The 458,943-nt window shown below is 41.9% G+C and overlaps 3 protein-coding genes and 1 non-coding gene across 4 annotated transcripts; 1 reads left to right on the top strand and 3 right to left on the bottom strand.

The window, feature by feature from the left end:
* Window positions 1–34,091: 34,091 nt before the first annotated feature.
* Snoo (Sno oncogene) lies at window positions 34,092–284,154 on the bottom strand. The gene is made up of 6 exons (XM_019046954.2): window positions 283,064–284,154; window positions 49,584–49,801; window positions 48,566–48,713; window positions 47,915–48,038; window positions 45,921–46,087; window positions 34,092–45,207 (listed from the first exon to the last, which is right to left on the bottom strand). Exons 1-6 carry the CDS (start codon window positions 283,961–283,963, stop codon window positions 44,962–44,964), a joined length of 1,803 nt encoding a protein of 600 aa, XP_018902499.1. The 5' UTR covers window positions 283,964–284,154; the 3' UTR covers window positions 34,092–44,961.
* Window positions 101,274–251,182, bottom strand: LOC140226069 (uncharacterized). The gene is made up of 8 exons (XM_072306524.1): window positions 251,042–251,182; window positions 240,250–240,290; window positions 230,565–230,614; window positions 214,834–214,868; window positions 197,606–197,659; window positions 169,067–169,187; window positions 151,152–151,241; window positions 101,274–101,325 (listed from the first exon to the last, which is right to left on the bottom strand). The coding sequence occupies exons 1-6, from the start codon at window positions 251,180–251,182 to the stop codon at window positions 169,173–169,175; spliced, it is 336 nt and encodes a 111-aa protein (XP_072162625.1). The 3' UTR covers window positions 101,274–101,325; window positions 151,152–151,241; window positions 169,067–169,172.
* Window positions 284,155–314,889: 30,735 nt separating the features above from the next.
* Window positions 314,890–314,961, top strand: TRNAQ-UUG (transfer RNA glutamine (anticodon UUG)). Its single transcript has one exon. It is a non-coding gene; the product is annotated as a tRNA-Gln (tRNA).
* Window positions 314,962–378,839: 63,878 nt separating this feature from the next.
* LOC109034045 (protein THEM6) lies at window positions 378,840–412,927 on the bottom strand. Its single transcript, XM_019046969.2, has 2 exons — window positions 412,126–412,927; window positions 378,840–385,144 (listed from the first exon to the last, which is right to left on the bottom strand). The coding sequence occupies exon 2, from the start codon at window positions 384,656–384,658 to the stop codon at window positions 384,032–384,034; it is 627 nt and encodes a 208-aa protein (XP_018902514.1). The 5' UTR covers window positions 384,659–385,144; window positions 412,126–412,927; the 3' UTR covers window positions 378,840–384,031.
* Between the last annotated feature and the right edge of the window lie 46,016 nt (window positions 412,928–458,943).

Below are 458,943 nucleotides of genomic sequence, written 5' to 3'. Positions count from 1 at the left end.
ATGTTTCTCATTGAAATTTTCACGCATTTTAGATTGAATTGCGAACAGAATTGCCTAAAAATGTTGTGGAAAAATATTCGTAAAATTTAGTCCCAGGGAATCCGCTTCTTATCCGTGCGATATTGGCAACGTCTGAAGGCTCATACGTTGTTCTTCCTCAGCACGGCACCATTGATGTCCGCGCCACGCCGGCCAGTCATAGACCCGGCTTGAGTCGCTGCCCCTGACCAGTGACTGAGCCACATCGCCATTCTGCCGTGTTGAGGTGAAACATCGTATGACTTGGAGTTCCTGCACGCTACGAGGTGCATGGTAGAGGCGGGGCGGAGGGTGTCCGCGAAATACCCAAAATAGCGGAAAAAACAAGTTATTGGCCTTTAGAGTGTCAGATACTCCCGAAACTCTTGCTTTTTTCGATTTCGAAAAATTCGATCGGACGGCCGACTATTCTCAAATCCTGATTTTAGGATCGATTTTTCATCAAATCCCGATGGAATCGGGATTCAATCCTGATTGATCTCAAATCTTGATACACTGGAAAAAAAAAGAATCTTAAATTTGCCGGCAAGAAGTATTTGTTCTTGAATCGAGAATTTTTCTGGTTAATAATAAGCTACTTTCTTGCTTACCCCAAGCATTATTTTTCTTGTATCAAGAAAAAGTCAGCTTAAAGCAAGAAAAAAAAAATTCTTGGCGGCAAATTCAAGAATCATCATGCTTGATCCAAGCTACTTTTTTTTCAGTGTAGAATTGGGAAAATCGGGAAAATCCTGATACTAGATACCCTGATAAAAGTCTTATTATGAGCTCTAGAAGACGGCGGTTTAACCTTGGACTACACTGTACTCTCGCGGCCATCGAGCGCCTAAGCCGATCGATCATCGTAATCGCCGAGATATCTGGACAGATCGACGGACCACGGACATTCGGAGTGGGGGCGAACCATGCGGTAAGAATCCATCGGCCCGCCTCGATTCTGAAATCTGCGGTTTCTTTAAATGAAAAATAATATACGAGATTCCCTAATACGCCGAGGAATGTTATTAAGTCCTGACTCCTGACCTCTGCACGAAAAATGAACAAGTCGATGATATCAAAAGCTATCGTGCCTGTCGTATGACAAGCCGCGGAGTACAAGAAGCCTTACGCACCTGAGGGCTCATCGTAAAACGGGACTTGTGTGGTTTCAGCTTGGACTGATTGGAACATCCGAATCTTGGCGGACAGACCGGCTTAATAATAGAGCTGGATGTGGCGGTACACTCCTTCTGGCATCCTTGAAAACGCGGTTTCGCCCGATTTTCTTCTGCTCCTAAAGAGGCTCAAACGTGCTTATCGCCTTGCGAATCATGCGCGACGGGTAAGTTAAGTCGAGGATTTTTTCGTGGATTTAGGCTATGAATGCAGTATGGACTGTTGGAATTTAAAGGTGAGAGGAATGGTATTGCTTCATCTGAGAGTGCCTAATGAGCTGAGTTCGCAGTATTTTTCATAATTTTTTTCTGACGTGGAAAATTAGAGAAAAATAGATTTAAAAGTGAGAAGATGTGCCGCCTTGTAACGTCATCTGGCGGAATTTTCCATTTAAAGACATGTATTTCGGCAGATAGGTTATTTTGTCATATTTTCTCCAATAATTGTTCAGTTTTGAAACCAAGGGTATCCTAGTGCTCAGTTTTCCCAACCGTATCATTTTAAAGATGAAACTCACACACAGACACCTGAAAATTCTCTATTATGGGAATGTACCAAAAAGGCGATTCTTCTTGTCTTGTGCTGTGTCCTGAAAAAATGAACTTTCTCAGACTCTCCGTGCTATGCCTTATTCCTTCTTTCAGTTCTCCTGAGAAATTATGTAGGTACTGGAAAGTTTCAGGGAATTAATAATATTTTCCTGCATTCCGAAAATACCTATTTCATCGGGGACAGTTTGGGAACATCGAATGCTCATACGGCGCACTTTATTGGCAGGGTTGTAAGAGTGGGTTTCCGCTAGTTAAAAACTACCATGAAAAACGCCCTAAAAACCTTCAGGCGTTGCCTAATTTCTTCGCAAGAAAGATTCGTGTCTGACGCAAGCTGCGAATATATTTCCTTGAAATCCTTGGATTACTAATGAAACCAGGCTTAAACTCATTGTCAGCCAGAATTCAGAGAAAAGTAGTCACACGATTTCCGGGGAATTCGTATTCTATCTAGAAAAATTTGGCAACGTTTGAATGTTATTACCCCTCGGTAAAGTGAGGCCTCAAAGGTTTCGGTTTCCGGAAATTGGGCAGCGCCGCGACGCCCTGGACGACCCTCGGCCCTCAGGTCAGCTTTCGAGGGCGTGCGTAGCTACACGCACAGTCGCGCACACATACGCACACACTCTTGCGTTACGCAACTCGGATTCGAAATTAAATAGCGGGCACAATAGGCACATATTTCGCCCCGCGCTGTGACCTGCGTTGATGATTGTGGGTTTGCCGAGGGGGCGGGGCCGCAGCCGCGGGAAATTCACCAGAAACCAACGATGACGATGGGCAATCTGCCGTGCTAAAGAAAAACGCCGTATGAGCCTTCAGGCGATGCCAAATTTCCTTTGGTAAATCACGAATTTTCGGGAAAATGTCTGAATATTTTCCCTCTAATTTTTCAGATAATTTTGTTCGCAATTTCACCCAGAGCTCCTGAAAATTTCAAGGACAAATATCCGCGGCTTCCTTCAAAGATAAACATTTCATGGAAGGAAATTTGGCAACGCTTGAATGTTCATACGGCGTTTTTCCGGGAGAATGGGTGACCGGCGACGACTCGGATTTGTTCTCTTTTTCGGCTTCGGTTTCGAATCCCACCACGAACCTACGTGACGGAACCCTGAGTTTCAAGCAAACCAACAGTGAACACACTCAGAAATGGGAGTTCATGCTCCGAAGAAGCATCGTCAATTACACTTTATCTTTGTCTTCTTAGCCCTTCTCCTCTTTTTCTTGTCCTCTTCCTTCTACCTTTACCTCTTGTTTCATCTGCGTCTGTTCCTCTCCCTTCTGCAATATCTACAGGATGATCCGAGAGTCCCGCACCACCCCTATACTCCTATACCAGTGGCGTGGCGTGCTTTGCGATATATCGATTGATCGACCATTTAAACCTATGAAAAAGTATCGATAAACAGGGTGTTCGCACCGAACACCTCTGTAATCGATTATTCACCACAGCTTCAAATAGGGAAATATCGATAGATCGCAAAGCACGCCACGCCACTGTCTCATACGGTTCTCGCCACTTATTGGGGTTATCTCCTTAAAATTTTCGAGTTTTAAGACCAGAGTACCTATATTGAGAGAGTATGGCCACTGGAGTTACCACCTCTGATTGGCTCAGCCATCTTAGGCTGAATGGAGCCCTTAGGACCCAAAAATGGCGGACGCCATAAAGTTAATGTAATGCAAAATGATTCAAAATGTAGTTGTCTTTGCTTGTCGTAACGAGAACTTTACCCAAATGCACTATTGCGACTTTTTTACATATTTTTAAGGCTAATCGTGTGCAATTTTTGAGAAAAATTATCTTAGATGTAGTAAGGTTGGAAGCAAGTGCGGTTGGTGATAACCGTCAAAAGTTGGCAATGACCCCCCTCCCATCATCAAAAACCAAAACAAAGCACCGCCATTTTTGGGTCCTAAGCCTCTCCATGGGACCCAGTGGCCATACTCTCTTAATATAGGTACTCTATTTAAGACTAGACCCAAGTCCGTCAGTCTAAGGATAATGGAGCCTTCTAGCATGTTTTCCGAACAGCTGTCTCCTTACTCGCACTGATCCTGCAGTGGTCTTGGCGAGAGGGGTCACGGGTTCAGGTTCAGGATCACGTCACGTCATGATCGAATTGAGATAGGATTCTCATGGAGAGGGAGCGAGGAGAAACGTAGGGGTCGTAATTAGGTACGTGTCGCAACGTTTTGCCGTTGAACTGGGACTGTACCTTGAAACAAGCGAAAATACTCACGTCGGGAAACGACGCGTGGGCAATACGACTTAAATGCAGGAGGTCGATCAGCGGGCCGATTATTGAAACTGATAGACAAAGCTATAGACAAAAACGACAAAAGGGATTTGGAGGGATCCTATTGGTGGAAACGGGTGGTTCTCAATCGGGCAAAGGAGGTAGGTAATAGACTAACTAACGGCAACCCACGAGAGACCCGACGTTAGTCTATCATTTACCCCCTTAGTCCATAGCAACAACCTTTCAACCAATAGGATCGCTCCAACTCCCTGTATCGTCTTTGTCTATCGCTTTGATCTATCAGTTTCAATAATCGGCTCCGCTGGTCTCTGATCTGGGATCCCACCATCAAAATTTTCTCTCCCTCGCTCTTTTAGAAAAGATGGAAAAGAATAAAAAGAAAAGCAAGGAAGAGAAAGAGAACAGGGGTTTCTCCTTCTTCATTTTCCACTTCCTCTTTTTCGTTTCCTTTCTACTTTGCTTCTTCCTCCTCTCCCCCTTTTTTATTTGTTTTCTTCTTTACTTTCCGATGCGCCTCTCCAATGTCGACTGTCGAACTACAGAGAATATAAACCGGGGGATCTGGTGCAATTTTTCCGGAGCACAGGTATCTCTAAATGGTGCTTGGCTGGAAAAGTAGCTATTTATTTTGGCCTCAGTAAATGCCTCGTCTGCTCACCGCGAGGCGTTTTGTTGACCTCATACTGCCCACATTGAATCCAGTTAAGATTCAAGAAGCAGCTTTGAACTATCCTCTATTACAGCAGCATCTCTCGTCTCTGCTGCGCTTATTGACCTTTTATTCTGGTGAGGCCCTCTTGCACCCTTTTTACTATATGTTTTGTTCTTGACAATCACCCATTATCCAACTACAAAGAGGCTATTTATGGAAATTCAGATTTTTCATCCATTCTTCTGTCCAGTATCTGACAAATTCATCATTCAAGGACACAGCTATAAACATGCTTCGAGTCGGCGACAAGTTCGAACCGAGAGATATCGATAAAAACTGCCTTCGTTGAAAAATGAAGGGTTTTCGTGAAGGTCTCAAAAAATAGTGCTCTTGGTGCTTACTTTTTTTCTTGGATGCGTGGTAAAAATAGGTACAGTTTCCGTTCCGTAGAGCGTTTTGACTCACGTCCAGCTTTTGGACAAAATTTACGATTCAAAGAATCACAGTTCCGATTACAGAATTCACACTCGTTGTCGCGAAACTCTAGCTCTTTCATTTTTCCACATTTTCAAATTCATTTTAATGTTAACGACTCGGCAATAGGCGAAACAAATAAATCTATAAACTGGACGCGATATTGGTCTCTGGTCAATTAAAATTACGCACGGCTTTGCGCAGGTGGTGCGGGCGTACGAAATTTCTCACGCTCGAAGCTCCGCTGCGGTATTATAAATCTCCAGGTTCCAAGAGTGACAGATTTGCCTTTGAAAATGCAGTCGTTTTCATTGTTCTCGGCTGAAATTGGTCCATTGGTTTTTTCAAAGGCCTTTCTCGGTCGCGGACTCGCCTCGTTCTGGGGCGTTTATGACTTCCACTTGGATAACGAGTTACCTAAAACGGTAACCGACGCCAACTTTCAACTTACTTTCTGCCGGTTTAGCGCATGACAATAAAAAGAGGCGTTGTCACATGGACGCCACTAAAAAGAAGAGAGAGGGATAGGGAGGGAAAGAGAATTTTTTAAAATTTAAAAAAAAGAGAGAGAATAAAACAGAAACGTGTGGTTTGTTATTGAAAATAAATTGTTAGTCAATGGGTTTTCAAACCAACCTTGATGAGTACGCCCTTCTTTGCTAAAAACGTACGGAAGGGGGTCGGACGGCTGCACTGTTGATGATGAAATACGCTCTCATTTTTCTTAACTACTTAATTACAACTGAATGCCACTCTTAACTAACTTGGCAATTGCTTTAGCTTGTTTTTTGGTGAAGAGTGACGACGCATAAGAAACGCCTTCATTGTGGAAAGATACTGCCTAGCGTGGCCGCGGAGGCCGAATAGTTGCATCGTTTAAAAACCCATACAACAGTGTAGCCGCGTCGGCTAGTGAAGGATTGTATTTTGATGAAGAGTGACTACACCTGAGAAACGCCTTCATTGTGGAAAGATACTACCTAGCGTGGCCGCGGAGGCCGAATAGTTGTATCATTCAAAAACCTGATCGGCAGTGTATAGTATAGTAGCGTAGATTAGTGATTGCTTAAATGCCACGGTCTTACCCCAGTGGCCCAGTAGCGAATGTTCGCAGGTGGAACTGGCACTATTAATTACCTGCAACAAACAAAAGAAAACCAAGGAATTAGTCCATTGTACAAGCATAGGTAAAGGAAGCTTATTCAGTGTTTAACACTGATCAACACAGATGCATGATGACTGTGATCAAGGTTACTTTTATTTTTAAATATTTTAAATTTAAAGGATTGACTTTTGGAAATAATTGTTTACTGTACCTTTCATTTCATGCGTGTTACAATTACTCGTTAATATCTAATTCAGCAGTTGATTTGTGATCCCTAAGTGACCCCTTGAACACGTAAAAAAATGGCGCTCTCTTCGACCCCAGGGTTGCGTAGTTCGGGGACGGCCTCTTAAGGGTCTCCAGGGCCCCATTGGCTCGGCACGGGCAACTTGGCATCGCGCGCCGTCCGTGGGACCGTGGCTTGACGTTGACGCCGGCGACGACGTCGGACCGAGGCGGGCGTATCGATTCGAGAAGCCCCGAGTCGATAAGTTAATATTGAAGATTAGAAGCGCGCGGTTTCGCCCGGGGCGGCCGCTCACCAGCTCCCGAGGAAAATTGGCCGTCCGTCCGCCTCTTTCCCGTTCCCCAGTGGCGAGGCGTGAATGACCGATAATCGATATCTCCCCATATGAAGCTGTGGCAAAGAATCGATTATTAAGGTGTTCGTTGCGAACACTCTCACTATCGAGCCTTTGGCGTAGGTTTAAATGGCAGGTCGATCGATGGGTCGCAAACTACGCCACGCCGCTGATGTTCCCGTTCCCTGCGAGAGGAACAACGGCCGCAAATTGAATGAAAGCCCCGCGTGGTCGGGCTCCAGCTTCGGGTCTCCGCGCCAAAATCCATGCCTCATCGAGCGTCGAGCCCGCGGATTTCACGCCTCTCCGAACGCCCGCCCCGACGCCCCCCGGCAACCCCCCCCCCCCCCGCCCCCCACCCTTCCTTCACGCGCTTTCAGGATTTTTTTTTCTGTTCGGCGTCGGAAAATGTTCAAACTTCGACCGTGGACAAAATATTCGTGAGCTCCGCCCCGCTTTGGCTATCCATTGGTATCCGATCGCATTAAACGGGCAAAACAGAGAAGGGCCGTTCAGGTAACATGGACGCTGACGCTACTTAAGGCGTCGAAGGTGGTCTGAGTTCGCCAAAGCTATTTTCCAAGTAAAGTAATTTTTCTATCTCTGCTCTAGGCTTCATCTGTTATTACATGAAAAATTAAAAAGCGCGGAGGCCAGGCTAGTCTTACTTACTCCAAGAGGGAAGTGCGAAGTTGTCTTCCGAGTGCCTTAAAAAGAAGTGCATGAGGGGATGGATGGGGTAACAAATCGGCGAAAATGTCTTACTGAAAACTTGAACCGTTAACTTTAAACTAACGTATACGACATATTCCTCCAAATTTTTTCCGATATAACACACATGATCTGGCAAACTATTTGCGCGTTTTTCGGTAAAAATGTCACACAATTTAACTCATGATTTAAAGTAGCGCTCCTGAAAATTTTCGGAGAACAGGTTCTTTAATATTCTAACTTTTTTCAAATGAAATTATTTTATTGGACGAAGTTTGGCGACGTTAAAATGTTCATAATGACGTTTTTCCATCGCACAACCGTGTGGACATTGTGGGATCCATGTATGACTGGCGGTTAGGGTCCAAAAATGGGGGACCTTGAAATCATACCCTAAAATTAAAATTAAGATCTTAAGTGCACTTCACTTTGATTTTTCGGGAGGATTCCAAGTCTGAAAATAGAAGAGAAGGTATTCTATACAACTTTTAGCCTTCAATGCAAAACTCATTCTGTTTCGAGTTCGAAGTTGCTGGTTCAATGGAATGAAGTCGATTCAGTTGCTAAGTTTTCCTGTGTAAGGCTTCACATTTTACTTTCCGACGCACTAGTTCCGAGATTCCCGCCTTCTCTGCTCACTGACATTCAAGCTAATCTCAATTCCTGGTTCGTCGGCTGAACAACGCTCCAGGCTAAAGCGAAAAGTTGCGCCAGCAGAAAGTTATACCCGGGGAATACGCGATTCCTTCATTTAAGCGCGAAAGTTTTTCTTCTCAAGAACGACGAGGGATTTACAGACACCGCGATGAAAGAAATATCCGGGTCTGTTAACTCGTCCGGCGCACAGTGGATTGAGTCAATGCGAGAGGTCGGACAAAATTTGGAAACTTTAAACGCTTATAACTCCGTCTATACAAGACTGTAAAGTTCTAAAAGTGGTCTTATTGGTTTTCTCGTGAAATTTTCTTTTGAAAGCACCCCATGAAATTTAAAATGTGATGAAGTGAACACCAAAATTTGCAGTTTTAGTCAAGAATTTGATGTCCGACCTTTCTTGTTGACTCGCTCCACTGTGCGGCACTTCGAGCGAGTTCGGAAAGAAACTTCTGAATCGGGGGCTTTGGGGTTCGGTTTATGTTGAGGAGCAGAGCACTGGCCACGGCCCCCGTAGTTTTTTCCTTTTTTCCAGCCACAAAAGCCACGCTCCGACGGTTGCTCTGGCGCCCAATTCAATTTACAGCGACACAAAAGCAACAGTTCGACCTTAAAGCCGGCCTTACGCAGACACGAAGCGGGAAAATTTCATTAAAAAGAAGCAAAGGATTTCGATAGAGACCTCTGTTAAAAACATTCCTGCCGCGGCGGAGTAGCCGACCCAGCGAAAGGGTTCAAAGGTTAAGTTCAGCCGCTCGCCGCGGCGCGGCGCGGGAAAAAATCAATGAGAGAGTGCTCTCAGACGTGTTTCCCTGACAGATCTAAATTTATTTTCAAACAAAGAGTTATTTAGACGCTGCAGAGTTTGTTTCCATGTTCCGGCCGCGAGTCGAGTCTACGGAATCGGTTGCAAACATCGCCCACCCAAAGTAAACAGAGAAGCCCCGAGCCGTGATACCGTGTTACGGCCGTTCCGCGTTGCCATTCCAAAATCGAACTTTCCTCCTGTCACTGCGTTTCGCACTAGGCTACTTATCGCGGCGGGATGAAGTTCAGCTTTTTACCCAGCCTCCGTTACAATGGAGCGAAATTTCCTCCGGCTACAACGCGTCATTTTCCATGTTGGCAGCAATGACGATTCCATCCAAAATGCTCGATTTAGCTTCCTTTCGAACAATCTTTTTCGAGGGCTTCAGTTTCGCCAAAATCACTGTTCTGCCTCCCCCGGGGATCATGCGCCAAACACCCCTAAAAATAGGGGGCGCGCGCTATCGTGCCGCCAGGAAAAGTTGACGTCTCCCGTCGATTTTTTCGAACTCACGATCGCTAAGTAACGGTAGCGCTCTCAACGTCTCAACGCACCGCTCGCGGCTTGGGGGCAAATTTCATGTGCCATGATGCGCCATGCATGCAGAAAGTTACCTTAGCTACTAAAAATGATATACTACTTCTAAAAATCGGGCTTTCCGGTCAGGGTGGCTCCTAAAATATGACAGAGACTAGTGAAAAGACTTCCGAGATTCGAACCCGAGACTCGTTGGCTCGCAAGTCTTATCCAGCTCACACGAAATAGTGCTCGAAAGAGTGAAGTTGAGCGGAGCCTGAAGCCAACGTCCCGTTGTTGATCGCGGGCGACGAACGCGGTGAGCAAGGGGAGGACATGGCGGGGGGGAGGTACGGGGAGTCCGGTTTCAATAAAGGGAGCTGCAAGCTGTGAGCGCCGTAAATTAATTAATCAGCAGACGATTTTAATTGTCTTATTAATCATTGTTCCACAAATGAGCTTAAATGGCCGGCCGGCGACGGTGTGGCGACGCGACACTCGGCGTCGCGTGGCGACGAGGAGCCGACGCCACGCAAGCGCTCGAGCATGTGCTCGTGCGCATGTTGCTCACCAGGTAACATTCACAGAGGTAAAAGTGGTTCGCTTTGAGATTCGGCTAAATGCGAGTTTCACGAAAATTCATTTTTAACCCCCGTTTTCGCCGCTGCACAATTTGACAGCCTTGCGATTAAATTCCGGTAAACTTCAACGATTAATCGAACTTGCACGTTGATCGAAATTTTATCACCATCAAACTTGTAATTTGGTCAAATTTTCAGGTGGATTGATCAAATGCCGAAAAATTCATTGAAATATCAAATTTGATTAATTTTACACGTACTGGAGTCTAATTTAATTCAATAGACTTCGTCAAATTTGATCAAATGCAACGCCGGAAAATCGAAAGGTAGAGAGAGGATTGGATTGCCCCATCGCTGTGAAAATGAACGGGCCGGAAAAAGGTGTGCGACAGAAGAGTTCCCTTCCCTGAGATACAAATCAAATGATGTCAGAATACTTCGTGATACAGGATGAGGAAAAATATTCATTTCATTATAGGTAGTATTTCAATGAAAAGAAGATGCTTTTCCCTGAATGTGTAGTCCCTTGAGCCGCAACTAGTTGGACTCGTTCACTACCGTACTACCAGTCGGCTCATTTCAATTGCAACCTATACGTTCGCATGACGAAGACCCATTAAAACTGGGTCATAATTCGTGTGGGTCGAGCAAATTAGTGGCGGCCGAATTGAAATTTCAACATCTGGCGACGAAAAAACTCAAACATTACGGTAGCCAAACTGCTCTTAAACTCGCGTATTTAAAACGAAAAGCAGCGCAATTGGACGTATTTATGCCAAAAGGAACTATGTGCACAGGTTTTGCGTGCGACATAGTTCCTTTTAGCATAAAAACGTCCAATTCTTCAGCTCTTAGCTCACGAGAAAGAAGCGAGCGCAACGCTCTCTCCCATGTGCCGGCACTAGATCAGACGAGGAGCAGACTATCGTTTCGCCTTCAATAACTAGATAGGCAAAAGCGGATTCATATGAGCCACTTTAGTGGTATCCGCACACTATATCAATGACGGAATGGTGCGTTTCTTAATGCAGCTGAGTGAACAGCCCTATCCTATTCCTTTGTGTTTACTCTGAACAATCGGTTGACAAATTTTCAGAAAAAATGCATAAATTATACGTGACGAACCGGTGCATATCCACAGAGGCGTGAACTAAAAAATGCCCTTTTTTCTTAAAATCATTGGTTTCAGATTTTCATTTACATTTTACTGTTTAAACCAGATAAAAAAATTGAGAATGAAACGCTATGAGAAAAGGTGCGCGATATTTGTATTTGTTGTATACACAACGCTCCGCACCATTGTAAAATAGGTTATTCCCTTTCGGGGAATGGAATGAACCGAGTATCGGTTTAACTGTTATTTATCTATATTTAGCAGGGAAAATTGACAACCTTGGGCAGTACGCCAACGAGTGCGGATGAAAGGGTTGTATCAAGTGCCGATAAGGGATGAAGGGGCGGAGTTCACGGGGCGACTAGGAAATAATTGTAGCGTGGAAAAAATAACCAAGTGTCTTGCTCTAAACGTGCAGGCACCACTCTTTCAATCTCCCGCGACTTGCGTGAGGAGTCAAATAAAAAAAAGGATGAAATGAAAATCAAGAAAAAAGGGCTTAGTTCGCAGATGGCACGACGAGGGACCAGGAGCGGGTATATACGACAAGACGGCAGCGTCGCGAAAAGTTGCCATTTTGCAGTCAATAAAGCACGCTGATGAATAATAATAGAAGGCAAAACCGACAATAATAGAAAAGACTAATTCCTGCCGGAAGCTCACAAGATTGCGCCATCGGTATTCCTCTCTCATTGCTACTTCTGATGTGAAACGCGTTACCTAGCCTGGAATAAAGGACACTTCTTGTGAAGTTAAACACGTTCCATTTCAACCCATGGTCTGTGACGTTCAGAAGGGATTCCAGCGAGTTGAGGATTAGAGGTTAAGAAATAAGTTCTGAGTAAATGTTTGATGTTTATGCTTGCCACGAATTACACTTTTTCCCGCTTTTATCGTCTATTTCTTTCTCGGGACAACACATTTTTTTTTACATCGGATTTGGTTACATTTTTCCTGAAGAGCCTTATTTCGAGATCTGAAACAGGTGAACCAACCAGAAAACGGCATCGACATGGGACTTCTCTCCCTTTGTGAGTATTCGAATAAATGGCGGGTCTCTACGGAGATGGGTACGGTAATACTGCCGTGCTAAGGAAAATCGCGAGTATGATTACTTTGACTTTGCCAAATTTCGCTGGATTGCAGTGAAAATAACATTTTTCTTGGAAAGATGCAGTCAGTTAGAGTAAATTGTAAATAAAATTCTGGGGGAAAATTGAGAAAAATATGTCGGCGTTCTCAAGAAGATTCAGTTTACAATGGTGAGGACTCGGCGACGTCTCAAAGTCCTAATAACGTCGATTTTCCTAAAGTACCTCGGCGAAAAATAGAGGAGCGGCCGGGCCAAGTTGGCAACAGGGCTCGACCGCGCCGCCGAGTGCGGCAGACAGTAGGCGGTTAATAAAGGCTGGTAGCTGGGTTCTCCGCGCCGCGATGCCGCTCTCCAAGGTCGTGACGGGGACGGCGGCGTCGGAAGGGGGGGGGGGAGGCGTCGCTCGACGTCGCGTCGGGCCAAGTAGGAAGGGAGCGTCGATTGGCGCAACGATCACGAGTTGGAGTTTTACGAAACTCGCGGCCGGCCGCGGACTATTGTCTCTCCCGCGGATGCGTCGCGACGCGGAGCGGCGCATCGCTCGACCCGGGCGCCGCGACGCGACGCGATGATTGCTCAGCTGGTGACGCTGCGCGTCGCCGCCTCATTTATGTTCGGCGGGGTGGACTGGGTTCCGGGGGCGACAAGACTCGAGATCTCCGCATCGACCAAGTTCATAATCGAGCTGGTTGCTCATAGAGTCCCTTTATACTGAGAGTCAAGACAACACCCCTCATGGAGTCACAAACGGGAATAAAGATTACACAAATTGAACGTTTTTCGTAATCTTTGACCGGCTCATTCTTAAATTCCTTTCTCCGTTCCTTCTCTCATTCCGTTTGTTCCTTGTCGAACCCGAAATTCCTCGGTCCATTCCAGATTATAATCTTTGCAATTGGTGAAAATGTAATCTTTATTCCCGTTGTGACACAGTGAAGGCCTAAAATCCGGTTAGCCGGCCAGGTTGGCTAGTGGTCAGCGCGTCTGACTCCTAGGTCAATAGGTTCCCGGGTTTCGAATCCGGTGGTGGCGTCTAATTTTCACGGAATTGACGAGTAGATTCTGCTGAAACAGATTCTCCTCGGCCCTAATCCCTGAAAATTTAGAAAAGCCTGGAGCATGGAGCCTGATGTCTACGGACACTAAACATTGCCTAAAGTTGGCTGAAGGTGCAATAGACACGAAGCCACTTAAACCAGCAGAAAAAAAAAAGAAAAAAAAAAAAAAAAAAATCCGGTTAACCAATCAGAAATGGATTCGCATTGTCTTGACTCTCAGTATAAAGGGACTCTAGTTGCTCATAGAGCACCCGGATAGAGATTATGGATACACAGAGTCGCAATGTAAGTGGGAGAGCCAGCGCCACTTATAAGAATTTTCCAGGCCCCGAATTCCGAGACTCCTGTGTCACGCCGAGTCACTTTTTCGATACGTGAGTAATCGATTGTTTTCGATACACGGGGACCCGGCCATCCGATGTAAACAAAGAAGATAGGTATTACTATGTATTCCACACCGCAATTTTAGATCGAACATGTATTGAAAAAGTGACCGATGCTCGGAACTCGTCGACTGGAACATGCCGCCAGTTCTCCCATTTATATTACGACTCTGTGTACTCTATGATGGAGTTTCAGTATGGCCACTGAGGGATCCACGCGTGATTGGTACAGCCATCTTCGGCTTCACAAAGCTCGCAGAATACATACGAATGGCGGACGTCATGCGGATGATTAGAAATGGCAAATGGTGAGGTTTTTTCGGATTGTATTACTGTGGAAATTCACTCAAATCACATGTTAAGACGCATTTAAACAGTTTTGAAACTAATTTTGTGTATCACAATTGAAAATAAGGTTTCAACTCCAGAATCTAAGCAACACCTCTTTATGGCTGCATAGAGGAGAGCATTGCGAGTTCACGCCTCGCGCTGTCGCGCCTTCAATTTTGCAGACGCAACACGGACATCCATCGAGCTCGAATAGTTGTATCTCTTGCCCCGTCATCAACACGCGCCCTTTCTCTTGCTCCATTTTCATGTTGTGTTGGCTCAGTCTGTCTAATTTTTAGTGGCGCTTCAAGAGGTAATAAGTGAGCTCCGCAGTCGAAGATTAGAGAAAGGTAAAATGTTCATTTTTTAAGGAAATTTATGAATATTTTTCCTTGAAATTTTCAGGACTTTTCGGTGGAAGTGCGAGCAAAATTATCAAAAAAACTGGAAGAAAAAATATATTCGTAAGTATACCAGGATATTTTGTTTCTTATCAAAGGTAATTTGACAACGCCTGAAGGTTCATACGGCGTTCTTGTTTAGTGCGGCAGAATAGTTCGACGGATATGTGAGAGAGACAAAATTTGGAGGGGATCCGTCTTTCGGCACACATCAAAAACGGACAGCCACCGCGGATTTGAGCGTCTGAAAAATTGATCCGAGGCGACTAATACGTTGAGCGGCCATATTTCGGGCGATCAATTTCCACGGCCGCTATTAATCAACTCTTTTCGGGCCCAGCTCGCATCGCATCCCATAAATTGGGCTTCAATTTTTTTTCCTTCGCCCGGCCCGGCACGACGCGACGCACCACGGGCGCGGACCGTCCAATTACGACCCGCTCCTTTGCGGTGAGGATTTCTCTATCCATAGCCATCGACTAAACTCGCCGCCCGAACGCGTGCGTGCATGCGTTCCCTGTACCGCCGAGCTGTCCGAAACATCGCCTAAACCCTTTTACATTCCGGAAAATTCCACGCTATTTCGTTGGGATCCCGGTCTGACTGGATGCTCAAGTTAACTCTCTTTTAATTAGACCTATCTTCCACCTTAGCGAGTCTACCCGATCTTTTTATATGCCCGTTTCTGCGCCATGTTGCCAAAGTTCCCAGAGCGTAGTGTTATGGATTAGGTAATGCATTCAACTAACAATGAGTGTTAAAAAGCAATACTGGTCTATTCATTTTGCCCATTAATTTCGCGCACTGGTAACACCTTCATTTTAAAAATGCCTAGCTTACTCAATAGGTACTGAGGATGAAATACACTCATGAGCTTTTGGACCGATGAACAAGAAAAAAACGAAGACGGAGAAAAATAAATTGGATTTTTTTTTTTTTTTTTTTTTAATCTCTTGCGTGTCATCTTAAATCTGAACACAATTGAATCTCAGACTACGACTTAAAAAAGGCATTGGACTTTATGACATGTAGAGGGTACAAGGTCAGGGCCGGATTTAGGGGGTGGCCACATGGGCTTCGGCCCAAGGCGGCAAATGTTGTAATTTTTTTCAAATATAGGTGTCAAGAAAAAAAATCTGCTTCAGAAAAAAATTTACAAACGAGAAAAGGCGAAAAATCTCTCATTTTCTGAGAGTTAAAGTATAGTAATTTCTAATTTGTTCGTCTTTCAAAGATACAAGAGAGAGCGCCTTTCATTAGTTTAGTTGAGAGAAAAACCAAACACGCAATTTGGCCTGGAGCGGCACGGCGCAGAAGCAATGATGACACGGACTTAAGATGGAAAGGAGAAGCCCTCGGCGCGCCGCGCTGGTCAGCATGAAACACATATTAGCGCCTACAAGACTCCATGAATACTTCACGCATTGCGTCAAACGTAGTGCGGTCAGCAGCGGTCGGCGTGGAACGCATAGCGCCTTCAAGACTGTAAGGATACTTCACGCATTGCGCGGTTGGCGCAAAGGACGGTTGGCGCGGTGGCGGAAATTAAAATCATTAAACTACATTCATGTTTATTCTTTCATAATTTTTTCGTTCTTTTCTTATAAATGAGAGGCCTCGTCCACACAGAAATAGGTTTACGCGACTTAATTTTCGCGCAAAGTTCCGTGAACTTTTGTTAGTGGTGACAGGACTTTCACAAAAAATGTGCCCAACACTAGCAAACGCGTTTTATGCACCCCTCCTCCTCCGGCACGTTCACTTGATGGTTTGTATCGATGTTTCAAAACGAATAAGAGGGGCGGCAAAATACAGGCGGCCCATACGCGGCAAGTAGGTAAATCCGGCCCTGTACAAGGTTCGGTTATTCTGACGATGTAAACACGATTAATTTACTCTCACTTTAACGTTTTGCAATTCCTCAAAATCATCATCTTGCGTGTAATTAGTTTCCCAATGCAGTTAGGTGTTTTTAAGAATGAGCCAGAGGTAGTGGTGCCTTATTGCAAAATGCTGTCCATTTGTCCAACCGACAACGCGTCAACGTTGGTGCGGGGAACTGGCGCTAGAGATAGGTTTTCCGGAAAACGAAAAATGCTGTCGGACCGGCTCCGTTTTATTGAGGCGATATCCTGAGAGTCGCCCGACATGCTATGGCTGAAGAAAAATGCCTCGTGAACAGCCAGACGTTTGCCAAATTTCTATCGCTAAAATACGAATTTGAAAGAAAACTTGCGATTCTGAAAGTTCAAGGATTGTCCGCAGCTTTCCTAAAAAGTTAAAGAATTATTGTTGGAAATGTGGCAATTTTCGAATGCTCGAGAGGGTGACGCAACGGTTCAGTGGGTGCCACAAAGAAGGTTGTTTCATCCACCGCTTCCTCTTCCTAAAAAAAGCCGCCTCCTCCCGTGTTCCGATCCGCGTATAACTTCTGCTGGACGAGGAGAGGGGAGGGCTGAAAAAAGGGGCAGGAAGACTAGGAATTGAAAATTAGCGAGGGCTGCGTGGAGAGGTGAAAGGTGTGGAGAGGGAGCGCGGGACGAAAAAGGGATCTTGCATAAACACCACCTGGTTTTCGCGGGAAGTCCTGAAATGGGCCGTAAAATTCGTGGTCAGGTACCTACTTCACACGTGGCATCTCTTGCCCGATGGAGGAAAATTGAGAGGTGAAGCGACGCGGGCGAATTTTGAGGGCAAGTACAAATAAATATAAATCATTCATTCAGGTCGCTCTATTGTTATGCATTTTTTAATTCAAGTTTCCGTATAAAAATTATGGTGTTTCGTCAAATTTCTAATCCTCTCGGTAATTTTCTCTCATCTGATCACAGACGTAGAATATAGAAACATATCATGTTAACAAGACACCCGGTTAAACCTTAGGGCGCGGTTATTTTATTTTCTTTTTTTTTTCTTTTTTTCTTTTAATTTATTTATTTTTTTTGTACATGTTTTCTTAAAAAAAACTCCAATATTATTTTTGCGAACATTAACGGAAAAAGGGCATGATAAAATTGAATTGAACATTTGATTGAATAGTCTTGAGCATGTTTTGCAATATAGAAGTTGCAAGTTCCTAAAAATTTGGCATTTTCTTTGCCGGTATCTGTAGTACCTCCGGCTAGATAATTCTGCAAGTTCTACTAAACAAATATACGATCGACGCATTAATGTTTTTCGCCAACATGGAGACATACATTTGGAGTGCTCGTATATGGTTCTAGTATCAATATGTTAATTCGGAGGGGAAGATGTGAAAGAAATCTACCTATAATTATTTGAAAATACAGTTAAAACATGACTTACACAGGGGGTTTGGATTCTCCTAGTTAGCGAAGCCCCCACAAAAAATTCAAGTCCAATTTTCGTCTTGAGTTTAGCACGCCGCAAAGTATTTACGACGAAACGGGAAAAATTAATTAAAAACATCTGGGACGAAGCGAGAGCTATAATTAAGTGAGCGAAACTCATGAATTTCAATTCATTGCTGGAATGGCTGTTTATACGCACTTTATGTTTGGTCACATGGCGCCTAATGGTCATAGGGTGAGGGTGGTAATTACTGTTAGTCATCGAGGCTATTTCAGTTTTCGTCGCCTCCGAGAGTTTGTATTAAAATTAAATAAATAAATATAAGTTTTTACGGCATTTCTGATTGCTACTTCAGTTATTTAAACGTGTTTGTTAATATAACATGCACGACTGGTGAAAATAACTTCTAGGGCACTTTCAGTCGCGTTAAACTGCAGTCGCCGGGTGTACCTTCGGTTACAACGGATGAGCTACGATTCACATGACTCGAGTTTATGATTAAGGTAACAAATAGATCGTCGAATCGGGTCGTCGTTTCAGATTATTGATGATTTTTTCTAATAAAACAAAAGAATCAACAGGTTTATGTCAAAGACTTTTAGTTTACTTGAATTGAAGTTCGGTATCTAAGACTCGTCACTACAAAACTTCTAAATTTATATTTGAGGAAGGAGCATTTTAGCCCCAAAATCAAAATCGTATTGATTAAAAAGCTAAGATGCTCTAATTCATGTGTTCTGATATTTTATTTGTTAATCATCTGTGTTTTTTCTAGGCATATAATTATTTGTCTCCTGAAATATATTATAGAAATCAATAAGATGAATAAATAAGTTATAGAAATCGTGAGAATGGTCAAAAACTATAAGTCAAAGATGTATTCATCTGAAAAAGGTGCTACCAGGGGTCATGAAACATCAAATAGACTGAAGTATCGACCCCTGTGTATTACTACCAAAACTAGCACCAATTTTGTCGGCGTTTAGCCGAGGGTAAAACCCTCGTTTCCACCGTCCACCACGAGGAGGAACCGACATCAGACGGCACGCTTCCACCGTCCAACTTACAACTCCCATGGCATACGTTAATTTAAAATTCAAAATTTTGAAGAAATTTTGAAAAAATGGAGAAGAAATTTTGAAAAATGAAGAAGAAATTTAAAAGACAAAGGCATGGGGCTCATGCCTTTGTTGTTAGTGAGATTTAATAAGGATAACCTTATTTTTAAAATTTTTTTAAAATTTAATAATTATTAAAGATCTAATGCCATGAAGAGTTGGGTTGGCGTTCTGGGCGCACCCTCACTCACAACAGTGAACAATTCGCCAATGACCGAATGCAGGGAACTCCTCTACCACCGTGCGATCCAGCAGTGAGACAACAAACTCGTAGCTGGATACTCTCTACAGAGATAGAGATTGCTGAAACTTTGTCCGGCTTGTTCGGCCCAGGTCAAACAGAATACCCTGAGCCACGAGACCCCGGGACTCTCGTGAAGTATTCGGCTCGTCCTGCATCAAAACCTACTTCAATCTGCAACATCGCCCCAACCACCAGCCCGTTTGAGAGGCGTCCGACCCTCCGGTTCCGACTTTGCCTGGTCTAAAGTGTCCCGGGGGGGATGACGGCCTTAGACTTAATGCGCAAGCATCGGCAGATACCGGAGGTTGACCAGAACAGGATCGCCAGGCTTCGATCGGTCACCCCTGCAATTGGTCACTGGCGAATCGCGCAAAGTCGGTCACAGATCGGGATTTTCAGACCACTGTGTACCGGTTGATCCTTGCACCTCGCGGTTCAAGGATATGGCCTAACTACTATCAGTGGTCCTCTGAAGATCATCGTTCCCCTCATGTTCCTCAGGTTCCGCTTGATCTCTTCCGTAAGCCAGGGATATGGGCTAACAACCAAGGTAATAACGTACCAAGGTTCCGCTTGATCCAAGGCTGCAATGGATATGGCCTAACATCCAAGGTGTAAACAGCCCTGCTGCGCGCGAAGCAAGGCACCGAGGAAGTGGTTGATCCATGCCCGAGCGTATTAGGGATATGGGCTAACAACCAAGGTAATAACGTACCAAGGATGCGCTTGATCCTAAATTGCTCGTTACGATGTGTGAAGAGATATGGGCTAACAACCAGAGGCGAGGGAGGGTGCAGAATCACAACAGTTTGCCGGCGTTTGGCACGGGTCAGAGACCCGCCCCAGGTCCACCACGAGGAGGCTCCGGCACCAGACCCTTTTCTCTCTCTTCTCACGTTTCCTCTCGCTTTTCCTCTCGATTTTCTTCTCACTTTTCTTCTCGCTTTTCCTCTTGCTTTCCCTCTCGCTTTCCTTCTCGCTTTCCTTCTCGCTTTCCTTCTCGCTTTTCCTCTCGATTTTCTTCTCACGTTTCTTCTCGCTTTTCCTCTTGCTATCCTTCTCGCTTTCCTTCTCGCTTTCCTTCTCAATTTCCTTCTCGCTTTCCTTCTCAATTTCCTTCTCGCTTTCCCTCTCAAGTCTCACTGTTTTACTGTGTGCTTTCACTATTTTATTCTCTTTTATGTTCTCTCTATTCTTCTCTTCTTCTTCTCCCATGTCTCTTCTTTTCTCTTCTCTCTTCTCTCTTTTCTTCCTGTTCTTTCTCTTATCTTCTTCCTCCTCTTTCTATTCTTCTCCCTCTTCTCAAACTTTGATTTTACCCTATACGAAGAGGTACTTTCACGAATGAGCCGAAAATAGTAGTTTTTTTTATCGTAGAATATAGTATATTTGATCCCCAGGGAATCTAGTAGCCAGTAATAGACTTCTGACAGTGCTTCAGAAGACAAACGCATACTCCGTCACCGAGACAGAGAATTGACGAAGAACGTGATTCGGTCACTTCATTCGAAGTTAGGAAAAGTCTCGAAATGGTGAGCAGTAGAAAAATGTTGAACATCTTATTTGTAATCAAGAATCTCATTCCTAGACAAAAGTCCTAAGGACAGAAGAACTCGCGATCCCAGTGGCGTGGCGTGAATTGCGATATATCGATTGTTATGCCATTTAAATCCATGGTAAAAAATCGATTATTAAGGTGTTCGCTACGAACACCCTGTTTATCGATCCTTTTCCATAGGTTTAAATGACCGATAAACCGATATATCGCAAAGCACGCCACGCCACTGCACGAGCCGTCCATTTTTCATCATTTATTCCGGTAGAAATAACGTTGAATCAATAAGAAACTCAATGAAACACAACTACACCGAAACACACTCGTTCATCATATGTATGAACTGATATTAATCAAAATTAATCATTTATTGTCTCAAACTGTGCTTTTTGCTAAGTCCTGACGACGGCTGAGGCCGAAAAGCTTCGACTATTAAGTTCCTGAATTTCAAGTTAACGTGAGTTAACAGTTTATTTTAACCCATAGCACTGGCTACCCAACAAACCAAAAATTACACAAAAACTACTACCATAATGTTGTAAATCAACACTTTCAATACAAATTGTCATTGAAAGAGCAAAATTGACCAAGACGGATTATAAATATTAGTCGTAAAACAGTAACCTCAGGCGGAATTTTTTTCGTTTTGCAAAACAACCTCTAGTATAGCAATAATGAAAGTTTTGGTCGTTCACTTGCCTCGGCACAGTAAAACTAAACTTAAGAGAGCTCATCGTTTCCCGCATGGAAGAACGTAACTTCATTTCAATGTTCATGTGTTCTCCCGGAGGAGAGGCTCTTTTTACACAGATCCACACACAAATGGACTGCATTTTGCAATTGAGCACTAAAATTTGTGTCTCAAGTTTAGAAACAACGCAAGTACTCATAGTATCATATGCACATAAGTGTTTTTATAGATGAGCCAGAAATTGTAGCTCTGAATTGCAAAAAGTTCAAATTAAGAAACGTTGACTCAGACCGCTCTCGGCGCTCTCTGCTCAATCTTCACCAGATTGAAGGCAAGAAGGAAGTAAAGCAGTCGATAACCTAACAAGGTTTAACAATTAATTTCCACCACGACGCACTTTTAGACCCCGGCTCGTCAAAAATTCTTCCAAAGACACGAGGCACTCTGGAAATTCATGAATAATCATCCAAAATTGTTACATATTGTTACTTTGCTCTATGATGACCCATGTCTCCAGTAAAAATCTTAGCTTGAGGATACGTCTGGTTTTAGAAATACAGCGTTGACAAGTTTCCATATTTAAGCTTTAAAGATTATCGTATTATCAAGTATCTTACTTTCTGTAAACAACTGTCATTGGATGTTTCATGATATTTTAAGACATTTTATCAACAGTCAGTGTACATTTTTCTAAAAAAATACGTCAATAATAAATAATTTTTCTACGTTAATGCTGTTAATTCTGTTGATACGACGTTGCAAACTTGACATCACAGACCTATAAAAATGCTAATTTTGTTCCGTTTTTGAATTAAAAAACGAACTTATTGACCACCTATAGGTATGATAATGTGGTTTAGCTGAAATTCTATGATAAGATTAGTCTTGTGTAAAAGTTTTACCGCGAGTGTAAGTATAGATTTAACGATACAGCGTTGCAAAGTTTATGTATATAAGCTTTAAAATGTTTTTATTTTTCAATTCAGTGTTTGTTTTTTTTTTGTTTTTTTTTTTGTGTTTTTTGTGTTTTTTGTTTGTTTTGTTTGTTTCTTTTTCTATGATATAAACCATTAACGTTATCTGCAGATGTAAGATTGATTTGTAGTGATACAGCGTTGCCAAGCTTACAATTTTGAACTCAACGAAATATGATTTTTTTTTAAATGTTTTTTTCCAGTTTAAAATAAAATCAATGGGTATCATCCCTCATATCAATCCAAAATATCAAGGTCTGATGTCTGTTCCAAGTGACAATTGGTTTTTGCAATAATACTTTCGCCAAGTTTATTCGTCATTCTCTCCAAGCAATAAATAATAGACGATTTTAAAATAAAGATGCTTCCAGTAGTTATTTGATTTTGCTTAATTTTTTATTTACATTGAAATTTTTGTCTTTCATTTTTATATGACTCTCTACCGTACATTATTTTTCATTTTTTTTATTTTTGTATTTTTTATAGTTTTTTATCTTCTTCCTTCAAAATATTTTATTCATGTGATGCTTCAGTGTCAGTCCTGTCTTGCCTTCAAATCTATAGAAAACGCCTCAACATGATGCCAATTTTAAACTTTCACCCTCCAAAAGTCATATTTAAATAATTTTAAAATTCTCTCTTAAGGAGGCGTCTGGGTTTTTTATAGATTAACGCAACAGTGATTTAAATATTCTATTTAGGTTTTAAGTTATATTTTATTGTTTTGTTGGTGTATTTATTATTTTTCGATCATTTAATTTACTTTACATTTTTTTTTTTTAATATTTTCAAAATCTTCCATTCTTACGTTCAACATACTCAGTTTTTTAAGGCATAATGAATGTATCGTCTGTATCAAGATTTATTTCTACTTAAAAAAACCCAAACGCCTCCATATCCTATGTTAGTTTCTTCATTACTCCTAAGAAAGGTTGAATTTGCAACTAAGTCTAGGCAGAATATTTCAGATCTTGAAAGCAACGCTGATGCTGAATCATCCATTGTATTCCAAAAATCCTCTGGAATTACATTTTAAAGTAAAATAACTATTGGAAGTATCCTTATTTTTAACTAATTTTATACAATCGAATGTTAAAAGAAAAGCAGATAAAATTTGCAACGATGTTATTTTAATACAATTGTCACCCAGGATCAACATAAAGCCTCACATTTCGCTTCACGCTATTAACCATTAACTCATATTGTATCTTGTCTCCAATACAATAACAAGAAAAAGTAGACATTTTCATAGATGAAAGATGTAAACTTTGCAACGCTGTATTGCCCAAAATTATCGTATACCGATTAAATCTATGCTATACGTCTAAACTTTGCAACGCTGCATTGCCTAAAATTATCGTATACTGATATAAATTTTACTATGAGTCTGCGAGTATCTCTAGTCGTATATTTTATGTCTCAAATACTGCTACAAAATACAAAACTATAAAAAATGGGTATTTTTAAAGGGCAAGAATGTAATTTTTGCAACGTTGTACTGCTATTAACGGCTCATCCACAATTTGAAACTTTTACTACGGATTTTCCTATAATTTTTCAGTTACGCGTCATGTTTACTTGAAACTTACATTACTTGTTACTTACATTACTTTGAAATTGGCTTTTGGAAGAAATTCTTCAAAAATATGAAGATTTTTAAGACTCAAACATGCAAACTTTGCAACGCTGTAGCTCCAAAACCAATGGCGTGGCGTGAATTGCGATTTATCGATTGTCATGCCATTTAAACCTATGAAAAAGGATCGATAGACAGGGTGTTCGCAGCGAACACCTCAATAATCGATTCTTTACCATAGCTTTAAAAGGCATGAGAATCGATACATCGCAATTCACGCCACGCCACTGTCCAAAACCAAACGTATCCTCAAGCTAAAATTTTTACCGGAGGCTTGTCTCATCATAAGGTTTCATTTCGGTCACGTACGAATGAAATCCCCGGGTTTCATAAAAGGTCGCTCCTCTGACATAAGGACGTATCTCACTTTTCACAAGAACCGCAGAAAGCATGGATTTGAATGTGACCCAGGGCTCAAGAGGAAATTGAGATTCGCCCTTTCGTCAGAGGAGCGACGAAACGGGGCCACTCATTGGGAGGCTTTTTAATCTATTTTCCTCCCTCAATTGGACTGCATTTTGCAATTTAGAACTATAAATTCTGGCCCGGTTTAGAAAAAGCGCATGTGCCATTAGTATCCCTATGCACATAAGTGTTTTTATCAGATGAGCCAGAATTTATAGTTCCAAATTGCAAAATGCAGTCCAATTCGTCGTTACCTCCCACGAAAGAACATAACTACATTTGAATTACATTTTGCAATAAGGAAACACTATTTCTGACTCTTCCATAAAACCACCGTTCTACACAGGGAAACCAATGGCATATACGTTGTTTCAAAAATGAGCCAGAAATAGTGGTTCCTTTTTGCAAAATGTGGTCCATTTCATTGTTGCCAGATTTCGCCTCGTAAATTTGAATTTGTAAAGGAAAATGTTAGGTATTAATTGTACATTTCACTGATTTTTCCGCTGATCTCATGAAAAACGAAAATAAATTTTGGATAAAGATTTCGCTTTCTCGTGTTTGTGAAAAACTGAATTCTTTGAATCAATTTGACAACCTTGGAATGGAGTTACGTTTCTTCGTCCGGGAAATGACAAAAAATGAAGCTGAATCCTGTCGTAGCGAATTCAGTGAATAGTTTATTCTGCAGGATCTTGGAAAAATAAGACAGTTTCAAGGCATTATGTTCCTTAGTTCTGCAGTATTACAGAAACAGAACATCAGGGAAAACTGGACCGCGTTAAACAGAAAGGAACCAAGCCACATCAACTATTCCCAAATTTAACAGGGGAATTTGATTTTTTACGAGAGAACGTTTGTGCGCATTCCTTTAAAAATGTGAAGGAATTTGCTTTGTATTATGGAAAAAATTCATAGAAATTTGCACAAAAATCCGCACAACTGTTTTCATGTAAAACATTAAATTGCCCGATTAAAGTTGGCAATAGCTGATGTGCTTGGTTCCTTTCTGTTTAACGCGGTACAACTAGGCACCATCAAATGCAGTTAAGTTGATTCTACCTAAAATCGCCTAATGATTACAGCGGCGATGATTACCGTTTAGGAAGAATGAGGGGCTTGTAGGACAAAGCGCGTATATTATATTTTGTCTCATAAAAAAAAACCCACGACTTCATTACGATGAATTTGTTTGTCAAAATTTGGTAGGTGAATTCTTTAGTCTCCTGACAACAGAATTGCGATCTCAAAATTGGAGAAAAATGACGAGTAGCTGAAAAAATGGAACCAATTGATGCGATATATCGCATGCCATTCTGACTCAAAATATGGCGTCCATCGAATCACCTAAAGTTGATTTTACCTAAAATCGCCTGAATGATGACAGCGGCGATGATCAGCGTTGAGGAAGAATGAGGGGCTTGTAGGACAAAGCGCGTAAGTGCAGTTTTCGCTACCTCGAGAAATATTGTTTAAAGTCTCAAAATTAAATGGAACCTTACGGCGGAATGAAAGTTCAAACTGACTTTTTGAAACTTAAAAATTGAAATTTGAGAGGGAATTTTTCACAAAATATGCACTAAGACTAGTTTTACATGAAATCATTATCGAGAAATATGTATTTGAAGTTTCAAAATTACACGGATCCTTATGGCGGAAAGAAAGTTCAAACTGACTTTTTGAAGCTTGAAAATTGAAATTTGAGAGGGAATTTTTCACAAAATATGCACTTAGACTAGTTTTACTTGAAATCATTAAAATCTCAACTTTTTCAAAAACTGCACTTATGCGCCTTGTCCTCCAAGCCCCTCAAAATTTTTAGCAGCCATTGCAAAAATTGAAATTATTGACAGTAACCGATTCATTAGAAGTTGAGGTGATTCAATGAACGCCATATTTTGTGCCAGAACGACAGGCGAAATATCGCGTCGATTGGTTTCATTTTTTCAGCTACTCGTAATTTTTCTCGAATTTTGAGATTGCAATTCTGTTGTCAGGAGACTAAAGAATTCACCTACCAAATTTTGACAAACAAATTCATCGTAATGAAGTCGTGGGTTTTTTTTTATGAGACAAAATATCGCATTCGAATGCAGTATTTTTCCTCTATTTTCCTTACGCCTTTAATATTTTGAATTTGTTCATCAAAATTGATAAGTGAATTATTTAGTCTCCTGACAATGGAATTGCGATCTCAAAATTCGAGAAAAATGACGAGTCGCCGGAAAAATGGAACTTATCGATGCTATATATCGCATGCCGTTCTGTCACAAAATATGGCGTTCATCGAATCACCTTAATTTTCGAAATAGGAGGAAGCTTGAGAGATCTTACCGTGAAGAAGCGATGATCTGCAAGGTCAGGAACAGCTCTGATGCGTAGGGTGCAGATTTCCATCCTCGTTCATCGCCTTCTCAAATGTTGGCTGCAAAGAAAAAAATTAATTTAATTAATTGTCTAGTATATGGAACAGCTTAACAAATTGATTGAAATAATGTTGAAAAATAATGGAATAAAACTGCTTTTTTTACCACAAAATTACAATATTCTCACATAATGTATTCAATAATAATCAATTTTCAACGATTAAACATTTTCATATCGACGACTTAAGGAGATTTGATGGACGCCATATTTAGTGTCAGAAAGGCATGCGATGTATCGCATTCATTGGTTCCATTTTTTCAGCTACTCGTCATTCCTCTCCAATTTTGAGATCGCAATTCTGTTGTCAGGAGACTAAAGCACTCGCTTACCAATTTTAACAAAGAAATTCAACGTGATGAAGGCGTGGTTTTTTTAGAGAGAAAATATCGCATTCGAGTGCAGTTTCGATATCAGTATCGAATGCGATGTTTTCTCTCTAAAAAAAACCACGCCTTTAGTACGTTGAATTTCTTTGTTAAAATTGGTAAGTGAGTGCTTTAGTCTCCTGACAACAGAATCGCGATCTCAAAATTGGAGAAAAATGACGAACACTGAAAAAATGGAACCAATTGATGCGATATATCGCATGCCGTTCTGACACAAAATATCGCGTCCATCGAATCACCTTAAGTGTAGAAACACGCGTTTCCGTCTGCTACTCAACAGATTTTCTGTCATACTTCATTTTTTCTCAGGGGAACTGGTCTACCTAATTTCTTTAAAACTTCCGTGATTTTTTTTCAATTTTTGCAGAATACTTTGTATAAATTTCAAGCTATGAAGTTTGCTTGTTTCTTTTCGAAAAAATAAAATAAAGGTGGAAATTTTATGACACCACAATAGAAATGCATGATTTTCCACTTTGGCCATCGATTTATGAAGAAGTTAGGTAATTCGCAAATGCAAAAAATTGCAACACATTTCAATACGCAGAATACCTCGATAACTCCACTGATTGTGAAAAAAATCTCGAGAAAATCAGAAGATTATCGCCCACAGGGATTCTCAAATTAAATATCGATGGCCGAAGTGTGAAACCACCTATCTCCGTCTGCGACGTCCCGGACCTCCTGTTATACTTTATTTTTTCTTGGTAAAACTAGTCAACTTATTCCTTGAAAACTACCTCGATTTTTCCTCTCTTTTAGCAAAATATTCACTGGAATGAAAACACATTGGTTCTAGAGTCGAGACTCTTAAAAACATCGACAAGAAAAAGTACTCTTGATTCAATCAAATCTAGCTTAGATCAAGAACCAAGCCTCTTAATTTCAGCGGATTTCCTTTTGATTCAAGCAAAAATCCGATTGAATCAAGAGTATTTTTTCTTGTCAATGTTTTCAAGAGTCTCGACTCTAGATCCAATGTGTTTTTTTTCAGTGTTCTGTAAAGATATCAAGCCAAACAGTCGACTTAATTTTCCTCGAAAAATAAAATGGTAGCATAAAATTTACTGGAAATACGTGGTTTCACACTTAAGTCACCGATATTAAATGTAACCACACTTCTCTCGTAAAAAAAGAGAAAAGAAAAAAAAAAACCATTTTGTTGATGACATCAAGCGACTTACCGAATCAACGCTGAGGAATACACGTGAGCAAATTGACTTCCGAAACTAGGTATATCCTCAAATCAAATTTCACAGAAATATCACTGAAAAGACACTACCGAAAATTCGCACGATGACAACCGACACGAGTGACAAACACTACTTCCACTTATTGTAAAACACGGCAAACTATCGCACTGGACGGAAAAAGTAGAGGCTTGCAGACTAAAACTTTCGGCGGATAGAAAACTTTCGCCTAAGGTTTTTCAACTATTCACTGCACCTTTTATATTTACGAAATAGTTCACAGAGAATAATTTTAATAATAAAGTACCGAACACGAAAATAAAGTACCGAACACGAAACTGAAGTACCGGACACGAAACTTGTTCAACTATTCACTGCACCTTCTAAATTCACGGAATAATTCACTGAGAAAAATTTTAATAATAAAGTACGGAACACGAAAATAAAGTACGGAACACGAAACTACACTGACGGTAATGCGCTTGAATCACACGACTATCACTCGCGGTCCCGAGATGAATATATTTCCGATAAAATATACTTCCGATTGATTATCCTCTACGCTCAAGTTCAACCCCTACGGCTGCGCGACTTCGACTGACCAAAGTACCAGAAGTTCCGATCCCTCGAGGTCTCCAAAGTTTTCCTTGTTGTTCTCGAAAACAAAAGAGTGACTTCGATTTCCAAAATATCCCTACATCTCGGGTTTCCCAGGTGAAAGGTCAGTGCAAGCTCACAAAAGAAAATGTCTTCATTGAACTGAAAACTAATTGGATGTATTTCTATCAAACGGAACTATGTGCGTTAAGACATTAGCCCTGAGACCCATACAAATATGTCCATAACAGGGCTCACTTCATAATGCACGTAGTTCCGTTTGATAGAAATACGTCCAATTATTACAATAATTAATGAGGGTACCTGGATTTCCCGGACTAATTCATCTCTCACTTTTCACAACTTTCCTTTTTTTGCTGAAAAGTAGTGAGGGTTCGTCCATGAATTACGTAACTCCGACCTTTGACCTCTCCTTCTCCCTTTGTCCTAGATGTCACTTACCTCCACACCCCCCCCCCCCCGAAAAATCTTTTCATTACAAGCGTGCCTCCCTCTTTTGCGTAGGTGTGGGTCGTCACGAACCCTTGCCACGGGTGCATCACATATGAATTCAAGTGTTTAAATGACTCAAAAACAACATAAATCACATAGGAAAAATCTAGAATCCACTCCTCCTTCAAGGCATTTCTTGATTGTAATCGACTCGGCTTGAATTCTGCCGTGCGAAGGAAGAACGCTGCACGAAAATTCGAGAGTTGCCAAGTTTCCCTTGATAAAGCATGTATTTTTTACGACATTTATGCATATTTTTCCTTTAAAATTTCGGATATTTACATTAAATTGCGTGCAAAATCGTCTGAAAATTTCGGGGGAAAATATTCACAATTTTCTCGGTAAATGGTTCAGTTGCGTTGGTCACAAAATCGTGGTTTTATGCTTGAATTCTTGTGGGTCAGCTAAAAATAATAAGATCCGTCCAAACAGCAACTTTCTACGTTCAATATTAACAGAGATATCGCCCTTTGAAAAGACAGGTTTTTGATGTCATCCATCGCGGTGGTGACACCCTTGGTTTTTTCACCTCGCTTTCATCCAAGTATCACGCTGAGTAACCAGTGCATCACTGACTGATAAAAGCGAGGTGGAAGAAACCAAGGGCGTCACCACCGCGGTGGATGACGTCAAAATCCGGCATTTTAAAAGGCGATATCTCGGCTAATATTGAACGTAGAGAGTTTGGATGGTATTATTTTTAGCTGATATACAAGAATCAAGCATCGAAACACGATTCTGTGACCATCGCAACTCTGCCGTGCTTAGGAAGAACGCCGTATGAACATGCGTTGCCAAATTTCTTACGGCAAATCACCAGTTTTCTGGAAAATTTGTAAAGATTTTCCTTCCGATTTTTCCGATAGTTTTGTTCTCAACTCCACCTGCGGTTCCTGAAAATTTCAAGGAGATAGATTCATACCTTTCTTAAAAAATAACTATTTTCTGAGAGGAAATTTGACAACTCTCGAATGTTCATACGGCGTTTTTCCTTATTACGGCAGAACTGACCCAATCCGGTTTTTATCAGAAGAAACTTGGCAGCGTCTGAAGGCTCTTACGACGTTCTCCCTTAGCACGACAGAATTAGACACTAGGACTTGGATTCAATGTCTTATTGTCATGTTGCCTGGATTGTGCTTTGTGAAATCCTCTCGGACCCGAGCATCCGATGCGTCTCAATCAAGATGCATTTCCTCGAAAGGGCAATTGCGCCGACACGAATCCTCGAATGCACGATGCCATGACCGCCTCGATGAAGAGATGCTTTCACCTATCGCCACTCATCTCATCCTCATCTCGTACGCAGCATCCTGAGCTCCCGCCTTGCCAGATCGTCATAGACGTCGACCGTCATTTCGTCGCTCCTTTGACGTATGGGCGTATAACAATTTCCGCATGAGTCCTGGAAGCATGGATTTGTAAGGAAAATAAAGCTCACGTGGAAATTGAGATGTGTCTTTTCGTCGGAGGAGCGACGATTTGATGCGTGATAATGTCTTGATTCGTCGATCCTTTGATGGAGGGACGTAAGCTCGTTTCAAGGTTGGAAAATTGATCAAGGAATTCGATTTTTTATTGAAATATGACTGGCAATGGCCTGATCATTGCAATTGATCGACAAAGTTAAAGATAAAAAAGACTAAGAAAAAATATAGCGATCCTATTGATTGAAACGGCCGATTATTGAAGACTGCGGTCCGCTGTCTAAGACAGGGAAAAATTAGGATTCGCCAGGGAATGACAAAATGAACGTATTTCTACCAAACCGAACTATGTGCATTAAGACATGAGCCCATACACCTAAGTGTATGCGCATTACAGGGCTCACGGCATAAATTCAGGGTTCCCAGCGATCTGGAAAACCTGGAAAAGTCAGGGAAAAAAAAAGGGCCTGGAAAACATGGAAAAGTCAGGGAATTTGCTCCAAAAGTCTGGAATTTTTTCAAGTACTGAGAAAAAAACTTTAATAAGTAAACAAATAAAAATAAAAGAATTAAAATTGCAATTGCAATTCCTTCGTTTTATTTTGAATTTTCCGCCAACTCATCCTCTTTATCGGCATTCGGAACGAATCGGAACTACTCGGAAGTGTTCGGTGGCTCCCCTGCAGGGCAGCCATAATGATGGTGGCATCTTGTGCGACCGGTTGCGTCTAATGAAAAAAGAGATCGCAGGAGCTAGCCACTCCTCTTCACTCCTCTTCAACAAAGGCGTAGGAAGGGGGGGCAGGGGGGGCCTGGCCCCCCCTAGAATTGGAAATAGTATCATCTGCCCCCCCCCCAGTAATTCTGGATGTTGCAAAAAGACCTTCTTCGACGGTAAGTCTCTGTCGCCGTGGCCCGTGAGAGGATGCCTATAAATAGAAAACCTGTTGAATGCAACAATTTCAAAGTATTTTAACCTTAAAATGTAAAAAAACTGGGTGATTTTTAGGCAGAAATTGAAGGAAGATTAGCGCCACAAGTGCCTCTAGATGCGCTCAAGTAGAGTTAAAATTTCAAAAAATTTCCGGAACCTTAAAATGCATAAAACTGGGTGATTTTTAGGCAGAAATTGAAGGAAGATTAGCGGCACAAGTGCCTCGAGATGCGCTCAAGTAGAGTTAAAATTTCAAAAATTTTCCGGGGGAGGCCCCCGGAAGTCCCCCCTAAGCTGGGGGTATTCCATACCCCCCAGACCCCCCGGTGAAGGGAGGCCAGGCCCCCCCTAGCAAAATGACCTAGCTACGCCTATCCTCTTCGATCGGGTAACCCTCAATCTTCAATGTAAAAGTTTCAAGTACACTCACTAGGATATCTTGCGCTTAGCTGAGAACTATGTCTGCATGCTAAGGTAGAAGTTATTTTTTTGTAACTCTGCCTTTTTTCCCTGGACAATACGCTCATTTAAAAAAATATATATGCATTTCTCAGTTTTTTTTTAAGAATAATTCTTAATAGTCTGCAGAACGAAGACTGCAGGTTGGATTATTTTTTAAAAGAATCTGTTCAGTGCTCTTTTCCTTAGCATAGCAGCAACATCATGATGGAATTTATTTTTCAAATCCAATACTACTATGAGTAAATAAAACAAATTGAAAAATCATTTGCTTTCACCAATGCATGTATCGTTTAAGAAGGCGTTTATATTTCGCCAATTTTTTTTTCCAACACATTTTAAGTTTTTTTGTGATTTCATTTGTGTTATGATATTATCCTAGCCTGGTTCTTATAAAAAAAAAGCTGAACCAAATCAAAAATTGATGAAAATAGAGGAGTTTTTACAAAAACCGAAAAATGCGCGCGCTGTCTCTTTTAGGGCAAATTATTTGAGTTCTTTCCACGGAAAAAGGCCAGGAAAAATTTTCATTTTGGCCTGGAAAACCTGGAAAAGTCAGGGATTCCTGAGGCCATGCCTCATATCAATTCTACGTAACTTTTCGCGTAGAATCCAAATCTGAAGTCAAAACATACCCTTGCCTTTTGACATTTTCGACTTACGGCCCTCCAAAGCCCCAAAATGTTTGGGGGGTCGTGGCCCCCAAAATTTTGGAGCAACAGGGGTCATGTGGCACATCAATAAAAAGGTATTGACCTCTCCTCTCAGGAGATTTTTAGATTTTGAAATTTGGATGATTTGGCCGCTTATAGCGTCGAATTGAAAATTGTCCCAAAAATGCCCCATAACTCCAAAAAATGGGGGTTTAGGGAAAAAGTGCAAAGAACAAAATGTTCTTATTTTTTACCGTAGATTCCGAATCCAGAGTCAAAATATACCCTTCCTGTTTGAAAATTGCGAGAAACGGGGGGGGGGGCTCCCCCAAAACCCCCCTAGGGGCCATTTTGGGGGGCTGAAAATATTTTCATTCGATTCTTTGGGGTCGATTTACCCCATGAAAGTTCTTGTCCCGAAGCTCAATTCTCCGCAGTTTTCGAGAAAAAGATAGTGGACGGGTGGTCTGGATCACCCTGTATGTTGATAAGACATGAGATGCAAGTTTTTGTGTGTATCTTGGATGCTGAGTCCAAATATTACCTTGGTTTATCTCTTGCATGTACCTATTTTTCGGAAAAATAAAATTTTCCTTGGAAAAACGTGTCGGAGCAAAATCTTGATTTTCCAGGAAAAAGGTGGGTCCAGAGAAAAAAAAGATGCCATTCTCGAACTTAGCACTAAAATTTTTTGGTAAAAATTGCATCAAAATCAACCATTATATTCCCCCAAAAACTTGTTACACAGACTTGTGTAGTTTTTCAAAGCAAAATGCGGTGCAAACACACATTTTTCAGCCCGGTGGCCAATTCTCGTTTCGCCGGGTATGTTCTCATGAAGCACTTCACTGTAGTTTCCCCCACTTCGGATTGGAAGTTACACATTTTTCATTCGGAATTTTTAAAACAACCAGTGAGAACTCGCTTAAATGCTATGCAGCTGATAGATTACCAGTAATAATTTCTAGTTGAGAATTTTTTCATTTTTTTTTGTTGCCATGCTTGACTTTGACCTATGAAGGACACTTAATTATGTTCAATAGTTTGGTGAACCAATTGCAGAGTAAACATGATTAACATGGTAATGAACAGACAGCTTGAAAGTGCATAAAACTGTATATTTTTGAGCGAAATCAACAAATTATTTAAAAGCAAATCAGGTACAATATTTGCAATTTGAAAAAGAAAGAAAAAATTGAACAGTTCTCATTTCTTTATTCATAAAGAAACTATATTTTCTTTTAATTTTTTTTTTTTTTACAAAGACATTGTTCAAGAGATTTTAATAAAATACATATTAACAAAATAACTTAGCTATTGATTAAAAAAATAAATAAACAAAATAAATAAAAGATAAATAAATAAAAATAAAATGAAACAGAGGTTTTTCACTATAGCTACCTAAGAATTAGAAAATAAAGGTACCCAACAATAATATCTAAATTTTGTACTTGAAAGTAATTATATTATAATTATAGTTCAGTTACTCTCTTGAAGTACATCACCAAGAACAAGAATACAATAACAAGAATAACCACAAAAGAATTTCAACCAGGTTTGAATATCATAATAAGTTTATGAAATATTTGACAAGTTGACATTACAGTTTCTCATGCTCAGGTGCTACAATTGCTGTTCATTTACCTGCCTTTTGTCAATTACCATAATTTTTCTATTTCATAAAATAGACTCAGGCAATATTTAATGTAAAAGAGAGAGAGATGAACTGCTTGTAGTTGTAAGGGACTTTACTTTTATGAAAGTAAAACATCTGAATGTGTTTTTAACACATTTCTTAAGATGCAAGTAAACTCTGAAGGAATTTATCCATGCATGCTTCATATGAAAAACTTACAATGACAGATTTTTAAAAACAGGAAAAAAAATTAAATCCATCTAAAAAAATTTTACTTGCAGTATCAATTGCCTGAAAGTCTGATTGTTTATTGTTAGTCTATGATCAGTGTAGTACTCACCTACAACTCAAAAATCTTAAAATTCTTGGAAATTCAACAACTTTGAGAAGTTCTCCAGTCATGCAAAATGTCCATTTAGCGGTTTAAATGAGATAGAACAAGTTTCTTGAAGTTTCCTTAGTTTATTTAAGCCTAAAATAAAAACTAACACCGGGTTTTTCCTAATTTTTTAACCAAAATAAAACCGAGGATTTCAATAAAATTGGACTTGGAGATCCTGTGCTACCATACAGCATTTTTCCAGGAAGTTCATCTTAAAAACTTTCTTGATAAAAAAAAAAAAAAAAGAAATAATAAAAAGATAAAAAATTAAATAGTACGAACATAACTATTTTAAATTTTTTTGACGGGGGAAGTGCTAAAAGACAATCAATGATGAGACAGGTTGAAAATAAATTTGATTCTGAATGTGAGTTATGAGAATCCATCGCATGAGAACCTGGCTGAAATTGTTTTGTTGATAACAGTAACATCAATAACAACTCCGAGAGACCTTAACAAATTAAGTTACAGATATGACTCACGATCAAAAAGTTTAATCTCTACATTCAAATCTACAGTAAATACAGCTATCTAGAAAATGTTCAATGTACAATAATTATTTACAGCTTTCATAACAAATGACATTTGCAGTACCTGTCATCTGAAGTAAGTTTCTGGAGGAAGAAGAGAGTAGGAGCAAACCTTGAAAGATTTGTTTTCCAATTCCTCTTACTCCTTTGTTTTTCAAGGAAATAATTTGACAAGTGAAACAAGACAAAATTATCGATAAGAACAAGTGATGTGATCTTGAACACTAACTTAACACAAAGAAGGTTTTTTGCGGAGTTCTCTGATACTCAAGCATTGCTGTAGTTGTATTTTTAAGCTGAGGAAAGCCACTAAGTTCTTTAAAGCAGATACTAGTGACTTTCTAAAATTTGGGATATTCTAACAGCAGTGGCGCTTGAAAACTTCAATTTTTTTATTATCAGGAACATCAACACTGTGCTTTGATCTTAAATAATAAAAAAAGAAAAATTGTGTACAAAAAAAGTAAAATATTGATTTTACTACTGCTAGTGTTTCTGAGATTGAGACCACTTCAATACCTCGAAAAGCAAATGAATGTGAGCTTCAGCCACTCTTCTCACAAATTATGGACTTCTTTCCTGCTATCAAGTAAGACCAAAATGTTTGGGTGCTAGGTGAAAATTTTACAGAATTTTCCAGTGCCAAAGAAGAGAGGATTTTTCACTCTCAATTTTGGTCCATTGATTTTTTTAAGTACTTGACTGCAATTTTTTCTCTGAAAACTTCTAAAAGATAACAAGTAGTCACAATAATTTGACATAAAAAAAGAATAAGTTCAATTACATTTTTAATAGCATATTTAAAATCTTTTCTTTTGTAAAATAAAGGGACAGACTGGGTCAAATTTTTAAGAGAAACTGTTGATATCTTATGCAAGATCAATTGAGGACACCGCATCAAGAACAGCCTATAATTGGAAACCGCGTTTTGAGAAAAACGTATTTAAAGTTTTGTTTTTGATGTACTGCGCAGACTTTTCTATGCAGGTACCCTGTTTTGGTGTTTTTGGGTGACCTAACCCTTCTATTGAAGGATGCCGGGTAGATTTTGCGATACATTTTGGGTTTACACTCTAATGTATTTAATTTAAAAAAGCGGTTTATAGGTCATTATTACGCCCAACAGTCATTTTGGTGGCAATATGAAGTATAAATCATTTTAATCACGCATGATTAACGCAAAATGAAAGAATATCGATAGTGAGTAAAGAAAGGGGTGACTAGCACCATATAGGCCCTTAAGTTTATGGGCCAGTTTATAGGTCGTTCTTGCACCCATCGATCCAGAGGTCTGACTTAACTCGGGAAAAAAAGGTTTTTCGACCTCGAGCCGTTACCTATCTATATTCTATCGCTACCACAGCATAGTCCGGGGTACGTAGAATCCGAAAAGCAGATGGGCGTAATAACGACCTAAACGCCTATAGGCTGTTCTTGGTGCGGTGTCCTCAATTATTTCGACCAAACTGATTTAACTCAGTTGGTTTACAATCTTAGTACAAAATAATGTTAAAATTTAAAGCTCCTCAAAAGTTTTCATGCTGAGAACGAAAGTCTTGATGCAAAAATGATCCGACATGCGGTCAATGGATTACCAATTTTAAAAATGTAAACTAGGTATCCAGGTAGATGCTTCTTGGACAAGACTAGAACATGTTTGCGTCTGTTATTCAGCCTCACTTATTGATCAATTTATTTATTTTGTAGTGTGAAACAGTGAACTGTGTGTAACTGTTGGGAAAAAGAAGCAAAAAGACTGATTCTCCAGAATAGAATTGAGAACTGCATGAAAACGTTTGAGAAGACTGAAAATAATAGGTACCTTTTAAGTTCACTTGAAAAATACAAGATGAGGTTACTTAAATACTTCATCCATGAAATCTGCAAGTGCAGGGTGCTACAAGCAGACAGTTGAAAAATGAAACGCCAACACATGCCTGTGTGCATATATTACAACAGTTATAAATTAGCACCAATGAAAAAAACAAATAATAATAGAGATAAAAGAAAGAGGATGTAAAAGCTTTGTACATGAGATCGCTGACAAAATGTGGGAAAGAAAACATATATAATCATGAAATGAGTCACGGTAAAAAAAGAGACTACTCTAATGAACATGCATTTAATGAGAGTATGTGTTTATATATGCACAAGAAGCTCCAGATGTAAAAATAACCGATGTACAATGAAGTTTATAAGGGTCATCTGAGATTTTTACATGCAAGGCTCAAAGGAATTAAGAGATGGAAAAAGACTAAAGACAGTGATTGTAGCTCGGTAGAAAATCCGATGTTATTACTGTCATGAGTGCAATTTTAGTAATTTACATTTACAGCTGCATCTTCAAATTTTTAGGTAATAATCAGCATAATCAAGATTTTATTAAAGGCGCTCACAAAAAAGGCAGGTCAGTGATGAGAACACGTGCAGTTTAAGGCAGACAGTTTTTTGATGGGTAAGCCTTAATTGACAAGAATATATTGCATAAGTCGGATGGATCTTCTTTAATACTGCACTTCCTGACAAATAAGCATTGAAGCAGTTGAACATTTTTTCAATGGCTCCATAAAACAAGTACAAATTCTTTACAGAGAACGTAAGTAATTAACAGTGTCTACAGTTGAAGCATGATAAGGATGATGAGAAGTCAACAATATGGTTAGCTAAATCTGAGAATACAAAATCATCTGCTCTGCAACCCATTGCATCATGAAACATTAGATTAAAAGCGAAAAAATTGATTTTGGATTGTCTTCTGATAATTTTCGATTTTACATCAAATTGATGATAAATCGGTCATCAAGTTAGATAGTAGGTTTATAAATAACTGCTAAAAACTCAAAAGCAATTTTTTTTAGATGCCACTATCGTTATAGTAATTCCAGAAAATGATTCTTAATGGAGTAGTCAAATATTACATGTAGTAGGTATAACTGCAAACATCGGATATACTGCACGCCAAAATTCGCCAACATTCGCCTTCTCAATGTGAGAAATTTTTCAGGGCTTCAATAGTGTATTAAAATAACGCAATTTCGCAAATAATTATTGTCTGGTGTTTCTAATAAATCTTAATTATCAATTTTTTTGGATAAGTTTCAATTTTGTTCAGAAGTATAAATAAAGCTTCATTTTTTTTCTTAATGCGCTGTTTAAACACAAAAAAATATTCTTCATGGATACCTACATCCACAAAAAATTTAAACTAAATACAGATTTTTACAAAAAACAGTCCAAAAACAATTGATGTCGCAGACATTTTGAACATACACAAACACATACGATGGTAAAGGTGATCCCTACATTTAAAGGTAAGTCTATTATTCACATTGACAGAAATATCCAATTTAAATATTTTTAGGAGGGTTAATACAATTTATTTACAAAATGGCTACAAATATGACACGGTGTAATATTAGAACAGATACCTAAAAACAATTTTCGTGTTTATAACACAATCAATTATTACAAGAGCCCAGTTAAAAGGTGACTTTTATCTGCCCTTTTACCAATTATGTGGATGAGAATCAAATGCCATGTAAAATTAAAGTATTGGACACCAAAAAACTCTCAGCTAAGTGTTAGATTCAGCAAAAAAACATTTCTGAAAAACGAGGAAGGAATGCAAGAGAACTACCAGTAAATCTACTCTACCTACAACGTTGCTCTCCCAGTTTTAAATCCCATTGTTTTTTCCTACATCCTGCGTCCTGGTGTTAATCATGCTGTACTAGATCCTGCATAATTTTATTTTTCAGCAAGGTCCCTCTGTAAAGATTACAAACTCGTCTCATCCCGAGAATCATAAGAGATTCATAAGATCATCATCTTGAGAATCATAAGTATCCTTGAGCTAAAATTTTGTCTCATCTCGTGTAATAATATTTGTCTTGTGTTTCATCTGATATAAATCCACATAGCCTGAGAAAAGGACAAACCACTAACAGGGCTCTTTCCCACCCAAGTTTCAATTTGAAACTGCAAAATGGAGGTCGATTTCTTCTATTTTGAAAAGTAAGCTCTTCAGAGGAACAAGTTCGTAAATCCAATACTTCTAATTAAACCTTAGAGGCTTTATTGTTTTGCGAGTTCTTAACATGAGCTCTGGCCAGTTATAAAATGAAATCTCTCACTTTTTGAACATTCTATACAACCTCAAACTTGGCAGGCTTTTAATAAAGTAAATTTTCTTTGATCTGAATAATGTTGGCGTTCAGCTGAATGAACTGAAATCTTCAGTCACATGGCGGAACACCATCTGTGACGACTGATCAGTGCCCTCCTTGCTAGCTCAATATCCTCTCCTCTCATACAGACATCAGCGATTGCAAAGTTCATGAGTATTCATTATAACAATAGAATATTTGAAAATTTCCTAGATTTTAAATTAAAAAAAGAAGAAGCTGATGACAATTTCCTTTTTTGAGGAAGCATTCTTTCATTGCCTTATACATCAAAAGTGTTTTATCTAGCTGAAATTTTGCATAAAAAAGTAGTTACAATTTAAGGGTGCAAGATAATTTTTCCCGCCAAAGTTGATCAAACTTGTAATATAAATTACTGATCAAGACTTTACTTTACTTTACAATACAATACTTTTTTTTTTTTTAGGATATTGACTTTTTAGAATACACAGTAAAATTTTAGGTGACTGCTAGTATTAGATTTGAATACAAATAATTATCTCTGATGAATGACTAACTTTCTAAGACTTCCACCTGAAGTAATGTTGGAGTTTAATTACTTAATGCAACAAATTTAAGCATTTTTCTGTAAAGTACATATTGAACATGATAATAATAATTGCAATTCCCATTTATCTTACCTACTTTTGGGAGGATTGGTAAGAGCACCGGAAGTTAAAATTTGAGAATCACTGGCTTAATTTGAGATAAAAATTGAACACTGAAAGAAATCAAAGCTATCATTTTGTTTTCTTTCTAAATTACAAAATGAAAACTAAGCAATTCTGAAAGATAGAAGGAGAGGGACAGAGAGAGAAAGAGAGAGATACTCTGAAATACAAAAAATGAGAGAAAACTCAACAGGCATTGCTCACTAATTAAACACACTCCCAACAGCAGATTGGCTCAGCTGTGACCAGTAATTTGATATTATTGCTCACAATATGTAAATACAGTTCTACATTCATTATTTTTTTCATTTTTTATTTCTTAAAAAAGGGGGGGGGGGGAAAGAAGAAAAATATGAAAGAAGTGAAAAAATTGTAGTTAATCAAGGATGCGCCTTAAAATTAATTCGTATATAAAATTTAACATGAAAAAAAGGAAAAGAAAAATGAAAATTAAGTAGAAAGTGTTTGAAACTAAATTCTACTCCATTTAATTTCATTTTCACATTTGTCTACTTTTTCTTATGCTGCCTGAGAATACTTAATGGAATCGGCCTATTTTAGTTCTTCATTTAATAATGAAACTAGATTATCATCAAGGGTTCTCTAAAGATCACATTATTTATTTTATTCGAGAGACTTTTGCTTGGAAGGGTAGATCGCTATTTTTCTTTTTCTTCTTCTTCTTCTTTGTCTATCATTGCACAGTACATCCTTGTTTTAGAGCTTGATATTACTGACAGAAATGTGAGGAAATCTCATTTTTTTTTTTTTTTTTTTTTTTTTCGTATCATCATGTTCATTGGAAATTAGAAGCTTTCATTAGAACATTGACTTTTTAAAACGTTACAAATACGATATTGTCGAGAGCCGTTAACCGCGTCATTAGAAAAAAGTTATGAAAGGAAATGACATACTTGTTTCTCTTCATTTCTTTTTCAATTATCTTTTAAATGCAGGCAGCATGCAAATCAATCAGCCTTACTCGGCTTGAATATAATAGAATGGTGGGTTGTCTAGATCAGGGTGCACTTAAATTAGCAAGAAATACGTGATGCAGTATCAACATTTAACAGCATTACACATGATGCAATTTCAAGCAACGTAAAAAAAGGATTTTTCAGCAGCCCAAAGTTTTGAATCAATGTTATTCGATTGATCTTATTTACGCGTGGACACCTAGAACAAACTATACCTCCTAAGAGATGCATTCAAGAGCTTTCAAAAGACTTTTAAAACGAAGACTTTCCATTCAACTTTACATTCTGAGATTTACACATAGACACTTTACCTAAAATTTGAAAATTTAAAAAAAAAAAAAAATGGCTCCATTATTGAATGCTAATGATGACACAAACATGAAGGTTTGGACTATGTATAAAAAGGCATGATGAAGCATAACTATGATGTTAAAATTCTAATGAACACTAGATGATTGAGGTTTTAAGAATTTGTTTGATTAATTTCTCAATGAAAAAAGAAGAGATCACATTTTTTGAGGCAGAGGGAAGAATCATCTCTGATCAATCAGAAAGTTTTCATGAATTCATTCCAATTTTCATGACTTTGGCATGAAGCTGTCTTTTATTCAGTTGTCAAGAATTATTTTGAGCTCTAACTATTCAAAAAATCATGTCAGATCTTTTCCCTCATCAAATTAGAGTGTTTCATTATATTTGAATTTTTAGTTGCAAGACTTAGTAGCTATACACTATGTGCTTAATATACCGACTATCGTTTCAAGAACAAGACAGCTTGAAAAAGCTAACGTTGGGAAATTTGAAGTTTATGATTGTCGTTAGAGAAATAAGATGATAGAGCGAAATTGTAGGTTCTTTATAAATTAGAAGTTAATGTTGCAATCTCCAGAAAAGTTACCATCGAAAGTGCAAGCAAAAACGAATATTTAAAAGAAACTGAATGCTAGAATAAACAGGGAAAAAAAATCTCAAACTCATTGCTAATTTTAAAATCACTGAAATCGTCTTTCTTAAGCAAGTTCCTCGGTCTAAAAATCTAACGCATACAGGAGAGAGAGATTGGTTATAATTTTTTCTGTATCACCCCTTCCTCATTGCATGAGATAACTGAATGTCATTGAACAACTTTTCAGAAATTTAGTGAGTAGAAAGTATTTCTATTCATTTCTTTTATCGTCAATAATTTTCAATCATGGTTTTCTTTTACACTTTCATGCTCTTCTCGGAGTACAAGTGTTAAGTACATGCTTTGTTGAACAAGTAGGAGTATTAAAAAAAATGAATAAATATATAATTAAAAAAATTAAAAGGACATTATACCGAGGATTCACCAAGTGGCTGAAGTCAGCAAACTATAAAATGATTTAGCCATTCGCAACGACAAGAGATGATTTTGTGAAGATAGGAGTTAGGTAAAAACTTTTAGCGACATTCATTCTCTTAAAACTTACAAATTTCCAAACTCTTTTAAAGTACAAAGAGATAAAAATTGCAATAATGAACAGACAAAACATAATTCAAATGAAACAATAAAGATAAAAATTGCAAAATTTGAAAAAAAGGACTAAAAATTCATGAAGGTATTTACAAGGATTAGTCAATGAGATAAAAAATAAATAAAAATATGGAATTCAGGGCAAATAACTAAATTTAACTTTGGCATTTATAAAATAATTGAAAGAATCTAAATTAAAAGAAGTCCCCTAGAAAGAATATGTACCAACACATTGAATTCGAAGATTCAAACAACTGCAGGTCGAGTAAGAGAACAAGAGATAACTGAGAAAAAAGAGGAGATCATAAAGAAGTTATAAATAAAGAATTCAACCAAAACGTCAATGAAATATGGCATAAAAACGCGATTGGTGGTTACACATGAGTTTTTGTTGGTCTAAGAGCAGGTTCGGTTTTGATTGTACGATTAGAATTACACTTTGAAACAGTCAAGTCTCTCCAATAAATGGCACAAACGCGATGGGATTTTTTTCCATCTTGATAACCTGTGTTCCAAATGAATTCAAAGTTGTCGGCTCTATGTTCCGAGTTAGTAGCAAATACTATTCATACCTGGTGAAGGCAACGTAAGTCAATTCTCAACAAAACTACCGACAAGCGACAAGGAGGTTACAATTTTGCATGGAATTCTTCTTGTGAAGAGCAAATTCAAATGAAAAAATCTAACATCAACAGATCACAGTTCTTAAAAATACAGACTTTGTATGGCCAGTGTTTGTGCTGAGGATTGACTAAAGTTACCTACAAGTTTATTATTGCATTGTCATCAGGTATAAATTGAAATACAATTGATTATTGACTGAAACTGTAATTGTAAACTGTACGCTTAAAAACCATGCACTATTCTGCAATCTACTTATTTTTGAGTGCCCATAAAATCTGTGCTACAGAATTTGAACTTAACGAATTTTGATTCTGTGGCTTTAAATTACATACAACTCTGCAGAGGGCATATACAATGTTGATGAGATTTTTGATACCTATAGAAGCGACTGCATTGTGAAAAGGGTATTATACAAATTTAAAGTGCTACATACCTACTAACTCACCTACAGCTAACTTAAATTGGAATGACAATGAATTCATATAATATTTCGGATCATATTTTTCGAGGAAGTAAAGAGGTGAGCAATAAAAGGGATTCTTGAATTAATTTCATCTTGATAAATAGGTTTTCTTTCATTCTTGCACTGCCAACAGGAGATTAATGGATCGTAATAAAAATAATTCTCACCCAATTTTAACAGGCTTATTATTATTTTCACATTAAACACTCAGCGCTTGGTTAAATGCTGAACACTAAACTGAGTAAAAATAAAAATAAAGGACACATCAGTTGCGTTAAATGTACTGATAAAAATTATCTGATGAATTTGCCGAGTACCTAATTTTTGAAATTTTTAGCATTTTACAGGTCCCAGGGGCATTTTTTTAATGTGAGTCATTAATAAATGCTAGAAGACGTATCTGGCACTAGGCACATGAAAATGTTGGTAATTATTGCATTCTTCAGGGTTTAATAAATATTAAAGATTGCTGTGATCGTGAGACTAATTACTTTTGTCTCTCTGAGGAATATGCAAGAAAAGAATTTAGAATTATCTGAAAGAAAGGAACAAAAGGAAAAATCAGAGTATAGGTACATATGACCTGTCAGTTGATATTCAAAACATTTTCAAATATTCCAGATGAAAAAAAATTTAGAAAACCATAGACTTTTGAAAAAAATTCAAGATAACAGCTAATTTCTTGTAATCTGCAAATGCTCCCTTCGCCTGGTGGAATTCAGATTCCTTGCATGAAAAATATGATGATATACATTTTCAACAGAACTGTTATCATGACCGAAAATATAAATCCATGCATACCTGCAACACATAATTTATTTATAACTTTTTTTCGTCTCGAATGCACATTAAAAACAAGAGCCTAACATGCGGAGGTTTCCAAGTGATGACTGGAAACGGACACAGATGAGTTGGTTACGTCTAGAGACGCGATCCTGAGTACGATGGGACTTATAGGAGTCAGACTCCTACGAAGGTTGGAGTTTCACTCCGAGAGGATAACAATCACCACTTGGGCTCCGTTTTTATTGGGATTTGAGGTGAAGTGACTGGGGTAGGAGATGAAGTGATGACAGAGACCGGACTACTCCTCAACTTCCCTGAGTCGGAGTCGGGTGAACTAACTTTTCCATTCTCCTCCACTACTTCAGAGGAATTACACCGGTTTTCTTTCTCCTCCGATGGCGAAGGTGGCTTTTCCTTCTTTTCTTCCATTAAAACTACTTTTGGAAAAGCATCCGCTTCAAAAGCCTGAGGCAGAAAAAAAGTACAAAAAAAAAAAATAAAAAATGTTAATACTTGTAGCATAGAGTGTCTACTGACATTAATTTGTAGAAAAGGACATACTTTTTAATTTAAACACTGATTTTTTTGTACATTTCCTTGCTAATTGCCGCTAATTGTTGCCAATTACCAGATGTATTTACTATTTGGAAAAAATTGAATGCTTCCTACCCACGTAATTTTTTTTTTTGCCAAAATTGGTCGTAGATTTTTTCCCAAAAAGTCGTAGACTCTGTGCAGGAGGGCCCTGCAAGGAAAACTATAAAATTCTGCAGAGTTCTATGCTGGCTAGGCTATACTATCTGGTTCAAGTAACCATATTTCTTGGTTCATGTTCATAAGTTCATAAAAACTTTCCCTTCTTCCTTCCATCACATCTATTTTTGTAACTGTAAACGCATCTTTATTGCACACCAGTCGAACATTTTATCGCTTCTCTCCACTATAACGTGCAATACCTATTTCTGCAAAACCAGCAGAATAGGTCTTAACATGTCAAAGAAATCTTTCATTCCTCTGTAAATCTAGCAAGTATAATAACACACTTAACTTTTGCCATGGAAGACAATTCTGCAGTCCTCAAAGGATTTGCTCTTTTTATTACTTCAGTTAAACTTTTTAAGACTTCAGAATCGATAAGTAATCACAGGCAGAGTATGAGTATGAGTTGATATACTTACTTTTGCTCTTAACTGCTCTTTGAGCAATTTATTCTCAGCTTCAACTCTATCTAAGCGTATTGCAAGCTGTTCTACTAAACTAATGACTCGCTGCCTTGTGACTTCTTTGACATCATTCAATTCATCTAGGACAGCTGTGACTTGTTTTATCGCACTACAATTTGAATCTGAAAGAAAAGCAAATAAAAACATAAAGATAAATATCTAATTCCAAACAGGCAAAAAGAAGAAGAAAAAAGCAGCACGTGGGCACCTTTGGTAACAATGATGACGAAAATGTGCAAAATGTAAAGCACTACCTAAATAATAAAAAGAGACATAATTTGAATTTTTGATTCATAGGTTTGCAGATAAGAGAGGTAAAAAAAACCCTGACTCTGAAAAAGAATGAAGGAGATGATAGTATATATGTATTTTAGCTTCCAGTTCCTTCTAAAATTTAGTGGACATTTTTTGCTCTCAAGATCAAAGATATAGGTAATTTGAAGTTGTAGACACAGATTAATACAAGACTTTAGAGGTCTAATGAGGAGACATACGTACTTTTTCTGATATGTGTCCAAACTCACCCTGAAAAAGTGGTACCTTGCGAGAGAGCTCTTAGCCTTGTTTACCCTTCCTCCTCTGTTGTATCGAGATTTTCGTTAATACATCTTGTAATTGGAAAAAATATACCCTTCAAATAGCCTGATCCCAGCTTACCTCACTTTTATGGGTCTGAAAAAATGAAGAGGCTTCCCCGGCCTAGGAGAGCTAATTAAGTAACGCAGTTTGTCAATATAGAAGAAAAGAATGGGTGGTGGTGGTGGTTATCCGTGGCACAAAGCAGGGACTAAAGCTTTTGGAACATAAATTTAGGTATAAGAGCCGCTTTCACAACACTCTCTGGCACTCTGTGACAACTGATCACCACAGTGTCCTGTCCTCCCACAGCCCTTTAGAGAGTTGGTACACCTTAATTTTATATTAAACGCCCCTGTCGCCATACTTTCACTGGGCGTCCCTAGCGTGATATTTCTAGAATAGTAGTCTTCTAATAGTAGTAGAATTCAGGGCCGGATTTACCAACTTGCCGCCCATGGGCCGCCTGTATTTTGCCGCCCCTATCTTATTCGTTTTGAAACACCAATAAAAACCGTCAAGTACCTAAACGTGCCGGAGGGGGAAGGGTGCAAAGAAACCGTTTCGTCGTGGACACATTTTTTGGCGAAAGCCCTGTCAACACTACTAACAAAAATTCACGGAACTTGGCGCAAAAGTTAAGTTCCGTAAACCTGTCTCAGTGTGGACAGTGCCTTCCATTAATAAGAAATGAACGAAAAAATTATGAAAGAATAATCATAAACGTGGTTCAATAATTTTAACCTCCACCGCCGCGCCGTGCTGATCGCACTTTGTTTGGCGCAATGCGTGAAGTATTCCTACACTCTTGTAGGCGCTATGCCTTTCACGCCGACCGCTGCTGAACGCAATGCGTGAAGTATTCATGCAGTCTTGTAGGCGCTAATATGTGTTACAAGCCCGCGCCGAGGGCCTCTCCTTTTCATCTCAAGTCTTCGTCATCATTGCTCTCTGCGCCGCGCCGCTCCAGGCCAAATTGCGTGCTTGGTTTCTCTCTCAACTAGACTAATGCGAGGGCAGCCAACCTTCTGACACAAAATGTCACTGACAAAATTCAGATTCCAATGTCAGACCAAAACGGCCAAGAATGTTCATAAATGATCGTTCTGGCCAAATTTTGTGTTCGGTTTCTCTCATAACTAGACTAATGAAAGGTGCTGTTTTTTGTATCGCCGCAAAACGACAAAATTAGAAATTACGATACTCACAGGAAATGCAAGATTTTGTCGCCTTTTCCCGTTTACAATTTTATTTTTTTTACCTACATTAAAAAAAAAACTGCAAAATTTGCCGCCGCCTTTTGCCGCCGCGGCCCATGTGGCCACCCCCTTAATCCGGCCCTGGTAGAATTATTCAGGAAAATTGTTACTCACCAAAATCTGAGGAAATTTTTGACGTAGATTCTTCAGTATCTGAGGGAGTGTCTTGCGTGCTGTCATCCTTTGCAACAGGAGAAGATATAACTTTGGTGACTGACGTGATACTGACACAGTTCGTCTGAAAGCAAAATAATAAGATACAAATTTTATTACTTGGAATGAACACAATTTTTTCATCATAACACTGAAAAATGCTTTCAATTTAAAAACTTTCAATTTCTACAAATACAAAATTGCCTTCACTTTCAGCACTCTCTTAATATTACAATTGAAATAATCTTACTCCGTTTACGGAAGTATCGTCAGTTTTAAATCAAGATGGCGAGAGAAGAAAAAGAGACCAAAAACTTGCCGAAAAAAATGGGTAGTCTGCGGTAAAACGCTGTATTAACGTACTAGATTTTCCCTGCTTCCTGATCCAATGATTGAGAAATTAAAATAAATCGGCAAACTGAAGAACTTTTAAGTTTTGTTTATTGTACCACGTGTCTCATTTTCTACAAAATCCACACAATTCTAGGTTGAGAAAATATTTCAATCGGAGAATCATGTATTGCTCGTAAAATGCGATGCAGCGTTGTGAAATTGTTATTGAGGAGAATTCAGCTGAAAACTAAGAATTAGGCTATTTTCTCATAAAAATACCTCTGACTTTGAGGGCAGTTTTTGTGACTGAGGTGCCAAAGCAACATTAGGTTGGAAACTGCGTTCAAATTGTTCAGATTGACAAGATGGAACTACTCGCTCAGGATTTAATAATATAGGGGGTCCATGACTCAGGTACGCAGGAACACTGAAAAGAAGAGGAAAAATATTAAAAATTAGAAATAAGAAAAACGGATTAATTTGGCTGAGAAGATGAAAAACGCAACTGGACAGTTTGAAGCAAAAAATGACTCTAAAATAGCCATGATTGCATCTAAATTACGTTGATTAAGTATATTTGAATGGCTCTCAGTTGGCTCTCACACTCGAGGAAAACACTGGTTGCGCCTGTGCCCTTCCGTGAAAGCTGTAGCAAATCTCAGATTTCGCCCGCAAAATCGAGCGTATGCAACCCGGCCCACTGCGGGGTTCAAATAGTTGCATGTTGGGTTCGAACCCAACTTCGAAAATTCTTTCATTGTTTGACGCTCCGTGCATTATTAAAATTCCGAGTTTATCTTTTGGAATGATCTCACAAGATGCTTTATGTAGCTTTATTTCATCTGTAATGTTTTTTCTCTGTTAACTGAGGAGCCTAGAGGAAGTTATACGGGTATTCTCGGACGATTCCAACTCCAAAAGGGGCAATGAAAATGACGAAATGACTTTTAAACAGAAAATTAAGGTGATTAAATTAATTCCTGTGATAAAGAGTAAGACAGGGATAATACATAATCCACTTCACTTGGATATAACGAGAGCCTTGTATGAGATCCTTTTAAAAAAATGAATACTTTTTTTCAATAAGGATAAAAAAATAGCAATTTTCTTCTCAAGATCAAGCAGCGTGCATTCAACTTTTTTGCCGGATTGCATTTCTTCAAACTTTCTTGATAATTCTAATTAGACTAACAAAAACTTCCGGGGGTTGCGCCGCGGAGCAGCAAGGGTTCGGACCCCTTAGTTATCATTCAGAGTGCAAGAGTAAGAAGAGAATGAAAAAAAGAAGTGAAGTTACCTTTCTTTGAGTAAATTTTGTTGTTTTACATCTTTCGGAGATGGTAATTGGGATAAGGTTGACCAAGGCCGGAAGGCTGACAAGCTTCTAGCATACCAACTATAATAACTAAGCGCATCATACATGACCAGAGCGTTTGTACTTGTATCGTCGAACCGGGCTTTTTTCACTAGCTCCTTCTCCTCCTTCGAAACGCACGACTTTTTCGAGTCCACCGACTGAAACAAAACAAACAAAATCACGTATAAGAAACTGCTACGAGATGATAAACACACAAAACTTACAAAAGACTATAATCTAAACAGAATATGGCTAGCTCACTGGGCCTGGAGAAGCGCGACACATAGCGTGACACCCCAAGGATGCGACTATTTAAACGAGCAGGCGCTCCTTTTGCCTACACGTCGAAATGAAGGAGCAACGGGGGCTCAGTAACACTTAGAGTGATTTCGAGAGAGCGCTACGTCGTCCGCTTCTTGGTTTTAATCAAATGGAATTATATCTATTTTAGAGTTTCATAATGGCCCCCGACCCTAATTCCGTCCAATAGATAGTGGGCCCAGGACGCTTCCACTGCGCTCACCACTTGGTATCCAGTCAATGGACAGGGGTGTTTTGGTCGTACTCTAAAAGTAGACCTCCGTGGCGATTTTGCCATCGTTGACTAAAATGCAACAAACAAGAGAGCTATTTTGTTAGCGAAGTCGGATGCACCCCCTCCCCCCTTTAAGTGAAAACATCTTTTTCCTCGGCCATGAAGGTCTTTCCGCACGAGCGCTACGGGATTGATTTGCAATCAGATGCACCAGGTCGAACGTGCGAATGGCGGTCACGGGGGTGGCGAGGGCAGAGGACGGGATGAGCAGAAAGGGTGGGAGCCACACAGGGCCGACAGAGCGCCGAGTGGTGGGGGGGGGGGGGCGTCGAGAGGATAGAGCGCGGACTAGACTCATTCGCAGACGGCGACAGGAATTAGCGCACGGAGGAATGATGAGGAGGAGGGGGTAGACGCGTCAACGTCACCCAGACGACGGGGCGAAGGGATGAAAATCTGGAATCATGGGAGCCGCGTCCCTGTCCCGACGCTCGTCACATCTCACGGCCCGCGATCCGCTCGATGGGGTGGTGGTGCAACGTCGGAGCTCGATAGAGTGCAGCACTGCCACCGCGCGCAGGGATGTCCCTTCCTCCTCTTCGCGTTTGTTCCCGGGTTTATTCGAGGGTAGGAGGCTTCTTGGCTGCGACGGAGAAACTAGCCTTGAAATTTCTGAAGTTTTGATTTTAGGAATTGCAGAGCTTGGACTGTGAACAATTTCACGCTGTATGCCGTCAATCACCGTGCTTTTTGAGGAGCGGTATCGCCAAAGATTAAATGGCTGTTTAAGTGCTAGGAGAAACCTCATTGATTTTGTAAATTTATGTCTGATCATCGAAACTGCGAAAGGAGTGAACTAGAGGATTATACTTTCTCTGCATTATCTGCTCGTATTGTTTCCCGCCTGGATTGTGCCCTGCGGACTGATTGTTGAAATTGATAGACAAAGCTATCGTCAAATAAGACAAAAAGGATATGGAAGGATCCTACTGGTGGAAACGGATGGTTTCAATGGACGAAGGTGGTAAGTAATAGACAAACTAACGGCAACCCACGAGAGACCCGATAGTTAGTCCTTCATTTTCTCTCTCAGCCTACAGGAACCACCCGCTTTAACCAATAGGATCGCTCCATTTTCCCGTCGTTTTCTTCCTCTATCGCTTTGTCTATCAATTTCAATAATCAGCGCCCGCCTGCCCCCTTCTTCATCCCCCGGTCTCTTGCTCTGGTGGGCCCCCATTCACAAATTTGCCAAATTTTCAAACATTCCCAGATATTTGAATATAACCTAGATTGCTAACAACACTGTTGAGAGCTCAATAGGGAGAGGAGGGGGTAGGAGGGCGGGGTAGGGATTCGGGGTCGAGAGCTGTGACGTAAAACCTCCCGAGCTGGGTTATCGGTGGATTTTCCTGTTCACCTAGTCGGGATCCCTAGCGCACCTTGCGGGCACCTCCAGCTCCGGGGGTGGCGAAATTGATTTTCTCGCCGACTGACGATAACTCGATAATTATTGGCTGTATTTGCGCTGGGTCCGCTCGTGTCGCCACCGCCCGCCGCCCCCTTTTTTCATCCCCGGTTTCCTGCTCCGGCGGGCGAGAGCCCTTAACCCCGCACCCCCGCCTCCCTTCCGCCAACCCTCCCCCACCAGGGTGACTGTCGCGACGCCTCAAATCACTGCTCGGCACCCCTACCCGCCTCCACCCTTCCACCACCCCCCGACGTACATGGGGCGCGACCTGGAACTCGGCCACGCGGTATCCTAGCTCGAGCCTGCTTTCCCTTCGAGTCCAGTACACTTGAAATCTGCCGTGCTGAAAACGCCGTATGAGCCTTCAGACGTTGCCAAATTTCCTTTGGTAAATCACGAATTTCGGGAAAATTTTTGAATACTTTTCCTCCAATTTTCCAGATAATTTTGTTCGCGATTTCACCTAAAGCTCCTGAAAATTTCGAGGAAAAATATCCATGGCTTCCTTCAAAAATAAACATTTTATCGAAGAAAATTTGGCAACTCCTCAATGTTCATAAGGCGTTTTTCCTTAGTAGGGCAGAAATGTTGGCTTCATATTTGAACGGATTCTTCAGATCGTATCGGTGAGACTACCAAGAATCATGATAAAACCGTGAGATACACTTTCAGCAACTCAACCTCGACGTTCTAGGGAGGAGAAAAAAAATGAGAAAAATTTTGAACAGAGAATTTAGCTCAATATTTAATTAATTTCAGCAAGGTACATCCAAAATGCAAGGAAGAATGTACGAATGAATGAAATCAAAAGAAGTTATGTACATAAGATCTACGAGTGCACAGTTCAATTAAGCTTGAAAATGAAGTTAGGGGTCTGGAGTTGCGTTGGTGAGAAGGAGGGAGGGTTAGGCTAGGACGAGCGATGCGGAGGTCTTAAAACTAAACTGTTGGGTAATTATTTTTCTTCTTCTTTTTAAAGTGAAGAAATATATGTTTTGCATGATTTTACAGGAAAACGAACGGAGAGGGGAAGAATTTGAGTAAGTCTGGAATTCTGCGAACATGTTGTTTAAATTTCCAGTCATTTTTTGAGCGTGATCGAGCCAAGTTCAAAGCGACCGACGATGCGAAGTAGAAAAAGAGGACAAATTTCAAATTTTATCCTACTACTCTCCACCCCCGAGCCCTTAAGCCGAACCTTTTACCGAGGCTCTCCAGGAAAATGCTCCGTTCGAGGTCCGAGCGCCCGCCCTTTCCTCCCCATCCTCCAAAAATTGGACAGACCAATCACCGATAGAGCCTCTCGATCCGGCCGTTTTTTAGCCACTGATACACCGTTCATCGATGCGCGAAAACCACACACCTCCGCAGGGGTCCCCCACAGAGGTAAGCGGTTTTCGCCGGACGAGGTGCACTTCGTCCGTTTGATCCACTGTATGACAGCCCTTCGGGATCCGCACTCCCGACGCGACCCTCGGCGGCGCGTCAGGAATGACAACCCCCCCCCTTTCCACCCCCTCCCCCAGGGAGGGATCTGGGCTACAGTGTCGCCCGCGCGATTTCGGGAGCCGATCCTAATACGCCCCAATTGATTCAGGACCGCGCCTGCCGGATATCCCTCAAAGCGCCTTGCTCCCGGATAATAACGCCGTGAGGACATCCGAACGTTGCCAAATCTCCCCTGATAATATATGTATTTTAAAAAAAAAGTTACGAATACTTTCCCTCGAAATTTTCAGATACTTCAGATCGGATTGCGAACGAAATTTTCCGGAAATTCGAGAGGAGAAGTTCTTCGAGTTCTCCGAAAAATCCGTGTTTTATCGACGAGAATGTGGCAACGTCCGGAGGTTCGTGAGGCGTTATCCCTCGGTGCGCCGCACAGTGGATCGAGTCAATGGGAGAGGTCGGACGAAATTTGGAAACTTTAAACGCTTTTAACTCCAATCATACAATATTTTGAGGTTCTAAAAGTGGTTCCATTGGTTTCCTCGTGAAATTTTCTTCAAGAAACACACCATTGAGTTTAAAATATGACGATGTAAACATCAAAATTTGCAGCTTTAGTTAAAAATTTCATGTCCGACCTCTCCGATTGACTAGATCCAGTGTGCGCCGACCGTCTTACGTCACCTTGGCACCGCCGCACGCAACGCGCTACGGGAAGTTGAAGTGGCGCGAGATGAGCTTACACTCGAAAAGGCTTAACCCCCCGCCCCCTTCCTTCCCCCACTTACGAAACCCCTCGACGAGCCTGATCCTCTTATTAACGGAATGAGGCTCGTTGTGCGATACGTGCCGATTCCCGGAGACGGGCGCCGAGAAATGAGCTTTTCCTTTCAATAAAACACCGAATTTATCCGCCGCGATCGGGGGCTCAAGGGTGATGTCGGGGCCCGATTTTCGGCGGAGTTTGAACAGTCGACCATCGATACTTCCCCGTTCGAAGCTATGGTGAAGCATCGATTATTAAAGGCAACCTTCATGATCGATTGTTTTCTATAGGTTTATACGGGAAATCGATCGTTTCACCGAGAGCACGACACGGCACTGAAGGTGTTCGCATTCGACGTCGAGTTTATTGGGGTGAACGTGGTGGGTTCATTACTACACGAGAGGCTAAAAGGGAACGCGAGGGAGCCAAGCTGCCGTGCTAAGGAAGAAAGTCGTATGAACATTCGAAAGTTGCCAAATTTCCTTGGCTAAAATGTTTATTTTTGAGGGAAAATGTGAATATTTTTTCTTGAAATTTGCAGACCCTTTAGAGAAAATTACAAACAAAATAATCTGAGAAATTGACCGGAAAATGTTCAAAAATTTCCTGAAAATTAGCGATTTGTCAGAGGAAATTTGGCAACGCCTGAAGGCTCATACGGCGTTCTTCCTCAGCATGGCTGCAAGAGGGAGCCCTTCCTCCACCCCGAGTTATGATGCGTATGGAGCTTGCATATTTTAAAGTTCGCTTCGGTAATGTGTTTGAATTTGATGCCTGGATGAGCGGAGCTGGGACACACTGAGAAAACTTCGGTCGTATTATCGTTCGCAGACAAAGGTGCGTATCTCCATTCTGAGGCCGAACATTTCATCGTTTCCCAACCGAAAGGACCTGGCTGAATTTCAACGTTGCGATTTGCCACTTGTGTAAATTGAATTCTCTATCGGAAACTGTTTTAATTAGTTATTTTTTGAAATAGAACGTCACTGGGTTTCCTTCTGACTGGACACAAAAATCAGCGTTTGGATTGAAATATCACAGTCGTATTCTTTCAAACAGTTGAATTTACTACTTGGATCAATTTTGTGGCTTCAAAATTGAGCCACGTTTCTTCGTCAAGAAAATAGCGCACTGCGACTGAGACGATACACTTGCAGCGAGTGGAAATTTTACAACTTTGAAATTTAGTTACGCGTTTGTTCTTGGGAAACGACGAGTAGCGCCTCGTGGGGAAACTGAATTTTTTGTCCAAAGTTCTTTCTCTTCCTCTAGTTCAGGGCGCAAAAATCAATTTAATTATTTTCATTTCTCGACTGATTCTTTTGGGCTGAGCCAACTTGATGCAAAGCAGAAGGGGTAGTAGTATGCCATTTTGCTCTAAATTCTTTGTCCCGCAGTTAGTGCGTCCCGGCATTTTCCTGCTTTCCTGGGTCCGTCTCACCATTCAATGAAAATGCACTCAGGTTCCTCGATAAGTCCCTGCTCGAGGGTCATGTTCCCAGGCTGGCGGGGCCCACAGAGCGACGACACCGCGTCGCAAAGATCGCGGAGGGAGGGGCGTGGGGGGCAGGGAGGCGGGGGTAAGAAAACGAAAGTTATTAAGTAAGAGCAAAGCAGGTCATCAAGGGATGACTTGGCCCCATGCCGCGCCGCGCTCGGTAGACTACCGGTTGGCGTCTGCATGAGACATTCGAGCTCACGGTCTGCGGGGGTGCGGGGGAGGGGACGGAGGCGGCGTGGACCGTTTCCATGGTGACAGTCTTCCTGGTGAGTCGAGAGTTCGGAAACAAAGGCTTCGCGGCAGCGCCGTGCCGGCTCGGGCTTTTTTTCCGCCCCGCGCCGCGACTTTCTGAAAGTTTGAACTTTGAAATCCACGCGGGGACGGGAAGATTATTCGGGACACGGGGGCAAATTGATTTCGAGTTGTTCCTTATCAGCTGCACCGAAATCTTCGGAGAAAGTTACCCACAGATGCTCTTTCACTGGATTCCGAGAGCGGTGGATCTTCATCGCCGGAAAACTTTCTGGGGGTTGGAGCGAGTTTGTGAGGCATGTTTCGGGGTTGACTCGAGAATATCTCCCCATGCACGGGGGCTCTGATAAAAATCTCTTGAAAGCGCACGGCGTGGAACGTCGATTTAGCATTGCAGTCTCCCTTGTTGGATGTAATCGAATTTACAACTTTCTTCGACAATAATGATTGTCAACTAACTAGTGGCTTCACACAGTCATTATATTCAATTTTCCCTCCCTCCCAACTCAACGATTTTCCTCTTTTACCAGGCGACGTTTCCTACGTTCCTAACGTTACGTTCGCAATCATACGTTCCTTCGGCTGAAGGACAGCGATAAGTATCGTAAGGAGAGACGATGTCATTTTTCGACCTTGCATCTCGATTCCGAGCAACTAGGAAACAATCAAACGAATCTAAACTAACGGCCACCGTCGGAAGGAGGGGGGGGGGCTCGAAGTCCATTTATTTGAATTTAAACGTCAAAAACGGCCTTAGGCGAAAAACGCGGGCGGCGAATTCGGACGAGATTCATCAGGGATCGAGCTAAGCTATCGCTCCTCGGACGTAAAGTCGTATCTTAATTTCCACGTGAGCCTGTTTTGGATATAAATCCATGCTTTCTGGAGTTCATGCGATGGATCGAGGTACGCCCTTGCGTCGGAGGAGAGACGAGTTGACAAATTGATTCACAACTGGAATCTCGAGGCGTCGCGCCGGCTCATTGAGGGACGTATGCGAATCATCCGAGCATAATGTCTCCGTCCGGAGTGGGAAAAAGCTCGTATCCACGCGGCGCTTCCTGCGGCGGTTAGGCGGTTCTTCGGGGAGGCGGCCCGCCGCGGAGGGAGCAGGGCAGCGGTATGCGGTAATTTCCAGTGATTCCCGCGCCGCTCACTCCTCGTCGCCGAGACTAAATAAATGACTCTCGCGAGTAATGATCCGTCATAATTAACCCTCCGTCATAAATAAATGATAAATCCGCGGAAAAAAGGCAGATCCGGCGAAAGCCCTCCCACGCCGCCTTTGAGTGCCCCGCGTTACGCTGAAAGGTCAGCGTCAAGGGTACCATTAACTAAACCGCGGGTTCGGCAGAGAGGAACCAACTTCGTTGTTGAAACGTCGTGCGGGTCATGATGATCTCACTCAAGCAGGTTCTTTTGTAAACGTGTCAGTGAACTTGGTTCCTGGTGGATTAAGGCTACACTGGAAAAAAAAAAAAAAAAAAAAAAAAAAAACATTGGATCTAGAGTCCGGACTCTTGAAAACATTGACAAAAAAATATACTCTTGATTCAATCAGATTTTTGCTTAGATCAAAAGGAAATCCGCTCAAATTAAGAGGCTTGGTTCTTGATTTAAGCAAAAATCCGATTGAATCAAGAGTATTTTTTCTTGTCGATGTTTTTAAGAGTCTGGGCTCTAGATCCAATGTGTTTTTTTCCAGTGTAGCTGTGGTCCTCGTATCATCATCATAGGTACAAATTTTTAAGAGCAGCCCGAGACAATGATAACAGTGGAAAAACAAGGCGGTCTTTTATGCTCGGATCTCGGCCACCACCAAGTAGGGCTTAGGTTTTCATTGTTTTTTTTTTTTTTTTTTTTTTTTTTTTTAATTTTTATTGTATATCCGACTGAAAATGATTCAGTTGTGAGTCGAAACGTCTCGGTTTTTATTAATCGAGTATTTTAGCCTTGTTTCCCGTTTTTCCCCCTTGTTTTTCCACTATTATCATCATATTGGCGGTTTCGACCCAATCTCAGATTCGCTTGGACCCTGGGTGTTAGCAGCGTACCCGTAAAAATGTTGATTCACAGAGCTCGAAATTGGACGGATTCAACCAAAATTTCTACATCAGACGTTGCCTAACTTATTTAATGTTTTTTTTATTCGACAAAAAATTTAACAAAATTCTGACTTGAAAACGTGTACTTTCTGTATTATGAAGTTAATATTTATTTGAGTGATTTGAAAGCATTGAACTAATTTTCCTTCAAACATCACTCGCATTCTTGCAGGATTCCTAGAAAATGGATGCATTTGTTTATCTGTAAAGCCGCAGCGTTGTTGGGCTCCAATTTCCTTTCGCCGAAAAGTGCCTCGATATCCAGGCCTGGATTTTCATCGGTGGTAGCGAAAGGCCTAATCCGACGGGCAGCCTTTGAATAACGTGGCGGAAGCAAAGCGAACCGGATGCAAAGGCCACAAGGGCAGGCGGGCGGCTCAGGGCCCGAGGGGCGGGGGGATTGTGCGTTGAAAATCCAATGACGTCAGGACGGCAGGAGACACGCGTGGCCCAGTTTCAACGTTCCAACGGTCGCCGCCGCGCCGCTGCCGGTCCGTTCCCCCGTTCCCCGGTCCCGCGTCGCGACGCCCGGTGCTGGAGTATTGATCGATACTCCCAGACGCTACCCTGCCCCCGCGACCCGCCGCCACCCGCCACCCTCCGCCGCCGCCGCGCCCGCTTCACCCCCTCCGACAGACAGTGACCCACTACACCCGGGTCAACAATGGATCGTGTACAGTGCACGTACTACATGATAACATAATCGCGGCTGTCAATTAAACGGCGAGGTTGCCATCAGCGTGAGCCATGCTTCACAACCGGCTCATGGCCCCGGAAGACCCTACCTCTACCTATGGCGGATCTATTTCTGATTGTCTGAGCCATCTTATGCTTCATGGTTGGGGCTCCTTGGAGACCATGATCATGGCGAACGTGGAGCTTGCAGGTGATTCAAAGTGATGGGAAATGAGGTTTTGGGCGCTTGTGTCACCGTGAACTTAACAAAAAAAATCGACTCTGGAGCTGGAGCGAGCCTAAAATAGTATCACCTAGGTTTATTCAAATCTTGGTGGAGTCATTTGGCCTTCCTCTCGGAGATGATTCTAAACCGTTTTTCCCATTCAGTTAAGAGTATGACTTCAGTTTCCGCGCATGAAAGTTGAAAAAATGTATCTGCTCCGTTTAAAAATCGGCTTTGAACTCGCTCGAAATATCCAGGTTTGCTTCTTGAGTTTGACTCAGTCTCTTTCAATCTTTCTTAACATTCTGCGCTTGCAATTTTAGGCTTATACGTAGTATTGTTCCATTATTACATAGCGAGGAAAGTGATCAAAAGGCGGTGCCACTTGTTCTTGACACCATTTGGTTCTTGACAATACCTCCTATTCCAATACTGTTTAGTTTCGGTACAGTGAAGCGCAACAGGCGAATTTTGGAAAAGAGGTTCGGTCGATGACGTGACATTGGCGGCTAGAAAATTGGCAGCATTGTTCCCTCTCCATTTGAACCTGTGTTGAATTATCGATTCTTGTCGGAAAATATGATCTTCCAAGAATCGATTCATTTCCATAGGTTCAAGTAGAAAACAATGCTGCCAACTTTCTGGATCCACCTCTGTGACATGAGAAGGCGAAAGTTCCATCAGAGGCAACACATGTGCGCTCTTCGGAAGGGTCAAAATTTAATTGCTAAATCGATACACGCGGGCAGAATTGCGAGGATTAAAAAAAGATATATGGGGAGTCGGGACGAGGAAGGGGAGAGTTCAGGTAAATTTATAGGTACACCTTATGCCTAAAATGCGGACATCGTAGGGGCAATATAGCTCGCGTGTAGAGCCATTACCGCGCACTGCCGCAGCAATTATTATGGTCCTCCTCAAAACGGAGCGGTCACCCTCCCAATTCAAAAGATTACCCTTGAGCCGCGAGTCGCCCTGTATTTATGAGTGCAAAGGCCCCGACCCACATGGGGTTGGAAACAGGACACTTTCAGACGATTGCAATTCGCAAAGGCCATCTCTGTATGAGCGTTTATTTGCATGGGGAAAACATTCTGGACTAGATTTTGCGATGAAAAACTACAATTCTTGGCTCATTTTAGAAACAACATACATTCCATTCGTTTCTTTATGCAGATATGTGCTTTTACAGATGGATCAGAAATTGTAGGTCCTTATTGCAAAATCATCTCCGGTTCACGTATGCAATCACAAGCCGATTCGCAAAACCTGGTTCCTTTCCTCAAAATGCCAAACAAACTTTGTCTCAAATACGAGACGGATTTAATGGTTATCCTCACTGCAGAATATAATACAATTTAAAGTGTATCGAAAAGGCGGCTTTCCACCAAAATGAATACATTAAAAAAGGAAACAGCAAAGAGGGACCAAGGCCGAGAGAGAAAGGGGAGCATATAAGGCTGGCTGAACTTCTCAACTTCTACATGGTTTTAATTATTTTTTCAGGGATTAACATCTCTGGTAAGCAGGGATAACTTTCCGCTTCCTCCCCACCTCGTCCGTTTTTTTACGACTGCACGTAGGATCGGAACGGACTCTGTGTTGGTAGGTAGCAGCATGCGTTTTATTTGATACCCTTAAAAGTTCCTGGAAATAAATTTTCCTCTGAAACAAAAGTGAAATTTTAATAAAGCAGGGCGGGGGACGCTGAAATGTTGCGGGAAATATCCACGCACATTCATTTGAATCTTCTGTGCCTTCATCTGGCTGTTTTCAAATGTGGCACAAAATGTCAACAACGTTATTGGCAAGAACTAGAAAAAAAATTCCCTGCATGTTTTCTAAAAAAGCAGGGGAAAAACAAGGGGGAAAAACGGAAAACAAAGCAAAATACAACAATGAAAAACCCGATTTTTTAAAATTTATTTTCCGACTGAAAATGACTCAGTTTTGAGTCGAAACGTTTCGGGTTTTTAATTGTTGTATTTCAGCCTTGTTTCCCCTTTCCCCTAATCTTCTCCTATTAACATTGTCTAGGGCTGCTTTGTGGACATTTCGACGGTGTAAGTCGGCAAACACATAACTCGTTTGCGGTGTCTGAAAATCTCCGCCTCTATGTTTTTTTTAAAGGAGAACAAATCGACATAATTCCTTAGTGTTTTTGCAGAATTTTCTTTGCACAGAGAAGAATAATCACGGCAGTTTTAAAGAATTGCCGTTGAGTAGTTTTCTGTTTAAAAAATAAAGTATGGCAGGAAGTCTGCGACGTCGCAAACCGAGTTATGTGATTGCCGACTTGCACCGTCGATTTGTAACTATTTTCTAAAAAATCGGGCTGCTTCTGGGAACATACCAAATACTGACTTGTAAGGTGAAACTCATGTTCACAGAATTAATCAGAGCACTTCGCTGCTTTTTTTTTATAAATACATTTTTTAATTATTTGTAAGGTTTTCCTGGGGTTGGCATTCTGAATATTTTCGAATTTTCAAAAAACATACGATAATTGCGAATCACACTATTGGCTTCCACATGAGAGTCGTGAAACTGTCGCATATTCGGCGAGATAGTTCTACTGTGCGCCAACGGGGGGCGGGGGCGTAGACCGTAAATCGCGTTCGAATTTCAGGCAGCGATAATTATTTATATTTATTCGCGGGAGGCAGGGCTGCGTCGCGGGTTGCGGGGCGAGGCTTCGAAGGGGCCGGGAAACTCGCCGCGCCGAGCTCGTCGCGTTGTTGTCGCGCTTTAACGAGGTCGCGCCGGGAAAATTGAAAATTCTTCGACGGAATGCGTGCGTAGGCGGGTAGCGCCTCAAAAGAATTCATTTATTAGCGCTAAGCATCGTTGACAAATCGAACGTCGTCCTCTGATCTTTAGGTTAGTTTCATAGAGAAACTGAAAAGAAAAGCATGGTAGCTAACTATTCGTGCGTCAGCGTGTCCGCTTTTGCCTATCTCACGACTTGAAGGGAAACTGACCGAACAAGTGAAATCTCGGGACAGTGAAAACGGATTTTGATTACATGAGGGAAAATGTGCCGACTTTTCCCTGTTTGCTCCGACAGGCTTGACAAAAATTCCAGAACGTTATCGGTTAATGCTCTGTGGGGAAGCATAATAAAGGGACGAATCCAGCTGACAATTTTACACATATCCCACATACACTATGTTTTCCTCATGAAAGTTCTATTCCCTAAAGCTTGCTTCTAGTTGTCGCAAAAACTTAATAGCTAAGGAAAAATCGCCCACGAGTGGGGGGCTCCAGGAACTCCATTAAATCCGCACTAATTTTTTGATGGATATTTTATCCTATTTTCCAGATTTTATGTGACCCTATGGAGTGGTCATCCGTGCCGGAGTGTTTTTACTTTTGCTTACCTCACGATTTGAACTCAGCGTATCGTATCTAATTATAGTGCGTTTTTTTTAGTTCCAACCATATCTTCTGTCTCAGTCAGCTGCAGGGACTGTCATTTTCCCACTAAACTTGTCAGGGTGTCTACTAAAACGGGCTGGCAAAAAATCAGTACTTTTCCGGTAATTTTTCAGTACATTCCCAAGAAATTAAGTACCTCTTCAACAGAAAAATTCAGTACTCTTTCAGTAACTCCAATTGACGAGATTCGAAAAATTTCAAAAATTGGAATTTCTCGCTCAAATTTCGACAAAAATTACAAAAAATGACAAAAATTCCGGACCTCCTTGCAGAATTTCCGCACTTCTGCAGTACTTCCGGACCGCCCTTAGAAAATCAGCACTATTTCCGGAAATTCCAAAAATTCCGGACTTGTAGACACCCTGCTTGCGTTTTAAACATGAATTTCGCCTGGCTGAAAGTGCTCATCTCCCCACTGTGCGGCCGTGGATGGATCGTCGGAAATTATCGGTCCACGCACAGTCACACACTCAATCCGACACGCACACGGACGCAACGGCGAAGGCGCGCGGTGGCAGACACGCCTCCGTTCATTTGCCTAAAATAATGCGCATTTTAGATGAGTCGAAGAAAGCGGAGCCCCGAAAAACTTTTCCCGCTCTTGGAGGAAATCGAGGATTTTTCCCCGGCGCCAAATTTTGAGGGGCGTTCGCAGGTGAACTCGACTGCCTCGGCTCGAGCGAAAACAAAAGCCGCAAGTTATTTCCATACGCGAACCTGGCGTCGCAGATGCTGTCGCGGGCGTCGCTGGTGGCTGTTTCCGTTCGGTTGCTTTCAATACCATCACAATGGGGAGGCACGCCTATTGCTGTCGCGTTCGTCTGGATCTGAGCTTTTCAGGGACCGCGCAATAGAAAAATTAACGGGTGCCCCGGTGACGTCATCAATGGATGCCCCGAGGGCACCACCAGCCCTCGTAGCCAATGAGTTCTGTCCTAAAATGAAAGGCTCTTTGTGTTGAAAACAGGCGCATGGGTTTTTGAGAGAACTCGTGGTTGACGCAACTGTTGACAGGGTGTCTACTTAAACAGGCTGACCAAAAATCAGTACTTCTACAGTACTTTTTCAGTACATTCTCGAGAAATTCAGTACCTCCTCCACAGAAAAATTCAGTACTTTTTCAGTACCTCCATTTAACGAAATTCGACAAATTTCAAAAATTTGAATTTCTAGCTCAGAGTGAGACAAAGGTGACGAAAAATGAAAAAAAATACCGGACCTTCTTGCGGAATGGACCACTAGACAAGGTACGAATTTAAGCATTCTGATACATGTTTCTTAACCAGAATTTCACGTAGAATACGATTCGCGCAACGAAAATTACTGAAACCAACTCCTGACGGAGATATTAATATTTTTATTTCACATTGGTTACGAGGAATTTGAACTGCCCGCTTTCAAGAAACTCAAAGCTCTACGTGAGTCAAATCGCGCACTATAACGATTTCAGCAAGCTTCTCAATCGAGCGATGTTCATCTCCCACCATGTGTTTTTCAAACTAACAGTAATTTGCTATAGCTTAACCAAAGCGTCAAGATTGATGGTTGTCAGATTTTTTTATCGCAGAGACTTTCACGATAACGTTAAGCGCGCTATGTGAATCACGTAGAGCATTGAGTTTTCATGAGCGGTTGGTTTCAATTCACGCACCAAGAATCATTAAATATCTTCGGAAGGAGTTGATTTCGGTAATTTTCGTCGTGCGCATCGTGTTTTACGTAAAATTTTGGTGAAGAAACATGTATCAGAAAGCTGAAATTCGTACCTTGTCTAGTGGTCTATTCAGCACTTTTTCAGTACTTCCGGACCGCCCTTAAAAGATCAGTACTATTTCCGGACTTTCCGGAAATTCCGACCCTGTAGACACCCTGGTTCAGAGGAGGGGAAAGTGGTAGAGGGGGGGGGGGGGGGGTAAAAATAGCGGGACATGCAAATTCACGAGAAAGTTATGGCATAAAAAGAAAAAGTCTTTTGTTGAACGTTGACCCAACTATTCGTGTGGCCGAAGTGTACCACGTAATACTTATATAGGTTTTCGTTGTCTAGTCAGTAGTCATGGTGATGTAAGTTTCGAGAATCAGCCCGCTAGAGAGAGGAAGATTAAAGCTGGCTATCTTGCGAATACGAGAGGTATTCGTAAAAAACAGTGGCGTGGCGTGAAAGATCGATTATCTATATATCGCCATTTGAAGCTATAGTAAAGAATCGATTAATAAGGTGTTCGCTGCGAACGCCCTGATAATCGATCTTTTTCCATAGGTTTAAATGGCATAACAATCGATATATTGCAATTCACGCCACGCCACTGGTAAAAAACCTAAGAGAGGAGCGAGTAGAATAATTATGGAGCTGCGGGACCGGGAGAGACAGTATGGCTCCTCGGAATCTCGAAAAAAATAAGAGGAGAACGAGCAAAATGTAGCGATAAGACTACTTAATGCTATCTCTAAACGCTTACACCTAGCTGCTGTTGTCACATTATCACGTCGAAGCGAATTTTCCGCAAAAACAGCACATTGGTCGAAACCAGTTTCTGGAATTGATTCGGGAAATCCACGAAAGCTTAAGGTGCAAGATGCCTCGTCCAAAGTGCACTTGCGGTTCGACCTGTGCACCGAGATTCTTCGAAGTTGCGAGTCTTAAAAAGCAAAGGATATACTTGGCAGGAATGACAAATTACGTTTCAAGCGGCAACAGGACACTTCAACTTAGTGATGTAAAACGCGAGTAGGGCACTAAATAAGTCCTGGAGTTGCTTCCTCTAATCGCTTTCTCCATTAACATTAATTCAACGAACTTTTTCGTTTGTTTCAGAGACTAACTGAACAACGGCTCGCGACGTGAATTAGGGCTGTCTTTTGGAAACTGCGAGGGCAAATTCGCTCAAAACAGAGGCTTATTGTGGAGGGTTTCTGTAGGTGATAGTAACTGCGGGGGAAATAAAATAGGATGGGAAAAAATTGACTATCGCAATTGCCGGAGATAAAATTGACGCTAGGGAAAAAGTGAGCCCATGATATAGTCTGAAAATGAAGAAATCAGCAGCCATGGAGTGGTCTAAATCAAGTTGATTCCAATTTCAAAATTCCCGACTTTTTCCAAAGAAAAAAGGTTAGCTCAAAAACAGTGATGCAAACTTTGATGCACTGAAAATTGTATGTATGAAGCTGAATCTCGGAGATAACCCGAATACCGACATGAATGCGAGAGAGGTGTTAAATTCTATATTTTAAAATTACCGATCTAATCGAAATTACATGTTCTCTCTCCTCATATAGGTAACCTATACATACAAGAGAACACGCTACTCTCGAAATGTTCTGAATTTCCCCAAAAGCTCTTGGGCTTTCCCGGTTTTTCAGACCTCGCTTAATTTTTTCATGGTTCTCATTACTTTCTGAAGATGATATTGCCTGTATCGCAAGTGTGTTCGAAGGCCGGGGTTGAATTTCAGCGGCTAAAGTTGTTTACACGTCAACAATGAAAAGTTTGCCGGGCGCGAGGAGCGGTGGAGCCTGCCGCGAGCGACGTTGCCGTGTCGGGCGGCAACGCGCACGACGGAAACAGCGGGCGATCGGAGATCTGGCAACGAGGGCAATTACTCGTGGGTAAATATTTCCGTCATCAGCAAGCTAAAAAATGCTCATGGCGCTGCGCGAGTGACCCCACTTTAATGGGCCCGTTTTTCTTAACTTTAATTACACGGCTGAAAGAAAAAAACTCGCAAGGAAATGGGGGACGCCGGGACGCGCACGGGCTTGCCAGCTCGGAGGGAGCCCCGCTCGGAAAAATGTTTCATCCATCCCGGTTTCCGTTGCATATTTCGTCCTTTCCTAGACGGGAGAGCGTGACTAAATTTCGACGTTCCAAAAGTTCCACCGAAAAAATTGTTACTGAAAACAGTTGGACGTATATACCTTTTCGGGGGGCTGCAAAAGAGGTACATCTGAATTGGAAAAGATACGAATGAGCCAATAACTTTAAAGGAAGCAGCTGATTTTAAAATTGAAGTCTAGAGGCTGGTAAGGGGTTAATATCCTGCCTTAGGACTACCATCAAGCACCCAGCTAGGAGAGAGTGGGGGCGACGGATTGAAGGACTTACCCCCCCCCCCCCCTCCCCTGCCGGAATAAAAAAATCAAATTTTTCAAAAATTTTCTAGGGAAGGACCCCCGAACATCCGTTGTTCTGGGGGCTAAGTACCTAGCCACCACATGCGGATGACGAAGCTATCATAAAACATGACTCAAACTAAAGCAGATAGCAGGTTTCTCCCGAAGTCCTAGAGACTTGTTTGCGTGATACTGCTCCACCGAAAGTTACCTTAGGCGAAAAAGTATGCTAAGAGGGGGTTTAAACCCCGCCCCCCCCCAAGTGTATCTAGCTTTAAATGACGCCTTGGTTGGTTTTTCCGAGTTCTTCTCACTGGACTACCCGCCTTTTCAACTATGGCATGCGTCCATTTCTAACATATGAAGGCGCCCCTAAACTACCTCACTTATGTCTTTCATTCATAACTTATACTGCAGATAGATTCTTTCGCTCGTTCAAATGCGTGCAATTTACATTCGTATGATGATGAGCTAGGATTTCCGAGAGACTGACGCGGCGAGAGTCGCCGATCGGACGTTCCCAGTCGCGAGACAAGAGTAATCGACCATCGTTATTATTCCATTTGAAGCTATGTTAAAGAATCGATTCTTAAGGTGTTAATGTCAAACACCCGGATAATCGATCCTTTTCCATAGGTTTAAACAGTAGACCAATCGATTCTTCGCAAATCACGATGCGCCAATGAAGAACGTTTTGTCGCGTCGGGGGAAGAAGATTCGGTTAGGATTCATAATCCGGGATGGATGCTTGGATGGATACGGCGAAGGGGTTGCAGGGTTGGTGGGCGCGGGAAGGGGTCAAATCTGAGGGTACTTCGGCTCCATCCAAGAGTAAAAAAGACCCTGTGAAAGGCAACGGAACCCTGCGCGAGCAACGCAGCATCCTGACAACGACGTCGCTACCGAGCGGGATAGTTGGACCAGAAATGATTCAAAACCCCCCCCCCCTAAAACCCTCAAAGCTCTCTCTCAGAAGTCAAAGTGCAAGGTTGCCGTTCGTTGCTGAGGATGGTGGGATTCCAAGCCTCACGACATTTACAGAGACGGAGAGAAGGAGGAAGGAGAAACATTATTACGACCAATATACTGCTTTTCCTTAAAATTTTCGGAACCACTTTGGCTTGAAAGCCCAATTTTTAGGAGCCATCTACAATTTTAGAGAGGTCGAATTGGACTTTTATGAAGGCATCATGGCATATGAAATTGCTTCGCGAATGCAAGTTTGAAAAAATCGACGGGATACGTCAACGTTTTTAAGTGCTACGGTGACTCATCCCCAACTTTTTAAGGCACTCGAGCCTAGTTTTAAGGCGCACGGCGCCAGGAAAAGGCAGAGCGCCGATTGTCATATGAGGAAAAAACATGGAAAACTCCCCTAATAATGTGTATTTGATTTTGGACCATAATATGCGGTAGCATTTACTAGAATGATGTATGGAACCTACCAAAATTGTGGTGAATATGTCACCAGGGATTTGGCTACCCCAAAGCATCATTCGGCCAGGGATAGCTACCCGTGTTTTTTTTTTTTTTTTTTCAGATGTGGACGCAGTTGATGTGGCAACGGAGTATTTATGTTGCCCTGTTTGCTACCCCGGCTGGAAAGTTATGCTGGTTCTTTTAAATGCGAGACTTTCAGCGTGAAAAAACGAGTCCTCGGTCGGAAACTTCCGAAGATGGGAACAAAAGTGACAAGATGGCGGTCGAGAAAGACCGAGCGAGACGCATTAAAAGCTGTGTCGGAGGGATGAAAAAATAAAAATAAAACTTTCAAAAGTTTCGGAGACGAAGCCTGTTCCATCGCGTAGGCGACGTTCGAGCGCGAGCATGTAATCTCAATCAATCCTTCCGACTGAATAAGGAAGGGAAAAACTTTATTTAGTTATTCAAAGGTTTAAAAAGTCTCCCACAAACCTCGTGACTCTACATTTTTTAGTGGTCTACTCCCAATGAAAAAACAATAATTTGTGTTAGTAGAATATTACTGAGTTCACAGAATTCTAAAGGGGAATCAAAGCCAGCCCCCCCCCCCCCAAAAAAAATTGGAGTTACAAAATGGAAGTCCAATCCCTGCGAGAGTGATCCACGAAGACGAATATTTTCAGTTTTACAGAGAGGAAAAAAGTTTCTGGAAATACATGGGAACTGATCTGCATGCAGCTAATCCATGTGGCTGTTGCTCTTTGCTTGGAAATTCCGAAAATATAATAAAGAATTTGCAGGTGCCTGAAATTTGATGAATTTCGTGTCTAAATGGAAACTACTGAGTGAACTGAACACGAGGATAGCCTTGGTTCATGAATTGAACAATTTGGAGGAGATATAACAAAATGATTCTATCAACTGAATCAAATGGACGTATTTCTATCAAACGGACCTAAGCGCCATAGGGTGAGGAAGGTAGAAGGGGGCTTGGATTGGCGGCGGAATCGGGCGTCCGGCTTATTCCGTCCTATATTCGCAATGCTTTTCCATGGCGCTTAGGTCCGTTTGACAGAACGCGCTATCCGGGATTCTAAATTCCTTAAAAGGAACTCAAATTGGCGCTTAGTTCCGTTTGATAGAAATACGTCCAAATGATTCAAGCAGTTGGTCTGGTATGGACATGTGCGAAGGATGGCAGATGATCGGTTGCCCAAGCAGGTCTTCGATTGGGTTCCTCCCGGAAGGCGACGGCGTGGACGTCCTGTGAAAGGTTGGCGACAAGGGGTGGAGGAGGAGATCAGAAGGTGCCAATTGCCTGATGATCTCTGGGAGGATAGGGGGCAATAGCGATTGGGCGTCGCAGAGCGCGAGGCGGCGCTATAAAAGCGACTTTATGTATGTATGTATCTATTCAATCAACTAAAATACATGTGTTTAAATGGAAAATGCCGCCAGATGACGTCACTAGGCGGTTGAGTTTCTCACTTTTAAATCAATTACTAAACGATTTTCCTTTCAGAAAAAACAAAACTCTTTAAGCGTTCTCAGATAAAGCATTAAAAAACCGTGCAAATTCTCCATCTTCTCGATGACTTCTCGACTGGATGCACTGACGCGGGCGTTATGCGATGAGACGTTCATGAGGACTGATACACGTAGCTCAGAAGAGGAAGGAGAACGAATTCCGCTTCCCATTCGTAGCTTGGCCGACATAAGGGCGTAATTGCACACTGAGATGAGCCCGGAAAAGCATTGAAATGTATGGAAGACAGGGTTCATTGCAGAGTGCAGTTACGCCCTCACGTCCGGTAGTTGACGCATTAATCCGAATCCGACGGGACTGGCAATGAAATGCATTCGGACAATCGCGGTATCGAATATCGTAAGCCACAGTGAGCTTCCACCCGATGACATCTGCGATTCATCATCTTGAGTTACATGTCTCATCTCTGACGTCCGCAGCAACAACTAATCGCCCTCCTGACGTAAGGACGTAACTATACGCTGGGTGATGAACCCTGTCGTCCGTCATCATGATGCTTTCCCGGGCTCATATTTAAATGTAGTTGAGCCCTTTTGACAGCCAAGCGACGAACTCTTCCAGCTCCTCAGTCAAGGAGCCACGGACCTCACCGATCGCTAGGTTACGCAATTCACCAGCCTCGCCCTGGGGGCACCAGTAGAAAACGTTGTTGCCACTGAAAAACTTCTTAGCTGTTGGTTACATTTTAAAAAAACCTTCGCGTTCGTGAAAATATAACCTTAGTGGGGAAAATAATTAAAGTAGGCTAATTTCCAGCGATAGAATATGATACACACGTATTCGTATAATATTCGATTTTCTCGGGGATTTAGCTTATCGATGAAAGACGGTTACATTTCAGTGGCTGAAACTTTTGAGGTGAAGTCAATGAACCGAATTGGCGCAACCGGTGGCAAGCAAAGTAATAAAATCTCTACCGCACTTGGAAAAAAAAATCAAAGGGTTTATTTTTAAGTTACCTACAACCCGCTTGATTAAAATTTTTAAGGTTCAAAATCCCCAAATAGTATTTTTAAGGTGCTTGGGACTCAAAGTTCGGGTCATAATAAGCTCTGAAGTTTTCGGACAGTGCATCTGAAAACTTGAGATCGTGCTGTCGAAGTTCAGATCACGCTTTTGGAATAATTCGTTGCTTTGGTTGACTACTAAGAGGTTTCAATTGGAAAACCCAGGTACTTCAGATGCGCGATTTGAGTTTTGGCTGCTGGACCTAAAATTTTCAAATGCACGACCCGAAAACTTCATAGATTCATTTGACCTGAACTTCGAGTCCCACGCACGAAGTTTTCTTCTCGAGACTCCAGCCGATTTTCACCAGAAGCTTGTCATATCTGATCGGAAAAATTCGCACTTTTCTTCTGCAACTTTGAAGGATAGAAGAATGACAAGGCGGATAGGCATACGAACCCTCGTCCCAAGATGGAGAAAAACGATCTGTAGCGAAGCGTGACTGATCGATTATTACCGATATTTCCCCATTAGAAGCTATGGTAAAGAATAGATTTTCTGCGAACACCCTGTTTATCGATTCTTTCCCATTGGTTTGAATGGCAGATCTATCGATATATCGTATAGCATACTGAAAACGATGCTCGCGATTCAGTCGCAGCGCACATAGGACGCGGAGTTGCGGACAGCGAAGAAAGGAAACAAGCAGGAAGCTCCAACGCATTGGCGTCGGAGAGCGGCTCTGGGGGCAGTAGTTGTAGTCAAGAATGAGGGCCTAGACACATTTTGTCATTGATGTACAATCCGACAACTGTCGATTCATGTTTTGTAACTTAGCAGATTTACGTAGCCGGTGTATAAATGTGTATTGGGCTTTGATATGGCGAATACATGGCATTATCACTTGTTGTATACTTTTAATTTTGAAAGCTCTTTGGAGGTCCGCTTCCTAAAAAATCTCTGGTTGATAAGTCGTTTAGCGAGGCTGCAAAAAATTTGCATTTTTATATCTGAAAGTGTAGGTATTGGTTTTTTGTATAATTGTTTTTTTTGGACTGCTGGAAAAGTAACGCATACTTCTATAATTTAGGACTGAGTCAGGGAAATATAAGGTTCGTTAAATAGTAAATATTCCTAGTACCGTGTGACACTATTGTTAACGAAAAGTTTTTGCAACTTGTCAAAGAGGTTGTTGAATGATCTTCGAATAACTTTTGATGAGCTAGAGGTAATGGTTCTATCTGCAGCTCGTAGACTTCTGTACGATATTGTCCAGAATCATCTAAATTTTCAAAAAGTGTCCGCTTGTTCGATACCCAATTTGCTCATTCATGCATACAAGGAGAAGCGCATGAAAGCTTTAGCAGACATTTTGGAGATGAATCAAGAATTAGATGAAGAATTTATGACTTAAATCACGGCACCTTAATCACGGGATGACCTTAATTACGGCAACTATTTATTGTCCATGAGATGCAGATGGTTCCATTTCCCTAGCTCATCAAAAGGTATTCGAAGATCAATTTCATCAGCCACCCGTACGAACCACGTTTCTAGTGACCCGTACTTGCTTCGCACGTATGAAACATACAATCAGAGAAAACAGAATTCATCTTACAATAATCAATAATCAGTAGGACATGAATCGTTGCGATGTATAATACGACATTATAATGCGGCATTACTATTGTAATTCATTTTAATGTTTAGGGGCATTATAAATCATTATTGCCACGTCGGAATGAAATGTTGTAGACTGAATTGAAAAGCATGTTGGCAAAATTTATTATAAAAATAGTATAACATGTAGGTACATAACATAAAGGTAATACAAATTAAATGATTAGAGCGTGTATATTTCATTACATTATAGGTATATTACAATCATTTTTGTCATTGTTGGAAATTTTGATAGTTTGAATTTTGATAGTTGATAGTTTGAGAGTTGAAAATTTGGTTATTTTATTTAGTTAAGGTGATTCGATAGACGCCATATTTTGTGTCAGAATGGCATGCGACATATCCCATCAATTGGTTCCATTTTTTCATTTACTCATCATTTTTCTCCGATTTTAAGTTTCGCAATTCTGTTTTCAGGAGACTAAAGCACTCACTTATCAATTTGTATATTTATATTGAGTTAAGGGTAGAGAACTAGAGACGTATTCCTCACCGGAATTGAGGAATGGAGGTGTTACAGTAAGTCCGGCATTAGGTTCCATTTCGACATCAGCGACGATCAACGCTACGATACTGGAAGCCAGTCTTCCGATATTAAATCCCTAGCGGGGAAGAAAAAAAATGCGTAGATTTCGCTAAAAATCCCTAAATCCCCAGATTTGCTCAAATATACTTAAAAAATCCTAGATTTTGCAAAAAGCGCCATTTTTTTATGAAGAATCATGATGTCATTCGATGTAGCGATTTGCAATATTTAAATCTGATTGGCTCGTTTGAATTTTGGCGCTCTCTGAAAGCAGTGCTAATCCAGACCAATAAAATGAAAGAATATTAGTTGATTTCTTATTATTAACAGGTTGAATGCAGTTGAATGTCAAGTACATCGAAGGACGCAATCGTTTTAATTTCCGGCTTATTTGCGGGGAAAATAGTGTTGCCAAAAAGGCCTACAAAATATAGATGAAAAAATGTTTTCGATTGTCGAAGCTAGAATTGAGGTTAAAAAGTTGATTTTTGGTAACTTTACCTCATCAAAAAAAAATCCCTAGATTTCCTGAAAAATCCCTAAATCTAGGAATAAACCCTTAGACATCGGATGGCTGTTGGAAGCATTAGAGTCAACATTTGAAACGCTGCGGCAGAATTTGCCGGGAGTATAATCGAGTGTTGAAAGTCAGTAGAATTGAACAATGTAATAATTGCTTTCCGAAATAAGCGTTATAATAAAAAAACAACGAATCTGAACTGTTAATACTGGAACACACCTTCTGTAAATGTACCTTGCGAGAGATAAGTAAAAAAATAGATGTACTGGAGGAGAAGTGCTTCTCCACAGAGTTTGAAGAAGGAAAAAAAAATGCCCAAATTTACTTACTTCAGCATTTTCGGCAAAATCACTGCAATTTCCGAACCTTTTTCTGGCCAGGGGCCAAAATTAAATGATTATGAAGGGCCACTTAGATGTTGTAGATAAAAATAGGACTGTTGAAAAAGTCGCCGTTTTCAATAAATATGTTCCCGGAATGGAAGAGTTAGGTTAAAAAATTTAGAGTTAAAAAATTCCCATGAGCCGAGTGCCGTATAGGTTAAGCAGGGTTCATGCAGCCTCAGTGCTAAAAATTCAAGCACTTTTCAAGCGCATTTTTCTGAATTTTCAAGCACTTTTCAAGCACTTTCAAGAGCCTTTTGGAAGCAGTTTGCGCGAGATTCAAGAAATTTTTCCACAGGACCTTTGACATAAAAACTCCTAATAGCGAGACAGATATCAACAACCAACTAAAATGAGTATTTTCCTCTAATTAAAAAATACACGGATGTATAAATGAAAGACCATCCCAAGTGTCAGTACCAATACTGACAACCCAGTAAGTAAATACCTCTAAATTCTAAGCAAAAAAAAGTAAAATCCTGGCTCACCGCATAAGTTTTCGACCAACTACCCATCCATACTTACACCTGAATGTTTTATTCCAATTTATTCAAAACGTTGGTTTAAAAATAAAAAGAAAAATAAATGATAATAATAAATAAATATCTTACTTTCATATTCATTGAGACAACGTTAATCATTAAGAAGTGATGGATATCGATAGGTATAAGATGGGCTGAAGATGGTGCAACTTATGAAAGAGTTAATAGAAAATCTGCATGCTATCCGATGGGTTAAATCCGATGGATATCGATAGGTATAAGATGAGCTGAAGATGGTGCAACTTATGAAAGAGTTAATAGAAAATCTGCATGCTACCCGATGGATTAAATTCATGAGAATAGTAGGGTACTTGGACAAGAAGCTCAAAATTGAAGATTCATTCTTGATAAAGCTGAAGCAAGATGTTTTCTGATAGTCTTTCACTATTGTAAAAATATTTGAATTTTAAAAGTGGGATTTCTTAATTTGAAGCTACACGTAAGGAGTATGTCTGGAGTATGGAACGGCACATCATTTGAAAAAAGAGTCTTTATGAACACTAAAAAACCGGACGAAAGAAGAAAAAAAAACACTTTCAAGAAGATAATGGACCCACATCATTGAAAAAAAATAAGGTAAAAAAAACCAGAAGTAAAAAGAAAAAAATGTTAATGTGAAATTAAATAAATGTAGGTATGAAGAAAAATGTTTTTACAAGCAGTTTAAAAAGTTATAGATTTTAACCGAGACTTATGGTTCTTTTTCACAACTGTTTGGAGAGTTTCGAAATTTCTCCTTCAACGATTGCTAACTCTTCTTTTTTTCTTTTGGCACTTTGGCGGAAACTATTGGACTTAACAATTAATGAGAGATCTTGCTTCTTTTCAGCTTGTTCTGCCAGGTCGTCTGCACCTTTTTCTAAGGTCTTTACATCTTCACATAAGCGTCTTTTTCTCTCTTGTAGAGATTTTGTTTTTTCTGACTTTTCATTTTTAATAGCTGTGAGAGCCTTGATTTTCTTTTCTTCCTCTAAATAGGTAGCATATCTACTGCGAGCACCTGATACACTTTGTCTTAACTCTTTGGTTATTACCATACTGGATAAGCTCTCCATTTCATCGGTAAACTCATGTACATAACGCTGTGCTATGTAGGACTGCTCCTTTAAATTTTCTACTTCTAGGTTTTTATTTACACTAAAACCTCTCTCCACTGATGCTTGTCCATGACTTAAGAGTAGAGTTATTTTGACAACTTTCCATAAATTTTTGTATTCATCCTTGTCCATAAAGTTAATATAAAACTCATCAACTCTTGACTTCTCTTTATAAGGCTCATAGTGTGCAAAGGTGACAGCTTTCTTTAAGACAACGTTTTGATAAAATGAATCAAATTCATCAAGAATAATATCAACTTTACCAGCTACGACTATTTTACAATCACACAATGTATTTAAGACAGACCTCATTTTCTTCTTTCAAACAGCTGACCGACTAACAGGAGAAGAATCTGCATCTAGGTGAATCATACTTCTCGGATCCAAACAGGACAAATTTCGAACTAAGGCATGTGATATTGGAGATTTTTCTAAAATTTTTGACAATCAGACATTCTTGTAAAATCTAATAGCGCCAGTAATTAGATCAAAGTTATCTTTTTCAGCCACTTTCAGCAGCGACGAAAGACTGAGCAGGCAACTCAGCAGAGTAGTTCTCGTTTCAATTTCAACACGTTTTAATACTTTCCAGCGTACGTCTGAAAAGTCGAATGCTTTCTCATTTGACCTCCGAAAAGTGGATCTGAGAAATTCAAGCACGTTTTCAAGCACTTTCCAAAAAATCAAGCACTTTCAAGGCCTTGAATTTTTTTTTTTAAATCAAGCACTTTTCAAGCACTTTTCAAGCTTGCATGAACCCTGTTAAGGGCCCGTTCGCCAAAACTAATCGGAACTGTATGAATGAATTGCTCCTTTTAAAAATCAAAACAATATCGAATTGCGATATATTACACAGTTAAGATAGGGCTATGTCCTGTCGTAAGCGGCGACATACAGTCGATATCATTTCAATAATCGCCCCAATGGCCACGATAGTTGTTAGACGTTTACGGTTTCCCTGGTAACCTTTGTTTGCTATCAGCTGATATCGAGTAAATGACTAGGAAGCTCCAACCCAGTGGTTAAAGCTTCCTTAACCGCGAAAACTTTAAAATTCAAATTTTCAAATTTTGAACGTAAAGTACATTTTTTCCATCACGAGATAAAAGCACAAACAAGTTTTGAATTGTTGACTGTATCACCATGATTCCAAAAATACAATACACAACATAGCATTGACTAACAATAAAACAGTATGCAATAAAATAAAGTCATGACAAGGAACATAGCCGAAAATGGCGCCGATTCCCATCAACCAACGCGCGGTCTCTACAATGTAACATGCTGCATTGATACTCCCCAGCTGGGACCGTCCGGAATAGCAGCTCTAGTGCAAGCACCAGAGCCGCTAAAAACCAGCATCCTCAAATAGAAGCTGGACATTGCCAAGCCGACGAAGAGCGCCGAAAGCTCTGAAAGCTCCGAGACGGGGATCCGGCGAGCGCGCGGCAGCCGCGGGAAGACCTCTGCGATCCGGAGCGGGCATTGGGTATGAGCTCCACGTTTGTGATTTACGAGTTTCCGAGAAAAGTGTTTTTCAGCGGAGCCGATCGCGGATTGTTTCCTGCATCCAGATATTCATCGAATCCGAATCGCTGGATCGTCATTCTGCCGTGCTCCGGAAGAACGCCGTATCCACATTCCAGAGTTGCCGAATTTCCCTCGGTTAAATATTTATTTTTGGAGAGAGTCATGTATGTTTCTCATTGAAATTTTCACGCATTTTAGATTGAATTGCGAACAGAATTGCCTAAAAATGTTGTGGAAAAATATTCATAAAATTTAGTCCCGGGGAATCCGCTTCTTATCCGTGCGATATTGGCAACGTCTGAAGGCTCATACGTTGTTCTTCCTCAGCACGGCACCATTGATGTCCGCGCCACGCTAGACACAGACCGGCCAGTCACAGACCCGGCTTGAGTCGCTGCCCCTGACCAGTGACTGAGCCACATCGCCATTCTGCCGTGTTGAGGTGAAACATCGTATGGCACGCTACGAAGTGCATGGTAGAGGCGCGGCGGAGGGTGTCCGCGAAATACCCAAAATAGCGAAAAAAAAACAAGTTATCGGCCTTTGAAAGTGTCAGATACACCCGAAACCCTTGCTTTTTTTCGATTTCGAAAAATTCGATCGGACGGTCGACTATTCTCAAATCCTGATTTTGGGACCGATTTTTCATCAAATCCCGATGGAATCGGCATTCAATCCTGATTGATCTCAAATCTTGATACACCGGAAAAAAAAAGAATCTTAAATTTGCCGGCAAGAAGTATTTCTTCTTAAATCGAGAATTTTTCTGGTTAATATAAGCTACTTCCTTGCTTACCCCAAGCATTATTTGTCTTGTATCAAGAAAAAGTCAGCTTAAAGCAAGAAAAAAAAAATTCTTGGCGGCAAATTCAAGAATAATCATGCTTGATCCAAGCTACTTTTTTTCAGTGTAGAATTGGGAAAATCGGGAAAATCCTGATACTAGATACCCTGATAAAAGTCTTATTATGAGCTCAAGAAGACGGCGGTTTAACCTTGGACTACACTGTACTCTCGCGGTCATCGAGCGCCTAAGCCGATCGATCATCGTAATCGCCGAGATATCTGGACAGATCGACGGACCACGGACATTCGGAGTGGGGGCGAACCGTGCGGTAAGAATCCATCGGCCCGCCTCGATTCTGAAATCTGCGGTTTCTTTAAATGAAAAATAATATACGAGATTCCCTAATACGCCGAGGAATGTTATTAAGTCCTGACTCCTGACCTCTGCACGAAAAATGAACAAGTCGATGATATCAAAAGCTATCGTGCCTATCGTATGACAAGCCGCGGAGTACAAGAATTCTTACGCACCTGAGGGCTCATCGTAAAATGGGACTTGTGCGGTTTCAGCTTGGACTGATTGGAACATCCGAATCTTGGCGGACAGACCGGCTTAATAATAGAGCTGGATGTGGCGGTACACTCCTTCTGGCATCCTTGAAAACGCGGTTTCGCCCGATTTTCTTCTGCTCCTAAAGAGGCTCAAACGTGCTTATCGCCTTGCGAATCATGCGTGACGGGTAAGTTGAGTCGAGGATTTTTCCGTGGATTTAGGCTAGGAATGCAGTATGGACTGTTGGAATTTAAAGGTGAGAGGAATAGTATTGCTTCATCTGAGAGTGCCTAATGAGCTGAGTTCGCAGTATTTTTCATAATTTTTTTCTGACATGGGAAATTGGAAAAAAATAGATTCAAAAGTGAGAAAATATGCCGCCTTGTAACGTCATCTGGCGGAATTTTCCATTTAAACACATGCATTTCAGCAGATAGGTTATTTTGTCATATTTTCTCCGATAATTGTTCAGTTTTGAAACCAAGGGTATCCTATAGTGCTCAGTTTTCCCAACAGTATCATTTTAAAGATGAAACTCACACACAGACACCTGAAAATTCTCTCTTATGGGAATGTACCGAAAACGTGATTCTTCTTGTCTAGTGCTGCTGTGTCCAGAAAATATGAACTTTCTCAGACTCTGCGTACTATGCCTTATTCTTTCTTTCAGTTCTCCTGAGAATTTATGTAGGCACTGGAAAGTTTCAGGGAATTAATAATATTTCCCTGCATTCCGAAAATACATATTTCATCGGGGAAAATTTGGGAACACCGAATGCTCATACGGCGCGCTTTATTGGCAGGGTTGTAAGAGTGGGTTTCCGCTAGTTAAAAACTACCATGAAAAACGCCCTAAAAACCTTCAGGCGTTACCAGGCTTAAACTCATTGTCAGCCAGAATTCAGAGAAAATTAGTGACATGTTCTCCGGGGAATTCGAATTCTATCTAGAAAAATTTGGCAACGTTTGAATGTTATTACCCCTCGGTAAAGTGAGGCCTCAAAGGTTTCGGTTTCCGGAAATTGGGCAGCGCCGCGACGCCCTGGACGACCCTCGGCCCTCAGGTCAGCTTTCGAGGGCGTGCGTAGCTACACGCACAGTCGCGCACACATACGCACACACTCTCGCGTTACGCAACTCGGATTCGAAATTAAATAGCGGGCACAATAGGCACATATTTCGCCCCGCGCTGTGACCTGCGTTGATGATTGTGGGTTTGCCGAGGGGGCGGGGCCGCAGCCGCGGGAAATTCACCAGAAACCAACGATGACGATGGGCAATCTGCCGTGCTAAGGAAAAACGCCGTATGAGCCTTCAAGCGATGCCAAATTTCCTTTGGTAAATCACGAATTTTCGGGAAAATTCCTAAATATTTTCCCTCTAATTTTTCAGACAATTTTGTTCGCAATTTCACCCAGAGCTCCTGAAAATTTCAAGGACAAATATCCGTGGCTTCCTTCAAAGATAAACATTTTATGGAAGGAAATTTGGCAACGCTTGAATGTTCATACGGCGTTTCTCCTCAGCACGGGAGAATGGGTGACCGGCGACGACTCGGGTTTTTTCTCTTTTTCGGCTTCGCTTTCGAATCCCACCACGAACCTACGTGACGGTGCCCTAAGTTCAAGCAAACCAACAGTGAACACACTCAGAAATGGGAGTTCATGCTCCAAAGAAGCATCGTCGATTACACTTTTTTTCTTTGTCTTCTTAGCCCTTTTCCTCTTTTTCTTGTCCTCTTCCTTCTACCTTTACCTCTCGTTTCATCTGCGTCTGTTCCTCTCCCTTCTGCAATATCTACAGGATGATCCGAGAGTCCCGCACCACCCCTATACTCCTATACGGTTCTCGCCACTTATTGGGGTTATCTAGAGTCCCTTTATACTGAGAGTCAAGACAATTTGAATCCATTTCTGATTGGTTCCCGTATTTTAGGCCTTCACAGTGTCACAAACGGGAATAAAGATTACAGTTTCACCGATTGCGAAGATTATGATCTGGAATGGACCGGGGAATTACGGGTTCGGCAAGGAACAAACGGAATGAGGGAAGGAACGAAGAAAGGAATTCGAGAATGGGCCTATCAAAGATTACGAAAAACGTTCAATTTCTGTAATCTTTATTCCCGTTTGTGACTCCATGAGGGGTGTTGTCTTGATTCTCAGTATAAAGGGACTCTAGGGTTATCTCCTTAAAATTTTCTAGTTTTAAGACTAGACCCAAGTCCGTCAGTCTGAGGATAATGAAGCCTTCTGGCATGTTTTCCGAACAGCTGTCTCCTTACTCGCACTGATCCTGCAGCGGTCTTGGCGAGAGGGGTCATGGGTTCAGGTTCAGGTTCAGGTTCAGGTTCAGGTTCAGGATCACGTCACGTCACGATCGAATTGAGATAGGATTCTCATGGAGAGGGAGGGAGGAGAAACGTAGGGGTCGTAATTAGGTACGTGTCGCAACGTTTTGCCGTCGAACTGGGACTGTACCTTGAGACAAGCGAAAATACTCACGTCGGGAAACGACGCGTGGGCAATACGACTTGAATGCAGGAGGTCGATCTGCGGGGCGATTATTGAAACTGATAGACAAAGCGATAGACAAAGATGACATAGGGGGTATAAAGCAATTCTAATGGTTGAAATGGGTGGTTCTCATCGACTAAGGGGGAAAATGATAGACTAACTGTCGGGTTTCTCGTGAGTTGCCGATACTTGGTCGATTACCTACCTCCTTTGTCCATTGCGACAACCCGTTTCCACCAATAGGATCCCTCCAAATCCCTTTTGTCGTCTTTGTCTATCGCTTTATCTATCAGTTTCAATAATCGGTCCGCAGGTCTCTGATCTGGAATCCCACCATCAAAATTTTCTCTCCCTCGCTCTTTTAGAAAAGATGGAAAAGAATAAAAAAAAAAGCAAGGAAGAGAAAGAGAACAGGGGTTTCTTCTTCTTCATTTTCCACTTCCTCTTTTTCGTTTCCTTTCTACTCTGCTTCTTCCTCCTCTTTCCCTTTTTTATTTGTTTTCTTCTTTACTTTCCGATGCGCCTCTCCAGTTTCGACTGTCGAACTACAGAGAATATAAACCGGGGGATCTGGTGCAATTTTTCCGGAGCACAGGTATCTCTAATTGGTGCTTGGCTGGAAAAGTAGCTATTTATTTTGGCCTCAGTAAATGCCTCTTCTGCTCACCGCGAGGCGTTTTGTTGACCTCATACTGCCCACATTGAATCCAGTTAAGATTCAAGAAGCAGCTTTGAACTATCCTCTATTACAGCAGCATCTCTCGTCTCTGCTGCGCTTATTGACCTTTTATTCTGGTGAGGCCCTCTTGCACCCTTTTTACTATATGTTTTGTTCTTGACAATCACCCATTATCCAACTACAAAGAGGCTATTTATGGAAATTCAGATTTTTCATCCATTCTTCTGTCCAGTATCTGACAAATTCATCATTCAAGGACACAGCTATAAACATGCTTCGAGTCGGCGACAAGTTCGAACCGAGAGATATCGATAAAAACTGCCTTCGTTGAAAAATGAAGGGTTTTCGTGAAGGTCTCAAAAAATAGTGCTCTTGGTGCTTACTTTTTTTCTTGGATGCGTGGTAAAAATAGGTATAGTTTCCGTTCCGTAGAGCGTTTTGACTCACGTCCAGCTTTTGGACAAAATTTACGATTCAAAGAATCACAGTTCCGATTACAGAATTCACACTCGTTGTCGCGAAACTCTAGCTCTTTCGTTTTTCCACATTTTCAAATTCATTTTAATGTTAACGACTCGGCAATAGACGAAACAAATAAATCTATAAACTGGACGCGATATTGGTCTCTGGTCAATTAAAATTACGCACGGCTTTGCGCAGGTGGTGCGGGCGTACGCAATTTCTCACGCTCGAAGCTCCGCTGCGGTATTATAAATCTCCAGGTTCCAAGAGTGACAGATTTGCCTTTGAAAATGCAGTCGTTTTCATTGTTCTCGGCTGAAATTGGTCCATTGGTTTTTTCAAAGGCCTTTCTCGGTCGCGGACTCTCCTCGTTCTGGGGCGTTTATGACTTCCACTTGGATAACGAGTTACCTAAAACGGTAACCGACGCCAACTTTCAACTTACTTTCTGCCGGTTTAGCGCATGACAATAAAAAGAGGCGTTGTCACATGGACGCCACTAAAAAGAAGAGAGAAATAGGGAGGGAAAGAGAATTTTTTAAAATTTAAAAAAAAGAGAGAGAATAAAACAGAAACGTGTGATTTGTTATTGTAAATTGTTAGTCAATGGGTTTTCAAACCAACCTTGATGAGTACGCCCTTCTTTGCTAAAAACGTACGGAAGGGGGTCGGACGGCTGCACTGTTGATGATAAAATACGCTCTCATTTTTCTTAACTACTTAACTACAACTGAATGCCACTCTTAACTAACTTGGCGATTGCTTTAGCTTGTTTTTTGGTGAAGAGTGACGACGCATAAGAAACGCCTTCATTGTGGAAAGATACTGCCTAGCGTGGCCGCGGAGGCCGAATAGTTGCATAATTTAAAAACCCATATAACAGTGTAGCCGCGTCGGCTAGTGAAGGATTGTATTTTGATGAAGAGTGACTACACCTAAGAAACGCCTTCATTGTGGAAAGAAACCACCTAGCGTGGCCGCGGAGGCCGAATAGTTGTATCATTCAAAAACCTGATCGACAGTGTATAGTATAGTAGCGTAGATTAGTGATTGCTTAAATGCCACGGTCTTACCCCAGTGGCCCAGTAGCGAATGTTTGCAGGTGGAACTGGCACTATTAATTACCTGCAACAAACAAAAGAAAACCAAGGAATTAGTCCATTGTGCAAGCATAAGTAAAGGAAGCTTATTCAGTGTTTAACACTGATCAACACAGATGCATGATGACTGTGATCAAGGTGACTTTTATTTTTAAATATTTTAAATTTAAAGGATTGACTTTTGGAAATAATTTTTTACTGTACCTTTCATTTCATGCGTGTTACAATTCGTCGTTTCCACCACGAAAGAACGTAACTCCATTACATTGATGCCAAACTTCCCCTCGCAAATTGTATTTTTCCTGGGAGAATCTTGAGAATTATTAACTGAAAATTTCTCCGATTTTCCTTTAGATTTCACGCAAAAATCGGACAAATTGTGGATAGAAATTGCTCAGGTACACTTTGTAAAATAAATGTATTGTTCGAGTCAATTTGGCAGCATTGGAATGGAGTTAAGTTTCTTCGTCCGGGAGACGACGAATTACTCGTTAATATCTAATTCAGCAGTTGATTTGTGATCCCTTGAACACGTAAAAAATGGCGCTCTCTTCGACCCCAGGGTTGCGTAGTTCGGGGACGGCCTCTTAAGGGACTCCAGGGCCCCGTTGGCTCGGCACGGGCAACTTGGCATCGCGCGCCGTCCGTGGGACCGTGGCTTGACGTTGACGCCGGCGACGACGTCGGACCGAGGCGGGCGTATCGATTCGAGAAGCCCCGAGTCGATAAGTTAATATTGAAGATTAGAAGCGCGCGGTTTCGCCCGGGGCGGCCGCTCACCAGCTCCCGAGGAAAATTGGCCGTCCGTCCGCCTCTTTCCTGTTCCCCGGTGGCGAGGCGTCAATGACCGATAATCGATAGCTCCCCATTTGAAGCTGTGGCAAAGAATCGATTATTAGGGTGTTCGTTGCGAACACTCTCACTATCGAGCCTTTGGCATAGGTTTAAATGGCAGGTCAATCGATAGGTCGCAAACTACGCCACGCCGCTGATGTTCCCGTTCCCTCCGAGAGGAACAACGGCCGCAAATTGAATGAAAGCCCCGCGTGGTCGGGCTCCAGCTTCGGGTCTCAGCGCCAAAATCCATGCCTCATCGAGCGTCGAGCCCGCGGATTTCACGCCTCTCCGAACGCCCGCCCCGACGCCCCCCGGCAACCCCCCCTCCTTCCCCCACCCTTCCTTCACGCGCTTTCAGGATTTTTTTTTTCTGTTCGGCGTCGGAAAATGTTCAAAGTTCGACCGTGGACAAAATATTCGTGAGCTCCGCCCCGCTCTGGCTATCCATTGGTATCCGATCGCATTAAGCGGGCAAAATAGAGAAGGGCCGTTCAGGTAACTTGGACGCTACTTAAGGCGTCGAAGGTGGTCTGAGTTCGCCAAAGCTATTTTCCAAGTAAAGTAATTTTTCTATCTCTGCTCCAGGCTTCTTCTGTTATTACCTGAAAAATTAAAAAGCGCGGAGGCCAGGCTATAGTCTTACTTACTCTAAAAGGGAAGTGAGAAGTTGTCTTCCGAGTGCCTTAAAAAGAAGTGCATGAGGGGATGGATGGGGTAACAAATCGGCGAAAATGTCTTATACTGAAAACTTGAACCGTTAACTTTAAACTAACGTATACGACATATTCCTCCTAATTTTTTCCGATATAACACACATGATCTGGCAAACTAATTGCGCGTTTTTCGGTAAAAATGTCACACAATTTAACTCATGATTTAAAGTAGCGCTCCTAGAAATTTCCGGAGAACAGGTTCTTTAATATTCTAACTTTTTTCAAATGAAATTGTTTTATTGGACGAAGTTTGGCGACGTTAAAATGCTCATAATGACGTTTTTCCATCGCACAACCGTGTGGACATTGTGGGATCCATGTATGACTGGCGGTTAGGGTCCAAAAATGGGGGACCTTGAAATCATACCCTAAAATTAAAATTAAGATCTTAAGTGCACTTCACTTTGATTTTTCGGGAGGATTCCAAGTCTGAAAATAGAAGAGAAGGTATTCTATAAAACTTTTAGCCTTCGATGCAAAACTCATTCTGTTTCGAGTTCGAAGTTGCTGGTTCAATGGAATGAAGTCGATTCAGTTGCTGAGTTTTCCTGTGTAAGGCTTCACATTTTACTTTCCGACGCACTAGTTCCGAGATTCCCGCCTTCTCTGCTCACTGACATTCAAGCTAATCTCAATTCCTGGTTCGTCGGCTGAACAACGCTCCAGGCTAAAGCGAAAAGTTGCGCCAGCAGAAAGTTATACCCGGGGAATACGCGATTCCTTCATTTAAGCGCGAAAGTTTTTCTTCTCAAGAACGACGAGGGATTTACAGACACCGCGATGAAAGAAATATCCGGGTCTGTTAACTCGTCCGGCGCACAGTGGATTGAGTCAATGCGAGAGGTCGGACAAAATTTGGAAACTTTAAACGCTTATAACTCCGTCTATACAAGACTGTAAAGTTCTAAAAGTGGTCTTATTGGTTTTCTCGTGAAATTTTCTTTTGAAAGCACCCCATGAAATTTAAAATGTGATGAAGTGAACACCAAAATTTGCAGTTTTAGTCAAGAATTTGATGTCCGACCTTTCTTGTTGACTCGCTCCACTGTGCGGCACTTCGAGCGAGTTCGGAAAGAAACTTCTGAATCGGGGGCTTTGGGGTTCGGTTTATGTTGAGGAGCAGAGCACTGGCCACGGCCCCCGTAGTTTTTTCCTTTTTTCCAGCCACAAAAGCCACGCTCCGACGGTTGCTCTGGCGCCCAATTCAATTTACAGCGACACAAAAGCAACAGTTCGACCTTAAAGCCGGCCTTACGCAGACACGAAGCGGGAAAATTTCATTAAAAAGAAGCAAAGGATTTCGATAGAGACCTCTGTTAAAAACATTCCTGCCGCGGCGGAGTAGCCGACCCAGCGAAAGGGTTCAAAGGTTAAGTTCAGCCGCTCGCCGCGGCGCGGCGCGGGAAAAAATCAATGAGAGAGTGCTCTCAGACGTGTTTCCCTGACAGATCTAAATTTATTTTCAAACAAAGAGTTATTTAGACGCTGCAGAGTTTGTTTCCATGTTCCGGCCGCGAGTCGAGTCTACGGAATCGGTTGCAAACATCGCCCACCCAAAGTAAACAGAGAAGCCCCGAGCCGTGATACCGTGTTACGGCCGTTCCGCGTTGCCATTCCAAAATCGAACTTTCCTCCTGTCACTGCGTTTCGCACTAGGCTACTTATCGCGGCGGGATGAAGTTCAGCTTTTTACCCAGCCTCCGTTACAATGGAGCGAAATTTCCTCCGGCTACAACGCGTCATTTTCCATGTTGGCAGCAATGACGATTCCATCCAAAATGCTCGATTTAGCTTCCTTTCGAACAATCTTTTTCGAGGGCTTCAGTTTCGCCAAAATCACTGTTCTGCCTCCCCCGGGATCATGCGCCAAACACCCCTAAAAATAGGGGGCGCGCGCTATCGTGCCGCCAGGAAAAGTTGACGTCTCCCGTCGATTTTTTCGAACTCACGATCGCTAAGTAACGGTAGCGCTCTCAACGTCTCAACGCACCGCTCGCGGCTTGGGGGCAAATTTCATGTGCCATGATGCGCCATGCATGCAGAAAGTTACCTTAGCTACTAAAAATGATATACTACTTCTAAAAATCGGGCTTTCCGGTCAGGGTGGCTCCTAAAATATGACAGAGACTAGTGAAAAGACTTCCGAGATTCGAACCCGAGACTCGTTGGCTCGCAAGTCTTATCCAGCTCACACGAAATAGTGCTCGAAAGAGTGAAGTTGAGCGGAGCCTGAAGCCAACGTCCCGTTGTTGATCGCGGGCGACGAACGCGGTGAGCAAGGGGAGGACATGGCGGGGGGGAGGTACGGGGAGTCCGGTTTCAATAAAGGGAGCTGCAAGCTGTGAGCGCCGTAAATTAATTAATCAGCAGACGATTTTAATTGTCTTATTAATCATTGTTCCACAAATGAGCTTAAATGGCCGGCCGGCGACGGTGTGGCGACGCGACACTCGGCGTCGCGTGGCGACGAGGAGCCGACGCCACGCAAGCGCTCGAGCATGTGCTCGTGCGCATGTTGCTCACCAGGTAACATTCACAGAGGTAAAAGTGGTTCGCTTTGAGATTCGGCTAAATGCGAGTTTCACGAAAATTCATTTTTACCCCGTTTTCGCCGCTGCACAATTTGACAGCCTTGCGATTAAATTCCGGTAAACTTCAACGATTAATCGAACTTGCACGTTGATCGAAATTTTATCACCATCAAACTTGTAATTTGGTCAAATTTTCAGGTGGATTGATCAAATGCCGAAAAATTCATTGAAATATCAAATTTGATTAATTTTACACGTACTGGAGTCTAATTTAATTCAATAGACTTCGTCAAATTTGATCAAATGCAACGCCGGAAAATCGAAAGGTAGAGAGAGGATTGGATTGCCCCATCGCTGTGAAAATGAACGGGCCGGAAAAAGGTGTGCGACAGAAGAGTTCCCTTCCCTGAGATACAAATCAAATGATGTCAGAATACTTCGTGATACAGGATGAGGAAAAATATTCATTTCATTATAGGTAGTATTTCAATGAAAAGAAGATGCTTTTCCCTGAATGTGTAGTCCCTTGAGCCGCAACTAGTTGGACTCGTTCACTACCGTACTACCAGTCGGCTCATTTCAATTGCAACCTATACGTTCGCATGACGAAGACCCATTAAAACTGGGTCATAATTCGTGTGGGTCGAGCAAATTAGTGGCGGCCGAATTGAAATTTCAACATCTGGCGACGAAAAAACTCAAACATTACGGTAGCCAAACTGCTCTTAAACTCGCGTATTTAAAACGAAAAGCAGCGCAATTGGACGTATTTATGCCAAAAGGAACTATGTGCACAGGTTTTGCGTGCGACATAGTTCCTTTTAGCATAAAAACGTCCAATTCTTCAGCTCTTAGCTCACGAGAAAGAAGCGAGCGCAACGCTCTCTCCCATGTGCCGGCACTAGATCAGACGAGGAGCAGACTATCGTTTCGCCTTCAATAACTAGATAGGCAAAAGCGGATTCATATGAGCCACTTTAGTGGTATCCGCACACTATATCAATGACGGAATGGTGCGTTTCTTAATGCAGCTGAGTGAACAGCCCTATCCTATTCCTTTGTGTTTACTCTGAACAATCGGTTGACAAATTTTCAGAAAAAATGCATAAATTATACGTGACGAACCGGTGCATATCCACAGAGGCGTGAACTAAAAAATGCCCTTTTTTCTTAAAATCATTGGTTTCAGATTTTCATTTACATTTTACTGTTTAAACCAGATAAAAAAATTGAGAATGAAACGCTATGAGAAAAGGTGCGCGATATTTGTATTTGTTGTATACACAACGCTCCGCACCATTGTAAAATAGGTTATTCCCTTTCGGGGAATGGAATGAACCGAGTATCGGTTTAACTGTTATTTTATCTATATTTAGCAGGGAAAATTGACAACCTTGGGCAGTACGCCAACGAGTGCGGATGAAAGGGTTGTATCAAGTGCCGATAAGGGATGAAGGGGCGGAGTTCACGGGGCGACTAGGAAATAATTGTAGCGTGGAAAAAATAACCAAGTGTCTTGCTCTAAACGTGCAGGCACCACTCTTTCAATCTCCCGCGACTTGCGTGAGGAGTCAAATAAAAAAAAGGATGAAATGAAAATCAAGAAAAAAGGGCTTAGTTCGCAGATGGCACGACGAGGGACCAGGAGCGGGTATATACGACAAGACGGCAGCGTCGCGAAAAGTTGCCATTTTGCAGTCAATAAAGCACGCTGATGAATAATAATAGAAGGCAAACCGACAATAATAGAAAAGACTAATTCCTGCCGGAAGCTCACAAGATTGCGCCATCGGTATTCCTCTCTCATTGCTACTTCTGATGTGAAACGCGTTACCTAGCCTGGAATAAAGGACACTTCTTGTGAAGTTAAACACGTTCCATTTCAACCCATGGTCTGTGACGTTCAGAAGGGATTCCAGCGAGTTGAGGATTAGAGGTTAAGAAATAAGTTCTGAGTAAATGTTGATGTTTATGCTTGCCACGAATTACACTTTTTCCCGCTTTTATCGTCTATTTCTTTCTCGGGACAACACATTTTTTTTTACATCGGATTTGGTTACATTTTTCCTGAAGAGCCTTATTTCGAGATCTGAAACAGGTGAACCAACCAGAAAACGGCATCGACATGGGACTTCTCTCCCTTTGTGAGTATTCGAATAAATGGCGGGTCTCTACGGAGATGGGTACGGTAATACTGCCGTGCTAAGGAAAATCGCGAGTATGATTACTTTGACTTTGCCAAATTTCGCTGGATTGCAGTGAAAATAACATTTTTCTTGGAAAGATGCAGTCAGTTAGAGTAAATTGTAAATAAAATTCTGGGGGAAAAATTGAGAAAAATATGTCGGCGTTCTCAAGAAGATTCAGTTTACAATGGTGAGGACTCGGCGACGTCTCAAAGTCCTAATAACGTCGATTTTCCTAAAGTACCTCGGCGAAAAATAGAGGAGCGGCCGGGCCAAGTTGGCAACAGGGCTCGACCGCGCCGCCGAGTGCGGCAGACAGTAGGCGGTTAAAGGCTGGTAGCTGGGTTCTCCGCGCCGCGATGCCGCTCTCCAAGGTCGTGACGGGGACGGCGGCGTCGGAAGGGGGGGGGGGGGGAGGCGTCGCTCGACGTCGCGTCGGGCCAAGTAGGAAGGGAGCGTCGATTGGCGCAACGATCAAGAGTTGGAGTTTTACGAAACTCGCGGCCGGCCGCGGACTATTGTCTCCCGCGGATGCGTCGCGGCGCAGATCGGCGCATCGCTCGACCCGGGCGCCGCGACGCGACGCGATGATTGCTCAGCTGGTGACGCTGCGCGTCGCCTCATTTATGTTCGGCGGGTGGACTGGGTTCCGGGGGCGACAAGACTCGAGATCTCCGCATCGACCAAGTTCATAATCGAGCTGGTTGCTCATAGAGTCCCTTTATACTGAGAGTCAAGACAACACCCCTCATGGAGTCACAAACGGGAATAAAGATTACACAAATTGAACGTTTTTCGTAATCTTTGACCGGCTCATTCTTAAATTCCTTTCTCCGTTCCTTCTCTCATTCCGTTTGTTCCTTGTCGAACCCGAAATTCCTCGGTCCATTCCAGATTATAATCTTTGCAATTGGTGAAAATGTAATCTTTATTCCCGTTTGTGACACAGTGAAGGCCTAAAATCCGGTTAGCCGGCCAGGTTGGCCTAGTGGTCAGCGCGTCTGACTCTAGGTCAATAGGTCCCGGGTTCGAATCCCGGTGGTGGCGTCTAATTTTCACGGAATTGACGAGTAGATCTGCTGAAACAGATTCTCCTCGGCCCTAATCCCTGAAAATTAGAAAAGCCTGGAGCATGGAGCCTGATGTCTACGGACACTAAACATTGCCTAAAGTTGGCTGAAGGTGCAATAGACACGAAGCCAATTAAACCAGCAGAAAAAAAAAAGAAAAAAAAAAAAAAAAAATCCGGTTAACCAATCAGAAATGGATTCGCATTGTCTTGACTCTCAGTATAAAGGGACTCTAGTTGCTCATAGAGCACCCGGATAGAGATTATGGAGTACACAGAGTCGCAATGTAAGTGGGAGAGCCAGCGCCACTTATAAGAATTTTCCAGGCCCCGAATTCCGAGACTCCTGTGTCACGCCGAGTCACTTTTTCGATACGTAATCGATTGTTTTCGATACACGGGGACCCGGCCATCCGATGTAAACAAAGAAGATAGGTATTACTATGTATTCCACACCGCAATTTTAGATCGAACATGTATTGAAAAAGTGACCGATGCTCGGAACTCGTCGACTGGAACATGCCGCCAGTTCTCCCATTTATATTACGACTCTGTGTACTCTATGATGGAGTTTCAGTATGGCCACTGAGGGATCCACGCGTGATTGGTACAGCCATCTTCGGCTTCACAAAGCTCGCAGAATACATACGAATGGCGGACGTCATGCGGATGATTAGAAATGGCAAATGGTGAGGTTTTTTCGGATTGTATTACTGTGGAATTCACTCAAATCACATGTTAAGACGTATTCAAACAGTTTTCAAACTAATTTTGTGCATTACATTTGAAAAGAAAATTTCAACTCCAGAATCTAAGCAACACCTCTTTATGGCTGCATAAAGGAGAGCATTGCGAGTTCACGCCTCGCGCTGTCGCGCCTTCAATTTTGCAGACGCAACACGGACATCCATCGAGCTCGAATAGTTGTATCTCTGCCCCGTCATCAACACGCGCCCTTTCTCTTGCTCCATTTTCATGTTGTGTTGGCTCAGTTTGTCTAATTTTTAGTGGCGCTTCAAGAGGTAATAAGTGAGCTCCGCAGTCGAAGATTAGAGAAAGGTAAAATGTTCATTTTTTAAGGAAATTTATGAATATTTTTCCTTGAAATTTTCAGGACTTTTCGGTGGAAGTGCGAGCAAAATTATCAAAAAAACTGGAAGAAAAAATATATTCGTAAGTATACCAGGATATTTTGTTTCTTATCAAAGGTAATTTGACAACGCCTGAAGGTTCATACGGCGTTCTTGTTTAGTGCGGCAGAATAGTTCGACGGATATGTGAGAGAGACAAAATTTGGAGGGGATCCGTCTTTCGGCACACATCAAAAACGGACAGCCACCGCGGATTTGAGCGTCTGAAAAATTGATCCGAGGCGACTAATACGTTGAGCGGCCATATTTCGGGCGATCAATTTCCACGGCCGCTATTAATCAACTCTTTTCGGGCCCAGCTCGCATCGCATCCCATAAATTGGGCTTCAATTTTTTTTCCTTCGCCCGGCCCGGCACGACGCGACGCACCACGGGCGCGGACCGTCCAATTACGACCCGCTCCTTTGCGGTGAGGATTTCTCTATCCATAGCCATCGACTAAACTCGCCGCCCGAACGCGTGCGTGCGTTCCCTGTACCGCCGAGCTGTCCGAAACATCGCCTAAACCCTTTTACATTCCGGAAAATTCCACGCTATTTCGTTGGGATCCCGGTCTGACTGGATGCTCAAGTTAACTCTCTTTTAATTAGACCTATCTTCCACCTTAGCGAGTCTACCCGATCTTTTTATATGCCCGTTTCTGCGCCATGTTGCCAAAGTTCCCAGAGCGTAGTGTTATGGATTAGGTAATGCATTCAACTAACAATGAGTGTTAAAAAGCAATACTGGTCTATTCATTTTGCCCATTAATTTCGCGCACTGGTAACACCTTCATTTTAAAAATGCCTAGCTTACTCAATAGGTACTGAGGATGAAATACACTCATGAGCTTTTGGACCGATGAACAAGAAAAAAACGAAGACGGAGAAAAATAAATTGGATTTTTTTTTTTTTTTTTTTTTAATCTCTTGCGTGTCATCTTAAATCTGAACACAATTGAATCTCAGACTACGACTTAAAAAAGGCATTGGACTTTATGACATGTAGAGGGTACAAGGTCAGGGCCGGATTTAGGGGGTGGCCACATGGGCTTCGGCCCAAGGCGGCAAATGTTGTAATTTTTTTCAAATATAGGTGTCAAGAAAAAAAATCTGCTTCAGAAAAAAATTTACAAACGAGAAAAGGCGAAAAATCTCTCATTTTCTGAGAGTTAAAGTATAGTAATTTCTAATTTGTTCGTCTTTCAAAGATACAAGAGAGAGCGCCTTTCATTAGTTTAGTTGAGAGAAAAACCAAACACGCAATTTGGCCTGGAGCGGCACGGCGCAGAAGCAATGATGACACGGACTTAAGATGGAAAGGAGAAGCCCTCGGCGCGCCGCGCTGGTCAGCATGAAACACATATTAGCGCCTACAAGACTCCATGAATACTTCACGCATTGCGTCAAACGTAGTGCGGTCAGCAGCGGTTGGCGTGGAACGCATAGCGCCTTCAAGCCTGTAAGGATACTTCACGCATTGCGCGGTTGGCGCAAAGGACGGTTGGCGCGGAGGCGGAAATTAAAATCATTAAACTATATTCATGTTTATTCTTTCATAATTTTTCCGTTCTTTTCTTATAAATGAGAGGCCTCGTCCACACAGAAATAAGTTTACGGGACTTAATTTTCGCGCAAAGTTCCGTGAACTTTTGTTAGTGGTGACAGGACTTTCACAAAAAATGTGCCCAACACTAGTAAACGCGTTTTATGCACCCCTCCTCCTCCGGCACGTTCACTTGATGGTTTGTATCGATGTTTCAAAACGAATAAGAGGGGGCGGCAAAATACAGGCGGCCCATACGCGGCAAGTAGGTAAATCCGGCCCTGTACAAGGTTCGGTTATTCTGACGATGTAAACACGATTAATTTACTCTCACTTTAACGTTTTGCAATTCCTCAAAATCATCATCTTGCGTGTAATTAGTTTCCCAATGCAGTTAGGTGTTTTTAAGAATGAGCCAGAGGTAGTGGTGCCTTATTGCAAAATGCTGTTCATTTGTCCAACCGACAACGCGTCAACGTTGGTGCGGGGAACTGGCGCTAGAGATAGGTTTTCCGGAAAACGAAAAATGCTGTCGGACCGGCTCCGTTTTATTGAGGCGATATCCTGAGAGTCGCCGACATGCTATGGCTGAAGAAAAATGCCTCGTGAACAGCCAGACGTTTGCCAAATTTCTATCGCTAAAATACGAATTTGAAAGAAAACTTGCGATTCTGAAAGTTCAAGGATTGTCCGCAGCTTTCCTAAAAAGTTAAAGAATTATTGTTGGAAATGTGGCAATTTTCGAATGCTCGAGAGGGTGACGCAACGGTTCAGTGGGTGCCACAAAGAAGGTTGTTTCATCCACCGCTTCCTCTTCCTAAAAAAAGCCGCCTCCTCCCGTGTTCCGATCCGCGTATAACTTCTGCTGGACGAGGAGAGGGGGAGGGCTGAAAAAAGGGGCAGGAAGACTAGGAATTGAAAATTAGCGAGGGCTGCGTGGAGAGGTGAAAGGTGTGGAGAGGGAGCGCGGGACGAAAAAGGGATCTTGCATAAACACCACCTGGTTTTCGCGGGAAGTCCTGAAATGGGCCGTAAAATTCGTGGTCAGGTACCTACTTCACACGTGGCATCTCTTGCCCGATGGAGGAAAATTGAGAGGTGAAGCGACGCGGGCGAATTTAAGGGCAAGTACAAATAAATATAAAACATTCATTCAGGTCGCTCTATTGTTATGCATTTTTTAATTCAAGTTTCCGAATAAAAATTATGGTGTTTCGTCAAATTTCTATTCCTCTCGGTAATTTTCTCTCATCTGATCACAGACGTAGAATATAGAAACATATATGTTAACAAGACACCCGGTTAAACCTTAGGGCGCGGTTATTTTATTTTCTTTTTTTTTTTTTTTTTTCTTTTAATTTATTTATTTTTTTTGTACATGTTTTCTTAAAAAAAAACTCCAATATTATTTTTGCGAACATTTACGGAAAAAGGGCATGATAAAATTGAATTGAACATTTGATTGAATAGTCTTGAGCATGTTTTGCAATATAGAAGTTGCAAGTTCCTAAAAATTTGGCATTTTCTTTGCCGGTATCTGTAGTAGCCTCCGGCTAGATAATTCTGCAAGTTCTACTAAACAAATATACGATCGACGCATTAATGTTTTTCGCCAACATGGAGACATACATTTGGAGTGCTCGTATATGGTTCTAGTATCAATATGTTAATTCGGAGGGGAAGATGTGAAAGAAATCTACCTATAATTATTTGAAAATACAGTTAAAACATGACTTACACAGGGGGTTTGGATTCTCCTAAGTTAGCGAAGCCCCCACAAAAAATTCAAGTCCAATTTTCGTCTTGGAGTTTAGCACGCCGCAAAGTATTTACGACGAAACGGGAAAAATTAATTAAAAACATCTGGGACGAAGCGAGAGCTATAATTAAGTGAGCGAAACTCATGAATTTCAATTCATTGCTGGAATGGCTGTTTATACGCACTTTATGTTTGGTCACATGGCGCCTAATGGTCATAGGGTGAGGGTGGTAATTACTGTTAGTCATCGAGGCTATTTCAGTTTTCGTCGCCTCCGAGAGTTTGTATTAAAATTAAATAAATAAATATAATTTTTACGGCATTTCTGATTGCTACTTCAGGTTATTTAAACGTGTTTGTTAATATAACATGCACGACTGGTGAAAATAACTTCTAGGGCACTTTCAGTCGCGTTAAACTGCAGTCGCCGGGTGTACCTTCGGTTACAACGGATGAGCTACGATTCACATGACTCGAGTTTATGATTAAGGTAACAAATAGATCGTCGAATCGGGTCGTCGTTTCAGATTATTGATGATTTTTCTAATAAAACAAAAGAATCAACAGGTTTATGTCAAAGACTTAGGTTACTTGAATTGAAGTTCGGTATCTAAGACCGAAATATTGATTTGTCATTCCCAACCAAGTTGCGCGCAAGTGATTCTCCTATGATATGAGAGGACAGCGAATAATGAGCATGGTCAAACTGGTACAAGCAACTATCACTGCTCCAAAGATGCTTAAATTTCAAGTCAAATTTTTGAAGGCGAACTGGTCAAAGTAAGCGTGAAATACCGCGAATGAAGTGACTTCATGATCTTTCTGCTGAAACCGAACAAACATGGTCAAATTGGTGCAAGCAATTATTGCTGCTCAAAGAACGTTCAAATTGCGAGTAAAATTTTTGAAGGCGAATTGGTCAGAGTTAGTGTAAAACACTGGGAAAAAACAAACTTCATGTGATCTTTCTGCTAAAGGCAAATGAGCCAGTGATCGAGGTGGATACTTGAAGAAAAGAAAAAATACTCGTGTTTTGCCCAGCATTGTTATGATTGATGAAGACAATGCACCATTATTGTCAGTGACACCAAATCCTCTTCGGGTGGAATCTCACATTCATCGCTATGACTTCTTTTTGATCGTCACTACTTCTCTCTTCTTTTCTCTTCTTACTCGTAGGCGCTCTACGTAGCAGACTTGCTGAATTTGTATCGGTAGGTTTTATCGGCAACTGCCGGTAAACGTGAAAACTGCGACCTATTGAAGAAGCCACTCCATAAAATCACTTTTTCACGTAACTGGGGAAAAAATCCAAAAAACGGAATGTATAAAAAAATCAGAAATAATACATTTTCTACTGACTGGATGCGCCGGAAAAATCGAAATTGTCTTGTGTGGTACCGAAATCAATCAGAACTGCTTTCACTAGGCAGGGAAATGTTTGGAATTAATATTTCCACATTTTCGACTATTTTAAGGCGTATATGTGTGTGTTTGGCGTTTTTGGCCGTCTCCTCAGCATATTTCTGTTTTGTTTGTGGTTTACGGCGTTTATTTTTAGAGCGGCGCGCCGCGCCGAGCCGTGCTGGTGTAGACAGATTTTTAGCTCAATAACGAGATTGCGGGCCCAATTTTCCAAAATTCCGAACTTTGTTTGTACGTCGAGATTGAATGAATTTTTAAAAAAAATTGATCGAATGGAAGGAAATTAAGCTTTGAACCGGTCCTAAGAGTACTGAACTAATACTTCTGACACAAAGTAATTGTTCTATTGTTGTCTTGCAAATACGTGAAAATTAATAAAATAATAAAATAAATAAACACAAAATTAGTAAAACTTGTAAAAGAATTAAATACTTATATTGGTGGTATGACGTCGTCAGTCAAGTGACGTTATTTTCGGATCTTGATGCTGAAATGACATTTTACCTGAAGGTTTCATCAAAGTTTGATCAAATTTTAGTAATTACCTACTTATTAAAATTTATAAGACACTGAAAATATAGGGAGCCTCGAAACTGGTGTGACCTTCAAGGAGAGAGGTAACACGTAGTCCCTTCGTCAAAAAGAGAAGAAAAAGAAAAATAGCGTTTCGCCTAGAGCAAGGCCATTAAGCGAGCAGCGAGAGTAATGAGGGAAATTTAGTTTCAGGCCACCAATCACTAGCAAGACGCTAACAACACGAGAGCCTTTCATTTTGCGTGAAAAGGTTGGCCCGAACTCGTTTGAGCTCCTCGCAACATTTCACCCGCCTGAAATTTGGGGAAAACTTAGGCATGGCCGAAGCTCTTCACCTTAATCACTAGAACCGAACGAGGATACCGTCCGTGCCCCTGAGTGATGCCCCCCCTCCCCACCTCTCCGACCGCCTCGCAGTTCACTCCACTCGAAACCTTTCAAGTTGCAGGAAAAAGTTTTTATTTCGAATCTAAGTATGATGGAGGATTTGGGTATAGAGCGATGGATGTTATCAGGTCAAAGGCAAAGTTTGGAAACTCCAAACTATATGGGAATGAATTCGTTCACGAAAAGTGGTAGTGATTCGCCTTCAGTCCGAAAGATATGCAAAAGCAGGCCCGAGAGAGCTGCAATAAGGGTATTAAAGTATGACTATAAAACGGATAGAGAGGACGGCGTTTCGCCTTCATTTTTTCACGAAATAGGAAAAAGCGAGTTCTAGAGAAGTCGCAAATATGGTATTCTTGAGATTGAAGAGGTAAGGAGAGATGGGAGAGAAGCGCACACTATATGCACAGTGATCGCTTACTTTTCCTAAAGTCACCAGCGAGCTGATTAATGAAATTGATAGACAAAGCGATTGACAAAGAAAACATAGGGGGTATTGAGCGATCCTTTTGGTTAAATGCATGGTTCCTATAGACTAAGGGAGAAAATGATGGACTAATTATAGCGTCTCTCGTGGGTTGCTGTTAATTAGTCTATTACCTACCTCCTTTGTCTATTGCAACCACTCGCTCCCACCAATAGGATCCCTTTATATCCTTTTTGCTCTTCTTTGTTCATAGCTTTGTTTAAAAATTTCAATAATCGGCCCGCAAGAACATCCCCGCACGGAGAAAAAAACTTCGTGCGTGGGACCGGAGTTGAGGTTATATGGATCTCTGAAGTTTTCGGATCACGAATCTAAAAGCTGCCGAAGTTCGGATCAGACATCTGAAGTACTTCGATATACACCGAAGGGTTCGGGTCGCACATCTGAAGTACTCCGGTACTTACCGAAGTGCCTCGATGTCTGACCCGAACTTGGGCAACTCGACCTCAAGTTTTCGGATGCGTGATCAGAAAACTTCAGAGATCCATATGATATCAACTTCGGGTCCCACGCACAAAGTTTTTTTCTCCGTGCGGGTATTCCCGCTCCTTCCCGGCCCTTGATATCCCGGGAATCTTGAATCCCTACTCGAGGCGTTGGAATCGGAGCTGCGCAGAGAGCAGAATAAAGTTACTTGAGCGGCTGAAAATGCGCCTACCTCTACAGGATCCGTAACCTAGCCTACGAGATAGGAACGGGACATAATCTAGGGGCGAATCGATGGGTAACGCTTTACAAGCGCGGTCGTTTACCGTGCAGGAATCGACGTTAATCAAAGGCGAGGCACTCAGGTGCCCAGGCAGGCGGACTGCGATGACATCATCGGGAAGGTGCAATGAACACCCGGGCGGGCGGGGGCGGGGGAATCGAATAAGGAAAAAAGCGCAGCGCTAAAAATCCTGCATCTGCACGGAGGAGTGCAGAAACAATAAAAGGCGAAAGGCGCTTAATGCGGAGCCGAAACTGGCAGCCCAAGGCGAAGGTTCCGCCGTGAATTCGAGCGTCGTGCGATCTGTCCGTCGCGAAAATAGTTCTTTTATAGTATTCGTGATCGTAAAAACGTAGGACTGCAAGGCAGCCCCCGCCCGGAGCTTTTTTCCACACGACGCGATCCAAAACGCATTGCTGTCCGGATCGCGGCTGCCATGTCCCCGAGGAAATATCCTCGTTTTCAGTGGCGTGGCGTGCGTTGCAATATATCGATTGAGCTGTCATTTCAACCTACGGAAAAGGATCGATAAACAGGGTGTTCGCAACAAGTACCTTGTTAATGGATTCTGTGCCATGGCTCTAAATGGAGAAATATCTATATTCGATCATTCACGCCTCGGCACTGCTCGTTTTCTGGTTGAAGGGCTCCCGGCAGTCCCGCCCGGTTTCGGAAAAAGTTCACTGATTATTTCGGGTTTTCCAGGCAATATTGAGATGCTCCTGTGACACTCCCAGCGGAAAAACATTATACGCAAAAATTATGTCAAAGTTCTGTCGGTTTTTCTGTTTTTCTCGGGTGATCGGAAGAGAACTCAAGTACATTTTCAGTGGGAAATGCCCGAATGTTTTCCGGTCGGAGCGCGATTTTCGAATGCAAATTTTGGAGCATTGCAGCTCCTGTGACACTCCCCGCGGAAAAAGATCATACGGGAAAATTACGTCAAAATTCTGTCGATTTTTCCGTTTTTCCGGTGATCCGAAGAGAACTCGAGTACATTTTCAGTTGGAAATGCCCAATTTTCCAGTCGAAGCCCAATTTTGGAATAAAAATTTGGGAGCGTCGGAATGTAGTTACGCACTTTCGTCCACCTGCATAACGACGGATTGAAACCAAAAATTTCGCAACGTGGAACGGAGCGCAGCCCGAGTCGGACGTTAAACTCGCAGTGGACACAAGTCGGCGTCTCACCGTGGGTCGCCCCCCCCCCCCCCTTCATCTCCCGGCCTCCGCAGCCGTATTTAATGGCCAATAAAAAGCTTACAATTAACCTAATTAAAAAAAAGAATACACATCCGTAAGTTATAGGATTGTTGCGAAAAAGAGCAAAAGCGGTGGCATAAAAGTTCCCGATGCGTTTCAGCGGAGACGTTAAAAATAGCCGGGGCGGCGCGCGGCGCGGGGAGCTGCATTGCCGGGCAGTCGATGAACCCACGTTGCGTTGCAACCTGGGGCTACGCTTCCACAGGCGGTGCGCGACGTGACGCATACCGCGCGCCGTGCGGCTCATACCAACGACGCGGAGAGTCCCTTTTTACTGAAAGTCAAGTCGTCATTTCTGATTGGCTCTCGTATTTTCACAGCGTTTGTGCATAATTTTGGCATGCAACATGGTCCCTTTTAGCATGAATACGTTCATATATTCAGAATTTTTCCAGTAAATTCGGTTTTAATCGAAGGAAATATGGCAAGGTTTGAACTCTCATGCGGCGCACAGTGGATCGAGTCAATTAGAGAGGTCGGACATGGAATTTTTGACTAAAACTGCAAATTTTGATGTTTATTTTGTCATATTTTAAATTCTGAGGGGTGTTTCGAACGAAAAATTTCACGAGAAAACCAATGGAACCACTTTTAGAACCTCAAAATTGTGTATAAATGGAGATATTAGCGTTTAAAGTTTCCAAATTTTGTGCGACCTCTCCTATTGACTCGATCCACTGTGCGGCGTTGATCCTTAGAATGGGAGAGTAGGACACCCTCTATAAATGTGCTGGAACGAAGGCGACTACGCGGGGATGAGGTCATCGACGGAGGTAGCCACACTCGGCGCACACTGGATTGAGAAAATGGGGAAGGTCGGACAAAATCCGAAAACTTCATAAGCTTGTAACTCCGTTCATACAAAACTTTGAGGATTTAAAAACGGTGCCACTGGTTTCATCGACATTTTTTTTTAAAGCATCCCTTAAAATTTAAAATATTACGAATTTTATATACATTGCAGTTATAGTAAAAAAACATTTCAATTCATCCAACCTCTCCGATTGACTCGATCCACTGTGCGGCGCTGGTGGCGAGCAGCCGGAGGCCGGGGCAGGGCGAAAAAGGAAGACGGATGTAAGATTCGACGTCCCTCTGACGTAAAGGCGTATCTCAATTTCAACGTGAGCCCTGTTTTACATATGGAGCCGTGCATTCTAGGGCTCATGCGAAAATAATACACGCCTTTACGTCAGAAGAGCGACGGATTGTGAGGTGGCGATAAGAATGGCGCATCGACCGATCACGCAGGCGAGCAAACACCTCTAAGTGATTGCTTATTAATAAATGAATGCTCGACTAGTGACATTCAACTTGACTCGACAACAAGTCAGTCGTGTGAGTACTCTCGCGCTACGCCGCAAAACATGGAGCCCAGTGCTTTGCAATATATCGATTTATCAGCCATTTAAACATATGAAAAAGGATCAGTAAACAGGGTGTTCGCAACGAAAACCTTAATAATCGATTCTTTACCATAGCTTCAAATGCGAAAATATCGATGATCGATCATTTACGCCTCGCTGCTGATGTAGCCCGTCCTTAGAACTACTCTCGCACAACTAGGATTCCCACTGAATATAATTTTTTTCAATTATTCAGAAATGGCACTTTGGATTTGGCCACCATACTGCATAGGGACGATATATTTTAGCGACTTTGCACTAAAATCTGAGCGACTTAATGGAGTGGGGCAAAAGTTATGTTCTGCGGTCAACACTACTTTAGGCCTGATGATGGTTGATGAGCAGCTTGTTGAGCGAAAATTCGCTGAATGATGACTGCTGAATGTCGAAGTGAGCACTAAGCTTGGCGTGTTTTTGAAAACTATGCCCTGGACACGCGTTTAAATTTTCGGGCGCACTAGATTGAATTGGCAACAAGATTCTCCGAAAATTCCGAGGAAAAACATTCGCAAGTCTTTCGGAAAACTCGTTATTTATATTTACACGCGTTTCCCCTTAGCTCGGTAGAGTATGCCTGAGCTCTAATCCTATTCGAAGGGAATTATTCGATGCCATCTTGGATTCAAAAGTACATATCCTATGAAATTCCGTAGTATATAAGGAATTTCCGATTATCCTAGATTCTAAAATTGTTTCATTGGCCAAAACACGGGTACCCTTCAACATTGTAATAATACTTGAGTACTTGGAGTATCCTTGAGTTCATACTGAACTCGCGCCTGAAAAAATTATTGTTTCATCTTACCAGCCATGGTGAACGATTCGCCACAAACATTGGGGCGGGGCATCAAAAGTACAGACATTGATTTTGAAAATTTACCTGCAACAGAAAACAGGGGCAATGATTACCAATTTGAAATCAATCATGTAACATAAGCTAAAATCATTGGAGGAGAATAAAAGGTTAATTTTCGGTTAGGGTTGATTGGGTCGCTTATTATGTACTATGTGTACTTCAATTTCTTGTGTGTACACATCAGCTGCGATGATCTGAAACGAACGTGAATAAAAAAAGATCGAACTTATGACCGAGAGCCTCATGATCGAAAAAGGGGCGAATTTCCGGAAATAAATGTAAAACCGAGCATAAAGCACAAACAAACAGGTTCTAAATTACTTTTGACTCAATTTAGCCGGCCGGAGTTACGTCTCGCGGTATTCTAGGCAGCTGCGCTTTTTATTTTGTTTATGGGCCCACCTCACCCATCCCCTAGCCCCGGCCCACGAGGGACTTGGGCTGGATCCGAAAACGAAATAAATTAATCGGCGTTACATAATAAAGCACGTCAATTTTAATCACGGACGAAACCGGGAACCGTTCGGAATCGGGCCGCGACGCGACGCTCCGAAAGTTGGCCGCCCGAGTCTACTTACGATTTCACCTCGTCTTTCCTCGAAAAACGTCGTGGCAAATTTGTGAGCCCTGTCAGTCCGGGCGCACTCCGAGATTTAGATTGTTTATTTATTTGGACGCGACTGTCGTGCAATCGGATCGCCTGTCACCTATCGTTCTTTTGATGCCACATCCCTTACATACAGACACACACCAAAAAAAAAAAAAAAAATTGGCTGCTAGAATTAATCATTTGATGTTCCATACCTTCCAACCAGTTCCACTCACCTATCCTAATTTCGATTTGTTCGACCGAATCAAAAGTCTAGGTCAGATAAATTCTTCCTCACTGTGAGACCCTTAACGTGGCACAGAGCGTTCGCCGTTACTTCACCTAGTAGGCAAAAACAGATCTTAAGAGTCAAAATAGTTGAACCCCTTTTTATTGAAGGGGTTTAAAGGTCGGAAGTTCCTAGTCGGGTAACCGTCAAGCAGCTCATTTCTTTCAGATTTCGTCCTTTTTTAGTCAGAAGGGCGTATAAAAACATTCCAAAATTTCATCTCGCGAAAATTGTTACTGGGAGAGAGATAGGCGTTTCTCGCTGCAAATTTTACTAATTTTCCTCCTAACTACGTGCACTAATCAGCAAAATGTCGGTCGGATATTGCATGGTCGTTATTGAAAAATAACTTGTTCAAGTAAACTTTCAAACCTTGGAATGGAGTTACATTACTCCGTGTGGAAGACTATGAGTCAGTTGAAAATCAATGCCTGTCTATATCGGTAAACTTTCCATGCAGAAATTGCAATTGTGCGAATAAGTTTTCGAATAACTTGGCGGGGATCCACTTGTTCCCGCTGATTCCAGTTGGTCACGGGTTTTTTCCACGAGCACGAGGGGGCAGCTCCCCCTTGCCCCCTCCAGGTCCCCTCTAGACCGTGTGGCGTGAGCCAATCGTTTAAACACCCCGCGGAACTTTTCAGCTCGGGACGTTTCGTGCCGGTAATCGCGGGTGTTTTCGGTCCCACGAGCATACTGCCGTGCCGAGGAATAACGCCGTTTAAGCCTTCGAGCGTTACCAAATTTCCTTAGATGAACACGAATTTTCGGGAAAATTTGTGAGCATTTTTGCTCCAATTTTTCAGATAATTTTCTTCGCAATTTCACCTAAATTTCCAAAAAATTTCAAGAAAAAATATTCATAACTTGCCTCAAAAATATGCATTTTATCGATGGAACTTTGGCAACTCTCGGATGTTCAGACGGTGTTCTTCCGTAGCACGACAGCATAGCAGCGGCAGCGTTTTCTGAGATCGCCGAATTTTCCCGGTAATTGCGCTCTAACGCTGCGGTCCGAAACAAGAACGTTTTAAGTCCATTCAAGATCCTTCCAGTTTTTCCCGATTTTATTTCATTATTCATAATATTATATCATTTACAAGCAGCAACGGGCAGTTTCCACACATTTTCCGAAAAAACCATCATTATGTCAAACAGTATATGAGAATTTCTGTATGAATGCGTGAGAGATCAGAGAAAGGAGAAGAGGAAGGGAACGAGAGAGAGGGAAAAGAGATGGACGCGTGCGAAAACACAAAGAGAGAGAGATGTTTTTCTTCCCTCCATTTCTTCTTCGTCTTCTTCATTTTCTTTTACTTTCCCTTCCTCTTTTTTTTGACATCATTTAAAGAATAAATTCTTCTGGTAAAATAGAGAGTAACGCCAATATTACTTGAGCTTGTTCTGAAGTTCGCCCAACTCTTAGGTGAACTGCTACTGCACTCGAACCCAAGATCTGATAAAAATGTACCGAAGCAGTGTTTTTCTTGTGTCCGAGTCCTTTATAGGAAAAATTATATAAATACATAAAGCAACAGAAATGTTTAGTCAAAAGTTCAAAATTATGATTCCTAGACGGCTCACTAAGGGAATAAGGGTGGAGAGGGGGAGGGGGGTTGCGTTGATTCCGAACACGACAGTGTATATGGAGCGAGTATGGAAGCGATCTAGACAAGGCTATTCAGGCTGCAGCTGGCTTAATATTCAAGCTTATTATCCACATCCTCATTTCAAACTAGGCCTTATCCTATTTAAACGCCAGCCGCCGGCTTTTGCGACGCGACTGAAATTGGCTGTTTGAGCGCTCCAGTGTCTCTGCTCTATCTCTCCTGTCAGTGATGAGAGTCGAAAAAAACATGGATACATTCATGGTTCCTCAGACCAGTTTTCCTCTTGAAGATTCGACTGATGTAGTGAAAATTACCCCCCCCCCCCCCCCAAAAAAAAAGGGTGTGAGAGAGGCGGCAAGAGGGCATTTTTGAAACTGGTCGGTGGTTGTATAGCTGGAATTTTTGATAGAACTGGTTTCACTGATTGTGAGTTAACGGTATTACAAGAAAAAGAAGGGTATTCTGCTCTTTCTGAGCCTGCTTATAGGTTAATTTAGACTACAATTTTCTTGCAGGAGCTTCTAAAGTAGGCTCTAATGGCAATGCTACAATTCTACAAAACAAAGTGACAGTGCTAGCCGAGACGGTTTATCTTACTTTGACGTTCAGAGGTCAAAGACTGGCATGCATGCAAAGAGTAATGCAGATAAAAAGCTCCAGACATCAGCGATTGAGAGATGAATAAAAAATAAGGCGATGAATTTGTAAGTTGAGATGAGTTTACTTTGTTCCCGCTTTTATGTAGATGTACGTCTGTCGCTTCCGAGCTGCGATAAGAGTCGCTCGCCGACCGCCAAGTATGTAGGTACGAAGCTATCAGACAGCTTGGGGGTGAAATGATGACATGAGAAATCCATTATAAAGGTTCCACATCGAGTGCAAAAAACGTCCAGTGTGGATTCCGCAGGTTAGCCGCAATGATTCAGAGTTTCGTCCGTTTAATTGTAAATCGTAGTTTTCCAGGCGAAAGTATGCAACTCTCTTCCAACGTGTTAAAATTAAATCCAATTTTATAACTACTAGAAAAATGAATAATTGGCAATTTCTGTTCAATTTCGCTAATTGTTTCAAGTAATTGGAAGTAATAAACGTGAAACTTTCAGTTAGAAACCCCCAAGATTCTTATGCTAAATGTATGTGGTTGAAAATTTTGCAAATTGAATCGATGTAAAAAGTATATTTAATTTCCAATTAAAAGGCTTTCGGTTTTAATAAAATACATTTTAATTACAATAATATATTGGTGATAGGTTTCAACTTGAAAATGTCAAAATGTGAAGGAATCGAGCGACACGATTGTTCTTATACCCGCACGAGGGACTTCCGTTCTTTTAGTGCCTTCAAGAAAGAGGGATACAACTATTCTAACGCTTATGAACTGTTTTTGCCTACCCGCCGAAATGAAGGCAAACGCTCTGTGCCACGCAGAGAGTTGCACGCAGTAGCGGTGAAATGTTATCTGACTCAAGCTTTGTTTTAAGTTTGACGTAACAGGCGGAGCTCTATTTCTTAGTAAAGTTTTTTAGTAAAATTCAATTTGCGAGTGGAAATGATGCAACTCTGAGATGAGGTTACGTTCTTTAGTCTCGAAAACGACGACTTACGCTCGTTCAGAATCCGTGACCGAAGAAAGAGCATTCGTTATATTTACGCTACTGAATGTAGAGTAAAACGGCGTAGAGTGCGAATTCTAGTGATGCTAGACCGCGCACTGCGCAGCGCCAGACTTTTATCAGACCGGCGATCTGGTGTCCAGTCGGCCCGGTCGGTTCGGCACACAGGAACAATGTATAACGCGCGCCATCACCAGACTTGGCTCAAAAATCGTGATTCTTCTAGCCTAAGGGCGTACGTCGATTTCCACATGAGCCCCAGAAAGCATGGATTAATATGTAAATCAGGGCTCACGCAGACGTCGAGATACGGCTTTCCGTCAGAAGGGCGACGAAACGTCGACGTCCCCGACTAAAAACGCCCGGCTTGTACACGTCATCCGACAACCCCGGCTCGGACCCGTGTTCAACGGCCATGTCCGCGTTCTTGTGTACATGTTCATTGCTCATGTTCGTGTACACTTCAACAACATTAACATCGCGCGGGTCAGGAAATTAAAAAAAATAAAGCTCCTTCCATGATCGAAAAGAATACATCATCCGCTGACTGAAATTAATTCAAGCCTTGGCGGAGTTGCCTCGTTTCAGGAATCGCATTGGGAAATGGACCACTAAGCGTGGTCAGGAACCGATGGAAAATCCCTGAATAACTTCAGGCTCTTGAAGGGAAGGAAAGGTCTACAGGGTACCTACTAATACACTAAGCCCTTATTAAATCCTGACTTTTACTGCTAAATCCTCATTTTTTGCGGAAAAAATGTAACTTCACAAAATTAGCTCGATTAAAAATCCGATCGGACAGCCGACTTTTCTCAGATCCTGATTTACGACCGATTTTTCCTCAAAACCTGATGAAATCGGGATCAAATCCTGATTAACTTCAAATCCTGATAGAATCGAGAAAATCCTGATGCTAGACACCCTGGGAGGGTCGGGGATTCCAATTGGAAAAAGTGCGGTGGGCTCGCTGACAGGCGGTCACAGAAACACACACTGCGTGCACAGAAAAAAGAAATTGTGTGCACTTTAAAAGTGACCTTGGCTGAAAAATTTGGATTGAGCGGGGCGTTTTGGCAGCGGCGTGGGTGCATGTGCACGATCCGAGCGTGCACGATGTCCGGCGGGTGCATCATTCTGCATTTGTGCATAATCAGAGGAAATTATGCCGGGAAAACACACACGTACGCCACTCACTCTCACGCGGATGAAATGGACTCACTCGAATCAAAGAAAGCTATGTCCATCGGGACATGAGCCCTGTCATGCATGTATTCTTACGGATTTCAGGGCTCATGTCTAAAACGCGAGAGAAGAACGGACCCGAGAAGGATCTGCGAGAGCAATGCTCCGTTCAACGTGCAGGGATCTTTCTTGATCTCATCCATCGCCGTTAGGAAAGTCCCATTAGTCTAGACTAAATGCCAGCGAAAATTAACGTTACGTGCTTAAGAGCATTTAGAGAACTTATGTGTGTGTGGGTGGCTGTGTTGGTGTGTGTGGCCTGTTTATCCTTCTGCTGGTGCAGTGGCTACAAACAATTTCAACTTTTCTGAGCCACCTCACGAGAGTGCAGGATCTACCCGGTCTAAAGGAATGGGGAGAAATAGATGGGGGAAAACGGGGGAACCCACTCAGATTTTTTAAAGGTTTTTTTTCTTCCAGAGTTCCTGATCATGAATATTGATTGAAAACGAGGGAAACACTCTGTGTGCCAGCTCCGTCCATAATTACATGCGCAGAAAAATGTGATAGAGATGTATAACATGTTGGTCTAACGCTTCGACCCCTTGGAAATTCGGACACTTTAAAGCCCGATTATTCTCCTAGGAGTATCGCTGACATTTTTCCAGCCCAGGATATGTCACAAAATAAGTTGTCAGGAGGGTTCACGGTCGAGCGTATTTTTCGACACCTTCCATTCGATCGCAGGCCTCTAGAATCTCAGGACTTGTGCCCAGACTCGAAAGCTCAATCAGTCCGAAAAATGGAGAGACTGGAATGAAGTCAGCATCGACACATTTTACCCCTTCACTTGAAATGAGTATCCGTCTAACGACTTGACATCGGTAGAAGAACCATCCATCAAATATTCCACTTCAATGGAGCCTTACTGATTCATTGAATATAAATACTTTAAACGGGGATGGGGGGACGACGACGACGACGACGTGTTTGACCGAGGAAATTGCGACACTCAGCAAAGTCAAAACGAAGGGGGAGGAAATTAGATTTAGGGTCAATCGACCAGGGGGGGGGGGGGCACAAGACGTAGCCCAGGGCCGCAGGGCACGTGATATACACACTTAATTGCCGCGGGCGCACCGCGGGTAGACCCGAACGGGGGGATGGGGGGGGGGAGGAACTGCGACACGGAAAAAAGGAGGGAGGGGAAGCCGAGGAGTCCATTTATTTACGTTGTTAAGAAGCACAATGAAACAGAGTCACATTACAAATTCGAGCTGGGGGCACCGGGAGGGCGGCAAGGGACGGCTTTTATTGTGAGTGAGGTAATACAGGAGATGATTTGGGTGTGTGCGGTTACACCACGGGACGGTTTCATCGTTTTCATCACGTCGTCGCTCCGGCCCAGTTAATGATGTCGACTCGCGAGTTGAGCGGTGGCGATTCCGTGTCCTTCCCAATTGGCAACACTGAGATCGGCAATTTGGTCCATTTAAATGTCCGGAGAACAATCGATACAAATATATGAGGGAATCGATCGGAGGTGCGCCAATCGGGTGAGAACTCGAAATAACCACTACAGCAAGAAAACCGATAACGACCCCGGTTTTTGTAAGGCAGTCCTGGACCCCCCTCCCTCCCTTTTGGTGGGATAACACGTTGCTTTGGGTTTCAAATTCCCTGATTTTTTAGAATTTTGGACCATGAAACGCCCTACTTTCTCCCTGACTTTTCAATTTTCTTCTCGGCGTGATTTCTCATACTAAACGTAACTTTTCACGGGCAATTTTTGGCGCGAGGTATCTTGAAATTGTCTTTGGAATGGAAGAAAATTTCGAAGGTTCTACAGAAAAATCCTCAGGCTTTTCAGGGGCAGAACTCCTCGACTTTTCATGACTTGGTCACTCAGTTCTTATAGTCTTAACATTGTTGTCACATAGCTCATACATACAAAAGAGCCGCTCAAACAGCGCTCTCTGGCGCTCCGCGACGCCTAACCGTCACAACGGCCCTACAGCCCTTCCGGTAGTTGGCACTTCCTTCATTCGTTGAAAACTGTCCGTCGCCACCCTTTCAGCCACCCTGTGCAGAGGCGGATCCAGCAATCCGGCAACACCGAATTTCCTCCATTTAAACCTGTGCTAAATAATCGATTCTTGTCAAAGCATCTGGCCCCTCCAAGAATCGATATATTTCCATAGGTTTAAATGGAGGAAATCCGATGTTGCCAAATTGCTGGAACCGCCAATGACCCTGTGTAAATTATTCCTTTGGAAAAACTTGAGTCGACACTTTAATGAGCGAGCGACTTTGGAAAATTAGCTGTGGCACGAGGAATCGAAGGTGGAATGAATGATGCCGGCGGGAGAGGGGAGGAGGGGGGGCAGGCTGTGGGTGGTTGAGCTTTGCCCCGTTGTGACGTCACGGCGGGTGCCCGCCCCTGGATCTCGTTACAAATGGCCCTCGATCACGTTAACAAATTCCCGCCGATTTGACGGCCGGCAACTACTTTATTCGAGTCCCTCCCGGCGCGGGAGATTGCGTGGGGCGGCGCAGGAGAGGGCGAGGGCGACCCCACCTTGTTTTAACCCTTGAAAAATTGATAGGTTAGGCGGTTTCCGACTTCCTCCGCACTCGACACCGCGATCCTCGAGGAATTCCTAATAAATTCGGGCAGTTTATCGAGGACCACCGCCACGCTAACATCCTTGCCAGATAGGGCAAGAACCCCGCTAAAAAGTTCTGCATTGCCCCTTGAATACGACGAGAACTAGAGGTTACGCCCCCAGGCCGCTACGCAGCCCACGTCCCAGGGGGCACCTCGCGCCCTCTAAGGATTTCTTGGGAGTTCCTGCGAGTTAATATAAATGGAGGAGCTTTTTTGAGACTATCCGCTATTAATAGTCGAAAAAATCATGAATATCGGCCCGGTGAATCAATAGAGCGAACTGTGACAAAAACTGAAAATTCGTAATGTTTAAATGGGAGAATTCACAACTTTATTACGTAGTATTTACAAAAAAAAAAAAAAAAAAAAAAAAACCTGGGCCGAATTTCCAAAATCTGGATACAGAATGCTGATCTAGAGGCGATTATCAACAAATTAACCTAAACGTAAGGTTTCGGTTAGTTTTTCTTTGGGTCACATTGACCAAATCTTTGGGTTGAATTTTTGCGACCTCGTTCTACATCTGGCTGGAAAAAAGTAACTCATAGTGACCGAAAGTAACCATGAACACAGGGATTCTCAACGGTGCGGGAATAGTTCGAGGGCCTCGACAATTTCGAAGTATTTCCATGGGATTTGGCATTAACGCACGGGCGTTCGGTAGGGTTTCAAAAGGCATACTTAAAAAGTAAAGTGCCCTCGGAGCAGCGGAACTCGGAACTCGCCCCCGGCGGCGGCGGCGGCGGGCGGGCGGGCGGGCGGGCGGGCGGGCGAAAGCACGAACCAATGTTTACCGGGAGAAAGTGAAACCGTGGAAATTCGGTCTGCTCCCAGCCAACTCGGGAGCCCCGCGGTCTTTATTTAAAACCTGAAGAGAATACATTAAATCCCGGTAAATCAACACGTATAGGTCAAGCGGTGCGGAGCGGGGCACGTGTCCAAGAGGGCGACGCGGGCGCCAGGATACGAGAGGGGCGCAGACCAGTTGCCCTCGGCATCTCCGGGCGCTGCGCCCGGAAAAACCTCAGTGCCTGATTTGCACGGTTGGAGGTGGGTATTCAAATCAAAATGAACTAAATCCATTGTGACATAAGCCTTGTCGTGCGTCTAATCTTATGGATTTTAGAGCTGATGTCAGAATAGATGTAGTTCTTTTTTATATAAATGCGTCCAATTCGTCGTTTCTCAGCCGAAGGAACTTACCTCCATTTCAACACTGCGACGACGACTCAATTTTCTACACCCCCCCCCCCCCCCTCTAACTCAAATTTCTATCTGTGCTATTCCTCTCAAAGCTTTTGCTGGTGATCCGAATAACAACCAAAAGCACTGTTGCAAGATCCAAGGATTGCCTTGAAAAGACGAGTTTCTGATCCGCGAGAAACGTGTTACCGAGCTTTAAAAAGCACAAAATCAGCTTTTTTAGCTGAGACCTAGAATAGTTATTTTATGAGGTTCGAACCGGCCTGAATTTATGTTGTATAGAGTTTCCCCTTCAGTTTTTTCAGGTATGAATTTTGCAGTGTTTCTGGTTACGATCCCTGAAGTTGATGGACTAGAATGAAAATGAAAGAAAGCTCGCGTACCCCAAAACTAATCGATTAGGTGTGCTGCATGAAAGCCCGATTGCCAATAAATCACTTAATAAAAAAATGGACGCTGAGAGGGAGGATACATACAAGATACTTTTCGCAACTGTTTTTGACCTTTCATTGCGAATGTAAATTGTGGAAGATAGTTTGTAAGTCTGAATGTTATTCTTACTAGAGTCCCTTTATACCCAGAGTTAAGACAACTCGATTATCAGCTGACTGGCAGCCGGCCTTGGCTGGCCATGGAGGCCGAAACGAGTGCACCCAAACGAACGATATTGAGGGGTAAGGATCATGGAATCCTGCGATGTCTGTCACACAAAAACAACAACATCAACAAATTGATCAATTAAAAAGAAAATGAGATTGGTTTGTGAGTAATTTCTTAATCTCTTTTCATTTTGGACCGATGGAAATGACAATTTACTCTTGATAAACCACAATTAGGTGATATTTTCATTATTCTTGTTCACATTCGAGGTACCGCCATCTTGGTGCACTCGTTTCGGCCTCCATGAGCGAGAACCAATCAGAATTGGATTTTTTTTTAGGCCACTTTCAGCCGAACCAAAAGTGAGTTGTCTTAACTCTGGGTATAAAGGGACTCTAATTCTTACTTTGGATTTGCAGCAAAAACTTGACAATGACGTTTGACGTGGACGCGTGATAGGTTGGGGCTGTCTCGGTCTCGGGATCGTGACGAAACCAAACTGGCGTCGTCGTCAACGGAACGACTACACCGGAACAGCGTTGCCGCAGTTGGCAAAATCAATCTAAATTTATGTGGAGATCTGGGCGAAAACAGGTATATTTTCGAGGCTATACCGCAACGCCAGCGCCGGGCTTGAAGGCGAAGCTGTCTGACGGTGGGATGGACGAATGGACGTCGTCTCCACGTCGTCGGGACGCCGCGCCGGCGACGGAGATGGATCTGGACGACACCGACGACGCCGCCGCGCAACGCCAACGGACGTCGCGACGTCTACTCACGCCGCACAGTTTACAGAATAGACTCTCCACGACTAAAACTCAGGATTTGTTGAAACTTAAACTTGGAATCAGCTGCGGTGGAATAGTCCGTTCTGGCTTGAAAGGTGGATCGAGTTATTGGGCTTGTTGCTAACTTCAGCTAGAGCAAAATTTTATAGTGATAGGCTCAGAAAATGAATGCATTCCTCTCCGACTTCCATAAAAAATTGAAAGGTCCCCTTCTTATTTCTGTGCACCCCCACTTTTAGCGTGTCCTCCGCGCCAAGCCATGCGTCTTTTATTTCGCCTTCATTGACGTGAGACACTACACGCCTACCACAGGGGACGAACAGGGTGTCATCAAAATGTAAGCAGTTTCCGTGATCTGCCAGCCGTGTTTTAACAATTTGAGGAGGAATTTCGATAGTTTTTCTCTTTGAATTTTTACAAATAATACTAAGGTCGAGATTTCTGATTCTTAGCAACTTTCAACGCTCAAAGTGCACTCCCTTGTTTTCAGCCTTGTTTTAAATCTTAGGTATCTGAGGACTCAAAGTAAGAAAACTCGTGATTTTCCTTAAAAATAAATATTTGACGAGCAAAAATTTGGCAACGCCTGCATTTTTAACGGCATTTTCCCAAGATTTGGCATCGTTGCGCGCGGCCACCCGCGCGGTGTCATCGCGGGCGCGAGCGCGCTGCGACGCGGTCGCGCGTCTATTTCTGGACTCTGGCTGTCGCCCGCTCGGAAAAAACACCGGGTTTCGCAAGAAATTCCGTGCGTACCGGCACAAAACAACATCACCGGCGGGACTTCCTCCACACACGCATAAACACATTTTAAGGCGTGTTAAACACCGCACATTAACGCGTGTTCAACAGAGCCTTTTCCCTCGATGACTGTTCATTATTTTCAGTCAATTTTTCGCGCTCTCCCTACCTACCATTCACTGAGAGATGCCTTTTCGAAGACGTGGATAGAGTCCGACAGAGAGGAACCAGGTTTCCGTGACAAACAGGGATCTAGGGAGTTTTTAGCCTTCCAATTTTTCAAATTAGCCTTCTATTGATGAAACCTCTATTTCCACAGAATTTTCAAAAAAATTGATTTTTTGAGGGCTCAGTACGTGTAAATTGCCGCGATTTTGCCAAAAAATAACATGATTTAACCGCAGATTTGGAAGAAAAGAAAAAAAAAGAGATTTTGCCGGCTTTCCCATAAAATATCGCCCCCCCTCTGGTAATCTCCCACCCCTTCCCCTCACCCTTGGTATCAAACTAGTGGTGCGCTCGATAGTTGCTGGGAAAAACACCAGAATCATTCAGTGGGTTCCTCCTTGAATGGACTTTGCTCTTAGGGCATTGACGAGACTGAAGTTATTAGAAGCATAGAAGAAAATAATTTTTTGTTTTTTTTTCATAAATTTAACTTACTTCGTTGGATGTACACAAAAATTCTAGTGTTCCATGATAGAATTAAAATTTTGAAACTACAACTTTTCGTGATGAGAAATAGAAAACAAATTCTTGACCAAGCAGACTCCTTATTTTCCGAAAAAAAAAAAAAAAACTGTTCGTTTCTTCGAAGCGTTATCCACATCGCGGAGGGAATTTGAGGAATAAAGCACGGCATGACTTTGCGTGCCATGCCCTCGGGTTAATTATTTCAGAATAAAGATGAGTAATTCTCCAGACTTTGGTTGCGCAACTCCGAGTTCTAGATAATTCCAGTGGATGACCGTCGCGGCTCGATGTCAGGTAGCTTTTCGAAATTCCCGTCCGCGGAGGAGACTCGAAGTCGATAAAACCTCGTTCAATCCGGCAACGGCGCATTCAACCAGTTTCCGAGGACGAATCGATAGTTATCCCGATTGAGCAATGGGAAACGTAACGGCCGCCGTTCGATAGACACCGCAGTCAAGTCGAGGGAAATCCTCACGGGCGCGGATGGGAAAACGGTGGATTTCCGAGGAAAGTCGGCAAGGCTGCCCGGGGAACTCGTCTCCGGGCGGAGAACCGGTTGCCCGATCCGCGGAAGGAAGAAGAAAAAGAAGGAAAATTACGAGCATTTTCCATAGCCCCCGTCTAGATTCCTCGATCTAATTAAATCAGCGGGCGTCTGATGGAAACATGAGGGCAGTTGCCCGGAAAAAGCGAGGGGGTTCTGATTGCTCGAACGAACCGGGGAGGGAAATTCTGGCGTAAAGAAAAACATTCAAACGTCGACCAAATTTTCCCCGTTAAAATACTGATAAATTGGAAAAGCGGAGTATTATTGTAGAATTCCTTGAAATTATTGTAGAGACACGAGATAAAAAAAATTCAAAGAAAAAGATTCACAAATTTTCCGGAGAAATCGGCATTCTATAGGAAGATATTTTGCAGCATCTAAGTGTCCATCTGAGGTTTTCTTCTTTAACACGGCAGTATTGTCGTGCTGCGACGTCATTGGTTGGCGCTGCGTATATCTGACGTCACATAGTGATAACTGAAAAACTGTCTTATATTCAAACATGTGTCTTCTTGGAGTAAAATGTAAGGGACTAAAGGACTTGAAAAACTTGTTTTGACAAGGAATCCAGATAATTCTATGTTATCAACGGGAAATATACGCATCTGGGGGTTCCTCCTTTAGAATCGATCCGTCAGCGTTCGCGTGTGACGCGATCAAAAGTGAGACGAAGTTAACTTCGCGCTCACGAGAAGTCTTAACGATGTTACGAAACGATAAGCCGTTCACAAAGGCTCGTTCTCACTTCTGGCCCTATTTTTTTCTTCTTTCAGCGCCAAATTTTCACTACTATGACTCGTTTCACGATTCACGAGATGATAATATAGAAATTAACTCTAGCGTATGAGTGTTTTAACACCAGCTCCTATGTAAAAAGACATTCCACTCAATGTTCTCCTTAAATCCTTCGATACTACTATTGCTGCTCCTTGGATCCTGTTTTGCCTACTCTCTAAAATGAAGGAGAATCCACTTGCGCGAGACTTCGCGACATTGTCGGCGTTTTCCCTCAACAGCGTCGCCTACCCAACGGGCGTCATTTCAGGAAAATCTAAGAGGGAGAACATTTTTAAGTTACAACATCTTGGGAAAAGCCAGAAAACTGATGAAAATTAAACCCAAAAGAAGTTCAAATTTAGAGAGCAAAAATGGAAGGAACTAATAAAGCTCCTCCATTTCTGAGTTTATTTCCTTCCATGCAAATTGCATTCTTCATAGCTTGTAGGCGCCGCAGGGCTTCAACTGGACAGGATTCGCTCCAGAATCACGAATAGCGAGCCAAGTGCTGCGCATACATAACTTAGGCGCTACGAAAGTAGAAAATTTTAATTTCGGGTGCAATCACGGAGGAGGTGCAATAGCCTACTTACTCGGGATTTACGTTGGCGCCTAGGCAAGCCGCGGACGACGGTGGGGGTGGGGGTGGGGGTGGGGGGTGCGTTGCGCGAGAAGCTACTAATAAAAAGTCCGCGCACGTATTTACTTACGTGGGACATGAAATATGAGCCGCCCGGTATGCCCACGTCTGCCTGGCTGAGGAAAAACGCCGTATGAACATTTGGATGTTGCCAATTTTCTCCTTAAAAATATTCACTTATGAAGAAAGGTATGCATTTTCTCTCTTGCAATTTTCAGGTATCTTGCGTTCAACTGCGAACAAAATAGTCTGGAAAATTTGGAGGAAAATATTTAAATTTTTCTGGGAAATTTTTTGTTTTCATCCGAGGAAATTTGGCAACGTCTAAAGGCTAACACGACGTTTTTACTTGTTATGACAGACTAGTAAGTGCAATTTTCGCGGCTCAGATAAATTAGGGATAAATTGAGGCAACTTTTAAATGCGCGGGCGCCCGGAGGCTTGAACCATCCTTATGTCCAGAGCTGCCGACCGAAATGGATAAATTTCCCCATTTTTCCTGGCAGCATCCGAGACCATCACAAAAATACACCCAGGCTATAGTCTTGACGCTCCGATCTGTTCCTGACTAATCGGAGGGTCCTTATTCGGAGTTTCCAGCTCCGTCCTCTCGCCGGTAAGATGCCGTGCCGCACTGTGGATCGAGCCAATGGGAGAGGTCGGACAATATTTGGGAACTTCAAACGCTTATAACTCCTCTTATACAAAACTTCGAGGCTCGAAAAGTGGTTCCATTGCTTTCGTCGTGAAATTTCCTACTAGAAGCGCCCCTTAAAATTTATAATGTGACGAGATAATCATCAAAATTTGCAGTTTCAGCCAAAGATTTAATGTCCGACATTTTTAATTGACTCGATCCACTGTGTGCCGGCTCCACGCAAAATTGCTTGGAAGATCCATCAGCAATTTTCAGCCGGTGGCAACGTCAGACGCCGCGGAAAGACGCTCCTAAGGTTCCGTACCTGTAACTAATGTCTCCATGCGTCAAGCAACTCACATTTTTGGATGTGCCCACTTTTCTGCGCTGCGTTAAAGTCGCTGAAGTGATTCCCGCATTTTGTCATCTGATCTTGGCGATTCCTCGTGTGGTTGAGCGCGATCAAATTTTTAAAAAGGTTTTCTTGTGTCAAATTACCCCAAATCCAGCCTCCGTGCGACTAATGTAACCCTAATTTTTCCGCTGAGCCTCTTAAAAAAGCCCAGACTAGAAAGGTTTCACCAACGTTGACCAAACAACTCATTGGTTTCCTAGCAAATGGAATATTGCGACATCTAAATGTACTTGCGGCGTTGTTCCTCGGCGAATCAGCATTTTTGGCGTCGCGACGTCCAGCGTCCCGTCGCCGGATGTGACGCACGAGAGGGACCGGGGGGGGGGGGGGGGCTACAAGGTGCGGGCGGGTGCAGAGGGGCGGAGCCCATAATCCGAACCATAAAGGATAGCACTGGCTCGGATATCCATTATAATAACCTTGACTGGAAATATAACGCATCATGAGCAGAAATCATGAAATGCAAGAGCTCCGCTCGGCTAATTACACATGCAGGTGTCTATTATCCGTTGGAAATCAAGGTTGGCACGGTGCAGCCCCCCCCCCCCCCCAACATCATCCCCCCACGCGGTCGGTCGCGTCGCGTCGCGCCGATCTGCCCATCCGCGATGATCTTGATTTCCCCCTCCCCTTCCCCCGCTCGATGCGCTGTTCCGTGCCCCTTTGTTCGGATGCAGCGTGCAAAGCTTGTGCCGATGAATCATGCCACTCTCGCGTCCCGGCGCGGACGGTGCATTGCGACCGGACGGTCGCTTATCGAATCGTTATCGAATGACTTCTATCGATAGAAATCATTGCTACGAGGGCACGGGGGTTCAATATTCCATGTCTCAACATTCCAACATTTCCGAAACCTCGGTGAGGACACAGTAATTGAACGAAGTCTTCGGCGACTAAGTGAATATGATTCTCGAGACTTTCAGCGCTGAAGAATCCTGCGCTGGAAGATGGAGTACAGAGCGAAGAACAGGCTCGAACTGAAGTTAAACCTCGGCAAAACTCGAACCGTGTCCAGTCCAGTGCGGCACTGCGTTAGAGCTTTGAAATCCCAGGAAAAACATCTTATGAGCGTCCAGATGCTGCCAAATTCTCTAGAATAGAAAACTGATCATCTCAAGAAATAACGTGTTTCTTTTCGAGTTCTCTTCGGAGTCATTTACACTATTTGACAGAGTGTGCGTGAAAATTTTGAGGAAAACTGTCCGTTACTTCCCTCGAAAATGAACATATTTTTCCAGGCTGGTTCGGCAAAACTCCGGTGTCGATACGGCATTCTTGCTAAGCGCGGCGCACAATGGATCGAGTCGTTGGTGAGGTCGGACAAAACTTGGAAACTTTAAACGCCCATAACTCCGATCATACAAAATTTTAGGTTTTAAAAGTGCTTTCCATTGGTTTCCTCGTGAAATTTTCTTCTAGACGCACCCCTTAAAATTTAAAATAAGACGAATTAAACATCCAAATTAACAGTTTTAGTTACCAATTTCATGTCCAACCTCTCCAATTGACTCGATCCACTGTGCGGCGGAGCCTCCCACGACCTCGTCAAGGTTGGGGACTAATCATAATTAATACCTATCATGCTCGCTGCCCGGCTGCTCGGCTCCTCCTCGGATGCGCGGGGCGAGCCCCCTGCCGCCGCCCCCCCCCCACGAGGGGCCCGAACCACCCGATCTTAAATCCGTCCTGCCCGATCGCCGGCCGACCGGCCAGGTCGGCGGTTTAGGTTTAACAACTTAATAAATTGAAATATCTTTTCGGAACGTCCGCGGATACCGCGTTGCCGTCGGATTCTGACCCTACGTTCGAATTTTGGGTGCTGAGTCGTGGAATAAACTCATAGAAATTGAAATTTCATGATACACTGATTTTGCACGGGGAGATTTTGACGTTTCGTGGTAAGCGCATCGTGAGCTAACTTTACAGCCATTTTTACAATGTTCTTCTTTGATACCAGGGAGGTTGGGGAAAAACAGATTTCGTCACCTTCCAGGCAAAGTATCACAAGCGCCATGCGACGTTTAAAACTTTCCGCCGCCATTTTATTTCTTTACTGAGAAATTGTTGGTTGAATCTGTTTGGAAATTTCACTTAATTTTATCGGCAGCACAAAGAAAATTCAGTGAAATTTTCGGACAGCTTCGTTGAACAATTTCTCTGTAAAAAAATAAAATGGCGGCGGAAATGTTTAAACGTCGCATGGCGCTTGTGATACTTTGCCTGGAAGGTGACGATTTACAAAGGGGTGTAGGAGACGTTTCCATTTCCAACGCATGAATTTTAGCAGATCGGACTGGCACCAGTCTGTCATAACTTTTACAATAGTAATTGTTCAGTTTAGAAACCAAAGATATTGAAATAGACACGGTGAAAAAAACCTCGTGCGTGGGACCCGAAGTTTAGGTCGTATGGATCACTGAAGTTTTCGGATTGAGCATATGAACACTTTAGGTCTAGCTGTCGAGGTTCGGATCACACATCTGAAACTTCAGTTCTTGCATCTGAAGTACTTCAGATGCTCAATCCGAAAACTTCAGAGATCCATATAACCTAAACTTCGGGTCCCGCGCACGAAGTTTTTTTCTCCGTGTAAATATCATACTCTTATGGCGACAAGTCCTAATAAAATTTGGCTTTCTCGTTTAATTCGGAAACTTGGAGTAGGAAACAGAGTAGTCAAATGGCAACGCTGAAACAATTTAATTGGCCCCCGTGGCTTGGAGTGCCGTGTGCTGGCTGCTCATGGCACCGCTGATTCGAGCCCAGATAATACGCCAAAAATGGTACTCGTGAAATACTCTTCTCCGGGGCCTGGTTCCGCCCGCTTATGGTTCTCGTACGGTTCCCGAGATCCTAGCTCGGCACTACCGTGTCAATGTTGGTGGAAGTTACGACGTGGGCGCAGTGGGAGTGGAAAAGCAACAGGGAAAGAACCACGTAAATGAAAAGGAGACGCACGGACATTTACGCGCTTTTTGATTGCAGCCCGTATCCCGGCTTCAGTCATAACCCTCATAAAAGCCCCGGCAAAATGTCCTGCGGTTCCCCTGCGCGAAACGGAGATTTATGGGACAAGCACAAGGTTTCCGGGGACGATCTCGGGAAGATAATGCTGAGGTGAAGTGTTTTTCTTGGGTATTCTCATTAAAACTCCCGCCGGGATTCTATGAGGTAAATGCTGAGGCGCGGTTTCTGAAAAGTATGAATGTTGAGATGATTTCATCCGCGTGGCAATCGACGCAAGAATCGTATCTTCCACGCCAAGTTGTAGCCAAATAAACCGACTTGATTCTAGGTCCCTGATTTTTCCATTGGTCAATGAAGATATTGCTGGTGTCTGAAAAATCGTGAATTTCATTCGTGGTTCAATTTTGACTTTCACTCTGAATATACTAAGTGAAACGAGCACGAGAATATCTTCGGTTTCTGACGGTGCATTCTCCTACCCTCAATTGGACGTTTTTTTGCCAAACGGAACTGTGTGCATTAAAACATGAGCCCTGAGACCCATAGGAATATAGGCATAACAAGGCACACGTCTAGTTCCGTTTGGCAGAAATACGTCCAATTGTATTTTGCTCCAATTTCTCTTACAAGAGAAAAATTTCATTACTGTGTCTTCAGCTTATCAAGCACTTCATAAAAAACAATTAAGTTTCCAAGTGCAAATTCTCAATTTCTAAGAAAATTTGGAGGGAAAAGTTTTGGACTTAATATTTGCTAGTTTTTTGAGTCGCTAGAAATAACATAACGAAACTTTCCGGAAAAAATTGCTGATTTCCAATTATTCTGGCGCACGTACAGTTAAAAAGTTTGATGTAGCTTACCGGGCTGAAGTACTCATCATAACGTAGGTAAATTTTCAGCTGAGACAGTAAAATATTTACCTGAAATCAAACAAAAAAAAACCGGGTTAGGAAATTCGTCTGGATGGTTTAGAGGTTGTGAACATAACTCAACAACGCAATAGTGAAGAGAAATATGAAAATGTGCTGTTCACAGCTTGTAAATGATTCGAAAACACAACGCGCGGAAAAAGTATCTCCGACGTACAGAATGGTTCATTTTACACCTACAGTAATCGATGCGGCCGGTTTCTGGCGATGGTAAAATTGATTTAATTACACCTCCGAGTAAAACTTTAATTAACACGGAAATACGGTCAAAAGGGGCAGAGCTGATCTAGCGGCGAATTATTTTTTGTAAACTATGCGTCCGTCTATTCTTTTGTGGCTTGTTATCTCATTGATCTGTAACGAATCTGTAAAACAAGCGAGGAAAAAATTTCAGATATAGAGAGAGAAAAAAAACCCGCCGGATAGAATCCTAGTAATTACGCTTTGGTGGTGTAAAAATAATTATAGAGCAAAGCACGGAACGCTCGGATCTGTGAAAAATCTAGCTGGGGTCGGATACAGAAGCCTGGCGTGGAAAAATAATGAGACTTCGCTGGACCGCAATGAATGGTTGAGGTTATCGTTGCATAATTGGATCGAATATTTGTGCTTTATGAAAAATGAACACTAGCCTTGAAACTTGCGGCTGCGATCACGTTACGTTACGTGACGCTAAGTTACCTCACGTTACGATTTTATATGTACTGTAGTGTTAAGAATTTCTAGACAACTCAGTGATGAGTTAGTGCGGTCATTACTGAGTCGTACTTGGACAATTAAGTTCATCGAAAAGTGACGATGAAAAAGAAGCTTAAAGGCGACTTCCGGACCCTTAAGTCCTATCCACCATGTCGGCGGGAGGGAAGTTTCTTAACTTTTTCAATGAGGGTAGACTTCCCTCGCATAGCTACGTCCAATTAATCGTTCCCTAGACGCAATTGAACTACATTTTTCAGTAGGAAACATTACTATTTTTGGCTCATTTGATAAACAACGTATAAGTCATTGGTTTCCTTAGCGGATAGGGGCTTTTGTGGGTCCCCCAGGAATAGGAGTTCCTTATTGCGAAATGCAGTCCAATAGATTTCATCGCGGCAATAATTACTCTTCCTCTGAGTACGTGATAGTTCCTCATTTTCGTACTGATTGACGAGTGTGAGACAACAAAACCCACCGGAGAACGGTGAGAGTCGTTGAGCGCTTTTGACAAGTCATAAAAATTGCTCGCACCACCCCCGCGCGGGCGACGATCCCGTCTGCGCGGAGTCGCTTTCGTTATTATAAATGAGCTTGTTTTTGGGTTAGTCCGATCGAACGATAAGAGGGCGGCGGCAGCGGTGACGACCGAATAAAGCCACGCTTCCACAGGCAGCGTGTGACGAGGAGATGGTTGGCGCGACCGGGCGGAATTTGAGTACCCTCAAACAGAGATCGGAAAAAGAGACTCTCAGGAAGTTAGGTATCAAAAAATGGTGGCGACTCAGGAGGTTAAGGGATTGTTGCCGATCTTGGACGGGTGTCATCTGCTTCACTTGTTGCCTAACCTAACCATAATAGAGGTCTAGGTAGAACAGAGTGTCTAGCTTTTTTCCCATTGTGGGAAATCCTGATTTTTGACTGTTAAATCCTCATTTCCAAAACCCGATTTTTTGCGGAGAAAAAGAGGCGAATGTAAGTTCACAAAAATATCCCCATAAAAAAATCCGATCGGACGGCCGACTTTTCTCAAATTCCTCGAATCCTGATGAAATCGGGATTAAACCCTGATAGAATCTGAATGATGGGAAAATCTTGATGCTAGACACCCTGTTGAACGAAAAATTTCGAATAAAATACAGAAAATGGGGCTGGAAACTACTTGCAAGTGAGGTTCATGGTATTAACAACAAATGGGATCCAACTTTTTGTTATTTTGAATCATTCGCATGCATTGTCTGCCTTTTCAAGAGCTCTGTGAAACCTGGGATGGCCGAGCCATTCAAAATGGGTTCTCCAATGACCGTACGTAACCTGGATTCAATGATTTTAAATCTGCGTGTTGCCTATGAGAAGGCGATTCGCTTTGCCGAAGTCAGTAGCAACGGTCAGGTTTGAGAGCTGTCGCACCCGCACTCACGCGGCGTTTCCGTCGCAAGCCGCTTGTGGAGCCGTGGCTCAAAAACGACAAATTGCGTGTGATGCGCGACGCGGTTAATTTGCCTCTTTCTTCCGAATCGGGCAGAGCGCTTGTTCGATTGATTTTTGATTATCGCGGTTGTTAAACTCCCGCCGCGCCGCCAAGTTGGGAAAACTGCGTTTCCTTCATATAAATATGTAACATGATCGATAATTATCGAGATGCGCTGCCGATTGTTCAAGATGGAATTAAATGGATGAGATAGAGTATTGCCGATTTGCAAGAATCGCCTCCGTTGATCAATTACATTGTCACGACTCATCATACTCAAAAAGAGGGAGTATTGATAACAGACTCGTTATCAAGACGTATAATTCAATTACTGCACACATGCACTTCTTGGTATGTCTTCTGTTATAAATGGGCGAACAAGTGACTGTTTAACCAGGGTGTCTAGTTTCTTTTCAATTTAGGAAATCCTGATGGAGTCCTGATTTTTCCTGATTTTTGACTGCTAAATCGTGATATCATAATTTTTCTAAATCCTGATTTTTTGCGGAGAAAAATTAATATTTCGGGATCAGCTTATGCGAAGGCAGAACTCAAAAATTTCAAACTGCTGACATTTCCTAATCCTGATTTTACGACCAATTTTTCCTCAAATCCTGATGAAATCGGGATTGAATCCTGACTGACCTCAAATCCTGATAGAATCGGGAAAATCGGGAAATTCCTGATGCTGTTACAGAATATTCTTCCAACATAGTCATACCTAGGAAAATCGGCGTATGATAAAAATCAAGAAAAATTGTTATTTTCCCTCATGAAATTCGCCGAGAATCATAAAGAAAATTGAAAATTGTTCCTGAAAATCTCCGAGGAAAAATTTTCATGACTTCTCTGGAGTATTTGTTAAGAGAAAAGCTAGCAACTTTCAAAAGTTCACATGAAGTTCCTCTTTAGCAGGGCAGGGCACTGCTCGGAATAACCGGAAAATTCAAAGGACAGCAGCACTGCGGCAATTCAACCGCAGGTTAATTGAAACGGATTCGGTGGGGCGAGAGGGTGGAAAAGAGAGGGGGCAAAGGGGGGAGGGGGCAAGCCTACGCGCTGCCTGCACAATCGATCATATTGACAATCATCATCCGTGAGATTCATATCTCCTCCGAATCACGAACGTGGAGCTACGAAAATTTTTCGGTTTGTAATTTATGATCTCTGCCTCTGCCGATCTGCACTGCTCCGCCCAATCCCGCCCGGTGCGATCGCGAATCAATTGATTCTTCTGCGTGCACATAAAACATATCTCTACACAGAAAAAAACCATCGTAAATTTTACCAGAGATATGGTAAATTCTACCGTTTGTCTACTTGATTTTTGACACTGTGACACACTATACGATTCGGATGACTAGACATCTAGTGGCAATTACACTGCAAATGACAGGAAAACGTGAACCTTTTTTCTAGGTTATTCAGCGTTCAAGTATTAAAATTATATTTACATGATGAAAACAATTCCTCAATATTCACTTATTTAGAAAGTGACTCGGAGGGTTGAGCCCCAAATCAGACTAAGACTTAATTTGATTGTGAGCATGGATAACGTTGATGTTTTTTCAGCTTTTAAACTTCAATATTTTTCAAATTTCAGGTGTTTTCAATTGACCTGATGAAATTCCCGGTCAATTCCTGGTTTTCCGGAATTGTGAACACCCATGGGTTAGTTACCGACTCATCGAGTCTCGAACTCAGACACGCAAGCAGTTTTTTCTTTCTTTTTTCTGAGTGGGCCCTTAGAATGTTTACGTTTGGGCTATCGAGGGCCGCTTCGAGTTCAAAAAGTAGCGACGGTCGCAGTTTAGTGGCTACTATTTACGCAGCTACTACAGCATAGTATTTACGTGAAGTTACTCGGGAATCGGCAGCGAGGCAGGAAACGACAAACGTGGCACGGATGTCACGTAGTGCGCCGACTGACAAAATCTTGGCCCGCTCAGGGCAGAAACCGCGCACTTGTAGATGAGTTTGCCTACGAGTATGAGCGATTCTTGCTTTGCAGAGAAGTACTGTTCTGCAATTGAAGGGGCTTCTCAACATACCGGCAACACTGCGGTGAACGAGACGCGACACTCGTGGGCCTAAAAATACCGGTAACGACGCACAAGAGATAGAAATTGTAATCAGCATGTTCATTTTCTCGAATTTTAAAATGTCGTCACTTTCGAACTGACCTTTCAGATTTCAAGCATGAAAATTGTTTTAATATGCATAACACGCAGCTATCCAAGCGCACTATAAAGCTCTGCAACTCATATCGCCACTGGAATTAATCCTCTCACAGATTATCACGCAAATGACAGACACCCTCTGATCTCCTACACTCCGTATCGCCAACCTTTTACTATTGCCAACTTTTAACCGTCCAGTCTTTTTACCGCGCTGCCTTCTTTCGGGAGGAACCCAATCAAACACCAAATGTCAGAAACACATGAAAACATTTTTAACGGGAAGAATCTACGATGGGAAATTTGAGGTGCGCCGAGTGGGGATGAGGATTGGGGACACTTTAAATGTTTCGAATAGGACAAGTAATGCCAAAGCAAAATTCCATAATTTTTCAAAGGTAGGTAAAATGTATCGACTTTCCCGGGTATTTTATTTTATTGAAAAGAACTTATCGCCAAGATTAATGATTTAAATATAGAGACTCGAGGTTTCTTCTCAGGAAACTCGGGTTTCTTCCTTTCGAGTTGGGGCCGAAAGCGCGAGTGTGCCTTTCGGTGCGCACTGTGTCGCGAGTCGCGACTCCCGGCGCACAGTGTGTCAAAACCCCAAACTAGCTGCTCAAAACCTCTTCACGTCTCTAAATTTGGTCGGATAACCACCAAATTTCGCACAGGCATTAGTGTAAGCTTGAAGAAGGTTCACCTAAAATTTCAAAACTTAGTCATCAAAATTTTCGAAATGGCGGCCATCTAAAAATCCTGTTCAACTCATGTAAAAATCGTAAAATTCCAACTAAGTTTTAGGCGCCTTATGTGACCTGATGAACCCCAAAAATTAGTCAAATTGTGTTTTCCGATCCAAAATAAGTCCTGGAGGATGTCTTGGGCTTATGCATTCCACTTCAAAATGGCGATTTTCTCATTTGGCCATCCAAAGAAATATGAATTCCATATTATTAAAATGATACGTTCCGGCAACTCTAAGTGATAAGTCAAAGATAATATTTTCAAAATGTTTACCAGTAAAGGAAAATTTTGGCGAGTCCCCCCCCCCCTTTTTCATTTTCCTACGTTTCATAAACCATGTCCGAAACCTTTTCTCATTAGAAATAAATAAAAAGTCCGTTTCAAATCATACAAGAAACTTGTTAAAAATACGATACAACTTTGTATTTATGAGGACCCCCCCCTCCCCCTTCCATGACAGTATAGATAATGGGAAAATCGTAATGAAATAGAAATAAAATTTCAAAAAATTGATCTGCTCGGGATTTGAACCCCGATCATGCAAGCAATAATGAAAGCAGCAATCAACTGAGCCACCACACTATCTTGACTATTCTGGTGAAAAGCCTTATGATAAGGCTCACTCAAATCAGGGGACCGAGCGCGCGTGGTGAGATGCTGCCTCCGTCTCACTTCACCTGTGACACCTGTAGGGGAGATCGCAAAACGCCGCCCGCACGCTTTTACACTAGGAATCGCCGAACAAAATGTGCTCTTATTCTCAAGGTTGCGGAAGGTAGCAGTAAAACTAAAGACATTTCAAATCAATAGTTTTCTGAACACTCTCATATAAGTTTCATGGTGTTCCGTGTAGTTCCGCGCTTTTGCGGCTCTATTAAAGCCAGGAAAAGTAAACGGTCTTGGCACTGTTTTCAATGACAATTATAATACTTAAATAATGATTTTGGAGAAATCAACGGTCATATTTCCTTTCTCTGGCCCTTGGCATCTCGTTTCATCCAGAAATGACCCTTTTTCGCCACGAAGTACTCTAAAAAAAAGCAATACAGTGGCACCACTCCTGATGGCGAGATTGAGGCTGGAGGTTTACCGGCTGCAATCCCTATCATTTTAGCGACCCAAAAATTTATTTTTGTGATAACCATGATAGATACGTAACCAGTGGGTGCCTGTGGACCCACTCTGACCATAAATAACACCATTTGTTGACTTGATATAAGGGGGGTTTTGAGCAGCTAGATTGGGGTTTTGACACACTGTGCGGCGCGGCGCGGCGCGGCGGCACGGTGGCGGAAAGTCGGATGGTGTTTGTTGACGATTGTTTTATTCCGGGCGGGAGGGGAGGTCTCCACTCCTCGGACGTGATCGAAATTTCAAGCGACTCGTCGCCATCGACTCGGGCGGGTCCCGCCGCCGCCACGCCGCGCCGCCTCCCGCCCGCCATGACCATGCCACGCGCCGCACTGGCTAATCTGCCCAACGCATAGGTAGCCTTCAGCAAACCAGCGGGCCGATTATTGAAACTTATAGAAAAAGCTATAGACAAAGATGACAAAAGGGATTCGGAGGGATCCTATTGGTGGAAGCGGGTGGTGGCAATGGACATAGGAGGTAGGTAATGGACTAACTAACGGCAACCCACCAAAGACCCGACAGTTACTCCATCATTTTTCTTAGTCTATAGGAACCAACCATGTTAACCAATAGGATAGCTCTATACTCCCTATGTGTTCTTTGTCTATCGCTTTGTCTATCAGTTTCAATAATCAGCCCGCTGGCGTATCTACAAGGAGCTTTGAAAAAAAAAAAAAAAAACCTAGAGTCTATCTGCTTACAAACCTCGGACTGAATCGCATCCTAAGTCTTCCGCAGCAAAACAACCTTTAAATAGATACATACACTGAGAAAAAATCCGGCCGTGGAAGCCGTCCTTACGGGCTATATAGACATACCGTCCGCGTTCCGAGCGAAGCACCCGGAGCAGTCGAAGCTACGGCTCCAGCACACGGAACTTCCGGCCTCTAAGCCCGGAATGGATGGTATATCTATACAGCCCGTGACTTTTTTCCAGTGTACGTACTTGCTTGTTGCTTTATAGCGCTCCCTGCCGCTCTGCAATCCTTCCGGAAAAATCCCCCCCAAAATAAAAACGTCTAGAAATGATGAAATTTCAACTTTTTTTCCCCCCTTGGAGGACGACAATACTTTCTCTACCCTAGTAGCGAGAAAGTAAAAATGATATGGATATGAATTGAGACCCGCTTAATTGGCTTCATGGGAGTAGAGTTACATCCGTGAACGAGTAGATACCGATGAGGCGCTCACTCACATCACTCCCCGGTTCTTTGGGAGGAATTTGGGTTGAGCTGTAAAATTTACTCCGGACCTGATACCGAAGTTTTTAACGGCGTACAGCTCTCAGGAACACCCCCATCCTCCCTTGCCCCAAAAAGGCGGAGGTTTCATGCAGGCGATTCAAAGTAATAGAAAATAGGGTTCATTCGTTGGTATTTGACGATACTTTACTCCACTTTCTGACTCAGAAACAAGGTTTCGGATCCTTGAAAATGGGCGCTCCGCCGATTTTGGCCGGGTTCAGCTGGAATCATCCCATCGCCAAGTACATGTTAAACACCCCTTGACGCCTCAGGACCCTGACGTCATTCACAGGCGGCGCGCCCCCCCCCCCCGCCCCTTCGGCGTGGCGAGCGATGAAACGAAGGGTGAAGGATGGAATCTCGACTGCGAGGCATCCGCGTACGCGAGTAAAGCCTATGTCGAACGACATAGCATTTCTTTGGTAGAGTACCTATATTCAGAGAGTATGGCCACTGGGGTTACCACCTCTGATTGGCTCAGCCATCTTAGGCTAAATGGAGCCCTTAGGGGCCTTAGGACCCAAAAATGGCGGACGCCATAAATTAATGTAATGCAAAATGACTCAAAATGTAATTTTCTTTGCTTATCGTAACGAGGAATTTACCCAAATGCACTATAGCGACATCTTTACGTATTTTTAAGGCTAATCGTGTGCAATTTTTGAGAAAAATGATCTTAGATGTAGTAAGGTTGGCAGCAAGTGCGGTTGGTGATAACCGTCAAAAGTTGGCAATGACCCCCCCTCCCATCCACAAAAACCAAAACAAAGCACCGCCATTTTTGGGTCCTAAGCCTCTCCATGGGGCCCAGTGGCCATTCTCTCTCAATATAGGTACTCTAGGATGCAGCAATTAAAGCGGCCGCGGCTGACGAGGGCGGCGTTGCCGTTGGGCGAGAAATCGAACGAAATCCGGTCACGGTTGACGGGGGATGGAGCAGGAAAAGCGACTCGGACATGGCGGCGGCGGCGGCGGGAAAAAACGTGTTGAAGTGCGGTGGCGGAGATAGCCGATAAGCCGGGAGCCCGCGCCCGCGGTCCCGGGCGTTGTAAATCATTATCCCCCGTGCATTAATTACGGATCGCGGCCTCAACACTGAGCACCGAGCCTCAACAGCCCGATGCACTGGAAATAATCCGCACTCCACCGTGCACTCGGTAAGTACTTGCTACCGGTTCCCGCCCGCTCAAGGCTCAAGGTCACGTTCGCTTCCCCGGCCGCAGCCGAGTGCCTCATGGCATTCGGACCCGAGGAGTAATTCCTGCATTGGGAGCTTTGAAATAATACTCGGTGCAATAATTTTGTCGTTTTCCTGAAAAAAGAACGTAACTATATTTCAATGTTGCCAAATTTCGGCTCGTCCCCGGCCGCAGCCGAGTGCTGCCGGGTTAAGGAAAAACGCCGTATTAACATCCGAGAGTTATCAAATTGCCCCGAATAAAACAGGTATTTTGGAGAAAAATCATGCGTATTTCTCCTTGAAACTTTCAAACGTTTTAGATAGAATTGCGAACAAAATTGTCTGAAAAATTAAAAAAAATATTCACAATTTTCCTAGGAAATTGAGTTTCTATTGAAGAAAATACGGCAACGTCTGAGGACTCATGCGGCGTTTTACCTCAGCACGGTAGAGTACCTCATGGCATTTGGACCGGAGTGGTATGCCTGCATTGGGAGCTTCGAAATAATTCTCAACGCAATAGTACTGTCGTTTCTCTGAAAAAAGAACGTAACTAAATTTCAATGTTGCCAAATTTCCCCGCCCATATTGCAATTTAGTCTGGAGAATCTTGAATTTTACTGATTTTTCTTCTAATGTCATGCAAAAATCCTGCAAACAGCGCTGACGTCGGTGCCATCAGAGGAGCGACAGACGCATCCACCAGTGCGGTCAAATCACAATGCTTATTGCTAATTTCACTACTCCCCCAGTATTGTAGTAATCGCAGTGGATCGATTTACATTGCGATGTACCGACTTATTGAGCATTGCCTGAAATCTCGGCGAGGGCTGCCTGGCGGCGTTGCTGGGGCCGAGCACTTTAATTACGGATTCATAGAAGGGCACAATTTTGTGAGGATTTGTTTGGAACTGACAGGGAGTCATCCCTCATCGAGCCCGCGACTATGGCTCCCCTCGACGGGACGTGCCTCGTTGTACCACGCCTCAACCCCGACCCGCCCACCCATCAACCACAACCACCCTGTCGCCCTCCTCGCCGATTCGGCCTGTCAACTCGCCGGCCTCAAAGTCAAGGCCACTCAGGTGCCTTGACCTAGGTCTCCCTGTCAATGACCTCGCCTTATCTGCACCAAAGTGCAAGGTCATTTCACGTAGAGAACTCAATACTGCCGTGATAACGAAGGGAGCAGTAAGTGTCGAAATTTCGAAATCGAGTTTCCTTCAAAATTTGTCTACTCTTTTAGATGAAATCACTGAAGTTGCTAAAACAGCGAAATTCATCTTAATTGTATCAAAACGAGACATATAAGTAAGCCGTAAAAGCGCGAAAAATTACATAGTTTCGGGCAAGACAGCAGTACGTGCCAATATTCCTCCAGAGAGCCAATGAAAACAGTGCTTCCATGTAAAATACTTAATGTTACTAGAGACATTCAGCATCTCGACACATATTTACACCGAAAATATACATGCTTACATTTACAAATATATTCATGGCCAAAATTACGGACAAAACTTCCAATTTGCTGGCTGAGGACGATGCCTCAGTTGGTACAATCTTACAGCATTGCAAAAGATCTGAGTGGCGATTCAAGAAGATAAATTATTTGGAATCATAAACAGATCATTTATGCTTGGAAAAGAAGTTGCAAGCGTTTTTAAAGGCGCAGACTAAGATTTGGAAAAAAGGAGGATAAATCAGAGATGAAAGAAGAAAAAACTTAAAACGAATGAACTTCGTACATTGAACACCGTTACTCAACGTTTAGCGAACACGCGATGAAGTTCTCCTCTGTTCGGGGCACATTTTGCAAAAGTCGGCACAAAACCATAAATTTGCGGTATTAAGTGGGCTCAGGGGCCTTATATTATTCTATCTATTGATTTTGCGCAGAAAAATGGCCCGACCGATAAAATTAATTATCCTCGATCGCAATGCATTGGGAGTTAAATTTATAAGCCCCTACAATAAACTATTCAGTCCACTCCGATAGAAAAAAAGCAAAAAAGGAAAAGATATACGACACGCATAAATTTGATTTGAGCCCGGAGCTTATGAAACGTGAATAAATTGCTCGGCATTTCATTTGCGGGCGCGAATAAGCGAGGCGGGGTCTTGAATGGAGCGAGAAATGCGAGAGAGCTCAAATTTAATTGGCATCGCCTCAATTTATATATATTTTCAATTTCAATTTACCGTATCGAATACAATGCGAATCCTCGGCGAATCACTAAAAATCTCAAAGAAGCCCACGCAATGCCGCGTATAAAGCAAACAGGCCCGTCACCGCTTGTTCGTTGAATTCAATTATTTTTGGCGTTAATTCACCCGGGTCCTTCCGTTTGAGACAGAAATTCGTTGGTTTCCTCCGACATTCGTTTTGCTAACTTGCGCAGACTTTATCGAGACACCCGAAGTTTCCGAAATACATCAATAATTGCGAAATACATGCAACAATCGCGCCTTAATTGACGCAACTTTCAAGTAAATAGTTTATCTTGCGCCGTCATCAAGTCAGAGCGGGGCATTGCGAGTTCACGCCTCGCGCCATCGCGCCTTCAATTTTTGCAGACGCAACACGGACATCCATCAAGTACGAATAGTTGTATCTCTGCGCCGTCATCAACACGCGTATTTTTCCTTGCTTTTTTCCCATACTGTGTTGGTTCCGTTTGTCTAATTTGAGTGGTGCTTCAAAGACTACATGAGCAACACAGTCAAAGATAGAAGAGACGTAATCGCATCTTGGTTTTCAACTTTTCGACCGAATCTGAGTGACACCTCAATGGCAATATAGAGCGGAGCATTGCGAGTTCACGCCTCGCGCCATCGCGCCTTCAATTTTGCAGACGCAACACGGACATCCATCAAGCACGAATAGTTGTATCCCTGCGCCGTCATCGACGCGTAACTTTTACCTTGCGCTATTTCCATACTGTGTAGGTTTCGTTTGACAATTCACAATGACAATTGCGATTTCAATTTGCCCGTTTTTGCCGATCTCATGCGAAAGAAAGGAAATCGATTGATGACCCCTGGTAACATGGTGTCTACTGGTATTCTGTAACTAAAATTCCATGATTTTTTAGTACCTTTTCCTTGCTTTTTCCTTACTTTCCCGAAAATTATTTTTATAAACAATTCTCAAAAATCCTTGCGTTTTCCTTACTACTTCCTAACCTCACACGCATTTCTAACTATAACGGATTGGGAAAGTGGTATGATGGAATGACAAAGGAATAAACCGAAAAACACAAGGAACTGTACCGAGATTTTGATAATTGATGTACGTTAGGAAATTGCATGTCCTCAGGACTACTTTCTAGAGTTCATCACGAAAATCTCGAATTTCGTATCTTTCCATAAAATCGGTACCTTTTCCATTATTCCGTACCGACATTCCGAAATTTGTGCTTTTTCAGTGAAGCCGTGCTTTTCCGTACAGTAGAAACCCTGTAGCGACCCCTCTGATGGTTACTGGCTGACAAGCCACGGTAAATTTTTAACACGATCGAATCTAAAGATGGTGCCTTCTGTACTTTCTCTATGACTGTGACAAGATTCGACGCTGACTTTTAAGCTTGCGCCAAAGGCCACGCTCAAGGAGAACGACGAAGGAGGGAGGCGATCCCGCCTGGATCGGACGAGGCAAACTTGAACTCGTGCCAAAATGCGGATTGATACGCGGCCGTTCGTCGACCCCAATTGGACGCATTTAAATCAAAAGAAAGTATCCTCATTCTAACATGAGCCCTGCGATCCGTAAGAAAACAAGTATGACAGGGATCATGCCAAAATGGACGTAGTTCCTTTTGAGTTAAATGTGTCCAATTCGCGACTTTCGCATAGGAAAAAACTCATAAATTGACTCCGCGCTAGTGAAAGTCTTTTCTTCGTCGGGGCTTTTTCGCCGAGCCGAAATGGGGGGGGGGGGGTGCTCCGCGACGATTGGACGGGAAAGGCACGAATTAAACTTACTTATAACGGGTTTTGCAGGGGTTCTCGGCGGGAAATCAAACTTTTTCTGCCATTATTTGTCGGCTGGGAAAATGAAATCCACCCATGTTTCGTTGAATTTTCTTCACTGTTAAAAGTAATGATACTTTAATACTGAACCCAAAATGAGGAAGAGGTGAGTTAACTTTGACTCTAATTTCGAGTCAACTTTGACCCCACTTCCGATCCTGCTACTAATTTTGACTCCATTCCAATTAACTCGGTCTGAACGGAATGTGAGTGTCTCTGAGTTGAAATCACTATCAATCTACGAGCCAATTGACTCACTCATTATTATTATGAGACCAGTCCATCATTTACAACAGCGTATTCAGAAATCTTCGATACCCCAAAGGTTAATTTTGAATCATTGTTGTATGATGCCTAAGATGTACCGTAATTTCTCTGCTATCGGCCGGAAATAATCTCCTGGGTTAATCTTCCTGTCATCGAATTTTCGATTTAAAATCCAGGTTCTTCATTCATGTGGGAGAGGCAGCTAGGAGTGACCCCCTAGTAATATTGAAAATAATGTTTAAAAATATAATCTAACCAGTTTTGCATGGCGCACCTCGGTGCATAACGAGTGGCGACACCGATTGCTACCGACTTAATTGGACCACGTTCATCAGGAGCGGTGTTGGTGTTTACCATGCTGTAAGCTTACAAAATTCCACCCTCTTATCGCTTCTCCCTCTCCCTCCCTCGCACCCCGCGGCTCGTCGACGAATCGCAGCGGTGCGTGATGATATTTTGGATACATAATAAACGCACGCGAAATTCCGGGCGTCCGGCCCGGTCGTTTCCCTCCCTCTACGGGAGGGATTAGGGCGTGGAATATATTGAGCAAATATTTACGGTTCCGGATTGGAACGGTTTCCGCTCGGCTCCGCAGCGGAGCGCCTGGCGCTAGCGTCGTTTCCGAATATGACGCAGATTGTTAAAAGTTAGCGGTGCGTCGCCGGCCTGAGCCTGGTCCCGCGGTATCTGTCGTGATTTATTCCGTTTCGGGGCCGGGACATCGTCTGGTTACTACAACACCCCTCCGTCTCCCCCCCCCCACCTCACCCACCCTCGGAGGAAGTGGAAATATATTTACTGCGGAGTAGTAGAGGAGAAATCAATAAGGCCTAAGAAGCTGTCGGCTCCGTTAAAGTCGGGCGGGGACCGGGGAGGGCGGCGTAAGAAGGGGCAGGCGGGAGCTTAGACTTCCCCGAAGTTTAAAGTGCGGGAGCCCTCGCCTCGCGCGCTGCGGTCGTTATGGCCCCGGGAAACTTACGAACTTAAGAAGCATCAACATTAAAATGATGGCTTGTTAACAAACTTAATAATTTATGTAAATAAAAGCACCGCCCCGAAATGAGTCGCGGTGAGCGGGGTCCCCGCGGCGGGCGCGCCACCGGCCATCCTTCAATTTCCGTCGAGCTCCCCTTTTTCGGGCTTCGCACCCGGCGTCGTGTGCCCCCTCCTGCCCCCCGCGGGGGGTGCGAAGGGGGGATGAAAAACTGCAAAATTCTCTGACCTGACTCTCATATTTCCGACATTATCTACGGCCAATGCAAATAATCAGCTGGTGGGACAAGTGTTTTCGCCAAATCTATGGGTGCAGGAAGTTCTTCGGGTAGAGAGTCGTCATATCAGCCTCAAAATTTCCGCATTTTTAAGCATTTTCTCGGGCCAGCAAAAAGGTTCAAAAGCGCGTTAAACCGGAAATTTCAAACATTCGCGCGCTTTTCTGTTTGATCAATTTTGACCATAACGAGAAACACAGCGGATACACTACAGAGAGAGAGGAAAAATTTCATCTAAAAATTTTCTCACGCTCTGGGGCCCTGACATATAATCCAGTCACTGGTACATCTATTTTCCCAGGTCCACCCAGGTTAGATATTTTCATTTACTAAGTTTTGGAGGCTGCTAACAACCCTCTGCGATTCGTTCTGATTACCGTTGTAATACTTTCACAAAAGCCGAGATATCCGTCCCGTGTAAAATGTGTATACCTATCGTGATTTCATAAACCAGCCCCAAATCTTGCGATGTTTAATGAAAAATTGTGGAAAATTGTAATTAAAAAAAGGAACGATAAAGGCAGGAATTAAGAGACGGACTCATTACTGTTGGAAAACTTGGTTACAACACCCGCAGTCGTATCAAAGCGGTATAAATCTCGTTTACGTCGTTAAAAGGGCGCAACTTCATTTGACCGCTAGTCCTGTAAAGCATGGAGTTTTGCGGGTAGAAAAGCTTGTCTCGAAATTCAATTACGCCTCTTTTTGTCGGCAAAGGAACGGCATGAGTCGCATTTCGTTGAGTTGTGGCACCGCCTGCGATCCAGCATGGCGAGAGAAAAAGTTCGACTTCGAATTGCGACTCGAGAGACTCGGAAATTACGGGCGCGTTGAGGGATTATCCGCGAGTTTTTGCGGAGGAAAATCCGCTGAAATGAGAGGATTAATTCAGTTCTTGGTTTAAATATTCAAAATATTTTATTAAATTTGACTCCCCGTCGCTTTTAACGATCGCACTGGAACTCATTTTCCTTCATTCTACTTGCAGCCTCAGTATTTGCATCTGCAGATCGTCTGCACAGGTAAGAAAAGGAAGTGTGGCAGTTTTGTACGACTTCAGAAAAAAAGGATAACTGCAGAAAAAGAAAATAATTCTTCTCGCTTTCCTTTCCCTTTTTCTTTCTGCACATTTTCATGAGAACAAACTCACGCAATTACTCACTATTTACGCTCCCTGCAAGGGCATACAACTTTCAGAGAGGCAGCTTGTTTCAGTGCAAACTCACTGTATGCAACCCACGTAAACATAATACGTTAGCCCAACTTATAACTTCGATCCATTATGTAAGCATGAACTCGAAAAGTATTTCTACTCGCATCGAGATGTTCACTACTTGACTAGAATAAAAGTTTCACTCTCATCTGAGACAACCTACCTCCCGAAATTTAAAGATAACCTATCGAAGCGTAAATTCAGGGCTGTGAGCCCATCGAATGAATAATTTCACGCCACCCGTGGCACGCGAGCTGAACTGACCGATACCGTAAATTCAGGACTTTAAACGTATACCAGCCCTGAATTTTGAACCATGCCATCACTCACTATACCTACCTGCGGAGATTAGTTTCAGGGGGGAGGAATAAACTCTTCTCTGAGCGCGGGAGGAAGCTAACGTCGCGGGCCTGCGGGGAGGGGAGGCTGACTCATTTGCTTAAGCATAGAGTGAGGTAGCGAAGAACATTAAGAAGGCGTGTCCTTTGCTGGCTGATTAAGGTAATTAATGAGTGAGGTTACCTTTGACGCGTCGCCTGAGCCTTAAATCATTCCCTTTTTTCACAGAGCTTGAACCGACTATTGTATTCGTGCCTCTATCAGATAACGAAGCTTCCGGCTCTTGTTCTTCTTTTTCTCGCTTTTCCCTCCGTTTATCGACCGCGCATGCGCGAGGCTCAGCTTCGGTTCCGAATGTCTCTCTTGGAGGATGACCGAGGCCACTTCATTCAGTGCGTCGTCGAGTAGAGTGCAAGGGAGAAAAAACACTGAAAAAATGACCCGAAACTGTATGGAACATGTTACATAGAGTCCAAGTTTTTTGAAAAAAATCCATAAATCCGACTGAACTTATACATTAAAGCTCCACACTGTACACATGAAATTTCCGGCACAAGATTTAGAATTAAAAAATAAATAACCAGTCTATGCATATACAATGAACATCCTGGAAACTTAATCTCTCAACTCCATTCAGAAAAACTTCGAATTCAATAACTCTTAAATGAATTGTTATGCTTCTTGATAGATTAACCATGAACAAACTTTCCTAAAACCACCTCAACAGTATCCGATTCACCCACTATCACCGTCTCTTTTACTAACACTCTCCTAAATCATGGATGCTTTTTACCATGGCATACGCTCTACATTCTAAATGTGACCAAAGGCATCTCTACAGCACCTCCAGGGATCCTGAGTGTAAAATCGTTGGGAAATCGTTCCTTCTAACCCTACTTTAAAATCTCGGATCATTCAAATTCACCCAAACCATTCTTACATACATTTGACTCGCTCCTTCCTAAACATACCATACACAACCCCTCTCCGAATCCTATCACTTTAAATATCCAAATAAGTAGCTCAATAAGGTTGCATAATCATCCATGGATTTAAAACTTCAAAATCCTCCTGAAAAAACGACAAAAAATGCGCATTATCTTTCGAAAATAAAGCTTGATATGGTAGAGGAGGCAAGAATTATGATTTAATTACGAGATAACGATGAAATGACATTACTATCACTTTATAAATGAGGAAGCAACCGTACTTGTCCAAGAAAAGCTCAAAATCTGCACGATGATGAAAATCCTCGTTAAAAAATTCAAAATGAAACACCTGCGTCTATCCAAGGAGACATATGCACGGTTGGTACACCTTGTATTTTCTTTTTCCACACCTCATTCGCTGAGTAACATTCGTTGGCACACGAACAATATTTCGGAGGGAGACGAAAAACAAGCAGGAAGCTCCAACGCATTGGCGTCGGAGAGCGGCTCTGGGGGCAGTAGTTGTAGTCAAGAATGAGGGCCTAGACACATTTTGTCATTGATGTACAATCCGACAACTGTCGATTCATGTTTTGTAACTTAGCAGATTTACGTAGCCGGTGTATAAATGTGTATTGGGCTTTGATATGGCGAATACATGGCATTATCACTTGTTGTATACTTTTAATTTTGAAAGCTCTTTGGAGGTCCGCTTCCTAAAAAATCTCTGGTTGATAAGTCGTTTAGCGAGGCTGCAAAAAATTTGCATTTTTATATCTGAAAGTGTAGGTATTGGTTTTTTGTATAATTGTTTTTTTGGATTGCTGGAAAAGTAACGCATACTTCTATAATTTAGGACTGAGTCAGGGAAATATAAGGTTCGTTAAATAGTAAATATTCCTAGTACCGTGTGACACTATTGTTAACGAAAAGTTTTTGCAACTTGTCAAAGAGGTTGTTGAATGATCTTCGAATAACTTTTGATGAGCTAGAGGTAATGGTTCTATCTGCAGCTCGTGGACTTCTGTACGATATTGTCCAGAATCATCTAAATTTTCAAAAAGTGTCCGCTTGTTCGATACCCAATTTGCTCATTCATGCATACAAGGAGAAGCGCATGAAAGCTTTAGCAGACATTTTGGAGATGAATCAAGAATTAGATGAAGAATTTATGACTTAAATCACGGCACCTTAATCACGGGATGACCTTAATTACGGCAACTATTTATTGTCCATGAGATGCAGATGGTTCCATTTCCCTAGCTCATCAAAAGGTATTCGAAGATCAATTTCATCAGCCACCCGTACGAACCACGTTTCTAGTGACCCGTACTTGCTTCGCACTTATGAAACATACAATCAGAGAAAACAGAATTCATCTTACAATAATCAATAATCAGTAGGACATGAATCGTTGCGATGTATAATACGACATTATAATGCGGCATTACTATTGTAATTCATTTTAATGTTTAGGGGCATTATAAATCATTATTGCCACGTCGGAATGAAATGTTGTAGACTGAATTGAAAAGCATGTTGGCAAAATTTATTATAAAAATAGTATAATATGTAGGTACATAACATAAAGGTAATACAAATTAAATGATTAGAGCGTGTATATTTCATTACATTATAGGTATATTACAATCATTTTTGTCATTGTTGGAAATTTTGATAGTTTGAATTTTGATAGTTGATAGTTGATAGTTTGAGAGTTGAAAATTTGGTTATTTTATTTAGTTAAGGTGATTCGATAGACGCCATATTTTGTGTCAGAATGGCATGCGACATATCCCATCAATTGGTTCCATTTTTTCATTTACTCATCATTTTTCTCCAATTTTAAGTTTCGCAATTCTGTTTTCAGGAGACTAAAGCACTCACTTATCAATTTGTATATTTATATTGAGTTAAGGGTAGAGACGTATTCCTCACCGGAATTGAGGAATGGAGGTGTTACAGTAAGTCCGGCATTAGGTTCCATTTCGACATCAGCGACGATCAACGCTACGATACTGGAAGCCAGTCTTCCGATATTAAATCCCTAGCGGGGAAGAAAAAAAAATGCCTAGATTTCGCTAAAAATCCCTAAATCCCCAGATTTGCTCAAATATACTTAAAAAATCCCTAGATTTTGCAAAAAGCGCCATTTTTTTATGAAGAATCATGATGTCATTCGATGTAGCGATTTGCAATATTTAAATCTGATTGGCTCGTTTGAATTTTGGCGCTCTCTGAAAGCAGTGCTAATCCAGACCAATAAAATGAAAGAATATTAGTTGATTTCTTATTATTAACAGGTTGAATGCAGTTGAATGTCAAGTACATCGAAGGACGCAATCGTTTTAATTTCCGGCTTATTTGCGGGGAAAATAGTGTTGCCAAAAAGGCCTACAAAATATAGATGAAAAAATGTTTTCGATTGTCGAAGCTAGAATTGAGGTTAAAAAGTTGATTTTTGGTAACTTTACCTCATCAAAAAAAAATCCCTAGATTTCCTGAAAAATCCCTAAATCCCTGGAAATTCCGGAAAATCCCTAAATCTAGGAATAAACTCTTAGACATCGGATGGCTGTTGGAAGCATTAGAGTCAACATTTGAAACGCTGCTGCAGAATTTGCCGGGAGTATAATCGAGTGTTGAAAGTCAGTAGAATTGAACAATGTAATAATTGCTTTCCGAAATAAGCGTTATAATAAAAAAACAACGAATCTGAACTGTTAATACTGGAACACACCTTCTGTAAATGTACCTTGCGAGAGATAAGTAAAAAAATAGATGTACTGGAGGAGAAGTGCTTCTCCACAGAGTTTGAAGAAGGAAAAAAAATGCCCAAATTTACTTACTTCAGCATTTTCGGCAAAATCACTGCAATTTCCGAACCTTTTTCTGGCCAGGGGCCAAAATTAAATGATTATGAAGGGCCACTTAGATGTTGTAGATAAAAATAGGACTGTTGAAAAAGTCGCCGTTTTCAATAAATATGTACCCGGAATGGAAGACATCTAGGGGAAAATTGTTACGATTTTCCGATGCAAATATTTTCCTACAATCTATTTTCCTGCGTTTTGGGATTATACGTACTAAGCAGGCTAAGGGCCCGTTCGCCAAAACTAATCGGAACTGTATGAATGAATTGCTCCTTTTAAAAATCAAAACAATATCGAATTGCGATATATTACACAGTTAAGATAGGGCTATGTCCTGTCGTAAGCGGCGACATAAAGTCGATATCATTTCAATAATCGCCCCAATGGCCACGATAGTTGTTAGACGTTTACGGTTTCCCTGGTAACCTTTGTTTGCTATCAGCTGATATCGAGTAAATGACTAGGAAGCTCCAACCCAGTGGTTAAAGCTTCCTTAACCGCGAAAACTTTAAAATTCAAATTTTCAAATTTTGAACGTAAAGTACATTTTTTCCATCACGAGATAAAAGCACAAACAAGTTTTGAATTGTTGACTGTATCACCATGATTCCAAAAATACAATACACAACATAGCATTGACTAACAATAAAACAGTATGCAATAAAATAAAGTCATGACAAGGAACATAGCCGAAAATGGCGCCGATTCCCATCAACCAACGCGCGGTCTCTACAATGTAACATGCTGCATTGATACTCCCCAGCTGGGACCGTCCGGAATAGCAGCTCTAGTGCAAGCACCAGAGCCGCTAAAATATAGCACCGATGATACATACGTGACCGTGAAGTAGGCCTAAGCACTATTTCTGGCTGAAATTGACGTAGGTCTTCTTCGTTGAAAATAGTCGTCTCACACTCGACCTTGTCGGGACTTTGAGCCGAAAGCCCCGAGGACTGCCTTAATTACTTTTTCGCTGCCACGGCTCAAATTGGGATTCTTTTTTTAACTTGGAAAATTCACTTCCGAGATATCTAGTGGTGTGAAAACTAGAAGATCACGTCATCAATTAGGTTGCAGAGGTTTGGAGTTGAACGGAAACTAGAACCAAAATTTTTCAGAATTTTTCACCTTCTCTTTTGTATCAGGAACTCCCTGATTCTTCCCTAAAAATTACTTCCGATTCCACCCCCTTCGCAAATCATCGGGGCTGCATTCTAGAATTTACAGCTTATCCCAGGATCAATATAAAAACATTTTTCAACCGGGAGAATCGAGTAGAAGTTACAGAACGTGTCCCTGCGATGGTCATTCAACACATGAAGATTGTAACGAAAGTCACTCATCCTTCGACCATCAAGCTACACTAAAATACATGATACAACTATATCAACTCTGAGTCGCTCAAATTGTATCAATCGAGTTGAAGGCGAACTTAATGTCTCACTGTTGTTTTGAATTATTTAGACATAGTGCTAAATTATAACTTTTCGAACTTATCTCAGTGTTGATATCAACATATTTTTCTAGGGGGAGAGTAGAGTAAAAGTTACTGGACGTTTAAAAAATCATTAAAATCAACCGTTAAATAAATATCTTTATTAGTTATCGTTTAAAAAAATAAAATGAATATAAGAGCCATTTTACTGAGAAACTTTTCTGTTTATCTTAAACAATCTCCTCTCTCATCCTCCTCATCACATTTCGGTACGAGATGTGAATTTGATGTTATTATCTGTAGAAAAGTGGATCGGATGAATTATTGAACTACTCGGATTAAACTGCCTGATAAAAAGCGAGCTTCAGGGCATTAGACATGGGCCCAGTTCTGTGCGGTTCCCTTGCGAGAAAACAAGCTTTGCATGGATGAGAATCACCGGTATCTCCCAGCTTTTTGTCCGTGCTTACACGGTCATGGGAACCGGCGCGTCGACTGACCAAAATCCATTGAAACTCAGCGATTTCACGCCGATCACGTGGATTAACGTCTCGCGCATTCGCGGGCGATATTCTGCCGGGCTAAGAAAAAACGCCGTATAAACTTCCAGACGTTGCCAAGTTTCCTTCGATAAAAACCGAATTTACTGGGAGAATTCTGACTATTCTTCCTCCAATTTTCCAGAGTATTTCGTTCCCAATTGAATCTAAAATATCTGAAAATTTCAAGGAAAAATATGCAGAAATCTCTTAAAAAATACGGGGTTTATTCGGGGAAACTTGGCAACTCTCGAGGGTTGATACGGCGTTTTTGCTCAGCGCGGGAGTATTATCCACAATCGAGGGCGAGGACGAGGGCGAGGAGGTGAGTTGAAGGGTGGGAGTGGCGGGGCGGGGCGGTCCATTATCGTTAGCGGGCGCGAAAAAGAGGAAAAAAGTCAAGGTGAAATCTCGGACCCTCGCGGCGATTAGCGGTGGCCGGTAGTGATCTGCGCGGGGATTATGATTTAGGGCGGAGGGGCAAGGGCTTAAAAAAGGGAAAGCCCCGAAAACCCGGGCGAGACGCCCGTCTGGCCCCTGCCCCTGCCCTGCGAGGGTGGAAAAGTAAATACTGTTCTTGTGATGTTTTCCCCACCCTCGTCCCTTTTTTATTGTTTTACATCTGCAGTGCGTGCAGCCCCGTATAATAATTTTAAAGACTCATAAATTACCAGTTTTTTTTTTCGCCCCTCGTTTCCAGCGTTTTTCAGACGGGCTCTGATTATTATGCAATCCCGGTCGATGCCGCACCGCCCTTCCCTCGTCTCGCCGCCACCGCCCTGCGACGGTTTTCGATTCGACCCGCAACAACCGGCTCTCGGCTCGGACACATGGACATCCGACTGGGAAGACGGACGATCAGGTGGCAACGGTTTTTTCCCACTAGTTTTTACTTTCTCGCTCCTCTAGTTTTTTTTTCCGTTTTTACCTAAGTAGCATGCTTCCATCTGTGAGGACATATGTCGACACACATTAAGAAAATGCATGTTTTTGATCGATCAGAATTTTTTATCCTCTCGAAAGTACATAAGCACTTTACCAAAAAAATCAAAAGAAGGCTGGAAAGAGTGAAAAAAAAAAAAAAAAAAAAAAAAAAAAAAAATGTCGCTAACCGTCACATTCGAATATCAAACTACAATGACCAACGATGTTTAAAAATGAGCGTTTTCCCGTAAAACTGAGGAAAAGATGAGACCAATCCTAGAAGCAGCTTCGACGATTTTGGAATCGAGGGGTAAAATTTTTAATCCCAATTAGTTCATGGATAAAACATGACCTAATGAAACCTAACCTCGAAAATTAACGATTTGTAAATATTTAGGCTCTCAAATGACCGTGCGACGTTACTCTTTGGAGCTGCATGTTGCAACACCGGCGCGCGGCGACGTTTGAGCGAGCAATCCCTTCAGCGTCCCTGACCGATGATGACCCCTCGTGACCCTTTTAATACAGTTGTTTCAGAAGCGGCCGACTGTCGAAACTTACTTCACACATCCGCAGGTCCGGTCCCTCCTCATGCGACACCCCAGCCCGATGTCCCCATCTCGCGGCAGGATTCCTGCCGCTGCCGAAGTTGGCAACATTGTTTTCTCTCAATTTAAACGCATGGAAATAATCGATTCTCGGAGGGACCAGGTGCCCGACAAGAATCGATTATTCGATTGACAGGTTTAAATGGAGAGAAAACAACGTTGTCAGCTTCCTTGATCCGCCACTTTAACGGGACAGCTGGCAGTCCTCGAAAGTTGCGTGCACCTGGAAGTTGTATTCCGTAACCCATCGAGGAGGACGGAAATATTTTCACAGAAATTAGCACGTCCTTTTGAGCCCATCGTGGCAACATGTAGTAGAAAAATCAAGAAAATATGTAACAAAATACGGGTGACATGACTAAAATGTCATTGCTAAAATCTTAGAAACGTATCGGCTGGGATCGTTTCGCAGCTTTTCATAAAGCAAAGGGGTTACATTGACTCGAAATCACCACAAATACAGTTAAACATGGTTCTGAGAAATTCTTCTAGGGGGCACAATGGTTCGATTTTACTTAACGCCTTTTTTAATTCCAAAATACCCTGAACTTTTCTAAGTTAATAGTGAGGGAGAATAGGGGATAAGGAGATTTTTGCTTCATTTATAAAATTTAAAAGACATCAGCAGAAATTCTGGTAAAAATTTTGGTAGAAATTTCCGCAAGAATAAAATTCGCGAAACACTTTCCAAATCATTCGTGTTTTTCGATTTCCCTGACGTTCCCCTGACGAAAATTGCTTGCAAAATCTAATTCTCTGGCATGCCGAATTTTTGCGGATTCCCCGACGTTTTCCCTCATTTCCCTGACATTTCCCGGTTCTCCCGGTATTCCTGGCCACTAGACAGCTAGACACCCTGCACCTGCATAGACTTATACGGAGAACAGAGCTCATGTATGAGAATTGAGATACGCCCTTTCGCCAGAGGAGTGATGATCTTTGTGAGGTAGTACACCCTTAGAGCGTCCATTTTGTAGTCGATTGAACTCGAATATCGGGGGGAGGCGTGCTCATCCAATCGTCGGACGTCCTCGTAGAGAGGTTAGGTGCGGCGCGGGCTGAAAGGGCAAAAAAGTGGAAAATAAAGGAAAGTCCATTAGGTAATTGAGTTGTTCCCGCGGCGACGACGACGGCGATGGTGGTGGTGGGCTGTCGGCGCGAAAAACTCCCTCCTCAAGACGCTGGAATTAAAACGTCCACGAGCACTCGAGACGCCAATCCGGCGAATAAAACATTTTTGCTCTCGGCACCGGCGCCTGGCTGGGGTCCCAAGTCAAACGCAGCTTTTCCTCGCCGATTTTCTCGTTCGAGCGCCCGAGCTTTACTTCATTAGCTTCGCCTTTGTGTTTATCAAACCAAACAAGTTCTCTACGCAGCACAGTGGATCGAGTCAATCAGAGAGATCGGACATGAAATTTTTGACTAAAACTGCAAATTTTGATGTTTGCTTCGCCCCACTTTAAATTAGAGGGGTGCCTCTAGAATCAAATCTCACGAGGAAACCAATGGAACCACTTTTAGAACCTTGACGTTTTGTATAAATGGTGTTATAAGCTAATAAATTTTGCAAAGTTTGTCCGACCTCTCTCATTGACTCGATCCACTGCGCGCAGTGGTATGGACGAAGGGGTCTTTTGGGTCTAATCTCCCTCTCCTACGATTCGCAAGTTTTCTAGAACCCCCCTAACCTAAAACCAAACCAAACCTAACCTAACCTAACCTAACTCGAGGTTTTGGAACCCTTCCGCTCCCATTATAAATTCTCGTCAACGACGATGATCGGAAAATTCTAAGACAGCGGAAATTCTATGCGTGTTGAGCACGATCTATAATTTGCACTCAAATTGACTGAGAAAGTCTGTAGAAGTTTCCTTTAGAACATAGGGGGGGGGGGGGGTCCGGGTCGGTGAAAGATACTGTTATGCTGATGTTTTCAGCCCTCGCTTCACTGATAAGACAAAGCCAACATCCCCCTATTTGTTATCATCAGCAATTTGTAAAGTACGCAAATTTGCCTCTCGGAAAAACTAGAATTCTCGCTTCGCACGGATCAACCGCTAAATTCGCAATCTGCTTCTGAACTCGGTCCTAAGCGACAACGAAGCAACGAAGCTCTACCACACAACTGGTAAATTGTGCCGAAAATGCCCCCTTTTTCCCGTACAAAGCTTGTAAGGTATGCAAATTTGATCACACGGTTCGGAGACCTCGCTTCTCGTACATGGTAAGAGCGTGGGGGGGGGGGGGGGATGTGGTTGGTTTCAATTTATCCGAAACTTGGTCGGCGATGACTCTCGATTTTTGGCGGGGCTCTGGCGGTTCACGCGGGGGAGGGGGGGGGGGGTTGCGGGTTGTCAATCCACCTCCCGAGCGCTCGGAGTGTTTTGAGGAAAAGTCCGCGATAATTCCGCCGCGACAACCAGGCCGGTTATTATCGAGAGCGAAAAATTAATGGATTATTAATCTGGAGCCAGGCATGGCAGGCCTGGCGACACTTGGACTGGCACCGACGCATGCTCCAAACGCCAAGGTTGCCAACTTGTTGCCTGGGATAAAAGCTTAGAATCTTCGGGGGTACGTTTAGAATTTTTCCGTCTCGGTGACAACTTCTCGGTCTGTTGTCTGCGCCATTTTAATTTAGGTAATTATCCAATCGAATTTGCTGAAAAAGGGGGATTATTAGGGCTAAGTTTTCTGCTCGTGAAGCACCGAGTCGACGGTTGTTCCCATTAGGCTAGTAGGGTGGCGAGGTCAAACAAACCATTAATGTCAACTTGGATAATCAAATTAAAAAATAGATAATTTTGCACGCTGTAAAATAGCTTCTTAGTAATTAGAATGACGTTAAATTTCATCTCGTTCTTTTCTTTTATAAAATTCCAAAAGGATTTATTATTTATACATGTCCCTTCTATCAGGGCTGGAAGTTTAACTCGCAAGCTTCATTCGCCCTTCAACCATTGCGTTAAATCGAAATCGCGATACAACTATTTTAACTCCTGAGCCGCTAAAATTGTATCCATCAAGTTGAAGGCGAACATGATTTCTCACTGCCGTATTTAGTTATTCAGATAAGATGAGCGCGAGGGTAGGACTGCATTCTAGCTTTTACAACTTATCTCAAAGTTGATAGGTTGGAATAAAGGAATTACGCAATCCTTTGAAACTATTGAAAAAGGTTTTAAGGTTAAAACTGACATTGAGTTTTATGGTTTATGAACAATTGTTGAAAGAAAAGCTCAGTTCCAAACAAGTTTGGTTCTTTATCGACATCTTGATTCTAAAGAAAAAATCTCACTTGTCTCCAACATCAATTGCTCAAGTATTTCCATTAAAAGGAACCATGGATGAACAAGCCAAGTGACATTTTAGTGATTTAATATTGAGTCTAGACTGAAAACTTGCATGTGATCTGGCATCAGATTGAACCGGTATTGAAAGAGTAAAATGCAAAGTCGATGATTCATCCTCCAATAACAAGGATGCTTTGTTAAATTTTAAACGCACCACTCTCACTGAAGATTTGTAACTGGGCAAATATGAAAAAGCGTTAGTTACACATAAATAATGATCCAAAAAAACGCGCGTGAAAAATTAGAGAAGGAGGCATGCGAAAAGAAGAGAAAAACCACTGGAAATTAATCACGGAGTCTTACAGTAGAACTCCATGCGGCGGAGGTGGGTTCTGCCAGCCAATAAATCAAAGAGGATTTGCAGCTAATTAAAGGGGAAAAGGCAACAGAGCCTGACCTTTGGGTCAAGCGAGTCAAGTAGTCTGTAGGATGCTAGGCTCGAGACGTTGATAAAGAAGCTGCCAAAATGACATATTCATACTCGGGTGACAAACTGCATACCAAGCGTTGCCAGTTAGTGCACATTTAATTCCTTTCCCTCCTCATCGCGATTCTCTCAAAAGATGCACAAATGGCGCTGAGAGAAAAAAATTAGAAAACATAAGTTTTAGCAACCACCCCTTCCCCATGCTCACTACTTCCAAGAAGTACATTTCGAAATGCCACATTTAGAAATGTTTCAATACTAAATAAGAGCTTCAAAGACGATCATTTTTTCGATGAAAATTCAATGAATTATTCCACGGGTGAAGCTGGCTGGTCGACTGAGACCTTCGTCGAACAACAGAAACCGAATTACAAGTGGCGAAACAGTGAAAAGGCCTCGTGACTACATTTCAAAAGTTTTTCCCTAGATTTTCAGTACCTCCTCGACAGTAAAAATCCAGGACTTTTTCAGTACCTCCCGATAGCGACATCGAAAAATTTAAAAAATTTGAATTTCTCGCTCAAATTGCGACAAAAATGACGACAAATTTAAAAAAATTCCGGACCTTCTTGCGGAATTTACGCACTTTTTCGGTACTTCCGGACCGCCCTTAAAAAATCAGCACTATTTCCGGACTTGTAGACACCCTGTTAAAGTTCATCATTTTACCCTTTAGACTATAACAACCACCCATCTCAACCGTAAGGATCGCTCCATATATGTTCCCTATAATTTCTTTCTCCATAGCTTTGTCTATCAATTCCGATTATCAGCCGGCTGGTAGAGGAATCAGGGATCCGGGGCGAGAAAGTGGAGCAGGAGCAGAGAAGGAGCGGCAACGTGGCCTGTGGTCAACTCTACAAGTTGCAAATGAGATCTTCACAATCGAACGCCTCTGCCGCTGCCACCATGGCCATCCACCTTGAAGCAGGCGTCGCCAACGGAAACCGGAGCAGGAAGACAAAGACGGGAGGAGGAACTGCAGTCGCGAAGCCGTTAAAGTGCACCGTGAGGCCGCGGACTCGCTTACGAGGGAGGGGGAGGGCACTGAAGGGGAGGGGGAGCGCCGCCGTATGCAAAACTCCACTGGGCATTAAAGACCAGTGGGCAACAAACTTTCAGACCCCCGCGGCTTTCGACATCAGCCTCCTTGCACACTCTTGACCCGGCTATTTTCCGTATAGGGTGCCTGCATAAGGAGAGCATGTGGACCAGTGAAAACAACACGGGAAAAAAAACACATTTGGATCTAGAGTCCAGACTCTTAAAAACATCGACAAGAAAAAATACTCTTGATTCTATCAGATTTAACAATGTTTCCAAAGGTCTTGACTCTAGACCCAATGTGTTTTTTTTTCCAGTGAAAGCTTTTCAGACTCAAAAGAGCGGCCAAACTTCTTGCGCGAAAAACATTAGAAAAATGCCGCTGGCAATCTTCAGATTCCGCATATCAAACCAAGATGACCAAGAATGTTGGTGAATGGGCGACCTTTCAAGGTACACACAGGGGGCGCTTTGCACCTGATGAGCTCAGGAGGAAAGAGAAACAAGGGTAAATGATCTTCTTTTCTCACAACGAGGGATGTAACTTAATTCCAAAATAGCTATACTGACTCGAACGGCTCAATTTTTCACATGAACACTGGAAAAAAAAACACACACATTGGATCTAGTGTCCTGACTCTTGAAAACATTGGCAAGAAAAAATACTCTTGATTCAATCGGATTTTTGCTTGAATCAAAACGAAATCCGCTTAAATTAAGAGGCTTGGTTCTTGATATAAGCTAGATTCTGATTGAATCGAGAGTACTTTTTCTTGTCGATGTTTTTAAGAGTCTGGACTCTAGATCCAATGTGTTTTTTTCTTTTTTTTTCGAGTGAATAAAAATGGGCATTTTACGCTCAAAATTGAAACGCAAGTGCGTAGAGAGGCACTTCTTCTCGGTTGTGGAAGCCCAAAATGTCTGCCAACACTCGTCTAATATACGGAAAGCAAATGTATAGATTTCGTTGGAACTTTTCATGAAACTCCTTTAGGACTGTAGAATGTTCCAGAAAAGTTACTTTTACTTTTCTCCCTAAAATGTAAATTAGGAGCGTATATTCTGAAACTCCGCGACCTAAGAGTGCCGTCTAGCACCCAGCGCATCACTTGTGCTGATTTTCGCGCAATCAGAAGAAAAACAAGCGAAATTTGCAGCGCAATGATTTTTTAGCAAAAGTAAAATTCGCAAGCGGCAAAGCTTGCGTTGCTGCAACGAGGTTACGTTATTTCATTTGGGAAGCGATGAAACGTCATCCGTTCTTCCGAGCACATTTCACCTATTGTTCCCGTTCGAGATAACGCCATCATTTTTTGAGAACCCCTGTCCGAGTGGACAATGTATGCGACCTCGCAATTGTCACCCTCGCTCGAGAACAGGGAGAGGGTTCACCGAGTGAAGGGGGGGGGGGCGCCTGAACCTGATCTTGCGACCGACATGATCCTCCTCCAAGTCCGGCGGCGAAACGGCAGGCTTTCTCCTACCAGGCAGTGGCGTGGCGTGAATTGCGATACATCGATTGTTATGCCATCTAAACCTATGAAAAAATATCGATTATCAGAGTGTTCGCAGCGAACACCTTATTAATCGATTCTTTACCATAGCTTCAAATTGCGAGACATCGATGATCGATTATTCACGCCACGCCACTGCGTCGCGGTCTGTGGGAATGCGCGAGGCGCCTGGAACAAGTGAATCTCCGAGACGATAAAAGCTGCATCCTGCATCCCTCCTCATTCGAGTTTCGGTAGCCGAATCCCCACGCGCAGAAATAAAAATATCTCGCCGTGCATCATTTTTTTTTCTTTTTGTCTAATGTTGTGGAAAAAAGCGGCTCTAAGGTGCCACCCTCCCCCCGCCGCCTTTAAGTCAGCGTTTCTTTTTGTTTCTCTCATTTTAAAGCCTGTCCCTGTCGTAGCGAACACTTAGCCCTCACCTTCAAAGAGTCCCGGAGGAGATGGGGGATTTTGATAGCGGAGCTTCGTCATTTGGGAAAGTTTCAAAAGCTCCGGGCGAAGGCTCAGCACAAAAAAGTCTTCCCTGCAGATCAAACACGTTCCTCCGCAGGGTTGAAACCGCGTAACCTTGACGGGATCCTTGTGAGGATGCGCGCTTTTCCGTTCGACTTTACTCTCCGATTCAGTCCTGATGAACGGTGGCGCTTAGCTCTCGTGTGTACTCGTGTAATCCTCTCGGCTCACTCGGAGCCGGCTTGAAGAACTTTCGAGGAAAAAGTATTCGGCTGAGGCGAGTCCAATCGTGGGGGAGTTACCCCAGCTAGTTTTTCCAGTTCTTTCCATTCAGCAGCTCCGTCCACAGGGTGTCTACTAAAATCGGCTGATCAAAATTATGTACTTTTACAGTACTTTTTCAGTACCTTATCAAGAAATTCAGCACCTCCTCCAACAGAAAAATTTCAAATATTTGAAATTGCGACAAAAATGACAACAAAATTAAAAAAAATTCCGGCCCTTTTTGCGGAATTTCCGCTTTTTTTCAGTACTTCCGAACCACCCTTAAAAAATCAGTACTATTTCCGGACTTTCCGAAAATTCCGGACTTGTGGACACCCTGGTCCAGTTACAGGCCCAATGAAAAGAAGAGGGCATCGCCTATTTTAAGGAGAAAGCTCAAGGTGATGTTACTGTTTTATAAGTTTCAAATCGAAATACAAAGTTCCACGATTAAAAATGATTGACTTTCGTTTGTTAAAATGATTGAGATATCAATGGCCAAAGACCACGTATTTCCATCACGGTGTTTCAAAATTTTCTGCTCCTATTTTATTTTTTCGGAAAAACCAGCCAACTTCACGGCTTGAGATTGATACACAGTATTCTGCTAACGCAGTAGAGATAAATCAAGAAAGTTTTTAAGAAATTACGTTGACTAGTTTTCCAAAGAAAAAATGAAGTATGGCAGGAAGTCTGCAACGTTACAAAAGGAGATACGTCGTTCCGCACTTTGGGCATTGATATTAGTCATTGAAAGTAAAATTTTCTTCGAGGGAAAAGAAAGCACTTTGACCCAAACGCCTGAAATTAGTTCAATGAGCTTACCCCTAATTTAGCTGTTCCACATATTCTAAAATATGGTTTCGCTCTTCTCAATGAGGAATTCCGAAACTCGAAGAAAATTTTGTGAATTACCTGGAACAAAAAAAAAACCCATTAAATTAGACTAAAACATTAATGGTTGGTAAATACATAGAAACTATATGTTCGGTTAAAAGTAAATATTTGAAGCAGAAATGTAAAGGTGCTCGATGTCCGAAGGGTTGTAGTTCGACGGGGGCAGTGGCGGTTAGAGGTCGCAGAGAGCCAGGGAGTGCTATAGAGCGACTTATATGTATTTTTAAGGACATATTGTAAATGAAAATACTCATATAACTTCCATAAAAAATAAATATTTTAGGCTACTTCGGCAACGTTCAAATAGTCATAGAGCGTTCCTTTCTACGCGCGGCAGAGTAGACCTGGCATCTACATGACAGTCTGTCGGCAGGAAACACCGAAAAATGACACCAATAAAATCTGAATTAATATACATTCTCATTAGCATACTGAATTAATCACCGGACTGCCGGTCGGCAGACAGGCCACTGAAACTATTCAATGGGCAATCAACAATGCGGCGTGACAGACGGATTTTTCATCATTTCCCGAATTCGACGGGAGCGACCACTCTCCATCGGCAAGGAATCTCTGGTCTCGGAACGATAAGAAATAAATCCAGTTGGGCTATCGGTCGGAAAAAAATTAGTCGAACGAAAGTGAATCTACATATACAACTTTCCCAGCTCACAAGTCTCCATTTTCTTTTTTTCTATCCAGCCTTGGAGACTACTCTCACGTTTTTGCCACACTCACCTCTTTCCTGAGACTTGGTGACCTTTTGGTCGCAAAATCAGCTCCACAACTGTAGAAATTTGGGATGCAGCTTAACAGTTTTCTGAGGCCAAATGAAGGCGTAAATTAAAACCAGCGTCTTCGATTCTGAGGTATACGGGTGAGCCTCAAGAGTACTGAAGATTGCCAATGATCTTAAAAAAGTAAAGTTAGAATGTTTATGTTGTTGAATGAAACTACACTATTTGAGAAATGAGAGTGAAAAGGTTCATGCACACTATTAAAAATAATAATATTGTGTCCCTACTTTGAAGATTTGGCAAATTTGACTCTACTTACTGGTCAACTTTGACTATATTTCGGTTAGTTCCAATGGTCACCCTCGCTCGAGAACAAAAAGAGGGTTGTAAAAGACTTCCAAAACGCTCTAATTATTTGGATTGCCTCAAATTAAAGTCTCATTTGACTCGATGAATTGATTCGACTTATTTTCAATATAGGGACAGAATATACTATTAGTTTTAATAAATGCACATACAACAAAGTGTCGCGCTATACATGATTACCAAGAATTCTAGTGACCAGTGCTAGTATAGGCTTGACTCCTAACGGTGCTCACTATGAATTTAGTGGACGTAACCAGAAAACTGGCACTGATCATGGGATCATATACAAGCAGGAATCTAACCACTATCGTTCATATTCATTCGGGCGAAATCCGGCAATGTTTCAGACCCATCAATGACTGACAAGATTGCCAGATCATACGATGAAATTAATGTTTCATCCCGATTTACGTGGGAAAAAAATGCTACTTTACGGCACCATCTGGCAGCCGTGAGGAGCAAAAACGAGCTCCAGGGGAATCGGAGGAACACCGGTCAAGAGTGGCGCAGCGGTGAAAAAACAGATTCGAAAAAGTGGACGGGTGCCCGGTAAAACATTTTCGATTAGCAAACCGGTTTTGCGAAACCAAGGCGAGAGGAAGTGGTTTTTGAAACAAAGCAACCGCGCTAGGGGGAGGAGAGCGAGGGATGCCCACGTTCACAGGGTGTCTCAAGGAAGAATTTGTACGTCCCAAAAAATTGATCGTATTCTGAAATTTGCCCTGTATAGCATCCTATGCGAGTTGGTTCTGTAAAGAATGAGGGAAGAAAACGATACATTTGACACCATTCTTCCTTCATTTTGGCGTCAAATTTACTCCTAGAGGCTTCGTATGAGGCTTGAAAATTCAAAACAGTCTCAGCTGTATCAGGTATTGTTACGAACGTGCACATATATCGCTTACTGGGCGGATTTTCTCGATTATGGACACAGAAAAATAATGGTTCTTCATATTTTAAACTCAAAATTTAAGGAAACCTACTTTAAAAAAAACACTAGGTATGCAAAAGTTTGAGGGGAGCCTATTAAATGAAAAGTATAGTTAAAAACTTTTCCATAAAAATTGCAATACAAGTCGTTTTGGATAAAATTTTTCTGAATGTATACTCAGTGAAAAAGTTGAACACTATAACTGTGCTTGAGAAGCATCTGTTTCATAAAAATCCATGTAAGTTGTTCAACTTTAAACGCGTTTTTTTGGAAATCCCTTAAATGCCATGAAATCATTAAAGTTCTCCTGCGGAGAGTAGTGAAATGCAAGAGTACCTAAAACATTTTAACCATAAAAAATGTTTGAAGTGTAGTTATTATATACTCGACTCTCCTCAATGTGGAAACTGGGTCATAATTATTAAGGCACAAACTTAGATCATTTCTCATGTCGAACTGACGCAAATGTAGAGTCCGTCATGAACCAGCTTCCAAATGTCTATTTCTCTTTTTGTACCTCAAGAAATCATGCCATCTGAGAATAATACCACTATTCGGCCACTTGGGAGCTCGTATTGCCTACACTGCAAACTGAAGGCAAACTGATAATGAGATAAAGTCACCGCTCTATTAAAGATTAGTCCGAGTCGACTCCGTTTCCAAAATCGGTGATTTGACGTTAAAAATTTTCTGTAAAATGCGGTCATGTAAGTGGAGTTTCGTTGAAGCACCCTGTGAATAGCACTTCTTACGAGGATCGAAACCCGAAAGAGGGAAAGATCCGCTCGGGTCGAGATCTTGGGAAGCAGGAGCCGCCCTCGACAAATGCGAAACGAGGTGAATTCGAAGACTCGAGTGCAAAAACGACGGACGTCTCACTTGAAGTACATTCCGCCTCCATCGTTTTTACATACGAGGCTCCATTTACTCCGTCGAGTTGGTTAGCAGGGACGCGGCGATCGGCGGCGTGACACGGCTACCCTTTCGCGGGGTCAGCGCGGCCCTTTGTGAGCGGAAGATCCCTCGCAACTCCTTTCAGGCGTTTATCCCTGTCTTATCCCCGAGTTAGGTGCTCGACGCGCTGTTTACATACTCTCGCGCACGGAAATGCGGACCCGTGTCCCGTGTACACTCGAGAAATGTTTATCCCGACCCATTGTTTGGATTATGATAAATGAATCAAAGCATGCACTCTATATCCCTCCGGCTCCGCAACACCCACTTGAAGCGTTTAACAAACAACTTCTCCGCGCTAAATACGTCCTTTTCCAATTGTCACGTTGTCTCCCGAAACCTGCTCCCCGCTCCCCGCCATAATTGCTGAACACCTTTTATTGTACGGTTCAAACGCTTCTGCAATAGGAATACACGCAAATTGCTACCAACGAGATCATTACATTTAAATGTGCGTACAACGATCGATTTCCATGTATGGGAAAGCTTTGGGATCTGGTTGGGAACTAAGAAGCTCTGGGAAAGTCTCGGCTAGAACCTTCTCTTCTAGAAAACTCTTATAACGAGTTACACACACACACACACACAATAATCACTCAAACTTTTAAGAGTCACCAGGAATGTTCCTCATGCAGAGTTGGCCCGGGAACTTTACCGATAATTCCATATAATTTTCGTGAATTGCCACTGATTTCATTCGGTCCATTCAATTCAAGCACCGCATTTGTACTGAATGATGTGAGAAGGGTATATGCATCTGCGTCACTTATGATGCATATTAATGAATGGTCGCTGCTCGGTCATTTAATTTTCTCTATTTACAAATGTGTCAATATTTTCGAGGTATAAATCACCTGTTGAATGCTAAAAGAGTGCGATACAAATATTTCAACTTCCAAGTAGCCCATATTGCATAACTCCCGAGATCAAGGAAAACTTTGTTTTTCTTTTGTTTCTTCGAATATTAGGAGAAATTCTGTCCGAATTGACCCATAAGACAAATAGGAAAATTGAATCAATTGTGCCCAAATGTACCCATCAAAGGAGGTAAATACCCTCAACTACGTAGTTTCCTAACCTTCGATGGAGCTGTAATTTTTACTGGTAGTAACACGTAACTGCATCTTTCGTTCGCATGAGAGTTTAAAATATCGCCTCTAATATTGAAAAAAAATCGGTGATTCCGGAAACAGATTTTAGGATACTTTTCCCTGGAACTACCGCCGAAAATAAACCTTAAAACTTACAAGGAAGATGGACACTTGAACGCGGCAACGGTGCTGTCCGGTCGTTCCGGCGGAGATTTACAACGCCTTTCTGTGGATTGAGAAGGCACTAGGCACGCAATGAAAGGATGAGAGAGTCGAGACAAGAAAACTTACCCCTATGAAAAGCCTGAATGAAAGGCAACAAACGACGATGAGTTAACAACGAAACACCTGTAAATTCCAGCGAGAGTCCATTGAGCGCTGACCCACGGACCGTGATCCCGGAGAATGATCGAACTCAGGTGAAACAAAAAGACTGCGTTTGGAGAAAACAATCGCTGGATCGGTGACAAAGGCCTCCCTCGAAAAGGCTAGAGCCGTTTAAAGGATGTACAGAGCGTGCAAACTCCATTCGAATAGAGACGAATAACAATAAATTAATGATTCGAGAGGTCGGAGCCGCGCGCGTTCGTCAGACGAAAGGTGAGTGAGAAAAGCAAGGTGAAAAAGATCCATCGAAAAGGCTCGAGTCCCGAAGGAAATAAAGGTACAAATGTCAGAGCTCGGGAAGACTGCGTGACACCACGTGACTCGAAATTCCGGGAAATATCTCCCTCGGACCGCAGGATGGTGGGCGGGTGTGAGTGAGGGTGCAATAGTGCAGCTCATCTAGCTTCTTCTGTCTCTAGATCTGCAGGCAACTCTTTTTTTCTCAGCTATGCGAACAGTTGAAATTAAAGGGTCGTGGCATTGCTGCCGAATTTTGTCCGGTGGCTTTTACATGAACTTTTTACAGTTTATTCATGAAATTTCCAGTGTGGTGTATTACGGCGATGAAGCGAGGAGTTCAGGGTTTTTGTAGAAGGTTCCTCAAAATCTTCCTACAAACTGACAGACTTTGAAGGAACATCCCTTAATTCTACCTACGCGATTGGCACATTGACCACTGAAAATTACAGAAAACAGACTATTCGTGCCGAAACGAGATCAGAAGCGTGTCTATGTAGGGGAAATTTCATCCTGCTGCATTCATAAATAAAATCCACGCTAAGATCTTGGAGCTATGACAATTTACTCTTTATTATGTCAATAACTGCTGCGTTTTCGTTCAATGATCATGCTAGAATCGGTGAATTTCGAAAATTCATAGTGAGCGTGGAAAAGCTCAAAACTACAAAAAATACCTACTCTAAATTCTATGCAACTATGGGATTAAGAAAATTAGGTCCACTCATCACGAATAAAAACCCACCGGGAACGGGGCTCGGGGAACTACTCACTGCGAGAAATTAGAAGAAAATTTTAAGTGTCGAAAATCCGATGGTGAAGAATATTTAATTACTGGGAAGAGTGATCAAGACCGGAGGGCGCCCAAAGCTGGCGCTGAAGAATTCAACCGGGAGGAGACACAAATTTCAATTACCCGAGCAATTAAAAAGGCCTTCATTTTTCGGGCCGAAAAATAATGAAGAGTGACATCTCGGAGGCTACATATTTCATTTTTCTGCGAGCCAAGAAACGCTGCGTAGAATATTTTTCCATTAATTTAACCTTTTTCCCTTCTTCCGCGCCCGGCTCTTATCACCCTCATGATGCTTGATATTTCACTTTGGCGCAGGCGGGCTCCGGCTGAAATTTATAACTCCGAAAACAGAGAGCTCCAGGTGGAAATAAATCATTCTCTTCGACGAAAGGGGAGGGGGCGTATTCAGGCCGGGCAGAAATTTGAATGAAACGCCCTGCCCTCCTCCCCCGCGCCGACCGCGCCCCTAGACCCCCCCTCCCCGCGAGTTTCCCCTTCCCTTTCCGCGAGCTTTGATTTAAAGACCGCGCAGGGTCGCAGGGCCACCGACGACCGGCTGGTGTTAGAAACAAAGGCCGCGCGATGTTGCCGTTTTTCAAGACAAATTCACTGACATAACGTCAGCTAGGTGTGAGCTATACTCGAGGTCCGGGTTTCAAAACCAACTTCCTTCAAAACCACTACCTTCATGATGGCACTTAAAAGCTGGCTAACGATAAGAAAAATACGGATTTGCTTGAATTCGCTGAAACTAGGTTATAACGAGAGCCGGGTTGTCGAAAAATGTAGCATTCATGAAAAATCATCTACTTTTTATTTAGTTACCGGTACCGGTCCTATTCTTCGCCAAAGATGAAGATTTTGAATAAATTGATACCAACGACCTAGGTATTTTCCTAGGTATTTTTTCACGACGATTCTCTCAGAAAGAATTCAAACGGATTACTTGGAAACATTTTTTCGAAGTATCCACACCACGCGAGGAATTTAACAATATTTCAAGGCTACGTCCGCCTTTCTCCGAAATATTAGGTGTCCAGAGAATTTTACACAGATTAATTTCTGAAAACTTTATCATTTCCATGTCCAAATGCGGAGAAATTCTCAGATTATGAGCAATTTTCAGAAAAACAGTTCCATGATTGTTACGATTTTTGGAATCAATATGCAAAAAATTCCAAAGCCGGAAATAAAAACTTAATGGCCCCGAAATAAAATTCTATGATCAACGAATTATTTGTGCATTTTTGCGTTACCAGGGTTGTTCTAATATATTCCCGATATCCCCGGTTTTGTAGGTCTTTGGACCCCCTAAGATGAGAGTTTATCTTCGAAATTTTCCTGGGTTCGGTTTTTCAAAGGCCGAAAGAGTGTCGTCAATACTTTGAAAATCTGTAAATTTTTGGCAAAAATGCAACGCTGCTTTCGGGACACTCATTGCGCCAAAGGTTATCCGGCCGACGACGTTGTGTCGTGTCGTTTGTTTCCCCCTCCCTCTCATCTCCCGCCCCCTGCATTGCGGGGATCGTCCAACCCCTTTGGGTTTAATGAAAACGGTGACCTTTTGCAATTTATAATAACTGCGCTTGAGCCACTGATTATTCTGAAAACTAGGCTAAAATATCGCCTCCTCACACGTCTTCTGCAAAGAGCCTCTCCTCCTTTTCCCCCTCCAGGGGGAGGGGCGGGGGGGTTGACGCTCAGTACCTAACTCGTCGCGGTCGGTGTCAAAACCTCTCATGTCAATTATCTGATGGGCCTCGGCGTGAGCATTCGTATGGGCTTTAAAGACTCATCAGGAAGTGGACATACTAGCTTTTAACACCAAAAGGACCGACCTTCGCGTGATGCGTGAATGATTCATTTACACCCAGCGCCATTCGGAGCCGAGTGGATTTTAAAAGTTTTCTAATTACTTCTGAAATTGTTTTATCTCCGTCCGAACGTTTGAGTTGCTCGCGTTCTCTTTAGGCTACTGCTGTTGTCAAGGCAAGGAAGAAAAGCCGAGAGCAGCTAAAATCATCCATTAAGATTTTAGGTTTGAACGACTTAAGGGAATATTTAGTTGCTGGTTCATGAAAACCACCTCTCAGTCTCTTCTTCTTTTGATCCTTGAAAATTGCTTAAAATTGTATCACTTTTATGATGCTCTCTATTCGATGTCGTGTGGTAATCACGGAGGTTTTTAAGACACCAGCAGACTGTGTCTAGAAAGCCAGATTTAACTAGATTCAACTGGTGCAGGTCATAAAATGTGCATATTTTAAAATGTGAAAAAGAGTTAAGAACACGCAAAAAGGTAGAAAAAAAACGAGTTTGTGGCAGACAGACAAAAAATTTGAGAGTAATCAAACGAGCCTTCAGAGACAAGAAGTGGAGGAAGGAGGAAGAGCAGGAAAAGAGGAGGAGAAGAAGAAAGAGGAAATAAAATAGAGGAGTACAATGAGAGAATGAAAAAGGAGAGAACTAAAGGAGGACCTTTCTCAAGATGGGTGAGGGGCGTGCTACTATTATCAAACGAGAAGGTATGCGTGATCGACAAGAGAGATGGAGAGCGTCTACCAGGAAAGCAAAACGTGAGATATATTTGACCATGAAGGTACAATATTGGTACATAGACAATAGAACTCATTGCAAAACGTACTTATACGTATTTTAACTGATAATATGACAAAATTTGTTCAGTCGCTCTCATGAATCCTTGAGAAAATTCAGGGCATATGTACAAGTACATTGTATTGCTGCACAGAGGAAAGATGGCATAATTAATAGGGCATGGCCCATACAGTTTGGATAGCAAATCCGTTCTCTCCCTTCCAGAAGAGAAGAGTATATTACTGACCGAAGTCGAACTACACAGAAAAAATAGCGTTCAGAACTGAACATTACTTTAAGAAACACCAGTGCTGATTGGAATCCTAGTTTTCATTCAAATACAAGCTTGAGGACGTTAGGACTCACGGTATCAGCCTATGGTGATTTTGTAGGATGACAATATTGTCTTTTCTCCATTTAAATCCACTTAAAATATCGATTTTAGGTGAGACAAGCTGCCTTACCATGAATCGATTGTTATAAATACATTTAATGGGAGGAAAAACAGTGTTGTCAACTTGTGACGCCGCGCCAATGGAAGAGTCCTGAGGCTCAGTCATGAAGTCTTGTGACTGTAGAGTGCGATGCCGTTCGATCGAAAACGCCTTATGAGCTTTCAGACGTTGCCAAATTTACTTCATTGAAATGAGGAATAATTTGGGGGATTTGAGGATATTTCTCTTCAAAATTTTCAGAGAATTATATACATAATTTAATATAAAATCAGTGAAAGTTTCACAGAAACTGCTGGTAAATTTCCCCAAAATGAATCATGTTTTTGTGAAAAATGCGGGGTCTAAGGGACACCGTTACGGGCGGCACTGGTGGCAGGTCCTTGTCCCCGGGATGCAGCAGGGTCGGAGAGCAGCGGGCACAAGAGAAGGGCAGTTTCTTAATGATAGTAGATCGTCTACTTCGATTCCGATTCGTGTAATTACTGTCTAATTACGGAATACAGCAGATATTTGTTGGATAATGTCTCGTTATGTTATTTCAAGTTTTGTCCGTCACGTCGCGTCGCGCCTCGTTACCCTCCAAGGACACCACCGTCGCGAGCGGTGTTGCCATTTCGCCCAGGCTGGCAACTCTGAGCTTCGTCCATTTAAATGCATGTGGGACAAATCGATATGCATCGAAGTACAGGCAGCGTACCGAGCTTTTTATGAAGCAAGTTTTGTCACCGTTGGTTGGTTTTTAGCAGGAGAACGGTGCAATAAAGCCAAGCTCCAAATAACTCATGGCTCATTTTTCACAACGTGTCAAAGTAGATCGATATATCAATCTCAAAGAAGCCTTCACTGGAAAAGAAAAAACTTATTGGATCTAGAGTCCAGACTCTTAAAAATATCGACAAGAAAAAATACTCTTGATTCAATGGGATTTTTGCTTAAATCAAGAACCAAGTCTCTTAATTTGAGCGGATTTCCTTTTGATTTAAGCAAAAATCTGATTGAATCAAGAGTATTTTTTTCTTGCCAATGTTTTCAAGAGTCTGGACTCCAGTTCCAATGTGTTTTTTTTCCAGTGTTTATAAACATGTGTTATACTGTTCTTTTCAAATATTCTCATTTTGAATAATGCAGTACGGAAATTTGGGGTTATATTTGAGGTCGAAATTTTCTGGGGGGGGGGGGGAAGCAAATGACACTATGATACTATTTCAAATTCTGGTGGAGGCCGGGGGTTCGTTCTCCTTACTAACTACACCCATTGATAACAAGCTGATAAATGCTTTACTGTTTTTTACAAGAATTTTAAAACGAAACCAATATTTCAGCAAGATTCGTTCAATTTAAAAACCTGCATGTTTCCTTAACTCCAAGATCCACCAACTAGATACTTTCGCCCGCTGTTTCCGAGGGCTAAAAAATTAGCTGCAATACAATATGAAGGGGGTATTTTTTTTGGTAACCACATGCTTGACAGCAAAGACGCTGCACGTCTTGATGCACTCAGCAGCATTTGCGTTTCCTGCACGAGCCAGTAACACGACATACGAGCTTTACTGGGAACGCCAGTCATTTGTATATAAATAAAAAATAAAAAAATGAAAAAAAGCAGAAGAGATAAAGGCTGGGTATTTTCGTAAACAAAGCGAGGACAAAGGCGCTTTGAAAAAATTGTTTTCGCCCAGCTAACACTTCGTTGACGTAATCCCTCTCGATGAACAGCCATGAAAGGGAGACAATGGCCTCGTGTGTCGCGATGGACGACGAGCAATCGGTTCCGTTCGATACTTCCTACGGCGGTAAAGGGAAAACTCGATAGGTCGAAGGAAGCTCTCACGCGGGCTGGGGAGGGGTGGGGGGTGCGGATGCCCCCCGCGGGGTAACCGTCGACTGCTGGGTTAAAAAAGAGCGTTGACACTTTCTGGCGCCTGATTGGCTTCCATCATGCATTCCTAGGTGATTGCTCGGCGCATGCGTGGATCGGCTTCCTGCCTGCTTTGGCATTCATTCTGGATGGATGGCTCGCTTGCGGGGGTAGGTAAGAGTGGGGAGGAGGTGCGAGGGTAGAAGATCCTCCAGCCGTTGAAGTTACCCTTGTCCTGGGTATCACCCTTCCATGATCAATTTTTTTTTTTTTTTTTTTTTTTTAAATTAAATTAAATTCAGAAGAACAATATCGATGGCAAAGTGCAAAACCACTTATCTCTGTTCCCCCGTTGTAGCATTCCTGTCATACTTTATTTTTCCTGGAGAAAAGTCAACGTAATTTCTTGAAAACTTCGTTGAGTTTTCTTCTCTGTTAACAGGATATTCTGAGTAAATCTCAAGCTGTAACTGCGCAGTTAAGTAAGGCGCATTGGCAGTGAATCCTGACCACCGTAAACAATATCGGCACAGCACAGCATTCATAAGAAGACGCAGGAATCAGAATTCCACAATCAATATGAAAATTATGCAGAGGCCAAGCGAAATTTCATCTCCTCCAGGAAGTCCCAAGGTTTGCGTCAAGACTCGAATTATCCAGCTCTCATTTGTTGCCATGTCTGACGCGAAAGATCTTCACAAGAATTATAGAAAAAAGACATCGTATACGATCCTCTTTCTTACTTTGCGTAGGTGTTTCAATTCTGACATAAACCATTTTGTCATCAGGGGAAATTTCCTATGAGAAATGCTGCTGAAGTCGATTCTTCCTCGATGTTCCTTCTTGATAAAAGCGCACAATTCGATAGTGGCGTTAGTAGCAATTTCGGTTAACTAAGGGAAGTTATTTTAAAATTCAGAGGAAAGAGACAGCATTTCAATCTGAGAATTTTTGCTTTGACTAAGGGCACATTGAAACTTTTGAAAGTTTTTTCCTCACAACTGGCCATTCTGAAGAAGAAACTTCAAGACGATAAACTACCGGTTTATTTGACATTTTTGAGCGATTCGTATGCGATATGCGACCACATCCATAAAAAAAATGTCTTCATAGTAGTCTTAGAAATTATACCTTTATTTTCTACACGTGGGTCCCTCTAGATTCCCTATTCCTGTGAATATTTGAGGATTTTTCTACTTCTTATGTTTACAAATAGGCGGCTTGAGCGAATTGATCGTGCTTCGCAACCAACGCATAAACGTGTCATGTGCAGTGAAAACGATGCCGCAAAAATCCAGTCAAAGCAAAACGAGAAAAGACAAATACAAACAGCGAAGTATGAAAGTGATATCGCTTCGACGCGCGAACCTTCATTGTCTCCTCTCCTGGACAATCGTACTGAAAATTGCTGAAAACCCGATTTTCTGCTTATCTTGGCGAAAATGGAGCTCTCGCTCACATGAATGAAACTTGGTCTCTTCAGTTACTTTGCGTTGTACGATGCCATTCACGAATGTTTCCACAATCTGAAACTTTGCCGCGCGATTTCCAGGACAAGCGTTAGACTATCTAGGACGATATTTTATTTCAGAGAGTATTTTTTCCTCACCCTCCTCATGCGGATGGAAACTGTGAATCATTTTACATACCAAAAGAGGTTTAGAGCTTTTAATGGTTAATGACACATGGGGCATAAGAGATCGAGCACTTTCACTTCTGCACCTCGTGAAGAGTTGTCGAGGGCTTTTCGAGCGCTGAGACTGAGATAATATTTTACGAAGGTAACTATTTGCATACCAATTTGAGTTGGCTGAATGTAAAGTTTTCCAATCAACGACAATCATACATCTAAGTATTTTGAAAAAGTGACAGGGTTTTCACGATCAAAATAGAGATCAAACTGAGCGACTAATTGATATCCGGTCAATAGTGCCACACGAATTCCGACATATCCCTTATTATATCATATCCCTTATCATATTTTGATGGTGGAACCCAGGTTAAATGGGCAATACTTTGCAATTAAGGAACTACCATTTCTGGCTCGTGTCAAAAACAGCATATAACAGGGTGTCTACTAAAACAGGCTGGCCAAAAATCAGTACTTTCACTTACTGGTAATACTTTTCGGTACATTCTCAAGAATTTCAGTACCTTTTCAACAGAAAAATTCAGCACTTTTTCAGTGCAGCTACTTGACGAAATTCGAAAAATTTCACAAATTTGAATTTCCAGCTCAAATTGCGACTGAAATGGCAAAATATGAAAAAAAAATTGGACCCTCTAGCGGAATTTCCGCACTTTTTCAGTACTCCCGGACAGCCCTTAAAAAATCAGTACTATTTCCGGACTTTTTCGGACTTTTAGACACCCTGCATATAAGCATTAGTTTCGCTCAGCAATAAGTGTTCATAACAATCGAAAACACAGGAAAAAGCGGAAACAAGGCTAAAAATACACAATATAAAGGCAGGAAGTTTCGGTGCCTTACGGCACCATTATCAACTGCAAAAAACAAAAAAACCAAAAAAATAATGTTCATATAAATAAACCAAATATATCCGTTTTTCATTGCAGAATTTACTCCGAATATGCAGTGACTCGATGACGGTTCAACCGCTCAGGTTCCCAGATGGATTGACTCGACGGAGCGAGGTTCCGGTAAACGGCCGCGCATTGTGGCGAGACAATGAAGCAACCCGTGTAATGTCGACCTAATCACAGCACTTGAGATCTTGTCAAATCCCTCCGCCGAAAGAAAGGACTCACCGAGGAGTGGCGTTGCAAACCTCGAGTGTCATTTTTCGTGCTCCTTTAAACAACAAAAAAAAACTCCGTAATTGGGCCGCCTAATCTTCCGTCCTAAAGAAGAACGACGTATGAGCATTCAGATACCACCAAATCTCCTCGGATGAAAATTGTATTTATGGGGAGAGCAATGAATATTCTCCCCTGAAATTTTCAGGTACTTTAGATCGAACTCCGAATTCAATTCCCTAGAAAATTGGAGGAAAAATCCTCAAAATTACCACTGAAAATTCGTCATTTGTCTCAGAATATTCGGCAACGTCTGCGGGCTCGTACGTCGTTAGAACTTGGAAGGGGAGGCCCTTGAGTGGCGGCGCTCGCATCCCTCGAATTTCGGGAGTCGACAGCTAGGTGGTGAGCTATCTATGATCCTTCGGTTGGGGTCCGCGAGTCATTGGCGCTCCTGACCTACTGTAAGGAGGACCTTTGACTGCCTTTGCCTTGCATTCCGCAGGGCTGTCACTCACTAATTTACGTGTGCGTGGCCGCGCGGGAAGGGTTCGCGCACGTAGCGTAGATTAGCGGCGGATCAACCCGGCGAAGGGACTCCTCAAAAGGTCCTGTCAAAACGAGCACTTCCGCTTCTACTCCCGTCCACGCTCTTGCCAATTTTCCAAAAGTCATATTCCCTCCAACTGGGTGCCTAGTTTGTTTTGTTTTTTTTTTCCATTTTGGGAATCCTGATTTTTCCTGATTTTTGACTGCTAAATCCTGATTTCATAATTTTTCCGAATCCTGATTTTTTGCGGAGGAAAATAGGGAGAAAAAATGGCGAATATAACTCCACAAGAATAGCTCGATACAAAAATCCGATCAGACAGCAGACTTTTCTCAAATCGGATTTTACGACCGATTTTTCCTCAAATCCTGATGCAACCCTTCAGACACTATAATATATATTTTTAGAGCCTGCATTAACAATCTGGGCAATGTAATCGGGTGAGAACGAAGTTGATGAAGTAATGATGATTGGTAATCCCATTTTTGAACATAAACTTTACCAAATTATGAGGGAAGAATGTCGCAGTGTGCACTTTACTATATAGATGAGTATTTGCACAGTTAGTTATGGGATTGCTTACCCAATTGCTTAGTTCTTCGGCTATTAGTCGTCATTGGGCAAATCTGACGTCTTTAAACCTTAACGACATCGATCGTAGGGTAAAAAAAGGAACTATGTACATAGACTTAATCATAATTCCTTTTGATTTAGGTCATCTATGCATGATTACTTTTCAGCAGAGGAACGTCCGATTAGTCATGGCGCACAGTGGGTCGAGTCAATCGGAGAGGTCGGACATGAAATTTTTGACTAAAACTGCAAATTTTGATATTTATTTCGCCACAATTTAAATTTTAAGGAGTGCCTCCGGTAGAAAATTTCAGGAGGAAACCAATGGAACCACTTTTAGAACGTCAAAATTTTGTTTAAACGGAGTTACAGGCGTTTAAAGTTTCCACATTTTGTCCGACCTCTCCAACTGACTCGATCCACTATGTAGCGGCGGAATTTTTCGCAAGAGTCATTATGCCCCGATGAAATTCGAATGAGTTGGAGTCGAACCTAAAGCCCTGGATAGACGATCAAATTCCGAACCAATTCCGATAAAAGTAGACATGCTGAAGACTGATGGCCACCATCTCTCATCAAATTTTGACGGGCCACACTATTTCGTTCGAAGTAAGATCAGAATGGAGTGCCACCATTCATCATTCCCTGCCACAGGAAACATTTCTGCCAAGTTTTCATTTTAAAACTAAGCAAATTAATGAGTTTAAGACTGATGACTCCCAACACTTCGATGCTACTTTAATCGGAATTGGTTCGGGAATTTGATCGTGTATCCAGGGCTTAAGAGCCGACTTGATTTCGGCGACATTCTGCAACGCCGCTCGGGTGGATTCTTCCTGGCGTTCACGATCGACCCTCGCGCGAAGTAAAGAGATTTCGGCGCGGAGTAGGCTGCGACTCGCGAGTCGGGATTGTCGAAGCAGGAGAGCTCTGGGTGTCTCCACTCCACTCACTTATTCTCCTTGTTTGTTTTCGCTTGTATTTTTCTGTGTAGTTAAGCTCATTGTCTGCCCATGTCTTCATGCGAGACGTGAAGTGCTGAGCGCCGCCGCCAACCCCCTCCCCCCTTCCGGCGACCCCGCGAACCCGAGGGCGAGGTGACCCACTCGACATGATGTGTCAGTTTCTGGTGACAGTTCTATGAATGCTACTATGATTCACCATTCTCTGCGTTTTACCGTTGCTCTCCCCCTTCCCCCGGCCCTCTTACCCCCACCCTTATATCCCCCTCTTTTCCTCTCTTCCTATCCCTGACGCAAATTTCAACCCTTTAACTCCCGACGATAGAAAATTGGGAAGGGTTAGTTGCGCCGTTGTAGGTAAGTGCACCGCGAACAATATACTTGCCTTCAAGTTGAACGATTTTTCAATCATTAACGCTCCCGATTATTTGAAAAGAATTGTAAGGCTGGTCCAGATTTCAAAATTCCCTGACTTTGCAGGAATTTAAGACATGAAATTTCCCAAGTTTTCAATGCTTGTTTGGCAGCATGACTCATAAAATTAGTTTCACGAAAAATTTTAAGCGCGACGTCTCTTAAAATTGAAAAAAAAAAAAAAAAAACTGTTTTGGCTGATAGAAAGCATTTCAAGGTCCGCATTAGATTTCCTTGACTTTTCAGGAAAAGGTCACCTTGTCTACGCTCCTAGAAGTTCTCGGTCAGGCGGCTCCTTAAAAGATGAAGCCAGAGCATCAATTTTAAGGGCCTCATTCCAACCTGACGAAGCTATCTTCATCCGTCCATGCTGCTCCGTCAGCGAGTCTAAATACGCTGTATGAGCCTTTAGACGTTGCCAAATCTCTCCGATAAAACATATACTTTTGAGGAAAGTTACGTATATTTTCTTTGACATTTTCGTTCATTGAAGATTAAATTGCTAACAAAATGTTCTGAAAAATTGAAAAAAAAATTCAGAATATTCTGGTGAATTCGGTTTGTATCTGTCGCAGGCAGATAGTAAAATCAGGCATTTTGTCAAATGCCTAGGCAAATAGTCAAATATTCTGACTTAGATTGAAATTCTGATCCTTCTTAGTAATTTCAGACCAAATAATTCATTGCTCCTGCAAGAAAAAATTCTCAGTAAAAATGTGAACACACAATAGTATATTAAACGATTCTTAGCTCCTGAACAGACACTAATCTTGAAATTTTCAGCATGTCATAAAATACACAATTTTTAGAATGTGAAAATACACAGATATGAGACGGAATTGAAGAGGTAGAGACGAAAAGAGTTCGTAGGTTTGATGAGTTATTTTTTCAAAAACGTTGAAAACTCGCGAGCTTTTTGCCATAAATTCACAAAAAATTGTGTAAACCGTCAAAATTTAACTATGTGCCTAGGCATTTGACAAAATGCCTGATTTTACTATTTGCCTGCGACATATTGAAGGAAGTTTGGCAACGTCTAAAGGCTCATAGGGCGTTTTTCCACAGCACGATATAAAAGTGAACCGAGTCTCGCGGACGGGAGGGGACGCGGCGTGACGTGTTCTGTGCGCTCCGCTCCTTACGACGACGCCGCCAAGTCGTCGGGAAAACATCCATTTTTACTATGGGTGGAGGTGAGAGCTCGGTTCGATCGTGGGACCCTGGACGTCGGGCCATGGCCACGTGACCCCGGCGCGGCGGCGGCGTCTGGACGCAGTCGCGGTCTCGCGGTCGTCGCGGGGGTTAAGAGGGGGGGAGGGGGTTTGCATCGGTGCATGCGGATTGTGGAAGGTGAGTCAAGATTGGAGGCGGGCTCCGAAAATCGCCTACCTCCGTGAGCTAGACGTTGGACTTGAGCGGTTCTTACTTGACGAAGAGGTGGGGAGGGGGGGGGGGGGGGGGCGTCGCTGGGTCCGGCTATTCGTTGCACGTGCTCCGGGTCAGACCGCGTTGAACCTGCGACGGCCCACGGTCGGGTTGCCGCGGAAATAGGATCTCAAGTTGGAATTGGAGGCCCGCAAGGATGACATCTTGAAATAGTTGAATGTTAATTTTATCCAAATTTTTAGAAGTATTGGTGGGATTTTTAACGGAGTCTGCGTTAATTGTACTAACAATATTATTTTGACACCCCCCCCCCCCCAAAACAAAAAAAAAACATATCACACGTATAGCTAGAAATTTCTGGCATTTTCAATCGAAAAAAGACTGAATCTGTAGTGCATCCGTCTCTGGACCGAAGTGCATAGCGGAGTAGTGCTTCATTTTCCGATCTAGAGATGAGTGCACTCCAATCGTAGCCCCTTTTTTTTATTGAAAATGCCAGAAATTTCTAGCCGTACGTCTCGTGTGTTTCAGTGGCGTGGCGTGCTTTGCGATATATCGATTGTTATGCCATTTAAACCTATGGAAAAGGATCGATAAACAGGGTGTTCGCAGCGAACACCTTAATAATCGATTCTTAACCATAGGTTTAAATGGCATAACAATCTATGTATCGCAATTCACGCCACGCCACTGGTGTGTTTTAACTTCAAAGTAGCCTTGTCGGGACGGGAGTATACTTATGATGGTGAACAGAAAATAAAAATAAAATAAAATAGTGGATGATAATATCATACGTATACAGTGGGCATCTTGCGTGCCAGAACGGACTGGTTTTGCGGCACCGCAAGCATCTTTTACGAGCGAAGACTAGGAGGAGATAGCCGAGATACGCACGTAAATTTAAGTCTTGATTACCTGCAACAAAAAGATAAATTAAAAATAATTAAGATTGATTACCATAATAACTTACGGTTACATTCACTTAGGTTGTTTACGAGAATATAAAATGGAAGAACTGATAAAATCGTGCGTAACGTGATTACGCAGAAAATGGGACTATTACACTCCGAGGATACAGCCAAATGAGAGGACTTTACACACAAAGGTAATATCTCATGAAATTCACATTTGGCACACAGAAAAGAACTTGTCGCATGCTATTTAGTCGTCAGAAAGAGCCCCTGACCGAAACTTTGAAACTGTTCAGTGCCTACAAAAAGAACGTTTCCGAGCCTAAAAGTTGAGCAACTGAAGCATTCTTTTCCATGTAAAAAAAAGTAATTCTCTTTTTAAGGAGAGAAAAATCATGTAAAAATGCATGTGACCTTAGAAACAAGGGAATGGAATTTCCGTTTTTCTTGAGCTATGAAGAGTCAAGTTTTTCAAATTTGCTGGGACTATGTTAACGCTGTGCGTCAGATTGGAAAGGAATGAGTTTCACAACTCACAGAAACATATTCTGATGATTTCAGCTTAAAGATCAGCCAGAAATAATACGATCCGTCCAAACGCCACGTTTCTACGTCTAACATTAACGAAGCTATCGCTCATCAAAAAACACGGCGTAGGACGGCATCCACTACAATTGAGCATACCATGGTTGAAACCTTAGTGGAAGAAACCACGGTATGCACTGCCGCGGTGGATGACGTCATACGCCGTGTTTTCCGATTAGTGATATCTTCATTGATGTTGGACGTGAAAACTTGGGTGTTCGGACGGAACTAATTACTTTTTGTTCAGTTCTGAGCTCAAATCATTGCGACATAATTCTGTAACCAGCGCAACTGGCCCATTGAGTAAAAGGGTCCGTGCGGAGTGGGAGAGTAATACAGCCGTGCTAAGGAAAGACGCCGTATGAGCCATCAGACGTTGCCAAGTTTCTTCCGATAAAAACCGGATTTACTGGGAAAATTCTAAATTTTACTCTCCACAATTTTCGGCCAATTTGGTACGCATTTTAATCTAAAATATCTGAAAATTTCAAGGAAAAATATGCATGAATGTCGTCAAAAATACATGTTCCGTTGAGGGAAATTTGGCAACTCTCGAATGTCCATACGGCGCTCTTCCTTAGCACGGTAGAATAGGGAATAGGGATAGACAAAGGCTGGACGTGGGCGACGAGAAGCTGCGGGACAGAGCGGAGGTGGTGGTGGAGGCGGCAACAGGGGCAACAGGAATCCGGGATCCGGGCGAAAGGGTCAAGAGCTAGAAACAATGGGATGCAAAACGCGCGTCGTCGTGGGGGAGGGCGAGGGAGCGTGTCCGCTGAAAAGAGTAACAAAGTAACAATCGTTTGTTCCGGCAGGTTTTTTCGGGGGGATAACAAATTATGCCCGGACCGGAGAGGGCCCGCCGGAGACAGGCTTCCGAGCGTTGCCAGCTGCCCGAAAATTCCAACTTCCATCCACCATCATCGCGTCCGTGGGAAAGGGTTGGGGATAGAGGACTGCACCGTCAGAAAAAGTAACCAAAATTTCAGGTTCGCTGAATGGAGCCGTAAAACACGAAGAAACACAATAATCGACGGTGCAAACTGACTCAAACTACGTTTCTCGTTTGCGAGTGATTTAAAAATCACTATCGCTCTACATTTTTAGCTTCTTTTTTTAAGTAGACAATATCTATATATTCACATTTCTGTGATAATTCTCAACAGGCAATTTTCCCCTCCGCATCTAAGAGAAAAAATCACAGCAATTTTGTCTAAGACTCCTGGGCCGAGTACAGTAGTTTCTCATTTAAATAATATAGTATGGACAGGAGTCTGCGACCGTCAGCAAACACCGAGATTACGTGGTTTGGTACGTTAAACACGTCGCACAATATGTTGCTTAATTTTTTTTGTTAGTAAAATGGACCAAATCTTTGAATTGCAGTTAGGTTAGGTTCAAGTCGCCAGGATCGAGGTAGGATTGCAATGGTGAGACTCCAATAGACGCTATTAGTGGCGACGTCATCATAGGGATTCTCCATTATATCGAATTGGATCCGAACAATGACATTGGCATAACCCCTTTCAATGCTGCCAATGCGCTAAGTGAAATGTTGGTACAAACGATTGAGATCCACTGAAAAAAACTCCGCCGTGCGGAGGCCGTACTTACGGGCTATACAAACACACCGTCTGCGTTCCGGGCAATCAAAGCTACGGCTCCAGCACCCGGAACTTTCTAACTCTGAGCCCGGAACGGACAGTATGTCTACGTAGCCCGTAACTTTTTTTTTCAGAGTCAGAATAGTCGATTGCAAAGTCTCCGTTTCGAGTGTGAACACGGTGTGTTCAACGCTCAGTATTTCAGTAAGGTAAGAGATGATGTCATCTATTACCGATTCCGATTGTCAATACCATCCTGCATAAGTCCCGTAATAAACAATTGTTTGAACAAATGTTTCACCCGCGATATTTCGCTTTTGGATGGCCACGTAGAGGCACACGACAAAAACAGTAAAAAATCGTCTCGATCCGAGGCCGGTCCTCGGTGTCGAATTTTGGGAAGTTCACGGATTAAAACTGTGGCTAAAATTCGATTTTGGGTTCGAACGCGCTGCGTGGTACCAGCGCGTTCGCGGTCGTGTAATTATTAGAGTGCATCGACAATTATTACGAATGGGAATCAAGGGCCCGTATAGACACATTCCCCGCAGACCAAGAACCGCTTAACTCCGCGAGGAAACTCGGGTGCATCCGTCGTTTCTGCTTCGGATTCCCCCGAATCAGTGCATTGTATCATACGCACGTATAAATTATTTCCGATCATGGGAGCAATATTAAAAAAACAAAAAAAAACTGAACCGTAGCTACGTGGAGCTCACCACTCAACCCTTGCTTACAACATTTCACTGACAAGCAGTGTTGCCGCATTTATAAAATCGTAAAATTTGTCGTCTATATGAGGTGATGAGTGAAGGAAATCTGGCAGCGAGGCGTGGGGACACAGATAAAAAATTGTGCCAATGCTGATCTCGGCGACGTATACGGGAATCATTCCTGGTCCAACGGTCTCACGTTCAATAAAGCGGAAACACGACAGAATTTTCTGGGACAGTTTACTCAATTTTTGAGGTTTAAACCTTCTGAGTACTCCAGAATTTTATAGCTGGACGTGCTGTTGTAAGGTTGTGCTTACTGTTCACACTCTTGATTTTTGCAGAGAAACGGCCTATAATAATGCTACTCATGGCCGGATTAAGGGGGTGGCCACATGGGCCGCGGTTCATGGCGGCAAATCTAAGGGGCGGCAAAAATTTGCAATTTTTTAAAGTGTAGGTATAAAAAAAAAAAAAAAAAATCGGATTTATAAAAACAAAATTACAAACGAGAAAAGGCGACAAAATCTCTCATTTCCTGAGAGTATAGTAATTTCTAATTTTGTCGTCTCTTAGTGATACAAGAGACAGCACCTTCAATAAGTCGAGTTAATAAGAGAAAGACGAAACAAGCAATTTGGCCTGGAATGGCGCGACTTAGAGAGAAATGATAACGAGGACTAGAGATAAAAAGGAAAAGCCCTCGGCGCGGCGATCGGCATGTAACACATATTAGCGCCTACAAGACTGCACGAATACTTCACGCATTGCATCAAACACAGTGCGGTCATTGCGGTCAGCGTGAAACGGATGGCACCTACAAGAATGAGTCAATACTTCACGCATCGCGCCATACACAGTGCGGTCAGCGTGAAACGCATAGCGCCTACAAGACTGCATGAATACTTCACGCATTGCGCAAAACACGGTGCGGTCTGCGCGGCGCGGCAGCGGAAGCTAAAATTATTTATCCACATTTATGTTAGTTCTTTCATAATTTTTCGTTCATTTCTTATGAATGGAAATCCTTGTCCACACAGAGATAGGTTTACGGAACTTAACTTTCGCGCAAAGTTCCGTGAACTTTTGCTAGTAGTGTTGACAGGGCTTTCCCAAAAAATGTGTTCAACACGAGTAAATGCGTCTTATGCACCCTTCCCCCGCTGACACGTTCATTTGATGGTTTTTATCGAGTTTCAAAACAAATGAGAAGAGGGCGGCAAAATACAGGCGGCCCATGGGCGGCAAGTAGGTGAATCCAGCCATGATGCTACTGATCTAGAAAACGGTAATTTAGAGGAATAAGAATACATTTTCAACTGTATTTTAACTTTAATTGAAAAACTGACGCAAGGGCGCAGAAAATGTTAAAGCGCAGGGTGCATGCGGAAATTTTCAAGGAATTATTTCCTCCTCGCCCTCGCGCTTTTATAGGACAAGAAGAAGAAAAACCCGAGAAAGCGCTCTGATCTTGGAATTATTTGGCTTAACCCGAACTTTTCAATGTTTTTGCGGAGTGATTATGATTGAATTCTGCCATCAAAAACTTTCTGCACCCTTGATCTGAAGAGTAAGTCATCCAAAAATTAAAAGGGGATTTTTAGTTGGGAATTTTCGATTTCCATCCGCTCAATTGACCGATCGCAATTCAGGCTAAATTAATACATGTCATTCAGGGTATTTAACAGCTTTCATTGAATTGACAAGAAATCAGTAAGGTTAGTTAGTCCCGAAAAGGATGATTAATGCAGCGCCCATGACTCAGCGAGACTTCACCCCTCCTCTTCGGCCCTAAACGGCTGACACAAGCAGCGGATCGGTTTCGCAACAACTTTCATTGCTACGCATTTCGCCGGCTTTCAGGAGCCGTAAACACCGTTGAAACTGAGGTTGGGACTCTTAGGGTGCGGTTCCACGGGGCGCGGTCGACGCGAAAACAACCGCGCGGTAGGTTTGTGCGACCGGGTGGAATTTATTTTAAATCTGCCTCTTGCCGCTTAGAAAACGGTAAACGTCAGCAACGTCTGCGGGGACAAAAGGGTTTAAAAATCATGGCACCGGATTTTGCTAACATGGTGCGCAGATAACCCGCGCCGCCTTGTGGAAACGTGGCTTAAGAAGGGACGGTGGTTGCCCAACAGTATAGCTACGTGCGAAATCGTCACGAGTCGCGGCGGATCGCGAGCATGCGCACTCAGCAGGTGGGATGGGGTCACGAGGGGTAGGGCGGGGCGGGGGGAGGCGTCTCGGCGTCCCTTCGACACCCCTCCCCCTCGCCGTCCCGGCATCGGTGGCGTCGGGGGCCCCTGGGGATGTCTACCCACCGGGCCCGGCGAGAGCTGTGACGCAAGACGATGGTGCGCGTTCGCCGTGCTCGCCGCGGGAGCTCCTGTTACAGTTTACGGGAGTATTTGGAGAGGACATTTTGCAATAAGGAATTCATATTTCTGGCTCGTTTCGGAAGCAACGTAAGTGTACCGTTACTTCCCCTGTGCAGATAGGTGATTTTATGGATGATCCGGAGATTCCTCATTACAAAATGCAGTCCATTTGGAACTTGGATTGAGATATAGCAGCTGCTTCACGGATTGAGTTAGTATCATTTTCCCGAAGAGATCAACTTTTCCCGCGAAGCTCCCTTTTTTTCTGCAAATTTTCCAATCAACTAATTTGGTGTGCTGATGATCTGGGGAAAAAACCTTAATTTTCCTCGTTCGTCCTGATTATTATCCGAGAAAGAAGTTGGAATGAATATGTAAATCTTTCCGGAGCCTACTTATGATTTCGGTTTGAATGCTCAAGAGAGATCTACATTTACCCTTTGCTTTAGAATTCTTTAAGTAATAACTATAATTTCTTAAATATTCAAAAATGTATCAAAATCTTCGTTTCCACTGACTATGCCACAGATGCTATGTTTAAACACCGCATTTCGTCATGCTGCCGCCATTCAGAAGTTGCCAAATGTCCCCATAAAAGATTTATTCCTGGAGAAAGTTATGAATATTTTTCCTTGAAATTTGCAGATACATTAGATATTATTAGATTAAATTGCTAATAAGATTCTTTGAAAATCCGGAGGAAAATAAACAAGCCTCCCTGAAAATTCGTATCTGAAAACAGGAAATCAAGGAACATTTAAAGGCCAATATGTTCTTCCTCAGGGCGGCAGTATACTTGACTGGGGTGGGGCGAAAACTGCAGTAAACTGAATTTCGGTTGCAAGCACGTCCACCTTAACGAGATAGGATGGAATGAGTTTAGTCCGGCGGGGGCGGCGGCGGCGGGGCGCGTCCCGCCTGTCGGCGGCCCAACTGGGGGCCCCGGTGCCTGGAGCAATTAGGGGTTCTCGGCCGGGTCAGGGGTGGCCCGGAGAAAGAAAAAGGGAAAGGGGTAATTGTGTTCAGGCGTGCGGGGAGGGGAGGAAAGGGAGGAACGTTCGGTGAACGTTTAACTCAGCGGCGCAGGGTTGAGTTACGAGTCACATCGGACAATTTCCCTTTTCCCCGCGAAGTGCGTGAGCTGAAAGTTCATTTCGGCCGCCCGGAGCCTGCGGCCAAGTTGCTAGATCGCCCGGAAAACCCGCCAGATTTTCCCGGAGATTGGAGCCGGTGAAATCCGAGACGTTCAATCCTTGCCTATCGGAGGCGTTTCCCGGAATCGCCGATGGACCTGTTGTGAGATTTAGCTGAAGCGGCAGACTTCTCGTGAAAAATGGCTGAAAAATAACGATGAACGTAGTGACAAAGTCTAAAGTTCACTTCTTGATTCATCATCTGAGCATTGGACGCTATCAACAACACTAAGAAGGAATTGTTCTTGTCGAGCCGCATGGGGCTAAAAAATAAAACTAATGAAGAACGGGGGTGAACATTACATTGAAACAATCTTACCCCTATCCGCTAAACTCGAACAGCACAGTTTAGAGGGTACATTAGGTATGAGTTACTAAAGGCACAAATCTGTATAAATTCAACAGAAAAGAATTGTCTTCAAAAGAAATTGTTTCTTCAAAATCTATTTCTAAGCGCTAGGAAAAATCCTAAAAATGGGGTCGGCCGTTGATTCCGAGAAAAGTTTGGCAACCGTCCGCGGAGCCACCGCAGGTTCGGCAGTTAGAGACGGTAAACCAGCGCGGAATCGTCTAGTTGTGACGTCACAATTGCGTGCGAGCCCGTGATTGGACCGAATAAACGCTCCGTTTAACGGCACAATAAACGTAAAGGTGTAACTGTTACACGACCGAACGGCCGTAATTAAGTTTTCCGCCCCTTTCACGGTCCGCAATCGCTTTTCGGACGCACCCCAGCCCCCCTCCCCGTTCCCCTTGTCATGGTTGCTTCCGAATGGAGCAAGGGCGCCGAAATTAAACGTATTGGGGTTGGGCCACTGAACACCCAAGCTTTTTCTAAAGCCTAGACGGTTAGGAGCTAGTCTCTTCACGCGAGGTAGTGAGGTCGCAAGGCATCTGTTTTTATATTCTACGTTAAAAAATGTCCTGAAAATTACCTCCTCCATTACGAACGGTCCCTCGACCACTCGCTAAGCTCAATTTGAATAACATGGGAAAGGGAAGATGTCAGGATGTATGAATTTTGTTTTGTTGTTTGGTTTTAATAATTTTTGATGACATTCAGGGGTGCAAGTTTTTCCGGACCGCGCGGAAGTGCCTTAAAAATTGTGGAGGCTGATTGTGAGAAAATTTGTTTTTCCCCCGAAGGTTTCAGGGGTTCAACTCTTGTTAATAATGCGACCTTGGCACATATTTTAAAATTATCCGCAAATTTAACAAAATTTTGATATATTGGCCTTTTTGAAAGACCCCAGCGCGTTACAGAAAATTGTGGAGGCCTAGAATAATTTACACACCTGAATGAGAGGGTGTGTGTGTATCAAACTAACTGGCTCAATTCAACTAATTCAATATAGCGATGTAAAACTTAGAGGAGTTGGACTGTAATTCTGCGGAAAAACACCGTATGAGCATTCGAACGTTCCCAAATTTCATCTGCCAAAATATTCATTCTAGAGAAAAGTTTTTAATATTTTCTTGCATTGATGAATTATTAAGATAAAATTGTGAATGAAGTTCTGCGAAAAAAAAAATCAAAGAAAAAAAATACCATTCGTTTTAAAAAAATGGATTGAATGAGCAAAGATTTGGCCACGTCTGAATGTTCATATGACGTTTTTCCTTCGCCGGCAGAGTAGAGCTGGGCTCCCACTTTTTTCTCTGATCAAACCTGAGAAACCCACGCGTAAAAAAAGGGGAAAGATCGACGAGGCAATAACGGAGCAGCAGCCGGCCACACTGAAAAAAAGTTGAACAGGTGGCCGGGATCGGCGCGTCGAGCGCTGACAAGCCTGCAAGTTACGATTGCACATGTAGTTAATGCATCGAACAATCGGGCTAATTATTACCGGTACCCGAAACCCCATCCCCTCCGGAGACGGGTGGGCGGGGGCGGGGGCGAAGCAACGGTGCCCTGCCCGGGCGGCGAGGTGATGGCGGGGTGCGACGGGGTGGGCGGGGCGGGGTGACCTGTGTTGAAAAATCAATATACAAATAAATGCGTGCCGACTGTCTACCTGGTTGCAGTCTGCACCATCACCCGCGCTGACCCATATACGGACACCCACCCCCTCTCTCACCCCAGCTAGGACTGTCACCCCAGGGATAAGCTCTGATGTTTTATTTATGGCGGCCTCCTAGACGTCTACGGCACGACCTCACCGCCACGTTGTCGGCTGGGCACGGCGCGGCGGTGCATGGAAAGCAAAATAATCTGTTTAAAGGAACAAGTTCATCCGAAGGAGAGTCGTTACATGGAATGAACTACATTTTGTAAGAAGGAAATATTATTGCTGACTGATCCATAAAAGCATCAATCTGCATAGTGAAATAATGGCACATGCATTGACGCTAAAATGAGCCAGAAATGGTGGTTCCTTCTCTCAAAAGTGTAGAGTGAATATAAACTCATTAAACAATTTTTAAGTAAGACAAGAGACCTCTCGTTGACACGAGAAAAAATTATTTCGTGTAAAAGGTACCTATCTTGAGATAAAATCTTTTCTCTTGATTGCTACGAGGAGTATGTCAAGAAAAAGATTTCCTGATTATCCTGGTTCCAACTTTTCTCAGGGTAGGCACGCTAAAAATTATTTTAAGTTGTGACTGTTACCGAATACCTTACGGTAAGCCGTCTCCATTGGAAAATCGTATGAATGTTGTACGATGGAACGCAATGGAATGGTCTCAATTCACCCCTTGCCACATATTCTGTACGACAGTTGAAGGTTATTTTTAGGGGGTAACATAAAAATTTAGGATTTGCAGAGATGAAGACGCCCAAGGTGTAACAAACAACGACAACCGGGCTAATTAACCCCCTGCCAATTGGTGTATCATAACGTGGGCTTTGCGTTCGAGGAAATGGGGTTCTGCGACGGCACGGCAACACCGCGGCCGGGCTGGGTGATAAATGCTTTGGCAATAAAATAAGTATAGTTCACGTCTGGCGGAGAGGTGGTGGCGGCCCGAACTGAGTCTTTCCAACCCCCCATTCATAATTTGCCACTTAGCTCTCGTGCGCCACAAGTGCAGTTTTCTTTCAGGGCGATCCGATCCTGCTTCCTAGATCCCGCTTACTCACTGTCCGCCCACCCGCGATCCCCCCCCCCCCCTTAGCCCTCCAAGACCTACTTCGGGAGCCCTCGTGACCTTCACCCCGTCAATTTTGCTAGTCATCGCCTTGCAGGTCCCTTGTTTTTTCATCCCTTACTCTTGACACATATTTTTTTTTTTAAAAATAATAACACTGGCAGGGGTCGTCACCTTGTGGCCAAAATATTACAAGCGACATTGATGACAGATGGTAGCTTTTCGGGGTTCGGGACTTGATTGGTTTCAAAATAACGATTCAGCTATCATAAGTTATGTGAACTTACCGAAAAATCATCTATCTTCTCATTTTTTATTTAAACTTGCAAAAGAAAAACAAACAAAAAATCCAGTTTATCACAATCGCCATAATACCTCGAAACAGAGACACAAGCAACAAAATAGACACTTCATTTGATTTTTCTCTTCAAATTTAATCCAGATCAGATGCTAACACTAGTAGCTTCTGCCCCAAAATTTTATTTCATTTTGAACCCTTTTAATTTCTCTATCAAATTCGAAGCAGGTCTAAACTCCTTAGTCTCGTTGTCATCTCCCTTATACGTGTATCAACCAGCCACTGAGTCATCACAACCAGGCGTGGACCATGAAATATTTCATCTCTCAGCGTTGCTCTGTGTGAACTTATGACGCAATAACGCCGAGGAATCCATACAAACTGTCACGGAGAGCCATTCAGGTCAACCTCGACTGTGCGTTCCTCAAATCTTTGGAATATCCTCTGTTAACGAGCGCCGATCACAGAATCTTCTGGAGTCACCAGCTTCGTCCATGTATTCCGCTCCTCAACATCCGAGCCCACGCTTATTAGTTGCAACCATTGTTTCGGTGCAACATTGAAATGTCGCTTCTCAGTTCGCTCTTTTATTCAAAACCCTCGATGGAGAGATATGATATGAAGGGGAACTTGATTTCTCGCTAAATTCAGACGCTAGCGCAAAAGCGGTGCTGAATTCTAGCTTTTGCAACTTATCTCCATGTCAATATCAAAATATTTTCAAAACCCTCTATGGAGATATGATATGACCAGCTTGCATAACGCTATTCCATTCAAATTAAAGAGGAGTCGCATGGATCGAAATACAGCCAAATCTGATTCGCGAGTACAGTTAGATACTTGATCCATCTTCAATATGATGTAGAATACCTACTATTGATACTATTACTAAACCACATTTCGTCGCCTTCCGGAAAAAGTATTACAAGCGTCAATTGTGCGTCAATTTCCACGATTTCGAACGTCGCGCTAAACCAAGAAATGCATGATACAACTATTTTAACTCCTGAGCCGCACAAATTGCGTCCGTTGAGTTGAAGGCGAACTTGATTTCTCGCTGAATTCAGACGCTAGCGCAAAAGCGGTGCTAATTGCTAGCTTTTGCATCTTATCTCCATGTCAATATCAAAATATTTTTCTACATGTAGAATCGAGTAAGTTCATACAACTAAAACATATAATTCTGATTCTTTATTATCGTGAGTGCCAAAACTTGTCTTCTAGAAAGCTTGCTGACCATATTTAAGGTTTTTCGTCAGTGTTGTGTGTGTGTGTGTGTGTGTGTTTTAAGAGAAGCAATTTACACTCAACCATAATGCGAATAGCCGCAAATGAGAGGGCTGCGCTTAAAACCCTCATATGACTTAGGAATATCACAGAGAATCTATTTTCTGCAAAATTTCTTTCTGATTACTGGTGCGCCGTTTTTTGTGACGCATCACAGATGTCGTGATTTTTTTCTTTTTTTCCCCCCCCCCCTCGCTGTGTAAATGTAAGCGTGTTTTCTGATTTATTTATTTTATTGTTTTATATTTTATGGCACAGGTGGATGAGTGTCTTCGTGAGGGCTTCAATTTAAAATATTCTGGCACAGAATCAGGTTCCAGGTGGATGGAAGCAGGCGAAAATCTAATAGAAGCTGACAGGTAGATGGTAAAATAAATCAGGCGATCGTAAAGAAAAAAAAAAAACGGCGCGGGGGATCATAGAAGAAAATTCTCGGAACTCGAGCAGCTGTTGCAAGAGGAGAGGAGGCGCAGTAAGGGAGGGGGGGGGCGTCTGATTGGCTCCAGGATCGTCCAAAGAAAAATCAGTGTCCAGTTCATTAGCATATTAAATTTTCGGGTGGACGGAACGCACCGACTGGCACAAGGGGCTCGACTTATGCCGATTGGGACACTGAATTTGGACGAATGAACACACGCCGAGTTCATGATTGAAATCTCGTCGGCTCCGAGTGCACGGAGAAAAAAACCTCGTGCGTGGGACCCGAAGTTTAGGTCATATGGATCTCTGAAGTTTTCGGATTGAGCATCTTGAGCACTTAAGGTCCAGCTGTCGAGGTTCGGATCACACGTCTGAAACTTCAGTTCTTACATCTGAAGTACTTCACATGTGAGAGCCGAAGTTCTTCGGATGTGAAAACCGAAGTACTTCAGACGTAAGAACTGAAGTTTCAGACGTGTGATCCAAACCTCAGCAGCTGGACCTTAAGTGTTCGAATGCTCAATCCGAAAACTTCAGAGATCCATATGACCTAAACTTCGGGTCCCACGCACGAAGTTTTTTTCTCCGTGTGCGGCGGGCCGGATTCGTCTACGCGAGAACATTTTATAGACAAGACCACACTCCATAAACAAAATAGAGCGCGATGGTATTTTCACGAGCGCGGGCCGAATCGGAGGATGCATAAATTCCGCGCGGCCGCCGTCGGACCGGGGAGTCGGGCGCCTCGAAAAATAACAAGACCATCGAAGCTGAAACAGCCTAAGTGCCACGACGATCCTGCGAACGCAATGCGGTTCTATCTAGGCAGGCTAGACCTACGTGTCCGCTTCTAGCCGAAATTTCGGTGGGAAATCGGGGGAGGGGATTCTTCTCTCCCGCCCCCGAAGCCGACGATTACTCATAATGATTACATCTGCATAATTCCGTTGTTATTAAGGCTTCGCGGGGCCTTGAAATTCGTGGACAGGGGCCGGTGGGGAGAGGGAGGAGGGGCCGTGATTGAAAGTCCGATAATAGAGGGAAGGCGTTGCAGGCTCAGGATGGAAAACGAAATTTGAGGGGGCACCGGGGCTCAGAGCTGCCGTGCGAAGGAAAAACGCCGAGAGAGAATTCGAAGTTGCCAAATTTCCTATCGGGAAATACTTATGTTTGAAGAAACTTATGAATATTTTTCCTAGGAATTCTTAGACACAGATCAAATTGTGAACAACATTCCCTCGAAAATCGGAAGAGTGTGTCTTCAGAAAAAAAATGTACCGAAAATTCGTGATTCGTCGAAGGGAATTTGGCAACGTCAACAGGCTCTTAAGACGTTCTTTCTCGGCACGGCAGAAAGGGAGGGGGTCGGAGAGGGAAAGGTTCGACTGAAATGGACGGAGGGGGCTCAACTTTAGCGAAATCGGATCGATTGCATATGCATATGAAGGTGGTTTAGGAGCGCGGTTCGAAAGTTGATCGATCAAGTTATGATTATAGGATTATAGGAATTTTTTGGCTTCAGGTCTGGCGAAAAAACAAAAAAAAGTCGAGTCAAGGACTTTGCGGAGGTTTATGTGATATTTACACACGAAAAATTTGAAAACATCCTCATAAACTATCTTCCCTTATTAGATAGTATTGCCGTGGAACTGAGAAGAACTCGCCAGGCTGATAGTAAGCCTAGTCATGCGGCTGATATCAGAGAGCTAATAAATACGTCCATCATTTCCTGAAGGGAAAATAAACGTGGACTATTTCACATCCCGATACTGTCTATGCTTTCATTGCTTGCCTAAAAAATTCCCGCAGGAGCAAGGACTATTTCCATGAATCCATCACAAATCCAGACTGCAGACATTTCATCCTTAAAAAATGTGAGAAAAAAAGGCTGCAGTACCTTCGTAAAAAAATTATAAAAAAATTTCCCTCACATGTGTATTTAATTATCTGTCTACTCGCGATTTCATTAGCTCATATTTATCATAAAATTAACTGTTATTATTATCCGTCCCTACCACAGTCCTGAGGAGGATTGCTCCGCCCCCTTTACGCCTCCGTTTCCCGGAACACGAAACACGGAAAAATACCGCAATTTTGAACAAAACGAACAACACTTTCAGACTTGAAAGCTTTCTCCTCTTGAAAAAAATATCTTATAATTACTGTAAATGCACCTCTGATTACATACTCGGCAACTGAAACGTTTGGTATTAGGCCGGCGCACAGTGGATCGCGTCAATGAGAGAGGTCGGACATGAAATTTTTGACTAAAACCGCAATTTTGATGTTGATTTCGTCACATTTTAAATTTCAAGGGGTGCATGCAGTAGGAAGTTTCACGAGAAAACCAATGGGATCACTTTTTGGACCAAGAAATTTTGTATAATTGGAGTTAAAAACGTTTAAAGTTTCTAAATTTTGTCGTCCGACCTCTCCTCCTGACTCGATCCACTGTGCGGCGGCGAGTGACGCACAAGGGTGATCGACTCTTGACATTCGATGGATTTCAGCACAAAAAACTTGGAAAAAATCGCACGGCCGTGGTAAGGAAAAACGTCGTATATGTCTGCAGGCGTTGCCAAATTTCTATTGGTGAAATGCGAATTTTCAGGAAAAATTTCGAATAGTTTCCTCCGAAATTGCAGAATCACATACATGAGAAATTTATGCATCAACCGAACGTACAAACGTCGTTTTTCCGAAACACGAACAGTGCACGTTCTCGACGCATTTCCCATTAGCTGACGAACTACTGAGGTCGACCATAGGAGGAAAAATATGATTCTGGTTTATTCTAGTTTATCTCGTAAGTTTTAACAAGTTACGATGAGGTTACAAGGCTTGTGACAACTCTCCAAAATCGAAATCAAGGTCTATTTAGGGAGTTCTAATTGGTAGAATCGATGAGTTTTAGGGATCTTCTGAGCAGCGCCGGATTGAGGGGGTGGCCACATGGGCCGCGGCCCAAGGCGGCAAATTTTGCAATTTTTTTAAATGTAGGTATAAAAAAAAATCGGATTTGGAAAAAAAAATTACTAACGAGAAAAGGCGACAAAATCTCTCATTTCCTGAGAGTATAGTAATTTCTAATTTTGTCGTCTTTCAGTGATACTAGAGACAGCGCCTTTAATCAGTCGAGTCAAAAGAGAAACAAAGCACACAATTTGGCATGGAACGGCGTGACTTAAGGAGAAATGATGACGAGGACTTGAGATGAAAAGGAGAAGCCCTCGGCGCGGCAATCGGCATGTAACACATATTAGCGCCTACAAGACTGCACGAATACTTTACGCATTGCATCAAGCACAGTGCGGTTATTGTGGTCAGCGTGAAACGGATAGCGCCTACAAGAATGCATGAATACTTCACGCATTGCGCCAAACACAGTGCGGTCAGCGTGAAACGCATAGCGCCTACAAGACTACGTGAATATTTCACGCATTGCGCCAAACACGGTGCGGTCAGCGCGGCGCGGCGGCGGAATTTAAAATCATTAAACCAAATTTTGTGTTTGTTCTTTCATAATTTTTTCGTTCATTTCTTACGAATGGAAGGCCTTGTCCATTAGAGAAGGGGGCGGCAAAATACAGGCGGCCCATGGGCGGCAAGAGGGTAAATCCGGCCCTGCCTCTAAGGACTTCCAAAAACATTTTTGAGTAGTTGAAAGGATGTACATGTACAAATGCCTCATCAGTGGTAATGCCGTCTTTTTTACCTTAAATTCCGAACTTCTTGTAGCTTTTCAGGCGGGGATTTGTCTGCGAAGGGTTGCAAGCAATAAGGGTGCTCTGCCACGCCGTATGAACATTCGAGAGTTGCCAAATTTCCCTTGATAAAACATGTGTTTTTGACAACATCCATGCTTATTTCTCCTTGAAATTATAGAAATAAATATTTTAGCTAAAAGTTCGGACAAAATTGTCTGAAAATTTGGGAAAAAAAACATTCACCATTTTCTCAGTAAATTCGGTTTTTAGGCTTAAGGTTCATACGGCGTTCTTCCTTAGCACGGCAGTACTCTCCGAACAAGAGACTCTTCGTCGTCTCCCGCACGAAGGAACGTAACTCCATTCCAAGGTTGCCAAGTTGACTCAAACAATTAATTTATTTTACAAAAATGTACGTAAGCAATTTGTGTCCAAAATATCTCTGTTTTTTGCTTGGAATCTAGAGAAAAATCAGGGAAATTTTCAGTCAGAAATGCCCAAAATTCTCGTGGCTAATAGGCAAATTTTGAGGGGAAATTTGGCAACATCGGAATGGAGTTACGTTTTTTCGTCCGGGAGACAACGTCTTGACGAAGGCGGTGGGGGGCTGGTGGCAGAATGGGTTTGGCGGGAAAATTCGAGCGGGGCTCCCGTGAGCGAAGGTGAGCTGGTGCGCGAGCGTCGAGGCGACGTGGCCGGGCGGCGGCGTCGCGACGCCGCCGTGGCGTTGGCCGATGCCGATGGGTGTTGGGAGCCGAACGAGCGGTGGCGAGCGGTGGTACGCCGAGTCGGCGGCGGCCGTCGACGTCGCTCGAGTCGTAATCCGCTAATGGGGACAAGGTCATCGCACCAAGTCTAGACGCTCTCAAGACACGACGCGCTGCGCTCGCCGCTCGAGCTCGTCCGCCCCGCCCCGCCTCGCCCGCCCGCCCGCTCCCAGCTCGTGCGCTTGCGCGGTCCCGTCCTCGCGCCGGCGCCACTCACAGGTCCTCTTCCACACTGATTATTCATATTGATAGACAAAGCCATAGACAAAGAAGAAACGTGAACGATATACCATTGGTGGAGGCGGCTGGTTCCAATGGTCAAAGTGGGTAAGGAATACACTAACTAACAGCGATCCACGAGAGGCCCTGGCGCCACTCACAGGTCCTCTTCCAGACTAATTATTCATATTGATAGACAAAGCCATAGATAAAGAAGAAACTTGAAAGATATACCGTTGGTGGAGGTGGTTAGTTCCAATGGTCAAAGTAGGTAAGGAATACTCTAACTAACAGCAATCCACGAGAGGCCCTATGTCCTCCTGCAGACTGGTTATTAAAATTGATAGACAAAGCCATAGACAAAGAAGAAACGTGAACGATATACCGTTGGTGGAGGCGCCTGGTTCCAATGGTCAAAGTAGGTAAGGAATTCACTAACTAACAGCAATCCACGAGAGGCCCTATGTCCTCTTGCAGACTGGTTATTCATATTGATAGACAAAGCCATAGACAAAGAAGAAACGTGAACGATATACCATTGGTGGAGGCGACTGGTTCCAATGGTCAAAGTAGGTAAGGAATACACTAACTAACAGCAATCCACGAGAGGCCCTATGTCCTCTTGCAGACTGGTTATTAAAATTGATAGACAAAGCTATAGCCAAAGAAAAATTCGTGAAAAACCATCGGTGGAGGCGGCTGTTCCAATGTACAAAGGAGGTAAGTAACACACAAACTAACAGCAATCCACGAGAGACCCTATAGTTAGTCCATCATTTTCCCTTTTAGACTTTCACAACTACCCGTTACAACCAATAGGATCGCTTCACATTCCATTTGTCCGCTTCGTCTACAAATTTCAATAATCAGGAGCTTTCATGTTCAGAACGCATTTTTGGTGCGGAGGCGGCTGGTTGCAATGGACAAAGTAAACTAACGAACAGCAACCCATGGCTAGCCAACAATTTCCCTTTTAGTCTATAAGAACTACCCGTTTCAACCGATAGGATCCCTTCAGGTTCCCTATGTCCGCTACGTCTATCAATTTCAATAATCAGCAGCTTTTAAGTTCAAAGTACCTTCCGTGGAGATGATGATATCACTGGTAGAATACTTGCATGGGGAGAGTACGATATGTGGAAGTACGGGGCTCTTCAGGCACTGAAGAGACCAACTATCCGCCGATTGAGGGTGCGGTTTGACTTTTGCAATTCTTGACATGCAGATAGTAACAGATAGACCTATTGAAAAGTTAAAATCTTAGGAGCTTTAATTAGGAGGCCGTTCGGACACTAATGAAACACAAGCGTGAGCGCTGCTAAAGGCGGCAGCAGGATCCTGTGGGTGTAATTTTGGTTTTCACGAATTGCGTGTAACGAGAAGCGTGTAAATACGCCTAGCACTCTGGATAGACAGAAAATCATAAGTTCCGCACATTCTCTGATTCGTGAATTTTCTCTTGCGTCACGACAGTTAGTTGAACTCGGTGTTTTTGTCGCTGATCCCGAAAAAATTAAAAAAAAAAGCAGGTATCGCGATGAAAAACATTCCTGCAGACGCCAACGAGGGGGAACAAGTCTGCTAGGCTAAGGAAAAACGTTATATGAACATTCAGACGTTGGTAAATTTGGTTGGGCGAAACTATAAGTACTCAGGGGAGTTGAAGAATATCCGTCTTGAAACGTTGTCAACAATTTTCTCAAAAATGAATATTTCATCGGTGGAAACTTAGCAACGGCCAAATCATTATACGCTGTTCTTCCTTGGAACGGCAAAGGTGAAAAAAGAAAGTGCACTTACAAGCAACGGAGCCAAATCATGAGCAAGATGGAATACCAACCAACAAAAATTTAAATTACGCAAGAGCAAGGAAATGAAAAAAACCGGTAGGAATAAAGGCGAAACCGCGCAAGAGATCGGAGCGTTTCATTTTTCGCAAGATTTTGAATGCGATAGATAACTGACATTCTAAAATCATTATTGTGTTTCGTCCATTATTCAATCATAGGACCATCGTTTATTTCGAAAAAAACTGTAAGTACGCCTCTGAAATGCCAAATATCCGGGAAAACTTCGATGATTGAATTCCATGGACTTTGATAACGAATGCAAGTCGAAAGAGCACATGCAATTCGCATATGGAGTTTTTGCGTATTGAAGCCACAGAGATGTGGAATTATTCTTGAAAAAAGGCCCCCAATCCTGCCCGCCTAATGAAAAAACCAAAAAACCCAGACACAAATTGAGAACTTAAAAGAAATGCAGACATTGACGTCAAAACTTTATTATTGGAAAACACGAGTACCCCTGATTCTATTTTCGGCTGCTGCAGTGAAAAAGCTCTTCGGTTCTCCGCCACCAGTACAGGCAGCCAGGCAGGACGTATTCGTGCTAAAAGAAACTACGTGCATAGGGTTTGCATGCAACATAGTTCCTTTTTGCATTACTACGTGAGATACTAGACAAACATCACACGACCTATGTCGCATTCAAGGTTCACCCTTTTAAAAGCATGTGACCGTCACGATTTTTCTCGGAACGTCAACGTCCGTCGCAAAAAAATAGACGTATGAGACGTATGACGTAAATGGTATGTACATTTTTCAAAAACTCGTTAGAACCTCGCCAAATAACTGACATAATATCGAATCGAGCCACATTTCAACGAACCTGATGGTTCAATGAATTCGAGGGAATGGTGGGTGTTTTTGTAAATCTAAAAGTTGAAAAAAAATGATGAAAAAGGCTGCTTTTAACTTCCGTGGCGGAAGACACTATCACATCCTGTTATACTGCACATAGCTCATGGAGAGAATAAACAATTGGCTAATTTTTCATTATTAAAAAAATGCTTAATGTGCGATAAGGGGAGGCGGAGATTCAAAATCATGGTATGGGTTTTCTTATCCAAAATTTCGAGGAGAACACAGTAAATACGAAAAGAAAATTGAACTGATCTTGTGATCGAGAAATCAACGTTCAAAGGAAAAAAAGCATTTCGGTATGAAGGTTCGATCAGGTCGTGAGGTCCAATTACTGAGTCAGATTCAAGGAAACTTATGTTATTTCCCTGCTCTTCGAAATCAGTGCATTCAGGAAACTAATAAATTGCGGGGAAAGAAAGTTGCCAGAAAGAAAAATACCACTGTGGTAATTTGTTCAGTTCATGCTGTCCAACATAGTCCTATAAATATTAAACGTACGCTGAATATACGTACCGATTTCCTCCCCGAAATAATGTACACGAATGTTCAAATTACCTGAAACAAATAAAATAAATTGTCATTAAATTTTAAAAATGTCATTTAATTAGAGGTATAATATATAATTCCAATAAAAACACGAAGATTGCGATTAGTCAATTGCCTCTTAGATATCGCGCTAATACATATAAAATGCGGGATACAACTATTTTAACTCCTGAGTCGCTCAAATTGCGTTCATCGAGTTGAAGGCGAACTTAATTTCTCACTCCTTTTTCAGATATCCAGATATGAGCGCGAGAGCGGTGCTACTTTTTATCTTTTGCAACCTATCCCAAAGTCAACATCGGGAAGAATCAATTGAAAGTTATTGGAAGTTTCGATTCTTCGATAGGTTTAAATGGCAGATCAATCGATCCATCACAAAGGACGCATTCTCAGATAGGTTAGATTAGAGGATGTTGATAGAGAGAGTACGAACAGATCGAAATATGGACCTATCAGGGCCAAAAAGGCCACGCCACTGATTAAGGTAAAATTTGCCGAACTTTCTCTCAGAGTTGAGAGTTGGACCGAACAGGAATGGAGATATTGCATGTGTGAGGAATTTGCGATTTGACTGTTGATTCATACGTAAAAGTTCGCGAGAAACACGATGGTGCCACTGGTTTTCTCTGAAATCAACTCCCAAGCTCAAAAAAAGCTCTCAAGTTGAGGCCAAAATGGAGGGGATATCCCACGCTATCCTGAGAGTCCACCTCTACGTCAAGACAAACTATCCATGAAAAGATAGGGAGCAAATACATTGACAGGGCTGCCATTTTATTTGGGGACTCTAAAATGAAACGCGGCAACACTGCTAATGTATTTGCTCCCTATCTTTGCATGGAGAGCTTGTCTTGATGTAGAGGTGGACTCTCAGGATAGCGTGGGATATCCCCTCCATTTTGGCCTCAACTTGAGAGCTTTTTTTGAGCTTGGGAGTTGATTTCAGAGAAAACCAGTGGCACCATCGTGTTTCTCGCGAACTTTTTACACAAGATCAATAGTCAAATCGCAAATTCCTCACACATGCAACATCTCCTTTACAATGACGTCACGACTAAAACTTGAAAGCGACCGGTCGATCGAGCGCGGAGAATGTGACCGACACGGCAACAGCGCGAAGAGCGGGCTATTTAGGGTTCAAGAGTCGAATTCCACCCGGGACAGGACGCTCGCTTCGCGGAAAAGCTCGGGACGAAGCCAAAGCTCAAAGCCGGCCGGGCCGCGGTTGCATTTGAAGCGAGGCGAAAATAAAAGCAGAAATTGGCACCTTCAGCCGAGACGGTATGGTGCCATCCAACCTACCCCCTCCCTCTCCCGCCTCCGCCTATCAGTCATGCTGTTATCGCATCCAACAAATAAGATGGTCAAAGCCAACTGAACGTATTCAAATCAAAGGGAACCATGCCCATTATGACATGAGCCGCCAGATCCATAAAAATACACCCGTAACAGGGCTTACATCACAATGGATTTAGTTCCTTTTGGTTTGAATACGTTCAACTTCTCGGGAAAGCGAGTGCACGCTATGATCCCATTGTTGCCGCCAGCTGCACTGCATTTTCCAATAAGGATATACAGCATTTCGGGCTCATCCATACAAGCACCTACCTGCGCAGGGGCACGAAAGACAAATACGTTGTTCCTGAAGTGAGCCAGAATCAATGATTCCTTGTTACAGTCCATTTGAGTCCATGTCGTGCTCGCAGAATATTTAATTTTTTTCACATTGCAAATCGCAGTTTTTTTCCGATTTCCATGAAAAAATGCTATAATGGAATCGAAAGTTTCTCTCTCAAATTCATACAGATTTTTGTTATTTGTTTTGGGAACTTAAAGTTAAAAAATTTCTGGTGGTGCCTCAAAAATTGGAGGGGACAGATCCACTTTTCAACCTCTCATCTGATTTTTTGAAGTTGGTCATTATGGACCACCAATTTTTAGGATAATTTGATCTCCGAGTAAAGAGATTCCAGATGTTTAAGCTGACTGCTTCCCTGATTTTCCTGAACGTTTTTCATTCTCTGATGAATGCCGGTACTTCTCGGTTTCCCAGGTCCCAGACACCACGTTCGAATTCGAAAATTGTGCTGATGCACGATTTGGCGATCGTAAGGGATATCTTTTCATAGAGACAGTAATTTCGGAGTCGTTCGGACCACAAATTCGAGCCAGCTGGACGCCTAGGTTCACGGTGACTCGGTGCCGCTATGAACATTGCTTTGGCTTGACTCACACCTCGAAAATAACTCCATCCCGATGAATGCCGCGGTGACAGCGCCAGGCGATCGAGGGATATCGTAGGGATGATCGAGGGACAAGTGCAACCTGCGGCTGTCATTTCGAGAGGGCTCAAAATTATGGCGCCACGGATTATTTCAGCGCACATCAGAAAAAATTGTAATATAACTTTGAAGCTTCTCGCACATAATGATGCAATAGATGCATGCCTAATTATTGCATCGTGACTATGCAGAGAAAATGTATCTCTGAGACTGACTGATTTGACAAAGTAGATGCTCAAGAAATAATAATGAAAAAAGGTTAAAAAATAAGGAAATTACTCTGAAATTATGAAAGAAATTGCTAAAATTTAAAAAAAAAACTCAAAACTTTCCTTACTTTTTTTTTTTTTTTTTTTTTTTTTGGAGCAGTCGCACTTTCACCGTTGAAGAGAGAGGGCAGCGGACCTTTCGAAAAGTTGTCTGGGACAAAATTAAGTTAGGGAAGTTTTGGGTTTTCTTTTTTAATTTTAGCGATTTTATTCTTAATTTAGATGCTGAGGTCTCCCCATCTGGGTTCTTACGGGAGCTTTCTGCCAAATAAAAATCCTTGTGTTCCCGACTGTCAAGAACCCCGAATCTATCGATTAGTGTCGCTGGATAACCCATCGATCGAATTCAGATATTATTAGGGAAATTAATGAAACCGAATCCGTACTTTTGGAGGGAAGGCGTGTGTCATTTATAAAAAAGGAGGCTGCACACTGACAGCCCTGTTCGGGTTTCCTCTCCCTTCCCGTCCAGCGAAGATCGTAAAAAACCGAATAAAAAAGACGGGAATCCAACGAGGCAAACCATTCCTGATAAAAGAATTCAATGCAAATTGTTCCCTCACTGACGGCTGGGGGGCTATGAGGTGGGTGAAAGTGGGGTGGGAACGGGGCGGGTTCGGTTTTTAGGGGGCGCGCGTCCCGTCCCCTCAGGGATACGCGAGATGACGCGCGGGAGGGAGGGGGGGAGGCTCGGATTCCGAGAGACTGTCAGAGAATAGGGGGGGGGGGGGAGTTCTTTTTTCCTTTTCCCAGTGAAAATAGGATTTGGCTCTTATTAGGCGGCGAGGTGCGCGCAGAGGGAGGATTTAATGAAAGAACCTCTCAAAATTTGAAAACTCCTTCCTCAACTCGAGTCGACAGACGTTCCGTGCGCCCTCACCCCCCTTCTTCACTCCTACCCGTGAAATCCTCGAAACTTATGGATGCTCCTGGTGAGATAAGGGTGGTCTTGTAATGCGACTTCGATGCGTGGAAAATGATGTCGGATCAAGAGTTCGTCGAAAATGGTTGCAGCATCATCAACGAGGCCGTGGACGAGGTTGTGGAAGAAGGGAGAGCGAAAAATTAGACCAAATTTTGACTTTCATTCTTGCGTCCTCTCAAAAGATAAGTATACACATTTTGAACAACTCTTTAATGTTATCTGCTCGCATAGAAATTGCTTCGATGGATTTAGTACTCAACTTTTCTTCTGCCTTTTGTGTTACAGGATTTGGTTTCAAAAAATTTTAAGCTTGGAGATTTTCAGAAATTGCAAGAGAGACACGCATTTTTGTAGTTTCACCGTGCATCAATACCTGCTCGCAAAGCACCGTCTGACAACAGTGCGCAGAGGTGCTACAATTGTTAGCAGAAATTATACACGATATTAAAGCGAAAGAATCTCACTTTTGGCTCAAGTCCTGGACTCCATCGTGGACGCGCAACCCTCCGTTTCCTATCGGGCCGGGAGCCGAACTTTCCCGCGGCGCGGCGTAGTTTCGCATGTTTTGGCAGAGCTTTGGAGTCTAAATAAAGCGCGGTAAAATGCATCGCACTCGTCGCAGGCTTGCCACTCCGCGTCATCGTTCCTCCGAGAGTAAAACCGAGGTGCAAAACTCAGATCAGAGCTCCTAATTGACTGCAATAATGTCCACCAAATTTCACCACGATTCGCCGTTTTTCAAAAGATAGGATGTTATTAAACTTGAAGCGCTTGGAGGACAAAGGAGGTAAGAGCAATTTTTGCTATCTCAAAAAATACGTCTTAAAGTTTCAACATTACAAGGAGCCGTACGACGGAAAGAAAGTTCTGACTCACTTTTTGATGCTTACGAATTCGATTTTAGTGCTGCATTTTTCTTTGAATACATTTGAGGATTTTAAGACTTGTTACAGTTTGAATCATTAACATCTCAATTTTTCAAAAAAGGATAGAAAGAGAAAAAAGAAACTGGAGACTGTTCCTCTACTCTGTAATGTTCAAAGTCCCTGATTATGTTAAAATAAATTCACACGAGCAAATTTTTTTTTTTTTTTTTTTTTTTTTTTTTTTTTTTTTTTTTTAAATTGTATGGTCACAGAAAAAGGATAAGTTAAGAAAAAATGCCTCTAAACTGTCGAGGCATTCTGCAACACTACCTCATAATGTAAAATAATTGTTTATATTTCTCGTTGAGAAGGCAACAAAAATTCAAACAATAAAAAAAAAAAATTAAATAAATAAAAAAAAAACCCAAAGAAAAGGAAAAGGAGAGGAACAGCATTATCAACGTGGCATGGTATTATTGCAGAATTAAAAGCGAAGCTGCGAAAAATCAACGGCGGAATGCGAGTGAGAGCGACGGACGCTTATTCTGGGACTCGAATCCAGGACCTTTTGACTCAAAGCCAAGTGCACCAACTCGATCGCGCGGAGGGAGCATTGACCGGTCTCATGAATTGCGCATGCAGGCTCGAGCTCGGTGCGAATTCGCTCGCCGTCGGTTACCATGCGGTCATGTCGACTCCGTAATGACTAAATTATTCATTTAAACAACGCTGGCAGGGCTCATATTGTCAAGCTGGTGCCCTTTGAGTATCGCACGGAGGAAAAACCATGACCCAACCACACGTATAGCTCTATAAATATGATCTCAGATTTTAATACATTATAACCGATGATGATTGTAACAGGGTGTCTACTAAAACAGGCTGGTCGAAAATCAGTACTTTTACAGTACTTTTTCAGGACATTCCCAAAAAATTCAGAGCCTCCTCAACAGAAAAATTAAGTACTTTTTCAATACCTTCAACTGACGAAATTTGAAAAATTTCGAAAATTTGAATTTCTCGCTCAAACTGCGACAAAGACGCCAAAAAAATGAAACAATATTCTGGACTTCTTTGCGAAATTTCCGCACTTTTTCAGTGCTTTCGGACCGCCCTTAAAAAACAGTCCGGAGTTTCCGGACTTTCCGGAAATTCCGGACTTTTAGACACCCTGGGTAAGTATAGTGGGTGTGTATTACTTCTTACCATTCAAAGTGACGAAACGACTTAATCGTGAAAATTCGACTTTAAATGATCTAAATTACCACTCGTCTATAATTGGACTACACTTCGAGATTCGGAATTACAATCCCTAGCTCGGTTCAGAAACAACATAATGGACCATTATTTTCGCTATGTGCATAGGTGTTTCTTCGACTGAGCTAGCAATTGTAGTTGCTAATTGCAAAATGAAGTCCAGTTCACGTTGGCAGCCACGAAGTTCCCCTCGGCTCCTTCCAATTTTGCTCACTGTTAAAAATGAACTTTAAAATGTTAAAACTTTAGAATGTGAAAAGTGGTGGAAATTCCGTTACGGCGGGTGGCTGGGGGCGCCGCAATTATATAGATGACACGGTAAATAATTGTAGAGAGGTGACCTGTGCCGTGCAGAGCCGGCGCGGGTTGTGATTTGAGTACTGAAATCTACAGTTAACGCGGGTTTCCAACTGTAACGGCGTAATTTTTGTGACGATTCGGCAACTGCGCTCTATTTTCGCCCAGGCAAAATTTATTTGCCAAGCAGCGAAAACGTGTTAGGCTACGGTTCTACAGGCAGCGCGCGTCGGAGAGTTGGGCGGGTGCAATGATTTTAAACCTGCCCCTGCCCGGTGTCACGGACGCAAATCGTCTTACAGCGACGAAAGGCCAGTTTGAGATGATTCTATTGTGAGAGTAAGCAACCATGAAAAGATTCAGCCCTTGCTTAAATACTAATTTTGCTTCAGATTGTTTTTTTCGGGGGGGGGGGGGGGGGGGGGTACTTAACGGATAGGGGCATATTTGCCAAGCAAGCATCGCGCGTTGTCTGTGGAAGCGCAGCTTTACGTGATCGCTGTCCTGTCTCGACGCGCCTCGAAAATATCCGTCTGACTCCCTGATGGTGGCTAATAAAGCACAGAAAACAACGATAACTTCCGATTTTTGCTCTGTAAATTTAAAGAGTCTTTTCTCAACTTGAGGCATTCTCTCGGTTCAAACAAATTTTATTGACCACTTGTTTATTTATTTTTTTAAAACGCTGACTTCCTCTTAATTTTGGACTAAACGTTAACTTCTATAAGGATTCAATTAATGGATAAAAACATTGAGGACCGACGCACGGTGGATCGAGTCAACTAGAGAGGTCGGATATTAAATTTTTGACTAAAACTGCAAATTTTGATGTTTAATTCGTCACATTGTAAATTTTGAGGGGTGCTCCTAGCTGCCAATTTTACGCGAGAACCAATGAAACAATTTTTACAATCTCAAAGTTTTGATTTAACGGAGTTACAAGCGTTTAGAGTTTCCAAATTTTGTCCGACCTCTCCAATTGACTCGATCCATTGTGCGACGGTAAGTAGGAGTCGACGCGTTACCCACACTGTTTTGTGACTTTTCCCGGCGGCCGCAACTTTCCCGGCTTTCCGGACGATGGAAACTCTGAAAATATCAGCGTAACTTTACTCTAAAACCTCGATGGAGACATGGATCGAGAGAAAATGAGGAAAATGGCTAAAAGTTTCAAGGTCGATGCACTACTTGGGCGAGGGTGCATGTCTCTTTCTGAACATCCACGTGGGGTATGACGCTACGTCGTCGGTGGCATGATGCATGCCATGTAGTTAGAGGCCTTCTACCTGGAAAACGACGAATGTGCAGTGGACTTTGAATGTAACATTCCTTGTTTTTAGGCGCATGACTTCATATGCATACCGCACTTGCTTCATTTGAAAACAATATCGAATACGTAATGGCGGCCGCCGATTATCGACTTACGGACGAGCTACATGCCAATGACATTTAAAATTGGCCGGAAGTGATACCGGCCAGACCGAGTTCTGTTCATTTAATTTTTAAATCGACGAGGAATTAACTCTTTTCCTTGTTTTAAAACGATTCGAGGGGACTTTCTCGTGCTGTTAAAAAAGAGTGGCGAGTCGAGAAAGTGATTCGTGTACGAGAAGTTTTAACGATTCCTAAATTTAGAATGATCATAATGCCTCTTGAAAAACAAGGTGGGTGCCATGATTTCATCCACTTCAGGCCCTCCGACCAGCGATGCAAGGTTGCTTTACAAGAGTAGGTACCTAATGACATGAATTTACAGTATTTTTTACAATTTTTTTCTAGTGCAGGGAACGGGAGAGAAATTTATTTCAACTTTGGACGTCCTTCAGACCGTCGCGTCATAGGACAGCTAAGTAGGTATTTTCGCGGATTGGAACTTTATCCAAACATCGTTCAGTTTACAAACTTAAGATATTCTTGTGTTCAATTCGCTAGGTAGTTTCTATTTAAAAATAAAATTCCTCATAATTCAGACACCTGCAAATTCTTCTCTGCTGTTAAATACACCGAAAAATCTAGCGTCTCAGTGACAACCCCGCTAAAATACTTTTCTTCATCTCCAGGTCAAGCGATAAGGTTCTCCAGGCCAACATTGGCCGAAAGAGCATAAAAACGTTGATGAGTTCATGGACGTCGCAGGAATTCTGCGCTGATACGTTTGCACCCCGTAGAGCCCATTCAGGAATTGTAATTTCCCCGCTACCGAGTAAAATTCATTTACGAACACTTCAGACGGCGTCTTCCTCCTTGGGATGACCTGAATAGTGCAGGAAAGTGTGATACTCAGTTCCTTGTTCACTTTTAGGTCGAGTCAGGTCTCGGTGCAATGGAGCGAACTCGCCGACCGACGTGGGGGGGGGGGGGGAGGAGGGGGATCTCCTGTGCCTCGGGGGAGGGGGGGAGTCGCCAAGTTGCTTTTCGTCCGCATGGGTCGCCGATCGGGGCACAGGGTCCGGTTCAACGCTCTGCCGGGGCCCCCCGGCCCCCCTCCGTTACTGCCCCCGCTGTCCCCGACGGCAAGGCGAGGCATTTGCAGACCCCCCTACCCCCCCCCCCCCCCGGCCGACGCGCTCCTTCACCGATCTCGTAATATAGAGGTCAAGGCAGCTAGGCTAAACCTGATGGTGCTCAATCAGACGTGGTAATTAGAAGGTCCTCGACGGGTCATTCTCATTAAAACTGCGCTAGATTTTCAAGCGGCGCAACAGCCCCCTCGATGCTTCCCCCCCCCCCCCCCCTCCACGATGCCCCTTTGAGACGTCGACTGATCGGTGCAGCAGGTTTGTTGGCGACAGGGGCCTAGTAGGAATAAGTTTCAGATTAAGCCTACAGACAAAAAAGAGCTAAAGTGGACTTCCGGAATAAAATTGAATTAGCCAAAATGGAATTGAATACATAAAAAAATTTGGAAAATTGGAATACCGCAAAAAATTACTCTTAGATGTCTCATTACGCTTGACATCGCTAATATAACATTCATTAAGCGAAAAAAACACGTCAGAAAGAGGACTCACCAATTCATCAAATCCACAGGAAGAGAACATGGGGAGTAATGAAATGGAACATACCTGAAACAAAGAAAACAAATATCCATTGATACATGTTCGTTTGGGTTTCATTGAAATTTTTTGCCTCCCTTAATTTAAAAATCTGAATTTGTTTACATGCATCCATCTTTTACATTCTTTACAAATACATTAATAGCCTGACATGCTGAATGTCTCTAAATAAATTAACTAACTATATGCAACTGATGAATAAGGATTTGTCATTTCACACAGCTAATAGACCTGGGCCACTTGAAATTTTAAAACATGGCATTTGACTCGATGAAAATCAACTCCCAGCTGTTGTGCTTGAGGGGTTCAGCATCCTCCGCACGTTTTTCCGGAGAAAATTCCGCTGCGAATTTTCCGGAATTTTTCTCGCCGAAGTACGTGGCAAGAAGCCACGATAAAAATAGCGCGAGGAAGGCGAAGAAGTAGACGGCAACGAGGAAAAATAAAAGCGCGCGGTGGAATACGGGGGAATTTCAGGAAATAATACTAAAAAAACCGTATAACTATAAAGAGATCGGGGGATGCGAATAGACGGCGAGCGAAATCGAACGGGACGTCACTTCCAAGACGCCGCGCCGTGCCATTCTGACGTCCCGATGACGTCGTAATAACTGTCTCGCTGGAACATTCCACGGCTTCGATCATAAAATATGTTCGCGGATCTGCCGCGTTGTGCTGGAAAAGCAGGCTTGATCCAGCGAGAAAGAGCTGGAGTTGGTGGCTAGTGCTATCGTCTTAAGATAAACGAGGAATGAAGGGCTAATGAGAGTACCACCTAGCTGACAATTTTGGCGAGAATTGGTTGTCGACTTTGCCGCGTTTTGAAGTATAAAATACACGAACTGATATTTTTGTTGATTTCCAATCCCACATGAAAGAGCTACAATGACAATGTAATTCATAAAAAAGTGCAAACCTATCCTTAAAATTATAAAGATGGCGAAGTTTTTTCTTCGTTCTGTAAAATCTTCAATTCAAATTTCAATCTTCAATGGGTGGTATCCCTTGGCCATCGAAGTGGGTCCATTGGAAATTTTTGCTGGAGCAAAAAGAAGCGTTGCTCATATAGCAAAATGCTCTCATCGTGACAGTTGAGCCATACATTTAATGAGCAACAACTCCTCTAATTGTTCTGGTAAAAGTTGAACGTTACGCCTTTTTGAACGGACAACTCACCTAAAACCTGAATTACTAACTGAAGTTACAAAATGGGAGAGGAATCCTGTGGGAACTATGAAGCTTCTCTGAAGAGCTTAAGCTGAAAAGTAAATAAGTGATCATGGCGTAGCGCGGCTATAGAGAGGATGAACAAAAAGTGAGAGAGAAAAAAACATTCAAATTACCATGCGAGAGGAGATTGAGTTTAAGATAAACATGTATGCCCACAAACGTGAACTACATCTAGTGCATAACGCCGGTCCCGCGAGAAAAAAATGAATTTATCAGACTAAACAAACAGAGGAGGCTACCGGAAGAAAGAAGTTGCTGCGAAAATAACAGAAGAAGGGCCCTATCTCTATTAAGTAATTAAAACGATAATTTTTTTAGGTTCTAGGAAATTCGTCGCACGGCTGAGATGGAGAATGTTAAAATCAGATGCGTAAGAAGCCCATAATGAAGTACATTTTTTGTCGTATGGCGGGAACGGTGAAAATTAACGCTTCGGTAAAAACGAGCGACCGTATGGAAGAGCATACTGATTGTAATACCTATTCATCTTTAGACAAGACATAAGGCGTAACCTAAGCAGCATGGAATACATATAGGTGAAATCATACAAGCTCCGTATATAAGATTTCCGAGTTTGGAAGGTCCTGGTTCGAGAAATCATGGGAGGGATGCAACTTGAGAGTTCGGAATTCGAATATTCGGCGATCTTGAAAACTCTCAAGCGAGGCTCAAGATGCAGCATTCCTGGCGACTATCTATTTTCATTAGGAAATAAATGATGGATTCTTTTTAGATGTGAAGCTCGGAAGGTGCGGCGAGACATCGCGCCTTCCGAAGGCAATAAGGAAAACAAAAGTAAAAAAAGGATTACAACAGCTCCGAGAGTGTATGAATACAGCAAATACATAAAATATTTCGAATAAATTCTGATCTCTGGAATCGTCCGAGTAACTTGCTTAGCGACTGCTAAGGCGTTAATGATTTTCCAAATTTTCGTGGTGTGTGTCGGCTTTTGCGTGTGATTTCAAGGCGGAGATATGTACAGGGTTGCTAGCAAAATGTAATAAATAATGCCCTGACAATTCCCCGACATTCCCAGCATTCACCCTGACGGTCTTAAAAAGAGATAAAAATCACGTTGAAAGAATTCGAACCAAAATTTCGGCATTTCTCGGCTGTAAGGTTGCATAAGTTTTGTGAGGTCCATGTCTCTTGAAATTTATATTCCGGCAAGTATCTGAAAAGTACAATCCCTGATTTTTTTTTTTTTTCAAAAACAGGGTGTCTAGCACTTTTTAACAAGAGAGTTCCTAATAATTCCATGACTGCATGTCATGATCGATTTACAAAAAATGTCCTTATCGGCAATTTTCAGAAAAACAATTCCAAGACATATTCACGATTTTCGGAATCAAAAAGCAATAAAAAGATCCCAATTTTTTAACCCACGAGTGGAAATTTGATGATTGTAGGTACATGGAATTCCACGATCAACAAATTTTTCGCGAATACCATGACGTTCTTCTATAGGTCCCCCTGCACTGGACGTAAAAAATCGATTCTTAGTGAGGCAGCTTTCCTCGCCTAAAATCAATAATTCGATGGATTAAAATTGATAAAAAAAACTAAAATCAGGATCGAAAATACCTGCATTAGATTAGTTAGAGTGACGAAATAACATAAACGCTGTTAAAAACGACGATATTACCTGTTAAATAAACGAGAAATCTAGTCTGGAAGTTATTAATTGAAATTTCATTCGACTCCTCATCAACAGTATTACTTTCCATCATGCTGCAGCGCTGAAGAAAAATAACGTAAGCCCTGAAAATTTCCGAATTTTCCCTGGTAAACCAGGAAAATTTGTGGATTTCCTCCTTGTAAATTTTCTGAAAATATTATTCGCAATTCTAGCCATTGTATCAGAAAGTATTCATTACTTTCCTTAAAAAATATATTTTAAATATTTAAGGCATGGATGTATGACGGAAATGGAATCGCATGTGCGGAAAAATGTCTAACTAATAAGGACCTTGCCGGATGGACACATCAAACAAACCTGTGACGTCCATGGAGAAAAAAAAGAGAAGATGATCGCGAGTTGAGATTAGTACTCACTGACGTCAGTCAACTAGTAGTTTTGATAATTAGTTAAGGTTTGATACCTATAGTCACTTTTTCCCGCTTACATAGAGGGAAATCTAATTTTAAGCATTTTTGGGGGCAAAAATCTTTTTCTGTAGACTAATCTCCCCTATATTCCAAAAGAATAGTTTTCCCTTGATTGTGAAAGGAGTTTTGAATAAAAATTCATGAAAATTGGCAATTGAGCGTTCTTTTATGCGCTGAGCACAAATCTTACCTAAAAAAACTCGAAATCATGATAAGGATGATAGATGTTATGAGTAAATTTCATGAGAAAACGTCCTAGAGCCAGGTACTCTACTCCATTTCACCGTTTTAATTACCTGTTTGAATTTCCCTTAATTGACTGCATAAAGTGAATAACTCTTGGAAACTGGTCCGTCACAGAGGCGTGACACAATCACTCTCTCGAGGTCCTGATGAATCCTGGGGCCGAATTTTGTCGGCTCTTTCGCACGTAGTGCAACATCCATCGATGAGTCCAAACCGCACCACCGGCCAATCAGAAGCGCTAAGCCGGACTTAAGTGCAATCGAGACCCGTCCTAAGTATATTTTAGCACAGTGGAACCGACAAAATTAGACCTCTGTAGAACTGATCTTATTCTGATGCTAAAAATCACCTGTGAAAATATTCGCGTCGAACTTTGGGACACCCTGAAAATCGTCTCCGGATCAAGACGCTGAGCCTGCACCTTCCGGCCTGAGTCTGCGCATTTTTCGCCGGGTCGACGTCTGGACGTCGTCGCGGCACTGTGCGGCGTGCGGTTGAGGCGGCGGCGCGGCGCGGTGCAGCGGTGGGTCAACGACTCCTGTCGGAGTCCAAGTCGAGGGTGTAGCCAGCGACCTTGCGCAGACTAGACGCGTTCTCATTATTTTCAATCTCGTCCTCGTCATCCGCCATTGCACTCCGCGGGGCCCGGGTCGGCCGCAACCCGGTTCCACTCCCGGGCTCGTGCTCGTCCTGGACGCCACACAGTGGACCGAGTCAATCGAAGAGGTCGCACATGAAATTTTCGACTAAAACTGGAAATTTTGACGATTTTTTCCGTCATATTTTAAATGTTTAGGGGTGCTTGGAGAAGAAAATTTCACGAGAAAACCAATGGAGCCACTTTTAAAGCCTCAAAATTTTGTATAAACGGAGTTATGAGCTTTTAAAGTTTCCAAATTATGTCCGACCTCTCCTATTGACTCGATCCACTGTGCGCCACCGACTCGGGGCCCGTTGAGCCCGCTCATGTGTGACGCACCCTCTGACCACCGGCAGACTTCGACCGCGAGCAAGGACGACTTCCTCCTAGACATGGAGTGCATTTGAGTGTATTTCTGCCAAACGGAGCTATGCGAATTACGACGTGAGCCCTGTTATGCATACCTTCTTGTGGGTCTCATGGCTCATGTCTCAATGCACACAGTTCCGTTTGGCAGAAATACGTCCATATCATTAACGGGTCCGGTAGCTCGTCGTAGAGTCGCCCTTAAGAGACTTAAAATGGTTCTCACAGTGGCGAGCTTTGCGATATATTGATTGATCTGCCATTCAAATCAGTGCTCCTACTTCCCGGAACTAGTACCGAAAGCCGGAAATTTCGATATTTTCCTGAATTTTTCCCGGAAAAATTCCCGAAGTGTTCCGGATGTTTCGCATTTTCAGGAACTTTCTCGGAACTTCTGAAAAAGCTAAGAATCCCGGAACTTTTGATAGTCATGGAGCGGGAGAAATCGGAACAAAAAAGTTCCGAATCCCGGAACTTTGGACGAACATGGAGTGGGAGCACCGATTCAAACCTATGGAAAAGGATCGATAAACAGGGTGTTTGCAACGAGCACCGTAATGATCGATTCTTTACCTCAGCTTCAAATGGGAAGACATCGATAATCGATCTTTCACGCCTCGCCATTTGGTTCTGATTGACGATATCATTGGCGAATCCAAGAAGTTGCCTGAATTGTTTGTTCTCCATTTAAACCTATGGAAACGTATCGATTCTCGGAGAGATCAGGTTAGAGTACCAAGGGGAGAGTGCGGACGGTTCGAAAAATGGAGCTCTTGGGGCCAAAAGGGCCGCTAACCTTGTAACACGAAAAACGTCATGATACACTTGAGCCGCTCTTCACGGATACATCAGATAAGCGAGGTCCTTGATCGGCGGGAAAATCGTATAGCGGGGATTTGAAATAACTGAAAAAGGAAGAAGATAGGAGAAGGAAGAATAAGAAAAAGGAGCGGAAAAAGAAGAAGAGGAGGAGGACTTGCCGAAATAGGCGGGGGCTGTAAATCGTGGATGCAGCCAGCGTGCAGCGGTCATAATAATTCATGTTTAGAAGAGCGCGTCGGCGAAGAGAGGAATTTCAGGGGGCGACCAGACCGAGTTACGAGCTTTCTGGTCGTTTTAATCCGAAATCAAGGGAATTTCATTCAAACTCAAGTGGGTAATTAGTTCTTCACAATTAATTATGCACTCTCGCTTGAAATGACCCCGACAGATGCGGACCTAGCGTACACACGGAAAAATTCTTCCCTTTCTGGACCTCGGGGCAAAGTGCATCGAGTTCACCAGAAAGGAACAGAGTTTTTTTTTGGTCACATCACAAATGTTCACAACACAAGAGGTTTCATCGAGTGATGCCGTGTTTATTCATTATTTCTTATGGAGATAAGTGGCCAAGTTTATATGGAGGCTTTCTTCATATCTGACCAAGAGAGTCAATATTTCATGCAAAAATTCTTATTTTTTTCCAAATGTTTGATGACTTGGTCCCCTTTTCCTACATGCAAAATAAGTCAAATTATTCAGAGAAAAATGCCGAGTACACAGTTAGTTTTCTCTCGGATTTCTATTATTGATATTCATTCAGAGAAAAGAACAAACTGCATATAGATGCCTTGGAGGTCGATCCGATTATCGAAGAGGCAGACCCCCGGTTTGTCAAAAAAAAATTGGTATTTTTCAACTCCGAGTAATCTGAGTCAGTCATCATTGAGAAATTTGCTAATTGTGTTTAGGAAACTTTGCTCAACGTTCAATTCTTCTCTTGCTGAGAGGGGGGGGGGGGGGGATAATACGCCAATGATTGGTGATGATCTATGTTCCCTCGAAAAGTAGAAAACACGTACTCTACACGTAGTTAAGGAGTGCATAGGAAGTTACTATCAGAGGCACTTCCAGGTTTTTGAACCTGGAGGCAAATCCTCTATCCCCACTGAGCGAATCGGTGCACTATCAACTCACCTGCAGCTGAATTAATTAAGTTCGAGATCCAGTCGTAAAACTAGTCAGCGTGACTAAATACGGGACGAATCTAGATAGTTCTACGTGTTTAAATTTTAGTTTAATTGACAGGGCCCCAGCGAATCCCCGAGAGAGGCGCGCGAACCGTTTTTCCTCCTAGCCCACAGCTCGATATAGGGGAAAATAAATTTATTCGACTTTAAGTAGATTTGGAGGCATAAACGCCAGGCTAACGAGGGGACTGACAGGTAATTTTTGAGCGAGTTTCCGGGACCGAGAGGGAAATTAATTACCAGAAAGTATCGCGGCCTACAAGCGGCTTAAGATATTTTCGCGTTCCGGCAGGGTAACTTCCCTAAACGCCACTTTGCGTCATGACCGCAATCACAGATTATGGCCCACGGCACAGACGCACGTGTCACAAAGTCGTGTTCCGACGACGACGCACCGTGGATCGAGTCTATGAAAGAAGTCGGACATGAAATTTTTAACAAAAATTGTGAAATTTAACGTTTATCTCTTCACAATTTTAATTTTAAGGGATGCTACGGATATAAAATATCACGAAGAAACCAATGAAACCACTTTTGGAACCTCAAAGTTTTGTAAAAACTATAAGCTTTTAAAGTTTCCAAATTTTGTCCAACCTCTCCGTTTGACTCGGTCCACCGTGCGACGTCCGTTCGGACCGGCTAGAACATTGGCCACATTTTAATATCTTGCTTCGATAACTACGGAAAAATGAAAATTTTCATTTGATGCATGCAGAACAGTTGTTTTAAGGGTTCGCGTGTTTCGTTTATTTATCTTCAATTTTTTGAATTCGAGTTTTTATAAAATAAATTTTCTAAAAAAAATCATGAATAGCAGAAATTCTTGTGCGTTTCTGAAGTGTTGAAAATTTCAAGAATAAATGTAACCGGATCTGTGAAAAGGGACCTCGTCTTCGGAAATTAAAATTGAGTTAGTAGCACCACTCCATAGGTTAAGAAAATCTGGGCTTTTCCATCGAAAGCTCAAACATTCAGAGAGTTATGATTTCTTGAAGTTTCGGTATTTTTTGTTGAGAACTTGAAATCGCCAATTTTGACTTCTTCCCCTAAATTCGGATCTCAGTTTACTCTCGAGAGATAAGGCCCCTTTTCAGTATCCTTTTCGCAGATCCTTTAGAAAAGTTTTAAACCAATGGTTTTTTTAAAGAACATTTGAACGTTCATACGAAGTAAGATAGTGCATAACAGTGAAGACAGGCATCAGCGGATCCAGCAAATTCTGAACATGGTTTCTTCTCCACTTAAACCTATGGAAATGTATCGATTCTCGGAGAGGCCAGGTGTCCCGACTAAAATCGATATTTAACACAGATTTAAATGGAGAAGAGCCAGTGTTTCCGAATCGATGGACCCGCCTCTGAAGCCAGGCAACCCTTCCTTGGGAGTTAACTCATAGCGATGCTGTAACGCCTCATCGTTTCCCTGGTGCAAGCGAAACAGGGACTGATTTATCGGGAACAAAGCCGATACGAAGCTCACGGTACATCAGGTTCGTCTGGTCTCCGGTGTCGCGACGGGCGAAAAAAAGCGAAAAAATCAACACGGGAGATAATTTAAAAGTAATTAATCATCGGCGATAATGCACGACATAATGCAGCGGCATGGCAGGAGCTCGATTAATTCAGTGCATACAAATATTGAGAAAGTAAATAATTTATAGGCGCGGCGAAGATTTACCCGTCGACATCTCATAATTCACCGGCTAATGAGTATAAGATGGGCTAAGTGCGGCCACTTGAGACCGGGGAGCCACGGTGCGGTACCGAAAACCGGCAAAAAAAGGTCCAGGCCGTCCCGGTGTTTGTTTGCGCAGCGCAAGGGAGTCGGGAGCCCCTTTCGCCTTTCGCTCCGTCGAGGGATGAAGCGGAGGCTCACCTTTGCCCTGGCGCCTCACAGTGGATCGAGTCAATAGGAGAGGTCGGACAAAATTTGGAAACTTTAAACGTCTTTAACTCCGTTCATACAGACCTAAGAGGGTTTAAAAGTAGTTCCATTGGTTTCCTCGTAAGATTCTCCTTCAGAAACACCCCTTAAAATTTAAAATATAACAAATTAAACATCAAAATTTACAGTTTTGGTTAAAAATTGCAAGACCAACCTCTCTAATTGACTCGATCCACTGTGCGACAGAACACGACTTAATAGTCATTTATCGCGGGGTGTTAAGAGCGATTCTCTTCGGCAAAGTGGAACCAAGCAGCCACCGAGCAGGGATATCTTTCGATGGAGAATTTGAACGAGAAACTACGAGGAACATGAGAAAGTACTTGATTCGCTGCTGAGCTCACGGTATTTTTTACAAGTATTTGACATTGGAAATTGAAGACGAATAGATTTGAAAGGAAGATGGGATTGATGTAGGGATTTGAAGACAAATGGATTTAAAAATTCGGAAAATATACAGCTTTGTGACATCATTCCCATTCTAACACATTTTCTTCAGCTCCGATGACAGTTTTATCATGACTAAGCCTGTAATTGCTTAATTTAGTGGCCAGGAATATTATCGTGCTAAGACCACTCGGTAAATTCCGGTTATGCAAAGAATCAATCGAAATTTAGATCCTCCGTTGAATTTTGGCGATTCGAATTTGTAGATGAGAACTGCACTTTCAAGAGCAGTTTTCAAAACTTCCCATATATTTTCTAGACTGTTTCTTAAGTGCAAAGGGAGGATTGAAAAGAAAAGGAAATATGACACTAAAAACCATTCGTGAATACTAGGCTTAAAATGCGGAAGATCCAGCATTGAGAGCCACGCCTCAGAAATTTTTTCAGATTTGGATATCATTTCGAACGCCGCAGCAATTATTGTTCTATATCCGGTCTGTCTCTGGAATTTCTCCAACTCATCGTCATTTACTTACTCTTGAAAAAGAAAAAAAAAAGTTGAAACAATTCCATACTATCTCAGGATCCTGCGGAAAAGTTGGAGGAAATCTATATCAGGGTGTCGACTAAAACAGGCCGGCCGAAAATCAGTACTTTTACAGTACTTTTTCAGTACATTCTACAGAAATTCAGTACCTCCTCGACGAAAACTTCAGTACTTTTTCAGTGCCTCCAATCGACGAAATTCGAACAATTTCAAAAATTTGAATTTCTCGCTCAAATTGCGACAAAAAAGAAAAAAATTCCGGACCTTCGCGCGGCTCTTCCGCACATTTCAGTATTTCCGGACCGTCCTTAAGGTGATTCGATGGACGCCATATTTTGTGTCAGAACGGCATGCGATATATCGCATCAATTGGTTCCATTTTTTCAGCTATTCGTCATTTTCCTCCAATTTTGAGATCGCAATTCTGTTGTTAGGAGACTAAAGCACGCACTAACAAATTTTAACAAAGAAATTCAACGTACTAAAGGCGTAGTTTTTTTAGAGAGAAAACATCGCATTCGATACTGATATCGAAACTGTACTCGAATGCGACGTTTTCTCTCTACAAAAACCACGCCTTTATTACGTTGAATTTCTTTGTTAAAATTGGTAAGTGAGTGCTATAGTCTCCTGACAACAGAATTGCGATCTCAAAATTGGAGGAAAATAACGAGTAGCTGAAAAAATGGAACCAATGGATGCGATATATCGCATGCCTTTCTGACACAAAATATGGCGTCCATCGAATCACCTTAAAAAATCAGTACTATATCCGGACTTTCCAGAAATTCCGGACTTGTAGACACCTTGCCTACAGTGGAGCACCAAAATTCGAATTTGGCCACCGAAATTGGGACTTGGGCCTCCTTGATCCAGATTTGGCCACTGAGCGGAGCACAGTACGGCGGACGAGTGGAAAGGAGCGGCCCTTTGTCCGATTTCACGCGCAGATGTAGTGCATCGGAGCGAATTTAATTCTAATCCCGATTCCATGTTACATATCATGCTTCCGAGAAACTGGTCCCAATTATCAGGGACGACTCGTCGCAGGCCCGGCTCGCCTCTCGCCCGTCACAAAGGGATTCCGGCTAAGAAAATATTTAGAGAATAATTGTTTTAACCCCATGTAAGTTTAGTTTGAAACCGGTAAGCATTGGCCGTTTCTCCCGTCCCTCCGATTGCAGCACGCCGCGTCCCACGTTCCGATGCATCCCTTCGAACCCGCGCATCTCAGCATTTAAACCCCTTATCCATCTTCAAGGGACAGACTGCACAGCTGGATGACAAAATCCAACGTTCCGTTGAAAGCTTCAGTTGCACGTGATCCCCAGTCAATGTTCGAAACTCATTACACTTACATTCTACCACGTGAAACTAAAACGTCGTATATGAAATTACAAATCCCTCCCGATGAAATGCTCACTCTCTGGGAATCTAAATCGTCAATTTTTTCTTACAGGCTTTTCGTAGAACTCGATCCACGATTTTATCTCGTGTATATGAGAATTTTATATAGCTGCACAATTTCTGTCCGACATTTTGCTAATTTTCACGCACTACTGGAAGTAAAAATAAATGTGGAATTGTTGGTAAAAACGCCGAACTGTTTCCCGGTAAAATTAAAGATTGCGAGTGGAAAATTTTGCGCCGATGAAAACTTTCGGAAAGGGACCGATCCAAAACTCTGCCGTGTTGTACAAGAACCGCACAACTCAAAATTTGAGGTTTTCGCGAATCTATATGATATAAATTCGCGGTTTTATCGAGGCATAGCAACGTTATGGAATACGCCCGTTTTTCGATCGGTCCGTCAAAATTCGAATTCGAAGGAGCTAGAAAATCCGTCTGGAAATCGGAAAATCGTCGTATCGGACGCTCAACGTTGCGTGAAGGCCTCGGCCCGATTAGCGACCGAACCGTCGTTGCCAGACTACGCTGAAAAAAAGATAGTTTCGTCCCGATTCGACGGGGTGAAAGTTGATCGATCGGCGTTCCGACAACCGGGTCCGAGACGAGCTGCAGTGAGCACGCGCATCGCTCCGGAGGCTGAGCCCCGGCCTGGAGCACAGACATCAGAAAAATGTCGAGATTACGAAATTGCCCCCACGTTGGATCGTGATAAAATGCCGGAAGCTCAACTCAACAGTTGGCTATTTTGATGCCATGTTGACGTGCAGCGACCCCGGTGGCGCTGTTGTCGGTCATGCCCCATGCCCCAGGACCTAAAATTGAAATCACGGAGAACTTTCGTTGCAATCACAGGAAATGTGTCATCCGCAAATCCCCTGCTGTTTTTAACAAGATACTCGTGGAAATCTTTTCAAATTTTTCTTGCGCATTATGTTGATTAGCTAAAGCCCCCCCCCCCCCCCCCAAAAAAAAAAAACTTGGGTAAAGTCGTGGCTAACCTTGAAGGATACAAGGGGAAGAGGGGGCAAGCCATTCTTCCCTGGAGAAAAGCTTCCAAATGTTTTCGATTAAAACATTTGAAATAGTGACCATCATGTGGAGAAAACGCAAATTCTCAAAATGTCTGGAAAAGTTCAGCAATCTAAAATGTCCTACAAAACTTCCCGTCTAGAAGGGCCCCCGATTTTCCGTTCTGAGCGAACCCATTGTAAAGCGCTTGGGAATCACAAACATCAATTTTTCTTTCTTTCTTGGAGGCATTCTTCTTTGAATGAGGGAAAATAATAGGTAAAAAATAGACATTGCATTATCCAAAGCAAAGTTAGGCGTTAACAAAACTACCGAAATGCCCCCCCCCCCCCCTCTCAACGATTCAGAGAAAAATGAAATGCAAGCTCCTCTGAGTTAGGAGCCACCCAAATTCAAATTCTTGACGCCTCGTTGTTTCAGTTTCTTCTCCTCTATTAATTCATTTTTACTCCTTTCGGCGGCTTCTCAAGAGAGCGTTGACTTCATGAAATCACGTGTCACAAAGCCCATTTATTTGCCTGTCACCCGAGTCACTGAGGCGTCTCTAATTATCCCCTTTTTCTAATCGATTTCCACCGCGTAATCAAGTGCCAAAACGAATGCCCCTACACTTAAGCTCGTTCAGGGGGAAGCTCATGGGCGCGGACAAAAGCTCTTTGATTCTTATTTGATTACTTCCACGCTCCGTAATGAGTAGAAAAATTATCACAGCAGCCATTCTCTACCGAGCCTTTAACTTAACACGTATACAGGGTAACCCGAAAGTCCCGCACCACCCTTTAACCCCTTTTGATTCTAGTCCCTTTTTAGGGTGATCCCCTCAAAGTTTTGGGGGGTTCTTAAAATCATTCTCTTTGACTTGTATGTAGGAGCTCTCATGAAATCTCAATTTGATCAAAAGTTACAGCGGTGGTGATGTACTGGAGGCCTTGGATTTTTTCTATTAACAGGGATTTAAAGCCTTCCGGTGTAGTAGCTAGGAAATACACTCGAGTTCACAAATAGTTCAATTTTTATTTTTAGCTAAATTTTACTAAGTTTTGGCACGACGACCCAAAAGTTAACACGGCAGTTGCAGATTTTCGCTGGATTATTTTCCATCATAACTAACCGTTTTATGAGGGATTAAGAGGCATAGACACATCGCGCGGGTGGTCAACTATGAGAAGGAAGGACTAACACCCAATGCGACTCAAAAAATACACTAAATACGTACTTAGTCATGAAAGCGCGTTCCAACTATAACGGCCTAGAAATAATTATACGGCAAACACCTTGAAAATGGATTCTGAATAATCTAGCTCTCAAATTACGAAATATACTTGCGAAACAAGTAATGGAGAGAATCCGACTGACCGACTCGGAAAAATTAAAATAGCTCATTGCAGGACGGTGGTTTCTGGGGCCACGCAACTCTTACGATTTCCTCTTCCATATTGAAAAGATTTTTGTGAAGAGAGGGAATTTGTTTGCCTCGAAAAGTACCCAATTTCAAAGTTTTAAACGGTCATATTGTGCTGTTGGAGGAACAAGAATGTCACAATGTCAAAATGTTTGGCTGCAATGCTCTTGGCGAGGGCTGACCAGAAATACTTTCCTCTCACCTGAAATTTAATTTTTATTTTGTTACTACCTACAGTTTTAGGTGCTGGAACCGTAGCTTTGACTACTCCGGGTGCTACACCCGGAACTTTCGGCCTCGGAAACAGACAGTATGTCCAGGGGTGTAGATTGTTCTGATCTCCGCAATTTTCTGCAAAGCACTGATCAAAATTTTGTTACATTTTTTCGATTTTCTTTGCATGTCTGCCAAAGTCGTATTGATCTATGAGAGTTGAACATTAGAAAACTCGCAAACAAGAAGAAGAAGAAGAAAAACTCTCGGCCTCCACAATTTCTAAGGCTTTTCCATGGTAAGGTGGCGAGTCAGGCAGTTGAGAACAATTTTCAGCCCCCCAGAGTATGTCTACACAGTCCATAAGTCCGGCTTTCACGGCCGGAGTTTATTTTTTCAAAATGTCTATTTGTGCGCTGTTTTTTTCCGGAGTTGGGGACATTCCGACATGAGCTACTCAATTTCTCTGTATTGTAAAAGCTACGTGCAAATAATTTTCTTAGACCCATTTCCGACTATGAATCGTAATTAAACACGGAGGAATGGCAAACCGAGCCCCTTCTTACTCTCTCCTTGTCAAATTCCCATTGCCCCCGGGCCCCGGGTTGCCCTCCGGAACAGCCAGTATTAATTGGAGGCCCATAAAACTTAATTGTCGTATCAAAGCTTGGCGTTATTGCGTTGCCCCAATTCCGCGGCTGTTATTTAATTAGCGGCGCATCGCATCGCACCTGCAGAACGAGATTTTTACAATGGTATCCGGTGCATTGCGCGTGCGCCGGCGCGGCGACCGCGGTAACGTGGTGCAGGCCCAGGCGCCGTGGTACCGTTGCCTCCTTCGTTCGTCCGGGCCGATTCTCCTCTGTTGATTCGGAAGAACGCCGTACGAACGTTCGGTCGTTTGCAATAAAATTGCAAGTTCGGCTGCGAGGCAAATCGCTGGATCCCGGGAAACAGTCGAAGTTTCGAAACTTTCTACACCTCTGATCTGCCGTTTGAAGGAGAGAGCGAGCATTCAAAGGGATCGTCGGAATTCTCCGGATAAAAATACTTAATTTGAAAGGAGTCATCAGGGTTGCCGCAGAATTTAGAAAATTAAATTTCCTGTCATTTCCCTGATTTACCTAACACATTTTGGTCAAACTCTCTGACAAGTGGACGTATTTCTGCCAAACGGAACTATGTGCATTAAGACATGAGCCATGAGACCTATAAGAATATATGCATAACAGGGCTCACGTCATAATGCGCATAGTTCCGTTTGGCAGAAATACGTCCAATTGAAGACATGCCAGATGGTTAAAATGACATAATTAGAAATAGTTTTCAGGCAACGTGTGTTGTTCGAAAACATGTCAAACCCATTCTACACAGCGAATAAAGGTGACTAGACAATTTATTTTTCCCTGACATTTTCGTCATTTCTCCTGACATTTCCAGGTTCTCCCTGACTTTTTAAAATTTCCTGACATTTCCCGATTTTCCCTGACTGTGGCAACCCCGGGACGTGCGCACACTTTCTCATGAAATGTTTTGAAAGAAAAGGTGATGTTGCGAATACACTTTTCGCTCCGGAGTTTGAAACACTCTTCACGAGCCTCTTACTTGGACGTATTTCTACCAAACAGAACTAACAATAAGTGCAATAAGACATGAGCCTAGAGACCCATAAGAGTACATGCATAGCAGGACTCACGTCATAATGCACATAGTTCTGTTGTGCAGAATTACGTCCATTCGTACACACTGTTGTCTCGCGTAGCGGGCGCTAATCTGAAACGGCTGAAATCGAATTTGTATGTAGCGGAATGGACGTGAATCTGGGTCACGTGCGATCAGTCACTCGAATCGGCATTCGCCAGCGACGGGGGAACTTCATCAAAGAAATCCGAGTTTCGTTTGCGACTGGGCGCCCGGAGGCGGTCACTCAACTCGTCGCTCCTCTGACATAAGAGCGGGGTGCATCTCGATTTCCGTATGAGCCACAGAGAGCATGGGTTTACGTGTAAAACAGGGCTCACTTGGAGGCTGAGATACGCCCTTGCGTCAGCGAGGCGACGAAGCGTAAACCGCCAGCTGGCCGAAAATGATCGACGAGGAATGAGCTTTTAATTTGAGCTTTGACGTTTGGGCCTCTTCAGTTCTCCAATCCGGTGACGAGGCGTGAATGATCGATTATTATCGATATTCCCCTATATGCAGCTATGGTAAGGTATCGATTATGACAAAGTTCATTGAGACATCGATCCTTTTGCATAGGTTTAAATGGCAGATCAATCGATATATCGCAAAGCACACCACGCCACTGCTCCACTCCTCGCCTTAGTATCGCGGCCTGCTGATGTCATTCCCACACCAAAGAGCGTAACTTAATCCCAAGGTTGCAAAACTGTCTAAACAATGGCAAACAAGAAAAGATACGAATTCGAGCATTCTGATATATACTTTTTGTATTAAAATTTCACGAAAATCACTGAGATCTCCTCCTGACCAAGATATTTTATGTTTCTCGACGTGTGAATTCAAACCTCCAGCTCCTAAACTCAAGTCTAAATAAGTGAGTCAAATGGTCAAATTGCGCACTAACGTTACCATAACATTCGCTGTGGGATTAAAGTATGGAAACCTCAATATCCGTGCTTCGGCTTAGCTGTTGCACGTTTTTGACACTTTGAATAACACACGGCAGGGAAGGAACACTGATGAATTAAGAAGCCTGGCGGAAAATGATTACGACCTGAGTGATGATTCCTTGAACATTTCTTTAACAAAATTTATTTTATTCTTGGGGGAACTGTGTGTAAAAAAAACCGAGTGAAATTGCAAACTTTAAAACCGAGAATCACCAATTTGAAAAATGGTTTGCTGGCAATTGTTATTTTTGCACATTTTCTAAAATAACTGCGACATGAAAGACCACCCTGACCTATATGGTGGAAACAATAGCCGCTCATATTCACAATTTGCAGAAAAATACAAAAAAAAACTACCATTGTCTTGGACGGTTTGAACAGGCTTAATATATATTTTTGGCATTATTCAAATTTCCGCGAGTTTTCCCGAAATCGCACATTTTCACCGACAGTCCGACTGATATTTTTCTGAGCAGCTCATCAGTTTCGGATCATACTTATTATTAGTAACTCGAGGTGAAATTCGAGTTTCCGATCAAACAGAATGGCCGGAAATGCAAATGCATGCGAATCTTGCAAAATGCGACGCTAGACAGACTGGAGCTACAAGGCGGAGACAATGAGCTCCCTGGATGATAAAATTGTCAACGAAGCGTCTGAATGTCTGACAATGAGTTGGGAAGTGCTGCTGAGGCTATCAGATTAAATTTTAGGCAAAAATAGATCATAGAAAATCTAGCGGCAAGGCGTGAATCACCAGCTTTCGATATTCGCCAATTGAAAACTATCGTAAAGAATCGATCATTACAAAGTTCATTGAGATATCGATCCTTCTTCATAGGTTTAAACGACAGATCAATCGACTAATCGCGAAGAACGATATGCCATTGAGAAAATTCCTCACCAAAGTGTCAAATGAGATCGATCATATATAAAGGTGGCCTAACAGTTCATGCGTTTCTTTACAATGAGTAGCACTAGGAAGGAAAAAATCTACAAAAATTACTCAGCTTACTTTAGTGCACAGAAAACTCGATTTAGACTTCTCACCTGCAACAAACAATACAAAAACATCCGATTAAATTTAGAAATACAGCATCTTCGTTCTAATAATAATGCATCAATCCTTTCACCAATGAATGATTCTTCATCGTGGGGTGCGTTTTTCAAAATCTTGGCCTGAAATCCGCAGTGCTTTTAATCCCAGGGCCGGATTAAGGGGGTGGCCACATGGGCCACGGCCCATGGCGGCAAATCCAAGGGGCGGCAAAAATTTGCAATTTTTTTAAGTGAAGGTATAAAAAAAATCGGATTTAGACAAAAAAATTCCAAACGAGAAAAGGCGACAAAATATCTCATTTACTGAGAGTATAGTAATGTCTGATTTTGTCGTTTCTTAGTGATCCAAGAGACAGTCCCTTCAATTAGTCGAGTTAAGAGAGAAAGCAAACATGCAATTTGGCCTGGAACAGCGCGACTTAGAGAGAAATGATGCCGAGGACTTGAGATGAAAAGGAGAAGCCCTCGGCGCGGCGATCGGCATGTAACACATATTAGCGCCTACAAGACCGCACGAATACTTCTCGCATTGCATCAAACACAGTGCGGTCATTGCGATCAGCGTGAAACGCATAGCGCCTACAAGACTGCGTGAATACTTCACGCATTGCGTCCAACACAGTGCGTTCATCAGCGGTCGGCGTGAAAGGCATAGCGCCTGCAAGACTGTCTGAATACTTCACGCTTTGCGCCAAACATGGAAGGCCTTGTCCACACAGAGATAGGTTTACGAAACTTTACTTTCGCGCAAAGTTCCGTGAACTTTTGCTTGTAGTATTGACAGGGCTTTCCCAAAAAATGTGTTCAACACGAGTAAATGCGTCTTATGCACCCCTCCCCCGCTGGCCCGTTCACTTGATGGTTTTTATCGAGTTTCAAAACGAGTGGGAAGGGGGCGGCAAAATACAGGCGACCCATGGGCGGCAAGTAGATGAATCCGGCCCTGTTTAATCCTGCAGCCTACTTTGGTCCCTGCCAACCGGAGTGATGTGAGAGCAGAGTGAAATCTACAGTATAGAAATTTGTGGCAATTTGTCGAAAAACTAGTAAGGGAAAGGGGGGTTGAATGTGGACGATTCAAGGGGAATATGGGGCAGAACTGTAATGCGGTGCAGACAGAAACGAGTCTCATTCTGGTCTCTACAACACAAGTTTACAAGTGCGATTAGCACGGCGATGAGGAAATTTTACACCTGCTTTGACCTCGGGCGGACGTCTGTCTGTCATTGCCCCCCTCCGCCCCCCTCGCTGACGTCATCAGACTGGGCCTGCCGCGTCGCCGTCCGCCAGACTTGTGTGCTTCGCGTCGCGTCTAGCGTCGATGTGTGTTGACGTCGCGTTCGCTCTACGATTTGTTTTCGTCGCTCGACAGCGGGTGATGAATGGTGAGATTCGCCGGATGCGACGTGCGACGTTGCTGCCCGCTTCCGAAAATTGGGAATAAAGTTTTGCGAAGAATTTTTGCGATCAGACATCGTCAGTCTGTTTTGCCCCAAAAAATCCGAGTGATGGAAATATAAGGAGTCAAATCGGCTCATCAAGAAATGCACTTGGCACTATATATCACTTCGAGATTTTCAATTCCCCTTGGTGTCGTCTCAGTTTGTCAATATCGCGTTAGTGACCTGTGCGACAGGTGCGTCCAAAAAAGTGACCAAAATAGACGGCACGCTGGAGGCAAACACTAGTTGTACCTGCATCCTATCGCGAAAGCTGTGGACAGGTCTCAGATTTCGCCCGCAAAATCTAGCGTATGCAACCCGGCTCACGCCCGAGTTAAAATAGTTGCATGTTGGGTTCGAACCCAACTTCGTATATTCCTCCATTGTTGTTCGCGTTGTTTCGAGTTAAGAGAGCGTTTCGTTATCTATGATAGATAAAAAAAAGGCTAAGATTTTATGATAATGCTAAATATAAACATCTTTTGTTCATTTACCTGTCGCAAACTGATCGAAATTTTTGTTCGATGATATTCATAGAACAATAAGAACAATTTATGGAATAATGTAAATATTGAGACCATCCATAGAGCGGCATCGGTGTGAGGAGTCAAAATCCCGAGTCTGCATGTGCTTGGATCGAAATAACAACAAGATGACCACTTTTTGCCGGAGACAGGGCCTTGCGAAACGGAGTACGAATATCGCGGCCGAAATGCTCCGCTTACATAATACACGTCACCGACACCGAAAAAGCCCCGACGGAGCAGTAAGTGGTTTCAGTTGTAACTTAAGTGGGTCAGGTATCAAAATACGGAAGGGATCACTTTGAGTGATAATCCGGTATCGGCGATAATCGCGAGTCGAGAGGAATTACGGAAGTTGTAGCGGGACGCACAAAGAGCTTTTAAAAAATCATGAGAATTCGGGAAACAAAGGAGAGCAAACGGCGGAGCTCGGGAGGGATGAAATATAGTTATTTAAGTTAAACAGTAAGGAACATTGAGCTGTCAGAGGGACTTCATATCAAAAATTACACGAGTCAGAAGGAGCCGAGACGTTTAGGGGAGTTATTAAGCAGACCGCAAGTAAGTAGCAGGTAATACGAAACTGCCGCCGCGCCATTGCGCCGGCTCCCCCTCCCTTCCGCTTTTGAATGAATTAGGCGTTTTTTCCCTGCCCCCATCCCCCTTCCATCCATTACGCTCTTTCATCGGGCGTTCGTCTAGTGCATGATTGATCGGGGCTCCGGTTGTCGATTCGGTCGCGGGGCGGCCTATTTTCGTCGCTCCTCCGCTAAAAGCACCTAACTCACTCCTCAAACCCGGGTGGACTTACGTCTTTCTTGCCACGGAGCGGGGATTTCGTAGTCATCCGGCGTTTCCGCTTGGGAGTTCGACTTATTGATACGGCTCATCCCGTGATCCCACCCTTGGCCCTTTTTGATTGTATTACCGTTTTCACTCTATTTGCGCTCTTATGTGACAGCGAAATACCGTGAAAGGACCACTTTCCGCGGGACGCTAAGGGAACTGATTTTTGAAAATGACGCCGGGGGGGGGGGGGGGGGCTGAATAAACGCGAGCTTCGACATGGGCTACCGAGATTAGGCTTGTATGATTTCTTTTTAAAGGAATTCGATTTTTGACCAGTACTAATTCCGGTTGAACCATAAAAATTGTGAGGGCGTACAATTAGAGTCTGCAATATAAGGCTCATTTTTGAAGGTGGTAGTGACACTGAGGATATGGTAAGAAACATCAAACTGCAAGGCTTCAACGGTAAAAGACTCTTTGGATTTAGCTATGCCGAGATGCCTTCCAAAAGGGGAAAAAAAAAATTGATGAAGTATGAGGAAATCTGATGACTCTGAGGAAAATGTATTATTTGGGAAGGAAAAATTAAGGTTACTAGAATAAACTCCGGAGAATAATCTTCAGAAAATTGAAATAGAAACATAGTCCTAAGTTCTTTATGAAATGATGTTTTACCGAAATACATTGGTTAAGAATCGATTATTAAGGTGTTCGCTGCGAACACCCTGTTAATCGATCCTTCTCCATAGGTGTAAATGGCAGATAAATCGATCCATCGCAAAGGACGCCACGCCACTGACGCTGAGGTGGATTTTAGGATGAGGCCGAAAATTTTGAGAGCAGCAATGCCAATTTGAGCCGGTGTCTTTCGTTAATTAACAGAGCGTTTCCGTTGGCTACCGGGCCAAGCCGACGAGGAGGAAAGGCGTTATTGACGGACTTGTTTGTCTAGCTACAGGCTTGGTATTTTCAGACAGTTTGACGTCTGGCGTCCCTAGGGCCCCGTTGTCAGTCTCCCGAGACCTACGCATCCAAGTTAGATGGCTGATCAGATTTTTCGGAAGATCAGGCAACGTAGCTCGACGGGTGCCAAGTACGGTCGAAAATGGTCACCACGTCGAAGATGAAAAACTCCGGTAAAGTTTGTAACTATGTTTTCAAAATTGCAAAATTTCCACCCGCAAAAAGTATGTATATCAGGACATTGTTGGAAATTACCACCAGGAACTCAGTGGTTTTCCCTCTTACACGTAAAAACCAGCAAAAATTTGTACGAAAATAAGAAATGGCACTGTCATATTCTTGTAAAAATTGAATTAATTCATTAATTTTTCGCAGGAGCCATGCGTTTAAAATTTGAAGTTGATCCTTTTCCCAGCTTGTCAAGAGAAGCTGCGATGAATTACGATAACCATGCGACAGGACTCTGACACGCTAACCGTTGAAGCAATAATTTGATCACGGATTCCTTGGTGTAATATCTCCCATGCCGAGGGTAGAGGGAATGGAAAGAAAAGCGAAATTATTACTCCTGCACAGTGGCATATTGAGTCGTGGGAGGGAGGAGTGTCGCGGAAGAGAGGAAATTCGTCGCTCTGCTGAACTGAGAGCGCAACACCAATTTAAGATGAGCCCTGCCACTCACTTAACTTTACTCTATTCGAAACCAACGTGAAAATGAAGTTCAGCCCTTGCGTCAGCGAAACGACGAGCTGCGCATCCCGCACAACAGCTGTGCGGAAGGAGGCAGTCGATGCATAATTAATATCATGAGGGACTGGATCTCAGACTCGTCCCACGCCGTTAATACCGAAGGTAGGCAACCTGTCGCACAGTGTCGTCGGGAAAAACGCCACCGGGTAAAAAGGAAAATCCGGCACTTCATACTGGGGTCTCTCTATACCAGTGTTTGAAACTCACAGGCGCCAACGCGCCAAATGCCTAAAAAATCTGCCGTGGCGCCTAAAAATTGAAGGCTCTGCGCCAACGTGGCCCCTAAAAGTAGCCCCCTAAAAATCTGACTTTTCATATTGGGTGATTATTCGAAATTTTCAGCACTACAAGTGAAAGCTTTTTCTATTCTTCACGATTGCATCCTTAGTGCTTTTGTCTTCCCCAAGTTACAGCTACTTACTAGTTCTGTTACGAAAACATCTTGCGTCTAACTTTTCACTAAATGCGCCGTAATACATAGGCAAAAATTCAATTATGAAAAATCTAAAAAATCTTCAATGGCGCCTAAAAATCGGGCATGATGCGCCACATGGCTCCTAAAACTCGAAGGTGAGTTTCGAACACTGCTTGGGTCTCTCTATACCTCGGGTCTCTCTACACCTCGGGTCTCTCTACATCTCGGGTCTCTCTACATCTCGGGTCTCAGTACATCTCGGGTCTCTCTATATCTCGGGATCTCTGTTTATCTCTGATCTCTCCTTGTTTCTGGGCACGACGCGAGGGGTGCGGGTGGGGGGGAGTAGCTGTCCTCCTCAGGCTCTTTAAAAAACGGAACTTTTAAATAATGTAGGAAAATCGTCAACTGCCACAGTTGGTTGGCGTCGTCGTACATAATTTAAGGCTCCTCCAGGTCAGAGCTGGAGAGCCGGGCCGCGGAAGTTGCGCAAGGAGCAGTTCGCGCGCGCACGGAGAGAGACGGAGACGGGCTATATCCGAAACAATCCCTCATAATTTATTCTGATGGCTTAATTATAACTCGTAAATAAGTGTGGAATTTTTCGAGAGAAAGGAAGGCGCGCGGCGCGGCGCACGGTCGGTGGGAGAGGCCGGACAAAATCGGGAAACTTTAAAAGCTTAAAACTCCGTTACTCCAAAACTTTGAAGTTCTAAAAGTGGCTCCATTGGTTTTTTCGTGAAATTTTCTTCAAGAAGCACCCCTCAAAGTTTAAAATGTGGCGATGTAAACATGAGAAATTGCAGTTTTAGTCGAAAATTTCATGTCCGACTTCTCTAATTGACTCGATCCACTGTGCGCCGCGGTGCGGCGGACACACTGAAAAAAATGAGTTAGCGTCAGATGACTAAAAATTATTTCTATACACTAACTCAAATTGTGTGATTTGGACACACATGATTTTTGGTTTCTGTACACTAACCACTATTAGTGCTGGAAACTAATTCCGCTACTCTAATTCGCATTCGGTAGGGTTGGGTCAACCTAACCTCAAAACTTTTTTTTATTGAGAGTTTAGTGGCTTCTATTCCTTTAGGAATCTACAGCCATCTATAGGCACTATTTACTGTCCGAAGACATCAGGGAATTTGGTAGACATCCATGCTCGGGCTTACAAATTTTTACGGATTAAGGCCGAGCGAATTCTGCTTACAGATCCACTCGTCAGTTCCATGAAAATTTGTCGCCACCACCGGGATTCGAACCCGGGACCTATTGACCTAGAGTCAGACGCGCTAACCACTAGGCCAACCTGGCCTTTTGAAATTACGGGAGAACACGAACTATAGAAGTAAGCAGTAAGTTCACAGGTTTTCGTAAAATATAAACTGAACGCGGAACGCTTTAATCGCAATTTAATACAGAAGATTGACGACTCCAACGAATATCATGCTTGTTTACGTTTTGAATCGAACAGACGATTTCTAACCTTAACAGGTTTATTTATGTTGCTTTCGAACGTTTTCAAGAAAGAGAGGACACTATAAATCATACCGGGAGTATTTACATTGTCAAACGAGCCCGAAATTTCACATTTTAATTGATTTTCACGAGCTGACGCGATTGAGGCTGTTGTACCGACGCCACTTTTTTGAAACTAAATAAATGTAACGGACAATGTGGCAGTTAGCGTTGAGGGCGAATTAGTTTGACCCGAAGGTGAATTTGTCTTACCACAGCGCTAATTTTACAGCTAGTGCTGTTTTCCAATTCTGGTTCGCGCTCTAGTAAAGTGAAGTCAGCGTATGAAGCGAATTGATTGGTGCTTCAGTACAATAAATTAGTTCTGAAGCCTAATTTTGATTCTACTTGGCGAGAACTTACCAAATTAGTTCTCAACGCTAACTACTTTTTTTTCAGTGCAGACCTCGATCTCGAGGATCGACGAGTCCGTTCGCTCCACAGACCAAGGAACTTAACTTCGTTCCGAGGTTGCAAAACTCACTTAAACAGTTCGATTTTTCGCGAGAGTATGACTCAGCGATTAGTATTCAAAATCTTGATGGTTTTTTGATAATAGCAGAGGAAAATTTTGTGAAATTTTCAGTTAGAATCATCCAACAGTTTCCCATTATAAAAGATATTCAGGAATGTACCCTTCCGGACGTTGAAAAGTAGTTGCGTTCACCTGAAGAAACGACGAGTCGGATTCCTAACCCCGATTTGGCAATCGCAGCGAAGAACCAAGCATGAGAGACATGGACGCATCAAGCGCGCGCAATATGATCTCACAATCAACCTTGAATATCTGCACAAAAACTGAAAAAAAAAATGACTAGAATTTTCGGTCAAGAAAATTTCCTCTTTAACTGGGAATAAAATCGCTTGGACCAGGTTTCTGCTTGATTCAAGCGGCTTACATAGTAACTATTTCCGTCTCATCCGTACAAGCACCTTGCACGGAGGAACTGTCGGCGCATACTGCAGGATGATCCAACATTCCAACACCGAGACAAACGGACCAATTGTGATGGAGAGTTGAAATTTCGTGAGGGCTCTGGGTGGAAAGAGACGAATGTTGGGGTCCGCTAAAATTTTAGGTAAATCTTACTGAAAAAGGGCAAGATCCCCAATGTTTGGTGCCGGATTTTCGGAGTACCCTGTATGCCGTTTCCAGAGTGAGCCAAGAATTCCGGATCCTCGTGGCAAAATGTTGTCCGTTTTGACGCGTAATTAGACGTAGGCGGGTACGGAAAGGCGCGGAGCTTCACTTTCGCCAGCTCAGATCGGAGATAAGGTAGTTGGCGGTATTTTTAGCGAAACTGAGTCGCCGAGCCGGCCGGCCGGCGCGGCGGAGCGACAATTACGCGCTCGACCGATTAATCACCTGCGGCGCACTTTTTCCCGCGTATGACTCCGCGCGCGCGGGTTCAGCCCCCATTAATTACACCTAGTTGAAACAGGTACCCATAACTCACACATACATTGTTTGCGAGCGCTCCCGCTAAACCGAAACCGCCTTTCGGCGCGGGGAGCTTTGACGGGGTTGCGTGGTTCTTGCTCGGGCCGTCAGAGCGCGCGGGCGGCATCCCGGGTCCCGCAATCCCGCGACAAATTCTATTTATAGTCCTCGAACCCGGGCCCGGGGCGCGGCAAGCGGCACGCGGGCTGTTGGGAAATGAACCGTAAATTTAACAATGTTTTATTTCGCCAAGTTACGGTAATTCCCAACTTTTTGGCAGGCGACGCGCATTACGAGTCGTTCATCGCAAAACGCTCCCTTGACGACTTCGCTCTGCCACATTTAAAGTTCCTAATTAAACTAGGAGCCATTAATTATTGTTACTCGCTCGCCGCGCGCTCTGTCGGTGAGGCAACGTCGGCTTCCCGGAGCGGTGGCGTGTTGTGGTTTGCGAAGAATCTGCAAATTAAACCTGTGGGAATGGATCGATTTTCAGGGTATACCTTAATAATCGATTCTTCACCATAGTTTCAAATGGATAATATCGATAGTCGATATTCACGATTCGCCATTGGCTTCTTGGAGGTGTCACCTCTTACAGATTTCTGGTTTGGGCAAAAAGGGCAAAAAAGGAAAGGCGTTGAGACATTCCGAAAAATGAGTTTGGGATGATGAACTAAGCATTCGGAGCTCAAAGTCGCCTGAATCAGAAGGTTAGGGCTGTCGGTAGTGTCGGTTCCTACAGCTGGACTGTTTCAAGATTCATATCAAGGTTTATACCAAGGTTCGGGTATGCAAAATTGAGCTTTGGAATACTATTGAACTGAAGAGAGGTTCAGTTTCATAAATAAAGTCACATTTTTCGATATTGATTCGACCTAACGCTACTGAAAAGTTGCAAAATTACCTGTAATTTGGGGTTACTATTTCCAATTCCCTGTGTCTTGCCGGTTGCTGAGAGTTTTGTGTGAATACATATTCACGAGTGACATGAATGATATATTTGTACTTGATAAAATGGGATCCTGGATTTAATAAAATCTCTGACTAACACGCCACTTTAAATATTCTAGCTCCAAATAAATACGCGTATCTCCGTTATTCTACGTCATAAAAGTCGGCTCCTTTTCGCTGAACGCTGCTCGTGCCGTCTCTCGCCCGGATAAAGGAAGGACGATGAAGATAAGAATGATAAGAGGAGGGGAATAGAATGATAAGATCCGTTCGGGTCGCGGTTGAAGTTGACGCCGCGAAACGTGACAGGCGGCGTGTTCCGGGAAAACCCGTGGGGGGCGTCGCGGGGGTGGTAGCAATTGGGGCGGGGGCGGAGGGGGGATGTTCGTCGTCGCGGAGGGGATCGCGAGAAAAATAAGAAATTAGGGAAACTTCCCGAAGAAAGGAGCTCGGCTCAAAAAAAGGGGGAGGAGGGGGAAAGCTCGGATGGGATGCAGAACTTGGTCGGCGCGGACGGATTCAAGCTTGTAGGGATAATGTCGGTGCCCGTCGTAAACATTTCGCCGTGGGCCTGCGTGCATGTGAGCGTGCATACGCGCGTATGTGTGCGTAAATAAATTCGGGAAAAACGAGTGATGCAATTAGAGGGAGGACTGGAATGGGCTCGGGCCAAAGCCGTACGCGCCCGCCGCTGCCAAGTTGAAGTCGTCGGGGAAATTCGAAAAAAAATTCCGGGACGGATCGTAAGATTCAAGTTCCCGGTGACGAAATATATGTGCTGGAGCTTAAGCTAGACAATATGAAGCTGAAAATCGTTTTAGCTGCCTAGCCACATGATACATTCCTATCCAATAACTCAGGAATTTCATCGTTCTCATTCTTTCATGAGAACAATAATTTATTGACGCTTTTGATCGATACTTACGTAGTGGCCATAAATGCAATTTCTGCAGTCCATCAATCTGATTTGTCTCTAAAATGAAAATGACCAGGTTTGTTTCGGCCTGGATGATTGAACTCGCTTGCTTCCCAGCAGCGGTGGCAGTACTTTTTGGTTAACTTTCGACTTTTCTTCGGAAAGGATTCAGAATTTATTTCACTTCATGGATAGCAAAGAGAGAAAGGAGAAAAAAGATCTCTACGTATCAACAGCATGAGTACAGACAATACGATCCTGACTAATATTTAGGTGAGTTTGGAGCTACTTTAGGCTTTTTTTAACTCATTAAATTTTCTTTACTAGACTATTTTTCTTCTTCTTTTCTTTCTTAAAATGTGCAAAAATTGAATCTGTAGGATTTATGAAGCAAAAGCTTTTATGTAAGCGAAGTCTCTTTTTATTTGATTCATTTGTACGTAATTCCTTTCCGTCCAATTTCACATGCGGTATGAAGCAGCAATGATCGATAATAGATATTTCCCCACTTGAAACTATAAAGAATCGATACTTACGGTGTGTCCGTTGCAAACACCCTGTTTATCGATCCTATTCCATAGGTTTAAAAGGTGGATCCCAAACACGCCACGCCACTGGTACGAGGAACGACTACGAATAGGCACAGGTTTAGTTGGGCATTTTCTGAGAGAGCTTAAATTTTATTTATTTTTGGTGGAGTTGGAGTACAGTTCGGCAACCAGCCAGGGAATGGAAGGCGGCCATAAAATTCAGCCTGGAGATAAATAAGAAAATAAGCCGGGCCAAGTTTTTATCGCGGGAGTGCGGTCGCAACGAGGAATTTAATCGCGCGCTAAAAGTTGACGCACACCCCGCACCGAGCCCCGTCTGGAGAAAGGGGGCTGCTTTCCACCCCTTTCCTCGGAGAAAATTGGATGTTACGCCTTCTTCCGATCACGGTCGCTCCCGGTTGACAAAGCCTCCCGCATGCTGCTGTGCTGAGGAGAAACGCCGTATGAAAATTCCGACGTTGCCAAATCTCAACGATAAATTTTCATTTATAATGAAAAGTAATATTACTTCCCTTGGACAGATAAGGTACAATAGATAACAGTAAAAGTTTTTTGCAAAATTGGTGGACAAATAATAAAAAATTCTCAAGCAAATTTGTTTTAAATCGGAGGAAATTTGGCGACGCCCAGTGGCTTGGGCAGCGTTCTTCTTCGACAGGGCAGAAAAGCCTCTAAAATAAGATAAAGTTTTATTTGAAATCTCCTATTTTTAATATTTTTTAGGGGTGGGGGATATCCGTGTAAAAAAATAGTTGGAGATAAAATCATTATTACTGCATTCCGTTTGTATTCCTATGGTCCATTGTCAGAAACTTTCGATTTGTGACATTTTTCAAGACTGACTGTGGTCATTGGTTATTCCGTGCACCGTTAATACTGACAAAATTTATAAAGTAAATACAGCACAGAGAAAAATAAAAGAAACGAGGAAAAAGAAGATGACGAAGAAGACGATTTAGAAATTAATATCTCCCAGGAAAAAATCAGCATTGTTCAGCCGCTCATGAGGCACTCCCCTGTCAGGCAGGGGGTGAGGGAGGGGGCGAAAATTAGGTACGTTTAAGGGCACCCGAGACTCGACAACAGCGCCGCGAGCAAGAGAATAGTCGATCGCATCGCCGCAGCGATAAGAATGGAAATGGAAACAAACGAAAGTAATTATTACGTTGGAGATTTTCGGATCGGGCGTGGAGTCGCTGACATGACGTAGGGTGCCAAAAATGCTCCTCAGGGGCGCGGCGCGGCGGGGGCCCAGTCCCCCACGCAAAGGGGGGGGGGACGCGCAAAACCAGTTTCGGTCGTTTTCCTCCGACATGCACAACGATGCCGAAAGCACCGGTACAGGAACATCGTATGCGCGTTCAATCAGTGCCGAATTTCCAGTGATAAAGTATTAAATTTAAAAAAAAGCTATGAATATTTTTTTGTTTTAGATTCCCAGATACGTTGGATTCAATCTCGAATAGAGCTGACAAACTTTGGTGAAAACAAATTCAAAGGTTTTCCGGAAAATTCGTACCCCGTCGGCGGAAATGTGGCACCGTCCGAATGCACAAACGAGGTTTTACATCAGCATGATGGACCGGTTTCCCGCCTGAGCGAATCGGTTTCTGCTTGATGCGATTCGCGGCCGGACTCTGTTTTTGCACGATGAAATTAAAAGTGATATCCTCGCGTGGAATGGACGAGGAACGAGGAAAGGAACCGAGCTTTATGAAGGTTATTTCAATTTGAAGCTTAGCTTTGCTTTTAGCAAGGGGAGGGACGTTCTCTATGGGGGTTTGTACGTTTCCTCTGGGAGAATCCAATAAAAGTTACTAGACGTATTGCTGCAATGAAGATTAAAACCACGAAGATTACAAAGGAAGTCGCTCGCCTTTCGGACAAAGCTAAACCAAAATGCGCGATACAACTATATCAGCTCCTGAGCCGCTCAAATTGTATCCATTGAGTTGAAGGCGAACTTGATTTCTTACTACAGTTTTCACCTATTCAGATATGAGCGCGGAATAAGGGCTACTGTATTCAAATCGTCGCCACCTCGAAATACATCTGCTTCGCGTGCTTCAATTGATAGGCCATCTCCTCTGCTGTGCTACGGACAAACGCCGTATGAACCATCAGGCGTTGCCAAATTTCCTTCGATAAAACACGAAATTCCCGGTAAACTCACGACTCTTTTTCCTTCCCGTTTTTCAGGTCACTTTGTTCGGTATTTCACCTAAAGTTCCTTAAAATTGCAAGGGAAAACATTCATAAATTTCCTCAAAAATACGCATTTTATCGAAGGAAATTCGGCACCTCTCGAATGTTCCTCCGGCGTTTTTCCTCAGCACGGCATCAGTAACTGGTCCATCAGAGCAAGAGAGGCGGTTTCTTCTTGGTTCCATCTGGTCAAAATTGTAATGCAAATAATAAAAAATATGTTTGACGCCTTTTAGCCTCCGTCGACCGGCTCGGGAGTGGGTTGAGCGAGCTTGGAGGCAAATAATGACCGAATTTGCTTCGAAATGAGCTGGCGAGCTGAGTGAGATAAAAAGGCGTTACAGTCATGCAGTTAGATTAATGTTTCGGCGAGATATTTGACGTGCTGGCACTGATATATCGCGATAGGCCAAGCCCGAGCCGGCAGAAAGGAAGAGGTCAGTGATCTACATACAGGTGTGCTAAAGGAGTGAGCCGGGTCGCCGTGCGAAAAGGAAGAAAAATTGAGTGTAAAGTCGTCTAAAATGTTCAGTCAGACTCGGCGAACACGAAAGAGCATTCACTCAAGACCCACGCCAAAATCTTTGAAAGATGGTCCTTTGTACAAGCAGTGGCGAGGTGTGCTTTGCGATATATCGATTGATCTGCCATTTAAACCTATGGAGAAGGATCGATAACAGAGCGTTCGCAACGAACAACTTAATAATCGATTCTTCACCATAGCCTCAAATGGGGAAGTATCGATAATCGATCATCCAACGAACAACTTAATAATCGATTCTTCACCATAGCTTCAAATGGGGAAGTATCGATAATCGATCGTCCACGCCTCTTCACTGTTTTCAAATGAACAGTGGATAGAGTTTCCCAAAATGAAACCAGGTTTTTTGGCAGAATAAGGGGTCTGATCCCTGTATAGTTTCCCCTTTGGCTTATTTTTTCATGAGTAGAACTTCGCGTTTTAAAATGTTTAATTTTGACAAACTGCAGAAGCTTCGTTTGTTGATGTCAATTCAAAGGAAACCACCTGCATCGTGATGCGTATTGAGTTTTTCTAGGGGACTGAAGTGCAGACCCTCGACATTGAATTGCCTAGAAATAATTTGAACTTCTGATGTTTTATCATTGAAGTGGAAAGAGAATGAAGAACCATATAGCGGTAGGACGATTTTCGACGAATTTCCAGGAGGCCACAAGAATTATTTCAAAATAATTATTTGCGAGCGATATGGCGGCGATGGCGCGAAGAAAGCCGCAAAATTTCAGATGTACATGTGTTAATTTTCCTCCTTTTTCACTTTACAGGTCTGCTTAGCATCTATCTGCCTTTCCACTACACAAAGCTATGCGCGGTCTGGCTTCGCCCATTTTATCCATGGCCATCGCTAAGCTCTTTACTAATGTTAATCCTCAGTATTTTGGCTTGAAATTACTTGGGCTCTTCGTCCACTAACATTCCTCTTTTTCAGCAAGGAATACATTATAAATAATGCTCATAGAGCGACCTCAAGGACGGTTGGTTAAGGGGGAAAAAAAGTTTTACACGTAGAGTTTAGCTTATCTGTGAGGTAACCTATTAAGGAGGACATCATATGTATGTAAATTGGCATTATATGGGTTCTTAAAATACAGGTCAGAAAGTGAAAATAATTTTCTGCAAGTTCTTTTCTCTGTCAAAAGACAGGTCAGTATTAGGACGAGAATGAAACACTTCAGGCAGTACAAAATATCCTTTACTTTCATTTCCGTACACCATTTGAGAAGCAGGTGGGTGCCTGGTGTATGCCATTCTGAGGATCAAAGCCAAATGACCATTACTTCTCAACTCATGAGCTTTTGGGCGTGCCAAATTTCCTTCCAATAAAATAAAGCTTTCCTATCTTGTTTGTTTTTAAAAGTTTTCAGATATAATGAGCCTCTGACATAAGGTTTGATTTAGATCAATTTAAAACACGATTAGAACCTTTATAGGTCCAGGTGAAATCCGTTAATGTTGACAGCACAGCGGTGACCTTTACGCTGAGTTATCATGCGTTATTATTTTTTATTTAAAAAAAAAATTCCATTAGTATTTCACGTTTTCAAGTTTCGCTCGCGGACTTTGCGTAAGGGCCTTGGATCTTGAAATCCGAACCCAGGATCATTGTCTTAGACGGCGGAGCGAAGTCTCGGACTCACGCGACGGGATCCCTGCCGTAAATCACGAGCGGAGGAATATCCGGAAGGAGATGGAAGAGGTGAAAAAACGGGACAAACGGGACGGGGGACAAGGGAGACGGAAGGAGGCGAGGGACCGGGGTCGATTCAGTTTTCGGGTCGGGTGAGCTTTAGAGCCCCGGAGCGCCCGACGCGCCGCGGGGGGTCCCGTCCACCGTCCAGCGCAAAAAAAGAAGTATTTACCGTGAAAGGAATCCCTTCTCAATTATCGAATGAATCGGGCGAGGGGGATGGTTTTACCTGTAACCTTTTGACCTCATATTAAGATCCCTCCGCGAGGCTCATCGACCTAGGCCTGCGAAGAGGCTGTAAATAAAAACCTGATCAAACGACAAATTGTGGCCAGAGGGGTGGTTCCTTTCTGCCGACTTTTTTTTTCTTAATTGCGTTTTTTCCTTTGCTTTCGGCCTATTAACGCTGTATTAAGTCCAAGGAGAGCATACATACGGAGTACGACTAGGGATGCACTGAATTGCTATTCATCACATTGCGCGTTCTCTCTTCGCTTTGATTTATGGCAAAATTAAGATGCGCTGAGAGGTTGATAATTATGTGCTGGAGACAATTCAGAGCTTCAATCTCGCCGGGAGTTATTGTAAATCATTTCAGGTAAGAAGCGACGAAGAATCTGTTTTTTTTAAAAAAAGGAATCGCCAATTTCGTATTTTTATTTCGGCGATCCTTACGCTATCATCAGAGATGCGCCTGTGACGCATGTAAGATGCCGGTTGCAGCACCTGCGTGAGGCAAATAACGTGAGAAAAGGTGTTTATGCAGGAAACGAACTTGGTGGATACATTTCCGGTCAGGGATCTTCTATTCCCTTCAGGATAATTTGAAAATAGTAGTATGATCTTTAAAATAAAACGAAAATTACGTTGTGGGACCTGAAGAGAAATACTTTCCTCTCTAAAAACGAGGATACCTTTGAGGGTTTTGTTGAGTTAAATAAATATTTGATGAAAACTGTGCAAAAGGACGAAGTAAAAACGGACTTACGCAACTGAAAATTGATCTTGAAAAAAGGTTTGCGAAGAAAAAAAACCAACCTGAAACATACAAAAGCAGAAAAAAGTAAGTCATTGAACTATATAAAACGAAATGCATGTGGTTATTTTGTGCGGACGTTTTCTGCAAAGCCCTGACAACACTACTAGAAAAAGTTCACGGAACTTGGCGCGAAAGTTAAGTTCCGTAAACCTATCTCTACATGGACAAGGCTCTCGATTTATAAGAAATGAACCAAAAAATTCTGAAAGAACAAACATAAATGCGGTTTAATAATTTTAACTTCCGCCGCCGCGCCGCGCTGACCGCACTATGTTTGGCACAATGCGTGAAGTATTCCTACAGTCTAACATGCGCGTTTCGAGCCGACCGCTGCTGCACGCATTGTGTTTGACGCAATGCGTGAAGTATTCATGCAGTCTTGTAGGCGCTATGCGTTTCACGCTGCTCGCTGCTGACCGCAGCGACCGCGCTGTCTTCGGCGCAATGCGTGAAGTATTCATGCAGTCGTGTAGGCGCTAATATGTGTTACATGCCGACCGCCGGGCGCCGCGCCGAGGGTTTCTCCTTTTCATCTCACGTTCTCGTCATCATTGCTCTCTGCGCCGCGCCGTTCCAGGCCGAATTCCGTGTGCGGTTTTTCTTAGTCTTAACTCGACTAGTTAAAGGTGCTGCATTTTGTATCGCAGAAAGACGACAAAATCAGAGATATACTCTCAGGAAATGAGAGATTTTGTAACCTTTTCTCGTTCGTATTTTTTTTTTTGAATCCGATTTTTCTTTATTAGCTTTATTTAAAAAAATTGCAAAATTTGCCGCCCCCTACATTTTCCGCCATGGGCCGCGGCCCATGTGGCCACCCCCTTAATCCGGCCCTGGTGAAGGCCTAAAATACGGGAACCAATCAGATATGGATTCGCATTGTCTCAATACGTCATTTCCATCACGAAGGAACGTAACTCCATTCCAAGGTTGCCAAATTGACTCAAACAATTAGTTTATTTTACAAAAAAATATACATAAGCAATTTTCATCCAAAATTGGTCTTTTTTTTGCTTGGAAACTAGAGAGAAATCAGGGAAATTTTCAGTTAGAAATGCCCAAGATTCTCTTGATTAATAGGCAATTTGCGAGGGGAAATTTGACAACATTGAAATAGAGTTACGTTCTTTCGTCCAGGAGACGACGAATATAAAGGGACTCTAAGCACGGCAGTCCTTGGACTCGTGGAATTTCGTGGGGGATTTAAATGGGAACGGATTCTCCTGGGATCTTCTCCCTTTGGCTCTCGGCGGGGAGAGTGATATCGGCAACACGGAAGAGCTCAGCCGGTTGGCCGAGCGAGACTAGTCGGATAGGAGACGGCGTCGGCTAATAATAGCGCAGCAGAACAGAGAGCACACCACGCCACGCCGGGCCGGGCACGCCGCGCCGCGCTGGGCCGGGCCGCGGGTGGACTGGACCGAGCCCCGGCCTCGGCTGCCGCTGGCCCGGCTGTCGAAATCCAGTTCGGTCGAGGGCCTCGGACCAAGATGGAGCGGGAGCACCAATGCCACCGCGGCATCCACCATCGACCACGACATGCTTTACTTCCTTCACTTGCATCCCAGCATTCCCAACTCCGGCATTCGGCCACAGAGTCTCAGCATGGCTCCCTCCTGACGGGCAGGGTCGAAGTAGAGTCTACAGGGGAGAGAATGGACATTGCGGTAATTTTAGAGGTAAGGTAAATGGAGTTTTTCGGGCTCGAAAGGACAGCCGACCAATGAACTCTAATCATCCAGAATTATTTGTTATTTTGATCCGTCGTTCGGAAAGCACGTATTTGACTTAGATTGTGCATGAATATAGTCATTTTTGCGGAAGAACGCTCATTGATAAACATTCTTGGCCATTTCTTTCGATCTGGTGTTTTTCGTGTTTAAAGGTTGGCTGCCCTTGTGGGTCCTTAAAAACTCCATATTTCGAAGTATCCATAATTCCATATAGGTGCTCTCGTCGAAGCTGCCGTGCATTTTGACCGAGTGAGGGGACAAATCCGGCCCGAGGGACCAAGAGCGTGAACCATCCGGTTCCGAAGGACCAGGAGCCAGAGCCATCCGGCCCGCGGGACCAATCGGCGACCGCGAGCATAGGTATCGGTCGACTCGAATGGCGGTTTTCCGGCTGATCTGGCAGCTGCGAGAGGCAGTCGCGGCGCGGCACGGACATGAATCGACGTCGGATGGTCGCGTCGCGGCGGGCAGACGAGCGCTAGTCGCAGAAAAGAGGCCTGCCCCCCTGCCCCCGCCCATCCCCCGCGGGGAACTCGCAACCGCCGCCGCCGCCGCCGCCATGCCGTTGCTGAGCGCCTCCCGCGGCCTGCCGCGCCTCTCCGTCCGGGCTGCCAACTCGAGCATTCTCAGAGCTCTTTCCATCCATGATGAGTCTTCTAGGACTCAAAATTATAAAACATTTGTCATGGTTCAACCTCAGGTACACATCAGGTTTCTGTGCTTATTTTCACTGGTGCATATATTTGCAAATGTATAGTTTTTTTTAGTTTCGACGATTTACTGAACCAAGTGGTAGGGACTTTTTTTTTAACTGGAAAATTTTACTTTCGACGGTTCAACATGTTCTCGTCGGTATTAACGCTCATCTACGTACAAATCGACTATGTTGCCTGCATATTGATGACTGCTGCTCAACGGGAGCGTATCTGAACAATTCATGTGCTACCTGAAATGTATTCGTTTATCACCAAGAGCAGCAGCAGTCATCAGTTTGTGGCCAGTTCGAGACCGATTTGTGCGTCAATCCAGGCCTAATCTTGTCGGCTGTTGACTGTGAGATAGGAGTTGAGCAGATTGACAAGGCTTCCTAACTTTGAACTTTGAAGACGACTTGCTTGTCCACCACACAGCCCTACATTATACGAAAGTTCATTCCTGAAGTTGACCTCATCGGAGGTAAACGTTCTCAGTTTCATCAGCAGGAGACTTATGGAGTCCCTTGAGCGCTGTCTCCACTTTTCAAAATGGAAGGTAAAAGTGGCTCAAAGTCGGGACTTGATTGGCAAGTTCCTTCACTTTTAGCTTCACTTTTAGCGTCCATGAGTGGACACAGGGCTTTCGTCGCTGCTTTCTACTAGAATCGAAATGGGAGCATGCGTGTATGAGATTCATCTCTTTCACAAAACTTCGAAAGGAAAACTCTCACATAAATTAGCAAAAATTCCATTGAAATTCGAAAACCCCGGGATCTTTCTAAGCATCTTTGAGCTTTACCACATACTTGAAATGACCTTCAAATTTGCGGTGGCACCACTATCATGACGTTAGATTGGGCGTAGAAGCGGCAATGCCGGGCGAGCGAGCGCGGCCGCGCCGCGGCGCGGCGGCGAGTGGCCTTGGAGACTGCATTCTTTATAGATCTTTTCTGCCATTTGCCCGCTCGCCCCCGCCGAGCCCCCCTCCCCCCGCACCTCCGCCGCGCCGTGGCCCCCCGGCCCCGGCCCGGCCGAGACTCGCCTGACTAGAGACCGAGACTCTGCCTCGGACTCCGCACCTCCGTCCGACCTGTTCCGTTTCTCCGGGCCGATGCGCAACGTCCCCCGTCGTCCCCGCCGTTACCGCAGAACCGCAACCGGGAAGTGAGCACTGAGCATCGCCCGGCCGACGAGTCCGCTTTTCACGCATCGAGAGGTAAAATCTTTCCAGGAAAATCCGCGGTGTCCGCCCGGTGCGCCGCGCGGATACCGTGGCACGATTTTCCGCGGTCGATGACGACGAGTGAACTTGGCTGCCGTCTTACGGAAGAGAGCCGTAAGTATGAGCCTCAAAACACATTACGGTGTGTGCTAACCGTGGCTCGTACAGAAATGCACTTGTGGCTCTTCCCCGGAACACGGCCGGCGTTGGAAGGTGCATTCGTTGGATTTTCGAGGACGTGTTCGCAGAGGGGAATCATGATGGTGGGCAGTTCCGGGTTGGTGGCCATTTTGCCCAAGGTGCACAGTTAAATATTAACGTTCTCGGTGTTGCGCTGCGGGCTGAGTATTGAGACACTGCAATAGACAAAGTGAACAGAAGGGAAAATGGAGTGATCCTATTGGTGGTTGCGATGGAAAAAGTAGGTAAGTACTAGACTAACTAACGACAACCCACGAGAGTCCCTGTCTGTTCACGAGTTACCCTTTAGTCTATAAGAACCATCCGTTTCTACCAATAAGCTCGGTCAAGTCCCTTTGGATATTTTGTCCACACTGAAAAAAAAAACTCCGGCCGTGGGAGCCGCAATTACGGGCTATACAGACATATCGCCCGTTCCGGGCTCAAAGGCCGAAAATTCCGGCTGCTGGAGCCGTAGCTTCGGCCTCTGAACCCGGAGCAATCGAAGCTACGTCTCCAGCAGCCGGAATTCTCGGCCTTTGAGCCCGGAACGGACGGTATGTCTATATAGCCCGTAATTGTGGCTCCTACGGCCGGAGTTTTTTTTTTCCAGTGCATGACTTCGTTTATCGAATTCAATAAAAATCCTGCATGCTAGATTTCTCAGTTTTCTTATGAGAAACACTAACGTTTGGTCATTTTCCGAACGGAAAGAGAAGATGCGCCCACTGGAAACTAAGGTAACCGGCGCTGGTGACCACAAGTCTGCTAACTCATTACTCGAAGAAAAAAGAAAAGAGAGGCTCGGCTTAGAGAACAGTGGCGGCTGGAGATAAACATCTAAAGACAGACCGGTCCGTTAAAGAGTAAATAGGACGTATTTCTGCCAAACAGAACTATGTGTATTAAGACATAAGCCCTGAGACCCATAAGGATATATGCATAACAGGGCTCACGTCATAATGCAAATGGTTCCGTTTGGCGGAAATACGTCCGATAGATACCAACTCTTCAGTGAATGGTAGCCCAGGTGAACAAAGGGCTCTCGCGATAAATGCCTGAGCACAAGGTAAAAAGAGCCTTTACCTGACCGGAGATTTTGCCATCAAGTTGCCAGCGACGGATGGAAATCACGTCAAGCCAATGATAGAAATAGGAATTTTCGACAATATTTGGCTAACAGGTAAAACAACAGGCGTGCCAGTGGTGTCAACGTCTTTAAAAAGTACACGAATTTAACGGTCGGGCGAAGTGGGAAAAGTGGTTTTAGTCCGGGAACCGACAACCTCTGGATTGTATTTCCGCCGTGCCAAACTGGATAAAGGACGACCAGGGATTTCTCGGAAACCCGGTGAGAGATATTCGACAAACAACTCTGGCGGCGGTGATGTCATATATTGTTCAAAAATGTTACTTTTTCGTGGAAAATACATGAGCGGAAAGTAAAAAAATACAAGAGGAAGGGCCCAAGATGTGTTTAGTGCACTCTCTTCTGTTCAGTTTTTGTAGTAGAATTGGTAAAAGCACCGGCAATACATTGGAACAAGATCAAAGTTTCGATACCACTTTTCAAACTCTTGAGAGCGCATATTGCCGACCCTCTCAAATGAAGGAAAATTGAATGCAAGAAACTGCACCACAAACAAAATTGAACAATGGAAGAATATACAAAGTTCGGTTCGAACCCAACATGCAACTATTTTAACTCCGCGGTGGGCCGGGTTGTATACGCTGGATTTTGCGGGCGAAATATGAGATCTGCCCTTACTGCTCACTCGCGATGTAGTTGACAACATTATTTTGTCACGTCGTAATATTCGCTTCTTCCTGTATGTAATACCATCCAGGAATTTACATAAATTGTCAGAAATCAGTGGGTCAAAGGCAGCTCGGGATAGTTATTTATAGTGTTATCTCAGCTAAAAATACCTAATGTTCGGCGTTGTCAGCCCCTTTTGTTGATGAATGTTGTGCACTCAAATTTTAGCTGCTAAAAAATCGATAATAGATTTTCGAAACAATTCTTCTGTGACTATACAATATCACTACTTGGTGATGAACCCTTATTATTTCATTGGGTTTGATTAAAACTATGAAAATCTACATAAATGACTCGATTTTACAACAATGCCATTGTCGACGAGTCTACCATCGGTCTCGCCCTGGATTTCTTTTCACGATTTTGTAGAAAACGTCCATTTCTAAAGGCTGGAAAGAAAACACGACCAAGGATACCTTCGATAGTCTGTGCGGCGTGGATACACCACTCCAGCTCTTACTCCTGCAAAGGGCCCGGTGTTGCCGATTTCTCAAAGGCCTCCGTTCAATGGACACCGATATCTTGCAGAAATCCTTTGAGTGGGCAATACTGGGGGGCTGTTCCGTTTCGGTGACATAATTATCGATCCATCTTCCTCTCTCTCTCGGAGGGATTGTTCGTCGCTGTCCCTCTCTCTCTCTCGCCAGACTTAGCATGCCTCGCCCAGACAGTTAATTATCGGCCGAAGACGAGGGATTCCGAATCTGGGTGATTCAGATTTGCTCTGGACCAGAATCCTGTTATTTCGGCTGGCGGGATCCGGCGTGGGGTGTTTTCCACGAACTCCGAGTCCACGCGGAGGATCTCGCCTCATGCGCACTGCTCACGGCTCAGGGTTGCGAGATCAGCGAGTTCGCCTCATTAACAATACCTCAGGAGCAACTCTCTTTAGCTTTGGTAGGGCTAAAATACGGAGTTTAGGTGTTTTCCTGAAAGTTGAAATGTCAATGTGAACTGGAATGATGAAATTTAAGTAGATTTGAACTTCCATTTTTCATAGCCCCTCGAATTTTTGCGAATAAAACATTTGAGGCGTATATGATCTAAGATGTTAGGGAAATTTCGAGGAGAAAACCTAAGAAGACATGTTTCAAAGGGAACGTTTGATTTGCATCATTTCTCCGTCAATGCTAACCCTGCATGTTCCAATTTATTGTTCTTATTTGTTTCTCTTCTTCAGGGTGTCTACTAAAACAGACTGGCCAAAAATCAGTACTTTTACAGTACTTTTTTAGTACATTCCCAAGAAATTCAATACCTCCTCAACAGAAAAATTCAGTGCTTTGTCAGAACCTCCAACAGACGAAATTCGAAAAATTTCAAAAGTTTGAATTTCCCGCTCAAATTGCGACAAAAATGAAAAAAAATTCCGGGCTTTCATCTTTGACGATGGTGATGAGACGCACCGATAAAATATTCCAGCTAAAAAACCGACGAAGTAGTGCCCATTCAGTGGGAAGTTAGGTGCTACGGATTGGTCTTACAAATTTTCCTTTGTTTGCTCAATGGAAGGGCTTAAATAAGATGGGAACCAAAACCACTCCACCAAAAATTATGGAAATTAGGATGAAAACTGCTCGTCAAACATCTGTGATGCTTCTTCTCAGAGATCGATCTGTTCATGTCCGCTTGGATGGAGTATGCAGATTTGTGACGAGGAGTTTTTTTAATTGTCACGCTCAGAGTAGATGATTGACGCGGGAGGGGGGATATCGATATCGAGCTGTTTCATTGATTTCGGCGACCGAGATATGACGCAGAGGGAGATGAGATGGGACCACCGCGCTGAGGACCCCCTTTGCCCGGGGATCGAATTACTCCTAGATTTTAATCGCAAATCTTAGAGCCTTACCGCGGTTTTTTTTCATTCGTCGAAGGCGGTTTAATCTTCCATTCATAAAATTTAAAAATGATGGAGAAACCACGTATGGTCAGCACTAATTTCTTCACTTGCGTGAGCCAAAAATTGCCTTCCAAGAAAAACCTTACTGGGCAATTCTGCCTTGCTAAGGAAGAACGCCTTATGAACATTCGAGAGTTGCCAGATTTCCCTCGATAAAATATGTATTTTTTACAACATTCATGCATATAATCCCTTGAAATTTTCAGATATTTTAGATTAAATTGCGTACAAAATTGTCTGAAAATTCTGGATAATAATATTCACAATTTTCCCAGTAAATTTGGTTTTAATCAGAGGAAACTTGGCAATGTCTGAAGGCTCATACAGCGTTTTTTCTTAGCACGGCAGAATTAGTTTAAAGATCGGAAGCGCTAATTTAAATAAGATGATGTACGCAAATAATAACGACACCATCAGATAAGATAATAATTGTGCGGATCGAAAAAATGGTGTGTGCAGGAGTGTTTTCGGGCGATCTCTTACTTCCTATTCTTGCACTGCACTGATCGGCAAGATCGGCATGACGGACGACGGAGGGAGACTGCATAAGTTGAATAAGTGCAATGTCGGTGCACATTAACATAATTCAAGGTCGACTCACTATGCGCACTTTCCTTCCGCAGTTATAACAGAGCGCTACCAGAGGGCACGGCCGATTCAGAGGAGCGCGGGGCACAGTAGGTAGATTCACTGACGAGTGACAAGGTTACAATCAAATCGGAAAAAAACGGTTGGGATAATGATAATCGTGCGTTCACGGTCATGAGAAAACATCGGAAAAATCGGTGATTTACATTGGTTTTTTGGCCTTTGTTTCTTTTAGTTAAAAACTTTCACACTGAAAAATAATTTTCCTGAGACAGTATTTTGACTCGAAGCGTCATTTCGTGTAGACAGATTTTGGGTTTTTTGAGTTGAGGACACGTTGTTTTGCTATGGTTTTTTTAAAACTTAAACTCAACGACAGCAAGACGACTTTTCTTCACCTAGAAAAAATCAACTGTTTTCGACAAGGAACGACGCTTCAAGTCAAAATATTATCTCAAGAAAATTTTTTCTCAGCGCAAGGCGGAGAATATTTCCCAAATGGTACCTGTTTTATTCCTCCACCCGAAAAATGAAACGCCCTGTCAACTCGTCAACGGCGTTTTTTCGAGCGGGATTTGACGAGCGTTAAAATCCTGCGGGAAGAGCGAAAGGATTAAACCCTTTTTCCGCAGGCTGCACTTAAAGACTGCGGGAAAGGGCCCCGAGATCGTCTTCAGCGCCTCCCAAGGTGGGCACCCGACACTTGCCGGATAAAAAAGACGATAATGAAGAAGAGCCGGGTCACAAAGGAGTGTATGCAAACTATTGAGTTCCGTACACGTATACATATTTGTTACTTCGTTGTTTGTTTGCTTAGTTACTCGCGCATCGGATGCAAGGGAGGAGGGAGGGGTAAGTCGAGAGGGTCTCAAAAACGCGGAGCCGAAGAAAGGGACGGGGATGTCGTCTTCATAATGCAACTCGGATGAAACACCGGTGCATTGTGATTGAAATTAAAGTAAACAAATACTGCCACTTGAATTTAACGCGTCGGAAATTGGTTTCTTAGCCAGGACAGATCCCTCGGGAGACAGCTGATACCGGGACGAACTTGTGAGAGGGACCTGAAAATCATTCGGTCACTGGGAGTGGCTCAAAAGCTGACCCGCGAAATTAAGTCCATACTTCGGAGGAGTGAAACAAGAGAGTACATTTTGAGCTGGACTGCACTGAGTCCGTGTAAAGTTTAGCCGAGAGTTAAGGCCCGAGTAAAATAAGATGCACTTTTAGTGACGCAAAAATTACAATTCTTGTAGTACAACTCGGACTCACATTGCACGAGCAATGGACGGTCGGTTGCTTCGGATGTTGATTGTTGGCCGCTTAGGTTCCAGCAATCAAAGTGCACGTCATTTGATGACGTCAAATGTACTTCGTAACACGAAAGCTTACTACAGAAATAAAGTCCTGAGGTTATCTCATAATCTAAAATACAGGCTTGAAGAATTACTCTAATATTAAAAAATCTGTTTAATTTCAACTGTTTATACTCACGAGGAAAAGCGACAACAACTGCGATTGGAGAAATTTTCAGGCTTTAGAAATATGACTCACCTGCAACACAAGAAAAAAAAACAAGACCACATTAGATCTATGATAAAATTAAACTTGAGAACAGCAATAAAGTAACATATAATGTACGACAAGTGACAACATATTATGTCATTTCTTGATTTTGGGCAACAGTATTTTTTACGCAAGTGTCGTGAAATTGAGAAAAACTAAGATAAAGCTTGCCGAAATTTCGGGGACGGTTGTTTCGTTTTCATTGAAAGCGGTCGTCCCCGCAGACGCGACACGAAGTCGGGGTTAAGACCAGATGTCCCATTTCGCCTTCAATTTTGAGGATACTTCCAGCACATCCATAAAGCACGAATAGTGGTATCAAAGAGCTGTGAGACTTCGGGAGCCATGTCCAGTGGTCATCTTTTGATATTTCTAAACTCAACGCGATTCCCTTGTGCAATAACGAACTCCTCTCCCTGATATAGGCACCGAAAACGTGCAGTAGCGTGTCGTGCTTTTCGATTGATCGATTTGATCAGTCATTTGAACCTATGGAAAAGGATCGATTATAAGAGGGTTCACGACGAAATCCTTACGGCTTTTTACCGTAGCTTCAAAGAGAACGTATCGATAGTCGATAATTCACGCCTTGCCACAGACGACGTGGTATCCTTGAAATGCTAATTGCGAGGGGCTCATTAATGGTTTTCGCCATTCGGCGGAACTCGAGGTGGACGTCCGAATTGATTTTCAATGCTCAATAAAAAGACCTGCTTCATTAAAGCTCGCGGGGTGAAAAGGTTGCAGTTATTAGTGGAGGAGAAAAGAGGAGACGAATCATTATTGAGAAGGTAGCTGAGACATAATGAGAGCGCCGTCAATTAAGGGGGCTGGTCGAAGGGGTCAATCGCCCCACCTCCCATTAGTATTAAAGAAGCACCGAATTCAACGTCATGTCGTTCGATTTTAGTCCAAAGGCGCAGGCGTAGTCGCTGCATAAGAATTGGCGGATCCAGCAATTTGGCAACATTGTCTTTTCTCCATTTAAACCTATGAAAATGTATCGATTCTAGGGGGACCAAGTGCTGCAACGAGAATCGATTATTTAGCATAGGTTTAAATGGTGGAAATCCGTGTTGCCAAATTGCTGGATCTGCCTCTGAGCACGAGTGATTGTGTGGCTTGCGCTTGGGAAGTTACTTCATTTTCTCTATCTTGATCTTGAGGAAGATCACCATCGAGGCAATGGTAACATGGAGGAAACAAGGGGGAACAAAACTAAAAATACAATATTAAAAACCCGAAACGTTTCGACTCGAAACTTGGTCATTTTCAGTCGGGATATAAATCAAAACTTAAAAAATATCGAAGAAAAAACCTGAGACCTACATGTTGGTGGCCAAGATCCGAGAAAGACAAACGATCTTGAGGTATAAAGGCGGATGTAAGCAAACATCGAGTTATAGATAGCTGAAATCCTGGGTTCACTTTAAATTTTTGGCAAAAACAGATCCATTACGCACAGGGGCACATTGAGGCAGTTTATTCCGAACACTGGTGTGCTACGGAAGAACGTCGTATGGTACTTGAGACATTATCTTCCCTTCGATAAAAAACGAATTTTCAGGGCAACTAGTGTAGATTTTTCTTGCGATTTTTCACACTTTCCTTCAAAATTGTATATACAGTAACAGAAAACTGGGAGAAATATTCATTAATTTCCAGAAAAATGAATGTTTCAGAGGGAGAAATTTGCCAAAGTCCGCATGTTGATAAGACGTTCTTCCTGAACATCTGAGCATACGGTGTTTCCCCTCGGCGTGGCGATCGCTCGCCCGGGTTTCTTTCCACCAAGCGCGGGATTTATTCCTCATTGCCCGGTTCCGAGAATTCCGCCTTCGTATTCTCAGGCCCCCGTCTCGGCCTGCCGACAATAATTACGAAATGGGATACGCGAGGGGATGGGGGAGGGGGTGGGTGGAGGGGGCGGATGAGCCCACGGACCAGTTTCGGACACGCGAGACTCTCGGGGGACCCTCAAAATCGAACACTCCCTCGCTTCTCCCGTTCGAGAAGGAATCGATCTTCGAAATAGAAGGAAAATGGGAAACAAACGAGGCGAACATTTTCCTCCGCACCTCACTGCGTCATTGTTTCCTTCCCGAGTCGAAATCTCGATCGGCCTTTCCTTCCTTGTGCCTTATCCTTTTCAATCACACCCCCCTCCCCAACCCCCCGCCAGATACGACCCCCAACGCGAGACGCGGCGAACAAAAAAACTTGGCGCGCGCAATGCTAAAAAAGAACCCCTTTTAATGATGGAAAAAAGTCACGCCTCGGCTTGCGAGAGAAACCTGAATTTCGTTTGCACAGATCTCGGGCTCCCAGTGTCGTCAAATCTATTCTTCGGGGACAGATTTCGAAATCATAGAAATCTTATCAGGTGGAGATCTGCCCATTCGTAACAGGGAGGAAGGAAGAAATATCTTAAGGCAGTATTGGTCATCCATCGAAACATATGAGGCATCAACGAATTTTGATAAGGAATTTCGATCTGATTTGAAAATTCAATGAGGTGAAATCGCTAAGTGAAAAGGAACGCGTCTAATTTGCAGTCGGTCACAACTTAAGACAACGGTACCATTGCTTCTAACTGCATGAAAATCAGAATCTCGAAGAAAATGTTGAAAAGTGTGCGATTAGAAAAAGTAAACCTTCGTCATACACAAAATTATCCACTGGGGAAGCATTCAAGAAAAACAGGACACTTCATGAGGGATTAGTTGTTCCCAAGAATATAGGTGATCTAAGGATGAGTCAGAAAGTTTGGTTTCTGATTGCAAAATGGGACCACTTCATGGATAAATAAATGAGGACAGTTAAAGAAAGGGCCACTGATCAAGCAACGCCTGATGTCCAATTTTGCGTTACGCGGGCTTGACGAGGGAAAGGGTCGTCCGTAAAATACGTAATATATGAAAAGCTCCAAAGGTAAGAAGCTGATAAGAGAAGCAAGGAGGAACAAAAGGAAAAGAAAACTCAGGAAAATGCTTTAAATAATACTTGCACAGCGAATTTTGTGATACGAAGTTTGGCCTCGCTGGAGGCAGGCTTCCTTTTCACCACGCTGTCCGGGGCCGGGGAGACGAGCCTTGAACTTTTTTCCGAACCGAAAATCCCGATTTGACGGGCGGGAAAAAGGGAAAAAGGTCTGAAGAAAAATACAGCCCAATCGCGAGGACTTTATTTAATTTACGCGTGGAAAAGGGAACAGGGGCCGCGACGGATCTCGGTGTTTATTCTCCTCCGAAAGCCGAGCGAAAAATATTCCCACCTGAAAATCGTGAGGACTGTCGCTTCAGGCGGGACGGATGGGACAAAACTGCGTAAATCATGAATTCAGATGCGCGGTTTTACCATCAAAAGCTCTGCGGACAGTTCGGAATTTCTACCAGATAATTCCTCCGCTAATCAATCAAATTTTCACCCACGTCCTGGCTTTGTGCCTTGCCTACTCACAGTCGTCTTTTCCTCCACAAATTGAACACGGTTAATGAAAATTAACTGATCAGCCAATACGGCGATGTACCATGCATAGTTTTGAGATACATAAATCATAATTTCTCTCCACATGATGGACGGTCGAAATGAGAGTGTAATAAATTTTTGTTTTCAAATTTTGAATCTGGCGTATTCAACCATCAGTGCGGAGGGTGCGAAATTTGTGAATGTTAGACGTCATTTCGGTTGAAATATTGATTTCGACGTATCGTTTTGTTTTCCTTCAATTAAAATTAAATTTTAAGGTTAAACATCACCAGAAAAATGAAATATTTGGCACAAGACAGCAGAAAGTACATCTCTCTGGCGGAAGGAAGTGAATCTACTGCTGTTTTTTTCCGGAAATGATGCCAATTTCTGCTCTCTGACGAAGCTCGTGTTTAGCAAGTACACCACATTTTACTGTTTTAGCGGAATCGTTCAGTTCATTCAAACAGGATTTGGGGAATTTCAACGCAAACCTCGAAAATTGGTAATTCGGAGACGTTCATGGAGCTCGCCAGGTACTGGAGGGGATGACTGTCTCAGAGGCCCCTTTCAAAAATTACGCGACAGGGAGGGAAAAGCTTAAAGACGCGGGAGGGGGGTGTCGAAAAATCCTAACAAGTGTGAAGTCATTCTCATACACGGCTCCTTACTGCTCACTTAGTTGGGACGACAGTTTTGCTGATACGGCCATTCTTCACGTGCTGTTGTTTCCCAGTTGGAGCAAGTGCGGGCCGCGATGGCCGAAATCCACGGCGCGGAGACGGGGGCAGGGACCCGCGGAGCGCGGGAGGGGGGAGGGGGAGGCGCGTTCCCAATCCCAATTTGTAAGCAGCCGTGAAAAAGTCAAAGTATCGCCCAACTCGGGGCCGTCTCGCGATCGCTCAGAGAAATATGACGGCTTCCTCGCCACTCGCCGTTCCGTCCGGGGCCCCGGCCCGGCCGCGGGGAGGGGTTATAAACACGGGTGATTGATGGCTGTGAAATATAGATGGGAGCATATACCCGCCGCGTTGCCGGGCTCACCGCCGATACCCGCGGGAACGCCCCGACGCCGCGGCAGATTCGGCGACGCCCGTATGGAGGCGTACAGACGCCTGCTGGCTCCCAGCCCCCCGCCCGCCCGCCACGGGACGCCGCCGAGAGAGGAATGTTCGCGCGGGGAACATACCCGCACGCACTCGTCGGGATACGGTACGTCACCGTGAAAAAGCATGGAGCTAATTTCATGCATCGAAATTCGGGCCGCCAGGAACCGTTTCCTCGAGGTGACGCACAGTGGAACGAACTAACAGAAGAGGTCGGACATGAAATTTTTGGCTGATATTTCAAATTTTGATCAGGGTGTCTACTAGGACAGGCTGGCCCGAAATCAGCGCTTTTTCAGTAAATTCCCAAGAAATTCGGTACCTCCTCAACAGAGAAATTCAATGCTTTTACAGTACCTGCAACAGACGAAATTCGAAAATTTGGATGCCCCGCTCAAATTGCGACAAAAATGAAAAAAACCTCGGACTTTCTTGAGAAATTTCTGTGCTTTTTCAGTACTTCCGGACCGCCCTTGAAAAATCAGTACTATTTCCGGACTTTCTGGAAATTCCGGACTTGTAGACACCCTGTTCAGTGTTCATGTTTATCTCGTCACGAATTCAATATCCAAGAGTAATTCTGAAAGATGATTTCACTGACAAACCAATGGAGCCACTCTTAAACTTTTTTGTTCCAAGTTTTAGAAAATGCAAGCTTTCAAAGTTTCCAGATTTTATCCGACCTCTCCGATTGACTCGACCCACTGTGCGACGCCGGGAAATTTCTCTCGTCGGGCTTCGTACGAATAATTTCGACGAGAAATCGGTGAGGATCCTCTAGGTCTGGGAAACGGCCTCTAGTCATCGAGATATTCGGCAGGGGAGGGGGCAAAGGCAAAACTTTAGCGGACCTCAAACGAAGTTAACGAAGAAATGACCCCAGAAGTTGCCAAATCTCTCCCAAACTCTGAGCGAATAATTTTGATTCGTGCCATAGAGGAGGTTCGGAGACGATCATGCAAGTAAAATTAATCCTCATCAAAAAATTGGGAAAACGGGAAGGGGTATACTAAGAAATGACCCGCGAAGTTGCTCTCTTGAGAAAAGTTATTGACGTCTTGACTTTTTTATTGTGAATTTAATAGAGCATCAGATCAGTATGAACTTCTTCATCATGATTTAATTTTCGTATGGACGGTCGCAGAGAAGTCAGGACAGAAAAAAGTAATGCTCGTAAAAAAACCGGGAATGGTTCAATAATTACGCGTACCTGGAAAATCGACGAACAGACTGGCAAACGTCAAAAAAAGAAGAAATTTCTTTTTTACCCATGATTAAATCGGCATCCAGACGACCGTGAAAACACCGTAGACAGGTAAAAAGTGAAACTCGTAAAAAAATTAGAATAGTCGAAAACTTATGCGTCACTGGGAAAAGCTCGCTAAATGTTCTCTACGGACGTATTCATGCTAAATGGAACTAGATGCAAGTGGAAAGTCGGGATGCGCTCAGTTCCTTTTGATTTAATGTCAAATCCCGCTTTTCCATTTTCTCGAAAGGAATCCATTTTTACGTTGTTTCTTATGCTTCCATACGAGCACACCCCATGTTTCCACTTGTACATAGTTCCATTTAGCATAAACACGTCCCTGTGTCCTTTTTGTCTATCGCTTTGTCTTTAAATTTCAATAAGCAGCCCGCAGGAAAGTTAATGGAGCGGCAAAACAAGCCGCTCGAGCGCAATATGAGCTTTGTAGGGTCTCGAAAGTGCGTACTAACTGAGTTACGTCGAAAAACGAGCGAGGACGTGAAAATTTAGGCGTTACGTAAGGTCGGCGGAGTCGGGAGACGCTGCACGCGGGTTTTCCGGCCGCACCTGTTTCGTCGGCTGCCGCGCCGGGAAGCCAGACGAATTTCGCTCGGGCGTCTCGCTTTTCCTCAACGTGTCTCGCTCGCCTGCCGATTTTACGAGTGACGCGGACAAGTCAATCGTTTATAAACCCATAAACAGAGGGCATAAACCCACGGCCAAAAACCGCGGCCGAAAAACGCGGTCAATTGATTCTCCCTCGCCGTCGCGTCGGGTCGGTCCCGCCCGTGATGCACGGTGGGGCGAGTCGAAGGAAGGAGTCGGATACGATGTGGAAATTTTGGAAGCTTATATCTTCCAATGTACAAATGGACTACATTTTGCAATTTGGACCTATAAATTCCGGCCCGGTTTAAAAGCAACGTATGTGCCATTAGAGTCTCTATGCACATACGTGTTTTTTCTGATGAGCCAGAATTTATAGGTCCAAATTGCAAAATGCAGTCCAAATAGTAGAGGTTTGAAGTTGGTTTCATCGGTTTGCTCGTAAAATTACCTTCACTTGGCACCCTCAATGTGCTTAATCCTATTTCAAAAGTACCTAACTTTTCACTGACTTTTAGGACGAATTCCTTTCAACTTGAGAGCTTTTTTTGAGCTTGGGAGTTGATTTCAGAGAAAACCAGTGGCACCATCGTGTTTCTCGCGAACTTTTACATCAGAATCCATAGTCAAATCGCAAATCCCTCACACATGCAACATTGCTGATCTGCCTTGGTTCCTTTCTGCTGAACTTAGTTCAAATTTTCTTCTAAAAGAAAATTATCGGTGGGAAATCGGGCAACATCGGAATGTTGATACGGCGTTTTCCCTTAGCGGAGGAGCGTTCCCACCCATCTGCCCGATTTTCAATTACGCCCGTCGTGCCCGCCCGGATTTTTCCTCGATGGCAAGCCGAGTGGGTTTCCGCCTAGACCAATTTCGCCATAATTATCTTCCTAATTTATTTTTTACTCCGGCTCGGCTAGACTAATTGCCCATTTATCTTCTTGCTTAATGTATTGTGACTTCGAACGTGTCTGCACCCATTCCGTAAACTGGAACCGATAACGTTCTTATTGATTTACAGGATCCCACCGCGGTACTCGTCCTTGCCAAACTGCCCGGGTAAAACGAAAGCAAGCAGCGGATAGGATCAGCAGAGCTTAGGAAAAGGGTGGTATGAACATCTGGGCGTTGCCTAGTTTCTGCTGATAAAAATCTTCTTTAACAATTTTTCACGAAATTTCACTTAAACGTAAACGACTTGATTGTACGAGTCCAAAAAAGAGTGCGCATAACTTTTCGCAAAAATAGACTTTTTTTCACAGGTCATTTGACAACGATCGAATGATGATACGTCGTTTATCCTCGACAACGCAAAGCTATATGGGCTTGGTATTCCTTTCACTGAGTAAATCCGTTTCAGGCTGAAACTTTCAGTCAGCTTTTCAAGGAGTTCATTTGGGATTTCGGAGAATCAATTTTAGTCCACACGCATGACTAACGCTGCATAAAAAGATTTCTGCTGGCGGAGTTGAAAGTTGCACTGTTACAATACAGAGAACAAACAATTCCAATTTCTTGAAACCCGACTGGCAAAATTGATGTCGTGTTGTTATCAGCAGATGAATAAATCGATGCGGGGGTATTCTGCTTGAGACTGCATAACGATTAGTCAACAGTGATGATTGGACACATTCCTAGAAATCTAAAAAATTAGGCTCGGATGCAATTGACTTCCGGTGAAAGCAAGTATAATGTTAATAAGGTTGTGCGCGGGGAGAAAATGTCATCTATACTAGAGTCTGACCTCCGAAACTTTCATTTTCTGTCAAAATTCGTTCTACCATTCTTCCAGGCCGATTTCCATGATCATTGGGATTATTGACAAGAGATGGTCCCTAGACGAGCCCACTCTATTCAGATAATGGAGAAAAGAAAAAGGTTAATTTAAGAACAACAATACGAACTTTACTGCACCGCACTTGTACGTATGAAGTTGAAACTTGCAATTAATCCGTCATATATTCTGCATTACATCTCAATTTTATTATTAAAATTCTTTTCTGCGGGGAAAATCGAATAAACAAACAGGACGTTTCGCTGCGATGGTCATTCGAAACACGGAAATAACAAAATTGTTGAAGTCACTCGCCTTACGGGCATCGCGCTAGACCAAAATATGTGATACGACTATTTCAACTCCTGAGCCGCTCAAATTGCATCCACAGAGTTGAAGGCGAACTTGATTTCTCACTCCCATATTCAAAATCTCCCTGAATCGGAGGGCATTCCCTGACTTTTTCAGCTTTTCTCTGACCCTTGAAATCCTGTATAGAAAAGGATCGATCATAGGATGTTCGTGGCAAATACCTACACAATATTGTCGCCATCTTTTGATTGGCTCCTGAGAGTCTCCATGCCCATGCTGTCGGTGTGTGCCATGCTGTCGGTATGGAGGTAATGGTACTTTAAATCCGAGGAGGGGTGTTGTTGTTACAGCGTACAGAAATGTCCTAGCGTCGAGTTCTCCACTGCCACGAACGAGGATCGGGCGTCCAGTAAGTCCGAGAACAACGGGGAGCAAGGCTGGGACATAAATAAGTCGAATGCTTGGCAAAGTGCACAAAATGAACGTAAACTGAGCCGAATTCGAAACGGGAATACTTCAAGGGAGCTTTCAAAGAGGTTTCGATTTAACTTTTCATCCATTTCATCTTGTCAACGCACTTTCGAGCCGATCGAGGAGAGCGCTAATTTAAGCCGCCGAGACGCGCTTTTGTTTATTTTTATTTCCGGCCGAAAGTGGAGCCGGTGCTAAATCTATCAAGAATATTTTCATTTGGATAACCGGCCGTTATATTTTTTCGGACTAGAAAAAACAATCCACGATTGTCAAGAATTCAAGATGCTGCAGCGCCCGTCTCCGTCTGCACATGCATCCTTGTTTTCCGCTCTTGTTTGTTCGGCTATTTCGAGAGGCTATTTATTTATTTACGGACGGCTTTCCAGTCGCTTGATCATGATATGTTTATGACCGGATAATTTGCAGCTTGAACTAATAACGGAGGATTCACTCGAGATAAGCGAGGCTCCTCGATTTTTCCGTCACATTGATAGGATTTCCACCAAATTCTCAGCGTCGGTTCGGCTCCCCAGGGAACCTCTTAGAAGAAAAATAAAGAGAAAAAATACTTCGCGAAGCCGAAACTACAACTGACGCTGACTCGTGGGAATGCGCCTAAAAATACACGATGTACACGATTTGACTTGGAGACACTGAAAGAAAAGGGTGGAAGGCAATTCCTATTTAGCTTATGTTGTACTTTCTGAGATAAACCCCTGTTTTTTACAGTCAAAGCGGAGTAATGATAATTACACGATTTTTCTGCCCAGAAAATAAAACTATTTCAAATTTTCAGCGAGATGTTTGGAGGGGAGGGCTTTGATAATAATGTTTTAGCAAATGGAACAAAAGTTTTCTTATCGTCAATTTGAAGGAGTTTCCAATTTTCCGCGAAAATACCGATTTTTCCCGATGACGAACGTCAAAATTGGAAGATTTCACAAGGAAGTATTTTGCGGATTTTCCACGTGTTTCGTTTTTCTCGTTTACTTCAGACTAGTTGTAAAATATTTAAATCGCAATTCAGCGGATTGCTCTTATTTTCAAGCTCACTTTCAAAATTTTTACTTTCGGTGGGAACACATTTCTTTGAAAGTTCCGAGGATAGATTCATTTCCCTTAAAAAAAATTACATTAAAAAAAGTAAAACTGTAAGTATGAGAGGTGGATTCACTTCATTATTAAGGCGGCAAAAACTCCACCTTTCATCGGGGTTCGCTAGGGGTAGGACCGACAAAAAAAAAAGAAAAAAAAGAAAAAAAGAAGGAAAAAAAGTGCAAAACTTGGGGTGCAAAGCCTCACATCGAAAGTTTTGAGGGATCTGGTATTTTAAGGATTTAGCTTTCTTAGGTCAAATCTTTCTTTTTACAAAACAAGGTGCCTCCAGGATCCGTAAAGGTGGAAAGTGGAGAATATTGCCGTGGTGTAGGGAAAAACACGTATCAGCATTCGCATGTTGCCAAATTTCTCTGACAAAATATGAAACTTCAAGAAAACTTACAGATATTTCTTCGTAAAAATTTCGGAGACACTCGATTGAATAGCGAATAAAATTATGTCAAAAATTCTAAAGGAAAAAATTGACGAATGTCGATGAAAATTTGAGCTTTATCGGCGGAAATTTTGCGACGTCTAAATGATGTTAGCGTGTTTTCCTTAGTAGGGTAGTCTAGAAGTAGGGGAAGGCACGGAGTTGGATTAAAAACAAAGCTCAACTTATAGGGTTACTCGACCATTGTTAATGAGCTCCCATACGCAGCGCGCACCGCCCCGGGCCCCAACGGCTGTGGGTCTTGATGAGCTCATTTCAAAGGCTAATCCTGAGTAGCTCCCGAACCTTTCGGCACTTGGTCGGAACTGCGGAGGCATTAATGCCTTAAAACAAAAGTCTTGAAAATAGCGTCTAGAGCGAGCAGGTCGAGCGCACCAATAGAATGCCTGTCAACGGAGTTGTTCGAGAGGTGCATTGAGACATCATTTTCTCCCCTATCTTGCTCTCCCTCTCCCAGTTCGAAGTTTCTACGAATGGGGCGTGGGTTCACAAATCGAACCATATTGTCGTGCCTAGAGAAACGATTTAATTTAGAATTTTTTTATTTCCCTCTTTTTACCTCTTGTAAAATACCTTCATGATTGTATTTGTTTAGCTCTTCATTTATCTTTTACATTTATTTGGTTTTCTTTGTTAATTTTTCATTGTATTCTAGGTGCCTAATTCTGTACTTAAAAAAAATAAAAAAAATGAAAAATAGATAAATACATCTCTTTTTCTTTTGGAACATTTTGATTTCTTTAAAAATATTTTATCTTCAGTTATATCATTTTTAATTCTTACTAATTGGAGTAGAAATTAAGCTTATTATCCTTTTTAAAATTTTTTTTATTCATGTTAGTTCCGTTGTATTTTCTTCATAATTTCTTCATTTTCCTTATCATGATTTTCTTTCTCTGGTTCGGTCCATTTTATATTCGTCCCGGAGCTCATCCGGCAGTGAAGAGTCATGACTTGTCTAGTCCTCGTGCAGCCGACTCCACTAGAAATTTCGCGTTCATAGGGTGCGCGTAAGTGCTTTTTTCAGTTGAAAGCTGAAAGCTCGGTTGTCGAGAATAGGTTATCATTAAGAAAATTCAAAAGAAAAAAAAAAGAGTTGGAATTAGTATACAGAAACAACTTATTTGTTTAGCTGCGGTCACGTGCATATTTCATTCTTCAATTTTTCCACCCATAAAATACCTCGTAAAATTTGATGTCGCAGTTGAGTTGTTACTCCACGCTGCTGACATCACGGAGGAAGACTCAGTTTTTCCCATTTTTTTCTTTTAGCACGGTATTTTTATGATGATTGGCACGGGGAGTGCTCCTTCCATTGACTGTGCCCGAAGATTACCCGATGCTAGTGCTTCCTCGAAGTGCATAATTTACGAAACGGCAGTAATCTAAGGCGCAAGGGCGTTGTCCTCCGGTAGTGGATTCCGGTCGCGGGAGCCGGAGCGACGGAAATTTGCATAAATGCCGAAAGTCGATTTCAAAAATGACGGGGCCGTAGGTCGTTGAGTTGTCGAAAAGCGATTGTCGCCCGACGGACGGAAATAAAGCTGGAAATGGCTCGCGCAAGCCCCGAGGCCCGCGGCTGCATGCGTTATGACCCGCCGTCATCGAGCCGTGTTGCCGCGTCGAACGCATTCCCGAAAATTCTGCGCCGGCGATTTCGGGAGGGAACCCGAGAGCGGCAACTTTGCTCGGCGAGCGACTCGTAAATTTTAAGTGGGCCTGCTTCATAAATGCGCGCGGACATCTCGGCTCTGCGATAATGCATTTTTGGAATCACTCCCAACGCATTCTCGAAAAGTGACTTTCGGTTTCATTGTCGGTCCTCAAATCGCTCCAGCGTCGGGGCGGCGTCTCCCTATGCTTCTCTTCGTGAAATTTAAATCAATATTTTGGAAATCATACGCGTTTTGAGACAGCACATCCAACAGATCTGCCGTGCTGAGGAAAAACGCCGCATGGACATTCGAGGGTTGCCACATTTCTTATCAGAAAATCTTTAATTTTTAAGAGAGTTATGAATATTTTCCCGTGAAATTTTAAGACTCTTTAGATCAAATTACGGACGAGCCCCTCTGAAAAATCAGAAGAGAAATATTCACAAATTTTCCTGAAAATTCTCATTTTGTTGAAGGAAATTTGCAATACCTGATGGTTCGTAGGGCGTTCTTCCTTAGCAAGGCAGAGATACGAGCTGACTCCGAAATTCTCAAGGAGCGGACCCCACCGAGAACCGAGAAACGGATTGTAGGCCTCTCCTCGTGGAAGGGGGGCGGGGTTCAAATGAGGACCTGAGAGTCTCTGCGAAATGTCATAAAAAAGCCAAAAGCGGACCCTAAGAGCCTGCAAAAATCGGCTCTAGCGAGGAGATTTCGGCTAAAGTTTAGGAGGCGATCATCCCCGGGGCAGTCCGCCTCTGACACGCCACTCACATGCAGGTTGCTTACAGTTCTTGTGATTATAAACTTCTGGTAGGCTGAAAAAATGGTTTGAATATCTGGCGCTAACTCTGAGAGGGCATGCCTGTCCTTTCTTAAAGAGCAAATGATTTAAGTTCGGGGTTGTTCGCCCATAAAAGACCTAGAATTCGAGAACCAATCAGAGAGCGGCGACGACATTGAAACACCCTCCGCACATCGGTCTCAGTCCTCCTCCGCAACGGAGTTGCGACAACACTGCATCGAGCGAGGCAACAACAAACAAAGAAAAAGAGATGCGAAAGTGATTAAAAGCGCAACTGAACGGTGTAATTACAGAGTGAGCCACCGTCTGATGCACTGACGTGGAAGGGCGCAGAGAGGCATCGCAATTACGAGGGGCATAAGATCGGAATGAAGAAAAAAATGAGGGAATGGAGCCGAGAAGCACCCACCACCACGGCGAGGTTGCGCATGATGCTAATTAATCGTGAACAGGTAAGTTAACTTGGCGCTGATATCGACTCGAAGCTCGGGGGACGGACCTCATTGACGTCCGATTTGACGTACTCGGAACTTTCGAAGAAGAGGGGCTTTAGAGTGCACTCGAGTTTCTAATTAAACGTAGACTGCGATGCAAGGATGAAGTCATGATGAGAGGCTCCGTGGAGAGCACTCGTAAACACTGACTTAACTTCCAGGGGCCTGAAACCCCAACTTTGAATATACATAGGGGGCTACGCGGCCAAATCCCTAGGAGCCCATTGCGACCTCTGAGGCCCACTTCGTGGGCTCCTCGTGAATGAATCTAAATATGGCGGATTTACCTAGAGACTACCTCCTATCGATTCTTGTAAAAATCATGAAAATCGGATAGGTAGATCGTTAGAATAAACTGTGACAAAAAATGAACAATACATTGTTGAAATGGGAGAATTCACAGCTTCATCACTTTAAATAAAAACCTAAGTGAGAAGTCCAAAATCTAAGTGGACTGTGCAGAGGTGGCAAAACTCAGCGCACAACTATTGGTGCTTCCAAGCCGTGCTTATTGCCATCACAATTAATGAAGGCGAACTCGACAGAGAGAAACGAAACAAGGGAGAGAATTAATGCTTGCCTCTTGCCGGGACTGCGTCAAAGTAACAAAATACTGGCTATGAGTCCAGCGCCAGGCTGAGAGTCACGATCAGTTTGATTGTGTGGACAGCGCTGGTGGATGATATTTTCATATTTCAAGTCTCAAGAGATTTCAAATTTCCCGTCAATGCCATGAAATTTCCTGACTTTTCCCTGAAATCCCTGACCTGATCAAATCCCCTCTTTCCCAGGTTTTCTAGACCTGTTGACACCCTGTGTCATGGCCACGTCCGTAACAGTGGAGCGGCGTGCTTTGCGATACCTCGATTGATCTGCCATTTGAAACTATGGTAAAGAATCGACTATCTAAGTGTTCGTTGCGAGCACCTTATTTATCGATCCTTTTCCATCGATTCGAACGGCAGAAAAATCGATACATCGCAGCGCGCTGCGCCGCTGGCCCGAAAAGCTGCGCGGGCACGATTCGAAATCCAGTTCGCACCGATGTGAATAGAAGCGACGACGACGAAAAAGTCACTTCGGCCGACGACGACGACGGTATCCGTCGAGGTAGGAAGCGAGACTCCGACCGGGGGGGGGGGGGGGGAGGAGCGCAGTGCAGACGACACAACGACGACGGAGCTGCCTGTCCCCCCCCCCCCAGCCCCCCGGGGGGCTCCTCGCGAAGCAGGAACCGCGTAAGTGCGGTGGGGACCCTGCCCGGACGGCGCGGTTTTGGCGGGAGCGAAGTGGCATCCGCGCGGGCGTTCGACTGCGACGTTGCAGGCTATTGAACTTGGGCCGCGGCGACGCGAGGCGCCCGCCCCGCTGTTGCCGTGCATCGCGCGGCGACCCGCTTTTGAGGGTGTCCTGCTGTCCTACCGTCATCACCGTGACCGTCCTCGGTAGAATGGACTCAGAGGAACGTGCGTGAATGACGTCAGGTGAGGGAGAGCGGATCATTACTGCTTGGCATATCCCTTCATAGAGGGCGGGAGGGGTAGGAAAGACCTGCAACTAGCAGGTGGGGCAGATAAAAATCGGGGGTAAAGCCTGACGTCATTAGCGTGGGTGGCCCCGGAAAACTCGAAATCGAGGTATATTACTACTGCTGAAATAGGGTGCCTAGATGGACAGGGTAAAGCAATTCGTGTGCCGGTTTTTTGGACATTTTGCGATAAGGAGCCACTATTTCTGGCTCATTTTAGAAACAAGAAACAACATATGAATTATCGGTTTCCTTGTGCAGAAAGGTGCTTTTAAGGAAGAGCCAGAGATAGTGGTTCCTTATTGCGAAATGTAATCCTTTTGAATATGTGATAAAGAATTTGATTATCGTATAAAAAAATCAACTTGAGGACGAATCTTAGGTCATACCATTTTGAAGAATACTATACTTTGGATTGATTCGAAAAGTGAGGGTTGGTAACGGTACATCTGAAGAATCTCTTGTGAAAGGGTTGGCATACAAGTTTGAAGCCTACCAATAGGGGCGTTAGTTCAATTACCCCCGTAACTGCATCATGACAGCCTACAACTCGTAGATCCATCAAAAAGCAGCACAACTTTCCTGCTTTAAAAAGATAGGAGTGGGCATTCAATTCAGTGAGTAACCCAATACTATCGGATCGAATCGGAGGTACACCGGTTGGACTTTCGCGATTCATTTAATTTAATCTTTGGCTAAATCGTTGCATCTTCCCAATGATGTGCGAACAAACCGGGTGATAAACCGTTCACCATCACTTCGACCCCCAGAACTCTCTTCGCAAATCCAAGCTGATCCACCTGACAGAGGCAATAATTGACGTTCGTTCCGTGAAGTCCGAACGTGAAAGAGCGAATTTTCGCACGCAATTTGACAGCCTAGGTAAGACCGGTATCTTAAGACGCGTCGCGACCGTCGCTGTCGCTGTGCGTCAGAAAATCTAGGACATTTCGAACAGCACTTCACGATTAGACTAAAAATAGCGTCGCCAGCTTCATAACATCGTCGCTTCTCTGTCGTATGGGCGTTTCTACATTTCTAAGTGAGACTCAGGAAGCGTGGAGTTATATGGACAACAGGGCGCACGTAGAAATTCAGATGCGCCCTTTCGCCAGAGAGGCGACGACATGTACGGGCAACGATGGCAACCCACGCTTTGTGGAAGCCTCACGTCGGTAGCCGTTCATCAAAGTTGGCATCACTGGGCTCACCCATTTAAATGAATGTAAAATCAAAGATATCTATCGATTTTCGGCGCTCATAGACAGTAGATTTTTACAGTGCATTTAAATTGAGAAAAACAGCCTCTGAATCGCAATTCGTGGGAGACACAGATTTACCACTTAATGGATGATGGGGCACTAGAATTCACTCCCATAATGGAGCTCCGATAATGACGTTATTTTCACCGGATCAGGACGCTGTGGAAGAATACTATCGACTACAACCAAGTCATTTGAATTGAGACGAGTGAATAAGATATTTGAATCGCCTCACTGGAAAAAAAAAAAAAAAAAAAACACACTGAATCTCGAGTCCAGACTCTTGAAAACATTGACAAGAAAAAGGACTCTTGAGTCAATCAGATCTAAGCTTAAATCAAAAGGAAATCCGCTCAAATTAAGAGGCTTGGTTCTTGATTTAAGCTTAAATCTGATTGAATCAAGAGTATTTTTTCTTGTCGATGTTTTTAAGAGTCTGGACTCGAGATCCAATGTGTTTTTTTTTCTAGTGCTTTTTATGAAGAGTCCAAACCCGGAAAAAAATAGAAAAACTAAAATACAAAAATAACAGCCGGAAAACTGGGAAAAAAAATTCAAACAATTATTTCCAAGAGGAGCCTCGTATACAGAATCTGCGGGGTGGGTGGGGGGGGTTGGGAAAGGAGTATAGCCGAAAAAATAACGTTTTTCGGTTCCATGAAGTAAATGAGCGATATTAACTTGCTTAAACCTCGGAGGCCTATTTTTAGGAAACAATGGGTGACCCCCCGAGAGGTGAGGGGACAGACGGAGATATCATTTGAGAAGACTGAGTGGTGGAAGATATCTAGACTATTGTGTGTCTTCCGAGAGTAAGGCAGCTTGATCACGTCCAACGAGACTTACAATATAATGCCACTTTGGCGAAGGGGTGGAATATGAACAGGGGGGACTCCATCCAGGATTTGGAGGTTAACCCTTTGCAACGGATTGCATTCTTCTGATTTTCATGATTCGGGCGTTGAGTAGCGTAAAGCCTCTTCTTGAATTGCCCGGATTAAATCCTATGGGTGCACTCCGGGCTGACACAATACTTGGAAAGAAAACACTCATGTCGATTGAGGGACTAAAATTCTGAGGGTCAATCGCCTTTCATAGACAGCAAATTCAACTGAGGATATGGGACGAATCTGCCCTTAAAAATTGTGAACGTCCTTTAAAATAAGCCACAGCCTACATCTTATTCTTTCATTCTGTGAGCTTACGGTTTCTTTAATACGAATTTAGAGGGCAGTGAGACACCACTCGGTGTTCCCTCTTTTGATACGTCGATCAAAAAATTGTGACGTTCTTGTTCGTAACGGAGGTCCCTAATGACTCCTCACCCCGTGACGTAATTTCAAGAGGTCGATCATCCCAAGTTGAAGTTGACAAAGGAAGCAAGTACGGAACAATGAGGAAGATTATGCGACTAGCGCTTCTGACCTGTACTGTACTCATTATCAGAATCTTCGAGGACTCTCTGGGGTATTGAAAATTCTCCGATACCTCCCCGTTTTCCAAACGTACTCTGAGCTTGTTTTTCTAGTTCTGATGAAACTGACATGAAGGCCTGGTTTGACAATGAGTGTTACAGAGCTTTAAAATTATCAGAGCACCGGAGAATGTATCATCGTCAAGGCCGAAACGGAAAATCTGGAACAGGAAAAAGCCGAGAACTCTCCAGGTTCGCTACGAAGCTTGACACAGAAGCAACTTCTGACTCAAGATTTTGAGTACAGCGTAGTATCTTTTGGAGACTCCGCATTGCTATTTTACTCATAACTACGGATTGGTATGAATGGACAATTTTCGACCTATTGTGACGGTAGAAAACTCTCCAGTGCTGTGGTCACAATAACCAAGATTGTCATAGCATTTGGAGGTTCAATTCCCAGACATTTCTATGATTTTCCCGACAATTTTTAGTAAAATTCCCCGTTTAGGTTAAAAATAAGTATCAAATCTGTCAATTTATCCGGCTATGTACAGTATAAAGTTAAACGATATATCGACGGTGAAACTACCAAACCACGTATCTCGGTTTGCGACGTCGCAGACTTCCTGTCATACTTTAATTTTTAAATGAAAAACTACATAACATCCAGTCTTGAAAATTTCTGTGATTTTTCCTCTTCCTGCGGAGAAAATTCCGAGAAAATTTCAAGGAATGATATTGATTTGGTCTACTTCAAAAAAATAAAATGTGAGCGTAGATTTTTAAACACCGCAAACGAGATACGTGGTTTGGTAGTTTCACCGTCGATATGCTTAACGCACATTTCCTGCTGCATGACTGATTGTCGTCATTTTTCCTGATGTGATCGAATGTCCTGAAATTTTTCAGTTTCTACGGTTTCAAATATAACGCCCTAGTTTAGATATATGCACTTCCAGTTTACGTTTTCGTCTATTGGCTTCACTTAAGAAGGTTCAAATTGATTTATAGATGCTTAAAAATTGGAATTTGGGATCGAATTTTTCACAGACTAGTTTTACCTACTTGTATTCATTGATAACTCAATTTTTCAAAAACTGCAGTTACGTGCTTTGTCCTCCAAGCCCCTCAATGTTTACTTCCAGTGGCTTCAGTTTTACACTGGAAAAAAAACACATTAGATGTAGAGTCCAGTCTCTTAAAAACATCGACAAGAAAAAGGACTCTTGATTCAATCAGATTTAAGCTTAAATCAAGAACCAATTCTCATAATTTGAGCGGATTTCCTTTAGATTTAAGATTTAATCTGATTGAATCGAGAGTCCTTTTTCTTGTCAATGTTTTTAAGATTCTGGACTCCGGATCCAATGGGTTTTTTTTTCCAGTGTATGTTTTGTTTCGCGCTTGGCTTCATTTTTACACTGGAAAAAAAACACATTGGATCTAGAGTCCAGTCTCTTAAAAACATCGACAAGAAAATGGACTCTTGATTCAATCAGATTTAAGCTTAAATCAAGAACCAATTCTCATAATTTGAGCGGATTTCCTTTAGATTTAAGATTGAATCTGATTGAATCGCGAGTCCTTTTTCTTGTCAATGTTTTTAAGATTCTGGACTCCGGATCCAATGGGTTTTTTTTTTCCAGTGTACGTTTTGTTTCGCGCTTCTTCCGTAGCGTACGGAGCGTCCAGTTCCGAATTAGACGGGGACCTGTCGGTTGAGGTGGCCGCGGGCGACGGCGCGGCGTTTTATCGAAAATCCTCCGCGGGTCGTTGTAAATTCGTGCGGGGCCCGGGCTTCTTCTTTTTCTGCCCAATTAAAAATCACTCAAACTGACGCCTCGAAAAGCGGCGGATTCTGGAAAACCCGCCGAGCGCGGAGGATAAAAGAATCCGACGTCGCGGCGCGTCGCGTCGGGGCGATGAGGCGGTGCCTGCAATAAAATGCACCTAAGTGTACTAAAGTATAAATACTACATTAAAGTTCGAACGCGGCTGGAATGCGGCCGCCGCCGGGCCGGGCCAAGCAAGCTCGAAGCGTAGTATGCCCGCGCGGTTCGAGCTTGGAAACCGCGCGCGATTAGCATCATTAACTTCCCGATGCGATAAAACTGGAGTGACTCACGAAAAACGAAAACAAACAAAGAAGAGGAGTTAGGTTGTGTGCTCTGAAACAGGGACAGCCACAAAACTGACAGGACATTATCATTCTAGGTACATGAATGACGGGATATCGAGCGCATCAAATATGGACTTTAAAGGCTTATAATCCACATTCAGATCCGAAAAAAAGGGGAAAAAAGCCCCGTCAATTCCTGTCCTCTTGCAGTTTAAATCAGTACATAGGTTATAACGCCACTTCTTAGACGGAGAACTCGTCGTTCCCTCACGAAAGAACGCAACTACATTTCAATGTTGCCAAATTTCTCCTCGCATCTCTCATTTTTACTAGGAGAATCTTGGGAATTTCCGACTAAAAATTTCACTGATTCAGCCTCTGATCTTACCCAAAAATCAGACAAATTTTTAACACAAATTGCACTGATATATTTTGTTAAAAATTCAGCTGTTGGAGTCAATTTTGCAACCTTGGAATGATGTTACGTTATTTCGTCCGCGAAACGAAGGACTGCAACTCACAAACTGAATTTTCGTTCGAGTCAGTTTTTTGACCTTAGGACGGAGTTTAATCTCCTTGATTAGCGGGGTTCCAATTGGACTGCATTTGGCAATTTGGAACTATAAATAGGGGCTCTTCTGGAAAAACACTTATGTGCATAGGGAAACTAATGGCACATACGCTGCTTTTAAACCGGGCTAGAATTTATGGTTCCAAATTGCAAAATGCAGTCCAATTGCTTGTGTGGAAACGGTCATCCGAAAAGCTCGAGCGAGGAGTGATAAATGAAGAATATTTGTACGTGTTTTATCGACTTTAAATTGAAGACTGACACCAACACACTAGATGATTGCTCACGGCGATTGTCGATTAATCCATGACGTGGATGCGCCCCAATTTACACAGTGACGCTCAAGATGCAGCGAGAGATACGACGCGGAGTCAGTTGTTGTTTTACAAGTCTCAAAACGCTCAAACGAAAGAGAGGAATATTCAACTGTGAAACGGATCAATTTTGACAAAAGGAGCCAATCCATTTGTCCGAAAAATTAAACGATGAGAGAATTCAAATAGAATCATAGCTGCCGCACGGTGGATCGAGCCAACGAGAGAGGTCGGACAAAATTTGGAAACTTTAAAAGCTTATAACTCCGTTCATACAAACTTGTGAGGTCTTGGAAGTGGTTCCATTGGTTTTCTCGTGAAAATTTACTTCCAGAAACACCCAATTAAATTGAAAATGTGACGAAATAACCATCAAATTTTGCAGTTTTAGACACAAATTTCATGTCCGACCTCTCTACTTAACTCGACCCGCTGTGTGCCGGAGCTAGATTTACCTTGTGGGTGCACTGACCGCGCTTGGGGGCGCGTACCATAATTATATTTTTGAAAATTACCTTTTTTTCGCTTTCGGGGGGGGGGGGGGATTGAGCCCCCAAACCCCCCTGGCTACGTGCCTGTCTCCTGTAAGAAAGTATAATGATACGCGTTTGATTTCGTGAGGAGTGGATAAAAATAAAGAAGCTGCGTTGGGTTTATTGTCCTCCAGGGACCCGGGACCGAATCAGAGGGAAGAGATAAATCAATCCCAAATTGAAACAAGACAGTGCGACACCATCTGGCCGGCGACATCATTTAATTAAATCAACGAATAAATCCGTCATGGATGATTACAAGCAGAGTTGAAATGTAACGAACGGCTCGGAAAAAAGGGGCCAGGGACCTGGGTTCCGCACACGCACTCGGTGAAACAGAGGACTTCTTCCTTACATCATACCAATGGTTCAGTTGCGCTGGACACAGAATAGTGTTTTGATGTTCGATTCTTGTAGATTGGCTATAAATAATAAGATCAGCCCAAACAGCAACTTTCTACGCTCAATATTAACCGAGATACAGAGCTTTGAAAAATTTGGTTTAAAACGTCTTCCACCGCAGTGGTGACACCCTTGGTTTCATCTATCAGTGGGAAACATACTTGCACTGGTTACTCAACGTGAAACCCGGATGAAAGCAAGGTGGAAGAAACTAAGGTATGTAGCTACCGCGGTGGCTGACGTCATAAACCGAATTTTTCTAATTTCGAACTACTAAAATAAGCCCTGAACAAACTTAGATGGACAGGTTTACACTTGGATTACTAAACGAACGATTTACATTTGGACTGCTAAACGGAACTATGGACAAGTAGGAAAGATGCGGTGTGCTCAAGAAAGCTGGATAAGAAACAATGTAAAAGTAGGGGTGATTCCCTATGGGGAAACGGAAAAGTGGGATTTTACATTCTACCAAACGGGACTAAAGGCCAACTTTATGCGGCACTCATGAGCCGAGGGCAGGGCAAACGAATGTTGTAGACACGGCTCATGAGTTAAAGCGCTAGTTGCCGCCACTGACGTCACTGGCGCTTTATAGTACCCATTCATTCTTACGGCCTTCGACTAACAAGCACAACCCTTCTTTCCCACCTGCCTGTCTTCTTCCGTTTAGCAGAAATACGACCATTTTTATCCGGATATCATTTATTTGCTCTCTCAATGATGAAAGTCCTGTTAATTGCATTCGATGTTATTATTGGTCCTTCAGAGCCCCATTGAATGCCTGAAACTGATGAACCAATGAGAGAGCAGCTCGGATATGGCAAAACTCTTCCGACGTGGGCACTCTAGTTGGAACGGAGCTGGACTGCTGAACACCATCCCGAAACTTGGTGGAGAGGAGATGATATCCAAGTGCCAGGAGGTTGGGGATCGCCCGGGGCGAAGCTTACAAAAGCTCGTCGATGGGCGTGGCTTGGAAGCGCAAGAAGAAACACCGGTTGCAGGTGTGTCGAGCGAGCTTTTTCGAAGAAACAACGTTACATTTTCTTCGAGACCGGGAAACCGTGACGGCCGGCTTCGACACGCAGTGATTAAGTTAGACGCCCGATTCATTATTACGGCGGCGGGCGCCGCGTTGCAAAACGACCGCCCGGCGGATCCGTAGCGCGACGACTTCCATAAAAGCTCGCGCGCGGCTTGGCAAGCGCGGCCCGGGAGACCTTCGCAAGGCCAGACCACAAGCGGGCCGCCGCGCCGCGGCTCCGCACTCAGCCCTGAGCAAATACCATGTTTAATTTCGTTCGGTTACAATTTTTACTCCTTCTCCGGCCGCTCCCACCTCCGGCTCGGTTATGAATTATACCAGACGTGTAAACACGGCTCCGACCGCTATTATCGATAAGCGAGCATTAACGGAATACGCTCGTTCTGCGCAACTCGCGTACACTTGACCGACTCCAACTCCAGATTCACCTAGAGTACCGAGAGTATAGACAGATGTGAAACTCCGAAAATCCATCAGGCCTTCACCGATGCCTCCGCGAATAAAGTTAAGGTCTCGATACACGATCAAAACCCGAACCAATGCCGATCAAAGTAAACCAGTTCATGACTGATGTTCACCATGCAACAGTCTCCTTTGATCAAAATTGGACGGGCCGTCGAATTGTGATCGGAATGGAGTGCCACCGTTCATCATTTCTTGCCACACGAAACGTTTCTGCCAAGTTCTCATTTTAAAATTAAGCGAAAGTAACGATTTTTAGACTGATGACTCCCGACACTTTGATGATAATTGGTTCGGGATTTTGATCGTGTATCGAGGCCTTTTGGGTCAAGAAACGCAGCTAACCTATGAATTTCAATTATCCAGAGCGATTTACTAATGCAATTGTTACGAACCATCGTTTATAAAGCACGTACTTGACTTGGTTTTTGCATGAATTTACTCATTTTTGCGGAAGAACGCTCATTTCTGTACATTCTTGGCCATCTTGATAAGAATTGGAATCTGCAGACTGGCAGTGAAAGGGCGTTAGAAGTTGGTTAGAAAGGTGGCTGTACTTTTGGGCCCTAAAGCCATCCAAGAAGCGATCTGCCCATACTCTCGCTATATGAGTACTCTAGATTCATCCGGGTCGCTCTTTCTCGGCCCAATAGACATAAGTATACTGCCGTGCTGCTAAGGAAGAACGTCATATGAACATTCGAGAGTTGCCAAATTTCCCATTTGAAAATTTATTGAGAAAAACTACAAGACAGAAGGCGAAAAGTCACACGACTTCGCGATGTGTGGCTCTGCTGGTCGTCTCTCTGATGCAAAACAAGACAGACCGCTAGGGGCTTCGACGGTTAAATTTTGGGGCCCTGAAATTGCAAATTTCCGACTCGAGTCGCCGTCGAGGGAAGACAAGTCTTCTCTAAAGAGCTCTTCGAAAATTCCCCAGCGTTCCTCCGTTTTCCGCATCCCTCGCCAGCGTTGCCAAATTTCAAAATTCGAGGCGGCCATTACTTTTCCCGCGCGCATCGATGAGATTCACCTCCGATCTGCAAACAATGGTGTCTGCCGCTCCTCGCGCATGGAGGCGCAGACTCAGCGCGCGAACGCTGGAATCCGAGGCGAAGCTGCTGCGAATCTCGATTGAGGCGCCCATCTGACCACCAGACCACTAATGGTGCCTCGAGCAGGGTTGTCGACTCGGATGAATAAATTGCCAAATTTATTGAGCCGCGCTCGGGCGACGACGCGACAGGACACACCGCGGTTATCTAATGCACGGTTACTCGTTACAAGTGCGATCACGAGCACCAGACCGAGTCACGGTCACCTCCCACGTTGCCATCTCGACGCTAATATCAACTTTTCTCAAGCTCCAAAGCACTACTGCCGCGAAAACGTCAAAACCGAGGGGGACAGTAAGTCAAAAAAGAGATTTTGGGGTCGGAAACGAAACGGTGCAGGAGATCGTGGATGCCAAACAGACCATCGTGCATGAAATTAAGACGAAACAACCTCCCTCCATGTCCCACCATTCTGCTGTGCTAAGGAAGAACGCCGTATGAAAATTCGAGAGTTGCCAAATTTCCCTTGATAAAACATGTATTTTGACGACATTCATGCACATTTTCCCTTGAAATTTTCAAATGTTTAAGACTAAAGTGCCTCAAAATTGTCTGAAAATTTTGGAAAAAATATTCACAATTTTCCCAGTAAATTGAGTTTTCACCGAAGAAAACTTGTCAACATCTGAAGGCTGATACGGCGTTCTTCCTTAGCACGGCAGCACAGATGGGGTTGGTCAGGTGGTTAAAGACTCGTCCCCCTCAGTTTGGCGGTTTATGAACAGCCGTTTGAAGAATTTTCCAAAATTGTTCAGGGTTTCACAGTCTGTTCGCAACCCTGAAATAAGCTTCAACACTCACTTGGGGACCCTTCGGACGTGGCAGTTGTTTAGAAATCTCCTCTGGCGTAGAGTGTATCTCGATTCCCGCATGATCCCCAGAAAGCATGGAATTATATGTAAAATGGGGCTCACGTGGAAGTTGGGATACGCCCTTGCGTTAGGGGGGCGACGAGTGAAGCGGGAGCGGACTGGTTTTAAATTTTCAATGCGACCTTACGCGAGGAAGAAAATAAACAAAATGGAAATCGCATCCTCAGAATTCAAGAACGAGCGACGAGGAAGCCATCTCGTTTTGCATAACACTGAAAGCTTAAAATCAGTGTTGTATAATCCTTATCCGAGCTTTCGGTCGCGCTGCAATGGTGGAGGTGATGGTGGCGGGACGGAAAGGTCACCCGAACTGACTGCGCCGGCCGGTCCAACGTCAGCCGCTTTTTCAAACGGAGAGGAGTATCCCTTATACCTCGGCTAGGTATAGTATACATCAAACAGATATAGTACATATCGACCAGAGACCCCGTACACCCATAATCCAGATAGTAAAAGTTACTTTCGGAAGTCAACGCTCTGAAACACCTTTTGATGACTGATGACCAAAGAGTTGAACAATCGGTTTAGCAATCCAAACCTAATTTGCAGAAAAAAACTCGCCTCAAAGTGCCCTCTCTAAATTCACTCTCGACACTGTGCAAATTTTGTGTAAGTTTTGCTCAACGAGTTTTTCATCAACAACTTCAGAATTGAACTTCTGCCCCATCCTCTTACATTGCTCAGGTTGTTATTTAAAATATGTTGTCTCTAATATCGACGGTGGAGCTGCCAAAACGCGGAACTCTAATTGCTACACTGAAGATCATTTGTGAGACATCTAATTTTTATTTTTGAATTTTTAATCCAATTAGAAGTAAATATGACATGGCAATTTAAAGGTCGAAAGAGTGCATCAAACCTAAATGAAAATATTTCAAAAGGTAAGCCCCCTCTCCGCCCAAAAAAACACATCATCGGTTAAATTAGCACAATTTTACTGGGTAAAAAAAGTCTAAAAATCAAATAAAACATTGTGTTTTTTATCTCTTTTTGACGCTAAATGAGCGTCCGAAGCGAATGAGAGACGAGGGCAGTAGGGACTACAGCTCCGACGAAAAACTGGAAATTCGAAATAAAATACTCCAAATATAAATCGCCATTGAACCAAAAATAGTTCATGGCGGTGCACTGCGGCTTGATAAAATATCAACCGCGGGCGCGTTGCGTCGCGTCGCTCGCGAGATGGCTGCCGTTCCCGCCTCCGCAAATCGTGATGTCAGTTTCTAAGCGTTAAATATTTGGTATTAAATAAGAATTGTGCTGCATCTACAAACTGAAAATACAGGTTTTCAATGTAAACTCGCCGATACTTAATTTTAAAAATTATTTTCTTCGAGGAACGACTAGGGCACAGCCCTGTTTGTCAGGCCATCCAATATCGAGCACAATAAATTATATAAATATTGAAAAATCTGAAATGCCAAAGATGGTTAAATTCAGTAAAAACCGATGTCAGGGGGTCAGAGAGAGAAGGGGGGGGGGTCAGGAACAAGTACAGAAGTTAAGGAAAAGTTGCGTCCATGCAAATGCCGACTTTTCCGTTCGCATCTTATACTATTGGCTTAAAAGGGTCTTTGCCATTCCGGGGGGGGTTTACAGATGAGAGGTATAGATAAGGGCCTTTTCTGCCCCCCCCCCCTTAGAATCTAGAAATTTATGCGGGCGTTCCAAGTTATCTTCATGTAGTTTGCGGAAACAATCATGATTTCGGTCATTCATCAATCATGAATCATTATTTTGGTCGTGAATTTTCACAAAATCGGGGTGTGAAAAGCCGGCAAAAGTTTGGAAATACCGAGGCTAAAATCAGCGAAACCGTTTGAAATACCGTGCATACGTGGGAACGAAGCCTGTCAAAGCTGGCAGCCGTGTGGAGAAATTAAAAGCAGGGCAAATTTCTTCAATTCCTATTTCTCTCTCCTATTAATATTCCCTCGGAGACGAAGGCGGCTCGCCCACGGTCCGAGACCCGGGTCCCAGACGTGGAAAAATGTCAGCTTCCATTCGCCACAATTAAGAATTTGACGCTTCTCTAAATTGTAACAGACGAATCCGCTCCCCGAGCTGCCGAGCGCGGCCCCGGTCCGCACGTCCCAGGTTGTCAATTCTGCGATAAATCCGGTTATTTTACACGGAAAAACTACGTATTTTTTAACACAATCTGGCAGCCTCCGACCCAAAACCACGCAACTCCCGTGAAGCGTATTTTCGCGTCGGATCGGATATAGATCGATCCAGTGAAACCTTAATTTCTCGTGAACCAGATCATCGTTTTCGGGGATCACCAAACGGATGGTTGGTGCTCATCAGGATCATCGCCCCCCCCCCCCCCCCCGGTCAATTCCAGGTTTTCCAGATCTCTGAAATCCTTGCCATTTGGCATTTTGGTATCTGGGCAGGCGGATGAAAAATTAAATGCGCGTTCTGCACTTGAAGCGTACTTACTGGGTGGGTGCACTACGTCATGACGTACACTATTACATGTTTGTTTCAGTTGAGAGCTAACAATAATTACCTGCAACAGAAAAAACATCAGGATTAAAGGTTTTGAAAATTATTGGAAAAATACATACGGTAAAGAGTTTTGACGAGTGTAAACAATTTTGAGTTCGCGTTGCGGATGGATTAAAATAACTCATGCTCATCATTGTTCAAATTTTTGAGTGTAATGGAATATGTTGGCCTTGATTTCCCCGTTGAGTAGTGTGGACCCAGCACTAATCCACCACCTTGTTACCTAAAATTTATTTATAATTTTCACTCAACGGGCTAGTTCCAGAACGATGTACGACTTCTAGCTAATTGCAAATGTGGCTGGCAATAAGTTGAACCTTTGGAATGGAGAAATTCCCGGCAGATGTGTAAACGCGGTATTATTCAGGAATGAGGACAGCAAAATCATTCACGAACGCAATTATTCAGTTAACCGACGGAGATTATCTCGACAGTAAATTGACGCAAAGAAAAAATAAGAATATCAGCTTGTCACAGATGAAAAAATAAGCAGAGTAAGTGTTGGATGAGGTTCTGTATCTGGTTAGATAACAGAGTTAAGACTGCATTTCAGTAACTTCTACAAAGAGATGAAAGTTCAAGAGCAGTAGAATTGTGAGACGGTAAGTGACCGAGAAAAAAAATGCTAATACGTCCGTGTTGTGTGAGAACATTTTAAGAGGATCATTATCTGCTTATCGCGTTCGATTTGAATTACATTTTATTAATTTAAGTGAAGTACATCTACCAGCCAGCCGATGCGATAAACCTGGCTTATCTCTTTTGTTCAGACAGTATAGGTGGAGTGTTCATTTCCAAAGGCAGAAAAACATTGTAGCCACGCGAGCGTCTGCCATGATATGTGAAAAGAGTTTTTATTCATAAGAAAAAAGGAAAAAAGGAAAAGAAGAATGCTGATCTGTGTGGCTAGTCTCTGCTCATAAGGTCCAAATGCTTTTAAAAGAAAGTGAGGCTATAGACATAGCGGAACCTTCCTCCTTCCTGTCTGACGCGTTTGCTTTTAAAACATCACTGAAATAGATTCGAGTACCTTCCCTCTGATTTACATATCCAAGGGCAAATGTGATGAAAACTCTGACTTCTCTATCACCGAGATTAGCAAATCTCCCCAAAAAATGGAAAACGAAAAATAATGGGCAAGGACAACTGACAATCCTCCCATTCTTTTGAATCGCACAGGACATGCACACGACACATTTTAGCTACCACCAGTGTTCGAAACTCACAGACGCCAACGCGCCAAATGCGTCTAAAAAAGGAAGGCTCTGCGAGAACGTGGCCCCTAAAAATTGCCCCCCCCCCCTCAAAAAAATCCTACTTTTTCTGTTTGGAGATTATTTGAAATTTCGACGCACGGCACCGGATTCTAACTTTTCACTAAATGAGCCGTGATGTATGGGCAAAAAGTCAAATTAGCCCCTAAAAATCGAGCTTGATGGGCCACATGGCTCCTGAAACTCAGAGGTTAGTTTCGAACACTGGCTACCACGTAACTTTGTGGAGTCCCCGCCGAATAAGTTTAAGTACTTCTGGACTCCGACAGAGATCGATCGTCTGACGTCACTTTTACACGTAGGGTGAATATATGAATCAAGATGGCGGATCTTCCGTCGCAGTCTAAAAGTGCGTAAACTTATTTGGCGTAGTTTCTTCCTCGCAGGAGGAGGAGGAGGGAGAGTTATTTCTCATGTTTGTTACTTGGCGGCCAATACTTCATGATTCGCGGATTTCGACCGCAAGAAACGCTACGTAAATGTGATTTCCTTCCCCGCGTGTGAAGTGGATTCGATTGACGATTCCATTCCTCGACGGAGGAAACGCAATCGACACTCGCCGTCGGTGACTTCTCGAGGTCGGTCGAGCGCACAGGATAGTCCCCAGGGATGAGGGGGACATCTCGGCATTGAGGGAATTTAAATATGATTATCGACCGGTCGAGCGAACGCGCTTCGATTCAAGGTTCGCGGGGCGGGGGCGGAGGGGGGATTCACTAACGGAACTGGAAAGGCAGACATTGCGCAAGACTCACTCAGTCAGACTCGACTCCAGCGGAGATTACCGGACCCAACGCGAGAAAATAGTAATTGATTGCAATAAGCGAGGGATAGGGGGGTGGGGGTGGATAACGCGGGGAGGACGGGGGTAAAAATGATGCGGCCGGAGATGCGAGCCAAGTCAAACGCGGTCTGCCAGACTAATCGAGATGAGTCTGCGTCGGATCATTCGGATCGGCCGAGCGCGGCGAGAAGGGCGCAACTACCGCGCGGAAACCTCCTGCGGTTACGCTTTTTTCGCTTAGGCTCGACCCGATGAAATTGGAGTCTGGCTCCGGAGATGGAAGCTCAGAAAATCGAATAAATAAAAAAAAAAAAAAAGATCCATCGGGCTTGACTCTGATGCCCCGAGACTGGATCCGTAATCCCTTGGTTCTTCGAGCAAGAGGTCATGACGCCCGGCAGTGTTTGCTGCCACGCTATTTAGGAAAAACGTCGTATGTACACTCGAAAGTTGCGATATTTCCCCTAAAATATTTATTTTGCTAGAAAGAAGATGATATCTTTTCTTGAAATTTTAGACGATTGAGATCGAACTGCGAATCAAATTCAACGCGTAATCGTGATTTCGTAGGTTGATACCGCTATTCGGCCACGTAGGAGCGCGTGTTGCCTACACTGAAAACTGCGGGCAAACTGAGAATGAGCTAACGTTATGGCCCCACGCTCTCCCCTTAAGCGATCGTGCCATCTGAGCATGACACCACTATTCAGCCACGTGGGTGCTCGTGTTGCCTACACTTAAAACTGAAGGCACAATGACGATGAGCTAGTCATATTCACGAAATTTTCCAAACCTTAACTTGGTGCTAAAAAATCTGATAATTTTCGATTTCAAAGGTGACAGGTTGCTCGTATACGTCGTATTTTTTGACAAAAAACACGTCTCTCAATTGAAATTTTTTAAAAATTTGTCGGAAGGATCGCTGGACTTGGTCTTCCTGAAGATGCCCTTGCCCTCCCCATGTCCTTTAGAAATGCACGCCATCCGAGCTCAACATCTACCCAAAACGGAAGAGTGCATTTGTGTGTCCCTATTTGTTGGGTTACCATACGCACGACGATTTTTCCCACTATTTTTAGAGGGATTCGAAGTCGTTCTTGGCCGGGGGAAATCTGAGACAGCGGAGTGCACTCGGACAACAGTGCATGGACAGCAAGATTTGGCGACACTTAGAGCCGATTTGGCACTCGACCGACAAGCACTGTTGCCATGTGAAGGAGAATTCCCTAATATTCCATGAGAGCCAACCCGACACGGAAAAATCTTCACACGGATGCGGCAACACTGCTGCCGAACAAGGGGCGACGTACTGTCTGCGGAGGGCCAACAGAAAAGGGCAGTTTGGCATTAGATGATTTACATGAGTTATATTTAACCCCTCGCATTGATGCCAAATCCAGCCACTCACCTCTCTAAGGTACTCATTTCGTATTCGACTCTGGACGAACTTTCCCAGATTTTCCCTGGCTATCGGGGAGCTTGTTACTTTACCCCACGAATCAGGATTTTACCCCAAAAAAGGTCACTATAACAAAACAAGATTCAAATATTGCGTACTTGTCTCCGAAGCTCAATAAGATATTTTAACTCTGAGCTTCCGTTCTCACAGAGGCGCCTCAAGTTCTTCAGGGAAAATATTGGTTGCAATTCCAGCCTCAAAATTCCATACTTCGCAAAGGGGTCAATCGGGTCAAAAGAGTCGCATTGGTCAAACATTTTCAAAGACCAGCGCACTTTTCTCATCATTCCTCATTTTCTGCTTCAAAAATACACAGAAAAAATAGTTTTCATCGAGAATTTTTCAAGCGCAGTCAGAGTGTCCACTAAAACAGACAGGCCGAAAATCAGTGCTTTTTCAGTAGGTAAATCCATTTGACGAAATTCGATAAATTTCAAAAATTTGAATTTTTCGCTCGAGTTGCGACCAAGATAACAAAAATTCCGGACCTTCTCGCGGAATTTCCGCACTTTTTCAGTACTTCCGGACCGCCCTTAAAAAATCAGTACTTTGTCAGTAGGTAAATCCATTTGACGAAATTCGATAAATTTAAAAAATTTGAATTTTTCGCTCGAGTTACGACCAAAATAACAAAAATTCCGGACCTTCTCGCGGAATTTCCGCACTTTTTCAGCACTTCCGGACCGCCCTTAAAAAATCAGTACAATTTCTGGACTCTCCGGAAATTCCGGACTTGTGGACAGCCTGGCAGTAGAGCAAGGGCTCCGGCACTTTCTACACACCTGCCTATTTCTTCGACCCAGTCAAATTTTCGTATCACCGTCACCGTGTGGCGATATGAAAATTGTTATGCCCAGAATAAACACTTAAGAACTCCAAACGAGAGTCTGCTCAAAAATTCCGACTCAATCACTCAGAAGTCGATTAGTTCATTCAAGTGTCAAATTGTGATTGAACGGGAGGAGCCCAGGACGAGTTGATGAGACACCAAGCGCGGAGGTCCTTTCAGCTTTGCTGGGAGAAACGGCAAATCATGATGGAGAGCCGAATTCGTATTGCATCAGGTGCGAGTGTCTATACTGCTGTCTTGCGGACAGCCACCGCACCGTATGAAAGATTGGACGGTGTCAAAATTCTTCTACTACAATACGAATATTTTGGAAAAATTGGGCATTGTTGTCTTGGAATTTTTCAGAGCATTTTCGGAATAAATATAATTTATTGCCGTTCAAAAAGTCGAGGGGAAAGGATCATAAATTTCTCAAAATTACCGACTAGCCAAGAAAAAATTGGCAACATATGAACGATCATACGGTATCCTTGGTGTTTTGAAACTGTGATTACATTCCCACATTCCGTTTCGCTACACTGCTAGTTCACAAACTTGAATACTGATTTACGATCAGAGGACTATAGACTTTCAACTTATATAGGTACCTACCTACACACCAATAAAAATAAAATTATTGTTGCTATCGACAAAAAAACAGAAAAATTCGTCGAGGAGAAAAAAGGCAATCGTGCGCATTACGTACAATTTTTAGAACAGAGGAGAAAATGAACCCGACTAGAGATATTGTGGTCGAACAACCTAGGAAACAATATCTGACTGTAGGATACGAATTGATGGAACCGCAGATAAATAAAAAACCAATGAATGCAAATATCTGTGTTCAATACTGCAAGAAAGTGCAAGTATCCGGGAATAGCTGATTAGCACCCTACTTTGAACCGCTTGGAAGTATATCATGCAAATGCAGTGAAACGCGGTCGCAGTTGACCGTTTATCTATCCATCAAGGGCAAATGTTTTGTGGTGCACACCAGTGTCAGCTATTTGAGAGAGCATAGTCGACACTGATGGGAATATTGCATTGCTGGACACATTCAACTTGCGACTTTTAGACAAAAATCAAGTGCGCTTTCATACGGTATTCGTGCAACCTTAAATCTATCAGATTGGCTGCAAGTTTGTCAGTTCAAACATCTACATTTTCGAAACTGCACACATGCAAAAGGTAACGGTTCAACTGCATGTGAGATTTACGATGAACTAGAATGCACCAGCATGCGATTGATAGTTGGATTTTACTCAAACATAATCTTGCTATGGGTATCCGATTATTCTTGTGCCTGCGTCTCCCAACATGTTTTTTAGTTCCCATCAGTAAGTAGTCGACGACAATGAGTTTCCTGGAAGATTTCAGACATATTTTGTTACCTCTCTCTAACGACCATGTTCATTGATCTAATTAGATAAAAAATGAGTGGCTTTACAGTGTCAAAAAAATTCATTTTCCTTCAAATGACCGAATAGGTATATTGGTATCTGAGTTTTTCCCTTTCTTGGCCGAATTCACTGTGTTATTCTGTGAGGTCGCAATAGCGCGTGGAAAGAAAAAAATCGAGTGAAATACAATTACTTGTGAAAAGTGATCTAAATATAAATTTCCCAAGGTGCATAAAAGTACAGGAGGGTATTTAAAGGATTTTCAATTGGAGTACAGTGCGAAAGATACTCATGCTTTCTAACAGAAGTTATTTTGGTTTTGGTGTGATGACGATGCGAGGATTAGACCCTCCGCCTCCCCCCCCCCCCTCTTAAATCTCACTCCTGCCCCGAGGCGAAAATTCCAAAAAAATCCAGCATTCGAGCTAGCTGTAATAAGACTCGGCTAATTGTAAGTAGAGAAACAAGCTGACTATGACTAATCCGTCTTCTTAATTAGAAATTAGGCGGACTATTTCTTCGTTTAATTAATGACAGTTTTGACAAGAGGTAAACTTTCAAACAAATCTTCACCTGGTGAAAAAAGGGCTGAAGTACGCTTACAGATGAGCTTAGAAAAGCGTTGAGTTATACGGCAGACGGAGTTCATCGCGAAGTTGGTTACGTCCTTTATCCTCATGTCAGGCGGGCGACGAAATCTCATCAAGCCTCGCATCACGAGGCGTGCCATTCTCTCTCTTGGTCCACCTTCCTCATAGTTGGACGTATTTCTGCCAAACGGAACTATGTGCATTTAGACATGAACCCTGACACCCATAAGAATGTCTGCCAAACAGGGCTCACGTCATAATGCATATAGTTCTGTTTGGCAGAAATACGTCCAGTTAGCCTCGACTCCCAGTCATTTCAAAAAATGACTCGGACAGATTTTTGTTTTTTTAAGTACTATGTGTTAGCAATATGGTGATCAACTATTCGCACCTAATTTGAAGACTCTGGTGATGCATGAAGAAAATATCGTGAAGAGACCTAGTTTGTTAATGATATTTCAATTTGAATCTTTCATTTCTCATTTTTTTCTTCTGATAACTCCTTTTTGGTGAGAGGCACAAGGCCACTCTGTGGCGTTTATAGGCTTCAAGAGAGAAAACCTTTCAAAATTCTAGATTTGCTTTACTAAAATTCCTGAAGTCACTCTACGACTCTTTTGATCAATGATCTATCGCCTTGGACAAACTACTTTTATTCAACAATTAAGCTTGCAATCTCAGGTCCAACTTTTCAAAAAATTTTATTCCGAACTATTCATATCAACGAAAATTCAAAATACAGTGAGGGAGTGTTTAAGTTTTCTGTTTAAAATTCTCTACCACGCCATTTTTTTCTGAAATCTACAGAAATGACTTCACTCCAAGACTTTTCCGTGTTTTCCACCTCAACGGCTCCGAAAGGGGAACCAGTGGCTAGGCGTGAATGATCGATTATCGATATTTCCCCATTTGAAGCTATGGTGAAGAATCGATTATTAAGTTGTTCGTTGCGAACACTCTGTTCATCGATCCTTTTCCATAGGTTTAAATGGCAGAACAATCGATAAATCGCAAAGCAAGCCACGCTACGAGGGAAACGCGGAAGGAAAAGCCACTTTCGTTGCCGGCATGTTGCGGGTATCCAGGAGGAGAAATTTCTGGCAACAGGCTCCTCATTTGCCGGCGAAGTTATTTTAAGCCTCGGATATTAAAAATACATCAAATGGCGTACACGGCGTAAGTTTGAGAACTTATTTATCACGACAAATTCTCTTATTTCCACCGGGGCGGCCGAAAGAGAAAATTGCCGGCGACTTGTCGCGGCGTTCGCGGCGCGACACGGCGGCGACCCACTAAAAATGTTAACGCGGGCCTGGAAATTAAAGTCAAATTTGACAACCCCCTCCCCAACCCCCGTTCGCTGCAGCCAAAATCAAAAACCGACGCGAATTCCGACAGTCCTACGCAGGTCGACGAGCGACAAATACGCGGGTTTGTCGGCTTGTAGTCGTCAGGCGAAACGGCTACGGTGGGTGTGTGGAAAGTGGAAACTCGCGAAGATTTGGCAACAGTGGGCGGGGGGCTTAACAAGCGAGGGGATCGTAGGGGACACTATGACCACCTATTCGTTATTGGCGAGACGGACCGCTCGGCTCGCTCACACTACTAATTCGTTGCAAATACATTGTAAGTATATTCGGATGTATGAAGCCGACGCACAGTGGAACGAGAAAATAGGAGAGGTCGGACAAAATTTGGAAACTTTGAACGCTTTTAACTCCGTTTATGCAAACATTTGAGCTTCCAAAAGTGGTTCCAGTGGTTTCCTCGTGAAATTTTCTGCCAGGAACACCCCTCAAAATTTAAAATGTGATGGTTCAAACATCAAAATTCTCAGATTTAGTAAAAAATTTCATGTCCGACCTCTCTAAGGTCTTGTCTCCACGGGCCTTTTCACGAGATTTGTCCCAGGGAAAAATCCCACTTACGAAGCTGGGAAAAATATTGAGTTAATCAATATTTTTCCCAGTACCAAGTATGGTCCTTCTACTCCTAGGACCCACTGAGAGAGGAAGAAGAAGTGTAAACGGATTGTGCGATATTTTGTTGAATACTCCATTGTTCCTGTTTGTTTAGTTAAAATATGTGTCTAATTGTCAATTGAGTGCACTTATTATTTTAATGCCGGTTAAATACTCGACTTTACCTATCTAATTTATCTTCCCGCGCAAACTAGTCGCAGGACCGTATGAGCCTCGTCCCGTGGAGACGGTAACTGGGAAAAATCCCAGAAGTTTCATTCCTGCGATTCGAACTTGGGACAAATCCCATGAAAACGTCCCGTGGAGACAAGGCCTAATTGACTCGATCCACTGTGCGACGCGACGCCATGCCGCCCGGTAGCGGGTCTTGTCATCATAGTAGCTCGTCTTCAAATGAGTTTGACCTCTCGAGTCCTCTCGCCGAGATGCCTTGCCAAAAATTTTACCAAGTAAGTCTCGTGAGTATGAGTACGGGGGCTCGCAAGCGATCATTTGATTCAGAGGTCGTGGAAAAAAGTTTACGACGAAGAAAATAATGTTGGGAGTGTGTAAAACAAAATATGCCTAGAGGTGGTGGGAAAAATGGGAACTATCCCACAATTTAGAGGGGTTGATTTTTCGTGATACGGCACAAAGAGCAACCGGCAACTCCAGAAAGTTTGCCTTTTGCAGCACTTCAAATTTAGAGGATGAAAAACGGGGAATCCGAGACAATTTGTGCCGAAATTTGCTAGCGCTATTGCAATTGCTATCCCTTGCAATCAGTATTTTGCCTTCCCCGGGCGTCACGAGCATCACGTGCCAAATCAATGGTGAAACTGCAAACATGCGTATCTCGGTTAACGGCGTTGCAGACTTCCTGTCACACTTTATTTTCTGCGTGGAAAACTACTAAACGTCATTTTTTGGAGAATGTCAGTGATTCTTCCTCTCTTCATAGCGAATATTCTGTGAAAACTTCGAGCTATCACGTAGGTTCGGTCTCCTCTCAGATAATATAGGAGCGGAGATTTAGAAACACTGCAACCGAGATTCGTATTTTTGCAGTTTCATACCGTCAAAATGCGCCTAAAAAATGGGGGACTAGGCATAAAAAAGTTTTGGCACTCCGATGATCTTTCCAACTCGCGATGGCGAAGCAGCGGTGGCTCATGGTGCGTGCGCAAAAAGTTAATTTGGCTCCTAAAAAAATCCAGGGGTGCGGAATCTTCCAAGCTTCCATATTTTCACGCGCAGTCAGACGGCTTTCCACATTTTTCTCATCAGTTTTCAACCAAATTTCCCACCAATCTAAAAAAAGTTGACGTTTTTCTTCTGTTTTCCTTTGATTTTCGACTTTTCGTCCCTTAAAATGTTTCCTCCTTCCACATTTTTTGGGCTTTTACACATTTTCACGCGCCCGCCCGGGCATTTTCTACACCCCTGAGTTAATGTATAGAGCTCCTAAAAATTCGGCTTTCCTAGGCTCCTAAAATTTTAGGGGGAACTGCTTGAAATTTATGTTCGAAGTTATTCTGTCGAATTTTACTGACGATTCGTAAAAAAAAATCCTTTTTTATGATGCTATGTTACGGATCTCTTTACAGTTCCTTAAAGACGGTGTAAACCAGGTGGGGCCTTCTGAAAGGTGCAGTTCAAGGTAGGACTATGAACACGGTACGGTCTTTTCCCAGGTCGAGGGGACGAGTAGCGTGAGGATCGCGGGCCCCGAGGAGTGACATCCCAGGCCGGGAGATGAGAAAGAGAAAAACCTGTAATTACTGCGACTCCAGACCGCGGCGTCGCGACTTAATGACAATAATTTCGCTCGTTTTGGGTAACGTAATTACTTATTTCACACACCGAAATTTGTTTCATAACTTTTCACGCATAGGCGACACAAGTTGAGTCACAGCGGTCCTCGGTCATTCTCCTCACTCCTTCCCAACAGACTCGGTTCCATTTTTTCCCCCAGATTTCCCTGCTCGCTTACCTATTTTTCCTTCAGATTTCCCGACTCGGTTCCCTATTTTTTCCCAACTCGGTTCCCTATTCTACCCCAGATTTCCCTACTCGGTTCCATATTTTCCCCTAAATTTCCCTACGCAGCTCCCTATTTTCCCCCAGATTTCCCTACTCGGTTCCCTGTTTTTTCCCCAGATTTCCCTATTTTCCAACGGGTACCTTTATACATCCCGGAGAATTTCTGTAAAAAAGGTGGAGGCAGCTCGACAAAAGCAGCATAATTTTTCTGGATGAAATATTTTTTCTAGGAACACGGAGTACTGATCACTTGCATTCATGATGCATTTTTGACAGGGTGTACGGCAAAATTTCGTGGAACGGATTTCAACCACGAGGTGTACTACTTCATAACCTGGCGTCAGTGAGTTGGGCATAAATTGAGCATACATTTCGAAATTCTCTTCACCCAGAGAGAGAAAAAAAAATTCTGGTGAGAGTCGCCCGTTCGCTAGACCGAACCAATTTTCGTCTGGGAATTTTCCCCTCACGTTGACACGACGCGATGCGAGGTTCCCAACCGCCGGAGTTTGTGACACGCCATTGCAAGTGCAAACTCATGATTCGGAAAAATAAAATGAAAAAATCACCTCCACCAGAAACCGAGAGTGCAAAAAATTTAGATTCCACGACGCGCTGTGGCCTCCTCGATGGTTAAAATGCCCGTTCGGTGCTTGCCAGTACCACGATCACGAACCAGCTGAATCCGGTTTTAAAAACAAAATAATTTCGCTCATTCTTTCAGCGCGGACTTTTTATTGCAGCTCTTTACACTGAAAAAAAATTCTCGGCGTTTTTACCACGGTCCGTTGGTCCACCTTTACCATCTCACTTTTTTTACAAATTATTGGTAATTTTACAAAGACAGACTGGTAAGCTTACATAAAAACCGGTATTTTTACTGTTTTTTTCAAGCAAGAACACCACTTTTATTGGTAATCGATTCCCGGTAACTTTGCCATTTTATCTCGGTACTTAATTCTACCACAGTTGATAAAAAATATTGGCGGTTTTACCAAGGTCCAGTATAAAGTTACCGAGAAAGTTCAATGATTTTACCGAAAATTACCAACTCCATAAATGGTAATTTTACCAAGAAAAAACTGGGATCAAATAGAACCCTGAATTCTTGGTAATTTTACCCTTTTCTTAGTAAATACACCGAGATTTTTTTTTCAGTGGAGGAGGCACGGAACCGCTCCTCTATTTTTCCAGCGTTGAAAATTGACATTTTGAGGCGAGCAACGCAAAAGGAGAAAAAAAATCGGCGAGCGTGATGCTGCTAAAGAGCGAGAAAAAGTAAACGAAATTCGGACGTATATTAAAAGTCCTAAACTAGGTGTCCCCCGCGGGGTATTTGATGTTTGGAGCGGCGCGGCGAAGGCGGGAGAGAGGAATGAGAGGATACAGGGGGCAAGACAAGGCAGCAAGGACGTCTTGTGAGAAGATTAATTTCGATCAACGTTATCAGAGTTCGCCTGCCTTCGTCGTTGCCAAATTTAGCGAATCAGTCAATTTTTCTACTCCGGTGGGACTTTGACCTGCGAAGATATTCCCACGACAGTTGCACTGTTTTTCTGAGCAATTCCTCTGTGATCTATTTGTTGCAGGTACTTATGTTTTTTTTTTACATCGTTTGAGGGGCCAGTCATAAAATATGTAACGGGTTTTTGACCTTTTTTCCTCCGGTGACGCACCCGTAACACTTGCTCCTGACACCTGACACTGACACCTCGAATTTTCTCATGCTTTTTTTCTATGTAAAAGGAGGAGGAGGAGGCAACAATTTTGGCAATGAAGATTGAGCCTAAAACTTTCCGGTGCATTCTGCACTTTACTGGACATTTCAAATGTTGGGGCTACAAAATTATGTTCTGCGGGCTGATTATTGAAACTGATAGACAAAGCTATAGACAAAGACGACAAAAGTGATTTGGAGGGATCCTATTGGTGGAAGCGGGTGGTGGCAATGGACATAAGAGGTAGGTAATGGACTGACTAACGGCAACCCACCAAAGACCCGACAGTTAGTCCATCATTTTCTTCCTTAGTCTATAAGAACCAACCATGACAACCAATAGGATCGCTCTATACTCCCTGTGTCTACTTTGTCTATCGCTTTGTCTATCAGTTTCAATAATCGGCCCGCTGGTGATGTACACGCGATTCTTATCTTGACTTTCATATAATCTCCGTGGCTAGAGCATGTCATCTTATTTTTCAGTTGTGTTCCGATAAAAGTGCAGAGAATACGTTTTGACAAGAGAGAATGTGCGGTTAGTTCAGCACAATCCTACTCCGACCTCACTCTTTTCCAAAATGTGACTTGCTTCCTTCCTCTTTCAGTCAGTCCATGGGCCAGGCGAAATTTACATTGTAAAATACGTGTATTCGATTGAGGGGCTTAGAGGACAAGGCGCATAATAAGGAGTTTTTGAAAAAATTGAGATATTCATAAACTCAGCTAAAAATAGTCTGGGAGTATCTTCTGTGAAAAGTTCACATGCAAAATGCAACTTCAAAGCATCAAAAAGTGAGATAAAACAACTTTTCTGCTATGAGGTTCCATGTCATTATGAAACTTTAAACATATATTTCTTGAAATAGCAAAAACTGCACTTAGGTGCCTTGTCCTCCAAGCCCCTCAACTGTCGTTGTTTAAATTGTTTTGTCAAGATTGTCAACAGACGAGGGAAGACTGAAATCGTGTGATTGTGTTTGCTCAGAATCTTGTAAGTTTGGTGCGACGAATATTATTCACACGATTCGAAGCTTTGTGAAACGTGCTATTAATTCTCGGGTAAAATCTTCACTTTCAATTACTCACCAAATTATAAATTAAGATTTTTATCAGGAACTTGCTTCATAATAATTAATTGGTTTTCTCCCGTTTTTTTCTTGGATAATTATACGTCTAAAACACGCCGCTTAGCCACGTTGCTCTGTTGCAACGACGCATGTTGTAATAGAGAGGATGTTCATACCGAAATTTCTACTAAGTTCCCTTTCATTTTCAGCGACGGAAACGACGCCCAAAAAAACAAAGCTGAAATTGCGGGTGAACTTTTCGCGCTCATACTTTAATCGTGCAAGAATTCGTTGCGGTCAATGACTTTATCAAAAAATTGATTATGATTCGAGAGTATAGAAGGAGATAGTGTGTAGAGTGAGCGACTACTCATTAGCGCGTACACTTCAGAGAATTCTAGAAATGAAGAATACCATAAAATCATGTATGTAGGTATTAATGACGTCTGCGAAAAAAATAGTTCGTAAAAATTGAAAAAAAAAGATAAAAAAAAGATGAACGATTAAGTACTCACTTAGAACCTTTTACTGACGGTGACATCAGAATTTTATGGTCTAACACCGCGGTGCTGTTAAAGTGACGAAAGACACAAATGAAAGCTTTCATATAAATGAAAATGAAACTTGAAAAATGAGAAGCTATGTTGCCAAATTTCAAAATATATTACAATCATCGTGACTTCGATAACACCAGTAGGTTAAGTCAGGGGTCCCCGCGTATCTGATGAAACTACGGTAGCAAATCGCGAATTCCCGTAACCCGATCACCAATTCAACGAAAACCTAGATTTTGGCGATTGGAAATTATTTCAATCCAAGGAAGTCAGCGAGCTCAGATTCAAATCTTGTAGAGTTTCCGAAAACATTGATGCATTTTTGACGCGATTGTGTCTTTTGACTGTACGTAATTCCATTGAGCTTGGACAAGTTTGCCGATACTGAGGACACTTTACTTTATCTTTGCTTAACAATTACCAACTTTAAAGTAGCGCTATTGTCAATCGTTCAGGCGGGCTCTCGATCAAACGTAGACGGGTCAGCGTGGACTGTGGCCTTCGCCGCAAATTATTAGTAGGTAATGCTGCACAAAAAAAAAACGTGTATGCTAATGTTAGCGTGTTAATCTCTCGAGGCTTTAACGCGCGGAAGCTTCCCATAAAATTATATGCAACCCAATTTCGTCGGTTTTGTGTTAGTGGAGAATTTGAGAATATACCCCGGCAAAAACAAGGACGAGTTTAAATATCAGTGCTCGTAGGGTACCTTTAATATATATCCCAAGCAAGAGAACGTTCATATTTTACAGGCAAGGAGCCGAATCAGGCAATTTTGTCCTTCGTAGGTATATATCTCGCTAAACTAAAATTCAATATACAACTGTTTCAACTCCTGAGCCGCTCAAATTTCGTCCATCTAGTTGAAGGCGAACTTGATTTCTCACTCCCGTTTTCGAGTATTCAGATACGAACGCACTTAATAAAATTCTTTGACTTGGATACCTGAGTAAAACATCCCCTACACAATTATATCGGCTTCGGAGATTTTTTTAAAATGAATGGGGGGAAAAAACTGAGTACAAATCACGAAACTTAACAAATCGATAAGCGGGCGAAACGTCATGACGCTGAGGCTCATAGAGCCATGCAACTGTACATCGACTTCTCTCTCTGAATATTACGAATCTATGTGCAATTAATCCCAAGGATTACACTTTCAACAAACGAGGCTTCATTTATGGTAAGTAAGCAGTGATAAGAAAATACCTCTGTTGAAGAACTGACGGAAAATTATCGAGCTGGTCTTGAAGACGAAGCCGAAATTGCAAGAGACTGAGATTTAAAATTAGCTTGAAGGAATTGAGACATGCCTTTGAACGATGAAATGTTAGGCTGAATTGAATTGCCGACACACTAATAGATTGGTTGCAAAGGGGATACCTGATATGAAAGTGCGAACGTACCTTTCTTTTTCCGGAAGAAATGTTGAAGTTGCCGGTGTGGTGTTCCTTAAAGAGTTCCAAAATTTTGACAAGTTTGTCGTAGTTCTGTTGGTCTTGAACGACATGGAGGTAGGCCCTCCAGTTACTGGAGTCGAAGCCCCAGTGGCAGGTCCTGTTCTCGAGGACTCGATGAGCGTGACAGACGAACTTCTGAGGTGAGAAAAATCCGTGACACTCGGTGCATTCGATGCACTTGGCGTTGGGGTCAGTGTACAACTCGGGGATACAAGAACCTTGGCACTTGCCGAAACACTCATGATAGACTTTGAAAAGGAAGGCCTTGCTCTTATCGAAATAGCGGGGCGGGGAAGTGCTCCTGTGGTGGAGGAGGGAGCTGCACAACCGCTCGGCGTCCGTTTTAGTGATAAGACCACAAGAGGGGGCACTCGTAGGGAGGATCCCGCTCACTTTCAACACCTCCAACTGTTCCGGATTGCAGCGGGAGCAGAAGATCTGCAATTCGTCGCAGACCTGATTGATCTGGGCTAAACTGAAATCCCTGAGGACACTATTCAAGATCTGCGGGAGGCAGAGTCTCTTCTCGCCGCCGACGACGAAACAGGAGATGTTCTCCCCCTCGAGCACCGTCTCGGACAATTCACTACGCGACTGATCCTGCGGCGTGAGGATGGGCACCTGCTGGACCGGCAGCGGGGGCGGCGTCAAAAAGGGCTCCGGGGAGGGCTCCAAGGGCTGCTGCTGCTTCTTCGGAAGCACCGTCAAAGCCACCGCGCTCGGCTCCGAGCCCAAGACCGTGCTTGGACCCTGCAAACTTTTCACCGCACTCAGCTGATAAGTTTTCAGAACTTCCTTAATGTGAGGGTTGTACGCCTGATGCCCTCCAACCAATGTTTCCATCATTGTAGCAAACGGCAGCCGTCACTACACAGCCCCGACACAAGCCCGGGATCCAATTCCGATCCAAGACACCCTTACTACGCACATTTTCTACGCAACAACACGCGGCGCACAGCACATGTCGACCTCACGGCGGACTACACTACACTGAGCCGGGAGCGGCTCCGGCTGGGGCAGGGGCCGGGCGGCGAGGCGGCTGGCGGAGCGGCGCGGCGCGCGGCGAGACGCTCAACTTGGCTGCGCGGCTGCGCGGCTCGGCGCGGCGCGGCGTTCGGCAGACGGCGGCGACACGGCCAAACAGCCTGCAGAATGCAGATTCAGCGGCCTCTCCTCTCTCCGCTTCGTGCTTTTCCTTGCTCCCAGTCAATGTAGAGTGCGCGCGCATCGCCGAGCCGCCGCGACCCGACGCGACGCGCCCCTCCCCCTCCCTTCACCCTCGCGGCTAGCCTCGCGCCCTCGCTTCGCCTCGTGATAAATCGATCTGTCTGGTTTTCTGGTTCATGTCGGTCATGTATTTTTGCCATACTCCCAACTACGCTACCTCCCAGCGTTACTCTCATTATCGGCCCCGGCCCCGGCGCCTTCGTCCCTCTTATCATTCTTTATCAGATATCGCTATAGTCCAGCCTTAATCATTCTTTCAGTATCATCTTATCGTCCGACCACCTAACGTATCAAGTGTCATTAGGTACACTCTCCCCCAGGTCGTTTTTATGTCAACTACATAACCGTATCTTCGGTATGGATTTAGTTGAGTAGAAACTCAAAGATGGCAAGTCGCACATGTTTAAAAGTATTTTATTTACGAAACGTATGTTTAATGCATATACGTACGTATGTCACTGAACGTCTGTGTCACAGATATGTGCTACAGGAGCGTCGAAGTAGACCTAAATAGCCGTCACGGTTAAGGAAAATACTAATTGCATCTGTAATGCGAAAGCCGTGGGATCTCACATTTCGCCCGCAAAACTGAGCGTATGCAACCCGGCTCATCGAAGAGTTAAAATAGTTGCATGTTGGGTTCGAACCCAACTTCATGTATTCTTACATTGTTTTTCGCTCTGCACATTTTTCAAATGGCGAGTTAACGTTATGGAAAGGCATCTCAGTTGGTTCTTATCCCATTATTTTATTTGTAAGATATTCATCTGTTAACTGAGGAGCCAAGAGGAAGTTATGCGGGATATTCTCGGATTATTCCAATTCCAAGGGGAACATGGAGAGTGGCAAAATTAATTTTAAACAGAAATTTCCGGTAACTTCAATCAATTTTTTGATGGAGAGAAAGACTAGGATCTAGAACTTGTTCCGCTTCACTTTGATATGAGGAGAACCTAAAATATTAGTTCCGTATAGGAAAATGTAGTCCAACGTTCAATTCTCTTTTCATAATCATGCCTGTGTAAGTACTTTAAATTGTTTGCATTTCTTCTTCCTTGTTTCCTCACTGCTTGTCTCTTACTCTCTATAGTTCGCCTTCAATGACCGCAGTGGCAATATGAGCAACTTGAGATCACGAATGGTTGTTCGCTAACTTGTTAACTTAACTCGCGATTATTAGTACAGATTTTCTTTTTTTTTTTTTTTTTTTAAAAAAAAAAAAAAAATGAAAATAGTCATTCTTATATTTTAAGAAAGAATGAATGTGTCATTAGGTTCACTATGTAAATATGTGTTTTTATGGATGATACAGAAATAGTATTCTCTTGTTACCGGAATGAAGGTCACATATGGTGCTGAGTCGCATGGCTGAGAAGCTTGAACTTGGGTAATGCCAACTAACTACTGCCAGAGACTAAGGAAATCACATTTTGATATCGCAGGATACGCTCTCGAGCACACCGCAACTCATCTAGTTTATTGCATTGTCACATAAGCCACCGGCTGCACGGGCGCAAATACAGACACACAAACACAATGCACAGACACAGATGCAGCTGACATGGCTACGGAGTGGAGACAACCGCAATCGAAGCACACAATACCTCGCCGTGCTCACAAAAGGGCGCATCTCTGCTTTTTCGTAAGCCCTGAGTAGTATTTAGGTACGGGGTTTACAAGGCTTATCACAAATTACAGTTACGCCCCTTTGTCTGCGGGGCAACGAATAAGTGCAGCGCAAGGCCATCGCGTCGGCTTCATACCAATTACATCATCCTTTAATAATAATTGTTCTCCATAGACTTGGGCATTATGCACGTCTATTTTTTTTTCTCTCTTTCTCTCTCTTTTTCTCCGCTCTTCTCTCAATGCATGAATACCACTGAAAGCATCCTTTCCGAGCTTTTGTCGCTGAAGTCCTGCAAGCAATGCAGCAATAAGTGCATGAAGTCGTATGTCATGAAGGGTCTCTTTCTCTTTCCAATTAGAACAGTGCATGTATGAAAATTATAAATACCAGTTATGGACAAGAACAGTTCACGAAATATTCGGGGTTGAATGGGTGGAGAGAATGTTCATATAACATGCTATATTGAGCTCATATTCATTTACGAACTTGTGTTAGGTCTTGAAATTTCATAATTTACACCGAGACTCAATGGTAACTTCAAACCCCTTGGGAGGGTATACTCCATTTTGCTCAATTTCCCCACTAAGCTCTTATTTCGACTGCCAAGTAGCTGAAATTGCAGACCCAATGAATTGAAGGAGCGATGAAAATTCGCGCACGTATCAGCACCACTGCGCAATAATTTGAGAGTTGTGTTTCTATTGGCTGCTGCTGCTGATTTTACACACAGATGTAAAAATACAATTTAGAAAAGAGCGATAAATGAAGCATGAGGTAAAGGAAGGAAACATAAGGATTGAGGGATTGATGAAAGCGTACGTAGATGAAGAAACTGTTCTGTGGCTCGGTTCTGTGGCTTACCTGACTTCAAACCAATATAATTAAATTAAACAAAATAAAACCCTCCTTCAAGAATTTTTACATTTATTTTACGGCCGGAGACCTTCTTCATTTGCAATGTTATAAATCATAATTTTATCTACATTCAAAAGTAGAGAATAAAAAACATGTAACCATGTATGGTGCGAACGCTAGGAGGAACATTAGTGTGTTGCCTTTCTTTTCTCGGTTTTCACGGATTTCTTCATCTAAAATATAACCTTCAACTTGTTCCAGACAGTTCAGATGAAAGAACTCAAAGGAATCGTCAATATAGGATGTGAGAGACTGATTTTTACTGTATTTCAACGGTTAGGCATATCAGCTAAAAGTATAACACCCGAGTCTGTCAAATTAGATAAATTTGAAAAGAAGGAACAATTAAGAATTTGCAGGTGCCTGAAATTTGTGAATTTCGTTTTTCGACTAAACTATATCGCATGAATTGAGCACGAGAATTTCCTCGGTTTCTAAAATGAACAATTATTGAGGAGTTACGACCAAAAAACCTAATCTGCTGAAATACATAAGTTTACATGGGAAATACCTCCTAATGACGTCACTAAGCGATACATTCTCACTCTGTCTAAGTCTATTTTCTTTTACATCAGCCCATTAGAAATAAATTATGAAAAATACTGAGAACTCGCTAATTCAGCATTCTCAGATGAAGGGATAAAGATTCTGGTGCGAATTTCAGGATTTTCAGAGTCTTTTTTTTTTTAAACGAAAATCAATTATTTTATTATGTTTATTTACAGGGTGGAATGATATTTAACAGAATATCACCCGAAGGCCTTGTTTACATTTTAAAAGAAAGTTCCTAAATAATACAGTTATTTGTTACTTATAATTCCCCCCTGTCCCGTGGAAGCTTAGATTTCTAAGTTAATAATAATTGTATCTTGAGTTCCTCAGACTCTAGTTTAATGTTGTGGTTGATTTTCCTCGGCATTACCATTTAGTTTCTCTTCGAGGGAGGCATTGGTTGATTGGTCTGCATTCAAAAGACGTTGTTTCCTTATGAGAGTTTCCCGAATAAAATGGTGTACTTTCAGAGTCTTACCAGTGGCTATTTCAAGCGCCATAGGCAAAGGTGTCTCACGGCTACTGAGACAGTCATAAAGTTGATTTCTCGAGGCATAAATCGGGGGAAGCCGAGGGCCGGGATGCTCAGACACGGCGGCGACGCTGCTCCCGGGATGAGGAATTAATTGCCCTGGCCCTGGGGACTCGCGACTCCAGGTTGTAAAATGATTCGAGGACAATGGGTCTGGGTCCGTCGAGAGGTGCATTCTGCACAGGTGAGTCTCAATGGATGTGTGACAAAAGGCGTTGTTGGTTCCACGGACCAATGAAATGTGTGGCGCGAGGGGCAGGGATGATGAGGATTGACACCCCAGGCAATTAAAACGGAGATGAGACCTCTGTTGTCGGCTCTTTTCGAAAATCACACCCGTTTCTTCCAGTCCAGGGGTGCAGAAAAAGTATAGCCTGACGGATCCGGGGCCGTTTTTACAATCGTTCCCTGAACAGCTCGCTTCCACAGGGAAGCCCCGTATGGTGTACCTTTTGACTGAGGAAGGTCAAAGGCAGTCTTTAATACAGCATCGTAAAAAGACAATTTTTGAGAATCTTGAATAAGATTAAGGAATTTAATTTTGGTAATGAACTCTTACGAGGGATGAGCATGACTCGCCACTGCAAAAAGTACGGAGGAAAAAATGATACGATTTTGACACACTCTAAAGTAAGAACTCACTTACGTTAAAAGTTTCGAGACACGAAATTTATTTTCTTGACAGGTGGGCTCATCAGCTTATCTTCCTCTTCTTCTTCTTCTTCTTCTTCTTCTTCTTCTTCTTATTCTCTTCCTCCTCCTCCTCCTCCTCCTTCTTCTTCTTCTTCTCGCCTTCGTCATACGATTAGGAAGGTCAGGAACAACGAGTTCTTATTAATAAAGCGGAAGAGAAAAAGGCGCGAATTTAGATTGCTCCTTCAAATAATTGATTACGTAATTTGAACCTCTATGAAGTTAAAAGAATCGCGTCCCCTACTTTTTGTGTAGTTAAATTTGACAGTACTGCGCAAAAGAAAGAGATCAACCTTCTACTAAAATCTCTCTCTTCCTTAATTTTAATCCCGAGCATGTATAAATCAAAATAAAAAAGTTACGAACTTGCATGCAGAGATATTTCCGGGCTATGAAGGATTATATTTACCCGTTCAATTATGATTATTCTTTTTAAATTTTCAATGCTGAGACACACCCTAACTCAACGTCAGCGAATCGTTAAACAGTTTTCATTCTGAATGTTATCCATTTTCTAACTGAGCTTTCTGTTAAAAAAGGACCAAACATTCATCCCTCATATTCATATTGAAGACGGCGGCGTATCATTGATAACTTAGACGAAAATAAAATAACACTGTGTTAATTAGGTTTTCAAAGGAGTGGTTGACTTATAAATACAAAATATGGAATGAATTCACGACTTTTTCACTTTGGAATATACACTTTTTTTCAAATTAAAATCAATTATCGATCTCCATACGTAAAAATCGAAGCACAACATATTTGATGACTTGATTAGAGCCACCCTCAACCACTAAAACGAGAGGTTTTGCAGCATTTATGTCTTGTCTAGGATAGAATAGTAAATCCACTAAGTGGTCTATGTTGACTCAGTGGTATAACTCGTATTTTTAAATCGATCCGACAACAAATGAAGGGATCCTTTGTAAGGGTTTGTCCAGCGTTTCTCTTTTTTTCTGATGCCCTTGTTCCTTACCTTTCTTTTTTTCTAATTTATTTTGTTGTCGGTCTATGTTTCTAAGGATACTACTCCTTAAGAGAAAAGGGGATTTTTCCCCCTTTTCTTTTCCTCCCATGCCCATCTCTCCGACGGGCTCTGTGAAAACACAGTTTGATGCCTCCAGCGAGTTTAATCCTCTAGAGGATAGAGTGAAAGAGAATACTATGCGTTTCGAGAATTTCAGAGCAGATGGTTTACAGTTCTATTCCGTACTCGATTTAATGTATATCTTGAACAGCACTGCTAGGATATATGATTAATTTAGAAAACCTCAATTACTACGTAAAAGGAATCTCTGAAGGAGTTTCTGGCAATTTAGGTGAATTCTGAATGGTTGAAAGAGAGTGAATGATCATTCCACTGATTGCAACTATAACGGCTCCCAGGTAGCTCACATTGCGGACCAGGATATTGAAGGCGTTCTGGTCGGATTGAATGAGAATCCGTTTGGGTAGAAGAATATTAATCCTCTATGCTAATTGTATTTCAAAGCTGTATTCAAATCAGCGGTGGGCCAGTAAGACGATGAGTTTGCTTTTACGCCTTCAAAAAAAGTGGATGCAATTTCACGACTTAGGAGTTCGAATAGTTGCTCTATGGGTTTTAACGTCAATTGCCACCTATTTAACGACACCTGTAGCGGAGACGCTGACTCATCGCCATTCAAAATTACGTTACGTATTACGTGAAGTCTTTCAAAGCGAGATTCGCCTTGTTTTTGCATCTAACAGGTAGATTGTACCCAAGGTAGTGAAACAAAGGTGTATTCATCCGACAAAGACCACATAAAGCCATATCCGTAAAGTTAACATCACGCCTTTTAAAATTTAAAATTTTCTCTTTTGCTCATCATTTTCTCGCCCCTACAAACATATTCAATTTTGTACCTCAGGCATGTACCTCCTAAAAATTGATCTTGAATTTCCTAAACTCGACAAAACGCTCAACCGCGTCGACTTTTTCAGTCTTCACGAAGTTTGAAACGGGGTTCCAATTCGATTTTCTCCAAGGCGAGTTTGAGTCCTTCAATATTCGATTCATATTGGTTCTTTCTTCCATCACGGACAAATTTTCCGCCAAGACTGAAACCAAACCAGCGCAACTGAGCGTCCTGTCAATTTTGGGTGCTTGCTTACAGGGGAAGAACATATCCTCGTTTCAGTTACCTTGAATGGAGTCTAAAAACCGCGCATTGTCGCCAAATAGTGCTGAAAAGCAACACTATTCCATCATATCAACACATTTTAAATACACTCGTATCATCTAATAACCTGGCGACCTCGAAACCACGCATATTCACAGGGTTTCCATCTGAGGTACGTTGTTCATACATAGCAGATCAGATCCCTCGCTTTGGCGCTCTCGGGTTCGTTCAACGAGGGACGCTTTGCGGCCAGAATTTCTGAACAAGCTGCAAGTTATTTTTTCTCGAGTCGTGCCGACAAGCCTAGAGACGGTCTTCTTAAAAAATGAAAAATGATGAGCTCTATTTTTAGGCGGGACGTTGCCCGGACCCCCCCCCCCCTCCCCTCACACGCCCTATCCGCACGGCGAAAACGTCGTGTGGACGGAGCCGTGTGCAACAACAACGTCAGTCTTCAGATCCGACACGTGACCGGAAACGGACCCCGCTGCAGTCCGGCCATGTTGGAGGGGACGTGGGGGGGGGGGGGGGGGATTGTGACCGTGCCGGTAAAAAGGACCTCAATCCGCAAAAACTCGAATCTAGTTGTTGGTACTTGTACATATTTTTAACACGGTTTTTATTTAAAGGAATCGCAAGTACTACAGGAAAATATGCACCTGCACTCATCTGTCTGATATAAAATGGACTTTAGCGATTAAGTACAAAGTAACGTTTGGATACGTTCATCTGTCTATTGCGTTAAAGATTAGTGGGAAGCATATACTCATTGGATTTGATTAAAACACAAGAACGCAGAGAGGTTTCCCATAACATCCTGGAATAAAAGAAAAAAAAACGAACAAAAAGTCAAATCACATCAGAGCTATCTAATCTTGACGTTCACGGCGAGAAATACACAATTTTGAGAAAAAAATTCATGGTTTTATGAATAACTAATATCAAATCAAATGTTGTCCCATGTCGAAGAATCGCACAGTTGTGTTCATCAACTATACGTATTTTTTGAGCAAAATAAAAGCAGTCTAATCTTAATCGGTATCGTGAATGCGCAGATACATTGTGAAAGATAATTAGCACAAAAAACTGTATCCGAGACTTTAAGTACCCTTCTCTTAGAGTATGCCACAATATATTCTGCATGGAAAAAATTTCTCAAAAGATTTGAACACTTTAGTTAATGCTTCAAGGATTTTGATGCTCTCACCAAAAATTCTAACTGGCGATTCAAAATTAGGTAGGCTCATAGTTAAATACACTGTATTTTTACTCATTCCGTGTTTTTTTTTCACCACGTATACTTATGATTTTGTTTTGCCGAGCGATGCTCACTTCTACCGAGCAAAGGAAATGATAATACACGGACGGTTGCAGGCTTCAAAAATGCAAACTAGTTCCAACGAGTTGTGAGGACTAGATTTCATGAATTTTTATCATTCTCAGACGACAGTCCACTCGTCAACGAGACGACTGACTCGAGTACTGTCGTGCTAAGGAAGAACGCCGCATGAGCCTTCAGACGTTGCCAAGTTTCCTCCGATAAAAACCGAATTCACTGGGCAAATTGTGAATATTATTTTCCAAAATTTTCAGGCAATTTTGTACGCAATTTAATCTAAAATATATGAAAATTTCAAGGAAAAATATGCATGAATGTTCTCAAAAATACATATTTTATCAAGGGAAATTTGGCAACGCTCGAAGGTTTATACGGCGTTCTTCTGTAGCATGGCAGACTAGAAGCCACGCGGTGGAAGAACGCCGTATCAACATTCGAATGTTGCCAATTCCCCTCACGAGATATGCATCTTCAAGATATATTTTGGGTATTTTTCTTTGGCATTTCAACATGCATCAGATTAAATCGAGAGTGAAATTCTCTGAGAAAATTGGAAGAAAAATATACATTAGTCTCCCACAGACTTTGTCTTTTATCAAAGTAAATTTGGCAACGTGTGAAGGGTAATACTACATTCTACCCCGTCACCGCAGGTCAGTATAGAAGCCCAAGGCGTTAACGTCAACGTCTTGCGTTTCGGCAAAATTGACGGCATTGCAGCGAAAGTCCTTCTTAAATTGCATGTTTTTTTCCACTGAGCTGGACAAGGAGGTGAATGATTTGATTTTCACATCCAAAATTTCCATCCGTGTACTCATGCGTTAGCAGTCCTGCTAAGGAATAACACAGTCTATTCGTGGTTCAGAGCAAAAACTTCATAACTTAATTTTCCGAAAATAGAGTTATTCACACTATTTAAATATTTAGGAGAGGCTTTATAAATGTGAACGAAGGTATTTGCCGTGCTAAGGGAAAACGTCGTATGAGCATTCGAATGTGCTAAATTTCCTCTTATGAAATATTTATTTTTAAAAAAGTTATGAATCTATCCATCGAAATTTTCAGAGGCTTTAGATAAAATTACGAACGAAATCCTTCGAAATATTGAAGGAAAAATACTTGCAAACACCGAAAATTGATGTTTTGTCAAGGGAAATTTGGCAACAACTGAAGGCTTATACAGCGTTCTTCCTTACTTCCATCACACATGTAGTATTCATCGATACAGCCATGCAAAGGAAGAACGGCGTGTTAGCCTTCAGATGTTGCCAAATTTCCTCCGATAAAGTATGATCTTCCAGGGCAATCTGTGCATATTTTTATCCAATTTTCCAAGACACAGGGCCGGATTTACGTACTTGCCGCTAGTATTTTGCCGCCCCCTTCTCATTCGTTTTGAAACATCAATGAAAACCATCAAATGAACGTGCCAGCGGGGGAGGGGTGCATAAGACCCGTTTACTGGTGTTGAACACATTTTTTGGGAAAGCCCTGTCAACACTACTAGCAAAAGTTCACGGAGACGGAACTTTGCGCGAAAGTTAAGTTTCGTAAACCTATCTCTGTGTGGACAAGGCCTTCCATTCATAAGAAATGAACGAAAAAATTATGAAAGAACAAACATAAATGTGGATTAATGATTTTAACTTCCGCCGCCGCGCCTCGCAGACCGCACTGTGTTTGACGCAATGCGTGAAGTATTCACGCAGTCTTGTAGGCGCTATGCGTCTCACGCTGATCGCACTGTGTTTGCCGCAATGCGTGAGGTATTCATGCATTCTTGTAGGCGCTATCCGTTTCACGCTGTCCGCGATGACCGCACTGTGTTTGATGCAATGCGTGAAGTATTCGTGCGGTCTTGTAGGCGCTAATATGTGTTACATGCCGATCGCCGCGCCGAGGGCTTCTCCTTTTCATCTCAAGTCCTCGTCATCATTTCTCTCTAGGTAAGTCCCGCCGTTCCAGGCCAAATTGCGTGTTTGGTTTCTCTCTTAACACGACTAATTAAAGGTGCTGTCTCTTGTATCACTGAAAGACGACAAAAGAAGAAATTACTATACTCTCAGAAAATTAGAGACTTTGTCGCCTTTTCTCGTTTGTAATTTTTTTTTTTAAATCCGATATTTTTTTATACCTACATTTAAAAAAAATTGCAAAATTTGCCGCCCTCTAGCTGTGCCGCCATGGGCCGCGGCCCATGTGGCCACCCCTTAATCCGGCCCTGCCAAGACATCTGTTTGCAAATCAGATCTGAAACCTTCAAGGTAACATATTTGTAACTATTTTCGAAAATGAACATTTTATCGGAGGGGCAACTCTCGAATGTACGTCCGACGTTTTTCCTCAGCACGGCAGTATGCAAGAGAGTACTATATAGGGCGGCACGAACATGTGGAAACATGGAACTCTAAGAGCCAAAAAGAGCTGCCAACCCTCTAACGCAAAAAATGTCACTGCCAATCTTCAGATTTCAATATCAAACCAAGATGGCCAAGAATATTTATTGATGAGCGTTCTTCCGCAAAAATGACGTATGCAAAAACTGAATCACACACGTGCTTTTCAAACGGCGGGTCGTAACAATTGCGGTAACAATTCACTCTGGCTAATTTGAATTCCTAGGTTGGCTGACCTTTCGGGCCCTGAAAGCTCCCTGACCTAACCTCAAAATTACCGACAGGTCCGCACTCTCCCTGCATAGGTACTCTAGTATGCAGGTGATTGTGCGGGCGTTATGCGAATCGAAAAGGACAAAACGGCAACGTGGTAGCGTGGGAGCGATGACCTCCCCCGCTCTCGGTACCTTGCCTCGGTTTTGATCCTGAACTCGGCGAGATGCTCCGATGGGACGGGTAGCGTGCGGCCGAGGGGGGGGGGGGGGCGAGGGGGAACAAGGGATCGAGATTGAAAACGGAGCCAGAGAGGAGGGGGCGGGGGTGAGAGGGCTTGCTAGGGGAAGCGCCGCGCCGCGCCCGGAGAGTTGCGAAAATTCAGGGAGGGGGATCATCCACAGTGCGAATCGGATCCCTCCAACTTTGCCAATGTTTCAAAGCGACGACGAATTTTCATGCGAATTGAGTTGCTTACCCTTTTCCGAACGCTATATTCCCCCCTCTTTTTCTCGGGCGAAAAGAAAAGAAATATTTTCCTGACCGTTTCGACCTAATTTTCACAGCCGCTGAAATGTGCGTGCGCAATGGGTCCGTTTTTTCGCACTTGATTGAAAGTGAGACCAGGATTTGGACTGCATTTCGCAAATGCGAACTACAATTTCTGGCTCATTATAAAAACGACGTAAGGCTTTATGATTTCCTACGCAGCTAGGTGATGTTGTGGATGAAACAGAAATTGTAGTCTCTTATTGCAAAATATAGCCCAATATTTAGCAACATTTGTTCGATATAACTATATTTGCTTGCACTGAAAAAAAAACTCCTGACCGTGGAAGCCGCACTTCCGGGCTGTAAAGGGATATACTGTCCGTTCCGGGCTCAGAGGCCGAAAGTTCCAAGTGTAGCATCCGTTGGTCTGGCTTCTGGAGCAGCCGAAGCTAGGGCTCCAGGTTCCAGAATCGGCCTCTGAGCTGGGGACGGACGGTACGTCTATAAGGCTTGTGAGTATACGACTTCCACAGCTGGAGTTATTATTTCAATGTACTTCCCACTAGAATCATCCCAATATTCGATTTCTGTCGAGGCATGCTGCCTCTCGCTAGAATTCATATTTTACATTTATTACTTGCTCTTTATTGTAGTTGAATGGTGGAAAAACAGCGGTTTTAACTTGCAAGAGCCGGTTTTGGATGTACACACTTAAAATTTTGAACGGTGTTTTTTTCTGTGATGGAAAAAGCTGTTTCGCAAGAGTAGAGTTTTTGCACGTTTCATGCTGTCATTTGCTGGAAGATAATCGGATCAAAGTGAAATTTGCCTCCTTCGTACATCACGAAACGGAGAAAAAATTTGCGGACAGATTTTGCAAAAAGAGGGCCTGGCGCCACGATGGGGGCTCGTTCCATCAAAATAATACTCGCAAATCATGGTAGTGGAAAGAACTTTAATGGAGCGAGCCTCCAGTTGGCGCCGGACGCCTTTTTCGCCAGAATATGACTAAGTAATGGGGAAAAGATAGGCCGTGGAAAATACCATTCCATCTGTGCCATTAACTCAAATTCGGTATTGCATCACCTCTAATGTACACACGTAAAAGAATTTTTACCTTTTTTTCAGAATTGCAGAATGGAAAAATTAATGTGCACGATGTCAGAGAAGGTGCGTGTTGAAAAATTCGTGAAATGAGGGATCCTTAAGTTGGAGTCATGTCTGCAGTTCTACATGAACTTCGTTATGCAGGAGTTTTAATTGGTTTCAAGGTGCATGCAAAATGAAAATACGGTCTTTGCGAATATCTGTCCAAAACTCGGATATATTTTTCCAGAACGGAATTTTTTCCTAGGCTCCGTTTTACATCTAGACAAAAACACAAATGAGCTCGTATGATACTGGGACGCTAGTACCTATGATATCCATGTACAATTGATGGATAGTGTGATGTGGGCATTTTTTTTTCTTTTAGCAAATTACGAAAATTAGTAAAATCGACGCAACTCCAAGTTTCCCCTGAGTCTATAAATTGAGGTGGATCACGCATTATCTCGGTCGAAGCCAAAATCATCGTTTTAACTCAGTTTTTCAAAGCAAAAAATATTGGAGAGTTTGCAATCTGACTCCGTCCAGTAGGTTAAAGTATTTCAAAGTTATCAAGTAGATGGGATCTTTCATCATTGAGATTTTTGGAAAAGCACGAATGGAACAAATTATTACAATTTGAAGATACGCTGTTCCTTACATTCATGAATTTTAAAACGTCTTTTCAGCCTAATTACGGCCGACTGAGACACGCCAACCAAGCTAACTACGGATATTTGCCTCTCTGAGATAATAATCTAAACTGAGGTACTGACAAAACCTAGGATTTCATGACGTAAATAAATGTAAAAATGACTCATGTTCCGTTTGAGATCCACTATGCGTGCGTCATTTTTACGATTTTACCGATGAAGGGGATAGGTAGCCGAATTATGTGAGGTAGCAAAGCGGGCAGTTTTCAGCGAGGCTAGAGAATGGACTATGCGTTATTTTAACGTAATGACTGTTATTAGTCGATTTGAAAATAGCCTCGGTCAATTTAGCTCTATTTTTCCTCCGATTCATGCGGATTTGGTCAGTTTCATCGACTTCAGCCATAGAGGCCGAGTGGTCTTGGTCTTGGTTTCATAAAAGTTAACCAGAGCGTATGGTCGACCTTCAAAGCCGAGTCCTTTTACAAACGGTACGCTCTAAACATCTAGTAATAGTAGTTCGATTTTGGAGCATGATTTTCCATTTTTCTAAAATTAATAGATTATCAAATGCAGAAATTCCGTAACAAGATTTGATTCAAACCGGTAGCTTTTCTTATCTCAATTTCCTTCCGTTTTCTTGACCAATATAGTGGGTTTAATGGGTCACTCGTAAAATTGTGTTTTGAGTAGTTACAATTCTCATGAGTTGGGAAAAGATATCGTCAATTTAAATGCATGTAAAAAAAATCTATACTTAATCGAATCAAAGTGCCTTATCCAGAATAACTTATTTAAAATGACTAAAAATGGATCCGTTTGGAACCTCAAGTAGAACGAAAATGCGAATTGTTCCTCATGGGCTATGTAAAAAATCACGCTCCTGCTGACATTGAGCCCAAAAAAACGCCGTATGAATATTTTCTAAAGATATGTCGCCAAAATACTCTCCACATAAAATATTTTTTTAATCGAAAGTTAAAAATTACTTACATTTTCAAATACTTAAGATCAAATTGAAAATAGAGTTACTTGAAAAACTGGAGAAAAATATGCGCAAGTTTCCCAGAAATTGTATGATTTATCAAAGAAAATTTGGCAAGAGCCAAGGGATAATAGGGTGTTCTTCCTTAGGACGGCAAGTTACTAGTCGCTGTTTCGGTTTTCGTTCTCGAATGGCCCAAGAAAAGCTGAGGTATAAAAGTTAATTGCAGAATTGCAGTCTGCAACAAGCGTCGAGCGTAATATAAACCTGCAATTTAATTGATTTCTTTGAATCTTGTAAAAATCTCTCTTTTCCTCCAACCTGTCGTTAAGTTTGAAGTGCGAGCGTATTGTTTTATTTGCACTTTTTATTGGGCTGCAGCGTGAATGACGAGTTCATTCCCCTTTTCTTTCGCCTTCCTCCGTTGCGTCGCGTCGGCGTTTCAATTTCATGAACCGAGGAACTTTATTTTCTAACGATTGTGGAGGCTCGATTATCCAAAGACTGTTTTTATCTTTGATATGTGTCCAAGATCTAAAATGAGTGAAAATAAAAAAAAATCTAATCACAGACCAAGCAAAATTTCATAAAAGAGAGTCAAACGGATAGCACAAAGCGAATCTGCAATGTCTACATCAAACTTTTTTTTATAAGAAAAAACGTCTTTCTGTTTAGCTGAAGGATTTAGGTTTTTAGTTGTTCAGAGGTTGCGTTTGGGGTGATTCTACACGAGAAGACTCTTGAAATGGAAGATTAAAATTAAATGTCCTCAACGGTGATTTTTAGCAGATCGAACATGTTTTTAAACATTTTTGGAGGTATGACCATATTGAAAAAAATTTATATGTTAGATTGGTAATCGTATTGAGCAAATAAGACAGAAGCAGGAGAATTGAGGGGCTTCGAGAACAAGGCGCATTTGAAAATATATTCTGCGAAAAATTCACAACTAAAATCTAACTTAACAGCATCAAAAGTAAGTTTGAACATCCTTTCCGCCATAAGGCTCCGTGTAATTTCGAAAGTTTAAACACGAATTTCTTGAAATAGTGAAAACTGCACTCATGCTCCTTGTCCTCCAAGACCCTCGATTAAAAACACCTGAGTGACTATGGAGCTTAATGAGACTACTGTGGTCATCTAGTTCGTCCATCATTTTCACCCTTAGTCTACAACAAAATCCCGTTTCAACCAGCGGGCCGATGTGACAGACAAAGCGATAGACAAAGAGGACATAGGGAGTATGGAGCTATCCTATCGTTTGAAATGGGTGGTTCCTATAGACTAAGAGAGAAAATGATGGACTAACTATCAGGTCCCTCTTGGTTTGCTGTTACTTAAGTCTATTACCTACCTTCTTTGTCCATCGCAACTATCCGCTTCCACTCGGAGACAAAAACTTCGTGCATGGGACCCGAAGTTGAAGTAATATGGATCTCTGAAGTTTTTGGATCACGCATCCGAAAACTTGAGGTGCAAGTGCCGAAGTTCGGGTCAGACTTCTGAAGTACTTCGGTATATACCGAAGGATTCAGGTCACACATCTGAAGCACTCCGGTACATACCGAGAGCTTCAGATGTCTGACCCGAACTTCGGCAGTTGGACCTCAAGTTTTCGGATGCGTGATCCGAAAACTTGAGAGATCCATATGACCTCAACTTCGGGTCCCATGCACAAGGTTTTTTTCTCCGTGCACCAATAGAATTCCTCCATATCTCTTTGATCTTCTTCGTTTATCAATTCCAATAATCGGCCCGCAGCAGCGCGGTGGCTCAATTTTCCTTGTGTCATCTCTGTCTACCTCTTCGTGCATCAATTCCAATAATCAGGCGGCTGAGCCGAACCCCGGATGATGGACAGTGGCTTGCGAGGACGCGAGGAAGAGAACGGAGTTGGCCGAGGCCGAAATCGCCCTCGCTCGGGCTCGGCGCAGAAACCGCTAAACGCAATAAGCGAGGATTGCGGCGAAATGCAAAGTGCAAAATGCCCACATCCAATCTATATGTGTAGTCGGCGGCGGCCCTTTCCCGGTGCAGATTGCATCATTAGCGGAGTCATTGCGGCGTCGGTCGGTTTTTTTGCTCTCGTCGCGAATTCGCTTAAAATGGCGGCGGGGGCGCAGGATGGGAACGGGGGCGGAGGCGCGGGCCGCATTGCGAAAAATAATAGATGCATCCATTAAGCGCTCGTTCCAGGATTGATTGTTTAATTTGCAATTATCGGGAGAGCCAGATCGATATCGCGATGACGGCCGCCTCGCCACGCCGGATCCCTTCTCCAAACATCCTCACGGGCAAACGAACTTTTGTTTCGTACACGCGCGCTTCCCTCTGTTGCCGCCCTTCGAAAATTCGACTCCATTTCCAATTGAGAACCACTACCACCGGCTTATTTGGACGTATTTACACTAAATGGAACTATGCGCCAATTGCGGCGCGGTGACGATTGCGGATTCTACATATCCGGTGGCATTTGCGGATTCTAAGAATCCGGTGGCGTTTGCGGATTCTCATAATTTGGTTGGTGGCGATTGCGGAAAACGCCACCGGATTCTTGGAATCCGCAAACGCCAAGTCCGCAATCGCCACCGCACTGCCAATTTCAGCTCCTTTTGCGGATTTTAGAACCCGGGACAGCGCGTTCTGTCAAACGGAACCAAGCGCTATGGAAAAGCATTGTGAACATAGGACGGAATGAGCTCGTCGCCCGGCGGAAACCGCCAATCCATCAGCCAATCCTATGCCGCTTAGTTCCGTTTAGCATACGCCCATTCTAGAAACAACATATCACTGCCCCTGCGCCGAAAGGTACCTAACTTGCATTATTGAAAAAAGTTGATTCAGTGGCATTTTGTAAATCTCCAATACCGCTCCCTTGTGTGTGCAAAATTTGGTACCCTATCCTACGCCAGTTCTTTCGTGAAGTTTCACGAAAAACACGATTTTACCGCTGGTTTCCTCTGGAACGACCTTCCACACGGAGAAAAAACTTCGTGCATGGGACCCGAAGTTGAGGTCATATGGATCTCTGAAGTTTCCTGATCACGCATCCGTAAACTTGAGGTCGAGCTGCCGAAGTTCGGGTAAGACATCGAGGCACTTCGGTATATACCGGAGTACTTCAGGTGTGTGACCCGAACCCTTCGGTATATATCGAAGTACTTCAAATGAGAAACTTCGGCAGCTGGACCTCAAGTTTTTAGATACGAGATCCAAAAACTTCAGAGATCCATATGACCTCAACTTCGGGTCCCACGCACGAAGTTTTTTTCTCCGTGCAAGCTCCAAAGAGGCGCTCAAAGTTTGCGGTCGTACTTGATTAGATAAAGAAGTAAACTCCCTATGTTGATTTGGTGATCCCCTCCTTTACAGGCTCAACTTTAAGAGCATTTTTTTAGCTTGAGGGTTAGTCGCAGTGAAATACAGTGGCATCACTGTGTTTTTCGTGAAACTTCACTACAAAAAAGTACTTAAATCGCAAATCCATGACATATGTTCTTTGATAAGGATAAGGAAACCGAATAATCGTTACCAACGTGGCCCAACTACGGCAAGCAACTATCACTTCTCCCCAGCTGCTCGAATTGCCTGCTCGAGTTTTGAGGGCGAACTAGTTGGATCGCTGGCCACTGCTATAAGCACCCTAATTGATGCGCGAATGGGATGGAAACGTTTTGAACGTGGCCAAAATACACCAAGCAACTATAACTGCTGCCAAGTCGCTCGTATTGCCAGCTCGAGTTTTGAAGGCGAAATGTTTTGTGAGCGAGCCACTGGTGTTAGAACTCTGTCTCTACACACGTCAGGGATTTGCAATGTAGGAATTTTTCCGATGAAAAATTCTGCGAGAAACGCGAAGACGCTGGTTTTCTCGGAAAAGAACTCCCAGGCTCAAAAAAGCGCTTTGGGTTGAGGTTGTAATAGAAGGGATCTCCCTCGCAACGCTGAGACCGACTCCAAATCCAGTTTTCACTCAAAATTCTGTCTGTATAGTGGTATAGGTAGATCTGAAGAGGTTAAGAAGGACAGCACCGCGCACCGTAGCGGTAAATTGGTACTGCGTTCCATTACGCAAGTACGTAGCATTGAATTAAAGAACAATTTTTTTTCTTGAAGAACAATTTTTTGACGAAAAGAAAAGCTCATTAAAAGAATGTAACTTTGTCGTCTGTGAAATTTGATTTTCTTCTTTTTAAAAAGAAAATACTCGGACTCAGTTTGAAATTTTATTTGGATGAAGAAATAAAAAAAAAAAAATCTTCAAGTCATTTTTTATTTGAGCCAAAACTTGTTATCAAAGCCATTTGGACTGCATTTTGCAATTTGGACCTATAAATTCTGGCTCATCTGAATAAACACTTATGTGCCTAGGAAAACTAATGGCACGCACGTTGTTTTTAAACCGGCCCGGCATTTATAGTTCCTAATTGCAAAATGTAGTCCATTTATAACTCTTTTTTTTTTTTAATTAAAAAAAAAAGTAAGCACTTTCTTCTGTGCAAATAAACCTTCATCGCATCAAAATTGTTTAAGTAGAATTGGCGTCGTGGTGGATGCAGCGCGAACTTTTCGCGGGGGCGCAAACAATAAACTCCTTTGTCTCGTTGGTGTCGGTGCAAAGGGGGGGGGGGGGGGGGCGTCGATGGCTATCCGCGAAAATCCCTCGCACTTTAGCGCGCCGATTCCGGGGCCCGGCTCCGATGATAGCTGCGGAACCGCGTACTTCCATCAGGTTCCGGGGAGCTTTTGGCGGTTCTTCTTCAGCAGGAGGGGGCGCAGTCGAGTTGCCATGCTGTGTAATAAAACTTAAAAATAAGGATTATTCTAAAATGTGTTCTAATGGGGAAGAAGTGCTGATTTGCCAGGATTATCTGGTAACAATGGTGCGCAGTGTATAGTGTAATCACCGTATATTGGTGAGTGCATTCCCTAAAGACTTCGTGTGCCGCTTTTTCCCGCTATCTCAAAGCCAACACAACATCATGCACCTTATCCACATCATCCAGCAAAACTATTTTGAGTTAAAAAAATATTTTTTCTTACTCAAGGAACAATTTTTTGAGAGACCGATGGAATGTAACTGTCGAATTTTTTTCTTAAAAAAATGAATGTAGACTAGAATAAAAATAATTTTTCTGTAAGGCCAATTTTTTGGTGAAGTTCTTTGCTACTTCACCTTTCAACCAGGTCTCCGCGGCGATGTACTAAACGAATCTAAACGAGTAGGGCAACAGCTTCCGCTGCATGTGTTGCAACTTGACTACATTAAAGGGGTTTTTTTGTAATTTTTTTGGGATGCTACAGTCGATGAAATACCGCATTTGTATTTTTTTTTAGGTATAAAGGAATATCAGCCCATCCATGCTTTTGGCTTTTCAATTTTTCAAGAGATAAAAAAAAGCACGACTGACCCTCTGTCGTTTTAATCTATCCTCGAAGCCAAGTGACTGAATCTTCAATTAATATCTATTGATCGTCACTCTTTAATAATTTTCGTCAATACTTCAATATAGCTTCGTGGGTGATAGTGCACTGAAAAAAAAAATTCGGTAAATTATGGAACCACGATTTCGTTCGGTACACACAACCGAATTATTCGGTCTGTTCAACCGAATTGTTCGGTTTGTGCGACCGAATCATAATACTTTCTTACAGTTCGGTTCAGTGGACCGAACAGTTCGGCTGAGCAGACCGAATAATTCGGTCGTGTGTACCGAACAAAATCGTGGTTCCGTATTTACCGAAATTTTGTTTTCAGTGTGTAGTTGTTCTACAATTAGGCGGAGTTTTGCAGCGAGGTTGGAATGTATCAATTTCGAAATAAGATTTGACTTGCGTATTGTTTTTGCTTGATAGAACTCAGGAAAGATTCGGATAAAACCTTATCATCGAATTCTGTCCAATTTTTGGTGAATTGTAAGCACATTCTGTTGAAGTATTATTTTGAAGTGAGTGAAATAATCAAACGCAGAAATATTCAGCGGACGAGACGACCGAACTCTGTCACCGCGTTCTCATAATCTTATCGAAACCATAGTTTATAAAAAACTCATAGCAAGGTACATGTATCTATTCTCACAAAACAGGATTATCTCAGAGTCAAGAGCCCGAGTCGGCGAATCGCTTTCTTGGCGAAATTACTAACGTAACGTCAACACTTCAATTAAATTGCACGCACTTTGCGACTGGTCAAATTATACTCAGTACCCATTTTTACCTCTGAAAATTGACTAATATAAATCTGCCACATAGAGAGTTGAATTACGGTGAAACCGTGGATTTGGAGTAGAGTTACGAGAAAGAACTTACGGAGCCACTGCCATGGGTGTCTCCATAGTTGCATATTTGATAGAGTTCAACTAATATGGACGTATTTCTGTCAAACGGAACTATGTGCATTAAGACATGAGCCTTAAGACTCATAAGAACATATGCATAACAGGCTCAGGCTCACGTCTTAATGCACATAGTTCCGTTTGGCAGAAATACGTCCATATGTTGTGTCAACATGGGCAAGTTTTGAAAAAAATCTATTAGTATTACTGCATGGCCAGTTGCATATGTATGTAAGACACGCACGAAATCGGAGGGCTGTGAGCGCTACGACGAAAGCTCGAAACGATCCGAGCACTCGCAATAACCACCAAAAGCTCCATTAAACCCCATAGCCGCTTGGGTTTTTTTACTCCTCTTGCAGACCTGACCTATATGCTAAATCCATTTAGGTTTTGATTTCAAAAGAAATAAATTCTACTCGCTCAAAACGAACCTTTAAGCCATTTCAATTTAACCTTCGAGTGTGCATTACAGAACAGACCACCAAGCCTCCATGCTTTAAAACCCAATTGCTTCCGCTTAATAGATTTATGCTTGTTTTTTTTTTGTAATTTTTTTTTTTTTTCAAAAATAAAATGAAAAAGACCCAATGTAGTTATGGCTGTTCGCATTAGGACTTATGGAGTTATGGAGCTTAATATGTTGTGGCGTAGCAGCTTTGGGGTTGAATTGGCTGTACTGGGGCTTTTCTTGCCACCGTGGCAAAAAACGAAACAATCACAATATACTCATTGTATACGAGCTCCGAAAGTTTCCAGAATCTTTAATTCTCATAGCCTCTTTGTCTGGCTCTCGTCTCAATCCTAGTTCTTCAGAAATTCATTACTCTCCACGATTGTTATGTCGTGATTTTGACTAAGTCAGAGGAATGGCTCGAAGACTGGGAGGAATTTTAGACTGGAAAACTTGAACAAAAATGCGATTGAGCTCTGGTTTGCAAGTGATCTCTAGTATGAAACTATGCATTAACAGATAGTTATGTCTCGCCGCTGCCTCCCTCTCGCTCGCCCTCACGCCATTCAAATTGCGCCTGCTGCAGAATCGCGCGCACCTTGAGTTCTCAAGGTAAATTTAAATTTTACACTGTAGATTACTTCGTGGGAAAATGGCATTGAGTCGTAAAAAGTGACCGCAAACACATCAAATGCGCAGCTCTTAAGTGAGTTAACCTAATGCATTTGGCACGTTTCTGTGTAAAAAAAAACCCAATCCGCACTTTTAATTTTGCCTAAGACGATAAAAACAAAAATTCTTAAGGTTGAGCGAATTAAACTAAGCGGATTTGGACTGTGTTTATTACTATCTATAGTTGTTTCTCACGTTTATCTCTTCATCTGGAATCATTTCATTTAAGAAAGGTATGTGGAGGCCTGTGCATTGCAAATCGGAAAATCGATTTTTGACATATCGTACAAGGTCCATTTTAGGAGATTTCAAAGCCACCAAGAATCGTGTTTGGATAAGGATATTCCTTTTGACCAATTGTGAGACTATTGTGGACCTGCGCCATAAATGACCCGGATTTAATGGGAGCACCAGGTCACGTTGAGAACAAACCGAGAATTAGATGTTTGAAGTTCTATTCCTTCACAGGACTCGAGATTTCAGAGATGATGAAGTTCAATGCCTATTTTCACACTATACATACCTTTTTCTCGCATTTTAAAAAGTGAGAAGAAATAATTAGTGGCTACTCGAGCTGAAAGTACTCCAAACTTATTTTCTTCTCCAAAATGTGATTCGGTGTATTTCCGTTTAATTCAGTCCTAATGAGCTCAAGAGAAAATACATTACTAGCAGAGCCGGATCAATTCAAGGGGGTGGCCACATGGGCCGCGGTCCATGGCGGCAAATCTAGAGGGCTGCAAATTTTGCAATTTTTTTAAATGTAGGTATAAAAAAGTATCGGATTTAGAAAAAAAAATTGCAGACGAGAAAAGGCGACAAAATCTCTCATTTCCTGAGAGTATAGTAATTTTTAGTTTTGTCATCTTTCAGTGATGCAAGAGACAGCGCCTTTAATTAGTCGAGTTAAGAGAGAAACCAAACACGCAATTTGGCCTGGAACGGCGCCGCGCAGAGAAGCAATGATGACGAAGACTTGCCAGATGCAAAAGTTCGATGCAAAGCCGCATCGCACATACACTACTATGAATACTTCACGCATTGCGCCAAACACAGTGCGGTCAGCGTGAAACGCAAGGCGCCTACAAGACTGCGTGAATGCTTCAACTCCGCATTGCGCCAAACACGGTGCGGTCTGCGCGGCGCGGCGGCGGAAGTTAAAATCATTAAACCACATTCATGTTTGTTCTTTCATAATTTTTTCGTTCATTTCTTTTGAATGGAAGGCCTTGTCCACACAGAGATAGGTTTACGAAACTTAACTTTTGCTAGTAGTGTTGACAGAGCATTCCCAAAAAATGTGTTCAACAAAATGTTCGGCAAAATACAGGCGGCCCATGGGCGGCAAGTAGGTAAATCCGCCCTGATTGCTGGTAAATGTAGAAAAAGTAGAATCTCGATGGCAGCGATTCAAACTTCCTCTACATATTTGATTTTCTCGAGAGAGAATTACGTCATATTGTTGCAGGAAATTGAAGAGAGTGAACCATTTGAAGAGTCAGAGGCGACCAAGAGGAAGAGAAGAAAACATCTCGGATTTTTCAAATCAGTAATTGGCTCATCCTTGAAAGCCTCGGCTCCAATGGCAGTTGATTTTTTCCTCCTGACGGCCGAAGGGTGGAGCAGTTCCTACGTCACAAAAAGAGTTGTCTCTCCGACGGGTATCTATGACGGCTCTCTGTTCGCGTTCTGTGCTTTTGGAAAAACTCCAACTCCTTTTCCGACTCCAATAATTTTCAGGGAGCGCTCCCCGAATCCCTGTCGGGCCGCCAAATCGTCGCTATCTTCTCGGGCGACCCCCGATCCTCCCCCTGTCACAGCCCTTCCTACTCCGATAACTTTCCCTTTCCGAATGCTCGTAATTTCCTTCGCGCGTCGTTGGAACATTAGCGGGGGTGGGAAGACGTTGCCACTGTATACTCGACAATCCCCAGTATCCTCGACAACAACCCTTTCGCAGGGTTCCACGGGTGAAATGCAAAATTATGGGAGAATACAGTATGCTATCTATATTTGAATCTTACTCTACGTGTTCAAAAGAGCAATATCATGCAAAATATCGTCTACATTATTTTAAAGTGTGGGTACTGGCAACGATGGGGTAGTTACGCTTCGTTCTAACCGAACGCAAGCAAGCACAAAGCTTTCTTGTGTTATATGGGTTCGTTTTCCTCCAAATCGCTCTCATTTTTACCAAGGATTCAAAAAATAAATGTATTAAAAAATGAGAGAGAAATAAGGAAACCAGAAGGGATCCCACACGAATGAATGAAATGGCAGAGTACATTGAATTATCGTTACAATTCCTTCTCGTCGAGGGCATAGACTTATAAATATTAAGTTTCTCTCGTCTTTATCCAATTTGCAGCGGGAAAAATTTTAGTTTGCACGAGCAAACAGAAATATATGCCTCATAGAAACGTCGCAAAAATGTTTTCGAGTGGATAAGAAAAACATGAAAAAATTACGAGCCCTCCGATAAGCTTAATCATCCGTTCATTTCACAATCAGTGCCACTACGATAGGTTTACAAGGATTTTATTCTTCATTCAGATCGTTGTTTTATTTTATCGTCCTTCCTCTGTTTTGTAAATAAACTAATCATACGCACTATACATAACTGTTTTTAAAACAGAGTCATTGATAAAAGTTTGGACGACACAGACCATATCCCCTTATTTTACAGGATGTAAATCGACATCCCATGGGATTTCGTCAAAAGGTCCAGAGAGGACCTCTCATATCCTCACAACTTGCCAAAAAAGGGCCGTCTTGAACTTTTCTTAGCAAATTCAGGGAGGTACGGCGATCGCCAGCTTACTCCCTGGGCTACTCCGCCTTTACCCTTGGTCCATACTTAAACTGAGCACTATATACAATGGCGATTCCAGCAAGTTTGCAACACTGCTAATACTGGATTTATTAAATATTTCGACGAATCGATCGTTTAACATACATTTAAATGGAGAAAAAGTAGTGTTGCCAACTTTTAAGAATTACTACTAGTGCCGTGCGTGTAGGATATCTCACTTCTCCTCTCGTGTCCTTTTTCTTCCATTCGGTCGAATGATAATTTTCTTTTCGTGAAACTGCAGTCTGAATTTTCTATCATAACTTTTCCCTCCCTTTTTGCGGTAGCGTGTAGAAGCACTGCGAGGAGAGAGCACGGGAGTGAAATATCGCAAATAGGTCAATTAAATGTCAAGCTGACTACCACAGACCTTCAGCGACAAAATCCAGGCGTGGTTCGAGAATAGGTCACGAGAGAAAAATTCCCGCCGTCTATCTCTGGGAGGGAAAGGAATCGTTAGCTTCGGAAGATGTCGGGCTCGCCGGGAAATAACCCGATTTTGAGGTTATAATGATGTGTGAAGCGCAGACTGAATGCACTTCGCATGTTCAGAAAAAAGTTTGCAAAACGCTGGCTCGTTTTCTAATTCGATTCGTAAAATTGAAGCATGGTCCATTATTCCTCATTTTTTTGTGTTTGTTTTATTTAACTTTTTTTCTGCTGGTTTATTAACTTATATTCCGTTGGGGCCTACAGCCTTCCATACAATATATTTAATGTCCGGTGACATCAAGAGATTTTTGGCACATTCATGCTTCAGTATTGCTCCAGGCTTTTCAAATTTTCAGGGACTATTGCTGAAAATCCAAAAAAAGAAAGAATACCCTGGCTCCAACCTGTTTGAACTCCCCAGTTTACCGGAAAAGAAAATTTTAGAAAAAAAGAAAAGGGATGTTGAAGAGAAGAGAGCAGGCGAAACAGAAATTATTACTTACCCAAAGTGGAAGACCATGAATCAAATGAAATGGCTCGGGAAACTTAGGACATCAGGGAAGTAAAGGTAGGTGCGTGAGGTCCTCATTCGTGCGTTCCACCGTAACTTTCCTAATGATGACTCATTAAGTGTTTACAGAGCTGTGTTTGTCTGTAATGACTTTTCTGTAACTTTTTCCGGCGGATCAAAAGAGGATTTTCCCACTTCACCCCATTTTCAAACGTCCGAGGCAGATCTCCCGGCTGAACACTCAGCCGTCTCTAAGAAAAGCACCACGTTGGTAGCTGACTCGCCCCTTGGGTGGCAAGTTCAATTTTTCTTCTCGTTTGTTTCGACGTCAAAAAGAAAGGAGATCCGTTGGCTACAACTTGAGGCTCCCAACTGAGCTACCTATTGAGCTTTTTGAAATTCAGTTATAGGCTTGCTGACTGAATAGAAAGTGGTTTGTATGAACTCCCCTACAGTGCTCTCAAATTTTTCGAGCATTTTTAAGAGCCTTCTTTTAAGAGCCGAAACTTTCCTATGCCATCTCCAATTTTGAAAGGAGCCTCATTGAGGAGCCTATTGAGAAACAATCGATTTTGCAAAGAGTAGGATACCATCGAAACTCAATGTCTGCAAAAAATTTTAGGCGCCACGATAGCGCAGCGGGGCTATTGAGATGACAAATTATGTACCAACACCAGTATTTCATTATGCCTATGGCGTGCAAGCAATGAAAAAGAAGCCCAAAGATATCATTTCCCTCGTCAGTGCATATTATGACATCCTTGATAGATATCATGATAAGATTGTTCCTTTTGCTTAGCTACATTGCAGTCTTGAAATCATGATTTTGACACTTGCAGTTGACCCATTAGGTATGTGAATAAACAACTGATGGAGTCGCTGACACTTCCAGCTCTTCGATCGGTCAGATGGTCGATGCCGGCCCCATGTGGTGTAATGGTCGTAGCGCTTGCTCTATGATCGGGAAGTCACGGGTTCGATTCCCGACCAAGTGGTCTAACAATATGTTTGATGGCCTCAAACAACGGTTACCTGGGATTGCAAGAGAGAGATTATCCCCTCAGGGATATTTGAAGTGGGAAAAAAAACTCTTCCACGCTATTCTTAGGAAAAACGCCGTATGTAATGAGCCTTTGGACAATTGCAAAGTTCTATTGCTAAAAAAAAAAAAAAAAAAAAAAAAAAAAAAAAAAAAAAAAAAAAAAAAAAAAAATTAAGGAAAACTAGTAAAGAAATTGCATCGAAAGCAGAGAATTTGACTTGCAACTTGATTTAAAGCATTGGAAAATTTAAAGGGAAAATATTCATAACTACGTACATACATTCAAGTCCAGGGTCGGACTGGCTCGCATCTGCGGGCGTAGACCCTTGGCTGGTTAAAGGGGCGTAATGTGATATTTCCCGATGGGGCATCCCCTTCGTGGAGAGGGGTTCAGAAAATTTTGGCAAAGCAGCAAAAGTTTACGCTATTTTCAGGTTCAAAGTTCATTAATCGTACAGAGTAAAAATTGTAAAATTTATTATAATTACACGAGCTTATGACGTAGGTCTAAAAATCCATCCTAAAAAAGAATCAGGCAGGAACCTGAAAAAAGAAGAAAGAACGAGTATCAACACAGCCGACAACAAGAAAGACGTATTCGGGCTTCTTTTTTAACTTTTCTCCCGAATCTGAGTGAAACCTCACTGGCAGCATATAGTAGAGCATTGATAACTCAACCTTCGCGTCATCGCGCCTTCAATTTTTCAGATGCAGCACGGACGTTCATCAAGTACGAATAGTTGTATCTCTGCGCCGTCGTTAACACGCATCCTTTCCCTCGCTCTATTTCCATATTGTGTTTGTTTCCGTTTGTCTTATTTGTAATGTTGCTTTAAACTAGAGCAGAGCATTGCGAGTTTACGACTCACGCCATCGCGTCTTACATATTTCATATGCAATGTGGACATCCTTCTTGCGAGAATAGTTGTATCGCGTTTACACTTTAGATGTCTCTTACTTTCGAATTTCGAAATAAATTAAGGTTAAGTTTGCCTAAGATATGCAATGATATGTCCAAATCAATAGTCATTTTGAAAAGGAAGAAATATGTTTAAAGGTCTCTCGTGAGGTCTATAAAGTGTGCGTATGTCTAAAAATCGAACCGGCTATCGTTTCTACGGGAGTTACACATAGAGAATGAAGGAGGGAAAATAAAGCGTCTGCATGTCAACAAAAAGGTGACAATTTCACGGAAAAGTGTTTACGCTTCAGAAAGTAGTTCTTGGACCTCTGTTCACCACTATGCGTCAAAACATCTCTGTTTACTGCTGTCTCTCTCTTCTTCCGTCCATTTAAGAAATTTTCCGCATATATTCTCGGTCGTAATTTTCTTTTCTTTTCTTATTTTGCTATCTGTCAGAGGGACGCGTTTTTGGCGCGCCAAGGGGGCGTATCTGCCAACGGCAGACTGGCCTTATGGCCAGCCCGAGCCTGTTCAAGTCGCTCTTACAGCGCGCCCGGGCGCTCTGCGACACCTACTCGCCACTCTTGTCTATCGACCCAGAGGTCATCTGGTGAATTGCATCTTGTAATTTCATCTTGAATGCCACCTATCCACGATTTTGCTGGACGTCCCCAACGTCTTCTCCCAGGAGGAGCCCAATCTAGTACCTTCTTAGACAATCTGTTATCCGCCATTCGTTGAACATGACCATACCAGACAAGCTGTTATTCATAACTTCTTTTGGGGAAAAAAAAAAAAAAAAAAAAAAAAAAAATTACAAGAGGAAATTTGAAAATGTCTGAATGCTCTGCCCTATATGGGCAGAACTGGCGCCCTCGCTGACCCTCGAGCGTACACGTGATTTGATCTCGCGACAAGGGCTGCACTCGTGGACGCCACTCGGCAACGGTGCCGTGCTCCATAAGCGAAAATAATATGAATCCGAGTCAAACATCGAACATCGACGTTGAGAAAGAAAAATACGGGTATTTATCAACTTTGACCGGATCATTAACCCTCATCCCACCCTCCCGCCGCGCCCCTCCCCCCCGTCCCGCTCCTACGCGGACCCCGACCCGCCCGCCATTTTTCACCCCGTCGTAAGATTTAAGGCGGATTTCGGGGAAATTTCGCCGGGGGCACCGGCTCTGTCTCCCGCGCCCCCCCCCCCGCCCCCGCCCCGCTAGGAGCTTAGCTTTCAGCTTCCTTCATTTCTCAAGTTGTTTACTTTCGTGCCGTGATCGCGCTGAAAAACTTCGCCGGCATCCCTCCCGCCCCATTCCACTTGACATCACCCTCGAGCGGTTTTCGCTCACGAATCTGAATCCGAATCTGGGGCTGAGCAAGGGAACTTATTCCTCTCAAGGGCATGGGCATGATAGCGACTAATTTGTGAGTTCTTCCAATCTACCCGTTCGCCCTGAAAATATCCGCCCTGATCTAGTTGGCAGCGTGTGCTTTGGATCCAGGTATACAGGGTGATCCACCATTAAACTGCCAGACTGCATGAGTGCGTTATTGGATTCAAAATAAGACTTTTTTCTTCCATTAAATATTTTTTTACGATTAAGGCACTTGATGCAAAAAGGGCACTTTTTGGTTGCAGTGTTTCAGAGTCTCCTCTAATATTTCATTCATTGTAAGGAAAGTGAATGCACCCATTTCACTAAAAATTTTACTGAATATTCCTTATGATTCTACAATTTTCTATGGAGAGAATTCTGGGGAAATCACCCATTTAAGTCTTCTCCAAGGGATTAATTAGTAACAGAGATTCTGAAACACCGCAATCGAGAAGTGCCTTTTTCGCATCCAGTGCCTCAATTGCTTTTTAGTGGGGGCACAGCACCCCCATCCAAAGTTTTGAGGTAGACTTCCTCATTTCGGAATTGAGAGATTGATAATTCTTCCTGCATTTTGACAACGGTATATCACTAGGTTTCACGGGGATTGGTACACATAGTTTATCGGTGGCATTAGCAAAATCAAAATCTCAGTTAAAACTATGAAGTTTTTGGGGGTTCAGACTTGAAAGGTCCAGTAACTCAGTTTTTTGGCGTAAAAGAGTGGTATTTTGCGGATCCCCTGAAATCTTTCGAAACCCAACTTTACATAAGATAGAGAGAGGAAGACGTCGTGATTTTAGATAATAAGATCCCAAAACAGTGCGGAGTTATTGTAAAAATGAAATTATTTAGAAATACCGTAAAACTTACAGGGTGCTCGCAGGTAATGCAGGTAGGTAATTTCAAACTATGCATATCGCACATACTACCCCTCGGCAAAAAACCGAAGATCACAACTAAAAAGATTAATTGTCCGAAACATGGGAAACCCATTTTCGGAATCCATTTTTTGTGTTATATGGAGGACGGAAATTGTTTCACAATTTCAATTCGCATAATTTTGTTCTTTAGCTTGAAACTCAGTCCAATTTATCTGCAGTCAATAGATTCTTAAAAACAAAATGTATATATTTAGCATAAAGAGTTTGACAAAAAAGAATATTCAGACCAATTTATTTCAGGGCCCGCGGAAGTTGCTCACCGCCTTGCTGCAAAGAACGTATAAGTCTTCAAGAGTTGCCAAATTTCCTTTGATAAGATACAACTTTTCACAGAAGCTTTTGAATTTTCTTCTTCAGATTTTTCGAAAATTTTCTGAGCCAATTAATCCGAAAAATCTGAAAATTGTGAGAAAATTGTCATAAATTTCCTGAAAAAAGGTTATTATACTGGGAGGATCTGACAATATTCGAATGTTTAAACGACGTTTTTCCAACTCAGTATTCTTGCTATTTTCATACTATGCCTATGCAACGATTTTGCATATTTAATCGAGCCGATCTTCATCGGAACAAAACTACCGAGGGAGCCTTCCGGTTCATAAACGTCACTACCAGAGATATGAAATATGAATACAAAGACACGTAAAATGCAAGCGAAAATTGAGCGAGCGGTCGGGAAGGGGGTTGCAACGGAGAGGAGCGGCGAAAAGGGTGCTATGAAAGGGAAAGGAGACAAAGATCTGTTCGATAAGGAGCTTAAAGGTGAATTATAAAAGGGTTTACGGTATGTTTAAAGACTATGAATGTGAAGTATTTAATTACAATAGCGTAATCTCCGTAGCAGACGGTGGCGAAGCTGATCAAAATTATTGTTATTTGATTTCTAACGTCTGTCTGAGATTGAGACTGTCAAAGTTTAATGTCTGTGAAAAGTGAAGTAGGTTCATCGCACCCTCTGTGAATAATTTTAAATATCAAATTTTGATGACGTCCCTTTTATTTCGATGGTTTCCTTGCAGGAAGGAACAGCCGGGCCACTTTCTGAGAATGCAGTTGATACGATCAAGTTTTAATCTGAGTGTTAATTTGTCTACCGATAACGAATTGAGTGAAAGTTTTATCGAAGGAAGATCGGAAAATACTATAATTCGGCAGAATAAGTTGCCCCTTTAATCATAAGTGGTACGAGGAACGTGAGAATGGATTTTTTGTAAACTTTTAATAATGTGAAACAGATCATGAGATGAAAATCTCGGCACAATACCCACGTAATCAAATTAAACATAAGCATCATTCGTCTTATCACCTCAGATGCATTAACAGACTGATCTTGCAATTTTCTGCGATCAGAAAATTCACTTCGTTCATTGTTAATCAGCATGACGGGTTCCATGGTGTAATGGTGAGCACTCTGGACTTTGAATCCAGCGATCCGAGTTCGAGTCTCGGTGGAACCTCAAAAATTTTGAGAGGAGGAGCTTTCGATGGCAACGATAGCCTTATGCTGCGCGATCCCCTTGAGATATTCCAAAAAATCTGAAACGAGGGCAATTAATTGAGGGCCAGTATTATAATTCAAAGGTCAAACATTTTTGCAACACATTCTTCAAACCCTCCTGAAGGAAATATGTTTGAACCCTGCACCTCTCTCTTTTTGTTCCTCCTATCCTTTCGCTCTCTCCTCATCTTCCCGGTTTGCTTCCTCCTCTTCCGATCCCTAAAGTGTCTTTCATTTGAAACAAGTTGGGAGTCATAGGCACGAGACTGTCAGCTGAAGCTGAAATTCAAACGGAGATTGATCTAATGCGAAACATTGCACAGAATTTTCTCTTAATACTTCGTTCGGAATGCAAAAAGCGTCTATCAAAGCGAAACCGATTTGGAGCTGCTCTAGGTAACTTTCCTCAATTACACTATAGTACTCCGAATCGGAAGTATAAATTTCGGGCCGATCCGCGTAGAGCGTCTCCTTATGGTTCGCTTCACCATTTCCCGCTTGCCTTCTGTCAAAAAGTATTGCCAAAAATCGAACATGTGCTAGAGCGTGGACTCGTGCCTCTGAAGAGGTCCACCCGTTTGGGCAGAAAACCGGGCAAGATTTCTGCCAAGCTGAGGAGCGCTTTTCGCTCTAGGTTGCCGATTTTCAAGCCTAGAAAAATCTATTTTGCGGTTTGAAACTGAATATCTTGAACAAAACTAAAATTTGCCATTAAGTCTGAAATTAGGACTACACTGGAGAAAACTGCCGAGCTAAGGAAGAACGCCGTACGAGACTTTCGTCGTTGCCAAGTTTCCTTCGATTAAAACCCAAATTTACTGGGAAAATCGTGAACATTTCTTTCCATAATTTTAAGACAATTTTGTACGCGATTCAATCTATAACAGCTGAAAATTCCAAGGAAAAGTTTGTATGAATGTCGTCAAAAAAACCTGTTTCATCAAGAGAAATCTGGCAACTCTCAAATGTTTATACGGCGCGCTTCCCTAGCACGGCAGCAAAAGTCTCCTGGATCCTGAGTCTATACATATATTATAGACTCTTGGAAAATTTGCCAAGAAAAAGTACGCTCGATTCAATCGGATTTTGACTTCAATCAAAAAGAAATTAAATTTAGAAGGTTAATTCAGTGGCGTGGCGTGAATTGCGATGTATCGATTGTTATGTCATTAAAACCTACGTTAAAGAATCGATTATTAAGGTGTTCGCTGCGAACACCCTGTTTATCGATCCTTTTCCATAGGTTTAAATGGCATAACAATCGATATATCGCAAAGCACGCCACGCCACTGGGTTAATTAGATTAAATTTGAAGGGTTGGCTCTCGATTTTAGCAAAAATCCGCTCGAATCACGAGTATTTTTTCTCGTCGATGTTTCAGAGTCTGGACTCCGGATCCAAGAGATTTTTTTCCAGTGTAGCTTGCAATTCATAAAGTGCGTTTTACCAATATATAGCTGTTGTAATTTTCAAATGTTAATGGGGGATCTTGCAATCGAACAGCTAAATTCATTTTACAGTTCATAAAGCTCTAGTCAATTTTGTGGGGAGGGGGGGGGGGGGTTACATTTAAAATCTGAATGACGTTCACCAGATCAACTCGATCCGGCAACCACAAGGAACTCGGCGCGGGGAGGTGGGAAAATCCAGAGTGGGGTGTGGTGGTGGTGGGGGGGGGGAGGGGGATCTCGGGTACTCCGAACCTTGGGCCTTCTTTCGGGGCCCGGCCCTCGAAATCGGCGCCTTATGACCGCCAGCAGCGCCACGAGCCGGCCCGCGCAGATCGGCCGAGGGATCAGCACGAGTGACCGCATTGTCCCCCCGGGGGATAGGGGGGTGGGGGTCGGGGGTCGGGAGGGGGGTGGACGCTCCCCCCGATAATCCAGTAACTTGAGATTTGAATTCAAGGTGATCTACAAATCAGTACGGGCTCCCCGGCCCGGCCCGGCCTGACACTGTTGTCGACGTTACCGCGAATTTTTCCAGCGCTGCTCCCGCAAGGAAAACCTAGAGTACCTTTATAGACAGAGTATGGCCATTTCTGTTCCGATTTTCCATTGGTCGCGAGCGAATAGGCTGACACGATGCTCTTAGGGCCGTAAATAAACAAAGAAGATGGCTGTTATCAGCAAGCAAGATTGAGGTTATGCACATCTTACATCCTCCTGTGATAAAGGTGAAAGGCCGGCGATTTAACAATGTTTTCGTGTTTTTTTCGTGTGTTATTCGTAGATATGCTAGTTTAAATTGTTACTGCCGTATAATTGAAATTTTTGTCAAATTTAGCTTCTTATCGATGTTACGGTGAGTCGCCATCTTGTTTGTTTATTTACGGCCCTAAGAGCATCATGAAGCCTAAAATCTCGTTGACCAATCAAAAAGCGGAACAGTTTTCCTGTAGTAAAAAGATACGAATGGCCATACTCTGTCTATAAAGGTACTCTAGGAAAACCGCCGTATGAGCTGTTACTTATCTCTAAAAAAAATGTAGATTTCTAGGAAGACTTGTGAGATTTTTCCCCGAATGTTTCAGAGAATCTCACTCGCTTCACTTCAATTTAACGTTTCTATAAATATCGAGAAAAAATATTCAAAACTTTGTGAAAAATAACGATTTCATCGGGAGGAAGTATCGATTTTCAACAGTGTTCTCTTTTCGCGCGTCAGCACGGGTCTTCGCCAGAGACGGAAAGTGAAAATTCATATGTGTTTATGTAGGTTTACAGGAATTGATTTTTCACTGCCTATGGGCCGCGGGATTTCTTGGAAGGTCCATTGTTTTTGTTTGACGCGTGTGCGTTCCCGGAGCCACGGTGACCACCCGTTTCGCGGCCGAAACGAACCGCCAGAAAAACGGACCGTGAAAAAAAATCTTCGAAATCACGCGCCTCTCCCGGCCCACCAACTGTTGGAATACATTTCAGCCGGGATATCATTCCTCAGATGACTAAACCTATAATCTCTAGGCCAGAGGAAAAACACCTGCTTCAGTTGCTGCTTCAGTTGGGAAGGATCTACCTCCGATTCCCCACATTATTCCTTTCTGTCCCTGATATCATCTCTTGTTGACATTAGTTTTTGTAATCCATGGTCACCTATAATGGGGCTGTACATCCACTCCTTCCTTAAACAGCTCATATAATACATATCCATAAAACGGTGACTCAGAAATATAATACATAGTCTCAGAAAATTAAAAACAATAATCCAAGACTACTTTCATGTAGAGCAACGCCTTTCAAATTGTCCAAACATAACTTTTTTGAAACTTTCATATTTGTCGCGGCCCATCTCCATCGTTAGGCGTTTATCAAGTGTATGAGAAAACAGTCGTGTTAGAAATGTATTGTTAGTTTTTGTTGTCTTTTCTGTCTGAAATCTATAATACATCTATAAATAATTAATGGATCCTTATGGCGGAAAGAAACTTCAAACTGACTTTTTGATGCTTAAAAATTGGAAATTGGAATCGAATTGTCACAGAATATGCAATAAGACTAGTTTAACGTGAAATCACTAATATCTCAATTTTCTCGAAAACTACACTTGCGCCTTGTCCCGCAAGCCCCTCAAATGTGCTTGGCTCAAATATGATGATTCTTGGACCACCAAAAAATATTTTTTCTTGAACAAGAATGATGTTACTTTTTTTCTGAACCCAAGAATTTGACCCTCGTTTCAAAAGAAATTCAGCTTGAGTCAAGAAACAAAAACTGTTGGTGGGAAATTTAAGGATCATCATGGTTGAGCCAAGCACTTTTTTCTCAGTGAGATTAAATGAAGGAGTGGATAAGATCCAAACGGAATCTTCTCTGTCGAACGTGCGCGTGAGATTTTACACGGGGTCAGGCGGGGCCCCATTGATGCACCGCGCCTCGGTGACCCCGGTGAACACGGACCCGATATTTTACTGATTATTATTTATTCCGCCCATGCCGAACAAGTTCATACAACATTAAGCTCCATTCAAAACAAAAACACGAGAATCCAGCGGACAAATTGAAAAGAGTCGTCCGCCACCGGTAGCATGGCGACGGCGAGGAGCTGTCCCAACTCCCAAGCGCCAAAGGCTCGTAAGTTAAATACTTTAGTGCCATTCGAAGCGAACCGGCACTCTCACAAAGATCTCCTACCCCCTGGCGCCAAACCGTGCGTGCAATTCATGAAAGGAGCCGAAAGTTGCCCCGCTTAGGAAGAGCACAGTTTTGATGAAGAACAGTCGCAGGGTTGCAATTTTTTTATGAAAAATAAAATCTTGAAATTTTAGGTGAAATATTTCATGACAGTTCAGCAGAAAATGAAAAATATTTTTCAAAATTAAATGCAATATTAAATGAAAGGCGACTGATTTGCTCTTTGGTTTTTTTAGTGCATGTTGCATACCCAGCCCCTGAAAACGTGTTTCATATTTTTTATAACTTAGTGAAATTTCATGAGGTATTTCACGCAAATGTTCAATATTTCATATTTTGCATTTCCCTCGTGCAACCCTGCAACAGACGTTCAAAGAAAATCGACTTTTATCTCGGCCCGATTACATGGTGTCTTATGGACCGGTCCATACTCATCCTCACTTTCCACTAGCTTTTATTTTAATTTGTGTTATATTTTTTGTATGATATTGTTCTTTTGACCGGGTAGAGTAAGAATCAAATTTAAATAGAATGCTGTATTCTCCTTCGGCAGGGCAGTATGCTGAACTCCTTCCAACAACCTTTCACTGAAAACTCTTCTATGAAATCTTTCCAGGATTTGTTGTAAGTCACGCGTAGGATTATTAGGGCGCTTTGCCGTGCAACGCAAAAACGCGCCATTTCAAATTTTTTGGAAAAAATGTATCATAGCCAAAAACTTGTGTACCTTAGGACAAGGTTTTCATAGAATTCTTTCGCAAATACTATCAAGCATTTGAGCTGAAAATTTGAAGTACATGGGTAAAACAATTTTTATTTTATAAAGTGTTAAGTTCCAAAAAACGCGGGAAAATCTTGATGGATTCCGACGTTCTCCCTTAGCACGGCAGAAATCACCATATGTTGCTGATTAAAGGGACTTTACGTCACAAAAGCGGCGAGAGGAGGAAAGGGGGTTGAAAAGTCCGAAACTCAGCGTTACTCATTTTATGAACCATTTACTTTTCGCTAAATATGTCGATTGCTCGTTGAAAGTCTCGCAGCTCTGAATGGAATAAAGGACGTTGCTAGAAAAACAAAATAGAGCACAGGCTGACACCACCGGTGTTTGTGTACGTTACGTATTCGACTCCTAGATCCCTAATTTACGAGGATCGATGCGTCCTGTAAACGACGGAAACACATGCTCGGCCGATAATTTAGAGGAAGAACACGTAGTATTTGAGAAAACAATGTGGAAAATAAGACAAAATATTAAATTATAACCTCGGGGATTGAATTTTAATTCGACGGGCCGGGGCCGGCCCCTCGCCTCCCCTCGCGCAAATCGCGGCTCCGATGACGAAACTCCACCGTGGCGTGAGCCCTAGAGTGCATGCAGTTAGGCGGACGATGGGGCTCACCTCGAAGGGGAGTTACGCCCTTTTGTGGCGTGGCTCGGATCTTGACAATTTATCTCCTGAGCAAACATGGCCGAGAGACAATGGGACGCGTAGACGTACCTACTCTACATTGCACAATTTATATTTTTTAATAAAATAAAATAGGAAAAAAAGCAAGGGGAAGCGATCGCGGCTGCCCGGAATTTATTGTCGGGGGAAAGCGATAAAACTAAGATTTTATTGGGTTCCTCCGTCGTTACGCGGACCAGGGCCGGGCGCAGGGCGCGACGCATCTGTCCCCCCGGGGTGCGGGGTGGGGAGGGGCGGGTCTTGTCTTGATCTCATTATCAAAAGAATGTCGCATGGGATCTTCGATCGGGGTTGACGTTGCGTCGTGTCGCGTCGTTGCCGAAAAAGGGTTGTTATTACTTCGTAACCAGCCAGGATTTCCGTTGCCAATCCTGGCAGAAAACGCCGTATGAACCGCGGAACGTTGCCGAATTTCCATCGATGAAACACAGCTTTCCCCCAAAATTACGGCGTTGGCTGCGAAAAGCGCATTTCTCGGTAGCGGCGTTTTGGAAGGTCCACTCCTACTTGGATAGCATTTAGCAAAACGGAACCAGCGTGATCACAATGTTGTGCAAAGGTTGCTTCTTCATAATTATCGAAAAAATCTCCCAGAATAGCGAATGGTTTTTCCTTCCCACCAAAAATTGTCAATTTTAGAGGAAAATAGTTGTGTAAATTTTAATACTGTACATAATTTGAGTACTTTTGAAGGAAAATAAGAAGTCGCACGATTTTGAAAACACTGTAATCGTTCTGGTTCCTTTTTGACCGGACTTCGTTTGTCAGGTTACTTTACCGCCGAAGTTCGGTTACGAGAACAGAAAGCTCGGTCTGACAAATCGAATAGGTGGGATTATATGGAACACTGAACGTTCGGTTCACATAACCAAATTTTTCCCTTCAGTGGTATTGTCTCTTACCCTGTGGGAGTGTGGGCGTCAATAGTCGAATCAGACATTTTGTGAAATGCCTAGGCTAATAGGCAAATATTCTTTACTAGATTGAAAAGACGAATCAGTTGCTCAATTTCAACGATTAAAGCCTTTGAAAATGTGGGAAAGAATGCTCAGGAGAATTTTGGACCATTTTAAAGCTGTTTCAGTGATTTTCAGACCTTGATTGAGCATTTATCTCGAAATTTGCAATGTCTCGGGAATAACGAAATATATTCAATTTCAAATTCTAAAATTTCTCAAAAGCCAATTGAATGGATAAATTCCACGGGTATTCTCAATTTTGAGAATTGAGAGCTCTATGCGCTGGTTACACGCTTAAAATTTCCATCAATTTCCGATCAAATGGTGACTGGTGCGCACCATCTACCATCAAATTTCTGCGGTCTGCAAAAATTTGACGGTAGATGATGGAGCTGTGGGGCTCATCCTTCATCTGATTTCCACACAACCGTGCTTATTTCGTGCTTATTTCAATCAACACGCTTTTTTAATTAATTTTACTCATCAATCTAGATAACTATCGACCGCCATCTTGGTCATCATTTTGATCGGAATTTGATGGGAATTTGATCGTGTAACCCGGCCACTACGTCAAAACATAGAAAACTTCGTAAATCTGCAAAATTTGACGAAAGGCGTTTTTTTAAGTGCCTAATTTCACTATTCGCCTGCGACACATATTTCGAGTGAACACTGCGCAGCGATCTATTTGAAGAAGCATAAAATTCGAGCGGACAAGGAGTGGAAGCGCCATCGGGACAATTCGGGACGGAATTGCAGCGGAAACGAGCGGGGCTCGGACGTCAGCGGTGACAATGCTCCCACTCAGCCGCGAGGAGGGTTCAAGAGCCGCGGCCGACGCAGTTGGCAACGGTGCCGTCGCCCGGAGGAAGTCGGTGGGAAAAATGGCGGAAGTGACGACAGGTAATTAACATCGTCTGCCCGGTGACAAAAATTAGACAGTTATAATAGCAATAGCGGCGACCACTACCACCGCCTTACCTGCGCGCCTGGTCCGATCGCGTCCCGCCGCCGCCCCGCGCCGCGCACCGCCAGACATAAAATCAGCCCCAGCAAGTCCAGCAACGGTGCGGCCGATGACACCCATGAAACCACGCATCCAGCTATCATTGCAGCGCGCCGTTGCCAGATTTCAATTTAATAATTCGCTTGAGGTCGTAATCATATACTCGTTTTTCAAACCATTTGGTTCCAATTGGTTTACACTCTGATTAAGGGTAGAGTCCTTTTATACCGAGAGTCAGGACAACCCCCTCTCATGGAGTCACAAGCGGGAATGAAGATTACGCAAATCGGCAGTTTTTCGTAATCTTTGATCGGCTCATTCTCAAATTCCTGTCTCCGTTCCTTCTCTCATTCCGTTTGTTCCTTGTCGAACCCGTTATTCCCCGGTCCATTCTACATTATAATCTTTGCGATCAGTGAAAATGTAATCTTCATTCCCGTTTGTGACACTGTGGAGGCCTAAAATACGGGAACCGATCAGAAATGGATTTACATCGTCTTGACTCTCTGTCTAAAGGGACTCTGATTAAGGGAGCTCATGGAGGACCTCAAAATAGGAGAATGGGAAGGTCAAAGGGTGCTTGATATGTATTTGCGGAGAGAAAGGGTCAATCTGTACCCAACGCCAGGCTTTCAGTTTCAATTGAGCTGCCTAAGCCTGAAAAGTTCGTAAATTTAAGAAGTTGAAATGATATACCGTTACAGCGCCGCAGGCCGTTGCCGTGCACTCGTGCATCGCTCGACGAGCGAAAATTGTCACCGTGTGCGGACACCATGGAATAGTACCATAAAAATGGATAGCCCAAGGAATGGGTCAATCCAGTGTTTTTGCAGAATTTTGCTGTGATGATTGAGAACCACGGATTTACACGGTGGTGTCTGGAAATTCTACGATTCCTCACAAATTCTAGCTCCTATGTGTATAGTGTATATAACTCTCAAATCATTGTAGACGGCCATAAAACTTAATCTTGCGGTATGACGATAAATACTTGGATTTTTGATCATTGAGCCGTCGAAAAATCTTCATGGTGACGACTTGAAATCATATTTTCTCATACGAGTTGAAGTCAAGTTCATAACATGAAGGTTGAACTCGTAGGGTTGTTCAGCCCTAAAAACTTCAGGACCAAGAGAGGGACTAGGCTCCAGTAAACGGAGATTACGTTGTTGAATACTTGACAACCATGCGATGGGCAAACGTTGCCAACACGTTTACTTCATTTTACTAGAGATGCTCCTAAACCTGGCTGGACTCTGAATTTTAATAGGCACTTAATGAGCGGTGGATTCAAAGGGATTTTAATTACGATTTACGATAACGACACCCTTTCGTTTCCATCCTCTAGCTCGGTCCCTTCCGACAAGGGCGCAATTGAGGGCGCGATGATTCACCGTTTAAATGGAGAGCTTTGCCGGTGGTAAGGAAAAAACCCGCACGATCATTCGAATGTTGTCAAATTTCTCTCTGAAATTTGTTTATTTTTTTTAGGTTTAAGTATGAATTTTTCCCCTCAAATTACAGAATCTTTTGAATAAGTAGGTTGTGAGTAAAATTACATGAGAAATTCATGGAAAATAATGCACTATAGCTACCTAAGAAATTCGTGTTACATCAGTAGAAATTTGGCAATGCTTAAATTTTTTTACGACAATCTTCCTTAGCACGGCAGCATTGCTGGGAACAGGCAAATTGATACTAAGTATACATAATCCATAGTTAGCAGTCTGCGTCCAAGAACAATAGGAAGGAAGAAGGTAGTAGTGTTACAATGCTTCTATTTTTAGGAGCACAAATTGGAAAAGGCTTTCTTTGCTTCAGTCGCAAAGAACGAACCACTACTACGAACATCGTTAGGGGGCTACGCAAGTCTCGAATTTTTTAAAAACACCACAAATTTTTTTAAGAAAACCGACTCACTTGTCGAGTGTCACTTACGAGTCTTGACTCCGAGACTTGAGTCACGGCTGAGTATGGATCGAAGGTCCCGAAACGAAGGTTTTAAAATTTTACGCAGTGAGGCAGTTTTCTCAAACAAGTTTTTTGTGTTTTTCTAAAAAATAAAAAAAAAAAAAAACGAACCACTACACCAGACAGAGATTTATGCATCCCAAGATAAGCCAATTTCTCAAAATTTTACGCAAAACACGCTCAACACCGATTTGAATAGGTCACTCTAAAAAAAGATTAAAGTGTCGGAAATTATAATACGAGAAAAACAGCAAAAAACATTTAAATAGATCTGTTCTAAATTCCAGAGCTTTGAAGTATCAAAGCGATGAAATATTTTATCACCTTATTACATACGATTTAAAGCGGGTTTATTATTACAGTGTCTCATGTTTTTCTCGTGTTTTAATTTTTGGCGCATAAGTCATTTTAAGAATGACCAATTCAGTTGTTGGTTTTAAATACTCTGGTTTTGTGACAAAAACTGGTAAAACTCCCCCTTTATACATAGATACTCTGTCATTAGATTGCTGCAACTGACGAGTCCCGTTCATCTCTAGAAAAGTGAGAAAAGCGAAAGTGCCTTCAATTTTGAACATGCAACACGCACATCCGTGAAACACGAATTGTTGCATCAAGGCGCTACAGTCAATTCAGTCTAGTGTTAGTAAAGGGAAGCGCCTCCAATTTTTGAATACGCAACACGCACACCCAAGACACTGAAAATAAAAGCAAAAAAAAAACTCGTCAATTTGTATATAACTCTCGAGAAAAATAAATAAAAGTAAAAAGCAAATCTTAAAATTAAGTAACGTAACATGTGAATTGTTTTGATACTTTTAAGTTTTGTTCAAAATCTCGCAAATAATACGCTTGAAGTCGTTACATTTAAAATTTACAACCGGCCTTTTGGGGTAATTTTCAGACGTTCGACCGGCTAGTTTGCGGAATAGCCGCCCCGCTCACATTGTGGCCAAGAACATCGGCCATTTCGGGGACTAGGCAAGAGCAATTTTGCCAACGGCGTGTGATATAAGTACTTAATAGAATATGATAATCAAGTATACAGATACGCCTCGATTCCTAACCACGTCTGAATAGCATTGCACTTCAATTTGGCTACATGCATGATGCATAGGACACCGTTTATTTCTAAATTTTTTCATCAGCCTGAATTTCATCCACAGAGCCACTGTAACTTCTGGCGTTGCGCCCGCAAATGCTCCCACCCTCCGAAGAAAAGTTAAAAAAGTGGCTTAACTGCTTCAGCGGCTCGAAAACGTGTTCACCGGGGTAATTGAGGGAGAAAAAAGTTAGCAGCTTCGGTGAATCCCGTGGACTTTGAAATCTCACAATGGTCGTGTCCCCAAGTATCATTTTCCTGAACTATTTCAACTGGATATTTTTACCCTCGTGTGTATAAAGCTATTCACAAAAGTCCGAGTTTCTCGTAAATTGACTTTCTTACCTTTTCCTACAGAACTTCACTGTATTTTACTCGATCCTCCTCCCCCCCTCTCGCCACTCCTTCGTGTGTAACTAATGGTGGAGCTTGGTAACTTCCCTGCAACCTTTTTTTTGGGACTAATGCAGGATTACGGTAATTTTTTTTTTTTTTTTTTTTTTTTTGTGGCTTAACCACAGATTGATAAAAGCATTTAACGGAAAGTATAACTCTCTTGACGTATCTGTATTGATTGCCATCTATCGTGGATCATTGAAAATTGTTTGTCAATGATTCAAGGGACCATATATGACGCAAATCGAGGCTCTATGTACGTTCGCATGTAGAATAGAATGACAGTTAAAATGAGATTGATTTTTGGAAAACCATAGATCAAATTGATTAAGTTATGACGATCAGATAATTGCGTGTCATGGGTTTTCAAAAACCTGGTAAAACTTTTCAAAAAATTAGTGTTAGAGATAATCCTGTTAAAGTTGTTAACCCGGAAACCGCAACGAACCATACCGAAGGTTCTTTTTTTTCCCGTACGCTGAGCTAGTTGAGTTGAAATCTGACAAACTGTTCATCGCAAGAGGTAACCAAATTAAACAATGACCTTGTTGCACTTGGCGTAATGGAATGGGGATTTTTGGGAAAACATTCTCAAAATGTTGGTTTAATTAAAAAAATGTTAAATGGTAAATATTCACTCCAAAATACTCTCTTGTTGCCTTTAATTCGGGAAAAATCCCATTTTCCCAGCGATAGGCTCACAGGTCACTCAAAACGAGCAAAATAACTAAAGCCTGTAACCTGCATTTACATTACTAAATATTTGAGATCGAAGCTCCCTTCCTTCCTTCCCCTCCGACCCCTAAAAAACGACTGAGAGTGCTTTCTTCTCTCGTTCGTTCTTTATTTCACATATGCGCTCAGATTATTTTCATTCCATTTCAAATCTAATATTAGATTTTACACGGATCTTTTTAAAACTCGCCGAGCTGTGTGCGCACATTTTTAGAGTTTTATTTTCTGGGCGCGAGTTTTTTTTTTCAAAACTGACATTGTTTGTTGCGTATCACTTGACGTTGAGCGGAACGGGCCTCATGGGTAATGGTGAAACTAGGTCTAAGCTCTAAAATCGTTTCCATCAACAAACGATCATCGTGTAAACTGTAAACACTGGGCAAAAGTCAGAGTGCGGCCATAATGCCACGCTATTGAAACTCGTAAAATTGAGGTTAAAGTTAGGTCCCTCGTAAACCAAGCACATTTGGCCAGTAAAACAGTGTTAAAGAATTGGTGATAGCTTCGAAAATTAGCCCACTGTTCACGCGTTTGGTTTGAAAGGAATTTTTAGTTTTTGAAGAGGTAAAAATCGGTAATTCAAACCGAAGATAGCTTATGACCTCAAATATTATCCGTAGTTATGTACCTCGATTCGATGTCTCGGAAGCAAGGAATGGATGTGACCAGACTTGTCACATCCCAGCTCGGGCCCTGGTACCAGTTGTAAAGTCCGGGCCCCATGAATGCCCCCTCCCCCCTTACTACCAAAAAAATAATTTGCAATATCATGAACATCAATGAGGTTAAAATAAAGATAAAGTAAATAAATGATCTTTACCTTTAAGGAGAGAGGTTTATTTACGTACAAGAAATGGTTTATATAATAAAGATCTTTAAAATAAATAGAGTGCCCCATGCGTGTTTTTGAAAATTTATTCACATTTTGCGAAATCTTTAGGGTAAATTTTTCACTTTTCCTTACGAGACAAGAGTTACATGTGAATTTGAAGTAGCGTGCTACGGGCGGCACGGGCCCCGGTACCAGAGAACCAGTAGGCCAATGCCCCCCCCCCCCCCCCCTCATGGCGGGCCTAGATGTGACCAGGCAGGATGGAGGGAATGAAGAATTGCGAATTGGAGTCTATCAAAGTTTCGAATTAAAGAGACCCGAAATTGAAATAATTGTCACCGCAAAATTAACATTATGAATACATCTAGAAAAGTAGATAGAACCAAATATGAAGGGAAGAAAATTAGTCGGGCTTTAGATAATGTTCTATCTTTGGAAATGACAATAATCCCAACAAACTGTACAAAAACTTCAAAATCATAAGTTGAAAATCGCCGACGCGACGCCTCAAGTTTGAATAATCGCGTTTAAACACGGTGCGATCGGCGCGGAGCTGGCGCGCACGGCGCGTAACTAGCGCGTAACGCATAGTAGCGCCTTACAAGACCCTAGAATACTTCACGCTTTGCGCGTATAGCACAGCGCGCGCAACAACGGCGCAACGCGCATAGTAGCGCCTTACAAGACCCTAGAATACTTCGTGCATTGCGCATATACGACCACGGTGCGCGCTTAACAATAAGTCGTTGAAAAATCGCATACAGCTTGGTGTCGAACCTTCCCTAGTCCACATCCTTTCCAAACAATGCACACTGCAAGCTTGCAATCCTGGGATCACAGTATTGTTGAGATTTTGCAATCCTGAATGTTTTCCGACGAAAATATAATTAACGAATGGAAATTTTTCAAGTTGGAATGCCGTTACGTCCTATCGTCCGGAAAACGCCAAACTTAGCTCCTTCCCAGGGAGAAAAAGTGGACATTTTTTTCTGAAAGAGCAACTTGCCGAGATACAAGTTCTTTATTCGCTCCGTGTGTAATAGGCCTACCCTAGCAGGACGAGACACTAGTCCAAGCAGCGAGCTGATTATTGAAATTGATAGACAAAGCGATGGACAAAGAAGGTATAGGGAGTATGTAGCGGAGTTAGTCCATGTCCTGGAGTTAGTTTTCCCTTGTTGAGTTCACTTTGTGAGGTCAGATTATGCTCATCTGCAGGAATATACAAGAGGAACTTGAATACAAGCGAATTGGCGGTGTGAATAGTGCGCCGTGTGGTTGGGGAACGAAAATATTTTCCACTGTATTTTAAATATAAACTTTTCATCACACCCCTCTTCCCATTTAATTCAGGCTCCGAAGTGGAAATGCAGTCACTTTTATTAATTGCGGAGTTTTATTGCAGTTTTTTCCACGGCGGCAAACGACATAGTTCGTAGCGGCATGGCAATTAATCACTTCCGACGTAAATTGCACCATCGGGGTCGCCTCGCGCTCACCCACTTTAAACCAGGAATTTTATTTCTTTCATGTAATAAAATTTCCGACAAAAAGATACACGGTCCCCGCACCATATATCGACGCATTATCGTAAACCTTTAATTATTGACTAATTTCCATTGTTTACCATACTGCCGTGCTGAGGAAAAACGCCGTATGAACCTTCAGGCGTTGCCAAATTTCCTCTGACAAAGTACAAATTTACTGTGGAAGTTGAGAATATTTTTCTTCAAAATTTTCAGACAATATTGTTCGCGCTTTAATACAACACATCTAAAAATTCCAAGGAGAAATATGCATAAATTTCTTCCAAAATGAGCATTTTATCGGAGGAAATTTGGCAACTCTCAAATTTTCATACGGCGTTTTTTCTCAGTACGGAAGTATACCGCTGGCGCATTCTAACTATGTTTTCGCAACGAAGGTGCATTTGGCCGCCGCGTGAACGCATAAACCTAAATTTTGGGTTTATTTTCACGTTTTTCTTATAAATACAAAAGCTAATATTAACCGAGTTCACTAGGAAGAAAGCTATAGGCAGTCTATATAGTACATGTTTTTCACTCAACTAATTCTATCCTTCCATCCCGTCAAACTTTTAACAATCATCATTTTTATATTGTCAGTTTTGGGAGCTAATTTTCATTTCCGGCTCAAAACATACGAGGTCTGTTAGATTAGAAACCGGATTTTGGTCATAACTAGCCCACAATGTGTCCAAATTAGGTTTTCTTGAGCTTTCCTGGTGGCTGGAAATATACTTAAGAACGCTACGTTCACAGATTTTGTTTATTTTGATCAGTGTTTATTCTGTGTCATCTTGAATACGAGTAAGTCAGGTGCGTTTTGCGATTTTCATCATGCGATCACTGATAGAGCAAAGATTCAACATTAAATTTTGTTTTAAACTCGGTATACCTTGTACCGAAACTTTTGGTATATGCTAAGTAAAGTTTACCATGATCATTGTATGAGATGTTCCCACTGTTTTGAATGGGTTAAACGATTCAAAACTGGTCAGGAGTTCGTCAAAGATGAGGAGCATGGGAATCGACCCTCAACGGCAACTGACATTTGTCACGTGGAAGAAATGCGGGCAAAAGTGCTCGAAAACGGTCGTTTCGAGCTTGTTGAACAGAGTAATATTTCTGAAGGCTCTGTACATACAATTTTGATAGAATATGTAGACACGCATCGAGTTTCAGGTACAATTGCCCCTTGATTGTTGTCCGTTGAACGAAAATCCAACCAAATGTCAATTTCCCTTTAGCTGCTTGAACGTTCTAACAGTGATCCTACATTTTTGGATAGGATAATCTTCGGTGACAATACTTTAGTGTACGGCTACGATATGGAGAAGAAACTCCAATCGTCCTTGTGGGTTGAAAAATGTAGTGCAAGACCGAAAAAAGAGAGACAAGTTCGGTGAAACATAAAAATCGCAAAACACCCTTAAGGTTGCCTTACTTCAAGCCACATACCAACGAAGCTAATTAGGATTTTTCAAATTTGTGAACGTAGCGTTTTTAAGTATATTTTCAGCTATCAGAAAAGCTCAAGAAAACGTAATTTGGACGCATTGTGGGCTAGTTATGACCAAAATCCGGTTTCTAATCTAACAGACCTCGTAAAACGTTTTCAGCTCTACCAACCATAGCTTTGATTCAATGATGTGATTTTTGGCTGATCTGCATATGTTGCCATATATGAAGTTACGTGATTTTTCTTTTACTTTATTTTGCGAGTTGTTTTTTTTCTTTTATTTTTTTTCGAGAAGAGAAAGTCACGTCTGGCTAAAAGTTCTTCTACGTCTTACTTTTCTATTCTCTACGTCGATTTTTATTCTTACGGAAGAACGTGGTAAATATTTTGAATGTAATTACAATACTTAAGGTGAAAAATCGTTGCTTTTTTAGTTTTCCGAGAGTATTTCCTCTTGATATGGGATTTGACTTATTTAATAACGAACGATTGCACTCAATCCAGCTTGCGTAGACAATCTATGTCTACTAAGAAACTAAGATGTGTGAACTTCTGTTAGTTGATATTGTCGCATCATTCTCCTGATTATGTGTATTCGTGTACGCTATATGGTATTTCCTGATATTGAAGGCGAAGAAGAGGAACCTGTTCCTCAGTTGAATTAGATAGATAAATTAGAACAAATAGATTTTCGATTCATAATTCCTGTTGGTGCAAGCATGATACATTTTCCTCATCGAATTGAATTTGAATGATTAGATCAAACTGGAAAGCTCATGACTTAATTTGAGCCGCTTGTCCCATTGCAAAAATCAAGGTTTTCAATAATATCTTTCATTTTGTGGGGCGTTCTGAACTATTTTGGGATTATTTGCTTTAAGTTTGCGCGACAAATGACATGCTATGTTCACCATCCTTCAAGCTGCGATGCAGTGAAATCGGTACGGAGGACCGGTGAAAAACGCCACATCGTACAGCAAGAGTACCGCTAAACTGAGAAATATCGCTCCCCAGACAGGTGGCCATGTGTTCTCGCGTTTCTCTCCGTTATTTATGATCTGATGAGTAAATATTAGAAACAGCATCTCACCACCTGTTACGCATAAACCACGTAAGAGTCTTCTTTAAAAATTTGCTTGCGCGTTGTCAACTTGCATTGGCGACACTTGTGTTTTCCGACCGCAGCGTAGTGGCAATGAACTTGGAGTCAGAATTTTGCGCTGTGAATCAATTTACACTGAAAAAAAAAAAAATCTCGGTGTAATTACTAGGAAAAGGGTAAAATTACCAAGAATTCAGGGTTTTATTTGATCCCAGTTTTTTCTTGGTAATTTTACCGAGAAATCTCGGTAAAATGATTGACTTTCTCGGTAATTTTACTGATCCCCGGTAAAAACACCAATATTTTTTATGGACTGTGGTAGAATTACCGAGATAAAATGGCAAAGTTACCGGGAATTGATTACCAATAAAAGTGGTATTCTTACCTGAAAAAAAACAGTAAAAATACTGGTTTTAGGTAAGCTTACCAGTCTGTCTTGGTAAAATTACCAATAATTGGTAAAAAAATGAGATGGTAAAGTTACGAACGGACCTTGGTAAAAACACCGAGAATTTTTTTTCAGTGATAGGAACGGATTGAAATGATGAAGCCAACGCAAACTTACCGATGCGAAAGTTGTTATTTTTTTTTTTTTTTTTTTGGGGGGGGGGGGATAAAAAAAGACGTATTGTCCAATATTGTGTTCTAATACGTGCAAGTCCGTACTTCCTCCAAACTGAGAAAAATTTTCTAGTTGATAATTCCCGGACGAGTCTTCTCGTTGGTCGTTAAGCTACCGGTATAATCTTTTTAGATAAATGACGGAATGTCACTTTGAAATAATTCATCTTCCGTTTGAAACAAGCTCCCTTCGTTTTATCGAGAATTCTCCTCTGGGAATTAGAAATTGAAACTACTGATCCAACAGACGCTCTGACATGCATGCCGCTCGTACATAACTCCCGTGCTGTGCATCACTTTTTATGTAGGTAAATCCTTTGTGCTTAGGGAAGTTCGAATGAACGAATTGCAAGGGGCTCTCCGAAAGTTCTGCTAAAATCCTAAGGAAGTTGGACTAAAGCTACAAAAATGTCTTGATGCTCGTGGAATGTGAGTTACTTTCAGAAGAGCTTAATATAGTGCTCGAAACTTTTGAGACCTCCTTAAGAAAAAAAAATATTTTTACGATGGGAGTCTCGAAAAAACTTGCACCTACCGTAGAAATTTATTACGTTTCTTCTTGTTTTTCAGAGCTATGTTTGTGGATAAACCGCAGCTAACTCAGGACGTCCATCGTTTCCATTGGCTCGTGAATAAGTAGAGGTGTGAGGTACCTTATGTAGAGGTACCTACAGTAGTACTAAAGTACCTAAGTATAGGTACCTTACACATGGTATTCATTCTGTACTTAGTAATAAATGTCATTCCTGTGTACTCAGTAAAAAAATTTGCGGCAGTATCCTCCCCCCGAGAATTTTGGCAGCTGGAGCCTTTTGCGGTCCCGGCTGCCGAAATTCGGGCGGACTCTATCGAGGATTCGGCAGTTCTGCCAAATTTCGTCAGCCGGGATCGCAAATCTCAGTTACAGCTGCCGCAATTCCCGGGATGCGGATACTGCCATAAAATTTTTTACCGTAAGGAGAAGACTCCATAAAAAAAATAATAATAAAAACAAACATCTTTGCAACCGTCAAATTGTCCGAAAAAATGAGAAGGTCCGGAGAAGAGGGAAAGCAATTAAATTTGAATGGATCGTATTCGATAGTGATTCGATGTATTGTTTGATTCAAAACAATAGAACATAACCTCAAACCAAAATTTTAAGATATTTGTCAGGAAAGCTGAGAATGAGAAATTTCGTGGCAGTTTCACTACTCTTGGCCGATTATTACTCATACGAATCAAAAATCTGTTAAAAAATCCCGTTCCGTCAGATCACTCAACTAACTTTTGAGGCTATGTTTATGTTTTGAACCAATCGATATCGACACAATCTCACCCGTTAGATGTATCGAATACGATCTATGGAATGAAGAAAACGAAGAGGAAATTCAAGGAGCGTAACAATGGCAACGTCGAGGAAAATACGGGGTCAACTGGACGGGGCGATGCGTCTCATTGCGTGGAAATTTATTGTGCTACCCGCTCTCCGTTGTGGCGAAAACGCATACACGCCTCGCCGTGCCACGAAGAACATGTAATGCATAAATTTAATGCCCCACACTGACGTTTATATCAATCCGCGGAGCATGTTGTCAATGCCCGAGTTGTAACGCTCTTCGGCGTGTTCGACGCTATTTTTATTCTGCCCTGCTACGGTAAAACGCCGTATGAACCTTCAGGCGTTGGCAACTTTCCTTTTATGAAACACGAATTCCCTGATAAACTTATGAATATTTCCTTTTCAATTTTTTAGGTAATTTTGTTCGCAATTTCACCTACAGCTCCTCAAAATTTCAAGGAAAAATATTCATAACTTTCCTCAAAAATAAACGCTTTATCGGAGGAAATTTGGCAACTCTCGAATGATCATACGGCATTTTTGCTTAGGACGGCTGTATTGCGCTCGCGAAAGGAGAGGAGCATCCATGCACCAGTAAAAGCGCTCATTAGCGCTCGGGCAATCAAACGACGAGTCCTCGCGAAAACCCCGTAAGTCCGCCGCGCCCTCGGCGGGAGTTGGGTTTTTTTTCCTGGCGCCCGCTCCTGTATTAATATAAGATGAAAAATGGTCTCTAACGTAGCGCGCTCGGGGTGAAATTGTGTGCCGAATTTTTCACTCGGCTCGCGAATGCAGAAATAAACCGGCGGCGTCGTTAACCAGTGGCGTGGCGTGAATAATCGATTATCGATATCTCGCTATTTGAAGCTATGGTAAAGAATCGATTACTAAGGTGTTCGCTGCGAACACCCTGATAATCGATCTTTTTTCATAGGTTTAAATGGCATAACAATCGATATATCGCAATTCACGCCACGCCACTGTCGTTAACCCCCGGGAAGGAGCCTCGCTTTACGCCGTGCATCTGTGACATTGTGGTAACGGAGTCGACGACAAATCATTGTTTAAATACTTGCGGATGCTCCGCGCTTCGTCTCCGTAACTCGCGGCGATGTAACGCTTCCATCATAACGCTCCCGATTTTTTTATGCGTTACTGTCATATTTCAGTCTTCGTCCCGTGTTGCCGGTCCGTCCACCGTAGAGAAAGCTAGGGGCCGATTATTGTAATTGATAGACAAAGCTGTAGACACAGAAGACGAAAGGAATACGGAGGGATTCTAGTCGTGGAAGGGGGTGGTTGAAATGGACAAATGAGGTAGGTGATAGACTAATTAACGGCAACCCACACGGAGAAAAAAACTTCGTGCGTAGGACCCGAGGTTGAGGTCATATGGATCTCTGAAGTTTTCGGATCACGCATCCGAAAACTTGAGGTCCAGCTGCCGAAGTTCGGGTCAGACATTTGAAGTACTTCGGTATGCATCGAGTACTTCAGATGTGTGACCTGAACCCTTCGGTATATATCGAAGTACTTCAGATATCTGACCCGAACTTCGGCAGCTGGACCTCAAGTTTTAGGATGCTTGATCCGAAAACTTCAGAGATCCATATGACCTCAACTTCGGGTCCCATGCACGAAGTTTTTTTTCTCCGTGCACGAGTGACCCTACAGTTAGTCCATCATTATCTCCATCAATCTATAGGAACCTCCGATTTCAACCAATAAGATCGCCCCATATTCCCTATGTCTTCTTTGTCTATAGCTTTGTCCATGTCCATCAATCTCAATGATTAGCCCGCTGGAACTACGCGTCTAAAACCTCTGCTTCTTGTGCTTCAAGACTCGTGGACTCAAGTTAATCTAAGCGGACTCATCTAGGCACTATCTTCCACCCACAGCTGCAAAAATTATGAAAATCATTCTGGTGTACAGCTTCAGGACAAACTGCGCCAAGAAATGAAAATATACATTGTTTCAATGGGAACTACCATTTGTAAAATTGAAATCGCACAAAACTTAGGTTAAGCACCTTAAAATGTCTGAAATCCACTCTTTGACGTACAATTCACGCAATGCGGAAAGCGCATTTTTGAATTTACCGCGCCTTCGGGCATTTTCTTTCAAGTCACTGGGAATCAAAACATTATGGTATCCATCTGTTATCCAGCAATGAGTCTTGAATTTCAGTAATGGATTCTCAATACTTCTTTGCGAATTTGACGTCATATTTTGCAATCTTTTTGTTCCTACAAGTACGATAATCATTGATCCTCAAAACCGCCGGATGTGTAGTAGCACAACGTCGTGGTAAGTACTTCTAGAGTCCACCTTAAAACAGGTAAAATTTATTTTGTGATTTTACGTATAATTTTCTCGATCCAGGACTTGAGAGAAAAATCCCAAGTCCGTGTGAGAAAGTTAAATTTAGCAATAGCACGAAAGCTGGCGTCTAATAGTGGGCTGATACGTTTGTTCCTGTCCTCTAGTTTCAATTTTAATACGCATACTTTCGACACGTATGATAACGATCGCTATAAAATCTAAAAATATCGCTTGTTGAATTTAATGAATACTGGACTTCTAAAGCCGATGGAATTGCTTCTCATTATTTTCTCTGCCAAGAATGTTATTGAGGTTGATGATTTTATGCAGAAAAATTATAAGCATGAGAATGTTTCGGGAAATTGACAGTACCCATGTTTACGGTGGCATGGGTGCATAATAATAACTGACGGAAACGAACAGGTCTTTGACTGAGGTTGTGACAAATTATTGCCCGTTACGACGTAATAATTGCGGACAATTGGTTTTTTGTCGAGGACTCTTGCTGCTAAAATGACATTCGACGGAATTCTGAGTAAGTAACGAGGGAAATATGGTGGACCAGAGAAGTAACGAAGATACTGATACTGATCCGCTCAATTTTCGCCTTCAACCCGGGAGATACTACTTGCTTGACGCAAACGAAATAGTAAGAAGTTGAAGGCGCTGGAGCTCTACAGAGATATAAGCAGAATTGTCTCTACGAACCCGTAGCTCAATCGCGTCTATTAAGGAAATGATCACTCAATAATTTATTTATGTATTTTTAATTTAATATATGAAGGATCAGAAAACGAAAGTTGTAGAATTTATACCAGTTTTTGTTTGCGAGTAAAAGAAAAAGTATGTATTCGTGCCATTATCGCATACATTTTGTAACGAAACATTTTATTCTCGTCAACCATCTAAACGCAAGTAAAAGCGCAGTTTTGACTCGGAATAAATGGATATAAAGTCGTTTTTAATTTGATGATTTAGTCCTTTAAAAATGCCCCATGTATAGCCATACAATTCCGCCTCAATGGTACGGTATTATATGTTATAAATACGCCATAGAGTTAAAGCATCTCTTAAAAATATATTTTCTCTCCCTTTTCGCCCTCACCCCCCGATCCCCCTCTCTCCCTCCCTTCTCCATATCATCCTCAGAAATCCCGTTGTCCTATTGTAGTTCTGGTTGTCATGACAAGATTTCCCACCAATGTTCCAGGATTTTTTTTTTCCGTGTAAAGATTACACACCACAGTATTTCTACTAGTTCTGATCACTGTGATTGATGCATCCCTGAAACTGCTGAAAGCCCTGTAACAAAGGGGCCAAACAGAGAGGGTTTTCGCACGTTTTTATCTTCAGTATAGACGAGCTCTGCCATGCTGAGGAAAAACGCCGTATGAACCTTTAGGCGTTGCCAAATTTCCTTCCGTAAATCACGAGACCTCGGGAAAATGTGTAGATATTTTTCTTCCGATTTCTCAGATAATTTTGTTCGCAATTTCACCTCAAGTTCCTGAACATTTCAGTGGAAAAAAATTCATATCTTTCCTCAAAAATAAACATTTTACTGGAGGAAACTTGGCAACTCTTGAATGTTTATACGGCGTTCTTCCTTAGCACGGCAGAGCTCCAGTTAGATTTACTGCTTAGAACTGTAAAATATTTGATAGAAATTGTTATAGGCGCGACTCAAGAATCGTAATTATTCGCTCTTTTAGCAGTTCTTCCTCACTAGTTTTGTTTTGCATTGAACATGTATGTTTGACACCACTCACGAGTAGAAATATCTTTCCGTTTCAATGAATAGATAATCCCGATTGAAAGGCAATTAAATTAGCGGGAATAATTAATGACCAGGAATAAGATCCTTGAGCCAGTGCTGCGGTTGATAGTGTCCATTTAGCGGTATTAGCTAGTTGGCAGCCTCTGGAGAGTGGGCACCCGTGTGTGACTGATTTAGGTTAATCGAACGTTTTTCATGCAAAGTAAGTAAATACGCGGTGATGTATCGTGCAGTTCCTATCGATTTAGGTTTCATCAATATCATACTGGCATCATTGCCATTCTCAGGTGACAGTGAGTGATATTGCCCCACATTTTTGAAGGTAAGCCTTTAAAGCTTGATACCTAGCTTTGAAGAACTACAGCGGGAAACCAATACGGACACCTTTTCCCGGAAAATTAAAAATGAACGGTTCTCTTTATACAACAGTAAATAATTCAAACAGTGGCTTAAACAAGGCTTCTTTTACACAAATGACACCAAAACGTTTCGACTGAAAACGCAGCCTTCCTCAGTTGGATAAAAAACAATAGAAAAAATAAAATCTAAAATCTTAGTACTTGGCTGTACCTTTCGAACGAAGACGAAAAGACTGTTGTTATCTATATGCTGTATTATGTGCTCTCTAAAAGTCACAAATGCGATGGTTTTAGTCGCCAGGGCCGGATTAAGGGGGTGGCCACATGGGCCGCGGCCCATGGTGGCAAATCTAGAGGGCGGCAAATTTTGCAATTTTTTTAAATGTAGGTATTAAAAAAATATCGGATTTAGAAAAAAAAAATTACAGACGAGAAAAGGCGACACAATCTCTCATTTTCTGAGAGTATAGTAATTTTTAATAAACACGCAATTTGGCCTGAAACGGCGCGGCGCAGAGAGCAATGATGACGAAGACTTGAGATAAAAAGGAGAAGTCCTCGGCGCGGCGATCGGCATGTAACACATATTAGCGCTTACAAAACTGCACAAATACTTCATGCATTGCATCAAACACAGTGCGGTCATTGCGGTCAGCGTGAAACGGATAGCGCCTACAAGAATGCATGAATACTTCACGCATTGCGTCATACACAGTGCGTTCAGCAGCGGTCGTCGGCGTGAAACTCATAGCGCCTACAAAACTGTCGGAATACTTCACGCATTGCGCCAAACACGGTGCGGTCTGCGCGGCGCGGCGGCGGAAGTTAAAATCATTAAACCACATTCATGTTTGTTCTTTCATAATTTTTTTGTTCATTTCTTATGAATGAAAGGCCTTGTCCTCACAGAGATAGGTTTACGAAACTTAACTTTTGCTTGTAGAGTTGACAGGGCACTCCCAAAACATGTGTTCAACACGAGTAAACGCGTATTACGCACCCCTCCCCCTCCGGCATGTTCACTTGATGGTTTTTATTGATGTTTCAATACGAATGAGAAGGAGGCGGCAAAATACAGGCGGCCCATGGGCGGCAAGTAGGTAAATCCGGCCCTGTTAGTCGCAGTCTTCAAAGAAAGGAGAAAAATAAAATATTTCTATTTCTTCACATGTTTGCATTTAATCGGCAGAAAAACGCATACCACCACTGAATGACTCCCTAGTGGAGCTGCAAATTTTTTATGAACCCTGAAGCCTCCTTGGTTTCAAATCACAGAGCCCTCAAATCCTTTTTTTTTTTCTTTAACACTTTTGAGTAAAACCAAAAAAGTTTCCTCACAGCGTTTTCTCATTGAATTCGGGTTGTAGCTCGTTTTTATGAATTTTGTGTTAGCAGCAAGGCTGTGGGTTTCTATCCGCACCTATTTTCGGCTTGTCCGATTATTAATACAAAATTTGGCGCCAATCCGATGATTGAAATAAAATTTGCAGGACTTTTACTGATTGAATTTTGCTTTTTATTTTACACAATTCTCATCGTTCATATGGGGCAATCGGAAACTAAGGTGATTTCTATTTTCAAAAAGAGATTTGAGGGTGAATATACTCCTTTCTTATTTAATTTACAAATGGGCCCAGATTATAATCCCTGCAAAATCGGTGCCAATTCTACATAATCTCAGGCAATGCTGGCCAAAACACGGCGCAGATATTCCTTGAATAATATACTTTAAATGTAACAAAATTGCAACTTTAGTCATACACCATTTTGTAAATTTTGAAGATACAATTATGGACTCATCTTCAAAGGCGAACTCAGATCAGATCCGCCATGCGTCGAAACGAGTTTCACGAGGAGGAGGGCCAATTAATAGACCGTCGTTTGTTTCTCCTGTCTGATGCAACTGCAGTTCCGATTATAATCATCGAGCCACGGGCCGTTGGAATCTCGGGCGAAGTATTGGTCATTGGCCTGCAACCGCGGCAATTATGACGTCATCGTTGAGTGTGGTGAACGGCGAGACCTCGGCTCACTGTCAAGGTCAACGCCCATTCACTGCCGCGGCTCCGTTGATCCGTTAACAGAATCAGTGAGGGAATCCACGGAAAAAAGACGCCGCATTACGGAAACGAAAAAAAAAAAACAGCCACACCGAATATCGCTGGATACTGATTATTAGGATATTGCATGGCATCAGCCAGATAATTACGGGCTTTGAGGACTGGTTATTTTTAGGAATTCAGGAATTTTCCCCTGAATGCGGAGAAAATTACAACTCTACCTACATCTATCACCATGTGCTGAAGAGGGGGATCCTGCAAGAACCCTCGGCCCCTCATACAATCATAGTTGTCTGTCAATGTGGAAGAGGCAAATCGAATTTAATAAAATATACAAAATATTTTTATTTTCGTGATGTTATCTCTACAATATTGTACTGACAATGAGATATCGACACAAATAAACACAATTGAATAGGCATCGTGGGGTCGTCCACGTAACAGGACCTTTAGCCCGCATAGATCCAAAATGAAGTTACCAATACCAAAGCATACATCAACGCTCTATGCTCTATCTAAATTTTGAGACGGAGAGCGTTTAAGAGTATCACTCACACGGGCCGATTTTTGAAATTTTGTGTTTGTCTGGCGAACATAGGTTAAACGGCGGAGCGTGATTGGTCGACTACATCTTATCGCTGCTTTTTCGTACCTTTGTCAGGTGGAATAGAGAACATACTGTCGGGAACTCAAGAGGTGCCTTCAGCTTATCGTGAATTCCACCTGACAAAGGCACGGCAAAGCAGCGATAAGACATAGCCGGCCAATCATGATCTGCCGTTTAACCTATGTCCGCCCTACAAACATAAAATTCCAATGATCGGCCCACGCTGGTCGCTTTCAGCCCAGCCAGCCTGCTTCTCTTGAAAATGTGAATGTTGGCAACGACTCTGTTACGGATATTTAATGTGGGAAGGTTGGCTCCCCGTTTGAGCCCTGATACCCCATGATTTGATTTGTAGTAATTCTCCTCAACTCAACAATCCTCCAGTTTAGATGGACTGGCTACTGATTATAGTTTTCCTAAATCCGGAAATTCTATGCCCTTGATCAGTTGATACTCTGATCTAAATCGGAAGTGGCATGACGAAGGCAGTCTAGATGACACCGATCAGATTTTGGAGGAATCAGAGAAGACTTGATAATGTTGCGTTTTTTATTCGATTCTCGAGAACAGCCTTGTGTCAGTTCGCTGCGCTAGGATTGTTTTCGTTCACACCACGCAGTGCCAAGCTGAGAATCGAACGAGGGCTATTATTTTCACTACGCGCCGCTCATCTATTCAAAAGCGTAATCATTTACTTAATGCTCACTTCTGCGCTGATTTTTTGCGATAACCAAGAGGCGAATCTTCTCACACCAACGTCTTGAATAATTACAGCGATGCCAAATGGTGTCGATGAGAATCAAGGAGATTTTTCAGTTTTAAAACGAAGTTCATGAGCTTGAAAGGCAAGTTAGTTGTAAATTTGAGGACTTCTTCGACCAGACATCGATATTATTGGCAGAAATAGGGGCCGTGGGGGTCTGGTCTCCCCAGAGATCTACTCGGTCCCTGCCACGAAATGAGAGGAAATTTGCTACATAGGTGCGTGACATATATTTCATATTTTGAATAGCAACTGGATCAATTTTTCGGTGGTAACAGCTCATAATAACGCTTGACACGCCTACATTTTTCAATTTTTTTCAGGGGAGGCCCCTAGACCTCCATGTGAGGGAAATTCCGCGAACCCTCTTTGGAGCTAAGGTTAGTCCCACAGAGCCTCTGTAGTGGGATGTCCATTAGTGGTCCCCCGGCCCGCCCTTAGTGAGATGCTCCTCTGCCCCCCCCCCCCCCCAGCCCCCCTTAGTTCCCAATGCCTCCCATGATCGACACAGTGCATAGAGCCAAACGTTGGATAGTAAAACAAAAAATATTGGCGGTAAGGTCTTATTTTTAATACGAGAAAACACAACATTAATCGATTGCAGGTTCACGAATTGTCTGTCTCAACGGAAAGCTATTATTTATTAGAAATACACGTGCGCCGTGGAAAATACCCTCTAGTAATATTCGATTGCGTTGAAATAAGTGACTTCCATAGATTATAAAATTCCGCCTTTTGTTTGACAGCAGACTTGAAAGGTAAAATTCACTCTTCTCTCTCAAAAATTCCGAATAAAAAGTAATTACAGAGGTCTTATTAACATTTCCTGCACACTGAAACATATTTTTCTTCAAAAATACGCTTCTAAACGTATTACAAAACCCATAAGAAATCCCATTTTCAACTCTAAGATGCTCATGAGATGAAATTGGATATTTTTTACACGCCAGGCCTTAATACCCTTTCATGCCCTTTTTCCTTGCTTTTGTGTGTGCTTTCTGTAGCCATCCTGGATTTTCCGATATTGATTGAACAACAACGCGCTCCAAACGCTGATAAGTTTACTTGCCCTTTCGGGCAACACGGCTGAGAACTAAACTCGGTAATTAGCGGCAACACAATCAACACATGGCAGGGAAAAATGAGCCATTGAAGGAAGGCAATCGAACGTGTATGTAAAATGAACTATGTTCCACGCAATCCCTACGCACATAACTCCTTTTAGCACAAGTACGTCCAATTCATTTAGTTGCTCAATTTGAACGTTACCTGCTCTCATGCCGCGCGCCGTTAGGACTGCTCACACAACATAATTAAAATGATGCAGTGAAGCTCATTATTTGCTCACGTTTTAATTATTTTAACATATTTTGACGCTAAAAAAAAATAAATAAAAAAATGAAAGAATAAAAAGAAAAAAAGCTAGCGGGAGCGGTTATTTAAAATATCCTGAACTTGAGCTTTCTTTTGGATTCTCATTTTACCCATGTAGGCATTTAAGTATGAGAGATTTCGCCCTTTCAAGGAATAGACTGAGGACAGTACATTAATCTTTCTTAACTAGGAGCTAACCATTAACTTAACTATGGGCTGACTGTGATCTTAACTAGGGACCTAACAAAGCTGAACAATTTCTTCTCTCTGTCTTTAACAGAGACGCACCAGATTTTATTGAAATGCAAGTATAATTCTGATTTTTGGTTTTTTCTGGCCTTAATTTCGTCCAGCACCTCATTTTTTCAACGTCATTTGCCACTTTGTCATTAAAAATGCTTCAAATTTTATCCATCTATGTATTCAAGTAAAATTAAAATAAAAAGTCTCGCCTCACATATTTGTTGATGTTTTTAATTACTTTCTAGTGTAAGTTTTCAGATGACACGAGTCTACCTCAGCACTGCTATCACAAAACAACAAAAATTTCACTAATTCAACATAGTATTACAATGCATATGGGCTGTTAAATACAACAAAAACAAAAGAGAACAATCATGTAAAAAGTTTATGAGAAAATGTAATTATCTATTAACAACACGCAAATTGCGCTACTCTATTTATATATTCAACAGTTTCCCACAATTTTTTGGATCTGCAGAGGGAGGGGGGTGTCCGTTAAGTGTTTCGTAATTATTTAAAGAGACCCAGGTTTGCGTTACGAAGTATTTCAAGGGGGAAGGGGGAGGGGTGAAAATGCCGAATAAGTGTGTCAAGTAATTTATGAATGCTCCATAATTGGTATATTTCTCAATTATTTTGGCAACTTGGACCAACACTGAAGATGAGCGCCACGATTAGAGGCGGATAGTTCTCACTTACCGAGTTTTGCGGATCGTGTCTCGAGAAAGGAAATGAAACATCATTCGTCATGAATTGATACGAACGAGGACCGCAGTCGCGAAATTAACTTCCGCATGTGCGAATTTGTGCGCGATCGTGAGCATGGCAACTGCTGGCAAGGGTCCTACAATAATTAAGTTACGACCACACAAATCCGTACACATGCACCGTTCATACGAATTAAGTAATGTTAGAGACACGTGCCAAAGTTGCCTTCTAAAGCACTGCGGGCTGATTATTAAAATTGATAGACAAAGGAGACATAGGGAGTATGGAGCTATCCTATATTGGTTGAAATGGGTGGTTCCTATAGACTAAGGGAGAAAACGATGGACTAACTATCGGGTCTCTCGTGAGTCGTGGGTTGTCGTTAGTTAGTCTCTTACCTACCTCTTTTGTCCATTGCAACCACTTGCTTCCACCAATAGGAGCCCTCCATTTCTCTTTTTTCTTATTTATCTGTAGCTTTGTCCATCAATTTCGATTATCAGTCCGCAGGTGCATAGAAGGGGGAAAAAAGACTAGCGTTCTGCCGGATCAGGGAATTCAGCGGTTGGGCCGACTACTTTTTTGTAAAATCGCACAATTATGATCGATGCTGATTTTTTAATGAAATCAACTTCAAGGAACATAGAAAGCGTTCAAAGTGGAGGTGTTACTGTCGGCGCAGTGATTGATTATAGGACACAAATATTGAACATTTTTTGCTCGAGTTTTCAGTCGAAAGAACCAAGTTTTGGTTCGGGTAATTTGGTTCGGCAGAGTTTTTGTCAGAATACTAAGACTCATCGTAGACTTTAGCTTTACCGAAGATTGGATGATTCTAACCAAGTTAGTTTTCTAGCCTTTTTCAGTTCACAGGATCTGCGGATTACTTTGCAGGATTATTTCACTCATACATTGCAAACAAAGCATGATAAACAACCTTTGGGGCGGATTTATAACTAGAACCAGCATTATAACTGCATGTCGAGTTGGTGAGGTTTTCTTCAGATTGATTTTTTCAAATGCAGACTGAACAGTAAAATGCTGTACAATTCTCTGTTAATCTCCTCAAGATTATAAGAAATATGTTTACACAGTTTCAAAGTAATACACATATTTACTGGTTTTCTGTGAGAGAAATAAAACACACAAGAGGGCATCAGCCAACATATAAGGCCGAGGCCGTCGATTTATGAACGCTGAAAACACCCACAATTAACGTTTCATACATCAAACATATGCAAGAATTTACCGACAAAACTAATTCTGAAAATATCGAAGCCCCTGTCACGCAGAAAATTATGCAATCGGAAATTTTATTTCATTTTTAAATTTTTCTCACATTTAATCGGTGGATACAGTAATGAATTCCTCATTAATTGTAAGGCCTTGAAGATAAGCGCAAGTATTAGTGACTGTAATGATAAGGTAGCAAAGTAGGAGGTATCAATTACCACTCATTACAAAAAAAGAAGAACAAAATTTTCATCGCTTTCAAGTTGAGTTGGCGTCGCTGAGCTTTCTTCTTTTATACACTGGAAAAAAAAGTAGGTTGGATCTCGAGTCCAGACTCTTGAAAACAATGAAAAGAAAAAATACTCTTACTTCAATCGCATTTTTGCTTGAATCAAAAAGAAATCCGCTTAAATTAAGAGTTTTGGTTCTCGATTTAAGCAAAAATCCGATTGAATCAATAGAATTTTTCTGTTCAGTGTTTTTAAGAGTCTGGACTCTAGATCCAAGCGAATTTTTTATTCCAGTGTAGGTGTTAGATATCTTCATTTTATGAGTTTTGAGAGGTTTGCAGATCTGTATTGAATATATTTTTGAAAATTAGTATCTCAAAGATGGACCCTCTTTTGGGCTGCAATAATGGGGAGGGAGAGGGAGCAAATAAACAAATCAGATGTAAAAAATAGGCGGATGAGAAATAACATCTACCCTTTTAAGGGAAGCAAGGGCGATGCTAACTATCCAGACGGTGACATCGGCTTTTGATAATTAATTTTTACAGAGACGTCAGCCCCTTTTTCAAAAAGAGAAGAGAATATGTCTTCACGCGGATCAGTTGACGAACAAGTGGAGTGAATCGCAAGCCGGGTCAGGGACCTTGACAATTCAAACGTCGCAAATAAAATTTAATCAAGTAAAAGTGACAACAAACCGGTTGAAAGCCGCGCGAAGAATTGGAAAGAATGTCTAATTGAACAATTACACCAAATACCTTTTCCTGAAGTTCAAGGGAATTTCAGGTGTACCAGCGCGTGGCCTTTTAACTCCTTGAAAATAAAAATGTCTCGCATTACTTTCTATGAACAGTAACCAATTAATTATTTTTTCATGCGAAGCGGCTTGCCTTTTAATCCGTAACATAGTGTGCTCCAATTATACAGTCGTTTAAGACTCCGAATTTTATGAGAGAGATTAAAAAGAGCGTCGCCAAGCCCTATGTTGTATTGCAATTTGTTGCTGTGCATCTCTAAAACCTGAACAAGTAACGCCGTGAACAGTGAGACCTGTGACGTCTGAATACCAAGGACATAATTTCGGTCATCGCAATGACAAATTCAATGATAAAATGGGTAAATTTTTTTAAAACAAAGACCGCATCCTCAATTGCGTATAGTTTTATTTTGCGGAAACAACACCATAGAGGAGATCATATAAGAAATACCGTAGAAGAAAACCAACATGGGAGTGAGTACGTGGAACATGTTTTAAACATTTTCAATTCATTTTATCAATTTGACTCGTGACCCTACGTTAGGTTTTTCATTTGGATTAGATGATATTTTGACCTTATGAAAGTAATTGCTGCAAAAAAATTCCCCCTTTTCCCCGGAGTTATCTGAAACGTTTCCCTAAAAGCTATTACAGTAGACTCTGGATTGTCCGGCTTCGTATTTTCCGGACTCTGGATTATCCGGATCGATTTTGCGACCATGTAACTACGTACGCATTCCGATAAGTGAGCGGATCCGCGGAGAAGCGGTCTCAAGGCATATTGGCGCCTGCAAGGCTGAAGGAATACTTCACGCATTGCGCCAAACAGTGAGGTCGGCGTGGAACGCATTAGCGCCTACTAGATTGCATAAATACTTCTCGCATTACGCCAAACGCAGTGCAGTTGGTTAGTTAGCCTAAAACGCACATTAGCGGCTACAAGACTACATGAATACTTCACGCATTGCGCGCTTTAATCGTTGTATTGTAATTTATCGTTGTCGGCTACCATTCACAATCACCATTGAGTCGTTCAGTTTGGCGTTAACCTTTTAAATTCGTGTTGGTATGTACATGATTTATACATAATAAGAATTCTGTGGTGTTGGTTGGTGGTGTTTGTGTTTACTATTATTATCCGGATTTCTTTTTCATCCAGATCGGGCCCGGCACCAATTAATCCGGATAATCCAGTCTACTGTACACCGTTCAAAGCAGGAGATTTTCAAGTGAATTTTGTAAACTCATAGTTTTATGGTAGTTTACATTTTTTTTTGTTTGCTTTTATTCCAGTGTTGTCGAGTTTAGACTTTGTCCGGAGGTGGCTACCGCCACCCATGATCCACAAACTTTCATTGCAGAAAGTTTTTATTTCCTGCAATTTTTACCACTTTTCCTGAAATATTTACCTTAAAGTGGTATTAATTTCTCTTGTGTGAAGACAGATTCCATGAAGAAGAACTTAAACACTTAAGTCTCCCTTACGACTCTGTCCCTGGATTAAGAGGATACGATAGTGTTTAACTCCTCTCAGATCTGAAGCAGGTGCGATTCTACTTTTTGCGCTCCACGAGGATTATCGTCAGAGGATTGTGATGCTCATTAAAAGATCTTAGATAGTAAGTGGGGTGGGATAGCCGACCCCATGATGTGCAAAATTTATCTTAATAGTCACGCAAATGTATTTTTGCTGGCTTTGAAGTTCCACGAAAATGATTGCACAATACAATGTTGGATGCATTATCCGCAAGTTTCTCAAATTGTTTTCCTCTTGCTACTTACAAAACGTAATTTCTCTAAATGGTTTGGTTTCAAGACTTGTTTTGCACTGAATGAAAGAAATTAATTTCTACTGAACTGCAGGAGCAGTTTGCTTCACCAAGCTTTTCAAGAGAGTGGCTACCACCGTACACCGTAACAATATAACAGCACGACGCCCATGTTACAACTCTAGCAAGTTGTAACATAACACATAAATGTAATATAAACATAATCGGCTAGAATACAATAAGATTCACGATACTTTAGCACTGAAAGGTCGCATATACGTATATATCAATAGCTCGTCATTGTTATAATTGAAATCTACGGCTCAACCAACTTTCATTTTTCTTCGTGTTATGTTTGCACTTTTAGTCTCGTAAAGGAAAAATGCCGCATGCCGCATGAATATTCAAATGTTGCCAAATTTTTCCTGGTAAAATATTCATTTTTTAGGAAAACAATGAATATTCCTTTCTGAAATTATCAGACGTTCAACTACAATTCATGAAATTATTCTTTCTTATTTAGGCAATAAATTTTACTAGAATATTGGAATTTTACGCTCACGAGTCTTATAGAAATTGTTTGTCTTATCAAGTGAAATTTGGCAAAGGCCAAAGGCACAACAAACCGCACCTCCTTCCTCCGCAAGATATTAGGTATTATTTAAGGTCAGTGTTTTCTTAAATACTTCCTCCATATAAACTTAGCAGATTTGCTATTAGCAATATTTTAAATAAGCTAAGAAAGCAATTTTTTTATTGATTCGAATTTTTTTTTCTTTGTAAATAGATAATGAAACTGTAAAGTATTGACCGGCTGAAAAACAGGAGATACAACGTAGAGAATTGAAGGCGATCGGAGTGGAATCCATACAATCACCTCCCATTCATTCATCGATTAAAAACGCGCAAGGCTATTCAACTCAACAAATCCTACTTAAGACTCGAGAGATTAGTCATGTCGATTTAAATTAGTGACAACCTTTGGTTTGTGCGTAGGGAAAAGGTTGATTCGTTGGGCAGGCAAATCTTCTCGTGTTGCTCACTGAAATTGACAAAAAAATTGTGTTGTGCTTTAGGAGACCATTGGTTTATGTTATCTGTTCGATTTGGACTTTCCGCTTTTGAATGTTTTTTACTGCGTATGAAAGTTTATTACAAAATTGTCTTGCTTTAACGGATGTTTAGGTTGACAGCATAAAAACCTGCCAATATTAAATGTATGAAAAATTGAACCATTTATTTTTATATGACTGACCCTCCAAGCGAAAAATAATTTGTAGCGATGGCTATCCCAAACCATTATGCACCATATCGTGGTCACAAGTTATTGGCATATTTGCACACTTTAAAAAATAAAGATGGGAAGTTATCTTCCAAGGGCTTTCAGAGAGCTCTTAAACGAAATCAAGACTGTTAGGAACCGTCCCTAAAGTACGTAACACACTTTTTCGGCATTTTTGACCCCCCCCCTGCCTCCCTCCCCCATTATAATGTTTTTCTGACGTAGGTCCCTAACCTTTAACACGTAAAAACAAAATGGCGTAACGCTCCCCTCGACCACTCTCTAAACCAGAGCGTTGCGTTACGTACTTTAGGGATGGTCCCTAAAGGATCCGCGTTCATCTCTGTAGACTTTTTTCCTTTTTTCAAAGATGTGATCGAGAAAAAAAAATTGTTTCCAAAAAATTTTATCTAAAAATTAACTTGTTTGAACTCTTAAATGTGAAGGATATTATAATTCTTATGAGATTTTAAATTATTATTTTTTTAATTAAACCTGATACAAAAAGTAAAAGATTATAATCTCTACTTATAGTTAATCTTATTCTCTTTTCTATCAGTTTATTTTTATTTAAAAATCTTTTTCTTTGTTATTATAATTTTTGGTGGGTAAATGAAATGACATACTAATAATTTAATTAAATTTGGAGAATGGAGATTTTTGTTTTTGGTGTCTTACATGGTTCTATCTATATTTTATTAAAATTTTAATTCAAGTCGAACTAATAATTTTCAAAATTATAATTATATTTAGTCAATTTGAATTTCACATTCCGCAAATTTTGCTAGTGTTACAAATTCCGTAATTGTTGAAGTAAAGCATTAGTGATAAAAGTCAATTGCTCTTGACTTTCTCGTCCGCAGCAAGCGAAACCAGAGGAAGCAGACACGAGGAAGTCTATAAATTCAGGTCAAAGAGTAAGTGAAGTTTTGTAAACGAACTGTTGGATTACATCATGCTGCGTTAGAATCAATGGACTCGCTTATCGCGTGAGTCATCGTAGTTTCTGACTCAGACCGCGTTGAAGCCCCCGTAGACGAACTCAAATCGGAAATGAATTCATTTCATACACATTCGCCGCTGTGAATCATTCTTAAGAGGTCAAGGATACACGCTCATCATTGCAGTTAACACAGTGGCCGAGTTCCGATACGGAAAGCCGCACGGTATCTTATATCTATGACAAAAATACCAAATCACGTACCTCCGAAAACCTAATTTTACGGGAGAGTAAAACCGTCTCCATCAATTTTTATTTTTTATTATTTTTCTAAATTTACAAATGAAAAAAAAATTACAAGCATACCTATAGAACAGGGCCGGATTAAGGGGGCTGCCACATGGGCCGCGGCCCATGGCGGCAAATTTAGGGGGCGGAAAATTTTGCAATTTTATTAAATGTAGGTATAAAAAAATCCGATTCAGAAAAGAAAAATTATCAATGAGAAAAGGAGACAAAATCTCTCTTTCCTGAGAGTATATTAATTTCTAATTTTATCGTTTTTCGGTGATAAAAGAGACAGCATCTTTAATTAGTCGAGTTAAGAGAAGAACTAAACACGCAATTTGGCCTGGAGCTCAGCGCAGAGAGGAATGATATCGAGGACTTGAGATGAAAAGGACAAGCCCTCGGCACTGCGGTCGACATGTAACACATATTAGCGCCTACAAGACTGCATGAATACTTCACCCATTGCGTCAAACACAGTGCGCCGGTCAGGAGCAGTTGGCGTGAAACGCGTAGCGCCTACAAGACTGCAGGAATACTTCACGCATTGCGCCAAACATAGTGCGATCAGCCCGGCGCAGCGGCGGAAATTAAAATTATTAAACCACATTTATGTTTGTTCTTTCAATTTTTCGGTTCATTTCCTATAAATGGAGGACCTTGTTCACACAGAGACATGTTTACGGAACTTAACTTTCGCGCAAAGTTCCGTGAAATTTTGCTAGTAGTGTTGACAGGGCTTTCCCAAAAAATGTACATGTGCATGAGAAAATTGAATCAAATATGATGGGAAAAAATCTTAAGCCATGAAGATACCATACAGATGCCTAACAACAAGAAGAAGAGGAATTAATTCTAACTTGACACAGGCTACAAACGCCCTAGTATGATTTTTGGAACTTCTTGGCTTTGATTCCCCGCGAAATGGTGTGGACCCAGTACCATTTTTCCACCTTGTTATAAAAATAAGTGAGAAGCAAAATAGAGAAAGGAAAGAAGAATAGAAGAGATGTAAATTTTTCCATGGTTCACTCTCCCAAACAATCGGCGGGGGAAGGGTTGTGTGAAAACCTAATGTGATTTTTAGGGAAGTCGTCTGAAAGTACCTGACAGGCGTCTGAGAATGGGGTGGGTGGTTTAAAGAGCCTAATGCAATTTATTGCAAGAATTTTATCGCACAGTGAATACATGAAAGAGACACTAATCATAGACTGCTATAATCATTATGAACGTTGAAAGTTGTGCATGAAAACGTGAGAGGATTTTTTTTCAAGATCCTAGCGAATTTCCTTGCAGATTACGTGCATGCAGTATCGAAATATTGATATAAAAAGTAGATTTTCATTTTAATGTAAGTCTTTTTTCCCACTATTACTTGGCTTTGAAACAAAGGACTCCACCCTACTTTCCACTTACAAAAATGTTCACTACATTTTCAGCACTGGGTAAGGAAACTCAAGTTCAGGTGGGAAATGAAAGCTATCTTTTCTCGAAACTTTCCGTGAAAGCTGTATTAAACACGTGAGCTTTTAGTGGCGGAAACTAATTAAAGTGATTAGGTTTGCATTGGTTTAATTGCATCGCAACGTTGCATGATTTTCTTGAAAAGTAGATTGATTTATGGAAAAAAACTTAACTTTTTCAAACATTTGGATAATTAAATAAAATTGTGTTGGTGTATTGTTCCGTAGAGTGCACCGTCTTTCAATAATAGTGTCAATTCCAGGTTTTGATATTTGGCTAAGATCTATTAGGTGGAGATTTGATGACAAGATACTGTAATATCGTTTTCTCAGAACAGGTTTTTTCCCATATATTCAGAGGCGAACGTGAGAGATTTCACTCCATGCCTTAACGTTATAATTAGAGCCAAATTCAAGAAAAGCTCAGTCCCTCCAACTATGGTAATTAATTTAAATTTCTGGGGGGCACATGAGCATCTTTGAAAAATTTTCTAATACTAGTTATTCTCAAATTTTCCCTTTATCTGCATGTAGACTAGCGGATCAAATTATGGAATATCTAAATTTGGTTGCGGTTAAAGATTATTCACTTGTTTGGATGGCAAGTTCTTCAGGGTCATATTTCAAATGAAGATGTTATTCCAGACAAAAATTCGATACACGTTAACTTATTCAGCTACAGGTGCTAGAATTCCAGATGCTCCTTCGAGCTGTCGGCTTTTTTTATGGGCAACATTTCTGTGTTCTTGAGTAGTTTGGTAGGTCACAATAAAGGTCAAAATGCGTTTTAGGAGCGTGCGATCGATCGGCGTTTCGCTTGAAGGTCATTTAATGATTTAAATGACTATCATAACCATAGATCTACTGCGGGAAAATGAAGTAAAAGCATCTGGGCGTTGCATGTATTAAATGTTTTCCATTCAGTTTAATACCTTTAATTGACTGGCTCTATCAAAAAAGTACGATTTTCTCTCTTCGTATCCTTAAAGAAAAGCTACCTGCATCATCTAACTGCATCTGCATCATCTGTCATCAAATCCACCGTGCACCAGAGGCATCAGTCTTGCGATTCCGTGTTGCAAGGTAAAAGTGCCTTTTCAAATCACTCAGAGTAGAATGTAGGTAGAAGATCTGCATAGCTTCTATCTAGAGGCCGTTGTTCATAAATTGGACTGCATCATGCAGAAAGAAGCTACCATTTCTGGCTACGCGTGATTTATAAATTCATCTATCAGTAGGAACTAATGGCCCTCACGCTGTTGCTAAAGTGAGCAGTTCCTTTTTTGCACGCAGTGTAGTCCAATTACATCTTGCTGAAATTCAAAATTTTAGACCCCCTCCATCCTCCTTCACGATCTCATCACGGAGTTTGCACAGTGACAAGGAGACCCTCAACTGACCTCTAAGTGGGTGGAAACTTATACTTTTGGGGATTCAACATTTCCTCATAAACAATTATTTTAAGGCAGCAACAGTAATCTTACCAACTAGATGGATAGTGAACTTCGGGTGTCGAATTAGGCCAAGCATGTTCTCCGAATTTCGTTGTATAACATCCACCCAGGAGATGGTTCAAAGATTGAATGTCCGAGTCCAAAAAAGTAAAAGCTTCCACCATTGGCAAGATACCAGTTATTGGGATCTCTCCTTGTCTTTGGGTCGATCTGCATCCTCCCCTCTGAAAAATTACGTTATATTTTGCTGGTCTTCCCGTAGTGTCAGACCCCCCTCTCTCCCCCCGTAATGCACCTGTCACACGAGCTTAAGACCCGCTTACCCTCCCTCCCGTCCCCTCCTCCCCCACACGACCCCTCCTCATTCTTTCCCTCCGACCCTTCCCTCTTAGAATTAGATTGGGACAAACTAATAATCGGCTGTTTAATAACTTTTGAGTAGAGTCTTTTAGTATAGGGATACAATTATCGAGAAGTATGAGTGTAAATATATTCTTCATAAAATTAATTTGCATGACGGGTGCGCGCGCTCTGAAACCATCGCTGGAGGCGCGTTCGCCGCGACGACGGCTATCGCGGTGTGGACGAGGCATCTGTTTCAGTGGCAAGGCCGCGGCAAAAACAACAACATAGCCGATAATGCCCCTCCTTGTTGCAAAGTTTTCAACTCGGATATCCATCCAATCTAACTCTCTCCTGAAACGCGGTCTCATTCCTGAAGCAACGTAAAAATGTCGCGAGCAAATAGCAAAATGAGGCATTTCGGAAAACGCCTGCGGGCTGATTATTGAAATTGATAGACAAAGGTATGGACAAAGGAGACATAGGGAGTATGGAGTTATCCTATCGGTTGAAATGCATGGCTCCTATAGACTAAGGGGAAAAATGATGGACTAGCTATAGGGTCTCTCGTGGGTTGCTGTTAGTTAGTCTATTACCTCCTTTGTCTATTGCAAGCCTTCGGTTCCACCAATAGGTTCCCTTTATATCCATTTTGTCTTCTTTGTCTATAGCTTTGTCTATCAATGTCAATAATCGGCCCGCTGGGGAAATAGATTCATGTCATACGTGCTTCCGAGCATGTTTTCCGAGGCATTTTTTGCAACTCTTACATTTTCAGGCAACCAGAAAACTCAATTAGCGTTTAAGAGTAAAAAATGTAGTAAACTCACTGGGCTTTGGCCTTTATCTCATTCTTAATATCCTGATTTTCAATTGCAGGTTATGTGATACCCTGAACCGCATTATGAACTCTTTATCAACAGATTCTCTTGCATGTAAAAATGTTATGTTTTATAGTGCTTCCTCAGAGGTTTCGAACGACATTAATCAAAAACATTGAATGAGTCGATTATTTCCAATTTTCCAGGACCCCTGGACCCTCCCGCATGCTCACTTCATTAATGTAACTTAATATTTAAGAATATACGGAGCAACAATTTTATAAATTTTACGTGTGACTACGTTGATCCTTTTTTTCAGCGATTCCCATGTCAGAATGAATCACAGGAAATTACGCAGATTGGCTCGATTGACGTTTTGTGGTCAAGTTTCTCGATTTCGCCGTATAGCTCCTATGAGTGGGCAAAAAGTAGTAGATAACTTTTAATTATCAGACTTTATCTTGAGTATTTAGTGTGCGCCCGTTATGAATCACCAGTTGAATCGTCATCGTTTGCTCCTTAGTGCAATTTTATGGTGTGACTTTTAGCACACGAGCCGTTTGGTCTTTTCCTAGGCTCCCATGATCATAAATGGACGTATTAATGCTAAAAGGAACTATGTCTCACGCAAACCCTATGCACATGGTTCCTTTTAGCATTAATACGTCCAAATGAACAACATGCAACTACTCCCAAGTTTGCATTAATTTGTTACTCTGACAAGCTTATTTAAATGTATTTAATTACCTAATGCAACATGGACTCACGATAGGATATCACATTTTTCATATGCGGAAGAAATTAGATAGAAAAATTAAGGTGCACATGAAATTGTGAAGTCCGCCCGCTCCTATTTTTTTGGTCACGTGGGGAAATTATGGAATTATTAAAGCAAATGCATGGACTTTATTTATAATAGTTCTATATCCCTCCGGAATAATCTGCTAAAAGTGAGGATAAATCAAGGAATATTTCAAGAAATTAAGTTGACAATTTTTCCAAAGAAAAAATAAGGTATATATGACCAGAAGTCTGCAACGTCGCAAACGGAGATATGTGGTTTCGCACTTTAGCAATCGATGTAGTCAATCGCAAATCTCTGTTATTGTAAGAACTTAATCAACTTTATGGAATCACTTACTTATAAAGTGATTTCAAGTCCGCTTGTGGCATCTCAAATACTCGTATACGCTCAAGGACAAACTTACGCAGTGTCTCTGTTTAGTGCTTGTGGATCCTCACAAAGTCTCCTCTGTCACGGAAGCATACACTAACAGAATATTGTTGACTTCTCAATGACAATATTCCAAGCTGGAGCTGTATTTTTTTCTCTTCTTCTTTCATTCTCTTTTTTTAAAAGCGGTTTAGTCTTCGCTGAGAACCCTCTCGCGCCAGCCCGCGGCGGATCAGAGGCGAGGCGTGAATGATCGATTATCGATATTTCCCCATTTGAAGTTATGGCAAAGAATCGATTGTTAAAATGTTCGTTGCGATCACCCTGTATATCGATATTTTTCCACAGGTTTAAATGACAGATCAATCGATGTATCGCAAAGCTCGCTACACTGCTGCGGCGGATCAATGGCCAGATAGCGGTGTTTCCTCTTCCATCAAAGAAAACGGATTCACGTTGCAGGACCGACGGTGCGAAAGTAAAAAAAAACGAAATGGTAATGTCAAGGAAATGTATCCATGGGCGGGTCCAGGTAAACCCAAGGAAGAAGGAGGAAATTACCGTGTACAGTATTGTGTCTTCGCAGTAGCACCCCATTGAAAATAAAACCTTGAATTGACGCTGATGTAATTTCGACGGAATTCCCAAAAGTTAGGCTTTTTGTGCTTAAAAACACCAAAACTTCAGAAAGCGAGGTTACGCGCTATTTGTCTGCAAACGTCTCAGAGAAACTATGAAAATGTACCGCTCGACACCTTTAGCGCTTGCATCCTGGATATCACCAAAGTGTAGACAGGGTTATAAGTATAACCAAAGTTCAGATTTTTTTAGCGTAGCTCCCTCTCTCTGTAGTGGTTGAATAGGTTGTACCGGAGTAGCGGTTGTTACCACTGTGACATGCAGCGATAATAAATACAAAATAATTGGTCACACAAATGGTCCATTATAATTACAAAAATAAAAAAATTTAGGTTGCTTCCCAGGGTTTTGTCTAAATTCTATGGTTCTTCGTTTTTTTTCTTATCTCCGTGTCTCTCCTACGTGAAAATTTTACAGGAAACGATACGTAAGAAAATGATAAAGTAACTATAGAATTACTTGAATAAAATCAGTGATTTAATTGATTAAAACAAAAGCTCATCTGTTAAGCTCGTATTTGACTCAAAGTTTGGGGAACATTCCGAAAGAAATTTGAAAATACAGTGCTTACCGGTGCAGGACCATCCAGGCAGCGTTTATATACAAGTAAAATCTACTTTTTTTGCTCTGATCTATTAGAGACAAAGTCTATCCTACAGATTTCCCTGTTCCGCTGCGCCTTTTTTACACATGCAAGTATTTCCGTCAAACGGAACTATGTGCATTAAGACATGAGCCCTGAGACTCATAAGAATAAACGCATAACAAGGCTCACGTCATAATGAACACATGCAGTTCCGTTTAGCAGAAATACGTCCATATGTCGATAATTGTCCATGCTTGCAGTTCATCTCTGCCGAACCCTATTTGAAATAGACGAGGAGACTTTAACGCAAGGTAAGGAAAATGTTCCAACAATAAATGATATTCATAGATTGCCCCTGAAAGGTCTGCAAGAAGTGACCGGAAGTTTGTGGGGGAGGGAAAGAGGCGTGGCTACACAATTTTCATGGCGGGGGAGGGGGGTCCACATTCAAACATTTTTCATAGAAGGAAGGGGGTCGGGGGATTCAAAGTGAAGATATTCCTTAATGTCGTGAAGCATGTCGTTTCGCGAACTTACACGTAAGGTAGGAGGGGGTAGATCCTTTGTACCTCCCTCCCTCTTTCCTTCGTGTTAACCACTGGTGAGGAGAAAGAGGGGGTAGATCCCCTGTACCACCTTCCCTTTATTTTGCCACCGGAGAGGGGCAGTCTCAAGAGGAAAACACCGAAAGCTGGGGGAATTAATGAACCTCATTCGGGTTCAGAATTCCGAATCGAACAACTTTCAATCCGAGGCTATTGATCTCCAAACCTAAGACTTTTTTAGAGCAGAGAATCCCTCCTATGATAGTCTTTTATGACAAGTTCATAAAAACGGAATCCAAGAGTTAGATTTCCAACGGACTCCACGCTCATTATTTCTCTAATCCGCGTGTTTTTCGGCTAGAGCTGATGAAAGTTTTCCACGGACGACGAAAAGAATTCATTATGAGGGGCTCGGAGGGCGCCTCGTCCGTCATCGGGATCGTCCAGATAAGCGACGCCAAACGGCCCGCCGCGGGATTACCTACCGCGGATCCCAACCGGTTATTTCAGTCCGCGTGAATCCGCTGGGTTTATCGGAGAGCACGCCGCGACGGCGACGCGACCTTGACTTTCGAAGAAAAAGAACCCAACCGCAGTTACCCACGACACAATCGCATTCCCTCCAGACACAGCCGCCTGGACCGTGCCAACGCGGGGGAATCTTACGCATTTGTTGTTGTTGACTCCTGCCATCCTCCCGAGTTCGGAAAATAACGAAATCGTGGAAAGTTTTCCTCGCGATTTGCGCAGTTTCTGTGTATGTGCAATATCGACCCCTTAAAATCTCTCCGAAATTGATGATGCACGAATGAACTTATGGACTTACGGACGAAAGAAATTATCTACCCTCAAAGATGCAAAATTCCCACTGGCAAATTTTATTTTAACCGAGAAATGTCGCCGAATTTTTACCCCTAGTCAAATGTAAAAATCAACGAAAGTTTAGGCAAAAATTGCTTAGTCATATTTCTGTGACAACTTGAATTGTTTCAGTCGATTTAACAATCTTGGTTTGGATTTATGTTTTTTTGCTGTTCTCACCGTTATTTGGTATAAATGACAGCTTCTTTAGCTAAAATTCGGAGACAAATATTGAAAAAAAAAAAAAAAATTCAAAGCAGCCATTCAACTTTTAAGGTGCCGAAGAGACCGTCTTCCACACATTTTGATTTCGTCGCTGTTGGTATTGTGTATTCATTTCCTCACGGTTTAGACATTGTTACCCGTTAACGACTTAAAATTGGAGCACATTTTTCAACCAAACTATTTTTGACGCACACAAAAAAGCACCTATCTGTACAGGGAAATGACTGTCGCATGCGTTTTTTCTAATATGAGCCACAAATAGTAGTTCCTTATGGGTAAAATTTATTCCAATTGATTAGCAGGAAAAATCGGCGTCGTGGATATATTTTAAGAATGCTATCCAGACAAAACTGCACTCAAGGGAAAATATAGATCATCCTTGATTAAATATTCTCTCTGCACGAAACAAAGAGAACTAATTTTGAGCTCGCCCACTCGGGAGAGCTCTTTGCGATCGATTTCTTTTAGCATTGGTAGTGTCCATGGCGACAAATGGATGGTTCTCGTTGCCGTCGGAGGAACGGCCAAAATCCCATTGATTTCAACGTCTAAAAGTTGAATTTTCGCGGGTTACAGTTTTCCTCCGTCGAACATTTCCGTTCCCTCATTCAACTGAGGATTAATTGTTCCTCGTTTGCTACCCTAGAGAGCAGCACTTTCCGGTGGCCGAGCAGACTTGACTCACACCAACACGAATTTGTTTGTGTATGTGTTCACCTTTATGCTTTATGTATTTTTTTTCCGTATTTTTTTTGCATTTCTAATCCTTTTACATTTTCAAAAACTGAAGTCTTATTTTTTTGCTCTTCCGTTGCGATAAAATTATCAGCTGACTGCTGACTCAATGCTATCTTATTGGAGAATCTCCCAGTTTCTTCGGTTACACAGTGTTATGGAAAATCCTTCCTTCCATGCAAATAGAAATTTGGTGAAATTGGTTAAATTGTGATCATTGTAAGAAAATGCAGAGGCGCTCTACAAATCAGGTACTAGGTATTGTTCTAGTCCATCTTTCCCAGTCATTTTCCAATAAATTTCTTTGTACCATTTCTCTAGTATATTTTGTCTTATCTCACTCTTATCTTCTGTTTTATTCATGATTCAGTTCATTTATTGCAATGTAAAAAATTTGTCATGTTAATAGTTTCACGAAGGCGAGCTCTCCAACACAGTAGTGTTGGAACCAACAGCTTGTTTTTCCTTTCAAGAGATCCTTATTGTTCATATATAAATAGGCAATTCAATGAATAAGGAAATAATACAACAAATATTCAGTATTCTGGATCTTTCAAATTTATGCTACGTCAATATTCGCGAGTAATTAGCTTGAAATTAGCAGAAAGAAATTCCAGATGAATCGTTGGCAGCTGGAGGCGGAAATTTGCAAGTGCGTGTGATGTCTTTGACAGCCTATCAATGTTGCCAGGTTGTCAATACTTGTATAGCTAACAAGAAACCTCTTTATTCTCGATCAACTTACAGCGGTACAGCCGCCCAAGTTATTGAATAATGCACGGATATTGTGGAATATGCTAAGATCAATCCACGTCTCTGACACTGAACGTCTTGTTTATGAGGAATCATACTTTTCTCGAAGCAAGTCGAACTGAAGGAATGAATGAAACTCCTGAGTTTACACAGGATGCTTTGCTTAAAAATTACAATTGTCATACTGCATCACAAAAATCGAGTGTTTTTTCTTTTTCTCTCTTCATTATTTGTTCCAAGGGGCTTTTACTTTTTTAAATTTCTCAAAATTTATAGTGATGATCCTTCCCCTGGTGTTTGATTTTAATCCGGACGGGAACTTCTTAAATAGAGTAACAATATTTATCACAGAGTAATACCTTTTTTTGCACGGTTCCAAAATTTACGGGTTTCCAATCCATCGTTTTTTGTACCAAAGATTAGTCTTTAAACTTCAACGTTCCTTTCATCCTCTGAAAAAAATGAATACATCTGAAACATAGGCTCATAATTTTGAACGTGGCTTAATAAATAAAAGTCCATAAAATTGGAAAAAATGAGTTCGAGGTCAAATCTAAAGGATGAAAGAACTGTTTAAAAAAAATTCAATTTTCAAACGACCAAACTTTATTGTTATATTAATATCACCGGTGTATTCAGGAAAATGAAACGTTAAAGAGTTCCTTTTAAGAGTGTTTTCCCCGTCCAGAAGTGAATATTAGATAGGTCCGAGCATAGATGAGTGGTTGCGCGCTTATTTCGAGTTGAACATAAATGTAACACCTCTTTCTCTGTCATAAATTCCATCCTTTATGAGCCGTGGGAAGAGTCTTATGGCTGCGTGGCTGCCCAAAAATTCCAAATGCGAGGCCAACCGCAAAACTTCGCGCGCAAAAATTCGCTCAACGACCACAAAAGCATCTGACTGTTCTAGATGGGATCCGAATTTGAGGCTACCAGGGTAACTATTTTAATTTCTTGGCCAGCTCACCTTGTTCCAGCTGTCGTTGATACATATTGATGATCCTCTGACCAGCTGTTATAGGGTTCGCTTTAGAAACCTCCTTATGGTTCTTCCTTCCTAGACGTTAGAGGTCGGAACTCCAGTTTATTTGCATGGAGTTCTACGGCCTAATATACAATATTGAAAAGGAGAACTTCCCAAAGTTCATAGAGCTTAAAAGGACCACGTTGAGCAGAAAAAACCCAAGCTGCATCAGCATTTTTCATTTAACTGAGCGCTTTAATATTTTACAGGAGAGCGTTTGTGAGGATTGCTTTTAAAATTTCAACGATTTTTTTTTTTGTGTTACGCAGAAAATTCACTGAAATTTGCACAACCGTTTTCATGTGAAAGTTTAAAATGCTCTCATTTTGGCTATAGCTGATGTGGCTTGGTTCCTTCCTGCCTAACAAGATCCAAATATTATTTTTTTACCTCCGTCTTGATTGGAATTACCTAAATGGCTTTTGAGAAGCCCAGAAGGAAGGAGAAAGGTTGAGAAGCTCCTTAAATTTCTGAACAAATGGGCTGATTCTAAGGAGGCATTATAGCTCTTTGGAGAACGGTTTGATAGTCGATCGATAAATTGATGATATCCGGATTTTCGAACATTGCTACAGAAATCCCGACTGAATATCATAAATATTTTTGTCAGTTCAAAAAGTTTTAAAAAATGTCCAAAAATCCAGGAGTCATTGACCACTCAATCGATCAACGAATTAATTTTGTAATTAAATCAATTAAATTACAGAAATATAGGGATTCCGAAATATAGAGTGTTTTAAACATCAGGTATAGAGGTCTTCAAAAGAAGAACCAAAGTGATGGAAGCTGTATGATCAGTACGGACGCTATAAGAATGATTTATTGATTAACTATTATGCCCGCAGATAACAACTTCTCAAATTTTTCCATCGAAATCCGGGAGAAAAATCCGTCAACAACCAGCCCTCCTTTTGAGCGTCGAGTGCCGTTGAAATGAACACCAGCTCAAAAGGAAAATTTACAGTTCATAAATAACTGACGCCGTGGATGCGAGCACTGGATGTTTGAATTTTTTTGTAAACAAGCATCAGGACGATGAGCTCACACTGGAATGTTCAATGAACCATAACTACAACCGGTAGCATTCAAGTGGTGGTAGAATCCGCGATTATCCGCTGACGCATGTGGTTCAAAAAAATGAAATTCATTCTTGAGAAGTAAGCGGTGATCGACACAGTAGAGTTAAAAGTTCGAGTGATAAAAAAAGAGGAGTGAGGAATAGGGAGTACACGGAGAAAAATTCAAAAATAGCTTCGTGAACAGGCTTTCTCAGGTTTTATGGCCTAGCGGCGCCAACGCCAATACCCTTTAGCAAGAAAATACGTCAGGTTTACTATAATACTAACCGGTCGAACCAATGCAATTAGCGGCTTTCAATAGATAATCATTTTCTTATTATTTCAAAGTTGTCTGTATTGGCTTGTTATGACAACTTTTATGCATTTTCTGAAATGGTTGTGTGAAGCAGCCCTCATGTTTTCATTTTATAGAAAACACGGTTTCGACCCTTGCAATTTTATTTATTTAGATAAATGTATAAAGATACGCTCTAAACCTTCTCTGGGATTTGTTTTCTCAAATAATTTCTCTGTAGTCAAGAATCAAGATTCCAAGGCTGGAAATCAATGGCTACCTAAATAGGTTTCATTTAAGTTTCTTAGAAAAACTCCGAATTCCTGAAACACCTCCTCTAAAATTAATGTCACTCCTTTCATTGTGTTAGGGAAGCACTTAAAGTTTATTCGTTTCGAATGAAAGAAAAATTGAGCTTATAGCCGATTTTTTTTATTATTGGCAAACAAACTGAGACCATGCTTAAAGAAAACAGGGTGCAAGAGAAAGTTTATTTAAAATTTACCTGGTCAATGATACCTTGCATCATGGTACATTTTTAATAAATATTCTCTTCCTCACTTTTTTTCTTTTTCTTCTTTTTAGCATGACCTGAGTTTATTCATTATTAAAATGAAAATCGGGTGAGAGCTCAAATTTTGTTTCTCTCATTATGAGTAGCCGAAAACCCAATGATTTTTTTATAATTTCATGACCTAAGTTTAATTCCTCCTTAATAGGTATAATTTATATTCTTAAAACTTAAATAATTTTTACAGCTTTTTAAAATATCTTTCTTGTCATTCTTTAGAAGGTTAGCCTTTGATTAATCTTCTAGCTTGCTTACTCAAGACTCCCTCGCAAAATGAAATCAACGGATAATATTTTCAGTTCAATTACTCCGCAACTATAGGCCAAGATAAGTTTCTTCTTTTATCTTGTTGTATACGTACTCGCGATTCAAAGCCATTTTTGGCACACTAGGTAGGTACATTCACTATGTTAAGCTGCTGAGCTATGACCTGATGTACTGATTAAGACGTCATAGGATTCCAAAATTACGCTCGCACTTCCTTTTACTTACAATTAGAGACGTGGAATCTTTTTCAAACGGAAGGAAAAGCCAGTCACCTGAAGTGTAAAAACAAGCAGGAAGCTCCAACGCATTGGCGTCGGAGAGCGGCTCTGGGGGCAGTAGTTGTAGTCAAGAATGAGGGCCTAGACACATTTTGTCATTGATGTACAATCCGACAACTGTCGATTCATGTTTTGTAACTTAGCAGATTTACGTAGCCGGTGTATAAATGTGTATTGGGCTTTGATATGGCGAATACATGGCATTATCACTTGTTGTATACTTTTAATTTTGAAAGCTCTTTGGAGGTCCGCTTCCTAAAAAATCTCTGGTTGATAAGTCGTTTAGCGAGGCTGCAAAAAATTAGCATTTTTATATCTGAAAGTGTAGGTATTGGTTTTTTGTATAATTGTTTTTTTGGATTGCTGGAAAAGTAACGCATACTTCTATAATTTAGGACTGAGTCAGGGAAATATAAGGTTCGTTAAATAGTAAATATTCCTAGTACCGTGTGACACTATTGTTATCGAAAAGTTTTTGCAACTTGTCAAAGAGGTTGTTGAATGATCTTCGAATAACTTTTGATGAGCTAGAGGTAATGGTTCTATCTGCAGCTCGTGGACTTCTGTACGATATTGTCCAGAATCATCTAAATTTTCAAAAAGTGTCCGCTTGTTCGATACCCAATTTGCTCATTCATGCATACAAGGAGAAGCGCATGAAAGCTTTAGCAGACATTTTGGAGATGAATCAAGAATTAGATGAAGAATTTATGACTTAAATCACGGCACCTTAATCACGGGATGACCTTAATTACGGCAACTATTTATTGTCCATGAGATGCAGATGGTTCCATTTCCCTAGCTCATCAAAAGGCATTCGAAGATCAATTTCATCAGCCACCCGTACGAACCACGTTTCTAGTGACCCGTACTTGCTTCGCACGTATGAAACATACAATCAGAGAAAACAGAATTCATCTTACAATAATCAATAATCAGTAGGACATGAATCGTTGCGATGTATAATACGACATTATAATGCGGCATTACTATTGTAATTCATTTTAATGGATTAGGGGCATTATAAATCATTATTGCCACGTCGGAATGAAATGTTGTAGACTGAATTGAAAAGCATGTTGGCAAAATTTATTATAAAAATAGTATAACATTGGACACACTGGACGAGTCCGTCCAGGACAAGTTAAAAAATTCCCATGAGCCGAGTGCCGTAGGTTAAGGGCCCGTTCGCCAAAACTAATCGAAACTGTATGAATGAATTGCTCCTTTTAAAAATCAAAACAATATCGAATTGCGATATATTACACAGTTAAGATAGGGCTATGTCCTGTCGTAAGCGGCGACATACAGTCGATATCATTTCAATAATCGCCCCAATGGCCACGATAGTTGTTAGACGTTTACGGTTTCCCTGGTAACCTTTGTTTGCTATCAGCTGATATCAAGTAATATGACTAGGAAGCTCCAACCCAGTAGTTAAAGCTTCCTTAACCGCGAAAACTTTAAAATTCAAATTTTCAAATTTTGAACGTAAAGTACATTTTTTCCATCACGAGATAAAAGCACAAACAAGTTTTGAATTGTTGACTGTATCACCATGATTCCAAAAATACAATACACAACATAGCATTGACTAACAATAAAACAGTATGCAATAAAATAAAGTCATGACAAGGAACATAGCCGAAAATGGCGCCGATTCCCATCAACCAACGCGCGGTCTCTACAATGTAACATGCTGCATTGATACTCCCCAGCTGGGACCGTCCGGAATAGCAGCTCTAGTGCAAGCACCAGAGCCGCTAATATCTATCCGTTGCGCTTTCCCGCTGTGTCCGGTGGAGAGGAAAAAAAAATAATCGAATTCAGCGCGTAAGACTGCCGATTTATAACTCTAAGATTTCCCGGATCTTATGGCACAGGAAATGTGTCATCCATTAATTTCCATCAACATCTATTCCAAATTATTCCTATCCTATTTTGATGCAACGGGTGAGACGTTATTTAAGGATCCTGGTGTTTTCTTAGAAATTTGGAAACGGCAATCGTAGATTGCCTGATAATCATAGTCATTACCAATAGAATTGAAACGTTTACCATCAAGTGATACCGAATACCGAAATATTGAAGTTATTATACCGAAACGTGACAAAAGTTTAATGATGAACTTAATGGTAAAAATACCACTATTATTGGTTATTGCCACTTTCAATTAAGAATCAATTTTAAACTAAATTAATTGAGTGAGTTAGACCATGATTATTCCTGAGCGTTGAGTTAGCAAATTTGCTACTATTTCAACATTATATGAAGTTCCCCAGCTTACCGTATGAGTAAGTAAATGTGTCTCGTGTCCTTTTTGAACGGGTCCAAATGCCCTATTTCTTTCTCCCGTATCTTGGCTGTCTAAATTCTCACCCAAAGTTGCAGTTCAAGTATCTCTCGGGTGAAAAACAACTTCGAACATTCCAAGAAAGAGGGGAAGTTGTGTCTCAACGTGTGCCGGAGAGACGAATTAACGATATTCACACTGCATGCATCAGCTCTGGAAAGCAGTGGCGTGGCGTGCTGTGCGATGTATCGATTGTTATGCCACTTAAACCCATGATGAAGAATCGATTATTAAGGTGTTCGCTCCGAACACCCTGTTTATCGATCCTTTTCCATAGGTTCGACTGGCATGACAATCGATATATCGCAATTCACGCCGCGCCACTGCTGGAAAGAGAAGACACACTCGAACGCTAACAAGGGAAAAAAATGAAACATCCTTGCGGGGAAAATAATAATGTCACGTCGAAAGAGGTTTCAGGACGGCGAAATGGGTGGAAAGGGGGGACCTTATTCAAATACAAGTACGTTCAACCTTCCCTTCCTTTATTATTTGTGGTAGAATGCGAGGCGGTTTGTGACGATTCGTTGTCAAATATTGCTGTAAATCCGTCCGTAGTAACGGGAAATTCCTTTCGTCGTGAAGATTTGGCAACGGACACGGTCGGTCTGCTAATTTCCTTTTCCAAAGCTCGCGAAGAGGCGTTTGGAGGCCAGAATCACGAAAAAAAACTTTTCATCCCTCATCGAACCGAAAATTTTGCCGTTTCTCAACAAATTGTGAAGCTAGCGTTTTCTCCTTATATCCGGTCGAGGTAAAACGCACATGTCCGGATGACGAAAAAGCGAAACTACACATTGAGATGAGCCCGGAAAAGCATTGCGTTGTATGGATTGCAGGGTTCATTGCAGGGTGTAGTTCGGCCTTTATGTCATGAGGGCGACGAATTTATCGTTTTATACATACTTATAAATCTTTAGTCACTCGAGAAGTCTCGCTGGCACGTACATCTGAGAGGGTATACTAAGAGCATGACAATCTCCCACGCAACCATGCTAGGGAAAACCTCCGTATGAATATTTGGACGTCGCAACATTTTTCCCGAGAAGATATTTATTTTTTAACGGAAGTCCAGAGGAAATCTGAAGATTGGAAACTAAGCGCCATCAGGTATTGCTTAAGTTATGCAACCATCTCTTTCCTGTAGTGGGTATCTGTCAGCTTGACAATTATAATTTTTTTTACTAAAATAAAACGAAAAATTTAGGGAAATTTTCCATACAAAAGTCTATAAATCGAGGGAATTCCGGTTTTTTACTGTAAGGCACATCATGAGCGATATCAGCACGCTAAATGGCGGTCACTGTTTTGAATTTCCTTTCTTCGCCTGATCGTGCTGCTCAGGATTTGAATTTCCATTCCTAATTTTTCCTTGAAATATTCAAGTACTTCAGATTATAATGTGAGTACAACCCTCTCTAAAAACTTCTCGGAAAATCGGAATTTTACCTTACGAACAGAATCCCTGGAAAAATCTGCATTCACAGAAATCTGAAGCGTGCACAGAAAAAAATAAGTTCATTTTCGAATTGAGCAGTAACAAATAAACCAACCTACTTTTTGCTGCTGATTCCGAATATCGACGAACTTCCAAACCACGTTGCTCGGTTTGTTGCGTTGCAGACTTCCTTCCCAAAGACATAAAGACGGAGCGCTCGTATCTAAAAGCACGGTTTACGAAACTTAACTTTCGCGCAAAGTTCCGTGAGCTTTTGCAAGTAGTTTTGACACGGCTTTCCCAAAAAATGTGTTCAACACGAGTAAACGCGTCTTCTGCACCCCTCCCCCACTGGCACGTTCATTTGATGGTTTTCATTGATGTTTCAAAACGAATGAGAAGAGGGCGGCAAGTAGGTAAATCCAGCCCTGCCTGGATTTACCTATATACACAATGGCAAAAAATATTACATAGTTGTTTCTACTTGTTTTCGCATATTCTCAACGCATTTCATTTCATTACTAAACTATCATGAGGCTATAACACAAGTAAAGATTTGCAAGCAGCATTGATTTTGAAGGCGGCGGTCATGACCTTTTCCGCATATTCACGCATCATATTTAGCATCAATGAGAGAACGACGTGGCCATATTTGCAAGGTCAAAGACAAGTTTTAATTATGCCGCCTCAAGTTTTTCGCATACTTGTAACATTACTATCCTCTCTTGTTGCAACCTCTGAGATTGGTGAACCGCGGTCATTAATACAATCAATTAAAAAAAAAAAAATAACAAAATACGTTATTACGTACTGAGCTGGTACAATTCTGGTATTGCCAGTGGTCATTTTTAAAATACTCTTTCAATACGATGAGAAACTGAAACCCTGGTTTTACATGCAATTTAAACAAAAAATCTTTACACTATTTTGTTTTTTTCGTAGAATGATATATCAGATTTCACTCGGAAAAAATGATTCTATGTCAAATATTAGAATAATTCGCGGCGTCCTCTAGTGATATTCCCCACAGATTGTGGCGCCATCCAGTATCATTTTGTCGAAATGTGGAAACGCGCTTTTGATTTTGATCTTCGCCGCACACTTGTGAGGGCAGTAATCAGGACTTACGAGGTTCTCCTTGAAAATGGAAAACCACGTGTCCATTATTAATGTCTCCAAAGTGTTTTGGGGGATGTAAACAACGTGAAACGCGTACTCTGGAAAGAAGTATCTTGGGCCAGACTCTGAAAAAATTTGACAAGAGAAAGCACTCTTGCTTTAATAATATGATTTTTGCTTGAATCGAGAGCCAAGTCTTTAAATTAAAGCGGATTTCCTTTTGATTCAAGAAAAACTCCGATTAAATAATCAAGAGTATTAATTTTTTTTATAATTTTTTTTAAAAGGCTGGACTCTGGATTTAAGAGACTTTTTTTCCAGTGTATTGAGGTGGTAACACATGCTCACATCAATTAAAAACAACTTTGGGTCAAATATTCCAGTTCATCCACAAAAAATTGAATTGATAAAATTTCAATGAATAATTTCAACAAACTCGCCCAAAATTGTTTAAGGAGTCCATACTATGCTCACACATGTGTTTGACTTGGCAAAAACTTAGAGAACTTTTCAGTAATTAAGTTTATGCACATTAAATTGACTGGGGCCGTGCGGTTAGCTTTTTGAAATCCTCACCTAAAGAAAGTCCACCGCTTATCTCTTTTAGTCTTACCAGAAATTAAAAATCAATTACGGCAAAAACTTCGTCTGTAAATAATTGTGCTAATGCGCAACGTATGATTAATCCTCATGAGTCACTAACCGGTCTCAGTGAGAAAAACAGCGATCCTAGGGAAATTTCATCTGGTGTCACGTTTTCTATAGAAACTTTTCTAAATATAGCTTTCTGTTTATGAACAGAAGATCGGGATAATTGAGGTGGTGCTTAAATTGTGAAAGGTAAATGGTCACGTGTATGGCAATTTTTTCCCCCAAGGATCATGAGCCTTAAGAAAAGCTGGGTCTCCAAATAGTACAGGATATATTTCATACGTACTGCCGTGCTAAGGAAAAACGCCGTATGAGCCTTCAGATGTTGCCTAATTTCCGTTGAAAAAGTAAAAATTTCCTAGTAAAATTGTGAATATTTTTCGTTCAATTTCATAGACAATTTTATTCAATTGCACCTAAATTTCCTGAAAAATTTAAGGAAAAATATTCCTAACATTCCTCAACAATTAATTTTTTATCGATAGAAATTTGGCAACTCTCGAACGTTCATACGACGTTCTTCCTTAGCGTGGCAGCGTAGCACTCAGGCTTAAAAGGATTGCATTTTGCAAAAAGGAACCAAGAGCATTGCGATGTTGCTAAGATTGTGCAACCTCTTTTGTCTTAGAAGAAGAACCTGATCATCTATAAACATTTTTTATTTTACACGCTGAAAACCGCAAATTTAAGACAAAAATCACCATGTAAATTTCATATTATTGCACGATTACAGTATAGTTTAATCGCAAAAGGTGAAGTTGCATAATTTTAACAGCATGGTGAACTCCTGGTTCCATTTTGCAAAATGCAATCCAAATAAAATACACGCACATTTTGCGATAGTTTGGCAACAATCCTTTAAGTTAAGTGTAATATACGAGTTGGTTCTCATCTTAATATTGCTCTCATCCTTTGCGCTGTCCTGCAATGAATTTTCAATTGAGCGCGCCAAGTTCAAGATGTTCGAGCACATATTGAACTTGAGGTCAGGGTCTTGATTTGACATGAGGTCAGTGCCTTATTGATTCCTCAGATTCACCAGGATTAGATCTGTGAGATGTGATCAGTTATGCATGAGACACCTGATGAATTCACGAGGAGGATTAAATGTAAGCTATCGTGGTTTTCGCATTTTTGAGAAAGTGAATGTCAGGTCCTTGCTAAACCACTACTTGATTTTATAGCTTCTAAATTTGGAGATAGAGCGAGTGGTGAAAATTGATGGATTGCACTGCTCTTGCTTTTCATGATCGTTCGTTTCGGAGTTGATTTTTAGCACAGAGCTGCAATGCTATCGTATAGCTAACAAAAACTTCGGTTACCTGAATCGAAATTTGATTCCTATGACTGAACATTTTGGTAACCTGGACTGAAAACTAGGATGGTACATGTACACCGTAGTTATTCTTCTCCGTGCGTTTAACCATTCAAGAAAAAGACCACGAAGGCCGACAAATTTTGGTACTGCTCACTGACTCGGCTTTTTCATTCTACGGGACGAAATCAATTCAACACATGCGTTAAAGTTCATTACATTAGATATTCAATACGTCGCCTACCTGACACAAGGGCGTAACTGTCCTATGCAATGAGCCCTGTCTTCCATACGTTTCAATGCTTTTCCGGGCTCATCTCAATGTGTAGTTACGCCCTTATGTCAGCCAAGCGACGAATCATTAAAAAAAGAATGCTAACAATATTTTCACATTTCTAAAGATGATATTATAGGTCCGTGGTTGACAGGAAACTGAATGATACTTATCATGCAATTTCTGTTTCGCATCAGAAGTTGATTCATACTTCATGTGTAGGTATCATTAGAATAGCGCCAATTTTTGAAACAAATTAAACCAAAAAGTGTCTCCATCTCTAAGTTGGACTACATTTTGCAATTTGGAACTATAAATTCTAGCTCAGTTCAAAAACAATGTACGTGCCATTAGTTTCCCAATGCATATGAAAGTTTTTTCATATGAGCCAAAATTTATAGTTCCAAATTGCAAAATGCAGTCCAGTTAATGGCCAAGGTTCGAAACCACGTACCTCCATTGCGATGTTTCAAAATATACAGCCCTGAATCATTTTTCCGAAGAGAAACAAGTCAAACTTACGGATTAAAATAGAAATATTGAGAGTGACGTCAGCGCGGTGAACGGAGATGGCTGCCTTCAGTACAGCTCCGGCTTATTTAGTGGAAATTTAGTGAAATTTTGTGAAAATGTGATTGAAAAGTGGCTGAAGTTGTCGGTGATATGCAGGATTAGAACCAGTAGCTTGGAATTGGCGACCAGGTTGTACCTTTCCGATTTATTAGAACCTTTAATTTTCGTAGACCCGTCCGCCATTGTTACGTGATCGCCACGTATACATAGAACCGTGTTTAATTTCAGACTTTGCTTAGGAAAGACTTGAAAACCAAATTTTTAGAACCATTTAACTCTTAGAACCTTCTATTATTGCCGTGTGTGCATGTGTGCCTTAATTTTTAATTTTTAAGGAAATTTTATCTTTGAACCTTTGACTTTTCGGTGGCTGGGGTGCCGCCCTTGGGGTCCGGGGTCGGGAGTTTTGCGCGCGATAGTGGGCTGGGATGGGGATTCGGGACCCTTGCTGTGTTTTACGGGGGTTTGGGTCGGCTCCCTGCGCGCAGCTTGAGACGCGGTGGTTGGGGGTGCCTCTGAGGCAAAGGGGTCCGGTGCTGGGCGGGGTGGGGCGGTGCCTGTGTGGGCTTCATTTCATTCATTGTATCACCGTGGACAAGGCACCACGTAAAAAACAGTTTGAGAAAACTAGCATATCCCATTTTTTGCCTGCGTGGGCGTGTCTCCTCCTTTGCCTGGCGGGTGGCCCCTGGGGCGCTCCCGCCATCGTTTCCCGTTTCTTCGTTCTTAGTTTCGCGGTGTAGGGCGCATTGCTCTCGGCCAGGGGGCCCTATGGGCGGTATTCCGCCATTGATTTAGAAACTTTTGCTTCGTTGGCTCATATGCTCATATGATAAGAACTACGCGTCATCTGATAACCGCGGTCGTCGATTCCTGGTGATAAATTTTGTAATCTCAATTAGTGCTTGGCCCGGCCTTGCCAGTAAATTCGTAAACTAGAAACGTAAACAATTTACCTGCTAGCCGTCGCTTCGGTCCGGACCCTTTTAAACTTCAGCCGTCTCCGTTCTTCGCCGCCCGCGTTGCCGTTGCCTCCGTCTACGGACGTAAATTTTTGAGAACCGGTGGGTCACGTTGGAGGCCTCCGGGCCTCTTGCGGGGCCCACACCCCGGGGTCTCATCGGAGGGTTTCTTGTGGGATTTTACCACCGGTGGGGCCCCACCGGCGCAGGGATCCTCCCTTGGATTCGGGTTTGACGCACCCGCGCACCCGAGTTGGTCGGGGGTAGTTCGCTAGTGAACCCCGGCCCCTTCCTCCCTTTTCTGGGCCTCTCAATGAATGCGGCGGTTTGTTGTTTGTTCCGGATCAGGGATACCTTCCTGTCTTACCGCAGGCTATCCAACTGGGGATATCGGGCACGACGCACCCGCGGAGTCGAGTCACGCTAGGCTGCCCCCTTCCGGGGCCGCATCGGGTCGGGTGCCTCGAGGGCTGAGCGAGACGTAGCTGGTTCTGCCCTCCCAGCCCTCCAGTTCTCGGTCTCCAGAGCCCTTTGGGGGGCTGCCGCAGGGCTCAGTGCTTGGGCCCAGGTTCCCCCTCCAACGCCTCACTCGCCGGGTACAATGATGGCCTTGGCAGATCGGTCCCTGAGGGTGGGGGGACCCTCCTCCCGCGCGGGGGGGGAGGGCCTGAGGGGTGCCGGCCTCCCGGGGGCCGGTGCCGTTAACTGCCGTTCGAAGAGTGCCTGTTGGACGTCCGACGGGAGGATAGAGCGCCCGACGGGCCACACTTGTGCGGAGTGTGGCCTGGAGGGGTTGTTTAGTGGGTATGGAACACAGCGGCGTGATCTAACCCTACATAACCGGATTTTTCCATCTCTCAGCGGCTGTCACTGGTCGGCTAGGGGTCGTTTCGACGGCCTTTCGCCGGCTGATGGTCGCTGCCGTACCGGTATTCGGTGGGCCCCTTTCATGGGGGGTGCTGAGGGCTAGGCCTCGGTGACCCCTGTGATGGGGGCACTTGTTCGAATTTTTCCCCTCACCCAAAAAAAAAAAAAAAAAAAAAAAAATAGAAATATTCACGGAATATTTGGCTAACCGAGCAGAAGAGACAAGGTATAGTTTTTAAAACATTAAGATGACTAGTTTTTCAAAGAAAAAATAAAGTATGACAGGAAGTCTGCAACGTCGCGAAAGGAGATACGTGGTTCCGCACTTATGTGGCTACCTTATATGGACGTATTTCTGCCAAAGAAAACTATGTGCAGTGCATTATGACGTGAGCCCTGTTATGCATATATTCTTATGAGTCTCAGGGTTCATGTCTTAATGCACACCCTGGTAGCACAGGTCAGATTGAAGATGTTTTTAAAATGTGTCATTGATCCGAAAAAATTTCTTTAAAACATTTCAATGAAACATCTTGAAAACATATCATGTGTCCAGACGGTTTTGAAAAGGTTTCTAAAACAACTCTATGTCACCCCTAAATTTTGTTTCACAGATACGTCCGATAGATGTTTCTCATACCTTTACAACACATCTCAGTGAGGTATACCTATCGGCACCACAAATTCGTCGCAGAGATATATCTGACACATTCTTGAAACATTTCGGTGAGAGGCATGACATTCCTTTGTATCGTCGAAACGCTTCAAAAATGTTTTCAAAACCTTTCAGTGGTTTGTTGAAACATCTTGAAAACATATCATGTGTCCCGACGGTTTTGAGAAGGTTTCTAAAACAACTCTATGTCACCCCTAAATTTCGTCTCACAGATCCGTCCGATAGATGTTTCTCATACCTTTTCAACACATCTCAGAGAGGTATCGGCACCGAGGCTATAAGTATCAAAAATTTTCAGACATTTGTTCTATCTAATGTCGCTGTGGAATTAGAACCATCACAGCAGGCATCCCTTGATACCAACCATGCATGAGGGCTGAATCGTTACACTTCATCATTATCAACCTATCAGAGGGATTAGAACACCTTCACTTTAGAAAAGTATACGCAAAGCACGATGTACGGTTTCAATATTCTAGATAATCCATAACTTATGAGCTTTTATGGAGATGAACTCGATTCATACAAGGAATTAACCGTGTTAATAACCTCCACATAATTAAATGTCCAAAAAGTATAGCTTGAGACGAAAAATTAAGCTGAAATTTGGTAAAATTGAAAAATTAAACTTCAACGCCCTCTGGTGGATTCAGTTTGAACTAGGTAGGAAAAGTTTTAGAAAGGTCCTAGAAATGTTTCTATGTTATTCAATGAAACATTTCTAAAACGTGTCAAAAACATTTTTAAGTGACGTATAAATTCGAACAAAATATTCAAAAAGGTTTCAAAGACATTATATTTATTTTTAATTGAAAACAAATCCAAAATGTGTCAGATAGGTTGCTGGGAGGTGTTGTTGAGTCGTGCAGGAAAAGTATCTGACAGCACTTTGAGAAGTTGCTTGAAACAAGCTGTAGATTGCATTCGAAACATTTTCAAAATATTTCGAAAACATTTCACCAAACACTTCGAAATTGGAAGTTTCTGAGAACGTGTTGGAAATATGTTGAAAACATTTTTCTAAAACTTCAGCGACACTGGTTCGATTTATATTCAAAACGTTTTGAAATGAATTGAGGATGCTGATCGGAAAGAGAATTAAAACGTTTTGAAAATGAGTTGGAGATATACCGCACCAATCAGTAATATTTATTAATAATTGAAAACATATCTAAAATGTGTCAGATAGGTTCCAGGAAGGTGTCGTTGAGCCGTGCAGGAAAAGTATCTGACAGTACTTTGAAAAGTTGCTTGAAACAATCTGTAGATTAATTTGAAACATTTTCAGAATATTTCCAAAACATTTCACCAAACACTGCGAAATTAGAAGTGTCTGAGAACATGTTGGAGATGTGTTGAAAACGTTTTTAAAAAGTGATAGTAGAACAATTTGAAAACATTTTGAACACATTTTAAAAACGTTGTTTTCACGTTTCTGTAAGATGAAATGAAAATATTTTTAAACTGTGTTCAAAACATGTTGTCTCTGATGAAATATTTTACATGACTCTCAACTTTGTCTTCAAAATGTTTTTAAAACATTTCATTTCCCCTCCAAATTTTTCTTTTGTAAAATGTTTTGGATTGGTTTTCAAAACATTTCTGTTGTGTTAAATGTATCCAACTTGAAAACATTTTCAAAATGTTTTGGATATGTTTCAATGAAATGTTCAAAGTATTTGCGTCATTGAAACATTTCTGAAATGTTTCTAATATGTTTCATCGAGATGAATCAGTTTCGACACAAGTGGAATGTTTCTAAAACCTTACCGATCCGAGCTGTGCTACCAGGGCATAGTTCCGTTTGGCAGAAATACGTCAACATATACTTACTATACCTACCTAAAATATATATACTTACCCCGTAGATGCCAGAAACTGCAAAAAACTTGGCAAATGATTTGAAGCAGCTCATCTGCTCATCGCGGTTCCGCAAGAAGTTAATTCAATTTTTTCAAGATTTTGTTCAAAATTTAATATAAAAAATTGCTCCTTCTTGATTCAATTTGGTCAAGATCTTGTGGAAACAATGATGAAGAAAATAGCTCTTTGGTCTCGGTTGAATTAATTAATTTCGGAGCAAGCAATCAAATCAGAGGCCTAGTTTTAATAGCTGCCAGTCCATTGATACCTGCTCACCTCTCGGAGCTTATCTCTGGACGCAGAAACTCGATATCCTTACTTGCTTCGAAAATTAGAGACAACTCGAGCGGACAAGAGATTTTCCCGACCAGAAAATCAACACGGTTCCCTCGTGGTGAGACGGTATAGAATTTCTACACTGGAAAAAAAGACACATTGGATCTAGAGTCGAGACTCTTAAAAACATCGACAAGAAAAAGTACTCTTGATTCAATCAGAATCTAGCTTAAATCAAGAACCAAGCATCTTAATTCAAGCGGATTTCGTTTTGATTCAAGCAAAAATCCGATTGAATCAAGAGTATTTTTTCATGTCAATGTTTTCAAGAGTCTGGACTCTAGATCCAATGTGTTTTTTTTCCAGTGTTTGCGTTTTAAATAAAAATCATGTATCTAGAAAAATAACTCGGATTGCAAGAACAAACTCACGGCTCATAAGGAACATTAAAGTTTTTGGCCCCGGTGAATGAAGTTTTGGGTCACAGAAACCAAACTTCGGCTCAGATTACCTAGGTCTGTGATAAAGACTACGAGTTTTAATGTAACTAACATTAATGGCTCATACTATGAATTACGTATCGCGAGTAAGGAGAGAGGGGACATTATCTTCATGACAGATGCGTTACGCACCCTAAAAAGAGGGGCAGGTGCCGAAGGTTACATGCAAAAAGTAGCCAGTTGCACCAATTTTTCATTAATTGTGAACGATAAAGCGTCGATGTTTAGAACATATCCTCTTTGATTGCACAATTTACAGTAGCGAGAGGCTTTTATTTTATAAATATACACCAAAATCGATTACAATCCTAAAAAACACGGTAAAAACTGAGCATATATTAGCATTATATACGTACATGGCGTCAGCAATGAAAATAAGATCATTTATTCTGAACGGGTAAAATTAAGAAAGCAGTACTAGGTAAAGTAGACGTCTCCTACTTTAATATTCAACGTATATATGTAATTTATTTGTTATACTTTATACTTTTTATACCTTGACATGTTAAGAACTTCTTTTATATACCCGGTATTTTTGGGTTTAATAAAATACTAAGCGTCGATTCTTCACCGCAAATGTCATGAAAGATTCCAATTTCTTATGATCGAGATAACTGATTGAAGCATTTAATTGTTTTTCTTAGAGGGGAGGGGGTACTTGTAAGTGCGTTTAAATTAATTGCGTAAAAAGCTCCACACGGTCTTTGAACTAGATACATTTTGTAACAGCTCAAACATCAGAGCTATAAAACTTTACTGCTACATAGTCTTGCGGAGGAAACTGTTCGCATGAGTTCGAAAACTTGCTGATCAACTCGTCATCTTATACGTTACATGTGAAGTTTTGTAATATTATATGATCACTTATTTACGACACAACAAGGATCATACAGCTTTCTACTATTCAGACGAACTCAGAAATTGAATAACACTTAATGAGACAATAAAACGGTTAATCAAAAATTCACGTAATAAATTGCGAGTCCAGTCCACCATTTCGTCGTTGTTTCGACGTGAAAGCGTATATGGACGCGAGTCCAAAAAGCATTGAGTGATCCGGACGACAAGGCTCATTTTTAAATGCAGTTACGCGTTTATGTCAGAGTAGCGACGATGAAATGGACGACAGTGAGCCGTGTTGATTGGTGGTTTATAGGATTGAAATAGAGTCGTAGGTCTTTGACTTCCTAGTGTATTTGATAGACATTTTCCCCCTTAGTTTATTTTTGTGCCTGTACTATGAGCGACCAGCAATTTATTTATTGAGCTCATTACACTTAGATACTCCTGGCGATGGGGGAATTGGGTGCAGATCTTTTCTTCTTCTTTCCGTGTCGCAGATCTTTGCCATTCTGATCGTGAAAAAGCAGCATAGTAAAGCAGTGGTGATTCTTGAAATTTGACAACACTGCTTTTCTCCATTTAAACATATTTTCAATAATATACTCTTAAAAATGCAGCCTGCTTCACACAGAAGTTGGACCTCATGAAATGGATTGAATCATGCAAAAAGGAACCAGAAGCATTGCAATGATGCTAAGATTGTGCAACTTTATCTTTTGCAGTTAAATTACTGAAATCATGAAAAAATATGAGATTTACATGGCAATTTTTGTCTGAAATTTACAGTTTTTAGCGAGTATAATAGAAACTGTTAATAGATAATCAGGTTTTTCTTCCAAGACAAAAGAAGTTCTACAATCTTAGCAACATTGCAATGGTCCTGGTTCCTTTTGCAAAATGCAATCCAAATGCAGTAAAGCTACTATTTATTAAATCCATTCAATTTCCCATGTCGTTTTTTTTCGTAAAATTTCTCCTACAATAGAAAATTTCTCAAGGGAACAAGCTGAAGTTTCTTACAATAAAGGTGTTAATGTTACCATCAGTCATGTTCTAGTGTTGCGCGTTGCATTCTCATTTTACAGATGGTACCACACACATTCATTACGTTGATAGTACAATTAATTGAAATTAAAAAGTCTTTAGACTGTCAACGTGCACAAATCATTCATCATAATTTTTTGCTCCCTCATCGATTTTAGGATAGCATTAATTTTGACTAATTGATTGAATAATGACGATAAGAGAGTTTAAAGTACTTCAGAGCCTCCCCGAAGTTGGATATCGACGGTGAAACTACCAAACCACGTATCTCGTTTGCGGTGTTTAAAAATCTACGCTCGCATTTTATTTTTTTGAAATATACCAAATCAATATCATTCCTTGAGATTTTCACAGAATTTTCTCCGCACGAAGAGGAAAAATCACAGAAATTTTCAAGACTGGACGTTAAGTAGTTTTTCATTTAAAAAATAAAGAATGACAGGAAGTCTGCGACGTCGCAAACCGAGATACGTGGTTTGGTAGTTTCACCGTCGATATACTCATTTGACTCAATCTCCACTTTAATTTTCTCAGCTTATCTTCAATATGAGAGCAGAGTTTTATGTTTTTTAATATTGTATTTTATTAGCGAGGTGGATGATTTATCTTAGGATAAAAGGGCAGTAACTAAAAATACGTTGATCGCGTTTCTGATTTATCACAATTTATTACACATTTTTAAAATTTAGGAAATACAAGGATTAACTACAAAGCTAAAGACTAGATTTAATACATGTTCACATTTTTAATTTTGACATTCGATGAATAGGGACCATACAGATTGATAGGACTTTTTCTGATGCGAGACCATCGATGATAGCAAAAATGCTGTAATAGAAAAGCTCGCAAGGTGCGATGGGAGAAACGTCTGCCATGCTGAGGAAGAATGCCGTATAAAAATCCAAACGTTGCAAATTTTCAGCTGATAAAAGCCGGAATTATTTGATAATTATGAGTATTTTTCATTGCATTTTTCACAAAATTTTAACCGCAGTTAAATCTATTGTGCCCAAAAATTTCAAAGAAACATTTTCAAAACGTCTCTCATAAAAAAAAAAAAAAAATATTTTATTGCGGAAAATTTGGCCAAATTTGAATGTTAATGCAGCAATTTTCCTGAGCAAGCATCTTTAGCATAATCTGAATCGTTTTGGCGTTTGATTGCCAATGAGATTCAACGAGCGAACTAAACAAAACGCAATAAATAGCAAATCGCAATGGAAAAATTTGCGTGTGACTGAATACCAATGCTGATCGGAAAACGGATCAAGTCTGCACCAGTTGCACTACACATCAGCTTCGATGGGCGTAATGTCTGAAACATTCTCGGACACAGTATGCGGTGTTTAAATTCCAAGCGATAAATTGAGAATCATCAAATCGTAATCCGTTCTCGAATGTAAGTTCTTACAAAATTAAAAAAGTAAACTGAGTATAAAAAGGGTAACTTTGCAGTAATTGTCCAATTTTAAAGTAATTCTCTTCCCAAAGAGATAGGAGAAAAGAAAAGAAAACCATTTCATAAGAAATATTATCACTAAATTTCTTGTGGATTCATCATTCTTAGAGCGTTTCGACAATATTTAAATAAATTAATAAATTTCCTCAATTCATCATACCTCGCAATAATTTAAATACTTACTCTACATTCACAAAAACTGGAAGCAACACTTACACATGACGAGCGATGCGTGGAGATTCTTATATACACATATGCGTGGAGTTTTAGTGTAACAAATCAATTTTAATGCAACGTAATTTGTTTCATAACACAAGTTCAAGAAAGCTACTGATACATCCACTGAGTAATGAGGAGAGCTGTTGAATAAGTGTACAGAGTGAGTGTGGTCTCATTCATAGATTGCTAAAAATGCACGGATAGTAATAATAATTTCAGCAGCCTGCAAATGGTTCAGCTGCGTTTGAAATAAGCATATAGTGATTCATTAAAAAATGTGTTGATTTTTCATGTGAAAATAGTTACATAACCGATAGATGGACTAAACAGTGGATTTAGACCGGGATTTAGAGCCTAGCCTAGTTAAGATTACAGCAACAGGATCACAGGAAATTCATTTATCATGGATGAGAGTTCCTAAAGGCTTCGGAAAACTCGATTTTGGGTTCTTTTATGGTATATAAAGAGCGGTTTATGACATAGCATTCAGATATATTACCGATTTGAAAGGCTTTGGTTCAAACATCGTAATCGTACCACAAAATTGCTAATTAATGAGACCCTACGAAGATTATGAAAAGCACAGAATATATATTTCCTTTTATTTACTATTGAGAATATTGAATAATGTGTGTCTCTAGACAGGGCCGTAACATGTTTTATCTTCAAAATTGTATAGAAAGAACGAATTACCCCGAGGGAAGACTGAAAATTAACTTCTGAAAAAGAGATGAGGGTTTTCAATTAACATTGGTTTAATGGCAACAATATACAAATGACGTCATTTGTATATAATTTAACTTCCATTTGATATGTGTTGAAAGGACGTGTTGGTATCTCATTTAGGAGTTGATTTCTGAACTTACCGTTGTGTGAATGGTTTTCTACTTAATATTTTGAAGAGAAAACATGTAACGTTGACCTCTAGATCAGACCTTGTCTAGTTGCCCATCAATACTGTCTAAATCTTAAAGGTGGGTTACAATAAGGAGCTTTTGTTGAGACCGCTAATGATTAAAGAAAATTGATACAAAAACACCAGTAAGTATTACGGTTAAAATCAGTGAGAATAATTAGTTCATTCGGTTTTGAGGATAATTATGAGACGGAAAAATTATGCTTTTCATGGCGTGAGATGATCAAGCAGAAGAAGTAAAAATACACAATGATACGTAAACTTATGATAATTGCAAATTGCACGCATACTGATTTCACGATGTAGGAAGAGCTCTAAAAATAATAAAATTCTGCATATGAAATGCGCACCGAAAAATAATGAGCTGTTGGAGGACTCAACAGTGTGTTGCCAGTACGTACACATTTAAAATAGTAACTCTAGCAAAATGAAAAAAAAAAAATACAATAGAAAAATGTTAAAGGCATCTTGAAACATTACTCAGCCTTTAAAAAAAGTGGATTTCACACGGAGCTGTCGGGTAAATTGCTCTGGAGGGACGACACCGTCACTTAGACGAGAGAATTTCATTTGAAATTCGACACTAGTGGCGGTATTTTTCTTACGATAGAGACGTCACGCAAAAATTTAAATGATTTTCTTCATCTAACACTATTCATACAGTGTATTAGGCCGTTTTCTCCTGGTAGTCGATTGTGGTCGAACCGGCGTGCGCTATATCGAATATTGACGGTAATATTCCCAAACCACGTTTCTCTACAGCGATTACAAATGCCCGATTCTAATCTATATTTTTAAAGCAGAACAAATCAACAACTTTCAGTTAGGTTTCTTCAGAATTTGCTTCGAGTAAAGGAAAAATCACAAAGGTTTTTCAGAATGGACATTTGAATAGTTCTCCATTTAAAAAATAAAGTGCGACAGGAAGTCTGCAACGTCGTGAACTGAGATACGTGGTTTGGGAATTTCTCAGTCGAAATCTAGGAAAACTCTCGGCAAGCTTTAAATGTTAAGTAAAAAAGTAGAGAGTGATACATACATTTGAGTCATTAACACACGAAAAATGCTAGTTTCGAAAAAAACAACGCTTTGTTTTTTTAAAGAACAGCGTCTTATTAAACATATTAATTACTGAATGTGCCATTGTTTACAACAAATCTTGTCTTAATTTCATCGAATTTCAGATTTTACCGTCTTCGCTGCCATCAATCTTAGCCAAAAACTTAAAATTTTAACTTGCGATTCTGAACGACAGTTCTAACACAACCGCGCCTCAGATTAACTCTCTGTAAGGTACAGGTTGTTACAGTCCAAAGGATTGATTTTAAATTTGTGCAGCATAGCGTAATCCCTCAAAAGCTGCAAATTTACCCGGGCAACTGACAATGAGATCACCCTTTATGACTTAGTATTATTAAAAGATTAGTGCTAATAGCACAACATCAGACGTAGCATTGTCGACACAGGTGTTGTCTCACCGGAGCTTTAGAGAATCATCAGGGATCAATCAAAGGCGGAAACGGGGGGGGGGGGGCAGAGGTTCGCGGGCCCGATTTTGATTTTTGAAACAGTGGGAGTGAGGTCTTTCCGGACTTTTTGGGAAGCCTTTCTGTGCCACCCACCTTAAACATACCTTGCTCTACCAATGGGACTAGGAAACAGTGATTTTCGTGATTTATGTTGATTCATTGCTGGACTTACACAGACGTTAAGGCAAATTTTGTGCGCGAGGGTTAAAAATTGGAGGCTTTTTGAGGAGGAGGGGGTAAGGCCAAAAAAAGTCTCTGGTCTAGCATAGTGTGATGAAGTGTTATTGGCACCACATTCGAGTTAATCTCTACAAATCAAAAATATCACAGTTATTTTTAGTCAGTATTCGTTGAATTTTGGTCTGCAGCTTATCGTAAGTGAAACCGCATTGGAAACTTCAACGAACAGTTAACGATTCTTGACGTGGTCAGAAAAAGTAATGTGGTCGAGTCTGGAGCAAAAAAAAAGACGTAGGGCTTACAGAATTAACATTCTACAGAATAAATATAAAGTAGTCTGGGCGTATACTAGGGTGGAGAAGGTCGAATAACTGAAAGGAAAATGTGCCAACACAATTAACATTTTGCCTTTTTCCATTACCTTTTTATGATTTTCAAGCGAGCCAGATGGAAAGGGATTGATACATTGAAAACACTGCGCAAACCAGAAAACCTGATTAATGGCGAAAGTCGGAAAACTGCCTACTATGTGTGCGATTTTTACAATTTTTTGTTCGTCTATCTCCGAAAAAGAAAACTGGTCTTTGCGAATTCCGTCTCATAAGGAACACCAAATTGTCTGGTCCCGGTGAACAAAGTTTTCGATTTCAGGAGCTGAGACCCAGTTGAAATTACCGAAATCTTTGGTAGAGAGGACGATACTTACTAAGCTAACAAAAACTTAGGTTACTTAACCCGAGGCTCGACTCCAATGACAGACAAATTTGGTTTACTGGATCAAAAACCTTAGAGTCCCTTATGAACAGAAGTTCTTTTTCCGAAAGTTATCCTCCTCATGAACTTACATGTTATTTTCAATTGCAATATGAGGGCTATCCGGAAAATTGTATGTAGAGCCGTTGGTTGATTTTTTCATTTATACTTTTTCCAAAAACGTGGAAAAGAAGGAGAAAATAAGAACGGAATTTTTGAAAAAATGCAGCTGAGATAGGCGTTTTTCGACTTTCTCGTGGATGTTCAGGGGATCTTTAGTTTTTGCGCAATGCATTTTGGGTACGATCGATATTTTTAAAATTTTAACCATTTGGGCGATTATTTTGGGGAAATCGAATAACCAGTCTGTAGATCAATCAATACGGAATGCTCGTGCCGAAAATCATCTTCCAAAATCTTAAAATAAAGGCAAGAGTGCTGTTTCCACTTTGCAACCGATCTCAATATATCGATATCGATGTTTAATTGGAGAAAGTACATTTGACCTTGTTTTAAGACTTTGGCAGATGATTTTCGGCTCGAACATCCCTTAATGATTCGCCCAAAGACTGAAATTTCGATTTTTCCAAAATGATTCACCTAAGGTTTAAAACTTTAAATACATTGATCGTGCCCACAATGCATTGCAGAACAGCTGAGGATCCACCCTAATTCAGGACCTCCATTCTCTGACCACGTTTCCATAAATAACGATAACGAAGGACTATTTACAACTATACACGTACATAGAAACATTCTAACTCACGAAGAGCGGTGATCAACATCCATTCCTGAGGTTGACGCTGGAGATCTCGTTACACTCGATCCATTTCCTCAAGTCGAGGGGACACTCGGGTTTCTGGATGGCGTTCTCGCTGCCTCCTTTCTTCGTCACCAGCTCGGCGATGATCTCCTCCAAATTGCAGTTGACCACCTTCTGCTGGCCCAGGACGATGGTCCTCACGAAATTGTCCGCCGTCAGGAACCTGTGCTCCATGTAAACGGCCGACTCGGTCCAGTAGATAATCCTGGTCGTGATCTTGTAGAAGGTGAAGGGTCGGATGAACCGGCGGTACCTGATCGTCGTGGCCCCTTGGAACACCTCGCCGCCCTTCTTCCTGATCGTGTCGAAGAGCTTCGTCCTCTCGTAGAAATCCACGCGCGCGAAGTCAACTTCCCGCAGGTAGCGGGCGTTGTTCATGTGGTAGAGCAGCATGTCCACGTCCGTCGTCAGGCAGATACTCGTGAAGCTGGCCGTGTCCAGGATGGACAGCCGCTTCTTGAAGAACTTGGCCAGGATCACGCACAACCCCATCCGCATGAAGTAATGCACCTCGAAAACGTAGAACTGAACGAACACGACGCATATTATGCACACGGCCACCACACTCCACTCCTCCATCATGGCGGCGCTTCGATTATGTCAAACACAAGAATTGGCGGTAATCCAAATGGGAGGCACTGAATTCGCGAGACGTCACTCTCGCGGTAACTATTTCGACACTAGGCGAAAATCGCGTTTTTCTTGAAAAATCACTGGAAAGCCGGTATAGATGCAGCTAGATCGTGAACAAACTGCACGAGACACCGGGCGTGAACAAAGCGAGGTTAACGAACTGGCGAAACTGGTGAAAATTTGGCACTATGCGCGAAATCGGGAATCGGACGGGACCACCGGGCATGAAACACTTCTGGGGGAAGGACTCACCGGTCGGGGGTCAAAGTCAGTGTCACTGTCACGCGCAAAATCCAAATCGCGACTGAGTCGTCTTCTTCGGACGCTCGGCGGTCGGCGCCGCGGCTCCGAGCGCGAACCCGTTGACCGTGGAAAGCACCGACGGATGACACCAGTGACGTCACAGCCGACTCCTCCGAGCCCCCGGTCTTCTTCCTGCAAAAAAGCAAAAGCGGATCGGTTAGTAGCGCCGACAGGCTCACAGTTTACAACAAAGAACTCGCGAGTTGAGTCGTGCTTCGCGTGGCCGGCGCGACGCGGGATGCCAGCGAACTGCCTCCCGGCGCCGAGCGTCGACATTCTCGTTTTCTGCGTTTTTTTACGCCAAGGTCAAGTTCCTCTCGTCTCGGTTTTTTGTGCCCCCACCGCCCGGCCGCCGTGCCCGTGTGACGTCATGCGGGCATCCGTTAGCCGTATCCCGCTCGCGTCACCGGCTCATCGTCCGGACTCGAAAAAAAAAACTTGGAAAGTGGATCCGAGGCCCCTTGCGTCATCGGTGGATTCCCTCGATTTGTGCAAGTGGCGCAACAAGTTCAATGTCGGGGATACGCTTCTTCTTGCGCACGCTTCGCTCTGATAAGATTGCGCTAGACCAAAAATAGAGTAACTGCCGAGCCTCCTACATAAATGCGTTTTGAAGAGGGTATACTGATGCCGAACTAACGTAACGTTGATGCATTTGAGTTGAATCTACAACACCGGGAGCGAACAAATATACCTATTGACTCTGAAGCTCCCAAACAACGCGTCTCGTTTGCGCGGTGTTTGAAAATTTCGACTTCTATTTTATTTTTAAGGAGAACAAATCAACCACTTTCTTTTAAATTCATTCACTTCGTATACAGAGAAGAAAAATCATGAGAGTTTTTAAGAACTGATGTTGGTTGGTTTTCCATTAAAAAAATAAATTATGGAAAGAAGGATGCAGCGTCGCGAACTGAGATATGTGGTTTGGGAGTTTCACCATCGATATTCGACAATCGTAATGGTTTTACGTTGAATTTTTGGCATTTAACGGACCTATATCTAAGGCACATTTCAACTTCCCCCTCCCCTAAAAAAAATCTACATTTTGTCAAAAATAAGCGTGTAACCCAGCACTTCGACGATTTTTTCCCGTCATCTCAGTATTTGCTTACCACACTTATGAATTCACCTCAAATTACCTAATTGTTTTGAATAACGCAAGAATACCGATGAAAAATCTAACATTAAGTCAGAAACAGTCTATAAGGAGAGGGAAGAGGGCTAAGGGAAGGAATTATATACAGTGGTTTAGCGAAAAACCTCCAACGCGGTTAGAGAAAAAGTTTGTTTGGCGAGTTTGCCTTTAAATGCATAGCTGTGTATGAAGCCATGATAAAAAGGTCATAATTACTTCAATTTTTAAAATTTCGGTCGTTTCTGATGTTAGTGTGTATTTCTAAGTGTAACTACTTACTTTGCTTTATTTTTTTTTTTTTTCAAGCGTTGCTGAATTTAAAAAAAAAAAATCCTATTCGCAGGACTGAGTCTCTAATATTCCAGTCTTACTTAAATTAGCACTCACTTTTTAACTTCTTACTCTTAATTACTTCTGGGATGCAAATCAGAATTGTTATTTATTTATATTTTTATTTTTATCATTTCAGAATATAAGGATGCATTAATCGGAAAGTTCCGTTCCCGAGGTTGAACTGGTTTCCATGATATGTAGGTCACATGATAAAAATATCAGTCTGCAATGAATGAGAATGATAATCTCGTGCACTTCACACTACACCAATTTCAATTTTTATTGAATCATTTAAGGATTTGCATGCCGACCCATGAGAGAAACAATGGTTACTTAGCTGCCCAACAAGTCGTACTTGAATTTTGGTTATTCAATCCGTTGAACTTTTTTAGGATAATAATATGCAAAGTATTATTATTACTTTAAAAAAAAAAAAAAAAAAAAAAAAAAAAAAAAAAAAAAAAAAATGACACTAAAAATTTAATATCAACCAACTCAAAACGTATATTTATAAGAGCTGACGTAAAGCTGTCAAAATTCACGTCGTTCGACTGATCTGAGGACAGATGTCAAACCGAAATTTCCAGCACCATACTTTCGTCAGTAAATCTCTTGCTGAGCAAGTTTTTGAAATGGATTGGTAACTTTTTCCAGGCGAGGCTGGAGTACCTTGAAATTTTGAGGGCACATAATACGGAATGTGCCAGTAGCTTATAAATTAGAGTCTGGTTGAGGCCTGCAAAGATACCTTGTACGTTCACTGAGTTCTAAGAATTTTTGTAGGGTATGGGAGGCTTTAATTTAAGGTGAGTACTTTAAATTCATCAGGAAACTCATTCATTACGGTCAGGCCTTGGTCTAAATTCTTGCAGTGCTGGTCAAAATCAAAGTGATTCCTCGGTTAACTGATTTTACAGTTCTAGAGCTGAGTTATTAAGTAACACAGTAAAAGAATGGAGTAACGGAGTAATAAAAGGTAATAGACGATCTTTTAATTATCATCTTTTATCGGTATGGCCCCCTCTTCGAAAGCAAACAAAAAAATTTTAAAAAAACACTCACACGCGACCAGTGAGACTTGTTGCCAAATTGACCGGTTGATACTTTATATAGATAACATTGCTCGCGTGTTCCATAAATAACGTTTTGCATGAGAAGCAATTAGCGCAAGTAAAATTTTACTGAAATATTGTGCAGGTAAGTAGTATTAGGTGGAATTAGAGAATTTAAATAAATTTAATTCAAAATGGGCTTCAATCAGAGAAACATAAAAATTCAATTAATGTAATTTACAAATTTCGAACGGACGAAAAAATGAGTAAGGTAAAAAAGTATGGAAAGTATAGTGGATAATGCCTATAAAACGTTCAAGTACACCTACAGCGACCATGCTGTGAAGTATATAGGGGCGGAAAAGAATATAGACTTCCAGCAATGCATTTTGGATGGAAGATTTAGTCAAAATTGTCGCTGTTGGTTTTTCAATCAACTCTTCGCCCGACTTTGAACTTTTTTGTGTCAATGCGACATCACTGCCGACTTATTACCCGGTAAGGATAGGTGATCATTTTGCCAAAAAATTGATTATATAGTAAAGTCTTATGAAAATTATTCTGATCCCCAAAAATTGGTTTCGCTCAATCGTCACAATCGTTTATATACAGATCAAACCAGAAGCTATGACTCACAAGACACGCCAATTTTTTCTGCATGCACTTGACATTTGAAGTGAATGTCTACACACAGTAAAGAGATCCGTTCGGTCAAAAGGCGTACCGACTGAAAGAAAGTCAGTAAGATCAACAACTTTTGTCTCGTAGCAATTGTCATTGCTGAATGCTGACTAAGCCACGTTGTCACCACGTTGTAATGGTGACGTTGTCACCTTGCCTCTGAAAAGTTTTGAAGAAAACTTGATGGGTGTGTCCGATATACTTAAAAGGGTCTTTGAATTCAAACAACATTTCAGTGTTTGTCATTAAAATACATCGATATCAGCTGACACATCACAATCATTTCGCAATATGGTTGAATATCCAGAATACGGTTCAAATTAATTGCACGACTGGGTATGTAGATAAATCAAAGTAGGTAAAAAAACTAGAAGAACGATGCCTACATACCAAAATATCACGGAAGTGGGGAAAAAAGCCATCCCAAATGTAGAAAATATGTTATTTTTTATTTGGAGGAGAGTAAACCAGGTTTTTCATTGAATAACTGGCACTTTTAGCTCTTAATCCTGCCCCTGCCACCCAATTTCCCCTTCTATTTTTGGCGGAAAAGGAGGTTTGCTTGCTTCTTTAGCCCCCTCTAGATCTATTAATGTTTCATTGCAATGCTTTTATGTACAGAATTGTGCGAATGATACTATCAAAATACGATGAGAATTTAAATATAAGACTCAGATTTTTGCAGTGGTGTAAGTTAGCATACGTCAATGCTGCAAGAGGCCACATTTTGAGATTTAAAAAAAGGTAACTATTTGAAGACGTTCATCTCGCGTTTTTAACCGTGTGCAGATCATGTTTCTTCGAGCTAATTTCTTCCACAAATTACACTGGTTTTTTCTCCGAAATGTTTGGCCTTTTCTTGATTTTTTTTTTTTAAACCGTGCGTGCGTTTGATCGAGTTTTGTATAAAGAAGGGATACTCATAGTATGTTTTCATTATTTGGTTCAATTTTCGACCGAAAGCTCTCACCTTGCTTATTTTTAAAAGAAAAATCATGATAATAAAAGAGCTGCTCATACGTTAAGGGGAGGTGAGATCGTTTTGAATACATTTCTACATTTTTGAATCAGCAACTGACCACGCGGGATTTTAGGATGATGGAATTTTAATAAAAGATCGCCGCGGCTTATTATTTGATTTTAAATTTAAATTTTAATTCTTATCCGTCCTCATGGGTCACAGACTTAGTTTAAATTGGTTTATTGCTTCAATTCATAAGTAGAAAAAAGGATACGAACATTAGATTTATTCAGGGTTTCTGATTTAAAATAAGATCTTCAATAGCATTCACCGGGTATAATCAGCTAATTGGAGGATATACGCTGTGATGCATATTTGGCTGAACTTGAAAGTGAATATATGATGAACTACGTAGATAATGTACGATTAAATTCGTACCATTAATTAAGTATTCCAAAGTAGGCACAATATATGTTAAACTGAGGATCTCAAAATTAAATTTCAATTTCAAATTTTTAAAAAGCTGCCGTTATGACATATTCAGGATCGGCAATAATGAAGGTAATTTCCAAAATAGGCTGCCCTTTAATCATATTTTAAACGCCATAGAGTTAAATTTTAAATATGAGGAGAAAAAATCGGCAGAGTTAGAGTCTGTCAAACTGGAATATCTCCATGTAAAGTTTTTTGAAACTCTAAATTTTATAGGCACCATTACTTACAGACGGATGATCTAGAAATCCCGAATATTAATGTTAAAGGTATTTTCCATGGCCTTGAATATTTTCACTACTTTTTTCAGTGGAGTTCATGAGATGCCTTGGATTTTTTGCTAATCCGTTTGCCTGATAATTGTACCGTAATGCACGAGGAAAAAATACAGAGAAAAATTTTCCCGGAGAAGCCACTGGCCACCTGTTTCAAAGTGACTTCGATGAATTTATCATTGAGGAAAGCAGTGATTTCTGCTGAGCAAACTGAATGCTTCAATGACAAAAACATTACTGTGGGTAGAATATCTTTTAGAGGTCGATTGTATTTTCATTGTAAATACCAGTAAGATGGGATTAGGCGTTTTGGCATTATTTGAAAGTTTTAGCACATCCTTATTTTTACAGATCCTATCCGAGAATATCTTAATAATAATACTAACAGAAATGAAATCATGATCATTTGATCTTTGTTTTAGTGGTACCTAGGCAACTTAATAATGAGGAGGTGTGAACTCCTATACTGATCATACTAAAACGGCGAATTCCTAGTGTTGTGTTGCCAATTCTTAATAATAATCACAAGATTATCAAAATGTCTTTGTAGAAACTGATGCAATGATTGGACTACTCGCTGGATAATCATATGGACTTCGACTGACCCAACTTCCGTCATCCTCCCTCTCCTACTTAGACAGGAATACCTAGTCTATTTTGATGATAAGAACACAATCAGTATATGTGAATCAGTCCACTGCCGGTGGTATTTACGCATTCAACCATCGCCATTCCAATTTCGACGATGGTATAGATTTTTTAAAATAAGTTTTAAATGAAACTTACACATTTATATGAAAATTATTATGCAGTGCGCAAACAGGGCCAGACAATAAAAAACCTTTCATTTAAAATATGCATGAGTGAAGAAATATTATAATGAATATGAAAAAAACTTTGAAAACTGGACGACTTTCTTTTTGTAAAAAAAATTGACGCCAAAGGCAACAGGTATCCAAGAAAAGTGATTTTATAAATTTTTTTTTTTTTTTGCGATAGTTTCTCTGGGCGTTTAAACGCTAATGCATTTTTTATAAAATGCATCCATAGAATGCATTTGGAACTAGAAATACTTGTGATTTTTGTGTATCAGGTAAAATTTACCGTTAGTTAGAAAGTAGAGTTATTCAGCACTGCTAAAAGATAAATTCAAGCTATAAACGAACGAATTTTATTTATTCTTGCTGAACGTTTTTTAATATTTTGCAGAACACCGTGTCAAAATTTCAAACCATACTTTGCATCATGTGAGCTCGTGAGAACGTTTGAAAAAATCATGTCTAAAGCTTGCTAAAATGCCAGCAATTACAAACCACCACTTTCTATCTTAACGGAACAACTCTCCTTGACATTAGGGTAAACTTTATCTTAGTTTTTCTCAATTGGACGACACTATAGAATCAAGATAATTGCGTGCAAATATTGTTGAGGTGTGAAAAATCATACAACAGAACAAGGCTCCCAAACTCACACGGCTCTTTGATACCACTATTCGTGCCTTATGGTTGTGCTTGAAGTATCCTCAAAATTGAAGGCGAAATGAGACACTTGGTCTTGCCACCCATTTCGTGCCGCGCTCAAGGACGACTGTTTTTTTATCAAAACGAGACGACTATTTCCGACATTAGGACAAACTTTATCCTAGTATGCTTCAAACAGTATCGGACCGAGACATTTGCGTAAAATACACCGTTGAAATGAGAAAAATCAAAAATTACAACAGAATAAGGCTGTCGAACTCAAACGGATGTTTGATACCACTATTCGTGCTTTATGGATGTGCTTGAAGTATCATCAAAATTGAAGGCGAAATAAGGCACTTCGTGTCAACTCCGACTTCGTGCTGCGCCTATTTTATGGCTTTAAAGTTAATTTCGGATTTGGAAATCTCTCAATGATTAATCAATAGACTGATATGCCAGTTTTTTTAAAGATTACCTATGATGACTGATACCTTTTAGTGATAAAGGTCATGACTTTCGAGGAGTCACCTACTTCGGAGACAATATCTACCATGCAGAGTCCCACAATACGCGGAACTAAAAGCTGAAGGTCCACATAAACGTTATCCAAATGAATTAAAAAGGTAAATCTGTATAGTATTATGAATCTCCTCCTCGGGTATACCTTTGGAAAAGTTCTTTGTGGGTGCTTCAGACAAGAGACTTCGCCGATATGGTCAAGCATTAGCTGTCCATTCAGGTCTCTGCGGCCGCGCTTTTTTCCAGGGTCACCTCGCGCATTCATCGACCAAACGCGCGTGCTTCTAAATATTAAACCCGGTTCTGAGATGGCGGAAGGGGCCTGGGGCCTCAATCTCATCAGCCTGCCATGTCGGTGCCGGTGCCGGTGGGATGACTCCCACTGGAAACGGCTTTTGGATTTCCTATCACGTATCGCGCCACCACGCACCAAGCTCTCAAGCTCTGCTCCTTGCTCGCCAGATTTGACCCGAACATTTTCGAATGCCCCCAAGTAGACGGACGAAATTTCGTTGAAACGTAATCTACTGTATGGTATGACCTAGAGTACCTGTATACATACTGCCGTGTCAAGGAGGAACGCCGTATGAGCCTTCAGACGTTGCAAAATTTCCTTCGATAAAACCTGAATTGACTGGGAAAATTGTAAATATTTTCCCCCAAAATTTTCAGACAATTTTGTAGGCAAATTAATCTAAAATACCTGAAAACTTCAAGGAAAAATATGGTTAAATTGCATCAAAAATACACGTTTTATCAAGGGAAATTTGGCAACTTTCGAATGCTTTTACGGCGTTCTTCCTTAGCATGGCAGTATAAGAGAGAGTATTGCCATCTCTGTGCTGCTCTCTGATTGGTTCATCAGTTTTAGGTTATTATGGAGTTCCAAAGTTAGACCAATGTAAACAAACCCGACCCGCAGAGGAATGCGTATTATCGGCTGAGAAATGAATGATAATCACACTCAAAGGTTACTTTTCGGCAAAAATAGCCATCAAAGGTCGATCCGAACTCAATTCAGAAGTTGATCGTAAAAAAATGTCTATCACATCCAAAATCACTTCTAGAACATCGGCACCATCTTGTTTGTTAACATTGGGCCAAACTAGGTGCGGAGGGGCTGGGATTTGTTTACATTTGTCCAACTTTGGCGCTCCATGATAGCTGACCAATCAGAGCGCGGCACACTTTTTCTGTAACAAAAGGATTAAGATGGCAATACTCTCCCGTATACAGGCACTGTAGTATGACAACCTCGGTTTTCAACGATTATTGGACCTATTTCGTCATTACCCGGTCGAAAGGACGTAACTCCATTCCAGGGTTGCAAAATTCACTCAAACGATTTAATTTTTTTAACAGCAAAGTAAGAAGCGTCCAGTTGTCAAATTCCGTGAATATATTTTTTCTAGCCAAGGCAAAATTTACAGAAAGTTTTAGGAGGTTATTTTGTTTCGAAATCTAATAGATAAATTAAATCATCGGTTGAAATTAGGCAACGTAAAGTTCGAGTGGGCTGGCTCTGGTTAAAAAATGTTTTGTACTTTTTTTATATTAAAGTTCAAGTGCGCTGTAATAGCATTCGTAGATTCAAAGATCGTACCATTTTCGATCGCGAACATTTGCCTGATTAATTGAATAACCAGATGATTTTCTATCATCCTCCAAATTGTGAGGGTAGGGCAGGGTTCATTTTTAGTTTTGTAAAGGGACTTTTCAGCAAGATTTTTCATATCAATCGCACCACGTAAAATTTACACCAGCGTGGAATCAACGGTTATCACTGCGGATTATGAGTGCATGAAAAGGTGTAACTAATTCAAATGAGTAATGACATAATCGCAGTTGCGAAACAAACTGATAAAATTTTACACGTCACGCTCGCAAAATAATGCGTATTTAAAGAAACTGCAGTCTCACCTGCGTCCAGCACCATCTTCCGCGGGTGTATCATGTAACATTCTTACGCGTTAAAAAAAAAGAAAAAAAAAGAAAAAAAAAAAAAATTATTGAATTATTATTGCGGTGAAAAGTTTATTGATCCGAAAACTGCAACCGTCATGTTTGAGCACAGCTCTGACGTATTCTCGAAACGAGTGTAATGAACGTTTAATGACGGTTCTCATTACGTCACTTTTACACCTGCCTTGCGGTTTACGAGAGCATTACTCTCAATAACAGCGTATCTTTTCCGCTTTTATTTGCGTTTGTTTACGCACAGTCAAGAGCGTATAAGTGGGTTAATGCAATAACGTAAATAAAATTGATGAGGTTGACTAATACGTCAAAGTTGATACGACTGGCCCGTAATAGGCTCTGCTCATCATTTGTGAATCATCATTAGACAAAAATAAAGTTCGTCTTCCAAATTAAGTCTTCTTACCTGTTCTTTCCCAGATAGAAAGACGTAACTGTATTTCAATGTTGCAAAATTTCTACTCAAATATTCAAGAGCGGACGGGCATCGGAAAAGTTAGGAGACGATCATAATTTGAAGGCACCTCTAAGGGGGTCTAGGAGATTCCCCCATAGAAGGCGGGCCTCCTTCTGAGGGATCCCCGGAAAATTTCCAGAAATTAGATACCCCAAGAACTCAATTTTGGATTGCTTCGATGATAAAGTATCACGTTTTTATTCTATTACTTTTGAGGTTCTGAGGGATAGATATTTCGTCAGCGTCCTCCATAAAATAGAAATCGAACAGGAGCGTGTTAGGAGTCTATTTCAGACTTTTCCGATGCACTGCACTCATCTTAATTTTTGATCTATTTTCTATTATTAGAGACAACTCTTCTTTTTGTTCTTCCTGAAATTTGCGACAAGCCCATACTGCCGTGCTAAGGAAAAACGCCTAATGAACTTTCGAGAGTTGCCAAATTTCCTTCGATAACATGTTTATTTTTGAGGAAAGTTATGAATATTTTTTCTTTAAATTTTCATAATCCCTAGGTGAGATTGCAAACATAATTATGAGAGGAATTGGGAGGAAAATATTCATAAGTTCACCGGAAAATTCGCGTTTTATCAAATGAAATTTGGCAATGCCTGAAGGTTCATACGGCGTTTTTCCTTAGCACGGCACCATAGTGAGTCCTCAGGGACCCACATTTGGACGTATTTCTATCAAACGGATCTAAGCGCCATAGGGTGAGGAAGGTAGAGGGGGGCTTGGATTGGCGGCGGAATCGGGCGTCCGGCTTATTCCGTCCCATACTCGCAATGCTTTTCCATGGCGCTTAGGCCCGTTTGACAGAACGCGCTATCCGGGATTCTAAATTCCTCAAAAGGAACTCAAATTGGCGTTTAGTTCCGTTTGACAGAAATACGTCCATTTCAAATCAAGAAGCCATACATCAGACCCCAGTGCATCAGACCAAAGTTAAAGGAATATCATACGGAAATCCAAGACGCAGAATCCCTACCAAAGATACTCGGCTCTAACAACGAAAATTCGCTATTATCACGCATTATTAAAGTCTGCGTTGTTGACGGAAGGTATAGGTGGAACGGGATCGGAAACGAGCGTGAGTCACACAGCGTGGCGCTCCGCGATCACGACTAGATGTTCTAGAACGAGATGCTGTTGTGTGGCGACTGGCAGTTGCATACACCATCCGTGTTTCTATCTACATTCCGCGGGAGTTTCCGTCCGGGGCACGCAAGACGCAAGGTCGTCTTCCTTCCCGATCACCTCTGCCCTCCTGAGGCCAGTAACCACGTAACTCCAACGTAAGCCCAGCTTCGATACGCGCTTTCTGCAATTCGGATCACCTGATTCTCGGGCGACTTCCAACGTGCCGCCTGATCTGTTTTCATTGACTAGTCTGCTATCTTGCGTCTACGGCATTGAACGCGCGGTTTATTTGTAAACAGTTAGGCAGGTAGTTCTCACACTGAGAAACTGAGTTAGAAGTGGGTTGGTTGGTTGGTAGTGGAGAATTTGCACGCAAATTTTTTATTGCTTCATCTGAAAGTGCTAAAAGAGCTGATTCCACAGAATTTTTTATAATTTTTTCCGGTTTGGGAAATATTATAAAAATTGATTTAAAGTGAGAAAATACACCGCCTTGTGACGTCATCTGACGGCATTTCCCATTTAATCACCTGTATTTTAGCAAATTAGATCATTTTGTCATATTTTCTCTAATAATTGTTCAATTCATGAACCAAAGGTATCCTCGTGTCCAGTTCTCTCGGCAGTTTCTACTTAAACACGAAATCCAGCAAATTTCAGACACCTGCATATTCTCGATTCACTTTATTATGAAGGTGTCTTGACGATTGTAGCCATTGGCACCTTGAAAATTTAAAAAGATCGAATGTATATACATTTTAGCAGGGAGGAGGAAGTAGAGGAATAACAAAGATGAAACACAGAGGGAGATATTTCAAATTTTGAGACCCGCTTGTTTCAGAAGAGAAAGAAATTCGGTGATGATATTTAGAGAGTTATGGCAGTGATCGCGATTCAATGCGAACCGCAATGAAAAGAAATGGAGGATACGCGAAACGCGGGCGCGGGAGGAGCGATGCTGGTGTATGACGGGTCACGGAAAACTATTTTCCGCAGGAACAACTAGCCCACTTGTGCATGTCGTATTATTCGACTTGTCAAACCGGACGCGATTGTCCCTCAGTGGCGATTCTTGAAAGTTGGCAACACTGTTTTCCCTCCATTAAATGTATGTAAAACAATCGTTTGTGGTGAGGCAGCTCATCTCACTTAAAATCGACATTTTTAATGGATTGTAATGGAGGAAGATAGTGTTGGCAATTCGCAAAATAGCCATTGCGTCCTTTTGATTCCCGTTGAGTATACCTTGACAGAGGGAGAGTATGAATGTATAGTAAACCATGTATGGTCTCGTTAGTTACGTTAGAATCGGGAGATAACGGATTACATTCCTCTCCTGATATGATTGAAATGTGGAAAAAACCCCTCCAAAGTATCATATAAAGTTGTACTTAGATAAGCATTCTTTGTTATAAAAATGTAACTTTACAGGTAATAACAACGGGTAATTTGAAACTATCTTTGAAATCCTAAGTTGGCATCCCTATATGGCCTTAGATTTCCGTTCTATCAACTAACGCGTTCCTTGAGTTAAGCTTAATTAGGAGTAAATTGCATATTTGCGAATATATTCACAATGATTTACAAGTAATTTTAGGATTTGTTTCAGAGACACATCTCACTTTAGCGTCGTCTAAATTTTTCAAGGGTTCCAAACCCTTGAAAGGGTTCAAATATCCAACAGAAAGATAAACACATATCAGATATTTAGCTTGAGAAAGAAGGCATATTTTTAACAGCAGTGGGAGCTGAAAACATTTCAATCAAGGAAAACATTGATGTTGATTGAACACTCATTGGAAAAGGTCGCTCATGCTTTGGCACAAGAATTTTACGGTGTTTAGCATCAAGGCCGTTTTTACACAGAACTTGACTCAATTTTATCACATACCGTCACCAAAGCGGGTTTCTTATCAGGTGGAGTCAAACAGCAGAATAACAACGCAAATTGACGTGGGCATGCCCACTAAACATCCAAGCGCCGATTCATTATTTCATCGAGAACGCATTCGAACAGGTAAAATTAATGCTGATGAATACAGTATCATGATTGCGGTATGTTGACACTTTTGGCAGTGAACCAGAGAGCAAAAAGGTCGATATCTTAATCCTTTACAATTACTAGAAACGCAATTACTTGAAAATTTATCGATGACGCGAATGGATTTTTAATCTCATTGTCTACATCGACGGAGGGAACTTATTCATCATTCATGATTAATCGAATATCTGTGGAGGGAGATGTTTCACAGAAACAGGTTTTGCTTCAAAAAAGGAAAAAAAAACAAACAAACTAAGCAGAGGTATGAATCGATGTATACTCCTGGACAGTACTATACTCGAATTACCCATTTTCGAAGATATCTTTTGAGGCTTAAGGAGAGGTAAAAGTTAATGGTATATGACGATACAAATAGAGAGACAGAGACAAAAATCACCCATCTTCGTGCTTATATATTTATTTTCCTGATAGTTATTTGTTGATCCTTCAATCACTCTATGAAGAATTGAATGAAAACAAGTTTAGTGCGTAGATCATGGCAGGAAGCGTGGCACAACTCTCTCAACGTTATTAAAGCTCACATTGCATAGCTATCGAATTGAAGGCGCATCCGCTTTGCATTTCGATCAACTGTTAATTTCATCTTCCTCTTTTCAAATGTACATTGTTGCGTCAAGAGGAGATAAATTGGAAATGAAAGGTTGGGCAGAGACATAGAAAAGAAACCCAGGAAATTTGAGGAGGCGAGAGTTTGAGCGAGTACTGAGTAATGTGAGACCACAGATGTCACGGTGGGCAAACTGTCCAAATTGGAACATATTTTATGTAAAAAAATTTAGTATTTACGTTAAAAGGAGGAAAAATTACTCCGTACAACAAAAATCAGAGGCGAATCGAGGTTTAGGGGAGGATGGCACCCACGCTCCAGCTCGAAAAAAAATTTCCCGCTTTTTCTCTCCCCTCTTTCTGGTTTAGTGAAGTACTGTCCACCTTTTTCACACCCCCATCCCCCGAATCAGAAGCCACGAATGATACACAGAGTTTTTAATTTTCTTGCAACCCTTTTGTGCAAAAAAGCAATAATTTTGGTGAAGAGGAGGAAAAGGTGTGCGAAGGGGAGGGTGCGAGGGTAATAAATAATTCGAGGATTTTCAGGGCTTGACAAAACCAGCCCTGTTTTCGCACGCGATAATGAGCCGCTTTTCGATTCCGCGCGGACACGAAGCCTGATTACATTTTAAATTACCTCGAAAGTCAACGTGGAAATTTATGTTTTCCGCGAACAAAGCTAGGACTGCCCAGAGAAAGAGGCGTGATAGCCCCGACAGGAAATTCGGTCTATGATGGACGATTCTTTTCCACGGACGCGGGTCGTTTGTTCGTTGCCGATAATCCATTTCACTTGTGCCATTATTCTCGCCGTTTAATCACGTTAATGATATATTTAAAAAGGCTGCAGGAAGCTGAATATTCACCTGTCATTATTGGTATAACGTAGAGTGTTCTGCGATGAATCCATTGATGAGCCCTTTAAACCTATGGAGAATGAACGATTATCAGGGTGTTTGCAACCAACACTTTGATAATTGATTCTTTACCATCCGTTCTCAAATGAGACAATATCGATCGTCAATGATTCACGCCTCTCCTAAACTTTCACGTTTGAAAGTTTGGTTACATGGACCAAAGGCATTGGTACATAATCTGTAAGGTACGACTGTTAGGTTCAGGACAACGTATCGCGGTTCATTAACCTGAACTTTTTTTCGTGTTAACGAAACTCTTTTACAATTGATAGTCGAAACCGCCTTTTTAAAGTTTTTTTTACCCATACCAATGTTCAGATAAAAAACTCAGTAGTTTCTACAACCACAATACAAAGGAAGAAGTTCTGAGTCGTTGAGGTCGCAGGAAAACGCTGAGAGAATTTCAAAGCTGATCAATTTTTCAGCGACAATCGCCAATTGATACTGCTTGGACACCAAATACGTCGCGAATACGTTACCTGAATTTTAATCGTGTTTATGAATTGGTAAGAGAATAGTTGCGGTCATACCTGTGCGAAAGCACGTTTACCTTTGGTAAAAACTGTTGTTGTTGGCAGCCATATTCGACACCGTTTTAGCAATCAAAGCACATACATGCTCAGAGGTCTCTGGCAGTGGTTCTCTGAATTTTTGTTAAGAAAAGGTTTTTTTAAAAGGAGTTATGATTGACAATTGTTCAAGGCGGCGGGAACAGAATGGGTTTTTTAAGAGAATAATTTGCAGAAATACAATATCCCCTATTTTTAATGAGCAATGTCATGTCCGGTTTGTGCAAGGGAGCGTCGGACAGTCCACTTTTCTAGGTAATCTAAGCGGAAAATAGTAAAGTGCTCGACTAAAATGTTCTTCACCCTATGATGATAAGCAGGGTCGCAGGCATGCTAGATGAATGCTTTCAAACTCAAGGCCGGATTAAGGGGGTGGCCACATGGGCCGCAGCCCATGGCGGCAAAAATTTGCAATTTTTTAAAGTGTAGGTATAAAAAAAATCGGATTCATAAAAAAAAAATTACAAACTAGGAAAGGCGACAAAATCTTTCATTTCCTGAGAGTATAATAATTTCTAATTTTGTCGTCTCTTAGTGATACAAGAGACAGCACCTTCAATAAATCGAGTTAAGAGAGAGACCAAACACGCAATTTGGCCTGGAATGGCGCGACTTAGAAAGAAATGATAACGAGGACTTGAGATGAAAAGGAGAAGCCCTCGGCGCGGCGATCGGCATGTAACACATATTAGCGTCTACAAGGCTGCACGAATACTTCACGCATCGCATCGAACACAGTGCGGTTATTGCGGTCAGCGTGGAACGGTTAGCGCCTACCAGACTGCGTGAATACTTCGCGCATTGCGTCCAACACAGTGCGTTCAACAGCGGTCGGCGTAAAACGCATAGCGCCTACAAGACTGTCGGAATACTTCACGCATTGCGCCAAACACGGTGCGGTCTGCGCGGCGCGCGGCGGCGGAAGTTAAAATCATTGATCCACATTTATGTTTGTTCTTTCATAATTTTTTCGTTCATTTCTCCTGAATGGAAGGCCTTGTCTACACAGAGATAGGTTTACGGAGCTTAACTTTCGCGCAAAGTTCCGTGAACTTTTGCTAGTAGTGTTGACAGGGTTTTCCCATAAAATGTGGTCAACACGAGGAAATGCGTCTCATGCACCCCTCCCCCGCTGACACGTTCATTTGATGGTTTTTATCGAGTTTCAAAACGAATGAGAGGAGGGCGGCAAAATACAGGCGGCCCATGGGCGGCAAGTAGGGGAATCCGGCCATGTTCAAACTTTTTCAATGCGCTCATGGTAATTTCAGAGTGATTCCATATAGGATTGACTGTTATTTCCATTCTAACTGATATTTGCAGTATACCCATTTGGGGAGCCGCAGAGAGTGCAAAAAAATGATGAATTCGAAGTCTTACGACTGTTTTAGCCTTTCCATCTCCCCTAATGAAGGTAATCGCTATGCGCCAACCTTGCAAAAGATATTGGTAGTTTCTGCCGCGGAATTACCTCTGGGAAATATATTTAAATTGAAACAAAAGACGGCCTCGAGCGGAGAGGACAGTTGATAAATCATTGGCACATTACAAATTAACAGTCATCGGTGATAAGCCATGCAAAAGAGCCATCGTTGCCAATTTATCAGAAACATCCGGGAGCGTTTAATGGAAGTAGACTAGGAATCTTATCACCTAGCAACTGTATAAAACATCAGTATCAGCCGCGCTGTCGTGTTAAGGAAGAAAGCCGTATGAACATTCGAGGGTTGCCAAATTTCCCCTTGAAAAAACATGTACTTTTCACAAAAATCTCGCATATTTTTCCTTCACATTTTTAGATAATTTGGATTTACTTGCGAGCACAATTGACTGAATGTTTTGGAAAATAATATTCACAATTTTCCCAGTAACTTCGGTTTTTATCGGAAGAAACTTTGCAGCGTCTTGCAGGCTCATACGGCTTTCTTCCTCAGCACGACGGCGTGGGTATGGGGCTGGAAGGGTTAAGTCGCATCAACGTAATGAGTTGTGCGCCTGGGGCACGGCTAAAGGGATGCGGAAGGCTCGGGGATGATTTGTAAGGTCCCCGCGAGAGCCGTTTCGCCAATATTAATTTTAATGAAGAGACAATGAGCTAAGATTCTAAAATGTAATGAAGTAAAGGAAAAGGCGTTTTTCATAGGTTCCCGTGTGAGGCGACTCGTCCTCCATTGGGTGGCGGATCTCGTCACAGCTAATTAAACGCCTTTGAGACAGAAAGGCACAAACATTCGTTTATCATTCTTAGTAGGGGCTGCATTTTTTAAGAGACTGCCGTCTTGTCATGCAAGGTTCAGGATGATGATTACACCCTTGCCCAAATTAATGTGTCTTTCAGGTTCCACATGCAATGCTACTTTCATGTGGATGTATACTGCCGTGCTAAGGAAAAACGCCGTATGAACATTCGAGGGTTGCCAAATTTCCTCCAATAAAATTTTTATTTTGAAAAGGAATTATGCATATTTTTCCTTGGAATTTTCAGATACTTTGTATTAGACTGCAAACGATATTGTCTGACAAATGGGGGAAAAATATTCGTAACTTTCCCAACAAATTAGTATTTTATCAAAGGAAACTTGGCAACGCATGAAGACTCATACGGCGTTCTCCCTTAGCACGGCAGTATATGCGCGTGTATGCATGTCTCAGGTGGCAAGGTGAAAATTACAACTTCCTCTTTATCAATGATGAAAACGAAATTAAAGGGGTATTCCCTCTGAAATATTGGTGTACAATTAATGACTTCATAGAGGATTTATTATGAGAGGTAGTAGAATTAGAATAAATAGAATAATAAGAATGAAAAAGATGAGAAAAAAAGGAAGGGGTAAAAGAAGATAGGCATGGTTGAGGGCGAGGAAAGGGATGTGGAGGATTAAAAGAAGAGAAAAATAATTCAGAGGAAGAGGCCGGAGAAGAGGAGAATAAGAAGAGGTACCTGCAAAAGAGGAAAAGAGGAAGCTAAAGTAGAGGGACGGAGAAAGAGCAATGAAAGAGAAAATAAGAAGATGAAGTAAGTAAACGATGTGGGAAAGGAGGGATAAAGAAAACACACACAAAAAAGGCAAAATGAAGAAATGCATAATAATCATATAAACATTTACTTTCAGTAGTTCAAATGTGATTTAACTTTGTCAACTTTCAATTTTTGAAAATTCAAAAGTCGAGTTTCATCGACATTGATGTAAATTTTTTCGGGTTATTTACAAGCCTGATTTCAAACTTTTTATACATCTTAAATAGAGATCTTTGCTCTGAGTTCAAACACAGACCTAGACGATCACAAAAGTTTCACCTGCGAGTTCCAACTGACACAAATTCAGTATTGAGAAACTAGGCCAAACTACTCTCAAAACATCGTGCAGAGATACTTACACGCTTGGTTTAACTACCACACAGCGTTAATTAGCGCTCACTTTAATGCATATAACTCTTAAACTTTGCACATGTGGATACGTGCCTTTAATAAAAAAAAAAAATCGACGTTAAATCCGGACAGTTTTATTTTTTAAAACAAATTAGGGAAAAAGTAAAAAACTTTTTCGAAAAAAATCACGCTTGCATTAAGTATGCTACAAAAACGTTCCCATTCAACTAAAATATCGAGTTTTCAGTAAGAAGTAGTTTAAGTCAAACATTGATGGGCCAGGGATACAGGAACTTCAATTTATTTTGTCTGCATCTAGTCTAGAGTCGGACATTGAACATAGGGCGTCACGTGCATTCATAATCTAGTGAGACATTCGGAGGAAGGGTGTCAGGAGGTACAGCGACGTATAGATAGGGGGTGGGGGACAGCCAGCTTTTTGTAAGTGTGAATATGTGTGTTGCAGGATTGAGGTATAAAAAAGGAGAAAAAAGAAAGGAAAAAGAGGGGAGTAAGAAAATGGATGAATTTCAAAGTTTTCTATATCCATCCATCTGAAGAAAAATGAGAGACTAAGGCTCAATTGGTCATTATTAGGGAGTCTAGAGGTGCCTAAAAAGTGTCTGACAAGAATGATGGAAGCTTAAAAAATCGATAAAATTCAAAGTGTTCTACAGCCATCCATCTGAAGAAAAAAGCGAGAGGAAGACTCAATTGGTCATCATTCGGGAGAGAGGTGCTTAAAAAGTGTTAAATATGATAGAAGCTGAAAAAATCGATGAATGAGTCTGACGAACTGCACCTTCTGTTTAAATCAACCCCTTATTTAACCAACTTTCTAAGTACATGTGTATTTAATGTCATTCTCAGCCAAAACACTCTTTAGTGAAATTAACGGTGATTGTAATATTGGAGATTTATAGAAACAATTATTGCGCAGAGTTTTTATTTACGGCATCTAATAAAATTCGAGGCCCCCTAGTTATTAAATTAATATTTAGTTTCAAGAAACTTTCATACATCATTCAATGCACACCGTCAAGCGGCAAAGAGTTAAAATGAATAAACCGAAAATAATTTTGATCATCTGTCGATACTGATTGATATTCGATTTTTATCGCAAAATTTTCTAATTTATGTACACGGAAAAAATTAAGTTGTGGCCAGATGTGATTCGATCCTAATTTTGGAGTCCTACTAAAATTTATTGGATGGAATGACCGTTTCTCGTACAATGGGGTTGTGGCCTCAACGTACGGGCTTAACCGTAGTTTATGAAACATAGTCTGACGTCAGGCTGACTCACTTTTACTATGGACGTGTTCGCAGGATATTCTGTACAAACAACCGATAAAGTTGGTTTGTTTCTTTTCAAAAAATATTGTAAAAGCGGACATTTTGAAACGCTGCCATTCCTTTTTTACCGTGTGGAGAAGGAGGAGGTCTTTCGAAATAAAAAAGTTCAAGCGCCCTCACTCACATGCTTCGGCCAGTTTAAGTCCATCGCTAAATAGTGGCTAGTGGACTTCCACAGGTTCTTGCAGGACTTGCAGGTTCCACATGAAACTAACACAAAAACACTCTCGCATTCGAACGACTGCATGAGCGCTAGCCATCACGACTCTTTCTCATTGGCCCGTGATAAATATCAATGACACTCAAAAAACGGAAAGTCCTGTTCGAAACCGCTGCACCGAAAAAAATCACTTGACAGCAATTAAAAGATTGGAAAATGGTGGAGTTGGAAGAGGAGTGAAATGGCACTAGGCTAGACTAGAGCACGCGGAACTGGAGGTGCCCTGGTCTTGGTCCAGTCTTGAGCCCCTCCCGGCCGACGACTTCAAAGCGGTAAAAAGCTAATTATGTCACTTCTCCGAGCAAGTTTTGGGAGACTGGACAAACGTGCGTACCTTTGCTGGCCGTAATGTGGCAGTGCTGTACCCCACGATGATGTTGCCAAGCTTTATCATAAAAAGCAGTTTTTCGTTGCCACTCTCTCTACTTTTTTTTATTTTATAATTATGTAAGTAGGTATTTTATCCTTAAAGGATACTGCAACCTTCTGTATTCGTCGGGGTTTTTATAGAGTTATAGGGTGGGTGAGGATCGGTATAAAGAGGGGGAGTAACAGAGATATAAAAAAAAATGGGGATAGATTGTTTTTACAGCCATGCTTTAGTAAATAGATGGCTTAGTTGAAAGAGAAAAGGTAAATAAGTTTAACCTGTGAGTAGGTATTCCCAATCTAGGGGAACTCAATTAACTTCAGGTTATTTTTCTGTGAAAAAAGAAAGCAAGAGGACATAATGGACCAAAATTCTACAATAGGAAAATTCTGTATAAATGGCTTTACACAATAAGTAATAAATAAATATGAGCACGCCCAGAGTATCTCGGAACAATTTGGGCATTTAAACTCGAGTAGAACAATCGATACATATTTAGGAAGGTTGTTTTAAAACTCCACCTCTCTTCGTAACGTGATTTTGTATAAGTCTATGATGAAAGATAACGCAGTAATGCGCTTGTACTTATCTTACATTGTAAGAACTTTTTATCAGTTCTAGAGAATGAATTTCAATCTTTTCATTGAAATTATCTATGACAGTCTCCTATTTAATAAATGTAACTTCAGCACGTTTCGAAAGTATCGAAATGCACACCAAGTAACATAAGGTCTTGGCAACAATGTTCCTCTTAGGCAACTAAAGAATCTTTGTTTGTCTCGCTCCTAAATTAAATATCGGGCCTTCGAGTTAAAGCTTTGGGCTTTACATTGTTGTCAAGGTGGGCAGCTCTTAAAATGAAAATGGTAAGGTGAAGTGTTGATCTGCATCTGCACGGTTATGATGCAACATCAGAATATCATGTCCACTGTTTCACCTTCCTTTATATGAAATCGTATGATTGTCAGCAAGTGGATATCCTACAAACTTCAGCTCACAGACGTAGGAGAACCAGTTCATGGCGGAAGATAATGTGCACTGCTAACGTTTTTCCGGTGGTTCGTCAAACGCAACAAAAAGCTGAAGTTTGGAGTTGAAGTTTTTAAGTTTGGACCAATTTTCGCCAATTGTTTTCAGAAAAGAGGACTTTCGTAAAAGATTAAAGGGAAACGATACATTTTGGAAATCGATACTACTTTGGGACGGTTAACACTAAGTTTTCGGTGAGAAAGTTCCACTCACATTCCCAATTTCCCATATTATGAGTTAAATATTACCAATACCTCCAAAATAATGTGTAGCGCAAAGTTATGAAACGGTAGTTTTCACGTGGAACTATCTATCTAACGTAGTTCGATCGCTAAGACTTTGTTCATTTTTTTGATGCACGTGAGCCTCAAATAAAAAAATAATATAAAGTGACTCATAAGTTAAATGACAGTAAAATTCTGTGGGCGAGGGAGACGGGAGTCCTTCTCTGATCTACAGAATATATGTGAATATGAAGGGGGTGTGTATTTTGAGCGTTCCCAAAATTTTGCTTGGTGGACAATTTTCTGTTTGCAGTGAAAAAAACTAGAGGCTTGTAAAAAAACGATAAAAGAATGAATTAAGAATAATGGACGTTTCGTTTCTTTTTTGCTGACGAATGAAGAAAGAAAGAAAAAAAAGAAGAAAAAGGGCATTGGTTTCGTAAGAGTGAGCTATAACACAATGGTAATGAGTAAGCGCTACGAGTGAGTGAATTTCAGTTGGAATAGAGAAAAACAAAATTAATGAGAAAAACAGCATGGGATTAGATCAAGCATTACCTTGAGCACTGCCAAGGAGGAGAGAAAGAGAGACCGGTGAGTGAGACCTTAAAAATAGACTTTTTCCCTTTGTGCGTGGTCAAAAAAAAAATTTACTGACCCGGGCTCGTTCAGAGATATTTCCGCAGAGAAATTAGATAATAAGTTTTTTCCGATTTGTTTTTTCTTCACTACCAGTGATTTTTTTGTCGAACAAAGGATATTCGTTGTTTCCAGCCACGTTTATTCTTATTGGAAGCATTCGTTTAGGAAACACATGTATTCAGACGACCGCACCGACACACCGCAATTACATTATGTATACATACATTCATAGGACTCAACGTTGAGGAATGAGCAATCTTTAAAGGCTCTTTCCTCATTGAGCTAAAACTCAAATCGGAAACAATTCATTTCCCTGAATTTGAATCCTACTCATTAAGGGTCGTCCATAAAATACATTATTCGCCATTTTGTATTTACATGTGAAAGAATAGGGTGTCACACGTCATAAATGCGATTGGAAGGGAGGAGATGGGGAGTCGAAAAATTAAAAATATAGTGTTGTTCATCGGACGATCGGTCCCTAATTCTGTGTGGGAAAGGTAGTTCTATGAGAAAAAGATACTGAAAACTTTTGCATTTTCCCACAGCCACATTTTGTTGGGAATTTCACTTTGTGGAAAAACTAGGTATTTTTCTACATTTCTGCCAATAATTCAGCAACGTCTACAGATTCACAATTGAAGTCAGCAGGTGGCGTTCTTGTGCATTTCAGAACAGGTAATTCTCAGCTCCAAACAAGGCAAGTGAAAAGTTCAAAAATAGGTTTTTCTCAATACAACGCCTTTAGAACTGCAAAACCTCAAACCGCTTTAGTTTCAATTTAGTTTGACATTTCGGGACGTTTTCTGATTTCTCATTTGCTTGTAAGACCCTTCTCTAAGCAGTGGCAATAGTGTCTCGATTGACTCGTTTAAGTAAAAAAGGCTATATTCATTGTGACATTAGCCCTGTCATGCATGCAGTTTTGGGATCTAAGGGCTCATGCCAGAATGCATATCGACGGTGTAAGTCGGCAATCAGCTAACTAGGTTTGCATCGTCGCAGACTTCCTGTCATACTTTATTTTTTAAACGGAAAACTACTTAACGGCTATTCTTTAAAACTGATGTGATTTTCCTTCTCTGCGCGAAGAAAATTCTGCAAAAACTTCAAAGAATGATTTCAATTTGTTCTCCTTTTAAAAAATAACATAGAGGCGGAGATTTTCATGGACACCAGAAACGATATATGTGATTGCCGACTTACACCGTCGACATAGCTCATTTTGCTTTTAAATAAGTCAATCGAAAGCTTTCCAAGTCTTTTACCCGCCGTCAGAAGTAAATTAGACTCAGAGCGGCAACACCACGAAATTTCCCTGAGGGAGTTGCATGTTGATTACTCCTGCAATCTGCATAGTAAATACAGTCAAGCCAACGCGATAACAAAATGCGAATCCAGCAACAGAACATGCCAGGAGTAACATGCACCGAGCTCGGACGTAATCGACGAGAAAAGCTGGAGCGGAGCCTGAAACAATGATTTTCCCGACCATGAATGTAACGAGGTGGTTGACGTGGGGGAATTACACTGCAGTTGTTCCGTAAACATCCGTGGAAATTAATATCAATTAACATGTTGATCTGCATATCGAGGAAACGGCTGGAAGTTCACCTTCGCTACACGCGGATCCAACCAGCCTGGCATCATAGTCTCAAAATGTCAATGATAGCTCCATGCTCATGCTCAAATCGCCTAGCTGAGTTATCTACACGATGACTGGACTCTAAAAACACGTAACTTAACTCGTTGTTTTGTTTATGTTCTCAATTGTTTTTATAATTTGTAACCCTAAAGATGGCGCTCATGCCGAAATGCATTTGGTATGTAAATTGATAAAAAGTTTTTGATAGACTATTTCATGCATCTAGGCTATTCTTGGTAAGTCAAATTTAATAGATGCAATAATGCAGAATTACAAGAAATTAATTTAATCATAACGTTTAAAAATGTACGTTCATATTTTATTTTTGTAAAGGCAAATAAACAATAGGCAGTTAGAAATATTACAGCTTGAAATTTCTGCGGTGTGATAATGACAGGAAACACTGAATCAAAGAGCATTTTAAGGAATGATTACGAGTTATTTTTTGGTACAGGATAAAATTTTTTACGTCACATTTTGAGATCCATTTTTCCAGAGTTTAGTCATACCTTCTTGGGTGGCTAAGGTTCACTCTTTTATTCAGACAAATTTCAGTGCTACTCCTTTTTTCTCTTTTTCTCTCTCTCTCTACTACATTAAACCAGTGTTGATTTCCGAAACGAATATTTACCGCATCCGTTTAGATGGCTTGTACGATAAAAGAGGAATCTTTACAATATTTTGTTCAACCGGATTTTTTCTTCGTAAGGCTTTTAAAGGACCACGGCCTAATTGCCCAAGCTTGGAATTATATAACTCAAAAAATCCCCGCTATTCCTACCAAGAATTTGAATGCTGCTATCAGGGGGCGCCCAGAACGCTCTCAAATTTTGGCAGTTACTCCTCCGTTTAGCGAGTCCCGACACGTGTACAGATTTTTTTCTTTCCCCAAATTGGATATTTTTTCCGTTCTTTTTCTTGTCCCCTTTTCGCCCAAGCTCCTTATCGTCACGAGGAACAAAACCGACACGGTGATGCCGGTTGGTATTAAATTTCCAAATATCTCGGGGAAAGCGACCGCGACGAGCTTAGAACTAGAAGCTGGTAACGGTGGAAATGAGAGCACTTTAATATAATTGGGAGGCGCGCGTAAAGATGCTCATTCCGTGAAAACAACCCCTTATCTACACCACCGCCACCCTTTAAGTGGAGGTGCTCACGACGCGCCTAATATCTTCGGAGCAATCCGGCGAGCATAACTCATCGTCGGCTAACGTTTGCTGCTTACGGCGTAACGCTCGTTCCCGAAATTAGCTGAGAAAGCCAGGCATAGCGTTCTATTATAATGAGCAAATATTTGCGAGGGTTCCCCGCCAAAAATCCGACAGGGCGATTCCACCATGGGTAAAGATTGTTCCTGTCGCGGCACGACGGTTTACTCTCCCTCATCCGAGCTTCTCGCAGAATGAATTCTGAGTCAAATTGGAAGACATATAGTTGCTGTGACTGAGCGAGAATAAAAAGGTAGACTTAACCCTCTATGGCATGAATTAATTTTGGATCCAGTACTGCCGTGCTAAGGAAAAACGCCATATGAGCCTTCAGAAGTTGCCAAATTTCCTTTGATTAATCTCAAATTTCCGGGAAATTTTACAAATATTTTCCGTCCTGTTTCCGAAATTTACAGTTTACGAAACACGATTTGGGGAGATGTCTACGTCGAATTTTGGTCTGCCGCGTTCGGGGTTTAAAATCTACTGATTAAAATCTAATTTTATGCCCTTAGATGGCAGGCATTGTTGCCAGACAGCAGGGCCGGATTAAGGGGGTGGCCACATGGGCCTCGGCCCATGACGGCAAATCTAAGGGGCGGCAAAAATTTGCAATTTTTTAAAGTGTAGGTATAAAAAAAATCGGATTTATAAAAACAAACTTACAAACGAGGAAAAGCGACAAAATCTCTCATTTCCTGAGAGTATAGTAATTTCTAATTTTGTTGTCTCTTAGTGATACGAGAGACAGCACCTTCAATAAGTCGAGTTCAGAGAGAGATCAAACACGCAATTTGGCCTGGAACGGCCAAACGCGCGACTTAGAAAGAAATGATAACGAGGGCTTGGAGATGAAAAGGAGAAGCCCTCGGCGCGGCGATCGTCATGTAAAACATATTTGCGCCTACAAGACTGCACGAATACTTAAGACATTGCGCCGAACACAATGCGGTCATTGCGGTCAGCGGCGATCGTCATGTAAAACATATTTGCGCCTACAAGACTGCACGAATACTTAAGACATTGCGACGAACACAATGCGGTCATTGCGGTCAGCGTGAAACGGATAGCGCCTACAAGAATGCATGAATACTTCACGCATTGCGCCAAACACAGTGCGGTCAGCGTGAAACGCATAGCGCCTAGAAGACTGTCGGAATACTTCACGCATTGCGCCAAACACGGTGCGGTCTGCGCGGCGCGGCGGCGGAAGTTAAAATCATCGATCCACATTTATGTTTGTTCTTTCATAATTTTTTCGTTCATTTCTTATGAATGGAAGGCCTTGTCCACACAGAGATAGGTTTACGGAACTTAACTTTCGCGCAAAGTTCCGTGAACTTTTGCTAGTAGTGTTGACAGGACTTTCCCAAAAATGTGTTCAACACGAGTAAATGCGTCTTATGCACCCCTCCCCTGCTGACACGTTCATTTGATGGTTTTATCGAGTTTCAAAACGAATGAGAAGGGGGCGGCAATATACAGGCGGCCCATGGGCGGCAAGAAGGTGAATCCGGCCATGAGTGCTGCGAAATCAGACATTTTCCTCTTTAAACTCATGAAAAATATCTATATTTACTTGCTTAACCTGGCAATCTTGCTGAACTGAATCACTTGTGACTTTTTATTTTGAATGCTGGAGAGCGTTTTCCATCAAAAAGTGTTCTGCTAAAAAGATCAATGAAATAATGAATGATATAAAAAATAACTACTAATGATCTATGATAATCGTATTTACACGGTTCCTTTTGATTTCATTCATTTGCATTTGGTTCTTTTTAGCATGAATTTGTCCAATACAAAAACCAATTTTTTACACATTTTAAATTTTGACAATATTTGCAATCCTCAAAAATATGTTTCCGTGGACGAAAGCCTCTTGTCCCGTGGACCGATAGTCACACAAGATGAAACACATGAAACAAAATCATTAAACAATGTTTTTTTTAAAACCAATGATGATAAAATTACGACATTATACCGATGAACACATACTATGACCACATAATATTCACTCGAATACCTCCCTTTTCTATTTTGCTGAACACAGCTTTGAAAATGTTTCAAGCGTGGGCACTTTAGTGCAGTATATTCGATTCGTTGTTCAAATCTGTTCGAATAAAACAAGCCCTTCCTAGTACACAATAATGTATGTGCACAAGCGGGGAATATAAAATTTCTGTAATTATTTGTATAATAAATATGAGTGTGCGAAGGCTTTTTCACCAACGAAAGTAACGAAAAAGTCGAAAGAGAGAGTATCGCAGTCCTCAACTTCTGTAGCAGAGACATTTAAGCGACAGGCCCAATGCGCAGGTGCGAAACGCCTGAAATTTCGGCCACGTAAGGAATGTTTTCTTCCAGCGAGAAACGCATAAAAATTCTCAAAGGCAGGTTCGTTGTTTTCTCATTTGTTTTTTAAATGTATTTTTTATTTATTTTATCAAGCAAAAATACTTACAGTGTAATTGACAGTTAGTTCCAAGTCTGACGGCTTCGGAGAACGTGGTCCCTCATTTTTCACACATGACACTACAGATGGTCAATTAATCCCTGAAGATAATCCTCGTTTAATACACTGCACTTAATTAAGTCGGACGGTGTTATTATTCCTGAGGAACGGAGGGAGAATTTTTTGGCAACAAATTATGTGAAACGGCACTGATCAACTGAAGAGAGAAAGGGGGGGGGGGGTTGGCACAAATGGTTATGCGTGAAATGGTAGATCCGCACAGTTTTGATTCGGCCCTCTTCGTGAAATCTGGATAAAGTTCCAACAGTTTAACTTATCTACTGGGCAGATTGGGGTAGGCATCAAGGCTGTAACAGAAGGCTAAGAAAGTTAGCGATGGGCAAACAACGCGGACAGGGAAATTTGGTGGAAACTACCGGAAAATCGACCCGAACTTTGCGAAAATGTCATGGATAGAACACTGTGCCCACGGGGCGAGTTAGTAGAGCAAAAGCTGGGATTTTCGCGAGTCTGCGACGGTAAATGGAGAGGCGACTCATGGCTCCGTGGTTGCGCGCGGCAGGGCGGCAGGGCGGAGGCGGGGAGGCACGACCTTGCTATCAGCTGGAAGTTATTGATTGACCTCCTGCTGGAGTCATGAGACGCGTCTACCACTTCGTGCTCTATTTCACTCGGGACCGACGGGTTTCCTTGCCTTTATTCGCCATCATGGATGTGGAGGAGTGACCAAGGAAATGCCCCGTCACTTTCGGCAACGTACCACAGTGGATCGAATCAATAGGAGAGGTCGGACAAAATTTGGAAACTTTACAAGCTTTTAGCTCCGTTCATGCAAAACTTTGAGGTCCTAGAAGTGTGTCTATCGGTTTTCTCGTGAAATGTTCTTCCGGAATCACCCCTTAAAATTTAAAATGTGACGAAATATACATCGAAATTTATAGTTTTGGTAAAAAATTTCATGTCCGACCTCTCTAATTGACTCGATCCACTGTGCGTCCCCAGCACTTAACAACGCCCCAACGCCCTATCGCCCGGAAGAATAAATTTCAACATTCGGCGAGGGCTTAAGTCGGAATATATAATTTTTTAACAGATGTGCACATCAAATTCTGTGCCGCAATAGCCAATACTGATTTGACTCTCAATCAGTGGGCCCCCTGAAGATAGCAAGGTAGGAGGGATCTGGGGGTGATAAACTCACATTTGGACGTTTTTATGCCAAAAGGAACTATGTGTAAGTGGAAAGATGGGGCCGGCTCTTGGTGTCATGGTGTCATCCAGCTCACCAACTTGGTGAAGCAAGAAACAATGTAAAAGTGGATATAGTTCTTTTTAAGAAAGTGGAAAAGCGGGACTTGACATTAAATCAAAAGGAACTGAGCGCTAACTCGTGAGCCGTGGACATGTGATAAGATCTTTGTGGACAGGGCTCATGAGTTAAAGCCGAGCAAGAACGACAACGGAGACGGTTTCGTTGCCGCTGACGTCACTGGCGCTTTAAAATCCCCATTCATTCTTATGGCTTTTAACTAACGAGCACACCCCATCTTTCCACTTGCACATAGTTCCATTTAGCATAAATACGTCCATTTCTGGCATATGTTTTATTCTCCTTCTCCTTATCCCTAGTCCCATCTTTGAATAAATTAAAAAAAAGAAAGAAAAAAAAACTAGGCTTATAAACATATTTTAAAACAGTAAACTATTTCAAAAATGGATCTCAAAAGACTGCGATGAGCTGAATTGAAAAGAAATACCTTTGCTCATTAATAACACCATCAGCTAAGAGTCATTAAATTCACACAGTTCACACATCACCTACTCGCACAATAAAATTCTGATGGTTTGTTTGTGGATAGGCGGCAAACGTTTTAATTACATACTAACGAGCGGCGTAATTTTTTTATATGCCCAACTCAGGCTATGACATTTGTAAATTCATGTGACAGACTTTCCCGTTACGATGAGCCTGATCAAACGTACATTTAGGAGCGTTCAATTTTTTTATAATTTCAATTTTACTGTTTTTTTTTGTTACGATGTATTTTTTTCATAATTTTTGTCTCGTTAATTTTTTCTTTTGTTTTTTTTTCCGGCGAAGAACACAAAATGTTGAGTGTTAAATACGTTACGATTAAAATTAAAATTGGAAAATCCACTTTTTGTCAAAACTGAGATAACTGTATTTGTTTAAAAGACTTTTGTCTATAGTTGTTTTGTCAGGATTTAGAGAAAACAGGGCTCTCTCGTTGCGAATGGTCAGTAAAAATCGAACGCCTCCATAGAGAGTGAGTTGGAGAGTTACGCTTATCGCAAGTTAGTAACAAACAGCCTACTCGAGGATCAACTATCGATAGTTCTTTGTTTTGCAGTGTCCTCTGAAAGGTTTTAGAAGGATCTTTGGCTCAGCATTTCCTGATAACATATATTCTTGTCCTGTCTTTCAGGGCCGGATTTACCTACTTGCCGTCCATGGGCCGCCTGTATTTTGCCGTCCCCCTCTCATTCGTTTTGAATCATCAATAAAAACCATCAAATGAACATGCCGGAGGGGGAGGGATGCATAAGACGCGGTTTTTCGTGTTGGACACATTTTTGGCGGAAGCCCTGTCAACACTACTAACAAACTATCTCTGTGTGGACGAGGCCTCTCATTTGTAAGAAATTAACGAAAATTTTTTGCAAGAACAAACATAAATACTAATTTTAACTTCCGCCGCCGCGCCGCGCTGACCGCACCGTGTTTGGCGCAATGCTTGAAGTATTCCTACAGTCTTGTAAGCGCTATGCGTTCCACGCCGACCGCTGTTGACCGCCTTGTGTTTGACGCAATGCGTGAAGTATCCATGCAGCCTCGTAGGCGCTATGTGTCTCACGCTGACCGCACTGTATTTGACGCAATGCGTGAAGTATTCGTGCGGTCTTGTAGGCGCTGTGCGTTTTAAGCCGACCGCTGCTTACCGCACTGTGTTTGGCGCAATGCATTAAGTATTCATTCAGTATTGCAGGCGCTAATATGTGTTACATGCCAACTGCCGCACCGAGGGCTTTTCCTTGTCAAGTCCTCGTCATCATTGCTCTCTGCACTGCGCCGCTCCAAACCAAATTGCGTGTTTCGTTTCACTCGTATCTCGACTAATTAAAAGTGCTGCTTCTTGTATCACTAAAAGACGACAAAATTAGAAATTACTATACTCTCAGGAAATGAGAGATTTTGTCGCCTTCTCTCGTTCGTAATTTTTTCTCTGGATCCAATTTTTTTATACCTAAATTTTAAAAAATGCAAAAGTTGCCGCCCCCTAAAAGCCTCGCCAAAAAGTGGTGTTTTTTCGCCCCTTTTTTTATACCCAAGTTGGTCAACCGGACAGTGCTCAAATGAAAGCCTATGGTAAGGCAAACTTCCATGCAAAGTTTCAACTTGAAGTGACCCCTGGTTTAGGCTGTACAGCGTTGCCAATTTTCCAGTTTCATGTGCCAAAATCAAGGATATTGGACTATTAGTCCGGTGCATAAGTAGACTAGTACACCCAAGTTGGTCAACGAGACAAGGCTCAAACGAAAGCTTATGGTAAGGCAAACTTCTGGGAAAAGTTTCAACTTGAAGTGAAACCTCGTTTAGGCTGTACAGCGTCGCCAATTTTCCATTTTTATGCGCTAAACTCACGAAATACTGAATCGTCATGGTTCAACAGACTATTATACCCGAGTTGGTCAACGAGACAAGGCTCAAACGAAAGCTTATGGTAAGGCAAACTTCTGGGAAAAGTTTCAACTTGAAGTGAAACCTCGTTTAGGCTGTACAGCGTTGCCAATTTTCCATTTTTATGCGCTAAACTCACGAAATACTGAATCGTCATGGTTCAACAGACTATTATACCCGAGTTGGTCAACGAGACAAGGCTCAAACGAAAGCTTATGGTAAGACAAACTTCTGGGAAAAATTTCAACTTGAAGTGAAACCTCGTTTAGGCTGTACAGCGTTGCCAATTTTCCATTTTTATGCGCTAAACTCACGAAATACTGAATCGTCATGGTTCAACAGACTATTATACCCGAGTTGGTCAACGAGACAAGGCTCAAACGAAAGCTTATGGTAAGGCAAACTTCTGGGAAAAGTTTCAACTTGAAGTGAAACCTCGTTTAGGCTGTACAGCGTCGCCAATTTTCCATTTTTATGCGCGCTAAACTCACGAAATACTGAATCGTCATGGTTCAACAGACTATTATACCCGAGTTGGTCAACGAGACAAGGCTCAAACGAAAGCTTATGGTAAGGCAAACTTCTGGGAAAAGTTTCAACTTGAAGTGAAAACTCGTTTAGGCTGTACAGCGTTGCCAATTTTCCATTTTTATGTGCCAAAATGAAGAAATTCGGGACTAATTAATAGTCCAATGCATCATAATTAAACAAACTAGTTCATCGGTCTACGAGCGGAATACTACCCTGAGATCTAATAGAAGCGCAACTAAAGGCCATCGTAAACTTTTCGAAGCAGTGTTGCCAATTTATTATTAATTTTTTTAACATAAAATTAGGGTTTTTCCGAGATTTTTGGGGGAAAACGTACCTTCATGGGCTATAACTTTGATGAGTATGGGCTAAACATTACGACTCGATAGTAAATGAACGCTACAGACGGAGAAAATTGAATTCCGAACGCAATGATTCAGTATTTCGTGAGTTTAGCGCATAGAAATGGAAAATTGGCAACGCTGTACAGCCTAAACGAGGTTTCACTTCAAGTTGAAACTTTTCCTGAAAGTTTGCCTTACCATAAGCTTTCGTTTGAGCCTTGTCTCGTTGACCAACTCGGGTATAATAGTCTGTTGAACCATGACGATTCAGTATTTCGTGAGTTTAGCGCATAAAAATGGAAAATTGGCAACGCTGTACAGCCTAAACGAGGTTTCACTTCAAGTTGAAACTTTTCCCAGAAGTTTGCCTTACCATAAGCTTTCGTTTGAGCCTTGTCCCGTTGACCAACTTGGGTGTACTAGTCTACTTATGCACCGGACTAATAGTCCAATATCCTTGATTTTAGCACATGAAACTGGAAAATTGGCAACGCTGTACAGCCTAAACCAGGGGTCACTTCAAGTTGAAACTTTGCATGGAAGTTTGCCTTACCATAGGCTTTCATTTGAGCACTGTCCGGTTGACCAACTCGGGTATAAAAAAAAAGGGGCGAAACTTGGCGAGGCTCTTTGCCGCCATGGGCCGCGGCCCATGTGGCCACCCCCTAAATCCGGCCATGCTGTCTTTCTTTTTCTGTTCCTAGCGATGTACCGAAATTGTTTGGTTTATGATGTTAGTGAGTGGTGGTTTCAGTTCAGGAGGTACTAGTTTAATAGTTTAAGTTCCTGTATGTTCCATATCTTACCTACGACTCAAAAATCGTATGTGCTTACGTAATCTTTAGAGGGCTCCTTTATTAGAAGTTAAATTATATTCCAGTTCCTGAGGCTACCTTACAAGATGGAGAGGGGGGTCGAAGAAGGAGGATTGTCGTGTGGAGGGAGGTCGAAATCCGACCATTAATCTGCACTGGAATCGGTGGTATGGATGTTAGAACCGAATACGCCCGTTTATCTCGTGAGTCCTGGAACATAAGTGTTCTTATGGAGCTAAGAGATCATGGAAGAATGAACTCTCTCAGTTTCCCTCTCAACATCGGCCGATCCAGTTTGTCCGTGAGCCGTCATCCGCCCGAAGCTCGTGCTCTACATCGCGCCTTTGTCAAGCTTGAAAGACATCCCACCTCTTGCAAACAGCTTAATTTAAGAACACCGTAACTGCTGCGAGATCCTTACAGCAGTCATGCCCTTCTTCGAATAAGCCGTTCAATTCGGTAGTTCCTGATCCGACGTTGTTGAGTCGAGCCGATTGGCTAGCAGGGTAGCGAGGGGATGAGTGAACTTTCCTGACGTGCGCCAGTAGTTAAACAAATCAAGACGGCAAATATTGACTTCCACCGCATTTGAAGTTGGCTCCCGTCCCTCCCCGCCCCGTTTTAGACCATCTCCGGTTGTATCTCGTTTTCGCGAGTTCTCGAACAATTACGGGGGCCTTTTCAATCGATTCCCCTCCGCCTTTGAGCTGAATACAATTCCCACTCGATCGTCGGCGCTACGCCTCTATTTCATTAAAAGTTTCGAATTCAATTTCGAATCACCTCAACGGCGGCAATTTCCAGCGGGATTTTTCAATCGTTAACTAAACGCCCCCGCTCGCATCAAACCTCCGGCTCTGTCTCGATGAAGTTTCCGAGTATTAATCAACTTACTGAAACCCCATTGGAAAAAAGCTCAAGTGGCGGCAAATGCAAGTTCCGCTGTATGAGTGCGTGCAATCGAATTTTGAGCCTTTTGATCGGCAGTTTCGAACACTCGGAAGTTAGTAATAATAATTAGGGTTTGGAGGAAAAGAGTCTCGGTTGCTTTTCATTTTCATAATATTTTTGCCCGGTATAGACCAAGATGGCTCCAGTTTCAGTAAAGTTTTCGAAGTACCGAAGTACAAATCAATTTCGATAATAGTGCTATCAAGCAGTTCGTGACATCTAACTGCCAGAATGCTCTTTCTTAATACAAATGTGTTATTCTTACTGTTTTAAATATATGAATATTTGAGCGATTTAAAATAGTGGTTCTTCGTAGGCAAGGACGGTTTAAACGCATATGCGTGTACTTTTAATTTTTTGTACCTATCTTAACAATTTTACTGAAATAGAAAATAACTACTAAAAAGTATCACGTTGTTTGCATCCACTCATGTGCCATAAAATGCAACAGGATGTGGCAGGAACTAAGTGGAACCCACGGGAAATAGTCATTCAACTAAAGGGAACATATCTATATTATTATAGATTATAAATCATTTAACATTTGTTTTAAGTTGTGTTATCATTTCAGGCGCTAAAAAATTATGGATTCACGATGCCAGGACTTTTCAGCGGCAGTCGGAAACAAACATTTCAAAATGTTTTCTAAAATTGCTGATTTCAGATTCAAATTTTAATAGCGTGATATGCAAGTTTTTTTTATAGAACCAACTGAGGAGTTGGCCTTCGAATACTTCATGTAGAGAGTATTTCATACTTTATTTTGCAATGATACACGATACCGCACACAGAACAGCTCCATTCTGCAGCACCTTGAAAACACTATACGAGGACGCAACAGTGGCGTGGCGTGATTTGCGATCTATCGATTGATATGTAATTTAAAACTATGGTAAAGAATCGATTATTTAGGTGTTCGCTGCGAACACCCTGTTTATCGATCCTTTTCCATAGGTTTAAATGGCAGATCATTCGATACATCGCAAAGGGACATCACTGGGACGCAAGTATCCGGGACCCCGAACTTTGCAAGATAACAGAGCCAGAGAGAGAGAGCGGAGGGCTGGTAGCTGTTATGAAGTGTAAATGCGGCGGCATAAATCAAGGCAAGGGATTCCTCACTTCCGATACGAAGCCCTCCCCGGAATTCCCGCTACCCGCAATACTCGGGTTCCAGCCACGAGACACTCACATAAATTATTTTTGGTCCATCGGGCTCCTCAACTTTTCTGGCGACGAAGCCAAATCTTCCAATATTGACCCACTTGGCAGTGGAGGCACTCGATCTTGCGAATCTGCAGGATGAGGGTATCTATCTGGCTACCAATGGACGTAGTTTAGCGGGGAGAGGCCGAGCTTTCTACAAAATAAGACGAGATATCTGCTCGCTCCAGACTCTAGCCGCAAACATAGTCGCAGCTGAAACAGCTCCTTTCCATGGAAAGCCATGTATAGTTTACATTGTGATTGAGAGAGGCGAAAGGAGATCCTCAACACAGTATCATAAACGGTCAATTTTAAAGAATTTCCAGTACAATTCAACAGTATTTCTATAAAAGTAGACTCTCGCACGGGACTAAAACGAACTGCCATAAAATAATTGAATTATAATGTGATGTGCTACGAATTGTAGCTCCCAACAGCAAATTATAGTCCAATTCCGAGAAAGGAGCTGAGCACACAATTATTTTTCTCCCAAATTGTTTAAGGTGAAGTCAATCCTAAGAAAGGAATCAACTGCATAGTGAGATTTTTGGAGTTTTTCCAAACAGCTATAAATCTGACGCCTGGTTTTTTGTTGTTTATGTCTCTTTTTTAAAGCTTAGCACTTCTCTGTTAAACTCGATGTTTTGTACACCGGGCTAGAGGAAAAATGAAGCACCGGTGCAGTTCTAAAAACAATAGGTTGTCCCAGAGCGTTGCGTCGCGGTAGCAGTAGAAGTGCAGCATGCCGTTTGGACGTATTAATGCTAAAAGGAACTATGTCACACGCAATCCCCATGTACATAGTTCCTTTTAGCGTAAATACGTCCATTTATTCCCAGGAGTCCAAGTTGAGGAAGCAGTTTCAATGCCACTGCCGCGCCCCCTCCCCCTCCCCCGGCCCCTCCCACCATCACCGGATTACCAGCCGCGACTCTCCGATTCCGTATCAAGTGCATCCATCAATTGTTCGAGTTGTGCGTAATATTACCGAGTTAAGCGATGAAATGTGGCTATTTTACTTGGGTTTTTATAAGGGGAATCGTGCTGATTTGTCAGTATCTGGCAACAATGATTGATTATGACCGATGCTAGCAGTAAACGCCACCGGCCAACTGGACTTCGCACGCCCTGGTTGCCATCTGGATATTGCTGGATTTTTGTCGCCCGCACGGTGAACTAGTGATTTAACAAAAGAAACGAGAAAATTAAAAACAACATATGAGACCCATAAACTCATTATTATTTAATATCATTATGTATTCATCATACGAAAGACACCTATTCAAAACATAATTTGAGGGGTTTGGAGGACAAGGCGCATAAGTGCAGTATTTGAAAAAATTGAGATATCAATTATTTCACATTGAACTAGTCTTAGTGCATATTCTGTGAAAAATTTGCTCCCAAATTCCAATTTTTAAGTATCAAAAAGTCAGTTTGAACTATCTTCCAGCCATGAGGAACCATGTAAATTTCGAAAATTCAAACACGTATTTCTCGAAATGGCAGAAAGTGCACTTATGGGCCTTGTCCTCCAAACCCCTTATTTCAGATCGGGGCTAGGGCGCCACACGGGGTATGGGAGTGTAGAAAACACCCCGGAAGACAGAGTCCGGAGGTTCTCCTGACTAATTTTGAAATGTTTTTGACCGTAAGATTATTTTTTGTCAAAAAAATACTAGAAACACTAGAGCGTCAACAACCTGAAAAATCGTGAGCCATCCGGGAGTTTTTTTTTAGCACCAAGGGAAACTTAGAAAAACGTCGTGGATCTGACTTTAGCTCAGCGCCAGTTTGCCTTCATTTCAAAGCATAGGCAAGACGAGCTCCCGCGTGGTCGAATTGTGGTATCGCTCTCCGGCGTCACGATTGCTCCAGAGAGAAAGCAGGAGTTACTGACAAAGGGTGGCATGGAGCGGTGACTTAACATCACTGTCGGTTTGCCTTCCGTTTTCAGTGTAGGCAACACGAGTTCCCAAGTGGCCGAATAGTGGTATCACCTCCCGATGTCACAATTGCCCGAGGGAGGAAGTAGGAAACGGTTCTCACTAAGGCCCTTACTGGTGCAAGAGTCTGGAGGAGCGGTGATTTTACCTCGCATTTCTTACTTTTTGCGAGATATATTTCGATGCTAATCACTTTTAAATCGCTGTGGGAAATGTTTCATTACAAAATTGCTGAATTTGTGTTTCATGGATTCCGCTTGCTTATGTTAGCAATCAATACTGATATAAATAAATAAATGCAAATAACAAATTCGAACAAGTAATGAAAATTGATTCACGTAATAGCAGTGCCCCTAATTTTGTCACGTTCGGGCCTAGCCCCTGCATGGACGTAGTAATATTTGCCAAGAATGAATTTCACAGAAATTCTAGTGCTTTTGTTCGTCATTCTTTTTCCCTGTATTTTACAACGTCTCTTCATCATTATCATCAGAGCCCAAGGGTCCGCAGGCTCCTACGCCTGGATGGTGACTGGTGACCTCCACCTCGCCACTCGAGCCAGTCCTGCTTAAGCACCAATGTGGCCAATAATTTTAAAAATTTCATTCATTCGGGTATTTTGTCTCTTCTCCTGAATAGCAAAGAAAAAAACGCTATGGGGAAGAACCGAGTAAAAGCTACCCGACATGATTGGCATTAATTTAAAATTCCTGGATGTAACACCAAATCTCTCAAGTCATCCACCGAAAACCGCTACCACGCGATGACCCAAATAATTTATCGATTTTCTCACATGCTCGACTGCTTTATCCAAAACAAGGTTCACATTAAATAAGCTTATCATGACTTGCAGACATCATGTGAACTGCCTCACGAATACATCATTTAGGTGGGTACCCGTTACGCATCATTCCAATGCTCGACTTAGAGGCAAAACTGTAAATTGCGTAAGGTCAAGATGACGTCACGTGGGACGCAGAGACGGGTATAAGTGGATGTATTTGAATCGAAAGGAACTATATCCGTTCCTTACATGTGCGCCGAACCTAAATTGCCACATTTCAGGGTTCATTTTGACACTAAACTTTATCTCCCCTATCCTCCAGTTTTATGCCCTGAAACTCAAAATACACTTTACTGCCTTGACATTGGTTTTCGATGCGTAAGGCGCCATTAGCTTTAAATTAGGGCATGATTCATTCATAAAAAGGCTAAATCGAGGGCTAAGGAACAATACCGCCTAACCAGTGGCGTGGCGTGCTTTGCGATATATCGATTTTTATGTCATTTAAACCTATGGAAAAGGATCGATAAACAGGGTGTTCGCAGCGAACGCCTTTATAATCGATTCATTACCATAGGTTTAAATGGCATAACAATCGATACATCGCAATTCACGCCACGCTACTGCGCCTAACTGAAAGTTTTGGCGAAAATGAGTTAGCTACTTTGCCGCTTCCATCAGTATTAAATACGCAAGCTGATGTTTTTAGTTTTCTCCAATTCCGTATGGGAGCGCTGTAAAGACGCTGCAGTGTATAAAACAAATTGCTAATCTGAACAAAAAATTACAAAAAGGGCGAAGTTTCTTCTTTGCCCTACAAAATCGTCAGTTTCCAGATAGGCGGTATTTTTCTTTAGCCATTGATATGTAAACCAAATAATTTAATTTCGCACCCTGTCTATCGGTCCAGTCTTTCAGGTGACGTATTTCCCATTTCGAGCAATATCACGCTAAACAAGTCTATCTTCATGAGAGATTGGCCTAAAACACTAATCTGCTCCAGATTTTGTCATATTTTTCCCACTACTTCATCCTGCATATATGGTAACTCTTGGTTGGAAAATTAGCTCTAAACCAGATTCCTAACTCTAATTCTAAAATCTGACCTCTCCTTCACACAGTATTTTTCTTAAATCTTCCAATGTAGGTAGACATCTTTCACATAAATGTGGTCAATCATAAGAATTGCACTCGTCGAGAATCAATTGTCCCGAGAGACAAAGCTCGCGATGCTCGGATAAAGCTCTGCTGCCACACTGTAGAAAAACGTAGTATGAACCTTCCGGGGTTGCGAAATTGCCTATGATAAAACACGAATTCTCTGGTAAACCTATGAATATTTTCCTTCTATTTTTTCAGATAATTTTGTACGCAATGAGCTTGTTCAGCAATTCGTAATTCTTGCATTTTTGGAAACTAGAGAGTGCACAGAGTTCACAGGAATTTTCCCCGATTTTTTTGAGCAATATTAACCCACGAAATACGAGTCCAAAAGTCCGTATTTTGGGCTCCCATTTAAACGCGCGCCGCTTGGCCCATCTCAAAATGGCGCCCATTTTCTCCGTCCGGCGGTGGCCACACTTTTGACCCGGCGTGCCGGCGAGGTACCTCTGCATGCCTCTGCCGTGTGTGGGTCGTATAAACAAACGAAGATTGATAACACAAATGATCCAAACAACTCGAAATCTCTTAATTTTAATTAATTTAAACCCATTTTCGACTTCAACCAAGCATTTGGCAATAATATTCATCGTATTTTACAGCCAGGAGCCACGGCCTATCGGCTCATTTTAAGGTGCATTCTGAAAATCAGTCTTACAAGTCCAGTGTCCAAACCCAGACTTTCTTCTTTTACTTTTTTTGACCATTCTCTTTTCATTTTCGCCTCAAATCAAATGTTTTGCAGTTTCTTTGTCTTAAGTATGTGGTCCTGAATTCATTCAAGAGTTAAAAGTTCACCATTCATTTAGTATTATAGCCTTTTAACCTCTCAAGCTTTACCGATATGATCTCATGCAGTTCGAGGTTTCTTTGGCCCAAACCAAGTGATTACACATCTGATGTGTGTCTTATGGCTCTTCAAATTCGCAGTTTAGAACTAAATCAGAGACTACAGTTACTTAATCCAGTTCTGCTCTCTTGCTCAATGTTTGTCATAAGTGTTTGTTCGTGTCTGTTCTTTATAAGTGACCACTGTAGTGCATATACACAGTTATGCTATCGGTACAGGTATTATTTCTTGTTTTCTACAGTCAGGACTTTCTCTTAAGCGCAATAATTTACCAAAGAAATTCACCTAGTTGCGTAAATAATTTGGTGTATAGATATTCTGTTAATGTCTCCTTGCGGTGATTCAAAGTTTCTGAGATCTATCACAAGTGGATTCTGCATTTAGACGGTCACTCTTGTCTGATAAAATTACTGCTCTAGAAGCTTCAAATTTATACTTTGATCTCTGATTCATCACTAAATGACACTCATGCGGTGTCATTTATCTTTAATCAGTTCAAAGCTATTTCGACAATGAATCATCAAAGGTCCGATCGAAGAAGGAATTTTCTGGTGAGTGCTGCGACTGAACCGACATCACAACTCTACTTTCAAAAGCATCAACTTATAAAAATTTATCGAAGTGGTAATGGTAAGAGGAAATCATGGTAGTGCTCGCTTCTTTCATGAGCAAATTGTGCGCTCAAAATTTCAAAATCTACTCACCTGCATGTATATTTGAAGAGGAATACGACATGATATGTAGCAGGCTACACTTCATCTATGAATAATACGTAAATTTGTCTTGAGAGCATTCTTAGGAAACTTCCACAATTTTTAGTCTTGTTCCTGAGAGAAAATTTGGAGACGACTCTGCTGGTATTCCCAGGGTTTTTTCAGAAATTTTGTACTTCATAGGTATCATCAAATACTTAAGTATCAACAGATATTGTACAAGACAGAACAAGTCGGTCATTTTGAGTTCACGAATGACGTTTCCAATGCTCATGCTGGGCATTGGATGTTCTCCCAGTAAAGTGTAAAGTCTCCAAATACGTACTTCACTTCAAATTAATTTTTTTAAATTATAAGGGTTCGAAAAAATGAATGATCATTTAGGTATTCCTTTGTAACCACCACAGTCCTTTTCTTTGATTATTGTCCCAGTTTGATTTTTGTTGCCATCTTGAAGTTTTGTGACGTCAGGCGGGTACCACTTTTGCCAGGCGACTACCGAATCTGTAGCGCGCATTTCAAATCTTCGCCTGCTCTCAACAAGATTAGAACAAGATGAGGACGAGAAGCATTGTTTGATAAATGAGATGACGATGAGATATAAATTAGATATAAATGATCCGACACATTCCTTCCTAGAAATGTGCCTGTTCCAGCTGAATTTAGTTTTTTATTTCTGAATGATGAAAGAATCTCAAAGGATCGAAATATGACTAATTACTAGCTCTGTAGCTTGCAAGATAACGCCCTTACCTGAGTTATGAATTTTTCCAGTATCGTTGAAATATAAGTAGAGTACCTAGTAGCGGCACCCAGTGTCACAGTATGTCATACCTATTTGATGTACCTAGGTAATTCTCATCCAAATAAGAGAAGAATAAATATTTACCTTCATTAACACCAAGTAGACGAAATGTTCCACTGTGAACTTAGTTGGCCAATAAAAATGCAAACAATGAAGCAATTATTTTTATTTCCTGACTCCAAATGGTAAGAATTATGGTAAGAACTCTAAGGCATAGTAAAAACTGTATTTATCATTCCTCAATAAATACAAGGTTGACTGTTTGCATGGAAATGATAGTACATTAGTTGGCGGCTTATCTATTATTCTAAACTTCAGATTAAGTTGATGAAGGTAGCAGGTTGTTGTCAGCAAGAGCTGTTGATATGAGTATGTAGTTTAGAATGGTCAATTTTTAATTCTGCCAGAGGAGCATCATTAGTATTTAATACAAAACTCTCAGGGGTCTCTGGATACTATGCCACCTCTTATCAAGAATGTTTATGCTAATTTTGTTGCTATGTGGTGATGGGAGAGATAATTTCAAGATTATTTTGGTAAAAGTCGGACAAATATGAGGATGCCAAGTTTATAAGAAAATCTCACAAACCAAAGTGAACATTGTTTCATGCCTCTGCAATTTTCAGCTTCGGGCTAGGTTCTCGCAAGAAGGTCAGCACAACGCGCTGATCAAACTTTTGTGGAATTTCTTGTTAATTTTAGAATGTGTGCCAAAGTCACAGTAAGTATTCCACAAAAATTGCAAATCTGAAAAATCTAGAAAAATAACAAGTACCTCTCAGCCTCCGCGCAATTCGCACCCCTGCTAATAAATGTTGGAGAATAGAGAACACTTTACCCTCAAAACATTACTCGCACTGATTTTAAACTAATATGTAATTATATGTGTACGATGGTGGATCTGAGCTGTACTTACTTACCAAACTTTGTTGAGCGAAGTTGTTACTTAGGGGAAATTCATTAACTGCTGCCAAGGATTCACAAACTCTGACCTTGATAAATATTTCCGACATATACTTGAGATACAGTCAGATGTTTGGAATTCTGGACATTCAGTTATTGTTCACATACAAAAGAAATTGACTAACAAATACAACCGTTTTATATTTACATAACTGCTCAACAGAACATACCGACAGTTGTGATTAGTTTCTCGACAGCACTCTGATAGCGGTAGGATAGCTAAAGGATCCCTACCCTGCGGCAAAAATGGAGTTGATTGAAATTTTGATTCACATGGTGCTAATGCTGTCAAGACTCAAGACAAAATTACACTCCACGCACAGTCAAAGAGTATTTTGATAAGTAAGATTATCCATTAAGGAAGTTGCACAAATCACAAATCAAACCGAAGGACACGGACAAACCAAGGAGCCAGCCATAGCCAGCTCAGAAACTCGGCAATTCAGTTTCTCTCACTGCAAAAGGTGGAACCATCCAAAGTACCATCAATGTTGAGTTGAAGGGGTGAATTACTTATTTAAAGAGTGCTAAGTCATTTTGGGACTTTTTCGAAGAGATTTAAAGGAAAAAATTGGAAAATGCTCAACTATAAAATGAACGTAAACAATCCGCCATTGTATCAAAGCTGACGCACAAATGAAACAAGCGCTAAACACAAGGGTAAAAAGTACATACGTAAATTGATTTTGTTTTATAAGGAAAATGGTGAAAAAGTTAGGAAATTCATATTGGAAATTGAAGCTTTAAGATATAAAGAACTTCAGATAATTAATACAGTTTATTTAGAAACGGAGTTAAAGAAGGCAAAGTTAAGGAAACTCAGAAGGAACAGGGTATTTTGTAGGAAAGGGTTGGTAGGTTTAGAATTGAATCGACGTATCGACGTATCGAACAGCGACTATCGGTAGTCTCGAAAAACCCCTGTAAAATACACACTAATACAATAAGCGGTTACATCAGATCTTATGGGAGCGCACTCACACATACAAAAAATCGCTTTTTCAAGCGATTTTTTACAAGAGAACAGAGGAGAATCTCACTAGCGATCGAGATTTTTCGAGATTTTACATTGATTAAATAGCCCAGAGTGAAAGGAAAGTTCTCTCCAGTTGATCACTGGGAGAACAAAATTTATTTGAGGATTCCTGCTAGTATGTTGTGTTTCCTGCAGAAACAAGGATCATCATATTTCATGGAATGAAGTAATCAAAAACTACTTACTTACCTACAGCTTGGTCAGTTTCATGTCTTCCTAGAGTGAAGAAAATATTTTTTTTTTCTCTCTATTTAAGAATTCAGGGTGAATCAAACCTGTCCAACAAACATTTTAATAAAATCCCTTTGTTCAAAAACACCTAAGAATCATTTCAATGGTAAAGTTGCCAACGATTCTTGTTAAAAGTCCGAAAGTCGGCTGGTTTACTGAATTTCTCAGGTACAGATGGATGGAAGGATTTTGAAAAGACATAGAATTACATCCTCCCATAAGTATAAGTCAGGAACATGGTTAAGGTTATCTGGGGATGACATTTGTAACATTCGTTGCATGATTTTATAATCGAAGAGAAACAGAAAGTCTGAAACTTTGTAAATCTACGTTAGTGGTTTTCTAGTTAGGCTATGACATTGATATGCTCGTTTTGTTATCAATTAATCTCCACAAAGGTAAGCATACTTACAAAAACTGTACCACAAGAGATGCGAATGTAACTTGTGATACCTAAGTGACTTTACAAATCTTACCTGTTAAACTACCAGCTGCCCGATTATTGAAACTATGTCAGCCCGACATGAAAAGACATAGCCCTATCATATCCATGCAATATATTCGAATTTGATGTCTTGTCAGGTTGCTCTAAGCCTTCAATAATCGGCCTGCTGATTAGTTGCAAAATATTTCCACTTCCAGACGAATGATCATGTCTTGGTTGATGCTTTCGATAGTAGAGTTGTGATGTCGGTTCAGTCGCAGCTCTCACCAGAAAATTCCTTCTTCGATCGGACCTTTGATGATTCATTGTCGAAATAGCTTTGAACTGATTAAAGATAAATGACACCGCATGAGTGTCATTTAGTGATGAATCAGAGATCAAAGTATAAATTTGAAGCTTCTAGAGCAGTAATTTTATCAGACAAGAGTGACCGTCTAAATGCAGAATCCACTTGTGATAGATCTCAGAAACTTTGAATCACCGCAAGGAGACATTAACAGAATATCTATACACCAAATTATTTACGCAACTAGGTGAATTTCTTTGGTAAATTATTGCGCTTAAGAGAAAGTCCTGACTGTAGAAAACAAGAAATAATACCTGTACCGATAGCATAACTGTGTATATGCACTACAGTGGTCACTTATAAAGAACAGACACGAACAAACACTTATGACAAACATTGAGCAAGAGAGCAGAACTGGATTAAGTAACTGTAGTCTCTGATTTAGTTCTAAACTGCGAATTTGAAGAGCCATAAGACACACATCAGATGTGTAATCACTTGGTTTGGGCCAAAGAAACCTCGAACTGCATGAGATCATATCGGTAAAGCTTGAGAGGTTAAAAGGCTATAATACTAAATGAATGGTGAACTTTTAACTCTTGAATGAATTCAGGACCACATACTTAAGACAAAGAAACTGCAAAACATTTGATTTGAGGCGAAAATGAAAAGAGAATGGTCAAAAAAAGTAAAAGAAGAAAGTCTGGGTTTGGACACTGGACTTGTAAGACTGATTTTCAGAATGCACCTTAAAATGAGCCGATAGGCCGTGGCTCCTGGCTGTAAAATACGATGAATATTATTGCCAAATGCTTGGTTGAAGTCGAAAATGGGTTTAAATTAATTAAAATTAAGAGATTTCGAGTTGTTTGGATCATTTGTGTTATCAATCTTCGTTTGTTTATACGACCCACACACGGCAGAGGCATGCAGAGGTACCTCGCCGGCACGCCGGGTCAAAAGTGTGGCCACCGCCGGACGGAGAAAATGGGCGCCATTTTGAGATGGGCCAAGCGGCGCGCGTTTAAATGGGAGCCCAAAATACGGACTTTTGGACTCGTATTTCGTGGGTTAATATTGCTCAAAAAAATCGGGGAAAATTCCTGTGAACTCTGTGCACTCTCTAGTTTCCAAAAATGCAAGAATTACGAATTGCTGAACAAGCTCATTTCACCTAAAGCTCCTGAGTATTTCAAGGGAATATTTTTGTAGTTTTCCTGAAAAATAAACCTTTTAACAAAGGAAATTTGGCAACTCTCAAATGATCATACGGCGTTCCTCCTTAGCATAGCAGTCTGAGAGGCATGAAAAGTGTTCACGGTCTGTTTTCCAGCACGATCAGACATCAGGTGATGCATCACAAGCTCTATTCATTGACTGCCTTGAGTAATCACTCGAGCATGTTTACAACCACCTGGTTTTCCATCTCTCTCTCCTCCCTCTCCCGCCCTTTCTTTGCGTCTATAAATAAGTTACATAAATATTCCATCTAATCGTTGCGAATATTATGGGCTTTTTTGACGAACGCAGATAATGGCAGATGATGTTTGCATTGAGCTTAAGTACGTCATTAATTTCAATGAGTGATTTTGTTGCAACGGCTCTGTTATCGTAATGACGATGTCAGAAAACGTTGCTTTTTTCGCTTTTCGTTTACACCGGATCTTCGCTGATTCTCGCTATCAACTATGCTCATTAATTTTGAGATAAATAAACAAGCTAAACCATTTGTGAGTTATTATTTCTTAGCCTCCAGTGAATTATTATGCAAATAAAGAATAGAAATAACTTTTATAATCGAAGATTAATACGTAATAAAATGTTTCTCAAGGAAGATAGGGGAGTAACATCAAACTATTGTATTGTTTGCTTTTTTATTCATTGGATTATTTAGTTTAACTCTCGTTATATTTAAACTTGGTTCAGCAGAAAGATCTAATTTTTTGGGGCTTATTCCATAAATGGAATATACTTTCAACTATTTCTTTACGCAAATCGACGATTCCTTTCTTTCTGATGAACACGGTCATTGTATGATCTCATGGGAAATGAGAGAAAGTAGTGTGAAAATCATTCAGATAATATTGACAATAATGCAATACATAACGCCCCTTCACATTAATACACTTGTAAATAATGCCCTCAATAGCCATTGGTTAATTTAAAAAAAAGGAAAATTGCTAAGTCACGAGCAGTGAATTAAACGTCACAAGCACCAACCCTGTGACCATTTCCATTAAAGCGAACCATGCGATGGCTGATCTTCAACACTGAAGATAGCAATTGCAATGCTACAGAACTTTCAAGCACACTTTATTTTTTAGAGGAAAATAAATCAATGCTATCGACATTTTTTCATCCCTTCAGAACTCCTTAATTGGCATCTTGCAATTTCAAGCAATAAAGTTTCATTAGTTTTCCCGATGAAAAGTAAGTTTGCGGGAAAATTCTGAAAAGCCGAGATTGGAATACTTGGTCCTTAAATGTATATGTTCAGTAAAACGTCAAATATTCCGCATGACTGGTGCTAGGACCGGCTCGGATACTAACCTCGGATATAGTTATAAAATATATAAATAACAACTGAAATGGGCTCAAATCATGCCTTTCAGATATTATCTCTTTCTGAATTGTCGCGATTCTCTTTCGTGCAATCCGTTGCTTAAACTTTGGAAAAAGCAGGAGTCCTCTCTAAATGTCGTGGCACTTCTTATATCGGGACGGATAGTAATCAAGGTTTTCATATAAGTCTTACGGAGTCTTGCAGAAAACCGTTGCCACAATTACAGACTATTAGCTAAATTATGGAACAGATATTTTGACTCTCTCTTGCTTACAAACGAGAAATTACGTATGGCCTTTCGGAAGTTGTCGAAAACTTACCTGATGAAAACTTTATCTTTGAGAAAAAATATTAGAATTTCCATTGAAATATTGAGATCCATCAGTGTAAAGTGCGAAAAAAAACGATCAGATTTCTTTTTCCTTTTTCAGTTATTTGGCTTATATTACGCTCGCCGGTATACTGCCGTGCTAAGGAAAAACGCCGTATAAACCTTCAGACGTTGACAAATTTCCACTATTAAAACACGAATTTACTGGTGAACGTATGAATATTTTTCTTCCAATTTTTCAGATAATTTTGTTTGTAATTTCACCTAAATTTCCTGAAAATTTCAAGGAGAAATATTCATAACTTTCGTCAAAAATTAAAATTTCATCGAAAGAAATCTAGCAACTCTCTAATGTTCATACGGCGTTCTTCCTTAGCACGGCAGTATAACCCTAGTAGCAGAGTTATATAAAAAATTTGTTTTTAAAAGTATAAACCTTAAATAACCACAAGCTAAAGAAAATTCATTGTTTATGTAATGGATATAAAGTTTTTTAGTTAAAAGTTTACATTATCAATAAGCTTTTTATGTAACCCTTAGTATAAAAGTTATATAACCAAATTCAAACAGTGTATAAAATGAATTTTTCATTATTCTTCCTGGCTGGTAGCGCACTCTAGTTATGAAGTGTGCAAGTTTTCATATGCGTTACTACCAGGTGGTGGATCATCGTAGAGTTGTGACTTACCTTAAATCCGCGCCGTCCTAGTCGGGATTAGAACCCACGCCTCGGGATGGTGTTGCAATCCGTAGTCCAGTACTTTACCACCAGACCAGCCAGGCTTGATATAGGTGGGCCCCTAAATTCAATCTCTTAACTATCGCAGGCCTCTGAGTCCGTAATATGTTTGTTTATTGACGGATTCTTATGATATTTTACCAGACTTTATTATTTATTATTTGTTTATTTATTGTTTTTTATTTCATGATGTAATTTTTTCATTTTCATTTTTTTTAACTCTCTCTCATTTTTTTTAGCTCTCTCTCTTTTTTTAACTATCATGTTTTTTAACTATCATTTTTTTTAACTCTCTCTATTTTTTTAACTCTCATTTTTTTAACTCTCTCTCTCTCTCTCTCCCCCCCCCTCTCTCTCTTTTTTAAACGATATTAATGTTTTTTTATAATTGCGTCTTTTTCCAGTTTTAATTATTTGGGCCTTTTTCTAGTTTGAATTTATGTCGATGTATTTATGTTATTTATTTATTATTATTATCATTTCCTTTTTTTATTTTAAATTTTTATAATATTAATTTAAAAATTTTAAAAAAAATTAAAATTTTTAAAATAATATTTAATAATATTTTTAAAATATTTACAAAAATAATTATGATATACCTTAAAAATATTATAAAATATTATTTTAAAAAATTTTAATTTTTTATATTTTTAATATATTTTTAACAGGGCTCCTCGGATTGTGTGCCGAATTATCCCCTTTTAACTCGTCTCGGAGCCACTAATATTTCTAATAATACCTATCCCACGCAGTCTGAGAGTCGAGGGTGTTCATTGAAATGGGATCATCATCATCATTCATGAAAATGAGATAGGTTTACGTTAAGGTCATTCAGGTCATTTATATAACAGTTATATTAAGCAAATTAAGCAAAAGGATAATATGCGTATAAAGAAAATTTATAAAAACCCTTCCTCAATTATATAAATTTTATATAAACGTTATCTTCTGAAAATATGAATAATTATTTTCATGGGCATTTTATATAAAACTTATATACACGATATATAAACTTTAGTTAAAATGGTGCTTATATAACCGTTATTAATTCCTTATACGTTTGTTAGGAAAGGGAAAGTGAATCTTGCTACTAGGGAAATGTTGTTTAGTGTCCGTGAACATAAGGGCGATAGACGCATCCATGCTCCAGACCTTTCACATTTTCCAGAATTAAGGTCCAGTGGAGACTATTCAATTAGATCCACTCGTCAAATCCGTGAATATTTGTCGCCCCTGTATACTGCAATTCGAAGCCGGGACCTGTTGGTCTGTAGTCAGACACACTGAACACTAGGCCAACCTGACCTGCTCGCTCAAAAAATTGAAAGAGAGGAACCCACGAGTTCCGCGGGAATAATTTGTATTCTGTCCGTAAAAATTTGGCAATGTCCGAGTGTTCTTAGGAGGTTATTCCTTCGTACGGCGGTATTATAAGAGGTGTTAATTTTATAAGACGTGCCATTCAGAGCACGTACTGCACAGAAGCGAGGGCGGTGGAGTCATCAAAATTTTTCGTGGCACGAAGGCATGAAATGGGCGCGTGAGCCAATCGCAGCTCAAAGGAAACAGAAATTAATTAGCCGAACAATTACGTCGCTTCTTTTTGGGCGCAGCTACTGCGCCTATTGAGAAAGGAAACGGTCATCTCAGCCGTGCGGGTTTTTATTACACGTCAAAGGGGCATGTACAAATGAGCGTTGCATTTGTATTCAAAACAGCGAGCTCCTTGGAGGGATAGGGAATGACAAGGGTCATCCGTGCTTTGTATGCGAACGAATGTTCGAATTCATATCTCAAGGAAGACAAATTCCGTGGATTTTACTAAAAATTCCTATCCTTTAATATCCACTGAAATAAATTTCATAAGAATGCACCCGTTTCATCGAGCTCTTGTCCGAGTTCTCGAATATCAAAAGGCGCTTGTATAGTTCTTGCAAAATACACAGCTCGAACTTACTCCAAAAGTTTTTCTTGATCGACGAATATTACCTAATAAGTAATCTACCTCAAAATGAGTAATTTGAGGGACGTTGTTTTAAGAGATAAATAGGTATACAAAATGAAATCGTTAAGGAATAAATAGGTTGAAGGATGATTAATGGTGGCTTTATAGCGTTAAACCCGAAAATATCATATGTTTTTTACGGATCACAAAGAGACTTAAAGGAAACCCGAAACTTCTCTGGAGCCTGGTGCAAGTCAGGAAACAAATTGATGTCATTTTCAATTAGCAGCCAAAAATACATGGGGATACGCATTTAACAAGCTTACAAAACCCATTTTTCTTTTTAAGAAAGGGTCCTCGGTCAAACGACAAAATCCGTCCTAATAACAAGTGTAAATCTTATTAATTTTTTTTTCCGTCAAAGATACACTTAGAATTCAATACCGGTGTGTACTATGATGTTTTGCCGCAGGATCAGTGTTCTTATTCTGATACAAAAATTTCGCCTTCAAGTTTAAGACTAGGCCAATATTAATACAGCTGCGCACACGTAGTTACTTCGCAGATTGGAGGTGCATCACTGTAGTTGTTAATCGGAGTACAGTCTTTCAGAATTAGATCAGACCGCCGCGCACCATTGGCGCCGTTTTATCCTTTAAAGCAACTTATGTTAAATTTGAACGTTATTTTTACGTGTAAGGTTAGGTTAGGTTAGATATTAAAAAAAGGAATTGCTAGCTACTTCAAATTTGTCAAACTGAACTAAGCTATACATTTGGTTTCTTTTCAGAATTTCCAGGTGGTGAAATAAATTAAGAGAAAGGAAACGACTGCAACAATATAGTTGGTGTTCCTTCAAACAACTGAAGAGCACACCCCTTGTTTGCTTGAAAATTTGGTACTTTTTTAATAAACTCTGTCCAAGAGGACTATAATTTGCGATAAGAAACTAATATTTCTAAACCATCTATAAAAGCATACCTATCCGCAAACTGGTTTTTATGTTGCGTTGTCCAATTGTTGTACGTATGCTCCTAAGACAATTCTCTCTCAGTGCTTACACTTTCTTTTTTTGCCAAGTTTTCTAACTCCTAATATGCATACAGATCAACAATGAATCTTTTAAGCACCGAAGTGCTATTACCCGACGTTATTGCCCGGATAATTGTTGGAATCCCCGATTGCTCGAACAGAGGGCTCAACATTTTTCGCACTACATTAATTCAAAATAACGAAATTGAGGGTTAAAACGTCGTTTCAGCTTGCTATCATGCCTCGCAGACGAAACAACCTCCAACACGGGAAATAATGTTAGAGGGCCGGAATCGCCGAAGCTGGCGACCGTGAGCAGCAAAATGGAAATGATTTACAAGTTCGAAAATTAAAATTTCTACGCAAGAAAGTTTCAGACCTTCCAAGGTGGGGGGAGGGGGAGGGGAGGCCCGCCATAAAAATAAATTATCAGCACCAGCAGCATACAGATTTCCAGGAGGCGGCCTTTGAGGCGAGGAAAAAAACTCTTCAGCGACTTTTGTGGCTTCGCGTACTTACAGCCGTAATTAAGACATTCAACGGCCGCGAGATGAAAGAGGGGGAGGGGAGGGAAGCGAGGCGCCGCGCCGCGCCTTTGGGGGAGGGGGAGGGGGAGGGACCAACGCCAGAAAAATGTTCCGGGCAAAGAGTTATACCCAAATGAAAAAAAGTTTGGCTTAAGCGATAATAGGGGCGTAAATACATTTCTCCCCTCCCCGTGGGCGGGAAATCGATCGAACGCCAACCCGAAAGTAATTAAAGAACGTTCGGGGAAGAATTTAACCAGTGCTCGCGGCTACTTTAGTCTCTTGCCCTCTCATTCATATTTTCCCTCTCCTTCCTCTCATTTTAACCGTTTCACGTTGAGTACAAATTTGTTACATGATGATAAGCTGCGATCAACTGATTTTAATAGTATAATGCAAAAAAATGCTTAAGTCGAAGGTAAACATATATGTATAGTGAAATCAAAAATACTGTCTAAGGCCTGGGCAGATAGTCAAATCTTTGAGACATCCAAAGATATGTATGCATTGGACAAAAGCACCCAAGTTTAAAACATTTTGAACAATCGTATTGATCAAACTGTGAATCATTTTAAAGAGGTTGTTCCATCCCCCATTAGATTTGGCCCCCTATCAGATATGATCCATCTTTTCAGGAGTGATACAGTAGCATGCGAGACGTTCAAATATGGCGGTCATTTTGACTTAGGCCCCCCCAGAGAGGGGGGGCGGGGGGTCAAAGTCAAAACCTTCAACTGCCTATAACTTTTGAGCGAAAAATCGGATTGAGTTGAACTTTTTTTTAAATGAAAGATCTCAAAAAGATCTATCTGCTGATACCAGAAAAATTGAAAAAAAGTTAAATTTAATGCAAATTTTTAGCAATTTTTCAATTTTTTAGGGGACAAAATTTTCAATTTTGTCGTGTTTCGGCACCGCGCAATGACTCTACTAAAACAAAAACCAGTTTTTTAGATTCTACACTTAATTTCCTACAAGATGCAAAAAACCGCATCTTGGGGAAACGTTTAGATCGCGAGCTATGGCTCGTCAAAGTTAGCCCCGCGCTGAGCGCGCGCGCCCTGCGCTGTTCGCATATCCTCTGCGCGTCTGCCACCGATCCTGTTGCCCCTCCTCCCCCTTCCTAAATGCAAATTAACATTCTACTACCCAGCTTTCGTATATATCTGCGTTATAGGTACGTGAAAATTTCAGCAAGTTCGTGATTTCCAGTGGAATTGATGCTTTATTTCGCTCCCCCCCCCCCCCCCAACCCGGCCACTGGCACTGAAGTGTGCCCCTGCCAACAACGAAATCATTTTATATTTCTCAAAGCTATGTGGAGAAAAATCGTGCGAAATATTTTTTAATTCCTCAGCAGCCTATTATGAATACCCATAATAATGTCGGCCTCTCATGAATGGTAAACGCTCAATACACCGAAAAGTGGTTGGGAGGTGGGATAAAAAATTACCTCAATTCGATCTCGTAGTCACAGGGTGCTACATCAGCAAAAACATGAAACAAGAAAATTTATATATTTCTTTTTTGCACAATATTTGGAGCACAGTGGCCGGGTTGGGGGGGGGGGGGGGAGCGAAATAAAGCATCAATTCCACTGGAAATCACGAACTTGCTGAAATTTTCACGTACCTATAACGCAGATATATACGAAAGCTGGGTAGTAGAATGTTAATTTGCATTTAGGAAGGGGGAGGAGGGGCAACAGGATCGGTGGCAGACGCGCAGAGGATATGCGAACAGCGCAGGGCGCGCGCGCTCAGCGCGGGGCTAACTTTGACGAGCCATAGCTCGCGATCTAAACGTTTCCCCAAGATGCGGTTTTTTGCATCTTGTAGGAAATTAAGTGTAGAATCTAAAAAACTGGTTTTTGTTTTAGTAGAGTCATTGCGCGGTGCCGAAACACGACAAAATTGAAAATTTTGTCCCCTAAAAAATTGAAAAATTGCTAAAAATTTGCATTAAATTTAACTTTTTTTCAATTTTTCTGGTATCAGCAGATAGATCTTTTTGAGATCTTTCATTTAAAAAAAAGTTCAACTCAATCCGATTTTTTCGCTCAAAAGTTATAGGCAGTTGAAGGTTTTGACTTTGACCCCCCGCCCCCCCTCTCTGGGGGGGCCTAAGTCAAAATGACCGCCATATTTGAACGTCTCGCATGCTACTGTATCACTCCTGAAAAGATGGATCATATCTGATAGGGGGCCAAATCTAATGGGGGATGGAACAACCTCTTTTATTTTAAACAGCAGGTAAAGTTTTTAATGTTTTGTACAACTCATGAATTTTAACTTTAAAATTTTAAATTTTGTATTCAATAAAATTCAACAGAATTTTGAATTATATGTTCACCGAAGTTCCAGAAATTATCAACTCGGCCCTAAATACTGAGAGTTTTCCCCATTCCAGTCTGAACGCATACGCCATGGAGTAAGGGTAACTTTCGTTTGGTGCATAAATTCAATTACTTTTAGTATTTTTTTCTCCTTTCATATTCTTCATTACATCACTTTAGAATAATTCTGAGGGGATGAATATCATTTGAAAGTGAGAAATTGATAGACGGTTTCCCATTGCATCAAGAAATTTGAATCGACAAACCAGTTTTGATCGCAAGAGAGACTTCATTGCATTTTTGGCACATTTAGTTGAAATGCAGTCGGACAACTTTTCGACGGTCTTAATAAGGGCGCGAGTGTAATCATCGGTGCAGTGCGCAAGCGTTTTGACAAATCACACAATTTGATCCGCTTTGTAACTCATCATTGGTACATGGTTGCCGAATCGGGTGAAAATGCACTCGTCATGTATTACCCCACAATAACATATCTGAGCCAATTAGGTAGAGAACAATATTTTTAATCTCACCTGCTTAATGAAGCAGGTGAATTTCCAGTGTCTCATTTTGATTTTACATTTTTTACAATTAAAATGTCAATTTCAAATTTAAAAAGAAAATTAAATTTTTAAATGGAAAATGATTCATTACAGCAGAAATAAGTTGAAAAATAGAGAAGAAAACTTGAAACGCAATTTTACGTGGATGAAGAAATATTAAAGACAAGTTTCGGCTCTCATTATTTATAACTAACTATTTAGGTATTTATTCCTTTTCACTGTTACAAAACCACAACGTTCTCCTTTCGTGGTTTGTGCAACAGTTCTTAATGCACGGCTACACGGATCATGGCTTGTGGCGCAGAGGCACAATTTCCTTTTCTTGACGCTATCTTGTTTTATGGCAATGTGCGTACAAATGAGCGCTCAGAACACGCTTTAAGCTCGTTTTTTCGGGATGTTTTCGTTTAAAAAATCCTAGAAAAAGGAAAATTCGTGTTCACTGAATGTTATCTCTACTGGTTAAAAATGTAAGAATCAAAAATTCCGTAGCACGTTCATCGTGGCAACCGAAGGTCGAAATCGTTGGAGCCTGCAATTACGCAGACTAATTACGCGTCCAAAGGCGAGGTCACCAAGGTCAGGCTCCGGAACTGACCTCGAGGCGCGACCACGCCGGGGATGCTGGCCGTGATGGGAGTGATACCCGCTAACAATGCGAGTCTTGAAGGGATCCTTTTCGGGTTGAGAGGAGACGCCGGCCGCATTTTCTTGTGAATGTTAACGACGAGTCGAAGAGCGCCGGGGGGATCCGCCGGAGGGTTGCAGGATAGGGGTTGAGGTAAGACGTGTAGCGTAATTAATGCCGGGGGTTTTGTTTGTCGCTAATGATGCGTGAATAACGCGCGCCCTGAAGTGATGACCGCGCCGAAGGGACGAAGACGAAACACCGCAAGAGGTGTTGATGCTCTCGAGGGTCGCGGCCTCTCTCGGACGGGTGACTCGTCCATAACAGGGATTCTTAAAATTCAGCTACGGGCAAGAAAAATGCTGCCGTGTCTCCGTGACTGTGTACAAATTGCGAAGACAGCACCGAGTAAAATCCGCTCGAGGATATGTGGTAGTGAACCTAAATGTGAAACCATCCATTCCTGAGATCATCCCTGGGGGCATCTTCTCCGGTGAACATTGGTAAGGATACATTTCTAGAGGGAGCAACATTTTTGAAAATCTGAAAGGATAAAACCTGTACTCCCGCACTGGGAAAAAAAACGCATTGGATCTAGAGTTCAGACTCTTGAAAACATTGACAAGAAAATATACTCTTGATTCAATCAGATTTTTGCTTAAATTAAAAGGAAATCCGCTCAAATTAAGAGGCTTGGTTCTTGATTTAGGCAAAAATCCGTTGAATCAAGAGTATTTTTTCTTATCGATGTTTTTAAGAGTCTGGACTCTAGATCCAATGTGTTTTTTTTCCAGTGCGTGTCCAAAGGGTGAAAATCCACACTTAAAGTTTTGAGAATATGGACCTAAGGACCTAATAGTGTCCGTGCAAAACATTTCCTGAGCAAATCTTTCGTTCCTAATAAAATTGTATTTAAGTCCGAATAAGTCTGAGGAAGTCTCCTGGGAATTGTTTCGATGAAGGAATATTGACGAATTTTGTATTTTCGACGATATAAAAAGGGCCTAATTTATTCATGTTCGGAATGAAAGCAGTATTTTGATATCTTAGGCATGCTTTTTTTGTCATGTTTTTTTACTTTCGACAAAAAATAGACGGATTCTCAAAAGGGTCTCTGACGTTTCGAGTGAGCACCTTTGTGAAGCTCTAAAATTCAAAGTGCTTAAAAAAGTTCCAACGTGGTACATTTTAATTTTTAATATCAGTAGACCCTTGCTCAGATTTTAAATTGTTTTGTATGATGTGTAATACGATGTATAGGTGTGCGGTACGGTGTGTGTAGCACGGTGATGTGTAATATGTGCGTTATACATATGTAGTGTGGTGTTCGACGATGGGTCTTATCAAGGTTTTTCCCAAAAATACCCGTACTTTTCAGTAGCTAATTTTTCGATGCATTTGCCGTAAACTAATTATAAGTGGGAGTTTGACAGGTTTTTCCGTTGAATTTTTTATTTTTATGATGTACGCAATAATATTTTCAAAGAAAAAAAAAGGAATCAACCCTCCGCAAATAGTCAAATTACATAAAAAACACAGAGAAATGCCTTATTTTAAGTAACTTTAAAGGAAAGTATTTGAAGACTAAGGGATGTTCTCATGAGATTTGTCTCAGGGTTGAATCGCGAGAGTGAAATTATAAGTGATTTTTCGCAGTTACCGTCTTCACGGGACCGGGCTCTCGCGTTCCTCCAACATGTTTGCGCGGGAAGATTAATTAGTCAAAATCGATTGTGCAACCGAAATTAAAATAATAATTGAACTTAAATGTCAAGTAATCAAATTATTTTATTTTTAAAATAATACGAACAATCCAGGGAACGAAAAAATATCACAGAAATTGGTTTCACTTCTTTTTCCTCATTCGTCGCGTGTCGCGTCATGTCTCCGTGAACATAAATAATTCCGGCGCGCCTTCAGTTTTTCAGGTATGCAATACAGACATCCTTGGAGATTGAATAGATGTATTCAGGCGTTTTCATCCTTAATACAACGTTAAAACTGCATTCTAGCGCCCGTGAATCATTTTACAGACTAACCTACAACAAAAGAAGACCGTGTATTGGAGGAAAATACGTATTTATGGTGCATCGGTTGTTTCTTTGTGGACTCGATTTGGTACTGCGATCAAAATTGAGTGGAAAATTTGCACGAAAAAGTACTATTGCTTCGCCTTATAGTGCACAATGAGCTTAGCTAACAATATTTTTCATAATTGTTCTCTAATATAGAAAATTGTGCACAAATATGTTTAAAAGTAAATGTATCGCCTTCTGACATCATCTGGCAGCATTCCCTGTCGAAACACACGTATTATAGCAGACTCACTTATTCTGTCATATCTCCTCCAATAATTATTAAATTTAGAAACCAAGGATTTTCTCGTGCTCAGTTCCCTTCGTAGATGCATCTTAAACATGAAATCGCCAAAATTTAGACACCTGCAAATTCTCCATTCGTCAATACTTGGTGAGTAAGACTTTTCCGTGGGACAACTTCCATTAAAACGTCACGTGGACTTACTTGGAATGCTCACTTGATCAATCAGCCCCTTGAAGGTTTAGAACCCCTGGACGCGAACGTCTTGAGGATCGGATCGGGTTGGATCCCAAAGATCTCGGGATCAGGATCGAGTGGACAGAGGCCTACGCGGAAGGGTCACGCCTCGGGTGTGGGGCCCGGACGAGGCGGTTCGTAGGCCCGGCCACCGGCCACCGGGCCAGGTGATCGATGTCGGCGCAAGTGTCACGGCTCATCCGTCTCGGTGACCGTTGCATTGTCGGAGTTTTGATGACATGTCATCCTCACTTGTCGCCTCGGCCCGGCCCAGCCCGATTTTCGCATAATTATGTTGTCGCCGTAACACCGCGTCTCGCGCCGTACATCCCGCTCCCTTCGCCCTGTTGCCCGACCCTAGGGATGCGCCGGATCACCGAGGGATGGTCTCGGCGTTCGCGGGGAGATCTGACAGCGGTGCCGTGTTTTGATTCCAATCAAAGGGCCGTATTCAAAGTCGCCCCTCAGGGTGACATCCTGACAAGACTTCAACTCGAGCCTTCGTTTGAAATACTTACGCGGGAAATGAGGATTGGCCGTGTGCGGCATGTGCACCGTGCCGAGGCGTGAATTGTCGACTATCGATATTATCCCATTTGAACCTATGGAAAATAATCGATCGTTTAGGTACACCCTGATCATCGATCCTTTTCCATAGGTTTAATAACGGCAGATAAATCGACTAATCGCGAAATCATGGACGCTACTGCTGTGCACGAGAGGGGTATCGTCGCTTAAGGCAGGTTTTCGTGAGAATCCATGACTGTAAGTTATCGCCTGGGACTGAGTCACTTCCAATGAGAGTTTTTTCTTAATATTGCCAGCAATATTTAAAGTTGCAATCAAGAGTTTCTTAAGAAAATTTACTTGAGGACTTCGCTCGTCCATTTCAAACCCAAGTCTGCGACAGTTCTGTCTCTATCAGGCAATAAGACGAAAGGTTCCTCAAAGTGTAAAAGTTACGCAAGTCAAAAAAAAACTATAACTTGAGGTATTGAAACCATTGGAAATAGGAGTTTTTTTAGCACTCTGACACAACAAATAATGCCCAACATTGTAAAAGAAAAGTGATGGTATGACGATTAAAATTTTTTCTTTCGAGAAAACGTAGTTTTAAAAGGGAGTTCTTCAATGTCATAATAACCTGCCTTTTTCAAGGCTCAGTAATTTCGGATCACGATGCAACTTTACACCATCTTTTGGCAAAAAAATGAAGAAAAAAAAGAATCAACCACTTTTAAACTTATCCCTCGGATATACTTTAGTGAGTGGTTTTTGTCCAGGAGCTTAAATTCTGACTATTTAACTCAATTTGGAACAAATTCCTGCGCTAAGTTGTCTGTAAGCACTAAGATCCTTTTTCTCGCAGTTGATGGGATGTTAAAGTGCGTCCAAGGTAAACCTCATCAGTCTACTTTCATTATTCCAGTTCATTTTTGAAGTCCGATTACGGCAGAGATGTCCATTGCCAAATAGTTCGATTCTTTCCAAATAGTGATTTTCCCTCACCAGAGTTCAAATGCTAGTTTTTTTCACCCTCTACGTTCGAGTTCTAGACGTCCCTGACAACTTCACCACCGTTGAAGAAATAACTGCCCCCGGGGAATGATTGGAATTTTCCTAGTCAAGAACAACAGCGGCGTCAGGATATAAGGGGCACGAAAAACATCGGCAGTGGCGGTTGTCACGTAAAAAACTGGCCGGTTAAGACACAGTGGATCAAGTCCTCTCAGAATTTGACCGAGCTTTGTGTGGTCTCCTCCGAAATTCTGCGTTCAACCTATCGGTTGTTTTCTTAAAAAAATCCTGAGAAAACTACACTGGAACAAAAAAAAAAAAAAAAAAACAAACCTTGGACCTAGAGTCCAGACTCTTAAAAACATCGCCAAGAAAAAGTACTCTTGATTCAATCAGAATCTAGCTTAAATCAAGAACCAAGCCTCTTAATTTAAGCGGATTTCGTTTTGATTCAAGCAAAAATCCGATTGAATCAAGAGTATTTTTTCTTGTCAATGTTTTCAAGAGTCAAGATGCTAGATCCAATGTGTTTTTTTTCCCCAGTGTACGTTCTCAAAATGAGGATGTACCTCTAAAATTTACCAATGGTGCTACCACAAGTATCTATTGGATTAAAACATCATGAATGCAGGTAAAAAGCAAGAATCTACTTTCATTCTTTCTTTGAGTTAGCTTTTATTTACCCGAAACCTTTTATCTTTTCATGAATTTTAACAATTAGCAGAGCAGAAATAACTTTTTCGGCTCAGTTCAGAGACAATATGCCTCCCACCAACGGTTGGTGACCGATCCCAATTGTATGTTAGGTACTTTCACAAATGGATTCCATGTACTCGGTTCCTACCGCCAAAACTCGATTTGAATTTATACTTAATTGTTCAGTTTGCGGTGTTTTTGACGTTTTTCGGTTTAATGAACAGATAATGTTTTTTTCAAATTCATTTCTTCGTGAGAATGGCACTTTAATAAGCGCAAAATACAAGTAAAATAGTTGGTATTCAGCTGTTTCATTGAATTTCATATCAAATCGACGAACTCCTTCAAAATCTGATGAAAGTCGCGCGAGAGGGAGTATTTGAATTTCCAAATTTGAACTTCTACAAGCATAGAATATAGCTTGTATCAAAAATAATATCCTTGCTCATCTGAATTCAAGATCTAATATAATTATTTTTACAACGATACGCCCTTCGTTCGTTTTTCAATTCATAAAATACTACTGTGTGCGAGGGCAGCTAGCCTGTATCAGGGGCTCTCAGTGGCACGGATGGCCTATAAATATCCAGGGCCGCCTCGACATATATATCTGAGGCTGACAGTGAGAAGATAGAAAGGACCGGTAGGGCGATAGGGATAATGCCGCATAAGGGTTTTTAAAACAAAGGGGTCGCTGCATTTAATCCGACTAGAGCGCTGAGAATTTTCTCCGGTTTTCCTTGTGAGAGGCTCTTGTTGATTTCCACCCCTTCTCCTTCATTTTCCCAAGAGCATGTTCTCTCCTCTGAGTACTTTTCTCCCCTTTCCTATCTGGTTTTGTTTCGCCCTCTATAATTATATGCACAATAGAGAATTAATGGGCCACTAGACGAGGTTGGAAACCGAGGATCACAATCAGTGAAAAAACAATCGATTTGATCTACCCGATGCGCGGCAACCCGTACTATCAGCGAAGGTTGAAAAGGTTGAGAAGAGGTTGCGGGTTGTCTCCGATCCGCTGACGGTTTCCGCCAATCACTGTCGGCTAGCGCTAGAGTGCGGAATATAAGATTGGTTATTTACAGAATAATATATTTGAAAAAGACGTGTAATGTGTGCATTGAAAACTTTCAAAATAGATTTTAAAGAGTTTTCTAATAGAATTGGTGACTATATTTAATGTCACTTTTTCCTCATCCGAAGTACAAAAGTTGCAATGATGTAATTCCTTTTTTTTTGAAAATTTAAGAAGATTAGATGATTGACTAATCTCTTCTTTTAAGTTCTTCCCTTTTTTGAGGATTTTCAGAGAAAATGTTCAATATTTGGAAAAAAAAAATTGTGGAAGTTTTTGCCCTGCGAGTTTTTTCAGATGAGTTCGTGAAAGCGATTTCCGAAGTTTTCGTTTTGTATGTTTCACACATGCACACTGCTACTCTTTGGGGTAGCTATAGAGAAGATGCAACTATTCGGCCTCGCAGACAACGCCAGGAAGTATCTCCTCTCGTTGAAGGCGTTTTCTATGCATCGACACTCCTCCTTTGGCAACTGAAGCTGCCAAATTAATACTTGCTTATCTATGTTGCTACTCGGTTCATTGGATTTTTAAAGGATACAACTATTCGGCCTCTGAGACCACGCTAGGAAGTATCTTTTCTCTTTGAAGGCGTTATTTTATCCGTCGATACTCGTTACTTAGCAAATGAAGCAACCGCATAGCTTTCGAATAAGAACACTTGAGCATGGATGAAAAGAACTGGAAAGTCACTGAGTTATCAGCGCATATACTCGTGTGTTATTTCTGATATAGTAATTTTCCTGTGTTTTCCGCTTTCCTTTTTCAGTGCACGTTCATGGAAGTCGACCGTGAATGAATGCACATGCTAGGCTTATTACCTCATGACTCAAAATTTTGAAAAGGAAGCAGAGGTAGAGAAAAATTATACGCAGAGATGGGTTTCCTCCCATATTCAGGCTCATTCTCAGGCACGGGCTACAGAGAGAGCGCTGCTTGAAAGGATCTAGCCGCGGAAAATAAGAGCGCAGTATGGTCTCATAAATCGAGAGCTAAGGCCCATGTAAGTGATAAACTACCTGAGAACACAAAGAGACAATATTTATGCAAAGGTCGGAGGCTTAAACGCCGGCGTTTGAGGTGAAAGCGAGCTCTCAGATAAGAACACACGAAAGGGGAGCGGCGGGGCGCGCAAATAAAATAAAAAATGTAAATATGACGATAAAAGAGCCAGAATCGGCGCCTTGTTTCATATGTTGATACTGGGCCTATCGTGCAATATTAAACCGAAAACAGAGTGATTTATTCATACGGTGAAACGCTAGACGGGAAAATGTTGCCACGTGGAAAAAAGGGGAAAATGAACTGCGACGTACGGGTCAGTTGCGCCAAGGATCCAGAAGGTTCTAGGCCCTCCTATACGAATAAAATTGACCCTCCACGATTTTCCCTTCGAATAGAGCCCTTACATGTGTGGGAGATTTGCAATGTAGGTACTTCTTCTAGCACAAAATTTTGCGAGGAACATGATGGCGCCTCTGGTTTCCTCTGAAATAAAGCTCCCCCAAAGCTCAAAAAAGCTCTCTTTGAGACCGTGATCAAGGGGATATCCCACACTGCCCTGATAGTCTCTCCATGCAAAGATAGGGAGCAAATTCGTTAGCACTTAGCAGGGTTGCCGTGTTTTCAATTTTGGTGTCCCCAAACCAAGTGGCAGCCATGTTGTGAATTTTGTTCCTATTTTTGCACGGAGAGTTTGACTGGATTTAGAGGTGAACTCTCAGGGTAGCGTCCCCCCAGGGATCAGGGTAGGGTAGGGATTACAACCTCAACTTTGAGAGCTTTATTTGAGTTTGGGAATTTGGCAAGTCTTCCTGACAAGTCGTGGGAGGACCGAGTTTTGTGGCGATTAGGCGTCGCAGAGCGCCAGAGAGCGCCAGAGACAGCGACTCACATGCATGTAGGTAACGGGTGCCAATGAGGATCTTGCCTTTAGATTTTGAAGAGAAAATACGTGCCGTTTGATTCTTATTCAGGCCTTGTCTAGCGGCCTCCATAGGAACTAAAATATGAATCAACTCCCAAAAAGAGAGCCAATCGAGAAAAGAGGCTCTGTTCCTTTCCGACCTCGTTCCCAAGATTTTGAGTTAATAGCTGATTTACGCCATGGCCTATTTGTCTCAATATAAATTGTGGCGCGGGTGAAATAATGAGAATGAACGAGGCCCAACGTAAGCGATAAATCTCGTTGACTCACGTTAGGGCGTAACTGTACGTTGAAATGTTCCCGGTTGGCCGTATGATTCAATGCTTTCCACGGACTGAGTGAAAATACAGATACGTCTTTATGTAAAAGGAACAACGGAATTCACCACGCACGCCACGTCAGCATCGAAGACGTATTGCTCTCACTCGGTTATGATCCGCATTTAAACTGCAGTCACTTAATCTGCCGTATTAAAGGAGAAAGCCGTATGAGCTTTCAGAAGTCGTCAAAATTATTTTTGTGAAATGATAATTTCTTGGGAATCCTGTGAGTATATGTCTGCCAATTATTCAAAGAATTTGAGATGCTTTTTCGTTTTAGATATCTGAAAATTGCAAGGTGATATGAGGACTTCTTACCTTTTCGAGGTACCCTTCGAGAGGTTACCTTTTCGAAACACGTTCACAAAACTGTTTTGGCATCGAGAAAATTTTGAGAAATCCTTGAGATGTGATCGTCGAGATCTGTACATTATACCAGAGCCAAACGTATTAAATTTTTGTGTGACCATAACAGTTTTTAAGCGTGTTTCGAAAAGGTAATTTTTTGCATCCGCAATTGTTACGTATAAGGCCTCATATTATTCATAACGTATCTCAAATATCAATATTTCATCATAAGAGCTTTGGCGACTTGCGGATGTTCGTACGAAGTTTTTTCTTAGCAGGGTAGTATTAAAGAATTTGTGAACGGCGAGACTTCCAGAATCAAAATTTTGTGCTCCAGTGAAACAATGAAAATGTGAACACAACGAGCACCTCAGCACCCCGCACCAAATTTTTCAAAATACTTAGTTTTCCAATGAGTTAACATACTCTTTTTTCATTTTTTACCTAACGTGTTTTGTGGGTGTATTTATACGTAGAAACTTTGGTTGAATTTATATCCTTCGTTCTACATAACGTATTTTTTGAGAGTCATTAAAAAAGCTACCATTCCGTTAACTGCGTGAGCAATGGGTTGAATTTTAAAATGTTCTTATTTTGTGCATGTTCTTGATGAAGGGCATCCATTAAGTAATTCCATTTATGTGGTAATACATATAATTAAATGCAAAACAAATTTGGTCCAGATCATCCAAATTCTGATTTACCGTTGAAAGCCTTTTTAGACCTCATGTAAACATCACATTCAACAACCTTTAAATACCTTAAGGGGTTGAATGCATACGAAAGTCCAAAGTTTATTGACATAAGGTATTAGAGAGGACAAGGTGCATGCATCGTGGAGGTAGATAGGAAGAGTAGGCAGAAAGTAAGATTGCCACCTTTACGCAGAAATACCACCTCTATTTCATGCTAAGGAAAAATCCGTATGAATATTGCCACATTTCTCCTGCTATAGTAGGAATTTTCCGAATAACATGTGTATTTTTCCCAAAATTTTCCAGTGAAGTGTCCTCGCAATTCATTCCAGCGTACCTGAGAATATCATTAAAAAACGTAGATAAAAATCGATAGTAAATACATTTTTCGGGGGAATTCGGTAGTGTTCAACTGCTCATACGCCGCTCTTGTTTAGTGCGGCAGGAGGAGCTGTGAAAAGGCAAGGGACGACGCGAGACAGATAGGAAGCGACTCCCGGTGAAATATTTACCAAACAGAGCGTAAGTCAGGTATTTTACGACCCCAGCGCGAACGGCGGGGGGACCCTCTTGTCGTCTGCGCCAGGGGAGGGACGAGGGAGGGGTAAGAATAACACTTACTAGGTCGGGTTAAGATAAGCCATAAACGCAGTCGCAAGGGGGATGTTCCACACCGCGCTAAGCGACGGCATTTACATATCAAATAAGTTGCGGGTAATAAAAATTTGGAACACTTCTCCCCGGCGCGCAATGACAATACTTAAAATATTTCCAACTTTTACGATCCGCGGTTTACAATTTTTACTGCCGATTCGGACGGATCGGGCAGGACTCCATTATTCCTAGGGGCCGTTTCGAGTGTTTTCGGCCAAGATTTCTTTTTTGTCCCGTCCTTTTTTCCGCGGCTGATTTTAATCGCCGTCGAAAAAACAAAACAAAAGCTCCTCGAGCCGCACTGGATGCAATTCCCAGGCCGCGTTATGGGCTTCGTCTTAAAACTCTAACGACCAAATTAAGGAGAACAGCAGTTGCACTTCTCCGCGCCGTTGCCATGTCGTGCCGCAGCGGTCACCGTCGCCCGCCGACTCGCCGCCAAATCCGGCGACACCGCTCAACTGGCACTTCTTCAAGTGATAACGGAAGCGTTTCCGAGATGAGATATGCACATTTTATGACCTCCGAGAAACCCAGACAAAAGGGTGACGGAAAAACATATGCTCCCGCTTTAAGTGGTTGGGGAACTGAAAATTTAACCCCTCTCTCTCTCCCTCTCTGGGAGCAACGCTAAAAATTCTGTTCATTTTACGCCTCCCTATGATTTTGTGTCGTAAAAATCATCGAAGTTTAAAATAGTCACGGAGCTGCAGCGGTAACTTGTCCGTTTAGGGGCATGTCCTAGGAGAGACATATGCAATTCGTCTACAAAATCATTCTATTTGTAGCTGCTGTTCCCACTCAATTTTTCTCAACAAAATTATCCCTAGAAAGATGTTTTAAACGAGACCGAGAGAGGCAACACTCCTGATGTCTGGGTATGTTACAGCATATCGACGGTGTAAGTCGGCAATCACATAACTCGTTTGCGGTGTCTGAAAATCTCCGCCTTTATGTTATTTTCTTAGAGGAGAACAAATTGACATGATTCCTTGAAGTTTTTGCAGAATTTTCTTCGCATAGAGAAGAAAAATCACTGGAGTTTTAAAGAATAGCCGTTGAGTAATTTTCCGTTTAAAAAATAAAGTATGATAGGAAGTCTGTGACGTCGCAAATCGAGTTATGTGATTGCCGACTTACACCGTCGATATATTGTTATATTCAGTTCAAGGGTTTTAACTAACCCGAATGCGCAAACCAATTTATTACAGAGGCACACTATATTATGTATATCTATCAGCGCATAGAATTTCTTTTCACATACCCACTAAATTGAAGGAGAAATACGCTCTGCGTGCGACTCAAGAAATTCTCAATTGTGATTTGAATCTAAGTTTATTACAGAGTAGCTAGAAAAGTTTTTTTTTTTTTTTTTTTTTTAAGTGGGGGGGAGAAGGGTGCAAAAGTTCATTTACTCTCCTCAGAGGTTTACTAGTTTTGAGCGACTGCATACGATCACAACTTCTTTGGGGGATCGACCTGGACTTATAGGGGGCCACAACTTCCCGAATCCCTGCAGCCCTCCATAAATAGTAATTTAACTTAATGCCTGGAAATTTGTTTTTCGTTTAGCAGTACTCAAGGGTCTTAATGAAAAAACTTATGCGTGGCTGAAAGTATGTTAACATTTTTTTGTCGGTCTAGCTAGCCCCCTCCCCCTCTCATAGTCATAGTGTTTGTCTTCATTTGAACCGAACGAGGAACACAGATGGCCATAAGTTGAAGCAGTTTCATTTTCAGAAATTGTTTATACTAAAAAATAAAGTATCCTCGATTCAGAGTCCTGATTCTAAAAAAAATTGACAAGAAAAAATACTCTTAATTCAGTCTGATTTTTCCTTGCATTAAAAGGAGATCCACTTTTTTTAGAAGGCCCGACTCTCGTTTCAAGCAGGAATCCGATTGAATCAAAAGTAATTTTCCCTGTCAATTTTGTTAAAAATCCGAGGTCTAGATCAAAGATACTTTTTTCAGTGTATTATGTTCTCTTCAAAAGGATCCGAGAGCCGAGGCCTCTTTGCAATAAAATGTGAAAACTTTTGTAGATGATCTGAAAAGCTTGTTAAAGTTGTAGTTCTTGTCTAACGGTAGGTATGACAAAACCAAAATCCGCGATCTGTTGACACAAAAAAGTTGAAGCTTCACGGGTCCCCCTCCGAGGGCTGAACTTCCAGACGTGAAGATTAAAGCGGACGAAACAAGAATTATAGGGCGTATAAAGGAAGAGCTATTAGCATGTATAAATTCTCCTGTAAATTACTTTTATTTTCGGGGCGGTGAAAATAATTTCTCTCTCCTGGAGAGATCTTACTCGAAAGTTAATAAAAGTTCACTCCTCTCGGCGGGTTCGTCCTAATCCTTATTATTAAACCTGTTATTTTCTCACCTCCCGGGCCTCCGTAATCTAAACAACAGCAAATGGCGAGTCCTGGATAGAGAGGGAAAAAAAAAGGTCCCGGAGTGACTCCGGCGAAAACGAGCCCTTTCCGGATTACGTTTCCTGGCGAGCACTGCCGTGCTAAGTAAGAACGTCGTATGAACATTCAAGAGTTGCCAAGTTTCCTTCGATAAAATGTTCATTTCTGAGAAAAGTCATGCATATTTTCCCTCGAAATTTTCAGGAATTTTCGGTGGAATCGGGAGCAAAATTATCAGAAAAATTGGAAGAAAAATATGCATAAGTTTACCTGGAAATTTGTGTTTTATCGAGGGGAATTTGGCAACGCCTGAAGACTCATACGGCGTTTTTCCTGAGCACGGCGGAGCAGGAGTAGGGGCAGGGCGTGAGAATGGATTGGGCGAGGGGGAGGAGCGTAAGTCCCTAAACAACGTGCGATGAACTTTGACGCGCAGACGAGAGACTTATCAAAATACGGAATTTATTTCAATTTATTTTAATGCGCCAATTTTTCAGCGCCAGCTAAACTTTCCATTTTCATTTTATTTAATTTGCTCCTGTGCTCGCAGGTTAGGGCCGAGGCGCAGCGCCCGGCGGAGCGTATCTATCATGCCTATTTCATTTAAATACGGAATATTTATTTCCTCGATGCCCCTGTTTTTTTGTTTCCTCGAAGCCATACTTATCAACGTAGCCTTTCTTGCTGCATTGTAAGGCTCTCCTAGAGTCCCTTTGTACTGAGAGTTGAGACATAGGGAAGCCATTTTTGATTGGTTCCCGTATTTTCAGTCATCCAAGAAAAGTGATTTCATGAACTTCTTTTTTTTGCGTGACTGCTTTTTTGTAAGCTAATTCATTATTACACTGAAAAAAAAAACTCCGGCCGTGGGAGTCGCAATTACGGGCTATATAGACATACCGTCCATTCCGGGCTCGAAGGCCGAAAATGCCGGCTGCCGGAGGCGCAGCTTCTATTGCTCCGGGTTCAAAGGCCAAAGCTACGGCTCCAGCAGCCGGAATTTTCGGCCTTTGAGCCCGGAACGGACGGTATGTCTATATAGCTCGTAATTGCGACTCCCACGGCCGGAGTTTTTTTTTTTCAGTGTATGCTTACATAAATGCATACATACAATGTATTTGGAACTGAAGATATTTAAGAGTTTGTGCGTATCAGGTAAAATGTACCATGAGTCAGAAACTATATAGAGTTGTTCCGAACTGCTAAAAGACCGATTTAAGGTCTATACGAAAAATGTCCAGTATTTCACGCTGAGCGTTCTTTAACACTCTGTAAAACACCGCGTCATAATTTCAGACCATACTTTGTATTATGCACACCTGTTAAAAATGTTTGAACTGAATCATTTTTAAGGCTTGCAAAAACTCCGGCAATTAGAGACGACCTTCCTCCTATCAAATCGAAAGAACTATCCTATCTGGAACATGGACATCTGGGCAATCTTCATCTTAATTTTTCTCAATTCCACAACACAAACGCAATTGCACCATGACACTTGCGTAAAAAATGCCGTAGAGATGTGGTAAATCAAGCGATGACAACACAATATGGCTCTCCAACTTACACGGTTCTTTGATACCACTATTCGTTCTCTGTAGGTGTGCTTGAAGTATCATACAAATTGAAGGCGAAATGAGACATCTGGTCTTGACTCCAACTTTGTGCTACATTTAAGGACGACCTTTTCTATTAAAACAGATTAATGTATCCAATATCCAAGCATAGCTACGGCAAAGTTGCGAAATCGCGCAACTCGCTGTGCGACTTTGCAGATTTCCCGTCGTATTTTGATTTTCCGAAGGATTACTAACCGCAACAGAAACTTTTCTCACCGGATCTCTCACCTATGGACGGTCACAGGTAACACGAGTAATCTAGAGTGAAAAGGGGTACTTGCACGGCTGAAAATAGACCACCGTTTGATTGGTCGATTGACTCTCCGACCGAGACCGAAAGGCGAGTACCCCTTTTCATTCTAGGTTACCCTATACTCACCGCTATTGCCATGGTAAGCACAGAGGAAAGTAGCTTAGAGTCATGGCTAGGGCAACTCTCTAGCGTGGAATGTACAATTAGAAGGGATGGAGGAGTCACAAAGCTTAAAATAATGACGACCCAGTAATTGCTGTGCCAACGCATTTCAGCTAACTTTAAAGCGATAAAACGGAGATACTCCGTTTGGATGAGGTGTCGAAAATCCCTTCACCAACGACGGAGCGACCCCCATCGGTGAATATATTAAAGGACTTTACTGAATTTTAATCGATGATTTTTCTCCTCTGGAAACTTAAACTCTGATAAGTGCGTCTCGCTGAAACCTTAGCTGGGGCAGATTTTCCTGTCTGAGACGATTCTCGCGGTTTAAGGACATCGACAGGGATTAAACGGGGCCAAGAGGGGAGGAAAAAACCGAGGAACGAGACCCATCTGCATGGGGAGGGGGAGGGGGCCTCGCTTTGTAAATTTATCGGCTCGGCGGTGCCTGGCTTCTCCCTTTCGATGTGCGCTGCCCCGTGAAATGAAGATAACGTCATGGCAAGAAAATGTAAGCATGGAACGGTTTTTGGAACCGACGGCGTTTCCAAACCGTGATAAAATTCGGTTTAACTGCAAAAGGATAAGATAATGGTATACTTGATAGCGGAACGAAAAATGACATTGAAAATATTTTTTACGAGAGAAAATGTTTTCTGGTCGCTTGCAGGGGTTTCTGCCGTCTGGTTCTGGACGCATTAGTAACGCCTTCATTTTGAAAAGATACTTCCTAGCGTAGCCTCAAAGGCAGAATAATTGTATCATTTAAAAACCAAATGAACAGGCTCTCAGCATAGGTTAGTGAGAAATTGTTTTTTTTTTTATGTAGACTGACGACGCAGAAGACGGCCTTCATTGGGAAAAGATACTTCCTAGTGTGGCCTCAAATGCAGAATAGTCGCATCACTTGAAACCCCGCTCAACAATGTAGCAGCGCAGATGAGTGAGTGATTGCTTCAGATAATTCTTTGTAGGTACGTACAACTATTAAAGAAGGTAGGCCTGGAGTGGAGTCCACTATGAGCATTATGAGAGCAACTATTATTTTCTTCCCATGAATGCGCAACTTGATTGTTTTTCTCTAAAGAAGTCTATCACAAGCCTGGCTATACTGCTGTGCTAAGGAAAAAAGCTGTGTAAATATTCAATTGTTGCCAAAATTCCTCTCAGAAAATATCTATTTTTGAAGAAAGATATGAATATTTTTCCTTAAATTTCTCAGACCCTACAGATCAAATTGCGAATGAAAAAAATATTTAAAAATCATCTCGAAAACTCTTGATTAGTCAAATGAAAATTGGCAACGTCTAAAGGCGTATACTGAGTTTTTCCTTAGCACGGTACTATAGAAATGCCCTACAAATCGCCTTTGATATGTTTCCGCCTCTTTTTTCAAAGATGGCGGCATGTTGTTCCCGGGTCGGCGCTCCACATCCGCGAGGACAGGGTCGAACCGTGGCTCCCAGGCCCAGGCAGGCTGAAGACCTCGTTATCACCTAAACGACTGCGGTAGTTAAAACAATTCCGCTTTAAAACAATTTCGAGCCGGGAGGGAGGCCACAAATAACAGCGCGGGACAGGAAGCTCCCGCGGAGAATCCCAGGGCCGCAGGGATATTTCACTCGCTGGACCCGACGAGAGGGCGGGCGAAAGGGTTAGACACCAGAGAAACTGTCCTGCCGGGATGTTTTATTCATTTCCCGGGCCAACCTCAATCCCTGATATATCTACCTTTTTCAGTTTTATATAACCCTAGCCCTAGATAAACGAACTGCTCGCTTAGTTACTCACTCCACTCCGCGCGAAACTATTACGATGTCGCGCCTTCCGAATCGTTGATCTGCAACTTGCGAGACACTCAAACCTCGCCAACGAATTTGCCTTGCCACGAGTTTGTGTATTGCGCATATTTAGTTTTCGTTGAGTTGTGCAACATTTTTCCACGATTCCAGAGAATCACTATGATCCTCCACAAATAGCCAATTTACGGTATTCAGCGAACAGTGCTTTTATAGCATAAAATGTTCAATAATATCAATATATTTTAAATCCTAAGACCGTAAGTACAAAAGTCATGATAGCAGACTGTGAACATTTAATTGAAAATATACAAATATGAAACGAGGGACTTATTATACAGCCTCATTAACAAGGTCAGAACATAAAAGAGCAATTTGTATCATGGGTATTGTTACTGAAATAATTAAGTCTTAAGCTAAACAAGAGTAATACTTATTGGAATTGAATGTGAGAATATTACATTACTGAGCTTCCCTTAATCTTATCACAACATGCTAAATATTTCCTGATTGATGAAATGAATTAATTTTTCAACCTCAAACATTAATTTTACAAAATTTTGAAATATTAATGGTACAAACTTTTAATAATTTATCGTGACGTATTGTCTTATTTTATTTCAAAATGACAGTCAATCTGCGCAAATTTAATTTCAAACCCAACTACTTGAATAATTATTAACTTGAAGATAATACATGATAATACATTGAATAGAAACTGGGATTGGATTTGGGTTTTGGATTTGGCACTGTGGATAGGAAGAAAAACCAAGCAGGCGGCTGCTGACATAAATCAATCTGGTTAAGCATATCTTGGTTTTCTTCATCTTGCTAGGTTAAATCGATCAATAATGTGCTTACTTGCAATGATAGTGTACCATCCTATATCATTTATGCTACTAAGATGGAATAAGCAATTGTATATTCTTATGTGGTGAGAGATGGTTTTTTTATTTAATACGTAAAAAATGTAAATCTGGAAGTAGAATCTTTGGTTTCAAAATTATCTTGGATTCTTTTCCTGCTGAAAAAACGCCACTTTAAAAGAACCAGAGCGTGTCACAAGTTATGGTGAATATTTACTGTGGATCAGAAACTTGTAAAGTGTTCAGACCTGAGTATAGATTGGCCGAGCTGAAGTTGGTTTACTTACTGACGTTCTTTTCATTAGAATCTCATTCATAGTTGTGCAAATTCTATGCCGTGCACGATTAGGATTAACTATGCTCGTAACTGGAAATAATTGCTTCCTTCCGCTGAAGTTATTGCGAAACGGAACGTTACACATGAAAGTCTTGTTTCCTTTAATGACACTAAAAATGTACTTCTTTTTTATAGTAAAAAGTATTGCTTTACCTATAAAAAACCCTCGGCACCAAGCTCGGCTCGATAACATGAACATTGTAGACAATCACTGTTTCGCTCATGCGAACAGGAGAAGACAAATTCTGATTTCGCCACATACAGGGTTATCCAGAAGTCCGGGACCCCCCTCATAACTTTTGAACAAAAAATGCTAGAGATTTGAAATTTGGGGAATGTTCCTAGGTCAAAAGGAACTACTTTTTGGCGAACCCAAAATTTTGGGGGGCGCCCCCCCTGAGGGGGGGCGGACGCTAACTTTTTTTTTTCAAATGGGAACCCCTATCTTGTGATACATCATTCGAAAGGGCTTAAAAAAAGAAAACTTTTGGCGCAAACCGATTGTCGATACCTCAATTTTTAACAAAATGGCGGCCAAAAAATGGCGGCTCATTCAAAAGTCTGAGCCTCCGCTCATAACTCATGAACAAAAAATGCTAGGGATTCGAAATTTGGGGAATATTCCTAGGTGAAAGGGAACTACTTTTTGGAGTACCCAAAATTTCGGGGGCGGACCCTAACCCTTTTTTTTCAAATGGGAACCCCTATCTTGTGATACATCATTCGAAAGGGTTTGAAAAACGAAAACTTTTGGCGCAAACCAATTGTCGATACCTCAATTTTTAACAAAATGGCGGCCAAAAATGGCGGAAATGCGTTTCTTGGTTATTTACCGACGTATTTGCTTGAAACTTGGTTTCCACAGGTTTTCGGGCACGAAAAAAACAAATACGATTCCACACACACACATCCGACACATCCGACACATTCCGATTTAAACTTATTTTCCCGCCATTTTTCGGCCGCCATCTTGGAAAAGCTCGGGTATTTTGCAAATTCAATATCGTATTTGTTTTTTTCGTGCCCGAAAACCTGTGGAAACCAAGTTTCAAGCAAATACGTCGGTAAATAACCAAGAAACGCATTTCCGCCGTCTTTGGCCGCCATTTTGTTAAAAATTGAGGTATTGACAATCGGTTTGCGCCAAAAGTTTTCGTTTTTCAAACCCTTTCGAATGATGTATCACAAGATAGGGGTTCCCATTTGAAAAAAAAGGGTTAGGGTCCGCCCCCCCCTCAGGAGGGCCGCCCCCCCCGAAATTTTGGGTACTCCAAAAAGTAGTTCCCTTTCACCTGGGAATATTCCCCAAATTTCGAATCCCTAGCATTTTTTGTTCATGAGTAATGAGGGCGGAGCTCAGACTTTTGAATGAGCCGCCATATTTTGGCCGCCATTTTGTTAAAAATTGAGGTATCGACAATCGGTTTGCGCCAAAAGTTTCTTTTTTAAGCCCTTTCGAATGATGTATCACAAGATAGGGGTTCCCTTTTGAAAAAAAAAAGTTAGGGTCCGCCCCCCTCAGGGGGGGGGGGCGCCCCCCAAAATTTTGAGTTCGCCAAAAAGTAGTTCCCTTTGACCTAGGAACATTCCCCAAATTTCAAATCTCTAGCATTTTTTGTTCAAAAGTTATGAGGGGGGTCCCGGACTTCTGGATAACCCTGTAAATCAGGATTTTAACTCGGGAGTTTATGTTATCGAGCTCCAGTTAGGCAAAATTTAAATTTTTCTGTATTTCTTGTTGGATCGTTCATGACGCGTTTTTTTATGTATCAGGCACAGCACTGTAATCTAGCGTCGAAAGTTGGCAATGTAGCTCTGGTTCTGTGTATGAAGTGCAAACTTACTGGAAGTGAGGAGTAGCAGTACATGTCCGGTAATCAATCTCTTCTGAATACACCGATCGCTCATATTGATATGAAAGGTCCCCCGGCCCACTCTGCTACTCAACCTAGTGACAGGGCAATTAACATACGGTCCTCCCCAAGTGCCTCTTATGAAATAGCTACCCATGGTAGTGTGGATTGCTCATACACCCCTTGTGTTGCGTAAATATGTATAGCGAGTACGTCTTATGAATCGGTAGATCCAATTTTCAACAATCCCTGTTTATGGAGTTAGAGTAGTTAAGAGGCAT

Source organism: Bemisia tabaci, chromosome 1 (genome assembly GCF_918797505.1).
Source record: "Bemisia tabaci chromosome 1, PGI_BMITA_v3".
NCBI classification, from domain to species: Eukaryota; Metazoa; Arthropoda; class Insecta; order Hemiptera; family Aleyrodidae; genus Bemisia; species Bemisia tabaci.
Note: the sequence above shows the minus strand (reverse complement) of the source record. Positions and strands in the feature narration are given on the sequence as shown.

What these genes read in the sequence shown, in the direction of transcription:
- LOC140226069 (XM_072306524.1), bottom strand. Translation starts at nt 251,182, where the DNA reads ATGCCTCCGCAGTTCCGACCAAGTGCCGAAAGGTTCGGGAGCTACTCA. An exon ending in AGTTGTTGTCGCTTTTCCTC is followed by an intron (nt 230,615 to 240,249) that starts GTGAGTATAAAC and finishes TGTATGTTTCAG; the next exon opens with GTTGGTTTTTTTTCTTCGCA. An exon ending in CAAGATCAATTTTCAGTTGC is followed by an intron (nt 214,869 to 230,564) that starts GTAAGTCCGTTT and finishes TGTTTGTTGCAG; the next exon opens with GTGAGAAGTCTAAATCGAGT.
- Snoo (XM_019046954.2), bottom strand. Translation starts at nt 283,963, where the DNA reads ATGATGGAAACATTGGTTGGAGGGCATCAGGCGTACAACCCTCACATT. An exon ending in AAAAATTTCCTCAGATTTTG is followed by an intron (nt 46,088 to 47,914) that starts GTGAGTAACAAT and finishes CTTTTCTTTCAG; the next exon opens with ATTCAAATTGTAGTGCGATA. An exon ending in AAGAGCAGTTAAGAGCAAAA is followed by an intron (nt 45,208 to 45,920) that starts GTAAGTATATCA and finishes TTTCTGCCTCAG; the next exon opens with GCTTTTGAAGCGGATGCTTT.
- LOC109034045 (XM_019046969.2), bottom strand. Translation starts at nt 384,658, where the DNA reads ATGATGGAGGAGTGGAGTGTGGTGGCCGTGTGCATAATATGCGTCGTG.